Source organism: Pelmatolapia mariae, linkage group LG23, assembly GCF_036321145.2.
Source record: "Pelmatolapia mariae isolate MD_Pm_ZW linkage group LG23, Pm_UMD_F_2, whole genome shotgun sequence".
Lineage (NCBI taxonomy): Eukaryota > Metazoa > Chordata > Actinopteri > Cichliformes > Cichlidae > Pelmatolapia > Pelmatolapia mariae.
In genome coordinates this window covers 15169917-15657503 of record NC_086246.1, presented here as the reverse complement: position 1 = coordinate 15657503, position 487587 = coordinate 15169917, and the positions used below count along the sequence as shown (strand labels likewise).

Here is a 487587-nt window from a genome sequence, read left to right as displayed (position 1 = left end):
ATGCACTGATAGTTTTTTTTTTGTTTGTTTGTTTTTTTGTGTGTGTGTGTGTGTGTGTGTGTGTGTGTGTGTGTGTGTGTGTGCGTGTGTGTACTGCATCGGTGTGGACTTCTTTAAACAATATTTCCTCTACAAGATCACAGAATACTACACACACTCAACATTGTGCATTTGATTCCAAGTTTCTGATCTCGCTAAGGATTTCATGGTGGCTTCTCCAGAGATCCTTTGAGAACCATTTGCTTGGACGGCTAGTGAAAGGTGAGAGCCCCATCATGCCTTTAGGGTATTTGTGAAAAAGCTCAAGGCTTACAGATTGAACAAAATGCACAACATGAAATTTCTGTATTGCTGCTAAGATTTTCTTTTTTCTATCAGTGCAGTCTCTGAAAGCTAAATTGTTGGGATGGCACTGTTCTCTTCTTTGGTATTATTTGTTCTGTAGGTTGGAGTTCTGTATGTGGGCTATGTTAACAGAACCAGGACTATCGCGAGCCTAGCCATTTCACTTTCAGCCTACGGATAATAAATTAACACCACAGTTACGTGAGTGGGTTAGCCACATTTGCATGAGTTGCCATAGGCAGTAATATTAATAGGTTCCACTCTGCAACACCATGGAGACAAATAATTGTATTAATCTTGGATTTTGTGACATCCTCTTAAAAAAGCTGAAGATATAACAGGAGATCCAACTCTCCAAAGAGAAATAATGTTGCTGCAGCAGGAAGTCTGCTTGTCATCCAGCAGCCTCTCACCCTATCATCCGCCCATTCATTATCTCGAACCCTAAATAGCATTTAAAATTATTTAATATTCACTTTACAGAGTGCCATGGCAACAGCTGTTTCTCCAGTGGCATTAATATTGCCTCTCCTCTGAAGTCACAAGCCTGACTCTGGAAACACAAACACCTGTGGAAAATCGTGCTACATGGGCTCCACCTAGTGGCACAAAATGGGAACTCAAAGAGCATAATAATAATCTTTTCTGGCATCGTTGTATTTTTACTGAGTTGTATATAGCACTTGTATTCTATTTTTATCTTATTGCATATTTTATTCTACTGTATATAGTATTTTATTTTATTCTATCCTGTACAGTTGTATACTGTATTTATTCTTATTTTATTTTATTCTAATTTTTGCTTCATAACTTTTGCACTGTCCACTTCCTGCTGTGACAAAACAAATTTCCCACGTGTGGGACTAATAAAGGTTATCTTATCTTATCTTATGACAACTGATACTGCCAAGATAGACTTACGATCAACTTATTGATGAATTAATCCTGTAATCTGCTGTAATGACCCATCTTTGAGAAACTGTTGTTTCCAATCAAGTAACTTTACAAATTGAACAATACAAATCAACTCTCGGAGCCTGCAAGCCACAGCCTATGATCTATTTTAGATAAAACTGTGAGCATAGAAACAGAGAGGTTGGAAAAACCATTACAGTCTATTGAGTTTTCCTAAAAGTAAAACAACCAAACAAAAAAAACCCACCACCCTTAGAAACTTCAGAGTTACTACATGAAAACAGCACTGTCCTCAGATTCTCTAGTCGTTCACAGTGCTTGGCATGCATGCAAAGCACTCGCACAAAACAAAGACACATGAGTGCAGTTTAAAGAACGTCTTTAATTAAATTAGGAGTCTTATCAAAATTGTTCAAGTTTTCAGGACAAACAACAGTGCAATCATTGACAGATGAGTATCTGTACACATAAGATAGATTACTATAGTCTAAGACAAAGGCCAGAGCTTCAAGTAATGTAAACAGTAACAAGAACATATATACACAACCCTGCAAAAACAACAAGCGGGGGAAATTTCATACTTTTTATATTTCAGTCGTCGACACAGACGAAACTATATGATGTCTAAAAGTATACAAACATTTTAACAGTAAGCACCAAGTGAATGCTTTTCAGAATGTAAATGCTCCTCCATTTTCATATAGGCTGGTAATGTATGAACAAAACGTTACATTAATTAATACCCTGCCATTGTGCAGTGCAACAACTCTTAAAATAACACTTTCCACATGCTGTTAAAATGCCATTTTCAGCCATTTAGGAAGTGTTATTTATTACCCTTTGAAGCCTGCATTATTCATTTTGTTCATTTTGCACTTGCCACTGTGCCCTTTGGAAGAATATTGTAGTGGTTTTACACAATCACTAATGTGTTCAATGTTTCTGGCCCATCACCACACATAAAGCACTTTTTTTTCGGTCATCCACAGTTTGCACTCTTTTGCCGGTTTCTCCTTTCATTTTGTATCCATGGACGAGTCATTGAGACATTCCATTATCCTCTGCAACTCCTGTATGCAGGGAACAATTGACTGGCTATACAGCTGAGCCATCTTCAGTCTAGAGACAAAAAAATTAAAGCCATCTGTTAGTTAGGGTTGATCGAAAAACATCTAGTCACACTTGCACTAATAACTCCCTGTTATATATTATTTTTTTGCTCTAAAAATAATCTTAAATCTATAAATAAAAGCTCCTTGGCTGCCAAGTTGAGAGCCTACATAGTGCCAACAGAACATTGGCAAATGTTAGCAACAACCTCAGAACACAAAGTGAAGCTCAACTCACTTTAGCTGCTAAAATGACTGACAGGCGTATAGAAGAAAGTGGAGAGGCAAACACATTCATGATCTGTGGATCGGTGTTGAAAGGTGTGTCAACTTGCACTCAACAGGTGGCAGACTTCAGTAGGATGTCCATGATGCTTTGCTTAAACTTGATATTCAAGTCAATAGTTTGTTGCCAGTCCATCAGCAGAGAGGTTGCGGAAAGCCGTTGGTGTATATAAACACCACCCACATGCATGTACAAGTATTATGTACTAACCAAACTGAGGTGTTTATAGTGCAGTCCTCTGGTGTAGCGCTGCCTAAACCTCACTACAAGGAAGGGGGCGGGTGGGTGCCGTGGCTTCCCGCATCAGAGTAAAAAGCGTGTTACCTTCTGAGCAGCTCGCGTCCTCTGTTGGGTTCGGGGGAATAGTGCTGGAGAGCAGTGAGGCTGTGAGCCGCCAGGATGCTGTAACACTGCTCTCGAAGGGCGTTGTGGCTTGCAGTGTCCCACTGCGGCAGCTCGCTGGTGTAACGCCACGCCATCAGTGAGTGCTCCAACACGGCGTCCCAATCTTTGTTCCTCAGCAGAACTTGGCCCCATTCCTGACACGAAACCTGAGGTGGAAGATGAGGTGGTGTTTAATGTGACATAAATGTACTTAAGAATAGCAAAAGGAGATCTCCATTGGTTCTTTAAGGCTGCTATTTGTGTCCAACTTTTAAAAGCCTAAAAACACAACTGTGCATGACAAAGACTCACTTTGAATGCCACCAGGTGAGGGTATGCCTTTCTGTAGCAGTGAGCATCCCTGTTGGATCCAAACCGTGAGTAAGGTATGGACCTGTAAACATTGGCCTTCTTTAGCTGCAGGTCTTCCTGTAGATACTTCAGGTCTGATGCCATGACCCTGGGCTCTTGGCTCTAGGGTACAACAGGAATGCACGCTTTGTTAAGTTATGTCAATCGCAGCGTTTCTTCAAAAACACTGCCGCATTAGCTTTACTATAAGTTCAATTGTCCACTCATGAATACCTGTTCGACCAAGATGAGGGATCTAATAAGCTGCACAAGCTGCTGTTTGGAGAGCGGTGTGTGGTGCTCATCCATCTTCTCACACTGCTCCTCTAGCCTTCCTCTCCACGCCCCACCAACTGCCAAGTCCACTGCAAAACCAAGGAAACACCAAGCCAAGTTAGCCCTTAACTCCCTTTCCATTATCAAGCGCGTTTTGTTTTTTGCCATGTAGCTTCCTATAAGGTCAGATCACAAAATCAACCGCATATCAGCTCAGCAAGTATAGCTACAATTAATTTAAGGTTAACAGCGGAACTTACATGACTGCATACGCTTTGCGTTTGCGGCTGTGTTTCTTCCTCTTGGAAGTGGGGACGGGGTCGGGACCATACGTGAACTTAATATTTCCAAGTAGGACCTCCTCATTCGAGCTGTAAAGAATTGAATATTTTTAAAAGTTGCACTGTTAAAATATTTAAAATAATTTTACACTCACAACATGATACCAGAAATACTTTTAATTGTTTTTTTCAAATTTGGCGCTGTTATCAACACGTAGTGGGCGCGAGCGCCTCGATAGCTCCAGCCCGGTGGCGCCTCTCTCCAAACAACAAGTTACACATGTTAAATGAAAACTACAAACTCACCGGCAATTTTGGGCTGTGGAGCAGGTATTTCCACCAAGGCCCGTCGTGGCTGGCACACAGCTGCCATTGCGACCTAACTTAAGGTTTATAACACTCGGGGCTTACAACCTGCTTCGGCCTGGGGCGCTTCTGTTAGCCGAAATTTAAACCCCACGGAGTGGCGAACAATAACTTCTCCACGCTGGTAGCAGTTTAAACTCGGCAGCCACGAGCTTGTTCCGAAGACGTCCTCACAGTTCTTTGAGCTCTGCCTGAGTTTAACTTCCTACACAAAAAGTCCTCCTGTCAGGTAAACCTGCTGAAACGGTGACAAAAAGACGCTTGTAACTTCTGGTTCTTTCACTTGCACACTAGTACAATGCTGATTGTGAAGCGCGCGACACGAGTTACCGCGCGGGCGTGGTTTGTGGGATTCGCTGACCTGATTGGTTAGACGTCACGACATGCCCAGAACAGGCGCCCAGTATGCAAATGAAACATACTTCCCCGTCCTGCACGTACTCTTCTATACTTCTCTTTGGTTCTTGGAGAAAACATCACGTGAACGAACAGCCAGCTGTGGCTGAACCCAGAGCCCTTTAGGTAGTAAACTGCATGGCTTGAGACCCGCGTGCATGATACATCTCTGCCATGGACGGAGACAGGAAGTGCAGTACATATAGTATATGCTTACTTGTAGGCCTGTAAGAATCTTGCAGATTTGAACATTTGATATGGGGATAGTTTTGCATGGCGACCCCGAATTTCCATTTGGTTATTATTATTATTGGTATTTTTAAATGTCATATCTCTTCTCTTACACACAGACATAGGGTTACAGAGACTATAGTCCAAACAAAATAGGGTTTTTAAGGCTGACATCAATGCCGATATTTGGTGATTTAAAAATTGGATACTCCCATATATTGGCCGATTTTCTTTTTCTTTCCAACACACAAAACACAACACTGTTCTTTATCTGTAGTTATTTACATACTGATCGCCTGGTTGTTGTTTTTGTAGTATTACAAACTTATATTACCAACTAGGAAGTTGCAGAGTGGACAAATTATGCAACTATTGGGGTCAACGCTCACCATATGTTTGAAGAGTGTTTCTCCTGTCTCTTCTTTACTTTTTAATTTCCCTTTATGGGTCAATACCGATAACACCAGCTGCTGCCATGGGGTTCTAATAGAGACACTTGGTTAGCAGAGATCTCTTCATTTAGGATTGTGTATGATTGTCAGAAGTAGTTAGATACTTAATTTCTTACCTTACAGTTACAGTTACAAATCACCAGATTTGTAGTTTTAAAACTAGCTAAACTATACTTGGATATCTTTTCATTTTAATGCTACTAGGCTGCTTTTGACCAAAGTCAAAGTGGACTAGAAGGATACTGCAGGCACATCAGAATCAGAATCAGAATCAGAATCAGAATCGTGTTTATTGGCCAAGTATATGTGCAGACAAATACAAGGAATTTGGTTCCGGTAGATGGTGGCTCTCAAGCACAGCAATGTAAAAACACACACACACACACACACACACACACACACACACACACACACACACACACACACACACACACACACACACACACACACACACCTATATGTACATTACGCATGCATACACATACATACACAAAGCTGTGTAAACCAACTATAAATAACTAAACTTATGTACATAAAATACAGAAATGAAATGAGGTGGAATGAATACTACAGAATGTACATAAGGTGCAGTTGCAGTCTGGCAGTGGGAAGCAGTGTGACAGGTCAACTGTTTAGGAGGGAGATGGCGAGGGGAAAGAAAGTGTTCCTGTGTCGGGTGGTCTTGGTTTGCAGGCTTCTGTACCGTCTGCCAGAGGGCAGCAGGTCAAAAAGTCTGTGTCCAGGGTGTGAGGGGTCTGTGACGATTTTCCCTGCCCGTTTCCTAACCTGGGTTCTCTGCTGGAAGGTCCGTCTGTCTCAGCAGGATGAAACTATCTCTCCTCTTTTCCAAAAGTTGATTCTGTTCATCTGGATGTAGTGTTTTCAGTGGGAGAAACGTTTCATCACTCATCTAAGTGAATTCTTCAGTCTCAGCTGACTGCAGGTTTCCCCAATCTTATAAACAGAACATTTGCATAATGACTGAAACTAGCACCACTGAAGGAACAATGGGCTGGGAGGTCAGTTCCTTCATCATAATTATGCATGACCATTGATCAACAACCACTGATCAAAACCCACTGATCAATGGCCATGAATACCATTCACAGAGAGTTGGGGAATGGCTGCAATCACAGCATTGTAAGATGGCAAAAGATGTACCCTTAGGCCCCCTCCTCGATTCAGAGATGGTCTTTCCCTTTTCATGTAAATGGCCTCCTTGACTCCCTGCTCAAACCAGTGTTCCTCCCTGGAACAGAATCAACTTTTGGAGATTTACTTACCTGGATGATTGAGCATGCATCAAGATATCACTCCTCTTCTTCTTCTTCTTTCAATAAAGTATTCTGATTCTGATTTTGGCTCCTCCTCTTAAGGGTAAACACAGCAAACCAACTGCATCCATTCACCCTATCCCTAGCATCCTCTCCTGTCTGTACCAGTAGATTGTTGATGTATGTATGTCAAATTACCTGTAATATATAGCAATACGCTTTAACACCAAATCCATAGCTCTTCAACTGATATAAAGACTGAAATATTACTGTGAAAAGACAACTCAAAATTTTCACTGTGTGACAGAAATATCAGGAAAATGAGTAGTTTTACACTAGACATTAGTTTAAATAGATTCACATTTCACTGTCAGTTTAAAAAGGTGGGTGTTTTAATATATCCCCCAATATATCACCTGTAAACTGACAGACAGTACCTTTTATGAGACAGACATTAAAATGACTGGCTGTTGATTTTAGGATGGCAAACTTTACAAAACAAATCACAGCATGATTGCATGGTGTAGTAACTCATTCAAACCAAAAGATGCATGGAATAAGACAAGTTTTTCTGCAAAATATCTTTTAATAGGTTGGTGGGTTGCTGAAAAAAAGCAGTGGTTTCTTCTTTGTTGAGAGACATAACCACATCTTGATACACAGCGTGGTTTAGTAAATCATTCACGCACAAAACTCATTCCAAAAGCGATGGTAATAAAAAAACAAACTAAAAAAGTAATCGGATATAATCCACACAGTGTGCTCAATCTGAAATATGCCTTTAAACTTTGCTAAGTTATATATATATATATATATATATGTTTATTTGATGATATTTGATGTTGGGGGAAATTATATATTTCTTTTTTTAAATATATATATAACAAAATAATCTAAGTGGTAGAATACAAAGCGGTTGTGTGAATGAAGTGCAATGTTTAGTGTAACCTGTATGTTCAACACTTTTACTGAATTTTCCAGTCATCTTGTAAAATAAAAAAACAAACAAAGAAAGAAAAACAAGCATCATAATGTAATCGGTTAAAATCAGCTCACTGTTACACAGTCATTTTGGAGCATTTAAATATAACTATACCGCTTCCTCACTGGACTGACAATGAAACTTGTTTTTTTACTTACATTTCTAGAGGTACATTTTCTTTTAAAATAAATACAGTTATTGTAAAACTGCCACTCGTGAACTGATTGAACTGAAAGTGAAGTCACCCCTAGCCCTGCACAGTATCAAAGCAAATTACACTGAATACTCAATGGCTTCTTGAAACTGCTACAGTAAATTTGATAATTAATTATGTACATTATATACACATTTTCTAAATAACTTACATAATGCACACTTAAAAGGGTATAATTTCTATTAGGTACATATCATATTACAAAGGTCTGTGACAGTATGGCTTTGTAAATATGCATTACAATATTGTCATCAGAAAAAAAAAGCAAGTGCAGTCAGAGGACTCTTTAAGCATCTTATACATCTATTCATTATGAGTGTTATGTAACTTTAATGTTTAGTCTAACTCCTGCCTTTTGCTTTTTAAACTTTGATATGGAGACAGCTCTAAACCTTTATGAAAAATACATGACTCTTACAGCTGACTCAAAGACGACAAGACGCTTAAAGACATACTCCCGCTGACAGCAGAGGCCACACTATAAATTATAAGGAGTAGCCTCTACTTGCTAAGCAGCGTTTTAAGGGAGCGGGTGAGTGCGTTAGCAATGGCTGACATGGTACTAGAGTGGCGGACCAGGGCTTTCATGCTGTGCTCCCCCGGCGCTCCAACAGTGGCAGCCTCAGCTGCTTTGAGCAAACAGATATAGTTCATAACAACCTCGTCAACCTTTGCCACGACTTCTCTCTGTTGGTGTGAGGCTGAGGCTCCGAGTCCCCTAACCAGACACATGCAAGCTTCGCAGAGACAACATAGCACCTGAAAGCTACAAGTCACGGCTAGCAGCATTTCCTCTGGACTGCTGTGGGCCTGTGCCATCCTCCGGCACGCCCGGCCTAATTCTTTTGACTCAACGGAGAGGAGCTGTTTATACTGTGATACATCCTGGTTAGGCATCTGGATGCCGCGCTCACAGCGACCTATGCTGGATCTCACTAATGCGATGAGCTCGCTGGCATCGCGGCGGGCATCAGTGAAGCCGGAAGGGAAACCGTACATGCGGTCTTTGAGGGCGTTGATTCGTGCCAGTCGGTCACTGAAGCTCATATTATTAAGGACCTCACCATAGAGCTGCTCGCCAGCAGCGTCCAGTGCGGAACCGCAGGGGAATATGGCTGAAGCAGCACCGTCATCCTCGAAATCGGGTCCACTGCGACTTCGTCTGGGCCTCTCCCATTCGATCTCATCCTCCTCGCCCTCACTCTTACGTTTAAAGAAACAGTAGCTAAAGGGCCCGTTACATCTCCAGGGACTTGTGTCCAGTTTTTGAGAGCCCTTCATTTGTTTTGCATCTTTCTGCAATGGAAAAGCCACAGATGCCCTTCTACTGTCTACCCTACTGCCTGTGGACCAGCACGTGGTGTGGGAAGATACAGAGCCTTGGGAGTAGCTCTTGGAGAGCCTCTTCCTAGTTGGTCTCCGCTGGACTTTGGTGTCACCTTGCGGGGGCAGAGACAGTGACAGGGGCTGCTGGCTCCGGCTTCGGGTGGGCTTCTCAAATAGAGCTTCAACACTACCAGAACTTGCAGTTACATTGCTAGAGCTCCGTTTAAGCTCCCGGCCCCGTTGCAGGCTATTGAAGGGATCTGTGTGTGGTAGCGTTGGGGTGACAGCCTGAATGTGGTTCTGACTCTGCCGGGACTGGACAGAATGATTGGGGTCCTGTGTGCATCCTGAGTTGCTGGAGCTAGTGTTGACTTGAACAGGCTGGGAAAAAGAAGGAGGTGGTGGGGGAGGTGGTGGGGGAGGTGGATTCTGAGGATTGGGTGTTGGAGATGTAATGCAAGCTCTTGGACCAGCTGATGCCTGCCTGACAAAAGCTGAAGGGTGGTCTCCCCTTCCTAGTGAGATAGTGTTGAGGTCTGCTCTTTGACCACTGGGGGCAGCAGAGAAACAAAGAGAATCATTAGGGCGGGACTGACGAACTGCATGCTTTGACTTCAGGTCTGATCTGAACCATTCCTCTGTGCTGCTAGCTTGGCTTCTTGATCGAGGTGGATGACGGCTAGTGGTACCTCCCCCCTCACGGTTTCCGCCTGTAGCAAGTCCTCCTTCGCGACTGTTACAGCCCTCTCTCTTATAGAGGGACAGAAAGTGCTCTGGGTCCAGACCACTCCTCTCTAGCTCACTTTCTAGGCCAGAAAAGGAGCTCCTCCTCTCAGAAGTAGCTTTCCTGAAATCTAAAGTCTCATTCCTTCTCTGAGCATGCATGTCAGGACTTCTCTTGAGTTTGGCAGGAAGTGTTGCAGAATAGTATGACCGTGCATTTTTGTTTGCTGCCTGCATGGCAGCAGCATTAGGGTTAACTAAATTTGGGCTGAGGAATGGAGATGATATGGATGAAGGCATACATGGGCAGCGAGCGATGGTGTTCCCCCTATTTTTAACCATTTCAACGAGCTGGGGGTTGCTAGTAATAAAACGCCTTGTGTCCTTTTTAACTCCTCCTCCCATGCCCGCACTCTGCAACTTCCCTCCCTGATGCATCTGGCTGACTGTTAGATAGTTAATCAATTGCCTGTAGGCCTCGCTGCCTTCCTTCTGGTTCAGCCCTTTCAGACAGGCCTGTTGTTTAGCATGCTGATCATTCTGGAGTCGCTTATTTCCTAAGGGGTCTTTATGCTTAGATGGTGTGGCTGAGGACGGCCGGCCCGGTTCTGACCCAGGGGAAGGTTGGTGAATATTGGGCAGCATTTTCCGAAGGAGGGCAGGATCTGCATGAGGGTGGAGGTCTTTTCCCTGAGTACTCTGGGCAGGGGTGCCAAAGGGGGTTCCGGGTTTGTTATCTTCGTAGTTTAACACCCTGAGTAACGAGGAGGAGGAACTAGAAAGCGGGTGCCTTTGCAGATGGTGGTGTTTTGATTCAATGGCACCAGGGCCAAGGGGCGAATCATTTGGGGTAGCACAAACGCTACTGTTCGTGCTGCCACCAGCATCCAGTGATGAGCACAGAGAGCCCTGCAGTGAACTGTGTGCTTCTCCTTGCAGATTTGAAATCCTTTTTGCTAGATGGTATTCACACAGCCGGGCTACACTCTGTTGTCTCGAAATGGGCTGATGGTCACTCTGTATGTCTGATCCCTGGTCTGATCCCCCTGATCTAGATTTTTTGGTTGGGGATAGCAACGATGCTACAACTAGATGTTCATCTTGCTCAGCAGCTGAAGCTGCATTATCTGCATCACAGCCCCCCAAGTTGACAACATCTGAGAAGCGGTCAGAGATAACGGAGGAAGGGCGGGGACTTCTATGATGATCACGAGGGAGGCTGTTGACTCCATGGCTCTCGGCTACAGAGTTTTCTGCTAAAAAAGAATTCTGCCTTCTTTGGCTGTCTTCTCGTTCGCAGAATGAGGTGCGCTGGTCCAAGTCAAGATGGCTGTGGCTCCCAATGCTCTCTCCTCGATATCCTTCCCTTGTGCTGAAGGTGTTATACTTTCCGCTGGAGTCTGCTGATTTTTTATGGTGCTTGCCTCCTGGTGTGGTGGAGCTTGGGCGCTGAAGAGTGGCTGAGAGATTAGTCTGGGGCCTTACTTCTGAACTGTCCGGCCGTGATGATGTGGTGCTTAACTGAGGGCTCCGTCTTGGAGGAACTGCTGGAGGCTGAAGGTGTCGTGTTGGACTGCGAGGTTTCTTTTGTATTGTTCCTCCTGTACTGGGGGAGACAGGAAATTCAGTTTTTTCTTCAAGTAAAGGTTGGTATCCTTCCCTTGTGGCCACCAGAAGACGCATGTGGCTCTCGCTCAGTCGGTGAGTAGCAGCTAGTTCAGAGATCTCAGTCATCTCTGAGGAGTTGGTCTCATTACCAGAGTCTGAGGATGACTCTGGACTAAAGCCATGAGATATATAAACACCTAGATGATAAGAGATACAAAGTTAAATGTAGATCATTCAATCTCAATTTAACTGCTGCTGAAAGCTTTGACTGTTAGAACTCTGAACATGTTTGGGTTTTTTTTTCCATAGCTTATAGTGAATCCCAAATTAACTTGTGAATCTACACCAAAACAATTTTGCACAGAAGTAGCAGTTAATATGAAATCTTAGACAGTAGTGACAGAGAACCAAACTAAACATATTGTTAATTCTATTTAGCAGGCACAATGCACAACACATGTACCAGATATGGCTAACAGCTAACTCTGCTCCATAGACCCTTAAACAGAGGCCCTGACTGGCAGGTAGCATTAAATGTTGGCAATTAATTGTTGTAACTCTAAATATGAAAGAAAAAAAAGCAAGCAAATGGTAAAACATTTAAAATAGTTTGCACTAATATATGATGTAAATAGATACATAGTGGTCAAAAAGTAAGGAAAATGGTTGAAGTAGTTTGACGTAGTAGCTAAAAGTATGGTTAAAAAATAAAATGCAAGCTAAATATACTAGAAATTGACATAGATGTCTGAAAATAGGAATATGATTGATTTTTAATTTTTCAGCAAAGGTATGGCTAACTGTCGAAATACCTAGCTAAATGTCTTGAGAGCTTGAAAAAGAAGGGAACTGTACTTCTACAAGATGTTTCACCTCTCATCCAAGAACCTTTCTGAGTTCTATAAAATGGTGTAGAGTCTCAGGTATTTAACCCCTAGTGGGAGTTGTCCCCTTTGGAAGTAGTCCTGAGCACTGTAGATCATATGAGTCATCACATGAGCTGAGGTATGAAAAAGGGCATGAGTATCATCACATGGGGTTATGGGTGAAACTACTGCAAGACCTTGCCCCAATCCATCATGTGGCCTATGGAGGTCACTGAGGCAACATATTGGGGTCGCTGAAGGTTGACACTCCATCATTTTTAAGAACTAATGAAACTGTCCAGTTGTCTTCTTTTTCAAGCTCTCAAGACTACTATGCCCTGGATGACTGGGAACCTAGACAGACATAACTAGATATTTGTTTTTGCCAACTGGTTAGGGAATATGCATTTTTCCTTAGTGACAGGTGGATGCCAAGAGGTCATTGATCAGTCTGTAGGCTTGCATGACTAGGACTTTAGCAATAATTTTGTCAGAGACTGCCATTAACTTCCAGCAGCTCCTTGTGACCAGTTGAGAATATAAATATTTTCCTCATAATCTGTGGTTTTCAGACGGTTGGACCAGTCTTTAGACCTTTGCGACTGGGGTCTTACATGCTTGATCCCACAGTGTCATCATGGTTGTCACACATCCAAAATGGTGGGCAAGTTAATGTCACGTGGTCACTTGTCTGCAAAACCTTAATTAGCTAAATGTGTAGCCAGCAGTTGAAACTGAGCTAAAACAGAAGATGAACATATGAAACTTTTAGCAACAAGTAATAGTTACACTTTTGAAAGTATCAGTAAACATAATTAACAGCTTAAATGGATGTTGAAGGTTAGGGTGGAACTGTAACTAAAACTAGTGGATTAATGTTTGAATTACTCCACTAGTTGCTACTCAATGTTGACCAAGCTAGTAGTTATGGATAATGATTGAGGCAGTTTACAGACCATAACTGCTAAATATGTAATCGTTAAGACTAAATTGTAAGCTGAAAGCAATTCAGATCTAGTTTAAAATGAGTTTAAAGTCCATTTGACAGAGCTAGGGAGGGAGAATTTAAGACGAAGAAAAGTTGGTAACCACTGGCTCAGTCTAAGTAAAAGTGCTGTAAAATCAGTGCTAAATAAAGGCATAAACATTACTTTGCTGCATTAGTATTCAACAGACCTGGATTGTTACCGCTGGGTGGTGGCGGCGGTGGAGGCTTCTGTTCAGACACCGAGAGAGCTTGCAGCGCTTGCAATGTATTCATAACCGCATTTTCCAGGCCTCTCTCCCCTCCCCTGCTCCCTTCCCCCTCCCCATGCGTTGGAATGGCATCAATTAGTGAAACCGGAATATCGTCATTTTCACGTGTGCTTAGAGGCCTTCCCTCGGGTGCAACGTCCTCATCCAAACTGTCACGAAAGCCTGGTGGTGGTGCTGCGATCGCAAGGTTGAGCGTCTGCAGCAGGGTGTCGTCTTCATCATCGTCAACACCATCATCGCCCTCGGGAGGAGGCAGCGACGTCAGGTCGATAATGTCGTCCGTAGAACCGGAAAGTGTGAGAAAGGTAGCTTTGCCGGCTGCTGTGGGTAGGCCCTCCCCTTGGATACCATCATGTGTCTCATCACTCACTGGCGTCCCCCCAGTGGAATCTTCTTCACAAGAATCCTCGTCTGGATCGCTTGTATTGCCACGATAAACTAGTTCCCTTAGCTCCTCACTACTTTCCTCGCTTATGATGTTACTATAGACGTGCTGAAATGGCTCTCTGTCCTGTTGCTGAAAGTATGTGTTGTTGTGCAAGTAGGGCGGTCCGTGGTTGGGTACCTCCGGACTCTCTAACAGTCTTTCATAGCGTAAGTTCTTAAATTTATTGAGGGGTGGGTTTCCCTCAAAAATAAATGACACTTTGGCGCTCCGAGGTGAGTCTTGAGTTCTGTGTCTGGTAGCCGGAGGCAGAGGAGGGGGCAACGGACTCCTTCGGTTCTCAAGGTCTCTGTCAGGGTTTGGTGGTTCGTGGAAGTAAGGAGAAATGCTGTTTTCCCTTTGCCCATTGTCTGAGTACTCAGAGTCTCTGCTGTAGATCTCTACTTGACCAGGCTCCTCATTGTCCCCAAAAGATGTGCTGTAAGGCCACTCCAGGACACGTTCCTGACCTGCAAGGAACACAAGATTTTATCACTTTACCTGTTTTATATTTGATTTTGATTCAACTTTAAAGACCTGTTTCAGTTCAGCACTCTATTTCAAAGCAGATTTTATGCAGCATTGTAAAACGTCAATTTTTAAATGTGTGACCGCGCAACAAGTTTTTATAGTTTCATGTGGAGTATTTTTCCAGAGCATCAACATCTACCACTCAAGTGAAACTTTAGATATCCACCAATTTGTCCTAAACAGATGGCTTGTAATCCATATTATGTCACATACACACAGACAGGGCTGGGCCATATCATACCGTTCACGGTAATACCGGTATAATGTTAGGCAACGATAAGAAAATAAAATATCGCGATAGAATATGGGTAAAACGCGCATGCGCAGTGCCTTTGTTTTCATACGCACATGGCAGAAAAAGCATGGCGGCGACGGAGAATGGGAAGGGCGGAAGCGGATCGTTGAATGAAACAGATGAACCAGAATTGGTTTGTTAAAATGCTGCAACTTCAGTGGTGTGGAACTGGTTTGGCTTTCGTCCGTCAGATACACACCAAAGCACAATTTTTGGTAGAGCATGCTAGCGGGCCGTTGTTATTACCGTATTTTTTGGAAAATAAGTTGCTCTTAAAATCCTTTGATTTTCTGAAATCGACAGTGCCCCTTATAATTCTTATGTATGAATTCTGGTTGTGCTTACTGACCTCGAACCGATTTTATGTGGTACATGGCGCTCAAAAATCTGTAAAAAAAATGTTTTAGTACGACTTTGCTAAGCTATGAAGCCGCACCGCTTAATGGATTGTCGGAGCATTACGGCTATCGTAGGCAGGAGCCTCGCGGAGGGATACGTACTGTGCTTCAACATAATATTACCGTATTGTGTGTGTATAACCTCTTTTTAAGTTTTGTGGATATTATACATGGTTATGCTGAGGATATGTCGGCCAATTTCCACTGGAAATGCCTTTTGGTTAAACTGCCAGCAAGGAATTTGCATTTTCACTGTTGGATTTTTATGTAGCTTTAATGCACATAAAAAAAACAGCTGCTTGTTTAAGTAAAAATACATTGATGGGGTTTTTTTTTTGGGTTTTTTTTTGCACTAATAAAGTTGTGGAGTTGTAAAGTATTTTGTCTAGTGTCAATTATATCATCAGTTATATTGTTATCACAAATTTTCAAATATATATCGTGATAAATATTTTTGGCCATATTGGCCTGCCCTACACACAGACATGGATCATACTTACTAAGGTCATCCACTCCTGTGCTATTGCAGTGGGCCATGCTGAAAATAGATCTTCTTGAGTCCACTAGGAGGCGATAGTATCCTGCTGTTAGACAAGCCAGGTTCATTGCATCACTTGACTCCATGATCAGTGTGATGGGCTGTGAAAACAAAAAAGGGAGGATGTGCAGAAAAAAAATAGTTAAGGAAAACAACAGATGCTAAAATTAATGCAAGGCATTTTTTTGGGGGGGGGGAGACTTGTTTTCAAAGACAACTGCGCTCTGCTCTCACCCTGACGTCCAGAACATGCAGCTCCAGCCGGACATTGGTCTCATCCTCAGTGAGGATCTCAATGCGATTCACATGGCTGAAGTCAGCCAATAGGGCCACCAGGTTTGTGCGGGCATTGATGACGTGGCTAATGCCGTAACGTGGGCCCACTAACAGCGTCACCTCTGTCTGTTTCTCACCTTGCTGCGGATTTCAAAACAAACAAACAAATTAAATCAGCGAAAAGCTCAAGAAGAACTCACATTTACTCTCAAACTTTTCACAAGGCTTCCTGGATCAAATGGGCTTACCAACAGTATTGATTTGAACTCCCTCCCTCCAAAGAGTCTGAGTTCACTGAGGTACCTCAGGTAATGCACCTTGGCCTGCAAAGCGGTCAACTGTGCAGAGAGGAGCATGGACATTAGTAAGCATCTGAAAAGGAAATAGCTTTCACCACAAGCACATGCAATTTGTCTTCTAATGTCAGGATGTAAAGCACTCTCAAAACTATTTTGATCTGGCCCGCTGATTTTCCATTATATCCCATCATGTCATTTATATCTGATAAGGTTCCAAAGAGCTGCTCCACAGCAGTGCCACTCTTTACACCCTGCTTTTGTGGAGTTGTGCCTCTCCTGCAGCTGAGGGTGATTGTGATTTAAACTCGAGATGCCAAAAATTACAGCTGCTTTCATTTTACTCCAATGTTCATTCATTCATGACCTGAGGTTTTATCCCTTCACTCTTAATTCCAAAGTGTAGTCCAGCAATATTTTACTGTGCAGTCAGCCTCACATAGAAAATGCTAATGGGAACGTCTGATCTCTGTGAATACATTTGATTAGCTAGTGCCAATCCAGCCGCTTGGCCTTGCTTGGAATATGTGTATATGCACATGGGCTCAAGCTTTGGTGTGTTTCAACTGATCTACATACATCACCTACAACATAAAGCTGCATTACTTTGATTAAACTGGACAATTAAACTGGAGTAATATCAGTTTGCCTGCTTATAATTGATGTCGCCAGCATTCAGGCGACATCAATGTCTTCATTCATGTCTTTGCCCACTTCTGCTTTAGAGTGGCTCTTTGTATATTATGATGTACAGACGTGTAACAAATCAAAGAAGCACAGGCACTGTGCCTGACTTGGTGCTTTTTGAGACCCAGCCCATATTTCAACATGCTTGGGAAGTTGTACATGAGCTTATGATGTGTTCTGGAGTGGAAAATGGTGGACATAGCCTTTGCACCTTACTGTTGGTTCTTCAGGTCTCTGATGGATTAGATCAAGAGTGATAAACATATGACCCAGGGGCTAAAATCAGCCCAGGAAAGACTCCAATCCAGGCCACTGGATAGCTTTAGGAAAATTTTTGTATTTGCTTAATTGAAGTTTTAAAGCATTTCCTGCTGATAAAGGTGGCCCACATCACCATTCATATTACAACAAAGTACCAGGACCTTTTCTACAATTTTACACATTTAGTTCTTGCACTTTAAGCCCAAAGCTGTCAGAGTGCTTTCATTTACTACAGCATTTCTTTATCATGTAGAAAAACTGAGACATGCTGTTAAAATTGTACATTTTTAGTTAAACTTCTGGAAAATGGGAGTTTCAGTGGTTTCACCCACTTAAGATCACATTGGGCTCCATACAGCCCATCATGCAAAATGAGTTTGACATCCCTGGATTAAATGACGGATCCAAGACTAGACAGATGGCACGCTATTCTTCTAGGTATTGCCTCACTTTGTGTTTAGATAATGACAGTTGGACCTAAAACGTTAGAACAAAATGATCCCATAGCGCAAGACAGCCATTAAATCCCCTTCCTATAGGAGTCAAAGGTTCAGGTTTTGCTTTGATTTGTCTGTCAGATGCAAATGGTTTCATTTATTAGTTTAGAAAACTGAGAATCTGACTCTAAATATGCATCATATTTCATAGCAAATAACAGAAATGAATGATCAAGAGCTCGGCTGCAATATGAGACTTGTTTTGTGGGGTCGTAAAATGGTATGAAATATGTGTATCCTAGAGGAGAAACTTGTGCATACATAATATTCAGTTGGAATGAATACATGTTTGGTGCTCCAGTGAGCATTTGTGGATACTCGACTATGAATGTGAGATCAGCTGCGAGCATTAGGGATATATGTTCATCGCAATAAATGAAAATTTCCATCAGTGCAATGCTGTGGTTCATCCATGTGTTTTTAATTGAATACATTTAGCTTTTGTTATTTATAGAAATGAGCTACAGCATGGCCTATTTCAGTGTAACTTAAATGCTGCACACTATGTGAGATTTGTCCATTCTATGTGTAGAAGAGAAGCCATAACCTGATAAGGGTTAGTATCGAAATTGGCTGATCTGCTGGGATTGTGGCTGAACTTGAGCTGGTGGTCTGTCTGAACTAATGCCATGCTCAATTTGCTGTTTCACAGCATTGTTTTGGAGCTTTTTTAGAATTTAAGAAATAATATCTACTTCCTACATCATGCATCAAATACAACATGTCCAGAGTTGATTTACGTAGCGAGGCTCAGAAATGTCAGCCTATGGACTATCCCATGACTCTATGGGACATTAAAGTTTACTGCAAGAACTCACAAACAAGTGCCGATGGCTTACCATGAATACACTCTATCTAACTCTGATTCACTAACAGAATTTGCATGACAGCTGATTGTAAATCACTGGGTGCCGCTGAAACTCTTGCAAGGGTCGGCTGCTGATTTGTACTTGTCAAAGTTAATATGGGTGCTGGAGAATGAGAAGACCGGCAGCTGCTTGCATCATTAAAACAGTTTTTTTTTTTTAAAAAAAGCTAAAAAGTTCAGCCCAAGTTAGATTAGCTGCCCCTGACTGGAACATGTGTGCGCTTTTAAATTTAAATATCTTATTATGCATAAAGTTTGACAATCCATTGTTATTCACATTAGCATTCAAGGTCTAGCTTGACAAAGGGTCTTAGGTTGACAAGGGTGAGAACCTTTACAAGGTTGAGTATGGCAGCGATGCTATTTTAGGATATTGCGTCAGAAAACGGAGAGGCAGTGTGTTTGCGTGCATGTGTGTGTGTCAGAGGCTTATTAACAAGGGCAAGGAAAGACAAAGAGAGCTGGTTACTTTTTTCCCTGGAGGCACGAGGTTCTGGTTGGTTTTGAGGATGTGTGTCAGAGCCTTCTTGATGTTTTTCTCCTTCATGCTGGACAGCACAGCAGGAGGCAGAAACAGTGACAAACCCCACTCTTTTCTGTTGAGAGAAGATTGATTTCAGCATAAAGCAGCCCTTAGAAAAAAAAAACCTTCCACAGTGGTTAAAAAACAGCTACAAATTGGGAGACAAGCTGTTAGTAACAGAACAAAACGATGAATTGACTTTCAGGTGAAGAGCTTTGTCAAAGGGGAAAGTATTTCCTCAACAGGACCTTAAAAATGTGAGAGAGCTATCTGCGCTGAGACCCTAATATTTACAGTGCTTTACTCAGTGCTGGAGGACAAGTTAAATAAGGGCAGCCAGACGGATTCCCTTACTTACACTGGGACTGCACAGGAACAGATGTGTCAACATTATATTGCCATATAAAAGTACAATAACAGCATTTTCTTGTAACTCTCAATTGATTAAAAAACAAACAAACATCTGGACTGGTTGCCAAAGTCATGCTTCTTCTAAAGGAGACCGGTCATGCTCATTTACAACTCTATTTTTTTGTTCTTAGACTCTATAAGGGTAGCTTTGCATGTTTCATAATTCAAAGTACTCTTCATTTTTCTCATACTGAGCCACTGTCTCCTGTTTTAGCTCCTCTCCCTTTAAGGCCACCCTGCCTCTAACCCAGGTTTCTCCTAATTGGCTTCCTAATTGATGGGTGGGGCTTCCTTAAAACGTTCATATTTGGGATATCCACACTGAGTGACATTAAATAAAGTGTGAAACAGAGTGAAAGGGCATATAAAATCCAGCCGCAACCTGACTTCAGCCCATTTGGGCAATATGATGATGTTATTATTTGATCCTTTGGCCATCTTTAATATGAGCATCCACCACTGAAAATAACTGTTTAACTGTTGTCAAAAAACAGGAAATTTACCATTTAAAAAGATGCCTTTAGTGTTAGAATTTGTCTACGTGGGTAGTAGTTACAGTAGTTACTCCATGTAACCCCGCCTCTTCGAGTATGAGCACTGATTTCTTTTACCTTTGCTTGTGTCGGGTGACTAAACTTTATTCTATCGTGGTTCCTTTGGCACTCCTTACCTGTGCCTCTGGATGCATCATCATCCTACTATAACAATGTATGTATGTCTGTATACTCGTTCCCAGACCTCCCAGAACTGGCTCGATCTTGATTAAACTTGGCCTATAAACTAGTTTGGGTACCAAGATTCATAACATCAACATGGTGATTGATTAAATTATTTATTTCACATAAAAAGTAACTGTTTCTGTTTATCTGTATTTGGCAATAGAAGTTGCATGATTAAGTCAGGTTCAAGAATCTATGCCATTTTCAGGCATGCATTTAGCAGTAATTTAGTAGTAATTAAGCTCTTAAGGTTTTATGGGTAGATCATGCAACAAAAAAGATATCTATAACAATCAACATAAATAGCTGACAATATTGGTTGTACCACATACACAATGGGGTATGACTACTATTGAGTTACATCTTCCTATTGTATTTCTAATGGGTCCAAATTGTTGGTAATTGAATAGATTTTGATTACAATTCTCAACTGTAACTGTATCAAGTTTTTACAAGAGAACTTTTTTTAGAGCAAAACTTGCCCATATGGAGGTTTTTGCATCAATGGTGATTATTAATGCTGATCACTTAATCGCTGATGACGATTTAGAGGTGGGTTAATATCTCAACACTGAACTGCAGAATACTGAAAAAAACATAATTTAAGAAACTAGAAAATATTACCTTTTAAATTCAAGTCTCTTCAGTATAGGCGAACATTTTCTAACCCTACACAGTGTGTTCACTGCTAGTCATATATTCATGTACAAAGATTATTCGAAAATATTTTTGTATTATAGAGTTTTATTTTACCCGTATCATATTCAAACTAATAATCAACCATGAGTTTTGATGTAAGCACATCTGAGAATGCCATAAATTTTCTCAAGTTGCCATTAACAACAGTCTGACAGTGTCAGCAAACTATTCGAGGAAACATTTCTTTCTGTTATGTGATTTTTTTGTTTAGCCAGAAAGATGCATTCATCCAAGAAGGGAACAAGGGCAACGAATTCTATTATGCCAGATAAACTTTTGCAAAACCATCAGAAAACGTTTAGAAAAAAACCTCTGTTATTTATTATTAATGATGAGCTGCAGCCTGTACAAGAGTTTAACATTTACAGACATGTTAAGAGTGTCAAAAACACACTCGTACCCACAGCTGCATTCACATGCACACTTACTGGATGTATTTGAGGGAGACCTTCTGACTCTGTCTGGTTGTCATGGTGAGGATGTACATCTGCAATGCAGCCAATCGCAGCGCAGCATCATACTTGAGCTCCTGGCCAAACCGCTCTAAGACCACATCGTTACAACTCTGCAGCAAAGGAGAAAGTTACGTAAGAGTCCTTAAGTTTTTCGGGGCTTGTGAAGCGCATTTCATCTCTACAAAGAGCTATTCGAGCACCAGCGCATCCCCACTGAGCTGTAATAAGTTGTTCACAACCTCTGTGGCTAGAGATCCCTTCAAAGGGATGCGCTGTAGCTTCCAGTCCCAGATGAAGGACTCGGAAACACAAAATGGTGAACTCTGACAGAAAGAAAAAAAAGATGATTAACTTGCCTTCTCTCAGGCTATTTCACTTGACTAATTATCAAAGGAATCCTCAGGAAGCAATTTATTATTTCAGAGGGAAGTAGTTCATACAACAGTTGATATAAAGACTTTATTTGCAAATGAGGATTTTTGTCTTGAAAGGATTAATTCTCCACAAAACTAAGTAAGTCTGTAGATCATGAAAAATCATTTCCAAACCATCTGGCAGCAGAGGATTTGGATGTATTTATATTTAACAGTCGACAAGTCTCACCTCGTGCTCATGCTGCTACTGTTGCCACCGCTCACCTGAACATAGAGGTATTCAAACGCAACAGCGTCTCTCCGCAGCAGCTCCACTGGATCCCTGGGAACAAAGCTGATTCTAAAGAAACACTTCATCTTGTCACAGCCGGGTCTCTGAGTCACCTGGGGTTGAAAAGCACAGACAAAGAGAAGCATGAACATGTGAAAACACAGTAAACAAGCTATGTGTAAGTATATGCAAAAACTCAAGTTGTTCAAAAGGTCATGTCGGATCATTACTAGCGTTGAGAGTCATCGTACCAATCACTATCAGAGGTAATGTGGGGTTTTTCAGTAAGTGCAACACCCTAAATCATGTCCCGTTTTATTGCCTTTTTTTTTCTTTTACATGGGACAAAGATGAACATCGTCTTCTAATTAAAAAAAAGACTTGAAGCTAGTTTGATTTAATAAGACTGGCTTCACGTCTTATTAAATAAGATCATAAACCCAAGAAGAAAAGTCTTATTGTTGCATTCATTCAAGTGAGAAGAAGGGTCATTTTTAAAAGGAGATTCAAAGGGTCAGTCACTGGTTCCTAGACCTGTGTGACTGGGGCCTAAGGTGCTCAAATATTCTTTCAATTTCAAAAAGAAGTAGTGAAAAAGTAGGATGAAACTCCAATTAAGTCTACTTCCCAGATTTCAGGAATGCACGGACGTCCTATTATCTTAGCCTGTGTTTGTATATGTATGTAGGTATGGGTGGGCCAATCTGAAGCAAGCCTTTCACAGACATCGTCACACATACACTATTAACATCTATATGTTCTTAAAAAAGAGTTATCATAAATCTCAGTTCTTTTGATTTTCCTGTATATTTAGTTTATTTCATCATCATAACCGAGCGAATGTTATGTTACTTTCCATATGATTCAAATGTCCTACTTATGTCACCCGTTCAAAACTTCACATTTACTAAAATTTGTATTTGCGATTAAATTTTGTTTGAATCACTACTAAATACAGAATGAAAAAAAAAATGGCATTAATTCAATTTTTCATTTCTGGTTTTGTGTCTATATAAAAAACTAACTCAAACTAATTCAAAGAAATAGTTATATGAGAAAATAAGTTAATAATTAATAATGACTGCATGTCAGCTTAAAAGCTCAGGTTCATTTTGTGACAACCTATAGGGTAGTTAACTGGTTTTTACCAGGCTTACCATCATCATCGTCGTATTTTAAAAACTAATTAAACTAAATAAACTCTGGAAAAATAACCACTTATTATGGGTGTCAAACCAGTGCAAAATCAAACTGCCAAAAAATGTGAATCTTCAAGTAAAAGTCTTAAATTTATGAATAAATTTATGACAAGGGGTGAACATATATAGCATTGGCTGCAGAAACATTAGTAATGGTACAAAAGCAACGACAGCAGCAGCAGCACTGTTTTGTTTTGTATATTCATAGCCATATTAGTTGTATTTAGACCACTTTGCAACCTAAAGACATGCTTGTGCAATCCAGCAGCAGTAACCTAGAAAAACCTCACTTTGCTTGCTGTGGTTGTTCATGCATTTGCTTCCATCCTTTATTCAAGACAAAACCACAAGACTGGCATCGTCTTTTAAATATTGATCATATTTTGTAAATTATTTAATATTGTGTAGTATAGAAAGGGCAAGAGGGTTTTTTTTAATCTATACGCTTCAAGAGTTACCAGCTTTCTCGAACACACCTGTCCTCAGTATTGACACTCGGGTGTATTACAGTATAGAGAATGGTTTTCAGACTCTAAAGAGTCTTCAGCCATTGTGTGTGCCACGTGCAGAGCTCTTCACATCTGAACTGTGTGGCATGAATATTAATATTGTCCTCCTGTGATGAACCCTATTAGAATGTACTGGGCACTGTGTGTGTGTGTGTGTGTGTGTGTGTGTGTGTGTGTGTGTGTGTGTGTGTGTGTGTGTGTGTGTGTGTGTGTGGTTGTGTAGGTGTAATGTGAGCTGTCGCCACTGCTGTGCAAGTGCTGATAAATGACACTGGGGTCTAAATGCTGCTTGAATACTGAGCAGGAATGTGCGTGTGTGTGTGTGTGTGTGTGTGCCAGTTGTTGTGTGTGAAAGACAGAAAAGAAGGCAAAGAAAGTGAAAAGAACAAGGCAACATCTCCGACCTGAGTAAGCATCTCCTGTTCGTGCAGGAGAAGCAGTTTACTTTCAGAGCCTTCGGTCCTCTGTTCCAACACCAGGGAGAAGTGCTCGATGCATTTGATTGACAGCTTCTCTTGCAGGGTCAGGATAACTTCCTGAAAGAATAATAGAAAAACTCACAGTAAAGGATTTTAACTGTTCTTGAAAACCTTACTCAGGATACCTTTAAAATAAAGAAGACTTTTAAGTACACTTAAAAGGGACCTATTACGGTTATTTACTTAATATATTAAGTCTAGGGTTCTACTGAAGCTTTTTATTCTTCATTGACTATCAAAAAAAACTACTGATCTTATACTGGGACTCTCATGGGCTTCACCCATGAGAGTCAAACATAAGGCATGAGGGCCATAATTGGCCAGACAAAGACAGCAGTCCAACCCACTGGACTGTATTACAAAATATGACAAAGGTGATCAAAGGTGTTCATAAATGTTGGACTTTTAATTGTGTTTTCATATGTTTTACACATACTATTGAATTTGCACTTCTTTTTCTTATATTATATTTCAGAATTTAAATGTGTTGTTAAACTTCTTCACACTGACAGAAAGAGTGGTTTCACTAATTTGGCGAGTCTGAAATATGTCTTTTTTTATCATCCTTCCCTTTAGGACAACTATCTTCCGATTTCCTGCCTGTTTGTGAGAGTCAGCCAATCAGACAATTTAAAGCACAAGTGGGTGAGGGTTCCACTCACACCCAAAACTATGTCTTATTGAGATTGCCATATTGGAATATCTGCTTTCTATGACATCATACATAGCCAAAAGAAGAAAAACAGTCTTAAACTGAGTGATGAAGAAAAGTCTGTAGAAAACTCTTCAACCTTCAGTAATTCTGTTGTAGATTTATTGCCATGCCTGGGTTTATTGTCCTGTTGCATGACCCAATTTGGCCAAGCTTTAGCTGTTGAACAGATACATATTTGACTCTAAAATACTTTGGTATACAGAGACGTTCATGGCTGACTCAGTGACTGCAAGATACCCAGGTCCTGTAGTTCCAAAACAAGCCCAAATCATCACCACTCCACCACCGTGCTTGATAGTTGGTATGAGGTGTTTGTGCTGATGTGTTATGTTTGATTTTCACCAGACATGATGCTGTGCATTATGGTAAACATCTCCATTTTGGTCTCATCTGTCCGAAGGAAATTGCTGTTGAAGTCTTGTGCATGGTGAATCATTGCAAGGCCTGACTCTGGAGTGAATATATAGAAGTGCTCATACTTGGTGATGATTAGCATTTGATCAGCAACACTTGGCTGCTAATTACCCTCTTAATTCCTTAACATATTCTGCACTGGATTACAATATAAGCATATCTAAGTGTTTAAGTAGGTCATGACTACAGTTCCATGCGGGGAAGATATGATGGCATTATGCCTGAATTTTATGCAAAACTGTTATTTTTCCAGTGTTTGTAACACAAACTAAATGACAGAAGCAACAAAGCTGTGTGGAGTGCAGGATAACTTATTCTGGTGGTAACTTTATATAAAAAGGTCAAAGCATGTTTTAGTAAGTAAGGTGTCTTGCTTCCAGCAGGCCTGTCACTCATCTGATTGCTGCTTGTTTTTGGAGCTTTGGTAGTAACACATTTGCATGAGGTGTACCTCAACAGCAGCAGTACAAACAGTAGCAGTGTGCAGCGATCAAATAGGTGAGCTCAGGTTAAAAACAAATGTAGCAGCTGTGACTGAGCTCATCAAAGAATCGTCCACTTTGACCAGGTGCAGCACCTCATTCTGATCCCGAAAATCTCGTCTTTAGTCAGTAAATGCTGTCTCCTATTCACTGTATACCCCAGCTTGATCACTTGGCATCACCTGGCAGCTTTATTCTACTGGTCATTTCTGTCCCACCCACTGGAGAGCGGTGAGTAAGAAAGATAAAAGGCAATTTCTGTCCAGGTTAGGATGACATCCTTTGCTGTGAGGCTGAGAAAAAAGAAAGTCATTATGCCTCTTGCTTTCTGAATTCGCTCTGGGAGCTTCAGAGGATCATAGCTGAATAAGAATTAACAAGTCAAAAAATGAGAATACGCTCTTTGTCGCCTTGACTGAATAAATAAAGAGCTCAAACAAATGGAAGTGAATTTCACGGTCTGCGCGTGTGTTAAGACTCACTAATTTGGACTCTTGATAACATCCCCCTACTGTAATTACAAATGCAGCAGAAGCTGCTTATTTCATGACGTAAGCCTTAAGTTGTTGCATACGCATACCTTGATGGAGGTACTACTGTCAAAGCGAAAGGACTTTGTCTGCCCATTCTCCAGGTAGACCTTTAGGACATTTGGCATGAACAGAAGAGAGTTGTCCTTCATCGGGTTCTGCAAAGGAGGGACAGGATTAGTCTTTTCATTCTGCGCACGTGCCGTGGGTTCAATACATGGAAGGAATTCATAAAAGTGCCATGTCGTAACTCATTTATGTGACTGTCTTACATCCATTGAAATTGCTGTCTAAAGTGGAAACCAGCTGGCATTGCCTATATAGGTCATACAAGCTTGTGTGTATGCGCGAGTGCGTGTGTTTGTGTGGTAGAACTGACCGGAACCTGGCCATTTATAATGACCTCCTCAGCAAAGCGCACTTTGACCGGATTGGACTTGAGCATGGCTTTTTTGGCTGCACTGATGAACGCTGATTTAGGGGACTAGGAGGCAAGCGTCCAAAGAGTGATAGAGAGAAAGCAAGCAAGAGAGGAGAGGATGGGAAGAAAGAGACAAACAGATGGAGAGAAAGAGATAAACAGGAAAATCGATGTTCAAACAAAAAAAAAAAACTGTTTTCAGTCCCAGTTTATGGACTATAAGAGCTATGTTTGGCTCTTTTTTTCCAAAATCAATCAAAAACAGCACTTTTACAGCAGACTCTTCATACTTTATTTAGCAGAAATGCAACCCAGGAGGAAATTCTGAAGTGGTAGGAAATACAGGATCATCACTTCCACTCCTTTAAACGATAAGGCTAGCTTTGCGCTATAGTGTTCGTGATGGTAACAAATGCCATGAAAACACTGAAATCATAACCTTTCTGTTGCATTCCACCTAGAGCACATTTCCTCCAGTGGAAGGAGGAGGACATGTTTTCTTTAAAGAGAAAGAAATGGTGCAGTTCTTCGGAGCTTATTTCAGGGGGGGGATTGATACACAGAACACTGAATTTGTGGAGTGACTCAACATAAAACAGTCTTTACAGAGGCTTTGTTATTAACCTTGGAAAAAACAGAGAACTAATAGCTGATGGTGTTGTTATTCAAATGCCCTTGTTAACCAGAGTATTTACAGGACTTCTTCTCTATAGTGGCTGAAAGCTGAAGTTTATTCTTGCCATTAGTTAGTGGAATTAAAAAACTATGGGCCAGCTTTACTATGTTTTAAAAAAGTTGCACTATTTTCTAAACCCAGGTGCAGTCCCAGCACACCAAAAAAAAAAAAGACAAGCCTTTTCCCCCCACGTTAAACAGCAGTAAATTATTCTCTAAATGATTTAGATATTGAGAAAGAAACTCCCAGAAATACACATAGAACAGGGTAAGTCGCAAAAATCTCTCACAAAAATTTGATTTTCTTCCACAAGTCTCACTTTTATTTCCTTTTGGAAGACTCTTCTTTATCCTGAACTTTATAGGCCTACTTAACTGCTAGCTTGTAAGCTGTTAGCTAGCAGAGCGACTCCTCTTCTCTACTTGGTTATAAAATACTACCATTTTGTCAATGCTAGTGACACTTTAGACAACTAAAAACACATCTTTTTAGAATTGCATTTTCTTAACTTTTGTCTGTTTTTGTTTTATACTCTGTCATCCCTGTGTGAAGCACTTTGTGATCTTTTTATCTAGAAAGGTGCTATATAAATAAAATTTTACTTACTTACTTACTTTTTTCAATTAAAACTCCTAGAAATACGCGTGCAACAGGGTGAGTCGCAGAAATCTCCCACCTTTTACACGCAACTTGTAACAGACAACTTGCCAGAAACTTAGCATATCTGGGTGTCCTAAAAGAATTTAGGGTGTGTTAAAGAATAAAGTTGCTCATACCAAATAGTGACTTTGTAACTTGTTAGAAAAAAACTATACTTGCATTCATGACAGCACATGTTTGAATAAACTGGTGCAGGATCATTCAGTCTCAAATCAGCCAATTTTTAGATCCTTTCCTGCTCAAATCCAATTTGCATAAAAATTTTATGGTACAGTGTTTGATTATATATAATGTATGCTGTGAACTTTTGGCTTCATATATCAGATAGTTTCCATGATATATTTTTTTTGGAAAAAATGGTCAGAATCTGTGATGGTAGAATCTTTTGTTTCTGTAATACAACTTGTTATATTTGCTCAATTCATGAACTCCAAGCATGAAAGTTGAACGACGGATTTTTTTCTTTCATATTTTAACCAGCTGATGCGTAAACATTTTTATTTATCTGTTTCAATTTACATTTTCTGACTCATTTTGTTGGTAAGAAAGAAAGAATTTTCAGGCTTTTATGTTTTATATTCACTGCTTATATTCATATTTAAGCAGTGCCTCAGATTTCAATGTGCAAAAAAGAAGAAAAAGTCCTGAAAGTGTGTTACCAGACCATTCTTCAAAAATATCTTAAAAAGTATAAAGATTTTCTACCATGAAATTTGTATGCACATTAGAGACAGTCAAATAGAAGGTTTGGTTGATTTGAGACAGAGTGACCCTGCATCAAAAGAAATGACGGGTGGCTCAAGACTTTTGCACAGTATTGCACATACCCATTTTAGGCATTTTGCTGCATTCATTCCTATTAATTGAAGACTATCTTCTGAGCACCCTCTTCTATGCCCTTGGCTGAATTGTAGCCAATTTTGGTAAAATTGGATGAATAAGAAATAGAATGGCTCTCTTAATTTGGCTCTGCACACACACAGTGGGCAGCAGAGAGACCTTCATGGGGAAAAGAGCCAATAACAGCCAATCTTCTCTCCCGGTACCATCCAACATTGCGTTGTTTTGCATAGCAACAACACATCTGAATCAGGAACACACTAAAGTAGCACTTAAATTACTCATAATCATACTGTAATGGGTGTTTATGATTATATACAGGAGCTGGTTTCACTGTGTTGTCTTTTCACTGTTGATTTTGGTCTCTTTATGTAATTTGTTGTCAGCAATAAAAATATTGTATATCACTATCGCCTTATTGTTTAAACGCAGGTGAGTTTTAGAGGCCTTCAGAAGGATGTCTTGTGTGATTTTAAATGTTTTTTTTATTTGGTTGAACATCTTATAATTACATGAAAACATCAATAAATTTAACACATGATAAAGTAAAACATTTTTAAAATACGAATGGATGGAAAAAGTGGTTTGTGTATGTGTCACCAAAAAAAAGAACATTTTTCTAGATTTATAAATCATCCCAAAACATTTTGACAAATGCATCTGTGTATATTGCGAGATCTACTCACGGGATAAGGTTGGACAACAGTCAACATGATGGATTCTTTGCAGCTCCTGGAACAAGAAGACAGAAAACTTCAAAAAAAAAAAGTCAGCAAAATCATGACAAAAGAAAAAAGAAACAACAACAAAAACCCAACAACGGCAAATAAACAACAGGATCTTGATTAGCCTGGGTGAAATGGAATTGAATGCCTCGGGCAAACACTGCTTACAACAGACACAGTTAAAACCAAAAGCATACAGACACTCATTACTTTCCCCATTTAATTACAAAAAAAGGGGTTGTACTTCCTGTGAAGTGAAACACGATTTGTTTCGTCGCGCACTGTTTTCATTGAAAGAGCAAAAAGATTCTCATTTTTCTTGTTATTTATTCAGAATATGTTAGGGTGACAAGCAGAACTGAGTTAACTAACTACTGAGCAGGCGAGTGGAAAGCATCGCTAACACTTGGAAAGAAACTTCATAATTTTAAAAGCAAATGAATGATAATGACTTTCGTTTCACCAATGTTGTTGTGTTTTTGTAATTAACTTTTCAGTTTTTTCAACCTGCCATTTAAAGGGACCCTAAACGCTTTACCTGGAGCTTATTTATCTTTTTGTTTCAATTACTTTTTTTTGGAAATCTAGTCCAGAGGTTGTTGCTTAATGTGACATTATGTTACGCTACTCTGTGTGACTCTGTCAGATGTCTACAGTATAAATTCTCCCATACTGTACTCACTTTATCCAACAATGTGATCTATCTATCTGTCTGTGTATGCTGCTTCAGACACAGCCACTTTGGAAAACAGCTGAGCCTTCCAATGCAAACAGCAAAGTCTTCTGATTATAACATTCATATTCTGTCATATACTCTCACTTGCTAGCATAGGTTGTACTTAATAACCTTCAGAACTGCCTTATTTTTTTGTGTTATAGATTTAACGAGATGCTGGAAACAGCTTTGGTGCATATTGACATAAAACTGCGCATTTGTTGACTGCACATCCATACCTCCATCTATACACTGGATTGAGATCTGGTGACTGTGGAGGCCATTTGAGTTTAATTAACTTGTTATCAGATACCAGTTTGAGATGATCTGACTTTTGTGACATGGTGCATTATCCAGCTGGAAGCAGATGGGTGGTCATAACGCAATGGACATGGTGAGCAACAGGAAATTTGTGGTCCTCAAATGGTACTAAGATGCCCAAGAAAGTTTGCCAAGAAAATAATCCCCACACCATTAAACTACCAGCAGCAGCCTGAATATTTAACACAAACCCACATGGATCCATGCTTTCATGTTGTTTATGCTGAATTCTGACACTACAACCTGAATGTCACAGAAATTAAGATTTATTTTCCAATTTTGGTGATCTTGTACAGATTTCAGTTTCCTATTCTTAGCTGACACTGACTGGGGCCCGATGTGGTCTTCTGCTGCTGTAGCCCATCTACTTCAAGGTTCAACATGTTTTATGTTCAGAGACGCTCTTCTTAGAGCTGGAGTTACTGTTGCCTTCCTATCAGCTCAAAGCAGCCTGGCCATATCCAGTGAGCTACAGAACTGTGGCTCACTGGATATTTAATCTTTTTTGGAGCTATTTTCTGTACAAAGTGACTGGCGAGACTATATACACTGTTACCCTGGTTGATGCTCATATAAATTATTCAAAAAACATGAGCAATTTTTCAAACAGCAAGGCCCACATCGCAACAAGTCATCCCAGTCTACTCTAAACACTGGTTTCAGACAGTATTTTCTACTTGTGTATCTGTGTGATGTCAAATAGAGGTAATATCATAATGAAGTCATCCAATGAAAACCGCTCTAGCTTTGGGCTCAACAGCCCCACCCACTGGCTGTTCAGACTTGTCATTTAAGAGGGGTGGCCAATCAGAAGAAAGTTCCCATTAAAGGGAAAGGCAAGGGAAAGCAGCAGTGGATAAAGTGTCAGGGGGGAAAGTGTTCTCTAAATGTTATTTTTCACCAATCTGGATTTTGTATCTACCTGACGAGATCGATGACTCGTTCTCTAGGAGCCGAACTGACGGGTTCATCGTTTATCATGATGATCTCATCACCCGGCAGCAGCTTCCCCTCCGATGGACCACCTACCAACATACAAACACATGCAAACAAGCAACAGCTGATCAAAGTGCTCCATGAAAGCAGCAGGCAGACAGATGTAGTCAAAGATTACCTGCAAATAAAATCATGAGTAATTACAGCTAAATTGACAAGACGAATGAGTGTGTGTGTGATTTTTGCAGATGCGAAATGTGCAGCTAATTTGCAAATACTTTGTTGTTTGTGCTCGTCTAGACACGTGTAATAGGTGTAAGCATTAATCTACTCTCTGCAAGCACATGCGTGTCCTGCCTTGGCCAACCATTGTAAATAGAATATTCATCAGTTCAATTGTCTGCTTAGGATTCAGCACTGATTGATTATTGAGATGCCTAATCACTGTCTGCGTCCGTGCAGCCAATGGAGCTGACACTTAATAAGGGTTTGTGAACTGTTTGTTTGGCAGCAATATGGCAACCTGCCAGTCAAGCCAAAGTTTTAGCGGAAAATAGACTTCCAAACATGAATTTGTGTTCTTGCTTTTTCTTGCCTGTGGCTGCTTACTTGAGGCAAACAGAGCCCAACAGAGCGCAAGGTTTCCTTCAGCAGCGGCTATTTGATGTGCTGATCAGAACCAATCAAATGGTGAGAAAGAAATAACAAAATAAGTCAATCTGCACACTCTCAGACGACTGCACTAACTTAGCTGGAGGGCTCATTTTCCTACTTTGTTTCTAAGTTATATTATTGGCTTTCTTATCAAATCTTAGCAGAGGCAGATTTGCTTTCAGTAAGTAGTGACTCTGAGGACTACTCTCCTGGCTTTCCATCACTGGACTTCTGACTTTGCACTGGGAATGAAGTTTTTGTTGCTCTAAATGCTTTATTGTGATTTCATTTTTATATTCTTATTTATTATAATATTAAATCAATTATTTAGACCGCTTTAAGCTGAGACAAGTGGTAAAATCCAATCAAAACTGACTCAAATATTCCAAAATAAAAAGACAATGTTACATTTAATAGTGCACAGAACGTCAGGTCTGTTTGGCTAAGCCTAAGGAAAAAAGCACAAATAGATGAACATATCGTATTGTCTCTGATTATTTGACATGTGACTGACAGCAAGGCGGTTGTCCCACAGGCATGCCGAAACAGTGAGACAGAGCCAAAACTCCCACACGGAATAAAGCTGTACTTGTATAGTAGAGGTGTATCACTGACTACTGTGTTAGGGGTAGGCAAGTGTACAGTTAGTTTGCAACTAAATAAAAATATAACAGTTGCCCAAATGAATAAATAAAAGTATTCATTTTAAAGATTGTTAGTTTAAGCCAATCTTGACACCCACCTGGTGTAACAGAGCGGACTACCACCGGTTTCTCACTGCCTGCCACAAAGCCGAAGCCCAGGACAGGGTCCCGTCTCATCTCCACCAGACGAGGGGCAGGAGGGACCCCATCTAAGTGGACCTCCTCCAGGGAGCTGCTCTGCGATACTTGGCTAGAAAATACAGAACAGAAGGAAATTCAAGTAAAATTCCAACACTAATAAACAGTTTTCTGACTGATGTATAGTACTGTGCAAGTGATCTTGAGCAATAGTTCTCCAGGCTTTCTGAAGGTCTTTCAGAGTTTTTCTTTGGACTTTCCAACTCACTATTCCCATTTCCCAATTGGTTCCCATTTCTTCAGTTTAATCTATAAACATGTCAAAAACAACGCAGTTTGACAGACATAAAATACTATTTTTATATCTACAAAAGTATTTTCAAAGAGCTATTTACTGAAACTTGGTATATATCTGCATGGTGCAAAAGTTAAAAAGCGCCCTAGAAACTGAAATTTTATCTTAAAGGAAGACGCTATGGTCTGATTGTTGGAGTTTTCTCTCTCTTACCTTACCATTTAAAGCACCTTGAGGTGACAGTTGTTGTGATTTAGTGCTATATACAGTAAATAAAAGTGAACTGAACTGAATTATAGCAGACATACAGCTGCTGGCTGGTTTTCAGCCTGATTTAAAGGCTGAGACGCAAAAAATTCAATTCAGTCAAGGCTCATGGGTACTGTATTTTAGTACTAAGTGCTATTATGACATAATAAACATTACTTCTAAATTTTCTAACAGTTAGAAGCCATGGTCATTGCCAGGGGCGCCACCAAGGTGGGGCTGGAGGGGGGGGGGGGGCACTGGCCATCCCCCAAAATTTGCCCCCCCCCCCCGGCAAGACTATACCAAAACCAGTAAATAGTTGGTTTTGAAACACACAAAGGTCTCTGTGTGCTGTTTGAAGTTTCAAAAGTCTTATTTCCAGTGAAAGCACTACTGATCTAAGTGATTGATAGCATTTGTTTGCTATGTTATTTATAGTTATTTGATCCGTATCAGGTTGCAGAAAAGCTTGTTTGTTCTCAACATTAACTCCATTCTCAGAGAATGAATCTTTGGCTTCTTCTGGTCAGCTCTGCTGAGAATCATTAAAGCATGGTTGGGACCTTCAATCACTCAATCAATCAATCAAAATAGATTATTATGGGTTTCAAAATCTTATTTGGTTTTCATATGTACTTTTCTCAGTGATATAAATTTATATTAATAGCAGGAAATCAGGCATACATTTTTTTTCTTTCTCTCTTTCTTGACATATTTTTCAAGTAACCTATATTTGACATAATAAAACTGGAAATTCTGTTTTTGGTGTGCCACCCCAATATATTTAGTGGCTTCCATCCGGGCACCCTATGGAAAAATTCTAGAGCTGCCCCTGGTCATTGCATGAGATAATAGAATAGAGCATTTATTCAAGAGACTCCAGTTAATTCTATGCTCAGCATTATTAGAAATTCCAAGTGAAAAAAAAGCGATGGGGAAATTATTCTGCTACCCACGAAGCTGCCTGCTTTGCAATTATATTGAGTAAATAAAGGAAGGTTACTGTTTGTTGTTTGGGTGTAAAAAGATTGGATAGGATTATGTAAATCTATCCCACAAAAAACAAGCTTAGAAATATCATTTTGTATAACATAATTTTCATTATCTCAAATTTAATTACACTATTTAAAAAGGCAAAAAAATAAAGGACTCCTTTCCTTTAACTTTGGCTTTAACTCACTTTCAGTTCAGACAATTTGCTGACCTACTTACGAAGAGTGACATAAAATAAGTTGCCAAATAGTTTCTCTTCTCGATGACATAATGGGCACAATGACTATTACAGGGATCAAATCTGTCCCGCAGGATAAAGAAGGTTTTCTTGGAGAACATGACTAAATGCACATTAGAATTCAATCACTAAAATTCAGTTGTACAGAAGAAATCATTTTAGCTGAGACAGAGATCCTTAAACTTGGAATGAATGATATGAGCTGTGCAGTCAGCTGGTCATAAATCAGTGCTCTGGCTCAGGTTTCAAACATTTTATGCTTAAAAGCCACTTATAGAAGAGAGTACAGGTCTTCTGTTCACTTAATCGCTCAGATTTGCAGTCTGGAGGCAATTTGTCTTTTGAAGCCGTATAAAAGTCTGCAGGCTGTTCAGGATAAGAACAGTTGGCAGATCTCTTGCATAGATGACCTAAGCCTTCCTGAATCCTTCTGAGGAGCGGGAAACACCAGTTCCAAACTAACATAAGCAACAGGGACACACGGATACAGCTCAAGAGATAACTGAAGTGGAAAACTGTTTGGAACAGGGACAAAGTAAGGAAATATAAGTGTTGCAAAGAAGGGATCAAATGTATCTTTCTTTGTTTTATTTTGAAGCAACGATAACTAATGTGGTTAGTAGATGGTTTTGACCACACATACACAGACTAGCATTACAAAAACACACTTTTAAGCTATTTATATTTTTTGTAAATGTAAATTTCATCTGTTGCATGACTTTTATAATTATAGCATCTGTAAGCAATGCTAGCATCACAAACTCAAAATGCTTTTGTTTAAAGATAAAAGTCATTAGCTCAGGAAGATAAGTGGATAAGAAGATAAGTTTTGACTCTGATTTTCATTTCTTCTCATTCTTTTTAATCAGGAAATGCTTTATTTGATTTTATTCCAATCAGTAAAGAGATAGCATAAAACAGTTCTTTAACACAGTGCATGTTAGCTTTCTATTGCTAACAATGACATCCAGGAGATATTAAAGGAGCAACTTGAACCGATGTCAGTTCAGCTTTTATTTTGGGATCTTTCAACCGTGCCAAGACATCTAGAAAAGGCAGTGGGCCAACGGGTATTTAACATCAAAACATTTGCTAGGAAGATAATAAAATTCTAGCTTTTACTCACCAAAACTAGCATACAAACTTCTTAGACTGTCTGCTCCACATATAAACCATATTTTTCATTGGATAATTCTATTAAAAATGCTCTTAAAACATACCAACAATACAATCTCAATGGAGAGGTCCAGTTCAATGAGTTAATTAGGCAGAAACACCCTGGATTTTAAGCCATAAGAAAATCCCAACAAGTGAGTTATACAAAAATGTGGCCATTAGGTTTAGTTTTTCAGTACTGGAAGTTAGTACTTAGTCATACCCTTACTCCTTTCTCACATTTACTGTGAAATAAAAGGATTTAATTCTCTCCATAAAGCTTGAAAATGGAAACAACCAGAAAAAAAAGAAAAATTATTAAGAAACTTGCCCTGTGTGTTTAGCAGCAGTCAGCAGCCACGTGCTCCCCAGGACCAACACTACTTCTAAAGAGGGCTTTAGTGCATGTTTTGGCGCTTGGAGAGGAATCCAGTGGAAGCACGAGAACATGCAAATAGAAACACCCTGCATCAGCCAGATCTTCTTGCTGTGAATCGATAGTTCTCTGCTGTTGGCGGCCATATGCGGTCACCTCTATTAAATATAGGTTAATATTAAAACTTTCACATCGCCATTTTCTTTGTCTTATTGCAAGTCATTGCACTCGGGGTGAAAGCACCACTAAAATGTAAATGTACTGTATTAAATTACTTCTTGCCCGCTGAACCTCAGACGTCTGTCTCAGCTGAGACACTGAGAATGCAGACTGCCTGTTAATTAAGAGCTGATATACACTTTCAGTGGGGTTAACTCATTCTTTCTGTCTCTATCCTAGCTTCCTTTCTCTTTTGCAGCTTAAAAGGCTCCCTTGGCAGCTGCTGCTTCCTGTCTGCACATAAAGTCCAGTACAGGGTGTCTATTGTTGCCTGGCCAGCATCCATCCCATTGTTCAGTGCCTACAATCCATACAGTAGATCATATGAAATTTCTGCCTCGTGCATACTGACATTTATGTGCAACTATATGAATACTCACAAAAATCATTTCTTTTACTGTCTCAGGTGGTTTGAGACTTTTATTTAGGAACCAGTGAAATATATCTATTTATTATAGCATATCTACAGCTTTGCCTAAATCTGCTCAGATGATGAAACACGTTCCAAACATCCACAGTATACCAACATCTCTGACCAATCTGAATCTCTGCCCCACTTCTTGTATGCCATTTATTCCACATTCTCATTCCCTAGCCCATTATCACATTGATCTCTATTGTACATTCGGCACAGAAATCTCAGAGTAAATTTGTCCGTGACAGAGCATGTTCCAATCTGCAATGCCGGTTCATATTCCCCGTCAGGATCGGTGGGATTTAATCCCGCAGAAGGAAAGACGAGGGCATCACGGGGTCAAGGGAAAGCTGGAAACAAAAGGTCAGATCCTGGTAATGTTTCTGAAATTCCAGGTTCTTGCCTTACTGGAGCGGTAGCCATTACTGAGGTTTCTACCACTAGGCCTCAGCCTAGTGTGACACATGGTAATAGATGCTAGAGAAATAACTGAACGATTGAGCAAAAAAATAATAATAAAAATTTACGAGGTTTATTAAAAAACAAAACACGATTCCTGGAAGTAATGGTTGGCTGTCTTCCTTTCAAGTGCAGATTTAAGTGAGTGCATTTAAACAATAGAGTCATCTTTCATCAGATAATTTCAATAGATACCCAACAACTGGGCAAAAAAATGTAATACAGTCAAGAACAAAGCAGAGCATATTAGAGTTATATAACAGGCTTAACAGACCCAGCTAACCTAGTAATGACTATCAGGTACCACACAGTTTAAAGGTGTATGCTGCTATAAAGACATGTGAAATTATTGATTCAGTTTTTCTGTTCTGTTTAAATGATTGGGATCGAGTCATTGGACATATGACTTATTGATTACTAAAAAAAAGAAACCTCTTGTCCAAAGAAAGCAGATTAATAGTGGAAGTTAATAGAAAATGCTATGGTTTGTAAAATACACACTATCGCAAAACCAAGTTCAAAAATATGGCAAGTATATACTGGCTAATAGAGACAAACTCATTTGTTATTTGGATTTTTGACATTATTTATAATTGTTTTGGGGAAACGCAAAGGAAAGGACAGCAGGGATGGGTGAGTGATGGGTATATCTGCAACTTGGCAGCTCATCTCCGAGCAAGCCATGGCTCTTCTCTTCTCTTGACAGGCTGCGCTTCATGAAAGCAAAGTTTGTGGTGAGCTTTTGACTTACTTCCAATTTACTTCCAATGCCTCATACTAAAATGAATGAAGGAAAGGGCAAAAGGCCAGTGTGATGGGCAAGATTTGATTAAAAACAGTATAATCACTGAAATGTAATTAAGAAATAGTTTAGCTTGCTATTTATATATTATAGTATTTAATGGTTCTTGGGCAACAACTGTAATAATCTAAGTTTTCAAAATCCTGAAAACTAAAGCCCTCGTAACACAGGCCTAGAGACCAGTCAGTGATCCCACGGCAACTATCAGTTCAAATCAATTCATTTTTATTTATATAGTGTCAAATCACAGCAGTCAACAGCAGTCATCTCGAGGCACTTTATGCTGGAAAGTAAAGACCCAAAAATAATACAGAGAAACCCCAAAAATCAAACAACCCCCCTTTGATCAATAACTTGGTGACAGTGGGAAGGAAGAACTCCCTTTTAACAGGAAGGAACCTCTGATAGAACCAGGCTCAGGTCTGCTGTCTGGGGTGATGGGAAGATTACAGTATATAAGACACACTGCAGAAGAGAGCCAAAGATTCATAATAACTAATGATTAAATTGATTGTTAAACTAGAACTACAGGTTGCTAGGGAAAAATGTATTGCCACGGTTGCCTGTGAAGGTACCAAGTTATCTGCAAACACTTGCCAACTGCTAGCTTACCGGTGGTAAATTTGTGAAGGGTATGATGCAAATGACAAACAGAGACTGTTCACCTTCAAAGTAAAAGCTGGGCCTTTTGAAATGTGTTGGCAGCAGTAATAAGGCACAGTTTTATTGTGAAGAAAGACTTGTGTTTTCTGTTTCTGCTTTGCTTCACACTTTTTAATATTTTAGCTATCATTCACTGAATAGTTGACAAGTATTTGCAGACAACATCTTCTACACAAGCACCTTTTTACCACCGATTTCAGCCAGCCACAGGCACCAACCTCCAGTAACCAGTCCCTAGCCAGTTGGGAAAATATACATTCTTCCCTAGTGAATGGAGGTTAAAAGATGGTTACAGAGACCAGTCTCTAGGTCTGTGAGACCTAAGGGACTCGTCTCATGTTAATAGAGAAATCAGAAATCTTCACAGAATCCCACAGACTCTACGCGCAGCTGAGCATGTGCATAGTGTTCTTTATGCCAGCACCTCGCTGCCAGTGAGTTGAGCATGTCCTTATGGCAGGAGGTGTCTTCCTGCATGACAAATTTGCAGAGACAACAGCCTGCATATGCACTGATGGAATGCAAATTACCTCAAACAATGGCTGCTTTTGTAGGCCGCTGAAACAATGGGACTGTTACACTGCTTAATGCATACTGCATTTCCACTGTTGTTTATATTCCTTTTTGACAGCTATTTAAATATATAACTGTTCATATATATATTAGTGCTGCCAGTGTTAATCTCGTTAAAATGACGTTAACGCCATAACCGCATTAAAGCGGCAAATTTCCGTTAACGAATTAACGCTAATGGTTTATATATACAGGATGGGCCATTTATATGGATACACCGTAGAGCTGGGCGATATAAGATTTTTTCATATCACGATATGTTTTTTTCATTTCAGGCGATAACGATATATATCACGATATAAGCCAAATAACTATATTTGTAAGATTTAAATGTGCCGTTGCTCACAAGTAAAATGTGAAATAATCAGCAGCTTGTCTTGATTTTAATATTTATTTCCCATAATAAGTTCAACAGGGTAGATGTACTTAAGGAACATGAGACTTTTTCAGATAAATAAAGGCAAATATTGCAAACTACACAAAAGGCAGCCGCTAAAGCGTTTAAGTTTCAAAATAGAACAAACAACAGACTACTAAATTGTCAATTCCACTTAGAAACAAAATATTAATTCTAAAAATAAATCTTAGTTTGTTTTACAGAAGAACAGACAAAATTGACTAACTTTTGTCAATATCAAATAAACTGAGAACTAAAAGGAAATTTTCAATCTCTCCTTGTTGTATAGCTTTCTGAACTTTCTGAATCCTTTATCATCTGCAACTGAAAATAGTTGTGGATGATTACTATACCTTTCTAATGTGACGTTGTTGTCCCTGGCTCTCTTTCTCTCTCTCTCCCTCCCGCTCTGTTCCTGTGCTACTGCGAGTGTAACTACCGCCCCTCCCCCCTCTTCCCAGCGCAAAGCACAAGGCTCGCGTGCGGAGTGAAGCGAAAAAAAAGTGCGAGAGAGAGAGAGAGGGTGAGAGAAAAAAAAAAAACCCACGGCTCGCGATAAGGAGCCGGCTCGCGTCGTTCACGTCAAAGATCCGGCTCTAAGAGCCATTTCGTTCGCGACCGACACATCACTACGAAATACCTTCGCACTACGGAACTTCTATGGCCCTTCCGTTCAACAATCTCTCCGGCATTGGAACCATCATCTGTTTTCTCTTTGGTAACCTGGTCACCCACGCTCTCGGTTGATTTTTCTCTAGTCGGCACACTCATTTCCTCCATTACCGGGGCGGCACGGCAGCTGGATGCTTCCCAAACAACTACACATGTGCGGCTTGGCACTTGTGCTGTACGTAACAAGTCACGTGACGTGACACTGCGGCTGTGATTGGTTCGGCTCTGCGCTACTTAATTTGGATTGGCTGTTCTTCTTTTCTTTTTTTTTAAGAGAGCAAGAGAGATGAGGTCTATCGAGAAAAAGTTATTTCGCAATACATATCGTTATCTTTCTATCGCCCAGCTCTAATACACCGTAATAAAATGGGAATGGTTGGTGATATTAAAGTCCTGTTTGTGGCACATTAGTATATGTGAGGGGGCAAACTCCTCAAGATGGGTGGTGACCATGGTGGCCATTTAGAAGTCGGCCATCTTGGATACCACTTTTGTTTTTTCAATAGGAAGAGGGCCATGTGACACATCAAACTTATTGGTAATGTCACAAGAAAAACAATGGTGTGCTTGGTTTCAACGTAACTTTATTCTTTCATGAGTTATTTACAAGTTTCGGATCGAAATTGTGTTGATATCTGGTGAATGCAGTAACCGGGTCATTGCAGCAGATTTCAATGCAAGACACCCTACGAGACCACCCATCTCCCATGCTACAGTTAGCAAACTGCTTGCTAAGTTTCGTGAAACTGGTTCAGTGTTGGATTTGCCAAAATGTGGACGCAAGAAAACTGTCACTAATGAAGAAACATCAGTGGCTGTCCTAGCTTCATTCAGCAAGAGCCCACAGCATAGCACTCACTGCATGTCACTGGAGAGTGGCATTGGTCGAACATCCCTTCGTCGGATATTAGCTACTCACAAATGGCACCCTTACAAACTCCAGCTACTGCAGCATCTCAACGAGGATGACCCAGATCGGCGCACAGAATTTGCAGAATGGGCAAAACAAAAATTGGAACAGGACCCTCAGTTCACGCAGAAGATTTTGTTCAGTGATGAGGCAAACTTTTATGTGAATGGTGAAGTTAACAAACAAAACCACCGCTATTGGTCTGACACTAACCCACATTGGATGGATCCCTCCAAGACTGTTGGAACAACAAAAGTGATGGTTTGGTGTGGTATATGGGGTACAACGATAGTGGGTCCATTCTTCATCAATGGAAACCTCAAGGCCACTGGATATTTGAAATTGCTACATGATGATGTGTTTCCCTCTTTATGCACTGAAGCTGGCACGTTCCCTGAGTTTTTCCAGCAAGATGGTGCACCACCACATTATGGGTGCCAGGTCCGAGCATTCCTAGATGAACAGTTTCCTGGAAAGTGGATTGGTCATCATGGGCCAGTTGAATGGCCCCCAAGGTCTCCCGATCTGACCCCCTTAGACTTTTATCTTTGGGGTCATCTGAAGGCAATTGTCTATGGTGTGAAGATACGAGATGTGCAGCACCTGAAACTACAGATACTGGATGCCTGTGCTTAGGGATGGGTATTGATAAGATTTTCACGATTCCGATTCCATTTTTGATTCTGTTTAACAATTCGATTCTTTACCGATTCTCTTATCGATTCTTTTTAAAAAAGGAGAACACTAAGGTCGATTAGCTTAGAACTTTGTTTTATATCTTGAACAAGATAGAAATTTAGGAGTAACATGGCCTTACAAACCCAACAGTGAGATCTTAAGAGATCCACAGCCTACGGCTCTTCAATGGGGTGTCACAGGATCCCCAGGAAAAAAAATTGTAAATGTAAAATAATAAAATAAAATAAAATTCTTCTGTAGCAATAACAAAGTGTAACATAAATTATTCTGTAGCAATTACACAAGAATATCCAGTAATCTCCCTGCCTACAATTAAACACATTCACTTACCGAAAATCGGGGGCATCTGCTGTGGCAAATGGGTGCAAGCCTTTTACCACAAACACTGCTTGGTGACATTCGTCTATCCTGGCCTGAAAGGAGACGCTACCGGTAGACTGCAGCGAGAACTGCCAGCATCTGAGCCAGCCAGACTCTGTCTGTCTCTCTCATCATGGTCACCTAAATGCAGCGCACAGTAATGGCAGGTTTTGTAATAAGGCAGATCGCGCTAACATAATATGCACTGTTAGTTGATTATTTACCTGCCGCATTAACGGGAGAGGACGTGCAAACATTACCGCTGCTGCTGGGTTGAGATTCACGAGTCCGGAGCGGAATTAAAAACACGACATTCATTTAAGGTTATCGTGTGTTTTGTGAGCAAATGCTTTTGCATATTCGTAGTGTTTCCTCCCTTAAATGAAATATCTACTTTGCAAGTATTGCAAGTTGCCCTGTTGTCATCCGTTCTCGTAAAGTATAACCAAACTTTTGAGCGTTTGAGCCGCTTAGGCGCCATGTTTCCTGCCAGGTAAATGAAGCTCTGCAACGTGGTGACGTCATTCGGGGCGACTGGAATCGATAAGGGAATCGTTTGCAAATATGGCAAACAATTCCAAGGAATTGAAACAGTGGGAACCGGTTCTCAACAAGAACCGGTTTTCGATACCCATGCCTACCTGTGCTGGCATTTCTCCTGCAATGTTGCTATCAGTGTGTGAAGAGTGGGAGAAGAGGGTTGCATTGACAATTCAACACAATGGGCAGCACATTGAACACTTTTTATAAGTGGTCAGTAACTTGTAAATAACTCATGAAAGAATAAAGTTACGTTGACACCAAGCACACCATTGTGTTTCTTGTGACATTACCAATAAGTTTGATGTGTCACATGGCTCTCATCCTATTGGAAAAACAAAAGTTGTATCCAAGATGGCCGACTTCTAAATGGCCACCATGGTCACCAGCCATCTTGAGGAGTTTGCCCCCTCACATATACTAATGTGCCACAAACAGGACTTTAATATCACCAACCATTCCCATTTTATTACGGTGTATCCATATAAATGGCCCACCCTGTACTATAAATTCCACATACTAGTCTTTTTTTCTCACAATTGGGATGTTTTTTTTATATTAATGATTCTGTTCACAACTCTTGGTAAACTACTCTAAAACTGTTACATTGTGATGTTGTATATCAGCACTACCAAACTAGCCTACTACTAGTTTGGGCTCCATCACAAAGACTAGTTTCATGTATTATTCCCATTTCACAACATTCTAGGCCTATCCATCCATTTCCACTTATTCATTTAAACCTATCCCAATTGCCATAGGGTGAGAGGCGGGGTACACCCAGGACAGGTCAGATTCATATTCACACCTATGGCCAACATAGAATCATCTGTTAACCTAACCACATTAACCACATTGTAAGTCATCAAAGCAATTAGCCATATAAAGATAATTGCACTGCAAAAACCTTAAACATTTAGACTTCACTGAACATGACTTTTGTCACACATATGGTTCATATACTGTAGTTTTTCCATGATGCACCCACATGTGATGCACTCATGCAATGATTTATGCACAATTATTGCATGAGTGCATAACTGTGCATAAACAGAATGACACCACACATTTAAACACATGCATGCCAGTGCTTATCATCATACATACTTGGTGAGGCATTCCCGTCCCTCCCTGGCGCTGTTCATGCTGTCCCAACTGTATGGGGGCCCCTGGAGTCCTCCCCAGGAGCCTGGGCCAGGAGGCGGCCAGCCTGATGTTTTGTTCTTATGGCTAAAGAAATGGAGCAAAGGAAAAGCAAGCACATTTTAAGAGACAATTAAAGCAAATAATGTATTCCAGACTAAAAATAACTGCTCGATTAAGTATCGATTGGCTTTTGTTTTGGGTAATAAAGACAAACAGCGACCGTCATCTTTAATCGAGACAGTGAAAACCCGGTAAGATGGATAGCATTACTGGATTTCAAGACTACAGTGTAACAGTTTTACCCAGTTTTACCCAGATTTTACTCCATTTGGAAAATGCAATCATCATACAGCATTTAAATGAAACTAGTATATTCAAAATAAACTCTCAGAGACACTTTGTGCACCTCTAGTTTGATTTTTGCTCATTCCAATTAGTAAGACTTCTTGTCTCCCAGTGTGAGATCGCACTGCTTAGTGCAATCGACCGCAGTCAAATAACAGCTCATCGACTCCGCAGATAGGCAATCGATGGCTGCACGCACGAGCGGCTCCACGGTGGTCACTCAGCAGAACGGTACGCACGCGGTGAGGGAACACACCGATGTGACAGCTGATTCTCTTATTGCAGATTAAGCTAACAATGCCATTATGGGTTTCAGGAGGGTGGGAGTCCACGGAGTCAAAGGGGAAGAGATGGGAGAAGAGCCACTGTGGCACCTCAGTGGGAATTATACCAGAAAAGAAAATGATGAGAACTGGATGTATCATCTTAGTGAAAATTTACAGTAAGTCTCACATGCTACAGTGACTAATCGCGCACAGATCATTAAGCACCTATCCCCTAACTCTCCACGGAAATAATGGGCAGCATCTGCATGTGCTCATCTTTACTGTTTGATTTATTTTGTTTAGACTACTCCCTCCCTCTGCCACAAACCAGGAGAAGTTTATGCCTGCCGGAGCAAGTTGATGCATAGCTACGGTAAGAATTAGAGTCTTAGCGGCATTTCAGTGGCAAAATGCAGACTCGTATTTGATCGAACAGCTGATCCTCCAGTGCTTTCTGCACATTTAATGTTCCCGCTCTTGCTTTTCTCAAAAGTGACTGAGGCAAGCTGTTCAGTCACCATCTGACACACATTTTTAAAGCAGGTGAAATTGCATACTAGATGAGGACGTCATCGCCGTACGAATCCAGCCAGTCCATTCCCATATTGTGCTCTTGATGGGTTGAATACATCAGTCAGTCATATCATAGCGTGCTGTATACGAAACAGAAAACTGTCCTTTGACTCAAAGTGTATGATGGCCTTAAATATAGTCTAAAAGGGATGTTTCAGCTGTCTCCAGACAAATATTTTGCATTTTGCAGAGCTTAAAAAGATGAACAGCTGATTTTGGAGTTATCCTTAGAAGCAACAGATCCATTTCAACACTTTTCGGCTTTTGAGTTCCACTCCTCTCTATTCGGTTTCCTTCCACAGATTACGCTTAGATGCTTCTGTTTCTGCTGATCTTCAGTCATCTGGAAGAAAAACATATCCACTCTCCACTTTAGAATCCCAATCAGAAGCTCTTGCACCCAGAAGACACACTGGCCGTGGCGTTAACGGCTGTGCAGATCTCCAGTGTGCAGCCAGACATTCATCTATTTGTCATTGTGCTGCTGCTGGTGCTGCTGCTGCTGAGAGCAGCTTTGGTCCAACCTGAACTAAACTGCTGTGGCCTCGTCTCCTTTATCCCATAATCCCTCTCATCACAGAGAAAACAAATCCACGCTGTGTGTGTCTGCGAGTGTGAGCATGAGTGTTTCTGTGTGTGAGCGTGTTCAGCTGTGTATAACTATGTGAGGATGTGTGTGTGTGTGTGTTTGTGTGTGTGGAGGGGAGGGGGGAGTAAGAGGATTTTGGGAGACCAGCACCGTGTGTATGGAAACGCCGCTCCAGCTGAGAGCTGGAGTCACACGGCAGGAAGCAGGAAGAAGAAACTGAAAGTTCACCTGGACGCCATTGTTGCTTTACTTGCCACTTTTGGTCTTTTTGCAGAAAAGGGGAAAAAAAAACAAGATCTTTAACTAAGTAGACAGGAATGTCGTACAATAAAACTAAAAAGATGAGCGAGTTATAAAATAAATGCTAGTGTTAGCATAACAAGCTAGATGTGTTTAGAGTGACAGTGCTAGCATGCTACTCCCCAAAATATAATTTTTTTTTTGCAGAAAAGAGAAGAAAAAACAACAGTTCTTGGCCTAATGAGACAGAAATGTTTAACAATAAAACGAAAAAGATGAGCGAGTTATAAAATAAATGCTAGTGTTAGCATAACAAGCTAGATGTGTTTAGAGTGACATGCTACTCCCCAAAATATAATTTATTTATTTTTTTGCAGAAAAGAGAAGAAAAAACAACAGTTCTTGGCCTAATGAGACAGAAATGTTTAACAATAAAACTAAAAAGATGAGTGAGTTATAAAATAAATGCTAGTGTTAGCATAACAAGCTAGATGTGTTTAGAGTGACAGTGCTAGCATGCTACTCCCCAAAATATAATTTTTTTTTTGCAGAAAAGAGAAGAAAAAACAACAGTTCTTGGCCTAATGAGACAGAAATGTTTAACAATAAAACGAAAAAGATGAGCGAGTTATAAAATAAATGCTAGTGTTAGCATAACAAGCTAGATGTGTTTAGAGTGACATGCTACTCCCCAAAATATAATTTTTTTTTTTTTTTGCAGAAAAGAGAAGAAAAAACAACAGTTCTTGGCCTAATGAGACAGAAATGTTTAACAATAAAACTAAAAAGATGAGTGAGTTATAAAATAAATGCTAGTGTTAGCATAACAAGCTAGATGTGTTTAGAGTGACAGTGCTAGCATGCTACTCCCCAAAATATAATTTTTTTTTTTGCAGAAAAGAGAAGAAAAAACAACAGTTCTTGGCCTAATGAGACAGAAATGTTTAACAATAAAACGAAAAAGATGAGCGAGTTATAAAATAAATGCTAGTGTTAGCATAACAAGCTAGATGTGTTTAGAGTGACATGCTACTCCCCAAAATATAATTTATTTTTTTTTTGCAGAAAAGAGAAGAAATAACAACAGTTCTTGGCCTAATGAGACAGAAATGTTTAACAATAAAACTAAAAAGATGAGCGAGTTATAAAATAAATGCTAGTGTTAGCATAAGAAGTTAAATGTGCTTAGAATGACAATGCTAGCATGCAACCCCTCAAAAGATAATGATTTAGCAATTGTAATTTGATTACTTAGTGTCAAACCTCTGGTAATACACAGTGGCCAAAGTACAGCCAAGACTTAAGGGGGTGCATGAGGAGTTTTAATGGCTCAAAAGCAGCATTAGCTTTACTAAAAGTGAAATGTGTAAAAAAAAAAACCAACCCAAAAAACACTACTATCATTTCTGTATTATCTGTCCTGTTGTATTAAACATGTCAAACATACATACTATGAATGAGTACTTGCCCCATTTCTTATTCCTTGTAGTTTTGATATGTCATATCAAACATATTTTTAATATTTGTCAAAGATAACCTGAGTAGATACAAAATGCAGTTTCTTAATGCTGATTTCATTAATTTAATCCAAGCCTACCCGGGCCTGTGTGAAAAATTAATTGCTCTCTAAACGTAATAACTGGTTCTGCCGCGCTTGGCAGGAGGAACTGCAATCAGGTGTTTGCTATAACTGGCAATGAGTGTTTTACATCACCGTGGAGGATTTTGGCTCCCTTTTCTTTGAAGTATTGTTTTAATTCAACCACACTGGAGCTTCTTTTTTTTTTTTAAATCACGAACAGCCTGTTTGAAGTCATGCTAAAGCGTCTCATTCAGATTTAAGTCTGTAATTTGATAGTCCACTCCAAAACTTTTATTTTATTGTTTGTTTACTTTTCATAAACCTTTCCAGACTGATCGATGTCAGTGACTTTGTTTCTCAGCTGTTTCTTTAGAAAGTCGCTTGATGTGTTGCTTTTTGAGATCCTTTAGCTTATTTCTCTTTCATTCAACAGGGCCTGAGTGTAGCTTTTTTTCCCAAAAAAATTTGATTAATCACAAAGGGGACAATTGCTTTTTTTATACAGGGTTAGGTGGGTTTGGATAGCTTTTGTCCCTTCTACTCCTCCTAATATTGAAATTTTGTCAACACTAGTGACACCTTTTCAGTCACTGTTACAGTAACTTACATTTTACACTGTTACTTTACAACTAACTTTGTATGTATGGACAACATGGACAGTTATAAATGACTCTTGGGTATTTGGTTATTTTTTAACACGTATTCATAATGCCATGAAAGGGAAACTCTAACCCAAATGAACCGTTGTATAGCTAACCAAGCAGTTCTTAGCACCTAAAATTAACCTGGGGGTAAAAATGAAAATAAAACAATCACTAAGGAGGTGACCGAGTGGGATTATACGTACTGTCAACTGCTGCTAAATGAGTCTTTCAGATCCTTCAAAGATGAAAAATGTCAACTTGCTGGGAAAGGTAAAGCCAGAGTTACTGAAATTAAGGACCATATATCTGTATAATATAAAAGACTTCATAGTTACTGTTTATCAGACAGTTTTGTAGACATTTAAGTTTATAACCAAACTCTAACATGGAAAATAAAGCCAGCAATCTTATTCAGTCCAGCCTGGGTAAACACCTGGACCATTACTGCTCTGTATCAAAATCTGTCAAAATAATTTTTCAAAATGGAAAATTATAACCCTTTAATTCTATGTTCAATCAATAAATTCGTAACTTTGTTCGGCATCACAAGTTTTACAGCAGCATGTTTAAGATAACATTTTTATTATTAACCGCACTGAAATGTTTTCTATCCCTACAGATGATTCAGGCTTCTTTATTGCTTCTCTCAATAATTCCTAATATTTCCAAAATGGAAGGGATTTCTTACTAAATAACGTCTGTGGAGAAACTTACAAACTTACATAAAAATGAACCCTGAAACCACACCGTACCTCTGTCTAATTGAAGTGGTAAAGCTTAATTTGTGTACACAAGCCCCCACTCATCCCTGTTTCCTCCTTTGAAGAGTTTTACTTCAACCTGCGGTCAATCCAATATGCATTCAAAAGAGACAGCAGGGTCCTTTGTTCATAGGTTTGCCTTTGCTGAAAAGGACAGTGTATTGACTTCAAAAAGGTGTCTTTTCTTTTAAATTGATCAACTCATGTTTCTCTCCAAAACTTTATCCAAGGGATTGATTTCTCTCAGTCATTCACACCACTCCTCAAAGTCGTTTTACAAACTCCATCAAAGTCTTTCTCAGTCTTTCAAAAATGTGTACAGGCAAAAACTGTATTTAGTGAAAGAGCGTTAGCCACAACTGAGTGAAAAGATAACTTTCAGACTTTATCATGATAAGACCATTAAGCATGGATTAAAATTGTATTAAAGTGTAACAATACTGTATTGATTAAATCATTTTAGGTTGAGTAAAATGTTTATAAATGGACCACCTTTACGCTAGGCTAGAGCTAAATGCTACAATTAGCATGTTTTCTAGATATTCCATTTGAGAATCTCTTCAGAAATGTATCACTTTCTAAATTTTGTATTTACATCAAAATGGAAAAAAAATATTATCTGTCTGAATGCATTTAGCTTTTCTGATAACCATGAGCTTTTTTTTTTTTTTTTTTTTTAAGTTTTGACTTTTGACACCCAATGAAAAATGTTACCTACGAAGGTTTTTGAAATCCATCATGTGGGAGATTATGAATATCACATTTGGTGACAAATTTAACCAATTTATCTTAAATAAATATTTTACCAAAAAGGTTAACCCACTTTTGATGCTAAAAATAACAACTTTTATTGACTTGACTTCTTTTCTTTTTTTTTTTTTTTTTTACATATTAAGCTCCTGAATTTTATAACATCAGTAAAGTTTAAGGCAAATTATAAAGTTAGTTGCCTGTTAAACAAAATCACACTAGAAAGACAAAACCTACAGATTGTAACAGAGTCAAACAATATTTTTCATCTGCTGCCTAACGTTTAGATGACTGTGTGTCATGGACCGGCTGTGTGGCAGGCAGGAAGTGGACCCAAACGCAAGCTCACGGAAGCAGGAATAAACTCAAAACACAGCTTTATTGCTGGACAGAAAAACGGCGAAGCAAACTGATAAGGAACTACACTGGGAAATAATACACTAATGCACAGAGAAACACACGGCCATGAATGAGGGAGAACGCGACACAGAACTGAGGGAGACGCAGACCTAAATACACAGAGGGTTAACGAGGGGAGTGGGAGCACACGAGGAACACAGGTGACACTGATAATCATAACAAGACGAGGCAGGAGTAAACGCAACACTGACGGGAGACTGTCAAAGTAAAACAGGAAGTACAGAGGTTCAGACAGGAGGAGAGAGAGCACGGGGAGAGCACAGACATAACGGGCTGGGGAAAACATGGAATAAAACACAAGGAGAGACGAGGGCTCACAGATACACAGAGGGGCACACAGGGGGTAAGAGTAACCAGGGGGAAAACACATAACAACGTAACAGAGCAGGAACCATGGCCTAAATACAGAACAACATACTAAAAATACAAGAACCAAAAATGCTGGGCCAACACGGCCCAGGATCATGACACTGTGAGTTTTAACTTACATCAGTTTTATCTCAAGGTAATCTGTTAAAAACTAACATGAACAACCCATGATAACACATGAAGTGTTGCTAGCTAGAATTATAACATGAATGCCATATTTAGCAGGAGTTCTACTGTATAGAATTACAGCTACCTTTTACTCTACTGATAACATATTTTACTATTAGAAAAAAAAGAATACATTTACATTTAAAATAACACTGAAAATGAAAATAAAACAGTGTGTTTTTTATGTATTAAAAACATCAGCCTACATATTGATATATATTAATATATCATTCAGTTTCAATTTTAACACTCTTGCTAAAATGAACATTGTATTTTTGTTCTAATAATTTATGCTGTTAGTAAATATATATGTTACTTTTATCAAAAGATGACTAATGTAGTTCAAGTCATCTGTGAGTTACGAAAAAATAAAAAAATATTAAAAGTGCCCCCACTCTTCTGTACTTAAAAGGACTTTACATAGAATATTTCTTAATTAGCTGTTTGTAATTTGGCATTAAGTAATCGACACATGATTATGGTGGTATTTTTGAGTGCATTAGAATCCCCTTGCTTTCTTCCTGTAGTTAATCTCTGCTGCCAGTGATTTGTTATGGCCGGTCTTTCATTGACTCTCATTAAAGATATCGATCCTCTCAGTCTTTACATTAGCCTGTTTTAAACACTAAGAACAAAGAGTGATTTATTAGACTCAGTCTATATCCTCGTACATATACAAAATCACAGTATCAGTTTGTGGGACCTTATTACACCTGTATATATTTGCACACATGGTGAATAAATGTCTGTGCTTGCAAAGTAACAAAGACTGCGGTTGGTCAGATTGCTTTTTGCTGTATCATATGTCAAACCCCCACGGAAAACGGTCGAGCCAGCTGGCACGGACTTTGCTCCTCGGCCACATGCTCCAGTCAGCAATAACGCACAGCCCCAAACACTGTGCTCAACAAATGTTTCATTTCTTATGTCCTGCAGCGATGATTTGGGCTGTTACTGTCCAGTAAAATAATCCTTAAGGGTCAGGCAGCACGTATGCCTTATATACAGTAGTCTATCAGATTGGATTAAAATGCTTCTTTTTTTTCTCCAGTATGATTGTTGAAGAGTTCATATAATATCGTGCAAATCAAAAATCACTAGAAAATAGCTTGAATGATTATTGACTATTGGCTTAGGCTTGGGGTTAGAGTTGGGCTAGTCTAAGAAATTTATGACATTCAGTATTGTGTCAAAGTTTTAGGCACTTCAAAGGTTTTGATTCTTATCCATCAAGCAATGCTATGACAGAGCTCTCTGGTCAGCATCAAATTCGTCCAGCATCATGACAGCAACCCCAAACAATCAGTCATAAAAAACCATTTCAGCGACAAAAAGAACAAGAAATTCTACAACAGATGGTATGGCCCCCACACAGCTCTGATCTTAACATCCTGAAGGCAGTCTGGGATTATATGAAGAGAAACAGCTAAGACCAGCTAAATCCACAGAATCGTAAGACATTTAAAGGCATTACTTTAAGATCAGAGATCAGCCATACTGTGATTTTCTTTTCTTTTTTGTTCTCTTCAATTCTCAATTACGTTATGCTTATGTGCCGTGTCTAAGCGGGTTCTCTGCTATTCGCTCTTACCTTATATGTGAGCGCGCTCTGCTTTGGACCACTAAACCCTGACATTATCGGTCTCTATGTGACACTCTTTGAAGGAAAATGGGGTACAAAGAAGGGTCTGAGTCACTGAGCCATTTCTGCATTGGCCTTTACTGACACACAGTTTCAGCTCTGACTTTGAATCAGCAGAATTATGATTCAAACAAGATGCTGTAACATTTCAATGATCCAGCCTCAAGAATGAGGCCATTTGAAGGACCGTCTCTGCCAGTGGCCTGTCCACTTATTACTGCATGGAGTGAAAATAATTTTGTTTGACCTCCCTTTTTTGAATAGACTATAGACACACAACACGCACAACCACAAGGGGAGATATTACATTTTCAAATCCCCTCAAGATCTTTAGGCAGACTGAGTGAAACTGCACAAAGGCAAAGCTCTCCCAAGATGCTTTAGCCTACATTATAACAATACTTACTGCAGTCAGGAGGGTAAAATCCACCTCCCCCATCTTGAGTGGCCTTGCCAATTCCCACCACTTTACACTCTACAGAACAACTAGGGTAATTTCAGATCAAGCACACTTCTGTGGGAGACTTATTTTCTTCCTTTTACAAGCTGAGCAGGATGCGTCTCAGAATACAAGGATGTGTTAGGTGAAGTGGTCGGGAGGAGCTTTGTGAGTTCCCTTCATCTTCAGTTCCCTCACGTTATAACATGCCAGTCGAGTCTTCAATAAAAATCGTTCGTCACAATCTATCTTTCATAGACAGAGAATTATTAAAGTGATTTAGGAAAAAATCTGATCGTAGGTATTTCACCTGAATGGACTTGAGATGGTATGCAAAGAGAATATATTTTTACTTGCTGTGATTTCGCACTACCAAACACGCAAAGGCTCCTTTGCAAAAACTTCACAATTAGCCTGAAGTAACGGTGTGCATGTTTCGAGAACACCTTCTTTTAACTCAGCAGGAGGCTCCATTAACAACACCCTGGCTCTGGTTTAGAGGTCCCGCAGAAGGCTGGATGTCTTTCCTCTGGTTTAAAGTTTCACAAATAAAGAGGAGTGAGGGAAGCAGACTTAAATCCCATACAGACTGTGATAACAGCTTGTGGGTTCGTTGCGTTTTACACTGTGCAAGCGAGCACCGTGTAATAAAATCTTGGTCACAATCTGTGCCGTGTTGTGCTATAAATTTTGGAGCGTGTCAGATTGTGTGATGGATGCCTGGGAAATCGGAGCTTGACAGCATCACTTAGAAAAATTGCAAACAGAGACGTATCATAATATCATCATCTTAAATCATCCTTTGGCTCAGTAAAGTCTATCAAAAGGCAACTTTTAACCATCGCAGCTACATTACTATATGCATTCACATACAGTGGCTTGCAAAAGTATTCGGCTCCCTTGAACTTTTCCACATTTTGTCACATTACAGCCACAAACATGAATCAATTTTATTGGAATTCCACGTGAAAGATCAATACAAAGTGGTGTACACGTGAGAAGTGGAACGAAAATCATACATGATTCCAAACATTTTTTACAAATAAATAACTGCAAAGTGGGGTGTGCGTAATTATTCAGCCCCCTTTGGTCTGAGTGCAGTCAGTTGCCCATAGACATTGCCTGATGAGTGCTAATGACTAAATACAGTGCACCTGTGTGTAATTTAATGTCAGTACAAATACAGCTGCTCTGTGACCGCCTCAGAGGTTGTCTAAGAGAATATTGGGCGCAACAACACCATGAAGTCCAAAGAACACACCAGACAGGTCAGGGATAAAGTTATTGAGAAATTACAAAAAGATTTCCCAAGGCTTGAACATCCCACGGAGCACTGTTCAAGCAATCATTCAGAAATGGAAGGAGTATGGCACAACTGTAAACCTACCAAGACAAGGCCGTCCACCTAAACTCACAGGCCGAACAAGGAGAGCGCTGATCAGAAATGCAGCCAAGAGGCCCATGGTGACTCTGGACGAGCTGCAGAGATCTACAGCTCAGGTGGGGGAATCTGTCCATAGGACAACTATTAGTCGTGCACTGCACAAAGTTGGCCTTTATGGAAGAGTGGCAAGAAGAAAGCCATTGTTAACAGAAAACCATAAGAAGTCCCGTTTGCAGTTTGCCACAAGCCATGTGGGGGACACAGCAAACATGTGGAAGAAGGTGCTCTGGTCAGATGAGACCAAAATGGAACTTTTTGGCCAAAATGCAAAACGCTATGTGTGGCAGAAAACTAACACTGCACATCACTGTGAACACACCATCCCCACTGTCAAATATGGTGGTGGCAGCATCATGCTCTGGGGGTGCTTCTCTTCAGCAGGGACAGGGAAGCTGGTCAGAGTTGATGGGAAGATGGATGGAGCCAAATACAGGGCAATCTTGGAAGAAAACCTCTTGGAGTCTGCAAAAGACTTGAGACTGGGGCGGAGGTTCACCTTCCAGCAGGACAACAACCTTAAACATAAAGCCAGGGCAACAGTGGAATGGTTTAAAACAAAACCTATCCATGTGTTAGAATGGCCCAGTCAAAGTCCAGATCTAAATCCAATCGAGAATCTGTGGCAAGATCTGAAAACTGCTGTTCACAAACGCTGTCCATCTAATCTGACTGAGCTGGAGCTGTTTTGCAAAGACGAATGGGCAAAAATTTCAGTCTCTAGATGTGCAAAGCTGGTAGAGACATACCCTAAAAGACTGGCAGCTGTAATTGCAGCAAAAGGTGGTTCTACAAAGTATTGACTCAGGGGGCTGAATAATTACGCACACCCCACTTTGCAGTTATTTATTTGTAAAAAATGTTTGGAATAATGTATGATTTTCGTCCCACTTCTCACGTGTACACCACTTTGTATTGGTCTTTCATGTGGAATTCCAATAAAACTGATTCATGTTTGTGGCTGTAATGTGACAAAATGTGGAAAAGTTCAAGGGAGCCGAATACTTTTGCAAGCCACTGTATATGGTTGATCTGTCTGTTTTTAATGTCAATCAGCATTAATCAAACTGTTCAACTGTTAATGAACACCAACTCAAACAAACACTCATCACAACCAGTGTATGCAGAAGAGCATCTCTAAATGTATAACATGTCAAGCATTGAAGCAGATGGGCTTACAGCAGCAGAAGAGCACACAGCCAGAAGTGACCATATTTGGATAAGACGGTGGCGTGCCAAGTTATCAGTTAATGTTAGCAAGCTAGGTTAGTACGGTGAATCAATAGAGTGTATGATTACATCTCAGAGACATAGATACCTGCTAATTAGTACTAAGCAACATACTATACCAATAAAATGGTAGAATTTCTCTCACTTCTTGGATGGTCTGTTTGTAGAATTATCAGGCATAAACACAGAAAAAGGTCCAGGTCAGTGATTTGAATTAGCTGTGAGTAATCACTCCCTGTTTCTGCTCCCACTTGTTGTTCCATTAGTTAGGCCTATTTTTAAGCCTTAAACCATTTAAATGAGGTAGTTGTCATGAAATTCAGCCCCCCCATACTTTTGTTCTAAACAGATGAAATAGCTACAGAGATGGCAATCAGGCAGTAACCATGTAACTTGAATTTAGAAAGTATGTATTTCAACATAGGAGCATATGAGGATTGAGTGGCTTTTGAAGGCAGCCTCAAGTGGCCATTTGAGGAACCACAGGTAAGATTTTATCCCCGATAGCTGTACCCTCGTTCGTTGCATTAGGTCATATCTACCTTTAGTGCAAAGCAGAAAAATTGACTTCCTGATCTAAGATGCTATTGCACAATATACAGTGTAAGTCTGGTGAGAGCTGCCAGTCTCATCAAAGATGATTTGTTTGCACGAGGGCTGCAAACACATCATCTCATAAAATTCTGCATTCGTCGATGTGGAATTTTATTGTCGGCACATCACGTAAATGTGTTTTTGTAACTGCAATACACTACAGGAAGTTATGGGGGCAGTAATGCCTCTATGGTCTACCAAGACTGCACTCTCGCTACACTCTGCTACTAACGAAGCAGAGTGTAGCGAGAATGGCAAAACAGAAGAATGGAAAAATATGGAAATGAAGATTTGAAAAACTGTTAAAAGCATTTCTCACAAAACAAAGTTAAATGCAGACTGTGTAAGGCGAAGCTTTCCTTCCACGACAGCACTACTGCAGTGCATGAGTATTTAAATGAAGGCACCCTGGAGCTGTGACATCCATTACAACCATTAAAGAGGAGTAGCTACACTGCTTCCTAGGTGTTTTTTTTCCTCGCATTAATATTAGTGTTTATTCTGAATAGTAAACCTCTGCCACTTAACATTAGGTAGTTGATTAGTAATAGTCTTTTCTAATTTTGTTTTGTTCTGTTTTACTAGTATTAACAGTGGGCGTATAGATGAGTTTGACCTGCTCATGAACCTCTCAAATGGCATGACAGAGCATCTTTACCATGGCTACCAGCTGCTGGGAACATCATCCAAAAAATAAGAGCAAGCCTCACTCCAGAGCATGTCCACTGCAATCTTGGATTCATGAACTGAACCGTATTACCTAATATTTTGACTTGTTTCATTTTTATCCTGACAGTCCCATTGAATAAAGTGAAAAATGCATTTGATTATTTTCAAATTCCCGGGTTATTATTTTCATTTGCTGTGGGATGAGATAACAGGGTGATATTCACAGGTGGGCAGGCTGGAGCCTAGAACAGGAAGTTTGCCTACAGGAAGCAAAGATGAGAGTTATTGAAATAATAGTTGAACAATCGACTAATCGAAGAAAAATTAGGCAGATTAGACGACTATCAAAATAATCGTTAGCTGCAGTCATACTTTGCACACTGCAGTCAAGTTAACATCTCATCTAAATTAACTGGATTTGCACTACTGTCAGTAAAACAGGAGCGTCCATTGATCTGGCATCAATCTGTCACTTGAAATTTCTTAATTGGCTTGCTAATATGGCTTCTCCCTCTTCCGGATTGTACTCATTAAAACTCTGAGTTTGCACAGTCTCGGGTCCTAACCAGATAACTCCAGCTCCTGAATGTCCTCCCGCGCCGTCCTCACCCCCCTCTCCTCTCTCATTCCATTTGCTGCCTTTTCCCCCCCATCTCTCCTACTTATTCGGTCTTCCCGCTGTTCATAAATGAAACATTGATGAATGCTGTTAAAAGTTGCCCTAGAAGTGCTCTCACTTTATACAGCTTTACTATCTGAACACGACATGCTTCGGCTCTCAGCGCATTTTCCACACACGTGCGCACACAAACGCCTTCTTTTTGTGTGAGCCGTCGAATATTAAATCTCCATTCAGAAAGCTCCCCCAGTATCTTTCAGAGTTTGCTTAAACAAGCATAACAGAATTTTAAAAAAAAAATACAAAGCACACAGACACACAAAACACTGCAAGAGTTTCACAAAGTTGCTAATTTGCAGCAAAGGCTTTGGAAACTCATAGAAGTTACACATATGCAAATTCAATGAATGCAGGAAGAAGTATTTTATTGACTCATCAACTCCACAGTTAATGAATTAATACATCCAGATGATCCCTGCTTACCTTCCAACCAACAACCAGCAACTTTACAACCATCCAACATCACAACCTATCATCAGGCCTATCATCTATCCCCAGATAAACTGTAGCCTGACCATGTTTTTGTGCATCTCGCTTAAAACAGCCCAACCTGGCCTAGACCTGTCACCTTTACATGTTGGTTGCTACTACCTTTCATACCAGTGTCACAGTGAACCAGTGAACAGGAAGCTGCTGTCACAATTTGCAGTTACACAAACAAATAAGCTATAATATGACTGTTTTTCTGTTTGTGAGCAACAACACCAGAGCTACATAAATCACCGAAAAACAATCTGCAGCAATTTTCAGTGGACTGGAAGAGGCTGGTGTTAAAGCCATTTATCAAAATGTTTTTTTCTCTAACAATAAGGTGATTTATTTCGTTTTGACCATGTCCTCTCAGGCTGCCATGACTCTAAACGACCAGATACAATCATTTGTATTTCCCCGTCAGCCAACCAAGCTGCTCGGTCTGTAGCCTAGCGGCACTAACTGCCGAAGCAGTGAGTCACTGCTCTTCTGCTGTTTTATGGTTGCGGGTGACCATTGCATTTCGGGTGTCATGCCGTGCCGCAGTGGTGCACAATAAAGCCATCCCTCTGCAAACGAACTGTCCCCGCCGATCATAATAAATGCTGAACTTTACTTGCAGTTATCAGTTTGATTCGCATCGTTCTGTCCTTCGGAGATGAAACCGGGCTCGTTACAAACCCTCATTAGTCTCACTGATGTGGAAACATGCCAACAGCCTGTGATGATGGAATCAATTAATAGCTCGCCATAAAAATGCTACTCCTTACAAAGACATCAAAGCAGGCGGGCGGGGGAGCTGCTCCTATTCAGGCTTGCCACTCAGACAACTTCAGGACCAGGGACAGCTCCCGTCTTATTCCGCGGCGCGTACAGAATGTGAATGCTCGCCGTTCAAGTCGATGCACATACGCGTTGTATAAGCAGACAGAGATGTCAGGGTTATGTCAATATGTACACAGTCAGCTGCATCAATCACAGCTGTCCGGCCCGGTGAAACCTCGGGGCACTGCAGCCTCATTTAACAATGAAGCTTGTGCTGGAAAGCAGGCCACGGGTATCACCTCAGACAGCGTGACAGCAGCCTCAACAAATGCCACATTGGGCAAACTCTTTTTAAGGGCTTCACAGCTATTTGTTTGCTCATTCTTTATCTTTTCTGCATCTTTGCAGCTTTAGTCAAAGCGAGGACGCCCCGTCCTCTCCCTGTGTAAAGATTAACTGCAATAAAAAACACGCATTTATACACAGATCTCTGCTCGGGGACTGCCTTTAACTGCACTGCCAAATGTCATTTTACAGCATTTGGCAAGCGTCAGTTTGTGGAAATGTCACATTTCTACAAGGGAGTGTCCAGTTATAAGACATGAGGAGATCACTGATGAAAGCTCAAGATCCCAGTGAGGGAGTTAAGATGGAAAGCATATGGTGGGTGAACACCCATGTGCACTTTTTAGTTACTCATATCTAGGAGGACGCCTTACTAGCGTCCTCCTAGATATGAGTATCAAACATAAGACCCAAGGTCCTTAAATGACCTGGCAATGTCTGGCCCACTGGACAGTTTTCGAAAATGTGAAGGAGGGCATAGATTTTTTAGACTTTTAACTATGTTTTCACAAGTTTTGCAGCTTTTCCTGCTGATAAAGACCTTTCTCATTGTCATTAATACTATACCAAAGTAGTTGATGATGAATAAAGGCGGAGTTCTGCTGGTCGTTCAGCCCACTTAAGATCAAAGTGGGCTGTATGTGGCCCATGCTGTAAAATGGGTTTGTCATCCCGCCCTAAGAGTTCTCTGATGACAGAGTCACACTCAGGACAACAGTGGTTGAAGACCACAGCATGATCACAGTAATTATTGAAACTGAAACATTGTAGCCAGTGAGATGATTGCTTTGAAAAATGGGGACCAAGTCTGCAACCACTCACAGTCAGTTGCCATCTTCAACTGTTGGTTGAAGATGGCAGTTGGTGTGCCAACTGTAGTGATAAAATGAGAACAACTCAGAGCCATCAGTCTGCTGTCAGTTGGCAATCTGTGATAATACAGCAATGAGCTATAATGAATACTTGAGAATCACAAATCAGTTGCTGTCTTATTAAACAGAAGAAAGATAAGACAGGACGTGAAGCTTTAGAATCCATGTAAAGTTTCTAAAAAGGGGCTGAAAGCTCACCTGGGGTTTTCTTTACGTTTTAACAAAACATGCCCTATAATGTTCCCCCTCAGGGTCCCATGAGAATTTATATATTTTTGCGTTGTGTTAATGATTCTTTTATTGGATTTTAATGCTTCTACTCCATGTACAACACTTACACGGGAAGTGCTGTAAATAAAACATGAACTTTGCTTGGTTTTAACATGCAACCCCATACCTGTGTAAATATACATTTTGAATTCTTGCGATGTAATATAAATGTAAAAGGGCAGCTGCACTATGGGCTCTGTGTAAGCCAAAGCTTGATTAGCTAACAGGGTCATCTTAGTGTGTTGAAAATGGGAGCTGAAACAAAGATCAATAGGCAGCATGACTCCTACAGCTCAACAGGAGGTCATGCCTGTTTAGCAACAAGTATAGCTTTAGATGATATATTGCCTCAAGTGTTCTGATATAAATGGTTCCCCTTTACTCATTAACCACTCATTCTAGACCAAATAAAGTCAGTAGTCAATAAGTAAAACTGTGATTAGGAAAGACTTATTACTGTTCTTCAGTAATAAGTCTGAAGAACAAAAACAGAGCAACTACAAGGACAACAGAGAATAAGAGTAATGCCTTAAGTTGTATCTGGACAAGATAACGGTGATGCTTGTTCTTGTGTCTACACTGTGTCAAAGCGTGGCACGCAGATAGCTTCCTCTGTATCAGCAGCAGACCCAAAACACTTTACAGCGTCGCTTTTCAACCTTTGCGGCACAGCGGTGCGTCTCTGTTGGACAACAGAGTCCACAACACAACACCTCATTGATTCTCTGTAAATGTCACGTAGAGCTCAGTGGAATCAAGGGGCAGAAAATACAAAAGGGTAGCAGAGCAAGTTAGAAATGATAGTTTTTAACATGATATTTCTGCCGTTGGTGGATCAATGATTTCTGCATTTGGCCGAAACACCCTCTGGAGTATCACTTGAACTCACCGAGGGCAAAACTAGGATGATTACAGAGATTTTATTCCACATCACAAAGCGCCGGTGTTGTCTGAAGTTAGAATAATTGCCAAAGCCTTAATTTAACTTTAATTGCTTTAACTTTACTGTATGTGTTGAGCTAGAAGAGAAAACCAAAACCAGTAATGAGATTCAGCATTTTGATGGCAGTTTGCACCCTTATGGCTGTCCATTAACCGAACCAAGAGTAAGAAGATGCTTAAACACTGAGAGCCCCAGAGGTAATTATACTCACCAGTCAGCTTATTTTCACACTTTGTGACGACCAAAGCCCTTGAAATGTTTTATAAGCCTTAGTATATCAATGTTATTTGGTTTTTGAGACTTCTAGATCGCCAGTCTGATTCCTCCCAGATTGGACAATACATTTTTAAGCAAAAAGATGAGTAAATATGATACAATTTAAAACTCATATATATAAATAAATTTTTAATGTTTCTTTTTACTATGTCAGAAGGTTCAAGAAATACTCCACATTTAAAACATTTGAATATTCTAGAAATTAAAAGTCAAGTGACGCTGGTTTGCTCTTAGATTCTCAGAAAACCACACATATGAAATAATTATGTACGTTTCTGTAATAACTGCATCATTTCTGTAAGTATGCATTTCCTAAAATTGGTTTTAATCATTTGTATTTGTTCTAGATCTTCTTAAAATCCATTCCGCCCTGTGTCAGAGCTCTTTATGCTCTTAACTGAGGCCATGCCTGTGGGGAGTTTCACTATCACTATGTTTCTGGTTGGTTGGCGGCAGTCGCGTGATGCAACGCTGACCAAAGCCTCGACTACTCTCCGTCTGTTTGGTTCAAGTCAATTGGAAAGGTTAGAGGGAGAGCGAGCGAGGGAGCGTGTGTGAAAAGAATCCGTAGCTGCAGAATGTGCAAATGTACGGCGCTAAATACGATCGAGCAAAGCCGTTCGTCACCGGGTGCATTCAGTCCACGTCAAAACACACGCGGGCTGCAAAACATTACAGCCGACTAGAACATCTGCACCCAACAATGAAGCATAATTCCACAGGCTAAAAATACCCCCAAACGCTCCCTAAATAAGATTACTCGGGAGAATGGGGATCATTAGGATGAATGAGGAACACTTATGTTCATGTCTCGCTTCTTGAATCATAATTTCCGATAGAAAATCTCTCTCCACTCTCGGATTGTGTTTACACAAAAAAAAAAATGGCACAAAAAAACGACAGAGACAGAAAATAAAAACTGCAATCAAGTAGGTTATGCCGTTGATAATAACGTAACGGATGAATCCCATCACAGTGATGAAGCCACAAGTGGTCCCATCAAAAATCTTTTCTTAACACAAATGGCAAAAATTCAACAAGTTTATACAGACAAAAGAGTTGCTCCCCTATATTAATGATCTAATGCTAAACTATGTTGAAAGATTTCTAACTCCACATATTGAGAATGTGTAATGAGGTGCTGTGAGCTTTCATTCTTCTGTTAAATCCAGATGCTGTTGGAGTGTTACATGCTTTTCTGGTCAACTGGGAACACAATGCCCAGAAAACCATGCGCTTATTATTGTGCCAGGTAAATCTGTGGAACAAAGGACCTGGAGAACATGACTGTCTGATGAAACGGCAACTTATATATTTCACACATGACGACATGTCAAGTCACAAATGACGATAAAGGTATAGCTACTCGATCTCTGTTTAACTCATTTCCAGTCTCCTGCTTGTACCTGACTATTTTCAGAGGACTGTTTTTTCTTTGTTATGTCTGACCTACAAATCACCCAAGCATAAAAATCCACCTAACTCAAGGGATGAACCAGTGTTGTGGTTACACACAGCAGGCGACTTAGCAATGAACCAATTTTAAATTGTATCTTTAGGCACTTTGTTACTATCAGCCTGTCACAAAACAGATGTTTCCCCATTTCTAGTTGAGTCTACAAAAATGCCAAAGACAGCCTAGTTTGACAGGTGAGTCCCAAGGCTACTAGCTGAAAACTTGGCATATCTCGGCACTGTGTGCAGTGTGGCCTTAAATAAATTTGAGGGCACTGAACAAATGAGAGACAAAAGAAGAAGTGACAGGCCTAAAAGCTATCTACAGCAGATGAGCAGTACCTGAAAGTCATGTCTTTAAGAAATGGGAAATAATCCAGCAAAGATTTGACACAGGATTTATGTCACATGTTACCTTTCAGTTGATCCATCTACTGTTTATACTTCATCAGTAATGTCTCAGTGGAAGGGTGGCTGTCATGAAGCCATTCTTAAGGAAGGAAACACGTTTTGGGGCTGCATTTCAGCCAGTGGTGCTTGGGATCTTATGAAAATGGATGGAATAATGAACACAGAAAAGTACCATCAGATATTGATCCAGCATCCAGCAATTTTTCTGCCTGAAAATAATCTTAAAATGTATTAAAGTATACCTGGATAGAAACAAAACACTATCAGTCATGGATTGGGTTCCCAAGAGCTTGGGCGTCAACATTGTTGAAGCGGTGTGGAATCATCTTGAGAGAGAACGGGGGAAAAAACGCCAGCCAACATCTAAGAAAGAGCTTTAAATGTCCTTCAAGAAGCCTGGACAACTATTTCTGATGGCTACAGAAACTGTGTGCGTATTTTATAATGTATATGCAGAAGTCATAGAAGTGTAAGCAACAAAAAATACAATAATCTCAGTAATATCAGTTTGCGCCTCGAGGCAACTGTTGTTGTGATTTGGTTTCTATATAAACAAAACTGAATTGAAGCACCAGGCTGGTCTTATGTGGAATCATTTTTCATAACAGTTGCCATTTATGGTAGTTGACCCATAAAAAGGGGTAAAAGAGGGTCTGTAATATCTTATAACACCACAGATTTTGATTGAGTGCCTTGCTAGGGGTTTGCTTTGCGGTTTGTTTCGGGTTTCACGTGTCAGCTGTTCTGAACCCAACATTATGGAGTTTTCCTCGTCTTCCTGTTTGTTGCAGGGACACGTGAAAAAATTAAATTCTACAGTAACTTTGATACATTTTCAACCAGCCTCACACTGACACGATTAAAATGTTTGGTTCGGTTTTTCAATTTACCTGAAATTCAATTAGTCAAGTCATTTAAAGCTAATTAGGGGAAATAATAGCGGTGCTCAGTCAGTAGGGAAAGGACTGTGTGTTTATACCATCACACGAGGCTGTGTGATGTGAGGGCTCATGTGTGCGAACTGTACGGCAGGCTTACAGTACATTTAGTGTGTGTGTGCGTGTGTTTGACCATGCTGCTCTGAGAGTACACATTGGCACTTATGTATTATGTGTCAGTATTTGGAGCAGAACTAATTCTTCCACTAGCCTCTTTTTTGAAAACACACGTAGTAGCAAACAAACAACTGGCTGAACTCAGGGTTTGGTTTATCTTTAGCTTCTGTTTTACTCACTGACTGTAACAGGATTTTTTAAAATTCCATTTAACCTCACTGAATCGGATTCTTTGACTAAATGAATTAGCAGATGAACGAATTGAGTCAAATTACAGTATGTGACACTGACGTAGGAAACCCCTCATCATAACAGGAAACGACACGCTCAATGCAAGTGCATAACAAGTTTATGTAACTTCATAAAAACATTTCCCCACTTGTACATTTGACGTTAAAGATAAACGACAAGCGCTCGTCAAGTGCACATTTTGCTGTCATGTTTGATTTATTTGTTTCCCAGTGCTTGACTGAGACAGGAATTTGAAAACATGCAACATACAAGATGTTTTGCACTTTGGCTTGGTTTTACTCCGTGCACTGAGCGATTCTGAGGCCCTAGCAGGAAAAGCAAAGTGATGAATTATTAACCGTCCACTCGGAAAAAAAGGATGTGTTGTTCTACTTTTTAAAAATGTATTTGCAAAAAGAGAATTTATGGAAAAAGAACAGAAAGATAAGTTATTAAGATTGTGAAAACTGTGTGGTGTGCTGGTGTATATCTGTGTGTCTGAGGTGGGATTATTTGTTGTTTTGAGTTGACGTATCTGCCTGAGCGAAGCGGCGTGGAGAGAAATCAGCTGCCAGGACAGAGATCAGGTGGGAGATTGTCCTTTAGAGCTGACGAGAGCTATGTGTACGGTCTGTAAACATATCAGGGCGGTAGCTTATAGATAACTTTGTTCTGTCTTTCCAGTTGAGTAATATGTTTTGGGGTTTGTTTTTTTTTCCCTCGGCCACTGCTGAAGCTGAAGTTGAAGATTTGTAGATGCTGTGGGATTGTAAGTGAGGAAATATTGACTGAAAGGAAGACTGAAGGTGAGAGGGGAATACTAAGCATGTGCAGAGCCAGAATGCATGGAAGCAGTAGTAGCAGTAGCCCACTGCAGTGGAACATTCTGTACAAGTGCTGTGGTCTATGATGCTCAGAAGCTTACAACTCACAACATGACTCATAACTGCTTTAGTTTCTGGTTGTCAGAGAGGAGTGAAGCAAAAATATAATAGTCAAAGTTTTTGTTTTAAATAGCTTAAAATAGATTTTTATAGAGGAACAATATCTGTATTTACGTGATGCAAGCAGTCATTCCTGTTGCTCTCATGGGCATGCAAGGACACACGCCATTATCAAGTTTAGTGGCAGCGTGGGGGCACGATGTGCATACACTGTTTTTTTGTGTGTGTAGGTTCAAAGGCCACTGGCTTAAGAATGGAGTAAATGCTCAGAAGCTCAGAAGCAATTCTGAGGTGTACAAGTGAGTTCATTTGTGTTTGGTAAAGGTCAGAAGGAGCTGCTCTGTGTCTTTGTGGATCTAGAGAACGCATATGATGGGGTGCCAGGAGATGAACTACGGTGCTGCACAAGGAAGTCGGGTGGATGAGTTTTGGGAGTAATTTTTGACAGAAGGATAGCAGCAGGGATGGTTTAAAAGATCGTAGTGAGACCCACTATGGTGGACAGGTTGTATTTACACTGACAAAAAGACAGGAAGCTGAGCTGGAGGTGGCAGAGTTGAAGACACTAAGATTTTCATTGGGAGTGAGCAGGATGGACAAGATTAGAAACCAGTACATCCAATTTGCCCAACAAGCACACTAAAGGCTGATGGCCTTTAGTGGCTGGAATTTTACATTTCAGACACTTTGATGAGTCTTCACATATCCCACGCCAAAACGTCTGAACTGGTGGACAGAACCAAAGAGTGTGGATGTAATTGTCCGGTGTATTGCCTTGACAGTGTGAGCAGTTGTTGGAAGATGTAAAGCTCATCTGGAACATCTGATGACCGGGTTGAGTTGTTTTGGAGACAAAGCTAAAGAGGATGGTTTAGTTTCCAGTGGTTTGCAGATGTGCAAATGAAGGCTATATTGGACAAAGTAGCTCCCCCAGGAAGAAGGAAAAGAGCAAGACCACAGAGAAGATTCATGGATGTTGTGAAGGAGCACATGGCTGAGGGATTCGAGAGATGGGGTGAGATGGAGGCAGATGATTCAGGTGACCATGAAAGGAAGCTGCTGAGAAAAGAAGAAAAAGAAGAAGAAACAAAGAACCAGTATGGCCACTGAGTAAAACCAACCAGCTTGAAGATTGAGAACTATTCACAGAATATATCTGGGTTTATTATAAGGGTTAAAATGACTTGCTGAGAAGTGTATTTAAAAAACACATTTTCTTCTTAAAATAGTAGATCCAAAAGTGACAATATTGGGCTATGCTGTATGCATGCTTAAGTAAGGTCAAAGGTCACGACAGAGCTAGCACTGGAAAGGGGGCCTATCATGGCCACCCCTCTCCATTTCCATGCAGTGATGTTAATGAGCTCTTTATTGATTTTAAACACAAAGTATAAGTAGAAGGCCATAGTTTCAGGTTAAGTATGCAATTTGCTTCCAGCAGGCAGTGAAGGGTGTGTTTATAGTGTAAATCTGAAGCAGCCGTGGGAGTTAATTGATTAATACAGAAATGCAATATGCTGAATGGGGAGACACTTGCAGATGGTGTGTTCAATGTCAATCCAAGGAGTAATAGAGATGTTTGTCCAGTGGCAAATGTAGTTAAGTTGGTGGACAGGAAAGTAGTAAAAATTCAGTGCCATACTGTTTTAGAGTGTAGTTATTTTAATCGTAGATCGTTTGTCTTTTCAATGCAGTTTATGTCCTGGTGGATTAACAAAAGGTGGAGTCAGTTTAAAGGGAGTGACGGTAAAGTAAACTGAGTTAAACTATTATGATAATGTGGAGTGGTTTTATGATAATTTTTTTTCATAGCTACACTTAAAATAATGCCAAGATGTGTAATCATTGGACACATTTCAGTTTCAACTGTGATGACCAATCTTTGCATATTTCTAAGTAATGTTTAACTATGGTTAAGAGTTTATTATTCACCTAACACACCTCACTTATCACCTGAGTATTGCAAACTGGCGTTAGGGAAATGAGAAGGTGGTCTCAGCAAATAGGCTGGCAAAAAGGCCGTTATCCACTGATACAGCAGAGACCTATGTGCCCATGTGTCATTAAATAACACACCAAGCATCCTCATCAAGGCTTCCATGCAGAACACATAACACATGAAAGAGCTGAAAGAGAAACAGATGCTTCTGCGTCACATCTGCAAAATGCATGACGCACACCTCTGGGCCAAAACTCAATGAAAATGTCACTTTTTGCGTCACTGATGCGCGCTGCATGTTATTTTTCGGTTTCAATGTGATTTGAAAATAAAAGTGTAACTGCTTGCTCTGAAAACCATTTGTTTTTGTGAAGCAGAGACGGGGGAAATTACAATCTGAAAAAAAAAGAGAGAGTTATACTTCATTTGCATAACTGATCGAATTTGGGGGCTCACGCCAAAGAGGAGCGGAAGCTGACGCGCATCACTACAGCCATTCAGTATTATCTGCTGTGAGAAATGAATGGAATTATGGGAAAGAAAATGTGGTAATCACGGCATAAGAGAACATTAGTGTTCACCAGGAAATGAATCCCTGCAGAAGACACTGTTCGGAATGCAGGACTGATTAAAGCATTTCATTTCAGAGCCTGTATCTTTTATCAAATAAGCACTGACAGATAACTAATGTGTAATAGACCGGGATGAAATTAAATGTCTGAAATAGGGCAAAAAAGAAAAACACAACATCACATGTTAAGATAAACAAAAGACATCTTAAAGTAGATGTCAACACGCTGATAAACTCAGAAACAACCTCACTTTCAATTTGAAAGGTGCAGCTCACCTGCGAAGCGGACCTGTGCCTGGTTTAAATTACAAGCTGGTAAAGTACACGGATAAGTGGATGGATGGGCTGCGATATAAAGCAGACAGAGAGGTAAGAGAAAGAGAGAGATATGTGGCACAGCCCCTCACCACCCCGCCCCCACCCACCCCACGCAGTGATCACCGACCAAATCCCTTAGGAGGATTATCCAGACTCAAATCAAGAAAAACGTGCAACTTTAAGGGTTATAGGCAGAGAGTGAGAAAGGGAGAAATTGAGTGGGGGTGGTTGCCCTGTAGCTTGATGTTATTTTTCCTTCTCCAGTATTTGATTTTTTTTGTGTGAGATACTGTACAGTATGTGCTCTGTGCCATCCAACAAACACCTCTGAATTTTAGGAAGCAAACACTGTAAGCTTTGTGCCTCAATCACACAGAAGTAAAAATAAGACAACAGCTTCCTCGTGACTAGGATATAGGAGAAATAGGAGAAATCTGTCATTGCTCAGTGACCGGACTGAGTTTTTTGCATTCTGCGACTAAGACGGCATAACAATCTTCGGCTGGAACTCAGACACAGAAAAACTGATGAGTATTTTAACCTGCTTTGTAAATCCACTTTAGATTCGTCTGCACCTTTTAAGCCAAGGACTAGACATGGTACTCAGCCGTTACCTCGAATTAATAAGACAATGCTGGAGGGCAGGAAGGAGGTGGAAGAAAACAAATGATTAAAAACTGAAAGCGTTAATGCTTTCAATGAACAGGTTAAAGAGGAAAGGACCAACTAATTTTCTCAACTTGAATTCATTCTGATAAGCGCAGCCACAAGCTCACAGTGGATTTTCTTCTAAATCCTGTATGTTAAAATCAGATTATGGCAGCAAGTAGGAAATGTCTTCACTTTCTATACTTTTTTTAAGGACAATGACATAAAATCCAAATCAATAATCTCTTACTCCATGATATTTTATCTTTTTTCTCTCTATGGATTAGCTTTTGAAGTGCTGCACAAATAAACTTTATTATTATCATTATTTTATGATTAATATATAGCCATAAGTCTTTTTGCAACCACAGGACTCGCGCCCTTCTGGTCAACAGAAACAGCTCAGGGCTAGTGTGCATTGGCTTTTTATAGCTCATTTTGAGATATAATTCCATTCAATTTTATTCATATAACACCAAATCACAACAATAGTCACCTCAAGGTGCTTTAATCATAATTATTAATTGATTTATTAATCCATACATTGACATGTACTATTTTATTTTTCTGGAACTTTTAAACCTGAGTCAAGAACAATAATCAGGAATTCAAGATTTTCAAAATACATTTACTTAATAAGGGTACAGTAAGGTTTCTTCAGTCTTTAAGTGCTTACCAAGTTTGGTTCGAAGATAAAAGAAAACAGGACACTAAGTGGGCATTCGAGATATGGATGGGCAGATATATTGTCTTTAGTTACACTATATTGTCAAAAGTATTCACTCAACTATCCAAATCAATGAATTCAGGTGGCCATAGGTCTATAAAATCAAGCACCTGGGTGTGCAGACTGCATCTACAAACATTTGTGAGAAAGAATGTGTCATTCTCAGGAGCTCAGTGAATTCCAGTGTGGTGCCGTGATAAGATGCTACCTGTGCAACAACTCCAGTCGCAAAATTTCCTCCCTGCCAAATATTCCACAGTCAACTGTGGGTGGTATTATAATAATGTGGAAATTACCCTCTATGAACAACTTTGGCTGGAGTAGGAAGGAAAAACTCCCTTTTACCAGGAAGAAACCAATGGCAGAACCAGGCTTAGTGAGGGGCAACCAACAAGTTGGGGGTGAGGGGAGGAAGACCAACAATGTTCTGCAGAGTCAATTGCTACAGACCTCCAAACTTCATGTGGCCTTCAGATTAGCTCAAGAACAGTTTGTGAAAAGCTTCATGGAATGGCTTTCCATGGCTGATCAGCTGCATTCAAGCCTTACATCACCAAGCCCAATGCAAAGCATCAGATGTAGTGGTGTGAAGCACACCACCACTGGACTCTTGGAGTGATGAATCGTGTTTCTCCGTCTGGCAATCCGATGGCCGAATCTCTGACTGCATTGTGCCAAATGTACAGTTTGGTCGAGGGGGGATTATGGTATGAGGTTGTTTTTCAGAAGTTGGGCACGGCCCCTTAGTTCCAGTGAAAAGAACTCTTAATGCTTCAGCATACAAAGACATTTTGGACAATTTCACGCTCCCAACTTTGTGGGAACAGATTGGGGATGGCCCCTTCCTTTTCCAGCATGACTGCTCTCCAGTCCACAAAACAAGCTTTACCAGAAGAGTTGAAGTGGTTAAGTTCATATGTGAGCTTAGGTAGACAAGCAAATAATTTTGGCAATATAGTGGATGTTTGAAAATATGTCAGCCCACACTGTCATGAACTAAGTCGCGCTACCAGTATCTAGTCTTTATGCTAAACTAAGCTATATTTTCATGATTTTAGTTTATTTTTTGCCACAGTATCTCTCAGAAAAGAAATGTTGCATATATGTTATACATATAATAAACATTTCATTTTTTTTTCAATTTATATGCGCACATATTAAACAAATATGTAAGACTGCTTTCTTCCATTTGCGCAACATCTCTAAAATTAGAAATATCCTGTCTCAGAGTGATGCTGAAAAACTAGTTCATGCATTCATTACTTCCAGGCTGGACTACTGTAATTCTTTATTATCAGGATGTCCTAAAAACTCCCTGAAAAGCCTTCAGCTAATCCAAAATGCTGCAGCAAGAGTCCTGACAGGGACTAGAAAAAGAGAGCATATTTCTCCTGTTTTGGCTTCCCTTCATTGGCTTCCTGTTAAATCCAGAATTGAATTCAAAATCCTGCTCCTCACTTACAAGGTCTTAAATAATCAGGCCCCATCTGATCTTAATGACCTTGTAGTACCATACCACCCTATTAGAGCACTTCGCTCTCGCTCTGCAGGCCTACTTGCTGTCCCTACAGTATTTAAAAGTAGAATGGGAGGCAGAGCCTTCAGTTTTCAGGCCCCTCTTCTGTGGAACCAGCTTCCAGTTTGGATTCAGGAGACAGACACTATCTCTACTTTCAAGATTAGGCTTAAAACTTTCCTTTTTGCTAAAGCATATAGTTAGGGCTGGACCAGGTGACCCTGAATCCTCCCTTAGTTATGCTGCAATAGACGTAGGCTGCCGGGGATTCCCATGATGCATTGAGTTTTTCCTTTCCAGTCACCTTTCTCACTCACTCTGTGTTAATAGACCTCTCTGCATCGAATCATATCTGTTATTAATCTCTGTCTCTCTTTCAAAGCATGTCTTTCATCCTGTTTTCCTTCTCTCACCCCAACCGGTCGCAGCAGATGGCCCCGCCCCTCCCTGAGCCTGGCGGAGGTTTCTTCCTGTTAAAAGGGAGTTTTTCCTTCCCACTGTCGCCAAAGTGCTTGCTCATAGGGGGTCATATGATTGTTGGGTTTTTCTCTGTATTTATTATTGTGCGATCTACTGTACAATATAAAGTGCCTTGAGGCGACTTTTGTTGTGATTTGGCGCTATATAAATAAAATTGAATTGAATTGAATATGTGCTTGGAGTCTGAAACACACTGCTTCAGTAATGCTGAGAGTCAGGCTCTGGGGAGGCCAATCCATGACTAATAGGGCCCCACTGTGTGTTTTTCTATCCAGTTATACTTTTACCTCATAGGCAGTGTTTTGGAATTGTTGTCATACTGAAAACCATCGTTCTCCGCCCAAGCCAGACACTTTCCATTTGTTATTACATAGTGGATCAAAATCTAATTGTACTTTTCAGCAAGAAAAAGTCTGGCCTCTTGGAAGCTAAACATAATGAATGTTGAAATGAGGCATGGCTCAAGACTTTTGCACAGTACCATACGAAAGGGATAAGGCTGATACTAAATAAGACAATATTTCATATGCAGACAACTATGTGTGGGTGAATGAGTGGAATTTTAAACAGAAATTCCAAAGATGCAATCGAGATTGTTAATAGTTAAAGGATTATGGGTCATTTTATGTAATGAAGCCCTTGAATTACTGAAAAATGAATAAACTATTAGGATGCCATGACTTGTCAGATGGCTCTCTGTACAATGGAACTATGCCCTCTGAAGAAGCAGCATGTACTGGCATAAAGCAGACGGCAATTTGGCACGGATAACTGTAATCTGATATTCAGAGCACAAACAAGCACTGCTGGCTAGTTTCACTGCCAAATTCCAACACACTAAAGCCAAGATTTTCCCACCCTATAAACACTGATAAAGGTCCTGTGTTTGTCTTCACAATGCATGCATAGGATTAGATAAGACAGACTGGGTTAATGTTCCTGAAATAGAGCCAGATGTGTGACGACAAAACTCTCATTAGTTCCTAATTAGAATGAAGACAACAAACAGAAACAGAAAGATCCCCGATCCCCTCACCTGCTGCAGCTGTTTTACTGCCTGTCTTACAATGAATGATTTATAACAAGCATTCAAAGGTGATGAAAGATCCATGACTCATTAAAGTTTATGGAGCAAATTTAGCTTGTGCGCCATCTGCAAACAGAACGCTCTGACACTGTATTGTGGCAGCTCATGGATACACACCAGCCATCTGGGTATACGCAAAGTGCAGCACTCTCTTGATGCCTGTTAGTGTTATGCTTTTATTAATTTCTTGCTATTTTACCTTCTGTCTACAATATATGAGCCCAATGTGTAAAAATAGGCGTGCCGTACATTGTGACTGGCTGACAAAACAGTCGAACATAAGGAGTTGTGCAATTGGCTGCTCTGGTGAAAAACACGGGGAGGGGAAATTGAAGCTATTTATTTAAATTAGACACCATATTAGGATGAAAATGCAATCGCGTGCAAAACATGCACTCTGTAGACAGTTGCTTCTGCATTGCATCCATCCATATAAATGCGCCAAATATATGTTTTTCATTTTAATTATAAAAAGCACATTTTGAATGTGTTGAGCTCTCAGGATTTACAAGGATAGTTTAACACTGTGTTTTAGAAAAGTCTGCAGGAGCACGGTGCCTTCACTTGATTTTTGCTGTTATTGCTATAATTTAATCAGGCAGTTTTACAGCAGCGTACCTTAGCTTCAAAAGCACCAGTATACAAAGGCTTAGAGACCGCCCGGCAACCACTGGTCACTAGGGAAACGTGAGTATTCCCCAACCCGTTGTGAGGGGTTGGGGAATTGATTTCTAAAGCCCCACTCACCCAAGCCTAGAAGCTGGTTAGTGATGCATTGTTAATCATCAGTTGCTAGTGATAAACGTGTATTCTTCAGCCGGCTGGTGACTGATTCCTGGAAGTTCAGCACCGAAATACTCTTAAAGATTGACTTGATGCATACTCAGTCATCCAGGTAAGTAAATCCCAAATGGTTGATTCTGTTCATCTGGATGTAGCGTTTTCAGTGGGAGAAACGTTTGCCAGGCCAGCAAACAGGCCAGTGGACACTCTTTCAGTGATGAGGATGTACACATAGTGAGGAACACAGGTTTGAGCACGGAGTCAAGGAGGCCATTTACGTGAAAAGGGAAAGACCATCTCTGAATCGAGGAGGGGGCCTAAGGGTACATCTTTCGCCATCTTACAATGCTGTGATTGCAGCCATTCCCCAACTCTCTGTGACTGGTACTCATGGCCATTGATCAGTGGTCTTTGATCAGTAGTTTCTGATCAATGGTCAAGACAATTTGCATATAAATGATCAAGGAACTGACCTCACAGCCCATTGCTCATTAAGTGGTGCTAGTTTCAGTTATTGTGCAAATGTACTGTTTATAAGATTGGGGAAACCTGCAGTCAGCTGAGACTGAAGAAGTCACTTGGATGAGTGATGAAACGTTTATCCCACCGAAAACGCTACGTCCAGATGAACAGAATCAACCTTTTGGGGTCCCAAAGATTGAATTGGTTGCTAGTAAATTGCCGCTGTCTCCCATAGTTTGTATGGAAGACACAGATTTGTCTGCAAACACTTGCCAACTATATAGTGTAACAAGTGAGTTGCAGTGGCCCTGAGAGGTCAAACGCACTGCAACTTAAGAAAAATGCTGCAAAAGCACACAAAACACAGCAGTGGAAATTTTTTTTAAAATGCCACAGTAGCTCATGAAAAAAAGACGTAAAAGACAACAGAAGTGTTTTTGGGGAAACAATAACATGATGGACCAGCTGCAGAAGGGACGAGCTAACGGTAAATGTATTAAACATTTTACTACAGCATTTTATGAATCATGCAATTAAAACACCAGTTACCGATGTAAACAGGAAACGGCAGCCGTTCAGTGTCAAAAGGAAAAGCTGTACCTTTTAAAATGTGTTAAAACATTTGTACAAGATGTCAAAACACTACAGGCAACCACATCTACTGAAGCAATCAAAAAGGGGTTTACATCTTTACCTTGTGACCAGAGGTTGCCACAGGGTTGCTGACCAGTCTCTACACCTGTGTGATTGAAGCCTTAGATTTTAAACCTTTGGTATATTTCTTGTACAAAGTGTCAAAGATTTAATGTTACCTTGCAATGCTTTAGAACAGTTGCTAACAGTGTGTAGTATTTCCTTTCAGATACTTGCTAAAGTAGACTTAGCAAGTATCTTAGCAAGTGTTTGTTTACCAAATGACTTAGCAGCATATTTATTTATTTTTTTAAAAACCAACTTATCCTTAAATTTATACTCCAGCTTCTCTTGATGTAAGATCTTTTCCATCATTCATGCACTTCTGATGCTAAACACAGAAAACTTAGCGTGTCTTTGCATATTAGTTGAAAAGACTGGTCATAAGCCACATTTGATGGACTTAGTGATGTGACGACACATGAATCAAGGATCATGTGTATCAGTGAGTGTGAACAACGGACACACAGTGAGTCACATTAAGCAAGGAGTTGGCTTTCTAATGTTTCCTCATACATTAGCTCAATTCAAGCTCAGCTCAGTTCAAATATCACTGACATCTGTAAAGACCAAAGACATATTTGCCTTAAGATGGAACTTTTAAAATGACTTAATGCTTTTTTTCTTTTTTCTTTCTTTCTTTTTTTTTTTAATTGATAAAAGTCACTGCATTTGCAGACACTGCAAATTCATCCTCCTGTTAGTAAGATCAAAATGTGAGGCTGCATGAGACCTTTTTCCAAACAGATTTCCCATATGAGGTCTGACTCTTTTACCTGTGAACTCTTGCAGCAAGTATGCAAGTATGCATGTGCTTCTTTTTTAAGTATTTGCCAGTCTCGTTTCAGCTCTTTCTTTGCCTCATACACCTGGCTCACTACCCTTCCTTTTTAGTAACTGTCTGTCCTCTCTTGCTTATCTCTTCCCTAATCCTTTCAAACATCCGGTGACTCCTTGTACTGTAGTCTGTGATCCTATTCCTGCTCTCATTTTCCACATTTCCCCAAACCTTATTTTTTTATCACTGAATATTAAAAAGAGTCAGAGGCTACCTTGGAGAGTCCCAAATAAGGATTGCTTAGTCACTCAAACTCAAATAATAGAAGAACAGAAGAAGGAGGAAAAAAAAGACCTCTCTCAAAGACACAGCAACCTCCATTAGTTATGCCCTCTTGTTTTTAGCTTTGATACCAAGCTGTACTTTACTGTAAAGGTCCAGAAAGTTTTTTTTAAACAAACAAAAAATTGAATGCAAGGCTGATTTTTTTAGGTGCAAACTTGAATAAGAACGGAGACATGCTTTTTTGAAGAAGTCCATCTTTCACAAAATTTGAAAAAAAGGCTATTTGTATGATAACCTGCAGCCATGTGAAAGCAAACGTGTGAATTCCAGGTGTAAAACTCCAAACGCGCACTCACCCAGACAGCTTTGGCATCTTGGAGAAACCAAACATGTCCCAGAAGGTTTACGTCCCAAAGCTCAGGTGCTCCACATCAGTATTCTAATCCACACCCAATTCCCCTCACAGTTAAAACCAGGACAATCCAGCGTCAACCCGGATCCATGTCCGGAGTCGGCAAAAGTCTGTTGAACACCTCGCAGTTACAGGAAACAAGCGGCAGCAAGTATCACCCTTGCTGAATGCCCCATCTGGGGTAGAGTGTCTTAAGTGACGGCAGAGACTGCAAGGGTCACCCTGCACCTCTCTCCTGCTCTCTTTAGGACGAGTCAGTCCGTTCTGCAGCTTTCCACCTGGATCGGTTGGGCTGCAATGAGCCCTCTGTGTGTGCTTCCCATCTCAGCGCACGCAGAAGTGCAGTGATCATAACCGCGGCGAGGGAGGGAGAAAGAACAGGAGAGGGAGATGAGAGGGAGGGAGAGAGCAAATGGATGATGGAGCCTCTCTGGCTCTGGTTTTGCCCCCCCCCCCCCGTTCATCGGGGCTGTGTGTCTCTTCGCCAGGCAAAGGAGAGGACGCATGGGGGGGTACAAGAGGAGGAAAACAAGATGAGAGATGGAGGAGGGACAGAAAGGAGAGTTAAAGTGCATTGGTTGTAAAGAGAAAAGAAGTGATGGAGACAGAAGAAGGGGGGCTAGAGTGGTGACGGGCAGAGGAAAGCTGACTCTGCAGAACAGGACGCTGATGGGAGCGGGACCCCATCGCTCACGGTTTGCCTGTTAGGTTTCACAACGTGAGCTAATGCATGGGCACTCTCATCCGGAGCGCCATCACCATGACGCAGAACACATACGGTTTCCTGGTTACTCATCAGATTAAACATTTGGCTTTCCATCGATTTTAAGGCGTGTCGCAAAATGTTTTTCAATTTAGCCTTTTTTATTAAAAGAATGCAAATTATGTGGAAAAGTTAGTTGATCATTGATTGTCTCTGACAGGAACAATAAAAGGCTCTTGTTACGTTACATCCTATCATGTAATGAAAACCTGAAATGAAAATCGAGTCAGGTCTAACAAGTGTGTGTGTGTGTGCGTGTGTGTGTGTGTGTGTGTGTGTGTGCGTTAAACGCACACAGATGGCTCAGTTTTAACAAGATGCTGGACCTGATGGCCCCACGTCACAAGAGGTGAAAGAACAAGCAAGTGAGATAGTGACGAATGAGCTGAATGCAAACAAGTGCCGGGGGGGGGGGGGACTTTTTAGCATCCTATGCAGTATAACATGCATGTTTTTTGTTTAGTTGAAGATGATAAGGAAACAGTTCTTTCAGACCGTTGTTTCTCTCTGTGCCGACTGTAGTAAGACTTGCAAAGATAAGGCGGAAGTCACTACGTCAGCTGGTGACCAACTTCTTCATCTTCTTCTATTTGGGTGCTAGTCTTTTCTTTTAATGGGTTCTTTGAATTAAATACTCAGCTTCGAGGCTCAAGTAGTTCACAAGTACCATCCTGAAAAGAGCAAGAAGTGTGAAAAAGTGCTTGCTGCCTTCCTGATTTCCTATGTCTTTGTGTTTGTTATACTTGTTTTGTGTTTCAGATCATTACATAAATTTAAATATGACACAAAGATAACACAAGTAAACACAAAATGCAGTTTTTAAATCAAGGTGTTTATTATTAAGGGCAGAAAAAAAAATCAAAGCCTACATGGCCCTTTGTGAAAAAGTGATTGTCCCCTAAACCTAGTAAGTGGTTGGGCCACTCTTAGCAGTTACTACCAGGTATTGCAAACACTTGCTTGCAGTTGTGAGTCTTCTACAGCACTATGGAGGAATTTTGGCCCACTTATCTTTGCAGAATTGCTGTAATTCAGCCACATTGGAGAGTTTGACCATGAACCACCTTTTGAAGGTCATGCCACAGCATCTCAATCAGATTCAGATCAGGACTTTGACTGGGCCACTCTAAAGTATTCATTTTGTTTTTCCTTCCGCCATTCAGAGGTGATATTGCTGGTTTGTTTTGGATCATTGTCCTGCTGCTCAACCCAAGTGTGCTTCAGCTTGAGGTCATGAACTGATGGCTGGAAATTCTCCTTCAGACCATCACTCGATCATCACCATATTTTACTGTTAGTATGATGTTCCTTCTCTGAAATGCTCTGTTACTTTTACGTGTGATGTAATGGGACTCAAAAAATCTAAAAAAGTATTTTCCCAAAAGTCTTAGAGATTATCAAGATGTTTTCTGGAAAACCTGAGGCAAGCCTTCATGTTCCTTTTGCTCAGTAGTGGTCTTGCCTTGGAATTCTGCCATGGATGCCATTTTTGCTCAGTCTGTTTCATATGGTGGAGTCATGAACACTGACCTTGATGCAAGTGAGACCAGCAGTTCTGTTTTTCTGGGGGTCTTTTGTGACCTACTGGATGAGTCGTCGATGCCCTCTTGGAGGATTTTGGTTGGCCTGTCACTCCAGGGAAGGTTCACCACTTTTCCATGTTTTCCTCATTTGTGGATAACGGCTCTCACTGTGGTTCGCTGGGGCTACTCTACTCCACTTTCAGGCCGGTCGTATTTAAGTGATTTCTTAACCCTTTAAGACCGACCATAGAACCAAGTCCGCCAGAGCTTATCTTTTCCAGAGCTTTATCGTTTCCAATCACAGGAAATTTATTTTGAGTGTCTTAGTAGTTTCATTTTTGAGATACACCAATTTTTATATACTGCAGGAAAAACGAAAATAAATATTATAATGCAAATTTGCAAAAAAAACAGCATGTGCATCAAAATAAACTATTTCCAGCAGTGCAATTTGAGTTCTAAGCATCCCAGAAACTATACAGAAAAGCATAAAGCCAAATATGACTTTTAAAAACACCAGTATAGGCTTATAAGGCCCTGAAGGTAAAAAAAACTACATTTTCCGCGAAAATGACGTCACTTCCGGTTTCGGCCAGGTAATGGCGGACATACGATAGTTCGCGCTGACGTCTATTCCAATGTAGGAAGTGTTGCGTACAGCTGATCGGATCGGCAAAGCGTGTTTCTGGAATATAATGGGTTTTTTGCTGCAAGCGCTTTTTATGCAATTTTTGCAAAGCTTTATGTGGAAGGAAACCGTGACCTAGGACAAGCTAATGGCATAACATGTAAGTACAATTCCTCCGGTTTCATATGCAAAAAAACTTATTGCGCTACCTTACATGGTTCCAGTTCTACAGAGATTTTAAAATAGTTACGCAAAACGGAGCGTGCCCACTCCGACCGGTTTTAAAGGGTTAATTGAGAACAGGTGTGGCAGTACTCAGGCCTGGGTGTGGCTAGAGAAATTGAACTCAGCTTTCCAAACATGTGATACCTTACAGTTAATTTATGTTATAACGGGAGGGGCAGTGTACACAGTGCCCTGTCGGTTTGGTTTTTTCCCCTCTAAATCATAAACACCTTCATTCAGAAACTGCATTTTGTGTTTTCTTGTGTTATCTTTGTCTAATATTTGAGTTTGTTTGATGATCTGAAACATTTAAGTGTGACACAAAAACAGGAAATCAGGAAGGGGGCAAACACTTTTAAACACCACTGTATTCTCAGGTGGGCTGTGGTATCTTTACATTTATATAACTTAATAGAAATCTATCCAGAGTGATGAAAGAAAAGTCAGCAGCTCACCAAAATTTCTCCTGGGATATTTGTAAATACTTATCATATCAAATATCAATGGGAATCTCTATAGCTGACAGAGAAAGGACATGGATAACGATACACTTGATGGCATCTTTTGGAAGGCAAATATTCATTCAACTTCAACTTCCACAAGGCTTTTATAACAATGCCAACATTCTTGCACAATGCAAACACATACATTTTTATAGTTAAAATGAACTTCTACCCTTTATCAATGTGCTGTTCACTGGTGTGTCTGTGAATTAGAGGCATCATATGTGTCGCCTCTTTTGCTCGGAGTGTGAAGCAGCAAAGACATAAAGCAGGCTTTTTTCATCAAGCAGCTTTGATGCAAAGACTCTTTGATAGCCTTCTCTGTCCCTTAGGCACACACTGAAGCACATGCATGCATACACATCAAACATATTTTTATGGGTGGCAAGATACAAATGGTTTTCGTTACCCTCTCATAATTTCATACTGGTTTAGGCACAAACCCATCTCGGGCCAGGAACGACACAAATGAAAACCCTCTTTATCTGTTGGTAGATTCAATTTCCTGGCTGCATTTTATTAAAAACTAGAAGCTATTTTGAGGGATATTTGGTGTTGTGTATCGCTAGGTACTTTCAGATAACAATTTCAGAAATCAATCATACTAGTTTTGAAATAATGGGACTTTTTTTTGTGAATAAGCAACCCAAGCGGGTTGCTGTCTCTCTAACGGTGATGGAAGTGGTGATGTGTGATTTGCCCCAATGAGACAAAAGAACAACCACTAGAGCAGGGCACATGTTCTTAATAGGGCTTCTTTGCTTTTAACAGCATGACAGATACCAGAATCTATTGTTATCTTGCAATATAATGATAAGTCTCTTAGGACTCCTATAGCAGTAGACAAAGTTTCTGTCCATGCAAAGCCATCCAATGAAGATGGCTTTGCATTGCAGATAATGGAGTTCAGATGTTGTTGTATGAGGTGCTGGTTGGGTGTTCTTGTCAGTTTTAGAAGTTGGAAAAAAACATACTTTACAAGAAAAGCTAATTGGATTGAAACTTGCAGAAGCTTGTGACAAACAATTGGTTCTTGAGTGGATAAGCAAGACAAGTGGTACCTTTAGGCTTAAAAGATTGGTTGAAGTAATTGACGAGGGAGCTGCCTAACTTTAAATTGACAGGATTATAAAAGGCGAAGGGATTCAAGAGAATGGAAAGGAGCCAAGAGGTTCAAGGACTGAGAGAGAAGGAATGACTAAGGAAGTTTGGGAAAGTGATACAACTTTGCCAAGGTCTTCAAATTTCTATTTTATCATTTTGACTTGTTCTAAGGAGATGTTGTTTTTTTTCACTAACTTCTATTAATAAAAAAGTGTGGCGCCGCCTGCAATAAAAAAAGATCTTACAAAGGTAACCCTCATGAAGTTTGAAAAGGTTTAGAATACAGGGAAATTCAATTTATTCAGCAAACTTAATTTAGAGCCAAAATGATTCTGATTTTTGCATCATCCTAAAAGGAAAAAAAGAGCAATTCAGTTCACCAAAGCTCACACTCTGAGGCAGAAACAGGTTATAAATATGCAAAAGGATGAAAAAGATGGTTTATTAAATAAGTCTGCATTCTTAACTTTTTGAGTGGGGGTGTTTGAAGGTCATGCAAGACATTTTACATCCAAACTTGTAATTTGCTTCTGCACTTCACTGATTCCACCTCCAGTGGCTTGCAGAGCCATACAACTTTCAAAGCTGTTCCATCTCAAAGGAACTCTGAGTGCAAACTTTGATAAGTGCTATATGAAAAGTAAGCTTTCTTACCTCAAGAGACAAAACAAAAGAAAACTCAGTGTTTTCTTTCTGCCTGTCTTGTAAACCAGTTATTGTATCTTGACATCTTGTACAGTAATCAGTGTTATAAGTCTGATTATTAAGCATTAAAAAAAGTAACTCAAGGGTGTCAGTTTAGCTCAGTGGGCGAGCAGGCAACCACATGCCGCATGGCCAGAAATCAGCGGCCTGGATTCGAGTCCAACCCGCAGCCCTTTGCTGCATGTCTTCCCCACTCTCTCTCTCTCTCTGCTTTCCTATCTTCACTATCCAATAAAGGCAAAGTGACAAAAAATAATATTAAACAAAAACATAATCAAAAAGGCTTCTAACACATCTTCAGTATACCGATGCAACACTTCTCTTGATCTGTTTTGATAACAGCTAATCATGTTCACATGAACAAGGGTCTATTTAATATTGCAGACAGAAAAGCTCTTAGGATCACAAAAACAATGGAGGGTAAAATATGTGTACGTGTAATGATTTTTTTTTTGAGAAACATACCGTGTGCAAGTCTTTGAAACATATGGATTTAGTATATAGAGCAAAAACAGACTCAATACAATTCTAACAAACTCCAAAGTCAATATTTGGTATGACCGTGGCTTAAAGTGAGCCAAAAAAATCCTCAGTGATGCTTCGAAACATAATGAGCAATCAAATATAGCTCGGTATTACTGTCTATTACACGATTATTACTGTTGAGTGAGTTAATCGTTCACACCCTGAAGCCTTGTGTTGCTTCCAGTGACGGCATGCAAATACTACATGGAGATAATATCACTCACGGTCCTCTTTTCTTCACAAAGACAAATATATGACACTGCAAAAGTTGTCATTTTGGTCACAAATTTCCTTACATGAACTTAAAGTTTTGCAGTGTAAAGTCTTTTAGTGACATAGACTTATTAGCATTTAACAAGACTATCAGACTACTGAACAGATGCTTTTTGAATGGGCCCTGACTTTGTCCCACCTCTGGTCCCTTATACATAAAAACAACATGATTATCAGCTCTGATATCCGTTTGTGACTCTGCAAACAATCGTTTTGAAAAGCAGCAGACAATAATCCATGGATGTTATATCAGACCAAACGCTGATATGAACTATAAAAAAACAGGTTTTGTTTGTATGTCAAATATTTTGTTTTTCCCTCGCAGTCTGAACAGAAAAGAAAATTAATTAAAAAGAGTTCAAAAATGAATTTTAATGTGACACCTGACAGACAGGATGGCGTGACTTTTCGCTCGAGGCAAACGTGTAATTTCGGCTGATTTAAAACAGCGATGCTTATTACAGTGAGGACAGATAGCAAAGCCACTGGCATCCCACTGCTGGTTTGTGTCCCATAGAGATAAGAGAAGGAAAGACAGTCTGCCCGCCTCTGTCAACTAATGAATAACAATATAGCCCAAGGTCACCATTCCACTGTGAGCGACTATGAGTGTGTGAGCGAAAACTGGAAAAGGCAAAATGTGTGTGCTGCATTATTAACGCCACGCCGGCGTTCAGCACACCTTCAGTTTCGAGTTAATCATTAATCCGTGTCTGTTTGTATCTAGATATATCTTTTGTCTCCTGTAAAATAGCAGAGCACATCACATCAAACAAAATAAACTTTATAACAGTACAGCGTGATGAGATTTTCACTAGAAGTTGCTTCAGGAACAAAAAAGTCACAGAGACGAAATGCTTTGTGCCGAAGCATATCCATCATGCTGTAAATCCAGTGATGATAGATAATGAAAGTTATGTCTCATCTTCAAGCACACTCTGGACCTTGACGACTTTGACGCTTCCTTGAGTCTGAGCGGCGGTGTTCGTCCATTAATCACTGTCACCTTTGCAGGCTACTTACTGTTCTCTGTTCTGCAGAACACTGACAAATCCACACAGAGCTTATCATATCTGCAGAAAAGATGATTATCTACTACCTGTTTTGCTTCTTCAGTTGCATTTTGATGGTAATACTTTCTGGTTACACTGCATTGTTTCCGTTCTCCCCTTGGGAAAATTACTTCACCACTCCTGGTGGATAGGAGTGGTCTTTTATGGAGATAGCTGCCCCTCCCTGAGCCTGGTTCTGCCGGAGGTTTCTTCCTGTTAAAAGCGAATTTTTCCTTCCCAATGTTGCCAAAGTGTTTGCTCATAGGAGGTCATATGATTGTTGGGTTTTTCTCTGTATGTATCACGATGATGACTTATATTGTATGTCTACTGCATAAGCAATGGCCTAAATAAAGTTTCAAAGCAAAAAAGTTTCAAACCAATGGGTCACAGAGGTTCCGTCCATAATTTAGATACAGGTTATGACTGCTGCTTGCTACATTTAACTGTAGTTCTTGGATTCCTTCTGTGTTTTTTAAATATATATAAATACTTTTTTATATTTCAGTGTTACCTCTCTGTATCTGATGTATTGAATTCTTTTTTCAGTAAAAGTGCACCAGTGCTAACTGATCTGAATAACCTGACAGTATGAGCCTTAAAAAAAATAAAACCTTTTTCATCACTTTTTCGCTCTTTAGGATCTAAACTGATTTCATATGTGGTCTCTCTGCAATCCAATAGACCGAAATCCGTTGCAGCGACAGAGAACTGTAATCCATGTGTGTGCTTCACTTTTATAAGCATTGTTTTCTTTCAAATAGATTGTCATGTCATACGGTGGTTTATGAGGTCACAGCATGGCGTGAGCCATTCAGTCCTAACATTGTAACGTTCTTCACTTTAACTATTTTGTTTGAATGTATAGCGTAATACAAAGGAGCACACAGTGGTTTAACATGCTGTGACAACTACACAACATCCTAGTGATAGATGAATACAATAATACTACAAAAAAGTCAAATCATCATTTGTTAAACTGTTTTTCTTTTGACCTACTAAACACAGGCAAGATTTCCCAGCATTCAACACTGCAGAGCCAGGCGTTCCTGGCCAGCTCCCTGTCATTACAAGGGATAAAGCAGACTCCACGCTTTGCATGCACACACATACACCAACTTTATGGGACTCGTCTAAACAATGAGATCATAGAATTTCATTCCCGCACCCCTTTAATCCAGCCGGCAATCTCACTGTTTCTCTCTTTTTCTTATGACACAGGCCTAATCTGATAGCGCAGACAACCCGAAAGAGAGGGAAGGGAGGGACAGTTCGAGGGAGGAGAAATGGACTAACATTATAAAACAAAGTGGGAATCAGGGAGCGTGTGACAGGCAGCGAGAGAGAAAGGTCAGGAGGATAAATGATGGATACTGGGAGAAAGGTTGTAAGACAAAGGTGTGATGCTGGAGTTGAAGATGGATTGAATGAGAAGGAGACGAGCAAAAGAGAAGGGAAAGGGTCAAGTGGGGGCAAACGGGAGAAGGGATTATAAGTGAAGGTGATGAGAGAGAAGAAAAGATGAGGAGAGAAAAAAAGGCTTATACTTTTAATATACATAATGTAATGCAGGTCAAGATCCAGTGGGGACGTTTATTTAGAGATTTAGTGACAAGGCATGAAAGAGGGTCAACAAGCAAAGCCGGTATTTTATGCAAAGAACATCAAAAATAAATTTGTTTCAGCCACAGTATGTGGAATCAGTCCTTGTGGAGTTGGAAGTTTCATTAGATCTTGCTAGATAGGCCAGCCTTAGTTTCCAGCAGGAGAGCGCCAACGGGTTTGAGTCAGCAGTTTTATCTACATTTAAATGAAGTAAGTGCCGGTTGCTACTATTGGTTGTTTACAGCATAGATTAATCTGTCAATTATTTTCTTGGTTAATCAATAAACTGTTTGGTTTGTAAATCATTAAAGTCACAAATTACATCTGGTACCAGAAACATCTGGTTTTATCCAGTTAAAAAAAACAAAATGACACATTTATTATCGTGTAGAATGAATGATAAATGATAAAATAATCAAGCATAGCATTATTTCAGGCACATGCCTGGTTGATCGGGGGATCTCAGTACCAATGAGATCACCTGATCAGCATCAGCTGATGTGGCAGTATTATAAGAGACTATATACTGTTTAAAAATAATCTTGCTTTTTGCCATAACAAGTCATGGCTGATGCTCCATTTCTACTTCAGTGAGAAATCCATATCGTAAATTACAACCAAACCAGGAACCCCTGTTAACCTTATGCAGTAACCTTCCACGTAACCTGACATGAAATGGCATTACATATCGGGTCGATGCAGCCTGATATGACTGAATGACTTGGAAGGTTACGGCGTAAGGTTCAAAGGGGTTTCTGGTTAGGGCGTAATTTATGATGTAGATCTAATTTACCGGTGTACGCTCTACCTGACTCTGTTCGGATTATCTGGTTGTTGCGCTCATAACGTTCCAAACACGTGAATTACCGACAGTGAAGTTTGCAGAGCACCCTCTGGTGGACAAACTATGCAACATCAACAGAAAAAAGGGTGTTTCTCCTGTTTCCTCTTAACTTTTCAAGTATCAGTCATTATAAGTGCGTGCAGCAATACATCAGCAAATTTCAGCTACCAGCTGATATATTGGTCATGCTCTAGTACTGCATCTTTACTTATCTGGGACCTGCGATGAGAATTAAGCCTTTCCTCACACCTTGTTTGCAATGACTTGCCAATTAATTTATATCCGAAAATATATTAATATAAACATGCAAAGTAATCAAAGAACAAGAAATTGATTGCAAAATAAGGATGACATTGGATGAAATCTCATTGGACGCTTTCACTATCTGCATTACTGACTGTTGATCCAAAGGCTAAATCAGCAGATTAGCTGACGAGGTTTTCTAAACTGGATGAAGCGTTTAAACCAGACGACATGATTAATGAGCTTGTCAGCCTTAAGTGCCAGTACTTCCCAACAAAGATGGACAATTTAAACTAAAGCTAAACTAAACTGCACACTGACAAAGTATTAATGACATTAAAAATAAAACATCTACAGAAAGAAACATACCTACCATTAACACCTGCTGTAGATTTTTTTCTTAGGCATGTGAGGACTCTGTGCTGTATATTAAAGTTTGAGTCCAACATTTTCCCAAAGAGGCAGAGTTTTTCATCCACCTGGCACATCTTACGTACCTGGAAGCCAATAGAACCTTTCTGGCGCATTACATAGGGAGCACTGATTGCTCCATGTGGGCTTAGACAAATAAAACATTTGGCTCAAGTATGCTTTCTTCCTTCTACCTCTCCATCTTCCCCCTCTTTCCCCACAACTCCTGCTGTCAGCTTACTAAACATCCCTCTTCAATAATTGGGCTTGTCATAGACATTTAGGAGATAAGGAAAACTGGGAACAGCAGAAGCCATTTGTCACCTCTCAGCATATTAGCAAGCTGCCGGCTGCGCCTGAGCTTTTAGTAGGGGTCGCTTCCACATAGGCCTGCATCGGCTGCAAAGCCCATAGAAAAAAAAAACCCATCTTCCTCTGGAGGGTACATCGATACCATGCACATATTCCCATAATGCCTGGTGTGCACGCACATAAATGGACACCCATAGTTAAGTAGACTGAAAAAATTGATTAAATGCTATTAGCTATTCTCCAAGCCTACCCTGACATTTAATTACACACACACTGACTGAGTATGAATGCTGACGAGCGATGTACTGGGTTTTTTTTGGGGTTTTTTTTTTGGAGCAACATCTCTTGAGGCAGCCAGCAAAGCTAATTGTCTGAAAGCCAAACACAGTCACACACACACACACACACACACACACACACACACACACACACACACACACACACACACACACACACACACACACTGTATACAGGCTTGTATTTTTAGGGAGATCGTTAGAACACTATATTTTTCAATCAGCTATATATAGTAACACCATAGAAAATTGCGACAGGAAAGAAAAGCCCATGACAACACAAAACAAAGCAAAGCAGTTCAGTTAAAAGGAAACTAAATCATTGATTTCAGTCATTTTCAACTGGGGACGACTCATTTATTAGTTAAGAACTACTGCTTGGTGAATGTAGAGACTAAAAGTGTGCTTTCCAGGCCAAGGACCAATAATTGATGATGAGAAAAGGACTCAAGGGGGTTTTATGTGTGTTTTCTTTCTTTTTTTGACATGGGCAATAATCCCAGTATTGCTAAACATAACTGGGCAATGCTCCCAGTGAAGAGAAAAAAGTGTTACTGTAAAGTTTTGGGCAGAAGAGGACATAATAAATAACAGCTTTTCCTGGAACAGAAGTTGACAGGGCACATTGCAAAAAGAAAAATACAGCAATTTTTAAAGCAGTTTTGCATGTTCAAACAAATTAGGAGTGTTAACGTGGAGAGCTACGTTGTGACAGCACACATGACGGAACTAAAAATAAAGATTGATTAAACATCATCGTAGCCAAGAAATTTAAAATTCTCTTTCAGAGACTACTCGCTCACTAGTCTTCATGCTGTTTAAAAATAAATAGCAGTCTCTAATACACAGAAAGATGCAGTTTTGGCAGAAAAACATCTTCTCAGGTTGCATCTGAACAAACTACAGGACTTCTGGAACAATCGCTTTTGCACAGAAGAGACCAAAGTTCAGATGTCTGGCTATAATGCAAACCACCTGTTTTGAGAAAAACCAAACACCTCTTGCTAACTGTGAAGCATGGTGGTGGAGGGGTAATGATTTGGGCTTGTTCTGCAGCCACACACCTGGGTGCCGTGCACTCATTCGGTCAACTATGAACTCCTCTGTATACCATGCTTTGTATTCTAGAGTCAAATGTGAGGCCTTCTGCCTGACAGCTAATGGTGCTTTTATATTTGCCATTCACCACGTCGCATGGTGCCGTGCAATGAAACTGGTGTAATTTCTCAATTTTTGTAACTCTAAGCATTCTGCTGTTGCCGCCTGAACTAGGTGAAGACATGAGTGTGAAATTTTCCACAGTCCTGAGGTGGTGGTATTTTCTGAGTGGTGACACCTAGAGTTCGGGAGAATACTGCAGCGGCTACTTGCGTCTTAATGATGAGCATAAATAGAAGTGGCAATGACATTACAGCAGCACAAGCTACAACCAATGCAGTGGCTGTAGTGGGGCCTTAAAACTTGGCCAAAATTAGGTCATGTAGCAGGGCAATGATCCCAAACAGAGCAACAAATCCACAATAGAACGGCTGAGAAAGAAAAAAAAAATCCAAATCCAAAGGACAGACCTCTGAAGCAGAACTGAAACTGAAGCACAGTTTTAAAGAAGAACTGGATTCGGCCACAACTATGTGAGAGTCTGTCAGAAAACAGTTACCTTAAGCTGTTGCTGCTAAAGGTGGTTCTACAGGCTACTTAATCACAGGCTGTGATTAGTTTTAATACTGCACACTGCAGTGACTGTTAAGTGAAGACATAGCAGGCGATAACATGACTCTGTGTAGGTCTTTCTTTTTGACATGGCTGTCAGACACCTTAAATGTTTAATAGGCAGACAATGCAAAAGCAAAAGAAAATAGAGAGCCGATAGACTTACCCAGGAAGTCTATGTGCGCTAAAATGAGTAGATGCTGACTTTTGCTTTCATGCAGGGTTATAACACAGTTTTCCCAGTTGAAAGTCCTTTACTTAATCATTTAAGTAATTAGTTTTTTTGTTTTTTTAAGTGTGTACACATGTGTGGGAGTTGGGTTCCCTTTCAGACCGCTTGAATTACACCATCATAAAAGGTTATTATTCATCTTTTGTCCAGTGGCAGCAAAACGCATGTTGCCTACGTCAGCTTTAACAGCTATTGCTGCTGGTTGCTGCTGGTTCAGGGACATGCTAATAAAAACTAATTGAAACTTCAGCCTGCAATCCATTTTAAAGTGCAACTTCACTTCAGAAAAACAAGTTGGGTTTTTTTTTCCCCCAACTATTTGGGCATCAAGCATCAGAGAGTGTAATCTAATAAACAGCTATTAAAGTGAATTTAAAAAACCTGATGATCCAAATCTCATCCATCTGATAAAACTTCGTTTAACAGGCGCAGCTCAAAGCATATGCAACTGTGGCATATGGGTTTTAACTGTTCCTCCACATGTAGAGACAGAAATCCTGTGACGTCCCCGCTGAATATAAATGTTCCTTAACTGGTTGAGTCGCTGCCATGTCTGCATTAAGTCATTAAGGGATTTGTGGTTTTATACATTAACTCATTTGATATTTGGGAACGATATCTCACTGTTTGGAAACAGACGACGGATTTACGGCACAAATCCCCAGTTAGCGCACGGCTGGTCTGACACCACACATCCAGGTTTATATTACAAATGCTGTTCTTAGTAATATCGCATTTCTTTGCTTCTCTGGAGCAAAACCAAGACCAATAAATAACATCAAAATTTGCATATTAACTATGGTTAAACATTAAATGATCTTTTTAATACATACTTACATTAGAATATCCATCACAAGTTCAGCCAATTTAGGATGCAAAATTTGGCAGCAGGTACTTTCCAAGATATTACCTATAAGATGAAAGCTAGAAACTGACACCCAGTTTCTGCTGGTAGTCTGATTTGCAACCCTGTAGTGTGCATTTCAGGAACTGCAATACATGAAACTCACTTTTGTGTGTATGTTTTATTCCACACATGCTGAGGGTTTGGAATAATAGAAGCCGGGGCTTCGACTGTGTGTTTCACGATGCCTTCCAAAACCATAGCTCCGTTTCCTTTTTCCAGCCAACAGAAATTTACATGAATTTTCCATCTGACAGGCGGAAGAAGAGTTGGAAGAGGACTAGACATTGAGCACCTGCCAGCAAACTAATCGGCCTATGACCGATTTGGCCTCGAGGCCCGTCCTGCCCGACCCAACCTATTCGAGCACAAACACCCTGCAGCGCGGCGGGAGGCGCAGGCCGAGCGGCCATGTTTTAAAACCAGGGGAAGAACGGCTCGCAACTTTTCTGCCTGTGTTTGAGAACGGGAGAATTAGATTTGGCTTTCAGCAAAACAGCTGAAGTGTCTTGTTTCACTCAGATGGAAAAACTATGGTGTCGACAGGAAACCACTGAATTTCATCACATTCAAATCTTATTATAGAAAGTTTGTAATACCTCAGGATCTAATTTCCTTGTTATGTACAAGTCCAATGAGATTGAAATTGCGGAACAAATGGAAAAAAGAGATCACCCAAGGGATTTTCAGGAAACGTAGGTGCACTTTCAACCTCAGATGAATAATCACAGTCAAGAAATGAACAATGCCTCTCATTTCCAATGCTTATATCCTAGTTATGCGCCTTTATAGAATTACAGGTTAAAGCTGCAATCTTAAATGTAATTTGTTTGGGACTATTCCACTAAATATGCACTCTCTTGCTTTTGCATATGAACTAACAGCAGCAAAGGAAAGGGAAACTGTTATCTAATTACCTGTTATATCGGGTTTAAGATTTCCCTTCCAAATGCACAGTGTCAGGCCCAGTTCTATGAGGGTGCAAAGGCACCGATTACAGCCTTGGTTTAATATATTAGAACCTCTGCTGAAATATGAATAACAAATGTGCCGCAAAGACATGCCATTAATTATACCAAGGACGTGGTCTTTTGTGAAGTGTATCATAAAATAATTGCAACCTAATAAGCAAGGGCCAACCTCTGGTGATGAAAAATTAGGCCAATGCAGAAGGGGCAAAAAAACTGCAGTTCCTCTAATAACCACAAGGCAACAAAAAGGGAATCAATCTCCATAGAGTCCCAGCTCTACACCATTTAAAAGCATATTTATATCCTGGTATAAAATACCGTTTTGGCCTCTATATAAAGTTTCACCCTTCACAGTAACTCTTAGTTCTTTATAACTCATCAACGTTCATCCACTGTTGGTTGGTAGCTGTCCCAACACAATAATTTGGATCAGTTCACTCTGTATGTGCAGCCTGTTCCATTTGGAACATTTCAAGGGGCTTATCTGCGTAATATTATGGCTTGCTTTTCTATACAGCACATCCTAGACCTTTGTGCTTAATTTTTGATCAGTATAATTCTGATATTTTATTAAATGATTAGGCCATTTACTGCTACTACTAGGCAACTTAGCATTGCGCCGTACAGTTTGAATGTATCTTGCTAACCAAGCTTGATAACACTGGCTAATGAATTAGCACTCCACTCTGCATTTCATATAAGCTAATTTCGAGCTACAAAACAAACAAAAGGAAAAAAAACAATATGGCGGCACTCAAAGTGCTAACCTGACGCTTTAAAATCGTTGATGTCATGGTGGCTGTTTATTATGGCAATAGCTCTGCTTTGTGGTTGCAATGCAACGTTTTTCATCCAGATGTATTTTTATTACTTTGGCAGAAGAGAAAAAGTGTGACTTTCAGAGAAAGGGATTGGTAGTAAATACAGAGGGAGAAAGAGAGTATTGAGTAGAAATGGGCAGAAAAATCAACAGTATAAATATTACGTGGAAGATGAAGAGACAAGAAAAGAGAGAGCCTCTGGAATGTTCTGGAAAGCAGAGAAACAAAAAGGGATGCTAAGAAAGCGCACATATGAAACCACAGTTTTAACCTCCAAATTTATATTCAAAAAATAATTTTTAAAAAAGGCATTATATTTTAGAGCTTGCCACATGGATGAACATAAAGTTCCTGTATTTGCGTTTTTAATCTAGATAAAAGCAGCTGTAGATGGCTATAAACTAGGTGATAATCTGTTTTTGGCAGGCCGCGATCACTTTTAGGTGTCTGCCCTTTTGCACCACAATAATTTCACACGCACCTTAACTGATTTTAGGTTTGGAAGTGGGCCTGTAGATCCTAGCCAGACATCCGAGGAAAACCCTTTATACTGCAGTAGGGGGTAGTGGGGAAAAAGCACAGCAGATTCCCTTGACTTTACTTGTCTCACTCTTTCTGCAGCTGCTGAGTCAACATTCAAATATTTGCAATATCGGTGGTCAGAAAACCACGAACAGCAGGTGGAGAGATTGAAAGAAAATCAGTTCATGCATGTCTGTCTGCCTGACACAGCAGAGCCAAGTCTGAATCAAATTTCATTTGTCTGCTTTCTGGGCCACATGTTTCCAAGCCAATGACCTATCACCTTGTTGCTGTAATCCTTCAACAATGATGCTGCGATCTGGCGCTTCCTCAATCCTACAGTCCACTGCTGACCAGCAGCTGCATGGGTTTATCTTTATGTAGGAAAAAAAATTACACAGACTCCGCAAACTCACATCTTCTCTTCTTTTAGCTTTTCTCACAGCTGTTGTAGCTTAAAGATAAATAAATAAATAACAGTGTTATGAAATCAAAAAATATCACTCAAATTGATTTGGCTCATATTCAAATGTGTTCATTTTATTTACCTGGATGTTATTTAACACAACTTACCACATATTAGGTTTAATATAGCAATAACTGTGTCTACCATAGGTCACCGGTTTCATACTAGCTTCATACTAACTTCACTATTATTTTTATTTCACTATTATTAACTAACCTAGTTAGCCATTGCTAGTAAAATTTTCAGCTATTTATACACTAATTTGAACTATTTTGGCTATATACCCTTTACTTTTCATAAAATAATACTTCTAAAATATTAACATGATTAATTTTTTTAAAATCAGCCATTAAACCCTAATTTTCATCTACTTCAGTTAAGTTTTTATTAATATTAATCCTTTAATGTTTACATTTTCAGCCAATCTATCTATCAGTGTGGTCGATTTGAACCATGCTAGCCCCACGTTTAGCTATTTAGCCACTAACTTTAACTAACAGTTTCAAACATTTACCCATTATTGTTGTCCATTTCATAATAGCTGCTAAAAATTGTAACCATTTAGCATTACTTTGACCTAAATTTATTTAGTTACAGAAAGTTACAGCTTTTAGTTACATTTTAGCCTTTTTTTTGAGCTTTTAGATAATTTAACCTTGTAGCCTAACAGTTTTAACCATTTGATTGCTAGCCTTAGCTAACAAGTTAAACGATTTATCCAGTACATTTGACTTCTTTTAACCACAGAGCCTTACTTTTAGCTAATTTAACCATTTAGCCAATAGATTAAGATTTGTTTGACCAGTCGTTACTTAAGCTTGTTCATACATAGCTATTTATTTTCACCATTTTGACTGTGCTCGATTGCTAATTAATTCCCATGCACCTAGTATTCAGCGTTACAACTGACAAAATTAGCAATTTTTTCATACTAGCTGACCTACCAGATAATATTTTAATGTGAACCTTGACAACAAAAGTGCCTTGAGGTGTACAAATTTAGCAGGTGAATGTCACATCATATTACATATTCATGGAAGGATCAGAAGCAAATTTGTCCAATAAAATTTGTTATCAGTCCAAGTAAAAACTTCACCAGGCTGTTGAATAGACAACATTAAAACAACCTCCTCCTGAGCTTTTTTTACTCTCTACAGTAACTACACAAAACTCCTGAACTAGTATACAGTATTCATACAGTCTGCATGACCATACCATAAATGCATATTCAAGGCAAGCAACTTGTGTTCAAAATTTATGTGCAAAACCACATTTTAAGTGACCACAACCCACAAATACATGCACACACGCACACACACTTCCCAGCAACCATCTAGCTAAACCCTTCAATCCATGATGTAATCTCTAAGTGTGTTCAGTAATTACAAGGTCTCGGGTGCTTGGAGCCACCTCGGCCTTATGTAACTTAAGATTCACGTGCCGTTAATTCAGCGAGCGAGATTACAATATGGTTGTTCTAAAGCCTGCCGCGGGACGGTCCAGTATTGCATCCAGCTCCTTGCTAGTCAGCAGATGATGAAGAAAACTAAAAACATGTATAAACTCTCATTCATAAGAGAAATCAAAAGAAACTTTGAGATTGTTTGGCTAGGGATGCAAAATGGCACACTGAGCAAACTTTAAAACAATATGCATCTATGTCAAGCACGTATTTAAGCTAAAGTCATGTAGGCAGATTTTTGATGCCTCATAATTATAACAGCTATAGCTAGAATTTGATCCCTGCTTTGGTCGAAGTCTCTTCTTTAAAACATTTCACTGGATTAGATGTACAGATAATAGTCACCTCTGCATAAGCAGGATCAACACAGAGGTGACTTTGGCATGCAAAACAGATATAAACTTTATTCGCAGTGCACTTAATGCTCATATGCTTCAGATAAAAGCACATAGCGATGAGATGCCATCAAAAGCTCAAAGATTGAAAATGGGTCTTGAAAAATCGCAGGAGTATTCATTAAAAGTCAGTGGCCCTGAGCCAGAGGCCCATAACTGGCTTCACTACCAGCCACAATCTCTATGAAAACCTCCCCCGGAGCTTCATCAACAAAGCCTTCACTGAAGAGCTTTAACACGCTGGAGGCTGAAAAAGGATTACTTCAAATCAAAGAACAACAAAAGCATGTACGGAACAAGCGGCGTCTAGGGGCGCCAGAACTTACTGGAAAGCTGCTAACATTCCCAGTTCGTCGTCATCATCACACGGCTCCATCCTGTCAGCTGGACAGATGAAGGAAAGCTCGGGTGGAGTGAGCGGAATGGATGCCCCAGCCCCACCACCACCACCACCTCCACCACCAACAGGCTCAGAAAAAAAAGAGCTCCTATCTCGCTCCCTGAGTCCAAGTCCTCCTCTAAAAAAAATCTACTTCCTCTGAATCTCTTTAGAAAAAAAATCCCCAAACTCAATTTTCTGTGTGTGTGTGTGTACGTGTGTTTGCATATGTGTATATCTTTGTGTGTTCCTGTGTTTTTTTCCTCATTCCTAGCTTGGTGCCAAATGTTCCAGCTTAGTGCTGCTGTGCAGCACCACTGGTGATGGATTTAGCCGGGGCATCTGGGCCAGGGATAAACTCCATTCTCACACACACACACACAAACAAATGCACGGACACCCGCACACACATCGCATGCACATGAGTGTCATGCGGCATAGCAGCGGACAATGTTGAGACCCCCCCTCACAAAACCTCAACAGTAAGATCACAAGATGTGAGCTTTACAATAAAGACACACACACACAGACCCACACACTACTTTTGCACTCGCAGAGCATCCGCACAGAGCCGCTGGATCAATGCATGAACAGATGTGTGCCAACTTCAGAGCTGCCACTAAGCGCAGACATCAGCAGCTGTACTTACACATGTGCATGTGTGCGTATCTCTTAAACCTTGCTGCTCCTGGGGAAAGATGCGTGGGACATATAGTAGGCACCTCACTACATTTATGTGTTTGTGTGAGAATCAGTGGCCATGATACAATCCTCTGTGGTCAGAGCAGACGGAGGTCAGCTGTGCCTGTGGGCATGCAGCAGACAGTGTGCGATTAACACAACAATGATGTATATAATAAGGACAAAACATAATAGCAAGCTCGTCCTTGCTGACTCGCTACAGAGGAGAAGCAGGGCCTGATGATAATAAAACCTGATCATGTAAAGTGAGAGACAAGATTATTTCGGGGCACCATCAAGTGCTGTTTCTTCTTTTTCTCTTTGTGTATAAAATCTCCTGTAAAGTTAACACGGGCTGATCTTCAGCATGTGTGTGTGAGTCTCTGATGTTTTTTTAACAGGGCAAACTTTCTGTTTTATAATTACAGGCCAGTCCATCATTTTACACTTTATATTTCTAATACTAACATATCTCAGGGATTAAGTGTGCTGCTAAACTTCTTTATACTAATAGAAAAGGGAGTGTCACTGGAGGCCCACTTAAATTAAAAGTGTATTTGGCCCACAGCTGAGGGAGTTTGACACCCCTGCTGCAGATCCTACAGATAATCCTCTATTTTGTAAATCTTGGTCAATCAGTGTTTCAGAATAGACTTAATTTTTTATTCAGTAAGATCAGAAATAAGCGATTGAGCCCTTAAACGCAGCGCTAACAACCAAAATACGTTTTCCCATAGACTTTTATAAGACAGGAAGTCATTTTGCAACCAGAGCTATCGCCATCTGGTGGTCTTCAGATGGAATGCAGGTTCAAGGAACTAATGCACTTTTTTTTGTTCACTACATCCATGTTTTAGGCTGTCTATGATGTTGACAGCCACCAAATACTAGGTGTCCTGTGAGCTGAAAAGCATTATATAAGTACCAATCCATTCAAACTACTGAGATGTTATACTTTGTAGGCTATGTTGTAGACTGCAATTTTAGCTTTCAGTTTATTTAAACATAAAGTATTCATTATATAGCATTATTGCAGAATACTATCAAATAAGAAGTGCATAAGTCCTCTCTCGCCAGATTGATGTAGAATGATGTAGTGGTCAGGATAAAATCACATTTAATGGGAAACTGGAGTCGAAAACATCATTGTCATTGGACATTGACTATATTACAATGCAGTGACTTCACCTGAGCCCCAGGTGGCAGACTTCAAAAAAGTATACAGGAATGACTACCTGGTCATCATGTCTCCAACTGTTTGTGTATTTAAAGAGGATAATCAAGGCACAAGTTGTTCCAGGACTTTGCCACGGCGCTACCTTTGGGCATCCTTACACACTGGTAAACAGTACTGGCTTTTCAAAAAGTGTATAGCGCCCAAGACACAGGCTCTTGGAGAAACAACTGGTGGCTTTAAAAACCTGTTATAACAAGCACTACTTTGATAACCTAAGTGATAAATAGGAACTACAGTCTTCTACTTTATGACATCTAACAGCCTCTTTGAAGTGTTACCAGTCTGATAATCCTGTAGATTTATAATCGGATGTCGTGATGTCCTCTGCAGTCACACTTTGTGGCTGAGTAAATCATTCGTTTAACAGCTGAATTTGGCTTCGGTACACTGCAACATCAGTTTCTGTGTATCGCAATATGCAAATAGCTGTTAAACAAGTTGGCAGTGACAGAAAATCATCGATATGTCATTATCAAAGGACAATGAAGTCAGCTTAAGCTGCCTTTTAAGGATGTGGCAGGACAGTTTTGGCACTATGATGACTGTTCTGCACATTATTCCAAGATATGATGCCATCTCTGCACATTCCAGTCCAGTGAAGACCAGCTCCGTTTGCTGCCTCTTGAGATGCCACCTGCTCCTGACTCTTGGCCAAGGATATCTATAGCCAACACTACAGGGATGTGACTACTGATTTGTATGCAGCCATGACCCTGTTGGTCTAATTTTACACCTAACATAAATATCTGCTTATGCAGTGTATTGCATTAATATGAAATATCAGCCAGCTAGCATTTTTCACTACAGATATGGCAGGATCCTTTAATTAGTAAATGAAAGTAACCCTAAACACAAACACATACAGGTGTGTATGTATGTATGTACAAATTATACTGGAAGCATCTCCTGGTCGAAAGACCTCAGCCTTGTCCATCTGGAGGCTTTGTAGACTTTATGTAACCCTGCCTGTTTACTGAGAAAAGCGTCCCCTGAGTAAAGGCACTTTACTTTTTTATCCACTCACTGTCATGAGCTCTGTTTTATGCAATATTATGTGGATTGTCATGGGAGAGCAGATGACGGGGGAAGGTAGTGCAGCGGGAGACGCAAAGAGGACAAAATTAGGGGAAGAAGGAAGGAAGAAGGGAGATATGTGGAAGGAGGAGCGATTCAGAGATGACTCATAAAGCAAATTACAGGATGAGTGATCTCATTTCGTCTTCAAGGGAGTAATAATTGGAAAAAATACAATAATGACAATCCCAATTCAGAATCAAAAGTAATAAGCTGTCATCAGTTCTCTTCATTCACATCTCATTCATGGCGTCGTAGAAGATTTGACATGACACAGAGCTCAGTCCTGGGTGCCAGATTACTTTTTCATTTTAAAAAGAATTTAATCACGCCCTCTCCAATCAGTCATAAAACACCACTAACTAACCAACACATCAATCTGGGACAAAAAAAAAAAAAAAAAACACCTTTTAAAACTACATGATTGGCATTTATCTTGTGTTTTATACCAAAGAAAAAAAAAAGAAATCTCATTTTGACATAACTCTCAAATTTGTATGCAACTCACATCCAGCCGTGCTTACAAATTCATCTGCTAGTCCAGTGAGGGCACTAAATCAAAGGTCAGAATTTTAAACTCGAATGTTATGCGCTGTTGGAGTGATTTGGACATCTCAGCGCTGTGATCTTGTGTTCAAAAAGTACCAAACCAGCCAGATGGAGGCAGGACGCAGTTGAATTTTAAATCGGCCTCGCATCTTTCTGCTGTATTTTTTAGTCAGTTTCATTAGATGTCTCCTTTGTATTATGGCAGGACTCAGTCTGATCAATTCTGTATTTGAAAACCCGCTTGGATTTAAATCCATCAGTCCTTGCCACAGCCCGATTAAAGGAGGAAATTGAAACTTGTAAAAAGAGTAAATTTTGTTTACATTTTGGGTTGACTCATGGTGCCACGGCCACCATAGCCAACTTTTTATGGGGAAAGAGAAGCCTTTAAAGCAAGAGTCCACAAAAAAATCAGATTCACACACAAGTCCTCTGGCATATAGTGATATTTATCCATCCAGATTGTTTTGGTGTCAGTTCCTCAGTTTTAGATATATTGCCCAGAGAAATGTCAGCATTGTCGTAAATGTAACGGAACCAGATGGTACTTAGGTTGTGATGCTCAAAGCAACAAAAAGAAAAAAAGAAAATGACATTTGAAAATCTCCACAAAGCTGCAAACCTCGCTGAGGGCAGTTTCACATAGGAACTATTTTCTCTCTGCTCACTACATCCAGTATTAAAAATGAGAGACTCACCACGATGATTTGACAAACATCCGTGCCAGGAATGACTGTATGAACTGTTTGGGAGATATTTCTTTTGTTCTTGCTTAGATTTTGTAATCGTTAAAATATGTTGTTTTAGATGGGTAGGTATATTAAACTAAACCTTCAGCCGAGTTCTTTTCCATCTTTGTTGCCCCAAGTACAAGTACAAACAAATTCAGATAGAAAATACCGCTGAACATCTGTACATGAATGGTAAATGGCCTGTATTTGTATAGCGCTTTACTTAGTCCCTAAGGACCCCAAAGCGCTTTACACTATATTCAATCATTCACCCACTGGTGATGGCAAGTTACACTGTAGCCACAGCTGCCCTGGGATGCACTGACAGAGGCAAGGCTGCCAGACACTGGCGCCACTGGGCCCTCTGACCACCACCAGTAGGCAGCGGGTGAAGTGTCTTCACACAACGACAAGGACACAACGACCGAGACTGTCTGAGCCGGGGCTCAAACCGGCAACCTTCGGATTACAAGACAAACTGCCAACTCTTGAGCCATGAATGCAATTAACTCTCCTCATAACCCTGATCTGGTATTTCTCTTCTAATGGAAATGTCTTATTCATTTAGACAGCATGTGCCTAACATGGAGTTTAATTGGCGAGGTCGGGGTCAACAAGGACAGCAGAGTTGTGAGCTGTAATACCAAAACAATGAGCTGAAAGCTGATAAAATGGTGTTTAAAGAGTATGATCACAATATTGTGTGGGCTTGTTACTTTGAGCTTTCGTGTTAGAAATAACCAAGTCACAGTCAACAGCCACTTTATGAGGTACACCAGTTCAACTGCTTATTAACACAAATATTCTACTAGCCAATCACATGGCAGCAACTAAGTGCAACTTGTCTTATAGACATGGTCAACTGACTGAAGTTCAAGCTGAGCATCAGAATGAGAAAGAAAGGTAAGTTAGATTTGAACATGGCATGGTTGCTGGTGCCAAACTGGCTGCTCTGAGTATTTCGGAAACTGCTGATTTACACAGTCGTCTACGGGGTTTACAGAGATTGGGCCAAATAAAGAAAAAAATATCAAGAGAGCTGCAGATCTCTGGGCAGAAATGCCTTGTTGATGTCAGAGGAGAATGGCCAGACTGCTTCGAGCTGACAGGAAGACAACAACAACTTGAATAACCCCCCATTACAACCAAGTTATGCAGAAAAGCATCTATGAATGCACAACACGTTGAACACTGAAGCAGATCACCGCAACAGGTGCCACTCCTGCCAGCTAAGAACAGGGAACTGAAGGCAGAATTTGCACAGGCTCGCCAATACTGAACAACAGAGGATTAGAAAATTCATACTTGGTCTGATGCGTCTTGATTTCTGCTGTGAAATTTGGATGGTAGGGTTAGAATTTGGTGTAAACAACATGAATCCTTGTATTAACAGGTGGATGGTGGTTCATGGTATGGGGGATATTTTCTTGGCACAGTTTTAGGCTCCTTAATGCATGCTCCATCGTCCAGGTAAGTAAATCTCCAAACGTTGATTCTGTTTATAAGATTGGGGAAACCTGCAGTCAGCTGAGACTGAAGAAGTCACTTGGATGAGTGACGAAACGTTTCTCCCACAAAACGCTACGTCCAGATGAACAGAATCACCTTTTGGAGATTTAGGCTCCTTAGTACCAATTGAGCATTGTTGAAGCACCACAGCCTTGTTGTTAGCCATGTCCATCCCATTATGACCAACCAAACTGTACCCATTGTCTGATGGTTGCTTTCAGCAGGATAACACACTAAGTTATATGGTTTATAGAACAACTCAGCTGGCCTACCCTGTCATCAGATCTCAGTCCAACAGAAAGAGCACCTTTGGGATGTGGTCGAACAGGAGATTATGCAGCCAACAAATCTGCAGAAACTGTGTAACACTATCATATCGGTATAGCCCAAAGTCTCTAAGGAATGTTTCCAGCACTTTGCTGAATCTATGCCACAAAGAATCAGGATGGCTCAGAAGGCAAAACATGGTTCACAATCCAGTACCAGTACTGTGTTCGTAATGGAGGTGGAAGGTGACTGGTTCTATAAAAACACTGGGTTAGGGTTATGGGAAGCTAGAGGATTATCAGTGGTTTGTAGCTTGCCTCCACCAGTGTGTGAATGTGAGAGTGAATGAATAGTGGAATTATAAAGCGCTTTGAGTGTCTAGAAAAGCACTATATAAATGCAATCCATTATTATTATTATTATTATTATTGTTTGTAAGTTTGGTTTTGAATTGCATTGGGACAGACATTATTATAGTTCTGACCTGCTAGCAGGTCTCCTTGCTGCCACATTAAATGCTTAATTATCCATTTACTTGGCAGTATTTACATGAAACATACATTGCATACGTTCATATTTCCCTATTTTTAACACATATAGGTAAGCCTGCCACTATCCTACAAACGAAAGCACAGCCTCACACTAAAGTCAGACTCGCATTTTATGTCAAAAAACCACAGAGCTTGAAAGGAGTAGAAAATGCAGTTGCTACAGTAAGATAAGGAGGAGGGCTCCAATCAGAGTGTCTCCACCCAACTGTGAAAATGTCTGTCTGCCACACACTGTGCTTGCCTGGGGAGATAGAAACAACTTTCTTCAAAATTCTCCAGAAGCATTTAAAGCTTCTGCTCAGATGAAATGAGGTGCAAAGTGCATGGGGACACAGAAACACACTGCGATATTTGAATATCTGTGCTGTCCCATACATGGCTAAAATAGAAATACTTTACCCATCACAAGCACCGCAGGTTCACCACATTCCACCTCTTAAATATATATAGACATAAAAGGATGAAATGGAACTACACACTATATCATATCTTACCTCATGGCTTAATGTGCCATCCTTTTGCGGCTCTCTGCCCGACTGTCTCCTAATCCTCAGACTGCCACCCAGCACAGGGGCAGGTTCCAGCAAAAACAATAACCTGAACTGCAGCAAAATTACTTTATGTTCAGGGTCAGTGGGGGTGGTGTGGAAAAGAAAAACAAGATGTTCAAAGTTGAGGAGCAGATGGGATGCAAGGAAGTGAAGGAGAAAAGTGAGCTGAGAAGAAACAGACGTGATTAGGATTGGAGAAAGCTGGGAGTCGAGGGCAGAGGGTCCAGAAGAGTGCTGATGGGGTCAGGTGATTCAACGGCAAGTGGAAAATCTCTTTATCTGCTTTCTTTCCTTACATCTCTGAAGCTCTCTCCGTCTCTGCTATGATTATCATCAGGCTGCCTCTCCTTTTTTCCCCCTCACCCTCCCTCTCTCTCTTGCTCTCGCTAAACATCTGGGGATGTGATTATTACGTTTGCTCAGAAAAAAATCCGAACGAGGGCAAAGACATTAACACAGAAACAGTTGCTTATGTTTAGAAAAGGTAATCATATTCTTATATTTATGTTATATTAATACTATTGTGTGGGTAATTATGTGCATTAGAAAGTCTCACCTTAATTGTTTTCAGCAATTGTCATTACTGTCACTACTTCCTCCCCTCAACCCCAACCGGTCACAGCAGATGGCTGCCCCTCCCTGAGCCTGGTTCTAGTGGAGGTTTCTTCCTGTTAAAAGGGAGTTTTTCCTTCCCACTGTCACCAAACCTCTTGAGGTCATCTAATTTTTTTTATTTTTTTTATTTATTTTTTTTTTGGGGGGGGGGGGGGGGGGGGGGGGTTCTCTGTATTATTATAGGATCTTCCCCTTACATTAAAAAAATGCTTTGGTGCAACTGTTGTTGTAATTGATGCCATATAAATAAAATTGAATTGAATTTTGACAGCAATGCCAAGACAGCTACAGTGGCACATTAACAATGACTCAGTAACATATCTTAGCAATTTCTTAAAGGTTTTGCAACTCAACAACGCAAAGACTCATGGGAATTTAATGTTCATATTTAAATAGCAGAATTAGCAGTGTTATTACTGGCCCTTCTTTTCCTTGACACTAGCTGTGAAATGTGTCAATATGTCTGCTCTTCTCTTCCTCCTAAGAGTCGACATTTTATCACATTTTCATGAGAAACAGGGATCATGGGAGCTAGTTGGACCGTTTCCCAGGACCAGATTAAATGTGTATATCTAACCTTACTGCACGTGGAGATTAGTTCTGACTGGATCACTTCCAATTTCGTCCCACCTTTCTACACAGCTTAATTAATTCTGATTGGATCTCGTCTCTCCAGAATATTTTCCTCTCAATTTCATTCACTGACAAAAGTCTCCATCATCGCTTTTGTCCTTGTGCATTAGTTTATATGTAGTTATCATCTTGTTTTTGTCTGAAAAAAAATGAAGAAAAGTAAATGAAGAAAAATATGATGAAATTATTATTATTAGTCAATGAAATTTAAATTGTCCGACAGTGGACTCCTCTTTGCGAATATCCTGCTAAACCTCAGTGCAGCGTTCAATACTGCTGACCATATTTTTTTATTACGGAGACTAGAGCATGCCGTTAGTATTAAACATACTGTGCTGCACTAGTTTAAATCATGCATGTCTAATAGACTTCAATTTGTTCATGTAAATGGGGTCTTCTTTACACCATAAGGAGTTCCACAGGGTTTTGCGCTGGGACAAAGTCTTTATGTTATACATGCTTTCCTTAAATACATCCATTTTCCCTGCTATGACATATACCCAGCTTTATCAATCCATAAATCAGATGACAAGCTGGTTCAGCCAGAAGTTTCCTTCCTTTCAGAGGGATTTTTAATTCCCACTGTCCATACTAGTATATAAATAAAATTAAACTGAACCAAACTGAATCAATATGTTCAGCTAGCAATGGGCCACTGTGATTGACAGTATTGTGGTGAAAACAAACTTTTGGCGAGTGTTTACATTTGTTGTAAAATCTGTTATGGTTGTATATGGTTGTACAAAATATGTGTACAACCATATGAAAAGGAAATTTTCATATTTTAAAAAACTAGGTACACCCCATGATTCAATAGCTTGTAGAGCAGGGGTAGGGAACTCCAGGCGTCAGGGGCCGGTGTCCTGCAGGTTTTAGATGTGTCCTTGATCCAACATAGCTGATTTATATGGCTAAATTACCTCCTCAGCATGTCTTGAACTCTCCAGAGGCCTGGTAATGAACTAATCATTTGATTCAGGTGTGTTGGCCCAGGGTGATATCTAAAACCCTACGACACGGGCCCTTGAAGCCTAAGTTCCCCACCCCTGTTGTAGAGCCAACTTTGGCAGCAATAACTTAAAGTAAGGATAAGAGTTTTCGGTTTGACTTTATCAATCCCTCACATCATGCCTGAGGTTTGCAGGCATTTGTTCATGCACAACTCTTTTAAGGTCCCACCACAGCATTTAAATAAGGTTGAAAAAATAAGTTTTTTTTTCTTTTTCAGTCATTTCAGTCGTTTTCTATTTGATGTTGTTCTTGGGCTCATTGTCCTGTTGCAAGACACAATTTGGGCCCGGCCTTTGCTGTCATACATATGGCCTCACATTTGTTACACTTGGTAATAGAGAGGAGTTCATAGTCAACTCACTGACTGCAAGGTGGCCAGGTCTTGTGGCTACAAAACAAAAGCCCAAATCATCACCATTCCACCACTGTGCTTAACAGTGGGTGTGAGGCGTTAGTGCTGATATGCTGTGCTTGGTTTTCACCAAATGTGGTGCTGTGCATTATGGGTAAACATCTCCACTTTGGTCCATCCAGAGGACATAGTTGCATGAGTCTTGTGAACTGTTCAGATACAACTTTACAAACCTAATCCATGCTACCATGTTCTTTTAGAGGGAAAAGACTTTCATCCAAACAAGCAGTACTTGTTTAGTTTTTTTCTAATTGTGCTGTCATTAACTTTAACATTCAACATGCTTGTAGAATCTGAGATATAGCTCTTGGGTTTTTTGCCATTTTTTGGGCACAGTCTGACCTTGGGGTGAATCAGCTTGGATGGAAGACTTTGGTAAAAATAGAGGTTTTGGGAGTGTGTTGGTCTAGAGCATTCAGGTTTAATAACACAATGCCAAAGTGCTCAAACTTGCTGAAGGTTAATTAAATGCATTTGATCATCAGCAGCTGGCTGCTACTTACCTCTTAATTCCTGTGGATTCACATAATGTTGCATCTTTGATATCTATACTGAACGCCATCTCAGTGAAGGCTGGAAAATTATAAGTGGGCTCTTTTCTAGCAGCCGTTGTAGCTTGTTAGGAGACTCACACGCTGATTAGCAGGAATTCAGAACCATGCTGCCTGAATGATTTGAGTTCATAAATATTTTTTGTTCAGTCAATGTCTTGATTGAAAACGCCTTCAGGTCATACCACAGCATTTCCATAGGAGTGGAGTGAGGTGGGCTGACAATGCCTTGTAAAATATCTCAACACAATTAACTGTTGCCTTAACAATTACAAGGACAAGAGGTAGCAAAACAGACCCAAATCATGATTCTCTTGAGAGGCAAAGTGACGGAAGTGAGAGAGGTAAGTGACGGAAGTGAGGACAAGGTAAGCGACTCATGTTGTAACTGACGTCAGACGCCGGAGATTTTGGCGGAAAATTAAAGCGAATGGTAGTTTAGATTTGAATAAATTCCTTTAAGCTTCAGTATAACCAAATACACTTATCAATTGTTTTATAACTAACAACATTTGTCTAAATCATCTCCAACACCCTGGAGAACAACGGGGAGAGTTTAGAGGCTCTCCAAGATTACATTGATCAGTACTTCCAGGATCTCGTGATGAAGAAGGCTCAGAGTGCAGCTTCCCCGGCCAAACCTGAGACGCCGTCGTCGAAAAGACTTCGCCCGGCAGATTCCCCCGGCACAACATCGCCAGCCGGCAAAGATATTGTCGACATACTGGAGTCAATCGACCAACGACTGTCCAGTTTCGATGCAAGGCTGTCCTTGGTGAAGATTCTTCACCGGGAATTTAAATCCTTGCGAGAGTCCCTGGAGTTCAGCCAGCAGCAGGTGGAAACGCTCGCTGCTGAAAATGCCACGCTAAGGGAGTCGGTGAAATGTCTCACAGACAATGTTACTCAGCTAAATAGAGAAAATAAAAAAATAAAAGAAACAGTTATAGATCTACAAGCTCGTAGCATGCGTGATAATCTGGTATTTTCTGGTATTCCAGAAGCCGCTGGAGAGGACGCGGAGACCACGGTAAAAAGCTTCATCAAAACCCACCTGAAGCTGCCCGAGGACACGGTGAAGAACATCGTCTTTGATAGGGTGCATCGCCTCGGCCCCATTCGGGCTGCGGCCGGGAGACCACGTCCTATCGTGGCCAAATTCGGCCACTACAAACAAAAGGAACAGGTGAAAACAGTGTTGCCAACTCCTCAGTAAGGAAAATCGCTATTGGCTGTCCTAAAAGTCGCTAGAAGTCGCTAAATGACATCATCACCTAATTTGCATAATTGGTCATGCTAATATAATTGTAACCTATGTTGTTGGAGAGAGAAATAACATCGTGGAAGAGACATAAAGTGAGTAAAAAACGTCCTAAATGCATTTAGAGTTTATTTAGAACTAAAAATTAAATTTCTTTTAGCAATTTTTTTTTTTTAATGTCACAATTCCAACCCTGCTCCTTTACCTGGGCCTGGACCGGCAAAAGTGACCCGAAATAGGCACTCTGGTGGAGTTACTTTTTGTGTGTGTGTGTGTGTTTATAAGTAGTTTTAAACCTTGTGATCCACAAAACAGCATAAGAGTAAAAGAAGAACTGCCTGCGTTACAGCACCCGCTGCTTGTTGAGAGTAAAAGCATACCCGCTTTCACGTCTTTTTTAGCGACTTTCTTTAGAAAAAAAGTCGATAGGGGGTCTGAAAACTCGCTAAATATAGCGACAAAGTCGCTAAGTTGGCAACACTGGGTGAAAAGCCGCGGCAGGGAATTAAAAGGAACGGACTTCAGCGTGAACGACCAGTTCCCCAAAGAGATCCTGGAACGACGCAGGGTCCTCTTCCCAATCTGACGCAGCTTTATCCAGAAGGGCTCCCGCGCTGTCATCGCTGTGGACCAGCTGTACGTGGACGGACAGCTCCACCGCGACCCCGACATCACTCCATGGCTGTATTAACTTCACACCAGATAAGAATCCGCTACACCCTTTCCCCACCCACTCACACTAACTTGCATTAACATCTGTTTAACTTACTAGTATCAAATCACATCTTAGGTGTGATTTCATAGCAGAATTAACACCGTCACTCTCCGTCAATGGTTTGATCGGAATGTTTCCGGATTTTTTTTTTTTCTTCTCGTTTTTTGTTCTCTTTTTTCCCCCTCTTGTTTTTATGCTGCTCACCCTTGTCCTTGGTTTCTTTCTTTCTTTTTTCTTTCTTTCACTGCTTCGATCACCTGCTTCCACACTCACCCACAAACAACATCCTTTATTTGGACACATACGCACAGCACGATCACGCACAGCCATGCGCTCAACGGCAGCACATTTACATCAGACAGCGCACACAGTCGTATAGGATACACACACTTAAACCAAGCGTACTCATATTAGTAAATATGCACACACATAGTCAGACTCAGGGAGCATCTCACCACACATTTTTTCTCTCTCCCCCTCTTTTTATTTACGAACAAGTGATGTATTCTCTCCACCTGTCTAAGCGACACACACAGCGCACACCCCTAGTTATACACAGACATCTATGGGTGCACTAAGATTCGTTACATGGAATGTAAATGGAGCTGGCTCCAGAGAAAAGAGGTTAAAAATATTTAACCAACTCAAAAAACTACAGGCAGATGTTGTCCTTTTACAAGAGACCCACAGACCTCTTAGAGGTTCGAATGAACTTAAAACACCTGAGTTTCCTAATGTGTTCTCAGCTTGTTATAATTCTAGACAAAGGGGAGTAGCAATTTTAATCCATAAAAAAATTAATTTCACAGTACTCGATACAGTTATAGATCCAGAGGGCAGATTCTTAATCATTAAACTATCTATACTTGATAAAAAGCTATGTATTGTAAGTGTATATGGTCCAAATGTTGATGATCCCTCATTCTTTCACGGTTTTTTCAGTGCACTCTCTGAACACTTAGATGGCACACTTGTTCTTGGAGGCGACCTCAACCTTGGACTAAATGAAGAAATGGATAGGCTCAATACAGCAGGAACTCAGCGTAATTGGCAGTCCATAAATATAATCAAACAGTATATGAGCGACTTTGGTCTTTGCGATGCATGGCGCTCCCTTCACCCCACCAGTAAGGAATATACTTTTTTCTCACATGTCCATCACTCCTACTCTCGTCTGGATTATTTTTTGGTCAGCAGCTCACTGCTGAGGGACATTTCAGACACTGAGATTCACCCTATAGCTGTCAGCGATCATGCTCCTGTATCTTTAACACTAATGCACAAGAATAATACTACACCAAGTAAAAACTGGAGATTTATTACATCACTGCTTAAAGATGAAGACTTTATTAAATATTTTAAAAAAGAGTGGACTTCATACTTAGACTTTAATGACACTCCTGGAACATCAGCTTCTGTTCTATGGGAAGCAGGGAAAGCTGTGATGAGAGGTAAAATAATTTCTTTCTCATCACATAAAAAGAAAAAAGAAAACAAAAATATTCAGGAATTAGAAAAAACCATCAAATCACTAGAAGAAGCCTATGCGTCCGACCAAGATCAGGAAACATTGAACAAAATACGCAAAACAAAACTAGAATTAAATGAGATAACTGATAAAAAAACAAAATTCTTAGTACAAAGACTACGCTTACAAAATTATGAACATGGTAATAAATCCGGTCAATTTCTAGCAAACCAGCTAAAAATAAATAAAGAAAAAACAACTCTATGTGCTGTTCAAGACTCATCTGGGAACACAGTATATGACCCGAAACAAATAAACAACATCTTCAGGGATTTCTATAAAACGTTGTATTCACCACAAATAAACCCATCTAAAAAGGAAATTGATCAGTTTTTAGACAACATAACTCTCCCAAAATTATTAGACTCTCAAGCAATGGCATTGGATTCGCCACTGACACCAGGTGAACTCCAGGAAGCCCTGATAAGTATGCCCAATAATAAGGCTCCAGGTCCAGATGGCTTTCCTGCAGAATTCTACAAAGAATTCTGGACGATTTTAGCCCCAATTTTTTACAGAACGCTGTTGGAAATCAAAGAAAATGGCAGACTCCCATCAAATATGAATTCTGCAAACATTAATCTCCTGCTAAAACCAGGCAAAGACCCTGTATATCCCTCAAGCTATTGTCCAATATCCCTTATAAATGTAGACCTTAAAATAATCTGCAAAGCTCTCTCGAAGAGACTAGAGAAAATAACCCCCCTCTTAATTCATCCTGACCAAACTGGTTTCATAAAAGGTAGGCACTCATCAACAAATACACGTAGATTACTTAATTTGATAGACTACTCATACAGTAAAAACCTTGAAACTACACTATTTTCTTTAGATGCAGAAAAAGCGTTTGACAGAGTTAACTGGAAATTTCTATTTACAACTTTACACAAATTTGGTTTTGGATCTTCTTTCATCAACTGGTTAAAAATATTATATAATTCCCCAACAGCTTGTGTCAGAACAAATGACCAGACATCCTCCAGCTTCTGTCTCCTGAGGGGCACCAGGCAGGGATGCCCACTCTCCCCTTCACTGTTTGCAATTTTTATTGAACCACTAGCAGCAGCAATTAGACAGAATTCAGTAATTAAGGGCATAAAATGCAAGAACGTGGAACATAAAATCAGCCTTTATGCGGATGATGTGCTACTCTTTCTCCAAAATTCACAAACCAATATCTCTGGGGTGATTGAATTGATAAACTCTTTTGCAAGAATATCAGATTACTCAATTAACTGGTCAAAATCTACAGTCCTTCCGATTAATTGCTCCTTCCATAATTCCTCTTCTACTCCACTGCAATCGGGAAATATAAAATATTTAGGTATTAATGTTTCTCCCAAGCTTGCAGATCTAACTAAATTAAACTATATCCCACTTTTAAAGAAAGTAGAAGGCGATCTGGCTAGGTGGAAATGTCTGCCCATATCACTTATGGGAAGGGTTGCCGCTATAAAAATGATGGTCTTACCAAAAATAAATTATTTATTCTCAATGATCCCAACTAAACCGCCACAAGATTGGTTCAGATCTCTAGATTCATATATGTCCAAATTCCTTTGGAAAAATAAGCCCCCACGTATAAGCTTAAAAACACTACAAAAGACCAAGGATAAAGGAGGATTAAAACTACCTAACTTTCAGCACTACTTCTTAGCCAACAGGCTCCAATTTATCTCAGGATGGCTAAAACATACCCTCTTAGATGAACCTTGGCTAGATGTAGAACAAGCACTTTGCAATAATCTAGAGATTTCAGATCTACCATTTATCAGCTCAAACATTCAACGACATGAATGCTTCAAAAGCGTCAACATTAGCTCCTCTCTGACAGCATGGTGGGAGTTTCTGAAGTTGACAGAGTCTTCATTAATCCCATGCAAACGTACACCTATCTGGAACAACCCTGACATATTACAAAACAATAATATGATAAACTTTTCAGATTGGAGTGGTAAACGAATCAAATATTTAGAACATATACTAGAAGGAACAGAATTTATTTCATTTGACAGACTAGTTACACAATATGGGATCAACAAGAAAAGATTTTTAGAATATCAACAAATTAAATCCATAGTAAAAAAGAAATTTAAACCGGGTCAAGTTGAACTACAAACACCACCAAGTGTGGTTCAATTTCTTACTCTTAAAACCCCCAAATTACTATCCAAAATATACAGAATGCTTTCTAAAATAGATGAATCAATATCACTTCCTATTGCAAAATGGGAAGCGGATTTATCAGTTAACTTAGACCAAAACTTCTGGTCTCAGATTTGCTTAAAAACCTTTCATCTAATTAGAAATCCCAGTCTTCAATTAATTCAATACAAAATACTACATAGAGTGCACTATACAGGTCATCGGATGTTCAAGATGGGCTTTACGTCTACCAACAACTGCTCACACTGCCAAACCAATTCACCGGACAATTATATCCACGCTCTTTGGTTCTGTCCACCAGTTCAGAAGTTTTGGCGTGAGATATGTGAAGACTTATCGAAGTGTCTGAAATGTAACATTCCAACTTCTCCTTTAGTGTGTTTGTTGGGCAGCTTAGATAATGTCACTTCAGAAAAGAATATAGCCCACATGGTTTTCACTGCCCTATGCATAGCCAAGAAAACAGTCCTCATGAACTGGAAAAATAAAAATAATCTTAATTCTAACCAGTATAGAAATTATCTATTAGATTACATTAGTCTTGATACAGCCTCTGCCACCACATCAGATCAATTGCTCTGGGCTCCTTTGATCAGCTCCATCACCTAGCGGGGGTGGGGGGTCATAGTTTGGGTCATAGTTTGGTCCCACCTTCACTGTTGTGATTGGTGTGGGGGTAGGGACAGGCTTAGGGCGTCGGGGGGTTCCCCAGGAGCATCTTCCTTGGGGGGCTCAACCCGGGGTAGCGGTCATGGCCAATTAAGGGCTCTGTTGGCTCTTAGGTGACGGTTTCCTCGTGGCTGCGTGCAGCGGGGCTAGGGGAGGGTCTGTGCTGACGGACGTGGGTTACTGACCTGGTAGCCTGGCTGCCCCTGGGTGGGTCCGGGACGGGCGTGAGGTTCTGGGGGCGCTCCGTCTCTGGGCTGGGGCCCTGGCCGGGCCTCGGGGGCTCGGGTCCTGGTTGGTGTGTTGCTGGGGTTGTGGGCGGGTGGGTATATGGGGGCCCAGTCCTGGCGCAGGGCGCCGCCAGTGCATCGAGCCACCTGGGGGACTCTTCAACTGGTGGGGGAGGTTGTCACATCTTGCAGGAGCTTTCCTCTCCTCAGGAATTCTCTCTGCAGGAGGGGGAGATATAGGAGAGGTGGAGGAAGATCTCAGCCTGGGCGTCTATTGTCTTGTGTAGTCTGGAAGATGAGTGGATGATGGGGTGGGTGCAGTTTTCTCTGTAGTGGGGTCGGGTGGGCTGTCCCGGGCTCTGTGGGGCCGGGCGGCGCTGCTGCACTGGGCCCTGGTCCGGATGGGCCTGGGCCCCCTTTCCCTGGCGGGTTGCAGAGCATGGGGGTGCCTACTGGGGTCAGCGGGGAAGCTGGCCCCAGGGAGGGGTCACTTGCCCCTCCCTTTCTTCCCTCCCCATCTCCAGCTGCCTCCCTCTTCCCGCTCCACCACAATCACCCACACATGCAGGGCCTTGGGGTAGGGGTGTGTCACCAGGGTGCAGAGGAGGCATCCCCCCCCTCTGTCCCCTTCTGGCTGCCTCTGCCTCAATTTTATCTCACAACTTAGACATTCACATTACTCACACTCTCATAACACATACATATAGGATCTTGGGGGTGGGCTCACAACACGGACTCCAAATTACCATCAGGGTGTACACCTCACCCCTGGCGTCGTTGCCCACCTCTCAATTTTAAATACACGTAGACATTGAGGGCTATCAGGAGGGACTATGCGCTTACCTGCTGCTCTCTGGCAGGTAGCTCCATGCCCTCCTGGGTTTTAATTGCACCTTAGAACACATATACATCAACACTACATATGAGCGGGTAGAGGGAGGTTTGGAGTCTTCTCACACCCCCGGTCTCTGCGGCCTGCTGGAGCGGGGGGGCTAGGAGGAGGAGTTTGCCGTCCGACTGGGGTCTGGTGTGTGGGGCCTCCCTGCTGCTGCAGAGTCGGGGCAGTCTGCTTCTCCCCACTGCAGGGAAAAGGGTAACACCACCTGGGTCTGGGTGCAGTTTCCCCCTCCAGGGGCAAGGGTACCTAGACCCGGTTCTTAGAGTACGCTTGGGGAGTGTGATTGTGTGTACAGCGTCTCTTTATGTCTGTCTCCACGTTGGTTGAGTGTGGAGTAATTGCCTATGAGAGCATGAGGGTGGGAATGGATGTTTGTATTTGAGTGTGCCTGTATGTCTGTGTCTATATGTCAGGTTGGGTATCAGACGCTACCTCTCTGGGGACATCTCAGGCCCTCCAAGGTTTGGAGGCCTATCTCCCCCCACCACTTCCCCTGCCGGTGGCAGACGCCCTCAGACATCGATGCGTTGGTGGTTCTTTGTGTCCGGGGGTGGGCGTCCGGGTACACACCGGCTCACTCCTTGGTGGCTGCTTATCGGGGCCTGGAACCTGGGGCTCGCTCGGGCCACTTCGGGGGTGGGGTGCCCTCGGCCTGGGGCTCGGTCACTCAGGCACAGCTGGCTGCCGGCGGAGCTCACGGGCACGTCACTGCAACCCCCCCTGGCTTCTGCTCCGCGGCTGCTGAGTGATCCCTCATCTGGGACTCTCCTCAGCTCTTTCTGGGACAGTGGCGCGGCTGCCCCTCTGTTGGTCTTCCTTGGTCTCTTGTGTTCTGGGGGCCTCTGGATGTCTGGAGTTTTGATCTCCTCCATACCTGCTTCATGCCCTGGAGGATGGGACTGTGGCCCCCCACACCCTCTAGCAGATCATTACATTAAGGAACCTTTTAAATACAAGCGCGCTCATGCTCACAGGTGTACACACAGGTGATCACACACACAAACTACACCCTTTTTGGCTCCTACCTCAAAGCACACTGTGCGCTGTCGATCTTACGTGCTGCACAATAATGTTTAATATTAAGTATTTAGTGTTATATTCCCATATATCATTGTGATGTTGTTTATTCTATTACTCTTGTTTTCTTCTGCTTGTTTTCTTTTTTCTTTCCCAACAGGTGATCCAGGTGATCGATATATGTATTTTTTGTCTGCTTATTTTGTTGGTTTTTGTTTTTTGTCCTTTATCCCCGTCCCTCTTCTTCGCTGTTTTTTTTTTTCTTCCCCCTCTTTCTTTCTCCCTTTTCTTTTCCCCTGTCCCGTATCTAGTAAGTAAAAAAAAAAATAAATTAATAAAATAAAATAAACAATAAAAGGTAAATCAAATGGACCATTACGGCAAGGCTGGGATGGTCCATTTGGTAAAGTAAATCCGTTGGGCATCTTTCTTCGCCTTTAGACAATAATTCTGATGGCAAAAGAACCAAACGGGACAGGTTTAAAAAAAAAAAAAAAAAACAATTACAAGGACAAGAGGTAGCAAAACATACCCAAATCATGATTCTCTCCCTACCATGATAATTAGTGTGAAATGCCTTTATTTTCTCATAGTGTTGTGTATTTTGGCCAAAGAGGTTCAGCCTTTGTCTCATCCATCCATTCATTATCCCAGAGGTGATACCAAATGTTAACATTTGTAGTCAACCTTTATGACGCCCTTCCCGTGCCTACCACTTTCCAAACTGGACTGTGTCCTGTTGGTTTGATACTAGCAGAACACCAACTTACTGTGTATGTATGCACTGATAAGCACCTATTTCTTTAGAAACGGTTTGCAGCTTTGTGCCATTCTGCAATGCTTCTTTACAACCCAAACTTCCAATCTCATTAATTCCAACCTTTGTGTCGACATAGATCCTGGGATGGTCATTGTTTGTCAGGCACAGATATTCATAAACTCCTTTTCTGGAATGTGTGTATACTATTAGTTTAATCAGATGACATTTTTTTTCCTATAATTGCAAGTAATCAACGAATAAATCCTGGTAATTCCATAGGGCTGCCTTACTATATGCTCAAGAACAGCGGGGCATTTCAAAGAGCTACTGTTGTCAACAAGATTTACAGTCCAATTTGGATTTCTTCCCACCTGACTGTGAAAAATATAAAGTCAAGTAGACATTTGCCATTCCTGCTCAGCTACTCGATTTGAAAGATGAAAAACAAGCTGCTGACAAAGACAGCAAAAGCGTGAATGCATTTACATTCGTCAGCTGGCTCAGAAACACTCCTCAGCCAAAGTTTAATCAGTCTTCATGCAAAGATACTGAACACTCTGCGGGGAGTTTGGGGTGATTTAAAGACACGGCGAGAGTGTCAGCCAGTGAGTAAGTTCAGACATTTGTCTGCATGTGGAAGGCTAATTATATATACCAGGGCATGGCGGAGTGATGGAGAGTGGAAAGAAGGAAGTGAAACAAGAAAGGAATAAGAAAAGTAACACTTGATGCACAACACCCTGGTTTTTCTTACTTGCCAGAGACTCTCAGTAGAATTCAAGGAGAAGAGGTGATTTATGGTTTCTATCTGAAGTAATGCAGGGTTTGTTTTATCTGCTCTCGCAGTCCTGCTACTGGGAATCAGACTCCCATTATAGAACCGCTCGTGATTAAAGCCAGATGAAACAGATCATGATTGCCACTGTGGGCTGAAAGCGAAGACTCTCTCTCACACACACACACACACACACACACACACACACACACACACACACACACACTTGTGACCGTGTGCTATTGGTGGTGATCTGAGCCTCTTCTCTCCTGCGTCGTTACTGTTATTTGGCCCTTGCCTTACCAAAGAAAACCTCTTTTTTTTTTTTAAACATTCAATCAACTGGTGCAATGGTTTTATGAAAATGTCAATGAAATCCCATCCCAAGCTGAAAAAAATACACAACCACATATTGATATTGCTGGCCTGGAGGAAAAAACATTGATTAGACCTTGTGTTTTTAATCAAAGTTCTCATACGTAAGAGTATAATTTATTTCAGTCTAATAAATAGACATTGCAAAATCACTGAATGGAATAAAATGTGATGACGTATCTCAGAGTGATGGCCTGAAATGGTACAACGGTTTACGAGTCAAGGTTGATGACTTTGGTCTAGTGTGACATTTCTAAAACAAAGCCGTGGGTTCTAACCTTGGTCATCACCGTGACTTTCCATTACAGTCTACAGCTATATAAATGCAGACGAAACATGCTAAAATCACATATTAGCGTACTGATATTGTCATAAAGCAAAGTTGCTAACATTTTTCAGCCCTACATCATGTCCCATATTTAAAAACGTGACAAATCACTCCACTAGTTATGGTACAATATATAGATCTCCTTATCTCCGTACTACTTTCCTTAAACAAAGACAAATACAGTGAAATAGTTCAAATTGGCTCTTCTAGCTTTAACATGAAATTGCTTCTCTGTCATTTTTAACTGTTGCCTGACTAAACTGCCTGATCCATTAACTGCAGTCAAGTACTTACTCGTCGTTTCCAAGAAAAGACGTCTCTCTCCACGCCACAGTTCGCACTTTAGACAAGGCCGTGACTGAAGAAGACTTCTTTGGAAGCGAGTCCTCGAAGGGTTTGAAGCCGCTCTCAGCTGTTACTGGAGTCAAGATTTGGTCAGAGCTCAGTGATGTGATGTCACTGCTAATGTCAAATGATGTCCAAGAGGATACGGTGGACAAAGAGGGGCTGATGTCCACCGTCTCCCCTCTCAATGCGTGCCTTAGATCCATGACGCTAGAATGAAGATGGAAAGCGGTGGATGGAGAGAAGCAAGAAAGAAGAGAATGAAGAGGAAAACTGGAAGACTTTGATAACGGCTGGCGAGAAGACGTATGCATCATGTATGATGTCTCAATAAGACAAAGGTTTGGAATGGATGAAAAATGGAAATGTGGTGGAAAGCACTCCTAAATTAGATAAGAGAATAGAAAGAGATACTTCCGCGAACTCCTATTGGCCAAAAGCGTCTCACTGTCTTCTCTCTGGCTGCAGTTAAGTACTGAAGTCAATGAAGAGATGAGCAGAAAGTCAAAAGACTGGTCAAAGCGAACATTAGACAAACGAGACGAGGATACGGATGTGAAGTGAAGAAAAGAAACTTGGGGACATAAGAAGGAGTGAGATAGAGAGATAGGAGAGTGGGATGGAAAAGCAGAGGCTGGCTTTTCCAAATGGAAAAAGGGAAAAGAAAAAAGAAGCACATTCAGGTGAAAGGTGCCGGCAGCAGCACTTACAAGGTGATAGCTCACATCTCATTATGCCCCATTTCCTCCGCTAACAATTGAATCATGTGGTAAGCTGATAGAGACAACGATGGATGGGAAATCAAATTGAGATGCTTGAACTGGTGGCTTCTGTGGCTACGTGATAGCAGCAGGCAAGAGAGTGCCGTATCAGGTTGCACTGATAAGCGGTTCATTACAAGAAGTCTGACCCAGTCCAAATACAATTAAGGTTCGCCACTAAAACCCATTAGAACTCTGATACGGGGAAGCCAGCATAGCCAGTTTCCCATAGGTGCACTAGAAGTAAAGATCATAGCTCTGCAGGCAGTAAAGATGTGTAATGTATCAAAGAGACGAACAAATTCTCATTTTTATTTAACTCTCGTGTTGTTTTGCAACTGTAGATTACACAAGAAGAAGAAACTTGGCTGATAAAAACATTTGTATTGCTTTACACTACCCAATATTAAGCATTTCTAGGATAAGTACTGAGAAAGCATATATACTGTCAGTTTTCTAAAGATCTATATAACAATAATAGTCTACAAATGATGTATGTATAAAACTTTTTCATCAGAAAGACATCTAGAGCTTTAGATTAGAATAAATAAGGCTTATGTTTTCACTTGTCTAAATAATTATATGTTAATATTCTGCTTTATAACAGCAAAAACAATTATAGAGGAAACAATTTTCTTTGTATGAGATAAAGAAGAAAGGATCAATACCACTCTTATTCCTATAAAGAAAGGCAAATTATCAGCTAATCTAGCTACATCCATTGATTGTGTGGGTTCAGCAAAGACATCAACACTTGCTAACAATTTCCAGAGAACATAAGAGTTGCCAGACCTCATTCTTCTGATGTATGACAGTCAACTTAATTCTGTTTTCTTACTCCTCCTAGTTTGAGTGCATAATCTTAGCTATGGTGGCCATTGTAGGACAAACATGTTTTAGTCTCTTTTAGCCATCTTTGAAAAGTGTAGGCTGTCAGTCCGGTGTTTACCTCAGCTGTCAAAATGCCGGTAGAGAAGCACCCACGTATCACCGCTAGATGTCCTTTCCTTTGCGAAGGAAGTCTGTTATGAGTCACACTTCTGTTTGATGACAGCGATACTGAGGCGACTTGTTCAGGATATCTTGCTTTTCTCTCAGTATGCGGTGTGTTTTTTGCCTCTGTTAGCTGCTGTTAGCCTTTGTTAGCTGGCATTAGATCCACCTCAAAGTTTTATCCCCATAATGTTGCAAGAATGTAATCAAAATGATTATCAGAGAGAAATTGGAGTTGTGTTGGTTGGTCCAGAGCGATACAACTTTGATTTCACTTATTCATTTAACAATTACTTTAATATTAATCCCACATTTGTGAGAAACAAATGGATTTGTGGGTTGAGCAGCAGAGTTGAGCACTCTTCTGTCAAACAGCGTATTCTGCTATTGACTCGTTTTTAGCGGTCAGTTGGTGTCTGCAAGCATGCCGTGTTTGACTGATCTGCTTTGGCTAGTGCCACAGTGCAACTTAAAGCTTGTGCCAAGTTTATAAAGAATATACCATACCAGTAAAGTGCTAACATGCTGCTGCTTCTTCAGCAGTCAAATATTAGTGTTGCAAAAACACATTTTGATTAGTTTTTGTAACAGTGAATGCACTCTCTGTGCTGCTGTTTACTACTGAGGTGACAGCTGCAGATTACAGCTCTGAAACATTAATGGTGACTAAAGGAAATGTTGACATTGATCTACTGATAAACTAAAGCAAACTGAAATGTTGAAATTATATGTTTGTTGTTTTAATTGATTGAACAGGTGTTGGTGATAAATAGCCCGACCAGTTTTCTAATCTATGCTCAATATCAGCAGTGGAAGGGCAGATAAAAAAAAAACAAGTATCCCAAGCTGAATGTAAATTCCAGCAACAATCTGACATTTGTGATGTTGATAAGGCATATAAAAAAATCACATTAGCCCAACAGGGAACCTACAGGGTGGGCCATTTATATGGATACACCGTAATAAAATGGGAATGGTTGGTGATATTAAAGTCCTGTTTGTGGCACATTAGTATATGTGAGGGGGCAAACTCCTCAAGATGGGTGGTGACCATGGTGGCCATTTAGAAGTCGGCCATCTTGGATACAACTTTTGTTTTTTTCAATAGGAAGAGGGCCATGTGACACATCAAACTTATTGGTAATGTCACAAGAAAAACAATGGTGTGCTTGGTTTCAACGTAACTTTATTCTTTCATGGGTTATTTACAAGTTTCTCACCACTTATAAAATGTGTTCAATGTGCTGCCCATTGTGTTGGATTGTCAATGCAACCCTCTTCTCCCACTCTTCACACACTGATAGCAACACCGTAGGAGAAATGCCAGCACAGGCATCCAGTATTCGTAGTTTCAGGTGCTGCACATCTCGTATCTTCACACCATAGACAATTGCCTTCAGATGACCCCAAAGATAAAAGTCTAAGGGGGTCAGATCGGGAGACCTTGGGGGCCATTCAACTGGCCCACGACGACCAATCCACTTTCCAGGAAATTGTTCATTTAGGAATGCTCGGACCTGGCACCCATAATGTGGTGGTGCACCATCTTGCTGGAAAAACTCAGGGAACGTGCCAGCTTCAGTGCATAAAGAGGGAAACACATCATCATGTAGCAATTTCAAATATCCAGTGGCCTTGAGGTTTCCATTGATGAAGAATGGACCCACTATCGTTGTACCCCATATACCACACCAAACCATCACTTTTGCTGTTCCAACAGTCTTGGAGGGATCCATCCAATGTGGGTTAGTGTCAGACCAATAGCGGTGGTTTTGTTTAACTTCACCATTCACATAAAAGTTTGCCTCATCACTGAACAAAATCTTCTGCGTGAACTGAGGGTCCTGTTCCAATTTTTGTTTTGCCCATTCTGCAAATTCTGTGCGCTGATCTGGGTCATCCTCGTTGAGATGCTGCAGTAGCTGGAGTTTGTAAGGGTGCCATTTGTGAGTAGCTAATATCAGCCGAAGGGATGTTCGACTAATGCCACTCTCCAGTGACATGCAGCGAGTGCTACGCTGTGGGCTCTTGCTGAATGAAGCTAGGACAGCCACTGATGTTTCTTCATTAGTGACAGTTTTCTTGCATCCACATTTTGGCAAATCCTACACTGAACCAGTTTCACGAAACTTAGCAAGCAGTTTGATAACTGTAGCATGGGAGATGGGTGGTCTCGTAGGGTGTCTTGCATTGAAATCTGCTGCAATGACCCGGTTACTGCATTCATCAGATATCAACACAATTTCGATCCGCTCCTCACGTGTTAACCTCTTCGACATGTCAATGGCTGTGAACAAAGAGAAACTTGTAAATAACTCATGAAAGAATAAAGTTACGTGGAAACCAAGCACACCATTGTTTTTCTTGTGATATTACCAATAAGTTTGATGTGTCACATGGCCCTCTTCCTATTGAAAAAACAAAAGTTGTATCCAAGATGGCCGACTTCTAAATGGCCACCATGGTCACCAGCCATCTTGAGGAGTTTGCCCCCTCACATATACTAATGTGCCACAAACAGGACTTTAATATCACCAATCATTCCCATTTTATTACGGTGTATCCATATAAATGGCCCACCCTGTACATAGCACTTAAAACAGACTAGGTGGAAGCACAAGGTTTTCATTATATTTACAATCTTACACTTGCTCCTGAATAGGAGCAAGTTACGTGTTCAGGATAAGTTACCACGGCGACTTAGTTTGGTTTCGTAACACACATAAAAACTTCAGGTTCGGCATGGCTTACCAACCCACGCATCCCCGTTGAAGTAGACCCTTCAGCTATCTCCAGGGTGTATCCCGCCTGTATCTCCTCCCTGTGAGAGCTCAGATGTGATCCTGAATTTGAAAAGCAGAAGAAAATGGCTGGATGAGAATTTTTCTGCTCTTACAGACACAGTGGCCCCTGTAAGCTCACTCCAATCCCAAGACAAAAAACCTTGCGGACTACAGTCTTCTGACCTCATTCCTAAAATCCACCATTGTGGTGACATTCCTGATTTCACTATGACAAATATTTCCAACTTTTCCCCACACATTAAATCAAGTGCCGTTTCAGAACCCGATCTAAATAAGTGCCAAAAACATGGCCACCTCTTGAGACGAGCACTCAGAGCCTCATCCACATTCAGCAGACATCGATCAGACCAACAGTCCAGCTGGCTGTGGCAGTATGGTACACCATCAGTTTAACATATCTTCCCGCTACTGTAGTTATTTTATTCTCTCAGTCATTATATCACCTTGGATGAGTGCCGGTGGTGCCGCATTTATTATACAGTACAAACGAGCACCAGGAGTTTCAATAAGGGTTGCTTTTAAGTTGCTGTGAGACAGAAGAGTCCTGTTGACAAAGACAGCGGAATCAAAATGTCAAGCTGTGGCAGCAACTTCCACCGCCTCAATTTTAAATCATCTGCTGCGTGCTGACAAGCAAGGTCGAGGCAGCTGATAAAATTCTCCTGTCTGTGTCCAAATTTAAAGTGCTCCATCACAATCCACTTGCGTGCTTCCTGCTAATTCATCTTATAGTGAAAAAGGCACCAGGGTGTAAGAAGCACATACACAAAACTGGCAGGGGCACCAAGTCGTCTCGCTGCCTCGCACTTATGTAAATAAGCTGCAAGCCTTCAGAAAACGTCTTTATTTGAACTATGAACAGAGCTGGAAGGAAACAAAAGCGTTCAAATGAAACAGAAAAATTCAGACATCCTGTGCATAGCGTGTGAGAGCCAAAGCAAACTGAGGTATTATTGGAGTGAACCAGTGGTGTACAAAGAAATATAACATGCTGATGAACAGGCGTTTAGCATTTATTTACATGTTCACAATTTCACGAGTAAAGTACAGTTTCTTTTGCTGCATTAAAAATTGTACATTTGTACATAAAATTCAAAACTGAACTGGTCCAAAAAAAGCTTCAGGGTCTAGAAGAACTGTGCATTAAGACTACCCGTTAACTGAAGATGAGCTTTAGGACAAATTGCGCCCAATTCTTACTGACAGGAGGGAAGAAACAATAAAAATCAGATGACTGACAGTTATCAGACATGCAAAACAAAGCAGGAAAGCAGATCTCAGGACACTGAACAGACCATAAAACTTTCAAGAACCTAAAGAAATCAGTCCTGAATCAAAGTTCTTGAACAGTCCGTGAATTTGATCAGCTCAGTGAAAGCAGGAAAACATTGAGGACAGGGAGAGAGTCCTAATGCAGCCTCAGGGAAACTGTATACAGAAGGTTGGTGGCAGCGCTGCCACAAATAGGAAGCCATGACTTGGACGGGGCTAAGCTTAAAGACAAGAAACAAAAAAAACCCCAAGCAAATCTGCATACAAAGCCCTTGCGAGTATCCCAAATGGGTTCATTGGGAAGGCAGACAAGCAGAGCACCGTAATGTGGTCGCAGCTCTGAACTAGAGTGAAGAAAGCGAGGCTTTGATGGTTAGCAGTTTTCTAAGATTTCAGTCTTACCAAGGGTTACAGAAAGCTGCCCTCGACATGAACCACAGCAAAGCGGCACAGGCGTGGCCTCGAGCGCGTGACATTGCCACACGCAGAGCATAGGCGAGGGTTAGTAGGGACAGTAGAAGCAAATGTTCCACAGTACAACACCAAGAAAGCTAATGTTGGGCCAGAGGCGAAGAAATCGGAAATCCAGAGAAAGCTGACATTTAGTCCAGTAAACATGAGCTCAGACAGGTCAGCGCTAGACAAGCTGAGGGGGGTGGTTAGAGGTCAGGGAAGAGACGAGCAAAGGAAGAGGTGGGCGACCCATGTCTCCTTCAGTAAACCGGCCTCGGTTGTTTCATGCTGTAGTGAGCCTCTGATGCCGACACGTATGCGGACTCTGGAAAAAAATCCTCATGGAACTCGGCCAGAAACCTGAAAGAGAGCAAAAAGGAGAACAAATAAATACTCAGAATGAGCCATTTTTTCAGATGAAGATGACATGACAGGCTTACACGACAACAGTGCAAGGATGGTGTTGGCTAGGGCTGAGTATAGTCACTGATTTCTATAATCGATTCAATTCTGATTTACAAGATCCAAATTTTGACTCAGTCAGAAATATTATAATTCTGATCATTTATCAGTACATATCCATATTTTTATCTCTATGTATAAAAATAAAGCTGACACTTGTGAGACTTCAGAGGTGTAAGCATCATAGCAGATGCCTTTGTGTCAAAGTAACTGAGGATAAAATATTTTTATAGCAGATAACCTTAAAAATATTCTGCAGTAGATCACAAACTGAAGAAAACCATGAATCAACATATAAACATTACCTGATGCTGCTGAAGTGAAGCAGGGCACAGGTTTTAATATATACACAGCTAACCGTTTTGCAATTTGGCATGATATTTAAAAAGTCTACATTTCTTTGATATTGAACAGCAGAAATGAGACTTTCTTGTCGGAAGTCATTTTTGAAAAAACAAAACAAAACAGCGGCCAACAGCGCTGTACACAAAGGTAGACTGGTGTACAATAAGCAAGCAAATAATGCAGAAAACAGATTTTAGATGGGAAACTGTTCTTGAAGTACACAGAGAGAGAGAGAGAGAGCGAGAGCTGCGCAGGAAGTGTGATTTTATCGTGGTGGAAGCAAAACAGCCAAAGTAAGAAGGAATTAATGACGATGTTTATCAAACGTGAAGCGTAGTTTGGATCTTACTTTGTTGCTAGTTCAGTGATTTTTGGTCAGAGTGACAAAACCTGCAGCATCAGAATCTGTGAGATGTCGGCTTTCAGCCCCGATGGCGTGTACGTGTCGTCGGGTGAACGATCCACACTTTGTGTTTACGTCTTTGTGAGGAATGAATTTACCTGCTCTCATTTGCAGTTTTAGCTGTTTGGTTGTTGGTGAAATAGTTTTGTGAGCTTTAACCTGAGATTCTGGCGTTTTTCTAGCAAAATACATTTAAAAATCCATTCAGGATTTAATGAATTGATATCGCTTTATTCAAGCTAAAATAGATTTGAATCAGAAAATCGATTTTTTAAACCCACCCCTAGTCTTGGCTGACATCAGCCTGTGTTTTCCTAGATATCCCTGGCTGTGTTGCACATAAATCCTACACTCTGTCGCCTTCTGCCCTCAGCTTAGAGTGGACATTTTGGAGACAAAGCCCACGCCCCACCAATCAATCCCTATAACCAATCAATGTGACAGAAAGACCAAGAAGACGACTGACCGACAGCCAGAGAGGGAAAGAGTGAAAAATCCCCCCACCCCCACCCCACCCTCCCATCTAATCAGTAGTGGGGAAAACTAATCTGGAATCTTCTTAGTATCCGCCACTCGGCCAAATCCTCTAAATCTTGCCATCTCATCTTAGCTCCACCGGCCTTCCTAATCTCAATGCAAACAAATTATCCTCATCAGAGCAGAACTTAAGAAACAACAAACAAACTAATGGGACATTGATGGGAAAGCGCGACAAGCAATCAAAGCAAAGCTCGACTCTTTTGTCTTAAAAACTTTAAATAAAAAGAATAAAATCGGTATTAAAAAGCAGCTATTTGTTGCTCTGAGAAGTTTGGGGCCTCTTTTGTGCCAGAAATTTAGCCCTCGTCGTCATCGTTGGCGCTGGATCAGAAACGACACAGGTACATATGCCATGACGTGCCGCACACGTGCGCCCCACACTTAATCGTATTCGCACTAGCGGAGAAAGAGAGAGTGAGAGATCAACTGTGGCCAAATCCCAGAATGCAATGCACATCAGTCCCTGCGACATCAATCAGTTTTTGCCCGCTCGGCACAATCTGCCACAAGGCTGATTACAGATAAAAACAGAAGAAGAAAAAAAAAAAAATTCCACTATGTTAGTTTGTGTTCAGGGTCTCACCAACTGCAACATGGTGAACATATTAATTAGACATGAAGGAAACATCAGAGAGCAACACTGATCCTGGAACAGCTCTGTGCCCTTTAACACAACGATGATCCTTCAGAAAAAGAAAGAAGCGATAAGCAGTCGAGTGAATTAAGAGAGCCTTCTGCACATGTTTACCCCACTGCTAATGGGGTCGCCTTGCCAAGAGGCACTGCTAATGCTTGAGGTAATAGTGTAACAGTCACACTATGACAATGATGTTTGACACAAGAAAAGGGGCACAAACAAAAACAAAAACCAACAAACAAACAAAAAAAGTGATGCATCCCATGCTTAGACGAATGCTGTAATCCTTTCCTGCTGCACGCCCCCCTCTCCTCACCTTGTCCTGACAAACTGACCGTCTCCCTGACGACCTTTTAACGACATCCATTTATAAACACTTTCCACTTAAGTGATGAAAGAGACAACGCCGGCTCTCAGAGCAGAGATCTGTTCCCGCTCCATGCCGAGCTCGGCTCACTGGCTCCACAGCGCTGCTTGATGGCAGAAGGCGGCACTGCGTGCGTTTGATTACAGAACCAGAGGACCTAAATCCCCTCAGGTTTGGGAGCGGCTGAACTGAAGATCACTCGGGAGGATTTAAAGATTAGACTCCGGCGCTTGTGTAACGCCCACTCATCTCCCTCCCTCCAACACGTGCTCCCTCTCACTCCAGCTTTCCCCTCCATGTTCTCATTTACTTGCTCCTCCTTTTCCTTTTTGTTTTCGTGATTCTCGGTTATTTTGGGCGTACTAGTGATTTGTCCATCCTTTTAAACTCCTGCTTTTGTGAACCCAGCAGAACTGAGCGTGAATCAGGTTTGCTGATCTAAGTCTCCTAACTAACAACTGATTACCTGAGGAACTGTTCCAGATGTTTAATCAGGGCTCGGAGACTCCTCTCAGGCAGCTGCATTTTTCCCAGGATTTCAGGAAGCTTCACTAAAAGCCAAAAACAGGGATTATGGGAGTGTTTCAGTGTGGGGAAAAGGCTAGTAGCAAAAACCGTGTCTGGACTGAAACTGACCAAAGAGTCGCAAAAGGTGCTGTGACCCATACAGGTAGGATGGCGGAGGAGGCTGGTCATTCAGAGGGTAGTTATCAGGAGTCAGCTTCCAACTCAAAACCTGCTGGGCAGAGCAAACAGAACGGCACAGTTTAGTGGAGTTGTGAGTGGAAATCTGTGCAATGTTTCAACCTCCTGTCAACTGGGTGGTGTATACAAATCTACAGCAGCACATTACAATACATAAAATGATCCTAGTGCCTTTGAGCAATTCCCACATTCCAGATAATCACACAGTTTCATCACCTCATTGAGCTCGTTGTTTCTGCGGCTCTCCAGGCCGTAGAAAGGGCCGCTGCGCTCTTTGCTTGGGGTCAAAGGCAACGGGGAAGAGGAGCCGCTGTGCACTGGGGTCTCTGTGGGACGGGGAAAATAAAAGGAAATAAAAATCACTGCCAGAAAGACAGATCAGCTGATTCTGTTAATTATTCACACATTTTCACAGCACGCTATCGATGATCAACAAAAACATTCAAAGGAAACGATTCAAACTGTTAGAGCTTACTTATTGTTTTCATTTCATTTGGACCTGTTAAATTCAGTTTAGTTTCAGTTAGTTTCCAGTGTGGATTTTCTTATTACAGCTTAGTTTGAAAATGTTTAGTTTTTATTAATTTCACTGCTAGTTTTAGTCTTTAATTACGGTGCGTGTCAGAGGTACGATTTAGGAATAATAATAAAATCATTACAAACTAACTAAAATAAAATGTAAAGTTCACAAAATAGTTGTTTTTTATTTTCATTTTGTTAACTAAAATGTTTCTTTACATTTAACTTGAGTTCACTGTAATAACGTTATTGGCAGAGAGCAGCTCGCTGACTTTGAAGAGGGGAAGAATGTGGGAGGACAGAAGTGAGATAACACCACCTACTGGGCTAAACTGGTTACTACAAAATCAAAGTTACCACTCAAACACAATCACTGTGCGTTTACAGGAAGTGCATTATTCTGATCTTCACCCAATCATGAAGCATGGCTACAATAAACCTGCAGTGAGGAGCTCATGTCTCCCCCTTCTGGAAGTGAGTGTAATTATGCAAACATTCCCCTAAGAACATAAAAATAAATAAATCTGCATCTCTGAGGGAAAGACAAAGTTTCCAGACTACACCAAATTTGATAGAGAACACCAATGATCCCTTATGAGCGAGTTGTTGAACCCAACTGGGAGCTGCTTCCACAGGAGCCCGAGAGCCGAAACCTCTCATTCTACTTTTGCAAACTCTTCTTGTTGGTTTGCATTTTGTTTAGAATTACATAGTTCTTAAATTTCTTGAAGGCGGCTGTATTTGTCAATGTTGGGGAGGTTTTATCTGCACAGACAACTAGATCAAAGAATACGGTTACAGAGAAATGCTTGGTCTCATTCTGTGGTACTTCAGCATGCCGTGACCTGTGACAATACAAGCCTAGTAGAGCAATCGTTTAGCAGAGAGTTGCTACTATTGCCATTTTACACATAAAACCTGCGTCAGAAAGTTTAAAAGAAGAACGAAGAACCAGGTGAACACTTGTCTACTTATGTGGACGAATTAAGGATTCTAATGAGTTAAATCATGAGTCAAATTTGATTCAGACTTCTGCAGGGAATTTTGGGGAGGTGCACGTCAGGTTACGCTGTAGGGTTTCAAAGACGTTTGCAGCTACGACATGATAGTGATTTTCACAAACTTACAATCACACAGAGTACTTTCAGAGACGCGGAGCTTACTTTTGTCAAGGTTAAGGAAGAACTTGGGCTGCGATGAGGTGTCGACCACTCGCCGTTTGAGCTGTGGTGACGCCGTGGCGCTGCCTCCACCTATATCATGACATGTGTTGCATTTCTAAGTTGTTTGTGTAAACACATATAAAGCTACATCAAATCCAGGAGGAACTTAAACTCATTACCGCCGCTGCTTCCCTCAGCTGGACGGTCGCCTCCGGACGTGTTCCTGGTAGAGCGCCTCAGTGACTGCGACTGGTAGGAAATGCAGTCCATATCGGGGTGGCGCCGGCGCTTTGGGGTCGGGGCTGGAGTGGTGGGGGTGGTAGTAGAGATGTCGCTTAGGGCTGGCTGGCTGTCTGTGGACTGAGGGGTAGGCGGGTTGTGCCCCAGTGGGCTTGGGCTGCGTTCTCTTTGGGTGCTTTGGAAGCAAAGGCAAATGCATAAAAAATAAAATAAACAGCACAGCAGTTGAACGCAATGCTTTCTGATGCGGCGCAAGGGATTCATCGCAGCACACTTACTTGCTCGAGCAGGGGGAGCTTTCATTCATGGCCAGGAAGAGCCTCGAGGAGCTGACCTTCTTAAACTGGGCTTGCTCACAGGGGTAGAGAAGGATCATGGGTAAGGTGAAGTCAAACGTAATCCTCAGGCCATCGACCATTTCCTTACACAGCTCCTCACTTTATTAAAAAACAGGAAGGAATAGGAGATGTAACAAGTGTAAGTTGATTATACAGGCCCCAGTGAAGGGAAGCTATTCGAGTGCCATGTTTCAGGATAATTTCAACAAGATAAATGTTACTGTGGTTTACAGAAAATGGTCAGAAGAAAAGACAAATAACCACTCATTGCAATCAAGGTGCAAAGAAGAGCATCTCTGCTTCTGTAGCTCATCTGCTTCAATTTTTGACATTTTGCATGTCCAGAGGACCACACCCGGTGCCACTCCTGTCAGCTAAGAAAAAATTGAGGCTAACGTTTGCAAGGGCTCACCAAATCTGGTTGGGGGAGGGGGATGTCCTTCAATGCACATATTAAACAAATATGTAAGACTGCTTTCTTCCACTTGTGCAACATCTCTAAAATTAGAAATATCCTGTCTCAGAGTGACGCTGAAAAACTACATTTATTACTTCCAGGCTGGACTACTGTAATTCATTATTATCAGGAAGTCCTAAAAACTCCCTGAAAAGCCTTCAGTTAGTCCAAAATGCTGCAGCAAGAGTACTGACAGGGAGTAGAAAGAGAGAGCATGTCTCCTGTATTGGCTTCCCTTCATTGGCTTCCTGTTAAATCCAGAATTGAATTCAAAATCCTGCTCCTCACATACAAGGTCTTAAATAATCAGGCCCCATCTGATCTTAATGACCTTGTAGTACCATACCACCCTATTAGAGCACTTCGCTCTCGCACTGCAGACTTACTTGTTGTTCCTAGAGTATTTAAAAGTAGAATGGGAGGCAGAGCCTTCAGTTTTCAGGCCCCTCTTCTGTGGAACCAGCTTCCAGTTTGGATTCGGGAGACAGACACTATCTCTACTTTTAAGATTAGGCTTAAAACTTTCTTTTTTGCTAAAGCATATAGTTAGGGCTGGACCAGGTGACCCTGAATCCTCCCTTAGTTATGCTGCAATAGACGTAGGCTGCTGGGAGATTCCCATGATGCATTGAGTTTTTTCCTTTCCAGTCACCTTTCTCACTCACTGTGTGTTAATAGACCTCTCTGCATTAAATCATATCTGTTATTAATTTCTGGCTCTCTTCCACAGCATGTCTTCTATCTTGTCTTCCTTCTCTCACCCCAACCGGTTGCAGCAGATGGCCCCGCCCCTCCCTGAGCCTGATTCTTCCAGAGGTTTCTTCCTGTTAAAAGGGAGTTTTTCCCTTCCCACTGTCGCCAAAGTGCTTGCTCATAGGGGGTGATATGATTGTTGGGTTTTTCTCTGTATCTATTATTGTACGATCTACTGTACAATATAAAGTGTCTTGAAGCGACTGTTGTTGTGATTTGGTGCTATATAAATAAAATTGAATTGATTACTGTCTGGTCTAAGTCTCCATTTCTGCCATGACTTTCAGAAGGTCAAATCTGCAGCATCTCTGTGACGCCATCATATCAACAAGAACCAAATGTCATCTTTACATGACGAATTAAGGCAGCGCTGAATGCAAAAGGGGATCAAATATGTTCGAAGAAAGGTGTACCTAATAAAGTGGCCACTGAGTGGACAAATTTGTATGTATTAGAGCATGTTTCAGTTTTAATTCCCATTAACCATTTTCTATTGGACACTTGGAAATGAAGACTAAGTGGCTTGCGTGCTTGGATCGCCTTATTTCCCCTCCTGTTTAAAGAACATGAATACTAACCTTTTCTCTGGAGGGATTGGCTGTGGACTGCCGCTCTGCGTGGTGCTCTGCTGACGCCTGTACCGCTCGTTGGCCATGAACGCTTTGTTGATCGCAAAGTGCTTGACGTAGGACTCCAGGATGTGCACAACGTTTGTCTGACAGGGAACCATCACGAGCTGAGAGAGGAAAAAAAAAACAAACAAACAAAAAAAAAAAACCACAAGATCAAATACTGACACGCTTCAGTTCCATATCCTACAATTCTTTCAAAACACAAACCAGTGTCAGAAATCTTTGAGTCGTGCCCACTCGTCCTTTAGCTGCCAAGCTAAATTATGATGGATTTGTAGATCAAAAACAACCAATGAGCTGTTGACATTTTGTATATAGGCTTTAGAAAGCGGTGTGTGCCCAGGATCTGCTGCCCGCACCTTCTTCCTCTTGTTGATGTAGAAGCAGTCATCTTCCAGTTTCTTCTTCAGAACATCGGGGATGTTGATGTCAACATGAACGACCTTCTCCTCACATTCCCTCTTGACATTCACGTCTGCCTCAACCCTCTGATACAAAAACAAATGTACAAATGGAGGATCAATAAAAACAATCGCGTAGATTTTCCGTGGCCAGAAATCCCTCCCACAACCACAGTTGAATCTATCAGCCACAAATTACACATATCAAGGTCATTTACTTCAAGTTAAGCCTGACAGTGATGTTACCTAAAGGCCTGCAACGCAACTAGTGATCTACATGCCCTTGAACCTTGAGACGTACACTGTGCCGATCAACTTTTACCATTTTGTTGATGTCCTCAGAGAAGGTGCTGTCCCCGCTATTTGAAGACTCGGGGTCAGAATCGTCCCCGTCGCTGCTTTCTGAAGTTGAAATTAAGCCTGGAGAAAGAACACGCGGGGCTTAACTTGATTGCTGAGGGAGACGGGGAGCAAAAGACAAAGAGATGCAGAGAGATTTCTCACACGCGTCATCGCTGTCGTCCTCCTTTGGGAGAGTCTTCAGAGAAGATTTAGTACCAGACTGACGACGGCGCCTCTTTACCCATCCCTTTCTCTTCCTATCACCGAGAAACAAAAAGAAAAACTGTCTCAGACTTTTCTACAGACACACATTCCAAAAGGTCAAATCCAAAACTTGCAGGCAATGAAATGAAACACACCACACTGGACTTTTTAAATCAAAATCTTCCAGAACTTCATCATCAAGTAATTGCTGATAATCGTCAGTAGACAATTAGAACGTGAACTTACATGCGACCTAGAGCTTTGCGAGCCAGTTTACGTTGTAATTTACGGTTTTCCTCGGTGTCCCTTAGGACATGATCCTCTGCGGCCCAACGATCCCAGCTACAAAAACAGCCATATATGCAAAATATATAAATAATTAAAAGTGCGTGGCCTTGACAGCAGTGCTACATTACTGCTTCATACAAAAGCTGATGAAAGGAGAACTTTACCTTCTGTTCCAACCATTGAAATGAATCAGGTACTTCGGGATTCGTCTTCCATGTTCATCTGTACCTATCAAGACATCAAGGACCTGCAACATGAACACACAGTTAGCGCAGTCCTGCTAAACATCTATTCATAACTTAGCAAGTACCCAACACTAGCGCTGGGCTATATCATACCGTTCACGATAATACCGGTGTAATTTTGGGCAACGATAGGAAAATGAAATATCGCGATAGAATATGGGTAAAACGCGCATGGGCAGTGCCTTTGTTTACATACGCACATGGCGGCGACGCAGAATGAGAAGAGCGAAAGTGGATCGTTAAATGAAATGGATGAACCAGAATTGGTTTGTAAAAATGCTGCAACTTCAGTGGTGTGGAACTGGTTTAGCTTTCATCCGTCAGATACACAACAAAGCACTATTTTTGATAGAGCATGCTAGCGGGCCGTCGTTATTACCGTGTTGTTTGGAAAATACGGCACACTTAAAATCAATCCTTTGATTTTTCTGAAAATCGACAGTGCCCCTTATAATCCCGTGTGCCTTATGTACGAATTCTGGTTGTGTTTACTGACCTCTAAATGATTTTATGTGGTACATGGCGCTCGAAAATCTGTCAAATGTTTTAGTACGACTTTGCTAAGCTACGAACCTGCACTGCTTGATGGATTGTCGGAGCATTACGGCTATCGTAGGCAGGCGCCTCGCGGAGTGATACGTACTGTGCTTCAACATAATATTACCGTATTGTGTGTGTATAACCGCTTTTTAAGTTTTGTGGATATTCTACATGGTTATGCTGAGGATATGTCGGCCAATTTCCACTGGAAATGCCTTTTGGTTAAACTGTCAGCAAGGAATTTGCATTTGCACTGTTACATTTTTATATAACTTTAATGCACATAAAAAACAGCTGCTTGTTTAAGTGAAAATACATTGATGGGGTTTTTTTGCACTAATAAAGTTGTGGAGTTGTAAAGCATTTTGTCTCGTGTCAATTATATCGTCAGTTATATCGTTATTGCAAATTTTCAAATTTATATCGTGATAAATATTTTTGGTCATATCGCCCTGCTCTACCCAACACCACCATTTTCTGGGGTAATCATTCATTTCCTGTTTTAATTAAGGGTCAATAATCAATAAAGGGTTCAAGTACAAGAAGAAAATTAAGAAATTTGGATATTAGCATAACTAGCAGACCAACAAAGAGATTTTGTATCACTTATTTGTGGCAAGCACAGTGTACATTGTTGTGGTCTGCAGGTGGCGCGGCATTGAACACCAGCAGACTGAGTAAACTGATCAGGATATATTACATGCTGAGTATTGCAATAGCATATACTGTGATTTATCACCTCTGTTACTTATATCTTTTTTTATTCATTAAGAAAGTCATCTCACTTTATGTAATTGTTTGCAGCAAAATGAGACTGTCAACCAACCAAACCAACACTGCCAGTAAAACCTGCACAAATGTTGCCATAAGATGATAAAACAGAAGATGACTTCAAAAACCACATATCTGCTGCTGTCTACATAGACAGAAATTCACATTTAACCATTACATTTGCACTCAGCACCTTCCTGATCTATAGGAATAAAACCAGAATACAACCAACTAGCAGCCAGTCGAGTCCCCTCAAGTTGTGCTCATTGACAAAGACTCTTTCAGAGTGATGGCAACATGTTGGCAATCGGTCTGCATTTCTAACTTAGACTGCAATTATTTGCAAACCTTTAACAATCTCTGTGAGAGTGACTGCTGTCAGTGCAAGTCAGACTGTAACTGTTTGCAGAAAGGTTGCCTCTAATCAGGCAACCTTCAGATCAAAAGTGGCCCCGAGCGCAACACCCTCAAGCTCTGAGCAACCATTTAGTCACCATAAGTTGCGCTTGCAGAATGTAAAAAAAATACAATACAATCATCAGCAACCACTACTATTATAGCTGTGAAGAGATTTGTCTTAGTTTTACTTGTGTGACTGAGCCATTAGCTTGACAAAGCTACCTCCTAATTCAGAGCAAGCTAAGTGTGTCCAGTGTTGGTTGTTTTGTTTGTTAACTTACATTAAATTGGCTCACCCAATATCATGGCTAACAATATAACCGGATGGTGGTGTACTCTTGTTCTTTTCCCACGGTATTTTAATTTGTTTAACAAAATATTGATATTGTAGCGATACAGGCACACCAGATACCGCCACGCAATATATTAGAATACTATCACACCCCAAGATATGATGCAAAAACACCATTTGCTTAGATATTACCTGCATATGAAGCTAGGTTATGTGTAATACTCAGTGTATTATAATTAAAAAAATCTATTGCACTTGTTACTCTCTAGGGTTATGACTGTTATTACTTTGCAAATCAGGATTTGACACTTGCAACATCTAGACTCAGCAGAATCTTGATGTTAATGCAATCATTATCAATCATCAAGCTATGAAAGGATTATAGACCATAGAAAGTACAAACAAGTGTAGATAAACCCTTTACCCTTGAACCTCATAATAAAACAGTAATTACCCAACTTATAACTTAAGCTAAATACTTACAGGTTTATCGGGATTAAAAATATCCACGTAAATCAGCTACATTCTGACACTAAGAATAATCATTTAATATAATATAGTAAGACAACTGCAAATAAGTGTTAATGCTAACCGCTAGCTAGCGCAGGTTAGCAACAGCCATGCTAGAGTGGAGTAAAGACTGTAGCTTTCTAGGAGCGTTAGCTTACCAGCTAGTCAGGCAGCAGAATAGCCACCAGTCTGTTGGACAATTTTAGCCCGCTTAAAAAAAAAGCCAGCAAACAACTAAACTGAAATAGCCAGACAACTGTGTGTGCAAAGTTAGCAGCCCTGCTGTCGTGGTGCGCTTGTTGGTTGGTGTGTTGACATTAATCTGCTTTGAACGGCAAGCCGCCCGGCTAATAACTCCCTTACTGCTGTTTAAAGATGCTTCTAATGCTAACTGACTGCAACAGAATTTTCATGTGAAATTCCCCTTTCAGCAGCCTCCTCCACACAAACAAACCGGTAACATTACAAAACGTCAAAGTTGTGTTGACTTTTTTTTTTCTAAATTGTGACCCGCGAGCGACACACAGCTAATCAAACACACCCGGAAACCACGCGAAAAACATCAAGAGAACCTAGCCTGGGCGTTATTTGTGCAAGCCTATTTTCCTGTGGCCTAAGCAGCCATCCCAAGCTAAATTTAGAGCCCCACACCTTAAAGAATCAACCCTGCTTTCCCCCCTTAGAATGAATTACACGTTTATACAAAGTCGAAAATCCGACCAGTCTGCATCTTTCTGTGCAAAACATTTACCTTAGCGTCATACAACACTTTAGCCTTGGTGGGGTCGGGTTCAAAGCACAGGACTCGCTCTCCTTTGTGAAATTGATATTTAATTCCCCGCGAATTCATTTGTTCATGGCGACGTGTGGGAGAGGAGGCATCGATCTGAACCCTGTAAACCCCTTAACCCTTTCGTTGCCAGACTCTTCCCTGTGAAGGCTCTCCCACCAAAACACACTGTGGAAGGATGGCGCTGTTGTGGGACGAGATGCTGCTACTGCTGCTGATGCTTTGGCTGCTTTCAAGGACCGCTCGTAATTTCTCTAGTCCACAGCGCCCGGGACCACTGTGGGTCACGCGCTTACTTGTGGTTACTTGTGGATAACAGGTGCAGAGGCGGCGAGTCAAATGCATTTATAAACCCCCCTCCACGCACTTTAATTACAAACTCAAGCTGGAAACTATGGCTCTTGCACGTGAATTGCCGCAGCCTTGCAACTACAATCACAAAAGTCCCGCGTGACAGAGAAGGCAGCACATAAAAGCGCAGTGAGCTTTTGAAATGAGCTTTCGGGGACACCGTACAGATGATGTAGTTTCAAAGATTCACCAGAAGATGTCAGTATTTGAACATTTTTTTTTTAAATCCAAACGAAACTGACTTTGTTAGTGTAAAAGAATGGCGTTGTTATAGCTGCATCCCTCAGAAAGCTTCAGGATTAGCACAGCAGTTTAAGGAAATAGGGTACAATGTATTAACTTAAACGCCTTTTTATAGGGTGCCCACTCAGCTGACTGATACACATGATTGGGAGGCTTTAAAGCAAATGAAAAACAAAGGCAATACCTGAAACAAATATCACTCACTTGAATAATTCCTCCAATGTACAGTCGACTTCAGGAACTAAAAATGCTACACATACGATACACATGCTGTAGAAATCCAAACGAAAACACTTGAACTCGGCCTGAGCTGTCTCCCATTAATCCAGGTGTGGACAAGCAGGTGTGGGCGGATCCAAATAGCATCTGATCTCAAGGCTGGTACTGATATCAGATCGATGCTAGCGCGACTCAATACTTTGTTTCTATCTGCTAAGTTCAGTATGTGACCCACTGAATTATATGAAATAAATGTGGGTTTTTTGTTGTAGGTAAAAAGTGTGTTTTATTATATTAACCTATTATTGTGAAAAGTAAAAACATACAGTGATTTAGTGTTCAGAATTTACAAATTAATTTCGATCATCTCATAAATAATGATGCACTGCTTTCCCCTACATAACCTACCTTTACATGTTAAAAGTATTAATATTGCTTTGGTATTGGTGTCTGCAATATTGGCCCTATAGTTACTTGGTATTGGTCCAATACAAAAAAACGTCATTGGTTTGAACTAATTGAGTTGAGGCTAAGTCCCGCACCCATGCTCGAGAGCAGGGAGAGAAAGTAGGATTTTTCATTATGAAAAAAATCCCACGGATGAGATCTCAAAGATGACATCTATGTATTAATTAAGTTCTGAACAGACTAAAACCACGTAGCATATAAAAAGCACAGATATATCATGGACAATTTGCTAAGGTTAAATGCCCTTTTATGTACAAATTAAGCAAGCTGAGGATGGTACAGCCTTCCAGGGGTGCAACACATGTAGTTTTTCATATTTGCAGTTTTGGAAGGTCACTTAGAGTAGACTAAATGAAAACTTTGCATGTCTCAATAATGCTAAATTTCCCTTAACTGAACCAATGTGTTATCGCTTACATACACTAAATAGTGTATCAATCTGCAGACATCATTTAAAAACATGTGATTCATTTGTAGGTCTAGACAGATATTTACTCATGGTACATATTTCAGCAGGTTTTTTTTTTCCTGACCTTGTAACCTTTTCACTGAGGCTTATCTCTCTCTAAGAGGCTTGAACAATGAAATGTGAACTGATCCCTGGCACAGGAAACCATGTCTCTGCTGCTAAACCTGCACTCATTTCGCTTAAAATGGTTTCAGGCAATGCTGGTCTACTACTGTAGACCAAATATGGACAGCGTGCATATAACGCTGAACATTACCGACCAATGTGCAGCGCTGCTAATTTCCGCTCATTGCCTTTTACCCTGACTGCACGTGATATATTTTAACAGATGTGTCAAATCAGTTTCAAATGAAATGCTTTCTAGGATTACATGTTTGTAACACGAGCTCACTAATTCACAGATGAAGAGCTGGAAGACAGCAAAACATTAAAAAGTCAAAGATTGGTGTAAATGTTTCAGTGATGCATAAATTCCCGTTGCATTTGGCAGATGAGGGGTGTGTTCAGAGCATCAATGCACCTTCTTATTTCTGTATAAAAGTGGACACAGCCAGCCCACAGACACCCATATCTGATTATTAGTGCTAAGCAACAGACTAATAAAATACTAGAATTTCACTCTATATAACAGAAAACTTCTTGGGTGGGCTATACCACACAGAAAATTCAAGAAAAACAGTGGGGAGATCCAGGTCACTGACTTCAAATAGTGGAATTGAGGCCTAGCGAGCGCCTACAGGCTGCAGCATCCTGTGTTGGCCCACCTGCCAATCAAAGCCACCAAGGCCCTAAACTTTAGGCCTTACCTGTGTGATTGCAGTAGTTATTGAAAATTTTTGGTATCGACCTGATACCAGTACCAGATACTGATACTTTTAACTTTGTGTAGGCAGCTTATGTAGGGGGGATAAGTGCGTTGTGACTTATTTGATGAGTCACTGTCATTTTGCTAATTCTGAATAAATCAACTAACAAAACTGATGACCACAAAATCAATGTGATTTGTACTTTCACTTTTACAACATGCTTGTATCAATCAGTACCAATACTGATGTTGGTATGCTTACTATCGATTTTTGGATTGTTCCGCCCACCTCTAGTTATTGTAAAACACAGTATCATAGGAGAAAACTTGAAATATTTATTTACGTGGAGGCCAAAACAGTTTTTGTACCAGGCTGTAAACATGATGTGGTGATGCAATTTTAACATGGGAGTTTTTGGGTTTGACTCACTTTTGAAAACAGCCTCAAGTGGCTACTAGAGGAATTGCAGTCTTTGGAGCTCCCGAAATTGATTTTTTATTTTTGCTGTTTTTGCAGCTACAGTTGACAGTTGCCCCCAAGGCATTTCAGAAGTTGATGTTATAAGAAGTTATAAGGATACATTCACTGTACTCAGCTCTAAAAATCTTAGAAACTAATGACTACTGTAATTCTTTATTATTAAGTGTTCCTGAAAACTCCCTGAGAAGCTTTCAGTTGATCCAAAATGCTGCACCAAGAGTACAGACAGGGACTATAAAGAGAGAGCATATTTCCCTAATACTGGCTTCTCTTCATTGGCTCCCTTGTAAATCCAGAATCACATTTAAAATCCTTCTCCTCACATGAATAATCAGGGTCCATCTTATCTTAAAGACCCCACAGTACCATATCACTCCAACAGACCACTTCTCGCTCAGACTACAGGCTTACTTGTGGTTCCTAGGATATTTAAAAGTAGAATGGGAGGCAGAGCCTTCAGCTTCCAGGCACCTCTTCTGTGGAACCAGCTCCCAATTTGGAGTTAAAAGACGGACACCCTCTCTACTTTTAAGATTCAGCTTAAACTTTTCTTTTTGACAGAGCATATGGTTATTAATAATAACTCTTCTTCTCTTCCACAATGTGTCTTTTGTCCTGTCTTCCTCCATCCCCAGCTGGTCGCGGTGGAGGTTTCTTCCTCTTAAAAGGGAGATTATCCTTCCTTACTCATAGGGGATCCACTTGAGATGACTGCTGTTGTGATTTGGTGCTGTATAAATAGATTGAATTAAATGTTTATGATTGTGCTTAGTGATTAGGGTTAGTGGTTAAACCTAGGGATGAGAGACTCGGGAATGCAGTAATATGGCTATCTGTCCTCACAAAGGTGCCATGTGCCCCTCCCCCTACACACAGAGTGGAGCAGGCAGCAGTCACTGTAGGTGAAATGGTAGTGACAGAGAACGCTTTTAACCAATATATGAGAATGACTGTAATCTGAATGACATCAGACTATTCAGTGTGCTTACCAGCATCCCTGGGAGTGTACCCACCAACTTTGTAGTGGACTGAATGAAAGATTGTCGAGAAAGGTGAAGATAAATTCTCCAATCATGAAACAGATTCATGAACTGTCTTCTTCTAATTGGGACTGGAGTGTTTTTGTTCAGCCCGCGTCCCATTCTTTCCCCCCTCAGACTGTTTTTAGAAGGGTCAAATCTATCTCAGCTGTTATCAGTGTCATGTCACGCTGTTCTGTGGGTATGTGTGTGCGCATGTGTGTATCTGTGTGTCATGCAGTGCAGCTTCATAAGCTCCTTTATCAGCCGGGAGACACCCTCCTCCCCAGACTCCCGCTGTCTCTTTTCATTTTTCCCATACTTTCACACACATGGGGCCACACATGCTTCTGCTTTCTCTCTCTCTCTATTACACACACACACACACACACACACACAAACACACACTCCTTGTGCACACACAGCCAGCTTAACTCCCCCCTTTTTGGGCATCTGTGTAAACAAATGTCTCATGCACAGGTGTATAAAGAAAGGAATGGGTCTATTAATCCTGGCTCACTTATTGTTTGGCTAATAATAGCGCGCAGCAGCCTTTTGCTGATAGGTCTATTATTCCCAGACAGCAAGGTGGATTAATAGGAAGCTGGGATTAATACTCATCCCCAGCTAAATCACATCTATCTCTATGCATGACCTCCTTCCTGTCTGCTGATTGTCTGTCCTTGTCTTAATTACCTCTTATGGAAATGGGCTTTATAATTACAGAAAGTCATCTTACCCTTATTTTATTTTATTTTTTTTTTAAAAAGTGATGTAACTTAACTAAGACTGATCTTAAAATGATATTTTTCTGGGTGGACTTTGGTAAAGGAGGAACAGTGCTCACCAGCTGGTTATCTTGTGGAGAAAACCAGCCAAGCCCAATGTATTTATTAAACCATCACCAAACATTCAATTGACTATTAAGCAAAAAATAAAAATAAGCGAGGAGGTATTCGTCTTACATTTTCTGAACCCCACCCCCTAAGCGCACTCCCCCCCACCCCACCTTTCTAGGATTCTCGCTCCAGCTCCAGCACAGGAATAAGCAGAGGAGCAAGGAGGAGGGAAAGAAGACTTTGTCCACGGTGTCTCCGCTCAGATGCATCACCGCCCGGCTCTTTTAATGGGGCAGCGCTGAACTTTGAAGTTCGGGGGGAAGCTTCTCCGAAGTGCGCTAATGTGAGTTCTGAACACAAGGAGACATGTCAGCCGCTCAAGGACTTCTAAACAGCGTCTTTTCCTGCTCGTCCCCTGCCTCCAAAGCCATAACCAAACGCAGGCTACGCCAGACCCGGAGCCTGGACCCCGCCATCATCAGACACTGCGGCACCGGGAGCGATGGAGCGGCCGCAGACGCAGGTGCGTCCGCCGAGCGCTTGGCTGTGAAGCCGGCTTTACGCACCAAGATCCCGACCCTGAAGGAACCTATAACCCCTTCCATCTCCTCTCCTTCCATACCTCTGGATGTTTCCCCGTCCTCCAACTTCCACTTTGACTATGATGTGGTTAAGCGTGCCAAAAGGAATACCGCCGGGGATTTACCGTTTATGGTGAGGGGAGCTGGTGCCGCTCCCTCAGGGAGCACCGGCACGCTGTTTTCCCCGCGGAGGTGGCTACAGAAGAAAGTGCAGCCTTCCAGCTCTCACTCTTACGTCGTGTGGAAGTCAGAGGTAAACCCCCTTCCCAGGGTGACAGGTTTTTTCTTCTTTTGGTGGCCAAAAGGAACAGATTAAAACGAAATCCCACTCTTATCTTTCAGCTCGCTAATTAGTTTTCTTACATGAATGCATATGATACATATTTGTGGGAGTTATGTGCCCTCCAACCCCATCGCTTTACTTGAAGTACATTCTTGAGCGTCTGTGAGAGAGCTCCTGGAACAATTAGGAAAAATGCTTTCAGCACACTCTAATATGGACTCAAGACAATTCCAGTGAGCGCCAGTAGAGACATAACTGCTTGGGGGGTGTGATAGGATCGATACTTTGTTTCTAGCCTCTTAAGTTTAGTGTGTAGCCTGCTGACTTGTGTTAAATGCATAATTTAAAAAGAAAATGTTCATATTAACTTCGTAAATGAAAAAATATACCTCAAACATGCTCTATCAAAAATATCTGAACCTCTTGTGTTGACTGTATATTTTATTTGTAGCCTGTAGCACATTTAAACAACAGAAATTGACCCAAAGTGCTTTAGAGACAGACAATGTAAATTCAAGGTTTCCAAAAACCCAGTTTAAAAAAGATGAAAAGCTAAAAGATGTGTGTTTTCTAATTTCATTATGTAATTATTGTGAAAAGTAAATATCACAGCGACTGATTACTGATTCAGAATGTGTTCAGAATTTCCAAATCGACATAAGCTGCTTTTATAAGGTTAAAGTATTGGTATCAGCAGTCCTGGCCCTGCATTTACTTGATATCAGATCAATACCAAAATTGCACAATGCTATCTGAAATTCGACCATGACCTGAGGTAGCGAGATGTTGGAGCTTTACCTAAAAGATTTATGGGTTTTAAAAGACAGGGAATGTTTAACCCGGCCATGACATCTGCACCTGAAAGCCCTACAGTACCAAAGCAGTCAGCCCATTTCAGCCTGGAAAGTGCTTTTTTTTCCTAGTCTGGCCCAAGGGCACATGGGTAATTAACTCAGGGGGAAGGGATAGCTCTGGTCCACCTCTCCCACCTGGATTTTTGTTTCTCCCTTGGCTGCATGGTCATTACTGTGTTTTCAGTCTTTGTGGGAGTCACACCTTATCCTGGGAAAGCAAAAGAAAATCTTACGGCACTTTGAGGATTAAATCACTCCAACAAAAGGTGCAATGAAGTGTCGATAGATTTTTCCCTCCTACTGTTGTCATCATTGCGCTGCTTTGGCTTTTGTCTTCATATAGATGTCAAACTGAGTGTGAATATGGGGCAGGCAGTAGATGAAATCCTTACCAAAACATACTTGGGGGACTTCTTTTAAGTGTGTGTGTGTGTGTGTGGGGGGGGGGGGGGGGGGTGCATAGTTGGCACGAGTCCACCTGTACTCTGTCTGGAAAGGTATAATTTCCCTGCTTCTTTAAGCACTTAGTCTCCTTTTCTGCATATTTTGCTTGTATTTGATTGGAAGTGTGTGTGTATGTGTGGCAGTACGTGTGTGTGTGTTGATATGAGGGGCTTAAGGACACATGGCCGGGGACTTGGTTCTCACGACTGCGAGCAGTCACAGGGTCAAAAGCAACAGCCATCAAACAGCTCCCCCATCATATCCCATTAAAAGGAACGGCTCCAGCTCCGCTCTCTGTTTTACTTTCTTGCAGCACGCCTCTTCTTTCTTTCTCACACTCGCACGCACACACGCAGGCGTCCATACTCGCATTTTCCTCCCTCTCCTCTTCTGCGAGATGTCTCGAGGTTCTCAGAGAGCGGCGTTTCCCATCACTGTAAGCCTGTTTAAGTTGCAGTTTCCACCCCCCCGATTGGGGCCAACATGAGACCATCGGTATGGAGTCATTAGTGCAATCTGGACCGAAGTTATTGCACCTCAGAGTGTTTGTAAAATTACAGAGCCAAGAAAGTGTTACTGGTCTACTGGGATGTGTCAAACACCTATGGGTGTGAAGTAAAACTCTGAAATGAAGTGTAAGCATGTATTTAATAGTGGGAATCGAAAGAATTTTGCTTTTAACATTAGTTAAGATGCAATTAGTTAATTTTTTTCCAAGGTTGACATGACCGGGGGGTGTGGGGTGTTGAACATGTTAACTTATGGGGCACGTGGATAAGGGCCTAGTCACAAAGAGTTAGAAGCCAGTGGGCAACCATCTGGTAACCACAAGGGAAAAATGTGGAAAACAACTTCAGATTGCCTTGGTTGGTAGCAGATTGCCAGAGTGGCCTGTAGTTTGCACAGAAGATGCCAACTGGTCTGCGAACACTTGACAACTACTCTCCAAGCGCTAGTCAGGCTGTGAGAAGTGTGACACAAACCAGACACGGAGACTGCTTGCCTTCAAAATAAAAGTTGTGGCTTTTGAAGAATGTTGGCTGCAGCACCGAGCAACTTCAGTGCAAACTACAGGCAAGGATTGCAAGGAGGATTTTGGTGCAGCACCCTCTTTGCAGCCTAGCAACAGCCAACAACCACTCACCAATATTTCGGCTTAGTGACCGGTGGTTGCCAAGGGGTCATCGGACAGCGTTTGAACAATGTGCGCATGATGTCATGTGAGAAACCTGTATACTTAGGATTAATACTGAGGAGAGCCAAACTATGAAATTCGCATGATTTCATTTCCACTCATGACAAATGTAATCATCACAGCTTAATGAAATCAATAACACATGGTTTTTAAATACCCATTCACCAGAGGAACTTCCAATTCAGAGAAATAGCAAAAGAATGAGTCATCAACCTGTCAATCTCAATTACTCTGGATGTTTTTTAAAAAGCACTTACAACTCGTTTCACTTAAAAAAATTGCAGTTTTAAAAAGATAAACAATTAAAAAGACTGAACATGGCTTGTCTGGACGGGTTGCCAGGAGAAAGCCTCTACTCTCTAAAAAGAACATGGCAGCACAGATTAATTTTGCAAAGTCTTCTGGATCAATGTCCCTTGGACATACAAGACCACAGTGGAGATGTTTGGCCATAACACACAGCACCATGTTTGCACTGACATACTGTGTTTGGTTTTTACAAAACTCATCATAACAACTGTCAAGCACAGTGCTGGAGGCGTGATGATTTGGGCTTTGTTTCCAGCCATGTGACCTGGCCACCTTACAGTCATTGAGTCAACCTTGAACCCGTCTGTATACCAAAGTATTGTAGAGTTTAATGTCAGGCCATCTGTCTGGTTGCTAAAACTTGGATGAAATTGGGTCATGCAGCAGAAAAATGATCCCAAGCACAGCAGTAAATCTACAATAGTATGACTTAAAAAGAAAAGAATCACCTTTTAAAGTTGAAGCGTGCACCAGTTAAAGTGCACGCTTCAACCTTATTCAAATGGTGTGGCAGGACATTAAGAGTGCTGTGCATAAACAAACATCTGCACACCTCAATAAAATGAAGCAATGCTGTAAAGAAGAGTGGATCAAAATTCCTCCATAACGATGTGAATGATACTAAAACGGCATATGGTAAAAGGTTTATTTGGTTATTCTCAGGACTGCATAGATTCCCATGAAAATCTTCTTTTTCACACGCAAGTTCAAAATGAAAATATACCTTCAGTAATAAAAATAAGAAATAGTAGGCTGAGATAACCCTGACTTTTCGTCTTTCGTATGCCTCAGATAAGTTCTAAACACACTGGATCCTGATTTTGAATCACGCAATTTAGACGCTCAATTTTCTTTTTAATGTTTAACTGATAAATCAGATAACCTTGAAATGACATCACTATGACATCATCAGGAGAAAGCTCTCTTGTTAATTTTGTAAAATATTATTGTATTTAGAGTAAAATACACAATAAAGAGGGGTGTGCTTTTTAGGGTGGACCTATGTTGCCGATGTACCCCTCTGTTGTGATGTCTGTTTAAAAAAGAAGATAGAGATGGCCAGAATAGTCAAATTAAGCCTTCATAATGAGACTTTACAGACCAACTGGTGACATCCAGATGGTTACATTGATCTTTCATGTAGAGTCTACGAGAAGAACTGTGAGGTTGCTGCTGATGCAAATGCACTGCATCAACATTATCGCATTACCTCTGATGGTTTAGCTCAACTATTTATAACGAAGCAATAGCTCCTGTATCTAACGAGGGGATATTTGTGTTGTTTTATTGTATGTATTAATAACATAATAAATGTTTAAAGATAAAGGTAGACCAGCACTGCAATATCAGTGATGTAAATGCAGGTGCCAGTTCATGCATCCTTATCTATTCAAAGTTCAGACATTTGCCCAGATAGAGATCCCACTTTAAATCATTTGCACGTGTACTACTGAGTGTGTATGCATGTGAACAGGGCAACCTGTGCAGACTGGTCTCATGCTATGCCTTTTTAAGGAGGGAGATATGGACAGAGAGGAAGAATGAAAGGGTGAAACATAGACGGAGTGAAGCAAAGCCTGACAGTTATATTGGCCACGATTGCTTAACAGCTAAATTTTTCCACGGCCAGGTTGTTGATGTTGAAAGAGCGATGATGCAAAAAAAAAAGAAAAAGAAAAATTCATCAGGCAGTACCCTCTGTGTTATTACAGTAGGAGGGGGTGGTGGGGGGGGTCAGTCACTGGATGTGGTCCTTCTCGTGGAGTTATGGGCTCCAAAATTGGACACCGTATCAACACATGTTCTTGCAAAATAGCACGAGTATAAAAACAATGTAGGTTTTTATGGCACGTTCAGACATCGGTATTTGAAAGTTTAGCATTTGAAGCATACACTGAACCTACACGAGCGCCACTGTATTTCCAGGTACGCGCACAGAGACGCACACGAGCAAAGGCTCGGAGAGGAAACAGTGGTCGGCTAATTTAATCTTGCTTGTTTATGGGGCTCCAGATTGTTGACATTGTAGATCCTATTTTTAGAACCACTTACTCTAATGCTTTACAGGAGAGACTTAGTATGAAAAGAAATGTTACTAAATGATTGATAACAGATGACTTTGAGAAACTTAGCGCTGGGTCTTTGAGGTCAAAGCTTTGCCTTTTTGGTGATTAACATTCGTAACTGTAATCAAAATGTTACATGCACAATTACACACTGAGCTCCTAAGTAATAGCAGTGTTAGGGGGAAAGTGAAGGAAAGTGGGGTGGGGAGGGGCAGACTAATCTAAATAAAGAGACAATAAAAGGTGATTTTTGCTGTAATGTCTCACGTGTTATTAGCTTCCAAAAGTGACGATACACAATTGTGGTTGCTTACATTTGCACAAAAGTAACCACAGTTTTTGTGTTTTTGTTTCCTCACAGCATTACTGAATCCCTTGGCATGACAACTTCAGATAAGGAGAATTCCCATTTGAATATTCTACTTCCGCTTGTGCTTGTGAATTTTAACAAAATCTGAGGCATGAAAGTTTTGTAGAAGCTCTCAGATATGCAAGGTAAAAAACAAAGTTGGCATGCCTTATGATCTCCCCCAAAGGAATGCGAAGTGAGGAAATGGCTCCGTATTAGTGTTTATTAATCTGTCATTGTATTTTATCTCTTGATTATCTTCTGGAAAAATTACTGCTGCTTGCGTCTAGTTGTTACCATTCTTAAAATTCTCGAAAGGCCCACGTGTTTATGCACCATCATCAAACTATGTCAGGGTGCTGAGCGCTCACAGAATAAGTTGAATAACACAACGATAACCAGTTATTTGTTTGTCTTCTTAGAATAAGTCAATTTGTCTCGTTTTCTTTGCTGGTCATTTAGGGTGGCCCACATTAGTGTGGAATAAAGTGTCTCAGCAGGATGTTGCCATTAAATACCATACCCGTGACATTTAAAGGCCCTGGAAGATGAGACCTTGGGACTGTAGGTTTTAATTTACGTGGGATCATATCCAAGTTGCCTATGTAACCTGGATAAACATATAGGTCATTTGTCCCCATCCTCTGAAAGTGACCCTAACAAATTCATACATTAAGTTTATATCACAGATTGTATATAAAAGATGTACATAGCCCCAGTGACCTCTCTCAGTACTTTATGGACTTAAATCTGACATATGCACTGTAGCTTTTTGGCTGTCACCATCTTGTTTTTTTGGAACCAGAAGACTACATTTAGACGAGCAGGTGGAGTTATCAGCTAAGGCATGCTCAGTATGCATACTTGGTAAGCTGTATCCATACACTGACACAGATAACCGGTAATTGTGTCACTAATCACTAAAACTGGACCCCTTTCTTTTTGGACATTTCTTTTCATTTAGAGTGCTAAATGATCAATTAACTCTAGCTAGCATGCTTGGTAAGGTAGAAGATACAGATAGCGAGAACTTCTAGTTCTAAACTAGAAGCAAAATGATAATGATAATCACATATTGTTCATCACAAACACAGGCAAGAGGTTTAGTTCCATGAGATGAATTAGCTGCTAATGTTAACATGCGTGTAACTCAATTGCCTTTCTGTGAAACTTTCCATATATATATATATGTCTGTGGGAATTATTTTGTGTCTCTTAAGCCATTCCTGATATACAGTCTTGTGAAAAAGAAGATTTTCATAGGAAACTGTTCAGTCCCGTTGAAAACTGAGTACAACCTTAATGCTTCAGTTGAAATTAAGAGGGTAAGTAGCAGCCAGCTGCTGCTAATCAAATGCACTTGATTTACTGATCATCAACGAGTGTGCGCACCTCTATGGAAGCACAAGTTTTGGCATTTTTCTGGTCTGGGACATTCAAGTGTATGTTAACACAAGGCCACGATTTTCCTAGGAGTGCCCCAGGAAATTCACCCCAAGGTCAGACTGAGCAATGATCAGCAAAATACAAAAGGGAAAAGTTAAAAAAGAGGTCAATCTCAGACCCTACGAGCCTACTTAGCATGGACAGGTACCAGGAGAAAGCCTTTTTTTCTGTAAGAAGAGCGTCGCAGCATGATTTAGTTTGCAAAGTGGCATCTGAACAAACCACCAGGCTTCTGAATTTATGTCCTTTGGACAGGTGAGACCAAAGCGATAACAAAACACAGCATATCAGTGCAAACACCTTATGCCAAGCACAGTGGTAGAAGGGTACTATGAGTTTGTTTTGTAGCAACACGACCACAAAACTTGCAATCATTCAGTTGTCCATGAAGTCCTCTGTATACCAAAGTATTCTAGAGTCAAATGTGAGGCCATCAGTCCAACAGCTTAACCTTTACTTAAAAATCTACAACAGAATGGCCGGGAAAGAAAAGAATCAAGGTGTTGCGATGGCACAGTCCAGGCCTTAACTAAATCGAAATGCTGTGGCTGGACTTTAAGAGAGCAAATGCCCACAAACCTTAATGAACTTGGGCAGCATTGTAAAGAAGGGTGGGCCAAAATTCCTCCACAATGATGTGAGAAACTGATAGTCATACAGAAAAGGATTTCTGCTACAAGCTATTGCATCATTCTGTTATTGGGTGCAGTTAGTTTTTTACAGGACTGCATAGAGTGCTGTGAAAATTGACTTTTCACAGCTGTAAAATACAATATGAAAAGGTGTTTAGGCAGATACAGAAATATCAACTCGACAAAAATGAGAGCTATACTTCAATTAATAGTCACCTATTAAAGTATCGTAAAGCAAAAGGTAGAGGAAGAGTGAAAATGTTTCCTTTAAAGGACACAATATGTAATGTTAATAATGTTAAAAATGAAATACAACTGTTATTAGGAGCCCAACATTTTGCTGGCTACCTGGTAGAATTTCCCTTTTTACATTACTGTGATGTACTGTGATAGAATCGCCCACAAGGTATGTGAAATATCTAATTAAAAAGCCTTTGTGTTGCATGTTTTCTGAAGCATTTAAACTGCTGCACATGTTTGCCATTGCTTACGCTGTGAACCATACAAGGTGGGGAGTTGACACGGGTCATGGCTCCGAGCCAGGAGGCAGCAGTTCTTGTTCTTTTCTACCAAATGTGTTCCACGCTGTAGTGTTTATAACAACAATAACTCTTCGGGGCTTTTTCTCCAAAACTTTAAGTAAAGGACAAGACAAGTGGTTTTTCTTTTACCTTAATGATGCAAACTGTTCAAATTACTTTTGGGTTGCATCCCTGAAATTCTTGTGCAGGACACTCTAGACTGAGAACTGAAGGCAATCATACCTTTGCCGTCAGCACTCCAAGACTAAGAGAACAGGCTATCCATATTCCTAAAATGATTACTTCACCAGTGCTTGGGGTATTCGACCCACATGGAGCCAATTTTAGCTGAATATCATGATTCAGAATAAAATACATTTGCTACATTATGATTAACAACTGCATGATCAATCATAAGGTCAGGATTAGACACAAAGAACTTCACACTTAAATGCAAGTACCCATTATTTTACTGTGTACATGCTAAACAGCATTCATTATATAAAATATGACAGTTGTGGTGTATGAAATGTAAGCTCTAAAGTATAATACTGTCAGCTGTTTAGCTGCCATTATACTGTTGGTGTGGTGCTGCTACTATAATCTGTATGAAAACACACACATGTAAGTTGTTTTGTCGTGTTATTCTTTTTATCTTTATGAAATCACTATGTAGTAAGATGGCAAAATCGCTGTTCATAAACACACACAAAGAAATATTAATAATAACATGCTATATTTATTCATATTCTTCTTTGACAGCTATATATTGATTGTATGAGGCAAAGTAATCAGTAACAGGCACTATAAGCATGTCACTGTTTGACGAATAGTTAATTATAGATATTCATTTAACACATTTCAGTGACCCCCAAAGTGCAACTGAATAAAAAATAGTTTACCAAAATGTGCTTACGAACATCAAGGCACATGTAATGTAGATGTAATATTAACAACATTTACAGCCAAAATAGTAAGACAGATTGTACGATACATTTTTTTAATTGGGAAAAGTGCAAGAGAGCAGCCAGAGCCACAGACAGTTAAGTCAAGTTAGTAACAAAGTTAACACATAGGTGCTGGGATGACCGAAACAGTGTCCACAATCAGAACCAGAATCACTTTTATTTCCAAATTTGTACACAAATGATGAATTTGTTGTGGTGTTATGCAGCAATACAGTAGTGTTACACATTTCTATCTAATGTATAGATTTCTATCTGTAAAAGGACTGTTAATAGATGTACAGGAAAGTACTCATAATGTCGCCTTTTTAATATATATAATTTGTAAAGATCTGAGTGTTATATAAATAATTCCCTAAAGCTATATAGATGATAATCCTGGGACCCTAGGCAGTTTATATAATAGGTTTAATCCCAACTGATTAAGAGGAGTTAGGTAACAGACATACACAATATGATGTATATTTACAAAATGCGTATTTTTTCAGGTTAAATGGGATCCCAGTCTGCAGCTTCTTGTGCCCTGAATTAACTTTCATTTCTTTTCTGAAAGCTGTCAGCATGTACAGCCTTCAACTGTATTGACAAAGAATAATATCTTATAAAATTTACAGTATTTTTACATCAGTTTGTTACACTCCAACCCCAATAACAATTTAAAATAATAACAAACATAGTTTATAATAGTGGCGGTTCAGCCATCTATTTGTCCGCAGTTGATTTTTTACATGCTCCAGCAAACGGAGAGGTTTGAACTTGTGAACCTTACTGCCATCCATTTTTCCCTTCTTACTCCCTGATTTCCTCCCTAAGTTCCCTCCGACTGATGAAGCTGCATTGGAGGAAAAAGACTTTGATGTTTGGACATCTTTGGAATGCTCATACGAAAATTGCGCATGCACAAACGCCCGCACAGAAAAAAACTAAACAAATTTTTGCAGTATCAGTGTTTTAAGAGAGCAGTGCTATCGGTTCATAATGTTAAATGGAGTGAAGGAGTGAAACAGACGATGTTGTCACAGTCTTGCAAGAGCCTTGATCAAAACATTGAAAGTGTGATGAAATGCATGTGGATTTTTCTTGGCTCGAAACAGAAGGTCCTGGAGCGAGTCACAGCTGTGTTAAAGTTGTAGTCGGACCTCCCATCACCCTGAACTGCGATAAAAGGGCGTCTTAGTCACTGTCTGTATAAAATCTAAAGGTAGTTTGTATAGCGCAGTGTTTAAGATAGTGGTAAAGTTTTTATTCAGTCAATTCTAATTGGTAGAGACACTACAAAATAAACACAGTGACAGAAATGAAATGATGATTTTACGGTGGATTTTTGTTTTACTTTAACCAACTGAAATCATGTTTTCACTTCGAAGACTACAATCTGTGCTTATAACAGAATAAATTAAGATGGCCTTCAAAATAAAAGACCTGTTTCGTATTACATACATACATTCCTGGTTATAATGACCTCTGCAGCATTCTCTCCTACAGTCTCCCCTCTTGAGAGGAGGTCTGCATGTATGCATGTGGGCCTGCAAGGGGTATTAGTTTGATTATGATTCTTATTCAATTTAATGGGCCTGGTTGTCAGCATTAAACTGATGGGCCAAGATTTTTGTACACAGGGGAGTAATAGAAACCCTGTAAGTAATGTTAAACATGTCAGTTTTTGCAGCTGCAATACTTGCATCATACCATCGCATCATTCTTCTATAATGAAATTCTACTTTCTGGGCAATATGGCAGGATTAGTCTCCCTAAAAAATGGATTGCTTTTATTGCACTTTGAAGTACACAGACTTACATTGCTGTGGAACTGTTTTAAGTGACCCTTCATTTCTTGATATTTTGCCTCCAAGGACCCAGAATTTCTTGTAATTTGAAAGTGGCCTTGATCAGTGGTTCTCCAGGCTTTCTGAAGGTCTTTCTTTTCCATCTGCTGTTCACTGAAGCCTCATCAGAAATGGTCTCAGTGGGAAGAGTGGCTGTCAAAAAGCCATTCTTAATGTAGGGAAACAGAAAAGGATAAAGTATCCCAAATTACACAAGAACTGGACTGAAAATCAGTGGCAACAGGTCCGATGGAGTGATGAAACATTTGATTAAAACTGTCATTAATATGTCCAAAAATGATCAGGCGAGAAGTACAACAACACTAAGTGTCTACAGCCATCTGGAACAGCGGTCCCCGACCTTTTTTGCGCCACAGACCGGTTTATGTCCGACAATATTTTCACGGACTGGCCTTTAAGGTGTCGCAGGTAAATACAACAAAATAAAACCAGTACCGGTACCAAAAAAAAAGGAGATTTATTCATAACACACGGGAAAAGATCCAGGGAAACCGAGTTAATGATAAAAACGGTAAGAAAATAACGATAAAAAAACGATAAAAACCCTGAAAACCCTAAATTTCACACCTGAGCCTCAACTCTTGTGGCCCGGTACCAAACGACTCACCGACTGGGTTGGGAACCGCTGATCTAGAAAACAAGGAGGAGGGTCTGTCATGGTCTTGGGTTGCATTTCAGCCAGTGGTGTTGGAGATCTTGGTTGATGGTATTATGAGTACAAAAAAGTACCATCAGATTTAGATCCAGCATACAATAGCATGTAGAAAGCAAAAGCGGCAACAGCTTCATTTTTTAGCATGACAATGATCCCAAACAGACTGCCAATACAGTAAAAGCAGAAAAAAAGTGGATAGAAAAAAACACATTAGAGCACTATCGATCATGGATTAGCCTCCCCAGAGCCCAGATCTCGACATTATTGAAGCAATGCTGGATCATGTTTACAGAAAACAGAAAAAAAGGCAGCCAATATCCAAAGAAGAGCTTTGATTGTCCTTTGAGAAATCTGAAGAACTATTCCTGAAGACTACTTAAAGAATTGACAAGAAAGCTGCCTAAGAGAGTTCAGGCTGGTCATCGTACTAAATATTTACTTTAAAGCTCATTACAATTGTGCAAACTCTGTTTTTGAATTGTTGGTTTGCACTTCATTCAGTAAATTGCTGCACCTATTCCCCATTTTACTGGCAAAATATGAAGAAATAAGGGGTAGCTCAAGACTTTTGCACAATACTGTACAAGTTAAAAGTAAAACCTTTATGTTTAAGTAAGTTAGTCTAATTCACTTCAGTGTAGAGCTGGATTTATATTTTCTAAGGGGCTGTGGCTTCATTAGTTCTGCAAGACATACAGCACAGGTAGTGGTATCATCAAACTTAGTATATTTACATTTATTTCTTATACGCCACTACATGTTAGGAGGAATAATGCAAGTTTTGCTGTATCATATCATATTTTTATGTCAGCTGCAGTTTATCAAATGTTAACATTTAAAGAATATGAAGGGTTAGAATCAACTGTACATACGCAAGCAAGTGTATACACAAACATGTCAGGTCTGTAAGAAATTGATTAGAAACTAAGTTTGAGTTTTAAAACACAGGTCAGCTTTTTAAATCTGAGGCTTTTCTTTATTTGATAATTGAAACAATTTGGAGGTTTGAACTACTGGTTTAAGACAAGATCTGTTAGGGAGGTACATTGTTCTCTGTGTAATCAGGACAATATCTTTTCAAACAAGCCAAATTTTCCCACTATAAAGCATGAATACAGTTGACAAATCCTTTTTCGCTCAGTAGCCCGTTTTTCTTCATTCTGCTGTAACATAATATCTTCCTTTTGCACCATAAAGTAATCAGACAAACCTAAACAGCAGATCACAACATAAGAAATACAACTTAGAAGCCAAGAGGAGATGGTATAAAATACAACGTGTTTAAGAAAATGTGAACAGAAACACGAAACCGCACCGAGCAATCTTTTTTGACAAGTTTCCACGATATTCAGTTGAAAAGAAACACACAAGGCTATGGGGTTTGTTTGGTAGTATTTTGGTTTAGCATTCTCACATCTCCTTTGGGACGTTTCTCAACAGTGAGGGAGAAGAGGGCGGCTTGAAATAGAGACGACTGAAAAGAAAACATTAATTTCCGTAGCCAGAATCTCCCTGTCTGTTGCAGATTAAAACTCTCTTTCAGTGAGAAACCAGCAGTGTTGAGTTACTTTTTTTGTACAGAGGATTTCGTGCATGTGTGTGGGAGAGAATCCAAAAGTAGGGTCAATGATCTAATTGCGGACTTTCTAGTCTGACGGCAGTAATGTCTGTCCCCTCTTTTACTCTGTGTGTTTATTACGGTGACCCCCATGTCCGCTAACTTTCTCTCTAATGTGGTTTGTCACGGGCCAGAGAGGAAGCACAGATAAGTCTCACATAGGCCACGGTGTGTTAAGTTTACAACTTCCCATTTATGTATTCATTTCAATCACTGTATACTCTGGTGATATGACCCTCACAGTGGATGAAAACATTTCACAACATCTCAAAACACAGCCGCCCTCTGCCTAATCTTGGAACAGTTACAGGGAGATAGAGGCTGAAAGAATTTTTAACTGTAGTTTTTTTTTTTTTGATCTCAGAGTTATTTATAGTTAGTTTAGGTTCTTGCAGAAAATTTGCTATGAGGAAAGCGTTAATCTCATTGTTATGCTACTTACTACCAGCCTGGAATTCACATTTGTGTTTTGATCACTACTGGTGGATAGCTGCAGATATACGCACTTTCACATCAGATGTTTCTTTTTGATATGCCCTTGATTTGATACTCCGAACCAAGCACATTGGGTTTTAACCAATTTTTTGTTGAATGTTCCTTAGCACTGCTTAGTAGCTGTCGCTCTAGCCAATCCTCCAATTATTTACATGATAACAATGACCAGTTAACAATGATCTTTTGTATACAGTCTCTGGAGTCACAGACTGTCCTTGAACATGGTACAGGTTTAGTTAGGTGGTTTTTTAGTGGTTGGTAATTCGATTCAGTACAATTTAGTGCTGTCAGCGTTAATCTCGTTAAAATGACGTTAACGCCATAACCGCGGATCACCCCATGCGTGGGGCTGCACGGCGCTAACGCGTTAACGACCTAACTGCGCTAATGCTTTGAGGCTGTGCAGCCCCAACTCGCTAACGGAGATTTGCCCCGTTAATGCGGTTATGGCGTTAACATCATTTTACCAACCACTAAAAAACCACCTAACTAAACCTGTACCATGTTCAAGGACAGTCTGTGACTCCAGAGACTGTATACAAAAGATCATTGTTAACTGGTCATTGTTATCATGTAAATAGTTGGAGGATTGGCTAGAGCGACAGCTACTAAGCAGTGCTAAGGAACATTCAACAAATAATTGGTTAAAAACCAATGTGCTTGGTTCAGAGTAAATAATGCAGGGCATATCAAAAAGAAACATCTGATGTGAAAGCGCGTATTTCTGCAGCTATTCACCAGTAGTGATCAAAACGCAAATGTGAATTCCAGGCTGGTAGTAAGTAGCATAACAATGGGTGTGGCTGTAGTGACTCCATAGCATGCTGGCAAAAGTATGGGACGAGTCTGAGTATCATATGGACATATGCTGTGCAAACGGAGAGGGGCACATTGAGCACTGAACATTGTAATTTTTGTATGTAAAAGTTTATATTAAGCCATGTATTTTAAAATTTACAGCAAGCTTCTATGTCCATTACTTAAAAAATATATATAGCGTTATGAAATTGGATGATTATTTTTGATGCACCCTGTGTCTTGCTTCAGCATAAACTCTAGCACATGAATATTTAAAGGATAGCGTTGTGTTAAATCGCTAGTTCCGCTAGTTCCGCTATCTGCTGGATGTTGAGAATATTAAGGTCCGCTATAATAAAGTGTCAGTTTAACATAAACACTGAACCAATATTGCTGTTAGCTAGCTAGTATTAGCTTAGCATTAGCTATGTCCTGATAACGTGCACTTCTTCTACTGGCTGGAGACTGATTACACAGAGGAAAGCTAGCAACCACCAAACAAAGTGGTGATCATTCTGGAAGACGAGTTTACACAGTTCCACGCTCATTTTTCTCCACTGTTGTGTCCAGTACAGCACCTGGACACATGACACTGTATGAAACTATGATATTCATTAGCGTAATCCACTTCAAAATAGCAAGTTTAAGAGTATGCAATATGAGACAATATATACAATACAGAGGAGGCTAAGAAAGCATAAACCCAGTAGCGGTTTTAGATACGGGCGACACGGGCAGTTGCCCGGGGCGGCATTGTGGTGGGGGGCGGCATCACGGGCATCGGCAAAAAAAAAAATGCTCGTACTCATGCTGCCCCGACATCATGCCAGCGCATATTGGGGATGGCATAGGCACCGATCGGTTTTCTATCGCCCATTTGCTGGGAGTAAGGGCGCCCTCCGTTTGCGAGGTGCGCCTGCTGCTTGCGGCACAGGGAGGAGAGGGCGGGGCGGCGGGGGATTCTCTGGGTGGCTGGAGCAGCATCTAATAACCAACTCGCAAAATAAAACAAAATAAAAACAAACCAACAACACGAAAACAGCAGACATTATGATACAGACTTATAATTTGCACCGATGTTTTTCTATACACGAAAAGTGAGCGCGAGAGCCCTCGGTGCGCCTGCTCGCTGCTGAAGTCAAAGTAAACTTTATTGTCATCTCCGCTTCATACAGTCCAGTATATAGAGAGACGAGACGACGAGGCTCCAGTTACAGCAGTGCAAGTAAACAAACAATAAACATTTAAGAGTAAGAAAATAAATATACACTTTAGGACCAGGGGTAAAGGGATCAATAACAATTTAAAATGTATATTTTATATTTTGTTGATTTAAAGTCTCACACACAACCCGTTTTTAAAGTTTAAAAAAAAGAGAAAAGAAGAGGAGTGTAGCGACTTCCACAGTCGCTAGAGGCCGGGGACTGAGCCTATTTGCCTGACGCGCTGTCAACTTTACGCAATAATGCGAGAGGTGGAATTGCTTGCTTGTTTATTAAAGTGCTTGAAAAGTTTACAGAGCAATGTGATCGGCTCGCGATTCAAACTCTTAAAACATCACAGCTCTAATGCAACAAGGGGAAACTCGTTGTGCTGCGGTCAACAAAAACTACGGCTACCCAGCCCTGCTCTCTGTCAAAATCAAACCAGTGAAAGACAGACTGACAACGCCCTCTTAATGTCACCGCTAGCACCCACGTGACTCCCGTTACACATCACCATAGCAACCAAACAAATGAAAACCCAGTGATCATTAAAATTCAATACATTTAATTATGGCTCCTACAAGGAGAAACGAGCAAAAGCTACAGGTAAGCAGATGTGTCATTGGATAATGGCAGGTCATGTATCCTAAAACATTAAGAATCAGAATACTTTATTAATCCCTAAGGAAATTATGTGGGTTACAGCTCCTCCAAGAAAAAATGGTAAAAATAGTAACAGTAAGAGACTAAACTCCAAACAATATATACAATAATATAATATTAATTAGTCAGTGTCAATTGTTGATTTGTCCTGTTCTCATTGTATGACGAATTATGATGTCTGTTTGGTAGCCGTTTGCATACTATGCATACTCTCTCTCTCTTCATATATAGGGTCACATATGTGTGTGTGCGTGCGTGTGTGTGTGTGTGGGGGGGGGGGCGGCGCCAGAGGGCGTGTTCGCCCGGGGCGCCAAACAGGCTAGGACCGCCACTGCATAAACCCCATATATTTCACAAGGGTACACATTTTTTCTAGAGCTGTCTTTTATATAAAACATTTCCAGTTACAGATTCAGTTTAGTAAAGCCTAGCAGACTATGTTTTTCTGTCATGTCATCTGTCTGCATATAGCATAAATATCTGTCTTCTATGTGTGCATCATCCTCATAAAGCATATCAAAAGGACACTCCAAGTTCATTTCCTGTCCTGCTGCTGAAAAATGAGCCCAAAGGAATAAAATCCATTTTTTTAATTTTACATTTGATCAAGCTCTGCTGTTTTGTTTTGCTTTTGTAAAAAACTGGAACGAGACTTGATTTGAAACTTGAGTTGTACGGAGGGCATCTTGCTTATAGCCCTCACAAGTATTTTCAGTAGAATTTGTCTTTGTTACAACTCTTATGTTCGTACAAAGCCTTTTTTAACCACAGCAGCTGTGTGCATCATTTTTCATGTCTATTTATTACAGAATAAAATCGTTTTGGTGCCGTGTTTAGTCCAGATTAACTTCTGTTCTCACTCACACATGGAGGATTCAGGCTGCTCCGAGGGCTAAGCTTTGAGAATTAGTACCTGTGATTGTGTGCGTTTTTATGCATTCGCGTGTGTGCGCATGTGTGTTCGTGTATGTATTTTACCTTGTAGCCTTATCCAGTTTCCCCTGATCAAATAAATCAAATACTTGTTAAAGTAGTTTAAATAAGCTGTGGATTTAGAGAAAATGTGAATTTTGCTGGGTGTACCCCGTTCTCGTACGTGTGTGTGTGAGTGTGTGCGTGAGTCTCTCTCAGTGGGGAGGTTTAGGGAATTATTTATTTGGAATTCCAGGTCAGCGCTTCATGCCGAGGCCCCGGGGCTCCTACTGAAAAAGGGCTGGCGGCTGACTGAGTGACCCCCGACTTCCTCTCTACTGCTCTTCACTTTCTCTCTCTCTCTTTTTCCCTGGTTTTATTTTTCTTCAGAGAAGCTCACTCCCATCCATTCTTTGTTTTATTGACTCACTTTTATGGACATGCCTACAAACCCCTCTGCTTTCCAATCTGCAACCTAAGCTACATGGAGCCACTGAAGGAAACAAAGATGAGATCACACCAGTTTGAGTTTAGTTTTGAGAACCAATCTGGGATGGCAGCCTGAGTTTGTTGGATAGGTCCAGTTTCGCCTTTCCAAGTACTAGAGTGACACCATGCAGCAATTTGTTCTCTGACATAAAGATTCAGTGTCATTTTTCAAATATCTGCACATTTCGTTTGCAGTTCTCTGTCAAGTTTGTGTCTACCTTTGCTGACTCATCTGTGTCAAAAGCTAGCTGCCATAAATGACTGTGCTGACTTTTATGGTTCCCAGAGGATGACTCACTCTTCCTGATCCCCTTCTAACTTTGAATCTAGCTGTACCAACGGGGTCAAAACAAAGGAAAGTTCACTTAAATCAGTAGTAGTTGTTCAACATCTTTTCTGGGAGACATTACATTTAAATATTTACATTTCTTCCAAGTTTCTGTGAAACTTTGTCTTTACATATACTAACTGCATATTAAATCATGCATGCACTCATTCGCATAGATGTGCAAAGTAAGCACCTACATTTGTCTTTTGGACCATTTCGCTCTATTAATCTGAAAGGATATATCTTACTAACAAATTGAGGAATCTCTGTATGTCTCACTCTGTTCTTTGCCTACTGTATTGTCACAATCATACATTCAGTCTACCAGAGGAACCAGAGAAAGTGCAGTGTTGAGTCTAAAGACCTGGATAGAAATGTATGGGATAATTCTAAAATGCTAAAAGAGGCAGACTTCCTGGCATTGCCTCCAAGTCAAAAAGGGAAACAATTAGCAAATTGTGTTTTTTGAACTGACACATGTACACTGTTTCCACTGTGTGTGGTCGCTGGCATTTAATTTGCGGTCTTAGAAAAAACATGTATTAAGATGCTTTTTTTAAAAACTCTTTTGTGTCATTGCTATGGATTTTCAATGTGGACCCACACATTCCATCATACAGCTAACCCTAAAGTAGATTTTATGCATCTGCGAGTCCTCTTGGGTCCCTGTGATGTAAATTTGGAAGCGTGAGGGTTCGCATAGATGTCCGCATAACTGCCTGTTTTTGTAGCTATGACTAGTCAGCAGAGAATTTGCACCCAGATACCAGATTTCAAGCAGACTTCAAAGAAGTATAACAGGAATGACTACTTGGCCATTGGGTCTCTAGTTGACCATGTCCATGTCTGCTGCTGAGTATAATTCAGGCTTAACCAGAACCCTGTCCTAACCCTGACACCAACACCGGGCTATCAGATATCAGATTGCACATTTGCAGCTTTTTATTGTATCTGATATCCCCGTGTTGGTATTGTTCCTGCATCATTATAATTAATGTTGGCCGTGTATAAACACTGAAACTGACCAGTCATTTTGCAATGATGTCATAGCTTTGTTCATACAAAACTATATTCTGATTCAAATCATGTTGGTTTGCAAGTGATATTTTTTTTATAGCATTTGCTACCTTCTTGCCTAATGCTAAGTAAATGCTCAGACGATTGGTCACCTGCAATACTGATCCTGGACCAACACCGTTATGACAATATAGGAACAAAACCAACACGGAGAAATGAGACTGTGCCAGCTTTTATCTCCTACTGAAACTGAAAATTATGGCTCGCTTCCCACTTATTTAGAGGTTTTAAACTAAGGTTCCTTCATTGCTGATGAGTTGCCTCTAGAAGGACTTCGATGATATCATGAGCTAATAAAAAAAAGCCTCTATTGTGACATCTGCCTTTGCTTATAAAATCTGATGTGCACTTTCCAGTTCCCAAACAAAAAAAGAAGAAAAGAAGAATCACCCTCCTTTCAGCCACAACCAGTAAACCCCTGATAGTAAGGGCATATTTCTAATTGTTTTTGTGATTCATTTAAGAACTGTTTGGCTGTTGGTCTGAACCTAAAACTGTGACATGCACATTGTATTGTTTACTTATGTTTTACAAGTCAATGATAGGGGGAAAAAAACCCTAAAACTAATCTCTGGGCGTTTTCCTTTTGTGATTTTCCCACAGTGTTGGCTATCGTCACAAAACACTGCTCACTTCACAGTCAGCCATCTTCTTTCCAGCATCTTATCGTCTCCCTGCTTTCCGCACATCTCTTGGCCACCTCGGTTATCTGCTGGGAGTACACTCAAACAATTGGCTGAACAGTTAATTCAATTGGGAACGTCTTAGGGACTTTCTCTCAAGCAATGTTGATTTGTACCTCACTTGTGTCACTAAGCATAGCATAAACATTTACTCATTCTTTTTTTTTTCATCCATAAAATACAGATGAGAAACATCCGTGCTGCTGATGAACTGAGCACTGAGTTTGCTGCATACATCTGCTGCAAGTTTCTTTTTGAGGTCAATAGGTCAGTAGGGTGTAAGCACTAGAAATGAAGTCACGTTGAGGCAAATACTCAAGTGACACCCACAGATCATCTTACTAACAGATCTATTATAGGCTGAACCCTTTTTTTCCTGCCCAGCTGATCAACCTCTACGCAACTCCTTATCATCCAAGGGTGCAAATCAATGGTTGCAGTGCCTGAAAAGCAAAGTGATTTAAACCAGATGACCCCCCTTCACCCCATCAAGCCACAAATCTGTCAAACGGTAGGGAAGCAAAACAGAACGAGGCAGCGGGCATTTTTTTTGACACAGCCGGAGCTCTGCGGCTATAAATAGAAAAACAGCTCAGAGGAGGAATGGGTCGAGGCGCTCAAGTTCCAGGGGAGAGGCCTATTGCTTACAGGTGTGTGTGTTGAGGATTAAGCAGCATATATCTCCAGTTAAACCACGGTGTGGATTTTCTTAAACTCAGACTTTATAATGCAGAGTTTCTGGCGAGGAAACTAATATTGTAAGTTAGTTTATCAGAAAGGCAATGTAATGGCAATGCTGACTGAGAATCTGCATCAAAATGTCCTAATGCCATCTAGTGGGCACTTTTGTTATTAAAACACAAGCCCTTCACCCCACACACATGGCACCCAGACAAATTTTTTCAGTGCTTGCTTATGTTAAAGTCTGCTCATATAAACACTAAAAAAGACATTGAAATCCTAAAAAATGCTCACTAAAAGTTAAAAGTGTCTGAGCTGTGACAGATTAAAGCAATTGAAACACTATTTATATTATAGACTCACTCCATGTGGTCTACACTTAAGGACAAACCACAGTGAAAATTTGGCTGGATCCTTCAGGCTGTTTTCTGGCCTCCAGAGCCATATGTTTGACTCTGCTGGTCTATAGCACAAACTTCTGTTTGTGGATATTGTGTTCTCACACACGTACACACTATTGGAGTTGTAATATATTTCATATTCCTTTTTATTTAAAAAAAACAACAAAAAAACAACAACAGCAAAGTCAAAGGATGCCCATATAAATGGTGGCCCTGACAGATCAAATAGACTCCAACTTAATAAAACATCAACAAATAGAAAAACACAGAATCAGCACACAAAAAACAATGAAAGTTAAATAAAAACCATAGAAGTAGAAAATAAAAAGAAAATCACAGAAAATTCAGCAGAAGTGTTTCTGGAGAAACAATAATGTGACGGACCAGCTGAGGAAGTGACGGAAACCAAAACATGTGAAGAACTGCATGGAGACGAAAAAGAATAGAAAAGAAAATAATCATTCTAATGTGTGTTTTAATCGCATGAGCCATATTATACTGTAGATACATAATGTAGATACGTGTTTGCTATTAGCTAGTTATCAGTTGCTATTGTTACTGTTAGCTCGTTGTTTCCGGAGCAGTTCCATCGCATTGTCGTCTCAGCAAAAACACTTTAGTTTTTTCTCTTCCATTGTGTTTTATTCAACTTCTGTTGTGTTTTATGTGCTTTTACAGCGATTTTCTATTTGCTGGTGTTTTCTTGAGTTGCAGTGCGTTTGACCTCTCCAGGCCACCATACATATGGCATGTTGGGGTGCAAGTACAGGTAGAAATGTACAATCCTGTAAACCTGAATCATCTCTATTTTTGTTACCTACTGAAAGTCAAGCTTTCTTTTGGTGCAGGTTTCCACAAAAAGCCAAGAAAGAGAAAAACGTGCGGAGATAAAAATCATGTCGTGATGGCTCAGTCACGCTACAGCTAAATCAGGGCAGCAGCCTCCTTGTAGCGAGTGATTGGTGATTGCATGGAAGTTTTTCACAGTCAGCAACCAATTGCAAGTAGTTGCAGCCACTGAAATTTCTCTGCAACCTGTATCTACACAATCGCGTCCGACCTGAACAGACTGTAATTACTCTCAGATAGACGCGAAGGTTTGCAAATAATCATTTATTAATTTATGTTTCAGTCAATCTTAGTCAGTCTGTGCTGATGAGTAGAAGCCATCTGGTTGTAATCTGATTATATGAAAGCAAGATTGCCAAGCACCTATGTAATTCTGTAATTCAGCTACTCCCTTGGGACAAGGGGTCGCTACAACAGGTAGAGCCACTGGTTTTGATTCGACGGTTTTATGCCAGATGCCCTTCCTGACACAACTGGCTGGAATCAAACCAGCAACATTTCGCTTGCCATGCGACTGTCAGCCACTGCGCCATCTTCTGGCTATTTTAGCACCGTCTTGATGCACCAAAGATGCTTTGAAGACAGACTTCAAGTGGTTCCCATCTTTTAAGCCACCATTTCAAAGGCAACAAGACCGCAAGTTCATTGCACACAGTTGCAGTAATTCTGGAGGATCTATGAGTTGGCAAAGCTCTGCATAGCAGCTGCATGATACCAACACTGAACTAGTGCATTTAAACTTGTTCTGTGCCGTAGATTTGTATCAACACGTCTCCACCTCCAGTTAATGAGAGACCCCTGAGTTCCTTATTACTCATTAGTAAAACAAATATTAATAAATTCAGTCAGTTAAAAAAAGACTTAGCTAGAGCTTGAGCTTTAAAACAAGAAATTTCCTGTCATGGTTTGTTAGGAAAGAGGACCCAATATGTAAACACAAGCGACAGGCAGGGGGTGTAAAAGCAAGGAACTAAGTAGAGTTGAGTGTTTCAATCTATGCATGATAGGAAACAATGGAGATTCAAAAAACAGGAACGAAGAAAGAAACAGACACACATGGGAGTGATGGATAACACACAACATGTAAACTCAATTAAAAACTCATGACATCAGAAAAAAAGAGCATCAGCTGAAGACTGGGGGGTTTAACCAATATCATTAGGGCAATATTTTTAAGCCCTGAACCTGCCTTTCTGAGGATATAAGGATGACATTATCATCTAATGTAATTCAGTAAAATGCGGCCACGTTTAAATTAAATGTAGAGATTTGTTTAGCCAGCAGAGGGCACCAGCAAGCTTCTAATAACCCTTTTGGCTTGTGGACAAACTTGGGGAACACTGAGCTGTCTCCTGACTGTCTCACATGCAAACATGCACACACACACACACACACACACACACACACACACACACACACACAAGATGAATCACTGTAAAAATGTGGGTGGGCTGTGTTGTGGCCAGTCACAGCTGCACACATCTGTCTCTTCAGCCTTTCTGTGTCATAAGTATCTTATAAATACATTACAATAGCTGATAACGGCTGCAGGCAGAGTGTATTTCACAGCACTGGGGCCAAATAAAACCTTTAATAAATGCACTGGACAAGGAGGAAAAATCCAACGATTTGATCTGAGTTCCTGAAACACGTTAACTCCATAAGAATGTTTTACAGCCCTCAAACATTTAAGCCTTATTTATATAGATGATGTTTTCTCGATCGGTTGTGGGCTGCAGAGCACTGATACAATCACGTCCCCTGCTGTTAAAGCTATCTGAGCAATAAAATCTTCTGGTAAATCTGGGTATGTGTTGTTATTATTACACACTAACTTAGTATGCTCATAAGGCAACTGCAGCCGAATGGAGTTGTTTGTACTGTCACCAGCACACACATTATCCACACACATCCACACACACACAAACATAACAATGTGTGTTTGTACTGCTTTAGTAGGGAACAGCGTCACTTCCAAGCAGAGATCATATTCTCTCCTGCAGCGCACCTTCCCAGAACATTTTTGTGTGTGTATCTGAGTGTGTGTGTGTGCATGCTCATATATGGGATATTAGTTTTTGAGGTCCAGTAGTCCCAGAAGATTCAAAAATTGTTGACCTACCTTTTGGATTGGAATGGTAAAAACACGTTTGCTTTAAAAAAAAAAGAAAAGAAGAAGAAAAAATCATAGGAAAACTTCATTTTTGTAAAATGAAGTTTAACCCTGCACTTTGCTGACTTTTCCTATTTAAATAGTCCTTTATCTACTCTGGACAGTCTTTAGAAAAGCCCTACTAGCAATCGCCTATATAAAAAATTGGATGTAGCCAGAAGGTATCACCCTCTAAATTCTTGACTCATTTTCAAATTATTTTTATTATTTTTGGCCAGTGTGACCAGTGTACTCTACCTTCTTTTGAAAGAAGCTGGAATGCTTAGTTATAAGCTAATGCTACCTAACATAGCTAGCATGCTAAAATAATTAACCCTCTGTAGCCCAACAGGATTCTATTAAAACATTTCCAGATTTATGAGAATTCTAAAAGAAAGAGGAAATCTGCTAAACATTCAAAATCTCTAAATATAGCTAACAATGTTGATTATGTTAGTTTTAGTAATATAATAACTTATTTAATAGCTTAGCTAATAGCTTATTTATTTTCCGATATTGTTATTACTGATTTTCAGCAGATAAGACATGCAACCCTTCCAACAACTAACAATAAGCTGGCTAAACAATGATAGTTAGTTGTAAGCTAACATTATGCCAGCTAAGACTCAAGTTTCCTAAAAAAAAAACACACACACACACTTTCCCTCTCAAAGACAGTTTGATTACATTCACAAATTGAATGAAAATTTATTCGCTAAGTGTCCGAGTGTGACAACGTCAGAGTCACTTAAAAGAATGCTTTCGTTTCTGTTAGCGGTGGCTAACAGCAGCTAACAGAGGCTAACCAGCGGCACTTACTGACACAGTCCTGAACAACACACCTCCATAGTGTTGTTATCGGACAGCTTCATTTGATGAGGTTCACTCAACTTGTATCGGACATATTTCATAAACTTTTACCTGGTGGCCACGTCCAGTTCAGCGACTTCAGGCCTAGCAGACAGCTATGGGCTACAGCTGTCCATGTTGCACATTTGTTAATCTACTTTACATTTTAACAGTATCCAAGTGGATGAATTTTGTTTGATTTATTTTTTAAATTATGTATTGTACAGCAAGTTGAAAACTGTCAATAGAATTTAATATTGCCTTTTGTAATGCCTCAAGTGGCCACTCCATAAACTGCAGTTTTTGGCACTACCTCTTTGGCTTGGCATTTTTCAGTCCTGCAGACTGCTGTTTGGTCTTTCTTGCATTTTTACTTTCCCCGTAGCAGAAAAAAAACCCCTATTTAAAAAAGCAGAAGATGGGACAGAAGACTGACAAGTGATGAAAACTTAGCAAAAGTGTAAAGAACACAATAGAAAGCAATAGCAATAGCAAACCTTGCATCTGTTTTTGTCTCTCACTGTAAAATAAAGTGAAGCTTAAAGGCTGAAGAAAAAAAAGCTAATGGAGGGACCTCAAGTAGCAGGTCAGATGTCAATTAGCATGCAGGGTTCACTTTTGGAGGCCTCAAAACAAAGGCAGACAAATTATTTCAAAGAGCTAAACTCTAGAGCCGAGCATGAAGAGATGAGTGTGCTTAATAAGAGTGTGAGGTGTGTCAGCTTGGTTTCCCACTGAGAGCTGCAATTTGCCTTAATTTGACCTAATTGGAGGAGGGTTTGCTGTTGTCAAGCTGCCAGCTTTAAGCAAGAATGCTGAAAAAGAGGACTTTTGCTAAATTACCGATATGAAATTGAGAAATGTCTAGAGAGTGAGAGATGGAGAGAAACTAAGTAGGAAAATAATAGACATGCCAAGAGAAAATAGGGGGAAAGAAGGCATGAGGTAAAAAAACCCAAAACAAAACAAAACCAAAAAAAAAGAGAACTACCACAAATACACACACCTGTGTCGGATTAGCTCTGGCTAGCAGGGAGGCTGTGTGTTAATGGAGATTTAATAGGCTCTGAAATGACTTACTGCAGTCATACAGTGTGTGTTCAGACGTGCAGTGTGTGCTTCACTGTGTGCTTCACTGTGTGTTCTCTGTATGCTTTTTGGCTTCATGAAGTTAGTAAATCTTTCCATTTTGATTTCTGTTAAACATGTAGACACTCAGCTATTGTAAAGAAAATGTGGGGTATGCTGGCTCTAAGATAGCTGAATGTTTAGATTTGGTTGATAGCCTGTATTTACAGAATTTAGATTTTATATTGAGCCACAGGAGACTAAACCACAGGCTGTATAAAAAAGATGGACATAGCCAACATGATGTCACCAGCTGGTTACAAAACTCTTAATTTGAAACCTCAAGCGAAACTTTTTTTCTCTATCTCAGCATTTTAAAGCTGGACATCAAGATTAAGCAGCAGATCTGACTGAAAATTAGGGATACTGCATAATCATTCATTAGCAACTTATAATATCATGTTGTTTTTAACAAGACATTAAAGCAGATGATGTGAGGTCATAGAGCTAGGGACCTGTGAGCTGTTTCCTATTGACTTTTTATATAACTGGATATCTTTTTGCAACCACATGTGCTGCCTCTGCTGGCTACTAGTTAGAATGCAGGTTTAAGTCATGTCCACATGTCCATCTTCTCTATGCTTTCTATATTTTCAGCTTTTTATAGGTTGATGTCTGTCTCTATGTTAGCTTCTTTACATTTTATTTATTTAATTCACAGATGCATTCCCAATGAAATGGACAATAAGACATCCTTTACTGCAATTTATTAAGAAAAACAGCTCTAATCCAATCTTTTAGGGTTTTTTTTTTTTTAGATCTATTACATATAGAACTATTGGTCAAACCACAGTGTTTATATAATGTTAAGTGGCAGATTTGTTTAGAATGTTTGCCTCTCATCTGGTTTGTTTTGGTAGAGATCCAAAATGAAGCCAAAGCTGAACTGGACTTTTAACTTTGACTGTCTCCCCAAGCGAGGCACTCCCACAGAGTATTATGTGATAATATTAGAGCAGCAGTAAAGATGTTCGAAGCCTACCTGCTTTGCCTGAAAGCTAGGTCGATGCTAAACTAAATTGCCATAGTTGCTAGCTGTCTGCTAGACGAGTAATTTCACCCTACCGGACCTCTCAGACATGTTATTGGAGCATGTGCCTTTTGGAAAAAATTGTAAAGCAATCATGTGACAGATAGCATGACTTGACATGTGACTAATTTTACTTGCTTACGCTAGTGCTAAGTTGTTGTGCGAAGCATCCATAAATTCCTTGTTAACCAAAATAACTGACCTATAAGGTGACTTGTGTTTCTAAAAAAAACAAGATATAGGAAAAAGGTGACGCTTAAGGCAAAACAGTACAAACCACAAACCAGTTGGTGATTTCCATCTTTTATTTACAGTCACTGTTTTAGAATTACAGCACATGCTTTTTACTTACAAAATGTGACACATATTTCACATTTCTAGCACATTATGCTGTCTTTAAATCATTCGCTATAACATCTGAGCATCAGCATTTGCCAGCGGACTTTCAAAGAGGATATGAAAGCATCTTAGAAGAAATATGCACACAGAACTAATTACCGTGCAGATTCTGTTCCTCTTTTGCTTTTGTTTCCATTTTATTTTTCAAGGACTTCAAACTCCAACTCTGCAGACTCTCTCCTTTCTGACTGTTCTGTCTGTTGCCACAGCAACAACTCAGTGATGTAAACACCGCCGCTGACCCTGGCTGTAGGAGTGAGAACAAAGAAAGCATCATTCTTTAACGTAAGCATTAAGCGATAGTTTATATGTTCAAAGGCTCTGACGCAGTCAGTGCAGCTTCTCAGCAATGGAAAAATCAGACAAGAGGAAGATGAACGAATTAACAAATACAATCAAAGTAAGAATAGAGATGTGAAGTGAAAAATGCTATTTGCCTTTAATGTCCTTCATATCTAATGTAATGTTATGCATAGGCATAAGGAAGTGCATATTTACATTTCCGGCAAACTACAACACATGCACAAGGTTATGATTTCTATTCCAGTTGTTAACATATAACTGTACCTGTGCTCTCTTTACTGGGAAAAAAAACCTAAATCATATGATAGTGATTACCTTTGTACTTTCAGATTATTGTTGACCTCCCTAAATAAAAGTGAATAATTACACGTGATTTATAATTATGTAAACTGCTAACGCGTTGACACCGTGCAGCTCCACGCACGCGGCGATCCGCATTAACTCGCTAACGGAGACATGGATTAATGCAGTTTTTATTTTTACCATTTTTTTTTCAATATCAAGAACAGCTCCAAATAAACAAGTGTTAAAGCTATAGATGACATCAGGTGGCATGCCATGGACATATTGGGTTAGTGCAGACCTTCCCAAAGTGTGGGGCCCGCCCCCTAGGGGGGGGCGCAGAGCCATTGCAGGGGGGGGGGGGGGGGGGTATGAAAAGGGGAAAAAAAACAAAAAACGCTTGGACACTGCTAGCACGGCGCCCACACAAACGCAAAGCAGGAGATGAAGCATAGCTGAATATGTTTCCAAACCAACTTCATTCTAAGCCAAAGACTAGAAAATATGGTGAAGCATATCTTCCCTTTGGTTTCACCTGCACAAGTGCCGAGGTAGGTCTCCCCTGCAGAATTGGTTTTCCCTTCGTCGGGAGCACGCGTTGGGCTGTTCAAATCACGGACAAACAGTATCCCACATTCTTGATTTTTAGTTCACAAACACTTCTCATAATGACTAACTACTCCTGACATTTTGGAGATGTTAGCTCTTTATACAGCTCTTTATTATGTTAGCTCTTTATTTTGGAGATGTTAGCTCTTTATACAGCTCTTTATTATGTTAGCTCTTTATTTTGGAAATGTTAGCTCTTTATACAGTAAAGTTACAGTGGGATACAAATAATATCAGGCTGATCCTGCCACGATTTGTCCCCTGGTTCAAATCCCGGACAAACAGTATCCCACAGTTGTTTATGTTTTTGAACCCATTTTGCACAGAGAGGCATTTTTTGAAAAATGTATTGATAGCAATGTTGAATATTATTACACAGGAAAAAAACAACTACACGTAAAATAATTACACCGTGACGCCTCTGCCTTCTAAATGGAGGGACAGTAACTGCGTGTGTGTATGTAAGCGTTTAAAAACTGAAGATAGTCAGATTAACAGTAACAGTATTTTGTCTCTATCTGCCATTCTGCAATTCATCTCATGTAAACAATAACGTGGCGCACAGCGTGACGTGAAAAAAGGCACATACCTTTGACGTTGCGTGACGAACTCTGTATTCCTCGTCCACAGGTAAACGCAAAAAAGGAGTTTTAAAAAAATCTCAGTTTTCGGTGATTCGTTACGCCGTTTACGTGTGGACGAAACAGCTGCGTTTTCAAAAATACCCAGGTGTGGAAGTAGCATAAAAGAGTTAGTAGTTTATTTTATTACTACCTGTAATTTATTGCAGATTACTTGTATTTGCTTAATTGTTTACTAAATGTTTGAGGTGTGAAATAAACCGCAATGGAGTAAAATATGGGTGTGTGTGGAGGATGTGTTTGTGCGCGGAGGGGGGGGGGGTGCGAACATTTTTCTTGTAAAACAAAGGGGGGCCTAGCAAAAAAAGTTTGGGAACCACTGGGTTAGTGCAACATAAGCAACTTTACCAACAATTAGTATTAATGTTGATTTTGATGTGTTACTGAGCTGTGATTTGCTGTGCTTTGCTCTATGTTACTGTTTTGCTAGACATTTTAACCACCATGTACATGCAATCACACCTGAACCTGAAAAATGAGAAAATAAATAAAAAATAAATAAAACGTGGTTGGTTCCAGAAACAAGTCACTCCCCATAGATGCTCATGTTAAAATACTCAATGTTAGAGTGCAAATAAATACACTTACAGTCTGGTACAAACATGGTTTTGGTCTTTAATTTCTCTGTTTATACAGTAGTCGTGATTTTTTTTAAAATCACTGGTTTAAATTTTTTGCCTTTTTGGCCTTTTATGGTGAGTGAACTTATAGTATCTTATTTGCATGTTACTTAGCACAAGTTGGCATTTATTTGTGTCTGTGGGATGCATACAATGTTTGCTAGTCAACCTTGCTAGCATTAGCTAATAATTTGGTACTTAAGTGTCTTAGATAAATAAGGTAATTTTTGGCTAAAGGTTGCAAAACACCAATATATAAACAGCCACAAAGCCAACAGACCAACAGGTTAAGTCATGGCTATCTCCATATCTGCTAGAGACTATATGCCTCAGGTATGAAGGCTTTTTAGCAATATATCATACGTACATGATAAATTGGTTGTGTGCAAATGAAATAAGCACCAATATAAAACCACGAAAATTGTTTCTGTTTTTTTTCATCTAAGTAATACAGTCAAAATATCATGTGTCATCACTGATGTTTTACCTAAATTACTGAAATCTGTCCACCAAAAGCTAAAGTTTGGCTAACAACCTGGCAAACATACTTTCCAGTTAGTGTCAGACAAGTGCTCTGTTTCCAGTTTGCACACACACAAAGGAGGAGGAAAGGAGCGTGCTTTAAGCTGCACATCAGCTGGAAAGATTGGAACATTCAATTTCTTATTTTACGGCTAAAGTGACACAACAGAAATTATAGCTAGCGCAAACCCAGCATGTTTGTGTGTGTACAATGATACAAGGTGGTGGGAGTGTGGGTGGAGCCAACCGGGGAGTCGAGCTTAGATTCCAGCTGCATTCCAGAGAGAGAGAAAGACATGGGAGATGGATCTGTCAACCCCCACCTCCTGTCTTCCTTATACTTTTCTTCGTCCTCCACCTAAACACGCATACACACAGGCACTGCCTGCTGAAGCTCAGGGTAAACCGCATATCAGTAACTGTCTAGGAAATTAACCTTCTCAGAACATAAAACCTTCATGTGTCTTTGGGTGTGTGTGCCTAAAAAATCCCAAGTTTATTCTGCTCTTCCATATTTAGATGTTTCAGTGGTGAAATCCAAATCAGACAAAGTAAATGTTTAAAGTCATTGTAGACAAGTTCTATTGGAAGCATTCTTACTGGACAAATTGTTAAAGCAGCTGAACAATTTACAAGTGGAGCATACCAATGTGCTGCCAGAATAATGTGAAGAAAATGCTGAGACTTTAAATTGCCTGTTATTGGGAGGACGGCTGGAAGGTCAACTTGCTGATGGATGAGACTGGTGATAATCTGCATTTTTATTATTGTTAATGAATCCCATGAAAGACCAAACCCAGTGATAGCAAAAGCCTGATATGTTTATCCCGATGTGCTTTAGAGATCTGATTCCTACTGCTGTAAATACACTCTAGAGACATACTGTATGTTGATCTTTAACTGAAAATATTGCCTGAAAAATATCCATGTTTGAGTTACATTTGCTAAATGGTTCAGTTAACACTGTTCTATGCATTTGATTGAGATTTGTCTTATATAAACACCTTAGACACATTATATATACTGCTGTAGCCTGCCTGCAAATGTTGCAACATCTGCACGCCACTTTGCAACCCACCTTGATACCAGCCATTCCCATATTAAAAAGATGCATTTATTGTGCATTATTTGTGGGGCGACCGTGGTTCGTGGGGCAACCGTGGTTCAGGGGGTTGGGAAGCTCGTCTTGTAACCGCAAGGTTGCCGGTTTGATCCCCAGCGCTATCTGTTGTGTCCTTGGGCAAGACACTTCACCTACCGCCTACTGGTGATGGCCAGAGGGGCCAATGGTGCGATATGGCAGCCTCGCTTCTATCAGTCTGCCCCAGGGCAGCTTGCCTCCATTCAGTGTGTGAATGTGAGAGTGAATGAATAGTGGAATTGTAAAGCGCTTTGAGCGTCTCGAAAAGCGCTATATAAATGCAATCCATTATTATTACTATATTGTAAAGATTTACATTGTTAAAGGCTTAGTTCTACTAGAAAAAAAAAACATTCACATGAGATTCACGTCTGTTTCATGCTGTGATTATCCAGCAGTGCAGAGTTTGGAAAAGAAATAGGAATGGAACTTTGACAAAAATGTCTGCCCATTGTTTGTGTATATGCAAGTGCAACACTACGAAACACTTGATTTCTGATGTAGTCCAGCACTTTCCAGTACTTCTACATACCTGCAAAAATAAAATATAAAAAAGTGTTTCCTAGAAACCCAGTGCAGGAGAGTATTCATATTTACTTCAAAGGTTCAGCCAGACATAGCTGACGAGAAGAGAGCAAATTAATATAAAAATTCTACAAAGCATTGGATGCAAAAACACACTTCTTTTCCACTGCAGGAACAGGGCTAAAGGAAACTAAGACCAGCCTATGTTACTATAGTATCACTCAAGTGAAAATAGCTGTTTCTAGCTGTTTCTATATAAAATGGCAAGTTTTTGTAATGGTTTTGCAATGTTGGGAAACTCATGATAAGAAACAAAAATCAGTAGATTAAAGTCCTGTAAGATTTAAATAGCTGTGGAAATGTAATATTCATTTTGAACATTATGGAACTGTCATAATTATTGTCGACACACAATTTTAATTTATTTGGTAAAACTTTCTATATCAATTACTTTTTATTTATCATAACTGGCAGTTAGTTATCATGGCAGTTAGGATAAATAGTCATGAAAATGAATGAATGAATGAATTTTTTTCATTTTCATGGACATGAATTGGGACTTTTTACACATCAGTAATCAATTAAAATAGAAAAAGGACCTCATATATACAAACTGATATTTAATTTGTTATATTTTTTTGTGAGAAGGCTCAATAAACACATCTGAATGACTAGTTAAATTATTATTATTATTATTATCATTATTATTATTATTAATAATATTAATAATAATAATAATAAAATTATAAATTAAAACAATTCTTTTACGGGGCTTATTTTTAATGGCTAAACCAAGACATATTTTTAAAAAGTGTTTCTAAAATCATACAATGTGTGGAAAAGAATTGACCTCTAAGACTTGAACTTCGGCTCACAAAGCCAAATTCAAAATGATGTACTCCTCCACCTCACCCCCACCAACCCGACCAACCCCATCCATCATTCATTCATTCTCTTCTGCTTGTCCTTAAATGTGACTATATCACACAGGACGTTATAAGACATAGCTCACTCTGCAACATATCTTCCTCATAGTAGTATCTGTGTGACCTGCGTCCTACAAACTGCACTGTGCTAAATGATTGTTCTTTTCCTAAAAAGATACTTGTAATTCTTTAATAGTTAACAGAAATGTGTGCACCATCTGTAGGACATCTTAAATAAGACATAGACTGCAGACAGCACAGTGGCACACTGTTGCTACCCTAGGCGCCTTTCTGCATGGACAGGCGTATCAGATAATTCTGAAGTGGAAATGCTGAGGGGAAAATCGATGTATTTCTTTAGGGCAGAATTTTACAACACTCCGAGCTCTCTTTGTGTGGCGAATTTGGATCGCACATAAACAAAACGGCATAATATCTCTGATATGGCCTGATAATTTGCTAACAGTGTAGCAGAGACACATACTTAATAGCTGCACATGTTGTATGCGGATGAATCAACAGTTTTGTCTTTCACCCATATTATCAGTAAAAGGATAAAAGCATTGCTTTCATTTGTGAACAGCGCATTCCTCAAACGCTGCTGTGTTTATACAGCGGGCTAAATATTTATACCGTGAACTGAGAAGAATTGAGGCCGCTCACTCTGACTTTGGTAACCGTTTGATATGCTTCAGGCCAGGTGACTTCCATGCTGCTCTGATCACACACGTCTATGTTCTGTGTATCCAGCTATGCAAATATATACTGTACAGGTCATATCAGCATGTTCTTTGGTCCCGCAATCCTGCAAGTGTAGGAATGCACACATAGTTGTAAAAAGGGAATATTGGAAAAATGCAAAGAACCCGAATACACGCAAATGCACACACTCTCATAAACACAATTGAAGGGTATGTCAAAGCAGTGTCACTTGTGCTAATTTGTTATTCACATAAGAGTTCAACTGAGTTTAAAGTCCACAGGAGGCCTAACCAAAGGGAGAAATCTGCAGCTTCTACTTTATCATTGCAGCAGACTCGATTAAGCTGGAGAAATTTGTCTTCTTGCGGCTTTAATTGCGTTTGTGGCATTGCTCTGCTTCATGCTACCTGTTGTTTTCCATTCGTCAAATGAAAGAAGCTACTGTCGGAAGATGTGGGGCAGGGTGTACTGCAAACACAGCACACAGAAGAGAGATGGATGACTTTAAACACAAAGAAAGAAGATGGTAGGCGTGACGGAGAAAGAGATATGACTCCAGGGAGGAGGGAGGGAAGTATTTCTCATCTCAACAGTCACTAAGATACCTCCTTGTTTTAGCTCCTTCACAGAAGGCTTTGGCCTATTCTGGCATAAACAAACACCTGATACCTTCAAATTTATGAGACAAATTGATTTGCATGGGAAAGTGCGGCGGTGACCAGACTGAGCTGATTATCATAGTGGTGAAAATAAGCAGAACAATACAGGCAATGGAAGCCAGGTACAGTATGTTAGTAACAGCCATTCAGCTCCTTTTTTGTCTGTGTCCGTGCTTCTGCACCTGGTGCTTGTATGATTAGTAATTCAAAAATCAAATGTAAACATTAAGCAAATACATTTGCAGGCAAGGATCTGATTGGATGTTAACCCCACCAACACCCAGGGTATACTGCTAAGTCATTATAAGAAATACAAAACTGTTTAATTTGATTTCATTGTGTTTTGATGCCCTGAAATGGCTCTCTACTTGCAGATTTGGAGTGCAACACGTCAGACAAAGAAACTGTTTAGAGAAATTTTGTTAATTTTCAGTTAATAGCTGTTTTGGAACCCCTTGTTGGTGCAGAAATATTATTTTATGGCTTATTTTTTGTACATTCAACATGCTTTGCATGCTTTTGCAAGAGATTGCTTAGTCACTTAGACTTTGCCTAGTTCTCTGCAATGTATAAGTGGCCTTGGCTCAAGAGGTAGAGCATGGCAGCTGCTAATTATGAGGTTGGAGGTGCGATCCTTGGTTCTTCCAGTCTGCATGCCGAAGTATCCTTGGTTAAAAATGCTAAACTCCAAGTTGCTGCTTGATGCAATCATGTAAATGAGACAAGTTGTATAAAGTCCGTTGAGTGCGCAAGTAGAAAAGTGCTAAGTAGGAACCTGCCCATTGTATAGATTCAAACTTTTATCCCTTAAGTAACTACCTTTTTTATCCTTGAATGACACATGGATTAGTGTCAAGTGGCGTAACACACAAAAGAACATTCCTCTGAAAATTGTCAGGTATAAGGGCCGGACTGAAAATGAGTATAAAAGCTGCCAAAGTCCAAAGAAAAACTTTGAAAGACCTTCATAAAACCTAAAGAACTGTTGCTCAAGACCACTTTAAAAAATTACAAGAAAGTTTAGATCTTTGGAATGACGGGGGATTTGAGGAGACTCAAGAAGACTTGAGAATACTTAAAAGCATCAGGACAGGTTTGTTTGTGTGAATTCATATAAAACGAGTTCAAACGCTGTCCAAACATCCAGTGTTTCAGCTCTAACAGATCTCAGATATCCGTGATGGCAGAGTCATACACACAAAAGCTGGTGCACAAATACACACAAGGGCCCATCCGATGTGTTTGGATAAATGTGCAGAGAGTGAAGCTATCCTTCAGCTGGAAGAGGCTTGAACAAACACACTTGCGTCACATCAGTCAGTGAACATTTTATTCTACTATTCAAGCTATTCCAAACCCTCCTCTCGGGCGTCTCTGGAGATTCGCTCGCGGGAGAAAATCTCCTTAACGGCTGTTAGTCAAGAGCAGGTCCGAACCTCCCACGTCAGACAGAACTGTGTCAGCGACACGCGGCAAGAAGACAAAGTAAGGTTTTGCTATGGCGGCTCTCTTGACGTATTATAGCACGCGTGGGGCTGCTGTTTTCTTCACGTACTGTCAGCTTCTATAAAAAAAGAATGTTTGAATTTGTGGGAAAGTCTTTCGAGCACCCAAAAAAGAGAAAATATGTGATAGCGTAGTGTTCATCGCTCACATGTGTGGTTAAGAACCACCGCCAACCCTGTGACTTTGTATCTCCAATCTCAGCCCATGTGAGCATGCTGATCTCATGTCACTCTCCCAGCTTCCCATAATGACCCAGACGCTTCTACTGTGGCGCTATGGCAACAAGTGCAGGCTATTTCTGACTTTCCTGCAGCCACCAAATACATCACACAGCACAAATTTACAGAAATGTATTCAAATACAATTACCTTGTGAAGAATCACAGCACATTATTGGGTATAAACTGCACTATTAGACAACATTAGCGCGTCCTATTATATGCTGACACATGCGTATAGACGATATCACAGAAACACACACGTCCCTGTTATTGTACTGTCCAGCGCAACGGGCGAGCCGAGACACCATGGCAACTGTTGTGGCCAAGGAGGCGTGGGAGGTGGAGGACAGCGCGTCTGCTGGCGTCCGCGTGTGTGCGTGTGTGCACGTGCGAATTAAGGTGGAGGAGCTGAAAGACAAAGTATCTGTTTGTGAGATAGCAGCCTTTATTATACAGAGAAGGATTATACTCAGCCGCACTTGAACAAACAGGATGTGTTTTTGTCATGGAGTTGAGCACTGCGTGAATGCTGCCGGTTAACATAAAATCAGAAAAACTGAAATAATAAGAACTCCAGTGGAAAACAACAGCGTAGAAAGTGCAGCGCACTGGCTAATCATTTGAGTCATACTTCTAAACAGATTGTGTAGGCAACTTATGTGGACATCTCACTCTGTTTCATTATGTTTTCCATTCTTCCCTGCAAACCTCAACTACATAATGCACATCAGATTTGATCAGTAATAATGTTTATTTTTTATAAGTAAAAATATCCATCATATCCTATGACCTACTTTGCTTCTCTTTCCTGTGCTGCCAGCAATTGGAACTTAATATTGAAATGACTCACTGCAGTAAGAGTAACTCTACTGTACATCTTTATTAAGGAACAGTGGTTTAGGGTAAATGAAATAACATCAAGTCAGTTAAACATCAGGGACACTGATCTGGCAGTTAAGTAGCAGAGGAGGTTGTTAATCAGTTTCAGCTGCTTTGGTGTTAATGAAATTAACAACAATTCCACTAGAGAGGCAACACTGACACAACTCCAAAACAGGAATGGTTTTACAGGTGAAGGCCCTCCTCATCTTTTCTGACTGTTTTTTCACTAGTTTTGCATCGGCTGGGGTCAGTGTCACTGGTGGCAGCATGAGGCGATATCTGGACCCTACAAAGGTTGCACAGGTCGTCCAACTTATCCAGGATAGTACATCAATACATGCTGTTGCCAGAAGATTTGCTGTGTCTCCCAGGACAGTCTTGAGCATGGAGAAGACTACAGGACACTGGCAGTTACTCTAGGAAAGCTGGACAGGACTGTAGAAGGCCCTTAACCCATCAGCATGACCTGTATCTGATCCTTTGTGCAAGGAAGAACAGGATGAGCACTGTCAGGACCACTGGTGTGAATGTCTCTGACCAAACAATAAGAAACAGACTTCATGAGGTTGGCTCGAGGGCCTGGCCCCTTTGCTCACTGCTCATCAACTTGGAGCCTGATTGGCATTTGCCATAGAATACCAGAATTGGAAACATATCCATCGAGAGACGCACAGACCCTTGGGCCCATTGTCAGACCCCACACTGGTCCAGTGGGTCCTGGGGTTCTCCTGGTGCACGACAATGTCCGGTGTCATGTGGTGAGAGTATGTAAGCATTTCCTCGAGGATGAAGGAATTGATACCATTGACTGGTTGCGATGCCTGCCTGACCTAAATCCAACATTATGTTTCATATTGTCAGGGTGTACCTCGGACTGTCCAGGAGCTCAGTGATGCTTGGGAGGAGTTCCAACATGACGCTATCTGTCGTCTCATTAGGCGCATGTCCCGACGTTGTTAGACATGCAAACAAGCACAAGCACCATTTCGTGTTGCTGCAATGAAATTTTAGCAAAATGGACTAGTGTACCACATCGTTTTTTCACTTTGATTTTCATGGTGTCTTTGAATTCACCCTCTGTAGGTTGATAATCATTTCCATCAGTGTGAAATCTTTTCCCAGTACATATCGGTGCAGATATCCAGCATGATTTCTTCCCATTCACATTTGATTTGTTCAGTGTTGGGAAGGTAACTTTTAAAATGTACTCCACTACAGATTACAGAATACATGCCCCAAAATGTATTTTGTAACGTATTCCATTACGTTACTCAATGAGAGTAACGTATTCTGAATACTTTGGATTACCTAATATATTATCATGCTTTTTACAACTACATGAATGTCCTATTGCTGTGTGATTTATTACTACTACTGAAGGCTACTCGCCATACCTGCCTGTAACACTCTGCCTATTGCCTTCATATTAAATCATTTTAAAAAATATTTTTTCACGTCATTATGAGACGCGAGATTGAGACACAGGCATTTGAACATCTTAATGCGTGTTTTGTTTGGGTTTCCACCGGTGTGGAATTACCAAAAATAGAGCGAGCATAGCCTAACATATGAAACAGGAAAAGACCGCCATGTAATCCCTTTATTTCAACAAAGTAACTGTATTCTAAATACCACCCTTTTAAACGGTAATTGTAACGGAATACAGTTACTCATATTTTGTATTTTAAATACGTAACAGCGGTACATGTATTCTGTTACTCCCCAACACTGGATTTGTTTTCAAAGTGTTCCTTTAATTTTTTTGACAGTGTACATATGTAGTATGCCTCTGTTTTTTACTCCTTACACAGGGACTATGGATGCAAATTAGGAATCTGTCCTCAAATCTTACATTGCTACACAATCTTACATGGTCGACTGAAATCCTGATTGAGTTCCATGTAACACTGAAAGGTGAACTGAATGGAAGAGTGTTTTCATCTAAAGAATGTGACACTCAGAGGAGTGAGAGCAGAGCCAAAAACAACATTAAATCATGTCGATATGGCCACTGCTGGTTCAGACAATGCAGATGCCGATAGTACTAAGACAACCCTCAGATGAGATTCTGACAGAAATGAAATCCATAAGCCTTCCATAATCCATAAGGAAAGAAAGAAATTTCACCACCACTTAGCAGCACTCTTGGTCATTTATTCTGAAGTATTATTGAAATTTAATTTCAGTGATCACCAGGACATGAAAATTGTTTTTATAGGTTGACCAGCCATTATCAGAGTCTTGCTTTAATTGACTGCTGCCTTTGCTTTTCAAAGTACAATTTGAAAAAGTTTTAATTTCTACCACAATTTTTTCTCGTAATTTTCAGTTCAGGATTCTTTGAATGCCTCCTGTAATGTCTCCAGAAGAAACTGTTATGTTTCACTCAGAACGTCAGCCCTGCGGCAATAAATTTGAAACCTCACATTGAGTTGCAGCATCTGGAATTCTCTGTACTTAATCTGTGAGTGATTCATGATTCACAATGAACAACAAATCATTACAAAAGCTCATTACGCCGAGTAAACCACCACAAACGTTCCTGTGGGGCTGTTTTACATTTGTTAACTGATCTGGGGTTTTTTTAATAGTTGCACTGCTTTATGACACATTTTGAGTGTGGTGTTAAAGTACTAAGAACACATGCAGTGTTTTGTTTTTCTTTACTTCTGCCTGCAGCGGTTAATTTTGTTAAAGAAGCGACGATGATTGGAGGCCATCTGAGTTATTTTGAGTTATTTTCTGAATTTAAGTCTAAGATGCTTAAAAGGAAAGGTTAGCCTGTCAGCTATAAATGTGGGCCAGTTTAATTTAATCTGGGGAAAATGAAGTTCAAAGTACTGGAACTACATGCAGTATCTCTGCAATATACCCTGTTATTACAGAGAACTCATAAACTGCACAGTTAGATACACAAGAAAAATTTGTATATATATATATGTGTACTCAAAACCATCCACTTTTTCTTTAAGTGTCTGAAAATTAAATGCACACTGACTATCTATTTTTAAATACACTCCTATGATTTATGATTAATATTATTATCTTCAGTACCAAGGCCCTAATCAAATTATTTGTGTCTGGACACAATATTTATGGTATTTTCCCAACATCAATTTCCCACCATTATTTGTGCCTCTTAACACTATTTTTCATCTGTTCCCTTTCATATGTACTGATTAGTGTCCATGTACATGACTTTTAAAGGATGAACAAAGCATTATTTTGATGTTTGAGTAGGTGGTGGTGGAGCAAATCATTTCGCCGCTCATACACATCCTAGATTTTCATACTTCGTTTAAGCTATTTTTTAATATTTACTAATGAAAAACATGTTTCTTGGTTCGGTACCACCTCGTCCACCTAACTACCTGGTTAGGCAAGGTTATAAAAGCTACCTTGTTGGGGGCGGGGGGCATGACTTGATTAGGGTCTTCTACTTTTGGTTGCTCCCTTTAGCCTATCATTCTGTCACAAATCATGCCTGATTCCTCTTCTCTCCCATGCATACCTCAACTTCTCCAGTCTTTCTTCAAACTGCTCCCTACTTTCACTGCAGATCATCAGTCAGCCAGTACACCTCAAACAAGGTTGATTAGGATGAGACATTAAAACTGAAGTGTTAGTTTTACAAAAAATACATTTTGTAGCTCTTTTCTTGGTTGCCATGCTGAAATATACCCACTTTATCTGGACAAAATAGGTACTGCTTACAAGAAACAGACTAATAAAAATGTGACCACAAACAAATATATTGTATATTGCTTTTTTGTGACTGCTTCATGATTTGCTTGATCATTTTTCTAAGGTGATTTCAGCTATTTTTGGCATTGATCCCTGATGAATGAATTTGAGGATTCAAAGATAACAAAAAATAATGTATGTATGCCTTTAAAGCGCCTGACTCTCATATAGACAACCTAACCAGTATTACTTATAGATGCACAGAGAGCAAGCTGCCAACCAAGTGACACAAACAGGCTGACAGAGCAGCAGGCAGAAAGCTGGACAGATGGATGGAAGGTTGGAAGGTCACATCAAGAGAGAGACAGACACAGATAAACATGTACAGAGATGAGCTGACAGACTGAGACAGAGAACATACTTCACCAAGAAGAAAAACTGATTTGTTTTGTCAGTGTGGTGACGCCACTGAAAGTTGGGCAATAACAACAAGCAGGCTTAGAGGAATGCATATGACTTGAACAGTACATGCACACATTCAAAAACACAGAAACCTGTGCTGAAATCAGTGCGTGCGCACTCTGATATGTAAGCGTGCTTTGATATCAAGATGTAAAAAGGTTTTGCAGGAGTTTTATTTGCTTAAAGCCAAACTTAAAGTGTATAATAATCACTAATGAACATATGTTTGCTTCTCCTACTTAAATCTTTTGTGAATGGCACTATTAGAGGTCAAGCTCTGCCCTTAAATCAAAATTTCTGAGGCTGATACGCATGTAGTAACCCACTCAGGCCATTTACTTGCTGACAGAATCAACAATGGCTGGTTTGCAAAAGAGAACATTTTAACTGGAGCAAGACCAAAAACACACTGGCCATCTGTAATTGCTTGGATATTTTTAATCTGTTTTCTAATAAAGAAGATTAACATGTAGATGTCGACACATGTGCAATCCCCGGCATGTTTGGATAATTATTCATGTGGTGTGCATCAAACCAACAACTGGAAATGTCCCAGTAAAAAACAACAACAACCCAAAAGCATCTGTTTCAAGGGGGGGAATGTTGACATGTGATAGTGAGAGCCTGTGTTTGGAGAGCTTGGTGTAATAAGAGGAACTATGAGTCAAACAGCATTAAGAAAGAATACAGAGGCTTGGAATGTGTGCAAAAGCTAAATCTGAACCCACCACTTAATTTAAATCAATCACTCATCGGTAGCTACCAAAACAAATGATGTGAGATTACTCAGACCTAATTTATGTACACAGTAGATTGCTTGTCTTATGTTCCACCCAGACGATATTGTTTCATTGACAGTCTAATAATAATTTACAAAGAAATTTTCATCATATTATGGTGGGGGTTTTTTTTTTTTCAATTTGAAGAGTGTTTAATGGGCAAAAAAATCTGTAAGTGAAATCACTATCTAACCTTTATATTGTCTTTGTATTACACTAAGTATAGCACACTTTTAATTCAATTCAGTTTTATTTATATAGCACCAACTCACAACAACAGTTGCCTGAAGGTGCTTTATGATGTAAAGACCCTACAATAATACAAAGGAAACACAGAAACCCCCAACCATCATATGACCCCTTTTGAGCAAGCACTTTGGCGACAGTGGGAAGGAAAAACTCTCCTTTAACAGGAAGAAACCTACATTAGAACCAGGCTCAGGGATATTAACACCAAAATAGTTCAGGCATGTGTCTTTGAAGAAACAGTGCCAGTTGTATCCCTCTGCCTTACATCTCTGTTTTGCTGAATGCCAGTCGAGCTAGTCCAAAGTAGACAACCATACACCTCAATTAAGGCCCTTCAAATGTCCACATGCCTTTCAATCTTCAAATGCGCTTGTTCTGCCAGAGGTTTCTTCCTGTTAAAGGAAAGTTTTTCCTCCCCCACTGTTGCCAAGTACTTGCAGATATGAAGCAACTGAGGTAGTGTTATATCTCTGAGGCTGTTGGGTTTACTATTGTGAACCGGAACTATATAAGAAATAACTGAATTAAATAAGTGAACTGAATTTAAAGGATCACCACTATTCCACTCAGTCCAGTCTAATGGCAAATTGTTAAAAACGTGGCAAATTTGTCTCTTCAGCCCTTCGTCCTTTTAACCTCTCAGCGCTGAAATGCTAATGGGGTATTGTTGGAACACCGCTGGACACCCAACTTTGTGAATATGATAGCTCGAGAACAAGCCAATGGAGGAAATCATGTCGCAGGTCATTTCAACAGATACACCATAAGTTCATCGATGACTTTGACTATCAGTCAAGTTTTCCAGAAATGTTGCGCAATAACTGTGACCTAGGATTTTAAAATTGACACTGTGGCAGACCACCAGGTGGCTCCACTCACACCCAGGGTTAGGGGACGTGAGGGGGTGAAGGTTTTGGCGTTTTCTATGTTTAGTTGTGTAAAGCAGTGATTAAAGTTGGAGGGGAAAATTGAGATCTCTCGTCTCATCCTTACATACCTCCACAACACCATAAATTAATCTACTAGAAGGCTAAGGGATAGTACAAGTGGCATAATACTAATGCCCACTAGAAAATGAGCATTCAAACAGGGTGTTTGTGTTGTATTTAAAACCAAATCCTGATCTTTTCTTGAAACTTACCAAGTAGTTTGGTGCTGAAACATAATGAATCAGCGCAAACGAAAGTAAATTGCAAAAATAATATGAAAGCATAAAACTAGTGAAGCTCAAACTGTTGTTTCATGTGAATATCCTGCCGTCAAAAAAAACTTTGTGTTATGTCTTTTTTCTTATTGACACCATTTTCAGGTGACTACAACTTCTCCAAGTTTGGAGATTTCCATTGCTAGAACACCACAGGTGAAAGTCTGTCTCCATAAAATCTGTTTAACTTTAGGTTAAACCATTAAACAAATCTATTTATGTGTTTACATTTTCTTGTTTAAGTTTATTTTCATTTTTTTAATGTATTCCAGCTGTTTTCTTGTGCTCATGTAGACAAAAAAGCGTCAATGAACACAAACCAGTGGATTAAATTTTGTGATGATTGCACAAGCAGCTCTGGCACTGTGTTGTTTGATATATTCCTCATGAGAGATAATGGTAACTTCATCTCTCAGCCAACTTTTTAAATAAATCCTCATAACGTTCTCTTAAAAAGGCAGCCTGGATTCATTCTTGCAACTCATTTTAAATAAATTGCGCAATTGCCATAAACCCCCCTGGAATTACATCTTCCGCACTGGCTAAAAATATTCTGGGAGTGTGTATTATCTCATTTTGAATGTATCCTGTCAGGACAAACATTTCCACGGAACAACAGTCCTGTCCTCCCAGTAGCTTTGAGCATGCTCTGATGGAGGTGGTATGGAGATGAAAGCTAAAGCAATGCACAGCTAGTACTCAGAATACTTTACATCCCTCCTTTCTCCCCCTCATTGGCCCTCAGGACAGAGTATGGTGATTTAGGACAAGTGGGTTGGTCTGTTGATAGAAGCCTCTAGATTGAATCCAGACCCATGCCGTCGTCACTTTGTGTGTGCAAGTGTGTGTGTGTGTGGTTTTGGTCTATGTTGAGTGATCAGTTCCCCTTAAAAACAACTTTTTGGTGTGTGTTTTTTTCACTGCTGGATGAAGATCGTCTCTAGAGTTTAAATGTGGTCTGAAAACCCTTGACAAGATATAATTTGTAAGTCGTGTTTGTTTGTAAGTGACTTCTCTATTTACCTCCTGAGTGAAGGGATCCACGGTGCTGTCTTTTTCTCTTTCTGTCTCACACACACACACACATTCCCCAGTTCTGAGGTCATCCCCTGGAGCCTCTTTGTGCAGCTCCTGCTGTAAATTCGTTTATGTGTGCCCAGGTTTTTACCCCCACCCGCTCCCCTTTCTCTCTCACACCTTCATCCTTGCAGCTGAAACTAAAGGTGAAAGATCAGCATCTGAAAGAAAGAGAGATAAAACCTTAAGAACAACGATGTAATTAACAATCAAAGTGGTGATTGTGGACTGAGTTTTTCACATTTTTTTTTTCTTGTGCTGTTGTATTCGATAACTTTTTTCATTTCCTGTATATATTTTAGTTAGATTTGTAAGTATGCAGTATTATTTTAGTTGATTTCTTTTCCTAAAGTCATGTTTTTATTTTATTTTCAGCTAAATGTTTTTCTCAAACTTTCTTTTGTACTCACTCTAACAGTCGTGGAAAATGGCTGCCGGTCCCTTAGCCTGGTTTTGCTGGAGGTTTCTTCCTGTTAAAAGGGAGTTTTTCCTTTCCACTGTCGCCAAAGTGCTTTCTCAAAGAGAATCATTTGATTGTTGGGGTTTTCTTTTGTCTTTTTGTATCATTGCAGAGTCTTTACCCTACAATATAAAGCCCCTTGAGGAAACTATTGTTGTGATTTGATGTTATATAAATAAAAGTGAACTTAATTGAGCTTTTAGTAAAGTAAATCACCTTAAATGACACAGCTGGTGTTGCATGATGTGTAACTGATACATATATTTGCAAACTAATAACATAATACATGTAAAAAATGAAAAGAGAAGAAAAGTAAAGATAAATTTAAGAAATATGGAAATAAATAGAGTTTGTTAACATATATATATATATAAAAACCACAGAATATGAAAATGTAATGATTTTCATCAATTTATTATCACTGTGAAATTTAAGTACACGCTTTGTCAATTCTAAGGTTTTACACAGTAGGACATTAGAAAGAAATTACATGATACTTTTCTTATAAAAGTCTTAAAACTGGGTAAATACAACCTGAGATGAACAACAACGCAAAATATATCCAAGTGTCTTCATCTATTTAACAAAAATTAAGCCAAAATGCAGACGTAGGGTAGGAAGAACTAAATATGATGATTCAATAGCTAACTTGAAGTAATCTTTTTCTGTATGACTTCATTAGTCTCTCACATCACTGTGGATGAGTTTTGGTCCACTCTTCTTTACGGTGTTCCTTCAGTTGAGATTGTTGGCATTTGTTTAGGCCAGGGATGGGGGAACTCCAGGCCTCAAGGGCCGGTGTCCTGCAGGTTTTAGATATCACTCACGGTCAACGCACCTGAATAAAATGATTAGTTCACTACCAGGCTTCTGGAGAACTTCAAGACATGTTGAGGAGGTAATTTAGCCATTTAAATCAACTGATATGGATCAAGGACACATCTAAAACCTGCAGGACACCGGCGCTGGCTTGAAGTTGGACATCCCTGGTTTATGTGTAGCTCTCTTAAGGCCCAATCTTAGCATTCCAGCACCTTCATTCATTGGCCTGTTGCATGACCCAGTATCAGCCAAGTTATAGCTGTTGGGCAGAAGGCCTCACATTTTGACTCTAGAATACTTTGGTATACAGAGGAGGTCATGGAAGACTCCGTGATTGCAAGTTGCTCAAGTCCTGTGGCTACAAAACAAGCCCAAATCATCATACTTCCACCACCGTGCTTGACAGTTGTGTCTGGTATTTGCCAGTTGTGAATTTAATAATAAGTGCCAAACATTAACTTTGGTCTAGTACATTATGACATTATCATGAACTTCCACACCTAACATGCTAACTGAGGCCTGAGAAGTCTGAGATATCTGAGCTGTTGGGGTTTTTAAAATTTTGCATTACACAGTCTGACCTTTGGCTGAATTTGGCGGGATGTCCACTCTTGGGAAGATTGTGACATCATGTTAACACACACCTGATGTGTTAAAGACCATGTTTTTTTTTATTATTTTGGCTTGATTCATTTAAATTATTAGACTTCACAGAGGCATATTTATTCGTGACTAAATTTTAATCAGTTGCTATTGTATTTATAGCTGAATTCTAAATTCCATTCAGTTTATGCAGATCAATCCAAGAATGCAGGCTGAAGTTCCTTCCTCATTTGCTTCAGTTTATATACATAACGTGCATGAAATATCCTCTGCTTTTAAACCCGTTTTTACCCAGCATCCGCAGAATGAGGCGATGCAAATGCCTCTATCATGTGACATCTATTTTGTGAGTGTTTATTAAACAGATCGAGGCCTCACAGGATTTTCTCTCTCTTATACTGGATCGTCTTAAAGCACTTTAACAGAATACTTTCCACTTAATGGAGTGATTTCACAACTCAGGCATTCAGGCTTTTGGAGGGAGGGCTCCGCTCCTCCTGAAATAAACAATGTAAACATGAACTTTTGCAGTTTGCAAAGCCATAAACCATATAGAACTGGAATTATAGTCCGGCCTCATGTTCTCTCTGTAAAATATTCAATTGCATATTGCATTCAATGTTTTTTGGGGATTTTTTGTTTGTTTTTTACTGTTTTGGTGTTTAATTTGCTTGAGAATAGGCATACAGAAACACAACATGAGTATAAATCACTGAAAATAATCCTCGCCGTCTGTTCTCTCACCCCAAAATTTCAAGCCGTTTCTTCTCGAGATCGACTTTTAATCGCTGAGACATTACACATCAACAAAAACACACCGAGCCAAATTCAACAGTGGAAAATCCGGAGCGTGCTTTGAAGGTGATATATGATCACAGGCAGCCTCATTTTCAGCATCCTTTTAACAGTTTAATGATGATACGAGGAGCGATGGTCGGCTCAGGGGGGACGTGTAGAGTCAGGCTTTGCTCTGCAGTGTCCTTCGTGAACAATTTAATCTTGTTCTAACATGCAGCAGTAAACTGAGCCCCACCAACTCACACTGTGCATACATACATTAATGTCCGTCTATTTCTGCTCTCCTCGCTTTTCTTCTTCCCCTCTGCACTGCCTCTCCTTTAGCATCTATCACAGGCTCAGTGCATTTTTGTGTGTGAGCCACAGGACCACTGAAATAACATTTTACGAGATAATAGGCTCCTCCTTCAGGACCATTAAACACAACTGTGGTGCTAAAGACTGAACTTTCCTTCGTTAAAATGTGTTAGATCGTATATTTCACCTTTAAATCTTTGCCCCTCCTTTTATTCATGTACATTATTATCAAGAATCTAGTCAGATATTTTATAAATATTCAATTTTATTTTCTTCCTGCGTGGGTTTTCTGACACATTCTGGATGAAGACATTAAACACACACCCACACATATACACCAGGGCCTTCTTGCAAACCAAAGGCCTTTCTGTTTGGAGTTCCTCCCACACTATTGGCCTAAGTAATCATTGTAAATGACTCTAAATTCACCAAAGGTGTGAATGTGTGCATAAATTGTTGTCTTTGTGTATGTGTGACAGACTGGTAACCTGTTCAGGGTGTACCCCGCCTCTTGCCCTGTGACCTTAAGCAACCCTGAAATGGATAAGCAAAAGAAAATGGACAAATAAAATAAAGGAGACATAAGGTAACAATTTTACTAATTCTTAGTAGTAATGCTAAATGTATATATATATATCTATATATCTATATATCTATATATATATATATATATATCTATATATATATATATATATATATATATATATATATACATTTATAAACTAGCAATCTAGCTAGTTTAGGTTAGGTGTACTAAAGTTAGATAAAGATTAAACTAAGAAAAAAGGGGATATGATGATTTATGACCATGAAAATACGTGGGCAGAGTTTGACCATAGACTTTTTTAAGCTGTAACATGATTTATTCATTTATTTATTCATTTATTTGAGCAAGAAATTGCAGTATTTTCATCGAGAAGGTGGAGTGCTGATTTAGCAACTATTGCTATCTATCTTTGTTAGCAAGCCTCTTCAATAGCTGCTATATGTCAAGCTAAATAGTGCTAACTACTAGCAGATTCTCTCAGCTACACCTGATAACGCCACATAGTTGATTTGTCAGATTTTTGCATCAGATGCCGTTCGTGACACAACCACAACCTTTCATGCGTTGGCAAATCTTTAAACCGCTAAGCTATGAAGACACTAAATAACAGACTAATGAAATACCAACACCAAGAACAATAATAGGCCATATTATTTGTCCCACAGTTGAGCATGAAATGCATGAAATGCTATGGCCGAAAAGTCCAGTTTGCTGACCACACAAAGTATCTGCACTGTCAAACTGGCCATTTAAAAAACAAAAACAAAAAATCTCCCCTGTAACGTTATTATAGAAGAAGAAATAAGCTCCTGATTGACTCACTTTTGCAGCTGCCCTCAAGTAGCCGTTAAAGGAACTGCGGTGCTAATGTTATGGGACTTCTCCTTTGGTTTATAGCAACTTTTGAAATATTTGTATTACAGATTTATCAGTGAGGGAGAGCATCCAGTGTTAATTTTAGCAACCTTAACAGGGCAGTCGGAGCTTTCTTTTGCAAAACAAAACACCTTTTTTTTTTAAACACTGAGTCACTTGTTTAGTCATTTTTGGTAAGCAATTCTCCTGCCAGGATTACTTACAGCTGCAGTTTAAATGACTAAAACCTGACCAAACGTTTGAATTAGAACATTTGCCTATCAAAAAGTCATTCACTTATGTCGCTCCTTTTGTGTTCTTGGTGCTCGTCAACATTCCAAACACAAGAGATTTTACAGCTAGAAATGTGCATCTACTTGCGTTATGCATGCCAGGATATGCTTCAGCTCCTCTGCGACTCTGACTCAGGACACGTCACAAAAAAAGACACACAGCACAAATCATAAGGTGAAATTTCAGCAGCTACACGCACAAATAAAGTTCATTGAAAAAAGCGCAAATATGTGAATGAAATACCACACTGCTGATTTCATTTAATCCAAAGATGATTAACTTGTTGTAAACAATAAACGCATCTCATTCAAAACCTTGTGGAGAAGATCTGATAAGCAGGAGTCTATTGTCTGCAAGAGCATGTGTTTTTTTAGCTGGTAACTTTATATCAGTGCAGTGTCTTGATGATTCTTGTGTGAGATACAAAGTATATTGTACACCACAGCACCTGCTTTAAGGCTGAGTCAGTCTTCGGGAGTTAAGGAATCTGTTATCTGCTGATTTTAAAGTGAGTGCTCCTATGAACTCCTCGGCATTCTTTAAAAGGTACTATCTGATAAGAGAGGAATCCAGTTTCTCATTTTTCCTACCAACCCGTTCACACGTTCTGTATATAAGATTAGAAAACAGCTATTTCTCAATAACACCCTTCCCACAGAGCAGCGCAAATACGTCTTATTAACTCTTGCTAGGGGTTTGTTTATGAGCGCTTTGATAAAACCACACTGTGCTCTTTTTGTTTCGCTGTACTTTGATATTTATTACTAGCCTTGATAGACTGTATATAAAAGATGGAGTTAGCTGTTGGGTTTAAAAAGCAAAGCCAGTGCAGAAGTGCTTTTATTGTGCATTCTTTACATGGCCAGCAGAGAGGGAGGGAGTCTTAGAAGTCTGTGGCTTCTAAGACTGTGTTTTTATTACCTTTCCAAACATGTTAACTTTTTTCATTGATAGTTTCAAGGACTTTTTAATTTTGCGTTACTTTGTTTTTCTTTTTAGTTTTCAGTTACATTGTAAAAATACTATAAAAATACAGAAATTCTATACACTAATTTACAGGGTTTTAAGACAATTTAATGCTGTAAGTGCTGATGCCACTGAGGGAAAAATGAATATAAATAGCACACTATTGGATATAGCTATGGTAGATTACATTACTTTTTCATTAGTGAGTGCAAAGACTCATGGGAATATGAATGTTTATTACAAATCACTGATTTAAACCTTTTCATGGTTCAATATTTTTCTCATTTGGACTCTGATTAAGGATGTATGAGGGACTTTCCAGTGTATGTGTGACGAGAACAGTGTTAACATTCAGCCAGCATCATTTCTAGTGGCTAGATTCCATTTTTTAATGGTTTAATCTGAAATTGCATCAGAGCTGATAGACTGCTGTGGTTTAAAAAAACATACCAGCCTAAATTCACAGTGAATGGATGACAACCATATACAGTAAATTGGACTTAGATATGGTAAAGGCAGCCATAAAGTTGTTTTTGGACTATTTTGAAGCTGCAATGCTATGTTTTGGATGCTGCCATTTTGGTTTTTGAAAGCTAGCAGTTACATTATGTTGATGAACAGTTGGAGTGCCAAGTTATCAGCTAACGCTGTCTAGCAGGGTTAGCGATCTGCACTCAAAATACTTATGGGTTCAATTTTAGTATAATAAAATCCTAGAATTTCATTTACCAAAACTGAAGCACAGTCTTCTGGGATGATCTGTGGCACAAAGAAAGCAATCATATTAGTTATAATGATCAGCTAAAAATACTCCAAATGCACAAACAGTGCACACACAAAGTGCAGAAATCCAGTTTAATGTCAAAATACGTTTTGTGCTAACCTTTAAACATGCTTTTTACTGCTGTAAAGTTGGACGTTTTGACGTGGGAGTCTTTGGGGACTGACTCCTTTTTGGAACCAGCCCCAAGTGGCCATTAGAGGAACTGCAATTGTTGCCACTCGAGCGTAATAATGTAACTCTTCCACATCTGAGGTTGACCCTTGGTGAGGATATGCTGTTACATTTTACAGTAGTAAACTATTTGTGGATATTGCTGCAGAAATACTACAACAGAAGCAGGGCAATCAAACAGCTGCCACTATTATACTGCAAATCGTGTTTTCCGAACAAAACAGTACTCTTGCCATAACTTTCCTGTAATTGAGAATTGTAAGTGTAAGTGAGAATTTTCCCCTAAACACATCTTGTTTCCAAAAACTAAGTCTGGCAATGGACAAAATGCTCACACCAGTGCTTCACAACGGGACTTTATAAACAATGGATGACATCATGGTGGCTACATCTATCATTTATGCAGAGTCTGAGGCAGTATTCCTGTAACATCATTTTACAAGTGAGCTGACAGGAAGCCATGGGTTACACGCTGACGCATGTAAACAGGAGGATTCAAAGAGGCCCGACAAATGTTAATAAAGTAGACTGAGTTGGTTAAACATGTCTACCAAGTGAATTGATGGAACAATAACAGCAGATACTACAGGATGCAAGTGGAGTGGTTTTGACACAGATTGCTCAACGCTGGTTCCACATTAAGTATTTCACAAACTTATTTGAAATGCACCAGTGGGGAGGGTGGAGAGGGGGTTTGGTGGCAGGGCGGGGGGGGGGGGGGGGGGGGGGGGGGCACTGCCTTTCATGGTCTCTCTTGAAAGCATATTTGCAAAGAGGAAAGCTCATAAACAAAAATTACTACCAAGTGTTACAGTGGAAGCACTCCATCACAGTTTCAGTTCTGCGGTCCATCTGTTACACTCTCGCCTCTGTGATTTATTTCTTTTAGTAATTAGGCTTACAGCGAGCTATTTGTCAATGCTGGAAGAAATTTTGCATCTTTGACATGCCAACTTTCCCAAAAGGAGTTTGTTTTTAGCTTGACCAACAAGTTGTTTTGTTTTGTTTGTTTTGATTTTCCAGTGAGGATGGCAGAAATTAATCTGCTGTCAGGAGATTTTTAAAAAAAAAAATTATTATTATTTGTTATGATTCAACTTTTATCAAAAAACAGTGAAGTTTTGCTGGGGAGCATTCTGCCAGCCTGATTGCAACAGCACGTATAGCTCCATATTATGAGCTATCCACAAAGAAAACCCTCCCTGTGTGGGGTTTCTTCAGTCAAATCTTATAAACTGTGGAGCTCCATTTGTGGGTCACTGACATGAAAACATTTGTTCTACCCTGCTGTTGATAATCAAAAGCTTTTGCACTGCTGGTCCTCCTTCTTCAGAGCCCCGCCCATCCTTCTCTTTTCTCTCTCCGGCTTTAAGCATCGAGTACCCAGAAAAACGCTGAATAGACCGGAAAGAGGCGACTTTGTGATCAAAATAAAAGCACATATATGGTTCTCATGAGTTGAAAGTCAATGTACTGGTATAGTATAAGCTTGCCTGTGTAGTTATAGTGTTTTTTCCCTTTGATTTGGAGTTATGATTTATTTATATAGCACATAACATTATGGGCAAACTCAATGTGCTTAACACAAAAGATAAAACCATAAAAAAGCTGTGTAGGTTTACTTTGCTTTAAGACAGGGATTAACATAGAAACACGTTTCTCCAGTCAACAAATAAACTGCAGTTTGTTTAGTTTGTTTCTGGTAATACAGTATCCGTCTTCTATTTGTGCCGCAAGGCCAGGGTTAAGTCTTAGTTTGAAAACCTACGCCGGAAGTATCAGTCAGTAGCGTTGCCAGCTTGACGTGGGTCTCTGCTCGCTGTCTCGCTTCTCTTCGCTCTGGTTCAGCATCTGTCTTCACAACAGTTCGCGGGGCGCGCAGTATGGATCCGTTACGCGTTACGCGCTATGGTGTCCCTTCTGGCACAGAGCGTTTCCTGACACGCGCTTTTCACTGCTGTGGAAACTCTTAAAAGGGGTTCTGTTGTGACTCGCAGTCTCCAAACTTCCAACATCTCTCGCTGTCTTTTAATGTGAGAAGAAGCAGAGCGCACAAGTGACCTGCGGACACATTTCCTGCGGTCCGTCCTGACGCGCACAGACACTTTTCTTTTTTGGAGGGGGAGACTTGGGATATCATTTACTGCAGCTGCATTATTTACTATATGTGGATAATTATTCGGGACGATGGGAGACTCCGTGTTCTTCGACAGGCAGAATTCCTATCTTGTAAGTACCCCCCTCAGGTTTATTAGCCGTGGATTAATGACAGCGACTGGAGCGTGCACTGATGAGACTCGAGGGCTTACATCTTGTAGTTTCTGCGCGCATGCCTGAGAAAGATGTTCATTTCCTGCACGATGCAGTTGTGTATCGATATGAAGCCTCTCTCTCTTTCCTCATATCTGAGATCATGCATTAAAAAAAAGAGTGCCACTGAGAATTACCGTTATTTTATCAGCAGCCACTCAAATCCAAGTTAAAGCCCAATTCTGCACCAGCTTTTAGAGCTTTCACCTCATAAACGTCACTCAGTCGGTGTGAATCAGAAATCTGAACCTAAGCAGAGCAAAGGGGCCTCAACATGCCAACGAAAAAAAAGAAAAAGAAAGAGAAAAAACTTCCTGTGATGGAACTTTTTAAGAGGCATGTGGTGCGCAGAGCGCGTACATATGCACACACGCACACAAGACCACGCATGCTTCCTGGTTTTTGAAAAGCGAGTCAGAAAGACAGAAACCTGTTGCCAGCTCGCTGTGGAGAGCCACAGGTGTTGTGTTTGACATTGTACACCTCGAAGCGCCGTGGCCCAAATGAAGGCAAAACCCACAGATATGGGTCAAGGCCGTGTGGAGCGGTGTGGGCTGCTGTGAGAACTGCACCTTCAAAAATGTTTCCGTCAGCGTCTTTTTTTTTTGTTCCTCAGTTTGTGTTTGACGTGTGTTTGACAGATTTCTGAATTCTGAAGATCGCCAGAAGGTCTGGTGAAGCAGCCACTTGGGTTGCTTTGCAGAACAGGTTCATTTTAACTGGATCGGTTTTTGCTGTAGACACAGATTCCTCAGCCACCCTTTCTCCCTCCATCTGCTGCCCTGTCTCATCTCAAGTGGTGAGGAATCCTCCGCTGACTGCTCCAGCGGTCCGCCTGCTCGTTTATGAGCAGTGTTTCTGTGGCTAGAAGCCCTCACAAAGCTCAGAGCGCTGATTGGAAAACAATACAATTTTCTTTGGCTCGGCTGGCCATCGCGCTGTGGTCCCGTGTGGTGTGAAAGCCATCGCCACATGGCCCACAGTTACGTGTCTAAAATTCATCCAGCAGAGGCCAATGAGGCTTTGGTGCAGTGACCAGATAGTTACAGTGGCTGCCGTCTGTCTAGAGAAATGAAATCTGATGTAACTGGATTTGTATTTGTTTATTGAAATTGTGGCCTGCATCTGTGAGCCCAATAATAAATGGCTGAAAATCATACCAAAAGCCCTCAGAATGACTGCTCTGATTGGACCAACACAAACAGCTTTTAATAATTGTAAAGCCACAATAAGGGGACAGCATCTTTAAAGTCATATTGATGGCTTAAGTTCTTGTTTGGATAAAAAAAAAAAACAATAGTAGTGCCCAAATGAATGTGATCCACAGTACAAGCATCTAACATGAGTTTCCTACCACCCTTAGGGTCAGGGCGAAGAGCTCAGTAAGTGGCATTCCTATTGAAGTTGCATTCCGACTGAATGCCACCCTGTGGACGTTTTCCAGTTGAGTACAACTGGGAGGAGATCAAAGGCAGAGCAAGAGGAAGTGAAGAAATGTTTATCCTATAGATTTGATGTCTTTTTGATTTTTGCACAGCTCCTGAATTAAGAGTAGGAGGAAGTAGCTAGGTGAATATGGACCTGGGACAGTCGGCCTGAACCAATAGAAAAAAAGGTGCAGAATGCAGTTGTGCCACATATAAAGAAAGAGAAAACACAGTCTTTAGTTTCTTTTTCATAAAAATCACTAATCATTCTGTTAGGTGCATGCTTGATTATGCGGTCAAACATGTGGCTCATGTTAAAAAATAGGACATCGACAAATGTCAATATTAGCAGGTGCTGCTGATTTGCCCTCATTTAATAGTGCAGAAGTGCATGTGTGGAACTTCCACTGTCTTTGCAGATAGGCTACTGCTGGTGGGCATGAAGTCAAAATAACTGGTCTGTACAACACTGAATTATGGCTAATATCCGTCTCACCCTACTAGAGACGACAGATTTTTAAGGCTGATATTGATGCCGATATTTGGCGATTCAAAAATCATATATTTATCCCTCTTTTCTTCTCTTTCAGAAACTCAAAACATAATCAGATTTCTTAAACACTTATCATATGTCGTTATTTAGCTACTGCTCGGGTCGGTGAATAAATACGGTGGCTTTCCAAACATATGTTAAGCACAGGGAAGCTCGTCACAACATAACACTCATAATATAGCAGAGTGTTTCTCCTGCGTCTTCTTTACTTAGACTCAAACAGTAAACTTAAGACAGGTATCACATTAAGCTAAAGTGGTATCAAGTAAGAAAAGTTAATAATGCTAGCTAGTAAGGTTATTAAATCCATAAGGCAACTTAAAGATTGTAGCTTATGTTTAGAAATACAAATTTCTTCAGTGTTTAGACTCAGTATGGTAACCTTGCACATTACCATTTTCCAAAGGCAGTTACATTCCCGTTGGTTGTCCCAAACCCAAAGATAATTCTTAAGCAGTTAAGTTTCGTGTCATTTTTTTTTAAAATAAATGGCGCTTAATCATGTAAATCCTACATATTAACCTATGTTTTCTTGTCGGTTTTGACCGTTAGGGGCAATATGTAATCAGTAAGCCTCGACTCAGAAGAGTAGATGATAGTTTCTCATTAATTAAAAGCCACCACTGAAGGAAATGTTTGTCCGGTAAAGACTACAAATGCTAAGTGGCACTGGAATGTCAGACTTTCTTGTAAACATAGCTTCGTCTTTTGCCTCGACATTGTTGCAGTTCTTTTATTTTTATTTTTCACTTCAGCTTGTGCATGAGTATGTGGGTTCACTGAGGCTGTATGGACACATCTGGCATAGTTTCTCTAGATGTTCTACACTTAATAAAAGCAAAAATAAGCAAGTTTTGGATTTGGGCACAAGAAGTTTACCTAGCTGTTGAAGTGAAATTCATTCAGACAGGATCTATTGATTGTTAACATTTTAAGTCTTTCATTCGGAAACTTGGACATCGCTGTATTACAAAAAGCAGCTGGTAAAGGCATAAGAATTACATCCTGACAGTGCATCACAACCAAATACAAGTGAGTGTTCAGCCAGGATGTGCACTGTCGGCTCATAAATCATAAACGCTTGGTGTGAGAAAGGCTTGAAGATATGACAAAGAAGTAATTCCAGATGAAATTGGACTTGTATTAATAGGGGCATTATGCCTCTTCAAGCTGCTTCTTACATGCTGCTGATAAACAAATCTGTTATTTTTTTTGTTCATGCCAGACTAGATAAATATTTCGGATTATACCTTACAGAACTCGATAAGCACGGGAATGGAAAAGACCAAAACAAATACAGAAAGCGAGTGAGAGAGATGTGCACCAGCACCTTGCGGTTGCCAGTGCGTAAAGGTTTAATATCCCCTCAAGGCGGCCAAGCATATGTTTTTTTTTTTTGTGATATTCAATGTATTCTACTCATAGAGTCCATTTTCCAATTGGAATGCCATGGGGAAAACACGTAACCGTTCTGGGCTGATCACTCAGCTTTTGTCTTGGGAGGAAATTGTTTTGTAGATGTAGATTACAGGTTTTACGTGGTATTATGAGGATTATAAGAATGATACACAGGCAACCCTTTTAGTCAACATAGGCAAGATTCATCACCCGCAAAGACTCTAAAAATGTTAAGAGGAACAAATCACTCTTGATGTAATGGTTTATCAGCACTGAAAAAGGAAAAATACACAGCTGAGCTGCTTAAATACACAGTTGAGCTGCGTAAAAGCTTTCTATCTTTAAGACAGCACTGCGTCTAACTTTCCCTCCGGCCCTGCTAGTTGTCTTTTAGGTGTTACTACTAAACTGCTAGATCCCATCTTATCGCTTAACATTTGTTAGTCTGGATAACAGGATAAACATGAATGTATATTAAATATTGATGTTGTAATTGTTAAAAAAAATAACCAGGCTTTCTTAAGTTCTCAGTCAGTGCTTGCTAAGCTATTTGTATTGTGTTACAATTACTTGCCTTTTTATTTGTGAAGTTTTATACTTCACACCTGCAGAGGTCGCCAGTTTCGCTGTGGTTTGGAAAGGAAGGGACTTCCAACCAATTTTCAGCCAGTAGGAAGAGAAACATAAACCCCACATGATGCTACTGATGCTAGCTAATGAGCTAAGAGCACCATTTTTTTTGGTCAGGCATGCATTTTAAATTGTCGTCTTAACTGTTGAAGACTGGTGTTTGGTCAGACGGTCAACAAGTTATAAATGGTAGCACAATGCGGCAGCTAGCATAACGTTTCAGGTTTAAAATGCACAATTTTTATTTCTAACAAGTGTGAAGTATAGGAATTCACATACTACACTAATAGGCATGTCACGATATCAGAAAGTTAGAAGTTATAGCATTAGTTATTTTACGCTAGTTTAAGCATGCATGTAATGTTGCAAATATTTTAACCTACAAAACATAGTTGATTTCACAAAAACAATATCAGCTGTCACTTTTGCCATCTTCCCCATGTCATTTTTCCAGTGTCATTCTTCAGCATGAATAATCACCTAGAAAAGTTGTAGGGATGTGTTTCAGCATTTAAAAGTATTGTTGATATTAGTTCAAGTGGCATCCCTACTAGGAGGTATACATTTTAGATTTACATTACATTTATATTTTACATAGTGTACTATTTGGAATTATATTAACAGAAGCAGGAACATTAAGATACATGTCAACAATGCTAACAGCCTATGATTATGCTATTTTTTCCGTTAAAGTTAAGTGAGTTAGACTAGTCATTATATAACACCAAAATTATGTAAAACTGAAATTGGTAGAAGTTGTTGATATTTTTTTAACCTAGTTCATTAAAAGAAACACTGGACAAATTACCATCTTGACCTTAAACTCAACAGCCATATTATGGTGGTCCCCTAACTCGAGGACGTTTTAGTTGGTTAAAGTAAATGAGATCTAACAGTCTAATGCTATTCTATCCAACAGTTAACATAATTAACTGGTTATTTCTTGTCTCACACTCTTAAATGTCATTGAACAAGTTGAATAAAAGAATCAGTGGTCACTGAATCAGCTTTTGGAGCCAAAATGTTTGTTCAGTCCACTAGACTAGTTCAGTCATTTATTTAGCAACCACAGTGATTCATCACATAAGCTCAAACAGGACAATCAAGTCGTGTGTGCCACATCAGAAGATTAGTGTCTGTTTTGGTTTATTTAACCTACTTCTGTTGGGTTTGGCCCGATCAGTTCAATATTCCATGACAAGCTACAGGACTGGTGGGTTTAACTCTGATTAAACTTTGTTAATGACTTGTGGGTTTAGCTGTGGGTCATGTGCACCATGAAGCACTACGTTGTCTGGATGTGGTATCTTGGCAACAGAGAAGTGAAGGAACAAGGAAGTGTCAGAACACGAGTTTGAGTGAGCTAAACTTGGACAATAGCCAGTTGTAGTGCCAATAGTTTGCCAGTAGTCCAATAATGATTGTCTTTGTCTTGAATCTATTTTTGTATTTGCAAGTGTTAGCAAGCGATTACAAGTTTTCCTCTTTAAGGAAGGCTACAGTTCAGACGAGGGGGTATTTTTAGACTCAGAAATCTTGATATAGTGAAGAAAGATCCAGGAAGTCTTGTTTTATTTTAATTAACTATACTGTAAGGTAGCAGCTCTTGAGTTACACTGAGAAGTACAAGGGCAGACAGAGCACAACTCAAAGGAAGCATTGATTAAATCAGTGGTTCCCGAACTTTTTTTTACAAGAAAAATCTTCGCCCCCCCCTTCTTGCGCGTGTACGTGCGCACGCACACGCACAAACACATCCTCCAACCACACACACCCATATTTTGCTCCATTGCGGTTTATTTCACACCTCAAACATTTAGTAAACAATTAAGCAAATACGAGTAATCTGCAATAAATTACAGGTAGTAAGAAAATAAACTACTAACTCTTTTACGCTACGTCCACACCTACACGGGTATTTTTGAAAACGCAGCTGTTTCGTCCACACGTAAACGGCTTTTGGAATCACCGAAAACGGAGATTTTTTAAAACTCCTTTTTTGCGTTTACCTGTGGACGAGGAATACAGAGTTCGTCACACAACGTCAAAGGTATGTGCCTCTTTTCACGTCACGCTGTGCGCCACGTTATTGTTTACATGAGATGAATTGCAGAATGGCAGATAGAGACAAAATACTCTCTATCTGCCATTAACAGCTGTTAATCTGACTATCTGCAGGTTTTACACGCCTACATATACACACGCATTTTGCATGTAGTTGTTTTTTTCCTGTGTAATAATATTCAACATTGCTATCAATACATTTTTCAAAAAATGCCTCTGTGCAAAATGGGTTTAAAAACATAAACAGCTGTGGGATACTGTTTGTCCATGATTTGAACCGAGGGAACAAACTGTGGTAGGATCAGCCTGATATTATTTGTATCCTGCTGTAACTTTACTGTATAAAGAGCTAACATCTCCAAAATGTCAGGAGTAGTTAGTCATTACAACAAGTGTTTGTGAACTAAAAATCAAGAATGTGGGAGACTGTTTGTCCGTGATTTGAACAGCCCAGCGCGTGCTCTCGACGAAGGGAAAACCAACTATGCAGGGGAGACCTACCTCGGCACTTGTGCAGGTGAAACCAAAGGGAAGATATGCTTCACCATATTTTCTAGTCTTTGGCTTAGAATGAAGTTGGTTTGGAAACATATTCAGCTATGCTTCATCTCCTGCTTTGCGTTTGTGTGGGCGCCGTGCTAGCAGTGTCCAAGCCTTGGTTTTTTTTTTGTTTTTTTTGCTTTTCATACCGCGTCCCCCTTGCAATGGCTCTGCGCCCCCCTAGGGGGCGGGCCCCACACTTTGGGAAGGTCTGGATTAAATGATTGATGAGACTCCTGCATTAGCTTTTTAATCTTAAACTCTTTGTGTCACTGATCAAATAAAAAAAACGCTCCATCTTCCTCAAACCACCCAGAAATACTTGTCAGCCTCAGAGCGGCTAACTGCTTAGACATCCTCCCTCTTCTTTTGTATCCAGCTCTTCTCCTCATTTTCCTGCGTGCCATTGTTTTCAGGAACTTGAAATTCTTCTTTCACCTCCTCCCTCCACCTCTCCTCCTCTAATTTAGAAATGCTGGGAGCAAACATTTTTATAGCACTCTTCTTACCTGCTGATGTGTGACCTTGTTCTATCTTGGGAAGTTTGTTTGCTTTAGTCCGCTGCCACTGCCACTCCCAGTACAAATAGCTTTGGGAGGCACAAGCCTTTAACTCTTGTGGTCAATTGCAAAATAAAGAGGCTTTTTTGCAGATTGAATGAATCTTTACATGTTATCTAAGAGCAAACAAATGGCCATCCCAGGCTCTTTAGTGACTGTTGTGAACAGCTGGGCTCGTGCATGTCTGTGGGTGTTTGGACGAATGGCATCAACTATCTGTGCAGCTCCTTACTCATCAGCAGAGTGTGTCTATTTACTTTGATCACAAGTTTTCCAAAGCACACCCCAATCCAGACGGAAAACTTAGCGGGAGTGGAGGTTTTGTTCATGGGAGTGCACTTGGTAAGAATGCACTGAGTCGTCGGCTAAATTTGCACTTTTGAAGCAATAGTTTGCCAATCAAAGCTATGTGAAGGTCTTGTTGACCTCTTGTAAAGTAAGTCATGAGTTGACACTGCACATGCTCATTAGCATGGCACCTTGTGAGACTTTTGCTCGGATATGGCAAAACGGTTGCAGCGTGGCAGGAAAAAGAAAACCCACAAAGGCAAAAAAAAAACCCAAAAAACGGCCTCTGTGCGTTCCATTGCTGTCACTTTTGGCTCGTCATGACAACACTGTCAGTCCCTCGTTTTTCTTCCTAGACCCATCAGGGAAAGGCACTTGTTTTATTATCAACAGCGAAAGAGAAGTCCGCCCTCCACTAAAAGTCTTGTCTTTTTATGGAGACGTCGAAGGCTGAGTGGAGGAAAGCAGAGCGGAGGAAACACAGAGGAGAAAGTTCTGGCGAGATCTGATCCACTGTTTGGAGGCAGATGTGCTTGGAGAGGCAGGAGTCGGTCTCTGAAGCTGGATAAAATATGTGCTCTAGATGTTTTAAGGAGTTTGATTTACCACTCCTGCTTGCCTTTTTCATTAGCTGATCCAGAGGTGTGTCTTTGTTCAGCCCGACCTAAGGAACTTGGTCAGTAGGCTCCAGTAAAGGTTAGGCACGTTTCCTGGTTGTTTGCGCACAAATCCGCCAGTGTATGTTGTCCGTCATCGTGTTGCTGTGTGAAAGTGAAGAAGCATTACATCATAGTTTGGGAATTTTAAAGAATCCCAGCAGCATGTTGCTACGAGATGGCGTAATGAGCTGGAATCAAGGGAGAACTTATCCTGGGTTTCAAATTTTGAGATGTTTTCATACACACAAAGCAGAGCTGGATTCTAAATATTAACAGATTGTGCTGCCCCACTGAGAAATCCCTACTTATGTTTTCAACACCTCAGACAGCTGTTGCTCTCCGGATAACCTAAAGGAGTCAGCTCTGCCAAAAAGCTGTTAAATCTCCTTGCTTTGCACTTTCTAGCATCAATAATAGTGAATTTGTGTCGCATAGCAATCTGATGAGAAAAGTAAATGCTTGCAGACTTGAGGTTACATGGAAAAAAGTGACCCTTGCTGCTTACATGGGGTTAAAAATACAATTTAAAGTCAATAAGTAATAAAGGTAAAACTGAGGCTACTGTTGAGTCATTCTATCGAGCATGAAGTCTTGCTTTGCTGCTTCAGTGTGTTGCTGAAGGTTAAAGGGCATGGGGGGAAAGTGTGTTTGTGGGTGTTTTTACTTTAACAAGGTACATCTGCTTTTCTCCGACAAAAATGCTCACGTACCAATCGGTTCCATGCTGTATACAACATGACCTCACAGGGGAAGTCTGAGATTAGATAAAAGAAAATTCCATGAGACAGTCATATAGTTCATTAATTAAAAAGATCAAATTATCATTCACATGATGGGCATCCGACTCAGCATCACATTTACTGATGAGAGCCAAAGTCCTGATGTCACATTTAGTCTAGCTGAGTCTTAACTACCTCAGTACAGTTGTTCACTGAGGTTTTTGTGCTCCACGTTCTCTTTCAGGGCACAAATAAATCCCTACAACAGCAACTATTTCTTTTCTTTACATTTTTCCAGCATTACTAAGTATACCTTGTTGTTTGTGGCATTGTAAAAAAGAATTTCCAAGTGGTCCAGCAACCAAAGATTGCTGATATACCTGCGGATGTATGTGAAGCTTAGGCCCCAATCACTGAAATCTAGAGATCAATTGGCGACCCCTTGGCAACCACAGGTCACTAGGGTTGGCAAGTGGTTGCTGGTATTTGCTTTGGAGCTTTAGCAATCAATTTCAAAGATTTCAGTCTTTGAGACCTGTAGAGCAGTCAGCGGCTACGGAAAAATAGATTTTCCCTAGTTTATGTGTGGTGCTGTAATTTATATTGAAGATAACAACTTGTCTGCAAACACTTGCCAACTATTTGCAGAGCACTTTTTAACAGTTTTCTGTTTAGTGCCACAGTTTTTTCAAGTTTCACCACCACTCGACCAATAATTTGCCATTGCTTGCACGAGTTGGAATCTTCCATGCAAACTACCAGGAACTGCACCGATCTGCTGAAGACCAAAGCAACTGCTGGGAGGTTTTTAGTGCAGCATTCTATTTTTGACCTATTTCATCAAGCAACAGCCGTCATCCTTCAGCAACCATTCATCAACCAGTTGGGGAATACACATTTTTCCCTAGTGACTGGAGGTGGCCAAGGGTGTCACCACCCAATCTCTAGGCCTGTATGACTGAACCTTGCCTAGCATGAGCTCCAGGATAGATAGTTGGCTCACAAATTTTGTAGGAACCGAAGGTGATGGCTTCCAGATGATGCTTAACATCGACCATACAGTGCCAGGTCCTCCACGGCTATGAACTCTGCAGCCAGCAATATTCACAGTCAGCCACAGTTCAGATAAAAACAGCTGAAGTACATTGACCAACTCTATTAGAGGCATTAGGAGCCTATAAAATGTAACCAGCAACAATCTTGGACATTTTGGAAATTGTGTTAATTTACCAAGTACAAGGTAGTAAAAACAGAGTGTTGAATATATGTGTATAAAAAAAAGCGGCAGGTGCTGTGCACAAAACAAGCAAACCTTTTTCTTTGCACTGCTAACAATGCCTTAAGTTTTTGAGACTAAGAATAGAATAGCCCTTTATTGTCATTGTACATGAACACGAAATTGTGGGTGCTCCACAACCCAAAGGTAGGTCTGATTTAGAACTGTGGTACCCAAAATGCCACGTTCTTGGTGATGTAAAAAGGTAAAACTGAGACCTGTAACTAGGTGGTGATTCTTTTGCTTTTCTGTTCAATGCAAGTTTGCCATCATTATGATAAATACATAGAATGTTTCCAATCTAGATGAGAGGAAACTAGTCAGTCATTCACCTTCCATCGGAATGAAAGAACTCAATAGTATGTGCTATTGCTAAAGCGTCAAAGCAAGATAGGATAAACAAGATAATGTCTTGCTATATCTGTACATTACAATCAGTTGCATAGTAACACAGTACAGAATACGCAGAAGCTGCAAAGGGCTGTTTTAAAGACAGCTCATCAAGATCTTACTATAAACGAGTGTGAACAAGTAGCTTCAAGGTGAAAAGCAGCCTAGCATTACGTACAGTAAGCTGCCTCATTCTCAGTCTGTCGTGTGGTGAAAGCTGCCTGTCATATTACCGGTGTGTGAGTCTACGTGACCTGCCACCATGTGCACATTCAATTGATCATCACCAGCTTTGTCATCACTCAGATACGGAGTCAGATGGACTGATAGCATCAAATCGAGAGGTGGAAATCTGGTGACATCTCAGAGATTCTCCCTAAAGGAAATCATCTTCATCTGCCAAGATAATGCCAAGAATAACACACAGATTTTTGTGACATTAATAACGCACATTTGGCGCACTGCAACTGCATGCTCGCGTGGGGTGTGGGCATCCATGTGTCGCTCGGTATGCATGCACAGGACGAACCCTTGCCATGTGCGTGTCCATGCTTTCAGCTTGTGTGCAGACTGGTTAGAAGTGCGACCCAGGAGCTCAAGGGGCTTTTTTAGTGAGACAGGATTAGCTGCTCTCAAGGCTGCCACTGGAATGCGAGGATCAACAAGTCTGTTGTGGCAGTGCGCGGTCGAACACACGCACACGTCCGTTCCGTCGTGGCACATTCACTATTTATCTTTCAGCCCATTACTCTCTATTAATATGCCTGCTTTGCTTTCCTTCCTCTTGCTTTTCACACTGGGAACATAATTGAAATCTGATTTCAGCAAACAAGCACTGGTGACATGAGCAAATGCGCGGCTGTTTTTTTTTATCTCATTTATCAACTTGTGGATATAAATGAGGATTAATGGACATTTTGCTTCCCCACTGTAGAACACGTCATGTGTACAGCGTAAATTCTTTAGTTTCATTCAAAAGCTTCTTTTGCCACAAAAATGAAATGACGCCATCCAAGCAGGTGAGTGGAGACTTACACGTGCTGATTGATGGATTAGCGCAGAAGTAGCTCTTTTGGAGTGTTTACATGGTGACTTACGCATGACTGCATCTTCAATCATTCACTCAGCGTGGCATCACTTGTTGGATCCGCAAATCCTTGTGCAAATAATTCATTTCCACACATTTCGAAACCGTCTGAAAGCTGGAGCAAACTTCTCTTCAAGACGGTTTTATTGAAAGCACAGCCTTTGTTTATTTACCCCGTGTTGTCCCTGAAGGCGATGCAGCGGCGCTTTAGACAAATAAAATTGCCATTTCGCGGCCGGGAAAAGAAAAGAAACACTGCGCTGACAGAGAGTTGGCTCTTGCATGTGGCATTCTTCAAACTAACTTCAAACTGTCTGTTTCTTGCCAGTTATATTTATTTTTCTTTTAAATGGCAGCTTTTATGAAAACGGTGGGAGGAAAAAAAAGGTGTTGCCACACCTGGGTCCACATTGAATAATGACTAGATCCTTGGCACCAGGCCTAACCATGAAATGTTTCATGGGGGTAAATTCAGGAGTGTGTAAAAATGATGGTTTTACCAACAAAAAATCCATTAGTCCATTCACCCAAATTAGTTAGTTTACAAAAAGTTAAACACATATGCCTTGAAGACAGGTTTTTCCAGTAGTCCAAGAATAGCACATTACTCAGTTACAGTAATGGTAACAGCTCTGGTCTGAGAGATTGCTGCTCTCTCTTGCAATCCTGTTTTGACTAATGTGGCCCAGACAGAATTCCCATCAATCCATCCATCCATTCAAGTCTGTATCACAGGGGCAGCAGTCTAAGCAGAGATACCCAGACCTCCTTTTCCCCAGCCACCATGTTTAGCTGCACAACCCAAGAACTCTTGGTTCAAATATAGAAAACAGCTGAACTGCCCGGTAAACATAAAGTACCACTGCTTATCTTGTTGATTCTGGTAATCACCACTTCTGGGCCACGTAACTTTCAAATGCGAGAGAGCTGAACTATATAAAGGCACTTATTTCTTTGTTCTCATGCCGTAACATTGAGACCTAAAATTTAGGCAAGGTGCAAGTCAAAAAGCAGCTCTAAATTCCCTAAAAGTAATTTTCACACAGCCCCTTATCTGTTGCACACGTCAAAGTGTTCGCAAAGCACTGCGTGCTGTCAAGGCGGGAAGGCGATAAGTAGTTTAGCGTGTTCGTTAAACACCCCATTACCACTTATCAGTCTCTGTTTAAATTGTTCAGCACCTCGTCATTATTAACACTTCATAGCGTTGTTCACTGGCACATGCTTGTACACACTTTATAGAGAGCTGAAGGTCGGCTGCTTTGGAGAGCAGGACAGCAGCGCCGAAACACTGCTGTTCATTCTCTTTCCGCTGGGAAATCAATAATAGACCAGCTGACCCAGAGATGACCCGTGTTACACGTGCACACGTAAACACATGCACTGTCACATCCACTGTGCCGAGAGAACAAAGCATCGCCGGGCATTGACGGGAGTGGCGCTGGGTCTCCAGGAAGTTACACTTGGTTAAAACTTCCTGGAGTGAAACAAGGCTGATGGGCTTTAAGTGTTGATTTTGTTAGTTTTAAAGAGTTCTGTCCTCTTTGGCTTACTTGTCGATCAAAATGAGATCAGATATTAGGCAGTCATGGCTAATAAATGCTCAAGTAGACTTGGAGGTAACTTTCATGTCTCTTGCACTGTAAGTGGAATTTTTTTTTCTTTCAAGCCGTCTGTTTTCACATTGAATTTGGCTTTCTGGTGCTGTTACCATACCATGCCATACCACTTTATTTAAAAAGCACTTTTAAAAACAACACGGCTGACCAAAGTGCTGTACAGTATCACCAAATATAAAAGACAAATGCAGGCCAGAAGGTAAAAGATATAAAAGCGCAAAGAAGTTAAACAATAAACGAGTACATAAAGGGAACATAAGATCGCAGACATCTCAGACATCAGGGATAGATGATGGCTATTGAAGACTTTAAAGAAAGTAAGCGAGGATATCCAAGGTCAGTTAGTACTCGTTTTCCCAGAGGCATGATAATGATTTAGTCCACGGCTTGATGATGAACTGAAAATAAACTCCATTACTCTGATGTATTTCTGAAGTCACTCTGTAGGTGAACCATCATTAAACATCAGTGTTTTCACCAGGCATTAACAGCTCCATCTGGATAGTATATCATTACACAATGTATCTGACTGAAGCTTTTTCTCAGCCCCTATTATTCATCCCATATATACACACATCCCCTGGGAGCTGACGGTATAGCAAAAGTAATAACACGAGCAACACATGTGTCAATCAAGACTTTAGTGTCATTTCAGGTAACTTATATGTAATCTAAAATTTTAAACTTTTGTATTACTGATTGTTAGATTAGTTCCCCTGATTCTTCCTAGCATATGAAAAGAAACTGGCTCCCAATTTTATTTAGGATGAAATGACACCATTTAGAAAGCATCATCATATCATATTATATAACAAGGCCCCTAGTGGGATAGATATACTGAATGACTGGTTTCTGGATAACTGATTATCTGCAGGGCTGTTCTAATAATTGGATTGGAAATAGATCCAGTGCTGCCTCAAACAGTTGTATTTGTTATGCTGCTCATCAGCAGCAGTGCTGGTTACTAGAAGGAGGGCTAACATAGCATGAAGGAGGCAAACAGCAAAGATGAGCAGAATTTTGGATGTATTTTACATTTTAAGTCGATAAATTTGCTGTTTGCAGCTTTGAATTACCTGCAAACGGCAGTCAAACAAGACCTCGGTCACATAGGCCTAGAGGCAGCCCCCAGGAAACCTCCAGATGCTGTAAATAAAGTGTATTTCCTTAATGATTGGCAAAAAAATGTTTTTTTAGTATACAAGTTGTAGGTGACCATGGTAATCCAAAGCAATAGCAAAGAGGTTTGCAGAGTAGCACTGTCTTCTTCTTTGAAAACAGTTGCACCTTGCAACTATAAGTAACCTCCAGTAACCACTTGTCAACAGATTGGGGAACACATTTTTCCCTAGCGTGTGATTGTATGATATGCTATCACAGACTTTCTTAAATGCTTTAGCAATTAATTTCACAGTGACTGCCGGTATTCTCTAGGAAACATTTGCAGCCGCTTGGGGAATATTCATTTTTTGCCCATGATCAGTAGTTGTCAGCAGTCTCAATAGGGGCTTAGATTGAAAATAAGTAAAAAGATCCATCAATCATGCTTTCCTTGTCTCTTGGTAACTTGATTAAAGTGATTCCACTGCGCCTTGTCTGCTTCTCCATGTATGTGTCGAGGTGCACGCACACTTGAGACTGAGAGCAAAGAAAATACATGAAAGCAAAATGCAATATATACATATATCTTGGCTGTATTTAAAGCCATGGTATGCAGTTACAAGAATGTAAACGCTCACTAGCGGTTGAGCCATTAGTAGCCTTCGGTGCTAAAATCTGCTTTGTCTCAGCCCGGTTGTACATTTCACTCCAGCTGTTGAATGCTTTCAATCATCATTGGTGTGAATGCAAAGGCAGTCCAGACTGAACTGACTCTTTCTTGGAAAGAGCCCTAAAGCGTTTAAAAAAAGAGGCACTTAAGACGTTTAAATCAAAGATAAAGATAAACAATTTGTTCACACTGTCACACGTGGTAAAAATAGAAAGGAAACAAACTGAAAAAAAAAAGCAGTTTTGGTCAGGCGTAATGAATGACTCACAGGAAATCGCAAGACTATTTTTACCGTTGCATGTTTCACTGCAGTTGTTACGCGTCAAGTACGTGTTGTTTAAACTAACCCCAAGCAGAACACACTTTTTTAGGGTCTTTTTCCTCCTCGTAGCGGCTGCGCGCACAATTACACTGTGTCTAAATGCTCGCATGTGTCTCATAAAGCGACCGCAGGTCTGTTTTAAGTCTGTCATCTTCTTCGCCAGCATCATCCGGATTCTGAGGAGCTGAGCAGCATGTATAATCCCTGCTCTTTAACTACCTCGCGGGATTAACGTGGCACCCACGTGGAAAATAAAGAGCCTTAGTGGAGACTTTATTCTGATCCCACTGTGTTAAATGGTTACGGTGGAAGAAACACCAAGAGGGAAAACCCAAGAGAATGTTCTGTACTTTCTTTTTTGTGTGTGTGGTTGGGTCACGTTCTCACCACTGGTGTGAAAAATAAACAAGCCGTTTTTGTAATAGGATCAACATATAATAATATTGCTTACATGCATGGAAAAACGCTGAAATACGAGAGCAAAGGGCATTCAGATGGAAGCTGAACACTGTGCTTTTGAAATGGTTCTGGGAGAAGACAGAGTCATCTTAAATGGCAGCCGTAACCCCAGCTTCCTTAAAAAAAAAACCCCAAAAGACCAACGGATCCAACGTGCAAATGTTTATTTGCCTGGAAGAATTCAATTAGGAAATCTTCTTGGGCAAGGAGGGGGTGAGGGCCATGGTTGCAAAACCACTCTTCAAATGAAAACTTCTAGAAGCGCGGTCGGTGAAATCAAGCTTGTTGTGAAATTAGACGAGCGGAGAAAAAAATGGCGGGCTCTTGGGAAAAAAAATTAGAAATGGTCCTAAAGACAACATCTGTTCCAGAAATGACAGATTAATGACAAAAGCAGCTTGGAATTAGAAATTAATTGCCAAAAATTCTTTGTACAATTTATTCTGCGCTTTGGCACATGCCTTAAAGCCTCTGGGAAACTCATAAGGCTTTCTGCATGAAGGAGAAGCTTCTCGTTTTTTGAGCGCAGTCGTCGTCGTCACATGCCGTCAGCACAGCGGAAAGAAAGGGGACATCGTTGTCTGGTTGTGGGTGCTGCACATTCATTTTTGTTTGTTCCCGAAATATTTTATTGAAGCCTTGGCAGCCTAGAAGGTGAGGATGAAACCTGAGTAACCATTAGTGCAAGTAGCAAAAAAATTACAATGGGAATACTAGAGTCCTACTTCACATCTGAGGCCCTGGCACATTATGTCGTTTTGGCACAGATGCCAGTTCTAATCTCAGATTTCTTTTTTTATAGTACATTCCAGGATTGATGGAGTGACACAGTGTTTCTCTGGGAGTGGTTTGTGTGTGTGTGAGGGAGCCAATTCTCACGGTGCTGGCATCGTAGAATGCTTAGATTGCAGAGTTCGATGGGAACCTAATGCCCATGGGGCCACTTACGCAACCGCTTTGATTGACAGATAAATGGCACAAACTCACATTCAGAAACATCGTGCACTGTGTATGTATCAGCTGTCACATAACGTAACAATACTCTTTAATAACTTCATGTGTTTATATCTTAACTGCATATTTGTTGAGTCACGAGAACGAGTCGAATTCTCCGCAATTAGCTCACATAAATAGAAATGAGATATGCAAAGAGGGTATGACTTTTGGACAACCGAACATGGTTTCAGAAATACCAGCTCTGTCTCATGAAAGCTCTTTTAACTGGTGTTCCTGGGCAAGAATCCATCGTACCATCTATGGACACATTGTAAAGGTATTTATTAAAATTTTAAGGGTGATGACAAGTAATTCTCATGAAAACAGAGGACAATTTGTGACTGTATGGTTAAACATTTTCCTGTGAGACCAGGCTTATCATAATGTGGGTAACCACAAAACTGAGATGTAAACCTACTAGCAAAATATTAAAAAAAACATAGTTGGACCAGTATTCTTTGATTTGTGAGGAGACAGGATCCAAACACTAGACAGGGTTAAAGTTCAAAACATAAAACTTTATGTCCTTACACAGGAGGAAAGAGGTCATGAGGTCATTACCCATATTGTATGTGCATGTGTTCCCTATTAGCCGTTTACCGTTAGCTTGTCACTTTCGCAGCTGTTCTATCCCCCCATGAATTATTTTGTGATATACATATTTGTGAGCTTTTGAAGTATTTTTCTTTTTGCTGGTTATTTTCATAAGTTGCAGTGTGTTTGACCTCTCAGGGCCACCGTGCAGCCCACACCGCTAAAGCTCATGATTTTTTGGTAACCTTGAAGAAGAAAGTTCAAAAACAAGATACTGAGAAACACATGAAACTATAACAAGAAAACACTCAGGATGCCACTAATGGGATTTCATTTAATTGGTGACTTCATTCAATTATAATTAAAAAATTATTATGAAAATGTATTAACCTCTCTATTAAAGTGCTTCAAAAAGTTTACATCCAGTGTAAATCTCATTTACTTGTGTTTTATGACAGTTTTGTGAATATCTTTGAGATTTTGGAACATTGGTCCAATAAAACAAAAAGCTAATTGTATAGGTCTTCTCTAACTTTCTGGAAAATTTCAGGATTTTATATGTTTACCAAGTTATCAATCAAGATAAAATCATTCTATTTAGTAGCTAATTATAGAGGCACATATGGGCACAATCTGTAACTTCCTGTCCAAGGTGTAAACCCCGTTAAAACAGCAGAACCTGCCTGGGTTGATGGCCCTTTTTCGAGCTCCATCGTTTAAGTCTCCATCCTGTGTGTTTGAGTTATTAAAAAAACATTGTGAAAATGCTAGATGCATGAATTCGGTATGCAGCACATGACAGGGAGACAGATATGAGCAGATCTAGGAAGCCAGTGAGGGATCATGGTCTTGTTAATAGACTTGTGACTGTGTTTGGTGAAGGTGTCTTTGTAGAGGATGGTACAAACTAAATCATTAATCTGAATAAACACTGATTGATGGGAAATTATAATATGCCAGTATCATGCAAATGAACATGAAAAGCTTTATCTTTGCAAATTGTCCTACTCCCTAATCTGCACTGTCTGTTGACCGCAATCATCATCTTTTAGTCGCTGAAAGCCTGGACTGGTCTGTTTGGCAGTGATGAGGTTACCGCTGAGTTGTGACCTTAATTTGAGTTTCACATCACTCAGTAGAACGCATCAAGTCCTGGAGGAACTCGCAAACGCGCCTGCATGCACGCAAAGGACCGAGTACTGATTGCTCTGACCATCTCTGCTGCCATTAGGCTCTAATCACTTTGTCTCATTTGAAATGCAGCGGGCGATGCATTTCTTCCGCTTATTTATGCTAAAACACACATGATCCTTACCCCTCAGTGCACACACACACACACACACACACACACAGAGCAATCACTGTAATGCTCAACTCTCCACACTGGATTAGTAATGATTAACCAGCTTTATTAGCTCAGCCGGCTAGATTGGTTAAAGACAGTGAAGGAGAATTTACCAGCTCATATACAGTTGGGATTACACACATTCCTCGGCTAAGGTTCCATTTGCATCTGTGCGTGTGTGTCTGTGTGTGCAGCAAAGAAGACAAAATGCTGACAGTGAAGACAGGGTGACACTGACATAGAAAAGTTACCTGGCAGGCAAACTCCTGGGTAAAAAGAATAAAGAACAGCTTTTCATTGACTCAAATCTTGCTTAATTTTTATTGCAGACCTACTAAGAGGATTTTTAGATTTTAGTCAGAGCATCACGGTGGAAACGGTACAGCAAAAGAGGGGCAAAAACAATGATGTTGAACTCTTGCTTACTCGAAATATGACCTTGGATATGAAAGAGAAAGTGAAGAAAGGAGATAAAGTAGGATGGAGAAAGGGAAAGAGTCAAATTTTCCATTGTTTATCGTCTGGCTCGTGGACCATCCCAAGCAATTTGAAGATTTCCCAACACACACTGCAAACAAATTAATTGTTTGCAAGGCAAAGCAGAGTTGAAGACCTACTCTTAGCATTTGAGGAACAGCTGCTACCAATCTGCTATCAAAAACGATCATGGTGTATGCTATGATTTAAGACATTGCATGCAGAACAAAGGCTTAATAAATAAAACATATTAATTATTCTATAAAAAAACGCTATTTCACTTTGCACAGGTCTCATCTATAGAGATGGAAAAGGCGACATTACAGCAAAAAAGAGTTTTACCATAATGACAAAATAAGCATGAAGCTTATGTCATATAACTGGCAATTGTAATTTTAACATGAATTCAGGGAAAGGGTGAGTTCTCTAAAGTACTTTAATTTCTGCAAGTACAAAAACAGAATTTAATACTATGGGAGTATAATATTGCTTAGATAATCTAGTCTGCCAGTGATAGCTGTGGTGCACCTGAACACCCAAAACATGGCACTTCATCAAATAATGTAGTGTACTGATTTATGTACAGGGAGATAAAGTTTTGATTCTTTGGGTGTACACAGACACATACATAGTACATCCTTGCTATTTTGACCCAGGGTTTTGTCTCAGTGCAATAAATCAACATGAACTATGAATTTGGAATTGCAGAATGCCATTTTTAAGGCATTTATGTTGGCAAAAAGTTTAAGCTCCGATTGTTAAAAGACAACTTTAGATGAAAAACAATGAATAGTTTAACACAAGCAATAAACTGTGAGACTATGAAATGAGCCCAATGTGAAAGTGGGAAAAACACTTGAAATTGGTTCTTAAAGCCTTGCTAAAATGCTCACGTTTACAGAAAAGTTTCTTGACTTCTATGGACAGTTTCCTTCTTCATAAAAACTTGATTGAGATTTCAAATAGCTCATCATTTTTAGTGTGGGTTCTGCTAATTATAGTCTCTGAACTGGGCCTGCCCAGTTTTTGAGGCACCGGACGAATATTTCTTGTTGTGCGATACAGACCTTCCAAAAGTATGGCTTTACTTTTTTTGATTTGTAGTATTGCTTAATATGGATTAACAGTTATAATGAATGTAGCTTGCTTACTAACATTAATAATGAATAAAAACTCCACCCTTAGCTAAGGGCCATATATTTTTTTCTTTCTACAAAAAAGCAACATGGCGGTGGCTCAAATGCTAAGGGTGAGATTTCAAAATGCAGTCTACAAGAAATGGATAATGCCACGAAAGGCTACATGGTGGCTAGCTAGCTAGCAAATCATGTTAGAATTAGCATAAGGATGAAGTTAAAAGTCAGGTTGACAGAACAGCATTTCCCTATTTTAGTGGCCTCTTGACCAAAAATGCAACTTGACAGAAGGCCCTCTATCTCTTTTTTCATTTTCTTTTTTCTTAAACCACTCATCTACCAGTTTTTCCTCCGTATTTGTCACAGAAAATCAAAGGTATTGGGGGAAAAAAAGCAAGGGGCAGGCATAAAAACTCGTTCCATTAAAAACATTAGTTTGAGAGTAGTGCTGGATGTCCATGTGCACAAAAACATAGATGACATTTCATGCCATATTTACCATGAGACCAGGTTGGCCTTCCACAAGCCAGTACCGCATAGACACTCATATAAACACACACATTACCTCAACTTCTCGTTCTACTATCAACTGTGGTGTTGATACAATACCTGATTTCCTTTGCAGATTATGTAACCATTATGCAAGAACCTAAGTCTTGAAGGTTGGGCCTCATTACTACTGCAGGCCTTTCATATTAATCTGTCTTTAAAATGTTTGAAGTTCATTCGAGGCTTTAGATGTGCTTGCCAGTGATTGGGGGCAATATTTGGAGCATGCACTCCAAGTTGCTCATTCTTGTGGCTGAGCCAGCAAGGCCTCATTAAATGCAAAGGCAGACAAAAAAAAACAATATGAAGTGAAAGCTGATACCCATGTAAGTGCTTTTGAACCACTTTCGAAATCCGTTATATTTTTGCTAATGCGTGGTGGCAACTCACAGCTAGAAAAATGTCGATAACCATTAAAACTATAGTTTATGGCTCTTGCTTGTTTTTTGGCAGTGGATGTTATTATTTTAAAAACACTGTGATTCCTATATCATATGAAATATAAATGCCAGAATAATTCCTTAAAGTGCATATAAAACTGAAAAAAGGGTTCGTAAACTAACTCAAGCTGTGCGTTTTTGGACTAGAGTGTGTTGTGTAGTTCTTCCATGATACCAAGTGCATTAAACGTTGAAAGTCAACATAAAAAATGTTTTGAAAGGTAAACTCAGCCAAGTTTTCCATTTTGGATCCTTTTAGAAAGAATTCTCTGAGGGGGAAGTGTTGGACAGATTGTCCTGTGTGTGCTTTAAAAGAACAACACTGTTGTGTAACTTTGCTAATATGTGTATTTTGTTCTCTTTTGGTTTGATGGACTTGCATTTTACTAGAATCTATTACATGTCTCATTAAGTTCAACTTAATAAGAAACAATATGGTCAAATACATGCAATGTGGATTTCATATTCAGGAAAGAATGATAAATCTTTCCCTTACATATTGTCTTTATTAGGAACACTTTGCAACTATTGCCAGAACCCAGTAAACCCAATGATGATAAAATCTGAACTTTTCTGCAACAAATGTTAATGATTAGTTTTGAACAATTTACTCTGTTGAACTTTTAATTTTAGATGATGTTTAATCATCAGTCGATGTAATGATGTGGGATTTTTTTTAGATACCAATATCTGGTCATTTAAAAGTTTAAAAATCCAATATGCTGATCTGTTTGCCAATATTTAGTTTTTCTTCCAGACACATAAAATATGGAAGAGATTTCTCTAACATTTGTTGTGTGTATTTATGTACCTATTTACTCCAAAAATGTAAATGTCATTACATGTGTTTGTTACTCATGGCCATTATAAATACCAATACCAACACATTGCCAAATAGCTAATATAAACCCGTCACTCATATAAGTCAGTCTCAGTACAGATCACACTGTTAGTCAAATTACTAGTTCTCTCAAGTTTAAAGGTTACTTTTTACCTCTAAGTGAAGCTATAAGGTAAATTTCGATTCAAATTGTTTTGTTTTTTTAGTCAGCAGTTCAACATGATAAATGCATTATACAAACGAATTTTAAATAAATAACATAATAAAAATCGTAATTTTAAGAAGTCAAAAGCTTCAAGTTTTACAGAAGAACCCAAACAGAATGGAAAACTTCAGTCTGGTTAATGGCAAACAAATAAGATAAATAAATTGAGACTGTTTAAAAGAAATATACAAAAAAATCAGGCGAACTTATTTCATAATACTTATGAAATGAAAAAAAAAGACTTTTTATTGTCTTATCGCCCAGCCCGAATTTCATTGACATGTTTAAAAACCTTCTGCTTTCTTTTCCAACTACATATAGACAGTTATGTCCTAATCGCAGCAGCTGGCCCTGTCGTTGGACTAGACTACATGGTATGATAATTGCATTTACTGCCATAACTTGCTGTTTTTATCACTATAATACTCCATCGGCATGAGCCCCCATACTGGACGCTTATAATCTAATGTTTTAAAACTGCTGATTAGCCTGCTACTACTAAATTCCTTTCCCATTCACTATGTAAACTGTGTAGTGATAATAATTATGTAGGTATTTTCCCTCAGGTGAAATCACAAGCAACCCAAAACAGGTGGAAAAGCCCCTTAATTATCCGTGTGTGATGAGTACACATGCAAAAATGTCCGCAAACACACTAACGGCATCCACAAGCTGGGCTGTCCGGTAATTGTCTGCAGATGTGAACTTCGGGATTCAGGTCAGCAAAAGTAATGTATTACAATGCTTGAAGCCAATCTGTAGGCTTATAAACCATCAGACTGTTGAAAAATACTCATGCATTCCTCTAGTTCGGTGTTGTGGCACAGAAACTCTGCTCAAGGGTCATTTAAAGCCAGCCACTAACACCGAGTCAAAAGAAAACAAACTGAAGTAGCCCACGATGTGAACATTTGTGGAATGTTCCTTTATTGTGTTTGTATTCACTCTAAGTGATCTCACAGGCCTTTGGTGCCTTCAAGGAATATTACTGCACTTATTCCACAATAGCAGTTTATACAAACCTGCACAAATGTCCAGGAGAGTTTGTACATTTGAGATGTGTGCGTAGGTGTTGTGTATTAGAGAGAGTTATTGTTGAACAGTTGGTCCACGGACGTTCACAAAGACCTTCGCACTCAAATGGACATGGCTACCGTGACGTCACTAACTGGTTTCTGAAGTGCTGTTTTGAAGCCTCAAGATAAGCGTTTTCGGCCTTGCCAACTTGATGATGTTTTAAAAAGTAGATGCGGCATCTGCACACTCATTTGCAATCAGCATACCCCAGATAACCCTCCTTTCTGACACATAGCATGACCAAGATTTAGAAAGCTGACTTAATCTTTGTTCAGTATGACTGAAAATAAGTGACTAACACCATAAACTCTGCAGTGTTTCTAGAGGTCAAATCAGAAAACCTTTCTATAGATTTGCAACCCGTGGAGCTACGTCCACCTTTTATACTCTACACTACTGTGTTGTTATTAGTATTATGTTTAAATGAGCAAAGGTGAGAATCACTAGGCACCCCACAATGTAATATTATTATATAGCATATACTGCAAATCATCACCTTTTTTTAGCTGCAAATTATGTCTTCAAAGTGTATTGGTATATGTTTTGTCCAATAATATATAGTTATCTCACTTTAGTTTTTTTTATTCATTTATTTTGCCATAAATGTTGCAATAAGTCAGTCTGATATCAGTCTGCGATTGAATGGGACCAAGATAGTAACTACATGCAATCTGCTTTTGATAGTACAGCAATGAAATGTAATACATTTTCAAAAATCACGTGTCTGTTGCTGTTTACATTGACAAACAAATCACATTTAACAGAAATTCAAATTTAACTATTACGTTTGCACTCAGCAACCTTCATGTTCTACAGGAATATGACTGGAATACAACCAGCCGGCAACCAGCCGAGTTGAGTCTCTTCACTTGTGCTAGTTGACAAGGACTCATTCAGACTGATGGCAACATGTTGGGAATCTGTTGGCAATTAGGCAGCAATTATCTACAAAGCTCTGACATTTTTGATAGTGATTACAATCAGTCCAAGTCAGACTCCAACTGTTTGCAGAAAGGTTGGTTTCTTTCAGGCGACCTGTGCAATCACCTTTGAAACAAAACTGGTCGTGAGTGAGCAACATCCTTAAGCTCTGGGCAACCATTCAGTAACCAAAAGCCGTAGTCGGTCGCAGAATGTGGAAAAAAAATACAATCACCAGGCAACCATCAACTTTTATTTATTTATTTTGACGCAAGGAAGTTAATGTCCTATTTTTACTTGTGTGACTGAGATGTTAGCCAAAGTTACTTCCTAATTCAGAGCAAGCTAAGTGTGTCCAGTGCTGGATGTTTTTTCAGTTGAACCATTTTAACCTCCTAAGATCCGAACTCTTTCTTGGGATGCATTTTTAATGTCTCTTTGCTATTTGGGCTGATTGGGACCTGATGAATGTAAAAACAAAGAAATACCTCTTCTTTTTTTTCCCTTTTTTTTTTTTACCTGATTTTTGTTTCTGAGAAAAATGAGATCCACATATGAGGACATCCGCTTTAAATTTCGATAGGACAGTGGCAGTATAATGTTCTCGTAAGTGGATATCAGGCCCTTGTAGAGCAAAATTTAGTATTTTGGTCTAGGCAACCCAAAATGTGATGTCCACATATGTGGACGCCAGGTCCTAGGAGGTTAATGTAAGTTTGCTAGGCTAAATCTTTGCTCTTAGCATGGTGATTCATGAGATGAGCCCTCTCATTCCCAGAGTATTTTAATTTATTAAAATATTGATATTGGGTGCCCCCCCCCCCCCCTTAGAAATGAGTGAGTTTTTAAATATAGTGCTTTATTTATCTGTCAGCTGTGTGTTGAATCCAAAAAGACTTAGCATGATAAAATAAATAACACCACACAACTGAAATATGAACAAGGGTATGTAGAGAGACACTCAGTCCTTAACATTCAGCCTCTTATACTAAGGACACTGTCAGTAGCACTTGTGGACATGTGACTGTGTGTCATCAATGAAATGTATGCATACACAAGTCAATGGGAAACCAATGAAAAAAAAAATAAAGCTACAGCAGTTTTTGTAATGCCACTTGCTTGAGGCCAAGAATGGTCACACTGATGCCGCTGTGGTATTGTAGGTGGAGTTGCAGTGCTCAGATTCTGTGTGCACTCATGCATGTATCCAGGGACACACACAATTCTTATGAATGATATAATTTAAAAATGTGTTTCTCCAGTGAGTCTCTGAACTGTAGTGTTGGAGCTGATGATAGCAGCCCTGGTTCTGCTTACAGTGGCCATTTAATGGAAGGGGAGTCCATCCAATGGCGGAATAAGATCCTGTCTGGGGAAGCAACTGAATCCAGTTTTAAATCCACCACCACAACAACAACCTGGCACGTGACTATGCCCTGAGACCAACAAATGGGAGTTAGGGGATTGTCCTGTACTAAATCGATCACAGATGACAGAATTCTCTGAGACATATTTTCTTTGAAAGAAAAAACAAAAAAACTAAAATGAGTCACCAAAAGTACCTGTGGTCTGGTCCAAGTGATGTTTGGTTGTGGTAAATACTACACTGAGCAAAGAGCAAGTCATGTTGTGTATTATTTAGTAAATTATAGGAATGTATAATGACCAAAATGATCCAGTAATGGAAAAAAAAAATCCAGTAGAGCATCAATTATTATAACCCCAGTCTTTATGTTATGTGCCACTAAACATACCTTTACACATTCTGTATAACTTTCATGATGTATGTAATTAACATCACATTGTGAGTGCACATTTGCAGGGTTATCATAACTGTTTCACCATGGTCATGGCATCTAATGATTTACGCAGTGCATCATAGCAACAAGTGTTCCAGTGCCTGAGTGCGTGCATGCGTGTGTGTATCTTCCAGGTGCGTTACCATAGTAATATTTCTCTCACTTCCTGGCTCTTTTGAGTTCTGTATGTATGTGTTGCCAAGGAAACTGACATAGTCTATTGCCTGAGGCTTTTGCGCCATTTGTCCCATTGTCTAAAATAGAACAGAAACCACATGCTGCAGTTCAGTGTATGTCCAAATGGTATTAGTCATCTAACTGCATAGTGCTGGCCCAGTCAGCAGAGTCATTAATCTTTCCAGGGTAAAATCTGTCAGATGGGAGCACAAAGCAGCAGTAACACTGATAGCATAGCATTTGCTGAATCCAGTCCTTAACAGAAGCATTAAACTAAGGCTTGCACACTTAAAAATCTCTTGATGCTTGGTCTCATACTAATCCTTTTCTTTCTTCTTCCTTCACATAATATATTCAGTCATTTCTGCTGAAACAACAACAACAAAAAAGTAGTAAATAGCACCCGTTAAACTTTAAATTATCTGATTAGATCTGCCCAGCCATTCCAGCAAACAGCCAAATGGAGGCTTTACAATACAAGCCAGCATGAAAGAAGGAGCTAGGGTAAGAGGTGGGTTGCAAAGTGGCTTGCATCAGCTGTGCACAGGCTAAAGCTGCTCATGATTCAGTCATGCTAGACTAAAAGGTGATTGCCAAGGTTGTCTGGTGGGAGGCACCTGTCTCCAAACAATTGTGGTCTGACTCAGACTGACTGCTGTAACTCAGGCAAATTGCCAACACGTGTCCAGCCGCTGTTTTTGCAAGTTTGACTAAATAGTAAGTATAATAGGAAGGCTGGAAATCGGTGTAATGATATCCCCTGAGCTTGACTTTTACATGCAAAAACTATGGCTGTTACTTATGTCTGTTGCTCTGAAGTCCAGTTGGATGTCTGATTTGGTTAAACTTGGTGCTGGCTCTTTAAGGCCAAAATGGATTCCAACCCAGTATTTTTTTTTCTCTTTACGGTTGAACACTAATGTGAAAAAATAGTTTTCAAACATGTTGTATCTTTTTTTTTCCATAATTAGCAGACTTTGGTGCTCAACAGGGAGGGGTAATAACTGACGTAAACATTGAGCTTTTTTTCCTGGATTTTTGTGCCCTGAATGGACTTACTATTCTACAGATGGATATCAGATGGATGAATATCATCACCAAGGAATTGGTATTCCTTTACCTCAATGTTATTTAAGCATAGAAAATACTAAAATAATTTAAAGTTACTATTAATTTAAAGAACATGCAGTGTAAATAGATAGAATTGACGCTGGTGCACCAGTTTTGGTTGGGACATATTCAATCATTGTTGGCCAGAAGAGTGGCCAACCGTGAGCCAGAGCATCAAGTTGGAATTATGGTTAAAAAGAAAGTTTTTTATTGATGCAGATGGTAAGAAAATTCAACGCACATTTACTATGTTTTTTTTCTTTTGGACACATTAAACAAACAGATTTATATTTGTTATTTATAGTTATTTACTTACTCGTTTACACTCTTACAAGTATTGTGTATTGTGCTGAAGTAAGCATGTCTTCTGCAATCTTGAATTCTTTGAGCAAAGTGTTGGACAGATTGTCCTGTCTGTGTGCAACACTATTGAACAACACTATTGAACAACACTATTGTGTAACTTTGCTATTTTCTGAGCATATTTTGGCGTGCTGGCGTTGCATTTTACTAGGCTCTATTGCACGTCTCATTCATGCATGTTCAGCTTAATAGGAAATAATATGGTCAAATGTGGTCAATGTGGAATTCATATTCTGCAAAGAATAATAACTCTTTCACTGACATATTCTCTTGATTAGGATCACTACATCTACTGTCATGGTTTGAAGACCAAAACTCACTAAACCCAGTGTGTGTTTTAAAGTTAAAATCTTAATTTTCTACAACGAATATTAAATACAAATTTAGAGGGATTTTATCTTGAACTTTTAATTTAGAAATTATGATGTAACAGCATTACCAGAGTCCAGCAGTGATAGCAGGACTTGGTCTCCCTCCCTCGGCTCTTCAGTCAGCATTCCACAGTTTTCATAGCTCGACACTTAAGAGCCGAAGCTCATCTGTCTTTTTCAGAGATCCCGCTGAGCAGAACCAGCTCGACCGAGGACAGGCCTCTTTTTTTTCTTTACTTTTTTTTATAACATCGTTCCAACAGCTTGTCTTTTCTTTTGTTGTATGTGTGTGTGTACAGGCATGTGTGCGCCCTCTGAAGTGAAGCGGGCTGAAAAAGGGTTTCCTCAGTCAGCGATAAGGAATGGCGGTACACAGGCGTGCACTGACAAAAAATATGCAGAACAGCTGTGCTGGATAAAATGCTTTCTGAAAGGGGGGCAACATGCAACTCGCTTCGCTCGCTTCACTCGCACACAAAGTCATTTGGCTCTCCAGGTTGCCTGTATCCACATCATGTTTTCCTTCCATGGCTGAATGATGGCTCTGTTGCCTCACTGCACTGACTGGGGTCAAATAACAAGCGAGCTGACAGCAGGGAGGGAGGAATGGCTTCAGGAAAATATTGTTGATAGAGGCCCAAATATGAAAAGTTAAGTCTTCATGGTGTCTCATTTTTCTTCTACATACCATGCGTAAACATCAATCAGATGAAAATTTAAACAGAGATCTAATAAGAAAAAGAAAATGCTCATTCCCACATAAATGCAGACACATTGCACACTGTTAAGCCCTCAGTCTGGTTAAGGCATTAGGTAAATTGCAGCAATGCCCCCCCCCTCCCACTCATTTTAACCTCTCCTTCTTCCTGACCTGTCAGTAGACACACAGGAATGCATGAATAGAGATTCAGATGGCTGAAACGTTCAAAGCCAATGCTGTCTCAGAATCTCCAATATTTAATTACGTTTTACATCAGTTCAGTTTCATCCTGATCGCAGATAAAGCCCAACCTGGAAGGTAAATATGCTCATTTTGTATCCAGGGCACATATTGTAGATCCATCAGTATAGGGCCAGCTTAAGATGTCCCCAATTGCTCCTTAGAACTAGAATAGAGAAGTGTCTTCCAAAGCATGTGATGTCTTTATTCGTCTTTGTAGGCTACATCAGCAGTACAGTAGGTTTAATCAGCTTCATGTTCATTAGTTTTTAAACATTTGATGCTAAATAAACTAAGTCCCATAAGACTTGGTTAATTATTTCCATACGCAATCAGGGATCAAGACATTTTACCCAAGTAAAAAGGTTTGAAAGGTCCTTCTCCTGGAATAGATTAAAACCTTCTATAAATCTACAAATTAGTCCACACCTCACACCTCTGCTTCTTTTCTGCAGCCTGCCGCTGCCTGGCTCTTTGCGTCTGTGAGCTCGACTTCATCACAAGTTGGCTGACCACATCAAAGAAGAACAGCTCTGTTTTGCATTGCTAAAGTGTGCTTTGTAAAGCAGGAGAGGAAAACCCGGTGAAGTGAGTGTTAGTTGGCAAGATTAGCGAGGTGAAAGCAGACATGGAGTGCACCAAAATTATAGAAGATATTTTTACCATGCAATTTTCCTTATATAGCACCAAATCACCACAACAATCTCCTCAATGTGCTTTATATTGTAGGGTAAAGAGCCTATAGTAATACAGAGAAAACTTCAACAATCAGGCAACCTCTTTTGAGCAAGCGCTTGGTGACAGGTGGAAGGAAAAACTCCCTTTTCATAGGAAGGAGGGGAGGAAGACAGGAGAAAAGGCATGCAGCCACTGAGCTGACTGCTTGATTCACCTGTATCTCCTATCATATGAAAACATACTATATGGAAAGTGAATAAAGTTAAGAACAGGATTGTCACTGGAGGGTTCAATCAACAATCGAGTTATCGGACGAGGAACCATATTCGATACACATAGAAAGTGACAGGATGGATTGTAACCCCCAACCGCAGCCCTAATCCTAACCATATGATAACTTATGTGGTAACTTCTCTGACCTGGACTTGCAACATGGAAAATTGGTGCATCTTTATATGAAAACCGATAAAAATCAGCAATGCAATGTAAAATGACATGAAATGGTTCCATGTCCCGATACTGTTAACATTCCTTTTGGTATAAGTTTTGTCTCACTTGTCCTTCCCAGGGGGATTTCACCTGGAGCAGCCTGTCGGGGCGGAGCGTGCGTCTGATGCCAGTTGCCATCCAAAGCCTGTCAGAGTTGGAGAGGGCCCGGCTACAGGAAGTGGCCTTCACCCGTTTACACCAGGACTATGACTTGGGATGTCAGATAACCATGCCAAAAGGTGGGGATTGTTTTGTTCTTTTTAATGCATACTGTAGACTTGAGTTAAACAGCATCACATCATTTTTATGTTTAAATCAGTATATCCCACCCATTCAGAGCTAACAAAGTGCTTTGGATAACATCAGGGTTTTGAGAACCTGACAGTTATATGACTGTTACCAAACCAAATGCATGTATCATTGCCTCCAGGACTCTTCTCGGTTACATGCGCTACAAACTGATATGCTTGACCTGGGTTTGCAGTGCAAGCTTGTGCAGTATCTTTAATTGTTCCATAAAGTACAGCCAATGCTCAAGTCCCTGACCACATCCCCTTGTCATCCCTCAAGTGTATTGAAGGGAAATCGTGTATGGTCTATGTTTGGGGAAGTTGTGACAACACACAAAAGATATAAGCCTTACTTCACATAGGGATCGGTTGCTTCCTGTTCGCCTTGGTATCTGTTGACCTCCCGTCCTCATAACGACATGAAACTCCCTTTCCGCTGTGGCAGAGGCCAAGTGCAGCCACTGTAAATGCTATTTAAAAAGTCTCAGGGTGTGCACAAGAGTGATATAGTTGACCTTATTGTTCCGTGTTTTGCTCTTGTAAACCAGATAATTAAGCTTTTGCTAAACTTGGATTAATTTGTCAAATTTTCTCATTTTCCGAACACAGACAGAGCACTGCAGTGAGACTGCTGGAGTTGGTGGTTTTCCACTGGTCTCGCCCAGCCTAAAAATGTCCACATGCATTAGTTTTTAGATATCAGAGAAAACAAATATAATCCCACCCAATTTAGGAAGATAAGTTTGCAAATTTTAATAAATGTAAACCCTTACTGAATTTTTAAAAGTGGACTTGTCAGTGATGTAATTTTAGCTCTGTAGTCCTGAAGTCGATCAGTCTGGAGTTCAGAAATATGCAGATATGCAGTCCTGTTAAAACTAGGTACACCCTTACTGTTTCCATAGGAATTAAGAGGAGTAGTGGCATCCAGGTGCTGCTAATAACTCAGGGGTGTCCAACTCCAGGCCTCAAGGGCCGGTGTCCTGCAGGTTTTAGATATCACCCTGGGTCAACACACCTGAATCAAATGATTAGTTCATTACAAGGTTTCTGGTGAACTTCAAGACATGTTGAGGAGGTAATTTAGCCTTTAAATCAGCTGTGTTGGATCAAGGACACATCTAAAACCCACTGGCCCTCGAGGCCTGGAGTTGGACACCCCTGGCTTAACTGATCATCATCAAGCCATCTATAAAAGCAGACGTTTAGGCAGTTTTAGCATTCAAGCATGTGTTAATATAATGCCACGATCTTCCCAGGAGTGAATATCAAAGCAAATTCATCCTATGTTGCCTATTGTAGCCACAGGTTCTGAGCACCTTGCAGTCATTATGCTCACCATGAGCTTCTCTGCATATTCTAGAGGCCATGTGTCCGAAGGCTAAAGCTCAACTGAAATTGAATCATTCAACAGGTCAATGATCCCAAATCTACAGCAGATTCTCTGAAAAAGAAAAGAATCAAGGTTTTGCGAGGAGTGATCCAAGATTCTTCCACAGCGATGTGGGATACTGATAATGTACAAAAAATGAATAATTCAAGTTATTGCTGCTGAAGTTGGTTCTACAAGCTACTGGATCATGGGGTGGGCTTAGTTTTTCACAACACTGAATGTTATTTTTCACATGGCTGCATAACATGAACGCAGCTTTCATGACCTCACCCACTAATTCATCAAGGCCCGCCTTGAAAGATTGGGCAAAGTCTTTTAACAGTTGGTCTGTTGATGTTTTTAAAGTAGTCATGTTACTCACGTATACGGAAGGTCTTACAAACCACAAAGTATCGAGTCCCTAAATTCAACCCTGCTTTATCATCTTTTTTTAGTATCACGGGCACCACGATTATCCAATTAAGAAGTCATTCATCTTTCAGTTTCATCAACTTGCATGTTAACTCATGCAGACGACACATATTAAAATTGACCTTGTAATGGTAATCCCCACATTTCTCAGTTGACTCTTTTTGGGGCAGTTAGCACTTTTTTTTTTTGCATTCTGCTGTTCTTTACAGTTACTTTAGTCGTGCAAGGTAATAATCAATAAAAATGACAGCTAAAACTTACAATATCATACGACATCAGAATTTTGAATCTGTTTCTGCTACAAGCTAAGGTGCACAAAGGGGCACAGTGAGGGTAGCATTGTGTACTATATCAGTTGAGTGGGTGCTGTAGCAGCACTACAGTGCAGTGAGTGGATTATACGGGGCTTGCATTCCAGCTGAAGGTTAAACCTCTCCCCAGCATGATTTAATACGTACTTGTCTGCGTTGCTTATGAATTCCAGAGCCCCTGACGGCCGCCATGTGCAAGCGAGGGAAATATTTCAACTGTGTGAGATTTTGTGTGTGCGCCCGATCGCTGTTTCGGCTCCGCTATAACGTGCGTTTTGTGTCTGATATTTAACCGAGAGGCAGGGCTCGTGTTTCTAGGGTTTCTTCGAGAACGAGGAGAGGATTAAAGGAAGACAGAAGCTGGGAAGACGAGGAGGGATGGGACGAGAGAAAGACAGCAAAGGTTCATCGTACGACTTCACAACTGGCTGCGAGCTGAGGAGAGGAGTGTGCCGTTTTCGGGGGGATTTCCGCAAGGCTTTTGGAAATCATCTGTCAAAAATCCAAACCATTTCCTCTGTCTTCCTCTCCCTTCTCACTCTTGCTGCCCCCACTTTCAATCACAACATCTGCTTTCTTTCTCGCGGTGTCTCACGCCCCTCACTGTTTCCACCTACTTTTCTCCCAGACTTTGTGCTTCTGCTGCGCTTAAAGTTTCAGGCCAGGTTAAATGGATCAGAAACCAAACCTTCTCCCTGACATAAGCTGCCAGCACCACCATCGAGCACATTATGTGCACTGGATGCAGTTCCCTCATCCCCCCTCCAAGTGACTCATTTGACACAGCTGTAAGGGAACATCTGCGGTTCAAACCGAGGTTGCTACACCAGCAGATCGAGGCTCCGCGAATTAGCCCAGAAAGATCTCACGTGTTAAAAGGACTGCGTTTTTATACCAGAGTGACAGAACGATAACATTAAAAGTTGCTGAGGTTTCCACAAAACTGACATTCCTCACCACAAGATGAGGATCCCAAGACTTTCAAGTCTCACGTGGCGCAGCTTCCACAGTTTCCTGATCATCAGTCAGCAAATTCAGGAGCCATTCATCATGTTGACGGCCGTCAAAACGGCTTCCTCTTTTCAAAGCATTGCGGTCAAATACCTCGATGGAAAGCTCACATATGGACATTGATGTCCTCTTCAGGATGGAGATTTTTTTTATTTTTGTTAAATTAAAGCCCATCAGCTGTTTCTCTAAAGATCACTATGAAAGTAAATGCAGTGAATGGGGGCAATGCTGTGCTCTTAATGCAGAAAAGGGTTTTTATTAAGATAAACCAGGCTAAGAATGTGTATATGCGCCCATATATGGTGCTGTGACATGTACTGCTGTCTGAGGTAAGAAAAGCCTTACATATACTTGGTAATCTAGATAAAAACTATAAGTGATTTAATGTGTTTTCACAGTCATTTTTTCCTGTGCTGACTACTACTGTTGCTGACCCTGTCTGACAGCTCCATTAAATGGATTTGAGTGCATGGATACCTCACCTCCCTCCCCCACCACAGAAGTTAATTCATGTCTGCATTCCTGACATAAGCTTATTAAATATAATAATCCAGATAAGAAAGAGCAGATATGGGAATCGTTTGTTTCAGGTGATTTATTTTGGCCCTTTTTCCCCCCATGTGCAGATGGACAGAAGAGGAAAAAGTCGCTGAGAAGGAAGTTGGACTCGCTCGCAAAAGAGAAAAGCAAAGACAAAGGTACGCCAAGTTCTTTTAACACACACTCTGATATTTTGCCATTTCACAGGCTTTTCTCCCTCTGCGTCTCATTGCCTTCAGTTGTTTTTGTCACGACTGTCTCCATCCCCCCTCCCTCCCTCCACCCAACCAGTGAGACATAGAGGTCCAGTCTGTGGTCTCCACCCCTTGGGCAGGTGAACAGGGAGGTTACAAAAACCGTTTCTGTTTACTGGGCTTCAACAGTTTATATTTAGCTTTAGTGGAGTGACTCCTTGTAAGGGGACTGGCTTTGAGGATCAGCCACTGTGCTGCGCTAAGCAAACCCTGCATATTTGGCAGGAAGAGCAAAAAGCTTAGTCTAAGACGCTAAAGTGGAGAGCGAAGTGAACCGTAAAATGAAAATGGGATCTTGTTATAGAATGTGTGAGAACACTTAATGATAAGGAAAAGTGCTACTGTTAAGGTGATATATGAACAAAGCTAATTACTAGCTAATTAGTAATGACTAGGGTGACCAACCGTCCTCTTTTCCCCGAACATGTCCACTTTTCACGTTCTGTCCAGGGCGTCCGGGGGGATTTTCGAGACTAATGAAAATGTCCGGATTTTCCTACAGAGGACCCATATGTGTGACTTCATCCCTGAGCAGTTGCTTTGTGAGTGGTTGTTCTGCGCTCACAGACGGGACAGACTGTGTGCATCAGCGCCTATTAATGTTTAAAAGATGCCAACTGCAGCTTTTCAGACGAACTGCAAAAAAAAATTCCCTCATACCATCGTATTTTTCTTATACAGATGGGGCCTTATTTCTGTACCATTATTTAATTCTATTTTTTTATTTCACCATTCATTAACCACACAGAGAAGGCATCGTTTAAATATATTAACATTTTCTTTAAGCAAACAGTATCATTAAAGTTCTTCATGACTGGGCCAAGTGTCCTCTTTTTTGGAAATAAAAATATGGTCACCCTAGTAATGACAAAACATTACATGCAATTAAAGTTTGTTAAAGACAGCATTTTGTCTTAGTCGTTAGCTACTGCTAGCATACTTGGTTAGCAGACAGTTTGCATAAAGCTAGCAGTAAGAAAACATGTTTATTTCCACTGTAAATTTGGACATTTTAACCTAGGAGTCTATGGGGTGGCGTTTGGAGTCAACCTCCTGAATGAATGAAAAACACACCTGAGTTTATAAAGCTGTTGTAATCAGAGACAAAACACACAATAAATTTACTCATAACTGCTAAAGCCAGCATGGCAGTGCATAGTTAAAAGATGCAAAACAGCAGCCAAAACACAAAATTGTACATTTTTTCCAGGTTTTAGAGAGTGAGTGTTAGGTTGGGATGTAAATAATGCACATACTTCGATCAACGCTTATTGCTTATAACGTCTGTCAGATGTTATAAGTAATATAGTGTTATAAGTCCGGTTGTTATCAAGTGATGCATGGTGGACTTAGCTTTGAACTGAGCCCAGAAGGCTTGATTTATGCATGGTTTCAAGCACAAAAGGATTCTAAGTCCTCTCTGCAAGAGAGAAACAGAGGGGGGGAAAGAAAATTGTGTCTCTGGTGATGCTGCTGCAGTAATCTGATCTGTAGACATGTGATGGTCAAACATCAGCCAAAACTGCATTTGCAAATGGTTTAATAGCTGTTACAGTCTCTTTTGTTAAAAGCGGATGTTTTACCTCAGACAACATCAAGCAAGTTGTCATTCTAAGGAAAAGACACGCTAATTGGTCTCAACTATGTCTTGCTGTATTGTGCCGGGAGTTGAGCATTTACTGCTTCCTGAAGCTGTGAGATGACTCCTGCATGAACTTAGACCAGTTAATGTAACTGGTGACGAGAAAAACCAAGTGCTGAAAATCAAGTGTGTGTTCCTGAGACGCCAAAGGTCTGAAAATGGAAGATTTATAAAGATCTGACATGGTTTGATGAACGTGGTTTAGCTGCTCATCACGTCTATGTTATGGGGTTTAGAGACTGGATATAAGCACATACGCTTGTGTGTGTGTGTTGGATATTTAAGCGACTGTAGAGCAAACTGTTTGTGCCACAGTGTTGTTCATAAACCACAGCCTTTCACTTGTGGTTGTGGACTGCATTTTGCTTTCCCTCTCCTCTGTCTTCCTTTGCCTCTTTTCTTCACTCCGGCTCTCTCTCACACACACACACCGCACAGCTGGACAAGTTTTTTTTTCTTCCTCCCCCCCTCAGCTGTTGGCTCAGCCCTTAGGATTGTGTGTAAATGGAATATATAGCCTGCAATAGCCCAGTATGACATAATTCCTCTCTGAAGGCAGCACTGCACGTAATTGGGCCCTCGCATGTGTGCATCCATCAGAAGTACATGAGAAGCTGATGACTGTTTTAAACTTTAAAAACGTTAAAGACTTTTCAGTCTTGCAGCTTCGAATGAGCGAAAATCTAGTCTGACTCATCGGATGTTGACTGTCGGCATGACCACCAAGCATTTCTCTGTGCCAGCTCTGCTTGCAGAAACGCCACAATCCGTCACAGCAAACGACATATTCCGAGAGGCAGCGTTACAACTGGACCATCAGAGGAGCACGTGAATGCAGGGTTGCTATTTTGCAGTTGTGCCATCACTGAATTCTGGGCTTATGTAAGACTAGGGTAAATGGAGCAAAGGAATAACAAGTAACCATTATTCATATCGAGTATGTGTCAAAGCTGACCACCAACTGAAGTTGACCTCGTCGTGGGTGAGCGTCATCAAAGTTGTGTTATTTCCGTCAGAGGCCCCTAGAATTAGTGGGCTGTCGTAGCCGGATTTACGTCGGTTGACTTTCTGAGATGTCTTATTTTGGAAAACAGATGTAGTTCTTTAGTAGTGCCATAAAAGTTTTACTGATATAGTTAATGTGGTTTGAGATGCCTCCATTGCATGTGTGTAAAAGGCAGGCTGCAGCAGAAGTGATAAAGCTGTTAACTGTTTATGCTGGAGAGCTATTTTTGGATGTTGGTAAGGAGCTTCTTTTTCCCATTTCTTCGTGGAGCTAATATTAGTTCAGTTACCCTAACCTTTTTTTTGTTTTCTTTCCTGTTTTTCCCTCTCTCGTCCTCCAACATCTTTTGGCTCTTTTTCACAGAATTCATACCCCAGGCCTTTAGTATACCCCTGTCCCAGGTCATCGCCAACGACAGAGCTCACAGGCAGCGACAGGATTCTTTTCGTCAGGACCCTCCACAGCGGGAGGAGCACAAAGACTCCTCAGACCTCGTATCGTCCATTTTACAGGTCCGTCAGCTCGTCTGTATGGCTCTCCCTCTGTGTGTTCAGTCTTGTAATTCCCATCTTCAGTCTTGGGAACATTTGGGACAAATGTATTTGCACTCCAGAGAATAAGATGAACTCTTAAATCATGTGTCCTGCAGTTTGCCACCAAGCGGCCGTCCAACAAGGAGTTATCCAGCAGTAACTCGTCGCTAAGTTCCACATCGGAAACGGCTAATGAGTCAACATCGCCCAACACCCCTGAAGCTGCCCCACGAGCGCGCAGGAGGGTGAGGCATTGAAATTCGTCATAGCCTGAGCCGCCCGCACAGATCAAGTGGAGGGTTTTTTTTCTATTCAGCCGGGTTTGTTGATTATCCTCTAGGGAGGCATGTCAGTGGACTCCATCACAGACCTAGACGACAACCAGTCCCGCTTGCTTGAGGCGCTGCAGCTCTCTCTGCCAGCTGAAACACCGAGTAAAAAAGAGAAGCACAGGGACAAAAGGCTGAGCCTGAATCCCATTTACCGGCAGGTGCCACGGGTCGTCGATAGTTGCTGTCAGCACATCGAAAAATATGGTGAGCAGCTGCTTAATCGCTCATACAAACCCCCCAAAAATCAGGATCCTGTTTGAAATGTAAATAAAAAAAGAACGCAGGTTGGAAATCTCATAAACCCATATTTTAACCATGATAGAACATACATATTTAATGTTTAAACTGAGAAAATTTACTATTTAGGGGAAAAAAAAGCAACATCAATTTGACCTGGATGGCAGAAACATGTCTTAAAAAAGTAGGGACCGGACCATGTTTTCCACTGTGTAGCATTACCTGTTCTTTTAACAACAGTCTGTAAATGTCTGGGAACTGAGGAGACCAGTTGCTGGACTTCTTGTCTGGTATGGGATTCTAGTTCAAACTTGGTTCTTCTTCGTCGTATGTTTTGTTTTACGATACCCTAAATGTTTTCAGCTGGACTTCAGGCAGGCCAGTTCAGCATCCAGACCTTCTACTTTGACGCCATGCTGTTGTAATAAATACAGCATATGGATCCTCTTCCTGAATTATGAATTTATTATGAATAGGGCTTCCTTGAAAAAGATGTTATCTGAATGGGAGCATATGTTGATCTAAAACCTGTATAAGCATTTCTGCAAGTGTTCCTGAGCTCATGCTCTCCAACACAGAATAATACCGTTTTTTAATGCAGTATCACCTGAGGGCCCGAGGTTCACGGGCATCCAGCATCCAGTAAATTTTCCTTGTTCTTTTGTGTGCAGAGTTTTGTAGAAATTCTAAGTCTTAACAATTTCACATTGAGCAACATTAATCTTTCCAGAATTTATAGATGCAGCTTTACTTCTAAGAAACTCTCTCTTTTTACACCCAATGATGTTACTGGCCTGTTGCCAATTAACCTAATTAGCTGAAAAAGCGCTACTTTTCCAGCCTTTTCTTGCAGCTATTCCAACTTTTTTGAGACGTCTTGCTGCATCAAATTCAAAATGAGCTGATATTTTTATAAAACAGTAAAATGTCTCAGTTTAAACATTTGATACGTTTTCTGTGTCCCTGCCTCTTCAGAATTGGGACTCTACATGTACCAAGCCGTGTCTGATTTCTCTTATTTCTGCACTTTTAATACTTCAGGTTTGCACACTGTGGGGATCTTTAGAGTTGGAAGCTCCAAGAAGAGAGTCCGACAGGTCAGTATTCTGTCCATGTAGTAAAATATATTCCTTCATGTGGTATAACATCTCTCACAGGGCCTTAATTGGGTTGTTTTATACTCATCAGTAACCCATTGTCCTTTATATGAAAGTATCATTTTATGACATCCACAAACAAGATGCACAGCGCCATGCTAAAAAGCCCAACAATAAATCAGAGGCCTGTTTTGTAGAAAGTGAAAGTTTCTGGTGTGAAATGTTCTTCACACTTCTCTTTCCTTTCACAAGAGTCAACACCAACAAACAAAATGTTGTTGCCAAGAATAGAACGTGTTAAAACCAGCACATTGCACTAAAATGTGCCATTTAAGCTAGCAAAGCTTGATCTACTGAATTTTCCAGCCTCACAGTATACAAATACAGTGATCCAGCAGAGTTTATTCTTATTATTCAAGCAAATATAAAGTTATTCTACAAACTCCTACACCGCTCTTTATCCGTTACCTTTGACTTGAATGAACACAGTGAAAGAATGAATAAATCGGGGTTAAACGAAATGGAGCAATCAGTGTGGGTGGCATAATTTTTATATAATCTGTTGCGTGTTTTGTTGGCATGTACTTGCACTTGTAGCGGTTACAGAAAACTAAAGGCACTTAGGGAGGGGAGGTTACTCATTCACTGGCAGCCTCGGAGAAAACATCTGTGACTTTCAGGTCTCCATCATAGCAGAGGTGTGGTGACTGAGATGAAACAAATGCTAGCTTTGTCGTAAGAATTTTTGCTAAATGTTAAGCTTAAGGTACAATGAGCAGATGTACGACGCTCTAGAGCACAATTAACTAGTTTGTACATCAGTTAAGTTGCACTTTGCAACCTGTTCTGCAAGTCACGTGATGGTTAATGATGGCTCATTGCGTGATACAATAATTTTTTTTATCAGAGTTTTTCAAATTGACAGTATCATTGTTATAGAGACCAGCTAACAAGAAAAAGAAAAAATATATGCTTTTTTAAAAGTAAAATATGTTGCCATTACCTGCATATCAATATATAGGGTCTTTAAGCAATGCACAGGTTTTTTGGTGTAGGAAGTGTTTCGATTTCTATTTGTAGTCTGTCTATAGTTTGAGTGCTATTGACCAATCACATTTGAGCAGACTGTAAAAGACAAAAGGATTTATTAATTTAATTTGCTGTACATTTCGTGTAAAAACGACCACATTAGTGAACGTGCAGACAACCCATTGTCATGGCAACAAAATAGGCTTTGTAATTTTGAAGAAGTCATCCAAAGGTCAGATGGAACAGATTTTAATCTGTACTGGTAAAACGAGTTTGAGCTGAGAGTCATGCAGGTCACTTGGAGGACCAGCAGGAAGTGAGTTTCTGTGGGCGTGTGCACTACCTAGAATATAATGTCCATTGTTGTGTGCAGAGGATGTTTCTGAGTGCCCCTTTTCCTTTCTTTCCCCTCGGCCTGTTGTTTCTTGGTTGTCCTTCAGCTGCGAGAAGAGTTTGATCGTGGCATTGATGTGCAGCTAGACGAGGAGTACAGTGTTCACGATGTAGCTGCTCTGCTGAAGGAGTTCCTAAGGGATTTGCCGGACCCTCTCCTAACCAAGGAGCTCTACACGGCCTTTATTAACACCACATGTAAGTGTCTTTTCCCACCCCTCCCACTTTCCCTTCTGTTGTCTCCTTATTCCTAACCTCCCGTTGACACCTTTTTTCTCCTTGCGCACTGCAGTGTTGGACTCATATGAGCAGCAGAGTGTCGTTCAACTGCTGATCTACCTTCTCCCAGCATGCAATAGTGACACACTTCACCGCCTGCTGGAGTTCCTGTCCACTGTGGCTGATCATGCCCATGACCAGCAAGATAAAGACGGGCAGGAGGTGAGCAACAGGCTGAAACATCCAAATGTAGAGCCTGTGGACAGTTTAATGGCATTTTGGTTCCACCTCATTGGGAAGAAATTACCAAAGAAGTGATAGGAAGCAGTTTGCGTGGGTGGATTCTGTACATATGTTCCAGAAACAGCACAAGCACTACAAAAACACTGATGTAAGATTACTAAATAGCTTAGTAGTGATTATAACATCCGGGGATAGTGTCAACGGTTGCATTGCTCAAATTTTGCAATTTAGGCTGGGGACTGGACTGGGCCAACTACTCCAAGTTGGGGAAGTCTGCAAAAGTAAATATTTCGGCATCTTTCTCCAGCACACTTGGCCGGTAAAGTTGCAGTGTACGTACGACTGTTCAGACTTGATTGTTGGGAGAAAAAAAGTCATCAAATAATTGTACCCTATTACACTTTTTGTGAACTTTTGCACTGCAAGATAGTTTCGGTACAAAATTTCACAGAAAAAGCAAAAAAGTAGAGCCGATGCTCCACCATGTCAAAAGGAGTTGAAGTGGTTAATCATCTGACTGGGATGCCTCCTGGACACCTCCTATGCCAGGTGTTTTGGGCATTTCATACTGGGATGACCTTGAAGAATTTGGAGGTAGTCCTCCTCCTTCATTATTCTTTGTGCCATGTGGCACTACCACTGGTAGCAAAACAGCTCCAGAACATGATGCTATTGCTACCATGCTTGACAGCTGTAAAGTGTTCATAGGTTTGAAAGCCTCACATTTACTCCTCCACACATACCTCTTTTCAGTGTAGCTCAGTCTTTGTCTGGTCTCACCATAAAACCTCTCTCTAGTAGGCAAATGTCAGTTGAGCTTTAAGGTGTTTGTTATGGAGCAAGGGCTTCTTTCATCATTGGCACCCTCTCGATCCATGGCGATGTAAGACGCTTCACTGTGGACAGTCACGCTGGCGTTCCAGTGGTCTCCATATCGTGGCAGGCTTGAGCTTTGGTGGTTCCTGGGTTGTTTCCTCTCATCTGATTGTGACAGTTTGGGTATTCTTCCAGATCTTGGCAAAGTGCTGACACATCCTAATATCTTTAGTTGTTTAGAAGTTGCCCATTAAGCTTTTGGACTGAACTTGTCAAAACTTCAAAAAATACAAATTTGTGGACTGTGCTTAAAATCCGGCTTAGTGCCGGGAAGCCAAATAATTTAAATGAATTCTAAAAATAAGAGTGGTGAAATATACAGAAAGAATTGTGCTAGAAACGTGTTGATGGTCACCAAAAGCACCTGGTTGAAGTGCAACTTGCTAAGAGACATTTTACAAAATATTAGTGGGGGGTGTGTGAATTTGATCCTGTATGTATACCTTTGACCCTGTGTGGATTAGAGAAAATCCAAGATATATGTATAACAATCCTCCCTGGAAAAAGAACAGTTCAAAGAAATCATTAAAAGCCCAAAATTACCATGACATTCATGTCCATAATGATTGTATGGAAACTTCTGAAGACATCTGTGTATGTGCACTGAGAAAGAAAGTTTATTGTCTCTGGTGATGCATACTTTCATTATCTTTTGCAGGAGAATGTGTGTTGCTGTGTTTACGTGTGAAAGACTGCTTTTTTGGCACACACGTTCACACAGATGGATTTTTGTTTTGTTGTCTCCGTGTGTCTATATACACAAGAGAATGAACCCAAACATCGATGCGTATGATTCTTCCTTCGTGGCTCTAGTATCTCTCTCCGCAACTCTGACAGGAAGTCGGACTGCTTCGAGCTCATCTAGGAAAATATCAGCACTCCTTGGCTGCTTTGTGGTTCTCGTCTCTGTGCTGGGACTGGGAGTGGAAAAGGGAGGAAACTCAACAAGAAATATAAAAAAAAGGAAAAAAAAAAGAAGAAAAATTTGTATTTTAAAAAGCTGTCAAAGCTTTAAATGACTTTTAATTTTAGATGTCGATTGTCCAAAAGTACATGCACTATTACACAACCCAGAGAAAGCCAGAGACAGCTGTCGTGCTCGCCTGCGCTTCGTGTTCAGAAACCCCCATGATGCTAGTTTTCATCTATCTTCAGCTTAAAGTGACAAAAAGCAGAGGGGCGGGTGTTGATAAGAAACACAGCACAGAAGTTGGAAGGGAGATTTTCCAAAGGAATGGATGAGAGATGGTAATGTGAGAGGGAGGAGAAAGTGGGAGGAAGAACTCCCAAGTCTGTGTTATTACAGAAGATCATTTCTGCAGTTCTTTTGGAATTATTAAAAAAAAAAAATCTCCTAATATGGAAGAGAAATGAAAAAATTGTCCCTGGTGTCTGTGATGCAGCCTTTGCTCTTTATCTTTTAAAAATTGTTTTTCACTTTGAATTTCAACACAAATGGAAAATGGATGGAAATTAAATATCACAAATATTGTAATCATACCTCCAGGTAAAACACACACATATGCAAACACACAGACCCATCTACTGTAATATTCTAGCTAAAACTTGGGTTGTCAGCACTTTTGATATGTGAGTGTTTGATGATATGAACCGGTTTGTTTACCATTTGAATGGCGCGCAGCTTTCACGTCTACTTGAAGTAGATACATGGGCAAACGCCAGCACAGTAGTGGTGGAGACCCAGAGAAAAACCCAATAGACCGGAAAAACAGGCAGGAAACAAGAACACAAGGGAGAACACAAAGGAAACACATGGCGTGCACGCATGGCGACTGTTGTTAAAGTAGCACATAACTCAACCCCTCGACCTCACCTCAACACCATTCCGAGTCTTCCGTGTTGTATTGATTACAACTAATCATTAATCTTCTATGTAAACTTTGATGCTGTCCATTAAGTTGTTACTCTTATAAATAGGCGTTACGAATTTTTCTGTTATTTCTCACCCTTTGAAAAACAAAAATGTCTCTAGTTCATGAAATCCTATTTAAAATTTATTGTTAAAAAAAGACGGGTTCTGCTGGAAGTTTCTTCCTAGTAAAAGGGAGTTTTTCCTTCCCACTGTCGCCAAGTGTTTGCCCAAAGGGGCTTGTTTGATAGTTGGAGTTTCTCTCTGTTGTTGTGGGGTCTTTACCTTACAGTATACAGCGCATAGGCAACTGTTACTGTGACTTGGCACTATATAAATATAATATAACTGAATTGTATTGAAAAATAATTTTTCATTAGTTTGGCCTACCATACGGTTGCAGTTCATTTAAATTAATAGTAAAAGACTGAGCCTGAGGAATTACTGAGTGAGCCATTATTAATAGGTTGATACATTTGTGTCCCAGATCACAGGGAACAAGATGACAGCTTTAAACCTCGCCACCATCTTTGGTCCCAACCTCCTCCACAAGCAGAAGAGCACAGACAAGGAGTTCACTGTCCAGAGCTCAGCCAGGGCCGAGGAGAGCACGGCCGTCATCGCCGTGCTGGAAAAGATGATCGCCAGCTACCAAGCACTCTTCATGGTCAGTCGCTGAAGATTTCTAAAAATAAAATACTGTGCAAAAGTCTTGAGCAACCCTCCATTTCTTTCTGTTTTGCTTCCAAGGAGCCAATCTTTGTTGTCATTTTTTTAAGTGGTCTTGAGCAATAGTTCCCTGGGTTTCATTTGGACTTCGGCTGCTTTTTCCACGCATTTTCAGTTCAGCCCTTGTACTTGACAATTTTCTCAAAAGATTTATTTTTTTGGTCTTTTAGCCTTTATTGGCTACAGATAATGTAGATAGACAGGAAAAGCGGGGAGAGAGAGAGGGGAAGACATGCCTCAAAGGACCACGGGTCAGACTCAAACCCAGGCCTACTGCTCTCCAACCATACGGCATATGGTTGCCTGCTCTGTAGGTCCTGTGGATGTTATTCTAGAGCAGACAGAGGATAAAAGCCAGACTGGTGAAAGATAAGAGAAAAAAGCAGAGAAATAGAAAAAAAAAGGGCTAAAAAAAGTTGAGGGTGAAGTAAACAGGGTGTCCAACTGCTGCTTCTGTTTAAAGGCACAATCATATGATACACAGCACCAAAAAGGCAAAACAGAGGGGGGTACACAAACCAATATACAATTTTGCTGTGTGTGTGTATGTGCGTGAGATAAAGAGGCTGTGAGTGTCTGTGTGTGAGTGTTTGTCATAGACCATACTTGAAAACTGAGGGTGAGAGACTGCAATAATACTACCCGACTTAGAGGCAGAGGCATATAGGGAAAGACCCAGGAGGCCCCAGCTGTCCACGGCACACAAGTGAGCTGAAGATCCAGGGCCACACGTCCCGACAACAACAATGCGTCCACCCCAGCCTAGGGAAGAGGGAGGCCCCAGACGGAGCTCTGGGGTGGGATGGAGGTGTCAGGGGACCAGAGGCAGCGAGCAGCCAACCCCGCCGGAGGCTGGCTCCCCCAGCACAAGCCGAAGATGGGGCTACAGACCCCGGAGAACCACCCAAACCCTGGCAGAGCCCCCGCCACATGATGAAGAGGCCCAAGCCACCCTGGACCACAACCCCTCTTAAATGCCCAATCAGGCACCACAGACCCACCAAGTGCCCAAGTCCTTGGGGGGGAGATGACATAAAAGGCAGTCAACATCTAAAGAAGAGCTTTGAAAGTCCTTCAAGAAGCCTGGAGAACTCTTCCTGAAGACTACTGAAAACTAGGGAGTTCATGCTGGTTGAAGAATAAAGGTGGTGGTCAGTAGGAGAGAGGGGGTGGCTCAAGGCCTTAGCACAGGATAGGATGAAAATCTTCTCTGTTGTGTCTTGTGTGCTGATGAAAATGGAATTTGGCCTTTGGTAATGAGACAGACGAGAAGGAAAAGATGAGATAAAGTAAAAATTTAGAAAAACAAAAAAGCAAAAAACTGACTGAACCAAATATGCAGAGGAATCAAAAAGGTCTTAAAGTTTTCATCCAGATACTTGAACCTGTTTTTCCAAAATAAAAGCCGAACATTCATGCATTAAATCCTTTATTTGCTGTCAGAAGAGGTCACAGTATTACACAGATTACTGCCTCATCAGTTGCTTTTGTTCTTTTCTGTCCCTCAAACGGGAAGACAGTTTGGGTCATTTCAGGTCCGCAACTTTGAAACTCTAATGTTTTGTAATCTGCCACGGAGGCTTACATTCCTGCAGTAAGCCAATGAAGAGCCATTAATCGCATAAAGTGAATTGGGACTGACTTGCGCAGTCTTAGAGAGTAAAAACAGATTTGTAGGCAGCTCAAGTTCTATGAATGACATCTGAAAGTTGTTTTGTAACCTGCTTATGTCTGAATTTGTTAGTGAGCGACATTTACTTTCAAAGCATTTCAGGATGGGAGTCATTTGCAGACGTTAGGTTTTTGGACGGTGCTCTTCATCTTAATCCGCATGTCTGATAAGCATAAAAATCAGCTAATTAGAAGATCAGATTAAGAAGTCCACTGGAAATGAAGGTAACAAGGCACATCATTAACTTATTATCGTTTCTTCCCATCATACTGAGGCAAGCAAAAGGGAAAAATAAAGTTTTCATTACTAGAAATCCAGTACATTTTGATATCCTTGCAGTAGAAAGGACTACAAGGATCTGACCATTCTTTAGAAGATAAATGCAGCAGCGGTGGGTGGATTTTAAGTATTCAGTTATTTTGCTTACGTTGTTTTATGCAGGTTCCTCCTGATCTGCAAAACGAAGTTTTAATGAGCCTTTTGGAGACCGATCCAGATGTGGTCGACTACCTTCTGAGGAGAAAAGCATCTCAGTGAGTTACACCTATAGAGCGCTTAGTCTTGTGTTTCCCTTTCCTTCAGTCTCCGACTATTTTAACCCATTTTAATTATTTTTTTCCTCCCACAGGAGTCCGGACCTGTTACAGCCAGAGGAGCCCTTCGTCCTGAGCGAGCGACATTCGTCCAGCGACTCCAACAAGGCGTCGAGTGGTGAAGTGTCCCCTTATGATAACAACTCCCCGGTCCTGAGTGAGCGCAGAGGGGAACCAGGGAGCCCGGCCAGTGAGCAGCTCTACCGCGTCCCAGAACAGTACTCTCTAGTGGGGCAGACCGGAGCTGTCACTTGGGGTTATAAAGGTGAGAGATGCACAATGTCTGGTATTTACAGAGATAGGTGATTAGCACGTGTTATCACACTTTGGCCTTTCTTCTTGGGTATCAGCAACATGTCTCATAATAAATGTACTGTATAACTCAGAAGTGGCAGGAATTTGACCTCTCTTGTGCCTTTTTCAGAAGAACATGCTAACATTTGGGGCACATGGCACAGTACTCTGAAATCGGCACTCAAGAATCAAACATATACAGGTAAACAATTTTCAAATCAGTCCATGCCCGCTGCAAATTTTGTTTCAAGTGCCTAATGAGCCAGAGCGCTATGCGCTTGAGACATGGTGTTAGTTATTAACCATGACGGGAACAGATCTGAAGCACATAGCCAGGCAGCACATACGATCCTGGTTAAAAACTAATAAACCATTGACTGTATAAAAGGATTGCTAGAGTCTCCGTGACGATACCCATTGGTTTGTGGGCTGGCATTTTGAAACACTGGGTTTATCACTGTAACCACTACAATTTTGTTACTTTTTAGAGCCCAAACTAGCCAAATTTGGAGTTAACTAAGCTAATCCTTGGAAGCTTGTGTAGCAACCTACATCAACAGACTACATGTACCTTGATACATTTTTAGCTTTAATAGAGAAAGAAAGGTGGTGCCATTAAGTTTTACCCAGACTGGAAGAGGAAGAGTAGTCATAGCTTTCTATTGACTTGTTTAGGTTAAAGATACCTCATGTGCTAGCCAAAAACTAAAAAAATACCTAAAAGTCATAAGATGCCGGAAGCAGGAAGAAAGGCAAAACTGGGGACTCTAATTTTTGAATTCTACACTTTATATAATTTTTGATATTTCAGTAATAATAGGTCAAATATTCAGTTGTCATTTTCAAGTTACTATGTTTTTATAGGTTTAGCTGAAGTTTAGCTTTTGACCGCGTTGGCAAGTACCTTAGGTAAAGGCAGCAACTTTTTTAACACCTAAAATTCAGTAACCTAAAGGCATTTTTTAGCATGTCAGCCCCTAGTTTTAGGGCTGAGTGGCTTTTTCTCTTTCAGTGGGCATGGTTTTCAGAGTATGACACGTTATACTCCCCATCCCCCGATTCAGTTGTGATAAACTTAAAATAAGCTACAGAAACCAGAAATCTTTTTGCACAAGGCTGTACTTTCACAACCATGTCTCATCACAAACCCCCCAAACCAGTGCTTTTAAGGCTTTGTTCTGTATTTACTGATGACTCACCATGGATACACATTTTTGTGACCGTTAAGTTACGAATGGGTAACGTACACTGAACGTGGCACATGAAAAAACTGCAAATCGTGAACATAACATTGCATTTGCAGGGGGATGCCGGATATGGGAATAATACTAAATAATAAAGGTTTTTAGAACCTTATAGATGTTATTACTTACTGTATGTGTGTATATGTGGTTTTGTTAAGATTAAGGAGGAGATAGGACACATGCAGACATATGTACATAAATGTGTATGTATATGTATATTCATACATATACAGATGATGATTATAATAAGATGATTGAGAATTCTAGTGATTCAATCTACCAAAAATAGGTTTATGTAGTAAATTAGTGTTTGGTTTATTATCAATAACATAAAAAATTAATTGTTAATAAAAGCCTTTCTTACATTTCTTTGTACAGTTTTATATCAGTCACTAACTGGAGATGTGTGTCTCCCTCAATATTCATTGACAATCTTACTGATGAAGTGATGCTCTCTTCTTAGGTTCCCATAGCAACATGTCAGAAGGAAGCTCCCGCAGCTCACAGGAAGGTCTCGATGGACTCCATAGTGATAGCAGGCATCAGACAGCAGTACAACGGACTCAGACAACGCCTGACATCTCCGAGTGCAGACTCCACCCACCGGTCACCAGAGTGTGCACCAACCCTCATGCGGACAAGGGGCGACCACGCCTGCAGCTAAACATCAACCCTCCTGTGACTTCGCAAAGGGGACATGGAGTTAACTCGACCCTCAGGCCTCAAGCCGGAGTGAACACTGGAGAAGGCGGCCCCCTCGATGGACGCTCTCCTCCCCCTTATAATGCGCATCATCGACTGGCTAGCTCACAAAGTACCCCTCAGCTTGCGACGGCTCAGCAGCCACACGGGAGGTCGAGCGCAGGGCAGAGCAACTCGGCTTCAACAACAGAAGCCCCGGTGGTTGCACAGAGTCCAGAGTGGCAGGAGTGGCAGAGGGACCGGTGGCAGATATGGCAACTGCTATCCTCGGACAATGCTGACACACTGCCAGAAACTCTGGTGTGATTTCAGACAATGTACTCTGTCTCAGCCTCTTCTGGCCAATCAAAGACAAGATCAAACCTCTCCAAGGACAATCACTCCTTATCCCTATCCTTTCCCTTTTTATTTCTGCTGCCCTCTCATCCATTCACTCACTGATTTCCTGCTTTCTATGAACATCATGTGCTGTCCTGCAACTTAGCGCTGTGGCGTTGTTGTTTACGTGTGCAGCTGCTGCCTCCAACAGACTTTTACATCCAGGAGCCACTAGTATTTGTTGATCTGAACGGATGTTAAAAAAGTTGCTCAATTTCCTGGCCCATATATTATGTCAACATTTAGTTAGGAGCATTTTTTAAAAATGCCTACCCGAAATACCTCAAAAAATCCGTTCAGAATATTTTCAGATTTTCTATTTTGAGCGACGTCAGTCTTCATATCTCAATGGAGAATATTAGGAAAACATTTTTTAAGTTTTTTACATTTTAATTTCATCATTTTTACATTGGTCACCACACACTAAGATGTACGCGTTAGTAACTGCTGCTAATTACAGACTTGTTGTGTGTATACTAATGATGTAATTCAGCGGCATCTTTCTGAAAAGATCAAATGTTGAGTTGCTTTTTGATGTCAGATTACCTTTGACTGTATATATATGTATATGAATACACAAATTGTTGACAGACGTGCTTAAATATTATATGTAAAGTGTATAATTTGCCTAAAAGTATCTACCTAAATGTAAGTCAGCCCCTTAATCGGCAGTCCAGATGTTGGTGTTTGTCAGACTGCTGTTTCTGTCTTTAATATTGAATGTAAAATGCTTCACTTGCAGTAAGACGCTTAAACCTAATTATGAAGCAATCTGCTGTAAGTTTGCTTGTGCTCTCACCACCTGCTGCACTGCAGAAACAATGTGCCAAAGTATCTCTCTCTCTCTCTTTTTAAACTAAAGGATCATTGTTGTTCAGTTGTGTTCATTCCATCCATTTGGTTATTTCTAGTAAGACTCAAGAGTTAAGTTACTGGCATTTTTATCAAGAATTTCATATTTTAGCACAAAGCATAAACTGTAAATAATAGATGGAAGTAGCCACTAGCTCTGAAATTCTCCAGGTTAGCATTTTTGCCAAAACTGGACATTATGAATAAAGATTGGATCTGATTGAAACTGAGGGAAACCACACGCTCACTGAGGTGTTATCGTTACTGACAGGTCATCAGAAAAGGGACAGAGCATGCTCACTGGCTGACTCTAGTAAGTACCATAATTAATAAACTGGGCATCGTGTTTCATTAAGAATGACTTGAAACTAGCAAATGAGCCCATAAACTAGAAAAGTGTTTACCGAGCCCACAGATCAAATGAGCCGAAGGGTGTTTTCCCCACTGACTTCCATACAGTTTTAAATTATTTTGAATCCAGCACTATTGCCCCCTGTTGGCCATTAAAATGAAACTTGTGCATTGGTTTTATATTTCAGAAGCTTTTATAAAAGTCTACGGTACTGAAACAGGAATTCGTTGTCATATTTCCATTCCTAAAACTGCTAAATTAGAATTATGTATTAATCAACATTTAAACCTTTTTGTGGATATTTATTACATTTTTCACGGATACAAAAACTGTACACGTCAGTCAGAGCTAGGTTTAAGTGTTTTCTGAGAATTTCTTAGCCATGTAGAATCAGAAGGTTGAATCTGGAAGTGTTGAAATTTGCCATCATTACAAATATTTTACAGAGCAGATGTCTTTTTATTCTTCAAAATATTCTTAAAACTTACAATTTATTGTATTATTTGATTTGAATTTCTGCTTAAAGTGTTGCTTATATCATAACATGATCAAAAAGTCATTGGTGCAAGCTGGATATCCCAGCTAGGTATAAACTAATTTCCTGTCTACTAGCAATGATGTGTTTTTCCAGGAATCCTAAAAAGAAATTATGATGCTTTTGTGGTCCAAGTGTTATGCTGGAAAAAAAAAAAGCTTTCATGTGATGTTTTCTCACTTCTGTGTGGCACTGCTGTTGCTAATTAAGGTGGAAGGCAACTTTGTGAATATCTGTTTTTATAATAATCTACACCCACAGCCAACCTGTCCAACTCTTCTCAAATGTCGTAGTCAAGTGGGTATTTGCTGGCAAATATTTCACATTTTCTCATCTTAAGGTGTAATATTTGCTTATATGGAGCCACTTCAGCATTAAATAGGAAGATGGACTATGAATCATCATCACATTTTATTTTCTTCAACTTTGACAAGTCAATGGAAATGAGCCTCTCACACGTGCAAGAAATGCACGGATTGTGGAAAGGCCTATGGCGCCATCTGTTGACAGACTCTGCACGTTAGCCTGTTGCTGCTCTTACAGTTCACAATTTCCATGGGATCCATCTATCCATCTGTACTCAGTTTAAAATCAAAGCTTGTGATTATATTTTTGTGAAAACATGCAAATCTATGTCAGGAAATAAACGTGCCATAGGTCTTGCTTTTTAAAGCTGTTTCTCCATGCAGTGCTTAAGGTTCATTGTGAATCTTCTGTATTATTTTATTTTCTCTTTAGTGTTGTAATATCAAAATACAATATAACAAGTTTTATTCAGAAAAGAGGCAGTTGTTCAGTAACCACCATGGTCTTGGCTTTCCCCAGATCGAGATGTTTGTCTTGTCGATGTCACGTTGTAACTCCAAGAAACGTTGTGCTGTTGTGTTCTGTTTTTATATTTTGGTGGGGTTTACTGGGTCCAAGTTGTAATGGAATGTCTGGTATTTGCTTTTTGTACTGCGAGTCCTCATCAGTATGCTACAATGGAATTAAATATGACAACGTTTACAACTGTTGTGCATTTCTATTATATAGCATGCTGTGGTGTAGCATGTTGTTATCCATGATAGTGTTGTTCAGTTGATTTTACTGTACAATCTATCATGTAACAGTATTTTTTAATAGTATTTTACAATCTAGTCTTTTACACAGATATACGCACGCAGTAATATTTTATGGAAAAGGTGGTTGTACCATAGTTTATTATAATATTGTATAGATATATATATATATATATATATATATATATATATATATATATATATATATATATATATATATAATAATACATCTGTAATACAGTGGCATAGTTTCCATACTCAAAAAACACAAATAAACACCTTTAGTTAACTAAAAATACCAGATTTGCCTCAATACAAAGCTAATCATAATAATTGTTGTTTTATGTTATATTGTTTCTATTTTACTTAATTTTTTGTAGAAACTATAACATTCTGTTTGTACATGTGTGTTTTTTTGCTGCTGATACAACCAAATTCCCCCTTATGGGACAATTAAAGGATTATTCTATTCTAACAACCAACTGCACACAAAAATGAGAGCTTTACAGATATATTAATAATGCCCAACATATCAGTTGATTATTATTTTCTATAGCTGTATAAGCATTTAAAATGGCCAGTAAATGAAAAATTTTAAATCAAAGAAAAAATAAAAGGCAGCAGAGACATGCTTCAACCATGTTATGAGTGTTGATCGTGCAGAGGTTGACCACTAGAAGGCACTCTGCAACTTCCCTGTTGGCAACACATGCTTGGAACTCCAGAAACACAATAACCAACTGATCCGAGCAGAGGCGGATATAAGAAATATTAACGACATCTGTTTATGTTTTGCTTATTCAAAAATATAAGTCAATATTGTGGATTTTAAAATATTAGTATATCACAACAATCTCAGAAAAATTCTATATCAGTTGGGCTCAAAATAAGATTTATTTATATAAAAAGATATTACAAGACATATTTAGAGAAAATAATAATTAAGAATACACAACAAAATCTTAATTCTTCATGAAAACTATTCCACTAGTTTACTCCTCTGACAGATCTATTTGTCAAGGGCTGCGACGGCAGACCGTGGAGTTGTAGAGAAAGTAGGGCCCAAACGCGAGACTCTAGTGAAGGACAGTGGATTTATTTATGGTGAGTGGACAGAAACGACAACTATATACAATTCAAGCACTGTGACTCCTGTGGCGATTCCTCTATGAATCCCACACAGTGCACGTGTCCATAGCAGTGAAAAGGTGACAACTCCAAAACCCCGATTCCACTCCGTGATTTCCCCTCGTGACGACATTCCTGACTCCGAGTCCTGGTGACACAAAAACACACACAGCTCAGCAGGCAGCCTTTAGTAGCGAAGCTGTTCACAACACACTAATCTACGGAGGTACTTAACAGGTTCGACTTAGTATAATCCCACGCCGACTGGAGCTCCGCCACCTTACATAAGACGCTCCTCATGAAGCCATCAGTTGCAGCTGGTGAGGGCTAATGAGCGGCAGTCCCCAGTGCGGGAACACTTCCGGGTCGCAGTCCCCTCAGCGACCCCAAAACATCCCGGAGCACACAGGGAGGAAGGACAAAAAGAAAGGGAGAGAAAACCACCAAAACATAACATACGGAAAACATATACAAGAAATACATGAGCTCTGGGTCATCAGACCCAGACCATGACAGTACCCCACCTCTAAGGGTCGGCTCCCAACGACCCGAAAAACAAACACAAAACAAAACCACAGTACGACCATCCCAGGGCGGGTGGCGGGGGGGTCCAGGACGGAGGGCCCCAAAACCTCTCCGACAACACTAGACAACAAAAAAGAAAAACCAAGTTCAATAGTCCAACCACTGCCCTAGTGGCAGCAACAGTTCTGGCGGCCGACCCAATGGACAGCAAAACAGGCGAAGCCCGCTGTGGGTCAGGCAGTGGTGGAAAAACAGTTCAGGTGGCCTACCTCGGGTCCAGTGGCAGCAACCGAGCACGTCAGACGGCCTGCCATGGGTCCAATAGCGGAAAAGTTCAGGTGGCCAACCACACGCCCAGTGGTGGCGGTGTTGCAGCACCGGCAGGCAGCCATGGGTCCGGCAGCAGCGGCGAAATGGTTCCAGTGGCCTGCCACGCGTCCAGTGGTGGTGGCACTGCAGCTCTGGCGGCCTGCCATGGGCCCAATGGCGGTGGCGCTGCAGCTCCGGCGGGCGGCCACGGATCCGGTGGCAGCAGAGTGGCAGCTCTGGTGGCCTGCCACAGCCCCGGTGGCGACGGCGTTGCAGCTCCGGCGGGCGGCAACAGGTCCGGCGGCAGCGTTGCAGCTCTGGTGGCCCGCCACGAGTGCGGCGGCGGTGCAGCTCCGGTGAACAACGGTGTAGAATGGCCCGTGATCCCCGACGCGCTGGACGTGGACGCCGTGGAGGGCGCGCTGGACGTGGACGGCGTGGAGGGCGCGCTGGACGTGGAGCTGCATCCGGCACACTGGCCTTCAGCTCTGGCTGAGCGGGTCCCTCCAGCACGCTGAGTCCCTCCGCAGGTAGCACGGGCTCCTCCCGCTCGCAGAGCTCCTGCTCTGGCTCGCCGAGCTCCTCAGCAGGCGGCGCGGGCTCCTGCTGCGGCTCGGTGCGGGCAACTCTGCTGGCGGCGCGGGCAACTCTGCTGGCGGCGCGGGCAACTCTGCTGGCGGCGCGGGCACCTCGCACTCGCCGAGCTCCTTAACCGGTGGCGTGGGCCCTTCCGACAACATTGCCACAACAGACGGTGATGATGGTGATACAGCAGCGGGCGGTGGAGATGACGGCAGTGTAGTTGATGTGGATGGTGAAACAGATGATAGCTGAAGCAGCCCCTCGGACCCTTCAGCAAAGACAGATGCGTGACCAGCAGGTATCGAGATCTCTGGTAAAGATGAAGTTGGTTGAGACAGCACAGGGCTCACAGCCAGCTCGTGATGCCGCGGCTGGGGCTGTGCGGGGCAGTCAGCCTGTTCCAGCCCAGGTAAACAGTCCTCACTTGGCAGACTGAGCTCCTCTGAACATCCTGCAGGGGATCGGAGGGGCTGGGCAGCTGGCTGTGCTACGGCTACAGGCTGGGCAGCTGGCTGTGCTACGGCTACTGGCTGGGCAGCTGGCTGGGCAGCTGGCTGTGCTACGGCTACTGGCTGGGCAGCTGGCTGTGCTACGGCTACTGGCTGGGCAGCTGGCTGTGCTACGGCTACTGGCTGGGCAGCTGGCTGTGCTACGGCTACTGGCTGGGCAGCTGGCTGTGCTACGGCTACTGGCTGGCTAGCTGGCTGTGCTACGGCTACTGGCTGGGCAGCTGGCTGTGCTACGGCTACTGGCTGGGCAGCTGGCTGTGCTACGGCTACTGGCTGGGCAGCTGGCTGTGCTACGGCTACTGGCTGGGCAGCTGGCTGTGCTACGGCTACTGGCTGGGCAGCTGGCTGTGCTACGGCTACTGGCTGGGCAGCTGGCTGTGCTACGGCTACTGGCTGGGCAGCTGGCTGTGCTACGGCTACTGGCTGGGCAGCTGGCTGTGCTACGGCTACTGGCTGGCTAGCTGGCTGTGCTACGGCTACTGGCTGGGCAGCTGGCTGTGCTACGGCTACTGGCTGGGCAGCTGGCTGTGCTACGGCTACTGGCTGGGCAGCAGGCTGTGCTACGGCTACTGGCTGGGCAGCAGGCTGTGCTACGGCTACTGGCTGGGCAGCAGACTGAGTTACTGGCTGGGCAGCAGACTGAGTTACTGGCTGGGCAGCAGACTGAGTTACTAGCTGATCAGTAGCCACAACAACATCTTTTAGATTTACACTTTCATAGTCCAATGACTCAGGGTTAACAGCCTCAAAAATTAAGGCTCCATCCTCGGATGGGGAGCAAGGGAAATGGTTTTCAATACTCTCTACACTAATTAATGACCCAGAATTAGCTGCCAGTTCCTTTTCATCTTCTGGCCAATCAGAATTTTCAAGCTTATTCTCCATTGTGGGCCTCGAGTTCCCAGTCACAGACTGGGCGCGGTCCTTGGGTTCAGAAGAAACTGTCTCATCCTGTTCATCTGCGATTAGACTCTTAATGACAGGATCTAGAGAAACAATTGAGTCCGGTTTACTCACAGCGGTGATGAACACTGTCGGACCATCGCCGGCTGGCCCGGCTGAAGCCGCTGGAGTGGGTTGAGGTGAGATGGGGAGAGCTAATGGCTGAACTGCAGACTGTGCTGATGGTGGAGTGAATGGTGGCACAGCAACAGCAATAGGTTGAGCAGAGAGAGAAGCAGTCAGTAGGGGTAAAGGCAGCGAGGTACAATCTGTAGCAACGCTCTCTATCTCCGTCACAGGGAAAGAATTTAACACACTAATAGAGTTCATTTTACTCCCAGCGGCATCCACAGCTGCTGGAGTGGGTAGTGGAATGGAGGCTGCTGTAGGTGGGGTAGATGATTGGGCAGCTGCCTGAGTTACAGGCTTGGCGGTCTCACAGTGCCTGAGTAAACAAACAGATGGAGTGAAAAATGAAAAATTGTCCTTATGACTCACCACAGCCGGTTGTTGTGAAGTCCGGGAATCCGGCTGCGGTGAAGAGCGCCGGCGGCGCGAGCGTCGCTTCTTTGACGATGCCGGGGCCGGCGTGTCAGGCTGCGGATCCCCCAGCTGGTCGGGCTGAAGAGCAGCTTGAATAGGAGAGTGGAGGTGGAGCGTGTTAGCTAGAAAGTCCGCGACGATCGGATAGAGCGTATCCAGTACCCAAGGGAAGCAAGACAGCGTCTCCTTCAGCCGCTTTTCCACGGCGCGACGAAATCCTTCCTCGTGCGCTTCCAGCCAAAGGTTGCATTGTCTATTTACCTTATCCGTTACCTCCCTCCTGAACCTCTCCGATGAGTCCGCTGGGTCCATGTTTGGCGGGATCATTCTGTCAAGGGCTGCGACGGCAGACCGTGGAGCTGTAGAGAAAGTAGGGCCCAAACGCGAGACTCTAGTGAAGGACAGTGGATTTATTTATGGTGAGTGGACAGAAACGACAACTATATACAATTCAAGCACTGTGACTCCTGTGGCGATTCCTCTATGAATCCCACACAGTGCACGTGTCCATAGCAGTGAAAAGGTGACAACTCCAAAAACCCCGATTCCACTCCGTGATTTCCCCTCGTGACGACGTTCCTGACTCCCGAGTCCTGGTGACACAAAAACACACACAGCTCAGCAGGCAGCCTTTGGTAGCGAAGACGTTCACAACACACTAATCTACGGAGGTACTTAACAGGTTCGACTTAGTATAATCCCGCGCCGACTGGAGCTCCGCCACCTTCTTAAATAAGACGCTCCTCATGAAGCCATCAGCTGCAGCTGGTGAGGGCTAATGAGCGGCAGATGCGGCAGTCCCCAGTGCGGGAACACTTCCGGGTCGCAGTCCCCTCAGCGACCCCAAAACATCCGGGAGCACACAGGGAGAAAGGACAAAAAAAGGGAGAGAAAACCACCAAAACATAACATACGGAAAAACATATACAAGAAATACATGAGCTCTGGGTCATCAGACCCAGACCATGACACTATTTTTAATATTTTCCTGACTATTGTTGGACACCTTTCATAATTGAACAAATACTGACATTGATACTTGCAATTAAGAAACTGTACCCAACTGTACTTTCATTTCCCAGACCATTACTTGAACTCTAATTTCAAACTTTTGTCTTATAAGCCTTAAATTCTCAATTGAAGAACCCGGTGCGCTAAATTTTATAATTAAACAACAGAACTGTACTACATTGTAGCTATACTACAATATTAAACTAATGTTAGACTAGTATTGATATCTGACTCCACCAGTCTGTTTACCATAAATACTGCACTGTTAAGAAATTTCAGAGGAGCTCGTCCATGGCTTCATGCTTCAACGGTCGTGGTAATGCTAGCTGCAGGTCCTTCTCTGAATTTATCTTTCAAGCCATCGCATGTGATACACTCAGCAGTTTTTAGATATATTTTGTGTTTGTCCGAGTGTTTCCTCAGATTTGATGTGCTCCAATGGCCAGCTTTGCATTTGACACTACAAATGTCGCAGAAAGTGTTGTCTGTGTTGACCTTTGAAAAGTGTAACCACATCGCTTTCGGCTCGCTGCTGCTGCCATTGCCTTGTGTATTTGTTGTTCTTCAACACTTTATGGTATGTTTATGTTTATTTGAGAATGGACAATGCATATTAATTAAAATAAGCACTTGAATTTATCATGTAAATGTGCCAGATTGAGCCATACTGGCTAATTTTCATCTGGAGATGATCTTGCTATATTCCTGTGACCCAAATGAGCTCTGGTACAAAAACTTGGCATCTATTGATTTTCTGAGAAACAGTACTTACTAGTAGCTGGTTATCCTCAAAAGTTCCTAGTTCAGCACACAACGCAACCCCCCTCCCCACATTACATATGACACATTACGTAGATTACAAGCTAGTTATCTTCATGTAGCATGTACTAGCAAAGACCCGTTAGCTAATACATTATTAACATAAGAAAACATTAGCATAAGAAACAGAGGATTATTCAGAGATTTTTTGAATTTTCATATTCAAATAAAACACAAGTAACATGCTGTCAAAATGCTTCCACTTATCCTACAGAAACATGGTCCTTTGTACATCTCATTACGCATTGCCTCATAGCTTAAATTTTAGGTATCGTTTTACTAGCATATAGATACCCCAAATAGGTATGTTAATGACTGTCCACTGGCTGCAATACAAAGTCAGTGTAGAGAATCGGTTTGGTCTTGCAATACGTCTTACAATTGCACAACAATTGCAACTCCAACTGTGCAACTGTCTCTGTTAGTTTGCTAGCGTACTGATTGTTTCTTGATTTTGCATGATAAACTGATTTCTTCCTTCTGGGGTCACCAAAGCAAATTATCTTCTTCCATCTTATGTCCAGTATCCTTTTCTGTCACACCAACTCTTTGCATGTCCAAAACTTATGTCATAGCAGGTCTCGCTACCATTTTGTTAACCTTCCCTTTCACTCTTGCTGCCAGCCTTTTTCTCACAAATCACCCCTGACGCTTGTGTTCACCCACTCAAATGTTCTCTGCACTCTCTTCTTCACCCCTCTGGTGCACTGTTCATTGAATTATCAGCTTTGTCCCTCTGTGGTTACTACAGCTTTCCTTTTCACCCTTGTTCTTGGAAATAGGCACCAGCACACTTCTCCATTCCTCAGGCATCCTTTCATTCTGCAAAATTGTGTTTAGCAGTCTGGACAAAAGGTCTCCAGTAGCCATGATAAATTTGGTTTCCCTACTGTAAAATAATGCAGTGTTATCTATGGTCAGAATAGGCAGTAGTCACTGTTAAATGTTTCAATGTCTTTAGTAAATCGCAAGTAGGCCTATAGGGTAACTTACTTTGGTTGACTGGAGACAGCAATAGTCTATCACTATTGTATGGTACACGGTGTACAATGTGGCACTGAATAAAAGTATCCAAATATACAATAGTTTCATGATTTATTAGATTAATACTCTTTTCTGCTCAGTGTTTTTAAGTTTGGTGTTTGCCAGATAATACGATCATATCTTTCTTGAATGTTCACAGTGTTCAAAGTCTTATTGACTTACTTGGAGCATTATTTCCCAGTTTCATTTCATCTGTGGACTGACATGCAAATGTGGACCTGGCTATTGAGAGAAAGTTAGCAGTCTGTGTTAATGATGCTGTTCTTCATTTTTTTCCATTAAAGTGAGTGTTGGTGATTTTCAGTCATTGAAACAGCTGCCAATTATCTTCAGTTGGCAGAACAAATAGAAATAATTATTTTTAGCTTTCTAGGTTGCAATTAAGAGAGTGTCACTGAGTGTTTCGAGTCTTTGATTTGAATCTCTTATTTTCTTTTCCTCATTATCCAGCAGATACTGCATAATTGCAGCCATATGGTTATATTTTCTATAGAAAGGGTACCTAACACCATTTTTAAGGCATAATTAAGTACTTCTTGGTAATGTGTGGATTACAGTGTAATTTACAGTGGTCCATTCAAAGATTAGCTGAAATCCATTATGACTCTATTAACGCAAAGTGCACTTAGTAATCAGGTTTGCTTTCATGAAAGATAAATGGAAGCTTACGTTTAAAAAATTTTATTGTGTGTCTTCTTAATTTGGAGAAATTTAAAACTTTATGAAGTGAAATTTGATGTACTTTGTAAAAGTGAGAAGAAAAAAATTTAATGTTGGGAATCTGAGTTTAAAAAAATACATGCACAAAGAACATGAACAGGAGGAGATCAAAGCAGCAGACAGTGTAGATTGTTAGGTGCTGAAAGATAAAAGGGGTAGAGGGAGCCATGTAAACTCCTCAACCAGCCAGCAGAACATTAACAAAATGAACATGAGCCAGGAAGTCTGAGAGAAAGCTGTCACACACAGCTCTCATTTGACGGCTGTGCTGCTTGTTTTAGATGCAAGGACAAACAAAAGAAAAAAAAAAGAAGAAAAAACTCTGAGTCACTCGACTGTAAATGTCAGACTGAGGCGCACGCAGGCACTTTCACAGTCTCACCTTCAAAAACTTATTACACTTGGAAAAAAAATACATGCCTGTGAGTGAAGTGCTGCATCAAGAGAGGTGGTGGTCTGCAGAGCAATGAAGTGAGTCATCTCTCAAAAGGCACAGAGTATAACGGAGCCAGTCGAAGTCTGTGGCAAGACACCCGGGCGCTCTGTTGAAATCCTGGTGTAAATATGACAATAAGCGATCAGATTCAAGTGTTTTTGGCTTAGCATTCATTTGAAATTCTGTGGCTTTCGGTAGCTTTGTCCCACGAATCACCAAAAACATCGAGCCGCACATGGGAAAATGATTTCACTGCCCCGCGTGGGAACTTCTGAAACTGCAAACTGAGGTTTTTTGTTGTTTTTTTTGTAGTCCATCACTGCCCAAAATACCATTAACAGATTTTCTTTCTGCTTTTCTTTTCTTAGTCAAAAAATGAGCAAGTGTGTGCAAGTGGTTGATGTAGTTTCCCAATATTGCCACTAGAGATCAGCCAAGAGCCTCAAATAGATAAAACATCTTTTTTTCGGGTTATGTCATCTGCTTTTCCTTCATTGCATATCATGAAAACCTCAAGTAAGAATAACAGGACTCAAGCTAGGTGGTGACCAGTTATACCTTGTCACAAATTGCAAAGTAAAAGGCAAAAAAATGTGAGAATAGATGTGTGATGGAAAGAGAAAGTAGAGAAGGGAAAGTTTTCCTCTCCCTTGCCTGATAGAATATTAAATGACCTAACACACCCACAGAGAAGTCAGATTAACTGATAGAAGAACATTAGACTCACTGAAAGAAGTAATGGATGAGCATCTGGGTGTTTAACTAAGTGTGCAAGGGGACAGAGACTTGGAGAATGCCTGTAACCGACAGGTGGCCACGAGCCAGCATTTGAAATGGAGACAGACTCAAGAAATAATGAAAATAAGTCACCGTCTCATTAGTGAGTCATCCAAAGATCTGCAGTGCCCACTTTTCATTGATCCTTGACTCTATTTTACTTTCTCTCAGATTATCAGAAGTTCTGATCAACTCTGACAGAGTCTGGAAACTTTGGAAAGTAATTGGATCTCAGTTCACAATCAGATATTCACTTTTAAGTCCACAACAACAGCAGCAATCTGAGAACAATTTTCTTTGTTGCATTCTTCATTTTGTCAGCTACATTTTTTCTGCTTAGCTCTCCTGCTATTTATCAGAGGAACTGCACCCTCATTCCAGCATCCCAGTTGTTCACAACACAACTGAGAGCTTTTGTTGTGGACTGTGTCCCTGTGATGCTTTGAATGAGCAAGTCATGTTCTGCTCAAGGAGCCTGTGATTAATTGCAATCACTTAAGGAGCCCAGAAGCAGTTTGTCTCAGATACTGTACTCCTAGTGTGCTTCTTTCTGTTTCCCTTTTGTCCCCTTATTGTCAGTTTCTGGAAGGGAGCCGGATTTTAAATAGAATTTTGTGGAGCATGACAACAAAACAAAGCTGCTTTATTTCAGCAGCTAATGACTTGGCCCCGAGTAACGTTCTCCAGTTGGCCAAGCTAAAAAACAATTTGCCAGAAAAGTACACATGCACAAATAGGTATGCATGAACTCATCCACACAGAGACACTTGTAATCGCCAGTACAAGTGTTCAGCCCCACTCCTGCAGGGGATTCATGCGTGCCCCAAACAAAAATGTGCATTTCGCTTTGTTTTGTCACGTTTCCAAAGGCCGTGCAAGGGAGGTCACTTTTTTTTGGAACACAACAGTTTAAGAACTACATTTCTTTTGCCTATGTTTGCAGGAATACATGATGTAAAGTAAGCAACACACACATAGACACACGGAGATCCTGAAAGGAATTTGTACTCACAAGGTCCTAATTAGCAGGCACAGTCGGTCCATTCTCATGTGTTGCTTCACAAGGTCCAAAAAAATGGCCTGCAGATAGAAATGTTAGAAAATGTACAAAACAGGATGCCTGACCTTATTTAACCCACTGTTATTTGATCAAACTCCTGTCTACAGCGGCATAAAAGGGGAAGATAGAGGTGGAGGTGGGTTGTAAAGTGGCTTACAGATAAACAGCAAATGCAAGGAGGATAAAAGGTGACTTGAATAGCATGCCTCATATGAGATTTACTAGTTGGATGTCTACAAGGGAAATAGCTGAGCAGCCTTCGGTCTATATAGGCTTGAATGAAGACTGGCTGATCCACTTTGTGGCCTATGTGAACTAACACCATGCTCATTTTCATTCTCTCAAATGCACAAAGTTCCAAATACCGAAATACGCCTAATGACATACAAGTTTAGGTTTTTAGGGGCATTAGATACTTACATAGAAACTTCACTGTCTTGTCAAGTCAAACTCTGTCTTTCCTTCACACACTGTGGTTCAAGAGAAAGTTTCAAATGCGTTCAAGATCGCGCAATGAAATGTTAAAAGCCAAAACACTAACATGCTGAAATGCTCTTAGAACTAGAAACTTCAAAGACCATCTTAGAATAATTATCCTGTCAGTTCTGTTGAACTAAGGATGCAATCCTATGTTTTTTTTGGTGAAGACATGTTACTTAAAAAATGGTCATAAGTACACAAAAAAATTCCTTACCCTTATAAACATGAAGTAATAATTTTGAGTAAAATGCAAGTGAAATATCTCAAATCAAATGTCAAATGCTTGTCACAAAAGGATAATATACCACTCAAGTACATTTCATTTGACCAGATTCCATTCAATGTAACATTTTACATTATATTTATGTAAAGCAAAAAATTACATAGAAAATTTAAATGTAATGCAATTACTTCAGTCAGCATTTTGGGCATAAATAATTTTTAAATTTCCCCCAAACATGTTGAACCGTAGGTTTTAACCAACTTTACTCAAATATGAGCTCATTAAGGCACAGTACAGTCACTACAATTGTTATTTACATCTGGAATAATTTATGTTGTCTATATGACTTGGTTCTTGGACCTTCCTGCTTTTCCCATGTATGTAAATAGAGAACCAGAGGCAGGGAAAACAGCAGCAGGACTCCTTGCTTAGAATACTACAGTCTGTGACAAAGACACAGCATGAAAAGTGGGTTGCAAAGTGGCTTGCAGTCCACAACAACTGCAGAAAGGCTAAAGCGGCTTAAATAGCATGTCTTGTATTAGATTTGCCAGTTGGATGGGTAGAAGGCTATCAGCTGGTCCATCACCTGATATCTTTCCCTAACAAAGACGTAATTTAACGTGTTATTTTGAGTGACGCAGTGGTCAGGGTACCAGAAAACAACTTAATGTAAAATATGGTGCCTGTGCTGGTGATAATAAAGGTAATGAAGCTGTGGCACAGAGGTCTTGACATCAAAGACAACACTTACTGTGTTAAATTCATTACTAGCTTTAATGATTTCAAAGGATTTTCTCAAAACAGTTAAATACATAATTGTGCAAACCTAATGTAGTGATTTAAATTCCTGCATCTTTACACAAACCCATAAATTTGTTTTTTGCCTGCAGACTGATTTTCAACCAAATGTTACAAAACTTTGTAATCTAATCTTGTTGTCATCCTGGAACCAGACACATACCCTCACTGGTTGACATGAGTATCAGTTTGTTTGGTTGCAGCAAAACCAAGCCAGAACATTATAATTAATTTTCTGAAAAGTGAAAAGTCCCTGGGTGAACTCTGTGTGTCAATAAACAGTGAAAAGTTGCTGCCACAGATGGAGAGCAGCTCCTAGAGCCACGAGATATGATCTATGGACGGCAACATTCAAATGGGTGTTTGCTCTGTACCGAGAGCGCAGATGAGTCAAAAGAACCGTGAAAACAAATGGTAGAAAATGTCACAGCAGCTTGAAGAATGAAGAACAACATCATTTGTGTAATTTGTCCGCCATAACTACGCTTTGCACAAGGCTTTCCAGTGTGATTCTGTGCTCATGCGCTAGACATGCTTTATTTGTAGCAATGTGCATTCATGAGTGTGACTTGACTACTGTAGCCATGTCATGGGAGGCTGCTGTGCAACCAACCATCATACATACACTAATCTGAATCAGGAATGTGGAAGGCACAGCAGTGCTGTAAACATGTTCACACTAAAATAGAGTATGTATGAAATTTTATCGATTTGAGGTTTTTGTCTATTATATGTCAGTTTAATTGTCTACATTAAACCAACACATTAAGGTAGTCTAAGTAAATGCACGCATAAAGATTGTGGGTTTTCCAAAAATATATTTTTTGCAAGTGTCTAAATTACAGGGACAGGATTTGGGTTTGTGGCTTTGAAATCCAGTTGCCAGCACCTGTTGAAAGGGAGACAAACTAAAATCATGCTACAGGAATATGCAGAGGAAACACATTCCTCTAAAAGTAACCAGTGGTCACTCAAGGCCTCTCTGGCTTTTTACTAGTGCTATTCTCGTGCAAGATGTCTTTAAGCTAAGTTTTTAAAAACTCACTGTCTGCACTACAGCCAATGGCCTCACGTTATCCTGGAGACGAATATTTAAAGATTTCAGAAAAGAATCACTCCCGGGAAGACAAAGATTTCATGTTGATATTAAGCTTAGGATTTGGACTTTTTCACAGTGAGTAATCCAAACCAAGCATTGACATAATAATAACTAACCCTGTGTTGGACGTGTGTGTGGATGGGCTCATTTCAGATGTTCCCTTGGTTGGAGTTTGGTCTATTTTGGGCATGTTCTTTGTGCCATAGGATGTCCATTGATGTCTGTCGATTGGGAACCCTCAACAATAGCTTTTATTGAGGAAAAAACAGAATCCTTATCCTCCATCTTCCCTGTACTAATTCATTTATATTAGCCTAACCATAGCGTTGTAGTTAGCACATTGCTATATGTCAGCTAGCCCAACTTCACAAACCCTCCAAATGTCTTATGTCCAAAGAGATAACAAGGCTGTATTTTTTGGAAACCCTTCAGTCAGAACATGGTACATCATCTTTAGATAGAAATTTGTGAGTATTTTCTGACTCCGCTAAAGGCCGCACTGATCGTTTCATTGGAGCTGGAAAAATTTTGACTATTTTTACCTCTCAGTGGTGCCTTGGTGTTTGTTTGAATTTCAGACCCCCAGGAAAACTTTGGACCTGGAAATGCCAGACTTAACAATCGGATACCAAAAAAACTAAGAATTATATTAGCTAACAAGGATCATAGCAAGGTTACTGGGTTGATGGGCCCAAGCCTATCTGATTGCAAAACAAGAGGTGTGCTGGATCCTTCAAAATAAATATAATATATTTTTTAGATTTTTTGTTACACAGCATGACTTTCAAAGCATCATTTGTGCACACACACACTCACACACAGAGAAAAATAAATCTTTGTTTTCTCAGCTGGAAAGCACTTGTCTTGCTTGTTTTCGAAAATACTGTCTGAGTGGAAGGCTAGAAACTGAATGTTACCTGCCCTCAGAATAAAAGTACAAAAAGAGACTCTGAGAACAGCCTTGGAACATATACTGCAAAAACTTCAAAATCAATGGCAAACACACCGGCAGCGAACAAATGCGTGTTTACAGGTCACTCAGAGGCACAGCTGCAATCAATGAGCCGTCAGTTCAATTAAGTAGAAAGAAAAGACACTACGGATGTGCGGTAACAGAAAAGCAGAGGGCCAAAAAGCCAAAGGAAAGCGGGTGAAATAAACAAGCTGATGGGAGAACTTTAAAACAGATTAGAATATAAAGTGGTGAAGCTTATCCACGCTGACTGTTAAATATACATGTTAGAAATTTGAATTTTCACCAGTTACTCAAAAGTGATGGTTAGTAATTGAAAAGTAAATAATGTAAGACAGCTTAGGCAGCTGTCTGTCTCATACTGCACGCTCACGGCAATCCTTCAGGTTAATTGCATATCACACACAGCAAGGTCTTGGTCACAGACTGCACAATGCCAGTTCTGAGTCACGCTGTGATGCCTACGCCGCAGCGTTAATATAAACTAGGAATGTCTGTCGCACAGCAATTCAAATATTTGACATTACTGCACAGCCAATTCTAAAATATGTGCGCACGTCATATGGTACGGGGATATAACATGATTAAAAAGAGAAACCTTGTCATGAAATATGCATTACTTGATTCCAGATTAAATCGGGTTATTGTTGATATACGGTGACAAAGCTTATGTCATCTTACTATTTCCAACTTTACTGGTTTTATGGCTCCGGAGCATGAATTCTCAATTTAGACCTTGAAAACAGTTTGACAAAATTATGTAAAAATAAATCTTAATGGTGCAGTTTTTTTTTTAATCACTGAACTTTGGATGAAATTTGCTCACCTGACAGTTTTTTTCTTTTTTGATTAAAAGCTCAGAAGAGATCTAGCAAATGGATGTTGAGTTAAAGTCCTAAGACTTCCCTGTATTTGTATTTCTTATTACCAACTACATTTTAGGTGAAAGAGAAGAGTCGCTTCTCAGTGACAGGCTTCAAGAACGACAGCCTATTCAACAGTGTGAGAAGTTTTGTCAGCCCAAAATTGCTACTGAAAAGCAGTTTGGTTCATGTAGCATCTGTATGGAAACACAGTAATAGTCCAAAGAATCCACCATCCAAAGACATGCAGTCAATGAGGTTAGGTTAATTGGTAACTCTAAATTGCCCATAGAGCTTGAATGTGAGTGTGAATGGTTGTCTGTCTCTATGTGTTAGCCCTACGACAGACTGGCGGTCTGACAGAGTGTACCCTGCCTCTCGCCCTAAGACAGCTGGGTTAGGCTCCACCCCCCTGCGACCCTGACAAGGATAAGCAGAAGAGAATGGATGGATGATTATAAAATGCAGTACATCTGCTTGGTATAAACAAAATGTATACCAATCAAATACATTTCATTACATGAAAGTTACATGGGAAATTTTTCATGTTGAAAATCCCAATGCTAACTTGATTGTAGACGTGTAACTTGAACAGAGCGACAGTGAGGAAGATAATAGGGAAAAAGAAAGGCTGGGATAGATTCTGCCTTACATATTTTGTATATTTTCATAGGTCAGGCATGCATCCATGCACCTGGATGGTAGCAGCATGACAGAGACAGACATGAGTCTGGAGGAGCAGCAGGGAACTACAGAAAGGGTCAGCATGAGTACACAGTCAGAAGAACATCAGCAGGAAGAGGCAGGAACTGTTAAATAATACATCAGCCAAGGCACTATGACCGATCACACACAGTTCATTAATGATCTTTGTCACGATCACTGTTATGGGAAGCTAGCTGAAGATGTCATTTCTTCATCACCACAGCCTCTGTCTGGATGGAGAGTCTGAGTGTTGCTGCTTAATGGAGGAGGGCTCAGATGTTGAGCGTGATGAAGAGTTTGAGATGAGTGACTTAGAAAGCACTGATTAGAGTAAAAGTGTGAGTGACGTGGCACACACAGGACCAAATCAGCACTGTGTCAAATCACAAGCTGTTAATGTGTGCCACTGAGAAGGTTGTGGCAAATGTCTAGTCCGGCCACTAATCATAAAGAAAAGGGGATAAAGGTTACACTGATGCCAAGATGGCCATGACTTTACCTGGAGCTATCAGGGTTTGTTTAGGGGGAACCATGTAGCACAACCATCCCTGCATCTTATCCTGTCATTCAAAAAGCATACAGCATGCCATCCCTGAAATAAATGAACTATGGACAGCACACAGTGAAGCAGTACTGCCAGCACTGAATAATGAATCACTGGTTGTTTGTGGAGACTGCCTGTGTGACAGCCCTGGCCACAATGCCACATTTGGGACTTACTCACTTTTGCACACCAAGTCAGATTTGGTGTTGGTGTGGGAGATTGTCATGGTTGCAGAAGTAAAAAGAAAAAGAGCTACTGGCTGGAAGTAGGGGGCATGGGGAGATGTCTGCAGAAGATTGAAGGTTATGCTGTCTCAGTATCTGTAATTGCTACTTACTAACACACCTCTGGACAAAAAGTCACACACACATATCCAGCAAGAGTATGACCTGTGGCACATTGTAAAAGTAAAAAAAGAGACTGATAAAGAGCGACAATGAAGATGTCAATGAATGAATCCAGGTCATAACAAATCATCTCTGCTGTTCTGTGAGCACCTGCGATGGAAAAACAGCTGAGCATCCTCCGTGCAGAGGTGGGTGGATCAATCCAAATCAATACAATATTGATACCAATGCTAGTATTCATATCGGAATGACACTAGCTTAATAGGATCGATACTTTGTTTCTATCCTCTAAGTTTAGTGTGCAGCACACTGAATTTTGTTTAAAAAAAAACTTGGAAATGGAATTAATAACATTAAACATGCACTATGAAAAAGTCAGAACCTTTATGTGTTGACTGTTGTCTTTAGCCTTTAGCACATTTAAACAATAGAAGGTGATCCAAAGTGCTTTAGAGACAGGGACGGTGACATTTCAGGTCTTATTTTTATATTAACTAATTATTATTATGATTGTATCAATAGAATGTAAAAAAAACAGCATGGTCAAGAAGACTACAAACACAACAATACTGAAAGGTCAACACACCACAAAAGGTGGACATGAACTACACTTTTAGAAAGGACATTGTGTCTGGAGCAGTCCGCAGGTGCAAATCTTTCTCCATCCGTCCAACATTGCAAGAGCCAAAGCCTGGGACAGCAGTCACCTTGGCTCAGCATAAAGGTGTTGGAAAACCTGACAAGGCTCTCTCTGTGGCAAGACATCTGAGCAGATTTGCACCTTCAGTGTCTCACGAATATCGCTGAGGGGAAAAAACCAACAACAAATCAACAGAGGACACAAAATCACACACACATTGTTAGATAATCCCATGTTTTTATACAGCAGGTAAAATGCAATCATGCAATCAAAATACACAATTTATATATAAATGAATTTTCTTTTACATGAAGTCTGTTGCATTGTTCCAAGGTGTGTTATAAACTAGCACTACATACATATATTCTAATGTCTCTACTCTGTGTTTCTGCAGCTTATCTTAGACTCATTAAATTAACCCACTTGGACTCTGAAACCACTTGTACTCACCTGACAATTACACTAATCTCCTCAAACACTAGTAAGACTGCTGACAGTGTCTTGGATACCTGTATCTCCATGGCATTAAAGGACATGGGCATTTCTCACTTTTAGTCAAGCTTAAGTTTTATTTGTCATCCATGTTAGGTTCTGCATTAATTCATTAAATGTCTTTATAAAAATATTCAAAGCCCTGGTGATAAGAAGGAGATGAGAAAGTCCGGTACATGACCTCAGTATTATCTGCCAACTACCGCTAGTTAGCAAGCTAGTCATTAGCTTGCTAGCTAACTAGCACATGTTTAGGTTCAAATACTTTTATTAGCCAAACATCAACTATGGATTTGAATGTCAACTTAAAATTAGTGACTTTTAAAAAAATATGCATTTTCATTCAACTTTTCAAAATTGTCTGTCCAATTTTAGACACTAATAAGCTACCATTAGCCAAAGTTAGAGTTCTTGCTGTTGATGGATCATTCCAGAGTCTTGGGATAGAGTTTGTGGAGGGAGAGCAATGCCACTTCTAATCCAGCATACAGCAAAGCATCTGGTAGGTCAGGGTCATGGTTAGATCCCCAATCAAGTGGTCAGAGGAGGCAGCAGATTGTTGGCATTTCTGTGCAGTTATCTAATGGTTCTCGGTTCCTAGTACATATAGTGTTTCGTGTCATCTTTAATAAGTATTGAAAAACTCAACGAACTGAATGTCACAGCAGAAATCTAAGACTGATCAGATCAGTTCTAATCTTCTGTTGTCTATTTTTGTGTAGCCTGTGTGAATTGTCACCTCCTTTTCCTGTTCTTAGCTACACCTAGTGTGGTCTATTGCTACTGTGGCCCATCTGCTGCAAGGTTGTTGTGCATTCAGAGGTGCTCTTCTGCATGCCTTGGTTGCAACGAGTGGTAATTTGAGTTAATATTGTCATCAGCCGGAAGCAGTCTGGCCATTCTCCTCTGACCTCTGAGATCATTTCAATTATAAATTACATATTGAGGATTCACTGTAGAAGATGCAAAGTTAGCTCAGTGTAAATGTGTGGTAGTTAACAGCTGTAAGATTAAATTTGAACTCTGAAAGGATTCCTGGTTCTGGCTAATGAGTGGATGTTTGTAAGATGTTTGAAGTCAGCAAAAATTCAACTGTACATGTCCCAAAATAAGCTTAAATTTCTATTTATTTATTTAGTTTAAGCCACTCATTAACGTCACTGTGAATTTCCTACTTGTAGGCAACAAGGTGCAGCAGTATGATGTTGAATGCTGATGCTAGCAAGCAGACGTTCCTTGGAGTAATGGTATTTATAGCAAGACCAAATAAATGTAAATCCACTCTTGCATTTTACTTCTCCTCTTTCAGGCAGCTCTGAAAATGTTGGTGTCCTTAAAAAACATCTGCCAATCTCCAGAATCTCAATGAGCTAACATCCATGTGCACTTTTCACAGATGAGCCCTCTAAGCATGGCTGTCAGCTGGTTTTTGCTGATTCCTCCTTTGCACTGTGCTGTCTGCAGAGCAGTGATAGTGAAAAGATACTGTCTGTAGTTACTTTCTGACTCATCATCTTAGGTGACTGTTTGACTTTGATTCGGGCCCCATCCTCTGATATGGCCTTCCAAGAAGAACTCTTCTGAAGTCACTTCACCTCTCCTTCACCTGATGGCTTTTAAAGCAGGATGCAGTCAAAGGCCACTGAGAGGAACTAGATTGGTGGGAGTAGCAGTGTAACTGCTCTCTCTTGGTTTTGCTTTGGTTATTTGGCAGCAGAGGAGCTTTATTTCTCATGAGTACCTATTCGTAGCTCCAGGCAACAGATAGAGGAACCAGAAAATGAATTATTTCAGCAGTGTTGCTGTTGCAGTGGTGTGTTGCCTCAGCTTTAATTTTGTTGCAGACTTGGTATAGTAAATTACATGGTTCAGTGTTCTGCCTTAAATGCTTTACTGTATGATGGGCTTGTGGACACGTGACTCAGTTCAGTTGTGAGTTCATTTGGGAAAGCTGTTAAGCCCACATATTCCTGTAAGTTACCATTGTGTTCTGACCTTTGCATTGTAAGGCGAATAAGTCACTATAGTGTGTCAGTAATTGATTCCATTTCATCCATTGATTTTCTTCCATTTATCCAATTTAGGGCTGTTGGGGGCTGAAGCCTATGGTAGCAGTAATAGGGCAAGAGGTAGGGTAGACCATGGACAGGCCGCCAGACTAACATCCATGCTCACATACACACCTATAGTCAATTTAGAATCACCAGCTATCACGCATGCTTTTGGAGTGTGGGAGGAAGCTCGAGTACACGCAGGGAACCCACACAGACGTAGTAAAGAATTAAACCTGGGAAATGTCTGAGTGTTGTTCTAACTAATAGGAATTTTTATGTAAGGTCTCTCCATTATCACCAGAAAGGTACTAAAGGGTAAAATATCCGGTCTCTTTGTAACATGAAAAATGGCCTTGCAACTGTTTATCTTGGTAGTATTAAAATCTTTCTCAACCATCTGTCTATGGTTTTTTTTTTTTTCTTTGCCTGTCCCGTTTGGTTCTTTTGCCATCAGAATTGTTGTCTAAAGGCAAAGAAAGATGCCCAACGGATTTACTTTACCAAATGGACCATCCCAGCCTTGCTAGTCTATTTGATTCACCATTGCTTTTATTGTTTATTTTATTTTCATTTGCCCTACACGGGACAGTCTTGACTGGGGAAAAGAAAAGGGAGAAAGAAAGAGGGAAAGAAAAAGAGCGGGAAAGAGGGACGGTGATAAAGGGCAAAACCCAAAAACCAACAAAACAAACAGACAAAAAATACATATATCAATCACCTGGATCACCTGTTGAGAAAGAAAAAAGAGAAAACAAGCAAAGAAAAAGAGAGCAATATAATAAACAACATCATCGCGATGATCTATGTGAATATAACAGTAAATACTAAATATTAAATATTATTGTGCAGCACGTAGAGCTGGGCGATAGAACGATAACGATATGTATTGCGAAATAACTTTTTCTCGATAGAAAAAATAAACTATTGCGATAGACCTTGCTCTCTTAAAAAAAGAAGAAGAAAAGAACAGCCAATCCAAATTAAGTAGCGCAGAGCCGAACCAATCACAGCCGCAGCGTCACGTCACGTGACTTGTTACGTACAGCACAAGTGCCAAGCCGCACATGTGTAGTTGTTTCGGAAGCAGCCAGCCGGGCTGCCCAGGTAATGGAGGAAATGAGTGTGCCGACTACAGAAAAATCAACCGAGAGCGTGGGTGACCAGGTTACCGAAGAGAAAAGAGATGATGGTTCCAATGCCGGAGAGATTGTCGAACGGAAGGGCCATAGAAGTTCCGTAGTGCGAAGGTATTTCGTAGTGATGTGTCGGTTGCGAACGACGCAATCCGGCTCCTTATCGCGAGCCGTGGGGTTTTTTTACTTTCCTTCTCTCACCCTCTCTCTCGCACTTTTTTCCGCTTCACTCCGCACGCGAGCCTTGTGCTTTGCGCTGGGAAGAGGGGGGAGGGGCGGTAGTTACACTCGCAGTAGCACAGGAACAGAGCGGGAGGGAGAGAGAGAGAGAGAGCCAGGGACAACAACGTCACATTAGAAAGGTATAGTAATCATCCACAACTATTTTCAGTTGCGGATGATAAAGGATTCAGAAAGTTCAGAAAGCTATACAACAAGGAGAGATTGAAAATTTCCTTTTAGTTCTCAGTTTATTTGATATTGACAAAAGTTAGTCAGTTTTGTCTGTTCTTCTGTAAAACAAACTAAGATTTATTTTTAGAATTAATATTTTGTTTCTAAGTGGAATTGACAATTTAGTAGTCTGTTTTGTTTGTTCTATTTTGAAACTTAAACGCTTTAGCGGCTGCCTTTTGTGTAGTTTGCAATATTTGCCTTTATTTATCTGAAAAAGTCTGATGTTCCTTAAGTACATCTACCCTGTTGAACTTATTATGGGAAATAAATATTAAAATCAAGACAAGCTGATGATTATTTCACATTTTACTTGTGAGCAACGGCACATTTAAATCTTACAAATATAGTTATTTGGCTTATATCGTGATATATATCGTTATCGCCTGAAATGGAAAAAAACATATCGTGATATGAAAAAATCTTATATCGCCCAGCTCTAGCAGCACGTAAGATCGACATCTGTCTATGTTATGTTTACCTGTGTCATCAGCCATGTGAAAGTCAGTCAAAGGTCAAAAATCAAAGTTGAGCTGTAGTCAAAAGCGCAGAACAGCCTCAGAATTGGGCTGACAGTACAGCCTATGAAGATGCGTGAATGCTTTATTTAATCCTGGCTGCAGTAAGTGATCCTAAAACTAAATTCCAAGTATTATTTCTACACTGAGAAAAAGTAATGTCATACTTTGTATAGCAAGTACAGCATCTATCCTAGTGCATCTATGCTAGTCCTCAGATCAATGGCCAAAAAGCTTACAATGATGAGTGGTGGATGATTATGTTTTAGAACCATCCTTTTAGCAAAAGTAGCAATGAAAACACTTTGCATAAAACTGTATTACTGGCAAATAAATATAAACGATCAGAAGCAAAAATAAATAATCAGCAGAAAAATTTGTATGAAATTAGTTTCATCAGTTGCATTACTGCTGAAACAACAAAAATACTCATGAAAAATGAAGGTCGTGTGTTGGCAAACAATCCCTTCTCTGTCTAACAGCTGCACACGGAGGAAAAAACAAGTGGGTTTGCAATTAGAATGACATCATTGGAAAGATGTAGTTATTTTACCTGAGTGATCCTCTCTCTCTCTCTCTCATATCCGTATAGGCACTTCATATGTTTAAATTGTTATTATGCAATACCATCAGGAGGCATTAAATTGAATTGATTCTGCAGCATGACAACAAGCCCAATTATACAGCCAGACTTCTAGAGAGTAATCTTCAGCAACTAGAACTACAAGTATGATACCAGCTGTCCACTTTGTGTCTGCATGTTTTTTTATCCTTATTTTTTTATTCCCACATTCTCATGACACATATTGAGACAGCCTTTTGACTGGCTCAGATTGTCAAAAGTTAACAGTTCAGGAAGGACGTTTCTCTCAAGTTTGACTGCTGTGTATAAAACAGGCAGTGTGGGTCAGGTACAGGTTAGCCTGTCACAAGCCTTTGCTTCAGACACTATGCCAAATGGGGAAAATTACAAGTCATCAGAAAATCATATGCTATGTATATTATGGAAACCACCACAGAAAAGGAAGACAGCCACATAAAAGCCTGGGAAACTGCTTAAAACTAAATAAAGCCAGTGGAGAGTTCTCAGAGGTTTTTTGAATTCTTTGATACAGTAGGCTGTGCAAGAGAAAGTCAACAGAAAGAAAACAAAAGCAAAAACCCCAGAATGCCTCCCTATGAAAACAAAGGAGACCAGAGAGAGAACTGCAAATTAAATTAAAGGAAAAAGAAACCCAACTGTCCTTTCTGGAGATTCAGTCTTGGTTGAAAAAAGGTTTCAAAATAAAAGCTGAGGTGACGTTACCCCACCTTTTGTTTTTCATCCATCCTTAACATCTGTTTCACATTCTTCTTTGACTTTTTAGCAAAGGGAAGTTTTCGTACTAGAATTTCTGCCTATTAATCATTTATCAGCCAGAACCAAACAAACCAAAACAAAAATTCTGGCCGGTGGTGAGACGAGGGAAGTCAAAAATAAACTACAGTCAACTCTTAAGCTACAGCTTATCCCACTGAGCTAATCAGCCAGCACGTTAAGATCACTCCACAGCTTATATTACTCATTTATAAACACAGTGACAGGTCAGAGGCCCGTCCAAGCCCATTTGGACGAAACACACAAGACGGAAATACATGCTACATGTACTATACACTTACACTGATTACACTAAAAGCTGTCAGATGAAAACCATTTCATGACCAAATAGATTCTCAACCAAATGTCATCGAATTCTAAAATATCCAGTGTTCGATTCGATATTTACTGGTTTCTAAGACAGACTCAAACAGAACAATTTTCATAGCAACTGGGGCGCAAAACGAAATGCATGTGCACAACAAGAGTGTAAGATCACCAGAACAAATTTTAACTTTCTGTTAAAAGACAGTTTTTCGTTCCCACTTTTGCCAAGTGATTGGTCATTGGGGATCTCTATGTAATATTATGAGATCTTCAACCTACAATCCAACATGCCTTGTACTAGCTGTATTTTACACTGAATTTTACATTTACCAAGGTGTTAATTTCAGATGACCTCTAAAGTGTCTCAGGTTGTCTCGCAAATTTATGTGAGCATATATACCGAAGGCGAAGATTGAAAAAGCCAATCAGTGTTGCGTGTTTTTTGGTCAATGGGTCAAAATGTTTTGTTTTTATTTTGTTTTAAACTGAAAACAAAAATAATAAGTTTTCAAGCTTTAGCACAGCACTGTAGGTGCTTCTTTTATCTTCATGAAGTGAAAATGCACTAAAAAAATAAAAAATACATGATGTAGAAATATGTCATGCTGCATGTATCCGTGCATATACACCTTTGGGTATCTCAGTGCAAACTGGTTCACTAGATTAATGTAACATATTGTAATTCTAAACTTTAAATTTTTCAGTGGTGATATCAGATACATTCTAGTGCCAGATTTCAAGGTGTGAAATACATCTGTTCAATGACAAAACTCTCCCCTGGTGACTTTTCTTCGTGCTCTTTAAAGTCCCTTTGAATGTTGCAATTGACACCCGCTGCCCTCATTCACTTATAATCAATGTGCAATCAGCCTCACATCTAATTTCAGGGCTATTAAGTAGTGGGCTTCAGTAATGGTCTGCGGCAGAGATAATACACTGATTGAGACTGAGCGATCCTCATCTCCTGTGTTAGGAACCTTTGCACGCACACATTATTTAAAGTCCGTGCCTAATTACACGTTATGAAAAGACATTAGGGGAAACTTACTAAAAGCCATGAAGCATTAAATGTCAAGTTCATTAAAAATCTGCTGCCAGTATTTGGAGCATTTTGTAATAACTGTGTTATGCTTATTGGACACTCAAAGTTAGATTTAATGGGGATTGGAGTACTTCTAAATATAGATGCACTGCTACGTTTGTGTGATTTTTATATTCTTGTAAAGTAACCTGGGTATATTTGGTCCCAGGGCTTTTCCATTTAAAGCAGCAGGTAATTTAAACAACCCCACATTATAAAAATTCCCGATTAGTTTTGTTTGCTTTACTCATTGACATTCTGTCAAACCAAGAGGATTCTATCTTGGCCCAGCTGTGAGATATGAGTCAGCAATGCATTATTCAACGTGGTTAGCATTATTAGGGATGGTATGAAGCGACTCAAAGTACCTCCGAGATTTAAGGGCGGAGAGGCTGATGTTTTTAAAGGGTTTCTTATCGGAAGTTTAGTTCGGGAAAGTTGAATCCCCTGCGAGCTTTGTGTTTGAGTAAGAGAGGAGTGAATGCGTGAGGGATGAATAATGCAGGTCAGGAACCTATTGTTTGGTGAAGGACCTATGCAGCCCAGGGCGCTGCAAAGGAGACTTTGTGAAATATTGATTTACCACTTAGAAGTTGTTGTCTGGATGTTGCCCATCTTCTAGGATGTGAATGGAGATATAAATCAGCTTTGTCTGTTGTTGCTTTGGCAACAGTGGGAAGAAAAAACTCTAACAGGAAGAAACCTCGGGCAGAACCAGCCTGAGGGAGGGAGGGTCTTCTGCTGTGACTGATTGGGGGTGACATTTACACCATTACATCAACATCACTTTTACATTTTTTGATAACCATTATACTTGCGCTCTATACTAACATACTAAAGACGGTAAACACTGCATCATAATCGTATAATACATTTACACGCTAAACGACTGCAAACACAGTCAAACCCATGGCTAATCACAGTCAGCCTCATCTGACCGGCCAGTCAGTCATCTCTTTTTCCATCAAGGGAATGCCAGCTTGACTTTGCCTCCTGTGGGCACGATATTAGTCCACAGTGGGAGTTCAATGTGGTGTTTAACCACATATTCACCACAGGCAATTGAGAGGGGTGCTGTGCCACTCACAGTGTTTCACAGTGAAGTGTCCAATCCTCAGAGAAACGGAGATAGCAGCAATGGCAGAGAACAAATACGGAAACTACTAAAATGATAGACATTGTCAGTGACCTAGCCTTTAACATATATGTTCATAAGTACAGCCTCTCCAAATCAAATCAGTTAAACAGGTTCAACAAATTATTACTTTTTAAAAATGTCAGTCTTTATGAATGTAGGACTACAGGACTGTTGAAGCAGTTTACATTAGCTTTAGCTAAGTGTATGTATGTGTATGTGCAGAATTTGGCAAAAATTAAGAGGCATACAAAGACTGGACAAGGGTTGCTTAGGAATACATAAAGTTAAAATACCATAAAATATATAAAGGTAAACCTTTGTTTTTTATCCTAGTTCCATATGAAAACACTTTTGTCTACCAATTTCTGTATTTTGTATTTGATTTAAAAAAAAAAAAAAGCAACACCACTCTATTTAAACTACACATTCGAGATGGCCTGGCATGCTGCCCTTTTAGCTTGAATTTATTTCAATATTCGCCTTGCTAGAGCAGTTGTGTGTGACAAAACAGCAGTTCTCATGCAGTGCTGTGATGGACTTGCCCCGCTGGGTGAGCTAACAGGCGAGCCTTTCCCACGGGTGAGCACAAATGCAAACGCCTGTGTCTGTCCAGGTCGGGGCACAACAGAGGAGTCAAAGGAGTGGTATGAAAATGACAGATGACAGGGCGGGAGGAGAGGAAATGCGTGTCTGGAGTGTGGCAGTGATTGCTGAGAGGAAGTGAGAGGTTTTGGGGGGGGTTAAAAGAAGGGATGAGAGGACAGGTGAAGAGAGGAGAAGTGATGGCATGGGCTATAATTACAAGATATAAGAACCTGGCTGTCGCTTGTGCTCCTTTTTTTATGTGGTGCTACGCTTCTCTGCTACACCTCCTCACTTCCCTTGTCTTCTCTTAAAATGCCTTCCAGTGTCTTCATCAGGCTTTCTACAGCTGCAGATTTTTGCAAATTGTCCACCTTTTTTGGTACTGTTCTCCTACTTTGACACATTCTGTTGTTCTCAGGCCGCACCGCGTTCAGAAATAACCATGTTATAATGCTAGTGAGCATAAAGAGACAGAGATAACAAAGCCCAGTTAGCCGCACTTGTCAAATAACTGCATGGCTCGTGCTTATCTTAGCTTTGCGCCTCTATTTCTGCTACTCGACACCATCCTCCAGTGTCTTCCTCATTCGCAACTGCCAATTCCTCCCACTCGCTGCACCGAACATATCAAGAAATATCAAGTGCCACAAAACATTAAACATTCTGGCACATGAATGCTAAATTCACTGCTGGTTTCCAGGGGGAGTGCCTGCTTTTGCTTTACTTTGGAGGGGGGGGGGAGACTTATTGACATTTTTATTGTCCCGCAGCCAGCCGGCCTAGTGTTTATGAAGTATGAGGAAATTGCACAAAAATGTAAATGCCTGCAGTAAAAAACCTCCTGTATGTAACTGATTAATACGCAGAGGGAAGCATGGTTCAATTTTTTACGAGAGAAAATGAGTATGACAGAGAAGCGCAGAGTTGCCCGTGCCATTACACAGTGGGCATATTAATGTTTCATTGCCGAGCTGTTTGTCGTCTGTTCCCTGCTTTTTCCATCTTCTCTCCTCCATCTCCTCCGTCCTCCACGTATCCTTTTAATTTTCTTTTTCTTCAAATGCCTTCCCCCCACCACCACTTGCTTACTGAAGAGAAGAAAAGGATTCCTCATGAATTACTTAGCTGTAAAGGCATAGAAGCCAGAAAGGCTTGTAATCTAGTGCAGAGCTTTTTGGTTATGGCCTGTCTAACTTGCCATGGGGTTTCCAACTTCGCGATATGATCTCTTATACGATCCGTTTTTGTGTTATTTTGAGTTAAAATTGTGGCACAGCTACAGCTGTTCCAGCTACTAGTTTTATCGTCATCATACTTACATGGTATAGATATTCCAGACCTGCATAGGATGAACCATAAGCACTTTTGTGGTCCCCGACTTTCTAATTAGAAACTGGATCAAGAATTACAGAAACAAGTGCTTATATTCCGAACCAAATTGAGATTTATATAGCAAATCAAAAGCAAGACTGTGTAGGTGAGCATGTCACAAGGTTTACAGCCTGTGACAATTCAGCAGTTAATGTTGGCTTACATGGTAGAAACAGGATGCCTCTGTCTGGCAGAACTTCAATGACTCCAGCAATACATAGTCTCAGTAGTGTACAGAAAAGTTTATTGTCAAGCCAATCAGACTCTGAAACTGGGTGAGCGCTGAAAGCTGGGTATCCATACATTTGGTATTTAAGGACCACAAAAGGAGGAATTATCCAAAATGTTCGACTAAACATGAGGTGGATAAATGAAGTAAAAGTTCAATTTGTGCAGAGAGTCATATGACTTTTACTCCTATCATATCCATGTAAAAGTTAGAATATGCAGAGAATATTTTGATGTTGTTGTTCTTCTAGTGATGGCAATTTTGAAAAAGAGATTTGATTTAGGTCTGTCTTTTGGAGCAACTCTCAGACCAAACATTTTGGGAAGCAGTCTGAAAATATCCTTAAGCTCAAAGGAAGAGGGTAAAAGACTAAAAACAGAAAAATCGTACTTTAGAACATTTTTTTGGCAATTATATTTTGGACCTCAGAGGGTTAACCCAACAAATCATGAAAAATTAGGTTAAACTTTTTGTTCATGACATTGCAGATTTCTGACATTTTGTGTAAATTAAGCATGCAACAATTTGATTTTTTTCTAACAAAAAAGTGTGAAACTTAAGTTACACTTGTGTTTGTAAATTAACCGCCCCATGTTGTGTAGCTTTCTGGATTTTATTCTTATTGGGCTACATACTTATTTATTAGACAGGCTATACAGTACATAACATCAAAATTCACGTTTTATGTAACTAAAGTGTTTAATTATGTGGGCTACAGAAAATGATTAAGTAATAGACTATATTTATATGTAAAACGTGTATACTTACTGCATTTGAATCATTTAAACCATATGTAACCGCCCGCATATGTGTTTGAAAAAAAAAAAGGCTTGATTTTTCCACCCCATTTGATTTCCTTGCCACCAATGTTCCCTCTAAGCTGCGCGCGTGCGCAATTGCGCACTGCTGGCACAGTCTCTGCGCACAGAAAATCTGCATTGCGCACAAAAAAAATCTAACCTGAATTGAAATTAAAATTAATACTTCAACAATCCTGTTCTGCAGTGTTAGTCAGTAAGTGACTGGCTGCTCCCATATGGGATTGGAACGATGCCACCTTATCCCATAGTTCAGCCAATAATGCGTATATACGCAGCCAATCAACGTCGTTGACAGGCTATGACAGCGTCCTTATGTGCCGACACCGGTGTTTTAGCTAGCAAAGCGGCGTGGCTGATGTGGAGTGAAGCCACGTTAATGACAACGTGTACAACCATTGGAGATGTGAGTAGGACAGACAGAACAATTGACGGAAAAAGTGTGGACTTTATACCAGTTTATAAATTGTGTTGATAGGCCACGTAAAACCAGAGTTGTGATAAAAAAAATATGCAATGTTTGGTTTTCTTCCTGAATACTGTCGTTGTTTATATTTACTGCGGGAAGAAACGGTAAAAACGGTTTTTTTTAGGAAAAAGGCTCGAAAGCATTCCTCTGCCTTTCCTATTCGTCCAAAAAAGTACCATGTCGACCAATCAAAAAATGATATGGCAACGTGGCATCTAGTTGTTAAGAAACGGGGGGAAGTTTTAGGAGTGACGGCGGTGTTTTGAGATGTGAGAGATTTGCGACCTTTAGCGCAAATCTTGTGTAGTTAGTGTGTAGTGTAGTCAATAGTTTTGTTGTGTGTGTCAGAACAATGAGGCGACTGCTGAATGTTACAGGTGTTACAGGAGTGATACATCTCCTGTTGTCAGGCCTGCAGGTATCAGGCTGTTGTTCTCCTTTATCTCATAGTGGACAGAAATTATTTTTTGGAGTGGCACAAATAATTTGTGTGGCATCATATTTGATGCAGAACAGCTGATTGTTCTGTAAATAGTTTGAAATGTTTATTTAAAAACGCCTTGGCTGCATTTAAAAAAAAAATAGCTGCAAAAAACTTTGTTGTTTGCCAAACTGAGTTACTTTTTTGAAGAACTATATAATTAATTGCCCAACATTGGTCATTATATACTGTGTTTTGCAGACAGAGTTACAGGACTCTCTCCCAGATCACAGACTCACACTCATAATACAAGTCAGAGCTTTATAAAAAAATAAAAATAAATAAAGTTGTGTTTTCAAAATTGGAGTTCAAGTTATTTTTACTTCCAATAGTGTTAACATACTACACAGGTCATGAACAAGATTTTTTTAAATTTTCATTGTAAGTGGGCTAAAGCAGTTAATTAAAAGCAGTCTAACATAAATGTAAATGCTGTAATTTGATTATTTTAATAAACCATGTAACTTGGATGGATTAGATGCTGGCGTGACCACAGTGCACACATCTGATGTCGCTCACAGTGGTCCAAGGGATCGCTCAGGGAGTTTGTGTGTTCGCTCAGACACGTGAAAAATTAGAGGGAACATTGCTTGCCACCCTCATGCCACCCTAAGAAAATTTCTCTAGATCTCTAGATTCAGTGGTGCTAGTTTCAGTCATTATGCAAATGTATTGTTTATAAGATTAGGGAAACCTGCAGTCAACTGAGGCCACGTCCACACTAATACGTTTTCGTTTGAAAACGCATCATTTTCTCTCCATTTTGGCCTCCCGTCCACACTGAGACGGCGTTTTCGCTCAAAGAAAACGCAGTGTTTTGAAAACGCTCTCGAAAACGCATACATTTGAAAACAGTCCTTTCGCATCGCAGTGTGGACAGCAAAAACGGAGACTTTTTGAAAACTATGACACATTTTAGTCATGTGATGCAGTCAAGTGACCAATTAATCTAAGATAGCGGAGGACATTATACAGCAGTTGTTTTGTTTGCTCTCAACTTTGACAGCCCTGTTAAAGATTAACATCAGTCTGTACATGCTCCAGATAGCTTTAATTCAAATTCTTTAACTCTCACTCGCTTTTGCAACTTTGTACTTTTGTGTTACTCGCAGCAACAACTCCACCTCATTGTTAGTCCATTTAAAAAACTTGCTGCTTTTCCTCGACATTTTGCCGCAACGTCTCAAAGAGCTGGAAAGTAAATAAATGGCAGACAGAAATGACGCAGATCGAATCGTCTTGCGTTTCACGCATGCGCAGTACTGGAATGTAAGCGTTTTCGGCCGTTTCAATGTGGATACACAACTCTGTGAAAACGACTGAAAACGATAGTGTGGACGCGGAGCGTTTTCAGACGTATATGCCGTTTTAAAATCTATCAGGGCTAGTGTGGACGTAGCCTGAGACTGAAGAAGCCACTTGGATGATGATGAAACGTTTCTCCCACTGAAAACGCTACGTCCAGATGAACAGAATCAACTTTTTGGGATTCCGTCCAGTGTTGCCAACTTAGCGACTTTGTCGCTATATTTAGCGAGTTTTCAGACCCCCTAGCGACTTTTTTTCTAAAGAAAGTCGCTAAAAAAAGACGTGAAAGCGCATATCGCTTTTACTCTCAACAAGCAGCGGGTGCTGTAACGCAGTCAGTTCTTCTTTTACTCTTATGCTGTTTTGTGGATCACAAGGTTTAAAACTACTTATAAACACACACACACAAAGTAACTCCACCAGAGTGCCTATTTCGGGTCACTTTTGCCGGTCCAAGCCCAGATAAAGGAGCAGGGTTGGAATTGTGACATTAAAAAAAAACAATAATTGCTAAAAGAAATTTAATTTGTAGTTCTAAATAAACTCTAAATGCATTTAGGACGTTTTTTACTCACTTTATGTCTCTTCCACGATGTTATTTCTCTCTCCAACAACATAGGTTACAATTATATTAGCATGACCAATTATGCAAATTAGGTGATGACGTCATTTAGAGACTTCTAGCGACTTTTAGGACAACCAATAGCGATTTTCCTTACTGAGGAGTTGGCAACACTGATTCCGTCCTCTAGTTTCTAAAACTATGATTAGTTTAGGATGTGGTGAAAATGCAACCTTTGTTAACTCTATGCCTCAGTGGTTAACCTGGTTGATGTCAAGAGGTTCATGCTTTTTCTTATTTGGCAATTCTTCCTGCACTTCAGAATAAGTCATGTAAGATAAAGTCATTTGGAAAACACAGAAAGCTTTGCACAAAGATTTTTAGTTGCACTTTTCCCATAAATGTTCTTCTTCAGCACAGGTATTGTGATAGATGTCTCCTATATTTGGCTTAAAGAGAAAGAGCAAGGGCAGTAGATGACAAAAGCCTTTGGCAGCAGATTCACGAGGACAGGGTCAGCCAATGTGAATATGAAACTCTGCAGTTACAAGTCAGGTTTTTTTGGGGGGGTTTTTTTGGTCCATGGGCCTACAGAAAAGCTGAATTTGTAAGGAATAAATGAAACCAGCAAATTTCAGTGGTAGAAGACTAATGGTTAGGGTATTGTTTTTTGACAGCAATGTTACAAAAGTCTCAGAATTAATGGCTTGACAGTAAAGCACTATGCACAGCACCAAATGAATTACAACTTTTGTGGACAGCTCTATTTGTCAGTAAGAAAAAAACAGAGTGAGCAGAAGGAGTTCTCTATATTTCAGGTATAGAAGCAAAATCAATCTACTGTGTATGCAGGTATAGGAGTTATGTTGTCATCATCAAACACATACACTGGCTTGATCGTACCTTTTAGCTTTTAAAGAAGCATCTAGGCTCACACAACTTGTGCTTTCTTTTAAAATGAGAAGCGTCCATCAGGTTTCTATGTGGGTTAGGGTTTAGGCTAGTAAGTTAAACTGGAAAAGCTATTAACAAGGGAAAACAAGGGTAAGAGGTTTCGGTTTAAAGAACTAAATACCGTTAATATCTAAAATAAAGTGCTAACCTCAGATAGGTTAGAGGTTAAAGATAAAATGTTACCTGCAAACTAACCTGAATTGTGCAGTTTAAGGGGAAATAATGGGATCTTTAAAGCTGATGGAGGGTCACATAGGTTTTATTTCCATGAACTTTCAAAATACTTCTTGCCATATATACGAGACATTATTCTATAACTTGGATTACGATTGACAGTAATACCAGGGTTGATTTGAACATGTTGTCCTGCTGTTTCATTACCAAGTTTTCTAAAAAGAATCCAAAAGGCTTTAGATGATTTTCTTTTTCCATAAAAATGTCAATTTTACCCATTTTAATCATCTGTGCTAATGTTGTGTGATTATTGCTAATAGGATACTGGCCTACTTTCTCAGTTTTGCCTGCAGTAGTCCAGTTAAATTCCTGATGTCCTCAGTGAGTGGAAATATCCAGCATGTGGTTTGTGCAGGGCGTGTCCGCCCACATCTGTGGCCTTTCACCAAGTCAGAAATGACTGCATCAGCATACGGTTCTTTCCATTTCTCTGAGAGGGAGCAACTGCCTCATTGTTTTCACCATGACCATGATAGTATAGTGCTGTTACTGTGAATATGTCAAACATTTAGTCTGTCAGTTGCTGATGGAAATCCAAAGATATCACTTGGTTGAGGTCTAGAGGCTAAAAAACACCAATTTCAAACTACATCTGTTATCAATTTGTGTCCAACACACATTTTTTTTAAACCAGGACCTCACTGTGCTGTGTCATTCTCTGTTTAAAGTCAGCACAATGACTCAGAAAGAGTCTTTTGGACTCCACAGAATGTGTATTTTCCTGTAAAATAGCTTCTTTTCTGCATTGCTTCCAGCTTGTACTTAACAAAATGTCACATGCTGGGAAACCCATCTTACTGTAAATGTTTTCCAGCAGAGGGCAAACACATTACAGACATGGATAACATATTTTCCTGCATGCTTATGAATATATCACATCTTAATCAGGTATGTAAGGGAGTTGAAGTAGGCTGGAACAATCTGGAATGGCGTTCTGACACTTTCAATTAATGAGTTATGAATTCATCAGCTCTTACAGGCAAATTTATACATAATAATAGCAAATGATATTTTTTTAAACTAAGACCTGGCATTGCTTCTAGCTAATATCATGAACACACTCACTCAACAAATCAGCAAGTAAGGTCATCTGTTGGTCCCATATGGACATTGCACACATCCCCGTTTTCTTTCTCATTTCTGTCATGCATGTAATGACAATAAAGTTGCAGTTGCAGCATCTTTAGCTTTAAGCTATATCACTATTTTAAAAATTTCACAATGCAGTGCTTCAAACACATAACATGTGCCTGTCACACAATCTTTCTTTGCTAGCACAGTTGCATTAGAACAATACCCAAATTAATTAATTGGTGAATCTAAACAAATCTGTTGTTTGCTCTGCTCACAAAAACATTTTAGGTCTATTAATGATACTCAAAATTCTCAAAAGACTTAAAGGCTCAAGTGTGATAAATTATCATCACACATGAACAGGATTTTAATTGTATTTGCATTGTTACTAGGCTACGTTTGTATTTGCTAAGAAACACAAACACATACAGTATGATTGAACAGTGTATGGCTAATTCTAAGGTGAACAGCCATCATACACACAATACTGATAAAAGCAATGTAAAGTAAAAAAAGTAAAAAATAAAAATAAAAAGGAGAATGATGAAAATATTTTTGTCTTTGGTTGCTTAAAGGAGAACTGTGTGTGACACTTCTCCCAACTTTGTTGTAGAAATGTTAATGGTGAGTTACCATTAGGTCTTGACCAATCTTGTTTCATGTTGCAAATACACGATAGTTATGAATAATTAATGCCATCTGTTATCTGGCAGCATGAAAGGATTAATCAAGCATGTGTCACAAGCAAGAAACATGATAGTTGGTAACCTTGAGGGGAAGAGAGACTCAAATCCTTTGTAGTAAAACTGGAAACGATGAACATTTGCCTTCAAAGTAAAAGTTGGGCCTTACCACAACTTGAGCATTACTTGTAGCTTTTACTTTGTGAACAGACTCCGGCGCGTCCGTCGACCCCAGAGAGTTAAGGTGATACTGTGCAAAGGAGGTAACACCTCGAATCTGATGAAACACCTGGCGACGCATAGCGTTTTTTTTAAAAACCGAGAAATGCACCGTATTTGATAGCTTGCTGCAAGACCACACACCGAGCACATCTACTGCGGGTGTGGTAAATCTCCATTAGCGAGTTAGCACGGATCGTCCCGTGCGTGGGGCTGGATGGTGCTTATCATTTTGCAGGAAAAAAAGAGACTGCTAAAAAGCACCGTTTAAGCACCGGCACCGTTTCAAAAGTACCGATTTGGCACTGGTATCGGATAAAACCTAAACGACACTCATCCCTACTAGGGAACCACTTGGTGTCTAGGGAGCTTTAGGAACCAATTTCAGTCGATTAACATTTAATGCTAACTTTAGATTGCAAACACGTTCACAATGACTAGATTTACTTATTTATCTTTAACGGGTACTTCCGCTAGTTCTTAGCACCAAAGTATTTTACTTTATCCTTTTGATTTTGACTGTTCCACATCTCATAGCAGTCCATCCAGCTAGTTAATTTTGACTTTCCTAGTGTGGCTAAACTAATTTTCAGACAAGCAAACTTTGCTCCAGTCCCATGAGGAGCAGGCATTTACATCTTTTTTGTTCTTACTGATAGTCATGCCGACCTGTGTATTTATGGTATCTCTACCAAATTTGCTGTTAAAAATCTTCACTGAAATCATGATGTTTAAGAGTTATATCAGTGATACTGCTGCAAAGAACAGACATGTTAAATTTTGTGAAATTTTTCCTCATGTTTAAGACTCTACATGTACAGACAGAAGATTACTTTTGGAAAGTTGGAGCACACGAGGACCGTTTGGCGTTAGACTTGCCAGAAAGCTGCTTAAGACAGCCACAGGCTCCTGGAAATAGAGTGGAAAAAGTGACTAAGGTGGTGTGTATCTCTGTGTGCGTGTGTTCTTGCCCAAAAGAACCACAGATCTCAATCCCATTTTTGGATCAGCCACAAAAGGATTATATCCTCATGAACATCAGTGTCTGGTCTGATCACTGATAGATGGCTTCACTGAAAGATCTTGCCTTCAAGTCTTTTCATAATTTGTTTGTCATTCGTCTTTCAGAGACTGTTTTTTAACCAAATGGCTTAGTGTTGTGGGTCCACATGCTTAGGAGGAACAGAGGTACGATACTGTGCTGGGTAATTCAACACATGTTTTGCTTCTTCACAAGGGCATCTGAACACAAGTTCCACGTTTACTTCAAATAGGCCACCTTTTCTTTGTGGCGTGCACATGCAAACATGTCCTTGTGTTGGTGTTTCCTCTGTATCAGCAATGAAAACAGCTTGTGGTAATGTTGCATGTTACCAGTAATGTCTGGCGAAACGAGTTCACGGAGCACCATCTGCCAAATACATTTACATATCAGGGACAACTACACAAAATATAAGCTCATTAAATTCAACGCTTTTAGGACAGGCTTGCAAAATTTGCCCCTTGACTGACCTGCCATCCATATTTAAAGAGATTTTTTAGGTATTTTGAAATAAAATTGAATTAAAAAGTAACTAACGTGTTGTGTTAGAACCCCAATTGTCAACCAAAATGTGTGCATATTTGAAACACTCATAAGATTAGAGCGTGTGTTAGCTGTAAACAAGCGGAAACAAAGACCAAATTGAGCTTTAAAGCTACACATGTTAATATTTTATAGCAACAATGGACCAGATGGCTGCGTGCAATTTGGAAGTTGACATCCACAGTGACATATCACAAATTTAACATCTGACTTAACATTTTGAGTTCATTTAGGACAGGGCGCTTCTCTTTTTTTTGCAACAATTTCTGCTTTTGCCAGGCTCATTTACAGCTGTACCAACCTGACCAAAGAGCAGAACGATAAAGTTAGCATCACAGGTACCAAGAGTGGACCATTTGACAGTTACCAAAGAAAGAAAGCAACACAATTTTAAGTTAAATGGATATTGTTTGCTTTCAAATGTCCTCTGAATGTTTGGACTAAGTCAGAAATGATCATTTCAGCTGCTAAAAGATTAACAGCTCTGCCATTTAAAGACTGCACACAGCAGTATGAACCACAATGCATTAAAATAATTACTAATGTGTTCTATTTGCATTAGAAATGACAAAGCATTAAATATCGATTTCAATATTTCAATATCAATTAGCATTAAACTTCATGTCACGAATGTTCGTAAATCACGTTAACGCGTGATAATCCAACGTTTGCGCGATTAATATATACTGGGGTTTTCAAGGTAGGAGAAGGCTACGGGTTCACCATCAGAAACTGATTAGTAATCAGTGCTGGGTGTAATGCATTCTAAAGTACTGTGTTACTGTAATCACATTACATTTTTCAGTAACACAGTAATGTAATTCACCATCTTACAAACACATGTTAATGTGTTGCTAAGTCAGCATGTGTATGTTTTATATAATTTATATATTTATCTGAAGAAAATGAAGAATAACTAAAGAATAATTCAAAGCGATACAGAATCATTAACAACTTCACCACATTTTTTCTACTATGTGTTTACTTTTTACTTGTTTTCACATTGAAATGCTCGCCAGCTTCATCAAAAGGAATACACACCCACACACACACACACGTGTGCATGTACAGAACACATTACTTACGTATTATTGTGTGTGTTATATGGTATTGAGAGGAATTTATTTTTTCTTTCTCTCTGCTCTCACTATAGATTTCCTCCCTGGCTGCAATCCTCGCCCACGTTTTATGAAGATGTTGGAGGGAGATAAATCAAAAGGGGAAAAATATGGAAAAAATCTACTTGATGAATGCACAACATCCCTCATTTGTAAGTTATAATGTTTAAAACCATATGAAGCCACAGAGCAATGCTGTGATCAAACCGACATATAAACTGACTGCGTTAAAAAAAAAAAAAGTAATCACGGTAATCATTTTGATTGAGACCAATGTGTCAGCTTCATGGGCTGGGGTTCTGAAAAACCTACAAAGTGGAATCAGGCTGAAGTTTTTCCACCAAGCAACATAATGTCCTCAAGCAGAACTTGAAGAAAATTATTAAATAAGCAAATTAAGTAATATGATTTATGCATCACTGGAAGGAGTCAGGCTAGCATTTTGTGATTACAGTAAGAGTCATGTTTCCCAAAGTGTCACTGACGACATCCTAAAGCCTTCAACCTGCAGCAGATACAGGACGTGCTAATATCCCTGTGCAGGAAGATGACCTTACTGTTGCTTCACTTGAACAAAATAGATTCAGATGGAGGACTTTCTAGTGTCAGACCTTTTTTTTGTTGGACATGTGTAAACTTTCCTAAAAACCAGACAAACAGATGGATCAGTGATCATGATGGCAAACAGAAGGTGAAGCAGTTTGTTTGCATCAAACAAAGTTCTCAATGTTTCCCACAGATTTGGATTCTTTTTGTGAGGTGGGTGGGATGATTATCGACGTTCTTAAATAACCAAATAAGACAGTTGATAGGATAGGTTCTAAAGAGTCGATCCAAGTGCAGGGTAAAATAGTCTCTTTGAAGATGAGCCTGGTACATGAACGGATCCAAAAGGGATCCAGACCGGATGAACTGGGAAGTAACCAGATGTGAATTGTATCTGGTCCTGATGCGTTCCAGATCCATTCCACCATGCAAGTGCATGCTAATCTGAACCTGGTAAATGGATCTGTTACGGAGCCTCTGGTAGATTTGGGATGGGTCCTGTCTGGAGTCACTTTGCTATCTTGGGGAACTGTGTTGGTATGTGGAATTGTAGCCCAGGGTTTATATTGTTAACAAATATTTATGTGATGATGTGTTTCAGATCATTTTGTGGAGTAACAAATGCAATGTAATGTGGAGTGTAATGAATTACTTTCTCTGGCAAGTAACTAAGTAATGTAATTTATTACTTTAAAAAAAAGAACAAGTATTGTGTAATACAATGGTTTTTTGAGGACTGATGCCAACACTGCTAGTTATACACCAATTAGATGAAATACTGTATATGAAGTGACTGACCTGTTTTCAAAAAAAAAAAAAAAAATTATTTGTTGTTTTGTTGATACTGTGAAGATGACTTCCCAGTTCATCCGCCCTGGATCCGTTTTGGATCCGTTCATGTACCAGGCTCATCTTGTCTTCCAAGAGACGAAGGTTTAGAAGTGTGAAATCCAGAACATCTAGACTCAACAACTCCTTCTTCCCCACTGCTATCAGACTCCTGAACAGCTGACCTACCTCAACTGCAATTTGCACATCAGGACAATCTGCACACTACGTTCATTTTGCACATTAAGCTCCGTTGAACATCCTTTTACATTGACAACACTATACTTCACTTGTCTTCATTTACTTATTTTGTACTTATTTATCTTTCACTATTTTTTATCCTTATTTTTATCCTTATTTATCTTGTTCCTTCAACCCTACCTAACTTGGCATTTGTGTATGGACAGCAAAGGAAGAATTTCATTGCATAGAGAAATGCAATTTTTTTTGTACACATGACAATAAACACTTTGAATCCTTGAATGACTCGGTATGTTAGAGTGAGGTGAATAGTCAAAACAGGCAGTTCCGCTTCTTCTTCTTGGAGTTCTTCTCAGACATGACTTAGCTTGGGTACTGAGTTTATCCAGCTTGTATGTAAAGATGTCTCTCTTTCGCTTAGATTTCTTGTAGAAACTCCTCGAGAGCCATCAAAGTTTCCAGCTCTAAATCCTATTTGTCTTGCTTGACTTCCTCGATGTCTTGCTTTCCTTGCAGAGACTCCTGCAAAGACCCCACAGTTCCTCTGTTTTGTAGTAGATTTACAATGGTGGTACTTTATTCGCTCTGCTCCTGCATGACTTTAAGGTACAAAGCTTTGGCTATTTTCCCCCCTGGATCCAGTTCCTCTACCTTGAAACCATGACGGACCTTGTTGGAGCAGAACTGGGCTATAAACTCATTGATTTCAGAGTAGAGTTTCTGTGTTTTGCTGCAGTTGTGTCTGAGCTTCAAGGAGCTTCTGCTGGAGCTGCTCGATCTGCTCTTGTTGTTTACTGCATTGGACCTCAAAGTTAGCCTCTTTGTCAGTCTTCAGGTCTGTATGAAGCCTCTGTGGCTTGGGTAGAAGACTCCACATGTTGCTTTGAAGTAGGGTGGCTGCTTTGTTCCTGGAGGGTCTTGATCACAACATCCCGTGTGGCAGTTGTTTGATCTTTGTCTGCAACAGTCAACACAGTAAAGTTTTTCTCTGTTTCAGATGTGGGCTTTTTCCACAAGCCTCTTCCATCTTTTTACTTTTTTTTTTTTTTTTTTTACAATTGGTTGGTTTCTTGGAACAGACCAATTTACCTAATATAAATGAAGTCTACCATTTATGCCAAAAAGAGAGGTCAAATATCTAGCCAGAAGCTTGCTGATATTGCTGCAATAGATAGCTGCTACTTTAAGTTTTTGTTTGAGGTGCAACTTGATAAGGTGCATTTAACCACATATACGTATGGCGTGTATGTATACTTTTGTCCGCTTAGCACTCTGAAATGTCCTTCTAGTGTTGGAGTGCTGGGCAGGAGTTAGGGTAAAGGTACAAACAATCTTGTCTAGTTTTCGCCCACTTTGTCTGTAATATATAATGTGTAATGATATCACAGTGAAATGCTTCTACTTGTGCAGGTTTTACACATTCGTTCAGTCCTCGATATACTTTAAGAAGTGGTTTTAAAAGAAAAAAAAGGTGTTTCTCCAGCGCAACAATGTGACAGAGCGCACTACAATTTATCATTTATTTACAAAAGCATGCACATTTAGTGGTTTCACGCTCTCAGTGACAAAAACACAACCAAGCTTCTTTCATTCAGCTATTGCTTGTGTTGACACTTCTGGGTTCGGCCCTGTTGACTGTCTCGCAGTTCTCACCTGGTGAGAAAACAAGTCAAACAAACTACAAACAGCAAAGTGCTGTACACCCACTGAGCGAAACCTTTAAGATTGTTTGGTGTTTGAGCTGCTCTCCAAATGAAAAGAAAAAAAAGGAAAGGGAAAGGTTTGAAAAGTCTTTAAGATTTCATGTGGCTTTTGAAAGCTTTTCAGTCCCTCTCAATGCCTGATTTTTTTCCGATTCATCTGACATACCTTAATGCTTTCTAAGAGCCAGAGGCTGCATTGTTCAGAGGGCGTTTTTGGTAAAAGTAGAAATATAGACTTCTACAGATGTAGAAATACAGTACGAGAATCAGAGAACATGAAATATATATAAAGAGAAGTGGGGACTGTGGTTTTGCCTTATTTGAAAAGCACTCAACATGATCTCATTTGGGAATTTAGAAGCAGATGGTAAATCAAAAAATAGAAATGCTATTTCATTTTATCGGAGAACTTAACACCTTTATGGATCTTGGATAGAGGAACAAGGGATCGGCTGTTTAGTGCAGCTCACAAAGCAAAGGGGCTGTTATTTGATATGTCATATTGAAAAGATTTTCTGTTACTAAAAGGGAGCAGACGGAATAAAAATAACATAAATATTCTGCTTTTTAAAGAATACGTCAAGAAATTTTAAATAAGGAACTGAAAAGAAAAAAAGTCAGTGTACATGAGTAACCTCCCCGTGTGGCGCTACAACATAACATGTGTGCTGTACGTTAAAATCAAGTAATGAGATTTGTAATTGAGGACACTCAAGACAAACGGAAAACAGATGTCAGTATACTGAGAGGTTTGGAGACCAGTGATCCTCTCAACATGTCCCATGGGAAGTCATAAAGCAGAAAAAGCAGGGGGATAGTAAAGAAAAAAACTAGGACCAAACACAAATGAAACACAATTTACATGAACTACCGCCCACACAAACATACATGAAAACATCAGTGATATTCTCTTTGCATTTGACCTTAAAACCTTTTCTCTTTGCTGCTGTGGGGAACATCCTCCAGACACTGACCTTCACTCGTTGGCTGCATGACCAGTGTATCCTTGAACCGCGAATGGACGGTATGTGTGTGGGTGGAGACCTTTAGTTAAATTATGCTGCATAAATGAGCAGCCCAGATTTTTATTAACCCTTGTGGATTTATCAGATTTATCTGACTGTCTAAGGATTTTGATTAGAACTGCAGATTTCCAAGGAAATGTGCATGCATGGATATATAGGATGTACATTTGAGACCTTGAGCTAAACAATTGTCTTTTATTCAACATAAATGGGAAATAATTAAACTACCATAGACTTGTGATGCATAAAGATTAACCTAGTAACCCAGTTAAGGTTTTACAATTTCTGTCTGGCACTTACTGACTAAAGATGTCCAGTTGCCTTCTTTTTTCAAGCTCTTAAGACAACCTTGACCTGAATGACTGAGAACCTACACAAACACTTACTGACCCTTCCAATAGCAATGGCTATCCTAGAGTCTGTTAGTGGTCCTAGGCAAAAATTCATAGGAGGGCCACTCTAAACAGCATTGTTCTTCATTATTGGTTACAAACTGACACCAAAACCAACAGTCTTATAAAGGGTTACCCCAGAAATGGCAAAGACCATGCTTAATGATGCAAAAGACAAAGTTATGACTGTTAATACTGTTAAAGCTAGCTTTTACATTTTTTAGCTTGATAGCAAATGAGTACTACATTTAAGCAGTAGATTTGCAGTCTTCTCCAGTGGATGTGATGTCACTTTTATCATTCAGTGCCATTCGTAAGGATGAGAATGGTGAGATAAACAGGTCCTTTCAAGTCTGACTCCCAGCCACTGATTTTCAGTTAAGTCATGATCGGTCAAATCATGGCTAGCAAAGCTCAACACACCAGGCTACTCTGCTTACTAAGTTAGCAAATAGAAAATGTCAAGCAAATGTAACACCTGCTTAGTATAGTAAGATTAAGCTTATAGACTAGATTCGAGAGGAGTAAAATACATTTGAGAGAATTGAGTGTTGAACAGCCGGCAGATTTATTACAATGTTACAATGGTGCAATAACCCAATGTAAACAACATAGAAAATTAACAGAAGATCAACAGAGAAGAGCGCTCTTTTGAAAATAGCAACAAAATAAAATAAAATAAAATGAGTAGTCTCTTTAGACCTGACTCCAGATGAGAAGGATATTGGGAGTTCAATAGTTTCCCAGAGAACGATCCGTATGAAGTAAGCAGTTTTTGCTCTTGCTTATCTGAAATCCTGCGATTTGAAGTAATTCAGACTGTAGCTCTACTCCTGCATCCAGAACAGCTGGCCACACTGCTTTTGGATTCGCCAAGAGTTTTCACAGGGTCTGGCTCGCCATCCATATCCAGAACCACTTCAGAATCAGATCCAGGATCACAAAAACCAGTCTGCACATACAGTACAAAGCAATAAACAAAATAGTTCTTAACAGTTTTTCTAAATAAAATGAGATCTCATAAAGTTTTCAAAATCAAGTACACTGTTGTTTTAACATTGTTCTGTCTCTATGAATTCATTCTGTACTGCTTTACAGAATTCAATCAATTGTATTTATATACCCCTTTTTAAGGCATATGTAATCACATCATGAAATGTTAGTAACGTAACTAGTTTTAAATAACTTATTTACATGAATCAACCCATAAATGAAATGACAAAGTGCAGAAAAAGCACTGAACAATATTTATGGCTAAAAGAAAAGTGCATCTTGCATTAGTTTCGTGCATTTGTGAAAGTGCTTAATCAAATAGACAACAAAATAAAATACGACACTCCATTTCACACACAATTCAAGTACGCCGACTGGTTTTAGCTTTTTTTAGACAATACAGAATTTTCACTGTTGCAGTAGTTACCACATGTAAAATTAGCATAGGTTTTCCTGCTAACTTATCATTTTTAGTAACTCACCGGAGTTCCCAAGAAACAAACACACGCTCTGCCTGGTTTTGGTCGAGAGTAAAACACATAAAGGCCTCTGAAAAGTACATAACTTTAAGTTAGAGACTGTTAAAAATACTTTATAACACTTATTTTATATCGAAAGACTCACTGTGTAGCTTGTTAATTGCTCTGGTGTCTTGCTCCGTTTTGCCTAGCTTAATGCAGCAGCGTGCTTTTGTTGCATTCACTGAACTACGGAAAATCAAAGCGTGTTCAAGGGGTGTCGGAAATAATAATACAAGGTAAAAAACAAAAAATACTAGTAACCATGTCTATAGGGGTTACACAAACAAACAAAAAAGTAAGAAGAAATTACATCATTCAAGTGTTTCTCCCCACAGTTAAGTCTAGACTAGCAGCATTTAGTTATTCATCTTTATATTTAACCACTCACTATTGTGTTGCTTCCCCCCCCCCCCCCCCCCCCCCTTCTTTAAGCTAGTCATTAAGCTAGCATATGTATGTTATTAGCCAACCTGAATTTGAGTTAAATAATGTTTAAATATAAAAACAATGAACCATAAAAATGTTATGAATGAACACCTTTTTCATCACGCTTAATTTGATCCACATGTGATCTTAATGACAAGAGGATTAGATTCCCTGCTCTATCTCCTTGCAAATCTGCATCTAAGGTATTTGCTCCAACTTTGTCACACAGTTGGTAGACAGTGGTAATACCCTCCAGGCCTGCTGGATATAATAACTTGTCTGGTGGAAAACAAGCAACAGACTATTCACTTTCATGGCTAAATATTTGTGTGTATGTGTGTGGTTTTTGGTATTTTGTTTTTTCAAATTGTATAATTGGCTTGCTTCCCTTTTCCCCATTTTGAATAGATACAAGTTTTATATGAGGTTTTCTTTATGGTACAACTAAAAAGACACCTCACAAAAATATAAATTCCCTTCAGCAGTGTGTATCCCCCAAGAGGTATTGGCGATGGCCTTGAAATGTCCTTTCTTTTCAAGCCCGTACTTGGAACAGATTGATAAAAGTATACTGTCTGACTTATGGAGTTCTTTGTCTAAAGTCTCCAATTAAAAGGTTCTAAATTACCCACCATTGTTATAATATACATTATAAAAAATTTTCTTTAGTCTAGGTCATGATTCCTGCTAATTAACCTCATTACACTTTGAACTGTCCTATGGGACCCCGGAGCCATCTTACAAGCCACAGCCAGCCTGCTAATAACCCTCAGCTTTAGAGAGAAATCCCAAAGAGGAGCCAACGTTTTGGAAGCAGCATCATCGGTTAAATGCTGACATTTGGAAAGAATAAGTAGACTCCCAATGACACACGAACAAAAAAAACCTCCCAAAAAACATTGTGATCACAGTGTAGCGCGGAGTGCTTTTGCGTGAAAGAGCACCTAGAAATGATTTTTCCGTGCCCGTGAAGCTCCATTATTTTTCTTCTCATGTTAAGCCTCTTATGTGGCTTTCACTTATACAAACCTCTGAAAGAGAAGTTTTCTCAGAACTCTGCTTGCTGAGCTCTTTGTGTGCTATTTACCGTGTACCTAAAGTTTATGAATAATTACAGGAGAAAGGCCAGATTTGACTTTTCTAAATGCAAATCAAGTTGGGGGGGCCGCGAGGGGATTGTGCTGAGCCACTCAAATGAGGCGAGGGGAACAAAGAGCAACAAAGAGCAGAGGAGTCACCCATTTTATTAATTGTGTTGGTTTTAGCGGTTGCCCTTTAGAAAAGTCAGTTGGCTTAATTAAATTACTACGCACGCTTGGAGGAGGAAGCCATAAGAAATAGCCCCTTGTAAAATGGAGTGTTGCAAGCATTCAGTCCCTTATCTAATGAGAATGAGAGCCAAGAGGATGCTCAAAGGTCTTTATGTGTCCTCTGAGTCCTTCACTTACTGCTGTAATATCTGGATTTAGTTGAGAAAAGCAAAGTCTTTGGCGAAACCGCAGCACAGCTCCAATTTTCACGTGAAAGCAAGCGTCCAAGACATGCACACGAGTTTCAAAACAGCAGCTCATGGCAAACAAACACAGCAAGGGCTGATGGGAGCGATATTGCCAATGCTTTCAGCTCTGCCAGGCGCACTCTCCTATATAGTGGCCTTTAAACCCTCCGGGCCCGTCAGTGTAAAGGCATGCTTTTTTCAGGTCAGCTTGCTTGTTTGCTTCTCACAGCTGAGTCTCGCAGCCTGCTGTTAGCACAGCATGTATAGGATAATTAAAGGCGAGCCAAGGGGTCGAGGGAGTCAGCAAGAAGAAGCTGGCATGGAAGATGTTTCGACGAAGACATGCTCACCCCTTCCCCCCGACTGCACATGTTCTAATGCCCCCAGGCATTGCCAGAGGTCATGACGGCTTAGGGAAGCGGCATGTGCATATCCAGTAATATGGCCAGTAGAAAAAGCCACAGAAGACTGGGCACGCAGAGGCAGAATGGAAATGCCAGCTTCTGTTGTGGAGTTGCATTACATTGGTGGGAAGGAAAAATGAGGAGAGAGAGGAGCGATGCCAAAAACAGACAGGACATGGAGAGGTCGGGACACAATATAACCCCTGTTTCCATGCAGCCGAGGATTCCCTCAATCATATCTAGTCCATCTGCTTGGCATAATTGGCAATAGTCAGTCAGTGCAAACTCACACAGTCATGGATCCTGTGAATGACATGGCCAACAGATATCGACCAAAGTTAGTGCACAGATTTGGGAAAATACCATGACCACAACACAACCAAGCCAAAGGGTTAGCTTGATTATTTTAGCCAGTTATTTAGGGATTTGGTGTAAACTGGGATAAGTTCCAGTCTTTCATAACTTGAGAAGAGAAAGCAGATGAAAATAAACAGCCTATTGAATGACTCTGTACTTCACCATTTCAATCCACTGAGAGTAGAAATACACAGCTAATTCTATTTTTAAAGCTTCACCTTCTGCATGTTGGCCATGACCTTGATGGGGTTTTTTTTATGTGGAAGTGATCAAATTTGGATAGAAGTGTGGAGTGCAAAGTTAGCAGCTAATGCTAGCAAGTGTGTTTAACAAAAGCATTTATTAAATTCTATTGTTTCCTTTACATCAGTAGGAGGCCATAGTATTAACTTACCCTTGAGCAATGTATTCCAAACAATGCCTACTATATGCGGCAATTAATTTTTTGGCATTTTTAAGAAAATTCTATTGTTGTTGTTTTTACTTTTGGAACCTAACACCATTTTACTGGTGGACTAGCGTCATCACTCTTATTTTAAAAGCTTGTTTACTGCTAACTAACATGGGCTACCTTTGAAAGCTGCCAAGATTTCAGAGGGTGTTATTTCCCCCAGTACTGAATGGTAAACAGTTGGAAGTAGAAAAGTGCTTCTTACTACTAATAAGTCTCATTCATTTGATCACACACACAATCATACAAGTGCAGTTTTCTATATCCAAGTGGCTTGTCTAACAGACTGAAGAAGCCATAATGACAGAATGAAACCTCACTGCAGTTTAATTTTTTTCTGCAGTTCATTTTAGACACATCACTATACAACTAGTTATTGCCATGACCATGTCAATAATTCTAAAAGATATAAAAATGTAATATACAGCAGTGTGCAAAAGTTTCAAATCCCCAATTTCTTCATAGTTTGTTTCCAGGGAGTTACTCCCCTCACTTTTACGCTGCATGTTGTGCCGTGTATCCTTTAAAAAATCAGAGGAAACTGGACAAATTGAGAACAAAGTCATGTCCTATTTCTTAGATAGGAAATAGGACAGTAAAAACATGATACAGGACTTGAGAGAAGCACCTGGACTTTGAGTTGATGTATGCCAAATTACACAAGAACTGTACTGAAAATCAGTGGCAACAGGGCTTATAGATCAGAAGAGAGACACAACAGTGAGTGTCTATAGCCATCTGTGAACAGCAGTGGGGGCTCTGTCATGATTTACACACAGTGATGCTGGAGATCTTGTTAAAATTGATGGAATTATGAATGCTGAAAAGTACAACAGGATTTTTATCCACAATGGAATAATGCCTGGAAAGTGTCTGATTGGGAATTTCTTCATTTTTCAGCATGACAATGATCCCAAAACCACTGCTTGGATATAGAAACACACGATGTAACACCAGCAGCCCTGGTTTGGCAGTTGTAGAAGCCCTGTTTCTACCTTATATGCTATATTTACATCTATGTTTGTACATGTTTCAATAAATTGCTGCTTATATTTCCCATTATTCTAACAGAATATACAGAAATAATGGGTGGCTCTAGCCTTTTGCACAGTACTGTGATACAAATATTTTTTAATGTTAAGATTTTATGTAATGCAGTGAGTGCTTATACACTAAAGTTACCAAAAATATTCAATTGATTCTGCTTAGAAAAGCCTCCAAATTGTGATATCATAAAAAAGGAAATAAAGCTTTCAGCATGGAAAAAAAAAGAAAGTGTAGCCAGATTGTACTTTTACACGCAAATAGGTCATGAATATTTTGTACATGGGCTAAAAGCAACCCAGTCTCTTAAATATCATCAAATTTGACTCATTTGTCCTTTAATATGATAATATGCTTACAGTGATTCCTCCCTCAGGACATTGCACTGTCTGCACTTTCTATCTTCCCTCAGTTATCATACCCTTTGACTCCTCTGATTCCTCTGCGTTATATAAGGAAAGTCCTTGTGGGACTGAGCGAGGAAGTGGGTAGTTGTTGTTGATAACGGTCCCATCTGCCTGGTAGAGCATATTATGTAAAACATCCCTGTCTTTGTTCTGACAATTCTACAGAAAAAATGTGTTAACAAATATTTCATTTCCACTTAGACTTCCCTTTGTTGAAACGAGCAACCCGCCTCCTGAGTACGATGCTCTGATGGCTCTCCAGTCAGCCATGCTCTGAATCCCCAAATAGGAAAACATACCTTGTTGTCACTGTTTCAGTCAAGACATTATGTGGAATATTTATGAAATGACTCAGAGAGTACAGTATGGCTTAGAACCCTGCATCTATGTATGCAGCAACAGTAAATAATTGGAATAATTTCATCATGCCCTGAAGGGAAAAAGAGGAATGTATGTCCTGTTTATTTGACTTTGTTATGCTGACAGAATGGTTTGCTTTTGCTGTAAGGAATTATTGTAGAAAATAAAATATATTCACATTTTTTGATGCTGTAAGTTTACACTTACTCATCCACAGGTCCAAATAAGTGGCAAATTACTCCAAGATTAAGCAGATGAAAAACCAGAAGGTTTTTCCTGTTAAAAGGGAGTTTTTCCTTCCCGCTGTTGCCAAGTGCATGCTCAAAAGGGGTCCTTTGATTGATTGTTTGGGTGTTCTCTCTATTGTTGCCGGGTCTTCATCTTACAATATAAAGAAAAACTGAGTTGAATCCCAAAACCAGTTTAAAAACAGGAAATAAAACATCTCAGTGCATGGTGGCCAGATTGATTCCCCCCCCCCCAAAAAAAAAAAACAAACAAAACGGGAAGTGGATGAAGAGCAACACTTGCACGTTCTGTTTTAATGTGACTACACTTGAGCTTTGACTCAGAGATTTGAGCTCGCCTGCTTTTTAAGTGTGAGCAACTTTTTGATGACACCACAAAAGGCTGTCTCACTTCTGAGATAAAGATGGAACAGTGACCTGTTACCAACTCTGTCGCTTTCTAATGCCAGCAATGTACCTTTGTGTGTGTGTGTGCCGTTTCTGCTGTACAGATGGGCTAAGTGGGTCAACAGATGGTGCACGTGTGTTAGTGACTCCCTTCTGGTATTGAACTGACCTCCTGGCTGCATAGACTGAGCGGAAGGAAAGCTCCTCACGCCAATTTATAAGCAGCCCTGACCTGTTTGTTTCACATCCAGCCTGTATAAGGCACACATCTGGATGTACATGTGTCACTAAAACTGAAGTAAATTCCTCACATCAGCTCACTTTGGAACATATTGGTCCAATTAATTATCCTCTTTGATGTGCTGTGGAGGTTATAAGCCAAGCTACAGCTGGATGAAGGTGGGCTAGTACCTTTAGGCAGCCGAGGACTGAGCTGTAAAACTTGAGTAACTTGAAATTAGCACCTAACACATTATAATTAAACTTCAGTTACATTGCAGGGTCCTTTGAAGTTTCCCCTCACCTCGTAGCTGGCGGCACCCAGTGTGATGATGCTTCTGTTCCAACTGTTTTTATAACTCAGAACATTTCCACACTAGGTCAACTAAATCTGGCAACACATATTTTTCTTCTTCCAGGTGCATAGAAAACATTGGGCACAGTTTCTGGCTCATGTGTCCTAATAGGATGCACATAAAGCAGCATTGCAGAACAATATAAAAATAGTTTTGTATTGCATAAACATTTTGGAGGGACCAGTGCCACCCGGTGCCCCCCTCCGGACACACCCCTGTATCCTTCCAGCAATGCAATACAGTGAATGCCATTTGGGTACTTTCGTCTTTTTCTGGTGTGTGTGTGTCTGTGTGGGGGGGGTTGTGTCATACTGTATCATACTGGTATCAGCAAAGGGAATTATATATTTTGTTCTTTCTGTTTCAACACTAATACTAGCTCACATACATTTATTTGATCAGTACTTTTCACACAGTATGTGTAGGCTCTTTAAGCAGCTCCTCACTAATCTGTTCTCCATTCAGGTTTTTGGTAGGCGCTGCATCCCAGAAACTCCTTTTCTGCTTTTTTAAATTTTTATTTCATTAATTTTTAGAGAGATTTAGCCCTGCGACAGACTGACAACTGGTCCAAGGAGAGGCTCCAACCCTCCCATGACCCTGATTTTGATCAACGGAAGAAAATAGCTCCATGGAGATCAATAGCAAAGATCAAGATGCGATTTAGTGATTGCTGGCATCTTTTGGCTCTAACAGTATTGAATTAAGCTAAAAGTGATGCTTGAAGATCCTGAGCTGGTGATATATTATCTATTAAATGGCTTTTTAGAGCCAAATCTATGTTTCTACTTTACTGCTGGTGGAGTTATTCCAGCTTAATGCATTTCATTTTAATGAGGTGTGTTTAAGTTTTATTTCATCACTTTCACTGAATGCAGAGAGAAGCCTTTGGGGCAGCAGGCTGAGTGTCTCAGGAGTGAGGGTTAAAACCTTGGAAATGAATTAACATTTCTGCATTTGCCCCCATCTCAAAATCAAAATTTATTTTATATTAAAATGTTTTTTGGTTAAATCAGTGAAAAAAGTCAAGCTTTGGGTATTTTTGTAACATAAAACAGGCGACTAAAAATCCCCTATTATTTAATCATCAACAATTTTGGTGTTAAGAAGTAGACAAATCGGGCATTCAGTGTCTTCATGGTGAACACAGAAGCCTAACAGTTTAATATTATTAACATCTTGTAACTATGATGTAGTATTTATTATTTTACAGTCTAATAATAGCGCCATAGTTCTGGCATTTAAGTTTCAAAACTCATACAAGTGGCTTACAGCTATAGCTAACCTGGTTAAGCAGGCGATCCATGTACTGAAGGTCAGTTTCTTTGTGTTTTTCCCACATTAATGTCTGCTCTTTGCACTGTCTTATAAAATACAGGCTGCATGTATTTTCCTCCTACTACTTCTAACCTTATCTAACTAACAGAGGCTAAAAAGTAGAACTGGGTGGGTCAATCCAAATATTGACAGTATCGATACCATCATTAGTATTGCTATTGGAACAATACTAGCTTGATAGGATCGATATTTTGTTTTAAGTTAGGTTTATAGCCCACTTTAAATTATATATTTTTTGAAAATGTAAAGCTATACCTCAAGCATGTGCTATGAAAAATAACTGAACCTTTTTGTGTTGACTGTCACATTTCTTTTATTTATATCCTATAACACATTTAGATGCTAGAAGTTGACCCAAAGTGCTTTAGAGACAGACACATTTACATCCCAGGTCTGTTTTGTTGTTATTAACTAATTATTATAGCAATTAAAAATCAGTGACTTAGTGGTCATTAAAATGTGTTCAGAATGTGCAAATTGATGATGATTCATCTCACAGTGATCTCCCCAACATAAGCTGCCTTTATAGACTGAAAATATCAGAATCAGCATCGGCAATACTGGCCCTGTATTTACCTGATATAGGATCGATACCAGAATTTGCAGTATCACACAGCACTACTAAAAAGTACAACATCTTATCACAGCTGATACACTGACAATGACAGCGAATAAAAGCGAATGGCCGGCTAACATTTTTGTTGAAGTAATGAAAAGTAAGACAAAACAGTTCTTTCATAATTTGTTCCACTGCAGAAAGAAAGGATGAAAGCACTAAAAAAAGTGCCAGAGGTTGGTGTGGAACATATTAGCAATGAACTTTAAGCTCAGGGGAAACATTAATACAGCTGCACCACATCCAAACACAACAGCTAAACAGCTTTGAAATGTATTTGAATCTCACGGGAGCCCTACAGTGTCTATTATTCCCTCAATGATCGGTACTGTAACGTTGTTTAAAGTGCACCAAAATAGCTTTGCAAAGCAATGTGCAGCAAGAGAGTTGTTCTATTAAGATACACACACACAAAAAGAAACACTGCTGCTCGTATTATGACTAAGGTAATACACATAAAAATTAAAGAACATCTCTTGGGTGGAAGATTATCCTTCCACTTGCCTCACAAGATAGAGCATCGCAAGATTATCTCCCTACGTGTCCATGAGGCATAAGAGAGAGAAGATACAGACATAAAAATCTGCTTCACGTCCTCTGTAATCTTTATGGAGCATGAAATAGTCATTTAAAAGCATATTATTAATGTCCATGTTAATCTGTTGTTGTTGTTTTTTTCATAATACTGAAACAGACGATGATTAGGCAAGTCTGTCATCATCAGCAGGACTTACACTCCCTTGTGGAGCTTGACTTAGCTGCTGATCATGTTATTAAGGGCCGCTGGAAGAGCTTAGGTCATTTAAATACTACCCACTGTCAGATGGGAGGGTTCAAATGGCTGTCTTTACTCAATGCATGGGTAAATCAGTTAATCTCTATAATTTCGCCATATGCCATTCCAGACACATTTTTTCTGAGTGTATAATGACTGTAAGAAACTGTGTTTTCTTTCATAATAATGCCCTGGTGTGCACCCATACTGAGCCTTCAGCTCGATGTTTAAACCTTACATTTCTTGTCATCACAGACATGTTATTGAGTGTGTGCCAGAAAAGCCAAAGAGTGAAGTGTTTTGAAGTTTTGACAGTTTTTAGCTTCAGATGTGTTGGGGTTTGGATTTGGGTTCATCTGTTGTCACTGCCTTTGCTGTGGCTACCAAAATAATCCAGACACTAAGTGAAGCTGAGGCGGTATAAACAACACAGCTGAGTGTGATAGCCTCAGACACCTGTCAGTCATGCAAACATGGCCAGAAACCCTTTCAGAACAACTGCTATTTTATAATCCGACTCAGGAAACCGCCCCTAAAACAAACATTAAATTTCATTCATTTTCAAAGATGCTTCAAATATTATGGCTTCATTTATTTTGTCATCTTACTTTGGATAAAGCCTTGGACAAAAACCTACAAAATTACATATAACAAATTGCTGCAAAATGCATGAAATGTTGCACGTGGTATATCATTCTTTTGAATCCTGTAAATGTTGATGTTGATATGAATGTTAACTAGAAAGATACTGTATTATTTTTCTAGCTAATATTAAGTATTAAAAGTACTGTAAGAATCAAACATGAGGTGTGAGCTTTGATATAAAGTATTTGCATCCGCCCTTTTACCTGTTTCTTTTTTGCCTATTTGTCACACTTGTTTCAGATCATCAAACAAATTTAAATATTTGACAAAGTTAATATAAGGAAATAAAAAATACAGTTTTAAAATGATGATTTAATTTCTTAATGTAAAAAGTTATCCAAACCTAACTCGCCCTGTGTGCCTGCTACATCTAATTGGTTTTGACACATTTGGCCACAAAAACTGTAATCAAGCATTTGACTATTAATAAGTAGCAATGAGTCTTTCACACTGCAGTGGAGGAAATTTGGGCCACTCTTCTTTGCAGAATTGTTTTGATTCATCCACATTGGAGGCTTTTCGAGTTTGAACAGCCTGTTTAAGGTAATGCATCTTATTTAGATTTAAGTCCAGACTTTAATTTGGCCACTACAAATCCTTCATTTTCTTTGTTTTTTGAGCCATTTAGAGGTGGTGTGTTTCAGATCATTGTCCTGCTGCATAACCTAAATGTGCTTGAGCTTCAGGAAATGAACTAATGGCCTTTGAAATGAATGGGTCAATCAATTATGACAAGTTGTCTAGGTCCTGAAGCAGCAAAGCAGTCCCAGAACATAACACTACCACCACCGTGTTTGACTGTTTGTATAATTTTTTTTTAAATGAAATGCTGTGTTAGTTTGACTCAAACCATCCAAAAAGTTTTTTGTCTTTTCAGTCCACAGTCCACAATATTTTCCCAATAGTGTTGTGTAGCAAGATGTTTTTGTCAAATTTAAGATAAGTATTTGTGTTTATTTTGCTTTGTTCCTCATCAGTTTACATCTCTTTTGTGATTTAGGCGATTTCTTGATTCAGCAGGCTGGGGTGTGGCTAGTAAAATCAAACTTTCTAAAAGTGGGGCTAATCAGGGTGGGCAGTTACCTGTTCAAATAGACCCAGGTAGTTTTAGAAAGGCTTCTCTTAAAAAATTAAATCATAATTTAAAAATGAGATTTTGTATTTACTCAGGTTATCTTTGTCTAATATATAAATTTGATGATCTGAAACATTTAACCTTGAACATTATACATAAAAAAATCCAAACAAACTAAGAAATCATGATGAAGTAAAGCTATACTTTACAGCTTATAATCTATACTAAACAGTACTGTGATATTTTTACAGTTCTCTATAGGAACACTGTAAAATAACAGCTTTCTGTTGGTAAATGTATCAGTTTATCTAGCACTACTTAACTAACATCTAACTGGGAAATTTCTGACTGTCTTAGTACAATAGCATTAGCTAGTGCTGCAGCCTGCCTTTTATTTCAAGTGAATTTGTAGATGTTAGTATAGTGACATGCAAAGCTAAAAACAAACAAATATGGATAACTTTGTTTGCTAATCTTAACAAAAGTATTATTAACAAAGCTCATTACTATAACATACATACAAGGTACAAACTCCTTGGCTACAAAATGAAGCCAAAGTTGTACACAGGGTTAATTTTAGTTGTTTTTTTGACAACTCATCATTGTAGGTGATTTGATATTACCAGACCTCAACTCAGCCAACAGGACTCCACCCTGAGATCGTTCTCTCCATGGTGTTTGTGACTTTTGGATTCACCTGATAAATATCATGCTTCGTACTTCCATTTTAGTGAGTTAAACTCTAGAATGTTGTCATGTGTCACCTAGCATGAATAACTACATGTGTGCTGCACCCACTGTTAATTCACCTTGCTCACCAAGCTTACTGGCATTAGCTGATAGCTTAGCACTCGCTCATCAAAGTAGGGTCACTTCTGGCATAATGCAAATAGCCAAAATAACAATGTTGAGTTTAAAAAATGCAAAGTTCAAAATCTGTTAATGAGTTTATGGAGGCTACGCCCTTCCATTATTCAGTCTGTGACAGATTCCAAGACCCAGCGCATTTGTTACTGTTTATTTCAACTGTCTCATTTTTTAGTGTATACATGATAATATGATGAAAAACGGCTTACTTTGCATCCAAAATTCCATACTATGCATTATATACTCAATATCCATATATAATTTAACACAGCTTTGACTGAAGATCTGCAGTTAAAAAATGACATGTTACAATCTATGATACAGAGAATTGTGCTGCCAGTAAGAGGTGTGTTTCCATGGTAACCCAACTTCATTTGAAATGAGCCGAGTGCTGATAAACAAAGTAGAATAAAAGTAGAATATGCCTGCAAATGTAAGTGGAAGCCATTTATTTGAAGGCAATTAGACTGAAACTACTGAAGCTGGATTTAAAAACATATTAATGGATTAGAACGATACCATACCTGGATCCTGTTTTCATGATCCTGTCCTTCCTATTAAAATTAAATTCATTAAAGACTTTTTTCTCTGACAGGGGTACACATCAGATTTTAAAACTACCAATCAACCAACTGTTGATATTAATTTTAAAGACTCCAGTGCTCATAGTTTATCTGTGTTTTTTCAGTTGCAAAACAAGTGCTGATCCTGCTGCGCTGCGCTGTCGTTCCCCCGGGTGGAAACTGTTAAAAGTTAAAAGCAACTCAAAGCTGTAGAAAACTGCAGACAGTTCTAAAAATTGAAGCAGTTTGCATCATCTCTTTAAAGAGGATAAAAAAAAAGTGCAGTATGATCAGAAACAGAATTGTAGGGGAAACTGGACACATGCCACTGAAAGAGATTTATCTGCATTTTCCAGAGGACATGCAAGTTTAAAAAAAAAAAAAAAATCTTATGTTTTAGGGCAAGCTTCCAGGAAAGGTGTGATAGAAGGGCCAAGATGCTGGATATCATCTCCTGCCTCTCCATCCATCTGCTGCGGATCAGACCCACAGAAGGCAGCCAGAAAGCTCAATGTTCCACGTAATGGAAGCATGAGTTTCCCAACCGCTGGACAAAGCACTTGCAGCGCTGATTTCCTCAGCTCGCTTCACGCTTGCCTGAGCCTGAACACATGTGGAACCCGAAGGCATGGGTTGGTGGTGGTGGTGGGGGGGGCAAAACTGAACGGGAGGAGGAGAGGAGGGGAGATGCAAGAAAAGATCCAAAGTGTTTTGATTTGCGTCTACGCCGCGGTGTGTGGACGCATCAATCTGTCTCCTCTCTTTCTCACATTTCTTTCCCATCTCTCTAACTCACTGTCTCTCCTCCCCCCCCCCACCACCACCACCACCAACACCACCCTCACTTTCTCTCCATCTCTCTCTCTCTTCAAGGTTACTCACTATTGTTGTCTCAGGCTGGAATCACTGCCCGCTTCTCTTCTTTTCTGTCGGACGACCATGTGAGGCTCTTGAACGTAAGTGCCTCTTTTGTTGCTTAATTCACTTTCTCCAGGACCAATCCTTTAGAGGCAATATGTTTAGGGTCTTTTTCTTTCTTTCTTTCTTTCTTTTTTTTTTTTTTTTTACCTCATAGCACATTCACAATAGGATGTCATACATCAGAGGGGTGGAGTGGGTCAGAATGGGGTGGGGGGCGGAGGTGGGGTGGTGGTGTTGGGGGCTTGATTGCTCCATGTGGTCTAAGCGTGGCAGTTGAATGCACGTGCATGCTGCTGTTATTGTTTTAAAGTGGCATTTTTGATTTTTTTAACAAAGATTTGCCCTTTGGTTCCACTTTGGTTCGTGCCTGTTTGAGTAGCTTTGTATTGCCTGTGAACTTAACATGCTTCAGTGTAGCACTGATTTACTGCGAGTATTGCATTTATTTAGACAAGAATGAAAGGCAAGTATGAGAACACAAAAAAACCAAACTTTTAATAAAAATGTACCTGTTACAGAATTATTTAAATAAAAAATAACTGCTAATTAGGGATTTAAATGGATTATTAACTTGTGTAATCATATACAATAAAAAAAAAGTTGATAAAGACCATATTTTACTATTAGCTTATTAGCTGTACCCTGCATTTACCCAAAGAGGCCTTTGTTTATGTCATAATATCAGCCAATTTAGTCCCTTTTCTCCATGTATAAGAGCCAGTGGACAAATTGCTTGTTTGGACTCAATTATAATGGAAAACAATGTTCCACATTTGAACTGGATAGCCTGTATGTATTATAATGCTAAATCTCCTGCTAGTCATTGTAATAGGCTTAGTTTGTAGGCTTCGTTAGCCTCTCTTGGACTCTGTGTATTACAAGTTAAAGATGCAGCTTCTGCTTTTGTTAAAAAAAAAAAAAAATGCCCACCAGAGTACATATAGCACCGAATGAATGAAAGTCTTTGCTTTTCAAGGAATTATTTAGATAGACACGTCAAGCCAATGGGTCTTCTAGGTGCTAAATGTTGCTAATGCTAAATAATGTAAGCCATGATTGCAATGCAAAAGCAGTTATGTGTTCTATTGTGCTTGAACAGTTAGTTCCTTGGAATGAGTCACTGTGAACTTTTCTTCAAGCAGATTCTTCTGTAATGCGTTCTCCCACCCCGATGTGCATCACTGGCTTCCCGTGCCTGCGAACACATAGTCACCCTTCTGCAAAGATTAAAAAGTACAGTTCAACTCGAAACTGATAAGTAGTTCAGCTTCCCTCAGGTCTGCATAAATTTGTGTAGACTTCAGCATTAAACAGCCTCTGATGTGTCACCGCAATGCAATGTGTCTGTAGGAAGGTGCAAAAGAAAATTGATAATGAATAATACAAACAGTGCCCATACACAGCTATGAATTATAGACAGCTTTGCTAAGCTGAATGCTAAACACAGAAATCTGTAGTGAATGTGTGTTTACCTATGCTAATCTTTTGGTTGTATTTGTTATTGCCTGGTTTAGGCATCGGGGCTCATGTCTGAGTTGTTGGCACTGGGGCTATGACTGCCTTTTTTTTAAAGACCGGCATACAAACACACAGAGATGTTAATATTAAATAATGATGTAAAATGTATTCAGTTAGTAGGATTTCTCTGTGGGCGACTGAGCAAAGTGAATCTACAGTTTACTACATTGCGAGATAAATGGAATCTGTTTTAACTGGTCCAAAAATGACATTAGCAATTCAGTTATATTCTCAAGAATTGTGTCTTTTGGGTGTTTTACATAATCGAAACATCTTCTGAGCTATAGTAGTAAACTGAAAGGCTGAAAAGTTTCTTATAGACATTCTTTGACAATCACAAACATTAGAATTGCTGAGATGATTCCCCACAAGAGCAGCTATACTCTCTGTTCTTGAAGAATTGCATATTTTATTCAGTCAGAAGGCTCCAATGCTGCTCATCTTTTGTAGATGAGATTTTTGTGAGTTCTGCTAGTGTATTGACCTTTTGCTTCAAGAAGGATGAAATGTGTCATTGTTCATTTCTAACTGAGCCAACAGCGTGCTGTGGCCATTACTGCTTTGGTTGTGGAAGTAGTTGTATTTCATAACATTCCTACTATCTCCCTCCCCCATTATAGATGCCATGCACCCAATTCACTTATCAGTGCTGACATGGGGAGAGGGAGGTGCTGGTGAATGCAGCAGGATGTGACAGTTGCATACCTGGAGCTAGTAGCGCTGAAGTAAAATGAGGTGAAACCGTATAAGGAGTTAGGTTTGGATACGTGACACAAACCTGGAGCAAACGTGTGACTTTCCTGGCTTGTCACAGTGAAGTGTACAAGTATTGGGAGAAAACCCAAGATGGCGAGTGAGTGAATTAAAAAGTAGAGGCATTTGCGTTTTTGCCATAGGTAAAATGAAACCAAAGATGAAAAAGTGCAGTTCTTCATTTGGACACTTCCGGGTAATTCTGAAAATGTAAGAGGTCTCTCCATATTGCTAATTTCCACCTTCATGACAACTGGACTAGTAGTGAAATTTTTTATTAGACACCCATTTCGATTAAGGCTGAAAGTTTAAATTAGTATTGATTGGTGTCTTTGTGTTTTGACTGACAAGTAAATGCCAAAGCTTGTGAATTTAGCTAGTAGCTAATGTTGCACCTCCCCTAATTTGAATCACTGAACTGAACCATGCTTTTGGTATTGATGCCTTTTAGAACATTGTTAATGAAATTATCCAGTAAGGGATATGACTTTCTGTAAAACACAGCAGTTTTGGTGAGTGGTGAATGAACCCCTAGAATTCTGTTTCTCTAAGACTTTAGTCACACAGACTTAGAGGCCGTCTAGCGAGCATCTAGCAAGAACCAGCGAGAGAATAACAAGAGAATAAAGTGTATTCTTTGACTGGTTGCGAGTGGTTGCTACAGATTCTGGCAGCTGCTGTGAAACTGATCGCTAAAGGCCTGTTCAAACAGTGCTAGAGGCCTATCAGATACCCATTGGTAAATGCTGGGTAATAGGGAAGAGTGTGTTCTGTAGTTGGTTTCTAGAGATTGCTGGCAGTCGCTAGCATGGAATTGATGTCAAAGAGTTATGCAATGCTACACCAAAAGCCTCCATGCAATTGCACTGGTTAAAAATATTGAAATAATTTGGTTGTAGTTTATGTTGCACTCTTTCAAGTTTTGCAAGTGCTTGGAGTGTAAAGTAGCGAGTATTTGCAGATATACAAACTGTGGGCAAGAACAGTAAACTGCTAGCAGCCAATCTCTCTTTGCAATGAATTTCAGTCAGCATCAGCCAGCAACCACTCACAGCCTGTCAGGGAATATACATTTGTGTCCCATGATTTGTCCAGTGCTTGCAATCAAAACTATATAGCGTTACCTGATAACTTTCCTGGTTGCTAACCTTTCTACACGTTTCATTTTGGGCTGCAAAACACACACACAAAAAATCAAAGCAAAAAAATCCCAAAACAATATGAGAGCAGTCATAATGCTAAAGTTGAGGTTTAAAAGCTCGGATCTATGAACCAATGGGTGATATTTATCTCTTGTAGATATGTTTTCTGGAGGTTGTAACAGTCTGCTAATGCTAGCTATTCATTATTGCTATATTCCGCTACAGTTTCTGGTTTTTCTGTCAGAAACAGATTTTTTTACTATGAAAATATAAAATAAACAATTGAATATTACTTTAATGTGGCATGAAACTCTCTAAAATATTTCTCCTTTTGAAGTTTAATTTTGACACACTCTTTGCCATATTTGGAACCCAGCAGGGTCTCATGCTAGAAGGCCTTGGCATCAGCGACTGCCAGTGTGTCCAATCTTTTCATGCCCAGCCAAACCCCCCACATTCCAGCTATAAAATCCCATCCATCTTGGCATTCATGTTTCAGCTCCCCAACAGCAGAACACTGGCTCATAGCCACCTCCTTGTCTTACACTAAAGCTCAAGAAGATCAGTTTGAATAAAGAGAGAAGACAGAGGCTTGAGTTTGAGGAGAATTAGGAGGGAGGTTAAATGCAAGTAGAAGCATTTTATTTGTAGTGGCCCCCTTTATTCACCCTGGGGATACGGAACAGGATGAAAGGATTGGTTTGTTCTACGGGTGACCAAACATGGCACTTGAATGTTTATCTGCATAACGACAAAGCTAAGGCGAGCCAAAAACACTTAGTAATGAGATGGACTGAGAATTACAGTCAAGTGTCCTGTTCTGTTCCGTCACTGTTTAACAGCTTTTGCTTGCCTGCAGCTTTGGCTGTGTTTACTATTGTCATGTAATGGCTGGCTCAAATACACGATGTATTGAGAGAGGATGAATCATAAAGTTTTACTATTGTTAAATAAGCTGGGAACCTTCTATAGATAGCATTATCTCTTTGAGAACATCCACAGAAAGCGACTTTAAACAACTGTTAACCTGGAAACCAGGGTTCGTATCCTGTTTGGGAACTTTATGTTTCACACTGTGATTTGCATTGATTTTATGTACCATTTAGTTTCAGTTTAACTTGTTGTTTGGTTGGGTTTAGATTAAAATGTGACCCAAGAGATCCTCACAAAGCATTTGTTGGATCCATCTGCAAAACAGGTAATGCTTAAAAAGTGAGGGGTATTAGCTGTAGTCAACCACTGTCTTCTCTGTTTCACTTCATCCCATTCATGTCACTGTACCAGACCTGACCACTGTGGTTCTGCTGTTGTTGCCTCTCAGAGTATTTTTTAATGTAATTATCAAATAATACGGCTTGCTGTGAGATCATTTGCAGGCTTGTCTGTATGTTGCACCAGTACAATTTATGGATGTAAAATGGTGTGAAACATTGCATCAAGTTCACAGTGAGCATATTCGCTCTAATCAGCCAGTCACACGGCAGAAACCCAGTCCATTTAGGAATGTGGACATGGTCAAGCCAACCTGCTGAAGTTCATTCCGAGTACCAGAATCGGTAAAAAGGGTGATCTGAATGACTTTGAACTTTTGGTTCATGCTGCCAAACGCACTGGTCGAAGTATTTCTAAAACTACTGGGATTTTCCAGCACAGCTACTTCTAGGGTTTACAGATAACAGACCAAAAAGGACAGACATATCCAGTAAAAATGACTTGTTCATGGCAGAGTTCAGAGGAGAATGGTCAGACTACTTTGAGCTAATGCGTGGAAGGTAACAGTAACTCAAATAACTATTTTGTGCAACCAACGTATGCAGAAGAGCATCTCAGGTGCTACAGTAGCAGAAGACCACACCAGGAGCCACTCCTAGCTAAGAAAATGAGTTTTTAATCATGTATTTGTTTTGGCAGCTTATATATTTATATTTACTTGTGTTCTTGGCCAGTCTCTCGGGTGTAAGCTTTATTGCATTAGTTCTGTGTGTCACTTTGTGCTTTTTCTGCTTCAGTTTATTGCAAACTTTATTTTTATGCTAATAAAAACATAACAAACAGGCACCAGGTGAGAATTCAACACATCTACTGCAATATAATGCAGTCAGGCTCTCAGGTATTCTGTATTGCTTTCACATAATTACAATAGTCTTAGCTTTCCTTGAGTAACACTGTCCCTGCACCCATTCTGATATGATTTCTTCTCCATTTTGTTCGTAGTACTTGCCTGCGTCCAGACAAGACAGTCACAGTGGACAGCCTGCCAAAGAAAAACTCTTTCTAGAAGCAATTCTGGCTTCTTGTCAGTGATTTTGAAACATCACTGCGCATTCATCTCGCAATTATGTTAAAGTATTATCAAAATAAACTATAATTTCAATGTTCACCAGGACATGAAAAGTGCATGTATGGAACCAGCAGTTCAAAAACCTCTGCAGTAGCCTTTTTCCCCTTCATTTTAAATAAAATGAGAATAAAATAAAATAAAAGAGACCATGTAAATACCAACAGAAGATAATTCGGAGTGACTCCAGCAGTACCTGACACTGTTTGTCTTGTCTAGTTTACCAAGTCTTTGTGCCTGTGCAGTTTAGTATGCCATTGATTAGCACTGCAACACTGTGCGCATACTGCTCCCAGCATTAATTGGCTCTTTGATCAGCTGAAGCTCGGAGTCAGTGTCTGGACTACAAGTAGAAGGGGGTCGATGTGTCCTCATGGAGAATTCATAAACTTGCAGAGGGGTGCAGAAGTAGTCATTCTCCAAGCCTAAAAAGAGCAGCTGAACATTAAAAAAATATGGTCAGAAACAGGCAGTATTATCACTGTATCCTGATATCACATTGTGGATTATGGTTAAAAGGTCCCCCAACTTTTAGGAGAGCCAGTATTCAACTGTCGAGTTCTGATTTGTAAGTAGAACAGTGAGAGAGCCAGTGTATATATTTCTCAGTGAAAACAAATATTTAAATATATTTAAATATTTATTTAAATTATTCATTACTCATGACTATAAATTCATTACTATGAATGAAGAATAACCCGTGGGTGGATGGAGATGACTGTCACAGTGCAATCTGAACATTGTGGTGTACCCGCCAATTCATTGTCAATACGACAACCAATAATGTAAGAATAACAAAGGATTACACTATCCAAGCACAAAACCCATTCCAGAGACTTGCGACTCAGATTTCATTTTGTTTGGTCTGCATTAGGGGAAAACCAGAATAGGAATGTGGCTAGTCAACAGTATCACAGTCATGTAGGAGCCAAGCTATGTTGGAAAAATGCAGCAGAACAAAAGAAAAAGTTCGCTTTAGTTCAACATCCCTTCCCTGCACTGGAAAGGTCTCTCAAATTGTATTGGATTGGCTAATACACTGTACAATACATTAATGCATTTGTGCATCTTTACACCCATGAAAACAAACACATTTTAACACTGTTTAAACCACCAATGCCCGCAAATGATCAGGATGGTCTTTTTTTATGTGGGGGTGTCTTTCTCTGCTGGATGCTGATGTGGGACCAGTATGTGACACCAGTGTTCTTTGCTCCAAAAAAGAGCTGTGTCAAGTAGTACTCCCTACGCAGCCTAATTTTGTCTTTACAGGTTCATCCGTGTCACACAGTGCTGAGAATTTCTTGGATATTAATTCACCTTATTATGATTTGCATTCATTAGCATGGCATACATGAATGCAACAAGAATTATGGTGCATGTTTTCCTGAAATAAATTCAGTGAGGGTTATAAGTAATATTTAGAACTGTATTTTAGTAGGTCCCATCGATATGTAGGGTCTTCACCTTACAATACAATAAAGCATCTTGAGGGGACCGCTGTTGTGATTTGGTGCCTTGCAAGTGATTAAAAAAGATGCCCAGATATCAGCTTAATATTGGTATCTGCTGATATCGACCCTTTTAACTGATATTGTGATTTTGACCTGTTAGCAAATAATGTTAAAATAAAGAAAATACTTTCTCCCTGATTCAAATATCCAAAAAAAAAGACAAGACAATAAACAGAACAAAATAACACTTTCTATATCCCCAGAAATTGCCACTGATCTTGTGGAAATACTAACCCGTATTTAAGCTCGTAATAGACCTTTGAGTGTTGCCTGACAATAAGAAGGTCTTGGCTGCAACCTTTTCTCCGGGTCCTCTATCCATACACACACACAATAGCAGCCCCGCTCGCTCAGTTTTTGTATTTGCTCGCGCTCTCAACATTTCTGCCCGTGCGTGCTCAACTCTTTCTGTACACCGTTATATTTGTGCCACAAAACCAGCCAATCACAGACTTGGATGCAAAAAAATCTGATTGGCTGTTCTGGTCTCCAATCAGCTCGAAATGACGAAATGCAATATCCCAGAATCCATTTCGTCCAAAACTCAAACGAGGCAGTGGCGGAGGAACACAGAGAGGGGCTGCTATTGTGTGTGTGTATGGATAATAGCAAACACTGAAATCCATTTTTTGCATGCAGCAATGAATTTTGTTCACTCAAATTTAGCTTTTCTTCGCTCAAAAAAAATTTCTCCTCAAAATGCAACACTTGCACCTGCAAACTTTTTTTTACGTGCGCTCAGAATAGTGGCACAAAAATAACGCCATAGTCCTCCACCTTCCTTCCACAGTCCTGAGACATGCATTTAGTGATGAATCGAAATTGCCCAAAGGTGTGATTTTGAATGTGAAGGCTTGTCTTGTTCTGTGTGTTAGCCTGGTGACTGCTTATCCAATATACCTGTCCAAAGTGTAATTGAATATTTTAATGGTTTCCTTTTTCCTGTCCAAAATGTACCCAGCTCTTCACATAATCTCAGCTGGGGTAAGCTACAGACCCCAAACCTAATTGGACAACAATTAAAGAAAGCAGACTGATATGTAAAGTTCTTACTTTTAAAGAAATCTGTGTGACAATTAGGTGTTTTCTACCAACAATCAAGAACCACAAATTTTCACCAAAGACTGTGCCAAAGGTGGCAAAAAAAAAAAGTTGGCACCACCATGGGATGAAAAATTTGATGAGTCCACTTACATCAGTGGCTACTGGGAGGGGCCACCAGTGGTCGCAAGACACAAACCACAACTTTTGTCAACAATCCTACATAATGATCTCCAACCAATTATGGAAACATGTCCTGGTTCTCAGGAACAAGACAATAAACAGGGATGAACAAATTCAGCTTTGAATGACTTCATTCCCCTCACCACCCAGCCAATCACAGCAGATGGAGCCCCTCCCTGAGCCTTGTTCTGAAAGAGGTTTCTTCCTGTTAAAAGGTTTTTTTCTTGCCCCTGTCACCAAGTGCTTGCTCACAGGGGATCGTCTGACTGTCGTAGTAGACTGTCGTAGTTTTCTGTCCTTACCTTGCAATATGAACCACCTTGAGATGACCTTTGTTGTGAGTTGGTGCTACATAAATAAAATTGAATTGAATTTTTGTGAGGTACTCAATCTATAAGTCGATTTGTATTAATGGGAGGTGATGCTTCTTCCAAGCAAGAGTCAAACACTTGAAGAAAACACTTTCTTTTAGCGTCACCGCTGAGAATGGATTTCTTTTGTGCAAACAGATAACATGAACTGAGATATACAAAACTGTGCATTCCAAGGGATGCAGTGCTGCTATTGGCTTATAGATTGGCATGTTTGGGTGTTTTTTTTTGGAGAGTGGTAACAAAACACACACACACATAAGTAGTCCCACAGTGTCTCTCTGTAAGCTTTGGAAAAGTGCTGCGGGTGGTTTATTGATTAAACCTCTGAGGTCAGTGTGTATGTGTTGGTGTGAGTTCGTGAGATTGGCCCCGCGTGTCTGTGGCTGGCACTATTTATCTCTGCTGATGTTAGAAGAATAGAGACAAGGTGTTGGCCCAGCCTGAGGGGACAGCTCGAGCACGATAGAGAAACAAGACACGTAGAGAGGGCAGGCAACCATGTTGGAAGCAAATGTCATTCGCTTTAAGAAGCATCGTCCCCTGGGATGCACCTGCATGCGCAAACAAAAACCTCCCGTTTATCTCCCTCTCTGAATAATGCATTCGAAGTGACTTAAATAGGTGGGTCTGTCTCTGTCCAGCTTCCCCATAAACAGCTGAAAATCAAAGGGTCCGAAGTCACATTCCTATTGTATGTGGACAGGTTTTTGGTTCATTGATTTACTTCTACAATCTAAAAAAATCCAAATATTCCTTATGTGTCTAAGCGAATCCCTCAAACACAGAACTGGAATAGGCTATAGTCTCTGATAATTCTGCAATTCCTTATCCATTAGGCAGATGATCAACTGTGATGCCCCCTTAAAACAGCAGCTGAAGTAGAAGATTATATATTAATCATTTGCAAGAAAATATGTTTGGTTACTTTCATTTTGGCAGCAGAAGGTGGGGCATAATGTGCACATATGTGTCTGCATTTCCACGAGTAATAGAGTAAATAAGTACCTGCAGCAGTTTACAATGCCTTGCTGTTGCACCAATCATCATTCACCAAAAGGCCGAGAGATGAAATGGCAACACAAATAAAGTAAAATCCATCTCTCTTTATTGGAGCTCCATATTGTTATTGTTGCACTCTGCTGGAGCAACTTTGGAGAATTAACTGTTCAAAATCTCGCTTATTTATCTGATTCTGGGCCTCGCTGTCAACCATTGGACATGTGAAACAAGCAAACATTAGCTCCTCTCGCTTTAGGGTAACTTTCTGATTGGTTGAGCCTCAAAAAGAAGGTTTGGAGAGCAAGTGGTGTCTTTGCACCAGACAGGGAGTATTTAGAGCAGTCTGAAGGCTGAACTTTAGGCTTTAGGCTCACAAGCATCACCTCATTATTTGAACCCCCCACCATCATGTCAGTTCCACTTTAATACCAATTCAAAATTTATTCACAAGCAAACATGATTAACAAATGTTGTATACTTCTCTTTAAATTTTAAAAGGCAGAACAAACTTGTGTGTTTACATTTTGATCACATATCGTGCCTTGAAGCTGTAAACATTGTCAAAAGTATATTTAGGATTTATTAAAGCCCAGACGACTTAATTAATAATTCAACCCATTAATGATCCAACTGAGAGCATCATTTATTCCATTCATAATTAATCACTGTCTCATACTGCCATGCTGCCATCACATTGTTTAAGCCCCCCCCCACCTGCCTTCATACAAAATGCATGCTCTTTGATTAATGTTCCAGCTTTCGATTCCTCTCACTGACTCTATTTCATAGTCATCTGCATCCCCAGCTAGCATCTCGGATTCTTTTTATTGCCATAGAAGATGTGTACTTTTTTATTCGGTATGAGTGAAGCGAGTTGTTCCCGATGTGTGTGCGCACGCAAATGTGTGCTCTTCCTGTCACAGGCGATGGCAGTCCCATAAATCAGAATATTTTCTCACTGTTGGGTGGACTATAGTACATTAACTATTGCATTACATTAACTACTACACACACATGCACACACACACACACATAATCACAGAGCAGCATTGCACTGCAGGGTACAAGAGCAGAGGGAGGTCGGAGAGCCTGACTTTCACTTATAACTTATTCATGCTTCACGCAGTCATTCGGCACACCTGTGAAAAAGTCCATTTTTTTCACAGTGGGAATGCTCAGCTAAAGAAGCCTTTGACTTTAAAATGACAACTTGCTCCTCAATCATCTCCACATAGAATTTCCTATGACCTCTGTTAGGTCTTCAAATGATGGGAGCTGCAATTTTTTATTTATTTATTTATTTTTAACCCAAAGTAAGGTGTGCACTTCTGTGCTCACAGTCGGCATCAGTGTTCCAGCTGGTGTGATTTCATAGTTGGCTGATTGAATCATTGGCCAGTCTGGAGAGAGTCATCTTGCATGATATGCAGTTACACTTTCAATCTGTCCATCATGTTTTTATTATTTTTTTTGCAGTTTTCTTTAACTTTACTCCAAGTAGTTTTTATTCCACTTGAGGTTTCCTAATTAATGCATCTGTGAACTTTGTCTGGGTAGTTTTTGTAAAGTTGCAAATGTTTTTATAAAACCTGACAGATGCAGTTTGCAGCATTTAATGACCATTTACAACATACTTTATAATTTCCATCCAAGTAATACAATACTTGTTTTAAAGATTTATAAGTAGACAATAATACAGACAGTGGTTCCATCTGAAATCACCAGTCAGTCACATGATCACATCTCATGGAAGTAGAAACCAATCAAAACCATCTGTTAGATTGATAATGTCAAACTCATTTTACATCATGGGCCACATGCAACCCATCGTAAGTGGGCCGAACCACTGAAACCACCCTTTCTGTCACTGTGAAGATATTTAACTACACTTTTAAATTCCTGAGATATCTTAATATAAGAAAAAAGAAGTGCAGCTTTAACAGCATTTCTGAGTTTTTCCACATATTCAAGAAATGCTGCTGTAGAAAATGAAATAAATCTGTTAGCATGAATAAATAAATGTGTAAAATTACAGAAAAAAAGTTCTGGTAGCGCCCCTGTAATTACAAAACTGAAAGTTTTGTAGTTTTGTTTTTTTTATTTATTTATTTATTTTTTACTGTGGACCCAGTGGGAAAATTCACAATGCAGGAACTCCAGCAACACTTAAGGGAAGATGAACAACTTTAATAATTGACCAACGCGTTTCGGCTTGTGGCCTTCATCAGGGTCATAGTAAAACATTGTAGAAAATTGCTTGAATACAAGACAGGAAACAGAAAAAAAATTCAAATTTACCAATCAAAACTTCATAGATAGATCAGCTGACATATAACAGGCAGGTATTGGTTAATTGGTTAAGTCACGCCCAAGTAATTACTGGACTAGATCATTAATGATGAGGACGGGGGGGGGGGAGGAGACATAATCGCCACCTGTCTCAAGACGCTGTTACTATGACCCTGATGAAGGCCACAAGCCGAAACGCGTTGGTTAATTATTGAAGTTGTTCATCTTCCCTTAAGTGTTGCTGGAGTTCCTGCATTGTGAATTCTTTCATCCTCTCCATGCACCTTGGAAGTAGGTGAAGTTGTGCCAGAAATTTTTGCTGTGATTGACCCAGTGGGAAAAAAAAGAAGTTTCTAAAGTGAAACAGCAGGACAGTCTGGTCTATTACTTAAATACTTAAATACTAGAATATTTAGCCAAAATATTTAATAACCGTATAAAAGACACATTTTTAACTCACATAAATCCGTGTGTCCTGTTGCAGATTTCTGTGAAAAGTAGAGCTCCATAAGAATTTTAGCATAATCTTGTGATGGATATTCCTTTTGCAAGATGGAAAAAAGCTATCCTAATAGTTCACAGGTTGTATAATCCAATATATTTAATATTTAGTAAATGTACCTAAAGTAAATGTACTCATGAAATGACTCTTTTTCGAATCATATGCATGTTATTGCTGCAGCTGTTGATAGTTTTAATTACTTATACATTGCTCAGTGCTTGATCTATAATAATGCAATTCATTTGCAAAATAATAAGTAACTAAAGCTTTAAAAAACATAGTATGGCCTGTGAAATTCAATAACCGTGTTTTAAATATAGACTGCATGGAAATACTTATATAGTATAAGAATTAAGTAAAGTACAGCGGTCCCTCGCTATAACGCGGTTCACCTTTCGCGGTCTCGCTGTTTTGCGGATTTTTTTTGTGCAATTTTGCATGCTTTTTTTTTTTTACAGCACATTGTGTTCTGCATTCTGATTGGCTGTACACCATTGTCAATCAATCTCGTGCCGTGTCTCCTGTACAGTACAGAATGCATTCAACTTGTCAAATTTACATAAATCTTTGATCGCTAGCAGTGTGACTCTGAAGTGCTGTACTGTATGTTTGTAAGTTTTCTCCAACAAACACAAAAATGATGATGAAACGTTGCACAGTCAAAGGCAACAGCGGGTGCCTTTGGTTTCATTCTATAATACTGGACTGATTTTTCTACAAAGGTTTGAACTTTGAGAGTGTTTAAACGAGAGAGAAAAGTGTGAAAATGTTCATGCCTGTCTGAGAAAAGTGTATAAAGTGTGTAGTGAGGGGTTTTACAGCCATAAATCATCTATAATAACTGTAAAAAATAAAGTTAGCTAATTTGCGGATTTCACTTATTACGGGTTATTTTTAGAACTCAGCTACTGTGATAAATGAGGGAACACTGTACTTCAGTAACATGGAAAGCACGTGGAAAGCACATGCTGCCTGCAGTAACATGCAGCACGGTGACACGTGGGTTAGCACTGTTGCCTCGCAGCAAGAAGGTCCTGAGTTCAATTCCACCATGAGGCTGGGGTCTTTATGTGTGGAGTGCGATTGGTTGTCTCTGTCCACGTGTTAGCCCTGCAACAGACTCGGCTAACACATAGCAGGGTGTACCCTGCCTCTCGCCCTAAGACAGCTGGGATAGGCTCCTGCGACCCTGAAAAGGATAAGCGGAAGCAGATGGATGGACTTCAGTAATATGCCCACTGTTTCTATCAGTATATTTCATTCATGGAAAGTGGGTTGGGAGGCACCCCATGCCCCCCCCCCCCCCCCCCCCCCTCCCCCTCCATTCCTCCCTTGTAGACGGCAATGGTGGTAAAGCTTAGCCTTGGTTTATTATTTAGTTCTTAGTACTACATCCAGATGTGGTAATTTCTGGCCCATCTGGATGCCACTGAGATAAATGTGGAGTCCAAAACCGGTAGGTGGCCTGTCTATCTTTTATATACAGTCTATGCTTAAAAGACAATTAGGGCTGTTTCATCAGTTATGTTGGACCCTGAGTGTGTATCTGACTTGCCAGGGGTTTTTATTGAACAACAGTATTTGACAGTTGAAATCTTTTTCATAAATATCACATTTGCTAATCACCAACAAATACAAAATATAGCATATATTAAAATGTACCAGGGTTATAAACACGCAATTGCAACTGTCTCATGTCATCTATGGTAGCATGAAAAATGTATAAAATGTTATCAACACTAGTAATTTACCAGCTGTACTCTCAGTGCTTATGAGTCACTGACATTTGCTGTACTTTATCATCCAAGTTTGTAAAGACCGTCATTTAATGTAGAATGAGCGGTTCATGAGTTATACAATGAGGCAAGGACGAATGGTGAGCTGAATGGGTGCGACATGCAAGTAGAGCATTATAGACAGATATGTTAATGTACTAATTAGAGGGTTACACGGGGGCATAATTAGGATTTTAGTTTGAAAAGCTCCGTGGTATTCAGCTGTACTTGACAGGACAATAAAGGGAAAACACGCCGACCTTCCTCTCGGCCACAAACGGCAAATATCTTAAACTGGATTTCGTTTGTAGCCTGGGCTGAAAGGAAGGAGGAGTGAAGAGAATTTTTATGCCTCATCACACCCTCATTTCGCCCCATTCAAGATGGCAGACGCACTCTGCGGTACTCTTGCCCCCGTGTGAGAATTTTAATAGATAATGCAGCGATGCCTGAACAGAGAAACAAACTTGGTTGTGCGTGACAGCGACCGCCGGAGAGCCGGCTAATGCTCACCAAGTGGTGCAGAATATTCAGTGACCTATTATGTGCAGCTGATGCTTTCTCCTCTTTAAATCTTCCCAAGTTGCATCTTGATCTAATAAAACTGGATTGGTATTAGTAATAGGAATATAAAAAAGAAAGGCAGAATGATCTGATCTTTTTTGCTCTTTGCTACTTAAAAAAAAGCAGGATGTTACTGACCCTTAAGCTGATTCATGAATCAGTAACAAATGGCTTAGAGATAGCCCCGTTTTATGGAGGTCTTCCACACAGTTTTCAGTGTCTTGGTTTATGAGAGCCTGGTCAAAAAACTGTCCAACTTTATTACGTTTGACAGAGTTTTAACGCTGGATTGAGCCTTTAGGCAGGTCAGAGAAATACGCCTTAGCATTAGTGGTGCTGGGTATCATTTAAAATTTACTGATGTGAAAATGATGCTTCCATTATGAAGCTCCCTGACTTCTTTTTTTTTATACAGGCCTTTATTCTGTGACTAGCATTATAAATTGAAATGACTTCCATTTGCTGATGATACGAGGTGCAGGCGAAAGCTCCGGTAAAGCCGAAGCTTTTTGACTTTGAGCTAAAATGATTTTGTCTTATATGCCAAGACAGATTTTCCTTTTTGCCCAGCCACAATGCATGCAGCACAGCCAGCTGTAACAAATAATGAAGCTGTGGTAGCCTGCTGGTAATAAGCAGCTCTTATTTATTCAAACTGTTGAACTGAAATGCTGAACAAAGATAAGACCGTTGGAGGCTATGAACCAAACCAGTGGTTTAGTTTTATGGCTAAACTCCTAAAACGCTGTAAATCTTTTGCTCAATATAAACATTTTTGACCTTTATTATTATTATTGTTTTAAAGATACAGACATTTCTTGTCTTAGTCTTTTTTTGGTAAGATTATGTGATGTCATAGTGTGCCAGCTGGTACTGCAATGGGTTGAAGGCAAGCATCGGGGATGGGAGTCCTTCAGTGACAGTTTGAGGCCACACTGGGTCCGCTGACAGCTAATGATGATGCTGCCTGACACCCACATGTATGCATGTGTGCGAGTACACTTATGTGCACATGTCTATGTTTATCCCCATTTGCCCGTGTGCAATACGGATGCACATTCGTGTGCAGGCTTTTGGGCATCTATGCTTGCACGCTTCTCTGTGCATAGGGGCACGTTTGCATTAGTCCGGATGATGTTGCAGAGGTGACAGAATGACCTTGAGCTCTAGCTGTTGGGTAATGCGCCAGATTTAGACAATGGATCTAGAAGAGAGGATGTTTAGTACCCCGCATGAATAATGTGGAAAAGAACTGCTCTGAGTCTAATTTAACTGTAACCCTAAAATATAAATTCTTGAAGTTGTTTTTAATCACATCCAATGTCATGTCACGCTTGAAAGGAGATGTTCACAACTGCTCATGTTTCAGAGTTTATTACTCAGCCTGACCTCGGTTGTCTCATTCTTTTTTATTCGGAACACACAAACAGCGGTGAATCAAAATATTGTTGTATGTCAGGTTTGAGTTCATCCAGTTCACGTACACAAATAGACGTGAGTGCAGACTCACCTCTGATTCTATGCTATCTGCTGATTCACGTTGTAAATGTGCAACATTCAGTATTCTTCTTGTTTCTCAAATCGCATATGTCCATATGTACTCCTGCTATTTTGAGTGAATGGGTACATTCATATACATGCAGTGACGTATGGGTATGTAAGTATAGTATGTAGACTGGGCACACATTTTTAGGAAGACCTGTTCAACTGCTCGTCAGCACCAATGTTTAATCAGCAACTGTTTAAGTTCAAACTGACCATCAGAATGGGAAAGAAAAGCTGATTTAAGTGACTTTGAAAGTGGAATGATTGTTGGGCCTAGTTGGGCTGGTCTGAGTATTTCAGAAAATTTTGATCTTCCTGACTTTTCCCACACAACCAAAATCTCTAGGGTTTACAGAGAATGGTCTGAAAAAGAGACACTATCCAGTGAGCAGCACTTCTCTGGGGAAAATGCCTTCTGGATGCCAAAGGTCAGGGGAGAATGGCCAGACTGCATTGAGGTGATAAGAAGGCAACAGTAACTTGTTACAACCCAGGTATGCAGAAGAGCATCTCTAAATGGTTCACAAGATATCAAACCTTTAAGCAGAAGAGCACACCAGGAGCCACATGTCAGAAAAAAAGAGGCTACAAGTCACAGTGTCTCACCAAAATTGGACTATAGATGGTTAGAACCCTGGTCTGATGACTCTCAGATGCAGTGTTGGGGAGTAACGGAATACATGTACCGCCGTTACGTATTTAGAATACAAAATATGAGTAACTGTATTCCGTTACAGTTACCGTTTAAAAAGGTGGTATTCAGAATACAGTTACTTTGTTGAAATAAATGGATTACATGGCGGTACTTTCCTGTTTCATATTGTCGCGGGTCAGGACTGTTTGGGTTTGTTTGACAGCTATGTTCTGTTGTTCCAGGAGGCAGCGTTACGGTTGCCATGGTTACAGGGTGACGCTCTCTCACAGTGTGTTTCCTGGGTGAGAGAGCGCTTTTTTGTTTTTGTTGTTGTGCTAAGCTAAAAGGCAGAATGCTACAGGCATGGCCCTAAAGAATGTAGCCTCATGGGCAGTGTAGTCCGTGCTGCAGCGAGAATGGACTGCCATACACGTTATGTGTCTGTGAGCGAGGGAGGGAGAGAAAGGAAAAGTCCGAGCTGTCACGGAGCAAAAACGGGAGCTGGAAGCATGTAAATATAATAATAACCACCGCAGCCAAGAAGAGTGCCTGGCGAGCCCAGCTGTAAGTAAGCTATTAAGACTCGACTGTACACTGTGTTCGTGTTTTCCTCCGGAAAAAATAAGTTCCGTTGGAGCAGCCTTTCAACGCCTCTCTCTGTCTCTGGCAAGCAAAGTTGACCCAGACAACAAAGTAAAGCTATTTTTCGGCTACCAGCCCGACACGGAACACACCGTAATAGCCAGAGGTCCCTTTACTACGGTTCGGAGCCGCGGACCTTCAGTAACAGTAATAAATCACAGCAATAGTACATTCACGTAGTTGTAAACAGCATGAATATATTAAGTAATCCAAAGTATTAAGAATACGTTACTCTCATTGAGTAACGTAACGGAATACGTTACAGAATACATTTTGGGGCATGTATTCAGTATTCTGTAATGGAATACATTTTAAAAGTAACCTTCCCAACACTGCTCAGATGGTATGGTCAGAGTCTGGCATGCATAACATGAAAGTGTGGATCCACCTTATGTCAGTGGTTCAGGCTGGTGGTGGTGATGTCATGGCGTGGAGGATATTTTCTTGGAATAAAACCTTCACCATCTGAACATCCTCTAACAGGTTACCTGAATAACATTGCTGTTCCAGTAGAAGAGCATAGGATAACAGCAGTTTTAGCTAGCCAGAGTTTGGTCACTAGCTAGCAGCAGCGTTTCATTGAAATACCAAGTGTAGGGTCAAATTAGTTTTTTATTGTAACTATTCTTAGCTGCTAAAGAAAAGTTACTCTTGATCAACAGCCATTTACTTTTCTATTTCAATAAAAATGTGTCTACTTCTATGAAAACAGGGAGCTTGTATTCAACATTTACGATGACAGGAGTCATTGCTAGCCACTGCCTTACTTGCTGTTTCTTATTTCATCACTAGCTACTATAACAGCGACATTACACTGAAATACTAGGTGTCTGAAATTTATTTGTAAGTGTGGCCTTCAGTGTAAACTTGTATTATGTGTCATCAGATGATGTACAAGTTGAATTGCTTGTAAGTGAATGCTAGGTGATAGGTATGTTTCGCAAATGCTACTGCTGCCATGCCTAAAACTAAGACAACTCACTGTCTTCGATTAGAGACAAACTCACATAATATGCAATATAATTTATTTAAAAATAGTGTGCACTACATGGAGTGTACTAACAGAGCAAATTGAGGCCCCACACCTCATTTGTTTGTTATTGGAACTACTCTTTGCTGCCACAGAAAAGTTACTCTTGATCTGTAGTCATTTTATTTTCAATTTCCCTTCTTCTTTTTCCCCTTTTGGTTTATTTCCTCGTCTGCATACAAATATATCTACATCTGAGAAAAGAGAGACCTTGCATTTAGTGTTTATCATGTTGATTTCTTTATCTCCTGCACTACCCCCCCCTTTTATCTCTTAATCTGTCTGTCTTGCCTCTTGTCCCTGGTTGCTCCCTTCCTAATGTCTGTTTTTCGAGGCTTTTCTGTGTATTAGTTTCTCGCAGATTAGATCACTTTATTTACTGAGGTCACTTGACAGAGACAGATAGCTTCCAGGCTCCACAAGAGTATCTCCTTAACAAAACACACAAAGGAGCACAACCAAAATGCAACTTCATTCCTACTTTACACCCTCTTAAATCCCAAACTGCGCTTCAAAGCAGACAATGTCTCAGCTGGTACCAGCTGTATGTCTTCGACTTCCTGATTAAAACCAGTCCTCTGCTGACCGCATGTGAACTTGCTCTTAAAAAAAGGGCCAAAGGTCAGCTTGAGGGGAAATCTGTTTGGCATTTTCCAAAAGGGCTTTTACTGCAACTACAAAGATGGCCCTGTGTTTTCTTTTGGTCTTATACAAGAAGGTCTGCACTTAAGAGCAAACATAAGAAGGCCTATACAGAATATCTCCCAAGCTTCACATGAGTCATACAGTAAATACTGTTAAAGATAACAATCAGTGAAGAGGGGAGGTTTTAAGATGCTCTCCATCCAAGTCGTAAAGGTGCCTCTGGAAGATAATATGCAGATGGATCTGATGTTTTTTTAGCACAGATTGGTGGGCTTGAAAGGATTTGCATTGTTGGATACTCTACAGAATTTGTCTCTTTGCATATCGTTCTCCCAGGATGTTGACCAGGGTCTATTTAAATACCTTGAAGTGCACACATGTGAGGTAAATCCTACAAATCCCAGGCTACCCATGGCGTTGCTGCCCTTTGCAAAGGTCTTGGTCATAACCCTGTCATCTTTTATCCCTGTAATGGTCCGAGAGAGGAGACAGATCCCTCTGCATTCCGCTCATTCCTGGTAGTTAAAAGTAAAGCCTCTTTAAATTCTGAGCGGAGGCCAACCTTTCCCAAATTGAGAGTCGTCATGGGACACTTGAAAATGAAAAGGCAAGAGTACAGGCCCTATATTTTACCAAAAGATGCAGCAGCCTTCATAAAGCAGACGATAAAAATCAAGCTTGGAAATATTGCTTTGGGTTTCCATAGAAAAGCTTTTACCGTCACTAACTTTATTATCTGTCTCATGTTTTCTTACAGCTGATGATAAAAAAAAGCTCTCTGGGTACAAACACAAAACCGCAGCCTTGAATACAAACAGAGTCAAACTTTCTCGGTCTCTCCGGTTTGTGAATACATCTGTGTTCTATGTGTGTGTCAAAACATCTTCACGGAAATGACATTTCTGAACTGAATGGAAGATTTTGTGTTTTTACCAAAAAAAAGAAGAAAAAAAATATTTTTCCTTTATTTCTTGCTTTAAAAGTTATCAAATGAAGCCATTATTATTCTAGTACTCAGCACCCCTTTTTCCACAATGACATTTGAAACACAACCACAATACCACCAGGGGCATCACAGGGATATATAGTTCAAGGTGAAAAACAGTCACGCTGCTTTACAGCAGACCATGCTTGACAAAGCTTTAGCTACTGTGTGTCCTGAGAGACTTGAATGAAGAGTCCTCGCGTTCATGTTTTAATTCCAAAGAGTGTTGTTGGATAACTTCCAAGGGGAAAAAAAAAAAGTAACAGACGACCTGTCAATGCAACACAATACAGTATCCATGTCTACAGTGTTGCATCAGTGGAATAAAACATTTTGAGTCTGTGCAAGCTCAAAGACAAAACTTTGTTTCAAAGGAAAGCAAACTCTCACTTTAGTGGTACAGAAAGCTGAATAAATGGTAAGTTCAAAAATAGGCAGCAATTTTTAAAGAAATAGGTAAAAGCTGTTCACGCAAAACAATAGAACAAAATATAGTCAGATGGCAAAATAGACTGGTAATTAACATCAATCAAATTAATAATGGCAGTTTGAATAGTAGGGATGGTGTTACGGGCTCTGCTGAGACAGCGTCTGTGTGGGATATCCTGGATGGGTGGAAGAGAGGTCCCACTGATCTTTTCAGCAATTCTCACCACTCTCTGCAGCGACTTCTTCTCTGGGACCCTGGAGCTGCCAAACCAGATGGAGGTACAGCTGGTCAGCACGATCTCGACAGTAACACGGTAGAAAGTGGAGAGGATGGGAGGATGAAGGTATGCTCTCCTCATCCAGGAGCAGGAAGTACAGACACTGCTGAGTCCGTTTAACTACTGATCCTGTATTAAGTGATCAGTCCAGGCTGTCAGTTATCTCTACCCCCAAAAGCTTGATGCTTTTGACTACCTCCACAGCACTGTTGTCAAGGACAAGTGGGGAATGACTGGGCTGTTTTTTCCTGAAGTCGATGATAATCTCCTTAGTCCTCTTAATGTTCAGTGTTCAGGAACAGACTATTAACACTGCACCAGTTCACCAATCGCTTCACCTCCTCTCTATAGGACAGGTCGTTGTTGTTCCTAATGAGACCTACCACTGTTGTTTCATCTGCATACTTGATGATGTGATTAGAAGCAGATGCAGCGCTGCAGTCATATGTCAGCAGCGTGAACAGCAGTGGGCTCGGAACAGAGCCCTGAGGCAAGCTGATGCAGAGGGAGATGGAGCTGGAGATGCTGTTTCCCACTCTTACTGACTGAGGTCTGTTGGTGAGGCAGTCCAGCAGCAAGTTACACATGGGGGTGCAGATACCCTCGGGTGTTGGTTTGTTGACCAGCTGCTGACCGTATTGAATGCTGAGCTGAAGTCAACAAGCAGCATTCATACTTGACTTCTCTTCCACAAGTGCCAAGCTCCGGTGGAAAGCAGAGGAAATGGCATCCCCTGTAGACAGTTGAGGTTGGTTCATTCTGTACTTTTAGCTTTTCATGTACTTCCTGTGTCATCCATGGTTTCTCATTGGCCTTAGTGGGGATGTTCTTTATGACACAGAGGTCCTCTGTGCATTTCTGGATGTAGGCAGATACAAATGTAGCATACTCCTGCACATTAGTGCGCTGATTATCAGTGGCAACAGCTCAGAATATGTCTGTGTGGATTCAAAGCAGTTCTGTTAGACTTCCATTAATCCCTCAAACCAAACTCTTACCTTCCTCACAAAGAGTTTTTCTCTGATCAGTAGGGGCCTATATGCAGGTATTAGCATCACAAAGATATGGTCTGATGAATTTACTGCTTGAGAACTGGTCGATGTTCGTAATTCCAACAGGAACTGGCGATCGTACACAAGTTTACTGACGTTATGCTGATTGTGAAAAACTGCAGTTCCTGAAATGGCCACTTGAGTCCGACTGAAAATAAGTCAATCCTCAAATGTTAAAAGGCCCAACTTTAGAGCAGAAACAGAGTTTTGTGTTATTTATGCTTCAGCAGGAAATCTACATTGCAACTTCCATCAGGACCGGAAACTCCTTTTAACCCTACACCGTAACCTTATATGTAACCTGACGTGCACCTCCTGAGAAATGTAACTGCACGCTGGGTCGATGCAGCCGGCAGTGACTTGTGTGGCGTGGAAGGTTATGGTGTAGGACTAAAAGGAGTTTCAGGTTACGACGTAAGTTAGGACCCAGATTTTCCATAGAAGTCCCAATCAAGCTTAAACGTCTACTTAAGAATACAGGTTTGGTATGTGTATAGCTAGTTTCCTCAGTGGTACCAGCAGGATACTTTTGTAACTAGCTAGCTTAAAATGTATAAGTTCTTATAGTTTTCATTATTAGGTGTGCTTTTTAAGAATTTTGCTACAATTACATCACACTGTAATTGTATCACACTCTATCACACTGCACTAACCAGCAGAAAGAAATTCGATTAATGTGTTTGTATGTTACTTAGCATAGCTGACTATGCTTGTCATCTTGAGCTAATCACTTCTGGCTCCAACAAAACCAAATGATGATGGCCATAATGCTACACTCAGCAATCCAGAGGGGACTATGGCACAATGGCCACATCCATCTTTTATGTACAGTCATTAGTAATGAGTCACAAATGTGAGCTTGGTGTAAATTTTGTCTGTAATGGAAACTTTTGAAAGTTTTTGTTGTGAAAGCCAGCAGTTTTGTGGCTAAATAACATGTCATAGAAACCATGTCTTTCTAAGTATTCATTGTTTAGTTTGTTAAACTAAAAAGTAGCATTTTGGCAACAGTGAACTTTGAGATTTTTTTTAAGCCTAAAAGTATAAAAATCAAAATATCAGCCCTAAAACAATAAAAACAAACAGAAAAAAAAAGCAAAAGACTCATACATTCATCTGTGCATTGCTACAGTCTGTTAGATTTGGCTTTGGAAGAGATGATGACACGAAATTTCACTTTGAAAGAAACATAATAACCCATGTCTCTGTGAAGCTAATATCTGAGACTTAAAAAAGGCACTCCTGAAAGTCCAACCTTTAGCGAGACATATTTTCCAATTTCACCAGTCAACTCATGTTTATTCTTAGTTCTTAGATCGTAGGGTTATATTTTTCCTTTGACATTTTTTTTTTTTACTAACTGCATGTGCTTTTACTTTTCCTTCTTCACATAGCGAGGGAACACTTCACGTCTTGCCGGCCTGGTAAAGAGTGTTCAGAAAGTGAGTGGTCTTGCTCTCTTGCCGGCAACTGACCCGAGATGGAAACTCTTTCCTTGTCCTTTTCCAAAAGAGCATTCTTTAGCAGCAGCCTCACCTCGACTGATCCCACTCCAACCGCCAGAAATACACACCAGAATCCTGCAACCGCAGCACACACACACACACACACACACTGAGCATACACATACACTTTAGTGAACTTAGTCTAGGGTTTGGAATATGAAAATGTTCCCTGATGTTTAAAGAATTCACTAAGCATGCCATACTTTCCCACTTTAAGCGTATTTTACCACTTTGGCTCTAAATGACCTTATAGGAACTCCAAAAACACTTTATCTAATAGGAATCTGTTAAACACGCCAGTGAAACGAAATGCCAAGCATTGACAGTTTTAGGCATGCTGTTTGGGACTTAGCAGACCCAAACAAACAGGTTTATCTGGCATATTCAACATATTTTCACGCCAAAACATACAAGCATGCAAGATAGAGTTAAACCCGCAATCCACTGCAAGAGCAGGAACCATGTTCTACACTCAAAAACTAGAGGAGTCACTTCTCTAGGGCAAAATGTTAGGGATTATTTCAGATAAGCTAGCAATGAGCTGCTTGCTATCAAGTTTTTTTTTTCACATAAACTGTAGACTTCTTAAAAATGGTTTTGATTCAGACTTTCTGCCATTTCTCACGCATAATAACTTTCTCAAAGTGAACTGTCCACTGCGTTTCAGACAGGTAGGCTTTCCAAGCAGCTGAAGATTCTGGATCAAAGATTGCAGTAATGACAGGCCAGCGTGGGCTGTGTGTGCGACTGACTTGCATCTCGGAGATTAATTTAAGCTGCTTTCCTTGTGGGCTGTGTTAAAAAAAAGGAGAAAAAAAAGGAGGAGATTGTTTTTATGGGGAGCAGCCAAAACAGCTGAGGTTTCAAGGTGGAGGGAGAGAGGGAGCGACATCGGGACATTGGGGAGGCATTTAAATAAATTACAGAGGGTGAATTTGTGCTGAGGACGTGTCATGGGTGGACAGATGGAAGGTAATACACAGGTGTCTCATGTGTAGTGGATTTTACTCATCTCCAATGCAAAGAGAACTTCAATTGACAAATATTTAACATATTTGTTGAAGTGCTCTTACTTTGAACTGCTGTTGATGGCATTCGCCTTTAGTACAGTTTCCACTATGCTTGTTGTTCTCCTAGTAAATAACAAATCACAGTCACGGCATTTATACTACACTGTGGTTTTAAGCTTCCCTAGCATAAATAATGTTCTTCCTCACTAACTGCTATTAACTGTAGCACAGCTGGTATAAATTAAAGTTAAATGTCAAATTCAACTGGTGTCTTTAGGGGTCATTGACCACAATGATGATAAACATAGTGTCAGTATGTAATATGTAATAAGAGACTTCCTCATCTTCTTGCTGCACTTGTATTTCAAGCAATTCAGTTTTATGTAACTTTTATTCAACAAAAGTCAGACACACATATTGTTATTTTGAAGTGAATAATGTAAAACCTGTAGGCCCACACATCAACACAAATCCCTATCCTGGTGAGGACACACATCAGGTCTTTCTTTCAGTACTGGCACTAGTGTAACCGATCAATACAGTGATTCATCTTTAGAAACATGCACAGGTAGAAAATGGAGCCTTAAATCCTGACAGCTCAACACGTGATTTGTGGACCAGTTTAAGTTCGGGCTCTGGATTCTTGGCTTCCTTCGTGTTAGCATGCTACCTGTGCAGATGCATTTGAAGAACTGACTTTGCATTGCAAATCTCCAAACAAATTAGCTATAATCAGAAATGTAATCTTAACAATGTTTTTTACAACAGTTTTTATGCCCTCCATTTTGCTTAACTACCAAACAATACCTGAAACTATGAAAGGGTCGTGATGCCTTTAAAGCAAAAGTTAATGCTGCAACTGTGAAAAGTGCTATGCCAACTGAAAACTACTTTACTACCACTTTACTAGCAGTTGGCAAGTGTTTGCAGACAAGTAGGCATCCTCAGACAAACTATGGACAACTGTGCCAATCTGAAGTTTGGTTCACCAGGAACTGTAAACAAACAAGCTTAGCAAACAATTTCACCTACCAACCTCCAGCAACCATTTGCCAACTACTTGCAAAATATACATTTTTTCCAGTGACAGGAGGCTATCGGGCAGTCACTGATGGACTCTAAACCTGGATGACTCAGACTTTAGTGATCGGCTTCAGGGTTCCAGCTGCCTACAGCAAACACTCAGGACGGTTTTTTTTCTATACCAAATGGTGGTTGGCAGCCAGTTGCCAACTGGGGCAACAATCTCGGCCTGAGTGACTGGGGTGTAAATATAAGCTAGCTCGATTAACAAGCTGCATAATCTGTATGTGCTGGAAGCACTAACTGGTGCAAAGCTATGGGCTAATATGATGCTGCACTTTAATATACCAAGAATAGACCTGAAACTTCTTGGACAATCTGTGCCACATAAGCAAGTATTATAGTTATCATCTATGTCATCTGTGCCCGTTTGCCAATCAAAACAGCCCTACCTCTAACTTTTAGCCTTAAAAATATCCAACAGGAGAAGTTATGAAAAAAATGTGTCTACTATAAGGTTGTTACGAAAGGGGAAAGTATCCATAAACACCCCAAACGCTTTGTGTATCTGTAAGCGTGTATTTTAATGCTATGAAGTTGGGCATTTTAACATGAGAGCCTGTGGGGACTTTCTCTTTTCTGGTATTTCAGGCTCAAGTAACCACTCTTGGAGCTGCTGTTACTGGCTTCATTTTTCACTCCCGGAGGTTTGGCCATTTAGAGGGCACTTGAAGTGACTGAGAGATGCAGTAAATATTTGCAAGACGAAAACATAAACCCAGCAAAATAATCTGGAGTCTGGCTTTTTATTTGTTCGATTATTGCATCTGAGACTAAGCAATTATTTGAAAATCCACTCTTGAGAACTATGGGATGTTTTATTTTTTTGCTTGCACAGATGTGCTCATCACACTTGGAATATGAATTTGCATGCAAAGCATATTACAGCAAGGATAAGTAGACATGCACACCCAATGTCTGTTTGTATGACTGCAAGCACACTTGCACACACAGCGGGCCCTGACTCCACCCCCCAGGAGTTCAGTGATTGGCCTACTTTGAGACAGAGCAGCTCGCTGGCAGATTTGAATACAGGGAAACAGAAAGGGAGGAATGGACAGAGGAGGAGGGGATAAAGAGAGGGGGGCGGTACACTACTTTGTCCCGTCTCTCTCTCTCTCTCTCTCTCTCTCTCTCTCTCTTTCTCTGTGCCGGGTCAGGATGGAAAGGCTTACACAGGCAGGGGAGGAAACATGTCATGAGAGGTGATGACACAGCCACGGAGACGCATCCACATCCTCTCTGACTCCCAAGTTTGCTGCTCGCTGTTGCTTTTGCCACTGCCGCCGCTGCTGCTGTTTCTGCATCCCACAGAGGAGAGAGAGAGCCAAAGATAGCTGCCATTCTCCCCCCCCATTCCCACTTCTCTCTCTCTTCCTCTCTTTTTCACTTTTGTTTGTGGATGATGGGATTTTAATCATGTGGAAGGTAAGGAACAGGAAGAAGAGAGGGGAGTTTGATTTGTATTTTTTTTTTTTTTGTATGTGTGTGTGCTTACTGTATGGAGGTGTGGGCTGTCTCAGAGGGAGTTCTTCTTAGAGTAGTTTACTTAAGTCTCCCAGTCCCTGGGGGATTCCCGCATGCTTTCACCCTCCATCTCAGATCAGACTGTATTCTCAGTGGAAATAAGGAGTGGAAGCATTCAGTGCCAGCATTGCTGGAATGATAATGACAGAGCGGTGGCTTCAGGACTGAGCCAGCGAGTAGTGTGGAGCCAGTCTGTATGGTGGTTGAAAAGAAACTTGTGAAGAAACAGTTGCTGGACAGACATTTATAGCGAGGAGTTCTTAAGAACTTCAGCTTTTAATTTGGGCTCGTGTTCCTCCCTGAAGTGTGGCAGCTTCCACAGACACGAGCAAATCAGCTGATCCCACTTTAAGAGGTCGACAGGTATTAGCTGTAAAACTTTGGCAGCTTACCAAAAAAGTCTGTGTGTGGGCATTGTTACGTAGCATGTGAGTCTGGCTTTTTGTGACCCAAATTCAAAGAGCCACTGGATATTTTGGTGGTTGCTTGAAGCGCCGGCACACATAAAGGAGACAGGAGACAGTGCCTTGAAGGATGGTTAAAAGTGCGCTCGTACTTGAGTACTTGAGTGTGTAAGAGCAGCTTCAGAGGTCCCAAATGTTTTGTCTGCTATCCACTAAAGTGTGCAGGGAGTTTGACAACGTTAATTTGAAAGGGGAGATGTTTATCTGTACTGTCCTCCCCAATTCCTTCCTCCTCGTTTGAAAACCCTGTATGTGCAGATAGGATAAAACACCTTCGTATACAGGTTAGCTGCACTACATGCTCTACACGTTGTTCACATCCGCACAAGTCGCTCATTCTGTGTTTTTAAGCCTCCCAGAGGTCAAGTTATTGAATTTCTCTGCATCTCCAGTGTGCTGAGCCGTGTTAAGTACACATCAGTGCATGTGTGTGAGAGCATGCATGCATCTTGTGCGTGCTGAAGCATGTGGGTGACAGCTGGATAACACGGGCTCAGGGCTGCGAGTGCTTTTTCTCACCTGCGGTGGGTCAGCGAGATCAAGGAAATCCAGGTTTCTGTGTTTGATCTGCGAGACAGTGGAGAACTTGAGGAAGGGGAGGTCACTGTAGCCTAACTTGAGGCCTTAAGTAAGCAATCAAATGCATTAAATAGAAGTAGGTGCTGCTCACTTTTAGTGATAGTTTATGTTGAAGTTGGAAATGGCTTTAACCTCATGAGGTCTGATGTAAAGTAACCCTAACCCCTAACCATATAGTCTTCATAAAATAGAACTTTTTGGTGGGGAAAAAAGTAAATAGTTTATGATTGCTATGATTTATAAACCCACGTATTTTGATCCGTACAGGTCAACGTTTTGTCACCAGCAGATTACCACAGTTGTCCATAGTTTGTTTGGAAGATGCCAACTTGTCTGAAAACACTTGTAAAATAGTTTTCGGCTTGTGCAGCACTTTTCACAGAGACTGTTCACCATTAATTTTAACTGTCTATGGAAGTCATATGGAAGTGAAATTATCCAATCCATCCAAATATAGCAGTACTTATGTGCTCACCATAAGTTGCCATATTCAAAGTCTGCATTGACATGAATAGACTAGGCAAAACAAAAAGACCCTCTCTGTACTTGGTCCTTAGCTGTCACTTTGCCGACCAATATAGCAACAATAGCATTGTTGCGGTTTCTTTTCCTGTTTCCCCCCGACATGTTTCATTGAGACATTGTCAGCCTGGGCAGGCTTGACTGAAGCATCTTAGGTTTCAAACCCCCCTTTCTCTCCCCTGAATGAAGACTGAGCGTGGGAACTATGTAGACAAATATAGCAAATGCTGATTTTTTTTCATTTGTTTTCCTTCTTGGAGCACATCTGTCAGTTTATGTAAACTTGACTCAGGAATAAGGTGCACTCTTAAACTTTGAGCGTTGCTGATTTAAAACGGATGGTTTGGTTTCTTTGAAGAAGAGCTGTGTGAGGTATTTATAGACAGTGTAGCCTCTAGTTTTGAGAAGTAGGAAGCAGTAATGGACTGCAAGCTAAGCAATGTGCTGCTATTGACAGGGTTGGAAGCCAAATATATTGTAATCCGAGACCCACAGATGAAGAAAATGTAGGGTAAGTTGTGTCACCGTTTTACCTCGCTGTACAGCAGTCCTTTCTGATGAGGTACTGACGCCAACCTCTTCAGAGACACCCTTGACAAAAAATAACTTATTTTTTCTTCCAGAACACTGGTTAAACACTGCTTAAAATTTTATTGTTGTCTTCTCCTGAGGTAGCTGGGGCCTCAAGTTAGGAAACATGTTTGGTTTTTTTTTTAACTATTTTACTTTTGTTTTAGACTTTACCTTTTCTGAAGCTGTTTGGTTACATCATTTTTCCACTCGTAGCCTAACCACTCTGGAGCCCAAAGTCAGTGTTTGACATCAGAGTTCGTCAAAGTTCCTCAAATTTAACATTTTTGGCTGTTTCCATGTTGTTTTCTTTTATTTAGCCTGAAGTTAGCATATTTGGACAAGAGAGTAATGTGCTCAATTATCATCTAATGCTAGCAAGCGTGGTTAGCCAGCTGTATCCATAAACTGTTGATTGCAATGCACAGACAGATACTGTATCTGCTAATTACTGCAAGTGTCAGACTAATCAATATCACCAAAACTCAAGACTGCTGTACTTTGCATGTGTCTTCACTAGGAGTTGTGTCACTAAGTCCATTTGAATCTGATAAAAAGTCTAACCAGTCATGGCACCAGTTGATGAGGATCTCTAAAATTCTTGAATGATCGGACTCTAAGGTAAAGCACTGCAAAAGTACAATTAGGATATTGATTTTGCTGGTTAGGTTGCTGTTATTTTGTTAGTGCTAAAATAGGCTTTGCTAGCAACAGTGTATAAAGCAGCACACTACTTAGTTTCTCCAAAGTGGGGGCATGCTGCAGGTACAGGTACCGATTATGGAAAAGCACTTCATATGACCTAGCTTCAAAGAAAGTGCAATAACGCTTTGATCACAAGGAAAAAATGTATTCCAGAAAAACTTTGGTGGCTAATGCCGTGACAAGCAGACAGCAGTGCTACCCCCAAAATATTCTGTTATCTCACAAGCATGTAGTATCCATGATAAAACAGGGAGGTAGAACTCCTGAGAGTCTTATCTGCCCGTAATTGGTTAATTTGATCTTCAAAGCGTCAGCAGTTGCCTACTTCAGACGCTCGAGGGGTGAACTGCTAATTGCTATCTAAACATGCTTCAAAAGGGACAAGACATACTGGATTCCTTTCTCTCTCTCTCTCTCTCTCATTCTCGCTCTATTTCCACTCCAGATCAGTTCATTTTATCCACCCCAGTGCGTTCTTTAATCACCCACTGGATAAGATGAGAGTGCAATGTTGCTATGGAAACATCAGAAACGGTGACAATGAGCACAATCGGTTCAGTGAGAGTTGGCAGCTTGTGCAGTCCTGTGGAGAGGATAAGTGGTTCCTCAAACTTTTTATTTTAAAGTTGTCAGGAGCCTCAACAGTGTGCTGCAGTGTGGTATTAGACAAGTTTCAACATTTTAACTATATAAATATGAAATCGACAATGCTTGTACAACTATCAGGCTATTACACAGTAATTTTAGAAACAAAGGAAATAAAATACTGGATTTTGTTCTATTTAATGGAGGCTGAAGTGTAGCCTTTTTGTCTGATCTGTAGTCGAAATAATTCATGTTTATACTAAAAGGTTGAGTGGAGGATTATACCACGGTGCAGTGACCCAGCACTGCAAATAACTTTCCACTAATGTGGCAATATGGTCAGTAAAACCTGTGATACTGAATCTTTCTGAACAGAAAAAACAGAGAAATGGAAGAAGAAAAATGAAAATAAATAAATAAATAATTGACGTCGAATTCTTCTTCAACATCTAAATCCTTGTCTCGTTCGCTAAATGTAAATGACAGTTTTGCTTCTCTGACTAAATTAATGAGCGGCCACACATTCTGCATGATGCTTCCCCGCTGAACAAGTAGTTGTTGTATTGCCTGGTGAATTTGGAAATCATAACTAAAAAATATACTGATAAGAGTTGGCCTGTAGTATGGAGCAGAGTGATGTTAGCGTGGTCAAATTTATGATAAAAACAGCCTGAAATTTTACGGATAAAATCTAAAGATTTAATCTAGTATCCTTAAACAAATCAGTTCAATTTCTGTAAGTCTCTTTGCACATTGTTAATGGCATTTTTTGCTTTTTGGGTCATTTGATACCACATATTATCAGCTAAGAACCATTGACTATTTCACCATGAAATAATAAAAACACAAAACCTAAACTAAATCCATAGACTGTAAAAGATGGACATAGCCATGTGACTACACTCACTGATATTGTCGCCTATGGATTTTTAATTATTCTAGCATCATAGTTGTTGCCATCTTGGCTTTCTGGAACCAGAAGTTATCACATTAATAGCTAATGCTAAGCAGTTTGATTAGCAAGCTTTAAAGATAACTACTAATCAGTGCTAAGTAACATATTTAATATGCTACACCAAAATTCAAGCAGACTTTCTGGTTTAGCAACATAGAAAACAATGTAGTTTGTCACATCATTGTATTCAAAATGCTAAGTGTGTTCAGAAGTCCAGTTCAGCGACTCAGGTTAGCAGGAGGTAAAGCTAGCAGACAGCAATCAGGTACAGTTGCCTTTGTTGGCACACAATGATTTCTGCCATGCATTAAAAATCTGAATGCCCTGAGTTAACCTCTCCCAAGTTCTAAATGCTGCTTTCAGTCTTTGTAAACTTGCTACATTTTCTGTTTAAATTTTTTTTCTTAAAATGTCTTTATAATTTTGTCACTTCAACTGACATCCACTCACTCTTAGGTATGCAATAGAGTCTTGGTAGGTTGGAGTCTTTCTCTTATGTGGGCAGCATGAATTAACTTTTGGAGCCATCCTCAAGTAGGTCATATTTTCTCAGAGGATTAAAAAGAAACAAAAATGAAGATCCCAAAGATCAGCACTGCTTTTAAATTGTTTATGTAACATGAAGTTTCAGTTTTACTAATGGAAGGCAAAATCAGTGATCCTCTCAGCATGCTGCCTGAAAAAACACCCCTTCACAGGTGTCAGGTTGGGGTGTTCGGTTCTGAAAAAACATTGCGGACATTTGATACGCATCAAGGGATTTACTCAATCAGCTGCAGCTCGGCAGATGTGTTTGGAATATCCATCATTCTTGAGGTCTTGGATAGGTTGAATACCATCATGCTTTTTGACATTCCTAACCTTCCAGTTCAACATAAACACAGATGACTTGAAGCCTTGTATTAAAAATCTAGTATAATTGTTAGCATATTCCACATCTCTGGTGTCATGACACAAGGTGCCCTGTGGAACAGGGTCATTTAGGCATTTCAGGCAGGTTAAACTGAGTTTATATAGAAGTAATCAGCTTTTTCTTGAAGAAGCAGATGTCCAAGGTGACTGCTTGACCACAACTTAACAAATTCTCAACAAGATGAAATCCTAATTTCCAACAAGTTAAAAATCTTCAAACACAAAAGAAAATCTGAGTTTTTCCACAGAGAAATCTGTGCACAACTATAAGATATTCATTGTTTTATGTAGGAAAGCCTTAATAACATGTAAATGTAACTCGATAAGAAGGATATTTTGCATCAGTAATCTTAATTGCCCTGAATAGTTCCCGAAAACAAGATCTTTTTGCATGCTACACTGCATGAGTCATGCAAATGCTGCATGTGTGGTGTTTATCCCACTAGTGCTCTGTTCATGCATGCAAACACTGGCTTACCTAATCTTTACCAGCTCTCTGGGGCCATTTTCACATCGAAAACATTTCATTATCCAATCAAAGTTGCTATGATAATTTAGCACTTCAGGGCATAACCACAGTTTAATCACTTTCATCTCCACTAGGGGATCCTAAGCACACATTTTGAGGCAGCATTAAGGCATTATAGAACAATTGTGCTCGTGGAAGGAGACATTAACTAAACCTGTAGTGTCTGGAAATGCAGCATATGAGGGTTCAGTGAGTGCTCTCTTTTCTGCAGTCAGTCTTATGTCAAATAGCCAACTGAGGATCTTACTGTACAGTTTGAAAAGTGAACCAGAAGTAACGTTGAAGTGCATCAGCTTTTAAGGATCGGACAGTAAATGGCACTTAACTGAACTGTTGCTGTGGTGAATTCTATTACAGTGTGAATTCAAGCTAGCACTATTGTGATGTGTGATTATCAAAAGGTGTCAGAAAAGTGTGACGTTTTGCTTCCAGCTAAGTGTAGGGTGTAGGGTGTTTTTTTCTACCCCAATTCAAAAAGATGACTATTACACTCATTTTCAGCTCTGTATTTTTGCTCTTGGACTCTACTAAAGTCACATTGCATGATTCAAAGTTCAAAATGACACTTGTTCATGTATGATGAGCCTTGGCGCAGTCATCCACTTCATCTCTGAAGCAGACTGTTTTAGCTCCCTTTCCCCTTCCTTTAAGCCAACTTTCTTCTAATTGGCAGACCACATTAGGGATAACCCCTGTGACATCATTTAGAGTTGAGAGTAGAAAAAAAACTATCAGAAACAAAGTGTTTAGAGCTGCTGATTACACATGCTTATTGTTGAACCTTTGGCCACAGATAGAGCCTAAAACAGCGCTAACCGTTCTGGCACACAGTGAGGAGTTTGCGATCAATTTTCCATAAAATGTTTTACATTTATTTATTGCATGAATTTATGGGCAATATGTTGAGATCACCAGGTTTTAAAAGTTATATAGGAGATAGAAATCCTTTACTAATAGATGATAAAGGCACCTTTGTGTGTTTGCATGCGGTGGGAGAGTAAAGATCATTCACCCTGACAAAAACTGTCCTTGACAACAACAGCTTTTGAGTTGTTAACATAATCTCCGCCCCCCTACCGCCCTCCATTTTCACATGCGCCACTGTACCCAATCTGGGTCACACAAGTGAGATCCCAGACAGACCCTGCCACACACGCACCGTCTCACACATGCACCCACACCACATTCACAAATGTCACCCTTTATTATAATCACTAATAGCCTCTGCATCCCAGACTATCACCAGCCAATCCTGTTAGGTGTGACTGACCGCTTCGAAACATGAAAGGCCGGGATTGGTCACAGCCAGTATTGTAGGAAGCGGATTAGGGATCAGCATGGCAGGGTATCTGGAATCAGACAAAAGCTTTGAGTGTGTGCGTGCGTGTGGCAACTGCTAGTGTTGGTAACTTGTTAAATATCCAGTCTCATACTGTAGTGAACACGAAGGAGAAGTTAAGGAGGTAGAAGGAAGGAAGGAAAGGAAAAGGAAAAAGATTTTGAGTTCTAATCCTCCCTTGAATTTGACATCTAACACTCAAAAAGCTTTTTTATCACTAGAAGTGGAGTTTGGACTTCGTTAGCTTCAACTCTGGGCATGTTCATCACCCAACTTTTTCATCCTCTGTCCTAGTTGGACTTATGACAACTACACCTGTGAGCAAGGCTGTTGAATATATAAAATGAATTTACTTGCACTTCAAGATTTATTACATACAAGATGAGCCAGAAGGCTAATAGTGCAGGAAAACATTGTAGAAAAATGCTGGATGCAGGAAGATACTATGTAACATGATGATGTACCAGCTCAACAATTTTCAGTTAATAGAATTTACATTTTAATTTGTAAGTTTATTATAAAATGTTACTTTTTACAGTTTTGTCACGAACACTGCAACATACTTTAGTAACTGAGCACAGTATTGAGGCATGCATTCTGAGATAAAGTATAAACATAATGCAACACTTGTAGCACAACTAAATATTTTAGCTAATGTAATAATTTGGACCTGGAATTCCAGAGCTTCCTGGATGTGACCGTTAATTATTGATGGCCGAGTACAATGAAATTGTATATTAAGTAGAACGTTTAAACAAAAAGATGAAGTTCAAAACATTTACTTAGATTTTACATTTAATAAAAAATCTGTTTAATTTAAAACATTTGGTTGTGCACAGTTAATATTAATCTCCTCTGACCTTAGCAAGAAGAGAAAACCCCCGAAAAGGCTCCTTGTTCTCAACAACCGCACGAGGTTGAAGGTTAATCTCTCTGGCTCTCCAGCCCTCCTATGAAACCAGATTATAGGATTTGCAATTCAGGGAAAAACATAAACATTTGAGGGATCTTTAAAATTCTTTGACATATTGGTGTATGTGAGGTGTCAAATGGTTTAGATGTTGGCAAAAAAGCGAAGCCAAGTAGAGGTTGCACTGAAGAGCTCACAAAAATGTAAATAATTTATTCAGCTTTTTATAAAAATGTGAATAATTGAGAGCTGCTTCTTTTTCTCTCTCTGTCCCAGTTGCTAAAGTAGGTGATGTTTGTGGGCAGTTTAGGCAAAATGGTACCTGACAATCCAATGCGGACAGGTTCTGGTCACCTTTACCCTGAGCGCATTTTGAATCTATTACAGATTCAAATTTCCATTTTGAAGTTTGAGCAGGAAAAGACTTTGCGGCCTGTAAAATGTAACATTAAAAAGGCTGACAGCCAGATATCGTCATGTTTTGGCTCGGCTTCAGATGCTTTGCCCTCTTTCGCTCGGTTCTAACATTTCGCTGTGTGTTTGCTATTTTCTGCCTCTCTGAGTTAAGAGCAAATTGGAACAGCACGATCATAAAGTGACACACACATGCAGTGTGTATGCTTATTATGCGAGCCAGGTCAATGGGGATGACCTACTTCTCAGTTCTGCTCCGTGCGCTGCCACAGTCGCACACGTCAAATCACCAAATGGACCCTGCACCCAAATGTGAGGTTTTTTTCATAGCTTTTTTGGGTGCTTATTGCCGAGTAATTTCTTTTATGCAATTTACTCAAAGCTATCTGGTAATGGAATCTCTCTACACTTCCACGCAGAAGTGTCGCTCGTTTTAGTTGAGTTTTCCAGGTTTTTGTGCAGTTGAAGAATTCATTGTGCTGAAAAAAATCAGAAAAAGCAATGCAATCAAATTTCCCTGAAGCAACATTTTAAGAGAACAAATGATCACGAAGTAAGTTTTATTACAAAAACATATAAAACATATCAGTGTTTAGACCTGCAGTTAGCAACAATTATCATCTTCATTATGAGTGTCTCAGTACATTATGTAAAAGTGCAGCGCTCAGTCTTTCCCTTTAAATCGAACACAGAATCTCTCTCTCACTCGTCTGGGGATTTTTTTTTGTCTGCATCATTCTCTTGTTGAATCAGTTTTTAGAAAATGGAGAGAAAAGAAAGAGGTCCTATGAAAATTTTAACAGTTCAAACTACAAGGGGAAAGGAAAGCGGCAACCTTCGTGGACCTGACGTTAATGAAAGATTTAGAAGTCGAATGCAGACTAATGGGGGGAGCCGGGCCCAAATATAAACAGGAAGGGAGATCAAAAGTTGACAGAGGCTTAATTTCCAAATGAATTTATTAGTTATTTTCAGATACATTTGTATGTGGAGTGAGTGAGCATTTGTCTAAATATGAACTCATTTCTAAAAAGTACTTTAACCTCTAACCCAACCCTGTCTGTCTCAACAAACACTCATTGCAATACACACCAAATCTTTGGTAGTCTCTTTAAATACTTAGGGTTTGGTTTAGGATGAGGGTTAAAGTAGATTAGCCAGAGTACTTAGAAATCACAGGGATAAAAGTTGGGTTTGATTTAACCCTCACTGAATAAGTGAATGCTGAAATAATGGCCAGTTGCAAAAGGTTATGTGTTGGCATTCATGGATCAGAGACCATATAAAAGTTACTTTTCTTTTTCAAAATAAAACAGCAGGCATTTCAGCGAGGCATCGAGGCAATGACATTTGTACCCCCTCAAAATAGAAATGTAGCATTTTGGACTTGTGTCATGATGTAACATGAGATGAGTAGAGACAGAAACAGAAACAGAGGAAGACTGAGATAAACAAATGTCAATCTGATCCTTCTGAACCTGTCATATCTATTGAATATTATATTGCCATTTCTGAGGAAAGGTCACCGAGAGAGTTTCACTGAATGTTGTTACAGTTTGTGCTTTCTGACTGAATTTTTCGTGGTTAAAGCAATGAAATTAAACTGCCTCCTCATTTGCCTTGAGATTTGTACACTCTCAAAATCCTCTTCATGGGAACATTCGTTGATTTTACATGATGAGCCTTTTCACGTTGCAGTAAAATTGGTATCATTACATTAGCAATGCATCCGAAAGAGCAGGATCTATTGTTGAAATGCTTCCTTGTTAATGAGTTAAAAAAATCATTTTGCAGGCTCCCCTACACGTAACAGTCAGCAGCTTCAATAACCGCATCCTCTTTTAGGAATGGTTGAAAATACAAAAATGTAAGACAGTAGCTATTTTACAGGTATTTTAGCAGGGATGCACTGATTGCGAGCACCAACAAACAGCCAGTAAACAATAGAAATCTTAATCAATGTTATAACTGCGACTTAAATAGCAGTTTAAAAAGGTCTTTTAGCTTTTCAGGGTACTAAACATTGAGCTGAGCTAACACCACGTACAGTACATAGTGGTCAGTGGCAGTAGTAATTAGTGTGAATGCTTGTAAAAGCATTCACAGTATTGTTGTTGTAATCTTTATTCTATTTTATTATTATTATTATAGATTCCGTACGTTTTTTGTAGTCCTACTCCTTCAAAACCGTTCAACTTAGAAAAACCATTCAAACACCGTTAGATTCCTCTTCTTTTGGACACGACTGCTTCTATTTTTCTCATTTTTAACATTTATATTTTTAATTTTATTTAACTTTTTTCAACAAAAATTTCCCATGTATTTCAATGGGGAGACCCTTCAAATCCTCATTCAACTTACTCATTTTTAAACTCCTACTACTTCCACATACATTGACATAGAGCCACCATTCAAACTTTAAAACGAAGACAAGACATTCAACTATTCAACTTGTATTTATCTTTTCAATATCTATTATACTTTTTCTTCAGTTCCAGATTAAGTTTCATGATGTTTTTTCAGCCGTTTCAGAGTTTATAATGGGTGTGTATGGGACGGAATGTTGCCGCTAGAGTGAGACAGCTCAACTGCTAGAGTGGAAGCAGGTCGAAAATTAATCTTAAAATATTTTTTAAAACTGCTGCTGTGTCCACGGTGTTTGGTCTACAGGTATGATTTTACCCTCAAAACGTAGCCATCGCTGTCCTCTTTCATCCAATGTGTTTACTATTGTAGTAGGTGTTATGGTTCTTTCATAAATGTCACCAATGCACAGCCTACTCCCTCCAACTCCTCCATAGACTCTAATGTTAAAATGGCTCAGAAGGTTCGTTTGAAAACCAGAAGTACAGGCTGTCTTTACACTGTCACCACGTCCATATAATAAACTCCACAAGCATGAAAACTGAGAATTAGGTAGACTAGACATTGCTGGCGCTCACGGTGAAAGAATTTTGTCAATAGGACCTGTACTTTTCATTTGGGAGCGATTTGTTTCGACCTGACTTTTCTGTTCATTTTAAGCAGCAAAAGTGAGGTGCATGTCTGTGTGCGTGTGTACTGAGCCATTGGGTGCAGTCACTATAGCAACCAGGCTCACACCTGCCTGCCTAACGAGCTCTGTCTCTCACTGTGCCAAGATTCATCTTAAACACTTCTCTTTAAACTGCTGCTGTGTCCACAGTGTTTGCTCTACAGCCATCATTTTACCCTCAAAACGTCGCCATCGTTCTTCTCTTTCCAACACCGTGTCTTTCAAAGCTCATAGATACAAACTTTTTAAACTGTGTGGATCCAAGTGGAGGGTTCACATTTTAGTCATTCAGTTATTCAACGCATATGAACTTTTAATATTCATTCAGAGGTTTTTTGACTCTGAATTTTCCTTTCTCATTTTTATTGAAAAACCTTTCAGCTATTTTCCAACTTCTTCTCTGTGGATTTTAGCTTTTAGCAGTTCAGCACTTTTGTTTTCAGGCGACAATTTCTGTATTTTTCATGTCATTCAAAATTTTTAACTTAAATTCAGCAATTAATTCATTTCAGTGCATACATTCAGATTCAAGCATTCACACTGCAGTTTCTTCAGAAAATGCACTTTCTAGTTATTAATTAGTAATTAGTAAGTATTAGTAAGTAGTAGTAAGTAAGTATTGCATAATGGCTGGTTGAGACTACACCTAAACTAGCAAAGTTTCATGAGATAATGATGATTATTGCTAGCAATTTTGTTTGCACTAATGCTAAACCTATAATAGCTGTTTAGTTTGGTTGAAAACAGTTTCCTGTTGAAATATGACTCACCTGTAAACAGGCACCTTTAAAAAGTGAAAACATCATTCAAGCTTATTAAAGACTATATAGTATCGTGCTAATAGCTAACACTGTATGACCAAGGCAAACGATTAAAGTATTGATAGAAAGGATTAGTCTGTATGCTTAAAGCTGTTTTTTAAATTTTAGCATTATATCAGAAAGCTTTTAGCATGAGGACATATCTTTAGTAACGTGTACAATGGCATTATTACTCATTACACAGCACGATAGAACTGCTAACATAAGCTAAAATTCAAAACATCATGAATATGTTTTTTCTACACAACCTTAAATAGTTAAATAATGAATAACAATCGCAGATTGTTCCAAGCAGATAGATGAATATAGACAGAGAAAAACGGATTATTTTAATGAAATGCGACATTTAGAACTTCTTTGAAAGCAGCTGTTACACAACATTTCGATAAACTAGATAAATATGTTGTGAACATTTTTAGTCTACACACAAAATTGTTAAGCATTTTAATGAAAGATGAAGAACAAAAATATAATGAGCCTTCTCCTTTTTTTATACATAGACTTCTATAAATTAGATAGATGTCATTTTGGACGAGGCACTCTCCAGCATCCCATAAAAATATAGCTGCAAGTAATGTTACGAACATCAGTTCCTGTTCAGAATGAAACATTTTCTTCACATGCTGAAGCTGCAGAGAAACAGAGGAGAAATGACTGCGGAGGAGTCTTCCACCGCTCATTCAGCTTTGTATTGCCCCCCACTGAACGCTATTGGTACTGACATTTCAGTGGTTCCAGCACAGCAGATGAGTCTTTCACACATAGTGGCAGCTCTGACAGTCATGGGGCACAAAGTGATGGTGGGAAAAATAAACAACTCTGATTCCATCAAGTTTTTCCTCCACTCTGAATGGCCTTTCTCCCCTCTCTCTCTCTTGCTTTCTCTTCTTTGCCTCCAGTTTTTTGAAAGTACATATTTACATCCCCTTTCCACTCATTCTTCTTCTGTTTTGTGCTCTGTCACCTCAAAACATGGTTCAACAGTGTCACCTATGGTGTGTTGAGAGGCATTTCATCTTGTCTCACCTGCCAATTTGGATTTGTGTAACTATGCATGTCTATATGTAAGCGCAGATTTAGATTTGTGTGTGTTCCTTTGTCAGAGTGAGGGTTTTTTTTTTCTCTTCATCCTTTCGTGCCTCCAGGTTTCCTCCCTCCCCTTTCAAACCTGTCAGAGCTTCGTCAATGTCTAACTTTTTTTTGGCTTTGTCAGGAAGTTATTTTTTCCTGCATCTACCTTCTCTACTTTGTTTGTTAGTTGGCTGACAGCTGTGTGCTGGAATGGAGTGCATAAAAAAATAGTCCTTAGACTGGTCCAATTCATATTTAGTTCATTTATGCACTTTCAATACCTTCAAACAGACAACACTCATGCATTAGATTTCTTTTGTTTTAATGGTTATGCTTTGTATTAACCTCATTGTGATGAGTCTAGAGAGTCTGATTAACAAAAGGAAGCATGCTCCAGAAGGAGTGGAACTGTTTTACACTTCAAGAATACCTGAGAATTAAATAGAACTTTTTTTTAATGTAATATTGGATGATTGTGGTCTTGTTCAGTGAGCTATTTAATCTAGTTCATCTGTTAATTAACAACAGTCGATCAATAGTCCTCTGCTATCAGTGTGGAACAAGTGGAACATAATGAACCAGTTAGAGGACATCCGATTGGCCGAGCTCACAAATTTTTTAATATTAACTTCATCAACGTGGTTGGATTGTCACGTTTTTTGACATCTTTTAAAAACAAATGCAAGCCTCAAACTAATTTAAAGGATAAATGTTTGCCAGCTAATCTTAGCCAGTTTGTGCCAGCCCTTTTTTCTGTCAGCTTGAGTCAGGTTGAGATGTTTGTTACTGATAGAAAAAGGGGAAAGTATTAAACATGTGCAGAAAGATTGTACAAACACATTAGCTTTAAATGCCCAGTTGCTTATTAGTGAATACTCATCACAGATATTAATAAATAGGGCAAATATAATTTGCTGCCCTATAGGAATACTTTAAAAAATCACCTGATACACAATGCTATATGGTTTTATATTTTAGTATCTTATAAACTGATGATTACTAGATTGCATAAAAGTGCACTGAACAGTAAAAAAAGCTGATGTTTCAGGAAATAGTTATCATTCACTTTAGCTTATGAGGCTCTTTAATACTAGAACCACTTGCATCATTCATTCCCCTCACAACTGCCATGGTTGGTCATTTTGACCCTGTCCTGCAACAATAGCAGAAATCCAAAGAAATCACCTTGAAAGAGTGAAGATGTGTCATCTAATTTTTCTAATTATAAGTAGGATTTAACAAAATATGTTTCTAGGATTAAGTTTTAAGGGTTTCATTAGTTTTATTAAAATAACATTAGAATCCATAGATAAACAAATAAACAAAGGGTATTATAAACATATCTAAATTATTTTATTATTATAGTAGAACATTATAAAAAAGTAAAAAAAAAAAAAAAGATGTTTGGCTAATGCATCATATCTAATTAAGCTAAAATAAAGAGGATACCAGATTAAACAGGTTACAATGACCTTTTTGGGATTTTCAGTCTTACCAACAAGTTAAGTTAGCTTAACTTAGCTTAGTCTTCCAACTGTTAGGCTAATGGTGTACAGCTATTCAAGGGCTTGTTTTTTGGCTTTAAATGACAACATATGCATTTAGTTCAAGTTCTAGAGTTTGTCTAGAAAATTACTTATCAAGCTTTTCGGCATCTTTAGCCACAAGCTAGTTGCTAACTTAGTGTGGCTACTATTGGTTGCATGCCAGGTAAAAGTAGGATTTAAGAAGATTTTTTTTTGTCACAAAAAACTTTACACACCTGACAGGAGTTAAAATACAGAGATTGATGATAATTCTTCCCTACACAAGTGTTCTCTCCTTATTTATATATATAAGAAACAGATTAGTGAAGCCGTGCCAGGTCGCAGCCTCTTGTTGTAAAAAATCATAAAAAAAGTTGAAAGATTTGGGTTTGTCCCAATCTTACATTGCTTGCATTTAGGTAGGAGTGAATTTGGAGCTCTTCTGCCATGATCTTACATTTGGAGAAGTCTGTGTGTTAAGTTTGTGTTTACATACATGACCGCAGATGCATACTGTCAAATACTTGGGCTAAATAAGATTACATCTCACCCTACTACATAAACTTTGCTCCCTCATGTTGAAACTGGTCATTTAGTGATTATTTAGCTTCAGAGCTGCTGTAAGCTAACATCCAACGATGCTGTTATGAAAAGGCAATTCGACCAAAAGAATAACAGTATACGCTAACCCTTTCAACCCTCCAAGTTTTATTTGACAGTCGGAAAGCTCAGGTCTCACTGACAGATTAGTTGCTATTATAAACACCTCAGAGAGGCTCTTAGATGTTTCAGAGTAGGTGTTTTGTGCGAATGAGTATATACCACTGTGTGTGCACATGCTGCGATGCCAGTGTAGAAGAGTGTGTCTCTCTGAGTGTTTGTTTTTAACAGTCCAAGCAAACACATACCCATTCAATTTCATTTAAAGCATGCGATTGCCAAATCACTCCCATCTCCCACATTCAATTACTTGCATTTTCCTCTGTATATCCTTCCATATTTGCTTGATTTCAGCATTTGGCGTTTCCCTTCTGATATAAACGTAAGAGATCAAGGGCTTGCTTGGTAATACGTCTTTGTACACAGTTCCCCCCATCCCATCTCTTTCACCAGCTCATCAGGTCTCACAGTAAATATCTGATCTCAAATATCACAGGTACTAAAAGTGGTGGTTGGACTGTGCTGAGCTCATATGAGGACAGTTTATCTGCAGCACTTGTTTTTTTGTTTTTTTCCCCAGAGGATGAGAGGAAACCATGCATAAAGATAGCTTAGAGAATGAAGAGGAGATATTCAGAGTGCAGCAGTCCACTCACACGAGTTTTAATCTCAGTAAACAGTGACATCTGCTGAAAGGGCCGCACCATGGAGATAAGAGCGGATTTCTTTCCTGCATTTCATTTCATTCCTTGCATTTTTCTTTTGTGTGTGTGTGTGTGTCATTGTCGTTATTATGCTTAAAGCATGTAGAAATTGGAGCCTGGTTTATAATATCAATTTGCATACTCATTATAATCAAATGCATTCATACTCAAAATCATTTATTTTTTAAATCTCATTGTTTTCAGAATTATCTCTGTGCTAATCTGACATTTTCTTTCTTTCTTTTTTATTTTTTTGTGCTGTGACACATTTCCTGAAACTGGCAAAGATCCTTTTAGCCCTAAGGGGTTGGTTTCACTTTTATTTCACTTCTAAAATAGGGATTTTTTTTTCATTGACATTTTCAGCTACAGTAAAATCCAATTTATCTTCTTAAAATTAACCAAAAGTGTATTAAAAGGCCTAGGGCTATGAGTTCAGAAATGAAGAAAGCATGCACTGTTGAATTTTTAACTTGCAGGCAAAGTCTCAGAGGTAACTTGTCTTTATTAGAACTGACTGGAAACAGAGCCACACTTATTTATTAGCTTGCTTGAGCACTTTTAGTTATATTAATTAGCAGTCAGCTCCCCTTTAATGCTCTCCAACATAATCAGGAATTTATAAAACAGTAAATCTTGCTACATTTTGTTGTTTTGTGTTTCTAAATTTGAGTTGAGTTTGAGCCTCTTCTACATTTTCTTCCTGAGTCTCTTGGAGACATGTTGACAGCATGCAGGTTCACGTGGAAATCCAGAGTCAGCGGCTCTGCAGGAGAAATGAATTGGCATGTGTTCTAATTAGCAACTGACTCCAGATGTGGCAGATGGAGCCACAGCTGTAGTCAATGTTAAAACAAGACTCCCATTTCAACTCGAGTGGTAAAGGTGCATCAAAGTTGAATTTATATGATTTGAGCAAAAGTAAGCTTGAAATAGCTTGAAATGAATGTACGGAAGCCTCAAAAGACCAAAAAAACCCATTAAAAATCTCATCAAGCTTCATCAAATTTCATTTCATTTCTTTCCTTTGTTTAATGTAAACCAGGTGAGAAGAACAATCTATAGTCATTTCTTTGAAGCATTATTACTTCCGCCAAAGAGGTTATGTCGAGTTTGTGTGCGAGCGTCATTCAGTCTGTGAACACAGTAGTTTCGAATGAGTTCTGAAACTTTCAGTGTAACTAGTTAAAACATCTGTCATGCTACCTTTATCTGATCTCGCAGTGCTTCTTGCTAGAACATGATGTACCAGATGACTTGGAATACTAATTATTTTGTCTCACTCAGAGCATGCTGGGAAAATTATACCCCTTCTAGTACATAGCTAAAAGAAAGATAGTAATGTTACAGAAGGTGCTAGCACAAAATGTACTTTGCGTGTTTATCATGCATCAGACAATTAAATATAATTTGAGAAAACATGAGTGGGGTCAGCCTTCTGCAGCCAAAATGAGTAGAGCACAAACATATTTCCCACATCCCATAATCCCACCCATTTAAGAGCAAGTTGGAAAAAAAAAAGACATCTTCAACCTGCTCTTAGACTTGTGTTAAGGCCTTTTCTGTCACTTGTCTTTTCAGGGCTTCCATACTGTACTATCTGTACAGTGACTTAATGGTAAAGAACGAGGGATAAAGCGAACCTCACTGCCACTATTGCACACCAGTTACATAAAGTATCTGATTAGTGAGAAGTTGCATTACTGGCTTGTGGCTCAGTAGTTTTAAGTCCAGCCTGACAGATGCTTCCTTGATGCCACAGTCAACATGACGGCGGCAGCTGCTGCTGATGGTGTGTAATCTTGTTAATCCAAGCATAGGGAAACCTATAGCGTACTGCGGTCAACAACAATGAGAATCACAAAAAGGCACAAAGTGGGTCAATGTGGCTGCTACAAAGACCATGAGATGTTTGTTAGAGCAACTATATGTTTGGCTTTTAGCCTACAGAATAGTCTTTACATTTTCTCTTAGTACAATTCAAATGTATATATAAAGCACCAAATCAGTAATACACAACAATACATAGAAAACCCCAACAATCAGGCCATATAAATATGGCCTCATATAAATAAGCACTTGGTGACAGTGGGAAGGAAAAATCCCCTTTTAACAGGAAGAAACCTCCAAACTGACAAGCAACATTCTCCTCAGCTTATTTTTTGATACTAATGCAGCTTTTTCTAACTTAGACTGTCTTGAATCTTGCTAATAGGCTCCCAGCTATTTTCACTTTCAAGATTAAGCTTGAGATTTTTATTTTTTGATAAAGGATATCATTAAGGCTGGGTCAGATGACCCAGAACCATGATGAGGAACCTCCCATCATGCACTGAGCATCTCTCCTGTAGTTTTGCCTTGTCTTTTGTTTGTGGCCTTGCTGTGTTCTTCTTTTTGATCTTCTTTTTGACCTCACTGCTCAGTAGATGGCTGTCTGTTCCTCATCAAAGCGAGTTCTTCCTTCCCACCATCACCACATTTTTGCTCATAGAGAATTGTCTGATAAATGAGGTTTTCTCTCTAATGTTGAAGGGTATGTAGCTTACAAAATAAAGAGCCTTGAGGCCACTGTCACAGGCAATATATAAATAATTTGGAATTTATAGACCCCTGTGCCTCCTTTCTACTTAATACTGTGGACAAAAGTAGAAGTTCCACAGCCAAATTATCGTCAGGTGTTGATTTTAAACTTCTAAATGCTTATTGGTGGAACATACCGAACCATGCTAATTAATCTGTTTGCTTAATCTTATTTTCAGTCTTCAGTCAGACGTAGAAAACCCGGCAACTTTAAGTCAACTCAGTGGTCTGCTCCATTGAGATATAAGCCCTCCAAAGAAAGCGCCGAGAAGTAAGCTGTTTCACACCATTTAATCACAAATCCCCCTGCTTTCTTTTCCTTTCTCCCTCTCTCTGCTCGCCTCCATCTATCTCTCTGGCCTCCAGACAGCTGAGTGGCTCTTCTGGATTTCGCTGACACTGCGCCTGGTCCCGCCTGGCCTTTTTTAATCAGGATGGACACTCTGGAGTCAGAGCTAACTTGTCCAATCTGCCTGGAGCTCTTTGAAGACCCACTGCTGCTCCCCTGTGCCCATAGCCTGTGCTTCGGCTGCGCCCACCGCATCCTCGTCTCCCACTGCACCACCAACGAATCAGTTCAGAGTATCGGCGCCTTCCAGTGCCCCACCTGTAGATATGTCATTTCCCTGAGTCCAGAGCGTGGACTAGAAGGACTTAAGAGAAACGTGACCTTGCAGAATATTATTGATAGAGTTCAACGGGCCTCATCTTCAGCCGGGCTCCCCCTGCCGCTGTCATTGCCTGCCCCTCACAGTGGGCCCAACTCTCCCGGCGAGGAAGGTAGCAACCGGTTGGCCCTGGTCCCCCTCAGCGCTGCCATGTCCAGCCCGAGCACACCTCCGGAGCCGGTCCAGTGCCAGTTCTGCGAGCAGGACCCGCCACAGGACGCTGTTAAGACATGCGTAACGTGCGAGGTGTCGTACTGCGACGAATGCCTCAGAGCGACACACCCCAACAAGAAGCCGTTCACCGGCCACCGGCTCATTGAGCCTATGCCGGACTGCCACCTCAGAGGGCTCCAATGCCTGGAGCACGAGGAGGAAAAGGTGAACATGTACTGTGTCACTGACGATCAGCTCATCTGCTCACTCTGCAAGTTAGTTGGACGTCACAGGGACCACCAGGTGGCAGCACTGAGCGACCGCTATGAAAAACTCAGGGTAAGCACAGAAATGGATTTTTTTCTCACCCTTCTAATGTTTGCTTAATTGATTTTAATGAAGTTATTTCACATTTGAAATCTTCTAAAAATCCCCATTTTCTAATTAAAACCTGCAAGATCCGTCACATTCTAATGACAGATAAGCTTATACTTTCTTTGTTCTTTATCTTATACCCATATAATGAATATTAAACTTTAATTTTACTCTGCTCAAAAGTGTGAAATTTTCTATTATCCTTATCCAGGTATCTCACTCGATTATCATGTGAGATTTTATCATCTCGTGCTGACTTATTATCTCTGCTGAATAATTAAGCAATTAGCATAATCACTGCGCCATGCCACTGTGCCAGGAGGGCGTTCAGAAGCAAGCACACAGAGCGAATATGGGGAGTGTCATTAGTGACAAGGCATGGTGTCTTTAATGAGGTTGCAGGTTAACGAGCACCAATTGCCTGCTGGGTGTAGGTGTGCTTAATTGAGCATGGCTATTACAATGTGCTGGTAATGGAGATGGAGGCAGTGTGTGTCTGTGCGTGTGCGTGTGTCTTACAGCAAAGATCATGCAGAAGTAAATGTTACCTTGGATGTCCACCAGATGGTTTCTTCTATTAATCTGCCTTTGACTAATATAAGCACTTTGCTGGAGAGTGTCTCCAGTGACTTAGGATTACATTTGCATAATGTTGGAGTATTTTAATGGCTTCTATAAAAGGGAAGGGAGACAAAAAAGGGAAAAAATAGGTCAAAGTAGAAATGGCCAAGGTATAGCGACTTCAGTCCAAAGCCAAGCTTCCATAGTACAAAGCAAAATCCAGAAACTAGGAGTATGCAGTTACCTCCATTTACAAAGCTGAATTAGTGAATGCAAGACGCATCGCTAGTCTCCACATCACACCCCTGATGATGTAAGTTCACTTTTACCTCACGTTTGTGGTCCTACTAGGCTGCTAGTAATCTGATTTTAGATCAGCACAGAGAAAGTTTTCTCTGGGAAACGGCCTTCTATGTCACACAATGAACACATCATTTCTGCTGTTCAGTTAGAGTAAGCCAACAGGTCAACAGTTTGCAACAACACTTTCTGTTTTAGAATACTTCTTTGTCTTCAGTTAAAGTTGAAAATTAGACATTATTTAAGTTATGTAAAACAGTATATAGGCACATACAGATACACTATCACTATTTCAGCTTAGCTTTGTTGAATCATAACCAGTGTTTGAGTCTTTACCCAAAACAAGTAATGGATTACACATTACTCAGTACTTTTCTTCTAAGTAAAATGAATGGAAATACATTGTCTCATACTTACAAGTTAGAAATATCAACCATAGGCTACAGTTCTGCACACAACTCAAATGATTGTCTGAATGAGGACACATATACAATCTTTCCTTTAGTATTTTCGTATGTAACTTGCCAAGAACACAAAGCAAAGATGACAACAAACTCAAAGAGACTCTAAAGGGATCGCCATGGTAATTCTACTTTACAAATATGGAATGGAGGTTACAACGCCACTGCCTCTGTTACCTGTTGAACTTCAGACTCTGGCTGTTGGGCTGGGGCGAGCATGCGATTAACTTTGTCTTCATTCTGTGCTCTTGACTAGCTTTGTGTTAGCATGTTTTTTGTGTAGAGGGCTGCAAAAGAACTGAGATTGTGTTAGCGGTATAATGTGCTTGTTTCTGTCCTAGACAAATCATGGGCTTGTCCCTTTGTGCTATCAAAGAAAAAAACTATGTTTCTATCACCACATTTTCCTCCTCCTGCACATGAACTGAAATTAGCTGATTATAGCACAAATGGGTATGTGAGATATCCCATTATTGTGACGATGCAGGAGCATCGTCACAATAATGTTTTTCCACGATCAACATTGACCAGTCACATTTTTGTGATGTCATAGCTTTGAAATATGGAGGAAAGTGTCTTAGGTTGTATAAAACTCTCTTCCAGAAAAAATGAGTCATGTTAAAAGAAAACAAAAACACTCCTGTATAGTTGTTTAGAAGTGGGAATTAGCTATAGAGCACAGGGCTGTAAACATGTTTTTCTGCTTTAAAGTTGGGCATTTTAAGATGCTAATCTACTGGGACTGACTCGCTTTTGGAGGCAGCCTCAAGCAGCAGCTGGAGGAACTGACTTTTTTGTGCTATTTCTGTGTTCCTCTTGGTATCGACCCCAATCATCATGATCCCCACTGGTGCATCCTAAGTATACCCATTTATGCATCTGGGTTGCAGCTTTGTCACCTCTAATGTCCAGCACAAGCTCATTCACTTAGGTCAAACCTGATGATTTGAATAAAAACAATGTTTGAGCTTTTCTGCTGATAAGTCCACCCAAGCATGCGTGCAACAGGGAGAATAAAGATTCCCCACCACCGCACCAAAGCAGCAGGCAGGGAAATACATGTAACTTTTCCAAAGTGTCATTTAACCAGGGGACATTTTTTGGCCACGTACTACACACACACACACACACACACACACACACACACACACACACACACACACATAGTGTTTATTCAGCCTTGCTAAGCACCCTTAAATAAAATGTCAACACTGAGCGTGGTTCTCCTTTTACAAGGGCTTTGAAATATGTGTTAGTAGTTGGTAATATGTCCTTGGAGAAAGGGCATGCAGTGATATAATCGGAGAAATTGAACCTAACTAAAATCTGTGATTATGATTACATATGTGTGCACCCAATAAATAAGCCTACAAACATTCCCTCCTGCCTTTCTGTTTATCATTGTTTTGTTTTAGAACCAGCTTTGCCTCCAATGATGGGCTTGATGTTCTTTGTCATTAGATTTAATGTGGGTGCCTCTACCGCCTCATGTTGCCTGTTTCAGCAAATTTAGGCAGAGAAGAAAAATTAGCAGGAAGGCTACAGGTCAGTGCATCATCTAATTATCGTGATTTTCTTTCTCCCCGCTCTCCCTCCATTCAACCAGAGAGAAATAGCACAGGTCAGCACACCCTGCAGTTATTATACAAACTAATTATCGCCTATACCACAAAACAAAAACACAAAACCCCCCAAAAAACCCAAAACAAAACAACGGGATGGCACTCGTGTCTCCTACCTGCGCAGAGGTTTTTAAATACTGCCTGTGTAAGCCAAGAAAGTGTGCAAGACAAATTGTTTAGGCCAAGCAAACCATGTCATACTTTGAATCCGCGTGAGCAATACTACTGCAGCTCATGTGCATTCCCAAGTTTCAAGCGTTTCTTAACAGTTATGTGAGAGGATACACGTCTAAAACCAAATGAGGGATTTCTGTCACATGTTCCAACTTTGTTATTCAGTCATTTTCCCCCCCAAACGTCTTGACATTTACTTCTGACAGGGCTCGTTGGTTAAATGAAGTTCTTGTTGAAATATATAGTCCTCCTGCTGTTTGACATCACTCAGAGTACCTTGTGAGGACACTGACAACAGATGGGAAAACAAAGCATATGTGACTGCTTCATTAACTTGTGAGCGCGCTCGCTCGATTTTTCTCGCACACTTACACAAAAGGAAACATACACACGAAGGCACTAACGTCTACACACACACGGACACACACAGTTTATACACACAGGCATTTCAACGGGCTCTCCATAATCTACTGAAATATTTAAAAGAAAGGAAAACTTCATAAGAATATTAAAATGCAAATTTAAAAAAGACTGAAAAGAACACTTTAAAAGCCAAAGACAGGGGGAAAAAAGTAAAAGATAAAGAAAATAACATAATAAAATATGAACCAGTTGAATGAATGAGCAGGTAAGATTAAATCTGAATTTATTAAATAAGTACAAGGTCCATATTAAGTAAAAGCAGTAGAAAAAAAAGTCATTAGCTTGGCTTTAAAAATAGCTCGAGTTGGGGCAGCTCTAGGCCCCAAATGCAGCTGAATCACAACTGTGCACTGGTTTAAAGTCAGTTTGTTGGATTTGGTTTGAACTCTGGGCACCACTAGCTGACCGGTCCTTGCAGGTCTGAGAGATGTGTCTGCTTTTTGTTTCTTTATTCAGCAAACCAGGTCCTGAAGTTCAGTGCTGTATTACACAAGAAGCCAGAACAAATTGGTTTAATGTGTTCTCTCTTCTTGGTGTGTAGGCAGTATTCTAGTGGCAGCTTTTTAAATGAATTGGGAGGCCAGTAGAAAGGACATTTCTATCCAAGCAAAAACAAAACAAAACATTTTTGCCATCTATAAGTCATAATTTCAGGTAATTTGGTGGTATCTTACATTTTTAACATTGTAAATCACATTTCAGAGAAAATGACATGATATTTTGAGTTACATATTGTATTTCAAGTTAACCATGTGCTTTGCAACATAACTTTGAAAGTTTATTTTAAAAATCACATAGTTGGAAATTATTCCAAATAATAATTGTTGAAATAATTTCAAGTATTTCAGTGACTCAGTGACTATGTTCACTATTTTCAGTGTTTAATAACATAGCTTTCTGACTCATCACCTCAGTATGTTTTAACATATTCAATATGGTCAATGGGCTGGTTTTTATTTAGCGCTTTTCTACTCAAGCTTACACAACAAGTGCTTGTACAAAAAGCCTCATTCACTCACTCAAACCCAGTCATACAAGCACTTTTTTCCTCCACCTAAGTGCTTTCCATCTAACATACACACATATGAATACACCGGAGAGCAAATTGTGGTTCAGTGTCTTGCCCAAGGATATATAGGCATGTGGACTGGAGCCTGGAGGAGGCAGGAAAAACCATCAGGCTTCCGTATACTGGGGTATAGCCTTCCACCAGGCTATACCCCAGTATAGTAGAATATAGTTGATATTTGACTTAAAAAAATCCTTATTTCTTATCTGTTTATATCTTAACTATTATATGCAGCTTTGACAGAGTATTTAAAGGTAGAATGGGAGGCAGAGCCTTCAGTTTTCAGGCCCCTCTTCTGTGGAACCAGCTTCCAGTTTGGATTCGGGAGACAGACACTATCTCTACTTTTAAGATTAGGCTTAAAACTTTCCTTTTTGCTAAAGCATATAGTTAGGGCTGGATCAGGTGACCCTAAATCCTCCCTTAGTTATGCTGCAATAGACGTAGACTGCTGGGGAATTCCCATGATGCATTGAGTATTTCTTTTTCAGTCACCTTTCTCACTCAACATGTGTTAATAGACCTCTTTGCATGAAATCATCCTTGTTATTAATCTCTGTCTCTCTTCCACAGCATGTCTTTTATCCTGTCTTCCTTCTATCACCCCAACCGGTCGCAGCAGATGGCCGCCCCTCCCTGAGCCTGGTTCTGCTGGAGGTTTCTTCCTGTTAAAAGGGAGTTTTTCTTTCCCACTGTCAGCAAAGTGCTTGCTCATAGGAGGTCACATGACTGTTGGGTTTTTCTCTGTATGTATTATTGTAGGGTCTACCTTACAATATAAAGCGCCTTGAGGTGACTGTTGTTATGATTTGGTGCTGTAGAAATAAAATTGATTTGAATTGATTATTTTACCATGTTTTGTGTTAGCTGTCATATAGCTAACGTTAGCAAGCTACTATTATTAGCTAAACATAATGTTATAAGCCACCACTGAGCTGATGCCATGTACTTTTGGCTACATCTACTCACTCTTTTATATTTAGTGGGGTGTGCCAGCATAATGCAGCTTCATGGTATTAGCTTTTTTGTGTTTTGTTTTGTTTTGGTAGCAAGTTGAAATGAACTGTCTTTGCACTTTGTCTCAATGAAATGGGAAGGGCATGCAATTAAAAAAATGAAAGAACTAATTTCAATCATCTCTTTTGAGCTGTTATGAAGAAATTGCATTTTTTGCGTGCCTAGATGGTGAGAAAATCAAATTTGCAATCACTTTGCAAACTGATAAATTGACTGTTTGTTACAGGAGTAGAGCTGCTGAGGTGAAAATTCCAGTTTTTTTTCTTCAAAAAAGAAGAAACAAACATTAACACAACAGCATTTCTGATTTTCATAAACACGACTTTAAGTCCAGGATATAAAAAAAGCCCATTGAGCTGAATATTATACATTATCCTTCAAGTTAAAGACGGATTATTGCTAATCACATTAAAAGCCACACTTTATTTTTCAGACCACTGGCTTGTTTTGCTGTCTTCGGTAAGAGTGAGGCTTAAAATATATCTCTGCCTCAGGATAAGTTCTGATTCAAGGCACCACACATGTCACGTCACTTAACTTTAATTCATTTCTGTAAGCTATTTCTTTTTCTCTTTTTCTCTAATCTGTGCATGGCAGTATTTTGTGAAAGAATGCATTAAAACCAGACAGCATATAGTCATAAATAAATAAAAGCAATGATGAGCTATGATTATGCAACACAAGTACATTTAGACACAGACTGTTCTCAGATTTTATGAGCATTGTACAGTATACAGTGAATGTGTTGTGCTTTAAAAATGCAGGTTGCGTGGTAAACAGAAACAGGGTAGGAAGTGAATTGAGGTCTAACATAATTACCAAGTAAAGTGCAATGCAATATTAATGCTGAAAAACGCATTTGATATTTAATTTATAAAGACAGAAAACTTTGGGGAGACTTCTTAAACGAGGAGGTCCAGCACGTAGCCTCCCTTTGTCAGGTAATTCCAATAGCTTAAAGTCAAAATACTCAAGCTGTTACAGGCCACCTGATTTTCTTTAGATATGATTTTTCACTTTTTTTTCTTTCATTATAAAGTCTGACAACTTGGAACTGTTTTGGTCATATTTTCTGGAACATTTCATTCATATCACTTTTTACCCTGATCTGCTGGAGTTTGAGATATCCCCACTCCACAGGGGGTGCGGGGGAGAATATCAGATGATTGGAATAGTTTCCTTTTTTTCCAGTGGCAGTGGTGGTGGTGTGTGTCTGATAAGAGCCATGGAGGTTATTGTGGGAACACCCATCCTTTTTCGGAGATAAAATTACCCCCGTCACAGGAAATTGACGGAGGAGGCGGCTGGAAATAGCTTTTAAAGTCCTTGGCTCTGGGTCTGAGGAGAAAGAACCTTGAGGATAAAAGATGGCAGCTGCTCTTTGTGTGTGTAATTTCAAATCACAGGTTGGTTCTGTTTTGTTGTAATCCACTTTGGTTAATCAGCTGCCCTTTAGTGTTAAAAAACACGTGGGGCTGTCAAGTACAAACACATTAAAACATGAGCAGACACAAAAGCTTCTGAACCATAACCTTGCTGATAAGCATGACATTTAGCTCCATGTCCTCCAGCCACCTCATTCATCTTTTATATCATAAAAAATACTTATTCCCTTACATGCTTTGACAGTCCATCCTATCGTCCTGACCTTTTTTCTTCCTTTTTTTAAATGCAACCTTGACTTTGGCAAACAATCTTTAAAGTGGATCATAAAACAGCAATAAAAAGCTAAATTAAAAATACATATGCTGACAGCCAAAAGCATACAGTGTGTCAGTACAATTTGACATCACAACCTCCACTGGTGCTGCCGCTGGGTGTGATCAAAAGCTCAACAAGCTTGAAACTTTCAAACAGAGAGAGTGAGCATTGCTTTTTCCCTCTGACCACACAGCGGTGATGCCAGAGTGTAGAGGACACTCTGCATCACTTTACTGATGCAGCAAGATGAAAAGTAAACCCATTGGCAATGTTTTTTAGGGGGCAACTGGCTATTCTTTAATATGCCAGTCATATTTATCACCTACAATATTAGAGTCACTTAAATCTCCAATAGCTGATCTTTTTGGACTTCTTGAGGAAGGATCATGTTTGGAAGTAAGCAAGAGTCAGTTACTTGGTAAATCATCTTTCTCAGCTAACCCCCCTCCCAAAAAAAAGACAACAACATCCTGACAAAAAGTGTAAAGAGCATTTCCAGAAAAGAATTTCGACAATGTCCTACTTCTTCCACATTCAGTCACATACACACAGCACAGTCACAACATAGTTTGACAGACATAAAATAGTGTTTTTGTCCTAACAAGGTGATTCTGAAAAAACTATTACCTGCAAACATGGCATATCTGTGTGCAGTGTGTCCTTAAAAAAATGAGGAAATTGGACATGTAGAGGGTAAAGAAAGAATCTGTTCCAGATGAACAGTATTTTAACGTCATGCTCTTAAGAAATCAACTAAAAATCCAACAAAGACCTGACTTGGGACCTGAGAGATGCATCTGGCCCTTCAGTTTATGTTCTATTGTTCGTCAAAAATGGTCTAGGTGGAAAAGTGGCTATGAAGAAGGGAAACAAAAAGAAAAGGCTGTAGATATACCAAATTTTGTAAGGAAGTAGACTAAAAATGAAGTGATTAATCCAAATTTGAAATTCTTGACTCAAGTCAGGTCAGGTACGTCAGTGTCTACAGCCATCTGTAAAGCACGGTGGAGGCTCTGTCATGGTTTGGGGATACATTGCAGCCAGTGATGTTGCGGACTATGCAGATCCAAATTCATGGAAACATGAAACAGAAACGTACCATCAGATTTTGATCCATCATTCAGTACCATCTGGAAGAATCTGATTGGCAACGGCTTCATTTTCCGGCATGACAATGATCCCAAACACTCCACAAATGCAGTAAAAGTGTACCTGGATAGAAAAGCCACTCTTTCAGTCTTGATCTCCCCAGAGCCCGGACCTCGACATTATTGAAGGAGTGTGGCTGGAGAGAAGACGTCTGGAGAACTATTCAGGTTGTGTTGAAGAGTAAGGGTGGTCACACCAAATATTGACTTTTAGGCTTTCAAGTTAGAATTGTGCAAAATCAGTTTTTGTCTTCCATATTATATGTTTGTACATGTTTCAATAAATGTCCATGAGGCCACTTTGGATATTTCGCTGGTCTGGTTCTGGTCATATCAAAGTCTGGTATGTTTGAGGTGAAAGCACGATGTTAGCATTTGTATTGTCGCCCTTGTAAAGTTGAAATAGTGACATTATTATCAACCTTTGCTTATTTGTGGTTAGCATAAATAGACTGCTGTGTTTGTGGATTGGGCTTTGTCATTGCTAAAGCTCTTTGTCTTCGGAACTGGTTACTAGCATTTCCTGTTGTTTAGTGCTTTTGAGTCATTTTGCCCTCAAAAGATCTGCCTGCTGCTGTTAGATGCAGTATTGATGTAGCTACTAAGAAGATAAAAGGATAAATCCTAAACTAGAGTCTGCATTTCAAACCAAGGATGTTATAAGATGCTTGGTATCCCATGTTTAAAGTCCCACTTTAAAGAAATTGTGATTTAAATGCGCTCAAATACAGATATGAGATTCTCTCTTTAACTCTAATAAATAAAAGCCACTCTGTGAAAATTTACAGTGCATTGTGTAGCACTCGCAGACAACTTTTACTTCCTGTACTCAATGTTCTCTTCGCTCTGGGCTTTTTTGTTTTTCTCTCTCTCTCTCACACACAACTCATCCTTTTTCAATTTCTTCTACAACAATGCTCCTTTCATGCTGTGTTTTCTTTTTACTCTGCTGTGCTTTGCTTCATAATCAGTGCCCTTTTCCTGTAGGAGTCATCTGTGTTTCTCTCAGATTGATAAAAAAACACAAGCAATTTGTTCCCAATTTATAACTTAGCTCACTAGTGGAAACCAACCAATACACAACGCCTTCTACAATGATGATATGAGATAAATACATTATAGATGTGTGTAGGGACAGGTGGACAGACTATAAAGCAGAGCAGTAGACAAGCATGGGCTCTTTTAAAGTTCCCGTTTCCTCTTCCTGCTTCCTCTTTAATGTCTGTCTTGCTGTTTAATTGTCTGCCTTTGTTCTTCCTCATCTTTTCCTCACAGTCTCTCTCCTCATCTGCGTGACTGAGGTTTCTCTGATCTCTCTAACTCATGAACCAGGAAGAGAATGGAGATGAATCCTCAGAGCACAATCCTGCTCAATGTCACAGTAAATCTTAGAAAAGACGTAGGTCCTCTGAAGTTTCGACTTCAGTTGCTTACCATTTGCTATCTGTGAGTGAGCGAGCATGTGTGATCCGCTCGCATACATTCTTAGCTTATCAGCACTGCTCCAGGGTGATTTGTTTCATTCACAGCATGCATCTACAGCCATTTTTGAACACATGAACAGTGCATACACTGATAACAAGTGTGATGCTTGTTATATAGAGACATGTAACCTTTTTTGAAGCCGTCACGAAGATGTTAGGTGATGAAAGAGATGAAAAATTTGCCTCGGTTTCAAAGAGTGGATTCTTTTAGGGCGATATAAGAAGAACCTAAGAGAAGTTCTGAGCATGCTGCAGCAGAACAGCTTCTCACTAGTTAAAAACAGATGCCATTGAGTGAATAAGCTTTTCTTTGAAATATAAAAACCTCACAAAAACTGTTTTCAACTCTCATGGCTGTTAGGCTGAAGCACTTGAAACTTCATGGCTACATTTAGGCACTAAAAGTTTTTTGGTTACTCTTAGGTACTGAAAAGTACTTAGTTCGGTTTATCCATTGAAAACTACTTGGTTAGATTTAGGCATAACAAAGTTACAGTTAGGTTTAGATACTGAAAACGCCTTGATAGGTTTAGGTACTGAATGTTTCTTGGTTGGGTTTGGGTACTGAAATTTACTTAGTTGGGTTTAGGGACTGACAACTACTTGGTTAGATTCAGGTACTGAAAAGTACTTGTTTAGTTTTAGGCACTGGAAATTTCTTAGGTGTGGGTACTAAAGAAAAGACCATAGTTTGGCAAAAAAAATATTCTTTTTCACAACATCTGAAAAATAATGACTTAAACCCATCTTACTAACACCATGAGCCTGTGCATCCGGGCACAGGGGCCAAATATACCTTCATTCCAAAAGCCCCAATCCGGTGATTTTGCCAAAACAGCTTTAATTGAGGCCCTGGGAATGAGAACAGGCGTGAATTATGCCACTTCTGATGGAACTGCTCTTCATTCACTTCGCCTACTTACCCAATTTGAGCCAAGTCTCAAGTCTCTACACAAAAGCCTGAATCAAACCGCCTCTAAAGAACAGGTTGAGACTGCTCCTCTTTCGCTGACCTCTGGATGTTTACATAAATCCTAGGTGGGTTGTGGGAGTAAACTAACTAGCTTTCTGAAAGTGTGGAAACCGAGTGGACTGAGAAGTCCTACCTTGATATTTTTAGGCTGCATGGTGATACACAATCCATTTCTTGATATTTTCTATGAAAGAAACATGTGAGATGTCACAAAGTACTGGAAATCAACTACAGTTTTACTGGGTAATCTGTTTTCACTCTGTTGGGCATGGCTCATTGGTGTTGCAGTGGAGTAGTATCAGTGTCTGATCCACAGTCAATGTGTTCTCTGCAGCAGATGGCAATGAACAACCAGCTAAAAGAAATCATTATTGGTGTACAACAAGTATTTGTAGCATTTTGTAGCATTTTTACAATTTTACCTCCCATTAGACAGCCATATCAAACAAGGAAGTGAGAAAAAACACTTTGACATGACATTTTTTATATGCAACACATTTTTTGGCACTGCCTCATTCGGTTAGCTCGGTTTTTACCGGCAACTTGTGTTTCAGTGGGACGAACAACAAAAATCACTCTTTTGTCTGATGGCTTTGAAAAGAACTGTATCTTTCTTAGTGCGTCCTTTCTGCAAATAAATTAACCTGGTCAGCTGTTGTCAAATATTCAGTTTTACTATTAAGTTTTACCTCCAAACTTCAAAATACTGGCACATTTTTAAATAAAGAAATGCTATAATGCAGCATAAATCTGTGATAAAATAAAAACAAGTAAAATATCATGATAATAATAAAACTATAGTCACAAACTCTGAATTAATAACTAAGTTTTAAAGTTTTTGTGTCAGTCTTTGTCTTTGTGTCAGGACAAAAACCACTTAGTAAAGGAGGATGGAGAAGGAAAAAGGTAGTCTAAGATCACAGTAGCATTCAAGCAATAAAATCTTTTTAGTACATGGAAGTGTTCCACATTTTTATAAACTGTATATTTCACATGTGCAGTGTCAAATGTGAAAGTATCCATCATTTTTTATTAAATCATTTTGCATCCATCTTAAGATAATCTAAATCCTGCGGCTCGCTATGTATAATAAAACTCAACAAATCAAAAAGGCTTAGCCAAGGTGATTCAGAGCAGATTAACTTCACACAAAGACTTTTTTGTTTTTTTGGAGGGATGCAGGGTAAAAATCTGGCTTGGACCGGCAGCAGAAAAAGAGGACAGGCAGACAAAGAGAAAGAGAGATGGTAGGATAAACCGGCAGGATGACTGACAGGTGATCAACCTGACAGGGCTAGCAGTCCCCAGAGATAAACGCCACTTGGCAACATGGATGCTGTCGATGTGGAGTCCAAATAAAACAGCAAACAAACACGCAAAGGTTACGTTAACACGAACAGGAACACAGCCGTAAACAGAGGCACGGAAAACTTAACATAATTTTCGTTGCTCCTTTTCCCTTGTGTGCGTGTTTGTGTACTTCATGAACTTTACCTTTCCTACATTACACCGGGGTGTGGAAACACATTTCAACTGCATCTGAGGGAGCTGCTGACTTATTGTTGCGGGTCTTGTCCTCATCTCCATCCTTTCAGAGCTCATTTTTTTAGAGGGATAATGATGACAGCGCCATATTTCTGTTCAAACAGTCCTTTATGCCTTGTTTGGTTTTTGTGTGTCATCACCGTATTAAGGCCATCCATTTAAGCCCCGAGTACAGTAGTGTACACATGCCTGCACACGCAAATCTCTATCACTATTTACCGTGGTTGTTTATACAATATTCCCTCTTGGTAGTGCCTTTTTAATCCTTATTGTAGCATCAGAACTGCCTTTGTTTACACTGTCGCTATAAAAAAAAGGGGGGGAGGGGGGTTAAAGGTCGAGCAAATACAAATGTCATTTCACAGCAGCCTCACTTGTGAAGGCGAGTAAGTAGCAGCTGTAAAGAAAGCAAAAGATTCACTTCTTGTGCGTTAGGAAAAGTGTGCTGCCTGTCACGGCCTTGCTGCTCCAGCGAACTTGCACACCTTTTTTGTTTTTGGAGACATGGAAATCTCAGAGTTCACCAAGTCTGGGGTGAAATTCATCTGGAAAACAGTTTTGAATGGGCAAGAGGAGATGTGGCATCAGAGCAGCTTAAGCACGCTTGGTTTGGCAATAATATGATGGTCTTAGAAGTAGAGACAGCTTGTGCCCAGGCAGACGAAAAGCAACAGAGAGAGGAGGAAAAAAAAGGGGGGGGGGGGGGGGGGGAAGCAGGGAGGAGCATTAAGGGACAGCACTGACGTGCTGTCACCTGTTTGCCGGTTCGTTAGCCGGGAGCGCTGCTGCATGCTCTCATAGGGAAAGCTTTTGATGCCTAATTTGCCGCTTGGCCGGGTTTGCGCATGGCTTGGTGCTCAGTGGAGTGGCTGTCCCAGTCACATCCTCTCGTAGAGTAGGCTTCTCTGTCAGAGGCTCGGACTCGGACGGGGCAGTATGAGGAGGCAGTACAGAGACGAGGGGTATCATCCGCGCTCAGAGGTACGTGGTCACCAAACGCACCTGTTTAAAAAGACAGGCGATAACGCCGGAGCTCCTGGGGACGCTTGCGCAGAAGGAGAGCTGATAGAAAATCGTTGCTTCTCTTTACTGTTATTTTGTGGACCTGAACTGAGGAATCAAACAGTTTTTTTTTATTTCTTGTGTTTTCCAGACGCAGCTCTTTTCTACTTGCTTTAGAACTTTTTTCTGTTGTTGCTGTTGTTCTGATATTCTTACATCCCCTCTGGCTTCCATGAGAAAACTAAAAGGGAAAGGAGTTCTTTTTGCATTTTTATCTTCCTTGTATTTACAGCTCTGTCTCCACTTTGATTTCTTTACATTCACGTCAGAGACTGTTTTTTTACTTGTCTCTCAGTTTCTCCGTTGTCTCTTTTGTGTTATTGTTTTCTGCAGCAAGCTCTGGATTCCAACCTGAGTAATCTGATCAAGAGGAACAACGAGCTGGAGTCTCTTATGGGAAAACTGATTCAAACTTGTCAGCATGTAGAGGTGAGTCCCACGTGGCCCTTTATAGTTAGCTGTATGTTGGAATTTATCAAATGAATGGATAATATAACATTTTACTACTTAAGACTTAACTGTAGCATCTCCTGTGTAACCTGTACAGTATAGTTACTCAACACTGATTATTAACCCTTAGCTTAGCATGTAGCAAGAGTTGACAACAAAACTTACAGTAAATGACTGAATATGACTATCATTTTGAAAACCTAATATAATATTTATTTTTTAGTTTTAGTTTTTTTTATATTTGTCATTTTTCCTTGATTACTCACTCAAACTGTTGTGCTGTTTTATTTGTATTTTGTATTTTGCAATGCCACTGCAAAAACCTTTTTTTCTTTATGTATTTGTGAGACTCTAAATGAATATCATTTTAAAAAGTGAAGATGTAAACATATCAGACTTTGGCAAAAAAAATTTAATTTACAGTGATTTGGTTTTTAAACCTGCTTTTATTCATTCACATTTACTGGTCTAATATATGTTTTTATCTGCCCAGAAACAAGGAAAAAAATGACAAGTGACAGTGTAGATTTATTTACATTAAAAACAAATATGAGTAAAGCAAAGTTTACTCAAGAAAATCAGATTTCTCATTATTTGTAAAAGTTATTTTGGAGGCGTCATCGTAGACTCAGGGAGTGTGGCCAGCATATTAGATTTTTTTTTTTTTTTACAACATTCAAAGTTTCAGTGATTAATACATTATGAATATTACGCTCCTAAAGTATGTACTTTTAATGAAACTGCTTCTAAAATGTATCTAGCATCTACATTAACTGCAGAGCTCTGTTTAAATTCACATAAATATTCTTAATAATAACAGAGAACGTTCGAAAATCTGATCTTACATAGGATGCAGACAAAAATATATACACAAACAAACATAGCGTCTTTAGCATCTTTTAAGGGTTACATATAAATATATAAAAATACAAATATATGTAACATCTGCAACATCTTTCAACCTCCATGCACTAAAAAAACTGTTTTCGAAATTGAAATGTTGAAATTTCCCAAAAGCTTTGAGTGCAGAAACAGGCAAGTGCAAATCATCTGGTTTCAGTCTAACACGTTTATTTTTGGGATAACAACCAATTGTGCGAATGTCTGCATGCATTTAACTCGAGTGAAGGCAATTCTGTGCTAAGCCTGCCTGTTCATGTTCCACTAGCCCACTAAGAAGCTTTAAATAAAGTGATGCCACAGGCACTGGTTGAAAGGCAGTGACATCTTAGTTTAGAAATAATGGAGAACAGCCTGCCTGCGTGGCAAGGCCTTTGCATGCTGCAAGGAAAGAGGATTATGATTTATTAACATTTAAGCGCTGTATACATTTTTTTTTTCGAGCATGTTTTCATGTTTCCCATCACACAGATATGCTTCCTCTGAGCTTTAAGCTCAGGGGGAAACTGTGACGAGGCAAGAATTTCAAACAGGAGAAAGAAAAACTTTGATCCTTTTCTGATGAATAAATGATGAACATGAAAAGGGCAAACAAACCCGCTTGACCTATTTCTCCCCAGTGCATTATGACACATGCAGTGGAGTTTCGCAACATAATCTATAACCCTAAATAACCTCTGAGGTGTACACTGATAGCACGTCAGGTCAAGCTGCACAGGGTCAAACTGGACTAGAAAAAGTTGCAAGCAAAAAACCAATAACGATCATGGGCTAAAAAATACATCCATGAACTTACGTGAACTCAGGAAACTGAGCTGTCTGATGTGCTTGGCATGAATATGTCAGGGCTTAAAAATAAATAAATAAATAGATAAAAAAAGAGATGGTCACTCAGCTTTGGTTGGCGTGCTGTTGATGGAGCTTTCTGAATTTTTCACATCACATTAAGCCTCTCCCAAAGCCTCACTAAAGATGGCTGCTGAGATTCTCTCAGACCCTAAATGTTGGCGAAAGATCAAGCAAATGGCAACCTTCCTTAACGAGTCATGTTTAAAAAAATAAAATAAAAAAATAAAAACAAAGAAGAAAAAATGACTGCACACTCTGAGTTCCTCTGAGTCACCATCTGCTGTGGTTCGGCTGTGGCCACAGTTTCATTTAACGCTCCCACACCAAATTACGCACGCATTCTTTTTTGGCTGGCATCGTGACACATTTTTTTTTCTTTTTCAAAGAATCTAGTGCCAAACCACATTTGGACCCTTCTATGCTGTTTTTTTCTTTTGCAAAAATGGGGCACAGTTATAATTTTGTGAAGGTACAATGAGTTTCAATGCAATAATCCTAAATACTCAAAGAGGGATCGTTTTAGGCAGTTAATTGGTTTGTTTATTTAAATGAAAGGAAGGAAATTATCCCATTAAAAAAAGAAAAAGAAAACAAGAAAATGAAAAAGGATTAGCGCTTTTGCAGTTTTGTTTTAAAGCCAGAGAGAGAAGGAAAAGCGTTACCTCTGATGCGTGTCAGGGAATATAGGCCCTTCAAGACCAACTTCACCCCCACCCCCCCTCCAGAAAGTTTGTTTGATGCGCATTTTACAAAGTTTGGATATCCTCCAGGCTTAAATCATTTGTGTGCATGCGTGTGTGTTTCTGTGGTTAAATGAATCACTTAATGTCCCTCTCAGGCTATAATCTGTCATACTGATCATATGCTCCAGAGGGTTCTGCCCACAGTCATTAGATGCTTCACATCTTTACACAGCACATCATGTACTTTGGTCACAAATTGTGTGTGGGTGTCTGTGTGGCTGTGTACATGACAGTGTGTCTGCGCCACTCCCTTGTTACTGCAGTTTTTTATTATGACATCCATTTACTAACAGGTTAACTATGTTCAAGGGTACAGAAAGTATTCTTTTCTTATTCTTTTCCTTACTTGAAAATAAGCTTTCTTTGTCGAACTATGAAAGTGGATTTGAAGCAGGAAACTAGCTGACAATATATTGTAATTATGCACTGCTTCCTGAGGGATTGGTAACCACTGCTAGAAATGCACTAGAATTGGTAGAATTGGTTATGGTGCCAGACACCACAGGAAGTCATTAACAGTCGATGTAAAAATTGTAAAAATGATGTAAAAATTGTGCTTCTGTTCTGTGTCCTGCTCTGTTTGTATATGTGTGTTTTTGCTGCTGATACAACCAAATTTCCCCTTGTGGGACAATTAAAGGATTATTCTATTCTATTCTATTCTAAAAAGTAAGACAGTTGACAGCTGTGTTAACCAGTGTGGTTGTGTGGTACACCAACACAGGCCACATACAATCAATCATTTTTTTAAGATCAGAGCGATCCCTTAAGCTTGCAAGGTAAAAGCTAAAAGGTAAAAGCATCAGGTGCTGATGCAAGCACTGCTAACGTTAGCTTACACATAACTCAATAACTAATTCATTGTAAGAAAGTGACACAAAAACAAAGTGGTAGTTGAAGAATGTGAGGAACAATTGACAATACAGGTGCTGTGAAACCTCGTCCTTTAGACCATGCTCAACTTTGATTTTTTTCTGATGTGGGATTTATGGTTCCACGTTGGTGGCTATCTTGGGTAGTGCAGATAGAGCGATTGTGAGTAGTCATCTTATACACTAAGGCCAAAAGTCCATGTGGACTACCAGTGCAGAACCATGCTTGTCAGTTATGGGTTATCTTACCTTTAGACTAGCCTTTCAGTCTGATTATTCTGAATGAGCCATAGATAGTTTATAAATACATGTATTTGCACTTATAGAAGTGTGATTACTGGTTTAGTCAAGGGTACTGTCTACATAGTGCAGGGGTGGGGGAACTCCAGGCTTCAAGGGCCGGTGTCCTGCAGGTTTTAGATCTCACCCTGGGTCAACACACCTGAATCAAATGATTAGTTCATTACCAGGCCTCTGGAGAGTTCAAGACATGTTGAGGAGGTAATTTAGCCATTTAACTCAGCTGTGTTGGATCAAGGACACATCTAAAACCTGCAGGACGCCGGCCCTTGGGGCCTGGATTTCCCCCACCCCTGACATAGAGCATATAGGTGACAGCAAAGGTGACACCCACCTACTATTGGTTAATACATTGGAACATTAGATGTGTTATTCTCACATGGGCATGTTCTAAGTTGTACAGAGAGGGCACAGAGGGCATACTGACTAACATCCAGGATGTGTCAGACTTTTGCATTCTCAAATGTCTGTTGTGTAAATCCCGAAACGGTTCAGGGCTAAAGTGCATCTGTGAAAAGAGCTTAAGATTACTTTTGTGTGTCTGTGCCATCTTATTGAGAGATAAGCATAGAGGGGCATATCACCTTAAATCCACAGTGACACCTTCAGATGTCACCTTCTACAGTCACGTAATGTCCGAGAAAGCAAGTTAGAGCTTTCTGGTAAACTAAAGAGACAAAGTAATGCCAGAAAATTCTGAGGCTTTTATTCCAACTTCATTTTAGGCTGTTTCAATCAGTTTTTGGAAGCCATTCCTAAAACATCAAAACATTAATCAGTGCCAGAAGTTAAATAAATGCGGCTAGAGATGAAAAGAGCTGCCTTCCAAGGAACAGATTAGCCTCAGCATGTGCTCTTTTGGCTTATATTAAGAAAGGCTTCAACCCAAAATACCTTATATCTGCATAAGTATACTAAGTGGTGTACAAAATGCCACTCAGAGATAACATATACAGTAAGCTGTTAAAAATGTCAGGCTTCCCCAGAGCTGTCACAGTGATGTTGATGAAACCAATTAACAGTGTTGAAAAGACAGTTGCAGAGGCATTGCTATAGAGCAGAGCTAAGGCGTTCAGCTCGGCATGTCTAACATAAGCACTGAGATGTAATCCAGGTGGAAAATTGTTTCTGTTGGCAAAATGATCCCAGAAAATCACATAAATGCTGTTTAGGAAGGGACGCTGAGGATATTGTGGAAGTCTACTCCAACCTCGTTTGGCTCTGTGGAGGAAAAGCAAATGAGCCCCTATGATGTCATTATTAAAATACCTGTCAGCATCGATGTGTGCTTGTAAGAGTGTATGTTTGCATGAATAACTGCAGTCTTTCTTTAGCTCGGTAACGCTCACAGCAGACTTCCCTTTCATTGCTCCCAGTGCTATTGCTCTGCTGCAGCAAGAAAACACTTTACAAGGTGCTGAAAGGGCCGCTAGGAAATGACCACAATGAGAAATTACACATTATGTTTGGACCTGCACTCTCATAATTGGACTTGAACAACTTTTATAGCCTGCTCAGACTGTACAGGTTCCAACTGCAAAGTGAATCAATTGCCTCACAGAATGGACCCTCATGGCAGAACCACCTTGAAAGCAGTCAGCTGCACTTTTTCAAACACCTTCCAGCTAGACTAAATCATTTTTATTACAGTTAACTGCCATCAGTGGGATTTGAGGCACACAGATGTTTCAGTCTACAGACTTAGAAATTAGGCTAATTATGCTCCTTTTATAATACTGCTGCTCACTTAGGATATTACTAGGCTCTACACTGGAATTCCATATTGTGAATTCCATAATATATACCTACAATGATTGTAGGTATATATGTATGTATATGAAAAGAACAATTTGACTGTTTAGATGTAATCACCTTTATATTCCATTCCCCTTAAATGCTACACGACAGCATCTGTAAAAACAAAGTTGCTGCATATTTTTTTTTGTCATGAATAATAAGTAATCTTGACTAGTTAGCTTCTTTAGCAAGTTAACTAGTCAAGAATAATAAGTATTCTTGACTAGTTAGCTTCTTTAGCAAGCTAACTAACCTAGGTTAGCTACAATAGATAGACGCCTGTTTAGTAAAATTAGTGGAAGAGCATGGCATATTATTTGTCAGATAATTGCATTAAAAATGCTTCAAAAGGCACCAATATCTCAAACACAGTTTGAAGATTTAGATCTTTCATTTGAATTAGCTGAACCGATGATTAGCAAACAGCTAGCCATGCAGTTTGTAGCTAGCCAACCTGCCTCTGAAAGCTGCCACACTTCTAATAATGGATAACTAGTTATGAGTTAGGAAGTAGAGTTTTTATAAAGGGGAAAATAAGACCAAAAATACTTTAGTTTATCAGCCTGTGAACATGTTTATCTCTGCTGTGAGTTGGGCATTTTGATAGAGATATCTACATGTCTGTGACAGTTCACAAATGCCCTTTGTTGAATTTGAAAAGCAACTTCTGTTATTGAAGTTGCTCAGAGAGTCAGATTTTCCACAAGGTCTATTTGTACGTCGCTTCACCTTTTTATGTACTTGTTTAATATATAAAACAGCAAAAACATAAACCTACTGTACATTTCTTTCACATTCAGAATTCTCACACTCAGATAAAAGGCAAATATATATACACTGTACCGTGTATAAGAGCTCATTTCATTACCCTTGCACAGCATATTGCTGAGAGTCATGTGTGCTTTCTTACAGACATAGTGCTTCCCGCTTACTTTCCTTATCACTCAGCCCTCTAGCCAGCAGGAGGCAAAATAGCTGAATATGCCCCATCTTTGTCAAGTGTTTGCTTCCAGACAGGAGGGCTGGCTGATGGATGAAAATAACACCCTGTCCCTCAGTGGACATGATGTGGAATCACTAAACATACATCCCTCTATATACCCCATCCACACCTTTCATCAGTCTCTTTGTTTGTCTAATACTCGCCGTGAATTGGTTTCTCAGGTGAACGCGTCCCGCCAGGAGGGCAAGCTCGTGGAGGAGTGTGACGTCCTGATTGACATTATTCAGCAGAGGAGGCAGATCATCGGGAACAAGATCAAAGAGGGGAAGGTGAGGTGAACGCTCAGAGGGGTGAGGACTGGGACACCATTTGTTTGCTATAAATGCTGTATTTATAACAAGCTTTCCCTACATATTCTCTCAATCTTTCTTACAACTTTCATTTAATATTAAAATGCTGCTTCAGTCCATCTATCAACTGCTCAAGCACACATAATAATCCTCCGAGAGTGAACATTGTCTGCAGCTGTAATAACCTGTGAAACAAATGGATTCCCTCATTCATGCTGTGTGTTTAATATCTACATGACACAGAACTACAATTTAGAGCTTGTGTTTTGCTAGAGTTGATTGACTTATAAGGCCAAGCTTTTATTAATCCCAATTTAAACTCTATGTCATCAATTTAAGATATCATCAGACCTCATTTTCTATTCAACACAATGCTTCATCACAGTTGCTTGACCTGATCCTTACTCTTCTAACAGACGGCAAACCCTTCAACACATATTCAACAGAAGGGAAAAACAGACAGACTGCCCAAAAGCAGATCCCAGAGCATATGGGACGGCACTCTTTCTCGTACTCTAAACCCAGATGATTTCTTTAAGCTCCATCTAATGAGACTTGGAATGCACTAGGGATGGGGTTTTTTTTTACCATGTAATCTAGGCTTTCAGCTGTTAGGATTGTGCAGCAAATAGAGAAATGGATACAGATGGATGGATCATTGTTTATAGACCAACAGAATTCTTACAAATTGATTTTTGGTGTTTGTGTTAGCTCATACTCAAAAACAACTCAACACTGTCCTTTCTGAGACAAAGTTTCTGTAGTAATAATGACTAGCAATTGACGGAAATTTTCAGTGCCCTTAAATCAGGATTACAGTATCTTGGGAACTTTCCAAGCCAAGCTGCTGATGAAATGTCCTTTGACCTCAATGCAACCACTGACCTAAATCTGTCTCCTGAAATCTTTGCTGACAGGGAAAGAAAATGAAACCGAGGAGCAAACGAGGCCATCTAAAATCCCAGATTTGCATTTAGCAGAATCACTGACAGCTCTGAAAAAGTTAAGATTAGCTGGGGCATGAGAAGATTAGCTGATATTGATAGAAAACATTTTGCCAAGCACCCTGTGTGCTCTTTATTTACTCTTCTTTTGTTAAGATTTTAAATCTATATGGAGCTTTTGAGGACTACTCCAGCCAAGAAAAAATGTTTTGGGTTTTTTTTTTATATGCAACAATTTATTTTTGATGGTAGCTCTAGTAGTGCGGCAATAAGACCTATACACCCATATCTCCAACCACAGAAAACAAGAGGCATGTTCTTACATTAGTTAGGTGGGTTGCAAAGCATCTTGCAGATGAGCAACAAGGTAGGCAGGGTAAAGCGACTCAAATAATGAACACGATTTCAGATTTCCCTACTAGAATGAATGCCCTTAAAATGATTCATATGAATAATTGAATTCATACATTTTTATTGGCATACACAAGATAAACCATGGACATAGCTTCCGAGCTGGAAAAATTAAATCAGTGCGGAAGTGTCTTAAACCAGCGGTCCCCAACCCCGCAGACCGGTACCAGTCCGTGAGTCGTTTGGTACCAGGCCGTGAGAGTTGAGGCTGGGGTGTGAAATTCATGATTTTCAGCAATTTTAGCATTATTTTTTTTATTGTTTTTATCGCTAACTCGGTTTCCCTGGGTCATTTCCCGTGTGTTATGAATAAATTTTCTTTTTTTTGGTACCGGTACTGGTTTTATTTTGTTGTATTTATCCGCAACACCTTAAAGGCTGGTCCGTGAAAATATTGTAGGACATAAACCCGTCCGTGGTACAAAAAAGGTTGGGGACTGCTGTCTTAAACCACCATTCTATTCGAAGGCCACCAGATAGCCAGTATCTGGTTGCAAAAAGCCTTTCTATAGTCGTTCTATAGAAGTCTATGGGAAAGCAAATGAGCCCCTATGACACCTATAAACGCTATCCTGCTAAGTTGATGGGTCAGTCACTAATTTTATGTCATACTGAATAAAATAAAAAGTCTATTTCAAAAGTCTTGTTTTCCTTTTTTCAAAATAGCGGATAAATGTGCTCAATGCCTAATGACTTTTCAATCTCAAGTCTCTTTCCTCAAGGCTTCAAAACAGAATTTAAGAAACCAACCAGTCATGGGTAGCTATGTCCAAAACATTACCTTGAAGTGTCAGGTGCAAAAAGAATGTGGAAAAAGAGACAAGTAAAGTGAAAGCCATTAAACTAAATGTCCTGTGATTTTATTTATGGATGATGGGTATGTTCATGCCCTTTGTTAACCTTCTGTGAAAACATGCAGAATTTGATGACTACCTGCATTAGTCAACCGTGGATTTGACCTTTTCATGTATGAGTGACTTCAAAATGTTAACATCCATCTTCTTGCGCCCATAAAACCCCATATTTCTGGGACGTTTCGTGCCATCAGCTCTGATTATGTTATCAGCCATAATGATTCACAACACCTTAACTTGCATAACCACTATTTCATCCATTCCGATTCATCCTGATAGTCTTTTCTGTGACTTTCTCTTTCACACTTTCTAGGCACAGAGGCTTCGGAAGCTCGCCCAACAGATCTCCAACTGCAAGCAATGCATAGAGAGGTCCACAGCCCTCATAACACAGGCCGATCAAACGCTGAAAGAAACCGATCATGCTCGCTTTCTGCAGACAGCCAAGAGCATCAATGAGAGGTCAGACAGCCCACACATTGACCGCATGCCTTAATTATTCAGCTCAGCATGTTAAAATCTAGCTTAAGGGAGAGGTTAAAGACTGCAACCACACAAATGGTGAGAAACAGTTTGAAAACTTTGTGTACATAACTTCGCCAACAGCCAAAACAAGTAGAGTGGGATTTCATCTTCTATTTAGCATAATCTTATTCCGCTCCCTGCTTAAGCTCTCTGACTAATTGATTTGGCAATTGAGAACAAAACCTGCTCTCCAATATGTGCATCCTCAGGAGAAACAAAAGGGGTGATATAAAAAGAAATCATTATCCTTTAGTCCTTCATACAAAAGCAGTGTTTCAATCAGAATCTAATCTGCACAGCTTCACTAATTAGGAAGATGATTTTCTTTAGATTGGGAGTTTGTGTTTTTATTTAGCAACTGTTGAGGTGTTAATTCTGTATATGGATGTTATGTACAATGCTTTGCAAAATGCTAAAAACGCTTGTCACTGTATCGCTAACACTTGTGATGTTGACATGAGCGATGCTTTTTTTTCAAGTCCAGTTAAAATCTATTTTTTGGGGTGGTCTACCCTTCAAAAACACCCCTAACACATACATATACAATTACAAAATAACTTAAACTGACTAGTTCATATGAAAAGTGTATTACAAGTATCTACTGGTCCTGATATAGGGTTTCCATGGCTACTGCATCAACCCAAGTGCTGATCCCTGAGATACACCTGACTGACACCTTCGACACATTTGCCCTGGACTTTACTAGAGAGAAGAAGCTGTTGGAGAATCTGGATTACCTCACTGGTAAAATCATAGCCTGACTGTGTTTGGGTGATGTGCCATGTTACCAACTAATGGTAACAAGCTTGGCAGGCATTCAATGTACTATACAGATCACTGCTAATTAGTGCCAAGTAGCACTCAAATAAAATGCTAGAACACTGGTTAGTAGACTATGGGCCAGCTTAACTAGTTTCATTAGTACAGAGTGGGTAATGGAGGAAAAAAAAAATACTGTTGGTAAGTAAGTAAAATTCATTTCTATAGCGCTTTTTGCAGATAAAAATCACAAAGTGCTTTACAACAAAGAAAATGAAAAAAATGGAAATACAACAAATAACAATGTAAAACAGTAAAATACAACATAAAAGCAACAAATTAATTAAAAACTTGCCTATATGAAAATTTCTTCAGCTGCTTTTTAAAAGAATCAATGGAGTCTATATAGCGTAAAACCAGTGGGAGAGAATTCCACAACCTTGGTGCCACTGCCTGAAAGGCCCGATCACCACGAGTTTTAAATCGAGTGCGTGGGGCCACCAACAGTCTCTGACCTGATGACCTTAGAGCTCGGGAAGAGGAATGCGGTTTCAGCAGGTCAGATATGTGCTGGGGAGCTTGACCATGTAGGGCCCTAAAGGTTAAATTAAAATTTTAAGTATTTACAAAGAGAGGACAGTGACAGGGTGGCATGTATAAAGTGGGAATATCTGCAACTGACTCTGCTGGATATGTTAATGTTTGTTTGTTTGTTAATGTTCGTGACACAAAATTTACGTTTAGGGATATGTTTCCAAGGAGTTTAGAGATTGTGCTATTTTGCCTATTCAACTAAATCTGACCCCATAAGCCTAGATACACTTCAGGTGGGTGACTCCAAAAGGGAGTAATTTGGCATTAAGACGCAAAGTGTCTTTTGTATCAGGCTGTAAAGATGTTTATTCTGCTGTAAAGTTCAGCCTTTTAACATGGAAGTCTTTGCATTTGAAGATAGCCTCAAGTGGCCATTCAAGGAACTGCAGGCTTTATTTTTACCGAGAAACCCTGAACTTTCTGCTTGGGAAACCTTTATGTTTAACCTCCATTTTTCATCAAATGGACGTCTGCTGATTATAATTCAATTCAGTTCAATTCAGTTTTATTTATACGGTGCTAAATCACAACAACAGAGGTGGAAGACAGGACAGATTATACTGATTAACCAGACAACTAATTTTCAAAATGTGTAGTGACAATCACTGAGAACTCCTGTTCATGTTCATCCTCATTATCATCATCTTTTGATGGCTTCTTTCTTTGAATCCATGACCTAATGTATAGTCTTAATCTATAGTGTAGCCCTTTGATTACACGATTCAGTTTCTCATGGACTGTGAAACTCAAATATTGCCTCCAATTAAGATTATATTCATGCTTTAATTTAGGATTTTAAAAAAAATCTTTTGATGTCTCGGTTTTCTTCAAGCATTGCATTTGAACAGACCCCAGCCTATTAACTCTAAAATTAATTTTCAACATTAATTTCCGATGTCCTATTTGCAAGGCCCCATCAAAATGTCACTGCATGAATTATGGAGCTTGGTGGGGACAAAAACGAGGTAGTGTAGTGGGTTTTGAAGGTCTGTGAAAGTGGCTGGCTCGTATTTATTCTCTGTGATGCATGAGGGCTTCGCTGGAGGGCCTTTTCACTAAGTGAATCAGTCTGAATCACTCCACTATGTGCAGCCACTCATGACAGAAGGCTCGGGAGAGGGAGCGAGTGACAGACAGAGAAAGAGATAGGAAGTGGCTTTACAATCAATTTAAGCTGTGCCTTTGTATCTTTATTTCTTTACCTCGGTCCATTCTCTTTCTATCTCTTTCTACCGAGAGGCTTCATGCACTGAATACAAGAGTGATTTATTGTATTTATTTCTCTGTGGAACAAAAACAGTTATAACATAATGAAGTTTTCCAATGAATCAATGCATGAGTGGAAGAGAGCCAATCTAACATCTCTGGTTATGTAACGACTCGCATTTGTTACTCCTAAAAAGGGCTGTTACATTTACTGTTCCCACTGTTAATACGATCTGCTTTTTATCTGAATTGTTTATTATTTTGCTCCTGCCTTCCTTTTAATGCTCAGCCTACCACTCTATTAGAAAGAGCATCCTCAGTCCTATGTGTAATGAAGCTTGTAGACTCATAAATCGAAGCAAATGAACACGTACAAGGTTAATCAGGGCTACCGTTGTAACAGCTGACAACCTTTGAGTGTGTCATCACTTTGGAATATCGCTAATGTAATTTGCAATTTTATCCAAACACAATCTAAAATTAGGGCCTGAGACGATGATTTTTTTCTTCAATCATTACAGCTCCAAGTGCTCCGTGCATAAGGGAAGAACTGTGCACGGCGTCCTACGACACAATCACTGTCCACTGGACGTCAGATGATGAATTCACTGTGACGTCCTATGAGCTCCAGTATGCTATTTTCACCGGACAGTCCAACATTGCCAGTAAGTATAAAATGAATGCTGGAATCAGATAAGAACTAAATGGTTTTTCAAATCTTGAAAGCACAAGAATGAAGATATAACCCAGCTCAGATAACCAATCTACAAAGTTTATTTTAGTAGTTATTTTTAAGGTCCCAGCTACAATAAAGAAAATAAGAGGTTATGGGGGTGAATTCATTAGCATTAGCAAAATAAAAAAGAAAGTTGAAAGATGGTGAGTCGTTTGTAGGGAAGAGCTTTTTGAACTGCATAAAAAAAACTTCCCAGGGGGAAGGAGGGAGGTTGAAGCGACCCATTCAGCACCACATTCAGGGTCTTAAAGCACCTTAATGGCTTCCATTAAGTAATTAAGGTACAACTCCACTTCCTAAGTATCCAATTAATGTAATTTGTGGGAAAAAAAGCAATCCTTTTAGCAGTACTAACTTGGTAAATGTGAATGCAAACAGATTGATGTAATTTCCATTTGTCACGCTGAATTGTGAATAAACATTCACATATCCTTTAAGAAGATCAAAACTTGTCTAAGAATCATGTTATGTTTGAATGCTGACACTTTTATGGTAGTTTAATTTTACTCATCATCAGAGGAATCCAGTGACAGCTGTCTATATGCACGGGTGCACTACAGACATCAGGGATGACCGTGATGAGGGCCACGAGCTTTAATGGCTTGGTCAAGAACTAAAGTTTTTATAAAAGTGTTGATAGACTTTTAACTTCTTTAGATTTTCTTCTCCTCTCCATGCACCTTGAAAGTAGACAAAGTAGTCCCAGAAAGCCCTATTCTGCCCCATACCAATGTCAATTGGGCCTTCTAAACGCATCCACCTTCAAACATCCAAAACCAAGCCCTGACCCTAATTCTAGACAAGTCACCTCACCTCATCCGAGGGCACATCGAGTCATTCCCAAACCAGCTGAGAGATATAACCTCTCCAGCGAGTTCTGGGTCTGCCCCAGGACCTCTTCCTGGCAGGACATACCTGAAACACCTCACCTAAGAGGCGTCCAGGAGGCATCCTCGTCAGACCTAAGATCAACTCTGTACATTTATGCTGCCCTACTGGTGGCCACTAGCTCCCCTTAGGCAGATGGGAGTTGAAGTGCTTTTCTAAGATAGCGTTGGAGTGGAAGTGGAAGCTCCTGAAGTGAAGCCTCTGGCCTTTATGCTACTATCACCCTGATGTTGTCACACATCAAATGACTGTAGCTTGTGAAGGATGAAAGAGGGATAAGATTTGACAATAGCAAATCCAGAATGCATGGAGAGCACTCAGTAAAAGATTAGACTTCACTGGAAACGCAGAGTTCTTACACTGAAACGTGAAACATTTAGGTTTAAGTGGCATCGAAGGAGTGAGATGTGTCAGGAGGGATGACAGCTGGGAAACGAATCGGCATCCTTGACACACGCTAAGTGACACAATGTCTCGTAGAGCAACAACAGACAGGCAGTATACGCCGACATACTCACTCTTGCTCAAATACACACAAGCCCTAGACAATCATGAGCACACTCAAGTGAGCAACAACTACAAGGAAGAAAATGGGGTCAGGGCATCTGAAGGCGAGATCCCCTGCTCCCTTTCAATCAAACCGCCTTTTCTCTGTCTTTCATCTGTTCTTTTTGAAATCCTTTCTAACATTCAAACAGAATTACCTAACAGCAAAAGTACCTTTTTCCCTTTCTTTTCTTGATTCCCATGCTTTGTTTCCCTCCTTTTCACTCAGCTCCTGATACTTTTGGGTTACACCCTTCCTTTATTTTTTTCCTTCCCATCTATGTAAGGTTACACCTTTGCCATTGCCTTGTCATTACTTCACAGATTAAAGCGTATTTAAAAATGACAACCATTAAACTAATTTGACACTTCATTTCTTCTCTTGCTTTCACATTTCTGTCTCTTTCCATTCAAGAAGACAGCGTGATTTTTCTCTCCTCTTGTTATCACGTCTGGTAATGTCAGAGGTGTTGCTTTTGGCATTCAAGTCATGTGCAAGAAGTTTCCCCCCTGTGGAAATTGAGTTGTATCACTATGCAGGAAGTAGAAGTATTGTAATTTTATGGAATGGAACAGTGAAAACATTATCCTTCTAATTGTTCTGTACAGCCTTCTAAATCTAATTTCCAGTGGGAAATACATAACAAGATCATGCACAAACTGCTTTTTAGTCTTAGAGGTCTTTTAGCCTGTTGTAGTGTCAGTAACTGCCTCAGTAGTTAAATAATAACTGCATGGTGGCATACACTAATATTGCCTTTAGTCTTTAGCATCATGGATTTAATAATTTTGAGGATTCAGGATGTTCAGTTAACTACATTCCATTGTTTTTTTTTCCTCCAAAGGAATTTAAATTGCATTCAAAAACAAAGTACACACAAATACATGTATACCATATTAGCCTAAACTGATAACTAATGAATTTAGGTGCCTGTCTAGTTTCATTATGATTATTCATTTACTAAGCACATTATTGTCAATATAAATAATTCAGAATATTGAAAGTAGCTTTACTAGACCATATTATATTATTAACAGATCATACTTTTATGCTAAGCTAGTTTTTGTTAGCCTGACTTTAGATGCTTTTCCTTCCATAATCAGTGAATTATATATTACATAACAAACTGTCATCTATAATCACCTTGACAAGATATGTTTTGCGTTAGCTAAAGTTAGTCATCAAGGCTATCTCACTGTCTAGCTATCATTTCTGAAAGAATTAAGCTAGCATATGTGAGTTTACAATATACTGCGGAGCCCCACAAGGGACATTGGAGAAAAAAAAATGAAAATGAACTTTTGCGAGATCTCAAGTTACTTTTTCCCGCAAACCTTTGGCGAGATCTTCCAAAATAGGCTGCATCCTTCGGAGGCCGCCAGCTCGAAGCTGACCGGGAGGTCGAGGCACGATGTACCGGGAGTGCGGTGTTCTCACCAGCTCTAGTGGGCCTCGACCTCCTGGTCAGGTTTGAACTGGTGGGTAACAGACGTTTCCGTAAACCTCGGAGCACTTTTGCAAGTGTTTGATGTCTTGATAAACCGAGCAGATATTTGAAGTTTACACAGCTACATTCTCGCCTGAAAATATCTTAAAAGCGTATTTTGTGACCCAGAAAGAGTAATAGCTGCCACCATTGTTGGAAACTGGAATTGGCTGGGCCGCATTATGAATTCTGGGATAGATTGGGCCACGAAGGATACACCTGACCCATCCATCAAATTCGGGGAAATGAAGGATGCGTTTGGAGCAGCCTTCGAATTGGGACAGCCGTCTTCGCCTGGCTGTGACATAATCAGCCTTCAAATGCGGCCTCTGAAGGATGCGGCCTATTTTGCGCGATCTCGCAAAAGTTTTGTGAGATCTCACAAAAGTTCATCTTCATTTCTTTTTTTCCAATGTCCCTTGTAGGGCTCCATAATATACAGGTTAGTTTTAGGCCTGTGCTGCAAATTATCTTTACATAACTGCAGAAATGCTTCCATTTCATTTCGTAAATGAATATGACTCTTCATTTCCTCTCTTGCTTTAACATTTTAAAAGGTAAAAGAAATATTTAAACGACTTTGTGTTCTGTGTCAGCGCACCCAATGATATTTTTGTCTGTTTAGAGGTCTTTGTTAGAATGTGGCATAACAGTTTATGTGACAGTGACATTAAAATCTGCATTGTGGGTGCTCGTTATTTTAAAAAACACACACACACCCAAAACACTGGTTTCCATCTATGGATGGATAACAACGAGCAGTGGCAACTTCCCGAGTAAATCAGCAGGCAAACAAAGACATGAAATGGAGGGAAAATGTACACCCACATGTACACACATATGCCTTAGGAGGTTGTGCAGCAGCGCTGAAGTGCCATTAAATAAAAAGCACATACCAAAGACACACAAACACACATAGCAGAGGGAGCACAGTGCAGCTATGAAGTCAACGAGGTGTGAATAGTTTCCTCATGTGCCTTTTCACACCCTCTCACCTGTTTCCACTGGCACAGGGTTGCACATAACCGGTTATTTTGTTCACCGTCCTTTCACACAGCGATGCATTATTTTTCCAGGGAACTCTTAAGTAAATAGTTTTTCTGTTATTTGTGAGTTATTTTAAGGAGAAATGCCTGCAGTTATATGAATTCTTCAGCACTTCAGTTTCATTTTCATTCTAGACTTTGTCCTATAGAGTCGCATAATGCAAAAAATAAATACAATGAATTATAATTTAAGTGAATTAACTGTCTATTTACTAAATCTGACATGACTTTTTTGTTTTTTTCCTCCACTCTCAGGTCTCTGTAACTCCTTGGAAAGCTGGATGATTGTTCCCAACATCAAGCAGAACCACTACACAGTGCACGGTCTGCAGAGTGGCACCAAGTATATCTTTGTTGTCAAGGCTATTAACCAAGCGGGGAGCAGAAGCAGTGAACCAGGGACTTTAAAGACAAACAGTAAGATAATAAAGACTGAAATAGTCCTGAGTCTTTTTTTTTCCTGTCTGTAAACACACAGCCCCTAATTACTATTTATTTGGTGGACTGCTAAATATTTGCCATAGGTGGTAAGTAGGTCAAGGAGAGAAATTACGTATGATAGAAAAGTCTTCACTATAAACTCTTACTGGTAACTACACGGTCCTTATGGTCAAGTTGGTAAGAACTCAGGTATACAGGTCTTTTCCTAGCAAATTATGGAAACCATTTGTAAATCAACTCTTCTATTTATCTCGTTTACTACGAACAGGCCAGCCGTTCAAGCTTGATCCTAAATCTGCTCACAAGAAGCTGAAAGTGTCTCACGACAACCTGACAGTGGAGCGAGATGAAACCACATCCAAGAAAGGCCACAGCCAAGAGCGGTTCGCCAGCCAGAGCAGCTACGGTGTAGTGGGAAATGTCTATATTGACAGTGGGCGTCACTACTGGGAAGCTCTCATTGGAGGGAGCACATGGTGAGAGCTACACATTTTAAGTAATAATTTATGGATTCTATTTGAGGATAACATCTATCCATCTATGCATTTCTGTCCACTTATTCAAAGTTAGGTTGTGGGGCTAAGCAGACTTTTCCCCACCAACCCTCCTTCTTTCTCCTGAGGTATCCTCCTATGTCAGATGACAAATGTAATCCCTCTATTGTATTCTGGATCAGCCTTTGGGGTTCCTCCCAGCCGAGCTTGACCAGAGAACCTCTAAAAGGAAAGCTCCATCCTATTTAGATGCTTGGACCACCTCAGTTTGTTGCTTTCTGCATAAAGGAGCAGCAGGTCCTTAGAGATGTCTGAGATCCTCAGCCTGTTGCTAAAGATGTGTGTAGACACACTACGCAGGTAGCTGTATCCGCAATCCCAACTTTTCAGTCATGGAAACAAATGAAGGATGGAACCTAGATTGATGTTGAAATTGAAAGCTTTGCCTCATTTCACATTTACTTCTGACAGTTCACCACTTCATCTGCTTATACCACCAAATTCACTTATGAACAGAATACTGACATACTCAACTAAGCAAATACTGATGGTCTTTGTTTTCCAAATAATGATAATAGAAATTTTATCTCCTTCCAAGGTATGCTGTAGGCATAGCCTATAAGTCAGCCCCCAAGCACGAATGGATCGGCAAGAACTCAGCGTCTTGGGTGCTCTGCCGCTGCAACAACTCCTGGGTGGTTCGTCACAACAGCAAGGAGCTAGCGATCGAGCCGTCACCCCACCTGCGACGCGTTGGGGTCCTGCTGGATTACGATTCCGGATACCTGAGCTTCTATGATGCTGTAGGCTCCCAGCACCTACACACATTTCATGTCTCTTTCATCCAACCCGTGTGTCCTGTGTTCAACGTGTGGAACAAGTGTCTAACCATTCTTACTGGTCTACCGATCCCTGACCATCTAGAGGGACTGGAACCCAACAACTGAAAGCTACACAGAGACAAAAATAAATCAACCCAAATTTAGTATCTTAAAGCTGCACTGGGCAAGAGATGTGAAAGTACTCATCTTTGGATAGAGAACAGAAGAGGGATCTATCCTCTTTAATTCAATCAGCTCTGCTCTATTTACCCAACATAAATTCTCCTCATATGCACTTTTGTACCCAGAGGCAATGACATCTCTATCAGAAGCTAGCAAGCACACTGTCCTAATAAAAAGCCAGACTTGCAAATGTCTGATTTATTCCTCCTTTACGAGCTGGCTTCCTTTGATACATGCCATAACACCCTGTTTGTCTTGGGCTAAATGTCTATGTGAGTATCACAGCAACTTCACTTTCTCAGACAGCAACAGAACTTGCTAGCATTTGTGCAAAGTTACCTAGTGCAGCTTTACTGTGCAAAAAAGAAAAAAAGAAGACGTATTGCATGACGTGTTGCTTTGTTAAAGCTTCTCAAACAGATTTTCTGTCTATTATTAAAATTTGCTCAATCAAATCTGACTCTGGTTAATGTTGGGCTTGACTTTGAAAGGCTTTGTGATAACTCAGTCTAAATCAGTCTTAGCTCAAGACTGTGCTGGACTAGAAAAGTCTACTCTAAGGCACTTTGGGCTATGGTGAGCATATTTGTACCATGGTAACTAGGATACAAGCCACAATTAATTATTATTTTCCTCTCTACCCGCCTTTTTTAGATTATTTTCTTAGATATTGCATTTTGAAATTCCCTCAAACTGCACATACTGCACACATAAACACAAAAAGTATACTTTCATCAGTCAGGGTTGTTGGAAAGAGCAGAATTACAGATGTATATTTTGTAAAGTAATTTCACCTCTCTTATCTTTTCCTTGCTCATTAAAAAGGAACCAAAGTAGCCATTGCTGTTCATATAAATTTTACGCTACGAGAATCAATGGAGACTTATTTTTAAAACGTGACAGAGAAGAAAATAGCATTATGGTCAATATTAAATGCAGCGTTCCCTTAAATATAGACTTTGTCTTTGCACATTGTTCATACTTTATTCATGCTTTTTGTAGCTTAACATTCAAATGCATTCTGGTGCAATTAACATGTATTCATATTGGGAAAGTGTTGTGTTGGACTTATTGTGTTCAGTTCGTTTTTGGCAGTCATACAAGTCCTGTCATTATTATTTTATGTGGTACATAATATGTGAATTGTGTTACAGTTGTAGACACAGGTTATTATTGGAGATTAGGTGTGAAATGGACATTTGGGTGTAATTTTTTTTTTCTTTTCTTCTTTTTTAAACATTCTGCTAATTGAGCATATGGATATTTAGTGGGACACATCTGTGCCACAGTACCGTTACACCAAAACCAGGGTGTTCTCATCTCTACATACTGCTTTACATGTTCTTTTTACACTTCAGGTCATCAAACCTATATTCAGACTGTCTATAAAAAGATACTTTATTAAGTCAACCACCCACGCACAGGGGGGCTGTCCTCAGACGTGTTGCACAATGACGATGTCAGTAGGGTAAACTCACCTCACTCAGTCACCGGGTCCTATTTGTTTTTTTGTTTTTCCTTAATTTCTCCAATTTAAACGGATAAAATTAGCCAACGTGAGTTTTAGCCGTTGATACGTAAATAGTCCAAATCCGTATAACAAAACCTCCCAGAAGAAACACAATCAAGTACAGTATGTGCTCTGTAATTTAGGTTAGAGTCCACTGAATAATTGTTAAGCGTTACAAAATTGTAAATGTAAAGATTTGGTTGTATATCTTGACGGACGTTGGTTCAAAACACAATACATAGGACAAATGAGCTTCAATTCTGTGTTTATTGGCGATGGATTGAACTCTGTGTTTCATTGTAAATGATGCAAATATTGTGTTTAATTTAATGTTTCCATTTGAACTTTGTATGAGGCCATGATGTTATCCGTTCAGTCTCTGTGGTTATTTTTACGGGAAAATAATACAGTACGAGAGCTTGCGTCACTACTGTCTGAGCTAAGTCTGTACGAGAGTGAAAAATAAACATTGTTCCTTTTCACATTAAAGTGTGCTCTTTTGTTTTTCTCCAGTTAAGTAATATGGCGCCGGTGTGAGAATGTCAAGAGTCGATCTCATAAAATATCCAGGAGAAATGCCAGGAGCCATTTCTGGTGAAAAATAAAGATCGCATATTGAGAAAATTCAGGCGGTCCCAAATTCAATAAGTTTAGACTGTGACATTTTGGTTTTGAATAAAGTTACTGGTGCCCTTCGGGCAGGTGTTGCACTCGGTGCCGTAAGCAAGAATCAGTCATTTAAAGCTGCTGTAATCAATATTCTTACATCAGCATTGTACTTCACTGCTATTTCACTCTATAGGAACAGATGCTGCACAGGGACCTGACAGCGTGGGCTTTTTCTGTCACGCCATGAATCATTCAAAAAATGTTCTCACGTCAAACACTTCAGAAGGTTCAGACTTCAGCCTGCTGAGTTCACTCGAGTTTACACGTTTCCCGTAGAAGAGGAAGCTGTCGAGTTTATCACGTGAACTTCCCGCGGACATCGGGGGCTCTTCCTGATTTTTCCAGGAGCAATTGTTCTAAGACGCCAGGGGTTCAGTGGGGCTTCACTGCTAGACTGTTGTAGTGTAGCGTTAGCTGAAGCTCTGTGTGTCGTTCACACGGTTCAGTGGCGTGAGCGCGCCAAATTAGTTTACCCAGCGCTCCACTGAGCAAACAACAAAAGGGACACAAAGACAATTTTTCAGGTCACCAAATGACAGAGTCACGCATGTGTGTGTGAGTGTATGTTTGTAATTCACAGCTAGGATGGCTCTTTGTCTGTTTTCATAAAATTCATCATGACAAAAAGAACAAGCTGGAAATATGGGTTGTGGTATTGTAACTATGTATCTTAAGCCTTATTTTGAGATTTAATAATGTGTCAGTATGGCAAGCTCTGAGTTTTTTTTGTTTACCAGAAGTTCTTAACTTTTTATTACATTTTATTTATGTCTTTTTTTTTAGGAAAAATTGTATTGCAGGGTCTTTACTTTACTACATAAAGCACCTTGAGGTGACTGTTGTTGTGGTTTGTTGCTATATAAATAAAACTGAATTGAACTGAAATGTTACTGTCACCTGTGGAGGCACACAGCAGGTAGGTAAGATAATTGAATTTTATTCCAAACTTACATGGATGATGAAAAGCACTCCAGGTAAGCTCAATGAATTGAGTTTAAAAAAAAAAAGTCCAAAAACAATTTAAAAGAAACCAAACTCTGAACGCCAGCAGGGAGAATGTAACAACAGTGAGAATACTCAACAGGAAGCCAAATATACCCAAGCAAAAAGGATAGTATACCACAGGGTGGGGAAGAAACAAAGCCAGGGCGCACACAACGCCATGAGCCATATAAGGAATTAGCTTCTAAATTTCAAAATAAAAGAGGAAACAATCTGAAGGAGGGACAACAAACCAGTTGGCTGTGGCAGATGGCTGCTTCTCATTGAGCCTGGTTCTACTGGAGGTTTCTTCCTGTTAAAAGGGAGTTTTTCCTTTCCACTTTTTGCCAAGTGCTTGCTCATGGTAAGTCCATCTAATTTTATTGATAAATGGCTCTAGTCTATATCGATTAATAATTTTATGCAAAGGGGTGCAACTAATTATATGAGCCCATCTGTACTACTATAAAATTAGTAAGAAGATATTTTCTTGATATTCTATGTGGAGGTCTATATTCTAAATGTTTCTGCCTGGTACAGAGTCAACATAGGCTAACTGATTCATTATTTCTGTATTAATAAAACTAGTTTTTACTTTCAGCAAAATCTACATTTTTAAATTCTGACCCCATCTTTTAACTGTATACAATCTGAGCGAAGTTCAGCAGTTAAAAGCGCTTACCCATCCTCTCGTGTTGCCATACAAAAGTTTGTGTGACATTTTAAACAATCGATGCGGCAACTTAATGTGTCTTGGGATTTTGCTGCTTGCCTCAAATGCGCCTCAAAGGTTGAGTCCCGACAATTTTATTGACCTTTGTCAAGTGAAGGTTTTGCTGAGCTCGTGTTGTTTTTCTCCACAGCCTCGGTTCGTGCGCAGTGATGTCGCACTGTATTAACACGTGACAACTAGTGTGAACTAGTGTACTTAAAGAGCTCAGGCCTTTTCTTTGCTGCCTGTTGGGGACCTTGATGATACTTTAGCAAGACAAGGAAACTGTTGCTCATTCAGTCCCCCCCCCTGTGGGAAGTTGAACCACTGACCTTCCTTCACAAGACCACTTCACTGTCCTTTAGGCAAACACTGTCCCATTTTTGCACATGCCATCAGGCCAGAGTCGTTTCAGTGGGTTGCTGTTTGTGCACTGCAGCTGTACTTGTCTGGTGAGTCCAGAGGCCTTGCAGTCCCATGAGGATCTTTTTTCTCATGGCTACACTACAACACAGAGACAAAAAGACACAGCCTATGTCTTCCCTGGGGAGCTGTACATGTACTCTATGGGCTTTTGCCATCCTAATATACAAGGAGGTGTGTGTGTGTGTGTGTGTGTGTTTGTGTGTGGTGGGCATGCAGTAGTGGCTGCTTGCTGCTGACAATTTGGCATTTTAAGCAAATAGGCAACTGCAGAATTTCAAGATGAGCAATACCAGCAACTCCCTCAGGAGTGGGTGTACAAAATGAGAGAGCATTTCTTACAGAGGCACAGCAGCAACAAAGACAAAACAAACCCAAGTCTAACAACAGCATTAGTGACTTCACATCATTCCAATTTGTAACATGTTAAAATGGCTTTTAATACACCAGCTCTGTGCAGAAGAAATTCTAATACACTTCACACTTAAATTAAAAAAAGAAAGGTACAATAGCTTTCCTTTTTTCTTAATGTCTAACTGCTAATGTAGGTCTTTGGCTTGGCTGTGCAGGAGCTTTGTTCTCTGTGCAGTCTTGCAAACAGGGCTCTTACTTGTAATGACCAGCAGATGTCACTGCTAGGATTCAAGAAAATGAACACACAAGTACCTCCACAGAAATGGCACTTCATTATTGACAGTAAATGGCAACAAAGCAGATGAATTTCTGTGTACTTAGACCTGGTGTGTATGTGTTTTGTGTGCGTGTGTTAGACATAAGGACATAAAGATGTTTACTCACACAGCTTCCCTTTTTGGGGATTTAGTTTATGGGTAAAGACTTAGTTTCCAGGTGAGTTTTCAGGAAATGAATATGTCAGTGCAGTGTAGTAAAGTCTTGCAAACATGAGTGTGTGTGAGTCATTACTGGCATCAAAGAAAAAGGTATTCTCGATCAGGGCGATTGATTGATTGGCATTTATAATAATCTACAAGGAATTCATGCGTATGAAGTTGAGGTATTTCATATACAGTGAGACCTCTGGTCCAGCTGTGGAAAACAAACCAAAAAAATAATACATCTTCTCACTGATTTAGACTTCATTAAACATAAATGAGGAAATCAATAAATGAAATGCAGTTCCTGTATGCATGAGCAAGTAACTTGTTTGGCTCTTCACCAGGTCACTCTGTGACTCCAAACCACTGTTTAACCCTCACAAGTTATAGTATCACCATTAGAAGCTGTAGGTGTCTATGTTTGCGTATGGACAGACAAACTGCGTCATGAGGCTTGACTGCAAGCATAATGTCGTAGCAGCAGTCTGACTGTGCAATCGATATGCAATCACCAGCCTGTCGGTCATTTTCTTATTCCCAAAAATGGATTCATTTGGTAGGCTCAATGTGTTTGTGTTAACATTTTCCACTCCAGCCCTAGCTTAGCAAAACCGTTCCCAAATACCTGCCGCTGACCACAGAGAAAAAGTGTTGATCTTCAGGTCTTGTGGAACTCTTCCAAGATTCTTTGACCAGTTTGGGTGAAGAGCAGCAAATCTTTGACTCATCTCTGAATAAACTGCCTTTGTACAGTTCAAAATACCAAAGAGCCCTTTTCCACTCTGCTCAGTTGGACTCAACTATGTTTTTAGAGTTTTCTGTTAGGAGCTAGTACCTCGTACCAGACACTTTTTTAGTAACTGCTTGAAAATATTTTAAAACAGACTGCATGCCACCGATTGGCTAGTCAATGATGTCACTCAACGAGTCATTTGAAACGAGTTTTTGAAAACCAGCAGTGAGGGAAATGGGTACACAAAAACCAACACTGTGGTCCAGAGTAGAGTCAAGTTAACTCGAGCTCAGTAGGTACTAGTGGAAAAGAGGCTAGTGCCCTTGAAATACAATTTAAAAAAAAGTTTAACCTCCCTCAAATCAGAAGATGTTCAAAATGTGATAATACAGGTAGAGATCCATATAGATGCAAAACAGGTGCCCGGATTCATTTTTCACCAACTGGAGACCTTTGTTTTTAAAAAACGTAGCTCAACCTGCACTCACTTCCTTTTTTTTAAATTAACGCACCTTAGATTTTTACATCTGGGTGGTCCTAACTTCATTCAGGAATAAACCCTAGCATGCAGCTATGGTCATTCTTCAACGAAAAGACAAACGAGGACTGATGCAATAGTCTGGCATAGAGTCCTAAGCTGAATGTCATTCAGGTCAGTCAGTGGCAGCACTTTCTGAGACTTGAGACTTCTGAGACTTGAGATCTCTAAAAGACTAGCCAGAAAAGTGAACAAAAATCATGTGTCTGTCAGTGAGATACCCCATCCCTGCCAAATCTAGAGATGCCACAGTGTGATTTGATTTGCTTTTTATTCTAAAGGGATCATTCCACTGGTAAAGTGTTATTAAACATTACCTGCTAAATAACCACTATTTGTGAGAAATAACACCCACTCTGACAAAATAATTGCTAGTTTTGATTTTAAAATTATAATTATTGTGGACAAGTTATTAGCTTCTGTGGCTAACAGGTTCCAGGTCAATCATTAGCAGAGAGGTGGAGAGAGATGTGGGCAGCTGCAAACTCTGCTGGCTCTGATTGTCTCTCACAGCAAATGGAAGGCCCACTCTTTTTTTTGTTTACAGCAGAGATTTGCCACTAAAGGCAGTCAACCATGTCTTTTGATGCGCTGCTGCCTATGTTTTCCACCTACCGGTTGAGCTTCTTAATGACCACCAAAGCTGCAGACTCTGAGAATCCAGGAATTGGCCGACATCCTGAAGACCAGATTGTTGGCAATGGAGACTGTGCTTCCGGGCTTGGTTTACGTCTAGAATGAGGCTCTGCACTTGGCTTAAGTACATCTGGGAGGGTGCTGCAAGGCTTTTGGCTGCTAGTTGGGTCTCACCTGTAAGGAGGTAGGGTAGCTACAAGGAGCCAAAGGCTGTCCAGCTAAGCATATCTACTGATGGCCTCAAAAAAATCCTCTAAAAGCACAGAACTCATTGCCTGGCTTTATTAAAAGCTGGTGTTAGAAAACCCCTAAAAAGCAGGCTACTCCATTTCCTAAGCCTGCAATTAGCCCTTCTACTCTCATTACTAATTGCAGGCTAGCAGTTGTGGAATTTGGAGGTAGCAGGCTTTTCATCTTGTCAGCATTGCTAAGCCTTGTTACAGATCAATGCAATTATTCTAAGAACAAATTTGTCTTTCCCTTTTCCACAAAGTTCATGACTTAATAGCAACACTATCTTCTTTTAAAAAAAAAACCCAAAACATCTCTGTGGCTTACTCATTATTCTCACAAGCTTTGGTCTCATTCCTAAGCCTCCTGAAGGGACAGCAGACAGGAGGGTCATTAATGAGAATCAGATCCAGCTCAGCATCTTATTAGGGCTCCTATTACCAGCCGCTACCTGACGAACAATATTCAAATGTACCCTCGCTTGCCAAAACCCTCTTTTTAAATCTTTTTGGAACAGAAACCCTAATTTCTATTTCAATGCATTTGGTTTTAATCTGAGACCTGTTATGCATGCCCTAGCTTAGCATTCTAATCTTACTGCGTTGGAAAAGGGTGTTTTTTTTTTTTTTAATTATTATTATTTTTGTGATGAACAATCTAATCTATTGATCAGGCAAGGCCATTGGCAACAGAAAAGAGTGACTGGTTTAAAAATGATAGGGTTTTGGAAAGTTTTAGCAAGGAAGCTGAATACAGTCATCAAGCCCCAAATATTAAGATTTAAAAAAAAAGAAGAAGAGAGAATTAGTAGTGTGATCTTTATGACTGTAATTTTGACTACAAGAAATCACACTCTCTCATGGTTGATCATAATTCCTCTTTATCACGGTTTCTAAATAAACATGTCTTTACCCTGGGTTTTTCTTGCCTCTCATTTCCTTCATCCTCTGAACTCTCCTTTCTCTTGATACTGACAATCTGTCTTTCTCAGCGCTTCTTCTTTTCCTGGGATTCTTTCCTTTAAAACTTCTCTCTCCCACCTTCACTCACTCAGTCTCTCTTCAATACTCTTGCAATTTCATCCAGACAGCCAGTCAAGAATCCAATTAGTTTGCACCTCTCAATCATAAAATCTTCAGTTGGGTTGAAACAAACTTGGACAGACATGCTTTTACCGCCTCGCTGCCTAATTAAGAGACGATAATTTATTGCACTCCAAATGGGGAAGGGCTTTTGTGCACTCAAGTAATTGGCAGAAAAAAATAAGGTAGACAAGAGAGGGGAGCAACCAAGCAACAAGAAATGATAAAGGCATGAATTAAAAAGGTAGCAGACACTGGCCGCGTGTTAGTTTCAGCCATTTCTGTTCATTTCTCTTTTGAATAAGGCCAAATTAAGTGGCAGGCATTTGCAAAAGAAGTCCCAGCGGGGCGGTGTGCAACAGAAGTTGGCTCAGAGCTAGAATGTGTCTCATCTGGTTTTAAAATGCAGGAGAGCAACACATCAACTTTTATTTTTATCGGAAAAGTGCTAGAGGGAGTACTGGACCCGGGAAAGTAGAAGAATAAACAAGGCTGCACTTCCTTGTGTGTACTGTATGTGCTTGAGTGACAGCATTTCTCATATGTGAGTAGACTTTGGTGTTACTAAATGTAGTAGTAAAAGTTCAGATAGCATTAACCCTCGGTTCCTCATAACGGCCACTGCTCGGTTGGCATGTTTGTACTACTATATGTGTATAAATACAGTTTTATTGCTCACTATATTTTAACAGATTTAACATATTAAATAAAAAGAACACTTGACAATAAATCAGGAGTAAAGAAAATGTATAAAAACGTATATTTTATGTTTTTACCCCAAGCCACCTTTAAAAGCTCTTTCTGCCATCACTGCCATCACTGTTTAGCTCATAATGCTGGCTGTTTACTTAGGAGGAGGCTGTAAAATATAAATAATAATAAAATAAATATCCGTACTATGTTGTTTGTCATTTGAAATTAGCAGGAATTTGTCTTAAGGAATTTGTAACTATTGGTGATGACTTTTGACCTCCGTATGAAGACTTCAGGCACTGATTTGTCTGACTTGTACTGTGAGTGACTTACAGTCAAGTGTAAATTCAGTACCACTGCAGAGAAAAAAAGTCTTGAGAAGTTGTCGTTTCCCCCCAAAACACAACTTCTGACAATCCCCAGTACCCTTAACGACGAGTTTTGACACCTCAGTATATATCAGTAAACACATGGTTTTGACGACCATTAAAACAGGTTTGGGGTCTTTCCAAGGGTAAATGCATGGGTAGAGATTACCCTCACTAACTTCTGAAGCAAACCCAGTCAAGCAGGCCTGAATTATAACAGAAACTGCTCAGTTCAGAAAGAGTTTCAAGGTTTACTCCTGCTCAGGCTTTCAGGGGCTGAAGAGTTAACCTTCTTAGGTACAATAGCGAGGGCACTCTAAGGTTAGGTTGAAAACGTGTGCAAGTCAATCATTTTGTTGGAGAATAGACAATTAAAAGTTTCCAGAAGTCACAGAGAATGAATGAAGAGTCAAAACATTAAACAATCAGACAGATGAATTTGAATAAGTCAAATGATAATACTCAATGCGTGTGCCGTGGCATGTGTTGTGTGTACCCAAAGGAATCTCTGTAAAATTCCTAACAACTTCCCCCTTAGAACAAAAAGGACATATGAAGGCAAAGACCTGGTGTGTGTGTCAGTTAGAAAGTTTTCCCCTCATTTCAAAGACTTGGAAGAATAATTTTTTACGGTGAAAAATCACATTCTGATAGCATACTCTTATACTTAGGGTTACAGTGTCATTGCTGATGACTGACCGCAGGGTTAAAGCTGTTGTGGTCAACAAAGAAAAAGATTTTCTAGTCCATAAAGCAGAATGGCCTCCCCTGACCTGGGAAGTGCAACGTTTTTTGATAAATCTACCTATTATAATTTGTGTGATGGATATTTTGAAGTTGATCACACCATTTATTGAGGTCTCACTATTTTGGGGAAGTCTAAAAGAGTCATAAGCACAATGACCTGAGTTTTGCCTCTACGAACTACATCAAGGACAGGCTGTCTGATTGGTGATAGTGGAGAAGTTCACCTTATCTGGCAGCAGCTAAACAGAAAACTCTGGAGAATGATGAATTTCAGAATTGAGTGACCATACCTGCTGTAATGTGTACACATTTCTCTTTTCTCCTTGATATCGAGAAATGTAATAAATGTGTCTGTGTTATACGCTTTTTATCACTGTCTCCTGAAAGATGATATTTCTGCATAAGGGTAAGCCTTTCCTCCTCTTTATTTCCAAAACATTTTGCACACGCACATCTGATCACAAAGTTCAAATTCTCATAATTAGATGTAATTATCACAGTACATTATTACAAGTTCTAAAGAAGTAACAAAGAAATAATTTCCCCCAGGGATCAATAAAGTATTCTGATTCTGATTCTGATTCTGAAAATGGGACCATTAGGTCATAATAGGATCATATTATACTGTAATTTGACTATGTTAAAGCTTGAGGGTTTTGAACAATATTAGTTGTTGATTAGTACCCTCTTTTAGTCCTTTCAGGTCCACCATATGCAAGTAAAATATCTAATTTTTGATCTTTTAAAAAAATGCTCTCCGAATTCTTTGCAATCAGGGAACAAACTGACAGACATGAAAAACTATTGACATTATTTTCTAAATAAACACTTTTTGCTTGTCTCAAATTCTAATACTGGTTAAGGATTTGATGCTAGTGTTGGGGTCATCAAAGATGATGACTCCGACCTCAGAGGTTTAATAGGAAAATTGTGCAAATGTGGGCATAGATATATCCAAAAGGTATCATGCTTTAAAAGCCCCAAATCTTTCATTTCACATTCAGTTCAATCAACTTCAATTTTATTTATATAGCACCAAATCAGAGTCGCCTCAAGGCCCTTTACATTGAAAGGTAAAGATATTACAATAATAGAGAGAAAACCTCAAAAATCACTCTTCTATGAAGAAGAGCCAGAGATGAATAATGAGTAATGACTAAATGTAGAGTGGTTCATAAACACATACACTGAAAAGAGATGGGTGAAGATAAAGGAAGATAAGGCAAGTCATTAACAGCAGTTCCAAGTCAAGGTTAGTTTAAGCTGTGTCAGAATTGATCGAAAACCTGTTAAACTTATGTACCAACCTATGAGGAAGAGCCTAAAGTTCCTGTTCCTGATGGCGGCTCTAATAATTACTCAACCTCCATAAACTCCCATGTTAAAATAGCTAACTTTATAGCAGGAATATTTAGAGCCTGGGGCAAAAACTAGGTTGGATTCTGTAGGGAATTGACCTTTTCTGTCTGCTAGGTGTCACTTCTTGGTTTGATCTGTAGTGCTGAAGTTCTTTGGCTGCTAACTGCATTAAATTTGGCCATGTCAGTACAGCATGCTGTGAAGTTAATTATGCTAGCTGGCTGTTCAAGAAGCCTATACTCCAGTTTTGGTGAGAGAAATTTTAGTAGTTCATTATGATGTTGCTTAGCACTAATTAGCTGGTATCTGTACCTGTGAAGACCATCTAACTATCAATCTATCAATGCTAGAAACCAGGTGTGCTAGCATCGATGACTAATGACTTAGCACTCCACCTCTTCTGTCTCTTCTGTCCAAACATTGGAAACTTCTGGCTCCAAAAAGAAAACTTTTGAATGTTGAGGCTTCGCAGCCAAATGGATCAAATCACAGTACTACAATTTATGGTTCGACTTACTCTGAGGCTAAAAAAGGCCACAAGATGACAACATTGAGGCTGCCGCTGTTGTTGCAGACCCAGTTCTTCTCTACACACTGCAGATTTACAGCCAGTTTGAATGTGCACATCACCAATAAATAAAATTAAATCAGCAACATCTGTAATATAGATAATCTGAAACAAGCCCCATCTTTCTTTCAGAGATGCTAAAAACATTATACAGCGGTTGTTCAGGTTGAGTACTACTTCTTGTGACGGGTAATATGAACCTCGCGCGTACAATCATTGACGGGGAATGAATAAGAGCATTGAAAAGACCTCATTAGGTCTGAAATGTAACTGCTATGTGAGAGTGCATGAAGGAGAGAAAGGTGAGGATGAGAAGCAGGGAAAATATGATAACAGAAAAAATAAAAAGGTGAATTTGATGAATTTGTGCAGGAAACACAAAAAAGGAGCATCGCGTATGCGTGAGATTAGGTGTATTTGTGTGTGAAGGTGAGAGGAAGATGCACGTTTGTGTATGGATGCGTGTGTACGTGCGTGGGTGTGTTTGTGCGCTGGCTCGTGGCACCGTTTGTTCTTGCCTGAGTGCATTTGCCAAGAGAAGAGAACGGATATGACAGGCCTGTCTGTTGTCTCCGCAGAATAATTGCTTATGGATTACCTGAGGCGAGTCCCACTGGAGATACTTAGAAATGACACTCCCAGGTGACTCGGTGAATCATGTTCATATCCGGTCTGAGCGAGGGTTTGATTTTTGCTCTGCCTCCTGTGTGCACATCCTTGTGTGCAATCCCTTGTATCTGTATATGTTGCCCGCAATCATTTGCAGATCCGAGGGGGATACATTGTCTCTTTCATCTAACTGACTCACAAAGAAATAATCTTGTGACGTCAGAGATGTTCATTGCACACACATACAAACTTAGCCTGAACACAGATACACCGAGACCCTGAAATCTATCATCCATGATTCAGCTCAATTCCGTGCGGTCGCAGATGACAAACTAAAACCAGGAACATTTTCGTGCAACTTGACATCCTATCCAGATGGATTGTGTGCTGCAAACAATTTAATATAGCTGGCTTTTCCACAAAGTGTGTAGCGTCAGTGATTTGAGAGGCCGAAATTTGCACAGGGGCCTCAGAGGATGGCTGCAATTACATATATTTCAGGTGTAATAACTGCTGTGTTGTTCTCAAGGGGCCCTGAATTTCTAGCTCAAACCATGTGAGTGTGAGGGTGTAAGTGTTTACCTGGCAATTAGAATAAATCTTTTCATGTCTGCCTATTCAAAGCATGTGGTTGTGCTTGCTTGACAAATATACCCGACAGAGCTATAATGTGCACCAATAAAATTCATAACACCAAACACCAGCTATTGTTTGTGTTAGGAATACTTATCAAATACACAGCAATGAACACAAAATTAACAATGCTTACTGACTCAAGAATGCAGACATAAAAGTCCTAGTACCTGACCGGTAATATTTTTTTGCTAGTCAGGTGGTTTAACAAAACACATTTTATATGTGTCAAACAGTGTTATTTTGGCATTTTCCTCATAAATTCAACTGTAGAGGGAAACAAATTGTGTTTTCGCAGCAGGCTCCTAGTAGCAAAATGCCTAAAGATGCAATTTTAAATTGGTGCTCTTCTAAGTTACCTGGTATGTGTAGACAACGCTGCTTCATCCCTTGAGGTAGGTGCTTTTTTATAAAATAATGCTTGAATGATTCAAAGGTTGGTGTTCAGTGGCTTAAAACATAAAAAACGAAAAAAAAGCAGCCAATGTCCAAAGAAACACTTGGAAACACTTGGGTAAGACTGGAGAATTACACTTCTCAAAAAAGTTGAAGGAAGAGTTTTTTTGTCAGAGTATAGCATTAAATCAGTTAAACTTCTCGGATATTGGTCTGGTTACTTAAATAGCAGAGGAGGTTGTTTATCAGTTTCAGCTGCTTTGGTGTTAATATAATTAACAAGTTCACTGAAGGGTCAACAATGAGACAACTACTAAAAAAGAAAGGGTTTTACAGCTGGAGGCCACTGACATTCTTCCCTCCTCATCTTTTCTGACTGTTTTTTCACTAGTTTTGCATTTGGCTAGAGTCAGTGTCACTACTGGTAGCATGATGCGATACCTGGACCCTACAGAGGTTGCACAGGTAGTCCACTTCCTCCAGGATGGCACATCTATATGTGTTCTTACCACAGGTTTCCTGTGTCTGCCAGCACAGTTTCAAGAGCGTGGAGGATATTTCAAGAGACAGGCAGTGACTCTAGAGAGCTGGACAGGGCTTTGTTTCTGATCAGACAATGAGAAATAGACTTTATGAGTGTAGCCTACGGGCAGGGCATCCTCTGGTGGGCCCTGTGCTCACTGCTCGTCAACATGGAACCTGATTGGTATTTGCCAACGGGTCTAAAAAACATGGAGGATGTTATATTGCCTGTGTACATCATTCAGCATGACCGGTTTGGTGATGGGAGGGTGATGGCCTGAGAAAGCTTATCCATGGAGGGATGCGAAGACCTTTACAGGCTATGCAATGGCACCCTGCCTGCCATTAGGTATCAGGACAAAATCCTTGGACCAATTGTGAGACCCAATGCTGGTGCAGTGGGTCCTTGTGGCTCCTTGTGTTCAGCAATACCTGGCCTCATGGAGCAAGAGTATGCAGGCAGTTCCTGGAGGATGGATGAATTGATCATTGACTGGCTCTCTATGCTCACCTGACCAAAATCCAACCGACCAGGACAAACTTAAAAACTAACTAAATAAAAAATAAGGTCTTGCTCTAAAATAAACAAGAGAAAGAAAGAAAAAGGACAGGTGGCTCAAGACTTTTGCACATTACTGTACATGTACAAGCTAAACAGGGAGATTGTTCTACTGAAGGTATGGATATTGTGGTGAAGCTTTGTTACTTGTCTCTGCTGCCACAGACTGTCATTTATGTCATCTACGTTAAACAGAAGGGAATAGTGTGAAAATATAGGTAGCAATTTTCTCAGTTGACAAGCTTGCTTTCTGTCTTACAGCAAATTAGGATTTCAAAGAGTGACAGTTACCTCCATCAACAATCGCTCCCCAGGAGGGTTTTCAATATCCCCATGTACAGAGTACAGAGAAGTCTTTGCGCTGATTCAAATAAAACATTTTTGCAGTAATGACTAAAAAAAAGTTATTCAACTTGCTATGAAAGTAGAGAATGGAGTTCTTTTTGCTGGAACATTTATTGATTTGATAGTGAAATATGTCCTTTTGCAAATGCCTTCCTCATAATTGACTGGATTTATATAACCTCAGCTGCAAGGTGAGATAGGAAAGTGAATGACAATGTGTAATTCTCGGTGAGGTTGTCCCAGAATTGTATTAAACACCATCCCTCATTTATTTGAAGGTACTTTGAAGAAAAATCCAGGACTTTCTTGGCACGTGTGACTGTTTTAAAAAAACTGAAAGAGCGGAACCTGGGCAACAAATGAGAGGTGATAAATGTTAGGCAACAAATGTTTTTATTGTCAAATAAAAAGCCAAGGCGGATTGGCAGAAATCCCTGTTTCAGGACAGAAAGTGGTTCCAAAATACCAGGGAACACTTACTAAAATAGATAAATAAATAAAAACTAATCAAAAAGGTACTGTACGGGTCTTAAAGTGGACCTATTATGCTTTTACTGTCACACTTTGAGGTAATAATTAAGTGTAGACCCAGCTGTCAACGGTGTAGGAGGAGGAACGGCAGTTGCAAAAATACTATGGCATTTCCAAAGAGTCAGTCCACACACACACACACACACACACACACACATGTCTGGTTTGCTATCCTCGTGGGGACATCCCATTGACATAATGCTTTCCCTAGCCCCTTACCCTAACCCTAACCATTAAAAATGAATGCCTAACCCTAACCCTTACCCTAAACCTAACCATAACCTAATTGTAACCCTGACAGTAAAACCGCATTTTGAGTGTGAAAATTGCTTTCAACCCCAAGGGGACCTGGATTTTGGTCCCCACGGTGCAGAAAGTCCCCACCAGGATAGTAAAAGTCAGATTTTGGTCCCCACCAGGATAGTACGAACCCGTACACACACACACACACACACACACACACACACACACACACACACACACACACACAGATACACACCTGGGAGAGGGATGACAAGGCACAAGGGGACTCAATCGAGACAATAAAGAGGGCAGGGAAAGGACCAAAGGAGGGGAGTGAAAATATGAGGAATGTGAGAAACTAACCTTCAAAATGAAATATAAATTCACAGAACACAGTAAGGTGAACATATGCAAGCAAAACAAGGACAGTGGACCATACGTTGGACAAGGATTGCAATAGTACATTCATACATTGTATTTAAACTATTTTGGATGGTTAATTAAATGTGACCAAAGTTTCTAACAGTCAGGTCAACATATCTGAAATAAATCCATGTGAGTCAACAGCTCAGAGTGCTCTAAACACGTTGTGTTTGATGTTTTTTTTATGCTCTTGGCTCTGTATGATGTCACTGATAGTCGATATCCCTAATATGATCATCTCCATAAGCAGCATAGAGTCTGGATTTAGCTTCCAGGTCAGAAAAAGGAAGCCAGTCCAAAGTTGCCTTAACCTGCATTTTGTCAGAAGACCACCAGATGGCCACAGTTATGGTTTAAAAAAAGGCTTCCGACCCCATCAGAGTCTATGGAAAAATGACTTTCTGTTATGACACTCACTTTGATTCATATTGAGCCCTGTAAGGGACATTGGAGAAAAAAAAAAAGGAAGATTCTGAAAAAGTTTTTCAAGATGTCGAGTTGCTTTTGCGAGATCCCGCAAAAGCCTAGGAACCTCCAGGTCAGTACCGAGACATTGGAAACAAACATAGCGATGGAAAACACTCACCCATGGGAAAGATTCATAGGTTTTTATTTTGACAGTGTAAGGGAAGTGTAAGGGAACAGAGTCATAGCAAGATGTGCCTGGCAGTCTTGGTTGAATTCATTGACAACAAGCTGCAGTACAGCTTCATGAGTATGGATGGAAATATGATAAATGCAGGAAGAAAGAACAGTCTTTCTCACGATCTCACAACCCTTTTGCAGGATCTTGCAAAAGTACATGTAATTTTTTCTCCAATGTGCCTTGTGAGGCTCTGTAATTTTTTTGGTCTTGGTCATGTTTTAAATTTGAGGATTATCTACAGTCAGCCAGACCTGCCCCTTTTCTGCAACCAAGATGCTGACAGTAAAAATGCACGTTTTGAGGTTTCAGAAACCATTGAGTGATGTCATGATAGCTAGTCCCATCTTTTATGAACTATGGTCCTCTCAGGCAAAAAGCTCTCACTGTGAGTCCAGAAGCCCGACCCACCTACAGTTCAAACCTTCTGTTTGAGAGAGGTAGCCAGTTAGAAAACAGACGGGTTAAAGTGAAGGAGTAAGGAAGCTACAGGTACTTGTTTCAGGCTGTGAATGAACTCATGGGTGGCACTGATGTGAAGTATGAAATTCGTAAAGATTATTTTGAACTGTAATCATGCAAAAGAGCCTCAGTAGAGTCTAATAGATATAATGTCAACTTAAAAATTAGCATAAACATCTCCTTTAAATTCATCAGTTACCTGCAAATGATCTTTGTCGCTGAAATTAAGGCCACATGATTCACTTACGTTTCCACAGAATCACCACAGATAAAACCAGAAGGTTGCTGCTGCAGTGTTCACTTCATACCAATGGGTGCCTTTACACCAGAGGGGGCTTGTTTGTGAGAAGGGTATTTGATAGAGTTTCAGTTTCACTGGGAACCTGTGAGCAGTGAAAGGTATAGGTAACATTCAATTACATACCTCTATACACACAGCATGTATTGAACCATGGTGGGCCTGAAGTAGATGAGGGGTGACAGGGATAAGCTGAAAATTCAGTGGTCCTTGTATTTTCACTGTGGCACTGAATCACACTGTGGCTCATGCAGTGGTCTGTGCCAACTGGGTAAAACAGATATATAAATGAGGCCTAAAACTTCTGAGGCTGCCTTGAAGTTTGAAAATGCTATCAATATTTAATTAAGGTTTAAAAAGGCTCTTAAACTCTTTTTTTCAGTGAATACCAGAAAAAAAACAAAGGTATATTTTCTCTTTTTTTTTTGCCAAGGCTCTCCAGAGCACTCGACTGACCTATAAAGAATCAATATTTTGAGAGTACAGCAGGAGAGCTAATCCAGGATTAAAGCAATGCAAAGATACCTGTTCTGAATAGCTGATTTACAAGAAATACTCATATTTTGATGGTCTGCAGGAACCTAATATATCATTCTTTTTCTTTTCTCAAAATACAGGAAATATCCAAAGTATTTATTTTAATTTTACTTATTTCATTTGTCTTATTCTCTTTTGGTTTATACATACTTAGTTGGTAGTATGTCATAAAATGCTGTTGTCTAAAAACGAGTTTTTCCTCTTTATTCTTGCAAAATCTCCACATACACTCAGAAATCTCAGAATGTCATATATCTCTACTTCAGAAGAACTTGCATACATCAGATTTTCCAGTTTTATTCTTGTCTTGCCTTCTGAAAATACTTTTTCCTGACTGTTGATAGCATTTTCTGATTTTTGAACTCATGTAAAAACACTTGACTCTGGCAAGTCAACAAACAAACATTTTGACTGTCTTTTTTCCCCCTATTGTTATGATTTTTTGCTCTGGAAGAGCCACGGTAATATCTTGGCATTAACATTTTTTACCTGCATTTCTTTACCTAAAATGTTTGTTTTGAGTCAAACTGTTTTATAATGTTACTCTATAGTACGGAGCCCCTCTGATGACATGGCCCAAAAAATAAATAAATTGTGACCACAAAATACTACTTCGTGGGCACGAAATGGGTATAACGTGCCCACGAAATACTTATTTGTGCCCACGAAATAGGTATAACGTGCGCACGAAATGCTAATTTGTGGGCACGAAACACTTGACCGATAACCGTGAGCCTTCCCAGGCCCTTGCAGTTGGTTGACAATAAAATCTATATCGGCGTCCAGGTCGTACTTATGTCTGTAAAGCAACTGGGCTCTCAATATCCTGTTTAAATGTCTCTCCGTAATAATGGTTCCTTGCATTGCCAGGCTTTTCAAAATGCATTTGTAGCTCATTGCCAGCCTAAAATAAAACTCAATCATACTGTCTCTGTCCATGGTGTATAGGTTTAGCCTACTCTTATGCTTATGTCTCTACGCAGCTGTCCAGGAATTGTATCAATATGATATGCGCACGTTATCTATTTCATTGCCACAAATGCGTAATTCGTTGCCACGTTATATCCAATTCATGCCCACAAATTAGCATTTCGTGGGCACGTTATACCTATTTCGTGCCCTCGAAATAGTATTTCGTGGCCACAAATAAGTATTTCGTGGGCACGTTATACTATTTCGAGGGCACGAAGTAGTATTTTGTGGTCACAATTTATTTATTTTTTGGACCATGTCATCAGAGGGGCTCCGTACTATAGTCATATATGGTGTAAAACTGTGGAACAGTTTAAGTGTGAAATGTCAGCCATGTCCAAACAGAACTCAGTTAAAAATATATATAAAGGTTATTTTCCCAATGTACTGGAATTTAGATGGCTCTTAATCACGGAGTATGTAAAAATGGAGTTTGTTGTTTTGGTTTGTGAAGTTTATATTGTTTTATGTGCAGACTGTGTGTGTGTCCTCACACTCAAGCAGTCACGGCAGATGGCCGCCCCTCCCTGAGCCTGGTTCTGCTGGAGGTTTCTTCCTGCTAAAAGGGAGTTTTTCCTTCCCACTTTTGTCAAATGCTTGCTAATAGGGGATCGTCTGATTGTTGGGGTTTTCTCTATATTATTGCAGTCTTTACCATATAAAATCTCCTTGAGGCAAGTGTTGTATTGAATTGCAATATATGCCATATAAATAAAATTGAACTGAGTTAGTATGGAGTTCTATGCAGTTATAAATTCTTAAATACTTTTTAGGGGGGAAAAATTAAGTAAGCGTATACTTCATCCTACTCCTTGTTGAGCATGTAAATTGTGTGGTAGAGTTATTTGTGGAAAATAAATGCTTTTAGAATATTTTTTTAATATATATTTTTACATGTTACAAAACAAAACAATCAGTCAAACTCTCAAAGTAACCATTATGTTGTACTGAGACATAAAACTATAAATTTATATCTTAAATATCTGTATATGTAAGTGTTGCAAACATAAAACATCACTATCTGCAGTGTGACTATAATTTGCCTTTAAACTAGCATTTACTCTCTGAGGTACAGCTTTTGCCAAAGTACTTGGCATGTACTTCCCAAGCATCTCGGTGAATTTACCACAGTACTTAGCTTTTCTCTTCCTTCTGTCCCTCCATGTAATCCCATACTCCATGATGTCAAGATCATGCCTCTGTGAAGGCCACACCATCTGTAGCTGGAGTCCTTGCTCTTGTAGTTTTTTTTTTTTTTTTAGTCCTGTTGTCATGGTACAGAACGTATTTGGGACTCATCAGAAGCCCAGATGGTATTTGATGTTGGATAAGATTCTAAACCTTGAGTGCCTAAAACCTTTGGCTAATACTGCTGGTAAAAGGGTATGCTGCTAAAGCAGGCAATGCTTGTCGAGATGTGTCACCGCCTCTATAATTAACACACACAAAGCTGACAAAATTCAGCGCATGGTTCTCCATAAAGCAGCATTTTCTTTGACAGTTGAACATTCAATCACCCATCCATTTAGGATTAATGACTAAAGAACAGACTGAAAAACACAAATAGAGGGAAAAACAGTATGCAAATTTAAGAGTAGAAAGTCTGGGTCAGCTAATGGAACTGAGTGCAGTTCATGTGGTTGAACAGAAGAGGGCGATACACACACTGTAATGGAGCTTTTTCAGACTGCGGCTTTGGGGAAAAATCTACTGTCCTACCCTCTGCAACACTGAAACTGTGTATGTGTGTGTATGTGTGTGTCTGCACATATCCGTACATGTGTGTATGTGTCATAGTACTAAGCTTCAACCCTCTCCATCACGCTGAGAGCTGGAAGCTGCTGCGTGACATTCACAAACAATGGCCACGCAAGACAATGCAAACAAGATGCCTGGGATCATTTCCCTGTCCCCGTGTGCAACAGCTTGCAAAGCTTATGCTTCCTCCACCCTCACTCCTTCCAGCTCCAGCATAAGACATCGCCCAAGGTGTGGATTTATGTAACCACACAGATCCCTTTCCAACCATCTTTTACCCAAATCATCCCACATTCAAAGCACCTTTATATCTCAGCCCCCAATCAGATGTGTTAACGCTACAGCTTGGAAGAGCAATCACGGGCTTTTGGAAAGCCCTGCAATTACTTCAGGGCGATTTGAAGCCGACTGCGCTTCGCAGTGCTGCATAAACATCCTACGGGTGATGTTTTGAGTCAAACATCCATTTGGCTTAGTAATTTTATGGGTCAAACGCACACCAGGGGAAGGGCATAAATACCGAGGCAACACCTTGAATTGTAAGGTTCCCTGGGCATCCTCTAAACATTTCATGCATGTATGCATGTGGGTGCTTGTGTGTGCTGATGTGTTAACGTATTTGTATCAACAAGCAATCTGTCCAGCAAACTTCTGAAATACTGCCAGACAGGATTATTCTGGGAAAAAAGGTGAGTTGCAGTTTCACTCAGGTGATTCACAGTGTATTTGGAGTTAAAAGAACATATGGGAGGGTTATCTGTAGTGATAGTATAATTCTGAGGAGGAACTGCAGCTGAGAGTGAGATGGACAGTGGTGTAGTGGAGGTCTTCTGGTTCATTTCCACAGAGCTGTGAGGAAATCTGTGCTGACAGTACAACAGCTAACTGGCGGGTTTGAATAATCGCCCCTAACTATAATTAGATTTGCTCTGTCACTGATCATGACAGCAGAATTCTGGGCCTTTATTTACATGTACACTTTAAGCAACTCGATCACAAATGGGAATCAGACTGTCTAGCTTTAATCGCACTGCTGCTGCCCAACACACCCACAATAAGTGAATGTGAATATGAACCTCCCACTGTTAAAGAATGACAAAAATGCTCTTTCAACAAAAACCTCCTACACCACACTTACACGTCTTTAAATAGCTGCAGCTAACACAGAATCCCTGCTACAATGGTCCTTTTAGCATTGCTCACACACTGCCATGTTTACTTCGGTGCTTTCTGAACTTTTTATGTTGTTTTATGGGTGAAAAATAAAAATTTCCGCCCTTTCATCTTCAAAGTTTTTATTTGTGCCTAGTGCTTATTCTACCCTCAGGGGCTGAAAAATAACCCCAATGTGAAATTTCTAGAAACGGTAATTTTCTGAATGGCCAATAAAGGTTGCCTCCTTTTGCAAGTCAATCCCGATAGACCCTGATGGGAAAAAGTAAAACAAAACAATTTACTTTTTATTTATATAGCAAAAAAATTAAAAGAACAGTCAGTTTAAGGGGCTTTATATTTTAAGTTAAAGACCCTACAATTATAGAGAGAATAGCCCAACAATCAGATGTTCCCTTATGAACAAACACATAGCAACAGTGGGAGGGAAAAACTCCCTTTTAACAGGAAGAAACCTGGTAACGGGGAGAGGCAGCCATCTGCTGTGACCGGTTGGGTCTAAAGGGACAGCTGTCAATTTGCATTGTGGAATTGGATTTCTTCACACTGTCTGTGGTGTTAATGCCTTTTGGAGCAATTATCTGACATATAATATGGTTGGGTGTTCAGTTACCAGTAGTCCATCAATGCTACAGTTTTGGCGAGTGAATTTCTAGTAGCATTTAAAGGTGTCTATATAATAATGTTGGTCCAGGATCAACACTGTGAGGAAAAAATTGTTATATTATGTTATATTGTGATACAATATAACAAATATATTATCAAGTTAGGTTGCTGTTATCTAAATTAAGGTTACTCCCCTAATGCTATTAAAAACTTTCTCTAGCAAAACAAGATAACTTCTTGGCTAATGCTAAATGAATGTCAAGCTAATGTCATTGGTCAGTCGTGACGTTGATGCTGAACATTATTATGGTGATGAAGAAACGACACCAACACGGGGATATCGAATTGTGTGTAATTGTTCATATGTTAGTTAGCACTAGATTTGTTTATCTGTGTGTTCCATCCATTCAGTCTATCAAGCCACCTTGCTAATCAAGCTTGCTAGCATTAGCACGTCTACATTTGGTAACTTCGGGTCACTTCCCAAGAGTCTACATGGCGACACCCACAATAGTATTGTTAATAGTTTACACATGGGATCCTTAAACTAGTGGATGGCATCATAGTTGTGCTTGTCTTATACATGCAATCAATAATTCATTGTGTTTTAATTAAGCTAAGCACTTTCACTAATTTTTGTGGGTCCCCTGCTTTTAAATGCTGTTAATGTTGTAGATTTACGAGACTAAAAAACAAAAAAAAACTCAAGAACTTAAGGTCGAGGTGGCTTTTTACCAGTTTGTGTTTATTGTTTCATTTTTATTCATGGGTGTGTCAGATCTCTGAGAGGTTAAACATGAATTATTAACTGAAATGTAACTACCTCTAAAAATACTGCTGACAAAAACAATGGCTGTTGACAGAACTGAAGAGCGCAATTAACACTAGGTGATCCCATCTTCTAAAATGTAACAGCAGCAGCATATGCCTGCCTGCATTTGTTGGGTCTTGACCATTAAAATGTTTAAACAAACACCAAAGTGTGGGGGAAAATCCATCTAACATGGATATGATGCTAAAAGTCCTATTATAAAGATAAACTATAAAAGATAAAAATAAAGTTTTAAATCCTAAACTGAGAAAGCAGCAGCTGCTCTTGCTCTGTACTTGTATGTTGTACATCAGACTGTGTATGTCTGCTCAGCCTTTGAGATGTTACTATGGGGATGAATGCCGAGGAAGTCAAGCAGACTGAGGGCACATTTCAGTCTGGTAAGTCAGTGTGTTTTTGAGGCAGATGCGATGCCCTTATATGCTAAGCTCTATATAGTAATGGAATTATTGCCCAGATGGATTGTAGCTTGGGGCGTATAGCTCGCAGCACTGTGGAAGTGCATTTCAAGGTAGAGATTTGGGGATTTTCAGAGCATTTGAGGCTAAGAAGTGGAGGGAGTAGTCATCTGTGTAACGATGGTAATATTATTACTAGGGGGAAACGAAGCTCATTTGCAATGAGGCCGACTGGAAGTGAAATTCAAGCCAGAGAATCAGTGTATATTTTGAAGGGCGCCAACATATTGGGAGTCAATTAAAAGTCATTTCAGGCAATTCGGGAACTTTAAAATGCCCAAAATTGGCAAGCAGTTTTCTCATTTGCAGCTCTTTCCAGAGTTTAAGTAAATTCAAATAAAATATGCAACACTGATTATCGTTGTGATTATTATCCCAATGAACTGTAGGTTCAATATGCATTAACGGTTAAATTTTGGTTGTTTAGCAAAGGCGCTTATTTAAGCAGCTAAGTGCAAATACTTGCAAGTAAAAATGTCCAGAAGAATATACTTTCATATAAAAAGGCAAGGTGGGGTATTTTTCTATGTCCACACATCCTACAGCTGTGAGTGTGAGCGCGTGCCGAACATGTGCCTCTGTTCTTCAGCCCCCCACCCCTCTTTCGGCATGTCTGAGATCAGTCTCCTGCAGACTGCCAGAGCTCTGGGTGAGGCACTTCAAAGTGCTATGAGAACTAGTTAGGCTGAGAGTGAAACAGAGGGAATCAGCTTCTCTATTCCAATCAGCCCAGTGGATGGGAAGGCACAGCTCGTGAGCCCTGTTATATTCCACTCTACAGAGCCAAAGAAAATAGAGGTACCCCTCATGGATACCTCGCAGCTTGTAAAACTTGCTGGAGTTAACCACCTTTGGAATACCGATCAAGCATGATAAGCAGATAGTGACAGTTTAGTTAAATAAAAGAAAGGGGTTAATAGTAAATAAAGCTTTTATGCCCCGTCCCCCCGTCCCCCCCTTTAAAAAAACAATAACAACATAACTTTGTGTTTATCTACCATCCACCCTCCTGCTTCGATGTCTTTGAAGCTGCTGGTCTTGGTTATTCTCCAAACACACACTGCTGTGAGTCAAGTTCAGGAATCTACTTCTTGTTGGGATAGATCATTTATCCTGCTTTCTGTTTCTCCCCTGACATTTTTTTTTAACTTAGAAAACTTGACTTAGAAAATTTTCGAACAGGTTTTGGTTTTTTTTTTACGTCTAATATTTTTTCAAGCCATAATTTCTTTTGCCTTTTTCCTCATTGATCCAAAGACCCATTATTCTAACGCTCTACCTTAATGCAGTTCATCTGATGCAAAAAGGATAGTGTATTTGAAAACCTATGTTTGTACAAATTGCTCATCAGCCACCATCATCATGCATTGTGTCGTAGTAGTAGTTGTATGATTGGCTTTCTTGTGTCTCATCACAGGAGAACAAGCACCACTCCACACCCTTTGATGCCACCGTGGACCTTTAAATGAGTACAAGCCATGGAAATTGGAGGTTCAATTTTTCTTCAGCTCCAAATGGAGCAGGTGGATAATCACCAGCGCCCCACAAAAGCAAGCTTTCATTCTCTGTAATGATCAAATCTATGTGGAAGCCATTAGCCTGCTATTCTACTGAAACTCCATCAAAAATCCTGTCAGAGGCAACCGAATATTATGATTTCAATTACTGTGGTTAGATGTGTCGAACACTGTAATAACACTGAATCTGTATGTGTGTGGGGGTGGATGATGGGTGGGATGCACGTTCAACTGTCTTATGATCACAAAGTGTAACTAGCGGACACACCGATGGTGATGAGATGCATGGAGGTTCAAACCAAAGCATTCTCTTCAAATATAAAGAAATTAACTAGAGATCCAATTCAAGATGCTCACAGTAATAGTTCCTTTAGACACTTGCGGGACAATTTAGCAGGTAAATATTAAAGTGAGAACATAAGCGTCTTATGGATGAAGGGAAGCGCTTGGCACTGTTCATATGTATATGTTAGACACGAAAATGTGCAAGTGTTCAAACCTCATGCTTATTTTCCCCTAAATCCTTTTATACATATATATGATGTGGATGCACATCCTTATGGAGGGTATTAACAAGTAAAAGGTCACCTAAAATACCAACTGTTGTTCATGTAGAATGCAAAAGGAAAGGAAAAAATATTTCTTTGAATCCCTGAAAACAACCTTTTTGCTGTATGAGTTTATATGAATATAGCCCTAGTGGCTCTAAGGCTTTACACATTCCAAAAAAACTCACCAAATATGTGAAGATACTTGAAGTAAAACTCAGGTTATTAAATTTGGTTTTTCCTTTTTGAAACTTTATTAAATTTCCATATAAATCAATCCAACAGTTGCACTATGCACTAAAGTGTTGACCTTACCAAATAAGACCTCAGGCACGCAGGCCTAGAGACCTGTTAGTGAACTGCTGGCAACCAATTGTCACAGGGCAAAAAATATGTATGCCTTGACCAGTTGATATCTGATTGCTAGAGTTGGCTGGCAGTTGCTAGCGTGACATGTGTTGCAAAGAGGTATACAGTGCAGCACTGAAACCTCCTTATAATTGCCTTGATCACCATTACTGTGCATGAAAGACTCTGGCTTGTCTGCGAATGCTTTCCATGCTTTCCATTTACTCTCCAAACTGTAGAGAAACTTAAAAAAGAAAAAAGAAAAAAAAAAGCACGATGCAAGCTAGAAACAGAGAGGTAAAAGTGACAACTTTTGAAATGTGTCTGTTACAGTGGTACAACTTTACTCTGAAAGCAAAAATTCTTGTTGTTTGCAGACAAATCAGTATCTTCGATGCAAACTATGGGCAACTGCTAGCGACCAAAGCAATAATGTGTATACAACCTTTATAATGCATATACAACCTCTTAGTGACCAGTTTCAGTTGACAACAGCAGGCAACTTCCAGTAACAGCTTGCCAACATGTTGGGAAATACATTTTTGCCAGAGAGTCCCCTACCAGTCTCCAGGGCTATGTGACTGAGGCCTAACCGACTAACCCAAACTGCAATGATTACCCATTAGCATTGCTAAATATGTTTTTGCTGCCATTACTGTGTGCTCTACCTTGAATTTAATATCTTATTACATTTAATTACAACACTGTGCAGGGCACAGCTGGTCATGCTGCACACCTGCACATGAAGATTCAAGATGACAAGACCCTATGATGGACTGGCGACTTGCCCAGGTTGCATCCCACCTCTAGCCTAATGCCAGTTGGGACAGACTCCAGCCCCCTATGACTTTATAAACAGATAAGCAGGTAGAGCAAATCGAGGGATAGGTGGATGACATGAAATCTTAATCTGTAGGACTTGTGCATGTATGCTGTCAGTGTCTTAGACCTTGGAGCTTTGCACATGTAGTTTAGCAAATTCACCAGTCTTACTGCTACAGCCTAGGGATCACATGTTTTGCTTGTCGGTGAGGAGCAGACAGACTTGCACTTTGTTCGTTAAACCACAGAAGCACAATTGAGTAGGAGTGTAAAACAATATCAGATTAACACAAATAGCAAATTTGCATATTTGAAAGGATTTAAAGGCAAACTTCATTATCCGGTTTTGCTTATTAAACGCTGGATTGTCTTCAGTCATTATGTGTATCACCTCTGAAGGAACAGGAAGAGTGGATACAAAAGAGTGGCAACTGTATTGTTCTAGTGCCTCACTTTGCCAACTTCAGTGTTGGGAAATAGGTAAGGGAGAGTAAATTTGAACAGGATCCGTTCCAATTGAGACTTTGCTGTGTTGTTTTCAATCAGTCCCCTCTGATGCAGTTGCCAGCCCTTCACATTAGCCCTCCCTCCCTGTTCTCCTGACCCTTCCATACCTCCCGTCTCCACCCCTTCACCCCCCCACAACCAACTCTCAACCCTAGCTCCCTCCAAGGGATCAATTGTACAACAAATTCAATGAATTCTTTGGCAGGGCCCTGTATTTCCTCCGAGAGCAACGGTTGCTCTTGAGCTTTGAGTGAAAAGACGATGGGAAAGGAGAGATAGGGAGAAACAAGTGAGCGAGAACGAGTGAGGCAGTGAAAGAGAGATGAGCAGAAAGGGAAAGAGCACCTTTGAGACGGCTGAATATTTAGCAATGGGCTTTGACGAGGCTTGGCAAAGATAGGTGCTGCATCACGGAGTCTAAATGAAAAGGCGCTAGACGGAAATGAAAGGGGGCAAAGGATAAGATCAGGAAATACAATAAGGAGCTGTCTTGTAAACACGCCTTGATGCCAAAAACAGATAATAAAAAGAACAGGCTGATGAAGCAGTGCTTTTATTTTGCTTGACAGAGGGGTGTGTCCAGGTCATTATCTTTTGGGATGGGTTGAGGAAGCGTTTCTGGCATTACGCTGACACAAACATTATTTGTTTGAGCAGCTAAATAGCTCTTTGTAGTTTTGTTACATTTCCTCCCTTCCTCTCCCTCGAACTCCCGCCTCCCCTCGTCTCCTTTCACAATCTTTTAAGGTAAAAGTGAAGAGGAAAGACCTTACAATACAATCATAGACAGAGCCAGAGTACTTGCTATTCGGTGCCATGCTGTGAATTAAAACATCCCTCTGAGACACACACACACACACACACACACATACAAATGCCAGCTAATAAGATTCATAATGCATATGAGTAGAATATGTAAGTAAAGATTTGGCATTGTTATTGATTTTATTCATGCAGTCTATAAAAGGGCCATCATAACAGCTAATTAGCTGTAGCTGGCCTTATACATTATGTATCGTTTCCAATATAGAACAAAAGAATAGCTGGCGTTTCTAACATATGCCTCCAAATGCTAAACAGTAACACTAATTATACACATATGTGTGTTCTTTTGAAGTCATTAAGTGTGAATTTCTTTCCCCTCAGAGGGACTTCCAAAATGACGGGGCAAAGTAAGAGGACGAAGGACACCATGTATACCAAAGGATGTTCCAGCACACTAATGAGTAGTGGGATCATTGTAACCCTTTCATGCAACGAAGAGAGTTTAGAGATCAAGTGCATGACTTCAGGAGATTGTTCTAATTGCATATAGTTAATATTTAATGTGCTTTCCAGATGTATCACACACACAATGTACAGATTGCACAGATTAATTTCAAGTGTGCACTGCATTTAAGAACAGTAGAATTAGCCTGTATCATTCTATGTATTATTATACATAATAACATACATGTGCAAAAGGGACGTCAATACTTGTGAGGAGTCAGACAATCCTGTGTCCGCTGTGTACTGCTTCGCTCATGTAACTGACTGCGTTAGATTGTGCTGTGGCTCTAAGTCTTACTTCTCGACAGTTTGAGCGTTGCCATGTGTCTTTTTATAAGTAGAATCATTGTGTTGACATTCTTCCAGTCTTTACACCGGCAATTTCATTAAACACTTCCACAGTGCTGCGAGCTATCTCATAGTCTGTATCTATTCTGCTTACATCTTGCAATTAACGTTATATCAGCTACTGCAGAGTTCTAAAAATGCACATAATTTTATCTATTGTCCTTAGCTGTGTTAAGCTTTGCAGATACATTTTATTTCCAATCCAGAACTGTATTCTATTCTATATTATTATAATGTATATTTTTAGATAAACTCTTCTTTTTGAGACGATTATGTTGCCTTTTATTTTTTTAAAAGGTCTTTAGCAATCTAAGTAATGCACACACCCGAAGAAAACAGTAGCAATGTGGCTGTTCCACAAAAACAAGTCTAATGAAAGTAATAAAAAAAAAAAAACAAACGTAAAAAGCGAGTTTAAAAAAAGTGAAATCCTATGGAAAAAGACAGATAATCAATAATTAGTTATAATATATGTTCAATACATGTGCATTCTAATGCTAATGTATGATTACACTAAATCCCATATACAGACAGTTACCTTAAGACAATGTGTAGATCTATATGATTACAATCCACGTGAACTTTAGCTGACATATTTTGTTATAATGATTTTTTTCAGACTTTTGTGAAACAGCTGGTTGAATTGATTTATAACTTTTGAAGACATCAGAGTTCCAAATTTGTGCAGAAAGCTGATCAAGAGAGAAAAAGTAGTTCTGTGAATGCTGACGCTACAGCGAAGCCGCACAGTGGTGACAAATGAAGCAGCCCACGCTTAGCTGGACGGCTGGGCGTGATACATGAACCTCATTGTACACTACAGGCAACCACATTCGTTGCCGATTTAATGGTGTGTTTAATTAGCTTTTAATCATATTTCGATTCGGCCTCTTTCACTTCTGTGGAGTAAACCTGGATTTCTCCCCGAGTTCATTAGCTCAAAGACAAATGCCCCCATGGTTTCCGGTGACGTCCTTCAGACCTCAGGCAAACCCACGCTTTCATTTAGATCACTCGTGTGAATAACATGTAGATTCTGACAAGGCCGATTATGAACGGCATTCATCAGGTAAGAAATCAAGTCATCCTGCAGAAAATGCCTGAAAAATGAGAAACCAGGCTGCCTCCATTTATTGCCGACCGTCTGCTCTGTGTAGCGACGTGCTCCCGAACTCTACACAGCAGCCAAACCGCCATGCATTTTTAATTTGCTTTGTCTCTGTGACTTGCAAGGTGTCTAAATGAGATAAATGTCATGCTCCAGAGGTCATTACAAAATCTTGACTGAAATCCTGGTCATTTCTCCAAAATCTAAAAGAGGTAAATAAAATTTTCCTGTAGCTTCAGCTCAGCGTGTCCTTTCAGAGACTTGTTGTTAACTCCCTAAAGTCACTTTCCCTGTCTGTCTTAAGAACGGAGTTAGTGGAATGGTTTCCGCCTCATTTCCTAGGCAACCTCTGAAACCGACTCCTGTGTCAGGCCAACCTGTGCTGACAACCCCCTGCTGGAGCACACACACACACAGATACTTGCGCGCGCACACACATACGTGCGCACAGTTAACAACGTGCCGTTTGAATTCCGGCATGATGTCTTGGATCTTCTCCCTCTCTTCTCAAATCTTGATTGACTAGCTTCTGCTCACAGGCTGCCAACCCTCCAGGGTCATTTATGCTGCAGGGAGAAGAAAGGAGATGGCGAGAAGAGACAGATCAGAAAGAAAAGCCCAATAAGGGGAATGAATAGCAGAGGTGAAAGAAAAGAGGAGGCCAGTCTCATGTCTAGCTGTCAAAAGCCCCCACTTTGTGAAGCTGAAAACCTTGTCTCTTTTCTTCCCGCTTCCTCCCGATTTTCTTTTTATTTTAGTAAGCTCCCTCTGGGATTTTGTCATTAATTTATTTTTGTGGAGCAAAAGTTGGACTTGAGCTGGAAAAACAAGAGTTTGTCAACCTTGGAGCCAGAGCCACACGGGGAGAATGCTTCACATGGAGATCAGTGTGGGAGGTTTTAGCTACACATCAAACAAAATTACTATTTTTTTTTTAATTTTGAATGTGTCGCTAGATAAAAAACAAATAGTGCATTTATCATGCAGTCTAATCTTCTGCTGGGTTTGCTACATTGTGATGCTGGAGGTAGACTTAAAGTCCAGGTTTTATCAGGTCACAAGAGCAGCCAGAGAGGAGCTGTCTAGAAGCCACTCCAGGATCTTCTTGCATGCCCATCCTGGGTGCCCGAGGTAATAGTCGCACTAAAGGGTGAAACTTCATCTCAGTCTTGAGCTGTGTGCAATCTAAAGCGAGTTTTCTTGAAGGACTCGTGGCCTCAGATTGCTGGTTTAGCTGAGAACAAAGAGAAGAAAGAAGGAAATAGGAGGACTGCCTACCGTGATTTGTAAATCCCAGTCAAATCACTGGGCAGGAAAAGTTTTGTCTGTAGGAAAGAAATTAGTTTTAGTTTGTGCATGGAGAGCAGCTGGCACTGTTCCACGAATACATAAGAACTCTAGCATCCATACCATTTTTCTTCACATTTCTCCACAGAAAGGCTATAATGAAAACTGCAGAGAGAACAAAAGCAGAAAAAAACAGCCTCAGTTTAAATCTGCAGATGTGCACACACAGACCTCCTTGAACACCACAAATCAGCTTTTCATCTATTTTCCTTCTTATACTTTCCATTCTGATTTCATCTGTTACATGCTATGTTAAAACATCTATCAAAATCCAGCTTCTAACGTGGAAATAAATGAATCAGGTTAATGTTTGAATATTACAACAGCGTCATTCAGGTGTAAACTGGGATTTTGCAGACACATTAGTAACCCTGCTAAATGTTCTGTTTGTTGCCCACAGCTGGCTGTGTTTCAGTTCCTTTGACTTTAATAAATGACTGCAGCATCACAGCAGCAGAAGCAGTGAGTGCTTCTTTAAATTAAGAGTGATGCGCGTATTTACGCACATGGCTCAGCAGCAGTACCGTCATCAAGTCTGCGCTGGTCAAGACCTGACGTGGAATAATACACAGTTTGTGAAGCCCCATTCTGAAGCCTCACTGTTATCACTATGGCTATGCTGGTTTTCTTGGAGCCAGAAGTGGACATGCTCGGATGAGAGCGTAGCGCTACATTATCAGCTAACACTAGCAAGCATTGAGGATTCTGAAGCTTGGTAAAGGTTACCGTTGTCTCCTTTATAACCTCCTAAATCATGCTGTTTCCAGGTCTTTACCATTTGCAATGAAGCCGGGGTGTCTTTATTCTTCTCCCAGAGCAACGTTTTAACAAGATTCTCTGTTGGACGCTGGATTTGAGACAAGCCTTAAATCATGTCTAATCAACTGCACTGAACATGACTGATTCTGGACATTCTGCAGATATTTTGATGATTTAAGGAAAAAATTAAGCATCTAAGCTGAGCTGCAATAGTCATTTTAAAGGGCAGTATTTCTGCCAGATAGGCTAAACCATGCAGCGAGCGTATCAAGAGTGAAGCAAAACGAGTCCTAAAAGGCTTTTCATCAAACCTTCATCAAAATAGCTCAATGATTTAGGGTTCAGATACTAAAACAATTAACTTAAACATCATCACTGTAGAGTTTACCACTTTTACCACTAACATTTTTGCAGATGAGCCCATGTTAGCAACATTTTTTAAAAAAAAATAAAATTTCTACTGACCTTATTGATATATTGCTTAGTGTAGACCAATGACAGGACCCATATGCTGATCTTTTCAAAGGACATGGTGTAAAATGTATTTCACTTGAATCAGTGGACAAAGACAAATGTGACATTTTTGAATATAAAACAGGAGCTCGAAGGTCACAGATGACAGAATAACAGCTGTGTTTAAATGCCTGGTTTTAATGGGGGGCAAAGAAAGTGTGACTTGGTTGATTGAGGCACAGGTGTGCATCGTGGAGCAGAATCATGCTTCTGGTAAAGAGTAGGTGGGATGATCCTTGTTGACGTTTTTCTGATTGCCAGCCTATAATCAGACAGAGTTAAAGAAGACTCGAGAGCAAAAAGCATGATTTGGTGATTTTTTTCTAAATCGGATCCAAAGCACATTTGGAAAGGGTTCAAAATGGGATTCCATCTGTTTTCTACAGATGCACCTGAGGCTGGACACAAAACCAGATTTCAAAGTATCTTTGTATTACTCAGAACACAGCAATGACAAATCCAAACAGCTTTAACTGCTGAGCAGAATTAATAGTAGAATTCAGGCAAACCTGGAAGAACCCTACCAAATCAAAGCAGTTTATTAAGATATCTTGTGGCATTGAAGAGTTTCTGGACACAGATTGCTTGCAAGTAATCGTTCTGTTCTAATGGCAATATGAAGTATCCATGAAAATGTAGTCGACTGAGGTTTTGCAGACATGTAACCGCTAACCACATTGCATTAGCTTGTCTGTCATTTTGGACAACTGACTATCATGATGACAATGTAAGATACAGTGAATAAGGTCACATAGGCCTAGAGACTGATTCATAAACATAATGCATAGGAGTATTCCCTGTCCAAAGACTGTCCAGCTACTCTCTGAGCTATAGTGAAAACTTTGACAAAAACTGGAAATGGAGACTATTTGCCTTCAGAGTTATTTCTTTTGAAATATGTTGGCTGCAACTCTGAAGCACAACTACACCATCCTTTTTTGAGTATTACTACTACTAACCCAGTATTTAATGAGTGTTTGCTGACAAACTACATGCAACCTGCTGGTAACCAAATCAATCACTTCAGGGGTTTTGGTGCAGCCCCCTCTTTGCAACCTATTTCATCCACAGAGAGCCAGCTACCTCCAGCAATCACTGCCATCCAGGTATGGAATATGCATTTTCCCTAGCAACCAATGGATTTATCATGTCATGAAATTACGTCCATATGACATCATGTGAGAAACCTCATTATGGTCGTGTACATAGACTTGAACTGTCCTGTTGTTTGGCTGGTGGTAGTATGATTACTTTCAAATGCAAAAGTAAAGTATTTACTTTTCTCTACTTCTCGAACTTGTCAACTTGGGAACAAAGAAAATAAAGCTACTAACTACTCTTTCAGGTAAACAAATCAACAGATTTTGTGAATATATATTACAAACGGCCTGAGACTGTGTTAAATTAACAGTGTAGATAGTCTGTCCTAAAGAATTAAACCTTCTAGAAGGTGTTGATAAATGTAGTGGAACAACATTTATCCGCCATCTTTAGTGTAACCAAATAACATCTTCTGTTATTCAAGGTAGTGTTGGTTTTCTGCAGGAATTTGATACACCTCACCACTGTCACTTACACAGCTTGAAGACTAGACTGAGATGATAAGGTGTGATGTCAGCAGTCATCCTTTTAGTGACATTACAAAGGAAGACTGTCAGTGGAGAAAAAGCAAGTCCACAATACTGTGGCAGGTAAATTAGGTGTCATTTAAGGCATCCTGCTGAGCAAATGTGCTGAAAATGTCACCTCAGTGCTAAAGAAGCATAGAAGCAAAGTATACTCCATACAGGTGCACACAGCAACGACATGCTGAGAAGAAAAGAAGAAGAAACTTTGTAAACAAGAGGCAAATGTTAATGATGTAGGAAATTAATTTCCCACTACAGGTTTTCATGGAATAACGAGGAGAAAGAAGGAGTCTTGTGTTTACTTTCACATCAGCTTCCATTTCATTTCCTCTTCCTCTCTTTTATCGTGGCACACCGGTGTCCTGCTGATCGTTCATGCTTTGTTGTTGGCTTTTGGTTTTGTTTTTTTCAAAGAGAATCATACAAACAGAGCTAGTGGAGAGCGGCACATGGTGAAGATTTGCCTCCATGTGTCCTTTGTTTTCTGAGAGGCGTTGGGCTGATACGCACCTATGTTGACACACAAACACGTATTGAGACTCTCCTCCCAGGCTTATTAACACACAGGACGTCAGAGGGATTTCGTTTTCAGAGGAAACATTTATTGTTCATCGTAACAGACACCCACACCCGCACTACTCCCACATTTATATTCATATAAAGAGCCTCACTTGGATCCCTTTTGGAAAGCTGAGTGTACTTTTAAGTCGTCGTGCGAGTTGAAACTTTGCCCGTGCTTCACGCTCATTTGCCATTTCTCATTTGTAGGAACCTTGAGACCAGCCTATCTGAATAATACAGTCGCTCCATTAGACTGCAAAACTAACACAGTGCTCATATTTGCTGGATTAAGTGCATTCTCTTACTTCATAGGTATTTTTACAATGTACTTTATTCTCACTGAAATGAATTTGAACTTGGCACCTCAGAGTCAAATAGGAATATGAGGCTGAAAGGACTGAAAAGATGATAGTGGGACTGCAGCGTCTCCTTGGCTGTTTAAAATATAACACGAATTCTCATTAGGGTTGGAAGGGGCTGTTGCAGATGGAGTAATCCTTGGCAGGCGCAGAAGCAAGCGCACTAATATTTCCAAAAGCATTAATACGTCAAGCACATTTGTGTGCATGTAAGAATGTGTGTGTGTGTGGCTGGTTGCTTGGAAGTAGGATGGCCACAGAGGGAAGTCGGCACGCAGACAGTCCTGGCGTCAATGTGACAGAGACAGACAGACACACACACACACACACACACACACACACACACACACACACACACACACACACGTAGCTGAATCATCTGAAAAGTGCCGGCGCCATTGAGAGGCAACAGCCTGTGCGATTTGTTCATGCAAATTTAGGCCCAATCACACCCATGCTGACTTTGTTTAGGAGAGGAGCGGAGACACGGGGAGAAAGGTGAAAGGAGAAGAGCATGTTTAAAATGAGGACACGGCTGGGGGAACAAATAAAGAAATCGTATTGACAGCTTGAACACAGAGGCGTTCTTACCATGGGGATCAAAAAACTGGAGACAAGGAAAAGACTTACTCTGATGAAAAGGACTTAGGTTGTCATAAATTGTGTACATCCAAAAAAAAAAACAAAAAACCCTACAGGATAAGACAAAAAAGAAAAAATATGCACAAGCAAAACCAGCACTTATGCTTCGAAAAGGTTTGACCAAAGGATAAATGCTAATGCTGATGTGGACTATTCTTCAAAGATGACCCTCCACGCCAAACCCTTTCCAACACAGCTGTAGTTGATTTAAGTCAAGCTAACTTTAGCCAAGTTTAACTTGGATCCGAACTGTATCATTTATTCGGGGCCTTGCATTTTTTTTTTGAAGGATTTCGTCATGTTTTGCCACTTTAGTGGTCTGGCTCCTTAAAGCCTTGACAGTCACAGAAAAGAAAAAGAAAAACACACTCATCTTCTCCTGTCTCTGTTCCCATGTCCAGAAAATTTTATGTGCTCACAAGCAATCTGGAACTTTTTTTTAACACTAGTTTTCAGCTATAGTTGCATACTGCTGGTTTTGCACACTGCACGTTGAACACTAATCATTTAGTAGCATATGTTAGCAACACCTTTTCATATCAGTTGCTAAGCTTGAGGCTTTTGTCAAATTAAGATTAATACCAAATATGTGATTTTATAAACTTCTTAAACTTTAAAAATGTGCATATATATTAGCACTTAAGAGATTTTGGACAGTGTCTTGTTGGATAATTTAACAATATTGCTCAACCCTTCAACCTTTGTTTATTGAAAAAACTCTCATTTTAAATAACACATAAGTCGTTTATATGCATAGCCCTGAAAATAATGCTAGGCCTTGCGGGCCATATTATCTTTTATACATTTGCTCCATTTTGGACCAAGTAAAATAACTTACACAGCAGTACCTGTGATGAAGGTTTGTTTACATTTCTTTTCCTGGTCTAGTTCTGACCTTTGAAAATACTGTACACAGCCAGCTCTTAGTATATGCCACCAGCTCAGCAACTGAACTCTGTGGGCCTGAGGAAATGCTAATCAGCCTGTTGGGACTGGTGAAAGGCCAGTATACAGTATCTTTGCCTGAGCTACTGTAACCTCTAGGTAGCAGATAAGGCTCCCTCAGACATTTAATATGATTTGGAAAGCTGATATAGTGCTGTCAGTTCCTTGTGCTGCTGCCTGTGACTGCATCACCAGGAAAAATCCAAAATCACGCGGTCTGTAGGTGATCTAAAGGTGATCACTGCTGAGAGAAACCGATGACCAGGAAGGAAATCCATCCAGTACACGTGTTGTAGATAGAAAAAGTCACAACATGGTTAACACGTCTAAAATATGGATTTGTAAAATATTTGTGTGCTTAAATTAGGTCAGAAAAATCCCCTTGAGCGAGTCGTTTCATGTGTCTGCTGACAGTGAATGCAGTTTGTGTTTGAAAAATCAAAACTTAAAAGCTGAATAAAGAATGAATAGAGTTTCACCACCAAAAGAAAAGAAAAATAAAGCTAAACGCAACACAGTACTGCCTGCGCGCTTTGAGTGACAGGCGATCTCTGACAAGTGTGGTGGAGGAAAAAAAAACAAGTGAACATCAAGGATTTAGTTTGTTTACCTCACTAGTTCAGGAACCAAATTTGTTCACTTTTATTGTCACCTTTGATGCTGATAAAATGAGAATAAAGTTTTTTTGATCTCACTTTCATTTTGTTAACTCATCAGTTTGAAAAAAAAGGAAAGTATATAAAGCTGCTTGATGCAGTGTTGCTCTTTTATTATTACAGAACTGTATTTTATATATATATATATATATATATATATATATATATATATATATATATGTACACCCCTGAGTCATAACTCCCTCTGCAAACCCATTTAAGACATTTGGTTTGATTTCTTTAATCAAATATTAATCACAATTTACAGTAATCCAAAACAATTTTCACAATTATCATCTTCCCCAAAAATACTGAATATGCTATAATTTAAAACATATTCTTGCAGTAAGTATAACAAGTATAGTTGTAAGTATAGCGTTATGATTAAAGTTCAACGGATCTACAAAACTAAAACAATAACCCAAGAGATTCTAAAATGCTTCACAGATCTCAGGGAAACTATTAAGAACATTTTCTTTGGGTTTACCACCACTACAAATTCCTTCTATACTGCATCTACAACAGTTATTAGCAATATCAACCACATTCTTCCAAATGGTATCTTATTGTTGTGGTTGGGATTTTGACAGATCCGAAAAAAAGATCCAAAAAAAAGTCTAAAGACTATTCCATGCCTAGACCTTATAAGGTCTAGGCATGGAATAGTCTTTAGAAAAATTTTAAAGGACTTTATCCAGGCCGATTAAAAATTAAGTATATCAATGATTAAATATCAATAGAATGCCCTTTGGCATCAGTAACCAGTGTTGGGAAGGTTACTTTTAAAATGTATTCCACTACAGATTACAGAATACATGCCCCAAAATGTGTTTTGTACTGTATTCTGTTATGTTACTCAATGAGAGTAACATATTCTGAATACTTTGGATTACTTAATATATTATCAGACTTTTTTTTCCATACTCGCCATACCAATACCAACGAGATTTTTAAATCTTAATATAAAATGAGTAACAGTAGGGTGGACATTAGGTAAGGCTGCACTTTTTGCAGCGATCTCATAGAGAAAACTATTCCCCGCTTATATAAAACAGGTCTGGCTAATGCATTGGGTTCCGTGTCGGGCTCGTAGCTGAAAACTAGCTTTACTTTGTTGTCTGGGTCAACTTTGCTAGCGAGAGACAGAGAGAGGCGTTGAAAGGCTGCTCCAACGGAACTTATTGTTTCGGAGGAAAACACGAAAAAAGTGTACAGTCGAGTCTTAATAGCTTACTTACAACTGGGCTCGTCAGGCACTCTTTTTGGCTGCAGTGGTTATTATTATATTTACATGCTTCCAACTCCCGTTTCTGCTGGGTGACTCGTACTTTTCCACTCTCCTTTTTCTCCCTCCCTCGTGCTCACAGACACATAATGGGTATGGCAGTCCATTCTCCCTGCAGCACGGACTACACTGCCCATGAGGCTACATTCTTTAGAGCTATGCCTGTAACACTTCTCTTATTGCCCTCATATTAAATAATTTTTGTGAATAATTTTTTAAAATATTTCTTCATGTCATTATGCGGGCCGCAAGTAGAGGTGACATGGGCCGCGAGATTGACACACAGGTATTTGAGCCTCTTAATGTGTGTTTTGTTTGGGTTTCCACCGGTGTGGAATTACCAAAAATAGAGAGGGGACAGCCTAACATGTGACACAGGAAAAGACCGCCGTGTAATCCACTTATTTCAACAAAGTAACTGTATTCTGAATACCACCTTTTTAAACGGTAACTGTAATGGAATACAGTTACTCATATTTTGTTTTTTAAATACGTAACGGTGGTACATGTATTCTGTTACTCCCCAACACTATCAATAACTTAAAGTAATTGCTATCTGTATGACTTTCTCAGTCTCTCACATGGATTTGGAGGAATTTAGGTCTACTCTTCTTTACAGCGTTGCTTTAGTTCTTTAGGGTTTGCGAGCATTTGTTTATGCACAGCTCTCTTAAGGGCCTGCCACAGCATTTCAGTTGGGCTTAGGTCTGGCATTTGACTGGGCCAACGTAAAACCTTGGTTCTTTTCTCTTTTTTTCACCATTATGTTATATCTATCACACTTCACCCTAGAATAGTTTGTGCCCACTATGTAGTCATCTGTGTACTGATGATTAAAGGGTTCCTTAGTCCTGTGGCAAGCCATTACTGCTCCACCACCATGCTGACAGTTAGTGTGAGGTGTTTGGGTTGTTATGGTAGGCTTTTTCTCCAAACTTGGAGCTGTGCATTATGGCCAAAGATAATGCACTTTATCCAAAGGACATTGTTCCAGAAGTGGTGTGGTTTTCTCAGATGCAATTAATTTAAACCGCGCTGCTATATTCTTTTTCGAAAAAGGGGTTTTCAGGCAAACCTCTTGGCTCAAACCACACTTGTTCATTTTCCTTTTGATTATACTGTCCTGGGCTTTTACATTTAACATGCCAGCTGAGGGCTGTAGAGTCTGAGATGTAGCTCTTGGTTTTTTGCAGCTTCTCTGATCATTGCACAGTCTGACCTTGGGCAGAATTTGCTTAGACACCCATTCCTGGGAAGATTGTGGCATTGTGTAAATACACACCTGAATGCTCCAGACCCACAAAATGCAGAAACCCCTGCTTTTGTAGAGATTCTCACACTTGGTGATGATCAAGTGCATCGGATTAGCAGCACCTGGCTGCTATGGAAACAGTAAGAGTACTTTATTGTGTACAAAATAGCTTGATTTGTTGTGGGTACTTGTATATTGTACACTGTTATATATCTTGGATTGTGTGTTATATATGCTGTATTTAATATGTCTGCTACCTCGGTCTTCCAAGTCTACTATGCGTGATCTAGTAGATGTTGATCACTGATTTAGGTAAGCTCAGTGTTCCATCACACTTATCTTGCTCTTGGTCTTTTATGGTCACCATTATTCACCACTTTAGAAAAAAAACATGGATCAGTGTGGGAGGCTGAGTTCAAACAGTAGAATATGGGGACTTGATTGAAATTGTATATGAATGTGTGGTCTCGCACATCTGAACCCACTGCCGTACGCTTTGTCTTTCCAGACACTTAACCAGCTTCAAAACAAGACATGTCAGTGGCGGTGGTAAAGATGAAAAACCCGTTCTTCACATTCACCCATGCATTCACAATGACCTCCCCGAGACCTCCCCACAAAATCTACTATCCGCAGTAATTGCACAGGGAGATGACTCAAATATCGACATGAAAACGCGGTTTGCTTTAGAGTGTTTAATGCCAAAAAACGGTCTACCATCTCTGTCTCTTTGTCTGCCCCCCTTACTGCTTGTCCCGAGTATCATGCACCATTTCTCTCTTACCCTTCTATCTGCTTTAACTATTGTTCTCCACCTCTGTATTTCTTCCTCTCTCCCTCTCTCTCTCTCTCTCCCTGTGCCGAGTTGTGTAAAGAATGTTAAAAGCCTCTAACACTGTGATGTCCCTGCAGAGCCCCCTGTCCTGAGAGCAGAAACTGAGATGAATGCCAAATGGGCCGCAGCACAGACGCTGACGCCTGCCACCGTCGGGTCTTGTTTGACGCGCAACCTGCGCCGGTGCCGGGCATGTGTTAAAGTGAAATAATGGATGTGAAAGGGGCTGCGCGTGTACAAACGAGAGAATGACAGTGACTGGATGAGGAGGACATGTGCGGGTTGGTGGGGAGCTAAAATGGGTTGTAAAGACGACGCAAAAAGAGGCGTCGCCTTTAAGCCGTGCGCCGTATCTAGAAAGAACTACAAAGTGCTTTATCCTCACTTATCCTTATTGTAAAGCCTCATGTGTGGCTTAAACATTTATGAATTCAACTGCTGCTCCAAACCAGAATGACTCGAGTTAAAAATAGTTAGTCCACAATTACTGGAGAGAGGAGCGTTCCCTTTATGGCTGTCGATGGGTTTTGGCTGTAGCACTCGCTTTGCTACGTGTCTGTGTGCAGCTCTAACTGCCACTACGCTGATATGCTGCCACATTGCCAGCAAAGCAAAGATATTTGATATTCAAGCTCAAGTAACTGTAATAAAATTAAAATTTAATTTACAGAGCAGAGAGAGGGTTTTTTTTCTCCCCCTTTCTAATTTATTTTTCCGTGCAGGATGAAAATTAAGTAAATTTACTTTCAGCCTCAGCTTCAAATCTGATCTGCATTAAACCACAAAATGAAATAAGTCCAAAGAATTAATCTCATTCCAGGATTGGTTCCATCATCATGCATGTGTGTGTTTGAGTAATGGAATATTGTCTGGATCAAGCTATAACCTCTTAGCATTCACCAGGTCACTAGTGGGTCACTTAGAGCTAGCGGGTTAGGGTAAAGTTGGGTTTTTAAATTTGCAACAACATTTCCTAGCTTCTGAGAATGGTTGTCTTTATCTGATATGTGTTGTATACAACCAAACCCTAGCCCTAACCCTAAATGGATTGCCAAAAACCAAGTAAAGGTTAACATAAATAATCAAACCTAATATCTCCTATAGTAAATAGGCTTAAAGAAAGTTTTTTTCCCACTTGTGGTGCTATGAAACAATGTTTTCACGGAGGCTCGTTCATACTTGTTGTGCCGATCGATAGTTGGTGGCTTTAACTTGTAAACAGGCATAGAGGGAAAGGACCACAAGCTGGCAAACATGGAAGGAAATCAATGCATTTGTTAGTCGGGCCTCAAGGATACAAACAATGCATTCTGTAACAGTGAATGCAAGTTGAAGCTTTTGTTTGTTCATTGGATACTCCACAGGGCACCTGTAATTAAACTGAATTAGATGAGACACCTGCACAGTAAACGAGTACTCCGCAGTGTTAGAATTGCAAGTTTGGGGAATCTGGAGGTAGAGTTTTTGTAAGCTATTTTGCATCCTGCATGGTCAATTTTATAATATATTTAAACCAAACATAGCAGCAGAATGGGTACCTGTATATATTTCAACAGTCTGCATTCACACTATCATGAGACTTGGTTAAAGCTGATGCAATAAATGTTGAGATGTCCTGACTTTTTAATAATCTACCTCATCTTTTAGTTTCTGATATGAGACAGTCTTTTTTAAAAAAAAGTGTGTTATGGTCCTAGTATTAGATATCATCTGACACGTCTCGGAACATACAAGCTTTATGTCTTAGCGTGTAAAACAAGCACCGTGTTTCACTGCAGATATATAGGTTAATTACTTCAATATGTTACATTATGTATACTACACAGCTAAATATGCAGTGTGTGATTCAACATGTAGTGCTGGCTCAGATTGAACAAATTGGAAGTTGTGCAAGAAGCAAACAGGAATATTTGACCACCCGTAGAGCTGCTGCATTTGTGAACTTTACAAATAGATGCTGATGAGTGTAAATAAAAGTTGCTAATAACACATGTAACATCAATACCTGACAATAACAGTAAAAACAGACCTTACAGTAAGTTGCTGCAAGTTCCCTTCCCATATCTAGGGATGCTTTGCTTTCTGGGACGCGGCAGATTCAATTCAATTCAATTCAGTTTTATTTATAGAGGGCCAAATCACAACAACAGTTGTCTCAACAATCATATAACCCTCTATGAGCAAGCACTTTGGCGACAGTGGGAAGGAAAAACTCACTTTTAACAGGAAGAAACATCAAGCAGAACCAGGCTCAGGGAGAGGCAGCCATCTGCCGCAACTAGTTGGGAAGAGAGAAGGAAGACAGGATAAAAGACACGCTGTGGAAAAGCGCCAGAGTATCATATATCTGATCAGAAGTATACAAACAGTCAGTACAGGCTAGCAACTAGCTCTAACCCGCAAATAGAAGTGCCCCCTGCTGTACCCTTACCTGAACTGCAGCTCTTTTTACTGCAGAGTTTTTTGAGATCGACTCTGGAACTGGAAAGTTTCCACACCTCATTTTTTGACAGTTATGAATTCTCGTACCGACATAACTCACAGTGTGAACTAACTTGCACATGCAAAATATCAAGGGAAAGAGAAGAAATACATGATTTGAGGCACAGAAAAGGTTTGTGTTAAAACTGAGCACCCTGCAGGGATTTTCTCAGATTTCAAAATGCTCTTTCAGGATCAAAGATTTTCTTTTAAATAGGAAATGGAGTATATGTTATGACTTCTAACTGGAAATCGACTCCGACATATGAAATCAGCGGAGCCCCCTTTTTTTAAATTAAAGCCAACAAGCAATAGTCAAAAGCAGATGAATGCTGAATGGTTATCAGGAAATAGAATCATGATTTATTGTGTGTTGGAAAAGACCCAAACCTGTGATTAATAAAAACTTCTCCAAATAATAAATGAGGCATGATGGGAACATCAGTACAGTGGAAACAGCCAAGTCCACAATGTGCATTTGAAAACAACTGTCATACTCTTTTCATCACAGGACCCACACCGTCCGTTAAAAGGCAAACGATTGGCCGAGCATCCAGCACAGCAGGCGGCAACCTTGACCACACAGCCAACAAAGGGAGGGAAAAAAAGGTTTTCTAAACACCTTTTGTGCCCACAGTGTCAGCTGGCTCATCAGGATTCTGCTAGAAATTCCAAGGCTTATATAGCTAGATGTGCAAAACCTTGAATTAGTCTAAACTTTTAAACCTAAGCAAACTTTTAAAGTACAGAGTTGCAATTCAGACAGCAGGAGGACTATTAGCCTCTGAGAACATACAAAAAAGGAGCATCTGAGGAACCATCTGACAATACACTAACATGTAAATGATGGACATACAGTTCCACGAAAAAAAGTATTTGAGCCTTTCCTTACTTCATAGGGTTTTTGTTTTTTTTTACATTTATCACAGATAATATTTCAGATCAACAAACATGTTTTAATACTAGACAAAAACAACCAGAGGACTTTTTAAAAAAATGCAGTTTCTACATTATGTGAAAAACTGCCCCCTAAACCTGGTAACTGTCAGCAGATCTTTTAGTTTCACTTTTTCAGATAGGTTCTATTTAAGCGATTTCTTGATTCAACAGGTCTGGTAGCTGTTGGTGAAACTGAACTCAGGTTTCCACAAAAAGTAGTAATTTAACGTGGTTTGGCAATCACACCTTTGTTATAGGTAAGACTTTGCCCAGAAAATGCTAGCATTCTTCTAAATCATGCTCATTGGTATCTTGAGGATTCATGACAAAACACTCTCTTGAAGGCCTGGCAGAAAGCAGCCAGCTACAGCTGCATATGTCACTTGTCAGTCAAACTGGAATCACCCCTAACACTTGCCTTTCACGGTACTCAAATGGATAAGTCATAAAAATAACTAAATAAATAGCTCACCCACCAAAAGTTTTTTTTTTTTTTTAAACAGAGCCAGAAACTATCCACAGGGACCCGAGCCATTTGTTAAAAGGCTCTGAACACTGATTTTTGTTTTAGTTCTCACTTGGTTGGTTAGTTTAGTTCGACATTTTAACATGTTCAGATTCACTTTTGAAGCCAGCCTAACAAACTGCAGTTTTTGCCACTTCCCCATTGACTTCATTTTTTGGATGTTCCCTATTAATGCTGAAAACGAGCACACTGCACTGTTCACACATGAACAGGCATCTATGCCTTTCATGTTCTTCATGTGGGATACAAATCTTCAAATTGCGATCCAGACCCGCACAGGCCATAACATACCACTCAAACAATTGAGTAAAATCTTAATTTGGCAGCTGTCACAGACGGAGTTGAAGGGAAACACGTGTTCTAAAAAGCTGACTAAATATGATTTTTTTTTTCCTTTTTTTGACCTGGGAACAGAAAAGGGTAGCAGAGCTTTTAAGACAGCAGGAGTTTTGACAAATGCACCAGCCATATATGAGCGCATACAAGAATGAGGCATTCATATTTTGGCGCACATGTACCTCGACTCCTGTGCACACAAGTGCACGTGTAAATGAACAGCTGCTATGTTAAGCATTATCTAAATACAATCAGGATGCACTCACCAACAGCACAATTTGCATCTCTCTCACTTCGTCTCGGCATTTCGCCATGGCTCGTCAGCACTTTAGTAAAAGGGCTTTTCACGCACAAACACAATAAAGCCCCCAACAGGCGTCTCAGGTGGGTAGGAAAGCTGTAATCCTCTTTCCATCTAAGCACCTTTTTACTGTAGGTAGAGGGGAGTGAGAGAGCTGAGAGCCAGAATTTGTCACCCATTTCCTTCCCTCAGCTGCAGGAATATTTGCATAGGATATACACAAGGTGCGAAGATTGATTTAATTGGCTATCTCGTCTTCCTCACCGAGATATGGTGTTGAGCGAGGAGTGGGGGGAAAAGAAATGAGGTTATGCGGTGTGTTAAAGAGAGAAATAAAGATTTAAAGCCTTTTCAATAATTGCGTGTCTACCTGTTTCCCTCTGCGCGTTCGTGCGGCTGTCAGAGTGCGCGAGCGAGCGCATTCAAGGGAAAATTTGTGCGTGTCTCTGACAGGAACGAAAGAGGCAGGCCGAGGCAGGAACACACACTCTTTAGCTGAGAACACAGGCCTCATTTAGGTTAGCACAGGATTAGCCATGCCGAGCCACACAAGCACAGGAATTAAAATGCAAATGAGGACAAGGATTGCACAAGAGGAGTGCAACAAGACGAGGATGAAATAGCGTGGGTAAGGATGGATGCAGTGGGTGCTGCCCTCGTATTATTTATATTGTTACTGTTTTTAATTGCTGCTGTTGTGGAAATGTCACACTAGCCGAAGCAGATCGAAACATGTATTAATAGGACTTAAGATATCAGGCATTAAAATGCATTCCTCTTAAGAGTACAATGGCATTAAAGTGTTTGTTGTGAATAAAAAGGTCCATAAGAAACAGGACATACACCATACTGGTGCTGTAACTGCTACATTTTTCTTAACTTAGTGCGAAGAGTGCCATCCCAACTCCATACACTAACATCTATGGACTTCATTTCCATTAAGGCTGTTTTCTTTGGCCCAGAAAATACTGAACCATGTGCAACAAGATAGATTTTGCACAGACAGAACTTTTTTTTTACATTTTACACATCAAGTCAGCTTAGCACTCACAGGAAGTACTACCCAGCCAGTGGAAACAGCTTTATACTGTCAACTAGTCTAAGTGTCAGAACAACAACCAATTTAGATGCTGTTGTGATGCCAGGGTTATCTCTTGGACATAAAAATACTGAATTTTTGTCCATTATTTTCAGCATCTGGTTGTATACAGATATCAGGATTTCATTAAAAAAAGCTTCTTTATTTATAAAATGCCACCGCACCAGTTATTCATTTGATTTGGTGGATTTTTACACCAAAATGCCCTTCATGATACCGCAAAGGGATTTTTTTTTCTGCCAAGACTGAACCAGCAAGCTTTTCTTTTAGGTGAATATGTAAACCACTACACTATGGAGCAAACAAAATAGCAGTGGGACAAAGATGGATTCTTGAGGAATGCCCATTCTAATTTCCAGTATAGGTCAACCCCCACATACTGCTCTTTTACGTCATAATATGACCCAAACCAATCTAGTGCTTCATTTCAATTCAGTTCACTTTTATTCATATAAATCACGACAGTTTACTCCCAAAGAAAGTCAACCTCAGCTGAAAACCTAGCAGATAAGCTGAATTCATTGACAGCACACAACAGTTGATGAATCAGCTGATGACCCTTCTACACATCCAATGGGCTAATTCATATAAAGCATTCTGTTTAAGCTGCATTAGCCTGTACATAGTTACGACTCCAGTGCAAGCTGCTTTGCAACCCATCCCAACCCCAGTTCCTCCTTTTAATCCTGTGTCTTCTTGGTCTCCACTATGATAGGGATTCTACTGAAGCTTTTTCTTCCCTATAGCTTTCCATCTACCGGAAGCACATGGAATGGCAGGGAGGTATGCTTTAAGTAAGTGACACATTGTGTGGCACATAGCGCTAAATGGCAGACTCGTATTCACCCAGCTACCAACAATTGCTCACAGCTATGCACCAGTGTTAATATGCATAAAAGTTAATATTTGTCAGCAACCCTAGATGAAGTCTCACTGGAGACTTCATCTAGGGTTGGAGACTTCATCTAATTATTTATGTTGCACTGCAGTAGCTATTATTTACTGGATATTTTTATACTATATTGTGTGACTGCACTTGCTTATGAAAGATACCAATACTACTTTTGAATACAGGCAGGCTACTTTATTACAAGATGACCATAATATTTCTGACTCAACAATAGTTAAGGAGTAATAATGGGTTCCCTCCCATTGTTACTCTTGTATACCTATGGCTGCAGCATTGGTTTTCAGGGGGTGTGCTCTTGAAAACCAATGCTGACAGTCCACTGAGACTGTGGAATGTCAATAAACTGAAATGTCCAAATGTGACCAACCATTAGCTGCAAAGCAATGTGTCATCAAACAATTACATAATATATGATTGGTTCTTAAGAAACTTTTTCTTTAAAATGCCAGTTTCAGAAATTTTGTAGGAACAGGTTTATAGTTGGATAAACTACATTATTATAGATTTATCATGGAAAATACTGTGGTTAATATCAAGAAAAAAGAAGAATTACAGTGCTAAGGATATGTTCATTCAGTTCTGAAGTTTATTCTTCCATTGAAAGTTTGTTTTTCATACCCACAGCATGCTCTGCCCTCCAGATGAGGAAACAGGAGGCATTTTTTCACTAATAACAAGGCAGTCCTTGAAGTGTCCTTTGAGGTATAACAGTAGATGCTGAAAAGAGGACGCCTGGGACATTGGTTGCAAAAGGTTGCAAATTGTAGAGTGTAAGAAGATTGGGAATAAATACAGGACACATGTAACTACGTCTGTTGCTTGTATCTGTTGCCCCCAAAACCTCAGACTTCATGGCATTGCAATTTTAAATGTCCTTAAAAACTTAGAAAAAATACACCAAGTTTTGTCATTTACAAATCCAAGGAGCTGTCCCTAATACCAACAATATGACCATTTCAAATTGACATACTCTTCTGGATGTTTTACAAAAGCCTTTGAATCTCTATAACTGTTGTGTGCTGGTGTGAATGCTTCAACAAACCACAACCCATGTCAGTTTGAGGAGAATAACTTGATTATAATGACCCCCGTATTGTTTTTTTCAACTGTATCAGTTTTCTGAGTAAATCCCTACTAGATTAGGCGTTATTGAATAGGAGCTCTCTATCATACGCTTGACATTGAGAAGGGTATGCAGTACTGAGGCAATTATAAGTTTTCTCTGCTTGCATCTGCCCTCCAGCTAAAAACACAGCAGCAAATTAATCATCTTAAAATGGCCAAAACTAAAGGTTAGCCATAATCCTCCACATCATTGTCCATATACAAGCGCACTGATACACACACGTGCTTCCTCTACTTCTTGTCCCCTCTCGTGTCCTCTGACTAGACATAATGAAAGTTAATGAATAAATCCATAACTTAGATTTTAAAAATGGGACAGCCCTGCAAGACAGGAAAGGACATTTTTCTGAATATGTGCATAGATTTCGATAGGGCAGGAACATTGCCTTCGGAGGGTTCAGGGGAGCAACCAAAACAGATGCCGCGGGAACATCAGCAGTAACAGCTGGAAAGAGCCAGAGCAGGCATAAACACAATTCAGAAAACAGCTACACAACTATTTTAGTAATGGCTGCAGAACAAAAGTGTTGTCAGGTTGTTTACAGACATAAAGAAGTTACATTGAGGACTTTTTCTGACCATTTTAAAATAAATTTATGAAAAAAATTGCAAAGGAAATGCACAGCAATTGTGGAAAATATGTTCATTTAATGTAAATGCATGTTACTTAAACTGACACCTTTCTATTTCCATACACTAATGAGCAGCGTGGACAACAAGGCGTCAGACAATTTCATCAGCTCCTGTGTCAGGTCTTTGCTGGACTTTCAGAAACTGCTCATCTGCTGTAAAGTTTGGAGGGGGGGGGGGGTTTGCCACTTTTTTCCCTTTGTCCTCCACTTGTCCATTTTCCCCATTTTTTTTAAGCACACACACTGCACACCATGCAGAGCCATGCCAAAATTTAATCTACTAACTGGTGCAAAATTACTTTTTAACTGGCAACAACCCCAAAATGTCAAACTTTTATTGATAATGAAGAAACAAATGACGGCTGGTGGCTGCTGGGCCTGACAGATCACCCCTTTACCTTAGAGAGAGGTCAAGGGAGGAGAAAAATGATAAGGGGGTCATAGAAATGAGAACAAACTGTACACAAGTAGTTATTTATAGTATGACCAGAAGGGTATGCTGGCCCTGAAAGGGTCAAATGCAGTGCAAATTATAAAGACACCAGCAAAGAGACAAACGCTGCTAAAGGAAACAAAGCTCAGTGGAAGCAGAAAAACTGTTTTGTGAGTTTTCTTTTTTGGGTGACATTTTTCTCTATTTGATGGTGTTTTCTTCAGTTTCAATGCACTTGACACTTGCCACCACAGAAGCAGAGATTTGGGGTTTTGAAATTCTCCAAATTCATATAAATTACCTCCAGTACATGCCAGTCAAACTGTGCCATCTTTGACATATTTAGTTAATTCAGCTAAAGAAATGGTAACAAACGCTTAAAGATACAATTTCAAGTTGTTTTTTGCTAAGCTCTCTGTTATTTGTAGATACATTACAGGTGCATGTCTCAGCTGCCATCAGACCAAAGGCAAGGAACACCCTGGACAGGTTGCCAGCCCACTGCAGGGCTAACACAGAGATACAGAGAACCATTCGCCCTCACATTTACACATATGGCAAATTAGAATCACCAGTTAACCTAACTCCACTAACTGCATGTACATATGGAGAGAACTCACCATAACTCCACACAGAAAGGCCACAGTGGTGGATTAGAAGCTTAGATCTTCTTGCTGTGAGGTAACAGTACTCACCACCACACCACTGTCCTGCCCTAGTAGCTGCCCCACTCCACTATTGTTCTGCTTTTGGGTATTTGAGTCCAATTTCTACCTCTTAAAGTCAACAAACTTGCAAAGTCAGTGTATGGTTAGGTTGGTAAAGCTAGATCATATCATTTGTGAATGTGACTGAGATGCTGTGTGCAAGTGTTTGCATTACTCATTAATTCTTAGAAACCCCCCCCCACCAAGTTTTTACTGTCTTGCCTGCGTCTAATTTCTTTATTCATTTATTTATGAAAACACAAGTGCAGAGTAATGCATCCGTTTCTCAGCTTGTGTAATCAGATTTGTAAATATGTAAAAGAATCTCCAAATTGCGTATCATTTGTGAAAGTGCAGATTCCGTGTCAAGCAGATTTGCAGACGCGTAAATCTTCAAATCTGTAATCAGATTTGCAAGTGCACTGACATTTGTAAACACACCGACAAATCTGTGAAATGCAAAATACTTTTCATCCAGTAATATCCAAGATAAATACAGATGAGTCACTAGTTACAAATGGCGGACCTCTCAGTTGGCTGTCATTGTGAACAATCTCTTCGCTACACTTCTGCCTTGCCGGATCTGCAAATGCATGTGGCGATTGGCAAACGTGTCAGTAGATCTGTCCGTAACTCCGGGGTTTTCTTTACCCTGAGCTCAGGTTTATGGGCTCACGCTGCTAAGCTGCTGTACCTTGCACTCTTATGCAGCAGTTACACAGCCATAGTTATTGATCTTTTGAGGGAATCCATCTCCAGTCCATTGAGAGAACTGAAGTGACTCCCAGTCAATCACTAACCGTAACTGTTTTAATATGTAATTTTTAGTATGATAGTTTTTTCCTTATCTTTTCTTTACACCTTTCTTAGTGTGGGTATGCACGCAGATTGACACACAATCACACAACTCTTGAAAATGGTTTTGCTACAGTAACACCCCTGTACAATTGGCTTTTTATTCTAGGTTGGTGCTTTGAGTGACAGGCTCAATATGTGACACTCTTGCCGTAAATGCACCATTTAGAGGTGTATGCACTGGATGAGTAGAAGGCGCAGTTGAAGGAAGGGTTGGGGCGTTGTGACAGATGTACATCATCTACACTAAATTAGGCTTTCGGCATCAAGATGCATCTACCATATGTTTGTCGGAGCGCCGACATATGATTGAGGTGTCATCATGTCAGTGGCACAGCGGGGATCCAGCCATCACGTTTGCCCCATAAGCAATTAGAGCTCTGTTAGAAGTTGACAGGGGGAAAAAAATGGCAATAATAGCTCTATATTAACCATGTGAGCACAAGCATTGCAAAGCAGTACGCCATGGGTGTGTGGAATATCTGGGAACCAACAAGCTCACCTCCTGCTTTCGCTCATGTATCCAACAGCGCAAAATGTAGAAAAGCTGGCAGAAATGGAGCATAAATTGCAGGGTTGCTGGTTATTAAATTCAATCCCAGCCAATCACATAACTGGTCTCATCACTCAGAAACAGCTGTGCCAATCGCATAATGCATGACGACACAAAGCTCCACAAAGCAAACAAGGCTTCCTCATAAAATTATATCATTGAGTTGAACAACTCAGATCTGGAGCCACAGGCAAATGGTTTGTTTTTCTTTTTTTTTGAACTTCTACAATGACAGAATTAATATTGAAGCCATTTTTATGACCGCGTCAATCTGAGCTCTTCCAGCTTTATTTCCACTGTTGCCTGAAATGGCACCGCGCTCTGGCGCTGCAGAAGCTGCAGATTTATCAGCATATGTGTCCTGCTGCCTTCAGATGGCTGCAGGGATTTAATGAACTGACGGAGAAGATTTTCATAGAGAATAAATCATCTGAGAGCAACAGATACCATCAAAACAATGATTATTATTGTATTGATGAATGCAGACTGCTTTGTGCTCTTTCCCACTATAGCCACATAATGTATATAACATTCATTGTCTATCTACAATAATATATATTAGATATAATATACATTCTATGTAGATACATAATCAGTTACAATCTATGAGAAATTCAGTGTCACCTACTCTCTTATTCACAAGTATTTTCCACATCTTGGTTTTTCACGTCTTCAGGTCCCAAACACTGCTGGTCGAAGGAGTGATGCAGCAAAGCAGAAGGCGTGCTCACTTCCTGTCAGAACTTTTATCAAAAATGTTTTGCTCGCTTCAAATTAAAAAATATATTTTTCTTTTCAAAAAAACACGAGTTCCAACATGTGATGTATTGACGTTCTACTACGATAAATGACATAAGGGGCTTAAATCATTTGCAGATCACTGTATCCTACTTTTTTATTTATGTTTTGCACAGTGTTCCTATTTATTTGCAGAAACAAGTAGCAAGTATGTGGAGACTGCAGTCTGATGTTTGAATGGTAAGAAAGACACTCTAAATACACATGACATAAAAAACAAACGAACAAAAAGAAACTCTTGGATCAGTACCAATCATTCAGTCCATGTTTCCTGGATTTTACATCAAGCGGAGAGCTGAGAGTGTTTGTAAGAGCTGGAATACCACATTACAGATTTTGATTTGTATTCAATGCAGCCCTTAGATCGAAGCTTTCGCTGTCCTGGTGTAAGCAACTGAGATTTACGAGGGGTGTATTTGTTGGCTCTGCCTAATCCATAGGCTTTTCTTCAGAATGGGAGCTTGTCAGATAGACCGACAGTCAGACAGACTTTTCTCAAGAAGGCTTGCTTGTCAAATCGTAGACACACAATCAGGCATTTGCTCACACTCACATTCTTTTCCTCAGCAAGGGGTCACATACCCAATCAGGACACACAAATACATACACACACATAGCAATGTACTGGTTTGATATGGAGCTCAGAGTGTGATGACAGTATCAGGTCCTTGTGTGATTGAGGTGATGGAGGCAGAGACAGGATGGGGGCTGTCATCAGCCATGAGTGACAGGAAGCTGAAGTGGGGAAGGTGGGGGGATGGTGTCACCGCTGAGTTCATGGGATGCAGTCTATCTTTCTGTCTGTCTTTTTTTGCTTGTCTCACTTTCTCCCTCTCAGTCCCTTTATAAATCCATCTTTTTCTTGCATCTGCGTCGCTGTTTCAACCTTTCCGTCTTCATATTTCTGTCCGTCCACCTCTGTTGCGCTCTCTGTTTCAAATGCATACATATACATTTTTTCCTTCTCTTCCTGGATGAATTTTGCCCTTTCTTCGCCATGTCAGACACTACATCAAGAAAAGCAATGGGAGACCCATAAATAGGGTTTAGAGAACATGCACCCAATTTACTTTGACAGCGGGGGAGGTGTGTTTGTGTGTGTGTACGTGTATGTATGCGTGTGCACCGGTGTAAGTCACTTTGACAGGTACTGCAAATGAGGCAATATTGCAGGTATTGACTGACATCTCAGGCCCCCTGACCCTCTGCTCACTGAAAAGGAGTGGTCGCTATAAATCAAGAGGCGTATTAACCAATACCCTAAAATGGAGATGAACATAATGTGCTAACATTATTTTAACAATGGAGAATCCTTGATTTGGCTACTGCAAAGCTAAATATGAGTCTCAGATCATTATTTAATAAGGAACAATTGAAATGTCCACAATTAAATTTACTGCTCAAATCCCACAAGTTAGTTTAAAGCAAAAAGAAAAGAACAAAGAAGGTAAAAAAGCAATTTTATTTATTCATATGCCATGCGTCCCACATTGCCACAGATCACAAAGACCCAATGTGAGAAAGAGCGAGCTAGATTAAGCTGTCCTAAGTGAAGCGAGGTCATAGACAGAAAAGAAGCTTCCCTTCAAAATCATCAAGCTCAAAGCTTCAAGCTTAAATGAAATTTGCAGCTGCTCACATGGAGGAGTCAAATGCTTTTTTGGCCTGAGACAAGTTTTATGGTCAGATGAGACAAAGATTGACCTTTTTGGCCACAATGAGTAGAGAAATGTAAAGCTTTGAAATGTTTTCAAACCAAGCATGGTGGTGGTAGTGTCATAGTCTGCTGCTATTTAGCGCTGGATGGCATAATGAAGAAGGTGGACTACCTCCAAATTCTTCAACTTCTACTGAAATCAGCATCTAGTAGTGAAAAACTGGACATTAGGAGACAACTGGGGATTCCAAGGGGACAATGACTTCAAACACACATCAAAACATTAAGCTTCTGGATTGTCCTTCCCAAAACCCCAACTTCAATCCAGCTGAAAACTACACTTGAAAGTTGTGTCCATGGCAGGAATTTAAAGGATACTTTCAGTTCCTCCCTTGTGACGTTTGGCATTTAATCTGAAATGCAGAGACTATTCATACAGTATATACACACATATACAGTATAACGCATATAAGGAACAATTAACCAAGTGTGAGTTCAAATATGAATGCAGGTGCGCCTTTAAAATGTATGCTGACTTGCTCTTTGGTGTGCCTTGGGGACACAATGTTAGAAAACCACTGCCCTGTGAAGTGAATGATGAGTGACTTAATTCGTTTTTATTGCACTACCACCATTTTCTGCTTCCTAATGCAGATTTTCTTGCTCTATCATTTGGGAGCACTACAGCTTGTATCTATAAACATGGATGGATACAATTCTGTGACTATTTGATGAGATGCCCAAATGAAATTTCATTATCAGCCATCAGACTGTGTTGAAATTGTTGTTCATGGGGATGAAGAAGGATCCAATAAAGTGAAATTTGGGGACTACACTCACAAACTGCTGGGATATTGTGTTGAAAATCATTGTGTAACATACGCTCTCTGCATATGTCATTTGGAAATTCTCCAAGCATCAGAATATGTTAAACTCCGTGCTCCATGACTTTTCTGTGTTGATTTTTCCACCTGAAGCTCCAAGATAAGTTTAGAGTTTATTGATGTAACTATGAAACATATGAGAGATGAAGGAAACGTAGTCATGGCTACCATGGGGGAAACAACATTATTAGCATAAAAAATGTAATCAAACAATTTTTACTCTTCACCTGCTGCTTCTCTCAATCTCACATTTGAGCGCTAACTATTTATTGACCAGTGCACTGCAAACCTGAAGACAAATCCAGTATTTTCATGCCAAGCACATCACATCAGCTGGGCTACTCACAGGTATCCCGGCAGCACAAACTATTCTTAGGCTCTGCTGTCATTTTTGTCCGCTTTGCTTCCTCTCTTGTTCAGAACAAAGACTGTGAGATGAGGGTCATCTTTTCTGACAGCAAGGGCGGTCAACCCCTCTGAGATTGTCATACTCTACCGCCTTTAACAGCGCGCTGCTTTCACTGACCTCTCTGCTTGGGTATACCTTCCAGTGTGCTTTATGTCTCCGCACGAACGTGTGTGAGAGAGTGAGAGCAAGAAGGTTTCGAAAATCCCGATCTCTCTAAGCACCGCCCAGCTTCGCCCTCTGCTTTGCTTGCCTGCATGTGCAGGGGAGGTGGCATTGTCACAGCTCTGCCCTTTTAACATCATTTTGCTTAGACTCCTTCTCCTTTTTTCTTTTTTTTCATGCCCGCAGTGTAAACGTCCCACAAAAACAGATCTGAAATCCTCTGACAGGGAGGGTACTGACCTTTGGATATAAATAATACACTCTATTTGACTCGTGAACAGAACGAACGTTCAGTTCTCCAAGCGACTGTTGGTGGCTGCGCTAATTGCTTTAGTGTGCTCGTCTCGTCGGCTGCCAAGTTGCACTCTGCTGAGCCACGGACTTGGCCTGCGCATGAGAGAGAGTTGGACAACAGGGCTTTAAAATATGCCAACATCCATTTGACTGCTTGGCAGTAATACAAAGGGGATTGAGAGGGGAGGGAGAGAATGAGAGAAAAAGAGAATGAGACAGAGAAAGGACGAGCGCTGGTGAATGAGAACTGTCAGTGACCGGAGAGCTAGCAGGGCAAAGAGACACGCGAGAAGAGGTGAAAGACGCTAGACACAGCAAATAGTGGATAATATCCCCTCATCTCCTTTTAGCCTTATTTTGGATCCTGACCGAAGAGGCGCTATTCTGCTGTGTTGAAATTTACATAAAAATCAATACCCATTGACTTGCCATTAAATTTATTCCCCTTTCCCCTGAACTACTTTACCTCTTCCTCCTCCCTTTTCTAATTCCTAATGATTGCTTTTCTGCTCAGTGGGGAATCTTTGGAAGCCTTGAAATTTTTCTCCCTTGCTTGGTTCGCATCAACTCCACAGCAGCTCGCGTACCCCGCCTGTCATCTGAAAAAAAAAAAAAAAAAAACAAGCAGGAGATGAGTGACAGCATATCAAATCCCGATCTTTTAACTGGTTGGAAGAAGAAGAGTAAAGCTGATGAAAAGGGGGAAATCTCGCCGAAGGCTCTCCGTGGAGTCAAGAACCTTGGCGTGCTGGCAGAGGTTGATTTGTGTCTCTTTCTTTTTTTTCACAGGCTTGTATAATGGCTTTGACACTGAGCCTTCTCATTGCGACCATCAGTAGTAAGCCCCCGTGTTAGGTCATCTACCATATTCCCTCTCTGGCAGCAGCATTAAAAGGGTCAATGTGAACGAAGAAGGAAGCAGTGACGTCGTCTCCCGACGTAAATACCCAGTTTCAACTTTTATCAGTGACATGTTAAAAAAGAAAATCGCCATAACGAGAAATGACTTTTATTGTATTCATCTTTCTCTTGCGGGATGGTTTAATATCATCTCTGCTGTGAAAATACACCAGATTGAAACTACAAGCAGAAAGTGTAACTTAAAAATCACACGGCTGTACTGTAATGTCTAATGGCAGCCAGCAGGTAGTCTGTGATGATCAGTGATCGAATCTTCCACAATAGCTTTTCTTCTTTTTAAAGTGCTTGTCACCTAAAAGGATCTTTTGACTGTGATGTGTTCTACAGGAGAATCTTTCAATCCATACCAATGCCCCCAAAACTATCAAAAGCTTGTGACACTTTCAAACTGAACTCTGACAAGACACAAAACAGCAGGGTTTTTCTTTTTTTTTCTTTTAAACTTACAAAAGACGAATACCAAACTACTGGCTGTGGATTAAAGTGTGCATATCTAATATTTAGAGAGCTTCGAGAAAATATGGTAGGATGCCGAATGAATAAAAGCTGCATTAACATATTACGTTACAAATTCACGAGAAGCTCCATTTGATTGCCGGAGCCTTTCAGACACTGCCAGAGCGATTCTGATTAAACACATCTTTTTGGGAATGGATTGTGCAAATGATACTAAATGAAAACTAGCCAGAAGCCAGGATAAACACAAGTGGTGCAGGGGTGGGGGTGGGGTGTCTATTACAAAATCAACTATTGTAGGAGGTCACTCCGGGGAAAGGATTATTTGGCTTTTAAAGGTCAATCATTTGTATCTAAATGCACTGGCTTTTCCCCATTGTCCTGCATTTGTAAGATTTTTGTTTTGAGAAGCGGCATTGCAGTGTGAGTGGAATAATAAGGAGCAGCATAGCAAATTGGTTTGTCTCTTTGCTATCATTTACAAACCATAATGACAAAGCCTGCGGGGCATTTGTGACAAGGTGAGGTGCGTTGTGCGGACGATAATCTGTCACTTTTGAAAAGCTGAGCTGAAAGTTGGCAGCCAGATGCTGGAAGTCATCTCCCATTTGGATGAGTCAGTGAGGCTGTAGATGATAAATATGGTTTGAATAAAAGCCTTGAAAATCAGGGACCCAAGAAGACCCAGTGGTCCTGTTTAGACAGTACCATTATAGTAGAAATGAGGATTTAGGGTATTGAGATTGGCATTGAGCATTGAGATCACCTGATCTACCAGGATTTTTGGCCTAAACTAATTGCCTAAACTAATGATTTACCCAGTGATTTGATATAAATCAATTATTTAGGTACACCAAGTACCTTAACTCGGTTTGGCTAAACTAATGATTTATATAAGACACGGAAGAATCTCTCATTTGCTGCACCACAGCCTTGTGTGGGTATCGCTTTAGCCTCTGATTCCAGTGCTTTGAAAAAGACGTGGCCCACTACATTACTCTTGCTAATTCCCACCTGTACAGAAATTTTTACAAGAAGATGTGTGGGAGGAAGGCTTAAAGCAACACCAGCAATCTAACCCTCTCAAACGAAAAAGCGTTTAGTCCCTTGCTGTCTCCCAAATGGCACTGCAGCATTTCAACACTAGAGCAGATTTAAGCCTGAAGCCATAAGAATGCTGAAAAAAAGGAGTCTCACAGATATACCCAGGTGAACTTTACCAAACACTGAGCAACAACCAGCCACATGAACACCCACGCTTTACCTCATCCAGATTTTTAAAGTGGGCAGTGACCTTCGTAATGTGTTTGTAACCTGTCACACACTTCACTGTTTCTGTCCACCTCAATAAGCTTGATGATGGTGACTGATTGATGGGCTGTCAGACTGGAACTTGGGGTTAGAAATGTAGGTCTTACAGTGCTGGTGCTGAATGACCCTAAGCTTTAGACTTCCTTTTGGATAGTCCTAATTGACTAAGGAAAAAAAAAGGAGAAAAAATCCCAAGCAATTGTAACTCAAGTACTGTGAGGACATGAGGGGTAATGAAAACCATTCAGTCACAGAAGGTAAAGTCTGGGCAGTTAAACAATAGGTTAGCCGTGAAACTGACTTTGATGAATAGTTTTATTTACTTACCTCATTTCCATTCAAATCCATTCAAATGTAAGTGATGAGCATTTAGCTGTTATTTAATGCTGTACTGCTCAAAACAGAGTGACAGGAAAGGTGAGGAAATAAGGTGGAGATACAATGTGATTGATTCGCCAACAAATGAACTCCAGCATTGTTCATCATGAATCCGTGCTTTTCTGCTCACTGATATGGATGAAAATGCACATTTCTCCTCCAAACAAACTCATTCCACTAATTGACTCTCATTGGTTGAAAGTGTCCAACAGTGAAATCAATCACTGCAAACTTTGTTTGGAAGGAAGACCCTCATACTCTGGCATAGCAATGCTCACATTTGGTTTAGAAAGCAAGATGGAACGGCAATGCACACTTGAAGTTTCTCTTCTCAATAGCAAAATTTGCACATCAGTTCTCTCAATTTACATAAAAATATAAATCATTTAAAATAGCGATTGCCAATCAGGATAAACTGTATATAAAATACATTTCATGGTTTCTAAAATCCCTTTATTAAGCCTCAAGCTGAGTGCAATATGATGGGTTTTGAAATTGTAGTTGACAAGTGAAGGGTGACAGTTCAACCAAACAACTGAACACTGATTGGCTTAAGATCTCTGATTAGCCAATGAGATGGCAATATATTAATATTATTAACAAGTTGCTAGCTACTGAGCATACCCTAAATAGTCATCCTTCTTGGCACTAATAATCACCATGATTTTAAATAATGAACTTCATGCTGTATTCAATATGACCTGGAAGTAGCGATTGAGCCCATAAAGTCATCACAGAGAATATGAAAACGTGAGGGTAGATTTATGCATACATGACCGTGTGTAGGCAGTTTGTGTAAGCCAAATGAATGCTCCAAATTAGAATGAGAAAAATACATTAAAAATTAAATTGCCTGTAAAGAAATTTGATTTTGTTTCTTTTCTAATGGTTAGTTAGTCATTTTTTCATTTTAACACTCAAGTCCAACCTTTTATGTTTTTTAAATAGGCCACTATTTGCATTACCTCTTTTTTGGCTTCCTCATTGGACACTTTTATTTCATTTTCTTCAGCCACACTTTCTCTTGTATTTTTTCTTTGGTGGTGCAGGCCTCTATCTACGACAGATAGATATTCATTGTTCATATGGAGAAAAAAGTTCAAATGTGGAGGTTAAAGTTATTACTTTAGGTCAGGGGTCCCCAATCCCAGTCCGCGAGGGCCGGTGTCCCTGCAGGTTTTAGATCTCACCCTGGGTCAACACACTTGAATCACATGATTAGTTCATTACCAGGCCTCTGGAGAACTTCAAGACATGTTGAAAAGGTAATTTATACATTTAAATCAGCTGTGATGGACCAAGGACACATCTAAAACCTGCAGGGACACCGGCCCTCGTGGACTGGGATTGGGGACCCCTGCTTTAGGTCATACAACTGCCACGGTTGCTATTCCCCTCTACAAAATGCCTTGTGTGGTTGAGTTAGTGAAACAACCTAATTGTTTGTCTTATCACAAATGTTGTCTTGTGATACAACCTCCTCAGTGCTGGATTTATGCAAACTGAAACCTTATACAGTACAATTTCATTACCTCATCTACATTATATTAGATGACAGATAGCATTTTGACTTTTAACATTATTCTTAAAACAGCATTTCAAGTCTAATCTAAAATGTTTCAATTTGTATCTCAAAATGAACAACAAAAGTGAAAAAGCACCTTTTTTTCTTAACATGGTCCTAATATTCCTTCATATCGATCTTTAAACATCATCACCATCATCTCCACTTCCCTTCGACGTCAATTTGTTTAGAGTTATAGAGTGGCAACATGCAGATAACCTGCAGATTGCACACAACAATCAGAGCCGATGGATATATAATGACCCTGATCCACTGACAACACAAAGTCATAAGAACAAATATGGCCATGCCGCACATTCCATGAACCTGACAGTCATTTTGCATACACAAGTGAATCAGGAAAAAAACTAAAGGAAGCTAAATATAAGCTAAACTCGCTTCTTGGAAACGAATGCTTTAGCTAGGGCTAGTGAGGTCTTGCTGCCATGGTTTTGGCGGGTCTGTTTGGTTTCTTGGACAGCTGTGTCTATGCACTACTTTTTAAGGTCTTTCCTCAGGTTGAGTTGCTGGGCAGGCTCAGTTTGTGGCCTCGCCTGGAGGCGGGGTTTCCTGGTGGATTCCTCTCCTCTCACACCTGGGGGAAATCATATTATTTGGTGTCCCTCACCACACTGTCTCCATCACTACAGTAACAATCAGGCCACTTCTGCATTGTTGTAGATTAATTTGCACGCTTTTTGTTCCTCAGTTTGTTACCTGGATTTCCTAGTGGAATGTTGGCTATTTGGAAGAAAACTTACCTTCTCTCGGTGGTCCATCTCTGGAAGTCATCAACCTGCCAGTGCCTCTTTAGTATCAACAGCCTCTGCCTGCTTCTCCCCACTCTGGCTGCCCCCTCTCCACCTGTATTCATTCTGGAACTCTCCCGTGGGCTCTACAACTCTTGCTCGTTCAAAAATTCCAGTGATTTTTACCATGCTCTCTTGTCTCAGTATCACGTCCCAGTATCGCATACTGAGCAAACATTAAACCAGCTCCAAGTTTGCATTTTGGGCCCAACTTGCACTCTATCATGGCACTAGCTAGGTCGGTCTGCTCGTGAAGTTCATGACAAATATCACTGTGCAAAAGGGTGCTTTCCTTTAGGTACATTACTGCCATCTGCACAACTTTTAAATAATGTAATTAAAGGCTTCCAAAAACAGGGAATGCACATGTTTTACGATGAAGAAAGTATCACTTTTATGAGAATTAAAGATGCACAACATGCACTTTGTGAGAAATATAAACATACGTTGGTTTGTACAAAGAAATAAAAATTCAGGGAGCCTTTAATACCTTAGAGTTGCTTTAGCAAGCAGTGATTTTGTAGGGAAAAACCAACCTATAAACATATATCATATGTAATAGGATATATCATATCCCACAGCCGTGGCCCACAATTACCAAATCAGCCAGCAGCAGCTTTTTGTGTGATTCACTGAGGCTCTACCCTTTAATACAGATGCTGCAGCTATAATAAATGCCGTATGACCCAATCTATCATAGTTACATGACATTTTAGCACTTTACAGTGGTTAACAAGGTCTACATCATGCTTTGGTCTGAGATAATGACATGGCCGTATGACATGATAGGAATCTGCGAAAAAAAAAAAAAACCCAACCCAACAGTAGAACCGTTACAGAGTCCTGCTTAGTTTGTGAAATCCTATACTGTATTGGACCATCAGTGATTGTTAGTTTATTGAACACTTCTTTAAAAGGGCCGGCTGTGCACTCCACCTCCTCTCTCTCTCACACACACACACAGACACACACACATGCACAAGCACACAAGCTTCTCTTTCCCCTGCAGAATCTGCTTCGACAAGATAAGTGTGGGACTTGTAATTGTGCGAGGGCCCTCATCTCTCGGCATTGCCTGATAATGTTGCTGTGAAAGCCTTGTGCTCATTACGCTTGCCTTTGTTGTTTTTATTGCACAGCTCGGTTGATTATTTTTTCAAGAGAATTCAGAAGGTTTAATGCTCTCCCTTGTTCCATAAACAGAGGTGCTCCTATGGCAAAGTCCTGCAAAATAAACCAATAAATACATAGGTGATTTTAAAAAGAAAAGGCATAACCCCCTAAAATCTGGCAAATTTTTTTTTTATACAGGGCCTGTGTACATATTTGCACTTGGAATAAAGCACTTGCAATAGCAGTCCTGGAACTGATAGAGGGACCTTCAGACAGCTTTCTAACTTGGGTGAACACTCCAACAGTATTAATGGCAATAGCTCGTGCCAGTTCAACTGGAGAAGTGTGTGGAAGCAGAAAAATACAGATAAACTCACCACATTCGTTTTCCTTGCATGACAAACACTCTGTCAATAGCTTGTGCTGGAGCTATGTATGCTTTAGTTTCCCATTATCTTTGTGAAAAATATGAGATTAAACACGACCTCGGGTTTAGCAGCCTATCACACGGAGATGCAGATACAGACACAGTCCAAAGTCATCCTTTAGAAGTCAACCTTCTTAGAATTCTTTCAGATTGCTGAAGCAGTGAAATGAAAAACAGTCTGGCTCTTCAAACGTTGCAACTAATCTTTCTGAGACAAAACATTATGCCTTAAATTTCTCCCCTCACCACTTCTCATACACATCTGCACAATAAAAGCAGTATATATATTACAGAATCAGCACACTGGAAAACACTGCAGCGCCATTATTTAATCCCATTTGTTTTTCCTGTTCTAAAGGAGACTGTTGTCTTTAGTTTTTAAAATTTCCATCAGCCACCAGGCTGCTCAGGCAAATTTTTATAAATATCAATGAAAAAAGATAAAAGGCATGAAAGCATGTAAGATAAGCTCTAGTATTCCAGTGATATACAGTATTTAAAGATAAACAGTGGACTGAAGTGTGAATTACACGGAACAACTAAATGTTGCTATTAACTTACAAACTGAAATGTGAGTGGGAGCAGGTAGTTTGCCATGGTTCTGGAACTATAGTTGATCAACCTTCTTGCAATAATTGGCACTGACAAATCTGATTTAATACTCCACACGATCTCTTTTTATTTTTGTTACATCAGATTTGTTGAAAAAAAAAAGAGCTTTGAATTCCCTACAGGACAGCTTAGTGCAGCTGATTGATTCACAGCAAAGGCTTGTGGGTAATGCTGTATACTGTGATTTTTCAGAAAACAAAGATTTGATTGTGACTGTGAGGGAAGATTCGCCAGAAAATGGTGGATGGATTAACATGAAATTTGTGACAGAGGTGAGAGCTGGCCCAGTTACGAACTTGTTGACTGTTGGAGTCAATCCAGTTTTGGGGCTGGGAATTTACAAGATTGGACAAAATTGGACATTTTCTGTCAAATTGACATGAAACTGGATTGGGGTGATTTTGACTCACCTGGCATTTTAAAATAATGTAACTCTTAAAATAAAACTTTCCTTCCTAAAATTGGTTTATTCATCATACTACATGATGAATAAACCAATTTTTTTTTTTTTTGGGAGTACCTAGAACTGCTAACAAAGTCATTTTGACTCCATAAGATTCAGTGTAAAACAGCATGCCTGTCTTCTCACACCCCCGTTCTCTGCGGCCTGCTGGAGCGGGGGGGCTAGGAGGAGGAGTTGGGGTCCCCACATTCCAGACTGGGGTCTGGAATGTGGGGCCTCCCTGCTGCAGCGAAGTCGGGGTGGTCTGCTTCTCCCCACCGCAGGGAAAAGGGTAACACCACCTGGGTCTGGGCGCATTTTCCCCCTCCAGGGGCAAGGGTACCCAGACCCGGGGCTTAGAGTACGCTTGGGGAGTGTGATTGTGTGTACAGTGTCTCTCTATGTCTGTCTCCACGTTGGGTTAGTGTTGAGTAATTGCATATGAGAGCATGAGGGTGGGAATGGATGTTTGTATTTGAGTGTGCCTGTATGTCTGTGTCTATATGTCAGGTTGGGTATCAGACGCCACCTCTCTGGGGACATCTCAGGCCCTCCAAGGTATGGAGGCCTATCTCCCCCCACCACTTCCCCTGCCAGTGGCAGACGCCCTCAGACATCGGTGCGTTGGTGGTTCTTTGTGTCCGGGGATGGGTGTCCAGGTACACACCGGCTCACTCCTTGGTGGCTGCTTATCACCAAGGGGCCTGGAGCCTGGGGCTCGCTCGGGCCACTTCAGGGGTGGGGTGCCCTCGGCCTCTCGGCCTGGGGCTCGGTCACTCAGGCACAGCTGGCTGCCGGCGGAGCTCACGGGCACGTCACTGCAACCCCCCCTGGCTTCTGCTCCGCGGCTGCTGAGTGACCCCTCATCTGGGACTCTCCTCAGCTCTTTCTGGGACAGTGGCGCGGCTGCCCCTCTGTTGGTCTTCCTTGGTCTCTTGTGTTCTGGGGGCCTCTGGATGTCTGGAGTTTTGATCTCCTCCATACCTGCTTCATGCCCTGGAGGATGGGACTGTGGCCCCCCACACCCTCTAGCAGATCATTACATGAAGGAACCTTTTAAAAACAAGCGCGTTTATGCTCACAGGTGTACACACAGGTGCTCACACACACAAACTACACCCTTTTTGGCTCCTACCTCAAAGCACACTGTGCGCTGTCGATCTTACGTGCTGCACAATAATGTTTAATATTAAGTATTTAGTGTTATATTCCCATATATCATCGTGATGTTGTTTATTCTATTGCTCTCGTTTTCTTCTGCTTGTTTTCTTTTTTCTTTCTCAACAGGTGATCCAGGTGATTGATATATGTATTTTTTGTCTGCTTATTTTGTTGGTTTTTGTTTTTTGCCCTTTATCCCCGTCCCTCTTCTCCGCTGTTTTTTTCCCCCTCTTTCTTTCTCCCTTTTCTTTTCCTCATTCAAGTCTGTCCCGTATCTAGCAAGTGAAAATAAAAAATAAAATAAACAATAAAAGGCGAATCAAATAGAGCATTACGGCAAGGTTGGGATGGTCCATTTGGTAAAGTAAATCCGTTGGGCATCTTTCTTCGCCTTTAGACAATAATTCTGATGGCAAAAGAACCAAACGGGACAGGCGCAAAAAACAAAACAAAACAAAAACAAACAAACAAAAAAAAAACAGCATGCCTGGTTGCCTTGCATTTGCTAGCAATTTATATACATATTTGACATGAAGACTCGTCTGCCCGCTCTCATGAGCTATGGCTAGCTGAATGAGATCGATAGATGAACATCAGAAGAAGATGAATAATTATAGCAGGGCAGAGTAGATCACAGACACCTGAAGAAGTGGGCGGCTTGCTGGCTGTGCAGAACAGCAGGAGATCTCTCCAGAGTGTGGGGAACGAATCCAAGCAAGTAAAGGGTGAAATCCAGAGCAGAGCAGCTGAATCAGATGGGGTTAGACCTGAGGAGGGCTACAGACAGGGGCATAGCAGTGTTGAGGGTGGATGAGAGAGAGGCTGTAGGTCAGGTGGAGGGGGACAACATGATAAGCGCTCACTTTTCTACTTTTAAGATAAGCAGAAGGTACTTTCAGCTGCCCCCTTATTTCCCAAGGGGTTACCAGGGCAAACAGGATCTGCATGTTAATTTGACATAGACACTTTACACTGGACGTCCTCCAGACTGGGTTGTTTCTCCTCTGGCTCTCAAATTGGGGATGTTTCACATGTAAATCAAAATTCATTATACTTTTTATAATTATTAATCAAATAACCTTAATACTCTGTAAAACTAATAAACCCCCGAAAGTTAACCTGAATAACCTTTTTTTTTGCCAGTTCTTTTTTATAATTGGAAAAATTTGATGTAAGAGCACAATTTGCCTGGCAAGAAATGGCATTGCTTCTATTGTTCTGGGATGGGATTAAAATAACTGACCTCTTGATTCTAGGAGGTTGAGAATGTTGGAAGTTCTACTGCTAATGCTGTCAAATTCAAACTAATCTGGTTCTAGATAACTTTTTGGGTTGGGATTTAATATTTGGTAGATATACAAGGTCTCAGACCGTTCTTGTTTAACCTGTTGCATTATCTAGGGGACGTCTCATGGTCCTATAGAAGCTCTATTGGACTGAAGCTTTCTGGCAACATGGATAACGGGCAAATAATTGTTATGATGTGTCCGTAACTGCACACATCTCTGATTAACTTGTATTATATTATCCCCCCCCCCCCCCCCCCCCCCCCTCGGTGGACACATAATTTGATAACTATTATTTCGATAAGAAATTAATGAAGTTTGTCTTTTAAACAATACAGTAGTACATCTTCTGTGTTACGATTAAAAAAGCAACAACAACAACGCTATTGAATCTGACAGCTGCTCTGGGGCTTTTGGGCTTCTCTAGCAGTTTCAGACATCATGTGGCTACAGTGCACTTTAAAGTGTTTACTAGTTGAGTGCCATGGGCTCAAAGTGTTTGAGCTTAATGTGTTGCTCAATACTGAACAACACTCTGTTGCCATCCAATGAGGTAAATTCCTCTGTGTTGTTAACAATGCTGAACAAGATGTATATTTTCATGGTCTGATTGATCTTACGGTCATCAGTAATGGGGAGAATGAGCAAGACATATTGCGTTGCTGCATCAAAACTGACAATGTTATCATATATGTTATATGTTATTTACTGTCCTGGGAAGGTAAATACAATTGTAAAGCAACAACATAACAATATTTAAAGCAATGTAACATATTATATTTGATGACTTATTTTTTAGATAGAAATGAATCAATAAAGTTATAAAATAAGATGAAATTCTAAAAATCCTAAAATCCACCCTGTTAACGTAATTGCTATGATGGGATGTTAGATCTTTAGGACTGAGGTTATTTTTTTTGCTTGAAGATGTTTCCATCAATGATTTAAATGTTGACGGCATTTTTCCAGGTGGTTAACAAGCTTCACTCTGTACAGGAATGTTAAAGCCCTCGTTGGAAAGGCACACTCAGCACTTTGATTAGATTGGCAGACAAGAGGCGACGCAAATGTGAAGACAACACTGAAAATGTGAGCTCACACTGCCAAACGAATGGAGAATATGTTGTAGTCGAGACAGCGTCTTGTAAACCATTCTCACCTTGTATGTTGTTGCTGTCAAAACTGTCCCAACTTTGCTGACCCAACTGGAAATGTGCCAAAAAACAGGCAGTCTTGTAGGGGGAAAAAGTGCAGACTTACTGTTTTTTCAGAAAAAACTTTTTTGCAAATCATAAATGATTTCATTTCCATGTTTTTAAGACAGTTTTGTCAATTGGTAATTTGAAATAAAATAAATTAATTGTTAATTTAAATAGCTAATAAATTCAGTTACAATTACATCCATTTTGGAATTCACAGCACTGTTACATCCATCTAGATACTCCTCTACATTAAACCTGTTAATAACCTCTGTTTATTTCACTCAACATCATGACTATAATCTCCAAGAAGAACCTCGTTGCCCCAAAGCAGGCATAGCCATTGTTGGTAGTTTTTTGCCTCATGGGAAATACTTCATCATACCTTCTGAAATCAGTCAAAGGTACTAATACTACTTTGCAAACACAGGATAAAACATGGTTTATACTGAAGTTGTCGAAAAAAGGACAGATTGAAGTGCACACAAAATGAAGCAAAGACAACTTGGTCAACTCTGAATATATGCTAATCATGCTTTTATTACCGACTACAGCTTGAGCTGTAATTGCTGTAGTGAATGGCATTGCTTCACTTCACTTCACTTGTTTGATCAAACTAGTTCACATTTTATGTGTGAAATGTAAGTGGATATTGGAATATTTGTAGATTTATGAAAAGAACTAAAAAATGTAATTTGCCGCTTAAGGAAAGGACAACCTGTCAAAGCTGAAGATGCATCAAGGTTTTGGTCCAAGTACGAATCTAATTCCATAAATGTTGTGACATTGTGCAAAATGCACATTTTTAAAATTTTATTCATAGTAGAATCTAGAAGAAATTTCAAATATCTAAAATCAGACAATGTAGCATTTTGGTGGTAGCAGCACATCTCACAAAAGCTAGGACAGGGGCAGTTTTACCACTGTGTAGCATCCACTGTTCTTCACTCTTTAACCTCCTAAGACCTGAACTCTTTCATGGCATGCATTTTTAATTTCTCTTTGTTATTTGGGCTGATTGGCACCGGATTTTTATTTCTGAGAAAAATGAGATCCACATATGAGGACATTCGTTTTGAATTTCGATAGAACAGTGGCCTCGTCCTCGTAATGTCCTTGTAAGCAGATATCAGGCTTGAAGAGCAAACTTTTGTATTCTGGTCTAGACAACCCAAAATGTGATGTCCACATATGTGGACGCCAGGTCCTAGGAGATTAAACTTCTTGGAATTGAGGAAACCAGTTCTTGAACTCTTGGGAGAGGAATTTTGTCCCATTCTTATCTGGTTTAGGATTCTAACAGCTTGGTGCCTTTCCAGTGCAAGCTGCCAGTTCCATAGGAAATATTGCTTTTTAATTGATACTGATAAGAATCTGGATGATCCTTCTCCTCTCGGGTCCAGAAGGTGCAGTATCCATGTTTTCCAAAAAGAATTTCAAATCTAAGTTTATCTGATCACATAACATTTTAAATGGGCTTTGGCCCAGTAAAGTCAATGACCTTTTTGGATCATTTTCACACAGGGCTTCTTCTTTGCATGGTAGAGCTTTAACCTGCATTTTTGGATAGCACTGCAAACTGAGTTAATCGCTGGTGATGTCTGGAAGTGTTCCTGAGCCCATGCAGTGCTTTCCATGACAGAGTCATGCCTGTTTGAAGTGCAGCACCATATGAATATCACAGACACCCATTACTGATTTTCAGCCTTGTCTCTTTTTGATGACATTTTGTAATGTAGATCGTGAGGTATTCAAAATCCTGATATTGCACTGAAGAACATATTCTGAAATTGTTCCACTATTTGCAGATACACTTTGTTGCAGATTGGTGAATATCTGCACATTCTGCAACTGGCAAAGTCTGCCTCTCTAAGATGCTCTATTGTGACAATGTTACCAGGTACGCACGCATCTTCTAAGTGGTCTAGAAAATATGAAAAGAACAACTGCTGAGCTTTAATTTTCACAGCTGCCTGAGTGCCCATCTGCAAATACCGGCCTTAATTAGAGTGTAGTTATGATTATGGTAAAAACAGGAGAGTTCACAACTTTAGACTTGCATATTAAAAAAAAGTAACCATGTTTCATGCATGTCAAGGAATTGTTCGGAAAGAGACCATTGTTACTATTGCCTCAACCATTATGTAAAGGCACAATAAGGACATCATGTGTGTTTTTGGAATGTCAGCAACCTGTGGAAATGAAAATAGGCTTGAAATTTGTTTTGAACCATCTGGTCCAATAGCATTCAAAGCGAAACACAATGAACTGTCTTTGAGGGTTTCACAGTTGTGGTCATTTTTTATTTACCTTCTTCAGGGAGATTATGTGTTTGGTAAGGACCGACTATTTTTTTGGACAGCTCAAAAGTTTGTTTATGGATGAAAAAAATTCCAGAGGACTTAAGAGAAGTTAACATTTGAAGTCTTTTACACATCCATCAATCCATTCATCCATCCATCCATCCATTCATCCATCCATCCATTCATCCATCTATCCATCCATCCAGCCAGTCACCAAGTCATCCATCCATCCATCCATTTTCTTCTGTTTATCCAGTTCAGGGTTGAGCTGTCATAGAGCGTGAAGAGGTGTACACCTTGGACAGGTTGCCAGTCTGACGCATGGCACTCTCTTAGATCTGAATCCAGGTTTTTTTTTCTGAAAGATTCGTTAATGTTACGTGGTAGAGCAAAGTTGGACCTTTCAGATTATATCTTCAATACATTACTTACATATTAAATTCATAAAAAAATGGGATGACGTTGTCATGATATCCTGAAGAAAATATTACAAACAAATCTATATCTGGATATCCTTCTGGATCCTTGAGGCTTTGCAAAAACATGTAGCTTCACACTGCTCTTGTTTTAGTTTGCATTCCCTTATTTTATAGTGACTAAAGTAAATCAAGCTTACATCAGAAAAAGCAGAATGCATAATGGAGCTTGGAAGCTATAATTAGAAAGGGATGTTGTTGGAAATTAAACTGCACTGAATCCTGGTGTATACAGGCCTCTGTTCTTTTTGATGACAGCACAGCTATTAAATTTGTTCCACATTGTCAAATTAGAAACACACTTGAAAAAAAGTACAGCAATGCACAAACCCAGGTGAATGTATTATGTTTTTCACTTCTTAAATTCAACCTACGCCAACAATTCTCACCTCCAAATCCCTCCCAATTATCAACTGTCTCCCGCTTCCACTCCTCATCTTCCACTTTACAGCAGAATGAGAATTACTAACAAGTAAAATAAGCTTAAGAATAGTTAAATGATTGGATTATGTGAGAAAAGACTCTGCCAAAGGTGAGGACAAGGAGCACCTAAGCATTATCCCTACTCCATAAACGCTGTGAGCAATATCCTGTTATGAGTTCCTGTTATGCAAAGGAGAATAATAAGGTTGTCTCTTCTCACTGCCGAGAACAATAATGAGTTCGCATTGAAACAGCCGTGATGGTTCAATAGCTTCACCTTTGATTCGAATGGCTGCCTCTTTTTCTTCTGGCAAGGGACTTCCTTTCTTTATTTCTGTGCTTCTGTCACTATCGCTCTCACCATATCTTTTTCTTGCTCCAAGTCTCAGTCTGCGGCGAGGAAACTCCTCTCTGGGCATCAATCCCCTGCAAATACGATTAAAGCACTGAGTCATCATTTGGCCCACGGGGTGTAGTGACCAAAGTAGCAAGGCTGCTTGTGTGTGTGTGTGTCAGTGTGTGTATCCATGTCTGTTTGTCTATCTGTGACATGTGAAAGGGGTTCAAAGCCTCAGATTTTGGGAGGACTTGATTCCTCTATCCAGAAACAAAATGGGCAATCCTATTCCACTCATCTCTCTGTCTTTTTGCGATTCAGCTTGGAGGTTAAGGCATGACCAATCGCAACCTGATATCCTCACCCTTCCAACTTCTCTTTCCACCAATCCTCCCTTCCCTCTCCCCTTGCCCCAAGGCTCAAAATGTAATTGCTGCTGCTTTTTGCAGAACCTTGCCGACTAAGTGTGGAGGGTATTTTTTGATGTTCTTTTTTTGTGCACAAGGACACATTGTGACAGAGGGGCAGACAGGGGTAGAGAGACAAAAGTAAAGGGTAACAGATGGAAACTGAGGGTCTAAAAGGGACTTGATGTGCCAATGTCAAGTTGCATTTCTAGGGCCTCACGGGGAAATCAAAGGCTTCGATGTGGAAATGATGGCAATTACAGCCACCTCTTTCTCCACAAACTAGACCTACTGTACTTTGGAGCTACTCAAATGTGCAACTTTTGGGTATTTGGATGTACAGAAAGAAATATCATTGGAATTGATACCACTAGGACTCCTCCTTTCTTGATTACTAAGATCAGAGTGCTGAGAAAAAGAGGTCTGCTGTTGATTGCAACAGTCAGCGACAGACTTGTCAGCACGATGCTCCAATCAGAGTAAAAAAATCACATTATAAGTGACATTTCATTTTGTCTCAGTTTGGATTGCTGGTTAACAGTAAATAATGGAGATCTCGCCATGGCTGACTGTCTTTGGATTGAAAAGAGCCACATAACTTGGTTTTGACAGGTGGCAAGATGCATTCTTACCAGTGTTGGGAAGGTTACTTTTAAAATGTATTCCACTACAGATTATAGAATACATGCCCCAAAATGTATTTTGTAACATATTCCATTACGTTACTCAATGAGAGTAACGTATTCTGAATACTTTGGATTACTTAAGATATTATCATGCTTTTTACAACTACATGAATGTACTATTGCTGTGTGATTTATTACTATTATTGAAGGTCCGCGGCTCCGAACCATAGTAAAGGGACCTCTGGCTAATACGTCGGGTTCGTGTCGGGGTCGTAGCCGAAAAATAGCTTTACTTTGTTGTGTGGGTCAAGTTTGCTTGCGAGAGACAGAGAGAGGCGTTGAAAGGCTGCTCCAACGGAACTTATTGTTTCAGAGGAAAACACGAACACAGTGTACAGTCGAGTCTTAATAGCATACTTACAACTGGGCTCGTCAGGCACTCTTTTTGGCTGCAGTGATTATTATTATATTTACATGGTTCCAGCTCCCGTTTTTGTTCGGTGACAGCTCGTACTTTTCTCCTTTTTCTCTCTCCGTTGCTCACAGACACATAACGGGTATGGCAGTCCATTCTCCCTGGAGCACGGACTACACTGCCCATGAGGCTACATTCTTTAGCGCTATGACTATAACACGCTGCCTATTGCCTTCATATTAAATCATTTTTAAAAATATTTCTTCACTTCATTATGAGACGCGAGATTGAGATACGGGCATTTTGTTTGGGTTTCCACCGGCATGGAATTACCAAAAATAGAGGGTATATTGTGGTGAGCTCAGACAAGGAGGAGACAGATGTGTCGTTTGGTCTTGCTTCCCCGAGTTGCCAGGGAGCACAGCCGTTTATTTTCCAACAGAAACACACCGCCGCTAACCAAACTGCTCGGCATAGCTTAGCACAACAACAACAACAACAAAAGGCGCTCTCTCACCCAGGAAACACTCTAGCTGTGTCCAAATTCATGGCCTGCATCCTCCTGAGGACGCATTTGTAGACCGATTACGTCACAGCGACGCGACGAAGGCTGTCCAAATTCGTAGACTCCCCCGAATGCAGCCGACAAATGCGTCCTCCTTTTCCCCGAATTTGAAGGATGGGTCGGGTGTGTCCTTCGTGGCCCACCATATCCCAGAATTCATAGCACGGCCCAGCCAAACTCCAGTTTCCGGCAATGGCGGCCGCTACTAAGTTTTAAAATTACTCTTATTAATCTTTCTGGGTCACAAAATAAACTTTTAACATATTTTCAGGCGAGAATGTGGGTGTGTAAACTTGAAATATCTGCTTGGTTTATCAAGATATTGCATATTTGCTAAAGTGCTTCGACGTTTTCGGAGACGTCTGTTACCCACCAGCTCGATAGCTAGCCGAGAGCTCGAGGGTCACTGAAGCCGCCGAGAACGGCACAACTCCCGGCACATCATTTTCAGATCACCGCGGACTTTTGCTACTCAGGTTAAACGTAATATATAAGTCACTTAGACAACCTAAAAATGTTATTGTTTGGCTTTTTTCAGTGTTTTATTTGTTCGTGAGTAAATTGGTTTGGCTGAGATTAAAGTTATTAGATTAGATTAGATAAAATAAAACTTTATTAATTCCCGGGTGGGTTCCTCCTTGGTTTTTACACAGCTGAATAAACGTCAAACAGAAAACTGATTAAACAGAAGTGTGAGATGGTCGAGAATTTACGCCAGTGTCCTGTTATATTTTAGATAGCAAGGAGCAGACGGCCGAGTTTATTAAACTCCACCAAGACAGCGGTGATGCTAATCAGAAGACCGTCCAATTTCCCCAGCCGTTTACTTCCGGCCTACCCGACCTTCTGAGGACCCGGCCCACGTAGACCGCGAAGGCCGGGTCCTCAGGAGGATGCAGCCCATGAATTTGGACACAGCTACAGTCGCAGAGAGAGCGCGTCGCCCTGTAACCATGGCAACCGTAACGCTGCCGCCTGGAACAACAGAACATAGCTGTCAAACAAACCCAAACAGTCCTGACCCGCGACAATATGAAATAGGAAAATACCGCCGTGTAATCCATTTATTTCAACAAAGTAACTGTATTCTAAATACCACCTTTTTAAGCGGTAACTGTAACGGAATACAGTTACTCATATTTTGTATTTTAAATACGTAACGGCGGTACATGTATTCCATTACTCCCCAACACTCATTCTTACTAACAACCAGTGTCGCAAACATGTACAACAAATACGTATGTTACTACTACACAGCACATTTACTGCAATTTGATGAACGAAGAAAGAATCCAATTAGTGGCAATTGCATAACCCATTAAATATGAAGTCATTTGTCTTTTTTTATTACTATGCTACAAATTAGGAGTTGGGCCAGTTTTTTTCAGGTGGTCTGTGGGCCATTGTTGCCTTTGTGAAGAATCAACTTGACCAGTGACAATACAGCAAGCAGGAAGATGAAGGATATCTATGAACAGCCCGTTTGCATTTGCAATCATCACTAGGGCTGGGCCATATCATACCGTTCACGGTAATACCGGTATAATGTTGGGCAATGATAAGAAAATGAAATATCGCGATAGAATATGGGTAAAACGTGCATGCGCAGTGCCTTTGTTTTCATACACACATGGCGGAAAAAGCATGGTGGCGACGGAGAATGAGAAGGGCGAAAGCGGATTGTTGAATGAAACGGATGAACCAGAATTGGTTTGTAAAAATGCTGCAACTTCAACTGGTTTAGCTTTCATCCATCAGATACACAACAAAGCACTATTTTTGGTAGAGCATGCTAGCAGGCCGTCGTTATTACCGTGTTGTTTGGAAAATACGGCACACTTAAAATCAATCCTTTGATTTTTCTGAAAATCAACAGTGCCCCTTATAATCCCGTGTGCCTTATGTATGAATTCTGGTTGTGTTTACTGACCTCGAAACGATTTTATGTGGTACATGGCGCTCAAAAATCTGTCAAATGTTTTAGTGCGACTTTGCTAAGCTACGAACCCGCACCGCTTGATGTATTGTCAGAGCATTACGGCTATCGTAGGCAGGAGCCTCGCAGAGTGATACGTACTGTGCTTCAACATAATATTACCGTATTGTGTGTGTATAACCTCTTTTTAGGTTTTGTGGATATTATACATGGTTATGCTGAGGATATGTTGGCCAATTTCCACTGGAAATGCCTTTTGGTTAAACTGTCAGCAAGGAATTTGCATTTTTATATAACTTTAATGCACATAAAAAACAGCTGCTTGTTTAAGTGAAAATACATTTATTTATTTATTTTTTTGCACTAATAAAGTTGTGGAGTTGTAAAGTATTTTGTCTAATGTCAATTATAATGTCAATTATATCGTCAGTTATATCGTTATCGCAAATTTTCAAATGTATATCGTGATAAATATTTTTGGTCATATCGCCCTGCTCTAATTATCACATTCTGACAATTAGTTAGGACCTGTAGACTTCATATTGTAACATGCTTTTTCTAAAAGTTATGATTCTTAAATGTCCCATAGAGTTCAATAAGTGTTCAGACTATCATGAGGTCAAGAGAAGCTCGTTACTGATAAGAAAGGTTTTTGGCTTAGGGTTTTTTTCAGGTAGTGGAAGGTTGTAGTGTTAATATATTAGCCAGTTCAAGCAAAGTTAGAAGCAAGATTCATTTATTAACTCTACTGCTGCAAGACACAGATGCACACATTGGCTAAGTAATGGTCTGATAAAATACCATAAATTCACTCTCTACAACTGAAGCACAGACATCTAGGATGGTCTGTGCCACACATCGAGAAATAGATAATCTATTCAAATACTCCGAAAGGCACCAAAAGCATAGAGTGAAGTGGTCCAATTCAGTGATTCAAAACAGTGGATCAGTCCAAGCAGATGCTGATTGACTCCAGCTACTTGTGCAAGGATACCAGTCAATGTGGCCATGCCCTTAACTTATTCTCAACTTTCTAAGACTTATTCAGGTGAATGAATTATAAAAAAAAAAAATCTGTGTCTTAGGTGATAAAATAGTTTGTACCATACTGTATATATGGTACAAACTATCATATTTATAACTATACCAGCCTCATGTGGCCATTAGAGATACTGTATTTTTTGTCAGTTCCACATTGGCTTGTCCTCCCTTTCCTTGTGACCAATAAACATGTACAGGCTACCCCTTGGGATAAAACATTCCTGACCAAGCATCAATATGTGACCAGTTGGGACTGAGAGGTTGTTACCAAGAAACCACTTCACTCATGACTCACTTTTGCTGCAGTGTTTGCACACACAAAAGGCACACGTAGGTGCACGCTTGCAGGCTCTCTCCACATGGCAGGCAAGCTCCACTTGCTGCTCTACAGATACATTTAGACTCCTGGTGAAATGGCAGTCAAAAGGAAAAGAAAGCTGTGGGACAGATGGAAAAAATAAAAGAATAGAAAGGGCCATTGTCACAGATGCAGCTAAATTCTGTGAAGTCCCAGTGAGAGACAATGTTAGTCAAAAATACAGTTAAAAAACACAGAATTGGCCTGTTTGTATTGTTGTAGCTTATATGCTTGTATACTTAAATAGAGATGAAAGTTTGAACCTCTGAGCTAAATCTGTAATTCATTCTCTTATTAAAAAAAAAAGGATATTCTAATTGTTTTGTGCTTGTAGCTCTGTAATGTGCTATGAATAATACATTCTTGGTGAGCTTTGCAGGTGCAACTGAAGCCATAGCATGCCATTGAATATTTTTATCTAAGCTCTGACTCTGGATGAAGACATACCTCTGTTGCTGTATGCCCATCTGAGAGAGACAGAGGATCATTTGTACATTTAGTGTCCTCAGGTTGGACAGTATGCACATCCACTTTACTGCAATGCTGTTCTGTCCTTATATGACTATGGCTAGAGGCATTAATGAAGGCTTTGAGTGACACAAAAATTAAGCACTGATCTTGCCTTGCTGGGCCACTCCCTATAAGATGACAGAATGAAAGCTGTCAAAGTTGGCATTTAAATTATTCACCCAGCAGCTCAAGCTAAGGAGATGTGTACGCGCGTGTGTGTGTGTGTGTGTGTGTGGGAGGGCAATGATTGATCAAATCAATCCTCGTAGCTGAAAAGGAGTCAAGAAGATCTGGCCTTCTGGGCTGCCGCCTGAACTCCTGTAGCTGTACACCATCTTTTTTGTACGGTTTAATTATGAATGACATTTTCTGAGCAGTGGAGCTGCTCAATAAGTCCCAAAAGACGGTGGAGGCTGTTCTTAGCAGGCAAAATCAGTTATTCAATCAATCATGCACGTATACATGTCATTCTGTCTTGTCTGAGTAAAATATTTACACTGCTGCTCAAATGTTTGGGGTCACTTTGTAATGAATGATTTTTAATAGAATTTCTGCATTTTCAGCAACCATTATTCCTATATTCAGTGTTGGGTATAACACACTGCAAATTAATGCTACTCAGTAACGCTACAATGCTACAAAGTAACACTTCAGCTCTACAAAGTAAAAAATGCTACAAATTAGCATCAATGTTTCCTGTTATGCAGTAGTCACATTAAAGTTAGCAGTTATGTTGGTACCTGTGTAATCTGCACAATTTCCGCACAGAAAAAAAACTATCAAAAAACGTTTTCCTTCTTGACTTTTTCAGCTATCATTTCAGTTTGTGTGGAGGAGGAAAATGGGGAAAAGGTCTCCAACTTTTAAGGAAGAAAGATTTCTTTTCTTTGGATAAAGGGTCAAGAACGGGGTGGTAAAGTACAAACTGCATTCAGAACAGAAACAACAGCACTATACTGCTGGCGCAACATCAGCTCTTTGCAATCACCTGCAAAGACAACAAAGAAGAACGAGTGTATGTCGACCCCAGGCTGCAGCCAGAACCTTATCTTCAACAAATGACAAAGGCAGTGATGAGCAGACAGGCTCGAAGCATTGTAGCCTCCATTTCTACCTGGAGAATTACAGTGGTGATAACCTTGAACTCTCTTTGGGCTACTTAGTGTCACCAGATTTGTGACACTAAAAGACATATTGTACGGGTACCTTCATTAGGATAGTAAGCTAGTGTGGGGCTGTAGCATAAGGTGTAAATATATTTGATAGATGAGCTTTTGTGGAATAAATTTCACAAAAATGAAGAATGCAGCAAATCTGATACAAAAAAACTCATATATGCAAATCATTTCTTTTTAAAAACATTTGTCAGAAGATTCAGTGAACACTCCATTTTCAAAAAATGCTTTCATGGTTCAGGCTTTACAGGGTTAAGAACTCAACACTGGCTATCATGTGACAAATCACCAAAACACTTCAATGATTTCATAGACTATTCACTACTCCCTTCATTCAATAACACACTGTGGTTCTTTTGATACCATTTAATAAGGCTTCCAGCTGAGGACCTGAGCATCTCTATTTCTGCAAAAAAAAAAAAAAAAGAGACTCTGATAAATGTGTCTTCTTGCTCAGCTGTCCACGCATGTCTTCCATCTATGTTTTCAGCAAAAAAAAACAAAAAACAAAAAAACAGTTTTTGCTGTGTTGTGGAGCAATAGTACATGGCGTTGTACTGAATCTACAGGCTTTTGGCAATTTCACCCACGAAGTAGGCACTTTTGTTTTGGCAAACAAAAGACTGTAAATAAACACACAAAGGCTGAAGTGCCAGACACCCAACTTGCTAAATTTATTGCTTCACATCAGATTTTTGATGTGAAACTGAGCTAAAATGAACAAAATACATGACACGGTTTAGATAAAGCTGTTTGTCACCGGAACATCAAAATGGCTTGAAATTAGCCATGTGCATTGACGTAAGTATGACCTTAAAAAGTAATCATACATGCTCACATGATATATGCAAATAAGAATAGATAATTATAATCAACATTTACAATTGTCTGTCAGAAACAATGGCAACTGAAAATAACCTCAAGCTAGTGAGATTCAAGAAACTTAAAAAAAAGTCATTCCTGTCCAGTGACCAGATTTTTAGTCTGCATGCAGACACAGTCCCTTCCCAATAATCCCAGCTGCAAACCTGCTTATAAACACACTTGGCTCCACTCCTGGGCTGCCCTCCTTGCCAGAAACTTGGAGGACACACGGCCAGCCGGTGACGATTAGACAAAGTGACACGTTATATAAATATATATTTACAGAAGTTGGACAAAAGTAGAGCTTATCAATAATGCATATATAATTCATTAGAGCAATCAACTCTTTCTGTCCTCCACGACTCGCCAAAGCTCCAAAGATAACATCTCCATTTAGCTGTCTGTTTAATTGATAGCTGATGTGACCACCGAGATCAAGAGAGGAAGGAAGCAGGAGGCAGCAGGAGAGATGACTGGAAGGAGATAAAGATAAGGAGATGTGTAAGTGAGTATGTGCTGACTTGAGCTCGCTTTTACTGCGACATTAAGATTTTAGTGTATATGGATTTTACAGCTGCTAAGTACAACAATCTGTAGTAGTAAAATGTGTGTTGGTTGGCGAATTTTAAAGGACAATTGTTCTGCATCATTTCTTAAAGACAAGAAAGACTTTCCCCAGAACTTTGACTCAACAATTAGGCTTATGGATTTGAATATTCTCCCTACTGCAAAGGACATTACATTTTCACTTGTTCTTTATATGAAAAGGTTTAGATAAATAACCTAATTAAGGTTAAGATACTAAAGCAATTAAAGTTAAAAGGGTACACCAGGAGTTTTGCTTGAAAGAAAAGCCTCTTCTCTCTGTAAGTCAAGCTCCAAAATGCTTGTTCTTACATTTTCTACAATGTAGCTTACCACAGACCTGAACCTGTGGCATTTTATTGTTGTGTTTTGAGTCTGCTTGGCACCTTAGAGTTGAGGGTCACAGCAAATCAACACAAAGTTGTTCTGGTGATCGCTTATAATGAAATATTTCTATTCTGGTGGGAGTGCTCTCTTCCAGGATGACAATGCCCCCATCCATAGGGCAAGAGTGGTGACTGAACGGTTTGAGGGGCATAAGAAAAAAAGAAACCAAGAACAAAAACTGTGTTTTTAGTAGAGCCCTCCAGAGACCTGGAGAATCAATGTCAAGCATACACAGTGGCTCAAATGCTTACTGAGAAATTTCAGCATTATATAGGATCATATTAGGACCCAAATGCTAAATGCTGAAAGTTGTCAGATGGTGTAAAATGATTACAACACACAAGCACAAACAGATACTGACAATGAAGTCAACTCAAAGAAACACAAGGAAGACAAAGTACAAAAACAAATTTAAAATCAAAACCATCATGCCTATGACTTTCAAGGTTGTCAATATAGTTTCACTAGCTGGGCCCACGTCCTCATTTTAGGTGTGACAGCGTTTTAGTAGATAAAGGTGAATGGCTTAGACATGAATTGAGCTGCAGTTTGGGGAAGGCCTTGAAGGGGACTGGCGGCGACTCCCGGGGCTGGCAGATCCCCATGTACTAAATAGAGGTGAAGGAGTTAAGGAATTGAAAAGGGCAGAGAGGGTGGGACACGTAAACGGGAATGAACAGCTTGTAGAACTGGGGGAACATATATAGATAAGAACTGGAAGGAGCGTGTTTGGAGGCGTGGTCCCCCTCCTGAAATTCCGATATTTTATCTCCAATTGTTGTAAGTGCTGAGGTTAAAGATAACTGGACTTCCTTCTTTTTCACCTCTAATTTAACAGACTTTTTCAGTTCTAAAGACTGACGGGGAGTCCCAGGTATTCAACCTCTGGCATCATGTGACTTGTTAAGGTCACATGGGTCAAGGGGTGAGTGAGGTTGAAACACTTGGGAAAGGATCTCAATACTGCATTGTAGGTGGCCGAAGAAGCATGATGAGAGGTGAAATGTCTTCATGAACCTACAAAGAAGTCCAGTTCCTTTCAAGTATTTATCGGTTTAATGACTTTATCACACTAGAGTAAAAACCTTCTTGCTATTACAAAAAATGGGTGGTTCACCTGTGAATGCACTGAATTTAAACTGGTTGATCAGAGACTAAACGTGAAACATCCTCAACCATCGAAAGTGGCCTATTGGGAAGCGCTGACAGCAGTCACTCCTAGTCATTATCTGAAAACCTTTTGCAAACTGACAATCTGCAATGCTACTCTTGAGTCAACTAGCTGTTAGTTGGTTGTATTTTGGCCAAAGCTAGCAAGATCTGCCTGGTGTGTAACTTCCTAGAACTGTGACTGAGGAACTTGCTAGAAGGTCAGTGCCATAGTTTTAAATAAATAAATAAATAAATAAATATTGGTGGGGGCAGGTGGATTTCTTTGTTGTATGCTTGAAGAAAGCCGGCATAACAATTTCTCCCTTTTCCTTCTTTACTAAAGCTAGCTTACTGAGATGAGCTGCTTCTCATCTTTTTTCTTGACACAACAGGAAATAAATTTTAAAAAAGTATGATTTGAAAAATACCTTGGTAAGTGCATGCAATGTCAAATGTTCAAGGGATCATACTGATAAAAGAGAATTGATTCTGCACAAAACCCAGCTAAGTTTTTGTTTGCTTTTATTTCCAATGCGCAGCCACTGTTTCCCCTGATCACTCTCAGCAAGACATTTAAACTACTGCTGTAAAAAGGCAAGGCTTCAACCAGTGTCCCACAAAGAAAAAGGGTGACTGATCATGTGTGTTGGTAAGGCTTTATTAAAATCCTTTTCATATCTTAAAAAAAAGGGGGATGAAGCACTTAAAAGAAAACTTGTGAACTAAAGCCCTGCTTTATTTTTATATTGCAGGACAAAGTTTATTGCTTTAAGATTGCAGCAGATCCCCAGAGGGCCAAATTACAGCTATCAAAGCAAAACTAATGGGCAAGGTATCAAACTGCAAAAGCTCAATCAAGGACACAGTGTGAATGTCAAAATGCCCTATAGCATCTTCTCATTTCTATAGCAACGGCATGACCCAGAACACACCACAGAACACACGTGTGTGTACAGGTATGTGTGTTTGTAACGTCCTTTTTAACCCTGCTCTTTACTTCTGATTTTATGATTCGCATACACACGACATCACCATATCCCAGTCCACCCACCCACACAGCTGTCTCCACCCCAATGCAACTAGAGCAGGACAATTAGTAATCCATCACCGCTGTTTACAGTCTGGGTGGTGGCGCTCTGGCGAAGGAGAGAGCGAGAGAGATAGAGGAAAAGAGCCCGATAGAGAGAGGTGGAGAATTTGCTAAAAGGAGGGAAACAGTAGGAAAGGATTGGAGAGGCAAAAAAAAACAAACAAACAAAAAAAAACAAAACAATGTGAGGGGACTGAAAAATAGAAGTAAACAAGGGGAAGGGGACAGCAGGGACAAACAAGTATTTTTTTATCCTGGCAAACAACTTCTTCACTCTGTGTGTGTGTGTGTGTGTGTTTGTGTCTGTGAGTCCTGTTTTGTTGTTTTGAATCATTGCCGTACATGGGCACAGCACACCGAGAAGATTACGAGTCACTGCTGCTGTAGCATGCCAAATCAGTAATCTGAGCGGGCATACATGCACTTCCCCACATGCTTATTAATGGCGGGTGGGTGTGCGCGTAGGAGATGTGTGATGCCAGGGTGTCTAGGAAAAACATGGAAGTGCGAGCTTGTGAGGTTAGGGAGGTGGTGTGGCAGGGAAGAAAGAGGGAACAATGACAAATAAAGGCAAAGGGAAGAAGAGATGAAGGGATGGGTGGAAAGGCATCCCACTAGATGGCACTATTGTGTGGGGGATTTCATCTCTCCCTCCTCTCTCTGTCTTCTCCTCCTCTCCTCCCTTTTCTAGGTCTCTGTTTCTATCTCATGTTGTCTCTTCCTCTCCAACCTCCTCTTCCCTTTTTCCATCTTTTTACCCCCCCCAACCCCAACCACCACCTTTCTGTGTGCAGCATGTGTGATGGAGGCAGTTACACAGCTGGGAATTGAACACACAGAACTGTAGTGTTCCCTGAATCGAAGCTAGGTGCTTGAGACACCCAGAAAGCTTTTCCAAGGACAGTGTCTGTTTGTTTAATTGACTTCCACCAGCACACACATGCATGCACACACACAGGAGCACGCATTCATGCTTACAAATTTGTACGCACGTAAACAATTGTGAATAATCAGAAACAGGAAAAAAAACAAACATCCACACTCATGAAAGACTGAATCTGGCCCATTTTCTTGGAAAGAAAGGTGAAAGAGCGAGTGTGATGACTGCATAAATTATACTAATCAGAGAAGAGGTTCAATATCTGCCGAGATGAGACGAGTGAAAATGGGAGCAGGAGAGTGGGCGAGCCGTCAGTCTGTAGTGGAAGTCAAGTGTAGGTGAATGATCAGTGCAAAGGGTGGAAATCAAGAGCGATGGATCACTGATGCCAGGATTAACTGTTTTCTTGGGGTGTTGTGAGCGCAGTGAGTGACTTCACTTCGCAGATGATAATCAGCCCCCTGCACACTGTTTGATCTCGTTCCGAAGTCAGATCTTTATATAGCACAAGAGATGTGTTGCCACAGTGCTCATACATAGTCACATAATAATTACATTAATAATTAGTGACCTTCCATATGTTCTCTCTCTCTCTCTTTCTCTCTCTCTCTCTCTCTCTCTCTCTCTATATATATATATATATATATATGTGTGTGTGTGTGTGTGTGTGTGTGTGTAAACAATGGGCATGCCATTTTACCAGGAAGCTGTGTGCTTTTTTTTCTATTGGTCATAACATAGTAGTAATTAAAACACATTGATTAGAATGCTTTAATATTAATTGACAGATTTTCATTCAGTCTGGCTTGCCTGCGGATGACAAACAAAAGAGTCTTGAAAAAATGAGAATCCCTGTCCTCGTGCTCAGAATTGCTTGATGAGCAAGCATCGAGTATCTCTTGCCACAGAATCCGGCAACACGAAGGAAAATATAGAATTTAATAAAGTAATAAAGTTTAACCTGCCAATACTGATGTATTATGGTGTTTGAAACGTATTTCCAGGTACCATTTTGAGCTGCCTTTTCATCTAGGGATGGCAGCTGGCCAGATATGAGTCAGATCCAAACTAAAATTAGTCCACAACTACTGGAAGGATTGCTATAAAATTTAGTACCAGCATTCATTTTGCCCAGACACTGAATCCTTAAAACTGTGGTGACTCCTGATCTTTAGCTCTTAGTGTTAATTAGCAAATATCAGCATGCTAATGTGGAAAAATCAACTATAAGACAACCACCAAAAAGACAGACTATTACTTCCTGGATGATTTTCTTCTCTATTTTTTGCTTTTTGCTAGTGTGCTTGTCACCACTGGCAGTGTGAGATGGGACCTGCAGCCCATTCATATTGCACAGATAGTCCAGCTCCTACAGGGAGGCGCATTCATACGTGTCATCACAAGAAGGTTTGCTGTGTCTACCTGCACAGTCAAGAACGTGGAGGAGATACAGGGAGATGGGCCATTACATCAGGAAAGTCTGGCAGCACTGCACAAGAGCATCAACTCAGCAGTGGTAATGCTAACTGCTCCTTTCTGTGAGGAGGAACAGGAACACTGCCCGAGGCTTATTATGAAATGACCTCCAGTGGGCTGCTCATGTGCATTTTTCCAACCAAGCAGTCGGAAGCAAAGTGTGGCTTGAGGGCCCATTGTCCTTTAGTGGGACCTGTGCTTGCACCATAACTGGAAGGTCTGTGTTGTTTTCACAGATGAGAGGAGTTTCACACTAAGCACATGTAACAGGAACGAAAGTCTGGAGGTGCCATGGTGAATGTAATGCTGTGTTTAACTTCATCCAGCATGGCTTGCTCAGCAGTGGCTCAGTGATAGTCACACAGACCTCCACATGCTAGCCAACGTTGTTAGACCTTATGTTGCTGCAATGGGTTCAATAAGGCCTGCCTCATGTGGCCAAGGGGGTAGCAGTTCCTGGATGATAAAGGCACTGATGCCATTGACTAGCCCTTGTGTTTCCCAGATCTGAATCCCATTGAAAACCTTTGGGATGTTATGTATTTGAAGCCACAAACTGAGCTCTCTGATGCTTTGATCCAGATTTGGGAAGAGATCCCCCAGAATATGGATCCACCTTCTCATGAAGAGCATGCCCAGACATTGTTGGGAGTGCACACAGACACGTGGGGGCCATGCAGACTAATGGGTCACATAATGGCTCAAGTTGGACCAGCTGAATTACTCAATGCATGCTCATCATTGAAAATGTTCAAATTGAATTCATTTAAAAAGCTTGTGCAAAGTAAATGTTCCCTTAACTTTTTTGTATTTTTTTAGCACCTTTAGAATTAACTTTGGGATCAATAAACTATGTAGCTAGCTAGCTATCTTAACACACTTTTAATGACAAAGAATAACAACAGCAGGATAAAGAATAGAAATAGTACAGTCTTCAATAAATAGACAAAGTTAAAGTACCACAGGTGAGGGCCTTGGAAGAGAATGAGATATTTCACATACACAATAGTAATAAGAAAAACTAAATCTGGTTCAAAGTATTTCTCCACTGTCTGCTGTATAATATTTTAATGATAAAATATATCCAATATTACAGCACTCGACAAATTCTTACTAAATATTTGACACTGACTGTTAAAGGAATCAATATTCAGTTGACAAAGGGTTGCTAACACCAGCGGACAGCTCTGAGAAAAGGTTTGTGTTAATGTAAGTCAAAGATACTTTTTATTGTATAACAAAGACACAAAAGAACAGGAAACACTCCAGTCAGCAATACATGTGCAAGGTCATCGCTGAAATTTCAAGTCATGGAAGGACTTTTCTTTCTTTCCATTCTTAAAGTCTCACAAGAGTACAAGCTGCCAATGCTCAGAATTAGCATCACTGATGTTTATTCTATCCCTAAAACGAGTTAATAACTGTACTATATAAGTGAATGATTCATATATATGTCATTGTCATTGCTTTTGTTGTTCTGTCAAGTCTCACAGTATGATACCACACACTGATCCTGTTGCATCTTATTGATACTGCTTTCCTTGCCCGAGAAAGAGACTTTACAGGACTTCAGCCACCCATTCCCAGGAAACCCCTTCAGATATGATCCATTTACACCCGCATTTATTTCTAGTCATGGATCCATTCTGGGACTCTATCATTTTGATAGAGGATAAGGGCTGTGAGGAAACCCTCAGCGACAAAGCAGAGTAGTCCTTTGGCAAACTGTATGTCTAGACATCTAATTCAAATATGACTGCATGAGTGATGGCTTTGCCCATGGATGAGATTGAGTGCAGGGGAGTTTTTTTTTCTTTCTTCTTGCACTCCACAGAGTTAAAATTGAGGAATAAGCTCTGTGACAGATTCAGATAGTAGGATGAGATATTGTCAACAGCTCACAGGAATCCATATGTAAATATGTTTTTTTATAGATATTTTCCCCCGATTAGAATTATCATTGAATTGGCAATCGCCCTTTTCAGCATCTCTGTTTTGCTAACTCGTTTCCCTCGCACTTGCTCTCCACCCTGCCGCCCCCTTCACTACAGTGCCAAGTAAATTATCAGATTGTTTACGAACTGTAACAGAAACCTATTTTCAATTCACCCGCAGCCCTGAACCACATTGCCATTATGGGAGGATCTGATAAAGCAGTTCAGCAGAATCATGAATGTTAGAATAAAACGAACAACAACCCGTTTTCGCTTCCTATCTGTGCAGCTGCGAATGAGACCTCGGTTCAAGTCAGTTTAATCTCCAAAACCTGCCGCAAAATTGCTTATTTTACTTGACTGGAGTGATTTTGGCCCTGGGGGCAAAACCTGTGCTAAAAAACATGAGCTGCATATGAAAACAGAATATGCTGTGAAGTTTGGAGTGCTTGCAAGGTATTGGGACATCAAGGAAACTGCAAATACACACATTGCAATTTCAGCTCAAGTTTCGTGATATGTATAAATAACTAAAAGCTAAAGTATCACAACTTGTAATGCTTTACGTGAACTGATAAACTGGTAAAATATCGTTAGATTACAGCTGTAACTCTAGAAATCTGGAAATAGACCTTTACAGAGTATGAGACATGATAAAGAATAACATATTTTCAGGGAGATGTTTGGATTTTGGGGTATTATTTTGGGAAAACAAGAAGTTCCACCTGACATCCCTCAGTGCCATACAACAATATGGCAGGATTATCTCTTCTGCTTGTACATTTTCATAAAAGGGTAAAATTAAGTCAAATTATAATGATGGCTCATAATATTCATATAGTGTGTCAAATAATAGTGATCATGGATGTTATTGGTGGAAATAACAGCTGTGTCATATGGTGTCTCAAATGTACAAAGGTCAAATTTAAAGTCTCGAATCAAAATAGCAAATCTCACACAGAGCACTTTAATTAAAATGCTTTAAATATGCAAGCCGCTTTGCAGCCCACCTCCACCGCATCTCCTTCTTAGTGTGATTAATGCCTGCTTTGTTATGTGTGCAGAAAAGAGAGGCATACCCCCAAATACAGATTTAATAACCATTAGCTCTTCAATTTGATCTTGAATCATTCCACACAGTTTTTCTGTGTATTTCCTTGTTGCAACAATTTGCCGGCTTAAAAACTGAAAGCAAGCACTACTGTGTTTCATCGAGAAGCAAAAAGCACCTCTGAGTCTACTATTGCTCTGTTTGTTTATTTATTTATTTGATTTTTGAGGATTTTTATACAGGCTCCCATGGCCCTCTTGGTTCTTTTCTGGCAGTACAAGATGCCTTGTGGACACACTACGCTCACAGAAACGATGAAGCACAGATCTAAAAGTAGAACATTTACATAACACTTTGTCACCTTCAGTGCCGGCGCAAAGCAGGAGAAGTGCCATTGTCAAAGAGTCAGAAAGTAATCTGGACAACTTTAGAGTTTGTCAAGTGGCTCATTCAGACAACTTTTGAAAACTCTTGCTTTACAAGGGGCTGCTTTTTGGATGTTTGGAGGGGTTTTTTTAAGTTAAGATGAGGTGTTGTCATGTCTACCAACTTCTCCTTAAGGTCCCAATAACCTAATATGATTTTTGCTACTTTTAGAAGCAAAGAGAAAGCTTTCACTTTTAGTAAATGACAACTGGCGCAAAGCCCAGACTGCCTGTGGCCTGTCTGAGACCAGAGGCCTTTAAAAACCCGCCTCCTTCCTGAGGTTACATGCGCATCCACCTCCCTCGAGCCCTTTTTTCCTTTGACATAGATGCAGCTGAGGATACGAAAATGTGCCCTCCTCTGTTGCATTGGACGCTAATCAAAAGGCAAGATGGGATTCAGTGCAACATCAGACTTCATGTAGCACTGTCAAAGGGGGTCAGTTTTGAAATATTTAACATTCTCAATCTTATCTAGCAGCACTAATTCAAATGTAATGTTTGCTCAGCTACACCCTATTTACTTATCTTAAAGATTCAAGGCCTGCTCCCCTTATGCAACTTGAGAGGTAAGACTTCCTGGCATTGCAAATGACGAGCTGAGCAGACTGGAAAATATATATTTATATAAACATCAATGGCTCGTAAGTCTTACCCATTCATTATGCTATAATGCTGGCATGAATCATCACAGATACATTGGGAACGGCTGTTTCCTGAACCTCCTTATTTATTAATTTGTCCCACTATTCCTCTCATGCTCTCCTTTTCCCCTCCATGTCTCCTCCCCAGCAGGCTAAATACTCCTCTCTCCACAGAGTTGTAAGTAGCCTGCCTGGTCATGCAGGGTCAGCCTGGTTTGTTGATTTAATCCGTGTCCGATGTTGTCTCATCTCGTAGCCGGGCTCAAATGACTGCAGCGCCGCCCGACCGGACCTTTCCGTTCAGCTGCCTGATAACGCCTCTCCTTAGAGCCCGCCACTCCGATCTGATCTGAAAGCTGATGAGAAGCAGCCACAGCGAGGCTACCGGTGTTTACAGGAGAAGTTTTGAGATCTGGCACCCAGCTAGGTGGAGTGAGACGGAGTCAAGCGGAGCAAGGTTCACAGGAGGAGAATGTATCTCATCCAGCAGCTTCAAATACGGGTGAAAAAGCACTGCAGAGCACAGGGCTCTTATCCCAATAAAAACTATTACATTTGTCCTTTAATAGTAACGATCACAAGTGGAGATAAACGTGTCTCCACTTACCATGTTCGGTGCGTGTGATATAGAATTTGCTAATGCTGCTAATTAGCCTCATTGGCTTATGCATGCTTCTTCAGCAGAGCCTCTGGCATTCCAAGTTTATCTCGCATTACAGATGCATGTTGGCATCACGTGTGCTAACGCAGTAACGCATCACATAAGCAAATTATTCATTTTGCACTTGAGGTTGAAAATGGAAAAAAATCTGAGCATTTGACTTTGACGTTTGACTAAGACGAGCTATTCATAAGCAGGAAGCTGCCCAGTAGTGGCGCAGCCCGCTGGCCATTGAGCAGTTCCAGTGGAGAAGAGGATTAAATGCCTTTCTCAATGGCATCTCACTGGCAGTTGTTAAGGGAGGACAGAGCATTAATCATTCAAACCCTCCATCCAGATTTTGCCTGTCTGTGGAGGATCTGAACTGGCAAATGTGTGGTCACAGATGCACTCAAGTCTATTAAAATGAATACCATTTCTTGAAGTTTTTCCTCAGGATTGTCACCATTCGGTGTAACTGCATGAGTAAAAAGCTCAAGTTCACAGTTCTGCTTAAGTGTGTGTGTGTGTGTGTGTGTGTGTGTGTGTGTGTGTGTGTGTGTGTGTGTGTGTGTGTGTGTGTGCGTGCGTGAGCTAGTGAGAAAGAGAGTGTGTATCCCTTCATTTTGGTAATGGAAATGCTGGGAAGCCTTTAGTCGTTGCCACTGGTAATGGAATGAGAACATATGTATAATTTAAGGCTCTGCTACGGGCTCCCAGTGGAGCCAAGCACACACACACACACACACCCAAACGAACACACATACTCACAAGAAGCTTAATCACTGGCACTGTTTCTTCATCTGAGTGAGTGAAAGTGGCACTAATACAGCACTGTAGTTTCAGCTCTCTTAAAGTCTCACCAAATATCCCTCTCTGCTTATTATTCAAGCAGTTGGCCTAGATGAGTCAAGACTACGTGGTAATAGTGTGAAGCGCAGAAAAAAAAAAATAAAAAGAATAAATAAAGAGTTCGGCTTACTTTACGGGAGAGCGGGGTTACAGTAAAAGGGAAGGATTTGTAGACGCCTGTCCTATTGATCAGTGAGCAAGCGAGCTAGCGAGCAAACCCTCCCCGTTTCAGAAACGAGTGTTTTCATGCCAGGATTTTGGTTACAGAGAAATTGGTGCTGTTGTCACTTTGTTAGTGTGTGTGTGTGTGTGTGTGTTGTTTGAAACAGCAAGGTTCCATTAAGACCTTTACCCCCCCCCCCCCCCCCCCCCCCCCCTTCCCACCCCAAAATGCCAGTGATGCCTCCTGGCTTCAAGCTGTAAATGCTTTGACTATATGTGACGTTCGCTGCCTTGATGCTTTTTTGGGATTCTTTTTCCTTTTTTCCCCATATAAAAATGACACTGTTCATTGAGATGTGTCTTTAAATACATGTACATTTTGCTGTCACATCACCTTGTGTCAGATTAAGTGTAGTCAAAGGAAGATTGGTATTTCTGTCAGCAGGAACTTCAATTTAGTGGTTTGTCTTTGTTCTGGGACCTCCCTGCCCTTCCATATGGATACACTGAAAGACAGAGGTGTACTTTCCCAGCCTTCTGCTTCCCACATATGGAAGGGCGAGGAGAGCCACGACAGACCAGAGCAGGCATCGGCGGCTGACATGGTGATGATTAATTCAGACGCAGCGTGAAGTGATGAGATCAGTTGAGCTGCCTGGATTGCGGCTGAGTTTGACTTTTCGTGGCCTGTCTGAATGAACACTATGCGTGATTACCCCTCCACTAAAAAAAAACAACATAAAAAAAAAAAAAAGAAAAATTCCTGACTCCTTTCATATGAACGTGTTAAGCTGCACTTATCAATATTATATGACGTGCTGGTTGTTAAAAGTTATTCTGTTATGTTGCAGGCATCAGAGATAGAAGGGTAGGGTTCAGGAAGAAGTTAAAAAAAGAGATGAAAGTTGCTGAGATTTTCAGGGTGTCAGTGATTCTGCAAGCTAAGAAGCTTTTCAGGCAGTTTCTTGTTGGTAAAAATCTCTGTGACTAGCAGATAGTTAGTGGGATGTTTGCTTCTTTCTAGCTAGTTTAGGAAGTAGGAGTCAGTCCAAATGCGGCAGTCGAAGCGAGAAGCCAGATCAGGGAGATAACTGCAAAGTTCACAGTAAACAGTAGTCTTCAACATTTGCTAACAGGCAAATGGCTTTTTGCTTGCTGTGTTCTGACAGAGGCTTGTCAAACCTACCAGGAGTTCCCCTTAGCTCTACAGAGTGCTTTGGCATTTTATAGTTTTACAATTATAGTTTTGGCTCAAACTCATGACTCATCAAATACTTTAAGCTCTGAATAAAAAGCTCCATTAAACTACAAACTGTATTCACGCAGCACCGAGCAGCATATATTGGTGCGAATAGCGAGCATTTCCCTCGGAAGATGGTGGCGAAAGAAATATGAAACATATAAGAGGGTCATTAGATTTTGATTCGCCATGCAGCACCATCTGGAAAACATCCGATTGGCAACAGGTTCATTTTTTAGCATGGCAATGATCCCAAACATGCTGCAGATGCAGGAAATCATACCTGAATAGAAAAACACACAATGGAGCACTATCAGTCATGGATTGGTCTCCCCAGAGCCTGGACTTCAACTTTAATAAGGCAGTGCTGGATCATCTTGATGGAGAACAGAATGAAAGGCAGTCCAACATCCAAAGAAGAGCTTTAAATGTCCTTCAGGAGGCCTGGAGAACTGTTCCTGAAGACTACTTAAAGAAATGACGAGACAACTGAGTGAGCTGTGTTTAAAGAATAAAGGTGATCATCCCAAATATTGACTTTCAAGCTCCTTAGCTTCTGCCTTGCATGTATGTTTGCACGTTTCAATGAACTGCTGAACATATTTTCCATTTTCCAAGGAATGATAAACAAATGAGAGGGTGGCAAAAGACAATACTGTAATTCTGCGAAATCTATCTAAGAAAACAACACATTCACAGGATGTCTTGCTTGTTATACTGATGGTAAACCCAGGACAATTGTAGAGAATAACCATTCAAACCTCAATCCTCAAATCCCTCAGCAGTCTGGAAGCATAGATTGTATTTATAAAAAAAAACCCCAAAAAACAAGACTTCTTGTATTTGAAGTATTTGTATGAGCGTAGCGTTTGAGTGATGCTTCCCTGAAAAGACATCAAAGAAGATATACTGTGTGTCTGCTTAAAAATATATTACCACCATCATTTGTGCACAAAAAAGCTCTCCACATTGTTGCTCCATTTTGCCCTTTAATTGGTATTTGCCAAACGGCATTTCAAAACACATTTGACTGTCATATCATTAACATCCACTCAGTTTCCTTCTGTTTGTGTATGCAATTTGCATTTGATTTGTACCATCAAGCTATAATTTACGTGGGCCCCACTTTGTGTGTGTGTGTGTGTGTGTGTGTGTGTGTGTGCATCAGTGTGTGTTGCAATATGATGCAGACTGCCATGCGATGAGTCAGGACATCATAATGACTGTGTGGCATTGTGAAGAATGGTCTCCTGCTTTGCATCCCCCTCCCCCGCCCCGTCAAAACGGCTTCATTTCGTCTTGTCGCCTAGTTTGGAAGTCGCTTGCTTGGGAGTCAGCTCAGATTCCCGGCGGGAGCCAACAAAGAGGGACACTCATGTGGCATCTGACTGCATACCTTTGTTCTCCCGGTTTCTTTCTTTTTTTTTATTTTACGTTTTTGCTTCTTTTCCCTCTTTTTTTTTGTTTTACAGCCGAGTGTAAGAATGCAATCATCGTGGCCGTTTCAGGCAGAGGAAGACAATTTGGTAGAGGAGAGAGAAGGTGCTGTCTGCGGCATGTTTATAGAGAGCTCTGCCAGATGACGATGGGGAAAGGAAGGGAGACGAGGACGGAGAGCAGAGAGTGGCAAGATGTGGGGGGTGGTGCAAGGGAGTGATATATGAAGTAAGGGCAAGACTGAAGGAAAAGACCAAGGTGAGGGTGGTGGCATCTCCTCCACAGCAACCCTGACTATGTCATTTCCTTCTGGCGCGTGCTGCTGTTGCTAACAGTCTCCCCCCCACCCACCCCTACTCACCAAACACACTCCTCACGCCCTCATGCAGTCACACAACTCCCCATCTACTCTTATTAGTCTGTATTCTTTCTCCTCCACGATCACAGTTGTCTGCGCTTACGTGTGCGCATGTTTTTTTTCTTCCTACCTCCAGTTTTCTACTTCAGTTTGTCTTCCACCCCCCCTCTCTAATAAAGTAAATGAGGATGGGAAATGGTGAGACTCAAGGTGATATTTCAGCAAGTCACTCCACAGCAACAACAGTGTGGCGGCTGGACGCAAGGCAGCAGAGTCTCTGAATGAAATGTGCATGTGCGTGATTGTGTATTACAAGCACAGGACTGGAGCGCGGTGTTTTGCAGAAGCTTGATTTATATATTGGTTTGTAGGGATAGTTCCAGTGCTTACGCCTGAAAGCTAGGGTCCTTATTGGAAACTATAATATACTATGTATACTTTACACACATATACTACACATTATATATATATATATATATGTGTGTGTGTGTGTGTGTGTGTGTGTGTGCTGTTTCTTTTTCTTTTTTTGGTGTAAGGTGTAATACTACTGAACACCAACCTCATTTAAAGGAAAGTTTAAAAAAAATCAATACGTTTGCAACAGCAACATCTGTGTTCACAATAGCTGTGTAAGACTTATGCTTCTGTGTCTGCTTAAAAGAAGCACAAAGACACGGAGGAGCTATTTCTACAGCTCGAGGAGAGGAGCCACATAATTTTGGGGGTAGAGGGGTGGGGGGTTGACAGGGTTCACAGGCTTCATGCACACAAGGGTTGAATTATCTATGCCACACGCACTACATCTTCACACAAGCAGTTAGAGCCACACTAAGTGCTAAGTACCAAGCGGCTGTTGTGTAATAAAAAAATATATATATTGAACCTCTACCTCGATATTTACCGCAGCTCCATCCCACTTTTTTTTTTTTTTTTTTTTTTTGCTATTGCATTTTTGTTATGGTGAGGCGATTTAGTATCAGGTTGACTTTTATTATTCCTCAGGCTTATGGAGGTGCAGAAGGAGTTTGCTGGGAGTTGATGCCAACAGCAACAACAACAAATTAAGAGTTTACAGTGCCCAGTTTTTTTGTCGTTGTTGGTTTGTTCGAGATGTGCGTTTTTATATTTGCAATTCATGCAAACTGCAGCACTTCCTTACTGCAAGAAGTGCAGCCGCCTGTGGTATAATGGTTTTTGTGGGTGTGGAGGGAGCCTTTCAGTTGAAAACAGTTGAAAACTTTCTATGTAGGGTCTGAAAAATAGTGGTAGTTTAGAAGAAATTTATGTTTCTTTTTTGGGGGATACAATTTGGGCTATCTTGGGCTTAGCTCTTGGGCAGAGTGGTGACCTGTCCAGGGTGCACCCTGCCTCACGCCCTATGGTAGCTGGTATGGGCTTATCTGGATCCCCCTACACAACCTTGATAAGGATAAAGGGAAGAGGATGGATGGATGGATATCTTGGGCTTTTATGCTTTACTTAGAAACATTTTTTTGTCTGTTTAGTTCATTCAAATATTATGACCTTTAATAGGCCTTTGAGTGTTTCTTTTGAACATGTGAACGTTCTTGAGGTTCTTTGCTGCACTTTATTCCTCAAAATCACAAAAGAGAGATTAGACTACTCAAAATGACTCCCGATCTAAGTATTTTAAAAGCCTTTAAAAGGTACTTGGTGAAAGGATGACAGACATTTGTTGCCATACTCACATGGCCATTACTTTGTGACCATTTGCATTTCCCCCCCCATAAATTACCCACTATGGTCTTTCACAGCATCCTCTAATACAGTACTATAACACACATATACAACACACAATCAGAGAAGATGAATGCAGTTTGTTGTGTGGACATACTGTGATGTCATTTCACTCAGAAAAATGTTTTCAGCAGTTTTCTTAGAAAGAAAACGCATTGTACATATTTTCTTAAAATTAGTTTTACATATTGATAGCTCTTGACTTTCAGGCTTTTACTGCTTTTCTTCATTATATATCAATTTATTAAACCTGTAGTGCGGAACCTTGTGCAGTTATTCTTACTGCCAGAAGGGGGACCCCAAACACTGTTGAACCATGTTTAAAACGTATGGTTCCAATGAGTATCATTCCATTTAAATCCAATCCACTTGTAATTTGGGTTTGCTCGCTTTCTGATATCTTTCCTCTGAACATCAAGTTTCTTTTTTATCTGGAACATCAAAAACTTCTTGTACGTTTTATTTTCTTGCACTATACTTTTAGTTGCTTTAGCCTACTGAGTTGCTACCTTTTCTCCCCTCCTCGCTGTTGGCAACCAAGTCATTGCTAGTTGATGTAAAATGCATCAAGGTTACTGGTGTGGCATTAAAAATTCTGCTAACTTCAGAATGCAGGGAGATGTACATTGCACTGAGATGCTTAATAATCATCATTGAAATAATATACACTAAGTACCCGCACACTTTAGGTTATTGCTGCTAATGGTTCTACAAGCTGCTAAAGTTTTTTGTGTAAGAATTTACCGGTCTGTCACATCTTTTTCAGAAGAATTTTGGTTGGCTCTATTTTGCAGCGTTGCTTCAGGTCATTGGAGTTTGTGGGTATTTGTTTATGCACAGTTGGTCCCATCACAGCACGCCATTCAGACTGATGTCTGGACTTTGCCTGGACCATTGCAACACCTTGATTGTTTTCTTTTTCAGCCGTTCTGCTGCTGTGCTTGACATCATTATCCTGTTACATGACCCTATCTGTGAAGGTTTAGCTGTCAAACAGATGGCCTTACATTTGACTCTAGAATACCTTGGTATGCAGAGGAGTTCATGGTCACCTCAGTGACTGTAAGGTTCTCAGGTTGGGAACCCAGGTGTAGCTACAAACCCCTTCACCACAGTGCTTGAAGTGGTCTTGTCTGTGCAAAAAACATTGTTCAGGAAGAGGACGAGGGTGGCAACATTTTCAAACAAACAGTACTTGTTCTGTCATTTTCTAATCATATTGTCTTGAACTTTAACATTTAACGTGCTAACAGAGCGTGCTTCAGTGTTGACTCCTACAAGGTTTATGACTGCCCAAACTTCTTTTATAGAGTTACTTACCCTGATGATTAGTTAATGAAATTTATTTGGTTTGCAGTACATAGCTGCTAATTACCCTCTTAATTCCTATGGTGTGTGCATGTTTTTTTTCTCCAGGTTTTATGAAAATCTTCTTTTTTACATGACTCTAAGTGAACGAAGTCCCATACACCAACCTCAAAATTAATCACATTATGCTGTGACATTGCAGTTACGCTTCGCCAACTCCCACTAAGGTATCATCTGGACAATCTGTCCACACAGACAGGTTTCAACACTAACTAGTTCCCATTAGCATTGCAAAAATAAAGAAAAACATTTTCTCCCACAACTTCAAAATGCTACATAATAACATTCAACAGTTATTGTCATTGTCCTTGTCCTTGTACTCGTAACCAGCCATGTACAACAGTGCTTTTCCGGTGCCTTTTTTTCTTTCAGCAGGCAGTTATATGAACAGGCATGCACCAAAACAGCAACTATCACAGTATCCTGAATGAAAGGTCAGTGCTTCCCTGTGACTAAAATTAGCCACAGCCCTGTGAGTCACATCACTTTCCAGACAATAAATAAATAAATAAAGAAGTGAAAGAATCTCCCCTCTGCATTTATAATTTAAGCTAATTCAGTGCTGCAAAAAATAATGTGTAATATATTTATTTGTTTAAGGTAAATTAGGCAAATACAGAAACCATGCAGGGGATAGATTGTAGAGAAGAATGCAACAATATATGTTACAAATGAAACATTCTGAAGCCATTTTGAAGGGAGAACCCGACATCTCAGCGGAGTTGATGGGCTTTTAGTTGACATTCAAAGTCACAAACAGTTGCAATTCAAACTTTTTGTCCACCTGTCGTTGAAATGTTGTCTTCACTTTAGTTTAGACCAGTGCCATGTGCCCTTCTGTGTATGTGTTTGTGCATGTGCATGTGTGTGTTTTCAACAATTATGTAATCATTTGTGATTTTTGGACCCCTGGCTGCTTTGGCTGACAAGCTCTTGCTAAGAACAGCGCTCTGAATTCTTCCCCTCCAGGGGGCAGGTTGGCTGTGAGCTGGCTTTAACCGACCGCTTCCATGAGTCCCATGTCTGCTTGTATCCCAGTCAGGCTGGCTCGCACACACATCCCCGAGGAGATGCACATTTCTTCTCAAACATGCACACACGCAAAAAAAAAGTCTAGAAAACTCCACCACGCACTGTTCTGACATTTGTGTATGTCCTGAATAACACATAAACAAATACCATGGAAAAGCACCATCTAACCAACAGCACCTGTATATATACCGGATATATGTCCCACTAATACCTGTATGTTTAGGTGGACCTTATCCACATATCCACATAATTAGAGGCAAATTTAAGTCCAAGTAATTTTCTGATGCCACAAACAAACAGCTGCCCTATGACACTTGCCCTATCTTGATTATGTAGAATAAAACACACACATATAAGTATAGAAACACTGTTCTTTCACATGCTAAAACATCCATTATAAGCCCATGAAGTCATTTGTAAGCAACTGGCTACTAGCTGTCAAGGAGGTGTTTTTTATCATCTAGACATTGATAAACAACTCCTTGTGGCTGTGTAACTGCATGTCAAATTCACAATCTTTTTCTAATCTTTACCAAATAGTTTTGTTGCCTAAAACGACCTGTTCCCCAGTCCCAGAGTGTCGAATGCGACCATTTTATCAAAGCCACTAGTGTCTCAGAGATACACGCAAGGTGTCCTTTGGCATTTGTGTCTAGACGCACAGGCAGTGGCACCTTGTAAATATTTAATACCCTGGAAGTTAGGATAGACTCCTAAACCGCCAAACAAACAAAAGTAAAGTCCAGAAAGAACATGAAACTAAGTGATAAAGATAATATTACCAAATATGAGCAAAACTCAATATTGCTGGTCAAAGCTGTCTGATTTATGGCTCCATAAGAACTATTAATGCGTAAAAAGCCTACTAGTTGGTGAGGGAACTGGCAAATGGGGGTATCTATGGGAGTGACAGCTAAAAACAGCTGTAAATCTTGAATTTTGAAACTGTTGAAAGTCTCATGGAACGTGTCAGTATGTGTTTAACATGAACTAATTTAAACTGTGGTTCTTTTATTTCTACTTTTAAATCCTTTTTTATAATCAACTTTTAAACATGTGTGCCTTCTGGTGATATTTACAGCATAATTCATTTTAGAGCTTGAAACAAGTTAAGAAGACTTAATGTTTTTAAATTCTTTTATTGTTGTTTCTCAAAAATAAGAACAAAAACAAGCCAAAACCAAATTATCTTTAAATAGTTTTGTTTCATCAGCATGTAGCCTGTTAAATAGCCCTTCTATGGTTAGTAAGCCTGCCTGGGGTTACAAGCCATTTACACTGTGGAGGAGTGTGAAAAAAAAAAGATGTGTTTTAGCACACTAAAATCCCTGCTCCAGCTTACAGAAGAGGTGCTAAGTATAAGCTTTAATACTTTGACGTCTCCAGCAACTCTACCTTAAACCAAGGCAATTTTATGATTGTAACATTTAAAGTAATTTCCAGCGGTGGATCACCGTGATGTCCCCTGTCGGCTTGTTGGTAATGATGCTGTGGTCCACAGTTGGACAGGTAAACGAGTGTACGCATACCGACACACTCAGACAAATCCATGTGGACTCATCTCACAACACACTTTTCCTAACACTGCGAAGGCTGAACCAGCCTGGTACAAAGAAAATTCATATATGCAAAATCCACCTAACCCCCATTCGCGCACACATATATTCTAAATAGACGGAGCTGTACACATTCGCATGATTCTTACATAAACACAAACACACACACACACTTTGACATTTAACATGATGAAATGACAGAGGAGGGAGGGGAATGTCAAGCACAATAGACGTCCTCTCGCGTTTGGGCCTATTTTATGATCCATGCTGACACATCACGCATCTCCGTAGGTATGCCATTTTTAAAGATTAGATTGTGTTTTGGATGATTCTGGAGGGCACATCCAATAGAAAGAGAGGAGGAGAGGAAGGGAGAATATAGAAGGAGACATACGTGGCAGAGAGCAGAGAGAAAGACAGAGAAACAGAGACCAGGGGGAGAAAGAGAGAGGCCGAGGCAGAGGAGAGATCATTATTTGGCATGTCCAGCAGTGAAGCAGGCAGCTTGTGTTTGTATGTGTGTTTGTGTGTGTGTTTTCTGGGCATGCAGCTTCTACCGTTCCCCTCAAAGTCCTTTTCAATAATGTAAATGTCCCTCACTAGCGGGCCCGTCTCCGCTCTGTGCTTAATTGTTTTTGGCCTGTTATGCCTTTGCTCCCTCGCACAGAGTCTGCAACTGTGTCAGTTGCCTGCTCTTGTTTACTTTGCTTGTGTGTCTGCGTGCATTTCCCGCATGCGCCAGTGCATTGTTTAGTGAGTGCATGTGTATATGTGTGTGCAATTATTTGAAAAAAAGACCAGAAAGTCAGTGAGAAAATGATAAATCGCCAAACTTTGCAGTAGCATGAGGGGACTGTGAAGTCCGCAGTAGAAGCAAGCACATGGCCGGTGCAAATGACAGTGACAACAGGAGCTTTGCAAAAAAAGAAAAAGAAAAAAAGAAACAAGAGACAGGAGAACAGTCTGTGCCAAAACCAGAGACTGGGTTGCATGCAAAGTGCAGAGAAAGTATAATAAGGTAAAACGAAGAAGTGGTGAAGGGAAAAGAGGAATAGGAAAGAGAAAAGCAGGGAAAAAAAACAGGGAGTGCAGGAATGTGAACAGCAACATGAGAAAAAAGAGGAAATAAATGGTGGAAAAGAGAGAGAGGCGTACAAGGAGACAGGAGACATTTGTTTGGCGTATATGCCGCAACCCCTCCCTCAAACACGCAGCACTAACGCACACCCGACAGACAGGCCTCCCTGCGGGTTGTTAGCCATGCTTGCAGAAATACAGCTTCATTTCTGTTGACAGCCGGAGGAAAATAATTGGCCGATAACAACTCATCAGAATGCAGGCGATATGTATGATTTTCTCACCCAGTTTTATCTGAGACAATCAGCAGCAGTGTAAACAACAGAACGGAGGAATCGTTTCATTTCTGTCGGGGCGGCGTCTGGAGTAAAGTTTGGATTTGCCTACAAACACAAATGCACGCACACACTTTGATTTTATAGATTTTTTTTGTCTGGGTGATTGTTGGATGAGGTAGTTCACTTTCACGCGCACCCAAACAAAGAATGTTGCTCTTTTATTGCACGAAGCACAGTTCACTTTCTGGAAACTCACATGGTACTTCGACATCATTTGAAATGTTCCAAATATTACACCAACTGGAACTAAAGGTCGGCTAACAAACTGTTAAATGTGCGTTTCAGTCTTTGATATTTGCCTCGGTCATGTTTCTCACTGTTAATACTTGGAGTCAAATAACATTCACAGTCAGCAAAGTGTCAGGGTGACTCATAGATGGCCAACTGCTGTGAAAAGCTATTCATTTCACAAGAGTTTGTTGCTTGAATGTTTTCGAGGTATGGTTGTACAAATGATAGTCATTTGTCTCCATAATGAGATGCCCAAAAAATTCATTTATATCTGGGGCGTTGTGGGGGTGGGGGAATCTAAACATTTGACGTTCTTGAGTTCTCGTTCTTGACTTTGTAGGATGTAATTGAGGCTCCTTTGCTTTGTCCCATCTGAAATCTGACAGGCTGAGGAAATTAGCACTCCATCTCGGACTGAAAAGTCACATTGGTTGGATGTTACTCACATTTCTTGCAACTCCCACTTTGGAGATGATTCAGTCTTGTATCATTTTACCAGCTCATGGGTTGCTAGAGACTGCTCCTGGGCTAAGAACCTAAATTTGAGTAAAGCTTAAAGGGAAAAAAATCTGAACAAGAAGCACTCAGAGAGCGCAAAACTCTGCCAAGGAAGCTGGCTCTCCAGGCAGTATTTACTTCAAAGAAAATAGTATTGAACATATTCATTTTGCTTTCTTTGTTATTTTTCAATGTACTTTAATAAGTTCATAGTACAGTAAAAACAAGTGCAAAGTGCTTTTATTATTTGCCCTGTTGAAACCCATTTTAACATTCTTAACATAAAAAGCTCTTGAATAATCAGATCTTAAAGAACTCAGAGTACCATGGCACTCCAATAAAGTACTCACTTTTGGTTCCTAGGGTTTTCAAAAGTAGAATGGAGGGTAGAGCCTTCAGCTTTCAGGCCCCTCTTTTGTGGAACCAGCTACCAGTTTGGATTACTTACTTTTAAGTTTAGGTTTAAAACTTTCCTTTTTGGTAAAGCATATAGTTAGGGCTGGATCAGGATAGGCTGCACTCAGAGTTGACTGAAGAGGTGACTGAAGAAGAAACACTCAGTGGGTTTATACACCACTACTGTATTTAATCATTTCTAATCATTAAACTCTGGCACTCTGACACCTCCAGCTCAGGATGGGGCAGCTAATGGCTGAGCTGGAGGTGTCTTCTCATTAAAATTGAGTTTTTCCTTCCCACTGTTGCCAAAACACTTGCTCATAGGAGGTTTTCTGATAGATGGGGTTTTGTGTGTATTATTGTAGGGTCTTTACCTTAAAATATGAAGTGCCTTTAGGTGAACTGAATTGAACTTTAAGTATAATTATTGTTTGTGATTTTTTTAATTTATGTGGATATGATACATGTGTAGCATTCATTCCACTGCCTAGTAAAATGGTTTATCAGTTTATTTTGTTTTCCCCCCAGAATGCACTTATTTGGGTAGTCAAATTTATATGTATTTAAAATGTTATAACCATAACAAAGTACTGATATGATTAATCAGCAACACTCAAAACGTATCAGTGTTGCATAGATATTTCAAATGTGATTTTTGAAATCTTGATACAGTACTTTCGATATGTTGAGAATATACACAGCTTAACTTTTGTTTACTGATGTCTTATTTTACTCCCGTCAGTCTTCCTGATAACTGGACAGCTACTGCAACTGTTTGCAGTAAAATTGCCAACCAATTAGCCGTGACTCTCAAATTTCCAACCAAGCGTGGTCATCCTTGCTACACTTTGAGTAGCAGAGCAATGTAACTGTATATGATTGCGTCCCCTCTAAAACAGCAGTATCTTTCCTATTAAAGGCAGCCCATCCACCCTACTGAGTAGCTCTCATAAGTGCGTGACCTGTGCTAATTCTGTTTCTCCAAGCTGTTCCTATTTAACACCAAAATCTGTCTTCTGGGTACCATTTGCATTGGGAGCATATGGAATATTGAAGCCAAAGTTGTTACATTTAGATCTATAATTTGCCTCTCTTGGCTTCCACATCAGATTGCAAAGTAGTAGGGTGGCTTTTGAATGATGTATGATGGCTGAGTTTTACACATGGCATCATATTGTAAGACAGTAAGTTAGCATGATATCAATGACGTTTTTAGTGTGTTATTAGAAAATTGAAATGGGGAAGAAACGTAATTAAAGTAACATTGAAAATGGCATTGTTGTTGGTTCCAGACAGGCTGGTCTGAGTATTGCAGAAACTGATCTACATGACCGTCTGTAGGGTAAATGAAGAATGGTCCTAAGAAGAGGAAATATAAAAGCGAGTAACAGTTTGCTGGGCACAGAGACCTAGCTGACACGAGAATTCAGAGGAATTTCGCCAGACTGCTTTGAGCTGATAGTAAAGCAACAGCAATTTCATTAGCCACTCATTACAACCAAGGAATGCAGAAGAGCATCTCCACAAATACAACATGTTGTCACTGAAAGTGGACACGACAAGCTTGGAAAAACAATCAGGGTAGGGTGTAAAGAACATGAAAATATGGAAAATTTGTCCTGCCTATCAATGGTTCAGCTTTCAGTTGGGATGGGAATTGAGAACTGGTTCTTATAGAGAATTGGTTCACAGTAGTTCATTTCCTTGGAATTGTTAGTCTGCTTGCCTATCCATACCACTTATCAATTTCACTTGGACTTGCTCTACAATCAGCTGATTTTAATTTGCATGCCAGAGGATGAAACTAGTAGAACAGTCTATAGCATGGATATGGACATTACTTTTATTTTTATTGCACAAAAGGAGGAGAGTGCAATGGCAAATTAGAAACTGCATCCAGGACAGAAACAACCGCATAATGCTGCAACTTTGGGTCTTTGCAAGCACCTACACAGAGAGCAGCCCACCGAATGATTAGTTGTTGTGGTCAGTTGACTGCAGGTTGGGGAACCCTGCAGTCAACTGAGACTGAAGAAGTCACTTGGATGAGTGATGAAACTTTCTCCCGCTGAAAATGCTACGTCCAGATGAACAGAATCAACCTTTTGGGATTTATTTACCTGGATGATTGAGCATGCATCAAGACAATGTAACAAATACTGTAAAGAATTACTTTCTCCTGGTAGTAGTTAAGTAACGTACTACATTACTTTTAAGAAAGGTCTTCTGTGAAACACGTGTAATACAATAGTAATGACCCCAACATTGAAGAAGGAGGCATTCACTGAAGAAGGGAAAAAAACTACAAGATGCACAAAGTTTGAGCTCACAGCATGCAACTAATTTGTCCTAATGTAAGGTCTTTGATATGCTGCTTAGTAAGGGTGGTTACTTTCAATG

The 487587-nt window shown here is 40.1% G+C and overlaps 6 protein-coding genes across 16 annotated transcripts; 2 read left to right on the top strand and 4 right to left on the bottom strand.

The window, feature by feature from the left end:
• Positions 1-2040: 2040 nt before the first annotated feature.
• Positions 2041-4363, bottom strand: LOC134621408 (uncharacterized). The gene is made up of 6 exons (XM_063467884.1): positions 4254-4363; positions 3927-4037; positions 3625-3755; positions 3352-3513; positions 2980-3206; positions 2041-2379 (listed from the first exon to the last, which is right to left on the bottom strand). The coding sequence occupies exons 1-6, from the start codon at positions 4318-4320 to the stop codon at positions 2277-2279; spliced, it is 801 nt and encodes a 266-aa protein (XP_063323954.1). The 5' UTR covers positions 4321-4363; the 3' UTR covers positions 2041-2276.
• Positions 4364-7238: 2875 nt separating this feature from the next.
• Positions 7239-122086, bottom strand: LOC134621309 (FERM and PDZ domain-containing protein 4-like). Of its 5 annotated transcripts, none has more exons than XM_063467736.2 (16): positions 121338-122086; positions 44346-44468; positions 33184-33335; positions 31774-31876; positions 29777-29822; positions 26873-26977; positions 26544-26651; positions 24278-24409; positions 22159-22278; positions 21494-21630; positions 19183-19309; positions 16353-16442; positions 16063-16245; positions 15791-15929; positions 13562-14536; positions 7239-11716 (listed from the first exon to the last, which is right to left on the bottom strand). In XM_063467736.2, the coding sequence occupies exons 2-16, from the start codon at positions 44381-44383 to the stop codon at positions 8364-8366; spliced, it is 5808 nt and encodes a 1935-aa protein (XP_063323806.1). In that variant the 5' UTR covers positions 44384-44468; positions 121338-122086; the 3' UTR covers positions 7239-8363. The 5 variants fall into 5 exon arrangements, with proteins under 5 accessions (XP_063323806.1, XP_063323805.1, XP_063323803.1 ...); XM_063467735.1 differs by lacking the exon at positions 121338-122086 and adding an exon at positions 102490-102854; XM_063467733.1 differs by lacking the exon at positions 121338-122086 and adding an exon at positions 95344-95469.
• A 162-nt stretch (positions 122087-122248) lies between these two features.
• LOC134621310 (male-specific lethal 3 homolog) lies at positions 122249-135669 on the bottom strand. 2 transcript variants are annotated; one of them, XM_063467737.1, is made up of 14 exons: positions 135420-135669; positions 132076-132158; positions 131870-131965; positions 131582-131676; positions 131400-131497; positions 131036-131164; positions 130623-130780; positions 128775-128933; positions 128436-128671; positions 128257-128346; positions 126791-126900; positions 126506-126605; positions 126336-126420; positions 122249-123475 (listed from the first exon to the last, which is right to left on the bottom strand). In XM_063467737.1, the coding sequence occupies exons 1-14, from the start codon at positions 135516-135518 to the stop codon at positions 123376-123378; spliced, it is 1638 nt and encodes a 545-aa protein (XP_063323807.1). In that variant the 5' UTR covers positions 135519-135669; the 3' UTR covers positions 122249-123375. The 2 variants fall into 2 exon arrangements, with proteins under 2 accessions (XP_063323807.1, XP_063323808.1); XM_063467738.1 differs by lacking the exon at positions 135420-135669 and adding an exon at positions 134827-134984 and having other exon boundaries at positions 122251-123475.
• A 4870-nt stretch (positions 135670-140539) lies between these two features.
• LOC134620304 (rho GTPase-activating protein 6-like) lies at positions 140540-246415 on the top strand. Of its 5 annotated transcripts, XM_063466388.1 has the most exons (15): positions 141097-141186; positions 188709-188815; positions 224446-224605; positions 228409-228480; positions 231588-231736; positions 231874-232002; positions 232098-232293; positions 233368-233423; positions 234893-235043; positions 235138-235286; positions 238541-238720; positions 240896-240987; positions 241083-241312; positions 241472-241543; positions 243049-246415. In XM_063466388.1, the coding sequence occupies exons 3-15, from the start codon at positions 224491-224493 to the stop codon at positions 243591-243593; spliced, it is 2136 nt and encodes a 711-aa protein (XP_063322458.1). In that variant the 5' UTR covers positions 141097-141186; positions 188709-188815; positions 224446-224490; the 3' UTR covers positions 243594-246415. The 5 variants fall into 5 exon arrangements, with proteins under 5 accessions (XP_063322455.1, XP_063322456.1, XP_063322458.1 ...); XM_063466385.1 differs by lacking the exon at positions 188709-188815 and having other exon boundaries at positions 140540-141186; XM_063466387.1 differs by lacking the exons at positions 141097-141186; positions 188709-188815 and adding an exon at positions 193690-194075.
• Positions 246416-247359: 944 nt separating this feature from the next.
• On the bottom strand, positions 247360-251765 carry LOC134620600 (proline-rich protein 36-like). The gene is made up of 3 exons (XM_063466818.2): positions 251684-251765; positions 247829-251596; positions 247360-247741 (listed from the first exon to the last, which is right to left on the bottom strand). Exon 2 carries the CDS (start codon positions 251328-251330, stop codon positions 248910-248912), a length of 2421 nt encoding a protein of 806 aa, XP_063322888.1. The 5' UTR covers positions 251331-251596; positions 251684-251765; the 3' UTR covers positions 247360-247741; positions 247829-248909.
• Positions 251766-302885: 51120 nt separating this feature from the next.
• Positions 302886-385077, top strand: LOC134619969 (E3 ubiquitin-protein ligase Midline-1-like). 2 transcript variants are annotated; one of them, XM_063465796.1, is made up of 10 exons: positions 302886-302989; positions 349558-350351; positions 364261-364356; positions 371003-371110; positions 373654-373802; positions 374482-374609; positions 376946-377089; positions 381383-381544; positions 381837-382044; positions 382661-385077. In XM_063465796.1, the coding sequence occupies exons 2-10, from the start codon at positions 349626-349628 to the stop codon at positions 383007-383009; spliced, it is 2070 nt and encodes a 689-aa protein (XP_063321866.1). In that variant the 5' UTR covers positions 302886-302989; positions 349558-349625; the 3' UTR covers positions 383010-385077. The 2 variants fall into 2 exon arrangements, with proteins under 2 accessions (XP_063321866.1, XP_063321865.1); XM_063465795.1 differs by lacking the exon at positions 302886-302989 and adding an exon at positions 329921-330212.
• Positions 385078-487587: the final 102510 nt, after the last annotated feature.

What these genes read in the sequence shown, in the direction of transcription:
- LOC134621408 (XM_063467884.1), bottom strand. Translation starts at nt 4,320, where the DNA reads ATGGCAGCTGTGTGCCAGCCACGACGGGCCTTGGTGGAAATACCTGCT. An exon ending in TCCACAGCCCAAAATTGCCG is followed by an intron (nt 4,038 to 4,253) that starts GTGAGTTTGTAG and finishes AATTCTTTACAG; the next exon opens with CTCGAATGAGGAGGTCCTAC. An exon ending in CCCTCATCTTGGTCGAACAG is followed by an intron (nt 3,514 to 3,624) that starts GTATTCATGAGT and finishes GTTGTACCCTAG; the next exon opens with AGCCAAGAGCCCAGGGTCAT.
- LOC134621309 (XM_063467732.1), bottom strand. Translation starts at nt 45,626, where the DNA reads ATGTATTCAACCCATCAAGAGCACAATATGGGAATGGACTGGCTGGAT. An exon ending in TCGTGCCTCCAGGGAAAAAA is followed by an intron (nt 16,443 to 19,182) that starts GTAACCAGCTCT and finishes CTCTCTGCACAG; the next exon opens with TTGACCGCTTTGCAGGCCAA. An exon ending in TGCATGTTCTGGACGTCAGG is followed by an intron (nt 15,930 to 16,062) that starts GTGAGAGCAGAG and finishes TTGTTTTCACAG; the next exon opens with CCCATCACACTGATCATGGA.
- LOC134621310 (XM_063467737.1), bottom strand. Translation starts at nt 135,518, where the DNA reads ATGAATTCGCGGGGAATTAAATATCAATTTCACAAAGGAGAGCGAGTC. An exon ending in AAGTGTTGTATGACGCTAAG is followed by an intron (nt 132,159 to 135,419) that starts GTAAATGTTTTG and finishes TTCATGTTGCAG; the next exon opens with GTCCTTGATGTCTTGATAGG. An exon ending in CGCAAAGCTCTAGGTCGCAT is followed by an intron (nt 131,677 to 131,869) that starts GTAAGTTCACGT and finishes TCTCGGTGATAG; the next exon opens with GAAGAGAAAGGGATGGGTAA.
- LOC134620304 (XM_063466385.1), top strand. Translation starts at nt 140,719, where the DNA reads ATGTCAGCCGCTCAAGGACTTCTAAACAGCGTCTTTTCCTGCTCGTCC. An exon ending in TCAGATAACCATGCCAAAAG is followed by an intron (nt 224,606 to 228,408) that starts GTGGGGATTGTT and finishes CCCCATGTGCAG; the next exon opens with ATGGACAGAAGAGGAAAAAG. An exon ending in CTGAGGAGAAAAGCATCTCA is followed by an intron (nt 240,988 to 241,082) that starts GTGAGTTACACC and finishes TTCCTCCCACAG; the next exon opens with GAGTCCGGACCTGTTACAGC.
- LOC134620600 (XM_063466818.2), bottom strand. Translation starts at nt 251,330, where the DNA reads ATGATCCCGCCAAACATGGACCCAGCGGACTCATCGGAGAGGTTCAGG.
- LOC134619969 (XM_063465796.1), top strand. Translation starts at nt 349,626, where the DNA reads ATGGACACTCTGGAGTCAGAGCTAACTTGTCCAATCTGCCTGGAGCTC. An exon ending in AAACTTGTCAGCATGTAGAG is followed by an intron (nt 364,357 to 371,002) that starts GTGAGTCCCACG and finishes TTGGTTTCTCAG; the next exon opens with GTGAACGCGTCCCGCCAGGA. An exon ending in CTCATTGGAGGGAGCACATG is followed by an intron (nt 382,045 to 382,660) that starts GTGAGAGCTACA and finishes TCTCCTTCCAAG; the next exon opens with GTATGCTGTAGGCATAGCCT.